The sequence below is a fragment of the Pseudophryne corroboree genome, chromosome 3, assembly GCF_028390025.1.
Source record: "Pseudophryne corroboree isolate aPseCor3 chromosome 3, aPseCor3.hap2, whole genome shotgun sequence".
Classification (NCBI taxonomy): domain Eukaryota; kingdom Metazoa; phylum Chordata; class Amphibia; order Anura; family Myobatrachidae; genus Pseudophryne; species Pseudophryne corroboree.
The window spans coordinates 308,990,026-309,566,741 of NC_086446.1; the positions used below are offsets into that span (position 1 = coordinate 308,990,026).

At 46.8% G+C, this 576,716-nt stretch overlaps 4 protein-coding genes across 11 annotated transcripts in view; 2 read left to right on the top strand and 2 right to left on the bottom strand.

Moving 5' to 3' along the window:
- Nucleotides 1-42,551: 42,551 nt before the first annotated feature.
- CNP (2',3'-cyclic nucleotide 3' phosphodiesterase) lies at nucleotides 42,552-73,146 on the top strand. Of its 2 annotated transcripts, none has more exons than XM_063959403.1 (4): nucleotides 42,552-42,730; nucleotides 45,113-45,785; nucleotides 48,888-49,018; nucleotides 67,503-73,146. In XM_063959403.1, exons 1-4 carry the CDS (start codon nucleotides 42,623-42,625, stop codon nucleotides 67,968-67,970), a joined length of 1,380 nt encoding a protein of 459 aa, XP_063815473.1. In that variant the 5' UTR covers nucleotides 42,552-42,622; the 3' UTR covers nucleotides 67,971-73,146. The 2 variants fall into 2 exon arrangements, with proteins under 2 accessions (XP_063815473.1, XP_063815474.1); XM_063959404.1 differs by lacking the exon at nucleotides 42,552-42,730 and adding an exon at nucleotides 44,526-44,587.
- Nucleotides 73,147-115,529: 42,383 nt separating this feature from the next.
- Nucleotides 115,530-323,189, bottom strand: DNAJC7 (DnaJ heat shock protein family (Hsp40) member C7). Of its 3 annotated transcripts, none has more exons than XM_063959405.1 (14): nucleotides 323,027-323,189; nucleotides 234,161-234,249; nucleotides 211,420-211,544; nucleotides 192,120-192,233; nucleotides 191,448-191,522; nucleotides 190,265-190,383; nucleotides 145,096-145,249; nucleotides 126,301-126,465; nucleotides 125,581-125,672; nucleotides 124,249-124,322; nucleotides 123,666-123,812; nucleotides 123,153-123,305; nucleotides 121,306-121,368; nucleotides 115,530-116,648 (listed from the first exon to the last, which is right to left on the bottom strand). In XM_063959405.1, the coding sequence occupies exons 1-14, from the start codon at nucleotides 323,098-323,100 to the stop codon at nucleotides 116,611-116,613; spliced, it is 1,482 nt and encodes a 493-aa protein (XP_063815475.1). In that variant the 5' UTR covers nucleotides 323,101-323,189; the 3' UTR covers nucleotides 115,530-116,610. The 3 variants fall into 3 exon arrangements, with proteins under 3 accessions (XP_063815475.1, XP_063815476.1, XP_063815478.1); XM_063959406.1 differs by lacking the exon at nucleotides 323,027-323,189 and adding an exon at nucleotides 322,804-322,915; XM_063959408.1 differs by lacking the exon at nucleotides 323,027-323,189 and adding an exon at nucleotides 322,818-322,909.
- Nucleotides 323,190-348,956: 25,767 nt separating this feature from the next.
- Nucleotides 348,957-369,033, top strand: NKIRAS2 (NFKB inhibitor interacting Ras like 2). Of its 3 annotated transcripts, none has more exons than XM_063959410.1 (4): nucleotides 348,957-349,268; nucleotides 364,217-364,322; nucleotides 366,212-366,453; nucleotides 368,327-369,033. In XM_063959410.1, the coding sequence occupies exons 2-4, from the start codon at nucleotides 364,229-364,231 to the stop codon at nucleotides 368,564-368,566; spliced, it is 576 nt and encodes a 191-aa protein (XP_063815480.1). In that variant the 5' UTR covers nucleotides 348,957-349,268; nucleotides 364,217-364,228; the 3' UTR covers nucleotides 368,567-369,033. The 3 variants fall into 3 exon arrangements, with proteins under 3 accessions (XP_063815480.1, XP_063815479.1, XP_063815481.1); XM_063959409.1 differs by having other exon boundaries at nucleotides 348,957-349,289; nucleotides 368,327-369,032; XM_063959411.1 differs by lacking the exon at nucleotides 348,957-349,268 and adding an exon at nucleotides 362,554-362,962.
- A 24,346-nt stretch (nucleotides 369,034-393,379) lies between these two features.
- The window catches only part of ZNF385C (zinc finger protein 385C), a 563,435-nt gene continuing 380,098 nt past the window's right edge, over nucleotides 393,380-576,716 (bottom strand). For all 3 annotated transcript variants that reach the window (XM_063959413.1, XM_063959415.1, XM_063959414.1), the window contains exons 3-9: nucleotides 511,428-511,561; nucleotides 476,707-476,817; nucleotides 441,903-442,056; nucleotides 431,048-431,371; nucleotides 430,481-430,668; nucleotides 410,869-410,967; nucleotides 393,380-396,130 (exon numbers count right to left, since the gene is read on the bottom strand). In XM_063959413.1, coding sequence (XP_063815483.1) covers nucleotides 395,906-396,130; nucleotides 410,869-410,967; nucleotides 430,481-430,668; nucleotides 431,048-431,371; nucleotides 441,903-442,056; nucleotides 476,707-476,817; nucleotides 511,428-511,561 — 1,235 coding nt within the window. In that variant the 3' untranslated portion in view covers nucleotides 393,380-395,905. The remainder of the gene's footprint in view (nucleotides 396,131-410,868; nucleotides 410,968-430,480; nucleotides 430,669-431,047; nucleotides 431,372-441,902; nucleotides 442,057-476,706; nucleotides 476,818-511,427; nucleotides 511,562-576,716) is intronic.

Consider the following 576,716-nt stretch of genomic DNA (forward strand, 5'->3'; position numbering starts at 1 on the left):
TGTTCCTGACAAAAATAGATAAAATATCTATATATAGATATACGTGTGTGTATATGCTATTTAAATGTGTATATTCATACTAAAATTTATAATGAATGCTGAAGTACAGTTATTCCTTCTCATGTGCTGATCGCTCTGTTGAAAAGCTTTAGGTCAGCCGTGACAAGATGGTTTCAAATCCTCACGAGGAGTCCGAGTGTTTATTCTTTTCCTGCTGTGGATAGAATAAAGTGAGAGTCAACCCCTGTTCTGCATGGGGCCCTGTCACAAAGAATCGTATACAGGAAGCTAAGTGATATTTTAATTATATGCTTTGATTATATTTGCGTTACATGCGCATGAGGGAGTGCTTGTATTCAGAAATGGTCGGTTACCTTGTCATCCGATATAATTACCCTGGGGAGAGATGGGATACTCCTTAAGTTGGGTCATATCTAAAACATTGCAGCATACTGCCGTGCGACTACAAGAGGTATGGGACGCTCGGGTTCGCGGGCCAATTCCATGGCGGTCTCGGCTAGGAGGGCGTTGTGGAATCACCAATGGAATGCTGAGGCTGACTCAGAGAAGTACTGGAGAATCTTCCCTATGAAGGTGAAACCTGGTTTGGGGATGGCTTTGTTATGTTGATCTCGGCAGATACCACTGGTAAGTCTACCTTCTTGAGCTATGTTCCTCACAACGGTTGGTGACGCATTTTTGTGGGATGCAGTCATTTCGACCGATGGATACGGTTTTTCCCCTTCTTTGCAGGTAGAGGAAGGTGAAAAATGTAAAAGGTCAGCAGCCTTTTCAAGTTCGCAGAAGCAGAAATCATCCTCTGTTTCTACCACATCCACCGCATGTCGCTGGGTCTATCTTGCGGGAGCCCACACCGGTGGGACCATGTCTAATACTCTTCAGTCAGTCCTGGAATGGACATACTGGAGTGTCCAGATAATTCCCCTCACTGATTTTTCAAATAGATCTAACCGATTCTCTTCTGGAAGTTGGGTCAGGATCAGGACATTAGCCTGCTGTCACAAAAAAAAAAAAAAAAAAAGCTGTCATTGAAGCTTTTTCGTGCTTCTGAGCCCGGACAGCTCGGTCAGAACAATTCCAAAAATTTTTACCTAAGAAGTTGAACTATAAGATCTCAGGGCAGGGATCTCCAATCTGTTAAAGGAGAAAGGGGGTCTAAGTATGGTTTCTTCCGCATTAGGCTTACCTGGGTTTCTTATTCAGGATTGTCATTGCCATTTCACCGGAGTGATGGCAGTATGATGATTTTCCTTCAATAGTAAAAGCCATTAGTATTCTGTACTGGGAGGCTCTCCTGACTACGGCGAGGTCAAGAAACAAGTGGTGCAAATCGTTGATTTCTTTATGATAGTTCTTCAACACAGTGGTTGGCTCCTGAACTTGCCAGAATCACTGTTGATCCCAAAGACGTGGATGTCGGAGTTTGGGAATAAGGTTAAAAACAGAACGGAAAGTTGTTTTTTCCAGTGGAAAGAGATCTGAGGATCCAGAGTCGGATCAGATTTGCAACAGTGTAAATCCATCAATACGTTCCGTTGATGAAGAAGATGGTTGCGGCCTACGAGGCCATTCGGTGAGCAGGTTAAATGCCAGAATGGTTTTAGCGGGACCAGTTGGACATGTGGTCCGGGTCTCACCTGCGCATGCACTGGAAAATAATCCTATTTTCCAGAACCAGAATATCTCTCCTGTGGTGGCTGCACAGTTCTCACCTCCTAGAGGGACGATGGTTCGGGATCCAGGATTGGATCCTGGTGTCCATGGATACAAGTCTCAGAGGCTGGGGAGCAGTCTTTCAAGGGGAAGAATTTCCAGGGAAAAAGGTCAAGCCGGGAAGCTTGTCTGCAATAAGCATTCTGGAATTAAGGACTATTTACAACGGAACATCTTCGCGATCTGCCCGTCTTAATTCAGTCGGACAACTTAACAGCAGTGGCGTAAGTAAACCGCTAGGGCGGAACGAAGAGCAAAACGGCAATGGCAGAAGCCACAAAAGTTTTCCACTGGGTGGAAAGGCATGTAAACGCTTGGTTAGCGGTCTTCATTCCGGGTGTAGACAACTGAGAAACAAACTTCCTCAGCAGACACGATCTCCACCCAGGAGAGTGGGGTCTTCATCAAGAGGTTTTCACAGAAGTGACAAGTCTTTGGGGAATTCCTCAAATAGACATGATGACGTCTCGCCTCAACAAGAAACTTCAGAGATATTGTTCCAGGTCGAGGGACCCTCAAGTAATAGCGGTGGATGCCCTGGTGACACCGTGGGTGTTTCAGTCGGTCTATGTGTTCCCTCCACTTCCACTCTTTCCGAAGGTGATAAAGATCATAAGAAGAACAAAGGTTCAGGCGATCCTCATTGTTCCGGTCTAGCCAAGGAGGGCTTGGTATCCAGATCTTCAAGAATTACTCATAGAAGATCCCTGGCCTCTTCCTCTACGAGAGGACTTGTTACAGCAAGGACCGTGCATGTATCAAGACTTACCGCGGCTGCATTTGACGGCATGGCGGTTGTACGCCATATCCTAGCCCGAAAGGGTATTCCCAGTGAAGTCATTCCCACACTGCTTCAGGCTAGAAAAGTAACGGCGAAGCTTTACCACCGTATTTGGAGAAAATATGTGTCTTGGTGTGAATCAGAAAAGGCTCCTATGGAAGATTTTCAGCTGGGGCGTTTGCGCCATTTTTTGCAAGCAAGTGTGGATGTGGGCCTAAAGTTAGGCTCCATTAAAGTACAAATTTCAGCCTTATCTATTTTCTTTCAGAAAGAATTGGCCTCCCTTCCAGAAGTTCAGACCTTCGTGAAGGGCGTGCTGCACATCCAACCTCCCTTTGTGCCCCCAGTGGCACCATGGGATCTTAATGTGGTGTTGCAGTTCCTGCAATTCTCATTGGTTTGAACCTTTACGTAAGGTTGAGTTGAAATTTCTTACTTGGAAAGTGGTCATGCTGTTGGCCTTGGCATCCGCAAGGCGGGGGTCTGAATTGGCGGCTTTGTCTCACAAAAGCCCCTATTTAATCTTCCATGCAGATAGAGCGGAGTTGAGAACTCGTCAGCAATTTCTGCCAAAAGTGGGTTCATCGTTTCACGTAAACCAGCCTGTTGTGGTGCCAGTGGATACTCACGCCTTGGCGGAATCGAAGTCTCTCGATGTGGTCAGAGCTTTGAAAATCTATGTCGCCAGAACGGCTCAGATTAGGAAAACAGAGGCTCTGTTTGTCCTGCGGGCTCCCAACAAGATTGGGGCTCCTGCTTCCAAGCAGACTATTGCACGCTGGATCTGTAGTACGATTCAGCAGGCTCATTCTACGGCAGGTTTGCCGTTTCCAAGATCGGTGAAGGCCCATTCTACCAGAAGGTGGGCTCATCCTGGGCGGGTCTCGGCATTACAACTCTGCCGAGCAGCTACTTGGTCGGGTTCAAACACCTTTGAGAAGTTTTACAAGTTTGATACCCTGGCTGATGAGAACATCTTGTTGGGTCAATCGGTTTTGCAGAGTCATCCGCACTCTCCCGCCCGTTCTAGAGCTTTGGTATAAACCCCATGGTTCTTGAAGCATCCCCAGCCTCCTCTAGGACGTATGAGAAAATAGGATTTTAATACCTACCGGTAAATCCTTTTCTCTTAGTCCGTAGAGGATGCTGGGCGCCCGTCCCAGTGCGTACTGTATCTGCAGTCATTGGGTATGTTTACACACATGGTGTGTTGTGTTTAAGTCAGCCTGTTGCTGACGTTATTCAGGCCATAGCATGCGTTATGCTGTTACTGGTTGTGTTTACACACATAGATTGTGTTACGTTTTATGTCAGCGTATTGCTGCATATTCTTTGTGCCGTCGGCTGGTGTTCTATTGAATGCCACGTTCTGCGGCATACTGGAGGTGTGAGCTGGTAAAATGCTCACCGTGGTTTAACAATAAATTCTTTCCTCGAAATGTCCGTCTCCCTGGGCACAGTTCCTATAACTGGAGTCTGGAGGAGGGGCATAGAGGGAGGAGCCAGTTCACACCCCTTTTAAAGTCTTAAAGTGCCCATGTCTCCTGCGGATCCCGTCTATACCCCATGGTTCTTGAAGCATCCCCAGCATCCTCTACGGACTAAGAGAAAAGGATTTACCGGTAGGTATGGAAGTTATATAGAGTGGAAACAAGCCAGAATGGCCACTCTCCTGATATGTTTTTTCGAGATAAAGGCGGTGATGGTTGGTCCTCCTGCACCACTCGTGCACTGATTTTAACCTGATGACTTGCTAATGCTAACCCACTGGGAGTCACTGTACTAGGGGCATTTTTCTAAGCGTTATGTAGACTTGGCGCTGTTACATGTCCAAACGCATGATATCTTCGGCTCTTCTTCTCTAATCACATTATGGTCAGGCGCAAAAAATCTGCTCAAAAGGGAATTGCACACTCCCTTACAGAGAATATGTCACAGACGGATATGAGACTGTTCTAACGACCCACTCCGTCGAAACTCACGGATGATCTTTCTGCATCTAGCCCCTCCTCTACTTCCTCGGCTTCTCTGAAATTGTCTCCTGCTGCGATTTCCCCTCGTCCACAACATGGAGGTGATACGGACCTCCACGATATTCTTACCTTCATGAGAACACTTCCAACCAAACAAGACCTTCAGGACACTATCCGTAGGGAATTAGCAAATGTCCGACAGGATATCTCCCAACTCACTGACCGAGTGTCTTCTATGGAAACTCATCAAGATACCTCTGAGAGTTATCTTAAATCCCTTACAGACACCATTATTGTTCAGTCCACTGAGATTCGTTCCCTAAAGTCACAGATGTTGGATTTGGACAACAAAGGGAGAAGAAATAATATCTGGATTCGGGGTCTACCAGAAGATGTCCCTCAATCTAGTCTGATCAATGCACTTACAAAAAATTTTAATGAAATATTGGGAGCTGATCCCACCAATACCATCACATTTGACAGGGCTCATTGCGCTCTTAAACCAAAGAGCTTGTCTGCTGATCGCCCGTGAGATGTTATATGCCGTTTACACTACTATGCCCAAAAAGATGACATCATGCGTAAGGTGCGACAACTGGATGGGATTGATTTTAATGGCACGACGATACACATCTTTCAAGATCTATCATGGCATACCCTCCAGCAGAGAAGATCCCTGAAACCTCTCACGGACAAACTCCAAAAGCGCCAATTGAAATACCGGTGGGGCTTTCCCTTTAGCCTCCAGGTTTCTACGGCTGAGAGATTACATACCCTGACCACGCATTCCGATCTCTCATCATTTTGTGCAGGACTTGTTCTCCCGAATCTTGTTATCCCCACCTGGGAATTTACTGTGCCTGATCTTCAACCTCCGCAGCTGCTCGGGAATGGTGCCTCTTGGACAGAGGTTCACCACTCCCGGAAGAAGAGCCCTCTTACGAAAGCATCTTGTCAGGAAGATTCCAGCACCAGACTGAACTTTGCTTACCACTACAGGTGTTCATCATGTGTCCGCTATATCCTTTGATAACAAGCGTTACTACTACACTGACTGCTATTTTAGCTAAAGTTCTTATATTCTTTGAGTTGTAGGTTTACAATATATTTCTCAGTGGTTGCTCAACTCAGGTTCGTGTATGTCAGTTTTACACGGTGTGTTGCTTTTCGTATTTGTAGATTCAATCAATGTGTAACAGTTGTTTCTTTTTCTGCTCTTACGATATTTAGAGAAACTATATGATATTTTCTCATGCTACCCGCTATTTTTTTTTTTTTTTGAAAATATATTTTCCACAAAAGACATAGAAAAACAATGCAGTGCAGTACAATACAAAGTGCAGATGAAATATATGCCTGGTACAGATAGGCTACAGAGGGTAAGACTAAGCATTGAGAGCCACCACTGACGCCGTGGGTAGATTTAAACAGCGTGGGAAACCGTGGCAATGCAACTTCACACCATCAGTAGTACATATTGTCAAAAGTCCAGACCCAAAGTGCACTATACAGTATAAAATCTGCACACTAATACATTAATACATACTAACGAAACTACTAATACAGCAACAGAGAAAGAAAGAAAAAGAACAGAACAACAGAGACATGGATATGAATTTATAGGGGGGTGAGGGGGTTGTAGATGCTAAAGCCTGTGAAGCACGGCACACACATAAGTAGCGAAGGGACCATCCCGCTCCGTGCCAATGGGAAGGGAACGAGTGTCACCTAGGGGCCATAAGGGGGTTATCACCAATAGGAATACATAATTTGCGATAAGCATCCCAACTAAGTGAGTCAAATATTTTCAGAACGTGGAGTTGTTGGGGAGATGGCAGAGAGTCAATATACGGTCCCCACTTCTTGTAGAAATGCAGAGCATTACGGTCAAGGTCTGGGAGAGTAGATTGACGTTCAAAATATAACGTAGTAGTAAGAAGGGACTTGAGGTTAGCAATAGAGGGGGAAGTTCTATATATCCAATGGTTTAAAATCAATTTCTTTCCCAAAGTCAGCAAAACATACAGAAACGGGACATAATGAGCTTGAGAGGGAGTAAACACCAGGCTGTAGTGTTAAGGCTAAGGAGCGCTGCTGGGTCCAGAGGGAGCACAATCTGGAAAGTAGATCTTACATACCACAGTATCTTATTCCAGAACCTTTTAATCTTTGGACAGTGCCAGAAATTGTGCATAAAAAGGGCATTCGGTGCTTTACACTTGATACAGTGTCCAGAGTCTGTAGAGACCATATATTTATGCTGTCCTGGGGCAATATAAGCCCGATGTAAGAATTTAAAGTGGATTTCCTGAAGCTGAGCAGAATGCAGGGCTTTCAGGATAGAGGGGAGGGGGTAAAGGAAACAGTTCACCTCTGGATCCCAGGACCACTCACTTGACCATTTAGATAACATAGGGGGCCAGAGAACATCAGGCTTGCTAGGTAACATATCCTGGTACAACCAGCTGACTTTGTATGAAAGAGTCGGTAACGTGACCAATAAGTGGGACAGAGGGTCTATCCTCCGCTCGTGCACAGGAGGGATGGGGAGAGATTGTACAAAATGACGAACCTGGAGAAACATAAAGAAATCAGATGAGGGCACACCGTGTCTCTCGGCTAATTCCGCGAATGACAGCAAAAGTCCACCCGGGTCAAATACGTCACGAATAAGGGCAATGCCCCTAGACTTCCACGCAAGGAATTTGGTGTTGTCAAAAGGTGGAGTGAAACAGGGGTTTCCGCAGAAAGGAATAAAAGGGGAATATTCTGGGTTTCGGTGTAGAGCTTTGTTGATGGCTCCCCAAGAGCGGTAAGTATCCCAAAAAAGAATATTAGAACGCGCCAGAGATGGGAGGAGGGGTTTTGGGGTGTGTAGCAGCGCTCTGAGATCGTAGGGATACACAAGATCTTGCTTAACATCATAATTAACATATGAGGAGGTGCCTAATAGCCAATCTGAGATATATCTAAAATTCACAGCCCGGAAGAATGCTAAGAGGTCAGGGACATCCAGCCCACCCTTAGCGCGTGGGAGCTTAAGCTTAGGAAGGGAGATCCGAGATCTCTTATGGTTCCAAAGCAATTTAGAAAACAGTTTATCATATAACAATAAATCTTTGCTAGGGGGCTGGATAGGGATCATCTGGAGGAGAGAAGAGGTTTTAGGGAACACAGTGCTCTTCAGGATGGCTACTCTCCCTAATAAAGAGACAGGTAGAGAGGACCAGGTGGACAGCAACTGTGACACCCTGTTAAAAACCTCTGTATAGTTGGCTGAATATAAATCTGAGATATTCACTGGAAAATATATACCCAAATATTTAAGTTTCGTAGTATTCATCTGGAATTGAGCAAGGACAGGTGAGGAGGTGCGCGTACAAGCAGCCGGAGTGAGGGGGAAGAGTTCAGACTTGGAAGCATTAACACGATACCCTGCAAAGGTACCAAACTCAGTAATGACTTGCATAATTGGTGGGATAGAAGTTTCAGGATTTGAAATAAAGAGGAGCATATCATCCGCGAATAAACTCACACGAAGCTCATGGTCACGGATCAGAGCTCCAGAGTATCCGGGAAGGTGGCGCAACTTAATAGCCAGGGGTTCTATGGCGATGGCAAATAAAAGTGGGGAGAGGGGGCAGCCCTGTCTGGTGCCCCTGTGAAGGGGAATGGGTGCAGATAAGTAGCCATTACACATAATACGGGAAGAGGAGGGGGAATATAAATTTCGGAGCATGCCGATCAGTTCCAGCGGAAACCCAAACCTCTCCAGCGTGGTATGCAGGTGCTCCCAAGTAACCAGGTCAAACGCCTTCTCCGCGTCCAATGAAAGCACGTATTGGGGGTCCGGGTCTCCGCTGGAATGCAACCAGCCAGCCGCTGCAAGAACTTTACGAATATTATTAATGGAATGCCTACCGAGATGAAACCGGTTTGATCCGGGTGAATAATTGAGGGAAGCACTCCCTTTAATCTGTCAGCAATAATTTTTGTAAAAAGTTTATAGTCAACATTGAGGAAAGATATGGGGCGGTAGGAGCCGGGGAGATGGGGATCTCTCCCGGGCTTGGGAAGAAGACGGATCAGAGCATCATTAAAGTATAAAGGGAGGGAGTGAGAGGTTAGGATTGCATTAAACACCAGAACCAAAATATCCAGCAGTTTAGGCTGGAGCATTTTATAGAATTCGCCAGAGAACCCATCAGGTCCAGGGGCTTTTAAGGGTTTTAAATGTTTGATAGCAGCCTCCACCTCCCGAGCAGTAATTGGGGAGCAGAAGCCCTCAGCAACCGAAGGCGGGATTTGGGGGAGGGAGATAGAATGCCAGAAAGAAGTTTTAGTGGGGACATCAACAGGAGAATGGGCATAAATGTCCGTGTAAAATTCTGAGAGGAGTTGCGCCATGTCTACAGACTTAGTAGCCAACGAGCCATCACCGCGTTTAAGCGACTGGATCACCGAGGAAGGCACAGATCCCCGCAGAAGATTAGAAAGGAGACGGCCTGTTTTATTGCCAAATCTGTAAAAACTGTGGTTTTTGTGAAAGGTATGGCGATCTCCCATCAGTGCTAATACAGTGTTAAATTGGGATTTACATTCTAAGTATGTTTTCTTTGAGGCAGGGGAGGGGGACTGTTTAAATTGTTGGTAGGCATCCGTTAAGCATCGCTAAGATGTTTTAAATTCAGAAAGAAACTGCTTCTTTCTTGAGGAAACATATTCCACAAGCCTACCCCGGAGAACCGCCTTGGCGGTCTGCCAAAACAGTAAAGGATTAGTCTCAAAAGTGCTTGCATTATCCAGTCTGAACTCCTCCCAAAACGCCTCCAACCTATTTAGAAACTGCAATGAGGAGGTGAAGGAAGTCGGGAAACGCCAACACTTAAAAGAGCCGCGATCTAGTGAAGTAGTTAAGCTAACCCAGACCAAGGCATGATCAGAAAGGGATATCGTTTCCATCTGAGCCTCACTACTTTGAGGGATCAGGGAATCCGACAGCAACAAAAAATCAATTCTGGACAAGATGCCATGGGCAGCCGAGAGACACGAGTACTCCCTATCAGTAGGGTGAAGGAATCTCCAAGCGTCAGTCAAATGTAATTGCTGAGCAAAGAAGGGGACTCCTAGGGCAGGGGGAGGGCGTGCACAAGCGGAGGAATTTGAGTCCATATAAGCGGAGACCACAACATTGAAGTCTCCGCCCACAATCATTGGGAGAGACATAAATGGGCATAATTTAGTAATGAGACTCTTGAAAAATACCTTTGAATAAGAATTTGGGGCATAAACAGTACATAAAACATATTTGGTGTTATGAAGTAAAATCTCAAGAATAAGGAATCTACCAGCAGGATCACAGAAAGAGGTGAGAACCTCTATATGCAGGTTGCGTTTAGCAAGGATAAGTACACCCCTCGCCTTAGAGGAGTAGGGAGCATCAGAAAGCACCTGCCAACCGAGGACACCCAGCTTTTGGGCCTCCGGGGGAAAGAAGGTGCGTTTCCTGCAAAAACATGAGATCCATATGCATTTTATTTAAATAAAGCAGTATTTTCTTCCATTTGATGGGAGAGTGAATACCCCCCACGTTCCACGTACCCACTTTAATGGCAGACATAAGACATATGACTGGGGGCAATCACAAATGAAAACATACTACAATCCGACAGGTAATGGAGAGGAGAGAAAGACACAGGAGGGAGGGAGGGAAGGGGTAGACAAAAAGACAATATAGACATAGAAACGAGAAAAAGAAACAAGACCCACCGGGGGGTCCCGCAATAACAATGAGAACGTGACTTCACGGTAAGTCCACTGGGGTAGTAACCGTATACAGCGAGGAGGACATTGCTCCTAGCCAATACCACTATATCGAGCAGCATAGGGGAGGGGGGGGGAGGGGATGGGAGGAGAAGGGAGGGGGAGATGAGGGCATGGAGGTGAGGGCCCAGATAATATCAAACAGGTGGAGGTTGAACCCAAAACAGGTAGCATGGACATATAACTTCACAAGAACAAACATGTACACCTGGGAGCGTATAACAGAGAATGCACTTATGTTACTCCAGAGGTACATATACATCACCTATAGGACCAGCGTGGGTGTGGTGAGCAAGTCCAAATAAACCAACAGACGATCACATAGTCCACAAGGTTAGGGAAAGAAAAATATGCGGCAACAGAGCAACCAGGGGAGAGGAGCGTTCAAGATCAGATTCAGGAGAGCACAGCTATTTCATTGATGGGTCAGAGGTGGCGGCTTCTGAAAGATAAGCAGCAGCATCCTCCGGGGTATGAAAGTCCTTAAAGGATGTGCCGTCAAAGATCCTCAGGCGCGCAGGGTAGAGCAGTGCGAACTTTCGGCCCTCCTGGACCAATTTAGAGCATACAGGTGAGAATGCCTTGCGTAGTCTGGTGAGCTCCGGAGAAAAATCCTGGAAGAGTAACAATTTGGCATCTTCCCAAACAAGATCCCATACACGACGAGAAGCCGACCAAAGAGCTTCTTTATGTAGAAAGTTGAGACACCGGAACAATACAGCACGCGGTCGTGTTGAAGTGGAGGAGGGGCGTGTGGGGCCCGTTCTATGTGCACGTTCCACCACTAGGTCCGAGCAAACATCTGGTATTCCAAGAAGATCAGGAAGAGTATGTCGGAGGAAATGATAAAGAGCCTGTCCCTTAACCGACTCTGGAAGTCCGATAAGCCGAAGGTTATTACGTGACCTATTTTCCAGGTCGTCGATCTTTACCCAAACCAGGTTTTCAGATTTCTGCAGTTTAGCAGAGATATCAGAAAGTTCGGCGATTTGTTGGAAATTCTCACCAGCAGTATGTTCCACTTGTAGGACACGTTTAGACAGCTGTTTGTATTGGCTTTTGATATCCAGGACAGCCTGCTGTAATGCAGCAGCATGCAGCTGTGTTTGTTCCTGGAATAAAGGCTGGACTGTTTCTTTTACCGCCCTGACAATATCAGCATAGGATAACGGGTGCCCGGGTACATCTAAGGGCGGTGGGCCCGCAGTCGTGGAGCCCACCAGGGCAGGAGAGCTGGAGGGGGGAAGGGCAGCAGGAGCAGCCGCTGAGCGGGCTCCGGCGTCCATGGAGGCTGCGGCGGCCATTTTAGAAGCTGAGCCGCGGACCTCAGACCTGGCGCGGGAGTTCTTTCCCTGCATCACGGGGGCCAGGAAACGGTCCATACAGGGTGGCCGGAGCTGCAGGGGGTGAGCGGGTATGGCAAGCCGCTCAATGGACGCCCAGAACGGGCGGTATGAGGATGTTAGTGGCGGCAGGCACCGGAGCTACACGAGCTGCGTGTCACTCCATGCAACGCCGGAACCGGAAATCGCTACCCGCTATTTTAATGTTAAGTCCCTAGTGGTTACTCCCTTGCCGCTGACCCGCATATGGCCAATGTGCCTTCTGGATCCCCGGAGTATGTGCACCAGGTTTCCCATAGCGGGTGTTTACGTATTGTTGCTGTTCATGTTTCCCCAGTTTGGTTTCCCCATTCTTCTCCTTTCATCTCTGTCTTCTTCTTTTCCTTTGTCTTCTTGGGTAGACCCGAAGTCATTGCATGTCCTATTGTCTTATACAGTGAATAACAGTACCGGGTAAACTAAAAATGTTATCAATTAATGTAAAGGGCCTGAATCTCCCAGAAAAAAAGATCCAATATGCTTCAGTCTTTATGGGCAGATAGGGTTGATGTTGCCCTGATTCAAGAGACGCATTTTAGGATTTCAGCACGCAACCCCTCCCTGGCTAATCGTCGGTTTCCTATAGCTTACTATTGCAATAACCCGGGAGGCAAATCAAAGGGTGTAGTGATACTTTTTTCCAAAAAGTTGCAAATTTCTGATATTTCAGTCCGTAGACCGATCCCGGGGAGATTGCTAGTTGTAAACTGTAAGATCTCTGCTCAGGATTATACGTTTATAGTACTTTACGCGCCCAACCAAGGTCAATTGTCCTTTTTTCAATCAAATCTTTCGCATCTAGACTATATTGCAACAGGACTGGTGGTGCTGGGAGGAGATCTGAATTGGTATATATCCTCGAGGGTTATGAACCCGACTGGAAGGGACTACATGTTTTTCTCCAACCCACATCGAGTTTATTCACGCCTAGTCTATCTTTTTCTAAGTCATAGACATCTACATCTACTAGTCAACACATCTATTGGTTCAATTACCTGGTCGGATCACGCCCCGGTTTCTATGGTATTGTCAGTGCCCTCCCACACCATAGGCTCATGAACATGGCGTCTTAACGAAACTCTTTTACACGACACATATTGTAGAGGTGAGATTGATGCAGCACTTACTGAATACTTTGCAAATAACATCACTGACGGGGTTTCCAAAGTAATTATTTGGGAAGCACATAAATGTACCCTGAGAGGTAAACTTATTCAGCTGGGTTCCTTTAAGAAAGGAAGGACACCTCAGTGTGCTCCAGTTACCGACCCATATCTCTACTTAATGTTGCAAAATTGATGGCGACTAGACTCAATGAGTTCCTCCCTTGTTTTATACACAGCGACCAGGTGGGATTCGTTCCGGGTCGCGAAGCTAAAGACGACACGACTAAAATTCTGAATCTTACACACTTTGCTTCGCACGGCCGAATCCCTGCCGTTCTTCTGTCAATGGATGCCGAGAAGGCTTTTGACAGGGTCAGCTGGGGTTTTATGAGGTCGGTTCTGGAGCATATTGGACTGGGTCCACAAGCAATGGCTAAGATTATGGCTCTTTACACATCACCGTCAGCACAGGACCGCATTAACGGTTCGCTCTCGGAACCTTTCTTAATTAGTAATGGGTCGAGACAAGGTTGCCCTTTATCTCCTATAATCTTTGTCCTCTGTATAATAGGATTTTAATACCTACCGGTAAATCCTTTTCTCCTAGTCCGTAGAGGATGCTGGGGACTCCAAAAGGACCATGGGGTATAGACTGGATCTGCAGGAGACATGGGCACACTATAAGACTTTGAATGGGTGTGAACTGGCTCCTCCCTCTATGCCCCTCCTCCAGACCTCAGTTATAGGAACTGTGCCCAGGGAAACGGACATTTCGAGGAAAAGGATTTTTGTTAAACTAAGGGTGAGACACATACCAGCTCACACCACAACACACCGTACAACTTGATTAGCATGAATACCAGATAACAGTATGAACAAAAAACAGCAACAAACTGAACATAACCGATATACAACCTTCGTGTAACCGAAAACAACCACAAACAATACAACTGCAAGTAACAGTCCGCACTGGGATGGGCGCCCAGCATCCTCTACGGACTAGGAGAAAAGGATTTACCGGTAGGTATTAAAATCCTATTTTCTCTTACGTCCTAGAGGATGCTGGGGACTCCAAAAGGACCATGGGGTCTATACCAAAGCTCCAGACCGGGCGGGAGAGTGCGGACGACTCTGCAGCACCGACTGAGCAAACCTGAGGTCCTCATCAGCCAGGGTATCAAACTTGTAGAACTTAGCAAAAGTGTTTGAACCCGACCATGTAGCTGCTCGGCAAAGTTGAAGTGCCGAGACCCCTCGGGCAGCCGCCCAAGATGAGCCCACCTTCCTGGTAGAATGGGCCTTCACTGACTTCGGCAATGGAAGTCCAGCCGTAGAATGAGCGTACTGAATCGTATTACAAATTCAGCGTGCAATAGTCTGCTTGGAAGCAGGATTTCCAATCTTGTTGGAAGCATAAAGTACAAACAGAGCCTCTGTTTTCCTAACAAGAGCCGTTCTGGCGACATAAATTTTCAACGCTCTTACCACGTCGAGAGATTTTGGCACCATCACGGCATCCGTAGCCACAGGCACCACAATATGATGATTTATGTGAAACGAAGAAACCACCTTTGGCAGAAATTGCTGTTGAGTCCTCAATTCCGCTCTATCCACATGGAAAATTAAATATGGGCTCTTATGAGATAGAGCCGCCAATTCCGACACCCGTCTAGCGGACGCCAAGGCCAAAAGCATGACCACTTTCCAAGTGAGAAATTTCAACTCTACCTTCCACAAAGGTTCAAACCAGTGAGACATAAGAAATTGTAAGACCACGTCAAGATCCCACGGTGCCACGGGTGGCACAAACGGAGGATGGATATGCAGCACTCCCTTCACAAAAGTCTGAACCTCAGGAAGGGTGGCCAGTTCTCTTTGAAAGAAAATAGATAAAGCCGAAATCTGCACTTTGATGGAACCCAATTTCAGGCCTGCATCCACGCCTGCCTGCAAAAAATGAAGGAAACGACCCAGCTGAATCTCCTCCGTAGGAGCTTTCCTGGCTTCACACCACGACAAATATTTTCTCCAAATACAGTGATAATGCTTCGCTGTGACCTCCTTTCTAGCCTTAAGGAGAGTGGGGATGACTTCCCCGGGAATACCGTCAAACGCAGCCGCGGTAAGTCTTGTAATACGCACGGCCCCTGCAGTAACAGGTCCTCTCTGAGAGGAAGCGGCCAAGGATCTTCTATGAGCAATTCCTGAAGATCCGGGTACCAGGCCCTCCGTGGCCAATCTGGAACGATGAGTACTGCCGGGACCCTTGTTCGTCTTATGATCCTCAACACTTTTGGAATGAGAGGAAGTGGAGGGAACACATACACCGACTGAAACACCCACGGAGTTACCAGGGCGTCCACTGCACTGGCTTGGGGGTCCCTTGACTGGGAACAATACCTCGGAAGCTTCTTGTTGAGGCGAGATGCCATCATGTCTATTTGAGGGATTCCCCAACGCTTTGTCACTTCTGCAAATACCTCTTGATGAAGCGCCCACTCTCCTGGGTGGAGATTGTGTCTGCTGAGGAAGTCTGCTTCCCAGTTGTCCACGCCCGGAAGAAAGACTGCTGACAGAGCGCTCACATGCTTTTCCGCCCAGCGGAGAACTCTCGTGGCCTCCGTCATCGCCGCTCTGCTCTTTGTTCCACCCTGGCGGTTTACGTACGCCACCGCTGCTACGTTGTCCGACTGAATCAGGACAGGTAGACCTCGAAGAAGGTTTTCCGCTTGCAGAAGGCCGTTGTAAATGGCTCTTTACTCCAGAACATTTATGTGGAGACAAGTTTCCTGGCTTGACCATTTTCTCTGGAAACTTCTTCCTTGTGTGACTGCTCCCCAGCCTCGGAGACTTGCATCCGTGGTCAGCAGAACCCAATCCTGAATCCCGAACCTGCATCCCTCTAGAAGGTGAGAACTGTGCAGCCACCACAGGAGAGAAATTCTGGACCTGGAAGATAGACTTATTTTCCGGTGCATGTGTAGGTGAGACCCGGACCATTTGTTCAGCAGATCCCACTGAAACACCCGGGCATGAAACCTGCCAAACGGAATGGGTTTGTACGCCGCAACCATCTTCCCTAGCACTCGAGTGCATTGATGAATCGACACTCTTGCCGGTTTCAGAATCTCTTTGACCATGCCCTGGATTTCCAGAGCTTTTTCCGCCGGAAGAAACACTCTCTGCAGCTCCGTGTCCAGGATCATGCCCAAGAAAGGCAGCCGAGTTGTCGGAATCAGCTGAGACTTTGGCAAATTTAGAATCCAACCATGATGTTGCAGAACCATCAGGGAGAGCTCCACATTTCTTAGCAACTGCTCCTTCGATCTCGCCTTTATCAGGAGATCGTCCAAGTACGGGATAATTGTGACACCCTGCTTGCGTAGGAGTACCATCATTTCCGCCATGACTTTGGTGAAGACCCTCGGGGCCGTGGAAAGCCCAAATGGCAACGTCTGAAATTGGTAATGAGAAACCTGCACCGCAAACCTCAGGAAAGCTTGATGTGGAGGATATATCGGGACGTGTAAGTAAGCATCTTTTATGTCAACTGACGCCATAAAATCCCCCCCTTCTAGACTGGAGATCACTGCTCGAAGAGATTCCATCTTGAACTTGAAAGTTTTCAAATACAGATTGAGGGATTTTAGGTTCAGGATCGGCCTGACCGAGCCGTCCGGCTTTGGCACGACAAAGAGGCTTGAATAGAACCCTTCTCCCCGTTGGGACGGGGGTACCAGGACAATGACACTCTGTTGACAGAGCTTTTGTATCGCCGCACTCACTACTTCCCTTTCTATGATCGAAACTGGCAAGGCTGATTTGAAAAATTGGTGGGGGGGCATCTCCTGAAACTCCAGTTTGTACCCTTGGGACACTATGTCTAAGACCCAAGGATCTAGGCCTTAGTGAAACCAGACCTGACTGAAGAGTCGGAGACGGGCCCCCACCGGCACGGACTCCCGTAGGGGAGCCCCATCGTCAAGCGGTGGACTTGGCAGAGGCCGGGGAATACTTTTGGTCCTGGGAGCCTGACACAGCAGGCAACCTTTTCCCCCTTCCTCTACCTTTTGAAGCAAGGAAGGACGAGCCTCTTCCTTTTTTGTATTTGTTAGGCCGAAAGGACTGCATCTGATAATGGGGTGCCTTTTTCTGTTGTGCGGGAACATAAGGAAGAAAAGATGACTTACCCGCTGTTGTGGTAGACACCAGGTCAGCGAGGCCGTCACCAAACAAGACACTACCTTTATAAGGGAGAGCTTCCATAGCTTTCTTGGAGTCGGCATCAGCATTCCATTGATTAATCCACAGCGCTCTCCTGGCCGAGACTGCCATGGCATTAGCCCTTGATCCCAAGAGGCCAATATCCCTCGCCGCATCCTTTAGGTAAGCTGCAGCGTCCCTGATATAACCGAGAGTCAGAAGAATGTTATCCCTATCGAGGGTATCCATGTCCGATGCCAAATTATCAGCCCACTTAGCAATAGCATTACTCACCCACGCCGATGCCACGGCAGGTCTGAGGAGCGCACCTGTAGTGGCATAAATGGCCTTTAATGTCGTTTCCTGCTTACAATCCGCAGGATCCTTGAGGGCAGCAGTGTCAGGAGACGGAAGCGCCACCTTCTTGGACAGCCGGGACAGAGCCTTGTCCACATTGGGAGATGACTCCCACTTTTCCCTGTCGTTGCCATAAAAATTCTCTTGGGAATCTGCCACCTTTTATCAGGCGATTCCCAAGCTTTTTCACAAAGAGTGTTCAGTTCATGAGAGGGGGGAAACGTCACCTCAGGTTTCTTTTCCTTATACAAACATACCCTTGTATCAGGAACAGCAGGCCCTTCAGAAATATGTAAAACATCTTTAATAGCCACAATCATGTACTGAATACTCTTAACCAATTTTGGATGTAAACTGGCCTCACTATAGTCGACACTGGAGTCAGAGGCCGTGTCGGTATCCGTATCAGCTATTTGGGTAAATGAACGCTTTTGTGACCCAGAGGGGGCCAGTACCAGGGATAAAGCGTCCTCCATGGATTTTCTCCACTTTTGTGTCTGAGAATCAGATTTATCCAGCCTCAATAACGCCACATTTGCATTCAATGTACTCAACATATTCACCCAATCAGCAGTTGGCGGTGCCGACAGAGTCACTCCCAAATCCTTCTCTGCGCCCCCAGTAACTTCCTCCGGGAAGGAGCACTCAGCCATATCGACACACTGTACCGACACACACTCACAATGGCAATAGGGGACAGACCCACAGGGAAGCCCGTTAGAGAGAACACATAGGGAGTATACCAGCTCACACCCCAGTGCCCATATACTACTGAAATAATAATATATGATCCCTGCGCTGTTTAAATAGCACCAATTGACTATGCCCCCCCCTCCATTTTGCTCCCTGTACTTGCTAAGGAGAGTGGAGGTCCGGGCCAGCGTCTCTGCAATGTCTGTGAAGAGAGAAAATGGCGCTGGTAAGCTGTACGGGCTAAGCCAAGCCCCCTCCTGGCGCGCTGTAGTACCGCTTGATTTCAAATAATTATACTGGCGGGGGTCTTATATTTAGTGCCTAGGCACTTATATATTTACTTTTGCCAGTGTAACCCTTCAGTAACCTGCTGCCCAGGGCGCCCCCCCCTGCGCCCTGCACCCTGTGAGTGCCGTTGGTGTATGTGTGGGAGCATGGAGCGCAGCACGACCGCTGCCCTGTACCTCCGTTACTGAAGTCTTCTGCCGTCACTGAAGTCTTCTGTCTTCTGTATACTCACCCGGCTTCTTTCTTCTAGCTTCCGTGAGGGGGATGACGGCGCGGCTCCGGGAACAAGCAGCTAGGCGCACCAAGTGATCGAACCCTCTGGAGCTAATGGTGTCCAGTAACCTAAGAAGCAGAGCCTTTAACTCAGAAGAAGTAGGTCTGACTTCTCTCCCCTCACTCTCACGATGCAGGGAGCCTGTAGCCAGTAGGTCTCCCTGAAAATAAAAAACCTAACTTAAAGTCTTTTCAGAGAAACTCAGGAGAGCTCCTTCTAGTGTGTGTCCAGTCTCTCTGGGCACAGAATCTAACTGAGGTCTGGAGGAGGGGCATAGAGGGAGGAGCCAGTTCACACCCATTCAAAGTCTTATAGTGTGCCCATGTCTCCTGCGGATCCAGTCTATACCCCAGCATCCTCTAGGACGTAAGAGAAAGAAGCGTTAGCCCGGGCTATTAGAGCCAACCAATGTATCTCAGGCCTACAACTGGGAGATGAGGAATATAAATTAGCGCTATTTGCTGATTACATTTTAGCTTTGGCTACACGCCCCTTACATTCTCTACCCCACCTTATGAAGGAACTAGACACATTTAATGCCCTCTCCAATTTTACACTCTTCAGACACTGCCAATACAGATTCCGGACTCGTGGTTCAGATCCATTCAGCTCCTTATACAGCAATTCGTATGGTCCCGTAAAAGACAGAGAATTAGTAAATCCAGCATGATAAGGCCAGCTGCACGTGGGGGGTTTCAACTTTCCGATATTAGGAGCTACTATAATGCAATTCTGCTTAGCAGAATCCTGGACTGGACTAGAAGTCTGGGACATCAAGCAATGGGTGGGTTTAGAGGGCCTCTATACACGGCAATACCCTGAAATTTTTCCATGGCTCCCTACTATACCCAAATTGACTGCACCTCATCCTACTATATCCCCCACACTATCTTTCTGGAAAACTATACGACGATGTTCATAGATTTCCTCGGACTTTGGTCCCTTAACCTCTTTTTTGGGTAACTCAGACTTTATGCCGGGTATCTCTCTCTCTCACTTTCGCACATAGGCATCGGAGGGGCTTTGTAGAGTTGGACAATTAGTACAACAATCTGGAGTTAAACAGTTTGCAGATATTCGTACTAAATGGAACATCCCACAAACTGATTTTTGGAAATACCTTCAGGTCAGACACTATTTAAATTCGGATAATAGGCTTTTATGGGCCACCAGGGACTTAACACAATTTGAGAGATTATGTGTTGCCCCAATTAACCCCACTCACACGATTTCCACACTCTACAAACTATTGCATGTACCCGATACTCTCACCCTTCCATCTTTTACTTTAAAGTGGGTGAGTGATCTGAACCCGAAGTTCTCCGACAAGGAATGGGGGGCTATTTTTCTCAAAACCCAGAATAGCTCTGTCTGTATACAGACCAGAGAAACACAATATAAGATTCTTATGCGATGGTACAGACACCCTACTCTTTTACATGCCATCTCTCCTTCAGTTTCTGCTAACTGTTGGAGACGCTGTAAGGCTTTGGGTACATTACTGCACATCTGGTGGAGCTGCCCCCTGTTAGCCTCCTATTGGAACGATGTCATAGCAACTTCCCAAGATATTCTCCATATTACTGTTCCCACTACTCCGGCCTTTTGGTTGTTGAATCACTCTTCTATGGCCCTACCAGACTATAAATCATCATTGCAACGACATCTGGGCAATGCAGCCAGAGCGACGATACCTACCTTGTGGAGATCTACCAGTCTTCCTACACGTAAAATGTGGTTCTCTAAGATTGATTATTATATGGCTATGGAGGAAACACTTTTAGCTTCTAGAGATAAGATTGTTGACTTTAATTCCCTGGTTAACCTATAAAGCTTCAGCCCTATACAAAGACTATATGTTTTTAACACAGTAGAAGGGGTTGGATACTTCAGTTTCTTACTTCTTTTTCGCAATTATTAATGTGATGTGTCCTAATTAAGATACTTTAGCGTGGATTTGACTTCACTACCCTGATCTTTCCTCTCCTTTTCCTCACTCTTTTTAACGCCTTCTACCCCACCTACATGCTCTAGTCCCCCTTGTTTAATTCTTAATTAAGTTGTGATTTATATTGGAATATGCACCGTCATGGCCGGATTCGATATCAAGCTTCAACTTTTCTTATATGTTGGACTTAGGTTATTATGATTCGCAGTGTTTTACCAGAATTCTTGAATTTGCTTACTGGAAATGTGTATACACTGTTTTCTTTTCTCTTTATTTATATGTTGGTCCATTATATGCTTCCCGCTGTTGAGACGGTGTGTAATTTTTCATTGTAATTGTTCTCAATAAAAACAGACTATATAAAAAAAAAAAAGATTAAATCTAACTTTAAGAGTATTTACCTTTAAAAAAAGGCTAATAAAAAAAATGCAAATAAAATAAAAGCCTGCTTTGGGTAAGCCAAAGTCCTCCGCATGATGGTGGACTGCACGCCCCGGTGGTGGGGCCAGTGGGAGCGAGATTCAGACACTTTAGTCATGTCTGGGTATCGTCCGGCCTGGATCCCTGGGTGGTAGATGTTGTGTCTCAGGGATAGAGGCTGGAATTTCAAAGTCTCCCTCCTCATCGCTTTTTCAAGTCAGGCTTGCCAACTCTGTTGGAGGACAGCACTGTACTACAGGACGCTGTCCAAAAGCAGGTAGAGGCACAGGTCATTGTGCCAATACCACCTCACATGCTGAACAATGGTTACTATTCAAACCTTTTCGTGGTACCAAAACCAGATGGTTCGGTCAGGCCCATTCTGAACCTAAAATCATTGAACCCCTTTATAAAGGAGTTCAAGTTCAAGATGGAGTCTCTCAGGGCGGTGATATCAGGTCTGGAAGAGGGGAATTCCTGGTATCCCTGGATATCAAGGATGCATACTTCCACATTCCGATCTGGCTGCTGCATCAGGCTTATCTCCGCTTCGCATTGCTGGACTGTCATTTCCAGTTCCAGGCACTGCCATTCGGCCTCTCCACAGCACCGAGGGTGTTTACCAAGGTGATGGCGGAAATGATGATTCTCCTCCGCAAGCAGGGTGTGAACATCATTCCATATCTGGACAACCTGCTGATAAAGGCATCGTCCAAGGAGAGGCTGCGGCAGTCCATTGTTCTCACAACGTGACTGCTCCAGAGTCACGGTTGGATTCAGAACCTTACAAAGTCACATTTGGAACCAGCCTAGAGGTTGTCATTTCTGGGAATGATCCTGGATACGGAAGTGCAGAGGGTGTTTCTTCCGCAGGAAAAGGCATTGGTGATACAAGCCATGGTCTGGGATGTCCTGAAGCCAACCCGGGTGTCGGTTCATCAATGCATTCGCCTATTGGGAAAGATGGTGGCCTCTTACGAGCTCTCCAGTACGGGAGGTTCCACGCTCGGACCTTCAAACTGGATCTCCTGGACAAGTGGTCGGGATCTCACCTCCACATGCACCAGAGAATTCGTCTGTCGCCAAAGGCCAGGATTTCACTCCTCTGGTGGCTCCAATTGCCTCACCTTCTGGAGGAACGCAGGTTCGGGATTCAGGGCTGGGTCCTACTAACCACGGCTGCGAGCCTTCAGGGCTGGGGAGCAGTCACTCAAGGAGTAACCTTCCAAGGACGGTGGTCAAGCCTGGAAGCCGGCCTGCCCATCAACATCATGGAACTAAGAGCCGTCTACAACGGTCTTCTTCAGATGGCCCCTCTTCTGAGAAATCGGGCCATTCAAGTGCAGTCGGACAACGTAACAACAGTGGCTTACATAAACCGACAAGGCGGAACGAAGAGCAAAGCGGCAATGTCAGAGGTGGCAATAATACTCCTCTGGACAGAAAAGCACGCATTAGCGCTGTCAGCCATCTTCATTCCGGGAGTAGACAACTGGGAAGCAGACTTCCTCAGCAGACACGATCTCCATCCAGGAGAGTGGGGACTCCATCCGGAGGTGTTCAAGGGTTTACCCCAAATAGACATGATGGCCTCTCGTCTCAACAAGAAGCTTCAACGTTATTGTTCCAGGTCGAAGGACCCATAGGCAGTAGCAGTGGACGCCCTGGTGTCTCCATGGGTGTTCCAGTCAGTGTACGTGTTTCCACCACTCCCACTCATCCCAAGAATCCTAAAGCTCCTAAGGAGAACAAGGGTTCAAGCGATCCTCATTGCCCCAGACTGGCCAAGAAGGGCTTGGTACGCGGACCTACTGAATCTACTGCAAGAAGAGCCGAGGCCTCTTCCTCTTCGGGAGGACCTGCTGCAGCACGGGCCGTTCACCTATCAAGACTTACCGCTGCTACGTTTGACGGCATGGAAGTTGAGCACCTGATTCTTGCTCGGAAGGGCATTCCGGAGAAGGTTATTCCTACCCTCATACAGGCTAGGAAAGGGGTAACGTCTAAACATTACCATCGTATTTGGAAGAAATATGTCTCTTGGTGTGAGTCCAAGAAGTTTCCTACGGTGGAGTTTCAACTGGGACGTTTCCTCCTCTTCCTGCAAGCAGAAGTGGATATGGGCCTGAGTTTGGGTTCTGTGAAGGTCCAGATTTCAGCCCTATCCATTTTCTTTCAGAAACAATTGGCTGCTCTCCCTAAGGTTCAGACCTTTTTGAAGGGAGTTCTGCATATCCAACCTCCCTTTGTACCGACTACGGCGCCTTGGGACCTTAACGTGGTGTTGCAGTTCCTCCAGTCGGATTGGTTTGAACCTCTACAGGAGGTAGAGGTCAAATTTCTTACATGGAAGGCGGTCACTTTGTTGGCCTTGGCTTCTGCTTAACGTGTGTCCGAGCTGGGGCTTTATCCTGTAAAAGCCTTTACTTGATCTTCCACGAAGATAGAGCTGAGCTCCGGACTCGTCAGCAGTTTCTTCCGAAGGTTGTGTCGGCATTTCATATCAACCAACCTATTGTGGTGCCAGTGGCTACTGACTCCTCAATTACATCAAAGTCCTTGGATGTCGTAAGGGCTCTGAAGATATATGTGAAGAGAACTTCTCGTCAGAGAAAGTCGGACTCTGTTTGTCCTCTATGATCCCAAGAAAATTGGGTGTCCTGCTTCTAAGCAGACTATTTCTCGTTGGATTAGGTTCACTATCCAGCACGCTTATTCTACGGCAGGGCTGCCGTGTCCAAAATCTGTTAAGGCCCACTCTACTTGTAAGGTGGGGTCTTCCTGGGCGGCTGCCCGGGGTGTCTCGGCAGTGCAACTTTGCTGAGCTGCAACTTGGTCTGGGTCGAACACGTTTGCAAAGTTTTACAAGTTCGATACTTTGGCCTCTGATGATCTGAAGTTCAATCAATCAGTTCTGCAGGAGTCTCAGCGTTCTCCCTCCCGTTCTGGGAGCTTTGGTACATCCCCATGGTACTAATGTGGACCCCAGCATCCTCTAGGATGTAAGAGAAAATAGGATTTTAATTACCTACCAGTAAATCCTTTTGTCGTAGTCCGTAGAGGATGCTGGGCGCCCGCCCAGCGCTTCGTTTTCCTGCAAATGTTATTTGGTTCAGTACAACTTCATTTTAGTTGAGTACTGCATTGTTACTTGGTAAGTATTGTTTCAGCTGTTGCTAAGTAGTTCAAGCTAGTTGGCTTGACGTGCCTTGTATGTGTGAGCTGGTATGAATCTCACCACTATCTGTGTATAATTCTTCTCTCGAAGTATGTCGTCTCCTCTGGCACAGTTTCAAGACCGAGTCTGGTGGGAGGGGCATAGAGGGAGGAGCCAGCCCACACTCTCAAACTTTTAAAGTGCCAATGGCTCCTGGTGGACCCGTCTATACCCCATGGTACTAATGTGGACCCAAGCATCCTCTACGAACTACAATAAAAGGATATACCGGTAGGTAACCGAAATCCTATTTTTTTCTTACTGGTTTCAAATTTTTTTTTTTTATCAATTGCTATACAGGTTGAGTATCCCTTATCCAAAATGCTTGGGACCAGAGGTATTTTGGATATCGGATTTTTCCGTATTTTGGAATAATTGCATGCCATAATGAGATATCATGGTGATGGGACCTAAATCTAAGCACAGAATGCATTTATGTTTCATATACACCTTATACACACAGCCTGAAAGTTATTTAAGCCAATATTTTTTATAACTTTGTACATGAAACAAAGTGTGTCTACATTCACACAATTCATTTATGTTTCATATACACCTTATACACTCAGCCTGAAGGTCATTTAATACAATATTTTTAATAACTTTGTGTATTAAACAAAGTTTGTGAACATTGAGCCATCAAAAAACAAAGGTTTCACTATCTCACTCTCACTCAAAAAAGTCCGTATTTTGGAATATTCCGTATTTCGGAATATTTGGATATGGGATACTCAACCTGTACTACATTTATCTTAAAAGGGCTTTAAATGTAATCTACGGTTGCCTTAAAAACAAACAATAAAATAAGGCATATAAAAAAATTACTTTTAGTTATTCTATACCCTAACTATGGCCCTCATTCCGAGTTGTTCGCTCGCAAGCTGCTTTTAGCAGCTTTGCACACGCTAAGCCGCCGCCTACTGGGAGTGAATCTTAGCATAGTAAAATTGCGAATTAAAGATTAGCAAAATTGCGAATAGACACTTCTTAGCAGTTTCTGAGTAGCTCCACACTTACTCGGCAACTGCGATCAGTTCAGTCAGTTTCGTTCCTGGTTTGACGTCACAAACACTCCCAGCGTTCGCCCAGACACTCCTCCGTTTCTCCAGCCACTCCCGCGTTTTTCCCAGAAACGGCAGCGTTTTTTCGCACACATCCATAAAACGGCCAGTTTCCGCCCAGAAACACCCACTTCCTGTCAATCACATTACGATCACCAGAACGAAGAAAAAACCTTGTAATGCCGTGAGTAAAATACCTAACTGCATAGCAAATTTACTTGGCGCAGTCGCACTGCGCACATTACGCATGCGCATTAGCGACTAATCGCTCCATTGCGAGAAAAATATAACGAGCGAACAACTCGGAATGACCCCCAATAGAAGTTAAGATCAGCAGGGAAATGCTAATTCCGGCTCTTTACTCAGAATGAAAGGCATTAATTTCTAGAGCAGCCATTTTTTTTAAACTGCTGTGCACACTAATGTGCTGCCAGTGGTTGTCTTGTGTGCCGCGGCCCGCCGCCCACCAGAAATGCCCTGCACAGTACTCTGCCGCCCTCAGACAGTACTCCACCAGTACTCCACTCCTGCCAGAGATACCTGGTTCCACCTGCCGTTGGGCTCGGGCAGCGCAGTTACCTCTTCTGCAGCCCGGCCCGTGGCTTATGGTGACATGCTGTGACACATAGGTCACGCACGCCACACTGTGCTCCTGCCTGCAGAGTGACCTGCTCTGCTTATACTGCTCTAGCCCGGGATATACAGTACTTCAGGTTGACATGGGGGCTGTGAATACTATTACAGGGGGAAGGGAGGCAGTCTGTGTACTATTACTGTTTGGGGGGGGGGGGGGGGGGAATTACTGTGTGGACCATTGTGTTGGATTTATAACTGTGGGGGCCAATGTGTTTTTAACAACTGTGGGGGACAATGTGGTGGGTATGTGTGTGTGTTTTTATCCCCCTTGAGGGACTGATAGAGTGCTTTTGCAATTTTAAAGTCTTGTTAGGTGTACCGCAGGTTGAAAAAGGTTGAAAATCCTAAAGAGTCCATCTCCCAGAACAGGCATTGCAGATTGCCTCATCCCACTACATGGCGTATTTCAGTCTTATAGGTCTTTATCAAAAGACAACTTGATTTGTACTTCTGGTAGGTGTTACAGAACAAGTAGAAGTGCAAATTTTAAATAATCATCTATATAACCACTGAACTATTTTTTCCCCCCCACAAAATCTTAATAAATTGTAGTTTTGTTTTTTTAAATGTAATGATTTAAACGGTATTTCTAAGGGATGTTTTGCAAACCCCTGTGTCCATAGTCCCCCATTATAAAAGAACATCCCACCTCTCAATGGCAATCGACCCCTCAGTGGTCATACATGCTAGCAACAATAACCCCCCACACCACTCTAGTAGTAAAGAGATCCCAATTTTATAAACCACTCCCCACCCCCTCTGAAAAGACCGGGAGGGGGGGGGGGGGGTGTTTGCACTCCCCCCCCCCCCTCCTCATATCTGTGGTAAGTAATCTTTATTATTATTATTTGTTTAATATTATTATTTACCTCTCCCCCCTCCAGCCTGTATTTTACCACTCCCGCACCCCCACTGGTGCCAGATCCCCCATGGGGTTGTCCACCACACCCCTGTGAGCATATACCCCCCTCCCCCACAGGCAGAGCATGTACATAGGCAAATGCAGGAGGGGAGGGTTCTGGTTGCCTGGAAACCCCCCTCCTCTTAGCCAGCAGCTAAAATTATGACCACAGTAACAACAGTATATAATACAATTACTGGAGCTACTGCCACAACATGAAATTTAAGAGACAGTGTGGAGCTGTTGCCCAGTGTTGCAGCTTCTTCTACAAAGTTTGTTGTGTGTGGAGATCTGAGTGCTCAGTCAGTGCATTGGACCAGAGGGTAGCTGCCAGGAAAAAGAGACAGGCACATTACCATCTTACCATTGCCGGGTCGGCATTGATCAACGCTGTCGGCAGTGCATGTATGCTCTATCTGGACTGTCATCCAGGAGCTGCGTGACGTCACTGAGCGATATGAGCGGTCATATTGCTCAGTGTGTACGGGCGGCCACCGACCGCCCGGCCCGGGTGGGGAAACACTAGAGGACGACACTCTAGTGTGTATGGACCTTAACAGAGACCACAGCGCCAGCTTTCAGCCCCTCTAGAGGCTCAGGCTGTCTTGCACTAGAAAACAGGGGAGCCATAAAAGGCTCTTTGAAGAGTGAGGCCCAAAGCTAAATAAAGCGAGAAGGGATTTGCTACACTACACAAAGGAAAATATGGGAATGGGGTAATTATGTTTATGTTAATGAATGGGCACAGCTTATTTATTTGCTGAAATGGCCACTGTTCCTGGGACCTGCAGTTTTCTAATAAAAAAACCAAACACTTTTAACCAGTTGCACTTAACCACTATCCGCAGGTACCACTCGCAGGTAATTTTGGGGGTCATTCCGAGTTGTTCGCTCGCTAGCTGCTTTTAGCAGCATTGCACACGCTAGGCCGCCGCCCTCTGGGAGTGTATTTTAGTTTAGCAGAATTGCGAACGAAAGATTAGCAGATTTGCTACTAAATAATTCTTTGCAGTTTCTGAGTAGCTCCAGACCTACTCACAGATTGCAATCAGCTCAGTCCGTTTAGTTCCTGGTTTGACGTCACAAACACGCCCTGCGTTCGGCCAGCCACTCCCCCGTTTCTCCAGCCACTCCTGTGTTTTTCCTTGACACGCCTGCGTTTTTTTGCAAATGCCGGGAAAACGCTGAGTTGCCGCCCAGAAACGCCCCTTTTCTGTCAATCATTTACCGAACACCAGTGCGACTGAAAAGCACCGCAGAAGCCACAGCAAAACAGCTAAGTTTTGTGTTAAATAACTAAGCGCATGCGCCCTGCGTGCCTTGCGCATGCGCAATTTGCAACTAATCGCAGCATAGCGAAAATCGGCAACGAGCGAACAATTCGGAATGACCCCCTTTATGTGAATTTTTGTCAGTGGAAGCAGGAGAGATAACTACTACTGACACAGCAAAATAGTTTCATGTTTAAAGAAATGCGTAACATATGACCTGTTTGTGGTACTTAAGGTTTAGGGTTGACCACCCATGCTTTAAACTTCTTTTCATACATTGGCCCAAATGTATTAAGCCTTAACAAGATATAAAGTGGTCATGGATAAAGAGTGATAAAGGACCAGCCAATCAGCTTCCTAACTGCCATGACACAGGCTGTGTTTGAAAAATGACAGGAGCTGGTCGGCTGGTCATTTATAATTCTTTATCCGTCTCTACTTTATTTCTTGTTGAGACTTAATACATTTGGGCCTTTATATTAAATCACACCCACCACAACACAGATTTGAGAGCTGTATTTAATCTTGTCTGGACCCAAGGGTGCCACAACATTTTTAGGTTGCTGAATGTCACCACCTCATTCTCCATCCTGACACTGCCTGTTGTAAGCCTAGATGGCGTCCGCACTGCGCCTCGTGACCCAGTAAATAGATTGGCATCTCTCAAGTAGTGCCGCCTCGACTACCCCCTTCTGGACAAATTCAATTTAGGCCCAGTCCATTTTAAGGCTGCTTTTTTGCATCATCCATTGCCAGAGTAGTAGGCCTTACTCCAGCATCTTGTGGCCTGTTATATTTGTGACCCTGATCTATTCTTGTTAAATGTTTACAATCCTGAGCCAGTGACCCTGACCTCTGGCTGATATTCATTTTCAAATCTGTGCTTGTGGCCCTGACCTTCACTATGCCTTACCATTCTCTAGTAACCTCCTACCCTTACAGGTAGTCACATTAGGGGACCGTTTGAGGACCTTTATATGTAGCCTCCTGGTAGCGAAGCCTTGTGGCATTTTCTGGCAAAAATTTTAGCATCCGTTAGATACCATCCTCACCATTGCCTGCGCCAACCAGGGGCGAGCAGGGGGCCTGTCAGGGCCGGTTGAGAGGCTTTTTGCACCCCGGGCGGCAATATGGGGCGTGGCTTCATACAGGGGGCGTGGTCATTTACGCCCCCTGTACAGTAGTAGCGCTCTGAAATGATGTGCGGTGCGCGATGACGTCATCGCGCACCGCACTGCAAAGGTCCTCTCCACGAAGGGAAACTAGACGCGTAGCGTCTAGTTTCCCTTCACAGCGGGCAGCGGCAGCGGGCAGCGGGGGGCACAGCAGCAGCGGATCTTGCCCTGGTGCGGCGCCCTCCGGAAGACGGCGCCCTGGGCAAAAGTCCTGCTTGCCCGTGGCAAGATCCGCTACTGGGGCCTGTGTGCAGACTCAGTGCGGTGTGGCCCCCCTGGACCAAGGGGCTTATGTGCACTACACACACTGCACCCATTATAGAAACGCCTTTGGAGCCACCCCTATACTGATGAACCAAATCCTTATAGCAAGTCTTCCCTTTAAAAGACATAGGGGTGAATGTACTAAGAGAGATAAAGTGGACAGAGATAAAGTACCAGCCAACCAGCTCCTGTCTTTTTTCAAACACAACCTGTAACATGGTAGTTAGGAGCTGATTGGCTGGTACTTTAGCTCTCTACAGGGCTTAGTACATAGACCCCATTGTATTGTAAACTGTTTTGGAATTTCGAACAAAAATAACTTTTTAACTTTTGTTTCTCTGACGTCCTAGTGGATGCTGGGAACTCCGTAAGGACCATGGGGAATAGATGGGCACTCTAAAAGAAAGATTAGGTACTATCTGGTGTGCACTGGCTCCTCCCTCTATGCCCCTCCTCCAGACCTCAGTTAGAATCTGTGCCCGGCCAGAGCTGGGTGCTCCTAGTGGGCTCTCCTGAGCTTGCTAGAAAAGAAAGTATTTGTTAGTTTTTTTTATTTTCAGTGAGATCTGCTGGCAACAGACTCACTGCTACGTGGGACTGAGGGGAGAGAAGCAAACCTACCTGCTTGCAGCTAGCTTGTGGTTCTTAAGACTACTGGACACCATTAGCTCCAGAGGGTTCGAACACAGGGCCTGACCTCGATCGTCCGTTCCCGGAGCCGCGCCGCCGTCCCCCTTGCAAAGCGATGAAATCGGCGGCAGAAGACTCCTGTCTTCATTAAGGTAGCGCACAGCACAGCAGCTGTGCGTCATTGCTCCCACAGCACACCACACACTCCGGTCACTGTAGGGTGCAGGGCGCTGGGGGGGGGGGGGCGCCCTGGGCAGCAATTATAATACCTTTTGGCACTTAAAATACACATAATGCAGGCTGAAAACTGTATATGTGTAAAAAACCCCGCCATTAAGTTACATAAAACGCGGGACAGAAGCCCGCCGCTGAGGGGGCGGGGCCTTCTTCCTCAGCACACCAGCGCCATTTTCCCTTCACAGCTCCGCTGGAAGCAGCTCCCCAGGCTCTCCCCTGCAGTATCCTGATACAAGAAGGGTAAAAAAGAGAGGGGGGGCACATAAATTTAGGCGCAAATAAGATATTTAAGCAGCTATTGGGTAAATCACTTTTTATAGTGTAAATCCCTGTGTTATATAGCGCTGTGGTGTGTGCTGGCATACTCTCTCTCTGTCTCCCCAAAGGACTTTGTGGGGTCCTGTCCTCAGTCTGAGCATTCCCTGTGTGTGTGCGGTGTGTCGGTACGGCTGTGTCGACATGTTTGATGAGGAGGGTTACGTGGAGGCGGAGCAGGGGCAGATAAGTGTGGTGTCGCCCCCGACGGGGCCGACACCTGATTGGATGGATATGTGGAAGGTCTTAACCGACAGTGTCGACTCCTTACATAAAAGGTTCGATGACGCAGCAGCCTTGGGACAGCCGGGGTCTCAGCCCGCGCCTGCCCAGGCGACTCAGAAGCCGTCAGGGGCTCATAAACGCCCGCTAGCTCAGATGGTAGACACAGATGTCGACACGGAGTCTGACTCCAGTGTAGATGAGGATGAGACAAATGTACAGTCTACAAAAGCCATCCGATGCATGATTACTGCAATGAAAGATGTATTGCACATTTCTGACATTAACCCGGTTACCACCAAGAGGGGTATTATGTTTGGGGAGAAAAAGCAGCCAGTGACTTTTCCCCCATCTGATGAATTAAATGAATTGTGTGAAGAAGCGTGGAGTTCCCTGATAAGAAACTAGTGATTTCTAAGAGGTTACTGATGGCGTACCCTTTCCCACCAACGGATAGGTTACGTTGGGAAACATCCCCTAGGGTGGACAAGGCGCTAACACGCTTATCTAAAAGGGTGGCACTGCCGTCTCAGGATACGGCTGCCCTAAAGGAGCCTGCGGATAGAAAGCAGGAAGCTATCCTGAAGTCTGTGTATACACACTCTGGTACTCTACTGAGACCTGCTATTGCTTCAGCCTGGATGTGTAGTGCTGCAGCAGCATGGACTGATTCCCTGTCAGACAACATTGGTTCCCTCGACAGGGATACTGTTTTGCTAACCCTCGAACATATAAAAGACGTTGTCTTATATATGCGGGATGCCCAGAGGGACATTTGCCTGCTGGCATCTAGAATTAATGCAATGTCCATTTCTGCCAGGAGAGTATTATGGACTCGGCAGTGGACAGGTGATGCTGATTCTAAAAAACACATGGAGGTTTTGCCTTATAAGGGTGAGGAATTGTTTGGGGACGGTCTCTCGGACCTCGTATCCACAGCAACTGCTGGGAAGTCGACTTTTTTTTACCTTAGGTTCCCTCACAGCCTAAGAAAGCACCGTATTATCAAGTGCAGTCCTTTCGGCCTCAGAAAGGCAAGCGGGTCAGAGGAGCATCCTTTCTGGCCAGAGGCAAGGGTAGAGGAAAGAAGCTGCACCAGGCAGCCAGTTCCCAGGAACAAAAATCCTCCCCTGCTTCCACTAAGTCCACCGCATGACGTTGGGGCTCCACAGGCGGAGCCAGGTGCGGTGGGGGCGCGTCTCTGAAACTTCAGCAACCAGTGGGTTCGCTCACAGGTGGATCTCTGGGCTGTACAAATTGTATCTCAGGGATACAAACTGGAGTTCGAGGCGACTCCCCCTCGCCGTTACCTCAAATCAGCCTTGCCAGCTGCTCCCAGGGAAAGGGAGGTAGTACTGGCGGCAATTCACAAGCTGTACCTCCAGCAGGTGATAATCAAGGTCCCCCTCCTTCAACAGGGAAGGGGTTACTATTCCACAATGTTTGTGGTACCGAAACCGGACGGTTCGGTGAGACCCATTCTGAATTTAAAATCCTTGAACACTTATATAAAGAAGTTCAAGTTCAAAATGGAATCGCTCAGGGCGGTTATTGCAAGCCTGGAAGAGGGGGATTTTATGGTGTCGCTGGACATCAAGGATGCTTACTTGCATGTCCCCATTTACCCACCTCACCAGGAATACCTCAGGTTTGTGGTACAGGACTGTCATTACTAATTCCAGACGTTACCGTTTGGTCTCTCCACGGCACCGAGAATATTTACCAAGGTAATGGCCGAAATGATGATACTCCTTCGGAAGAAGGGAGTTATAATTATCCCGTACTTGGATGATCTCCTCATAAAGGCGAGGTCCAGAGAGCAGTGGTTGGTCAGCGTAGCACTCTCTCAGGAAGTGTTGCAACAGCACGGCTGGATTCTGAATATCCCAAAGTCGCAGCTGATTCCTGCAACGTGTCTGCTTTTCCTGGGCATGATTCTGGACACAGAACAGAAGAAGGTGTTTCTCCCGGTGGAGAAGGCCCAGGAATTGTCATCTCTGGTCAGGGACCTCCTGAAACCAAAACAGGTGTCGGTGCATCACTGCACGCGAGTCCTGGGAAAGATGGTGGCTTCTTACGAAGCAATTCCCTTCGGCAGGTTCCATGCAAGGATCTTTCAGTGGGATCTGTTGGACAAATGGTCCGGATCGCATCTTCAGATGCATCGGTTGATTACCCTGTCCCCAAGGGCCAGGATGTCTCTGCTGTGGTGGCTGCAGAGTGCTCATCTTCTCGAGGGCCGCAGGTTCGGCATACAGGACTGGGTCCTGGTGACCACGGATGCAAGCCTCCGAGGATGGGGGGCAGTCACTCAGGGAAGAAACTTCCAAGGACAGTGGTCAAGTCTGGAGACTTCACTACACATAAATATACTGGAACTAAGGGCCATTTACAACGCCCTGAGTCAAAAAAAGTCTTCACACAGATTGTAAATCGCTGGGAACTGCCACGGGTGGACATGATGGCGTCCCGCCTCAACAAAAAGCTAAAAAAATATTGCGCCAGGTCAAGGGACCCTCAGGCGATAGCTGTGGACGCACTAATGACACCGTGGGTGTACCAGTCGGTTTATGTGTTCCCTCCTCTTCCTCTCATACCCAAGGTACTGAGGATAGTAAGAAAGAGAGGAGTAAGAACTATACTCATCGTTCCGGATTGGCCAAGAAGAACTTGGTACCCAGAACTACAAGAAATGATCTCAGAGGACCCATGGCCTCTGCCTCTCAGACAGGACCTGTTACAGCAGGGGCCCTGTCTGTTCCAAGACTTACCGCGGCTGCGTTTGACGGCATGGCGGTTGAACGCCGGATCCTAACGGAAAAGGGCATTCCAGATGAAGTGATTCCTACGCTGATAAAAGCTAGGAAGGATGTGACAGCAAAGCATTATTACCGCATATGGCGGAAATATGTCGCTTGGTGTGAGGCCAGGAAGGCCCCAACAGAGGAATTCCAGCTGGGTCGATTTCTGCACTTCCTACAGTCAGGGGTTACTATGGGCCTAAAATTGGGGTCCATAAAGGTCCAGATTTCGGCCCTATCTATTTTCTTTCAAAAAGAACTGGCTTCACTGCCTGAAGTTCAAACATTTGTAAAGGGAGTGCTGCATATTCAGCCCCCTTTTGTGCCTCCAGTGGCACCTTGGGATCTTAACGTTGTGTTGGATTTCCTGAAATCACACTGGTTTGAGCCACTTAGGACCGTGAAGCTAAAGTATCTCACGTGGAAGGTGGTCATGCTGTTGGCCTTAGCTTCAGCTAGGCGTGTGTCAGAATTGTCGGCTTTGTCGTGTAAAAGCCCGTGTCTGATCTTCCATATGGACAGGGCAGAATTGAGGACTCGTCCCCAATTTCTCCCAAAGGTGGTATCAGCGTTTCATTTGAACCAACCTATTGTGGTGCCTGCGGCTACTCGGGACTTAGAGGATTCCAAGTTGCTGGATGTAGTCCAGGCTTTGAAAAATTATGTTTCCAGGACGGCTGGAGTCAGGAAAACTGACTCGCTATTTATCCTGCATGCACCCAACAAGCTGGGTGCTCCTGCTTCAAAGCAAACTACTGCTCGCTGGATCTGTTGCACGATTCAGCTGGCACATTCTGCGGCTGGACTGCCGCATCCTAAATCAGTAAAAGCCCATTCCACTAGGAAGGTGGGCTCTTCTTGGGCGGCTGCCCGAGGGGTCTCGGCTTTACAGCTTTTCCGAGCTGCTACTTGGTCGGGTTCAAACACATTTACTAAATTCTACAAGTTTGATACCCTGGCTGAGGAGGACCTTGAGTTTGCTCATTCGGTGCTGCAGAGTCATCCGCACTCTCCCGCCCGTTTGGGAGCTTTGGTATAATACCCATGGTCCTTACGGAGTTCCCAGCATCCACTAGGACGTCAGAGAAAATAAGAATTTACTCACCGGTAATTCTATTTCTCGTAGTCCGTAGTGGATGCTGGGCGCCCGTCCCAAGTGCGGACTCTCTGCAATACATGTATATAGTTATTGCTTAACTAAAGGGTTATTGTTATGAGCCATCTGTTACTGAGGCTCAGTTGTTGTTCATACTGTTAACTGGGTATAGTTATCACAAGTTGTACGGTGTGATTGGTGTGGCTGGTATGAGTCTTACCCTGGATTCCAAATCCTTTCGTAGTAATGTCAGCTCTTCCGGGCACAGTTTCCCTAACTGAGGTCTGGAGGAGGGGCATAGAGGGAGGAGCCAGTGCACACCAGATGTAGTACCTAATCTTTCTTTTAGAGTGCCCAGTCTCCTGCGGAGCCCGTCTATTCCCCATGGTCCTTACGGAGTTCCCAGCATCCACTACGGACTACGAGAAATAGAATTACCGGTGAGTAAATTCTTATTTTTTTTAAACAAAATTGTCTAATATGATGTTCTTCAACAAAAAAAGTCTATATAAAAAAGGACAAAACTATTGTCATTTAGTGTATATTATTTACTTTTATACAGTTAATGTATGTCTAAAACCCAATAATAAAATATCACTGAATTGATAGAGATGTCCACTGATATTTTACAGCAGGTCCGGGTCATGGGATCCCTATGATTCTGCTAGGTGGGGAAAAGGGAATCCATCTCTGTATGATTAATCTCTGGTAAACAGTTTCTTTGCTTTTCTATGAAATGTACTGTTTTTCTTCATAGAAATGTAATATAAACCAGCTACAGCTCACAGAATGAAACACATCTTTAGTAGTGATTCTCCATGAGGTACACAAGGCAACTCCTATAGCTCATAGATAGACAAATTACAAAACCATGAATGAATGCACTGGGTTTGCTAAAATATCATCAACATGGTACAATTATATCAGCTAAATGTAATTCAGCAGGCTTGTGCAAGACACTAGACTGTATTTTAAATAATACTGTACTAGAAAACCCAGGGATTTTGGTCTATTTTTGTTGATCATGTCTAAGTCCACCAGAGGGTGCCAGAGACAAAAAAAAAAAAACTATCAACCTTCTGTCAATGCAGTGACATAGGCCCTAGTTCATATTTGTACGCAGGGCCGTCTTTTCGTATGGGCTCAATGGGCTCTTGCCCAAGGGCCCCAGGAGAATAAGGGCCCTAGGCTGATAGCTGAGGGTCCCCTCTTTCCAGGGGTACCAGATTTTTTAAAATCGGCCCTGGGGAACCAGAGATATCCGACTTGAAAGCAGTGGTCCCCATCCTAGCCTGTTAATTCCTCTTCCCAGACAGATATCTCGGGTTTTGTTTGACTTAGAGTTTTTCTGATGGTATTCTCCAAAAGCTGTGATCTCCACTTGTGGTGGACACTGGCAGCTTGTCTCTACTATGCCCAGAGCCAGAGATATCAGCCTTCCAGCAGCTGGTCCCTGCTCCAGCTCCAAACGGCTGGTATGCAGTTTTATATTTTCGTTGGTGAATTGCTCTGGCTCCTGAACTCTGATCCCCAAGTCCCTAGCACCTCCTGAAAGGTGGGACTCTCTAGTTTTGTATCCCATTCAAAGCTAAGAAATATATTTTCAGGAACTTTAGATATCTGCAGTCAAGTAAGCTGCCCACCCCCCCACTGGAAAATGATGAACATTAAGCCCACTCCACTATCCTCCCCTCCCCTACGTATTAAACACCCCCTACCACCCTGGAAGTCATGTACCAGGGCTTCTTCATTCAACCCAATGCCCCTTCTACAGTTTAGCCCCATCTGTGCAGTAAAGGAGTAATTAGCAGAAATTACTGCTCCAGGTCCTACATGCTGAGCGGAAAATAGAACACCCACTATCGCTCACAGGACATAAAAGCTGCCGCTGATAGCACCCCCCAGCCCTACTGCTGGAGGATGGGTAGGGGGCCCACTGCATTGCTGTGCCCAGGGGCCTACACTGCTGTTAAGACGGGCCTGTTTGTACGCAAACCACAATGGTATGTGTACAAGTACAATGTTTGGGGGTTTGCGCAGATGCAAGAACTGTTCTCGCAGAACAGGTCTTGCGATATTGCTTGCAGCCCTCTTTCAGCTGCAGCAAGACGTGACAGGTCCAGGGTCTGTGTCATCGGATGCAGACTTCCTGGACCCAGGTGTCCGGATCTGACGGCCAGCACACAGGCTAGCCAGTGTCTAAAACCATCAGGAATCACAATCAGGTGCTAAAATATGCTTTGGATCCGACACCCACTAAATAAACACAAGGAGCCTCGTACAGTATGTTGATTCAATGCGTGCTTGTGGTTATGCTCACTTCACAGCAGCGTTTTCTCTACATGCCCCCAGTGTCTCACTGACATTCTTCCTTCACAGCTACGTGTTCCCTGCTACACAACATCACTGCATTACATCCCCCCTATATGCTGTTTTGTTATATACTACATCACTGCACTACGTTTCCCTCTATACGCAACACTACTTGGCTGAACTTAATCACTACCCTTAAACCCCCTATACCCGCACTATATCACTACACTACATCATCCCCAAATACGCTGTACTACATTAGTGCCAGATTAAGGGGGGTGCAGTATGTAAGTACCCTAGGCCCCCCATCCCCTAAATACAGCTGCAGTGCATTCCAGTCAGTGGTGATTCTAAGGGCGTGCAATGTGTAACATGTATAAGGAGCTTTACTAAGTGGTGAAACGTGTATAAGAGGCACTACTGTGTGGTGTAATGTGAATTGGTACTATTCTGTGGCCACGCTCCTTCCCCATGAAGCCACTCTTCTAAATATTTCACTAAGGGACGCCAAAATATATATTTGCTTATCAAAAAAATTAATCTAGGGCTGACCCTGTGACACCCTCTGCCTCCCTAGTCACACACCCTCATGAGGTCATGCCATTCATTGAGGCCATGCCCCCTTTCTGGACTCACATGGGGGATGACGACACCAACCAGAATCTTGCCTAGGGCATCAAATTGGACAGGACCTGTTCCGCTCTTTGCCAATCAGCACTTTACCATTCATTTCTGTGGAGTGAACACAAGCAACCAGTCACTCTGTGATTGGACCCTTCATGGGTGACAGGCCAGCAGTGTTTTGTTTACCACAGACTGGTGGATGCTATATGGATTCTTTTCATATTTTTTTTTCCCCACAGATAAACAGTTGGCCACTGTTTATCTGCCACGAGGGATTCTTGGGTGGGGATCCGGTCCCACCTTCAGTGGTAGGCGCCCGGATCTCTGGTTGCAGAGACTGCCATCCCGGGGTCACTCACGCGGGCAGACGGGGGACAGCAGCGCCGAAGGATGTGTCACAGCCGCCGCTCACAGCAGCATCCACCCGGCTCCAGCAAGCGAGATTTGGGAGCAGAGACAGGGGAGAGCCACAGGCAGACGGGGGAGAGCAGCGCTACAGCAGCGTAGCCGGAGGATGTGTCACAGCCGCCGCTCACAGCAGCGTCCACCCGGCTCCAGCACGCTTCTGTAACCGCTGCTCTCCCCCGTCTGCCCGCGGCTCTCCCTTGTCTCTGCTCCCGCATCTCAATTCGACTTTTTTAAAAGTTGAATTGAGATTGCATTGAATAGCCAAGGTCGGATCCATTTCGACACATGAATGTCGGAATGGATCCGACTTCAATTGAATATACCCCTAAGTCAGCAAGCGGCATTAGCAGCACTAGGACTAATCAGTCAAAATATCATATTTCATGGACATTTTGGATTTCCAGATTATGTTATGAGAGTGTCACTGAAGTGTTTGGGAAATTAGACGCTTCGTTAGTAATATTGGAGGACATAGTCTGCCAGAGGTTCTGCACCTAGCTTGCGCTGGTGTAGGTTTTGATGACTGCGTTGTAAGACACACCAAGTGGTTCTATAATGTCTATAGCAGCTCAAAGTGGACTTGCATATTCAGACACATAGCTGTACACCAGGGAACGGCTCATACCAATATTAACATAAAGTCGTACACATGGACGTGCCTGAGTCCAACTCAGAATCAGGCCCAATTTGTCGGTTATATATATTTTTTAATGGTGCTAAAATGTATAAAGCAAATTGAGAGGACTTTCTGTATATTATTTTCTGGGGCTATACACAGAAAACCTTTATTTGGGGGGGGGGGGGAGGGCGGGCTGTGGTTTTTATTGAGGGGGTTGGCAATAAACAAAAAAAGGGCCCACAAACAGTGTATAAAACTCTGCATGCAGCCCACTCAGTTTGCTTCCACGCCGCCGCCCCCCCTCCCACAAAAAAAACAACAACAACAAAAACAAAATCAAAACAGTATTTTCTATACACATCAGTTTTATATATCCAGCACTTAAGCGTTCTGTAGGGTACTAAGGTCCAGGCAGCCATGCATTGCCAGTGGTGGCAATTAAGCCACAGTATGTCATGGGGAGATAGAGATTAGCCGCAGTCACAGGCAGGGCGCATATCCCGAGACTCATTCATTTTATATGTAGCAAGACTTTGCGGTACATCCCACCACTTACCACATTGATACTAATTGCATAAGTACTTACATATGCAGTTAGTATCACAAAGGACAGCTCTCCAGATAAGAACTGTCTTTTACGAAGCTGCACTTCCAGGTTTCGGCCACGGAATTCGTTCTGCACACGTTGAGAGGGCTGTGGCGGCTGCAGGGAATGCAGGGAGGCATCCGATTGGATCGCTCTACAGCACAGATGTGAGGTACTGCCAGCTTTTGCTGGCATTATCCTCCGCACTGAACCCCCAGCGTACGAGGCTTAATACATATTGGAAATGTGTCCAAAGCCCGAAAATGGGCTTTTGGTCGCATTTTCCCATTAGGACATCTTGCATATATATATTTTTATCTTTTCAATGCCTGCATACCAGTGTGAATGATCAGAAAGCAGGATCAACACTGTGCCGCTCAGCAGCAGCAGCCAGGACTGAGCTGACACCTCTCTGAAGGATCAGTCACTCACCGAGGACCCGGCCTTCATGTACAGCAGCTCCGCTCACTGACGCGACCAATGATACACTTGCATCAAACAAGAGTGGCTGCAGCTCCTGGACGCTGACTGGTAATAGGCCGGTACTTCATGCGTCGCCGAGACACTGTGACTGCAGCCATTACAGATGCCGGTATTTGATCCCCTGACGGCTGCGGGAGGGTGGGGATCAGGTCACTGCATGCAGGAGGGGGCGGGGCTTCACACGGACACTGTCAGGCTGCTATAGCAGGAAAAAAACATTTTCCTGGCTGCAGCAGTATAGGAGACACTGTGGGCCTATTTTGATGGACGGCCTGGAGCTGCAGCTCCACCCGCCCCATTGTTAATCCGGCTCTGGCGCCAGCTGAGGAGGGGGCGCCGCCCGGCAGTGCCACCCTCAGCCAATGGTGGACTCACTTAGTAGTGGCATCGCCTAGGTTGGAGGATCGCACAGTAGGCAGGACCAGTCGCCGGTGGTCTGCACTGCAATGAAGAAGTTAAAATAAACTACAGCTCCCAGCAGCCCTTGCTGTCGGGAGCTCCTGGCTGCAAGGGTTGCTGGGAGCTGTAGCTTATTTTCACTTTCTTCACAGAGTGTGGTACGGTGCCGAAGTGTGGTATTCCGCCTACTGTGCGATCCTCCAGCCCAGGCGATGCCCAGCTCATCGAGGGGGGAGACTATGTGCTGGGAGCGGAGATGAATATATGCAGGGAGGGGGGAGACTGTGCTGGGAGCGGAGAGGACTATGTGCAGGAAGGGGGGAGACTATGTGCTGGGAGCGGAGATGACTATGTGCAGGGAGACTATGTGCTGGGAGCGGAGATGACTATGTGCAGGAAGGGGGGAGACTATGTGCTGGGAGCGGAGATGACTATGTGCAGGAAGGGGGGAGACTATGTGCTGGGAGCGGAGATGACTATGTGCAGGGAGGGGGAGACTATGTGCTGGGAGCGGAGATGACTGTGCAGGAAGGGGGGAGACTATGTGCTGGGAGCGGAGATGACTATGTGCAGGAAGGGGGGAGACTATGTGCTGGGAGCGGAGATGACTATGTGCAGGGAGGGAGAAGACTATGTGCTGGGAGCGGAGATGACTATGTGCAGGGAGGGGGAGACTATGTGCTGGGAGTGGAGATGACTATGTGCAGGAAGGGGGGAGACTATGTGCTGGAAGCGGAGATGACTATATGCAGGGAGGGGGGAGACTATGTGCTGGGAGCGGAGATGACTATGTGCAGGAAGGGGGGAGACTATGTGCTGGGAGGGGGGTGGGGACTACTATGTGATGGGAGGCGGATGGGGACTATGACTGTGTGCTGGTGGCTATGGCTATGTTCTGGGGGGAGACTATGGCTATGTCCTGGGAGGGGTACGGAGACTACGGCTATGTGCTGGGAGGGGGATGGGGACTACGACTATGTGTTTGGAGGGGTATGGGGACTACGCTATGTGCTGGGATGGGGTGGGGACTATGGCTATGTGCTTGGAGAGAGTGGGGAGTATGGCTATGTGCTGGGAGGAGGATGGGGACTATTTCTATGTGATGGGAGGGGGATAGGGACGATGGCTATGTGCTGGGAGGGTCTATGGCTATGTCCTGGGAGGGGAGATGGAGACTATGGCTATGTGCTGGGAGGGGGATGGGGACTACTTATAAGTGCTGGGAGGGGGATGTAGACTACAGCTATGTGCTGGGAGTGGGATGGGGACTACGGCTATCTGTTGGGGACAGGAGGTTATCTACTCACTGGCCAGGATGGCACTCACCAGGTGCATTGGTCGAAGAGGGGGCGCTGCCTGGTGGTGCCACCCTTGGCCAGGGGGTGGAATCACTTAGTAGTGGCAGTGCCTGGGCTGGTGGTTCGCACAGCAGCCAGGAGCTGGCGCCGGTGTTTGGCACCGCAATGCACCACAGTGAAGAAACTCAAAATAAACTACTAGAATGCTTTTCTTAATATATCACTACGTCACCACTACTAGGTAGTGCGCATAGATACCTTTTCACTGCCATTAATATTTGATTATAACCCCTGGCCGCGGGTGGCATCGCTGGGTGGTGCCCCTCCATGGCTGCGCCAGGCACTGCTGATTTCTCCACAGTGTGACAAGGATTACTGCATGGGCATGATGTGTAAGGGGCACTAGTGTGTGACATAATGTGTATAAGGGGTTACTACTGTGTAACGTAATTTGAAGTGGGAGTAATATTGTGCAATCTTGTCCCTTTCCAACAACATCATGCCCCTTTTTGCACATGTGCCTTCCCTATTTCGAATATGGGTGGGGGGGCAGTCCCTTACTTTGCCAGGGGCACCAGGACTCCTAGATACACCTCTGCTCTCCAGCCTCAAACCCCCATGATTCTGCAGCTCCAGTCCAGTGGTGTCTCTCCATCCCCCTTCTGTCTCTCCAGCCCCCAGTAACTCTCCAGCTCCAGCCAGCCCCCTTCTGGCTGGAGTTGGAGGGGGCAGCTTTCTCTTCTATAAATAGGGAGAAGAGAAAAACTAACTTTGATACAGCTAAAATGCTGCCGGGAAAAAAAAAATTTTTTTATGTTTAGTACATAGCGCTCGAAATCCAGAAGTCTATAGAACGATTTGCTTTTCAGGAATCAGAAAGAGCTGTCAATGATATATACACTGTAATTCTATAGACGATGCCCTAGTCTCTTATTGTGTACTACTACTATAAAGAAATCATTGTGTAACTGGTACAATACATGAATACATCTCCAGTATGTGGTATTTGGCGAGAAGGCGGCAGCTAGAAGAGGCGTGTACAGGAGAAGGGAAGGCTGGGGGCGCGGCTGCAGCAGGAACACAAATGTGTGTCAGGGCCTCCAGCGTCTTGCGACTGCACAATAGTCTTTCTCACTCTCTGTACCCCACACTCCAGCTCCACAGCAGGCACAGCTCACTCCTCTCTTACCAGGTAAGAGCTCCCCAGAGGAGAGACACCATCTTTACCCTTTGTATGCATTGTTGTCAGTCTGCGGGACGGCGATTGTGCTCTGCTGCCTCGCCTGTCGGGTACTGCTGAAGTCAGAGACGTAGGAAGCAATGAGTGTTCTCAGTTCTGTGTTCGGGTGGAGGTTACAGGTGTCCTGATCTCTGTGGGTTAGGAGGGTAGAGGCACGTGTGTTGGTTGTTCTGTGTATTAGGAAGCAGTGCAGGCTGTGATGCCTGTGTATTAGATGGAGATGCAATGTACATGTCCTGATCTTTGCGTGTTAGGAGCAAGTGACAGGTATGTGTCCTTTTGTGTAGGCACTGAGAAGATGCAGCAGGTAAATGAAGAAGCTGTTTTGTGGTACATATATAGGTTCATATCTACTGTTGGCAACCATGATAGTATAACGAGTAATTGGAAGAGCTGATAAAACGGGTCCTGTTGTCAGTTAGCAGAGGCTGAACTCTGGGAGGCAATGGAGTCATCTGCCGCCGGGCTCCTGCTCTGAAGGGGGGCACCTCTCCTCCCATTCTCTGACACCATTGAATTAAGTTAATTGATAGCTGCCGCTATCTTTTCACTATATGAAGATACTTCTCTGACAATTACACATAACTTCATATAGTTAGAATTCTCATGCTTCCTCTACAGGAGCAAATAGCACCATCAGTAAAGTGTCTGCTGTCAGTATAAGAGGTCATGGGGTTCTAATCCTGGGTATGACTACTAAGAAATGTGTGATTTAAAATAAAAAACAATGAAATGTATATTTACAGTATATACATGTTTTTTTACATACATACATACATACATACATACATACATACATACATACATACATATATCTATCTAAATATATGGGGGGGGGGAGGGGCAACTGGGATGAACTTGCCTCCAGGCAACTGGGTCAAACTTACGCCACTGTCTGTTAGGATGAGGTGACAGGAACCTGTCTGATGTCTGTGTATAAGGGTGACAGGTACGAGTCCTGATGTCTGTGTATAAGGAGGTGACAGGTACGTGTCCTCATGTCTGTGTATAAGGAGGAGGAGGAGGTGACGGATATGTGTTCTAGGAGCAGATGTACTAAGGGGTGTATTTACTAAGCCTTGGATGGAGATAAAGTACCAGCAAATCCGCTTCTAACTGCCATGTCACAGGCTTGTTTTGAAAAATGACAGAAGCTGATTTGCTGGTACTTTTATCTCCATCCAAGGCTTAGTAAATACACCCCTTAGTCTTGGAAAATGATGAAGTGGAGAGAGAGAGAAATTACCAACCATTCGTCTCCTAACTCATTTATCAAACACTATAACAAGGCATCGAGGTGCTGATTTGCTGGTATTTTATCTCTCTCCACTTTATCACTCTCCAAGGCTTAGTGCATCTGTCCCTTAATATTTGTGTGTAAGGAAGAGGTGAGAAGTATAGATATTTTAAATAACCTATTTCAGTGCGTGCGCGTGTGTGTGTGTGTGCGTGTGTGTGTGTGTGTGTGTGTGTGTTTTTTTGCTTTTTTTTTCTATTCCGATAATTAAGTAATTTGTTCCACAGAAAAGTGTCCTGGTGTAATTAGAATTTTGGGAAATATCTCATGATGGACTCTGGTTCCTTACACCGTTACTCTATGGTGGAAGGCAAAATGTTAATTTCCCTGACAATCGCCGGCCTGTTGTGTAGAGTGGAGATGTCAGTGGGAAGCAGTGAATGGTATTGACTGTTATGTTCTCACCAGTTACTCTTTTGTTTTGTCATTTAGGGGGGCTGATAGTCGGCTCATCAGACTGAACAATGAACACTTTCGCAAACAGAACTGATAACATTCCTCTGCTGTCAAGTGTACAGAACTTAATACTCTGTGTATACAAAGTGTAACAAAAACATGCAACTATTTGCATTGCATATATACTATCTTAAGTCTGTATTTTGGTGAAAAGTCTAAAGTTATGTGAAATTTTCATAAAATGTTAATAATTTTGTGGTGGGATAAACAAGTTTCCCAAATTTGATTCTTTTGAGTACAGTCTTAGACATGAGTCCTCACAAGATAAGATTCTGAAGTTTATGGGGTCAATCCAATTACCTAAGAAGGGGGCGAGTTGCTGTTGCAGCGGTGTGTAAATGCCGGCAATGGCACTGTAATTTGCCTCCCCCCTCATGCCCCGATCTCACCCAGGACTCTCAGATTTTTGTACGCAGCCCTTTGGTGCTGAGAACAAAAATTTGTGAGTTCGGCAGTACCATAACTGCGGCATATAGCCGCACTTACTTACACCGCGATGAACTCGCTGGTAATTGGATTGACCGCTATGTGTAATTAACTGACATTTGAATTGATAACAACTCATCTCTTGGTTTCTTTAGGTTGGGTCCATTCTCAAGAGATCTAAAGCAGATACAGTCAAGGCTTTTCATCACAAGATGTCATCACAAGCCTCAAAAGATCACCAAGAGGGACAGAAGCCACCACTGATAGTGGATGACCACACTGTGGCTACTGTTAGAGAATCCAATATCTTAGTTCTCTTGAGGGGTCTTCCTGGCAGTGGAAAATCCACCCTGGCAAAAGATATTGAAAAAAAATACAAGGACTCCTCTCGTCTAATTTCTGCTGACAAGCATGAGATCAAGCCCGTGGTGAGGAGCTCTAGTGAAGATTACTGTAAACTGAATGATGAGCTAACAACTTGCTTTGAAAGACGTGAGGCCAGTCTGGTCATCCTTGATGATACACACCATGACCGTGAAAGGCTTGATGAATTGTTTGAATTGGCCAACAAGTACCAATTCACTGTAGTTGTCATAGAACCAAAGACATCATGGAAATTGGACTGTGCCCAGCTGAAAGACCGGAACCACTGGAAGTTATCTCTTGAGGAGCTTAAGAATCTGAGCCCTACACTGGAGAAGGACCTCCTTCCTCTGTACTTTGGATGGTTCCTGGCAAAGAGAGATGAGGATTCTTTAAGAAAGACCAGCCGTGAATTTCTGGAGCAGCTACAAAACCTAAAGGCTTTTAAGAAGCGTTTACAAACATGTAGGTGTTACCCATGGTTATGTTGTTAGCATGTTTTAAGGGAATCTATTAAAGATTACCAATTTGTCATATGTAACAGGAGTTTCCATCTATAATTATTTTAAGACACACAGTGGTATGTTTACTAAAGCTTCTAAAAATGAAAAGTGATGATTCTGTCCATAGCAGCCAATCGGATTCTGTCTATTATTTCTCTATTGCATCCTAGAAAATGATAGACTGTATCTGATTTATTCGCTATGGGCAACATCACCGCTTTTCATTTTTAGAAGCTTTAGTAAATTTATTCCACAGGGTGAGATGTATCAAGCCTTACAGAGAGCTAAAGTACCAACAAATCAGCTTCTGTCATTTTTCTAGCACAGCCTGTAAAATGACAACTGGAAGATGATTGGTTGGTACTTTCTCTCTCCAAGGCTTGATACATCTCCCCTATAGTCAGAAGAACTAACAATACAAAAGGCTGCATTCTCGTTTGTGTTCCAAACTTTTAAAACATTTTTCTGTTGTCCTAATATATGTTCTGGAGTTGCTCTTTTGTAACCATGTATACCAAATGCTCATAAGTGGCAATAAAATATAATTGCAGTCAAATATCTAGTCTATTTATCAAAAACATTTTTGTAAATGTAGCTGCTTTTAACAGATCATAATGTTTCTCTTTATTAAACTCATCAGTTAAAAAAAACCTTTATATTTGTAAAACAAAATATATATAATAGGTGTGTGTGTCTTATACTAAAATTGTTGTAATGTTAAAGAACTCATTTTTATTACAATTCACCAAAAAAAAAAAAAAAAACAGTTCTGGCAGATATTAGCCCATGCCTTTTTGCTATAAGTAATTTTTTGAACTTCTTAGCAAGGCACCCACCGATAGTACACTGAAGGGTATGGTAATACCATATAAAAACTTCACAATTCTGTGTTATCGTTACACTATTGGTCAACACATTATTTTGTTTGCAGAATCCTTCGTATGATGTCTTCTGTTTTGGAATCATTTTTGTTATATGTTTTAGAACGCATTTTCATGAATCGCACCTTCTAATTGTGTTGTCTGTGAAGAGACCAATTACACACATAGCAACAGTCCAAATATGGGGATTATAAACAACAAACCCAATTTCAATATTTTATTATTCACTTTAATTAACAATTGTTAATTATTATACTGCTTTTAATGTAACCTAGTAAAACCCCTTTCAATCTGCATTTCATGACACTGGTAAGAATCTGTACAAGGGAGAGTCCATATACTTATCATTTCCAGTGCTTCTACCTTCTTTCTCATTCCGCCAAACCTCCAAGCAATAAGAGCATACCCTCCTGCAATTTCCATTATGTACATTGTGTATTATTTGCCTCCCTATCAGTGAATTACTTTTTAGTCATCTGTCTGTATTATCAGACAGAGCAGATATCTTCATAGCTATGTTATAGGTAACTGCTCTAACAATTGGACACAATATTGTGCATATTGGCCCTCATTCCGAGTTGTTCGCTCGCTAGCTGCTTTTAGCAGCATTGCACACGCTAAGCCGCCGCCCTCTGGGAGTGTATCTTAGCATAGCAGAATTGCGAACGAAAGATTAGCAGATTTGCGAATAGAAATTTCTTTGCAGTTTCTGAGTAGCTCGGGACTTACTCTGCCATTGCGATCAGTTCAGTCAGTTTCGTTCCTGGTTTGACGTCACAAACACTCCCAGCGTTCGCCCAGACACTCCCCCGTTTCTTCAGACACTCCCGCGTTTTTCCCAGAAACGCCAGCGTTTTTTTTCACACTCCCATAAAACGGCCAGTTTCCGCCCATAAACACCCACTTCCTGTCAATCACAGTACGATCACCAGAACGATGAAAAATCCTCGTTATGCCGTGCGTAAAATACCTAACTAAGCGCATGCGCTCTGCGAACCTTGCGCATGCGCAGTAAGCGACTAATCGCAATATAGCGAAACTCTGCAACGAGCGAACAACTCGGAATGAGGGCCATTGCGCAGCTTTGTGTTGAATCGAAAAGCATCAAAATGAAACTATATGATATAGAGACCCTGTCGCAGATGTACTAAGCATTATACCCCTTTCAGACATAACTACCCAGCTTCAACCCGGCTCTGACCCTGGGATACAGAGCACCGGTTGAATCTGGGATTACTCCTTTCACACATGGGTGACAACCCGGTTATTCCCAGATCATCACCCTTCACACTGGACCAGGGTCTTCCCGGCATACAGTGGGCCCTTGGAGATGAAAACCCAGATAGCAAGCATGTTCGTGAACCTGTTTTTTGTTTTGTGGGTTTTTTTTTTTTTTTGCATGCACCCGGTTCCGTCCTATCTCTGAAAGGGTCTACCCTGGTTGACACTCCCAGGTCCATGACCCTGCTCGCTATCGGGGGGTTTTCCCAGGACCTGCAACCCAGCTAGATGACCCGGCTTAGGTCTGAAAGCTGTGACCCAGGTCACGCCTAAAAGAAATTGATTGGCCGGGGACAGTAGCGCTTGGAGAGGACATCATCTCCAAGTGTCCACTGAATGGCTGAAGACCCGGGGAGGGGGTGTCTGCGTACAACAATCTATTGACTCCCTTGCAAAGAACACAAGTGTGTGTAAATAGGGCAGACCTTACCCAGTAGACACTGCTGCACTGTGCTATACATCAGACACAAGTGGGAACAGATTCATTTTGGTCTAAAGGTGTCATCCCATTACTTATTTACATGATTTTATTAGACTAAAAAAAAACAAAAAAGTAAACGCATTAATTTTATCACCTGTAGATAAGAGAACGGAGACCAATACATACAATGACGTTACATGTGAAAGGAAAAGGTTTCTCTGATTTAGCTGGGAGGCCTGGATATCCCAAGCAAGGCCGAATGTTCTTCTTTGTGTTTGGTTTAGTATAAATCAGTCCTTTTCCTTAAGGAAACTGTGAATTTAAGTGTAATTGAACTGTACATCATGCTTGTATTTGTTGTGCTTTCATTTGTTTGTAATTTGTATTTTTTCTTAACTTTGTTATGCAACAGAAGAAACCCATCTAAACAAAATATTTCATCCTAGTATACAAATTCTAATTATTTCTTACTTTCTTTCAGTTGGTTGTGAAGACAAACATAAGTTGGATCTCTTGAAGTATTTTACCAAAACACCAAATATCCTACACTGCACGGCCAAGTATTGTGATTATGGAAAGGCTGTGGGATCAGAAGAATATGCACACCAAGAGGTGAGGGGATATTCAAGGTCAAAACAAACAAACAATGCTATAAACTAAAGGCAGTGTGTGACATTAAGACCTATATACACACCCAAAATACCTTAGTTGTGTTACTGTTTTTTAGTGAATTGATTTGGCTAGCCAACCTTTAGGGTTGGCACAGCAATATACACTGCTCAAAAAAATAAAGGGAACACTAAAATAACACATCCTAGATCTGAATGAATGAAATATTCTTATTAAATACTTTGTTCTTTACATAGTTGAATGTGCTGACAACAAAATCACACACAAATTATCAATGGAAATCCAATTAATTATCCCATGGAGGTCTGGATTTGGAGTCACCCTCAAAATTAAAGTGGAAAAACACACTACAGGCTGATCCAACTTTGATGTAATGTCCTTAAAACAAGTAAAAATGAGGCTCAGTAGTGTGTGTGGCCTCCACGTGCCTGTATGACCTCCCTACAACCCACACAAGTGGCTCAGGTAGTGCAGCTCATCCAGGATGGCACATCAATGCGAGCTGTGGCAAGAAGGTTTGCTGTGTCTGTCAGCGTAGTGTCCAGAGCATGGAGGCGCTACCAGGAGACAGGCCAGTACATCAGGAGACGTGGAGGAGGCCGTAGGATGGCAACAACCCAGCAGCAGGACCGCTACCTCCGCCTTTGTGCAAGGATGAACAGGAGGAGCACTGCCAGAGCCCTGCAAAATGACCTCCAGCAAGCCACAAATGTGCATGTGTCTACTCAAACGATCAGAAACAGACTCCATGAGGGTGGTATGAGGGCCCGACGTCCACAGGTGGGGGTTGTGCTTACAGCCCAACACCGTGCAGGACGTTTGGCATTTGCCAGAGAACACCAAGATTGGCAAATTCGCCACTGGCGCCCTGTGCTCTTCACAGATGAAAGCAGGTTCTCACTGAGCACATGTGACAGACGTGACAGAGTCTGGAGACGCCAAGGAGAACATTCTGCTGCCTGCAACATCCTCCAGCATGACCGGTTTGGCAGTGGGTCAGTAATGGTGTGGGGTGGCATTTCTTTGGGGGGCAGCACAGCCCTCCATGTGCCTGCCAGAGGTAGCCTGACTGCCATTAGGTACCGAGATGAGATCCTCAGACCTCTTGTGAGACCATATGCTGGTGCGGTTGGCCCTGGGTTCCTTCTAATGCAAGACAATGCTAGACCTCATGTGGCTGGAGTGTGTCAGCAGTTCCTGCAAGACGAAGGCATTGATGCTATGGACTGGCCCGCCCGTTCCCCAGACCTGAATCCAATTGAGCACATCTGGGACATCATTTCTCGCTCCATCCACCAACGCCACGTTGCACCACAGACTGTCCAGGAGTTGGCGGATGCTTTAGACCAGGTCTGGGAGGAGATCCCTCAGGAGACCATCCGCCACCTCATCAGGAGCATGCCCAGGCATTGTAGGGAGATCATACAGGCACGTGGAGGCCACACACACTACTGAGCCTCATTTTGACTTGTTTTAAGGACATTACATCAAAGTTGGATCAGCCTGTAGTGTGTTTTTCCACTTTAATCTTGAGGGTGACTCCAAATCCAGACCTCCATGGGTTAATAAATTTGATTTCCATTGATAATTTTTGTGTGATTTTGTTGTCAGCACATTCAACTATGTAAAGAACAAAGTATTTAATAAGAATATTTCATTCATTCAGATCTAGGATGTGTTATTTTAGTGTTCCCTTTATTTTTTTGAGCAGTGTATATTTTAGTAAGCGAATAAAAATGTTGGCGCTTCATGGTTAAATAAACCATATAGTATTACACTCCCCTCCACCCCAGATCACATTAATCATTTTCATAAAGAGGTTCTCAAGTTCCTTACATGAGTGCTGCATGAAAAAGGGCCTACTCCAGGTCCATCTTGTGTTTAAATAAACTTTTACATCTATATTTTAATAGCAGAAGGACGACTTGTATTAGAAACTTAGGGGGTAATTCAGATCTGTTCGATGGGCAGCGTTTTTTTGCATCCCTGCGATCAGGTAGTTGCCGCCTACAGGGGGAGGGTATCGTGTGCAGGTGTGCGTTCGCATTTGTAGCAGAGCTGCACAAACTTGAGTTTGTGCAGTCTCTGCTCAGCCCAGGACTTACTCAGCCGCTGCGATGATCGGGGCCGGTGCTGACGTCAGAAACCCTCCCTCCAAATGCCTGGTCCCTTCTGCGTTTTCCCAGACACTCCTCTAAAATGGTCAGTTGCCACCCACAAACGGCTTCTTTCTGACAGTCACCTTGCGATCGCCCGTGCAATTGTTTTTTTTGCACCATCCCGTCGCTATGCACTGATGCCCGGTGCAGTTATCTGATGCGCATGCGCAGTACAGACCTGATCGCCCGCTGTGCGAAAATGCACAGCAGCGATCAGGTCTGAATTACCACCTTAGTTCTATTATGCTGTTGTCTGAGCAGGGCACATCATATACCCAATTAAAGCTCTTGGTCCGTAGCTTTGCAGATACATATTGTCATTGTAATTGGTTGCTTAGTTTTGGAGTTATGTGCCAAAACGTCCACCTGCCATTTACAATGCATCATCATTGTGATCTGGAAATGTGACAGTTGGTGAACAGTTCCTGTGACAGTTATTTGCAGCCACCCACTAAGCCGGGATTTTTCTCAATTTGATTCCTAAGTAGGTGAAAAGAGGTAAAATGTTCCTCCCAGCAAACCTTTACCTGGTTGAAACTGGGCACATCAGCTACTTTGATTTATCAGTTATTTATATAGTGCATTCATATTCCGCAGCACTTTACAAAGAATATTTACCATCCATATTAGTCCTGCCCCAGTGGAGCTAACTATCTGTATTTTATGTCACATGTACTTACACTAGTGTCCCTTTTCTATAATGTGCTGTGCTGTTATTCCCTGTGTCGTATAGCGCACTAGAAACAATTTTATTTCACAAAAGATCCAGTGAGGTGAGGCAGAGCCTATCCTGCAGAGTTTTTACTATAAAAAAAAATAATAATATGAAAAATACAAAGAATATGTTAGAAATATCTTCTTTGTATTATTCTAATAATTTTTGAGGTCAAAACTCTGGCGTATACTGGAATATGGCAGGTGAGGTAGTGCCTCCCCCGCCTACCTTATCTGCATATCTCTGATCAACACTCGCCAAGTTTCCAGCAGTATATACAGACGTGTCCACATACATCTATGCTTCGTGCGCTACAAGTCGCATTACACATAACGCGTGAACGCTGGATGATTCTGTAGCGCCAATCATCTTTTTTTTTTTTGCAACTTTTTCAATTAAAATGCGTCTTATTGGCATTGCTATGCGACACACTCACTTTGCATTTTGTTGATACAAATATACTATTAACGTTTCTATTTTCAAAAGGATTCTTACTTTGCAGCATTTTTCCAACACCTGCCTAAAACTCTATATTTTATGTATGTAATGTATATACATGTATAGCATTACATATATATGTAATGTTATCCTGAAAGTTTTATATTATATAATATAGCATTTTCTCTTACGTCCTAGAGGATGCTGGGGACTCCAAAAGGACCATGGGGTATAGATGGGATCCACAGGAGCTTGGGCACACTAAAAAGACTTTGACTGGGTGTGAACTGGCTCCTCCCTCTATACCCCTCCCCCAGACCTCAGTTAGACTTTGTGCCCAGGAGTGACTGGACACACACTAGGGGAGCTCTAATGAGTTTCTCTGGAAAAAGACTTTTGTTAGGTTTTTTATTTTCAGGGAGACCTGCTGGCTACAGGCTCCCTGCATCGAGGGACTGAGGGGAGAGAAGTCAGACCTACTTCTGCTTAGTTAAGGGCTCTGCTTCTTAGGCTACTGGACACCATTAGCTTCAGAGGGTTCGATCACTTGGTTAGCCTAGCTGCTTGTTCCCGGAGCCGCGCCGTCACCCCCCTCACAGAAGCCAGAAGCCGCGTGAGTATTAGAAGAACCAAAGACTTCAGACGGCAGAAGACTTCAGTAACGGAGGTACAGCGCAGCGGTAGCGCTGCGCTCCATGCTCCCACACATACCACTAACGGCACTCACAGGGTGCAGGGCGCTGGGGGGGGGGTGCCCTGGGCAGCAGTTACTGAGGTATTTTAAACTGGTAAAAGCCATATTCGGTGCCCGGGCACCGTATATCAGACCCCCGCCAGTATAAAAAATTCAGGCGGGACTGAAGCGTGCCAGGAAGGGGCGGGGCTTAGCCGCACAGCTCACCAGCGCCATTTTCTTCTCTCCACAGCCGCTGCAGAGAATGCTGGCCCGGACCTCCAAGCTCCTCACACGTAAAAGGGAGCAAAACGGGGTGGGGGGGACACAAATATTTTGGTGCTTTTATTACTATTAGTACAGCGCTGCTGACATATATTGTTGTGGTGTAATATATGGGCACTGGGGTGTGAGCTGGCATACTTCCTCTGTGTTTCTCTCTCTGGGCTTCCCTGTAGGCTGTCCCCTTTATTGGCCAGTGTGTGTGTTGGGTGTCGGTACTTCGTATCGGCATGTCTGAGGCTGAGTGTTCCTCCCCGGAGGAAGTTACTGGGGGCGCAGAAAAGGAGCTGGAAATGGCTCAGTCGACTACTGATTGGGTTGCTTTGAGTACACTTAATGCTAATGTTGCTTTGTTGTCTAAGAGGTTGGATAAATCTGATTCTCAGACACAGACATGGAGAAAATCCATGGAGGATGCTTTGGCTCAGGTGCAGACCCCCTCAGGGTCACAAAAACGTTAATTTACCCAGATGGTAGATACAGATGCCGACACGGACTCGGATTCCGATGTCGATTTTAATGAGGCTACTTTACACACAAGAGTAGTTAAGAGTATTCAGTACATGATTGTGGCTATTAAAGATGTTTTACATATTTCTGACGAACCTGCGGTTCAGGAAACAAGGATTTGCCTATTTAAATGGAAAAAAACTGAGGTGAAGTTTCCCCCTTCTCATGAAATTAATGCTCTTTGTGAAAAAGCTTGGGAGTCGCCGGACAAGAGGTGGCAGATTCCCAAGCGAATTTTTATGGCGTATCCTTTCCCCTCTGATGACAGGGAAAAATGGGAGTCATCTCCGAATGTCGACAAAGCTCTATCCTGTTTGTCTAAGAAGGTGGCGCTTCCGTCCCCTGACACGGCTGCTCTCAAGGATCCGGCGGATCGCAAGCTGGAAACGTCTTTGAAGGCCATTTTCGTTAATACGGGTGCATTGCTCAGACCTGCTGTGGCGTCGGTATGGGTAAGTAGTGCTATTGCTAAATGGGCTGATAATTTAGCTTCTGATATGGATACCCTTGATAAAGATAATATTCTTTTGACTCTTAGTTATATCAAGGACGCTGCAGATTACTTAAAGGATGCGGCGAGGGATGTTGGCCTCTTGGGATCAAGAGCCAATGCCATGGCGGTCTCGGCCAGGAGGGCGCTGTGGATCCATCAATGGAATGCTGATGCCGACTCCAAGAAAAATATGGAAGCTCTCCCCTTCAAAGGTAGTGTCTTGTTTGGTGACGGCCTGGCTGACCTGGTGTCTACCGCTACTGCGGGTAAGTCATCTTTTCTTCCTTATGTTCCCACACAACAGAAAAAGGCACCCCATCAACAGATGCAGTCCTTTCGACCTAATAAATACAAACGAGGTAAAGGCTCGTCCTTCCTCGCTTCAAAGGGTAGAGGAAGGGGAAAAAAGTCACCTGCAGGATCAGGCACCCAGGACCAAAAGTTCTCCCCCGCCTCTACCAAGTCCACCGCATGACGCTGGGGCTCCCCTGCGGGAGTCCGTGCCGGTGGGGGGCCGTCTCCGGATCTTCAGTCAGGTCTGGGTTCAATCAGCCCTGGATCCTTGGGTCTTAGACATAGTGTCTCAAGGGTACAAGCTGGAGTTTCAGGAGATGCCCCCTCGCCGCTTTTTCATATCGGCCTTGCCAGTGTCTCTTCAGGAAAGAGAAGTAGTAAATGCTGCGATACAAAAGTTGTGTCAACAGAGGGTCATTGTTCCCGTCCCCCTGTCCCAACGGGGGGAAGGGTTCTATTCGAGCCTCTTTGTCGTACCGAAGCCGGACGGTTCGGTCAGACCGATTCTGAACCTAAAATCCCTCAATCCATACTTGAAAACTTTCAAGTTCAAGATGGAATCTCTTCGAGCTGTGATCTCCAGACTAGAAGGGGGGATTTTATGGCGTCAGTCGACATAAAGGATGCCTACTTACACATCCCGATATATCCTCCGCATCGGGCCTTCATGAGATTTGCGGTGCAGGATTGTCATTACCAATTTCAGGCGTTGCCGTTTGGGCTTTCCACGGCCCCGAGGGTTTTCACCAAGGTCATGGCAGAATTATGCTTCTCCTTCGCAAGCAAGGGGTTACAATTATCCCGTACTTGGACGATCTCCTGATAAAGGCGAGGTCCAAGGAACAGTTGTTAAGAAATGTGGATCTATCCCTGTCGGTTCTACGACAACACGGTTGGGTTCTAAATTTCCCAAAGTCTCAGTTGATCCCGGCCACTCGGCTGCCCTTTCTGGGCATGATTCTAGACACGGAGCTACAGAGAGTGTTTCTTCCGGAGGACAAAGCTCTGGAAATCCAGACAATGGTCAGGGAGCTTCAGAGGCCGACAAGTGTGTCAATTCATCAATGCACTCGGGTTCTAGGGAAGATGGTGATGGCTTACGAAGCCATTCCGTTTGGCAGGTTTCATGCCCGGGTGTTTCAGTGGGATCTACTGAACAAATGGTCCGGGTCTCACCTGCACATGCACCGGAAAATAAGTCTATCTTCCAGGGTCAGGATTTCTCTCCTGTGGTGGCTGCAAGGTTCTCACCTTCTAGAGGGACGCCGATTCGGAATCCAGGACTGGGTCCTGCTGACAACAGATGCAAGTCTCCGAGGCTGGGGCGCAGTCATTCAAGGAAGAAATTTCCAGGGAAAATGGTCAAACCAGGAATCTTGTCTCCACATAAATGTTCTCGAGTTAAGAGACATTTACAACGGCCTGCAGCAAGCCAAGAACCTTCTTCAGGGTCTTCCTGTCCTGATCCAGTCGGACAACCATAACGGCGGTGGCGTATGTAAACCGCCAAGGCGGAACAAGGAGAAGGGCGGCAATTGCGGAGGCCACAAGAATCCTTTGCTGGGCGGAACAGCACGTGAGCGCTCTGTCAGCAGTCTTCCTCCCGGGCGTGGACAACTGGGAAGCAGACTTCCTCAGCAGACACGATCTCCATCCGGGAGAGTGGGCTCTTCATCAAGAGGTATTTGCAGAAGTGACAAGGCGTTGGGGAATTCCTCTGATAGACATGATGGCGTCTCGCCTCAACAAGAAGCTTCCAAGGTATTGTTCCAGGTCACGGGACCCCCAAGCCATTGCAGTGGATGCCCTGGTGACTCCGTGGGTGTTTCAGTCGGTGTATGTGTTCCCTCCGCTTCCTCTCATTCCAAAGGTGCTGAGGATCATACGACGAACAAGGGTTCAGGCGATACTCGTAGTTCCAGATTGGCCACGCAGGGCCTGGTATCCGGATCTTCAGGAATTGCTTGTAGAAGATACTTGGCCGCTTCCTCTAAGAGAGGACCTGTTACTGCAGGGGCCCTGCGTGTTTCCAGACTTACCGCGGCTGCGTTTGACGGCGTGGAAGTTGAGCGCCAAATCTTAGCTCGGAAAGGTATTCCCAGGGAGGTCATCCCCACTCTTCTTAAAGCTAGGAAGGAGGTTACGGCGAAACATTATCACCGGATTTGGAGAAAGTATGTGTCGTGGTGTGAAACCAAAGCAGCTCCTGCGGAGGAGTTTCACTTGGGTCGGTTTCTCCATTTTTTGCAGGCAGGCGTCGATGCAGGCCTGAAATTGGGTTCCATCAAGGTGCAGATTTCGGCTTTATCTATTTTCTTTCGAAAGGAATTGGTCGTCCTTCCAGAGGTTCAGACATTCGTGAAGGGAGTGCTGCATATCCATCCTCCATTTGTGCCACCCGTCGCGCCGTGGGATCTTGTAGTGGTGTTGCGATTTCGTATGTCTCACTGGTTAGAACTTTTGCGTAAGGTTCAGTTGAAGTTTCTCACTTGGAAAGTGGTCATGCTTTCGGCTCTGGCGTCTGCCAGACAAGTATCTGAGTTGGCGGCTTTATCTCACAAGAGCCCATATTTGATCTTTCATTCGGATAGAGCGGAATTGAGGACTCGTCAACAATTTCTGCCGAAGGTGGTTTCTTCGTTTCACATAAACCAACCTATTGTGGTTCCTGTGGCTACAGATACTGTAGCGGTCCCTAAATCTCTTGACGTTGTAAGAGCTTTGAAAATTTATGTCGCTAGAACGGCTTTTACTAGGAAGACAGAGGCTCTATTTGTCCTGTATGCTTCCAACAAGATTGGAAATCCTGCTTCTAAGCAAACTATTGCACGCTGGATTTGTAATACGATTCAGCAAACTTATTCTTCGGCTGGGCTACCGTTGCTGAAGTCGGTAAAGGCCCATTCTACCAGGAAGGTGGGCTCCTCTTGGGCGGCTGCCCGAGGGGTCTCGGCACTTCAACTTTGCCGAGCAGCTACGTGGTCGGGTAAACACTTTTTGCTAAGTTCTACAAGTTTGATACCCTGGCTGAGGAGGACCTCATGTTTGCTCAATCGGTGCTGCAGAGTCGTCCGCACTCTCCCGCCCGGTCTGGAGCTTTGGTATAGACCCCATGGTCCTTTTGGAGTCCCCAGCATCCTCTAGGACGTAAGAGAAAATAGGATTTTAATACTACCGGTAAATCCTTTTCTCCTAGTCCGTAGAGGATGCTGGGCACCCATCCCAGTGCGGACTGTTACTTGCAGTTGTATACTGGTTATTTTTGGTTACAGATGGGTTGTGTATTAGTTATATTCAGCTTGTTGCTGTTGTTAGTTCATACTGTTATCTGGTTTCCTGCTACTCCGGTTGTACGGTATGTTTGTGGTGTGGGCTGGTAGGTTTTCTCGCCCTTAGTTTAACAAAAATCCTTTCCTCGAAATGTCCGTCTCTCCTGGGCACAGTTCCTATGACTGAGGTCTGGGGGAGGGGCATAGAGGGAGGAGCCAGTTCACACCCAGTCAAAGTCTTTTTAGTGTGCCCAAGCTCCTGCGGATCCCGTCTATACCCCACGGTCCTTTTGGAGTCCCTAGCATCCTCTACGGACTAGGAGAAAAGGATTTACCGGTAGGTATTAAAATCCTATTTTTTTTCCTATGAAAAAGTGCTGGTACTCACATAGTGTTACAAGTTGATACAAGATGGGTGCAGGTGCCGTTTTGGAAGTGTGTTCAAAACCCTATACGGGTTTAGCCACTTTACACAATATGTAATGGTAATCCTGTTTCTAGAACCAGTGATAGAAATTAAACATACAAGGTGCCAGTATGTATATAAAATAATTTCTTATACAGGCTTTCAAATTGCACAGTCATAATACAGTCAACCAAGTGCCCAATTACATTCCAGGGCCAGGACAATGCAGTGCTTCCTAAAGTCCTGAGTGTGCTTGCAGCACTCAGGCCCTGGCCTCAATTCCAGCCAATGTGCTATGCGTATAGTTTTTATGTTCACACGTGTTTTCTACCCCAGCCTAAAGACCTATTAGTAGGTTCATTATTTTCCCATGTGTGTTGTGTACACCCAGTTAAGGGAAGTTAGATTGTAAGCTCCAGTGGCGCAAGGACTAATATACAAACTGCTGCCTCCTATGCCAGTCCTGTATAAATGAGGGTATCCGGTTTCTAGGTCGACAAGACTTAGATCGACAGTGTCTAGGTCGACAGGGTCTCTAGGTCGACATGAGAGTTAAACATTTTTTTTAAGTTTTTTTTTTTTTTTTTTTTTTTTTTTAACTTTTTCATACTTTCTCTAACGTCCTAGAGGATACTGGGGTCCATTTAGTACCACGGGGTATATACAGGTCCACTAGGAGCTATGCGCACTTTAAGAATTTGATCGTGTGCGCTGTCTCCACCCTCTATACCCCTCCTACCAGACTCTGTTTAGAAAATGTGCCCAGAGGAGCCGGTCACGCTGAAGGAAGCTCCTGAAGAGTTTTCTGCATCTATTTTAGGTTTGTTGTTTTCAAACAGGTCTGGATGGCACCAGCCTGCCTGCTTCGTGGGACTTAGGGGGGAAAACGGCCCAACCTCTTGAAGGGTTAATGGACAGGACACTAGCTTCTGAGGGAACTATTCGCAAGCCCCACCATGGCGAGCGTACATTCCCGCAGCACGCCGCCACCCCTAACAGAAGACTGGTGAGTACTGAGCCGGCGTCCCGGCTAGTGGGGCACCATCCATTATGGCGGCGTGAGGGTACGGAGAAGCACGGATTCTAAACGGGGCGGAATGCTTCTCCGGACACCGTATATACAACTGCGTCCCAGTACACTTTACACAGTACCCATACTGGCAAAAACAGCCTTAAAACGTTTCTCTCCATTTCTCTGTCATCCATCTGGGGGACGCTGCGCCGTTACTTGTGGGGTTAGAGGTGTGTGGTAGTGGAGTTTGGCACAGAATCTATCAAAAAAACCTGCCTCCTCCCCCCTCTAACCCCTCCCATCTCCTTCCTGCTCAGCCATCAAGTCAGTTTTAGTTTTGTGCCTGTGGAGTACAGACAGTGTTTTTCTTTCTCCTTAGATTTTCTTTTTCTTTTTCTGAGTTTATTCTCAAGAGTACCTAGTCCCTGTTTACAGGTGACAGGTACTACTGGAGTGGGTTTAGTATCCCACTCTGAGCTGCCGCTGGAGGCCACCACACTTGGGTCACTGGGGCCTTTTCTTCACTTCAGGATGCGGCAGGAATAAGGTACAGGACAGCCACAATCTGTCACTGACAGCATTGGGCTGTCCCCTCTATTATTGCTCTGTTTGTTATATATGTGTCGTCCCCCTCGCCTGCCAGCCGCCCGCCCGCATCGAACACATCCTCCCTCCCCCCGCAGTGAGGGTGAGTGATCGGGTTGTGGGGACTTGTTGTAACTAGGTCCGGGAGAGTGTTATACACTCCCTGGGACCAACACAAAGCTGCTGCGATAGCCGTTGTGTGTAGCGGCGCGCGGAAGCCCGAACTTCCGGTTTCGGCAATACAGTGAACAGCCGCACGTCAGACTTGCAGGGACGGCTTCCCGCTCTGCTCTACCCGCGCGCGCTGTGCTGCAGCTTCCTGAAAGGCTTCGGGACGCCATCTTCTCCGGCTGCATACTGGGGGACGCTGTGCTACTCAAGCACACAGGAATACACTATCTTCCAGGGGAAGCTTTTTCATTACAGTCACACATCTAACTGCAAGTATATTGTGGACTAGCCCTAGTGGGGGATAGCAGTCAGCATTCTTGGGGGCACTAAAATCGAGAGTTAACTGCTAGGTCACTTGTCTAGGGTTTTATAGTACAGGTTTACTGCTCTTAAATATTAAACTTAATTAGAATAAAGGATTGCCAGTAAACCGGACAAGGCTACAAAGGGCAAAACGACCTCAGTAGTGTATTTTTCCTGTTCACAGTGTGGCTCAAAGCTGGCTAAGGGTAGTGCTGACGCAGGTACCCTCTGTACTTCGTGCTCTGGTGCGTCAGTGGCGGATCAGCAGGGAGGTTCCACAGATCAGTCTATGCCCCCATGGGTCAAGAACATGGTGGATGCCATTTCAGATTTGCGTCAGTCTAGGTCGGAGGCTCAGATTTAGGTGGAGCCCCTGTGGGCCCAAAATATGGGCAAGTGTCTTACTGATTTAACTCATTCTTTAAATAAGTTTGTAAACTCTGCCAGCAGTTCCGCTGCTACTAAACGACCACAACCGTTATCCGCTATAACGTTTCCAGGAGAGCAGTTGGATTCACTAACATCTCCATTGGAGGAAGGGGAGGTAGATCCTGAATGGGACGAAGTTTTGGCTTGGGAAGACGATGAGCTATCTACTAGCTCAGGTGTTAGATTGCTAATAGAAGCCATTCGTCAGACTCTTAATATTCAGGATGCGGCAGTGGCGGAGACTTCCTCTGACTTTTTCAAACAACAGAAGAGACAGGTTACTGCCTTCCCTTCTTACTCTCACTTTGCGGATATTTTAAAAGAACCCTGGCTTAAGCCGGATTCTCGTTTCCAGGTTCCTAAGAAATTAAAATTTCTATATCCTTTTACAGAGGAAGATCCAAAATTTTGGGAGACAGCCCCAAAGGTAGACGCTCCTATTTCACATTTGTCAAAAGCTACGGTTATTCCTTCTGTACAGTCCGTGACTTTAAAAGACCCTACAGATAGGAAGATAGAAGCATTCCTAAAATCTATGTTTTCTTTATCAGGTGTCTCTCTCCGTCCAGTTCTGGCGGGAGCCTGGGTCCTTAAGGCCGTGGATGAATGGCTAGCACAGGTCGTATCTGGAATGCAGTCGGACGATCCGTCGGAAGCCATTCAATTAGGAGAACAGATTTCGGAGGCTCTTACTTATGTGGGTGAGGCCTTGTTAGATTCTGTTGCACTACAGTCCCGTGTTTCTGTCTTGACAGTGTCAGCAAGACGGTCTCTTTGGCTTAGGGTTTGGAATGCTGATTCGGACTCAAAGCAGACCTTGACGGCAGTTCCCTTTTGAAGGGGAGTTTCTTTTTGGATCGGAGTTAAAGAAGATTATTTCAGATACTACTGGAGGAAAGAGCCCCTTTCTTCCATCTGCTCCTCACAAACCGAAACCTACGAGGTTTCGGTCCTTTCGTACGCAGGGCAGAGGTAGTTTCCAATCCTTTCGTGCTTTCTCCAGATTTCCACGAAGAGGGTCATTCAGAGGTAGAGGATTTCAGGCTACTCGCAGACCGGCCAGTAAGCCTGCCGACAAGCATGACGCTTCAGCTCTTCCGGGGGGATCGATGAAGGTTGGGGCTCGGTTACTTCAGTTCAGGGAAGTGTGGCTCCTTTCGAAACCAGATCGGTGGGTAATGGGGGTCATATCCAGAGGATATATGTTGGATCTCAAAGAGACAGTCCCATTCCGGCTATTCGTCACACCTCTCCCAGACGATCCCTCCAGATGTCAAGCTCTTCTTCAGGCAACAGCAACCCTCTTACAAAATGGAGTAATCTTTCCGGTTCCCTCTCCTCAGAGGGGTCGGGGTTTTTACTCTGGTCTTTTTCTCGTGGACAAACCGGATGGTTCGTTCCGACCCATTCTGAATCTAAAAGCCCTCAACCCGTATCTCTCAACCCAAAAATTCAAGCTGGAATCCATTCGCTCAATTATCGCCGCCATGGAGCCAGGGGAATATTTGGCTTCAATAGACATAAAAGACGCCTACTTACATGTCCCGATTTGGATAGGACATCAATCTTTTCTGAGATTTGCAGTCGGTCCGTGGCATTTTCAGTTTCAGGCTCTTCCCTTTGGTCTATCCACGGCTCCTCGGGTTTTTACAAAAGTCATGGGTCATGTCGTCGCGGTTCTCCGTTGTCAGGGGGTCAACATCACTCCATACTTGGACGACCTGTTGGTCAAGGCCCCGTCAGCGGAGATTCTCGCTCAGAACCTGCGTCTAACGATAGAGACTCTGCAGTCATTCGGGTGGATAATCAACTTTCCAAAGTCGTCTTTACTCTCTTCCCAGAAAATGATTTTTCTGGGACTTTTATTCGACACCAACAGCCAGAAGGTGTTTCTTCCTACGGACAAGATTCAGGATCTGCAGTCCAGAATCCGGACCCTGTTACACTTACCGGTAGTGTCGGTCCTCAGATGCATGCAGGTGTTAGGCAAGATGGTGTCCTCCTTCGAGGCAGTCCCATGTGCCAGATTTCATGCCCGACCTCTTCAGGCTCAGATTCTCAGCTGTTGGACTCGGACGGATCCACGTCTCGAATTGCAGTTGATCCGCTTGTCAGTAAAGACTCGTCAGTCACTTCACTGGTGGCTTCACAGTCACAATTTGAGAACAGGAGCGCCGTTCACGGTTTGGTCTTGGATGATGGTCACCACGGACGCAAGCCTCAGCGGTTGGGGAGCAGTGTTCCAAACTCATCACTTCCAGGGGCGCTGGAACAGTCAGGAGTCAAAATTACAGATCAACATTCTGAAATTGAGGGCGATCCGGTATGCACTCCTTCAGATTCAAACCATGGTACAGGGTCATCCAGTTCGTGTGCAGTCCGACAGTGCCACAGCAGTGGCTTACATCAACAAACCAGGAAGAACTCGCAGCTGGTCCACCATGAGAGAAGTCGCTCAGATTCTCACGTGGGCGGAACGTTGGTTTCCAGTAATATCCGCAATTCACATTCCAGGAGTCGAGAACTGGGAAGCAGATTTTTTGAGTCGTCACACGATTCATCTGGGAGAATGGGAACTAGTGGCCCGCTGGGGAATGCCCGACGTAGACCTAATGGCGTCTCGCCTCAACAAGAAGCTTCCTCACTACGGCTCGCGAACTCAGGATCCTCAAGCATTTATAATCGATGCTCTAACCGCTCCGTGGCAGTTTCAACTGGGATACGTGTTTCCGCCAATTCCACTGCTTCCACGTCTGCTTCATCGCATTCGGCGAGAAGGTCTTGCAATAATTCTGGTGGCTCCAGATTGGCCGCGCCGACAGTGGTACACTCTTCTGCGCAGCATGGTCGTCGGAGACCCCTTTCGTCTCCCCCTGCGACCAGATCTTCTTCTTCAAGGGCCTTGTCGCCACCCAAATTTTAAGTCGGCTGGCTTTGACGGCTTGGTTCTTGAATCCAACATTTTAAAAGCAAAAGGTCTTTCTCATTCTCTTGTACAGACGATGATTCAGGCTAGGAAACCGGTGACTTCTGGCATTTACCATAGGGTATGGCGTATTTACATTGCTTGGTGCGAAAAGTGGGGCTTGACTCCGCATTTGTTTAGACTTCCTCGCCTGCTATCTTTCCTTCAGGAGTGTTCACCAAGGTGATGGCAGAGATGATGCTTCTAATCTGCAAACATGGAGTGAACATAATTCCGTACCTGGACGATCTCCTGATAAAAGCACCGTCCAGGGAAAGGTTGCTGGACAGCATTGTTCTCTCAACCAAACTTCTCCAGGATCATGGGTGGATTCTGAACCTTCCGAAATTACACCTAGAGCCAACACTGAGGCTCTCATTCCTGGGAATGATATTGGATACGGAGTCGCAGAAGGTGTTCCTTCCTTTGGAAAAGGCATTAGTAATCCAGTCAGTGGTTCGGGATGTCCTGAAGCCAACCCGGATATCGGTGCATCTATGCATTCGCCTTCTGGGGTAAATGGTGGCCTCTTACGAGGCTCTTCAATACGGAAGGTTTCACGCAAGACCCTTCCAGGTCGATCTGTTGGACAAATGGTCCGGATCGCATCTTCACATGCACCAGAGGATCTGTCTGTCGCCAGAAACCAGGATCTCCCTTCTGTGGTGGCTACAGACTTCTCACCTCGTCGAGGGTCGGAGGTTCTGGATTCTGCTAACTATAGACGCAAGCCTCAGAGGTTGGGGAGCAGTCACTCAGGGGGTGCAGTTTCAAGGAAGATGGTCCAGTCAGAAAGTCGCCCTTCCAATCAACATTCTGGAACTCGGGGCCATATACAACGCCCTTTTGCAGGCCTCACATCTTCTTCAAGATTGGGCCATTCAGGTCCAGTCGAACAATGTGACGGCAGTAACGTACATAAACCGACAGGGCGGAACGAAAAGCAGAGCAGCAAAGTCAGAGGTGTCAAGAATTCTCCTCTGGGCAGAGAGAAATGCTGTGGCGTTGTCAGCAGTCTTCATTCCGGGAGTAGAAGACAACTGGGAAGCAGGCTTCCTCAGCAGACACGACTTGCACCCGGGGGAGTGGGGCCTTCACCCGGAAGTGTTCAGGTGCTTGACAAGTCGATGTGGATATCCACAGATCGACATGATGGCCTCTCATCTCAACAAGAAGCTCAGGCGGTATTGTTCCAGGTCGAGAGACCCACAGGTGGTGGCGGTAGATGCCCTGACGACTCCTTGGGTCTATCAGATGGTGTACGTGTTTCCTCCACTTCCTCTGATCCCAAGAATTCTAAAGAGAATAAAAAGGGAAAAGTTTCAAGCAATTCTAATTGCTCCGGACTGGCCAAGAAGGGCCTGGTACGCGGACCTTCTGGAGATGATCCTTGAAGATCCATGGCCTCTCCCTCTTTGCGAGGATCTTCTGCAACAGGGCCCGTTCGTCTATCGGGACTTACTGCGGCTACATTTGACGGCATGGAAGTTGAACGGCTGATTCTAGCCAGGAGAGGGATCCCTAACAAGGTTATCCAGACTATGATCCAAGCCAGAAAGGAGGGAACGTCTAAGCATTACCATCGTATTTGGAAGAAATACGTCTTTGTGTGAGAGCAGAAAATTTTCTGCGGTGAAATTCCATCTAGGACGGTTCCTGCTTTTTCTACAAGCAGGAGTGGATGTGGGCCTACGTCTGGGCTCCATAAAAGTCCAGATTTTGGCCTTGTCCATTTTCTTTCAGAAATAATTGGCTTCTCTCCCTGAGGTCCAGACGTTCTTGAAAGGTGTTATACACATCCAACCTCCCTTTGTGCCTCCCACGTCACCTTGGTATCTTGATTTGGTGCTACATTTCCTCCAATTGTACTGGTTTGAGCCGTTACAGGAGGTGGACATAAAATATCTTACGTCACACTGTTGGCCTTGGATTCAGCAATACGTGTGTCGGAGCTGGGGGCGTTGTCTCACAAGAGTCCCTACCTAATTTTCCATGAGGACAGAGCTGAACTCAAACTCGTCAGCAATTTCTTTCTAAGGTGCTGCTAATTCTCAAGCCTCTGGAAGTCTCCGTCGCTACGGGTAACACCAGCTGTATTTAATTCCTTCTCCCCAGGGAACTTTGCACACTGGTTCAGTCCGGGATTCTTTGTGGACACTTACCAGCAGCCATTACTAATTTATTCTCAGCTCCATCTATGCCCTAAAGTTCATGTTTACATTTGAATTTTATGTTTCTGTTTTTAGCATGTGATGTTTAGATAATAAATTCTATGTTATTTTATTGAAATTCATCCAAAGTCATTCATTATTATTGGAGAAACACATAGCGCCAGTTCTTATTTTCTCTTTACATTATTCCACGGCAAGTTTGCCATGTCCAAAATCTGTACAGGCCCACTCTACTAGATCGGTGGGTTCTTCCTGGGCGGCTGCCCGGGGTGTATTGGCTTTACAGCTACTTAGCTCTGTCGAGCAGCTACTTGGTCAGATACGAACACGTTTGCTAAGTTCTACAAGTTCGATACTTTGACCAAACTGAAGGTCCTCAGAAGCCAATCAGTTCTGCAGGAACCTCAGCACTCTCCCACCTGGTTTGGGAGCTTTGGTACATCCCCATGGTACTAAATGGACCCCAGTATCCTCTAGGACGTTGGAGAAAATAGGATTTTAATTACCTACCGGTAAATCCTCTTCTCGTAGTCCGTAGAGCATGGGTCTTCATCCTGTGGCCCTCCAGCTGCTGTGAAACTACACATCCCAGCATGCCCTGCCACAGTTTTGCTATTAAGGTATGCTAAAACTGAGGCAGGGCATGCTGGGATGTGTAGTTCCACAGCAGCTGGAGGGTCGCAGGTTGAAGACCCATGTCGTAGAGGATACTGGGCGCCTGCCTAGTGCTTCGTTCTTCCTGCACTGTTACTTGGTTAAGTAACGTTGTTTCAGACATTGCTGTTCCTGTTTTCAAGTTTGGTTAGCTTGGCTTTCCTCTTGGTGTGTGTGTGTGTGTGTGTGTGTGTGTGTGCTGGTTCGGAATCTCACCACTATCCTTATCGATCCTTCTCTCGAAGTATGTCTGTCTCCTCGGGCACAGTTTCCTAGACTGAGTCTGGTAGGAGGGGCATAGAGGGAGGAGCCAGCATACACGATCAAATTCTTAAAGTGCCCATGGCTCCTAGTGGACCCGTCTATACCCCATGGTACTAAATGGACCCGAGTATCCTCTACGGACTACGAGAAAAGGATTTACTGGTAGGTAATTAATTAAATCCTATTTTATGATCCACGTGGACTACGTTTGGGAACAGTAACCTGGACCAAGGCACCTTGCCCGAAGCATGGCGAGCCATGCGAGGGGACGCGGTGCACTAATTGGGGTTCCCGGTCACTGTACTGTGAAAACGACACCAAAAGAAGTTTTAAAAACTCAAGTTGACCTGTCGACCTAGACCATGTCACCTAGAATCCCTGTTAACCTAGTTAATGTCAACCAATAGTGGTCGACCTAGACACTGTTGACCTAAGTGTGGTCGACCTTCAATACCACACCCATAAATGAGGAATGGTGGTAACTAACAGAATGACTGAGTAGTTATTCACTAACTGTATAAATGTGCAGCACAGCCACAAATAAAGTCTTGCACTATATTGGTGAAAGCTGATTGGTTATGTGTTACAGCGTATGTTAATGTGACAAATTTGTTGTCTCCAGTGTAGTATCTTGCTAAACACTTTTAATCTTTCTTTCCTCTGCTTTCTCTAGGCTGTGAAGAAGGCCTATGCGAAAGGTTACACACTCCATATCACAGCCTTATTCGCCACCCCCAGGACAGCAGGAGCACAAGTAGAACTCACAGAGGACCAGCTACTAGTATGGCCTGCAGATGCTGAGAAAGAAGTGATGCCTAAGGACACCTTTCCCCGGGGAAGTCGTGCCCATATCACTCTGGGCACTGCAGCTGAAGTGGAGGATGTTCAAACTGGCGTTGACCTTCTGGAGTTCATAAAATTGCAGCAAAGTGGGAGAGAGGGGGAGGGAGAGGGAGAGGGAGAGTTTGCCGGGTCCGTCAGTGGCAAAGTCTCTTACTATGATAATGGTATGTGGATGCTTAACCTGGCCAGAAAGATTGAAGTAAAATCCATCTTTTCAGGGTACTATGGCAAACCAGGTGTCAGTGTCCCACTGCGGGGTGGCAAAAAAGGCCTTTTACATCAGTGTCAAATTGTGTAACAAAGTAAGCACTAAAAAAAAAAAAATAAACCCACTTGGTTTGGACCTGGAAACTTTTAAACAACTTTTGCTTTTTAAGGGGCCCATTTATCATTTCATGTTTTTCAGGGATTAGCTGCAAATATTAGGTAACGCCCAAATGTAAGGAGGAGGGACCACAGAAAGTATTGGAGATCACCCATAGATTTCTATGGGGGATGCGATGCGGCCCTATTTACCAATATCCGGAATGTGATGGATTCCCGATATTGGCCCCCGCAGCTTCAGATGGCGGTAGCTGGGCTACACATTGCAAATGTAGCCAGCCTAGGGTTCCCCCAGAAGCCTCCCCAGAAGTGGCCTCTGTGCTTGTGCGGTCAGAGCTGACCAAGCATGCACAGACCACCCGCCAGCCATGCCAAGACATCGCAGGGACTGGCTCCTTTTCGGAGCCCCTGTGCTGCATAATGCATCAACACGATGTGATTGCATATTGCAATGTGATCCCATTGAATATGCAGTCTATGATAAATGGGCCTCTAACTATCAAAGTGCCACTTAATGTTTAATATTATGTAGTAATTTATATCCCACATACTGTGAATATGAAGGTACAGCACTGTATGATGGTACAAAGGTATAATATAAAAGTGCTTTCATACTTGCTGCCTTCCACAGTATTACGTGTTCTAGTCTGTAATAATAGCTACATATAGATCATATAATTAGTGTTAACTTTCCCAAGTCAAAGCGACCGTGTACTCTAAATGTGCACTTTAAAATAAAAACGATATATTAACTTTGGTTTGTAAAACTGATGGTGTCCGTAATATTAGACTATCTCCAATCTATCTTTCTAAATAATCTGTGACCATTCGGCAGCTCTCTCAGACGTGTGTATCTATGCAATGACGTGCAGACAGCATACTGTATGTCCTGTTTATTCTATTTGGGTTGGGTAGGCGTTACAGACACTGGGGATCTCCTCTTCATAAAGGAAGATTGTTTCACCTTATAGGAAAGTATGTGATTATTTTGAGGATTTAAAATATCTTAAAGACATGTTAAGGTGAAAATAGCAATTAGATTGAATTTTGTTTATTCTAAATGTGTGGGGGGGGGGGGGGGGGAATCTAGTCCATAGGAAAATAAAATGATGTAACTCATGGCATCTAGATTTGATAGTTTTTCTAGTTCGGTTTATAAAGCGTAACCAAATATCTGAGTTCTCCTGTGCCTTAAGTTTCTTCCATGTCCATGAATTAATCCTTTAGAATTTACATTTGCAGCCCCTCTGAACTAGGTTCCCCTAAATTAGGATTTTTCCATCAGATCTTTGATTTGATTCTACAGTTGCATTTAGCAAATTTGATTGATTAGCAAGCAACAATGTCCCACAATGATTATGCATTTTCATAAAAGAAAAAAAGATGGATACTCGTTATATTAATGTTATTTAGGGATGGTCATGAACACCGTTTAATTCAAAAGGTTGGTTTAAGATATGAATTGTCAAGGCACAATTTTGTAAGGATGTAAAATTGCTCTTAGCTGCCCAGCTTAGAATAACATACCCTCCAACTGTACCTTTTTAGCAGGTACTGTACCTTTTTTTTTTTATATATGGTCTGTACTGATTTCTGGCTCTCCAAACTTCCATTGAAAGTATAGGAAAAGGTACCCATGGCCACACCTGCTTTTCGGATTTTTGTGTGTAAAATGTTGGAGGGTATGGAATAACTGTGTTTTGGAAAAAATATTTTATTTTTTTTCTAATTCTTGTAAGTTTGATGTACAGTATACAATAAGTCACACGTAGCACATATATAGAATGATTTAGTAACTGGACTCCTTAAATGTAAACAGATCAAACTACTTGTTATATAAACAGGGAATATCTAATGAAGTGGATGTCCAAAGTGTACAACCACATTAAGGTGGAACTGAAGTCATAGGGGCTCATTTATCAATAAGTGATTAAAACTCGCTGTGAATGATAAATGTAGCTCCACTGTCATGTACTCAGCTCCTAACTGTCATGTGTTTGAAAAATGACAGTTATGAGCTGATTGGCTGGAGCATCATTTATCATATGCAACAACTTTTAGCATTCACAATAAGTTTTATCGCTCTTGATAAGTGGGCCCCATTTTCTTATGAAAGAGAAGCAGAGAGTAGCAGCCTGTTCTTCTCTCACCTCTTGCTTAGGCCTCAGCAGCAGAAGCTCTGACATATAGTGTAACTACTGTAGTCTCTGCTGTGTTGTGTACGGTGCAGTTCTACCTGAATGTGTGGGTGGCCGTTGGGCTTATCCATATGAACATTATGAGAACTGTTCTGTCTGTTGCATTTTCAATTAGGATCAATAAGAACCATGTTAAAAGTACAGTAAAACATGTAGACAAGTTAGTGGCATAGCTGAAGAGAAAAGGTAAAGCTAGTTCCACTGCACATGAAAATACCAGACCCGACACACACAGCGGGCGATGGTAGGTATGGCATGTTCTCTTCTGGAAGTGAAAATGTCCTCTCTAGGCACCTGTAACATACTGCAAAGCTAAAATTCATTCAGTGCTTCATAGTTTGCTCCAAACAATTTTTTATTTTTTTTCCGTTTAGAAGGAAATTTGTTTTACATGGATTGTGTGTTTTTTCAGTGTTTTTTCAGTGTTGTCACCATAAATGCCCAAGTGCTTAGTGTACAGTATATGACAGACTGTATACTGTTGCAAATTTACATGCACAAGAGTTATGTTGCTTAATGTTATTTTTTTTTTGTTTTGTTTTGTATGTGTGTGTTTAATGATAGCCATGGTGTGATTTGGGTTTTCAATTCTCCCCATATGAGTGTAACGGTGGAGATTAAATTACATTTTGCTCATTTTAACACGTAAAGTTGTGTTCATAGGTGAATCTTCTGTGACTATGTGCTGCTTCTCCTGGATATGAAATGGAACCTATGAAAACAGACTTAATGGCGTTTTAAACATTTAGCCACCCTTAATATTTTCATTGACTTCACCCAGGCCTAATGTACAGTAAAAAGCAGTCATGTAATTGTTCACAACTTTCGCTGCAACTATTTACAGCCTGCTACAACTTGAAAACGCAGCCGTCTTACCATTATGAAGCCCTTTTATATCCTATGGATCTTGATATTGGGATGTCTCAAGGGCAAACCAGGAGTAATGATTTGCGTTAAGCAGTTATCATTAATGAGTAATTAGTAATCTACGTACTTGCAGCAATAGTTGTACCGGTTTCCTCTGCACGATTCTACTTCTCTCTATAACCACATTTCAATGTTGGTACACTGTATGGCCCGAAAGAGCCGAAAGTGCCTTACCTGAAATCACAAAATGTCTAGTGGCAGGAAATAAACCATTATATTTGGGAACCTATTAGTGACATTTGTCACATGACTGGCTTAGTGCGGTCATCCGCTTGTGATCTTACAGCTCACCTGAATGACGATATCTGTACAATAGAGGGTAAGTGTCTGTACACACACACTGTAAAAGTGCAGCGAATCTCCTGGTGCATACATCTGTTCAGTGAATGAATGCATACAGCGGGGTGCGGTCATAATACCGTCAGAAGAACCCCATACAGCCTATAGATAGATGGTCTCTGTGACAGATGGATGCAGCTGCGTGCACTGGAAGTAAAAAACAAAAACCACACCATGGTTTACCCAGTGATGATTTAATATTAACATTTCAGTTGGTTTGGTTTAAAGGCATTTTCTATGTTGAACATCTTACTTTGGTTAATAGTTCACATGTGGCTTTAACTCTTTCATATATTCTCTTTTAAAAAGTACGTCCAATATTGGCATAACTGCAATCTAAAAGGGATGAAAACAATACATTCCAGACTATGAAACCCTGCTGATCAGTATGATGTGTAATGGATAGCTGTGAGAATGTACTATTATCTTTACTTTTTGGGTTTCAGTAGTACACATTTTTGTAATAAAGATGGGTCTTTTATAGCAATCTGAAGTTCTATTGCCGTGCAGTGAGACATTCTAAAGGTGCATTCACGCAGTGAGATATTGACTATGCGATTTCCATGAACTCCCCCAGAGCCCAGAAGCACTGATAATGACTATATGTACCTTCGATTTTGACTAAGTGACAATTTTGACTATACTTTGTACGTGTTGGTTATGCGTGACCGGCGGCCAGGAGACAGACGGTAATCATACCGGCGGCGGTATGCCGGGGCAGGGCTACAAGCCCCTGTGGGCTCAGTGGCAAGCTGTGCTCACCACAGGTTCTATTCCCACTCTGTGGGTGTCATGGACACCCACCGGTGGGAATAGTCCCTGCTGGTTGGCATGCCAACTGTCGGGATTGTTAGTGGTCGGGATGTAGGGGGAGGTATTGAGACCGCCGGTCATATAACTACATCCCCATTGCACTTGATTGTACACTATATAGTCAAGATTGACTTACCTGCACAGTCTATCTTTCCCTGCGATACCGACCCCACTGGAGTGCGCATCGGTATCTCAAGCTGCCTAACACCAGTGCGTTTTGCACTAACTTTCCTTGCGATTTCGGCTATATGGTGAAAATTACAAGGATAAATCTCACCATGTGTACACACCTTAAGTGCCAAGAGAGCAGTACCCTGGGGCCATTCTTGATATTCCAGATGAATGGTGAATGACATCTGTACTTCATGTACTCAGTACTACATAGTAATTTAGAATTTTTTTTTTGTCTGGGAAATTTTTTACGGATCTTACTAGTTCAGATATTTCTGGTTTACACACAAGCTACGTTCTTTATCCTTTTATAATTTAGGAAAATGTATAATTCTATCAACTAGCACCTGTTCATTTTGGTACAGTACAAAGGGCTCTAGATGTGCCTATGTATAACCATTTTGTGGGCTGAACTGAAAGGAATGAGAATACAGCTAATCAATTCAGTAGGAGCTAGTAACAATTGACAAATGAGACATATGATGCCTCAAAATAATCACAAGCTCTTACTTAATAGATAGGCTCCGTATCATTAGTGCCTTTTAAAGGATCATTGGTTAGTTCCTGTCTCATAACCTCTTACTGCTAATTGTACTCAACACCAACAACAAAAAAAGTGAAATGACTAAACACGTCTTAAATATGTTACCAACATCTTTAATAAAACAAATAAACAACATGTTAAGTATTGTGTCAAGTAAATGTGTGCTGGTGTTTGTAATGTTCCAATCATCCTCTGTTTGCAAAAGGACTGCATATTCTTTGGGGGGGGGAGGAGGGGGGGGGGGGAATATTCACTTTAACCAATTGCCATGCCGGACCTATTCAATTAGCGGGAATTACCCTGCACATGAACCCCCGATATTGGCATGAACCTTGCAACTTCATGCACTGCGAGGTAAGGTCTGCAAGCAAATGGCAAAGTCGGGGGTTCATGCGCGGGCAAAACCCATTGGTTCCACAGTTTACTCAGAATCAGTGGGTTTCCGTGACGTAATTTTAATTGAATAGCCCTTCCCTGTGCCACAGGGATTTTAGCTGGCAATTAGCCGCAGGAACAATTAAGCAGAATCAGTGGGTTTCCGTGCGGTAATCCCCAATTTTGGGCATGCGAAAAGGGCTATTTAATTGGCCAGCCTTTCTCCACGCCACAGGGATTTTAGCCGGCAATTAGCCTCAGGGTTTATTGAATAGCCCTGTTGATGTGCTAGTGTGTTTTACACGTTCCAAACATAATTGCTTTATTTGCATTATTTAAAAATATAATTATTTAAAATTGACCCATTAGTTGTCAAAGATTTAGCACAAACAATTTAATTTAGAACCCGAACACAAAAGTTTAAGAAGCAGGGTTACTGTAAAATGTTAAATGTAGTGTCTTTTTCTTTGGCTCTATGCCTATTGATATACGTACTATATGTGGTAGTAGTTTACAAGTCTGACTATATACAATACTGTGTAAAGTTTAAGGCAGGCGTGGAAAAAATGCTGCAAAGTAAGAATGTTTTAAAAAAAATAGAGATGTTAATATAGGTTGAGTCTCCCTTATCCAAAATGCTTGGGACCAGAAGTATTTTGGATATCGGATTTTTCCGTATTTTGGAATAATTGCATACCATAATGAGATATCATGGCGATGGGACCCAAGTCTAAGCACAGAATGCATTTATGATTCATATACACATTATACACACAGCCTAAGGTAATTTTAGCCAATATTTTTAATAACTTTGTGCATTAAACAAAGTGTGTGTACATTCACACAATTCATTTATGTTTCATATACACCTTATACACACAGCCTGAAGGTCATTTAATACAATATTTTTAATAACTTTGTGTATTAAACAAAGTTTGTGTACAAGATCTTATTGACATTGGTTGTATGTTTGGTGTCGTTGTTTTGCTGCAGAATAAATTTAAAGCCAATCAGATGCTCCCTGATGGTATTGTATGATGGATAAGTACCTGCCTGTATGTCATGCAGTGGTCGACAAGTTTCCTTGTATAATCACTACATCTTCAGTCCTCAATGTTGCACATTGTGCTTCAGTACTGAGAAATACAGGCAGGTACTTATCCATAATGCAATACCATTAGTGAGGTGTTTGGCTCCAAAACTTATTCTGCAGCAGGATAATGACCCCAAACATACAACCAATGGAGTCCTGGAAGTGAAGATATTGCCTCCACAAAGCCCTGATCTCAACATCATCAAGTCTGTCTGGGATTACATGAAGAGACAGAAGGATTTGAGTAAGCCTACATCCACAGAAGATCTGTGGTTAGTTCTCCAAGATGTTTGGAATCTCCATGAGTTCCCTCAAACTGTGTGCAAGTGTACATAGAAGAATTGATGCTGTTTTGAAGCCAAAAGTTGATTTGATTTAGATATTGAAATATGGATTTGATTTCATTTATCTTCTGTACAATCACTTTGCATTTTAATAGCTAAAAAAAACAAAACTATTAACACTTCTATTTTTGAAAGCATTCTAACTTTGCAACAGTTTTTCCACACCTGCCTAACACCTTTGCACAGTACTGTATATATAAAAGACTTAAAAACAGGAAACCTTTAAATCAGAGAACATTTGTGCAAACATCAGGATACTATACAGCATAGGTCTGCAAACTCTGTCCTCATCATCCCACACAGTGCATGTTTTGCAGGTAACCCAGCAGGTGCACAGGTGTATTAATTACTCACTGACACATTGTAAAAGGTCTGCAGGTGGAGTTAATTATTTCACTTGTGATTCTGTGAGGAGACCTGTAAAACATGCACCGTGTGGGGTCCTGAGGACCGAGTTTGCAGACCTACAGTATGCTATACATTAAATGATAGTGTTTTGCTCTGAATCTGATCCCTTGATAATATCAATTAATTTGATCTTAATATTTATCTGCATTTCTGCTAAAAGTTAAATATATTGCACCATTCTTTGCATAATGATTTTTACAACTTCTAGCACAGCAGTCTGATTACAGAAAGGTCAGACTGCTGTGAGCAGAAAGTACAGCTGCCTACTTCTGTAGGCATTGCCACAGCTGTAGCAGTGCAAAGATGTTTCCGTTTAGACAGCCACATACAGAATGGAATTTCCAGCCTGTAACCATTCGGCCGAAAACACAAAGTCAGTCAGGCTCATCTTGTTACATAGCACAAAGGAAAAATGTAACGGTAACTTAGGGGGTTATTCAGGTTTGTTAGCAAACCTAAAACACATAATAATGAGCAAAACCATGTTGCACTGCAGGTGGGGCAGATGTAACGTGCAGATAAAGTATTTGGGTGGGTTATATTGTTTCTGTGCATGGTAAATACTGGCTGCTTCATTTTTCTGTTTGAACACACCCCACTAAAATCTAACTCTCTCTGCACATGTTACATCTGCCCCACCTGCGATGCAGCATGATTTTGCCCATTACTATGCTTTTTGGGTTTGCTAACAAACCTGAATAAGACCCTTACAATCATGACTTTCCACCGAAGTATTAAAACTATACTGAGTTGCTATTGCCCCCATCTCCATGACACACAACAACATACATCCCCACAATCTGTAAAAAAACTTCTGTTGATATGGGTCAAAAAGATCAAATGAAAGACTATCCGTTATTTCTCCTGAAACAAAACCTCACCAGTTTACCAGGAATGGAACAAATCTGATTAAGTTATGCAAAAAGAATGAGCAAGATACCAGGAGATAAACTTGTTTCTCAGAATGTAGATTTAAAAATAAGATTTATTTTTTATATATATTATCTTGTACATAGAGGCCTCGTTATATTAATATTCTGTTTTGAAAATATTCCATATGTAGAAGAGAGTGAGGCAGCCAATGACAGGAGAACATTTTTTTTTTGGCTGTATTTAACATCTATTCTTCAAAGTATGTTTGATTTAGACATTACTATAAACATTCTGTCTGTTCTCATCTTAGCATTGCTATATGCGCTTTAGTAGCCCTGAGTTTGGCTAATTTATTGGTAGGGACTTTATTTTTTGCATTTTGTTTTTTTTATCAAAAATCTAAGTAGTCACTTACACATATGTAATGACATAGAATTGCGTTTAAAGATATACAGAGAACTTTAACAAAGCTTGTAGAAAGCTAAAGTACCAACCATTCAGCTCCTGTCATTTTTTTTTAAACACGTGGGCAGATGTATGAAGCAGTGATAACAGTGGAGCCAGGGCCGCAACGCTTTGCACACAGCGCACTAGTGGTGGAGGTGCATTGTGCGCGAGTCCCCTGCTATGCAGGAGAAGGGTGTTCTGCTGCGGGCGCGGTGTCAGCTGGTGGGAGAGGCGGTCTGCAACAGCTCTGGAGCACGTGAGCACTGGGCTGGGCTGTGCCTGCTGTGTGTCAAACAGCGCAGCTCAGCATCTAACAGCGGCCGCAATGTCTGTAAAGGAGAGGGGGCGGGCTGCAGGGGAAATGCCCTTCAAGATTAGCAGCTACTGCCACCGCCGGAGGCCGAATTACCAGGCACCCGCTGTGAGTACATGTTCTGCTAGCGGTGTACCTGGCCTCGGCTGACCCAACTATCCTTACCTTGTCCCCAGCAGCCCAGCCTCCTCCACTCTGCCCCAGCCTGTGGGACAAGAAAGAATACAGAGGGAAGCTAACATCCTAGAGGTTTCTTCTCTAGCCACATCCCGCCAGGAAAGGTAAATTAAAAGTGTGTGGAGGCATATAATACCCACACACACTACACCTTGCTCACACACACAAACACATACACACTACACCTTGCTCTCACACACACACACACACTACACTTTACTCGCACACAGGGCCGTAACTAGTACCCCTTTCACACCGCATATGGTAGGTTGCACCCAGGAACCATACACAGGTGCTTCCCGGGTGTGAACCGCCTCATGCCCCTTTACACTGACGGCTCCAGCCTGGCATATTGACGCATGCGGGAGCGGCGCTTGGAGATCAGATGATCTCTAAGCGACGCCCGTTCATTCAGTGTGAATGGGAAATGGGTTGCATCAACCAGACAACTTGTTCACACCGCACAATGGGCCTAATTCAGACCTGATCGTAGCCGTGCAAAATTTTGCACGGCTACGATCAGCCACCCCGACATGCGGGGGGACGCCCAGCACAGGGCTAGTCCGCCCTGCATGTCTGGCCCTCCCCTTGCCGCACAGGTACAAAAGCATCGCACGGCGGCGATGCTTTTGTACCTGAAGAGTAGCTCCCTACCAGCGCAGCTCCTGCGTGCTAGCAGAGAGCTACCCGTCGCTCTCCGGATCGCAGCGGCTGAGTGTGACGTCATGCAGCTGCCACGGCCCAGCCCGCCCCCCCCCCCCCCCCCCCCCCTCGCGGTCCAGGCACACCTACGTTGCCCGGACCGCGCCCCCAAAATGGTGGCCCAGCGCCATCGGCCCTCCCGCCCAGTGAACAGGCATAGGTGATCACTGGGCTGAGATGCTGATAGCCTGCGCAGTTCAGACCTGATCGCCCGCTGTGCGAAAATGCACAGCAGCGATCAGTTCTGAATTAGGCCCCATGTTCAACCCTGGTCGAAACCAGGGTTAAAATACCGGGTCACTCGACCCAGGATATTTCCCCTGGCACCTTTCAGCCGCACAGCAACATGGGTTATGCGTGCTCATGTGCAATAACCCGTGTTAGAAGCTGACGGTCTGAAAGGGGTATAGGTGTGTGCCAGTTGTGCCTGGCCATAATATATAAAAAGGGGGACTCTGTGGCCGTAATGTGTAAAAGGAGGACTTTACCTGCCGTACTGTGTAAAAGGGGAACTCTGCTGCCGTAATGTGTAAAAGGGCGCTCTATCTGGCGTAATGTCTGTAAGTGGCGCTACTGTGTGGTGTAATTTTAATAATGGAGGCTACTGTACAGCGTAATATGAATTGGTATTGTTTAGTGGCCACGCCCCCTTCCCCATGAAGCCACGCCCATATATTTTTGACGCGCCCACTGGCCCTTCTTTTAAATGGGGGGGGGGGGGGGGGGGCAATACTGTTTCTTGCACACAGCACCAAAATGTCTAGTTACGGCATTGAGTGAAGCAGTGTGCCATGGCAACCAATTAGCTGCTACGTATAATGCTATCAAAGGTACTTGCTAAATGGTTACTTCAAAGCTGACTAGTTGCCTTGGCACACTTCTCCACTGGCTTATTTCTCAACTTCATACACAGACTGTAACATGGCAGGAGCTGATTGATTGTTTATTTCTCTCTACTTTGGGTCTGATTCATATTTGTTTTTATTCTTTTCCAGTAGAAATATAGATAAATATGCAACAAATAGAACATCCATCTATACACAGGTGTTACATATAAAGGAGTAATACAATGCTTATAACGGAGTATATTGAGATGGTAAAATCCCAAGCCGCCAATAAATTATAATACATTTTCCAAGTAAAGCATAAACATAAAACAAACATCAAGAAAAAATATATGGTGGCGTGGCCTGGTCGTGGATGCAGGAGGCTGTGCAGCACACGAGCTCCTGAGATAGTAGCAGTTTTAACTGCTAAATTGCCCTTTGACTCGGGGAATTATTACCCCCCATCCATCTACCCGGGCCCCCCAAGCATCGATCAGGGCGGTTGCGGAGCCGGCGGGTGCCCCCTGTACCCGTGCGGGTTGCGGCCTGCCCTGCTAGCTGGAGCCGGGACCTCGCGCTCGGTGCTGCCCCGGACCGGAAGTTCGGTGCCCTGCGACGGAGGGCCGAGAAGGAGCGGTCCCTATTACCCCTGGAGCCCCCACACCACTCACCATTCTGCATCTCACCTGGGTGAGTCTCTCCCTGGCCGAGCCGCTCGGTGCGGCGATCCCCCGTGTACCCGGCGGTCAGCATAGTGCGAGAGACGCCGGTCACGTGGTGCCGCTGCCGGGGCCGAACGCGGCCGCCGCTGCACTCAGCGAGTCTCCTGGGACCCCTCCTGGGCTCCGGAGACCCAAGCCACTGCCACCACTGAGTGTACCCCGCAAGAGGGGTTTATATATATTTATATGGGGCATATAACAGGCACCTGAAGCGGGTGACCTGGCGGCGCCATCTTGGATCCTGGCAGCCACCCCTAACAGCTAGGAATAGCAGACAGGAAAAGCACCCACAATAAGAGAAGCTGATCTGGGGGAATTTCTAGCCCTGCGGTCAACTAAGGTGTCGGGGAAGGGAGCTGCCGACACAGAACTCCAGCCTAACCCTGAATGCACACTCTTAGCCCGACATAGAGAAGTGAGGCTCCCCCTTGTGGATCCCTATCACATCTCACTTCTCCTATTGTTATACTTGTCTGTATTATAACAAAGCACCTTGCCTATGAATATTCACCGCAGTACGACCAGCAAGTCTCCACTCAAAAGAAAATAGATGCCTCCTCCTGCCGCCATGTAGGGCTGTCTCGAGGGATGCCGGCTGACGCCTTCTGACACGTCCTATCACCCAAACGACCACAGATCTGTCTTGCGGACTCTGCAGTCTCTCGCTAGGTCCGACATGATAACGCATCCACCCAGGCATGTCTGTAATTAAGCAACTTACCGAACGCACTCACCACTGCATATGACACTCTCTTCTACAAGGTGGCGACATAGGGATTTGTGAATATCAGCCCCAAGTCCTGGGATACGGGTCCGGGGGAGTAATCAAGGTGTGACCTGAAGTACTGGGTCGCCCGACACCCCTGCTCCAGTACTAGCCGTGCAGGTTCCGACGCCCTAATCCCCTTCCTACCACCCATGAGTCGCAGGAGACGTAGGGGAGTGAAAACCTCTGCTTGCCAGTCTGACGTCACCCCCTGCGCAGATTTAAGAAGGTTTCTCAATCTCCGGAAAGATACAGATATGGCGACTCCATCGACGCCTTCCTCTCCGGCACATGCTGAGAGGTTGGAGAAGCAAGGCGAACCCAGGGTGATTACACCAGATAGGAGCCCCGCTGGACAGCAGGACATACAGAAGGTTCTCGCCCTCCTACAGACCCTGCCCACTAAAGCGGACTTCACATCTTTGGAGAGCAAACTGCGGGATGTGGTCCACTCCGAGGTGTCCTCACTCCGGTCGGAACTGACTCAGCTGGGCTCTCGCATTGAAATATTGGAGACCAGGGGAGATGACTCCAACGCTTTCCAACACGCAATGGTGGATACTATTAGACTTCAAGCAGAGGAGATTCAGAAGTTGCACGACCATCTTGATGATATAGACAACAGGGGTCGTAGGAACAACTTGCGGGTGAGGGGCATCCCTGAAGACATACCACAGCAAAGCATCCCGGATGCCCTTAATAAGATCTTTGGTGCAGTTCTGGAAACCGACCCGAACGACCCCATCGTCTTTGACAGGGCACACAGAGCACTGCGCCCCAGAGGCTTGCAGTCCGACCGTCCAAGAGACATTATTTGCCGGCTACACTACTACAGCCAAAAAGAAGAGATAATCAGGAAACTTCGTAATGCCGGTGACCTAGACTTCAACGGCTCACCTATCCAGGTCTTCCAGGACCTTTCTCGCCACACCCTACAGTCTAGACGTCAATTAAAACCACTAACAGATGCCCTCCGCAAAAACAACATCAAATACAGATGGGGATTTCCCTTCAGCATCACAGCAACTAATGATGGCCGGTCTGCAACGATCAGGACCCCTGAGGATGTCGCCCCCTTCTGCTCCACCCTATCTATTGACCCAGTACAGGTCCCCGAATGGCAATCCGTAGGCTCGAGGATTCGCCCCCCCCAACCCCCCCAGGCTGATATACCTTTCCAAACTGTGGGATCCCCCTCAGCAGCACAGAAATGGAATCGCTCCCTTTCGTCCCCGTCATCTTCATCATCCTACTCGGCTACGAAGACCTAATCACCCCACCTTTGGAGTGTCATCTTTTTCTCACTACCCACGATTGATTGGAATAAAGAGGACTGCTTTAATATGTCGAGTCACTGCGGGAGGGACCACGGCTCCTACAGAAAGACTCCCTCCCTTGAGGCACCCTGAGGTTGAGGGACAAGATGCCTCTCGGATCACCGTCTCTATGTTTGATAGTCACATCATGCCCGAGGGACCTAGCCATCTCAGTTCCCCGAATAGAGTGAGATAGAAGCAACTTTGTCACGGTCTCGACTGCATTACCACAGTTCGGTTACAGTATTGCCCTTATTGTTGTGACATGCAATGTTCATATTATCGTGGTCGCTAATTATGTCACACTGACACAGTTCGTGTTGGAGGGCCGATCCGTCCCTCCCTTGTTACCCCACTTACACCGCAATGTTTGGTCCTGGTACGATCGACGGGAACAATGTCCCCGTCGTTCGTTTCACCAGGAGCGGTGTTATGTCTTCATTCGTTTAAATGTTCTATATTGTTTTGCTTTTCTGTTCTATTGTTCTTCCTCTGTCCGCTACTTTCTCCCCTTCTCTTATTCAGGTTCTCTCCTCCCTTCCAAAACTACCTAGGCACACCAACGCCCAAACCCTACCCTATGCCGATGGGACCGTTGTCAGACCAGACTTACTATTTCTTTTTGGAACGGGTAAATGGCGTTACTAAAAGTAGTTTCTATTAATGCCCGGGGACTCAACATTCCTGAGAAGAGGTCAAGGGCCTTACGAGAATTGAAAGCCGAAAAAGCAGACGTTGCCTTTGTGCAAGAAACCCACTTTAAAGAGGGGGTGGCCCCCTCTCTCGGGAATCGTGACTTCCCTACAGGGTATTTCTCCAATAACACGGAGGGTAAGACTCTGGGGGTAGCGATTCTATTTGCCAGACATGTCGCCCTGGCAGATGTTGTTTGCCATAAACTTGTCCCTGGCAGGGCTCTGCTTATAAACTGCACTATCGCCAATAGAGCTTTTACCTTTCTTAATGTTTATGCCCCCAACAAGATACAGCCGGGCTTTTTAGAAAGAGTTCTCACACAAGCCCAACCCCACATTAATGGGGTTCTGCTCTTTGGCGGGGATTTAAACTGGTCCTTGGAACCCAGACTAGACTCCTCCAACCCCTCCCCCTAGGTATTCGGACAAATTGCACCGTAGGGTTAGGAGGATTCTACATAACTTTCAACTCATGGATGTCTGGAGGATACAACACCCCTCCACACGAGATTTTACCTTTTATTCACACCCTCACAATACTTACACTAGGATTGACTACTTATTTATCCCGCATAGATTTTTGCACCTGGCTGAGGCATCTGCTGTGGGCAACATGTCCTGGACAGACCATGCTCCTGTCTCTTTGGGGATACGTCTGTCCCCTGCTCGCCCGAATTCCTACACGTGGAGACTAAACGAGATGATCATCCAGGATCCCGGTTGCCAGCAGCAGATCAGAGAAGCTATAGCCAACTATATTGAAGTTAACGACACAGAGGGAATCTCTAAAGTGGTAGTTTGGGAGGCCCATAAATGTGTAATAAGGGGAAAACTTATTCAACTGGGCGCCCATAGGAAAAAACAACATATGGCGGCACGGGAGGCCTTGTTACAAAAAATTCAAGCCTTAGAACTTCTCCATAAATCTACCATGTCTGATGACAACCTTCAATCATTACTAAAGGCGCGGAAGGAATTGGACTCGCTTATGTCCCACAGATTGAAGTTAGAAGCTAGGAAATGCCGTAGTCGTTATTTTCTATGGGGGAACAAGCCTGGGAAGCTGCTGGCGCGGGCTCTCCAGGCCCAGCGCGCGGCATCATTTATACCTAAAGTAAAATCGCATACGGGAACAACACAACACACCACGACTGAGATAGCAGCAGCCTTTCGACACTATTACACCCAGTTATACAATCTAAGAGGCCCCACGGAGGCAGAATCTGACCTCTCCCGAAAGGCCTCTATTGCAGAGTTTTTACGTGAAATTAATTTCCCCACTCTGACACCTGAAGAAGTCGAGTCACTCGAGAACCCCTACACTCTGGCAGAGCTTGAAGAGGCAGTCAAAGCCACCCCGAATGGCAGGAGTCCGGGCCCTGACGGCTTCTCTTTAGCATATTATAAGACATTTGGGGATGTTTTGCTACCTCTGATGCTTAGAGCCTTTAATCAGGTGTCAGACCAGTCCCTCTTCTCCCCCCAGTCTATGTTAGCGCATATCACAGTGATTCATAAGGAGGGCAAAGACCCGTCACAATGTTCCAGCTATAGACCCATTTCCCTGCTAAATGTGGACTTGAAGCTCTTCGCCAAATTAATGGCGAATCGCTTAAAACTCTTACTCCCAAAACTAATACACTCGGACCAGGTGGGTTTCGTTCCGGGCCGCGAGGCCAGGGACAACACCACGAAGGTGCTGGATTTAATTTATTACGCATCAACTTGTAAATCCCCCTCCATCCTCCTCTCAACAGACGCAGAAAAAGCGTTTGACAGAGTGGACTGGGATTTCCTGTTGGGGGTGTTGGAGCACATGGGCATGGGCAGGGTAGGCCTCCAGAGAATTAGGGCCCTGTACTCCGGCCCCGCTGCTCGCGTCCGTATCAATGGTGAACTATCAGACCCGTTCCAGATACGGAATGGCACTCGCCAGGGGTGTCCTCTGTCACCACTTATTTTTGTGCTTTGCATGGAGGCCCTGGCTAGGGCCATCCGCCAGAATGTCGACATCACAGGGCTGCAGGTGGGGACGAAGGAGTACAAACTTGCCCTGTTTGCAGATGACCTCCTTGCAGTGATTTCTAATCCTTTGACCTCTATACCCAACCTTCTTAAAGAGTTCAAGCGTTTTGGAACTCTCTCCAATTTTAAAATTAATTTGTCAAAATCTACAGCAATGAATTTAACACTAGACCAGACTAGCCTCCAAGTACTACAATCTATCTCGCCCTTTGCATGGCACCCAACACAATTAAAATATCTAGGAGTAATCCTACACAGGGATCTTTCCCAGATTTACCAATTAAATTTCCCCCCATTACTATCAAAACTTCAATCTGACCTCTCCAAGTGGGGTGGGAAAAAAATCTCATGGATAGGGAGAATAGCGGTAATCAAAATGAATATTTTGCCCAGAATTCTTTATCTACTACAAACTCTGCCGGTCACTATCCCTCGACCATGGTTTCTCTTACTACAACGAAAGATCAGAGACTACATTTGGGCGGGGCGTAAACCCCGATTTAAGCATGAGATCCTCTACAGACGAAAACATCAAGGAGGCCTTCAGCTCCCCCACTTTCTATCCTACTACCATGCAGTACTCCTTACGAGGGTCACGGAGTGGAGTAGAGAACTCCACAGGAAACAATGGGTAGACATTGAATTGGCCTCTCTTCCCTCTCTTAACCAGAACTCCCCCTGGCTTTCTAAGGTCTCCCAGGTATTGCACCCACTAGCTGGCCCCATCTTTTCGTGCTGGCGCCTTTTACGCTCCCTCCCGCATCTTTCAGCACACCCCTCCCCACTCTCACCGTTGTTTGGGAATCCAGAGTTCCCCCCAGGGTGTCACTCCCTGTCGTTTTATTTGTGGCAGGAAAGGGGCATCCTGAGAACTAATCAACTGCTGGACTCATCTGGTATAATACCTTTTCCCGAACTGCAAAATAAATGGAATTTACCCAATAAGGAAATCTGGAGATATCTCCAAATTAAACATTATCTACAGACTTTTTGCTCTTCTGGAAAGGGTATACGAGCACTGACTCTATTTGAACAGATGTGCCTCTCCCACACATACCCTAGACACACTCTCTCCACGTTCTACAAATGGATCTTGAACCATAGATTTTCTTCCCAACCGAAATTGGTCAGGGACTGGGAGCTAGACTTGGGAGGTTTGGTGACCACAGATGATTGGGAAGGTATTTATAAAAATACCTTCTCATTAACTACAAATGTGCTAGTCTTGGAAACACACTACAAGGTACTTACAAGGTGGTATAGATGCCCAAATATCCTTGCGAAAATTTATCCTGGAGTACCCAACACGTGCTGGAGATGCGGGACCGCATTAGGTACCCCACTTCACATATGGTGGGAATGCTCGCTTTTGCAACCATTTTGGCGCAAGGTGGTGGAGACAGCTAGCATTATCCTTGGGGAAGACTTACCCTTTTGCCCGGGTTTTTGGTTATTAAATCACACGCGTATACCCAGACATCATCTTAAGAAATCACTACTTCGCCATATTTTGAGTGCCTCTAAGGCAGTGATCCCAGTCCACTGGAAATCAACAGTGTCCCCCACTACGAGTGAATGGACGGCCCGCTTAGATCACTATATGGCAATGGAAGACCTTATTCTATCTTTGGAAATGAGAAACACTTCCTTCATAGCTACTTGGAGCCCATGGCTGGAATACAAAGCCACAACACATCACAAATCCTCTCTTTAAGAGAAACCCATCCGCCATGCCTCCAGTAGTTATATGATATAAATCACGGTTTAAGCTCCTTAGGTTAGGAGGAGAACCCCCCCCCCCCCTTCCCAAACCTTGTCTCTCTACGCTATCCTTCCTTTTACTCCTCTACATTGAGAGTAACACTACTCCTAATCCTTGCCTTTTTCTCCCTACCTCCCGCTATCCTTCTTTCCTCTACTACTCCTACTCTTTCTCTTTGCTTCAAGAAGTTGTAATCCACGAAATGTATTAGACCATACTCCTTTATGCCTTGTTTATATTTCTTTCTCTGGAGACGAGATGCATATGTGGAGGAGAGATATCCCCCTTCACGGGTCTTTCTGTTTTACGTGGTACTGAGTTTCTCCAGAGGATGTTTCTCTGATGGTACTAGATGATATAGTAATGTTTCTGCAACTTCTTGTTTTTTGCCCATTTCGAAACTTCAATAAAAACTATTTGCAAAAAAAAAAAAAAAAAAAAAAGAAAAAATATATGGATCAGTATAAAGTGAGTAAGAGAAGGATAAAAGCAGGGTGCCATGTCATATTTTCAAGAAATTTACACACCTTAGCGTCAGACTGATAAAAAAAGATTCCTATTTCATATTAAATTTCCTATTTCCTATCTCAACCTCAGAAAGAGTAGCTCTTCCATCAAAATATAACTGCACGAGCAATCTTTAAACAGTAGAAAACCGTTGGGGGTTCTAGATTTCCAGTTAAGTACAATGGTTTTCGTAGTCACAGTTGTTAAAAGTAGGAGGATATATGTCTTATTTGCACCTAATGCCCAATTATCAATATTAGAAGAGCATGGCCATAGTATCTGTATATAAACTGGGGGGCACCAAGGCACGTGCCCACCCTGTCGTTTAGGAGAATTTTTTATTATTTATAGTAGTGCATGCAGAGGTGGTTTCTCAGTACCCAGAACCCCCCTCCCCTGACAGAGGAGAGAGAGCGGGCACGATATTACTGAGCCCAATTACATTTGTGTCATTTTGGCCTAACCCTCTCCCGAAAGACCCGCAAATTGTGGCATTTTGCTGTGAGGGGTGGGGCTTAGTAACATCGCACCTGCTCTCTTTCATCCCCATTTACAACACGCAGCTGCTGTAGGCAAGAGATATGTGCGTATGCAATGTATGTGTGATTGTGACCTACATGTGTGTGTTAATACTTCAATAAATACAATAATGAAAAAGATATGACACACCAATACTTTACAAGGTTTCCATGTAGGATTGAAAGGTCGTTGGTGCTGAGACCAGTGGGCTTCATTAGGACAGTCCCAGAGACTTTATTTTATTATTGTGGAGGTATGCTGAGGTTTTACTATAGGTTCAAGTCTGGACCTTTTTCCTGTTTTTGACTTATTACATAAATTCTACATTATATAAACCTAACTGGGACACTGAACTCAGTCTATGGACTTCCACCGTATTTTACCTATTCAGTTATTTAAGTGTATTTTAATTGTGTTTAGAATGAATCAACTATTTTTGTGTGGAATCAGCAATCAAAGAAACCGCTACAGTATATGTGGATCCCATCTCTTATACAAGTGTGTTGGGTACGCATTACCTTCCTAATCGATTCTTGTGATTTGGGCCTGATCTGGTACGGAGATTCTGTTTATGTATATTTCTTCTACACACTCTAGTGAGTTTTCGGTACGGTCATACTTTTTAAAGTGGTGGCGACACTCTATGCTGTCATGCAATACAAAATGCTTGATTGCCACCTCTCTCCTTCCGAACAGGGGGGGTAATCGATCACATTTAGCGCCTAATTCAGCATGGATCGTAAAAGCAAAATATTTCTCTAATGGGCAAAACCATGTGCACTGCAGGTGGGGCAGATATAACTTGTGCAGAGAGAGTTAGATTTGGGTGGGGTGTGTCCAGACTAAAATCTAAATTGCAGTGTAAAACTAAAGCAGCCAGTATTTACCCTGCACAGAAACACCCAAATCTAACTCTTTCTGCACATGTTACATGTGCCCCATATCTGTGAAAAAATACTACGCTTGGAAACCTTGTCAAGTATTGCTTTGTCATGTGTTTTTCATGATTGTATTTATTGAAGTGTCTTGATTAGTCTGTCGCCTTTGATATACCACTATTTCTACATTTAAGTACATTTCTTTTATCTGCTTGGGCAGATGTCAAGTTGGTTGATTGGACTGTTACATCATTGCGTTCAAGTTTATGCCTTATTGTTTAGTGTGTGTGTACAGTATATGCTTATATGTATGTGTGTTTAAAGTACTCTTGTTACATATACTTGTGCGTGTGTGTGTCTCAGGGACAGCTCCAGGTCTATTAGCACCTTGGGGGTGATTCCGAGTTGTTCGCTCGCTAGCTGCTTTTAGCAACATTGCACACGCTATGCCGCCGCCCTCTGGGAATGTATCTTAGCTTAGCAGAATAGCGAACGAAAGATTAGCAGAATTGCGAATAGAAAATTCTTAGCAGTTTCTGAGTAGCTCGAGACTTACTCCTACACTGCGATCAGCTCAGCCCATTTCGTTCCTGATTTGACGTCACAAACACGCCCTGCGTTCGGCCAGCCACTCCCCCGTTTCTCCAGACACTCCTGCGTTTTATCCTGGCACGCCTGCGTTTTTCCGCACACTCCCAGAAAACAGCCAGTTTCCGCCCGGAAACACCCACTTCCTGTCAATCACACTACGATCACTTCAACTATGAAAATTCTTCGTTCGGACGTGAGTAAATCTACTAAGTTCTGAGCTAAAATACTTAGCGCATGCGCCCTGCTTATCATGCGCATGCACAGTTAGCGGCTAATCGCAGTATAGCGAAAATCGGCAACGAGCGAACAACTCGGAATGACCCCCCTTGAGCGAGAAAGTGGGAGAGAAGGCGCTCACGCTCCTAGGAAAGTGAGCATGGCCTCGCTATAAATATAAATATTATCACACACCCCTTTACACCCACAATTAGCAGCCTTACACATAATGCCCCCAGTATAGTGCCAGGTACATACTGCCCCCAGTATAATGCCAGGTGCACACATACTGCCCCCTGTATAGTGCCAGGTACACATACTGCCCCCAGTTTAGTGCCAGGTAAACATCCTGCCCCGGCCCCCAGTATAGTGCCAAGTACACATACTGTCCCTGGTATAATGCAGGTACACACATACTGCCCCCAGGATAATTCCAGGTACACACATACTGCCCCCTGTATAGTGCCAGGTACACATACTGCCCCCAGTTTAGTGTCAGGTACACATCCTGCCCCGGCCCCCAGTATAGTGCCAAGTACACATACTGTCCCCGGTATAATGCCAGGTACACACATACTGCCCCCAGGATAATTCCAGGTACACACATACTGCCCCCTGTATAGTTCCAGGAACACATACTGTCCCCGGTATAATGCCAGGTACACATACTGCCCCTGGTATAGTGCCAGGTACACATACTGCCCCCAGGATAATGCCAGGTACACATACTGCCCCCAGGATAATGCCAGGTACACATACTGCCCCCAGGATAATGCCAGGTACACATACTGCCCCGGCCCCCAGTTTAGTGCCAAGTACACATACTGCCCACAGTAGTGCTGCTTACAATTGCCCCATTGTTCACCGCTGCTGGCCTCTATCTGGAGCAGCTGCTGCCAGTCTGCGAGCTCTGATGGGCTGATGAACCAGCGCCTGATTTGGAATGCCTGATGGCTGTTCTTAAGATGTCTGGTGCCGGACGCTGTCCTGCTTGGTCACATTGAGCTGGAGCTCCTGCACATAAGGGCTTTAAAGTAGCCACAATCTACTTGAATTAGCCCCTACTGGCTGCTGATCCCCTCCAGTGAGCTGCTGCCTGCTGTGGGCTCCCCGGAGAGGCCTCCCGCACCGCTGAGAGCCGTTTTCCGCAGCTACGAGCTCGGGGCCTACGTGTCCTCCAGAAGCCGGGGCCTCTAGTTTGGGGACGTCCCGGCGCCGAGCTCCGGGACCCGCTCACGGCCGCGGCGGGACCCAGCGGACCTCCTGTGGGCACACCACACATACCCTGACCGGCGGAGACCCTCCCCAGACCCTCAGGTACCTGCAGAGGGCCGACAGCTTCCTTCCTGTGCCTGCAATAGCAAGGGGAAGAGGAGTCTCTGCCCTGTAAACTCTGGCGGCGGCCATCTTGAAAATCTTCTAATAGCTCCTGATATTACAAGCAGCACAACCCAGGGTCACTACATAGCAGCTCTGTGGTAACCCTTTAGCACACACATCCTGTATGCTGTGCATCTGCAAGTAGCATCTAAATATTGAAGACATATAATACGCTGCTGGTTGCAGCTACTGCAATACGTTCTGCTATCTAACTGTGCCCTCTCATACTATTCTGACACTGCTCTCAGCCCTGCCTGACGCTTTCCTACCATCATTATCGAGTTTGAGGCGGCCCTTGTCTCTATATTCATACAGCCCGGCAAGATGTGACCCCTAATATGTGCCCTCTCCGCCCAGAGTCTTACCGTTTAACATGGGAATACATCTGAAAACCAGTACCCTGTCTACTTTTTAACACATCAGCCTGGAGGGACCCGGCTGCTGCACCACCCTCAGATCATTTATTTTTCTTCATTTTTTTTCCTCTATCTTAATATGGCGCCTAAAAAAGCAAAGGGCACACTACCTCCTCAGGTATCTCTCCCGATCCGGAAACAACATCAGGCGTCCCCGCCACCTCGAGGAGTGTCGGCCCCCTCCACGAAAAGCCCGCATGCATCTGATCTGACCAGCTCGCTCTCAGTGTCAGGCGTAGATCCTAACTCTGACGCTCCCCTTACCGTGAAGACCCTTTGCCAAGTCTTGACAGCCTTCAAATCGGACTTAACTCACGACCTCACAGCTGCTATACGTGAAGTTAAGGTTGAGCTGACAGCCATTGGGGATAGAACCGACACTCTAGAGCGCAAACTGGAAGAATTGGTGACTTCACATAATGATCTCATTACAGCTCACGACCAACAACAAAACAACGAGTTGGACACATTTAAAAACAAAATGGCAGATATGGAGGACCGTTCCAGGCGGAACAATATTAAAATACGTGGAATACCCGATTCGGTCGATAACTCCGATCTGACGGAATATGCGATGGCCTTGTTCCGTAAACTGCTACCTGGGGTACCCGATGCGGAACTGCTAATTGACAGGATTCATCGTCTTCCTAAACCTCGGTTCCTCTCCAACTCCTTACCTAGAGATACGTTACTCCGGGTACACTTCTTCACCGTTAAGGAACGTATCCTCCAAGCTACTTGAGATGCAGAGAACTCTGATACCCTAGGAGGCTTGCAACTATTTCCGGACTTTTCCGCAATCACCCTTTCTAAAAGACGCAGCTTGGCCCCGATTACCACCGCCCTCCGGGCCCAAGACATCCGATATAGGTGGGGCTTTCCAGTGAAGCTGATTGTATCTTATGACGGCTCTACGTATATTATATCAGAACTGGAAGCCGGAGCGAAGCTGCTCGAGGACTGGGACATCTCGGTGAAACTACCATCCTCTCATGAGAGACGTCCTCCTCCTCGTTCGGAATGGTCCACTGAGTGAACGCATTATGTAATTATTGATTGTTCTAACATGCCTTTCTATATTTCGTTAGAGATATCGTCTTTATTATATTCTGTTTATTGTTGCTCTTACAGTTCTCGAATCCCTCTAGGTGAGATACACCCTCTTCCCACTAGTTCCTATAGCACATACTCTCCTACTTAAATGTGGTCGTTCAGTTTTCGCCCCAGTTTACCTGTTTATCTGTTTAATGGCCTATCTTTCTAGTACACGCTGATTACAGCAGACGGATGTATTTCCACTAGCAAGATATGCCATACCATTTTGGGCTACACTTGTGTTTTTCTAATGTATGTTTATACCCTGCGTACCATATATGTTTAGATGGAGATGTGCAGTTATTCCCCTTACATATTAGCTATTTGTTTTCTTAATGACTCTGGGCGGATCGAAGAGTCCGCCTGCCCCTCGTTTATCTACTGCATTCATTTTTCCCCTGCAGTAGCTATGCAGACCCGATGTACTGGGTCGGTTTACTTTTCTTTCCTTTTTGTTTTAATATGTCTAAGCATATTGCCCCGTTTCCGTGATTTTTGTGTCCCCCCCCCTCCCCCACCCCATCCGGATGGGATGCCGTCACTTGCATGATATTTTAACTGAATAAGTATGGTTGGTATTCTCTCATTGAACGTTAAGGGCTTAAACTCCCCCAACAAACGTAGATTAGCTCTATCCTCCTTCCATAAGTATAAAGCCGATATAGTTGCTCTACAAGAAACCCACTTTTCCTCACACAATCCCCCTGTATTGAAAGACCATAGGTTCACTACTGGATATTTCGCTAACGGACCCTTTAAAAGAAATGGAGTAGCTCTGCTGTTTAGAAATGATGTCCCTTTTACTCTCCACTCCCAAACTGCAGATAAAGCAGGTCGGTACTTAATTCTCACGGGTATTTTGGAGGGTAAATCCGTCACTATAGTCTCTCTATACGCACCTAACTCGAACCAAGTGGCCTTTATTAGGAAGCTATGCTTGCTTATCCAGAAGGTCCGGGTCGGCTCCCTAATTCTCTTAGGAGACTTTAACTTAGTACTAGATCCCAAACTAGATAAATCGTCCCAGCCCCCTTCAACTACACCTAAAACTCGCTCTGGCCCCTCACTAGCACTGCGTAATGTGGAAGATGTCTGGTGCCAAGTGTGGCCGTTCGCAAGGAACGTGCCTCGAGCTGGCCCTGGTCTGTCTGTCTATCTATCAAAACTCACCGGGAAAAATCCTGCATTTGCTCCTGATTTATAATGTAGCAACATGATGACCTGACTTCCCGTCACCACTGCGCCAAGAAGCATCCTGGCAGTATCCAGACTCCATACAGGCCAAGCAGTTACAGCAGCTCTGTGAAGGTGGCTTGGCGGAGGGGTGCCCGATCCTTCAGCGAGTCATGCAGGGCCTACAAGGCTAGTGCACGGATACCTGCAGCCTCACTCCTCATTGCGCTTGATCATGGGAGCAAGCGATCACAGGTGCAGGCCCCTTCCCCCAACAGTTAAGGAAAGAGAGGTAGGTTTATGGAAAAAGTTAATGAGAGGAAGATAGGTGTGCGAGAGATGGTGTCTGGGAGAAAGAGAGAAAGGAACGAGAGGGAATCAGCGAGAGAGAGGGTGCCAGAGAGAGAGAGAGAGAGGGGGGGGGGGGGACAAGTGTGAGAGAGAGAGAGGGGAGCAAGAGAGAGTGAGTGTCAGAGAGAGACAGGGAGAGAGATGGTGTCAGGGAGAGAGAGAGAGAGAGAGAGACAGACAGTGTCAGGGAGAGACCATGTCAGGGGGAGAGAGGGAGAGAGTCAGGGAGAAAGACAGTGTCAAGGAGAGAAAATAGGATTTTGGTTACCTACCCGTAAATCCTTTTCTCGTAGTCCGTAGAGGATGCTGGGGTCCACATTAGTACCATGGGGTGTAGACGGGTCCACTAGGAGCCATTGGCACTTCAAGAGTTTGAGAGTGTGGGCTGGCTCCTCCCTCTATGCCCCTCCTACCAGGCTCAGTCTAGAAACTGTGCCCGAGGAGACGGACATCTTCGAGAAAATGATTTAACACAGACAGTGGTGAGATTCATACCAGCTCACACATACAAGGCACATCAAGCTAACTTAGCTTGAAACTCAGCAACCGCTGAAACATTACTTACCAAGTAACAATGCAGTACATAACTAAACAAAGTCATACTGAACCAGATAATAGTTGCAGGAAAACGAAGCGCTGGGTGGGCGCCCAGTTCAAGTTCAATTTATTGTCATCAGCCAAACAAATTTGACAGACGAAATTACAATAGTACATAGCATCACGTAGCAGGCGACATCATCAAAACTAACAAAACATACAATCATACATTTAACATGCGTACTGCAGATGGAATAACACTAATCCTAAAACGACTGGTTCGGGTTAACAAAGCACGAAACCTCTTTCGGGATGGAAGTTTGACAAAGAACTCACTAAAAGGATGCTCGCTTTCCAATAAAATACACCTAGCTTTGCTTAAAACCCTACACCTATACAACTCGTCAAAGCTAGGCAATGGCATGCCAATGATTTTACTGGCAGTTTTCCTGATTCTCTCTAATGCACACCGATCTTTTAAAGTGCAACCACCATACCATGCCACAATACCATAACTAAGGATGCTCTCTACCGAGCACCTATAGAAATTTAACATGGTCTGAGCACCAACACCAGCCGCCCTTAAACGTTGCAGGAAAAAAAGTCGTTGTTGTGCCTGTTTTACTGTAACTAACAGGTGTTTTGACCATGTCAAACATGACGAAATCTGAATGCTCAAAAAGCGGAACGAAATAACCATTTCGACAGCCTGATCACCAACAAACACTGGCGTTTTCTGCGACTGTCTTCTCCTAAAGTCGACAACCAGTTCTTTAGTCTTCCCGCTATTTAAAAACAAATGATTTTCATTGCTCCAATCGACTAACTTCGCAACTTCCACCCTGTAAGCTAACTTGTCATCATCCCTAATTAACCCTACTACAGTGGGGCGTGGCCTGGCTGGCAAGCGGGACGGCAGCAGATTGTTTGGGCTCCAGCCTAAAACCCTTTAAAAAAACATTTTTAGTGCCTCTCACTGGCCTCTTTCCCCCTGCTTGTGATCCCCGTCTCCTCTCCTCTTATTTGAGCCTCTACAGGAGGGAGCCGCGGAGTCGGGAGACAGCCCTTGCTGTCTTTGCAGATTGCGGCCCTCCTCCGTGTATGAGCCGGGGCCTGGAGTCTGGGGAGGCTCCGGGAGGACAAACGGAGCTGTGCGCGGGCGGCCTAAGTTCTCCCCCCCGCTGGTCTGCTAGCCGGAGCTCACTGCTTCTCCCCCCTGGTGACGCCCGCACTCTCGTTTACTGGTTGGATTCTGGGACGTCGCGCTGCTCAGACCTCCGGAGGAAGGTAACACACAGCGGCGGCCATCTTCCCTGCATGCGCAATAACACGGACAGGCTGTCCGGCGCCGGGGAGCCTGTGTGTGTCCTCACTAGATCTTACCTGCTTCCTGCTCCTCTCCCCCTCCCAGCCTCAATGTGTACACCTGGTGGCTGTTAAAGCTCTCCTTACGCTGCCTCACACCTTACTGCACTGCAATCTCACTAATATTAGCGTCCTTGCTTAATTTGAGCTGCAGTGCAGAGCTTATATCACACCTTCCCCTGCTCCTATATTCCTCCCGGCCCCTGTAGGTGGTCCTAACCGCTGCCAGCTACCCGCTGTGCTGTATACCATCTCAGCACCCCCAACCTCACCCTGTCTGTGCTGCATTGTTCTCTGCTGGGACACTGTGTATAATTCCTCACTCCTGGGAGGACGCTGCTGGTCTTGTTTCCTCCGTTGAAGGGGAATTTCAAGTATCTCCGTGCTAGATGTCATTATCTCTATCTCCGGATGTCAGTGTTCTTTTACGTTATATAGCACACAGTGGTGCTCTCTTTATGTACCTGTACTTTCGCTTCCATGTAACATATATGGCATAATGCCCTACACTCAGCGGCAGCCGTGAATGTCTCTCAAGCTGTCTATATTCCTGGAAATACTCTGCTCTGATTGGCCGGTATCTGCTTAGCTCCTTGAACGTGTTATGGACAAATTTATTACTGTGTCGGCCCCTAAACCTCAACGTCTTAAGGGTGGTGGAAAAAGACCGGCACCTTCTCCTGATTCATCGCCCCCTCCGGAGCTTTGTATTCACCCTGACCTACTGCCTGACAGTCTTGACATCATGCCACCTAAGGCGCCTCCTACGCCGAAATTGTAAAAGCTATAAAGGAAACAGTGGAACCTCTACTTCAAATACAAGCTGACAAACTTATGTCGGCAGTCTCTGACATTAAATCAGAATTGAATTCCATGTCTTGCAGAATCTCTACCAATGAGAACCACATAGGTGTCAATTTCCAGGAGATTAATGATTTGAAACAACAGGTGTCACAGTTATCCTCCTCACGGCAGCATATGATGTCTAAACTAGACGACCTGGAAAACCGTTCGAGACGGAATAATCTGAGGATAGTCGGTCTTAAGGCGTCCATCAAGGGCCCTGACTTACTCATTTTTCTGCTTTCTGATCTTCCTAACCTGCTTGGAATCCTGGAGGAATTAACATCTCTTGAGATTGAATGGGCCCACCGAGGGACTCTAAGCAGGCCCGTCCTCGCCCAGTAATATTCCGCTGTTTAAATTTCAGACATAAGGAACTGATTTGGTCCGCAGCCAGATCCAAAGGTGCACTGTCATGGGATGGTCAGAGAATATTTCTCTTTCAAGACTATTCGGCGGAGGTGTCCAGGTCTCGAAGGTAAAAGTCGGTTGTATGCTCCCAACTGGTGCAGTTGGGTACCAAGTTTGCATTGCTCTACCCAGCCCGGCTGCGCATCTTCATGCCTCAAGGTCCTAGGGACTTCACAACAGTGGATGATGCCAAGGCGTTCCTCCTACATGAGGCGGAGCCCCTGGAATCTTCTACAATGTACCGTAACGAGTGAGACTGCAGGCGGTCTGATTATTTTTACTTAATATCTCGACAAATTAAGCTGTGATATTTTGTGGTACAAAAGAAAAAACAGTGTATTGCGCTAGATGTATTAATTTATAAATTATCAAGTGTCTGCTTTGACTTCACACAAACAATAGGGAACTTGCTTATAAAATATAGAATTTAATAAAATAAACTGAAATTTAATATACACACATACATACACTTATTACTATATTGTAAGATCAAATATTTCCACCTCCTTGACAGAGAACACTCTGACTGCAATAATTAATTGAGCTGAAATAGCAACGCTGTGTTATAAAGTCTTTAAACAGGCCTGCCAGGGCTGTTAGTAAAGTGCTACAATAATGCAACAATAGCCAGTGTCTGAACAGTGGTAACAAGGTTTCTCCTTTCCTACTGCTACTGGCGTCCCAGTGCAGGGGATTCAGCTGTGATAATAATTACCCGAACCTGCGGGAAATGTCCGTTGTTACAGCAAAGTTCACGGAGAGCGTCCTTGTAATATACACAACATTAAGCACTGCCGCTGATATGTGTGATACGGACCTCCTCGTTATGCTGGCGGGCAGGTGAGCCACTCGGTTACCGCTCAGATAGAGACGTCTGGCTGGAGCGCTCCAGCCGGTACACTCGGTCAGGTAGTGTCTGCTGATGTTATCGTCAATGGGTGGAGCTTAGGAGAGATGACGTCAACGCGTTTCGTCCCGTTTCCAATCGGGACTTCCTCAAGACCATGGTCTCTATCTGAGGTCCGTATCACACATATCAGCGGCAGTGCTTAATGTTGTGCATATTACAAGGACGCTCTCTGTGAACTTTGCTGTAACAACGGACATTTCCCGCAAATTCGGATAATTATTATCACAGCTGAATCCCCTGCACTGGGACCACTGTTCAGACACTGGCTATTGTTGCATTATTGTAGCACTTTACTAACCACCCTGGCAGGCCTGTTTAAAGACTTTATAACACACTGTTGCTATTTCAGCTCAATTAATTATTGCAGTCAGAGTGTTCTCTGTCAAGGAGGTGGAAATATTTGATCTTACAATATAGTAATAAGTGTATGTATGTGTGTATATTAAATTTCAGTTTATTTTATTAAATTCTATATTTTATAAGCAAGTTCCCTATTGTTTGTGTGAAGTCAAAGCAGACACTTGATAATTTATAAATTAATACATCTAGCGCAATACACTGTTTTTTCTTTTGTACCACAAAATATCACAGCTTAATTTGTCGAGATATTAAGTCAAAACAATCATGACAAATCGTTCTATGTAAAACTTACTAACCTGCTTAGACCCTATACTGATACTCCTATTATTCTAGGTGGTGACCTAAATCTAGTCTCGTCCGTGGTGTTGTATAGGAAGGCTGCTTCTTCTCGCAAATATAGCCTTCCGAAGACCAACCTGACATACCTGTCCACCCAGCTTGGTCTTGTTGACATTTGGAGACTCCACAATCCTATAGAACTTGAGTACACATATTATTCGGCCACTTTCAATTCATTCTCCCGCTTAGACTACTTTTTTGTCTCTGACGTTTTGTCAGACAAAATCACAGATACTAGTATAGAACCAATACTAATTTCAGATTATGCACCTACTTCCATCACACTCCAAACTAAGTATGTACTGGGCTCCTCCTCTCAGTGGAGGTTCCCTGCCCGTCTTGCGGGATCGCAGCACTTCCAAGAGATGTTGCGCGCCGCCTGGGATTCCTATTGCCTTAATAATTCCGTACATGAATCGGAACCGGCTCTGTTTTGGCAGACTGCCAAGGCGGTGCTGAGGGGAGATATTATTGCGTTTGTCACTAAGTTTAAAAAAGAAATGAATAACACCTATCGTGATGCCCAATCTAATCTTAGTTTCTCCTTTCAAGACTTCAAAGCATCCCCCACGTTGGATAATAAGACTGTATACACCAAAGCTAAACAACACTTTGATCAAGTCCTAACGCAAATTTCTAATAAGTTTTTGGGGGCGGGTAGGCATAATATATTTCGTTTTGGCAATAAATCTGGGAAAAATTGTCTAGTCGTCTTCTTAAGGCGGACTCTGGCCCGCATCATATAGCAGCTTTGAGGGATGGAGAGGGGAAATGTCATTTTCAGGGAAACAAGATCTCTGATATTGGGGGTCATTCCGAGTTGTTCGCTCGCAAGCCGTTTTTAGCAGCTTTGCACACGCTAAGCCTACGCCTACTGGGAGTGAATCTTAGCATAGTAAAATTGCGAACGAAAGATTCGCAATATTGCGAAAAGACATCTCTGTGCAGTTTCTGAGTAGCTCCAGACTTACTCGGCATCTGCGATCAGTTCAGAGCTTGTCGTTCCTGGTTTGACGTCACAAACACACCCAGCGTTCGCCCAGCCACTCCTCCGTTTCTCCAGCCACTCCCGCGTTTTTCCCAGAAACGGTAGCGTTTTTTCCCACACGCCCATAAAACGGCCTGTTTCCGCCCAGAAACACCCACTTCCTGTCAATCACATTACGATCGCCTGAACGAAGAAAAAGCCGTGAGTAAAATACCTAACTTCATAGCAAATTTACTTGGCGCAGTCGCAGTGCGAACATTGCGCATGCGCACTAAGCGGAAAATCGCTGCGATGCGATGAAATTTACCGAGCGAACAACTCGGAATGACCCCCATTTTTCATAACTTTTACAAAAATCTGTACTCCCAAGACCCGACTGACACGGCGGCTAAACATGTTTTATGGGGGGAGATAGAGTTACCCCAACTTAGTCACGAACATTCGGTATCATTTACAGCTCCCATCACGGTGCAGGAAGTCTTGGATACCATTCATTCTCTTAAAAATCTTAAGTCTCCAAGCCCTGACGGTTTGTCTGCGGAGTTCTACAAGATTCTTGAGACAAGAGTTGGTGGCCTCCTAGCATCCTTGAACAATTCCATTCTTTCCCTTCACAAAGACCCACAATATTTTAATTCGGCCTCGATTAGAGTGTTACCCAAACCAGGGCGAGACTCGCAGTTGCCTTCCTCGTACAGACCTATCGCGTTACCTAATGCCGATTATAAAATCTTCACTAAACTTTTGTCGGATAGGATAAAAAAAATGCTTCCGAACCTCATTCATGAAGACCAAACTGGTTTTATATGGGGTAGGCATTCGGTGACAAATATTAGGAAGATTCTCGCTGTTATGCAGGCCTTGGAGTCTTCTCGGGTGGGTGGTCCCGCCTTCCTGTTATCATTAGATGCCGAGAAGGCTTTTGATTTGGTTACGTGGGACCATCTGTTCGAGACTCTCCGGAGGTTTGGCTTCCCTCCTCCATTTGTTTCCACGCTGCAGGCCCTTTACCACAAACCCCTCACTCAAATTTTTACTAATAAGTTCCTGTCTGCTCCTTTCTTCACCCAAAGAGGTACTAGGCAAGGCTGCCCACTTTCACCCCTCCTGTTTGCATTGGCTCTGGAACCCCTAGCTATTGCGCTTAGACGCCTTCACACCTTTTCTGGAGTTGAGGTGGGGGATGTGCAAATTAAGTTGAGTTTGTTCGCAGACGACATGCCCCTGTTTGTGCGTGACCCCTTGACCTCCATTCCGGACATATTTGATACCATAACCAAATTTGGATCTTTTGCGGGGTACAGAGTGAATGCCAGCAAATCTGACTTACTCCCCATAGGTCTCCAATTGACTTCGGTAGACCTTACGAATCTCACACCTTGTCTCAAACTCAACATGACTTCGTTAAAATATCTAGGAATAAATATCCCCACACATACCTCCCAAATCTATTATTATAATTACACGCCAATCATCCAGAAAATGAGGCGTCAATTAGAGAACTGGATTGATCTTCCCCTCTCCATCCTAGGCAGGATCATAGTGGTGAAATCAGTGACCTTTCCAAAATTGTCGTATTTGCTCCAGATGCTGCCTGTGACGATATCTAGCTCAGATGCTTTGGTTTGTTCCAGAATATTTTCCAAATTTATTTGGAAGAATGGGAGACCGCGCATGCCCAGGTCTCGCACGTTCCTCCCGAAACATAAAGGAGGACTCAGTGTCCCTAATGATCAATGGTTTGCCAGAGCAGCCTTATTCCGCTGCGCTTCAGATTGGCCTCTCAACCAAACGTCTTATGTTAACCTCCCCTTAGAGGAGGCGCTTTTCTCCCCATATTCCCCGGCTGCACTTCTGCACACTTGCCTGAAAGATGTCCCGAAGGAAATTAGACTTAATGTTCTATTTCGTGACACATACAGGGCCTGGGTATCGATTCACAAAAATTTGAAGACTGATCCACATATCACTCCTTACATCCCTATTTGGGGAAACCCTAATTTCCTTCCGTCACTGCACAACAAACTGTTCTACACATGGAAATTGCAAGGTATTTCTGCAATCAAAGATGTTTTTGATCCCGGCGGCCAAATCCTCTCCTTTTCTCAACTGCAAGATAAATTCTCTCTACAACAAAGGCAATTCTTCATGTATCTTCAACTTAGGCACTATGTTACAGCTCTTAAGGGTCCTGTATGTTTATCCCCCCTTCTCATGTAATATTGCATGTTTTGGTTCTTTGCCGCTCTCGCCCATTCAGAATCAAATATTTATACGCTGATTTAGTTGATGCAAATACTCCTTCATGGCTTCCCCTTTCATTTGCTTGGAGGAGGGAGGTTCCAGACTTCCCAGACATCACGCACATATTAAGTAATACGAAACGAGCTCTTACACACTTAAAACCAGCTAGATTACAAGAAATTCATATTAAGACTATTAATAGAATGTATGTTTCCCCGGCACAGAGGAAACATTTTAACACCTCAGAATTAGGGTTATGTGTTAAGTGCTCCATGCTGAATGCTAATCTGACTCACAATTTCTGGTCCTGCTGTAAGATTAAATTTTTTTGGCATAAACTTTGTACCTACCTTAACAAACTATTTGTTTTGAATTTACCGGTAAATATTCGAGCAATGTTATTTGCGGATTTTTCAGACTGGTTGCAAATCTCTGACATTTCTACTATAGTCCCGGCCTTGATGGTTATGGTGACTGTGGCAAAGCAGATGATACTTTCCCATTGGATATACCTGACGGCCCCGACTGTACAAGAATGGGAGATTGCTTTGTTAGAAGTTATTTACCGTGAGCGCCGTACAGCAACTGTGTTTGCTACTAGTGGTATTAGTCTCTTCTACAAGAAGTGGGGTCTAGTTTTAAGTAATATGCCTCTCCATACCCGAGATCAGCTGCATAAGCTTTTTGACCCGGTGTCCAAGCGTGGGCAGTCGCCTCCTCTCTCTTGAAGTATGCAGCCACATATGTGTTGTTCAGCAGTGATGTTACCTGAATTCTCTTGTCTTAACTCAGATGTGCCGACATACTTTCTGGAATCCTTGTATTGTGTGTCGCTCCAGCTCCCTACCCCCCATCCTCTCTCCCCTTTTATTCTCCATTCCCTTCTCTTTGTTTTCTTTTTTCTCTTTTCTGATCTATTACTTTTTTCTTTTTCTCGATTTAAATATTAAAAATAGATCAGCCATTATGTTGGTCATGTCAAATTCTGGACCTCTACTGTATTTTTGTCCTTGGTTGATATCCACTTATGTGCTTTCCAGATGTATGCTGGTTTTCTCATATGTATTTTTGGCTGTTCAATGAACAAATAATTGGAAAAAAAAAAACCCTACTACAGCAAGATCATCCGCAAATGTAATCATTTTGACAGATGCATCTGCTGACACACAATCATAAGTGAACAACGAATATAGAAAAGGGCTGAGAACACAGCCCTGGGGTACACCTGTATTTATCTGCGCCTCCCCGGACCTAACGCTACCCATTTTAACCGTCTGGGGACGATTTGTCAAAAATTCTAAAACCCAATTACAAGTAAAACTATCAATGCCTAGCGCAAATAGTTTATACTGGAATCAATATCCTGGCATAAACATTCCTCTCTTCCAAATGAGACAAAATAAAATGCAACAATAAAATAATCGCATCATCAGTACACCGATTCCGTCTATAAGCGAACTGGAACGGATCAAACCCAGTGGTGAAGAAGGATTTAATATGATTCAATACCAGTCTCTCAAAGCATTTCATTATGAGAGATGTTAATGCTATAGGCCGGTAGTCATTAAGACATTTAGCTAACCCTTTCTTGGGGACTGGGACAATACTAGTCAACTTGAAACTCCTCGGCACTACACAGTGCATGAGTGACAAACTAAACAGAACTGTTAAAATGCCACTCAGTTGCTCCGCACAGCCATGAAGAACCCTCCCTTGAATGCCGTCAGGTCCTGCTGACTTGCCAGGATTTATCTGATGCAAACAATTAACCACAGTGCCCTCATCGAGCAGCAGGGGGGTGTCCCCCTCTCTGGGAATCTGCGGTAACTGAGGTAATCTATTACTCTCCTCAAATCTGCAATAGAATGTATTTAAATCCTCCACCAGTGCCTTGCTAACCTCTGCATAGTCAGTCTTTTTAGCTTTGCACCCGGTCACTTCGTATATCAGCTGCCACAAACTCCTAGGATTTTTATTCAGGCTACTAACATCTTCAATCTTCTTTGAGTAGCTCTTTTTTGATTTTTTAATGCCTAAACTAAGTTGGGCCCTAGCAAGTCTCAAAGCAGCTTGATCACCAGCCTTGAAAGCTCTGTCCCTAGCTCTGAGTAGAGCACGAACCTCCCCATTTAACCAAGGTTTCTCATTGGATTTTTTTTTTATTTTCTTCCTCACCGTAACACTGTCTGTGCATATATTAATATAACAAGAAATCAGAGAATCCAATAAATCAATATCAATTGATCCATTGAGCAAACACTCTTTAATAACTAATTCCCAGTTCGTAAATTCCAACATATCCTGCAACCTCGTCATTGCTCCCTCTGGCCAAATTGTGACCGTTTTAATTACAGGCTTAACTCTCTTAACCTGAGGTTTATAAATGGGTCTCAAAAATAGGGATAAATGATTGGAGTTGCCAATATGAGGACACGCGAAAGTCTCATATGCTGAACTTAAATTAGAATAAACTTGATCTAATGTGTGCGCACCCCGCGTGGAGACTAACACATACTTATAAAATCTTGGCATGATTTTTTTAAAATCTGCTTGATTAAAATCGCCCGCCACAATAAACCATGCCTCAACATAGCATGTCTGTAAGGATCCTACAGCACTATAAAGAATCTCCAAAGCCTTGTTAACATTAGCACAAGGGGGAATATAAACGGCAACAATAATTATTGCAGAAATTTCCCTGGGCAAGTAAAAAGGCCTACACTTAACAATCATATATTCAATATCCATCGAACAGTGAATATCAATCAAAGTGGCATCTACACACCACAAACGATGCATAAAATACAAAGCCCCCCACCCCTGCTTTTGCCAGAAGACAGAGACCGGTCCGCCCTAAATAAAATCCTATCATCAATAGACACAGCTAAATCCGGAACAGTGTCCTTTAACCAAGTTTCAGTGAAAATATATAATTAGCAATACTTTAAATATTTCTTGTTTGCAGAATCCACATATAAATCATCAAGCTTAGTAGCAAGTGACTGAACATTAGCTAGAAGCAGGCTAGGTAAAGGGGGCCTAAATGAATACGAGCTGAGTCTAACTTTAATACCAGCTCGTTTTTCCCGTTTTTGTTTCCTCTCCTTCCTCTTTAGCCGCCTCCAGCCAAACCTGGGGCTCCACAACCGAAAGTAATAATTTTGCCCTGCACTAGGGGGTTGTCTGCTCCCATCCCTTGAATTTCCATGATTCTGCTCAACCTGCATAGTCTGAGGATACGTGGCCATCCTTACATGTGATCCTAGGACAGTCTCCAGGCAGTCCTGCACTCCTGAGGACCCGGAGGTAGGGGGGCCAGATCCAGAGGGACTATGTCCAAAGCCCCCATCTGCACCCTCCATCCCAGCAGCAGAGGTGGCAAACTCATCCGCAGCCAAGGGCACAGAACCACTCACCACCGCCGCCGCTCCCACAGAGCCCTCTCTCACAGAAGCCGCCAGAGTCAGCACAGCAGTGTTTCCTGTTCTGGACACAGAGTGAGCCGCTCCGATCCCCCGCGTCCTTAGCAACATTAGGGGCAACACCGGAGGCACAGGAAGCAGTTCAGGAGGCAGCCGGAAACCCAGCAGCACCTCCCGAGGGTAAACCGTCCCACTGCTGCAGCCCTCGAGCAGGACACCCAAGACGCCTAGGACCACCAGCGCTCCCAACACACAGCAGCTGCCACGGGCACGAACACCACGGGCGCCACGAACATCATCCACACCGCCAGCCACAGAAGCAGGTACAGCAGCAGCGTATGCACGCGCCGCCATCTGTTGGGGGGAGTATGCAATCACAGCTGGAGTGAAGCTCCCTTCCTTGTGTTTTGCCCGGTACCCCCCTCTCGGACTACGAGAAGAGAATTTACCGGTAGGTAACCAAAATCTTATTTCGTCTTACATCCTAGAGGATGCTGGGGTCCACATTAGTACCATGGGGATGTACCAAAGCTCCCAGAACGGGAGGGAGAACGCTGAGACTCCTGCAGAACTGATTGATTGAACTTCAGATCATCAGAGGCCAAAGTATCAAACTTGTAAAACTTTGCAAACGTGTTCGACCCAGACCAAGTTGCCGCTCAGCAAAGTCGCACTGCCGAGACACCCCGGGCAGCCGCCCAGGAAGACCCCACCTTACGAGTAGAGTGGGCCTTAACAGATTTTGGACACGGCAGCCCTGCCGTAGAATAAGCGTGCTGGATAGTGAACCAAATCCAGCGAGAAATAGTCTGCTTAGAAGCAGGACACCCAATCTTCTTGGGATCATATACTGTAGACAAACAGAGTCCGGCTTTCTGTGACGAGAAGTTCTCTTCACATATATCTTCAGAGCCCTTACAACATCCAAAGACTTTGATGTAATTGAGGAGTCAGTAGCTACTGGCACCACAATAGGTTGGTTGATATGAAATGCTGACACAACCTTCGGAAGAAACTGCTGATGTGTCCAGAGTTCAGCTCTATCTTCGTAGAAGATCAAGTAAGGACTTTTACAGGACAAAGCCCCTAATTCCGACACACGTCTAGCAGAAGCTAAGGCCAACAATGTGACCGCCTTCCAAGTAAGAAATTTGACCTCAACCTCTTGTAGAGGTTCAAACCAATCCGACTGGAGAAACTGCAACACCACGTTAAGGTCCCAAGGCACCGTAGGCGGTACAAAGGGAGGTTGGATGTGCAGAACTCCCTTCAAAAAAGTCTAAACCTCAGGGAGGGAAGCCAATTGTTTCTTGAAGAAGATGGAGAGGGCTAAAATCTGGACCTTCACAGATCCCAACCTCAGGCCCATATCCACACCTGCTTGCAGGAAAAGGAGAAACCATCCGAGTTGAAACTCCACCTTAGGAAACTTCTTGATTTCACCAAGAAACATATTTCTTCCAAAGACGATGGTAATGTTTAGACGTTACCCCTTTCCAAGCCTGTATCATGATAGGAATGACCTTCTTCAGAATGCCCTTCTGAGCTAGTATCAGGCGTTCAACCTCCATGCCGTCAAACGTAGCCGCGGTAAGTCTTGATAGGCGGAGTTGAAACTCCACCTTAGGAAACTTCTTGATTTCACCAAGAAACATATTTCTTCCAAAGACGATGGTAATGTTTAGACGTTACCCCTTTCCAAGCCTGTATCATGATAGGAATGACCTTCTTCAGAATGCCCTTCTGAGCTAGTATCAGGCGTTCAACCTCCATGCCGTCAAACGTAGCCGCGGTAAGTCTTGATAGGCGGAGTTGAAACTCCACCTTAGGAAACTTCTTGATTTCACCAAGAAACATATTTCTTCCAAAGACGATGGTAATGTTTAGACGTTACCCCTTTCCAAGCCTGTATCATGATAGGAATGACCTTCTTCAGAATGCCCTTCTGAGCTAGTATCAGGCGTTCAACCTCCATGCCGTCAAACGTAGCCGCGGTAAGTCTTGATAGGCGAACGGTCCCTGCAGCAGCAGATCCTCCCGAAGAGGTAGAGGCCACGGCTCTTCCTGCAAGAAATTCAGAAGGTCCGCGTACCAAGCCCGCCTTGGTCAGTCTGGAGCAATGAGGATCACCTGAACCCTTGATCTCCTTACGAGCTTTAGAACTCTTGGAATGAGTGGAAGAGGTGGAAACACATACACAGACCGGAACACCCACGGAGACACCAGGGTGTCCACTGCCACTGCTTGTGGGTCCTTCGACCTGGAACAATAGCGTCAAAGCTTCTTGTTGCGATGAGAGGCCATCATGTCCATTTGGGGTAACCCCCAAAGGTCTGTAATTTCCTTGAACACCTCTGGATGGAAACCCCATTCCCCTGGATGGAGATAGTGTCTGCTGAGGAAGTCTACTTCCCAGTTGTCTACTCCCAGAATGAAGATTGCTGCGGATGCCAACGCGTGTCTTTCTGCCCAGAGGATGATTCTTGTCACCTCTGACATTGCAGCTCTGCTCTTCGTTCCGCCCTGTCGGTTTATGTAGGCCACTGTCGTTACATTTTCCGACTGCACTTGAATGGCCCGATTTCTTAAAAGATGGGCCGCCTGAAGACGACCGTTGTAGACGGCTCTTAGTTCCATGATGTTGATGGGCAGGCTGGCTTCCAGACTTGACCACCTTCCCTGGAATGTTTCCCCCTGAGTGACTGCGCCCCAGCCGAGAAGGCTCGCATCCGTGGTTAGAAGGATCCAGTCCTGAATCCCGAACCTGCGGCCCTCCAGAAGGTGAGGCAATTGGAGCCACCAGAGGAGTGATATCCTGGCCTTTGGCGACAGACGAATCCTCTGGTGCATGTGGAGATAAGATCCTGACCACTTGTCCAGGAGATCCAGTTGGAAGGCCCAAGCATCGAACCTCCCGTATTGGAGAGCCTCGTAAGAGGCCACCATCTTTCCCAAAAGGCGAATGCAGTGATGAACTGACAACCCGGGCTGGCTTCAGGACATCTCGGACCATTGTTTGTATCACCAACGCCTTTTCCTGCGGAAGAAACACCCTCTGTACTTCTGTGTCGAGGATCATCCCCAGAAAAGACAACCTCTGGGTTGGTTCCAAATGTGACTTTGGGAGATTCAGAATCCATCCGTGGACTCTGAGTAGGTGCGTTGTGAAAACAATTTACTGCAACAGCTTCTCCTTGGACAAAGCCTTTATCAGCAGATCGTCCAGATATGGAATGATGTTCACCCCTTGTTTGCGGAGAACCATCATCTCTGCCATCACCAGTGCTGTTGAGAGGCCGAATGGCAGGGCCTGGAACTGGAAATGACAGTCCAATAATGCGAAACGGAGACAAGCCTGATGCGGCAGCCAAATCGGAATGAGGAGGTCCGCATCCTTGATATCCAGGGATACCAGGAATTCCCCCTATTCCATACCTGATATCACCGCCCTGAGAGACTCTTGAACTTGAACTCCTTTTAGAAAGGGGTTCAGTGATTTTAGGTTCAAAATGGGCCTGACCGAACCATCCGGTTTCGGTACCACAAAAAGGTTCGAATAGTAACCTGTGGTTTGTAAATGAGGAGGAACTGGTACAATGACCTGTGCTTCCATCAACTTCTGGACAGCTTCCTGTAGTACAGTTCTGTCTGCCAGTAGAACTGGCAAGCCTGATTTGAAAAATCGGTGAGGAGGGAGATTTTAAAATTCCAGCCTGTATCCCTGGGACACAATATCTGTCACCCAGGGATCCAGGCCGGACGATACCCAGACGTGATTGAACTGTCTGAGTTTGGACCCCACCAGCCCCACCTCCAGGCCGCGCGGTCCACCTTCATGCGGAGGACTTTGGCGTACCTGAAGCAGGCTTTTGTTCCTGGGAACCTGCAGCAGCAGGTTTCTTGGATTTAACTCGACCTCCCCTACAGAAGGTATTGGACAATTTGGCCTTTCTAGGCTTGTTAGGCCGAAAGGACTGAGATGCTGATGAAGAGAAGTATTTCTTCTGAGCAGGAGTCGCTGAGGGAAGAAACTGAGACTTACCCGCTGTAGCCGTGGATATCCACGCATCCAAAGCTTCCCCAAAGAGAGCCGGACCTGTGTAGGGTAGGGACTCCACACTTTCCCTGGATTCCGCGTCGGCAGACCACTGGCGCAGCCACAGTCCCTGATGAGCTGAAACAGACATGGAATAGATCCCCGCAGCCATGGGACCCAGGTCTTTAATGGATTCTACCATAAAACCTGCTGAATCATGAATGTTACGCAAAAACAATTCAACCTTCCCTCTATCCATCGTATCCAAATCCTCTAGTAAGGTATCCGACCACTTTACTATAGCCCTTGCAATCCATGCACTAGCGATAGTGGGACGTAATATGGCCCACGAAGCAGTGTACATTGATTTAAGTGTATTATCAATTTTTCTATCAGCCGGCTCCTTTAAGGCAGTAGATCCTTGAACAGGTAAAACCACTTTTGAGAGTCTGGACACAGATGCGTCAACAATAGGCAGGTTTTCCCATTTTTTCCTATCCTCCTCAGGGAAAGGAAACGCCACCTGGACCCTTTTTAGGGATTTGGATTTTTTTCTCCGGGTTTTCCCATGCTTTCTCAAATATAGCATTCAATTCCTTTGACGCAGGGAAGGTTAGCGAGGCTTTTTTATTTTCAGTGAAAAAAGCCTCCTCAACCTGCTCAGGTGTGGTATCATTTATATTTAACACATCCCTGATAGCCTTTATCATTAATTGCACCCCCTTTGCAAGAGATGCGGACCCCCGCAACACATCCCCATCACAGTCTGTGGTATCAGTATCGGTATCTATCTCATCTTGCGTGATGTTAACAAGCGCACGTTTTTGGGGGTATATAGTGGGGCGTCCTGAGGTACCAGAATCGGGCCATACTGCCATAGAGTTCTGTAATAACCCGGGTTGTATACTCATTACTCACAACCCTGTCAGAAATCTGAGTAATCCAAGATTTGATAGAGGAAAACCATTCAGGTTCCCTTGCTGGAATCTGTGATAAACCAGTGCTATCCTGATTACATGGAATGGGATCATCCTGTGAGTACATATCCTCCATAGCATATGACACAGTGTCCCTGGACATAGCTAAAGGAGATCACCAAACACTCCATACACACACACACACACACACACACACACACACACACACACACACACACACACACACACACACACACACACACACACAGAGTATGCCCAGCTTTAGGAAGGTCCTGCTCATGGAAGCTTTCATCCTATGGGGAAGTAGCAGTGCATCTTGGTAAAACCATGTTGCACTGCAGGTGGGGCAGATTTAAAATGTTCAGAGAGATTAAGATTCAATGGAGAGGCGTGTCCATACTCAAATCTAAATGACAGTGTACAAAGAAAGCCCCAAGGAGCCTATTTATATCCATGTCTGACATGGCCCATCCATTTACAACTGTAACCATAGCACCATAGTTTCTATGGGTGCTGCAAAGCTGTCAGATTCACCATTTGGCCACAGCAACTAACGCCATCTTCATTGCGCAAAACTTACCAGAAGAGGATTCCTACAGGACCCTCCCTGGTAATGGGTGCCACACTTGTGGTCAGCAGATCACGCATGTGCAGAACCCTGAAGATAGTAAATAATCACGGTTGCGATCATTTCATCTTTTATACTACACAGGAACGGCCTGTTTTGCATATGAAGAATGGTACAGGTGCGTGTGCAGATAAGACAGCATAGAAGAACCACTTGGCCCATCTAGTCAGCCCCTTTTTTAACCATATTATGACCTCCAACCCTATTTGATCCCTATTTCTTTGTAAGGATATCCTTATGTATATCCCACGTATGTTTAGATGGGCTAAGCCTAAAGGCAGAGGTAAAGGCTTTTGTGGACATGCTTTGCTAACTCACAAATACTGCACAGATCCACCCACAGTGTTCTTTGTAACATGTAACGTTTCACTGTGAGGAAATGAAACTGAAAGACCAAAATAGAAGGAGGGGGGTGGGGAGTGTACCAGGCGGGAGAGAAACTATAATGTGCGAAAGGGAATATCTGCTGCATGCAATTGTTTACTGTGAAATCATCGTACACTGGTGTAATGTACAACGCAAGTCTGTAGCAATAGTTTATCTCTACATACAATATATACAATTGTATATATTACAATATAATTAACCCCTCGTTTGTAGACCTGTATTTGGGATCTGGTCAGGATCTTGGCACTCAAAATACTGATGTTAGATTTAGGCCCCCCCCCCCCCCCCCCCCAATTTCTATTTTAAAGTTAAATGCTTTACATTGGACCGAATTGTTTTCTCGTTTCATATAGTGTACAGGTAGGCAATGGATGACCAGGAGCAGGAAATCTCTAACAAAGAGAGAGAGGTGGTTTGGGAGTACCCCATACTTGCCTACCTGACCCACTCCATGAGGGAGAAAATGCTCTGTTCCTGGACTTTCCTGGTAATGTATGATTGCCATCACCTGTGGTGAAACACCTTTCTTATCGATTAACTAGCTCCCCACAGGTGTTGGCAATCATACATTACCAGGAAAGTCCAGGAACAGAGCATTTTCTCCCTCATGGAGAGGGTCAGGTAGGCAAGTATGGAGTACCCACTCAGCTTCTCAGCTTTTGTCCACTCTGCACAGTTTTGGTATTTCTCCTTCATCCACTAGGGGACACTGGAGGTAGATGTGCAGTAACCAGGAGCTGGCACTTTACAGATTGGGGTCATAATTAACAATCTTTTTTCTACTGATAAACTTCCAGCTATGTCTCCGGCTGCTATTTTGAAAGTATTTGAGCATGCAGAGTGGGATTTGTTGCATCATATTACTTACTACTACCGATCAGTGTCTAATTAACAGTATTTATTGAGCAGTATAGCAGTGTGATATCTGCTCTATTATTCCCACTCCCCACTTTTCTCATTTTCCATCTCTATATACACTCTTCTTGATACCCATATAAACTTGCCAAATGAGGCCAACCGTTGATCCTGGTTAATTTTGTTTTATTACTTTTCAATGTGTTTTATCCAATTGCAGAAATAACTGTATTCTTAGACAAAACGTGTACCAAACTGCTTTAATTTTAACTTGTCATTGTATTTTTTTCAGATTATTTCATGCAATGTTTGTACTTTTAAATACTTTTCTCAGAGTCTTATGGGGGGAAACTGGATACAGTTGGATTCACAGTATAGTAGCAGAAGCTTTGGCACTTTAAATTTACTAGGCAGAAAATGATGACGTCTATTTCTGCCTGGGAACTTCAGTATTTACTAGCCAAGCCCCAAAGGGCAGAACCATGAATATATTAAAAGCAGCAGAGGGAAAAACAACTCTAAGGCTATGGGGTGTATCCAATGCTTGTCGGATCCTTTCCGATAGAAAGGATCTGACAATGCAGTTCCCGACAATGCCAATCCGACTTTTTTTGAAGTCAGATTGACATTGTCAGAAAGGGCTAAAACCTGTCGGATTTGGGCGCAAATCCGACAAAACACGTGGATCAAGCCACCGATCCACGTGCTTTCCGACAAGTCGGATTTTCTGACTTGTCGGCTAAACGGGAGTATGATTTAATAGGTTGAATCTGAATTCGACCCTAAAATCCCGTTAATCCGACAAGTCGGGAAATCCGACTTAAATTGAACACACCCCTATATACACATCAGTGCAATATCCACATGATGCAACAACGTATGTGATGGGGGTCCTGACATCAGCAAGTACGTACACACTTGCTGCATTTGGCAGCATGGCTTTCGTAAGCAATATTGCATGTCGGACCTGTATGCAGATGCTTGATACGACCCACGGGAGCGGGCATCGTATCCCGCATCATGCATACACACTATACAGTAACACAACGACCCGGACGACATCAGCCAGATCGTATGTGACATTGCTTAGTGTCGCATACGATCTGGCTGATGTCGTCCGGGACAAAAGCACCCTAAACGGAACAAAAAAAAAAAGGGGAAAACCATAAAACAAAGCAAAGGGATTTGTCCAGTGTCCTCCATAGGAATTTGAGAACAGCATACAGTAGTACAAATATTCCCATATCATCATCCATGGTGTCACTGGATACCACAGGAAAGGTTTAAAGCTGAAGAACAGAGATTTAAACCCACTTTCAAACCCTGTGTTAATACTTAGTCTAAACAAGCATTCAAGCCTTGAATATGGCCTGAGCAAAAAGGTCAGTAAAAAAACGTTTGCTCTACGGATTACGGCTTTAACAGCCCGCTAAAGACACTTTGATGATGAAATGGGCTCTGACACAAGAAGATTAATCTTGGACACAGTTGCCAGTCTCTGCAATATTTAGGGTAGTGTTTCCAAACTTTGGTCCTTAAGGCACACTATCAGTCCCGGTTTTAGTGACATCCCTGCTTGAGCACAGATGGTTAATTCTAAATAACTAAGGTACTAATTAAGTCACTTGTGTTCAAGTATGACTATCCTTAAAACCTGGACTGTTATTGTGCCTTGAGGGCCATGGTTGGGAACCCCTGGTTTGGAGTGTCTGTATACTCAGACTTTCTTGGTCATTCCGTTGCTACCAGAGTCACCTGGCCATCTGTTTTTCTTTTATCAACTGGAGATAGTAAGTTTCAGTAACGACTTCATATAACGCGGTTCAGTTGAGATGTTTCCATGTTGATATCTGCTCCCACCAGTGATTGAAAACCTCTGGATTACTGGACTATTCCCCAGAGTGAAGGGTTTCTCTGCTGAGAAAATGAATCTAAACTGTCTCCCCCACTCAATGTCTGATTCTGCTGCCATGATGATTTATGTAAGACACAGCTAGAACATTGCCGAAGTGGTCCATCCTCTCAAGAACCGGAGTTCATTGTCCAGGTGGCTGAAGACTGCCTAAGTTTCAGCATGTTTATTAAAACTGTACTCATCTGGTGTGCAAAAGACCCTTTTAACTGGGACTGAAGAGTGATGGCCCTCCAGCCTCAACGGATGTTGACCATATCATCCAAACACAGATGGAGAATGGATCACGCACAAGCAATGATAAAAAGACAGCACCTTAGAAGACCTTCTGAACAGCTGGCTGCTCAAGTGGTGCCCTTCTTAAATCTCCCTGGACAGCTCATCCCTGCTTGCAATGGTCTTTTAAAAACACCCTCGGTGCTGTGGCCAGGATAAAGGTTAGTGCCTGAAACTGATGACATTGAATGGCAAATTTGAGTTGGCACAAGTGTTCCTACCAACATGTATGTCCATGCCTTTGAGCAGAGGTGGATTTAGAACTCATGGGGCCCTCAGCAAGATATCGATTTAGGGCCCCCTCCCTCAAACAATCCATAGCATTGCTGTATATTTTCATTCCCGATTTATGCCTCTTACATTTGTCTTTTTCCTACTTATATTCTATTACAGTATATTAATGTCCCCTCACCTCTAACTTCCATTATTACGCCACTCAGTTACTGCATTTTTAGATCAGTGCTCCCCTCACTGAATGTAGCGGTCCCCATACCCCATTATTACACCCTCACTCACTGACCGCATTGTATATGAGTGATTGAGGCTTACAACACTGTAGGACTGAAGACACAGGCATGTGCTGGAGCCAGCATCTAACAGCTGTCTAATCACAGACAGTATTCAGCCAGCCCAGTGCGGTCCGCCAGAAATGCCCTCCAAACAGCCACATTGGCGGGCCCCCCTGGGCCCTAAGCAGCCGCCTTGGGTGCCTTGTGGTAAATCCTCCTCTGCGGTCTATAGATATCATGAACTCCTCCTGCTCCATGAAGTTGATGACTGATCAAGGATTTCATCTTGAACCTGTCCATCCCCAACAGAGCATTTTAGAATTTCAGGTTCATAATAGGTAAAAGGAAGTGTGTTTTTTTGGACCAAACAACTGGGCAAAACATAATACACTTCTTCCAATTCAAAAAGTATGCAATATGCAGGATCCCTAAAACCTGCGATCAGACTTGGCACACATTTCATTAAGAAGGTCTTCTAACTGAAGAGATGGCTATGACCAGGACCTCCAATGCAGAAATGTCCTTAATCTCTAGTGTCTGCTTGACAACATACTAGATCCATTCCCAGATTCCTTTTGAATTTCTTATCAGGACCCAGGCTCTGACCCTAGTTCCGAAACCTCCCTGCAGGCAGCAATTAGGCTGGTAGTCCCAACCTCATTCACCACACCCATTCCCCTGCTGGTGCTACAAAAAAGAAGAAAAAAAAAAAGGGATGAGCGGCTCTCATGCAGGCAACATGAGCCGAAGGTTCTGCTGTGCCTCTCCTGCCTTGTGGGAAATCCGCCACAGCCCCTTGAGCCATCCTGTAATTAGTGCTAGGCGATCCATGACAGACAAACCCCCCCCCCCCCCCCCCACCAGGCACCCTGCTCTTACTGCATGTTTGCATGACCTGTTACAAGAGGTTGGCCTGAAAACTACCCCTAGCTCCTCACTCCTCGCCAGCTAGATGGTCACAGGAAGCACAGGCAACCCAACAACTACCTGTGGTCCCGCATTGTACTGGTGGGAACTTGTACTTTAACCCTACCACATTTCTACAATAGGAAAAAACTATTTAGTGTATACTGATGTACTCTATTTCTACAATCTCAGCCTCTGCTATAAACATTTATGTTGATGTCTCCAGATAAGTACAATGCTTCTGGTACAAAATCTTGCAATTATACCAGTAAGTTCAACATCAAAAGTGGTTCTCAAACTTTTCTGGATTCTGGATCACAAAAGAAAAAACAAATCTACAAGCCTTTGTTAGAAACTAAAATGTATTTTCTTGTTTATATTATTTAACAAGAAAAGATACAATACTTCCAATGTGCACAATAGAAAAATAATCGGAGAGAAAAATCACAACAAACCAGTATGAAAAAAGACATGACCATTTTTTTTTAGCAGAACAATTAGAAACCTTCGCTAAAGGTGCGTCACTTTTGGCCTAGAGCCCCCATAAGGTTTTCAACTGTATCATAGTTTGAGAATCCCTGTAAACAGGCATGTATCCCTCCATCGTACAACATGTATATTAACTTGATTTTTTGTACAATACTTCAAACTTTGCTACATGCAAATACTGTATTAATGTAAACCAAAAACACGCAGGCAGCACGGTGGTTTTATATGGTTTTATTGAAATCCTTCATATTTACAATGGTTACTTTGCACTGAAGGGAACTTTTAATGGACAACATTACAAGTTTTTATGGCATCAACTGCATTGACTTGCTTGTTATTTGTTGTTTGCACTGAATTTCTAATTAGATGGCATATTGTAACCCGCATGTACTACACCACTCCATCCAATAAATGGCATCTCGATGTACAAGGAATACTGCGCTTTTGTTTTTTTTTTGTAGCCAATCCAGTTACAATGTTTCGTTTATACAGATTACACAATAAAAAAACAAGATCTAAGCCAGATAAAAATGTAAAGAATCCAGTTTGATCATCAATTCTCTGCCATACCCAGCATAAAATGTTCCAACAGGGCAACAAGTCCATTAGACTAAATGGTAAAGGAGTTGTGGGAAATGGGTAAAGAGCAAACATGTACAGAAATCGTCAACTTAAAGTGTGACACTCACAATATTCCAGTGATCTCATTTAGATCTGCTCCGTTGGGGAGTTGGAACAGTTGAAAATACAGTTCTGCTACGCTGTACTATGTTTCCAGATTTGATGAACTAAGTAGAGATTAGGCCACACATGTGTGGGTGCTGATACCGGTCTCCGAGCATGCATGGTTCTGAAGCGTGAGAATGGAAAGTTCCAGAGAATTGAGTGTATCTGTCCAGAAAAAAGACTTTCAGGGTGCAGGAACAAAATAGTGAATTCCCCTTCCATATAAGCACCCCAAACAAGATTTGTAGCAGCAACAAATGTTCTACCCAAGATTTGTCAGGATCTTACATTTTATTTCAGATTTTAGTTCATGCCGCGTTCAGAATTTCCTTCACACGTCAGCACATGGAAAGTTATTTAAACCGAGAGGGAGTCAAAATAATATTAATTAAAAAAAAACAAAAGAACACACATTCTCTAATAAACAGAGACATAAAGATGCCATTGAAAGTCTGTTTAAATAATGTCCTTATTCTGGGTTAAAACACTTGAACAGAGATGGGAGATGAGGGAGCAGTAGGGACATAGGATGTTGGGCAAATGGAGTTGCAGGCAGGAAGAGTGGGTTTGTTACCCAAATTGGAAGAAGAAATTTCCAGGTCCGGAAGCTGAAATACAAAGATGGAGTTAGTGCAAACTGTAAGAGAAGCACTTCTAAAGTACTGTATGTGGCACACATTCCGAAAAGATCTGTATTTCTTTTCTTAATTGCAAATTTTAAGGGACCATTAAACATAGTAAAGTGTTTTTTTTTTTTCCCAACAGCATGTACACCAATATGTCCCTATACCACCTTCCTGTAAATGTATGACTAACATGACAAAGGTACTGTAGCTGTAGTAAGGTAAATGAAGACTTCACAAGTGTTTTTCATTGATTTTAGCCACAACAGCAAATCTGCTGTGTAATTACAATTGTATCCAAAGCATAGTCCTGAGCATATATATTATTGTACACAAAAGGTAACAAAAATAAACTATATATAATAAATTCAATTATTTGAATTTCCTTTAAGTTTCATATAATATGCCACAATATAGTTGACATGACTCTGAAAGCCACTCCATACTACATCTTTAGAAGACTCAGTACTGAGTATTTGGCAGAGCAGCATTACAGTATCAAGGACACGATTTGATTGCTGAGAAGGAAAATGTGGCTGTTCTCATGTAAAGTCAAAGACTATGGTGCAGTGCATGAAGCAATGTAATCAGCCCTAACCAGCTCTGCTTGTCACCACATGTCCCCTTTTTCTATGCCTGCATGATGGTCCTTTCATTGACAAGGATTGCAAGAGCAAAGATACAGGGAGAGCACAGCATGTGTATTGTCCATATAATGGTGTCAAGGGAAGGGAATCACTGGCTGAAGCAGCTGCACATTACATGATGTACAGTGTCTGCACAGCTTTATTAATGTATACTGAATGCCCATACACAACACGCACAATACTATCAATTCACAATGAAAAAGGACATCAGTTTAAAAACGGCTCATTCAAATGATCCCTGCCAGATCTAGCAGTGAGAAAATGATATACTGTATATGCCAATTTTACTAAAATATACGCAAAACATACATATGGTAATCCCTGTGAGAGGCCCCAACTATAGACTCAAGACTTTCTTGTTTACTCAAGAATTTCCAGAATGTCCCTTTAGTATCTCCATGTTCTCTGTATTTTCTGTAAAGCCTTTCTGTACTATATTATGCTATGTCTTTTAAGCGCCTTGAGTCCTACTGGAGAAAGAGTTCTATATAAATAAAATTATTATTATTATTATTATTATTATTGTATAAGGCTGAGAGATGGCTATCTGCAATTCATGTGTACAGTGGGTACAAAAACGCAATCTGCATGGTAAAGGGAGTTTTTAACAGTCATTGTGCTATACACAGTATCAGTATAGAATGACCCTAGTACACAGCAAAAACACTGTCCCTGTCATCACAATGGTAATTGTACATGCCCAAAGAGAGAGGGGAACTGGTAGGCAGATGCTAATGTTGGGTAAACACATGATCGATTTGCCAACCAATGCTAGGGACTTGGGAGCTTAAAAGTGATCCCGAATACATCCGATTTTGGCCCTCATTCCGAGTTGATCGCTAGCTTCCGTTGTTAGCAGCACAGCGATCAGGCTAAAAATCTGCATTTCTGCGCATGCGTACGGGCCGCAGTACACACGCGCAAAGTACTTTCACACAAAACTATGCAGTTTTACACAAGGGCGAGTGACGCTTTTCTGTTGCTCTGTTGATCGGCGAATGATTGACAGGAAGTGGGTGTTTTTCTGGGTGGTAACTGGCCGTTTTCCGGGAGTGTGCTAAAAAACTCAGGCGTGTCAGGTCAAAACGCAGGCGTGCCTGGGGAAATTGGGGAGTGGCTGGCCGAACACAGGGCGTGCTTGTGACGTCAAAGCAGGAACTAAACTGAGGTGATCGCAAGGTAGGAGTAAGTTTCGAGCTGCTCAGAAACTGCATGAAAATTTTTACGTGCAGTTATGCTAACCTTTCGTTCGCACTTCTGCTAAGCTTATATACACTCCCAGAGGGCGGCGGCCTAGCGTTTGCAATGCTGCTAAAAGCAGCTAGCGAGCAATCAACTCGGAATGAGGGCCTTTGACTGCACAAATCAATTCCAACATTGTTTTAAGATATTCCAGAAGGACACCTTCCAATTGGCACAACAACCTTTGCTCCTGCACTTCCCCCTTAGTTTATGACTGCAGTCACCTTTGATGAAGTAGATAATGGATAGAAAAAGATGCTTGAGCACAGGTGACTGCAATCAAATTACAGGGGTCCAGGATCAGATCATTTGCCAACTGGTGTTAGGGGTCCTGCAGGATAGTGTGCATTTTTACAGGCTCTATTCTGTGTGGCCCGGGTAATGACATTATGTGCAATTTTTTGTCTGAAAAACATAAAAAATAATAATAATAATAATTACGATAATGTATTTACATAAGAGGAGTCCGGAATTGAGACAGAAACAAATTGAACTTAAAACAACACAATTAAAAAAATGTTTGCTGGGAATTGTGTGTTTAGGTTTTCTGTTAATTTGTCAGGTGGTAGTATACAAAAAAATGGCTATACAGAAGTCAAGTTGGAAGCTAGTCCAGGGACGTACAGTGAGGTAAAAGGCTCAGGCGGCACAGGCTAGCACGGGTGTGGGATGATAGACAGACAGTGTCTGGTTAGACAGTCAATAGATTGACACCATATGTTAGACAGACATTAGGTCGACAAAATCAAAAGGTCGACAGGAAAAAGGTCGACAGTACAAAAGGCTGACAGGGTCAAAAGGTCAACATGAAAATGGTCTACACAAAAAAGGTAGACCCCATGTTTTTTGCATTTGTGTGTGGATAGTTTTGTAATCTGGGACCCCCAATTGTAGAAAGGCATACACTCTCCACACTTCGGGCTTGGTGGCTCTCTGCGCTCGCCACAAGGTTTATAACCAACGCTATGCCGATATGGATAGAGAAGGTATGAAATAGTTCAAATACATGTAAAATTGACAAAAAAAAACCAACAAAAAAACATTTGTCTGTCTTTTTTATGTCGACCATTTTCACCCTGTCGACCTAATGTCTGTCTAACATATTGTGTCTATCTATTGACTGTCTATCATACGGATGCCGGCTAGCACTAGAGCCAGATTTACACACAATATATGAGGCACTGACTCACTGTCAGACTTTTTCCTCCAGAGTTTTGACAATAAAAATGATTAGAATAATACAAAGAAGATATTTCTAATATGTTCTATATATTTTTCATATACTTTTTATAGTAAAAACTCTGGCGTATATGTTAGTATAACAGAAAAGGCTCTGCCTCACCTACCGCACGACACTAGAGACTACAGGTGTTTGGCAAAGCATGTCAGAGTATGGTGAGCCCCTACATCCCGGCCTGTATATTCTCTGCAAGCACCTGTTTCAGAAAAGACGTAGTTGAACACGTGATTGCATTCATACATTCTCTGACTTTGGGGTGGTGTAGAAGACACAGTGTCAACACTGCTGCAATGAAAAAGGTCTACACTAGGGGTAGGCACCATGCAGCACTCCAGCTGCTGTGCAACTACACATCACAGCGTGTCCTAACAGCAACACTGTGGCAGGGCATGCTGGGATGTTTAATTCCAAAGTAGCTGGAGTGCTGCATGGTGCCTACCCCTGGGCTACACAGAAGTCATGTGGGATGCAACAGCTGCCGCCTTATAAGTATAAACAAAGATATCATGGGTTTATAAATATAGGTGAAATTACATTAGCCCCCCCCCCCCCCACCTTTAACAATAAATAATAATTTTATTTATATAGCGCTCTTTCTCCAATAGGACTCAAGGCACATAACAGACTTAACATAATACAGTACAGAAACAATGAAGAACAGAAAAGCTTTTCATAAAATACAGAGAGCATGTACAGAGAGCACTAAAGGGACAATTATGGATATGCTTGAGTAAACAGGGAAGTCTTCAGGATTCTAGAGTGTGGGCCTCTAGAACTGTACGGGGAAGCGAGTTCATATAGAAGACATAGATCACTAAAGACCATGTCTTGTGTCACGCAGACTCATCTTAATTGAAATAACATTGTTCTTTTTAAAAGGAGCAGAGAAGAGACACGCCACTGTGGAATTAAATACAAATGCCCAAAAAGGTGAAGTGAAGGCTGAACGGAATTACGTACATACTAAATTTTCATCTTGAAAATGTACTGTCTGGTCAGTCTAATGCTGTGCAGCACTCCTATAGAGACCCCATGTCACCGGTTTTGGCCTGACCATCGGCCACTGGTGCAGCATACAAGCTATCAGATACTCGGGCCTTGCAGAGAAAGATTATTGCATACTGTGTACCCAGCTTAAGTGTATATATAGCTACTTATAAATGATCCAATCTGCCCATACCATCTCCTCTTATGAACTACTTAGTACCGCTACATTAATAATAGGCCATCTCTACAAATAATTTGGCACATGTGAAAAGTGCTTTAGACCAAGCCCATGATGTTTTTAGCCTTCATAGAATTCATGGAGTAATTTAATGTCAGTCCATGATAAGAAAACATCAGGAGTGTAACAGCAGAATAAGTTGGAGCTGCTCCCATATCTCTGGAAAGGAACAATGGAGGAGGCATCATACTCAAACAAGGAGCTGATGCCAACACAAGTCTGACGAGAAGTTATAGACTTTTATTGATCCATAAAACATATTTAAATATCTGGTCATAAATAACTCACCTTCGAAGCTGAAACCTCCTGGACTACTGAAGAATGCCTTAAATATATTATTGGCATCAAAATCTGGAAAGAAATTGGAAGAGTTACATGTTATAATTAACACAGAGGAAAACAGACACTGCTAAAGTGTAAACCAGATCGTTTGTGTAAAATCTGTGCTGTTTTATTCACTTCATCCAGCTAAAGTGTTTCTTATTGGTGTCACATCTTACTACATGCACCACAGCTACTTTATAAAGTGTACAGTAATTACCCTTGTACACAGCAGGGGAGAGGGCTGCATTAAGGGGAAACACAATTCTTAGTGCACTCCAAGAATAGGCACACGGCAGAGCCAGAGAGAACTCACTGATGCTGGATAAGATGCTTCCTCAGAGATATTGTATAGTGCTGCCAGTCCCCATATGGTAGTTTGGATACTTTCATCAGATCATTAAATTACTTTTCAACCATATTATGACTGCAGACCAAAGATGTTGACTGCCCGGAATTGGCAGAACGCACATTTACAACTCTTTAGATGTTCTTTTTGCCAAAATAAAGGATGAGTGACTCTAAATTTTCACAACACACATTCAGTAACTTTACAATGAGCACTATGTAGTTTGGCTTGTTTCATTCATATAATCACAGGCCAGAGGAGGGGGGCCTGTGTAATACTGTACATCTCTGAATCGGGCACAGTGTGCACTAAGCTCTGGTTTATCTTTTATTGAATAAAGAGGTTTATCTTCATTTAATACACTGCTCTCGCCTGCTACAGGTGAATGGAAATCTTACACATTTGAAATATAGCAACACCCATCAATACATTACACACGTTATTTACACCCGAGTGACTGCAATGGAGTCATTTGCAATTCTGAAAATTTTTGGAGGAAGACTGAGCAATGTTCATGTATATGCGCCATAGCACATCTTTTACCCAAAGCGGCAAGAGGAAGCACACTGGCAGCCCAGTGGCAGAGCCCGATGGGTGATCACAGTGTGATGGCACTGTGAAGGCATTTCTACTATAATGGGGCATATGGTGAGTCTGATGGAATGGGGCAGGTGTTACTGCAACTAAGGGACATGTGTGGGGCCTGATCGCATGAGTGAGGGCTTGATGGCACATAAGAGGCATGTGGGGCATATCTTATTAGCAGCGGTACTTTACTACTGCTAATAGGACCGCCAGGGGCTACCCTATTAGCCCAGATCCCAGCATTTATCGGGTAGTAGGCTATATGTGCCTTAGGGATCTGAAGCATAATCCCCAATAAGCAGCCACAATAACACATGGGATTGGGGACTTATCACCGATCCCATGTGTTTTTGTGTGATTGTGGTTCCAATTTCAGCCACTAAAAATGGCCTCTAATTGGATACCGCGATAATGACTGTCCATTAATCTTGATGTATCGCCGTTTATAAAGTCCACAACTGCTTCGGGGCTAAATGGATACCACCCTTAATGGAAATTAACATAAAACATAATTACACTGGGACACTGAAACATTGAGAATGCCCCACACTTTTTAAAATGATGAGTCCCTGGGACCAACATATTTATATACCTGGTAAAAACACTGCTGGGATTTGAAAGATCTCCCCGACAGCAACCATTAATTTAAGTGAACATTTAACCACTTCTAACAAGGAAGTTTTATTGCATTTAGGCTATTTGCATCAGTTCGCACAAGCCTCTAGCTCTCTTTTATAATTATATCACAGAGTTACTTAACAAATGTAAAAAAGAAATGACTTATGTTCAAAGGTAAATAAAAAATATAAAACTTTTATTAAATGTGAGCCTTCTATTGTGGTATATGGAAAAAAAAACCTCAAAGCTGGCCAACACTGACCTCCCATGTTCATTCCATCCTCCTCTAAGTCCTGCCCGCTATCGTAGCGAGCTTTCTTTTTTGGATCGGACAAGATTGTAAAGGCCTCGCCCACCTCTTTGAATTTCTTTTCCTCCTCTTTCTGAACTTCTGTTGTAGCAGCACTGTGTCTGTCTGAAAGGGAACAAACACAGTGCCAGAGTAAGTGTCTCTCCTGGCAGGACCAAAGTCTTACAGCAAGTGAATAAAATATAGGTGTAACCATGGTTATCTTCCCCAAAGACAGGAGGATAAAACATGGTATCCCGAAGTCACAGATGCTTGTCCAATTTTTTTGTAGAGCAACAGCAACTTTGAGACAGGGATTCCAAATGAGTATATGTTTAAAGTGTCATCCAGCTGTAGTGTACACAAAGACAATATGCGAGTGTGTAATACAGCAAGTGAAAGAATAGCACTACTACTGGAGCAGGCCCCTATTGGCCTACTTTATTCTGTGTTTCACATTCCTATACACAGTAGGTGTGTCATTACCTGGATGATGCATTAAAGCTCGTTTCCTGTAAGCTTTCTTGATCTCATCTTCTGATGCATTCTTGTCCACCCCTAGTATCTTGTAGTAATCTTTCCGCTTGCTCTTCTTTAATTCCAGTTGTGCGTTCTTAAGGAACTGCTTGTGTTCTGGTAAGAAAAGGGTGTCCAGTGGGACGCATTATGAAAGCTCCTTTGTATTCCTATACACTATTGTTTGCTAACAAATGTGAGGGCTCTCCTTGGTACAGTGGCACGCCATCTGCCATTCCCTCCCCCGCCACATACAATGACACACAAATAAACACTGAGTTATGTATTCGACAAATGCTGGGACAGTGCCCAGACCACCAGCTTACTGAAAATATGCACTTAAAATAGCAGACCCCATGAAAACCAGAGTGTACTTGTATGTCAGCGTGTGTAAACAGTTTTTTTTTTTATCAGCCAAGGAAGCCAAAACGGTTTCCCAAGTCATATAAGAGAGAAAGTTAATTTAGTTATTCTGAAATATTCTTAGGTCTCCAAATAGTCCACAAAATTCAGTAAACAAGTAGAATGTACGCGGTACCAAAGGCAGGCTTACCTTTTGTGTTTTCTGTCTGGTAAACCTTTTCATAATCTCTAACTGCTTCTTCATACTGCTCTGTGTCTGTATAACTAGAAGGAACAGAGTAACAATACGTTTATGTTTTGAAGACATTGCTTTATTCAGTGTGCTTTAAATTTAGTCTCTTGTGGTTTTATGGAAAACCTATCAATCTGCTATGCCCGAAATATCAGGACTTACTTCATATTCCCTTCAACCACCCCTTAATGACTAACTAGGCATTTGGAAGTTTTCAATTAACTACATGTCATTTTTGAGGTTAAAAAAAATAAATGCCATCAAATTACCCTTAAATATATTTTTATGCACCCCAAATTGAATTTACGTATTTTAATGAAAAATTGCTTTTCATCATTTTTTCTTACATTTGTTTTGAAAAATTTAAAAGCGGCCTCAAATTACCCCAATATCACCATTTTGGATCCAGCCCAAGGTGGCCAGCTAGCCGTACATTGGGGGTCATTCCGGGTTGATCGCTCACTAGCAGTTTTTAGCAGCCGTGCAAACGCTCCCCACTGGGAGTGTGTTTTAGCTTAGCAGAAGTGCGACCGAAAGGATCGCAGAGCGGCTACAAAATAATTTTGTGCAGTTTCAGAGTAGCTCCAGACCTACTCAGCACTTACAATCACTTCAGACTGTTCAGTTCCTGTTTTGACGTCACGAACACGCCCTGCGTTCGCCCAGCCACGCCTGCGTTTTTCCGAACACTCCCTGAAAACGGTCAGTTGACACCCAGAAACGCCCACTTCCTGTCACTCACTCTGCGGTCAGCAGTGCGACTGAAAAGCGTCGCTAGACCTTGTGGGAAACTACATCGGCCGTTGTGAAAGTACGTCGCGCATGCGCATTGCGCAGAAGTGCCGTTTTTTGCATCATCGCTGCGCAGCGAACATCAGCAGCTAGCGATCAACTCAGAATGACCCCCTTTATCAGTAGGTAGAATGGTAATAACAAGTGAGTGGCTTCAGGCCTCCTACTGCGGTTGGGTATGGGATACCAGCAGACAGATAACAGACACCGGCATCCCGACAGCCTGACATCCAGACAGGGGCGCTGGAGCAAACTAACCCTAATTGTAATCCTCTCCCGCCACAGCCTAACCCGAACTCTGCAGAAAGTCAGAGTAAGGGACTAAATAATATATTTTACTTGTATGCTCCACATAAAATAACATAACACACAACAACATAATAAGTCACACAGCATGATAAACGTGGGAACAGTACACTATAGACTTTCAACCGGGAAGTGTAACAAAGGTACCACAATCGTAAGTTACTCAGTACAAAGTATGGTAAAACCTCCTACCATTGTGCCCTCCGTAAGTATGCCTTGATGTACGTTTCATCCAGCTTTATCGCATTTGTACAATCCTCTATAGCCTCGTCCAGTTTTTTGAGCTGTGTAAATCAATGATATCATCACATCAAGTAACTATTCTGAGAGGTAGTAAGCAAGGTAGAAAACAAAAGCTTTCAGCCCCTCCTACAAAAAGGCAAGCAAACTAACTTCACATTAATGAAGGATGAAAGCACTACCGTTTCAGGAAAATGCTGTACATGAGAGAACAGACGTGAAGGGGTCAGTGACAGAAAAGTTCATCAAATTGTATTTTTGTAGTACAGGATCTGTGATACTATTCCTCCATGTGGTTGTTTTTGGGTTTATTAACCTTGTGAATATAGTTTATGAGTCCAGCAGTGAACTCGTACATCCATACCAAGACAGTCTATTGTGTCTATGAACACTGCATGTTCCCCAATCTTACTGCAAGCTGACCTTCAATGTACATAGCTTTTCACAAATACAGGCAACAGAAATAATAGCAAAAGTCTGACAAGCCTGTGAACACAACCAAATGGTGGCACGGTGCTCAGCACTGCCGTCACGCAGCACTGGGGGTCATAAGTTCAAATCGGATCAAAAACTTAAGGGGTGAAAACATTCTAAAGATGTCTGCAAATAAAAACGGATAATCGGCACATACTTCTGCAGTTATGTATACAGATAGAACCTCATACTACTTACCTTTGCATTGACAGTGCCACGATTACAGTATAATTTGGCATTTGTTTTGATATTGTTGGGGTCTATGCTGAGTGCTTCTGTGTACAGTCTGTAGGCCAGTTCATAATTGCTGTCTTTAAATGCTTGGTTGCCTTCATCCTTTTTGGCCTTTAAAGCCTTTGCATTCTGAAAAAGAAGAAGGTTGTTGAGTTGATAATTTGTACAAAAATTCCAGCAAGAATCTTGGCATAACTGATCCTAAACATCTGCTTTAAAGCATGTCTGATACCCTTCTGACTCCTGCTGCCTTTGAGCCATAAGGTAACAGTGTAAAAAATAAAATCCCCATTTCACTTTTGGAATCAACCACCAAACATGAAGAACAGCTGCGATTTAAGAGTGGTGAATATAAACTGATATACTGCGGATGGACAAGCTGCACTGATAATCAGCTGTGAACACAATCTCCATCCGCAGCAGCGTGCCTTTTCATTTCAGACTATGAGGCCTGAAGGATCATGGGAATATACGCATAAGTAGGAATGAGTCCCCTAAACAATGATGGTCCCAGGAATCGCTGTGTGTCTGGTAGATGGGAAAGTGGTCTTTTCTCAAATATTTTTTAAAGGAGATATCCTCATAAAATTGTAAGTGTTTAACTACTCTTGAAATGTGAACATTTTTCTGATTTAAAAATAATACCCTTAGACAAAAGCATAGGAAATCAATGGATATGATGAGAAAATTCCCATCACTTTATTACCTGTACAGTAAGCAATCCAAAATTACTAAATTGTTTATAAAAATTAACTTATTAGCGCACCAAGGTGAAAAAGGCATGTTTTTCACATTCATTGTGTGTATAATCCACAATATGACTGCGACCAGGTACACACATTATACAGAGGGAAGCTTTTTTTTTTATATCTGTTGGTTACTAAGGGGTATATTCAATAAGAGTCGGAAACTGCCATCTTGACGGAAAGACGTCAGTTTCCGACTGGAATAGGTCGGAAAGGGGTTCAATACGGGCAAATTTTTTCTGACAAGTCGGGAAACCCGACTTGTCGGAATGCTGTCGGAAAGCAGGTGGATTGGCGGAATACCAGTCGACCCACCTGCTGCTGTCGGAAACAGGGCCAAATCAGTCAGGTTTTGGCCCCCTGTCCAACAAACTCAATCCGACTTGAAAACAAGTCGCATTAAGGTGAGGAGACGGGGGGCGGTGTGGCAGGCTATGGGGATGAGAGGTACCTTGACAGCCGTCCCCCGGCCAGGCACCTCTCTCCCTGCAGTGCGTCCCCCGCCGCCGCAGACATCACCCCTGCTGCCAGCTCCGGCTGCTGATCTTAGCTCCCCCGCCGGCCGCCCCACTGTTCCCCCCGGAAGGATGTCTTTAGTTGAACAAATAATAATAAGTATCAAAAATAATGAAAATAATTATGAAAAATACAGAACAGTGCTTCAGTGTACAAATACAATTTATGAGCAAAAACACAGTAATTTAAGAATTTATACAGAAAGACATTGAGACCTGCTACTCTAAATAATATCCTTCCAGCGTATTTGAGTTCTAAGCAAGCCAGGGCCTTCACTTGAGTTATGTTGTGAAGAAAAAAAAAATCTTTAAAGCTAATTAGATAAACAATATCGAGATGAGCAATACTCCCGCAAAAATGTTCACCCAAATCGAGTTGTTTTGCAGCGGTACAACGTTTTAAGTCACATGATGGGAGTTACACTTTTACATCACAGTTCTGCACGGTATTTGTAAAATCACCTTCTGCAGAAGTTATTTTCTATAACTAGAGTCGAGAGAGTGAAAGTCAATTCACTTTGCTATGGTGTAATTCAGGCAAGAGTCGAGATACAGTAGGATTAGCACAGATTACTAATAGCAGCTAAACAACCATCTTCATCTGGTATATCAGAATTAATAAAACCAGCTCATTATTTCCAAACTAGCCTGCAGATAGCACTTCTTGGTCACTGTTAGAACTGCTTTGTCCTGCTGCATCTAGCAGCAGTGCTTCACAAACTAGTAAAAGGTGCGTCTGTGGTCAGTCGCACTAGGTGCTCATCACCAACTATGGGGTATATTCAATTCCTGTCTGAACCTTTCCGACGGAAAGGATCCAACAGGTCAGTATCCAATGCCTTGGCCAAACACGACAGGTTTTGGCCATTCCGACAATGGCAACCTGACTTTTTAAAAGTCGGATTGACATTGTCTGAAATGGGGCTAAAATCTGTCAAGTTTGGCCACGCTTCAGACATTATACGTGGATTCCAACAATCCACATGTTTTCCGACAAGTCGGGAATTTGGGAAAAAAGAGAGCCGGCATTGAATAGGTCAGATCCCTTCCAACCTGAAACAGTCGGAAACTGCTGTCTTTCTGACAAGACGGCAGTTTCCAAGAGAAATTGAATACACCCATATGTGCTACTTGAGAGTTTAGGCCAGTCAAGGGTCATGAATAAGGAACCGGTACGGGTCTGGCAAGTTCACTGGTAAAATTTAAGCAGCAATTAGTTAGAAGGCTGGTTCTGCCCTACAACTAAACTAATTGCAGCTTTTAATTTAGTAGCTAACTTGCCGAAAACATTCCAGTTCCTTAGACTCAGAGCCTGTTACTTAACCTCCTACGATGGTCTAGGATCAGCAGCTGAAACAATTGATCCTGATTGTATCAGAAGAGCTACTAGTACTGGTCATTTAGTGACTGTTCACTGTAAGATTTGCACTGTCCTTGCTCTGGAACAGTGCAGAATTATCATGGTTTCTAAATTATTGTGTGGTTCAGGGCATGTTCAGATGTTGTCGTGACACAGCTTTTGGTTTCATAAGAAAATATTTCACATGCAAAAAAATAAGAATTTACTTACCGATAATTCTATTTCTCGTAGTCCGTAGTGGATGCTGGGAACTCCGTAAGGACCATGGGAAATAGCGGCTCCGCAGGAGACTGGGCACAAAAAGAAAGCTTTAGGACTACCTGGTGTGCACTGGCTCCTCCCCCCATGACCCTCCTCCAAGCCTCAGTTAGGATACTGTGCCCGGACGAGCGTACACAATAAGGAAGGATTTTGAATCCCGGGTAAGACTCATACCAGCCACACCAATCACACCGTACAACTTGTGATATGAAACCCAGTTAACAGCATAATAACAGAGGAGCCTCTGAATAGATGGCTCACAACAAGAACCCGATTAGTTAACAATAACTATGTACAAGTATTGCAGACAATCCGCACTTGGGATGGGCGCCCAGCATCCACTACGGACTACGAGAAATAGAATTATCGGTAAGTAAATTCTTATTTTCTCTGACGTCCTAGTGGATGCTGGGAACTCCGTAAGGACCATGGGGATTATACCAAAGCTCCCAAACGGGCGGGAGAGTGCGGATGACTCTGCAGCACCGAATGAGAGAACTCCAGGTCCTCCTCAGCCAGGGTATCAAATTCATAGAATTTTGCAAACGTGTTTGCCCCTGACCAAGTAACTGCTCGGCAAAGTTGTAAAGCCGAGACCCCTCGGGCAGCCGCCCAAGATGAGCCCACCTTCCTTGTGGAATGGGCTTTTATTGATTTAGGCTGCGGTCATCCTACCGCAGAATGCGCCAGCTGAATAGTGCTACAAATCCAGCGCGCAATAGACTGCTTAGAAGCAGGAGCACCCAGCTTGTTGGGTGCCATCAGGATAAACAGCGAGTCAGTTTTCCTGACTCCAGCCGTCCTGGAAAAATAAAATTTTCAGGGCCCTGACTACGTCCAGCAACTTGGAATCCTCCAAGTCCCTAGTAGCCGCAGGCACCACAATAGGTTGGTTCAAGTGAAAACCTGAGACCACCTTTGGGAGAAACTGAGGACGAGTCCTCAACTCTGCCCTATCCATATAAAAAATCAGATAAGGCTTTTACATGACAAAGCCGCCAATTCTGACACACGCCTGGCCAAGGCCAACAGCATGACCACTTTCCACGCGAGATACTTTAGCTCCATGGTTTTAAGTGGCTCAACCAATGCGACTTTAGGAAATCCAACACCACGTTGAGATCCAAAAAGTGCCACAGGAGGCACAAAAGGAGGCTGAATATGTAGTACTCCTTTAACCAAAGTCTGAACTTCAGGCAGTGAAGCCAGTTCTTTCTGGAAGAAAATCGACAGAGCCGAAATCTGGACCTTGATGGACCCCAATTTGAGGCCCAAACGTCACCCCTGCTTGCAGGAAGTGCAGGAATCGACATAGTTGAAATTCCTCCGTCGGGGCCTTCATGGCCTCCCACCAAGCAATAAATTTTCGCCAAACGCGGCGATAATGTCTTGCGGTGACAACCTTCCTGGCTATGATCAGGGTAGGGATGACTTCCTTCGGAATACCCTTTTCCTTTAGGATCCGGTGTTCTACTGCCATGCCGTCAAACGCAGCCGCGGTAAGTCTTGGAACAGACAGGGTCCCTGCTGCAGCAGGTCTTGTCTAAGCGGCAGAGGCCAAGGGTCCTCTGCCAGCATTTCTTGAAGTTCCGGGTACCAAGCCCTTCATGGCCAATCCGGAACCCCGAGTATGGTTTTCACTCCTCGCCTTCTTATTATTCTCAGTACCTTGGGTATGAGAGGTAGAGGAGGAGACACATAAACCGACTGGTACACCCACGGTGTCACTAGAGCGTCCCCAGCGATCGCCTGAGGGTCCCTTGACCTGGCGCAATATCTTTTCAACTTCTTGTTGAGGCGGGACGCCATCATGTCCACCCGTGGTCATTCCCAACGGTTTACCCGCATTTGGAAAACTTCTGAATGAAGTCCCCATTCTCCTGGGTGTAGGTCGCCCATCGGAGAATCCTTGTGGCTTCTGCCATCGCCATCCTGCTTCTTGTGCCGCCCTGTCTGTTTACATGGGTGACCGCCGTGATGTCGTCTGATTGGATCAGTACCGGCTGGTTCTGAAGCAGGGGCCTTGCTTAGCTTAGGGCATTGTAAATGGCCCTTCGCTGCAGAATATTTATGTGAAGCGAAGTCTCCTTGGAAATTTCTTCCCTGTGTGACTGCACCCCAGCCCCGAAGGCTGGCATCCGTGGTCACCAGGACCCAGTCCTGTATTCCGAATCTGCGGCCCTCTAGTAGATGAGCCCTCTGCAGCCACCACAGCAGCGACACCCTGTTTCTTGCTGACAGGGTTATCCGCTGTTGTATCTGTAGATGGGACCCGGACCATTAGTCCCACAGGTCCCACTGGAACGTCCTTGCGTGGAGTCTTCCGAATGGAATTATGCTTCGCACGAAGCTACCATTTTTCCCAGGACTCGTGTGCATTGATGTACCGACACCTGTCCTGGTTATAGGATGTCTCTGACTAGAGATGACAACTCCTCGGCTTTTTCCACTGGAAGAAACACTCTTTTCTGGTCTGCGTTCAGAAACATTTCCAGGAACAGAAGACGTGTCGTCGGGACCAGCTGTGACTTTGGAATATTGAGAATCCAGTCGTGCTGTTGTAGCCCTTCCCGAGAGAGTGCTACCCCCACTACCAACTGTTCTTTGGACCTCGCCTTTATCAGGAGATCGTCCAAGTACGGGATAATAAAAACTTCCTTCTTGCGAAGGAGTATCATCACTTCTGCCATTACCTAGGTAAAGACCTTCGTTGCCGTGGACAACTCCACCGGCCGCGTCTGGAACTGATAGTGACAGTCCTGTACCACATATCTGAGGTACTCCTGGTGAGGAGGGTAAATGGGGACATGCAGGTACGCATCCTTGATGTCCAGGGAGACCCTGTAATCCCCCTCGTCCAGGCTCGAAATATCCGCCCTGAGCGATTCCATCTTGAACTTGAATCTTCTGATATAAAAGTTCAAGTATTTTAATTTCAAGATGGGTCTCACCGAAACGTTTCGGTACCATGGCCACTGTGGAATAGTAACCCCTTCCTTGCTGAAGGAGGGGCACCTTGACAATCACTTGTTGTGATTATAGTGTTGAATATCCACCAACACCGTCTCCCTGGCAGAGGGAGGTGCCGGTAAGGCAGATTTTAGGAAACGGCGGGGGGAAGAACGTCTCGAACTCCAGCCTGTACCCCTGAGATACTACTTGAAGGACCCAGGGATCCATGTGAGAGAGCCCACTGTCCGCTGAAATTTCTGAGACAGGCCCCCACCGTACCCGGGTCCGCCTGAGCAGCCCCCGCACCATGCTGTGGACCTACCGGACGCAGGGAGGATTTCTGCTCTTGGGAACTAGCTGTGTGTTGCAGCTTTTTCCTCTACCTTTGCCTCTCGGCAGAAAGGATGAGCCTCTAGCCCTCTTGCTTTTCTGGGGCCGAAAGGACTGTACTTGATGATACGGTGCTTTCTTTTGTTGTGGGGTAGCCTGTGCCAAAAAAATCGATTTCCCAACAGTAGCTGTGGAAAACGAGGTCTGAAAAACAAATCCCCAAACAGTTTTACCCCCTTATAGGGCAACTTCCATGTGCCGATTCGAGTCGGCATCGCCTGACCATTGCCAAGTCCATAACCCCCGTCTGGCGGCAATGGACCTAGCGCTTATTTTTGATGCCAGCCGGCAAATATCCCTCTGTGCATCACGTATGTATAAGACCACGTCTTTTATATGCTCTATTTTCAGCAAAATATTGTCCCTATCCATAGTTATTTTCCGACAGGGAATCTGACCACGCAGCGGGAGCACTGCACATCCATGCCGAAGCAACGGCTGGTCGCAATATAATGCCCTAGTGTGTGACTATATCTTATAGGGTAACCTCCTGCTTTCTATCAGCAGGTCCCTTCAGGGCGGCCGTATCCGGAGACGGTAGTGCCACCTTTTCTGATAAGCGTGTAAGCGCTGTATCTACCCTATGGGGTGTTTCCCCGCGTGACCTATCCTCTGGCGGGAAAGGGTACGCTGCCAATAACCGTTTTAGAAATTATCAATTTCTTACCGGGGGAAGACCACGCTTCCTCACACACCTCATTTTATTTCTCAGATGCAGGAAAAACTACTAATAGTTTTCTCTCACCAAACACAATACCCTTTTATGTGGTACCTGGGGTATAATCATAAATGTGTAATACATTTTTCATTGCCTCAATCCTGTAACGGGTGGACCTATTTGGAGGGTACACCAGTCTCATCGACGTCGACACTGGAGTCAGTATCCGTGTCGACATCTGTGTCTGTTATCTGAGGTAGCGGGCGATTTTAGAGCCCCCCATGACATTTGAGACGCTGGAACAGGCACAAGCTGAGTAGCAGGCTGTTCTGTGTCGTCGACCTTTTATGTAAGGAGTTGACACTTTCACGTAATCTTTCCATAAGTTCAACCACACCGGTGTCGACTCCGCAGGGGTTGACAACATATTTACAGGCATTCGCTCCGCCTCCACCTCATTATCCTCCACATACCTGTCGACACAGCCGTACCGACACACACACAGGGAATGCTCTGATAGAGGACAGGACCCCACAAAGCCCTTTGGGGAGACAGAGGGAGAGTATGCCAGCACACACCAGGGCGCTATATATCACAGGGATAGCACCTATAAAAAGTGTTTTCCCTTATAGCTGCATATATATATGTATACTGCGCCTAAATTGTGCTCCCCCTCTCTTTTTAACCCTTTCCGTAGTGTATTAACTGCAGGGGAGAGCCAGGGAGCTTCCCTCCAACGGAGCTGTGAGGGAAAAAATAAGATTTTACTTACCGATAAATCTATTTCTCGGAGTCCGTAGTGGATGCTGGGGTTCCTGAAAGGACCATGGGGGAATAGCGGCTCCGCAGGAGACAGGGCACAAAAAGTAAAGCTTTTTCCGATCAGGTGGTGTGCACTGGCTCCTCCCCCTATGACCCTCCTCCAGACTCCAGTTAGGTACTGTGCCCGGACGAGCGTACACAATAAGGGAGGATTTTGAATCCCGGGTAAGACTCATACCAGCCACACCAATCACACCGTACAACTTGTGATCTAAACCCAGTTAACAGTATGATAACAGCGGAGCCTCTGAAAGATGGCTTCCTTCAACAATAACCCGAATTAGTTAACAATAACTATGTACAATTTATGCAGATAATCCGCACTTGGGATGGGCGCCCAGCATCCACTACGGACTCCGAGAAATAGATTTATCGGTAAGTAAAATCTTATTTTCTCTATCGTCCTAGTGGATGCTGGGGTTCCTGAAAGGACCATGGGGATTATACCAAAGCTCCCAAACGGGCGGGAGAGTGCGGATGACTCTGCAGCACCGAATGAGAGAACTCCAGGTCCTCCTTAGCCAGAGTATCAAATTTGTAAAATTTTACAAACGTGTTCTCCCCTGACCACGTAGCTGCTCGGCAAAGTTGTAATGCCGAGACCCCTCGGGCAGCCGCCCAAGATGAGCCCACCTTCCTTGTGGAGTGGGCCTTTACAGATTTAGGCTGTGGCAGGCCTGCCACAGAATGTGCAAGTTGGATTGTGCTACAGATCCAACGAGCAATCGTCTGCTTAGACGCAGGAGCACCCATCTTGTTGGGTGCATACAATATAAACAACGAGTCAGATTTTCTGACTCCAGCTGTCCTTGCAATATATATTTTTAATGCTCTGACAACGTCCAGTAACTTGGAGTCCTCCAAGTCACTTGTAGCCGCAGGCACTACAATAGGCTGGTTCAGATGAAATGCTGACACCACCTTAGGGAGAAAATGCGGACGAGTCCGCAGTTCTGCCCTGTCCGAATGGAAAATCAGATATGGGCTTTTGTAAGATAAAGCTGCCAATTCTGACACTCTCCTGGCAGAAGCCAGGGCTAGAAGCATGGTCACTTTCCATGTGAGATATTTCAAATCCACCTTTTTTAGTGGTTCAAACCAATGAGATTTTAGGAAGTCCAAAACCACATTGAGATCCCACGGTGCCACTGGAGGCACCACAGGAGGCTGTATATGCAGCACTCCCTTAACAAAGGTCTGGACTTCAGGGACTGAAGCCAATTCTTTTTGAAAGAAAATCGACAGGGCCGAAATTTGAACCTTAATAGATCCCAATTTTAGACCCATAGACAATCCTGATTGCAGGAAATGTAGGAATCGACCCAGTTGAAATTCCTCCGTCGGAGCACTCCGATCTTCGCACCACGCAACATATTTTCGCCAAATTCGGTGATAATGTTGCACGGTTACTTCCTTCCTTGCTTTAATCAAAGTAGGAATGACTTCTTCCGGCATGCCTTTTTCCTTTAGGATCCGGCGTTCAACCGCCATGCCGTCAAACGCAGCCGCGGTAAGTCTTGAAACAGACAGGGACCCTGCTGAAGCAAGTCCCTCCTTAGAGGTAGAGGCCACGGATCTTCCGTGATCATCTCTTGAAGTTCCGGGTACCAAGTCCTTCTTGGCCAATCCGGAACCACTAGTATCGTTCTTACGCCTCTTTGCCGTATAATTCTCAATACTTTTGGTATGAGAGGCAGAGGAGGAAACACATACACCGACTGGTACACCCAAGGCGTTACCAGCGCGTCCACAGCTATTGCCTGCGGATCTCTTGACCTGGCGCAATACCTGTCCAGTTTTTTGTTGAGGCGAGACGCCATCATGTCCACCATTGGTCTTTCCCAACGGGTTACCAGCATGTGGAAGACTTCTGGATGAAGTCCCCACTCTCCCGGGTGAAGATCGTGTCTGCTGAGGAAGTCTGCTTCCCAGTTGTCCACTCCCGGGATGAACACTGCTGACAGTGCTATCACATGATTCTCTGCCCAGCGAAGAATCCTTGCAGCTTCTGCCATTGCACTCCTGCTTCTTGTGCCGCCCTGTCTGTTCACATGGGCGACTGCCGTGATGTTGTCCGACTGGATCAACACCGGTTTTCCCTGAAGCAGAGGTTCTGCCTGGCTTAGAGCATTGTAGATTGCTCTTAGTTCCAGAATGTTTATGTGAAGAGACGTTTCCAGGCTCGTCCATACTCCCTGGAAGTTTCTTCCTTGTGTGACTGCTCCCCAGCCTCTCAGGCTGGCGTCCGTGGTCACCAGGATCCAATCCTGTATGCCGAATCTGCGGCCCTCCAATAGATGAGCACTCTGCAACCACCACAGAAGAGACACCCTTGTCCTTGGAGACAGGGTTATCCGCAGGTGCATCTGAAGATGCGACCCTGACCATTTGTCCAACAGATCCCTTTGGAAAATTCTTGCGTGGAATCTGCCGAATGGAATTGCTTCGTAAGAAGCCACCATTTTTCCCAGGACTCTTGTGCATTGATGTACAGACACCTTTCCTGGTTTTAGGAGGTTCCTGACAAGCTCGGATAACTCCTTGGCTTTTTCCTCCGGGAGAAAAACCTTTTTCTGAACCGTGTCCAGAATCATCCCTAGGAACAGCAGACGAGTTGTCGGCATTAACTGGGATTTTGGAATATTCAGAATCCACCCGTGCTGTTTTAGCACTTCTTGAGACAGTGCTAATCCCATCTCTAGCTGTTCTCTGGACCTCGCCCTTATTAGGAGATCGTCCAAGTATGGGATAATTAATACGCCTTTTCTTCGAAGAAGAATCATCATCTCGGCCATTACCTTTGTAAAGATCCGAGGTGCCGTGGACAATCCGAACGGCAGCGTCTGAAACTGATAGTGACAGTTTTGTACAACGAACCTGAGGTACCCCTGGTGTGAGGGGTAAATTGGAACGTGGAGATACGCATCCTTGATGTCCAAGGATACCATAAAGTCCCCCTCTTCCAGGTTCGCTATCACTGCTCTGAGTGACTCCATTTTGAACTTGAACTTCTTTATGTACAGGTTCAAGGACTTCAGATTTAGAATAGGCCTTACCGAGCCATCCGGCTTCGGTACCACAAAAAGAGTGGAATAATACCCCTTCCCTTGTTGCAGAAGAGGTACCTTGACTATCACCTGCTGAGAGTACAGCTTGTGAATGGCTTCCAAAACCGTCTCCCTTTCGGAGGGGGACGTTGGTAAAGCAGACTTCAGGAAACGGCGAGGTGGATCTGTCTCTAATTCCAACCTGTATCCCTGAGATATTATCTGCAGGATCCAGGGATCTACTTGCGAGTGAGCCCACTGCGCGCTGTAATTTTTGAGACGACCCCCCACCGTCCCCGAGTCCGCTTGAGAAGCCCCAGCGTCATGCTGAGGCTTTTGTAGAAGCCGGGGAGGGCTTCTGATCCTGGGAAGGAGCTGCGTGTTGCTGTCTCTTCCCTCGACCTTTGCCTCGTGGCAGATATGAATAGCCCTTTGCTCTCTTATTTTTAAAGGAACGAAAGGGCTGCGGTTGAAAAGTCGGTGCCTTTTTCTGTTGGGGAGTGACTTGAGGTAGAAAGGTGGATTTCCCGGCTGTAGCCGTGGCCACCAAATCTGATAGACCGACTCCAAATAACTCCTCCCCTTTATACGGCAAAACTTCCATATGTCGTTTTGAATCCGCATCGCCTGTCCACTGTCGCGTCCATAAAGCTCTTCTGGCCGAAATGGACATAGCACTTACCCGTGATGCCAGTGTGCATATATCCCTCTGTGCATCACGCATATAAAGAAATGCATCCTTTATTTGTTCTAACGACAGTAAAATATTGTCCCTGTCCAGGGTATCAATATTTTCAATCAGGGACTCTGACCAAACTACCCCCGCACTGCCCATCCAGGCAGTCGCTACAGCTGGTCGTAGTATAACACCTGCATGTGTGTATATACTTTTTTGGATATTTTCCATCCTCCTATCTGATGGATCTTTAAGTGCGGCCGTCTCAGGAGAGGGTAACGCCACTTGTTTAGATAAGAGTGTTAGCGCCTTGTCCACCCTAGGAGGTGTTTCCCAGCGCTCCCTAACCTCTGGCGGGAAAGGGTATAATGCCAATAATTTCTTTGAAATTATCAGCTTTTTATCAGGGGCAACCCACGCTTCATTACACACGTCATTTAGTTCTTCTGATTCAGGAAAAACTATAGGTAGTTTTTTCATACCCCACATAATACCCTGTTTAGTGGTACCTGTAGTATCAGCTAAATGTAACGCCTCCTTCATTGCCAAAATCATATAACGTGTGGCCCTACTGGAAAATACGGTTGATTCGTCACCGTCACCACTGGAGTCATCGCCTGTGTCTGGGTCTGTGTCGACCGACTGAGGCAAAGGGCGTTTCACAGCCCCTGACGGTGTTTGAGTCGCCTGGACAGGCACTAATTGATTGTCCGGCCGTCTCATGTCGTCAAACGACTGCTTTAGCGTGTTGACACTATCCCGTAGTTCCATAAATAAAGGCATCCATTCTGGTGTCGACTCCCTAGGGGGTGACATCCTCATATTTGGCAATTGCTCCGCCTCCACACCAATATCGTCCTCATACATGTCGACACACACGTACCGACACACAGCAGACACACAGGGAATGCTCCTAACGAAGACAGGACCCACTAGCCCTTTGGGGAGACAGAGGGAGAGTTTGCCAGCACACACCAAAAGCGCTATATATATATCAGGGATAGCCTTATAATAAGTGCTCCCTTATAGCTGCTTTGTTATATCAAAATATCGCCATAAATGTGCCCCCCCCTCTCTGTTTTACCCTGTTTCTGTAGTGCAGTGCAGGGGAGAGACTTGGGAGCCGTCCTGACCAGCGGAGCTGTGAGAGGAAATGGCGCCGTGTGCTGAGGAGATAGGCCCCGCCCCTTTTCTGGCGGGCTCGTCTCCCGCTATTTAGAAAAATTAGGCAGGGGTTAAATATCTCCATATAGCCTCTAGGGCTATATGTGAGGTATTTTTAGCCTTTATAGGTAATCATTTGCCTCCCAGGGCGCCCCCCTCCCAGCGCCCTGCACCCTCAGTGACTGCCGTGTGAAGTGTGCTGAGAGGAAAATGGCGCACAGCTGCAGTGCTGTGCGCTACCTTTAGAAGACTGCAGGAGTCTTCAGCCGCCGATTCTGGACCTCTTCTGATTTCAGCATCTGCAAGGGGGCCGGCGGCGTGGCTCCGGTGACCATCCAGGCTGTACCTGTGATCGTCCCTCTGGAGCTTGATGTCCAGTAGCCAAGAAACCAATCCATCCTGCACGCAGGTGAGTTGACTCCTTCTCCCCTCAGTCCCTCGCTGCAGTGATCCTGTTGCCAGCAGGAATCACTGTAAAATAAAAAACCTAGCTAAACTTTTTCTAAGCAGCTCTTTAGGAGAGCCACCTAGATTGCACCCTTCTCGGCCGGGCACAAAAATCTAACTGGAGTCTGGAGGAGGGTCATAGGGGGAGGAGCCAGTGCACACCACCTGATCGGAAAAAGCTTTACTTTTTGTGCCCTGTCTCCTGCGGAGCCGCTATTCCCCCATGGTCCTTTCAGGAACCCCAGCATCCACTAGGACGATAGAGAAATGGCGCCAGTGTGCTGAGGAGATAGCTCCGCCCCTTTTTCGCGGACTTTTCTCCCGCATTTTTATGGATTCTGGCAGGGGTTAATGTACATCCATATAGCCCTGGGGGTTATATGTGATGTATTTTTGCCAGCCAAGGTGTTAATATTGCTGCTCAGGGCGCCCCCCCCCCCCAGCGCCCTGCACCCATCAGTGACCGCAGTGTGAGGTGTGCATGAGGAGCAATGGCGCACAGCTGCAGTGCTGTGCGCTACCTTGATGAAGACTGATGTCTTCTGCCGCCGATTTTCCGGACCTCTTCTTGCTTCTGGCTCTGTAAGGGGGCCGGCGGCGCGGCTCTGGGACCGGGCCTGTGTTCGATCCCTCTGGAGCTAATGGTGTCCAGTAGCCTAAGAAGCTGGCTGCAAGCAGGCAGGTTCGCTTCTTCTCCCCTTAGTCCCTCGATGCAGTGAGCCTGTTGCCAGCAGGTCTCACTGAAAATAAAAAACCTAAAACTAACTTTTATCTAAGAAGCTCAGGAGAGCCCCCTAGATTGCACCCTGCTCGGTCGGGCACAAAAATCTAACTGAGGCTTGGAGGAGGGTCATGGGGGGAGGAGCCAGTGCACACCAGGTAGTCCTAAAGCTTTCTTTTTGTGCCCAGTCTCCTGCGGAGCCGCTATTCCCCATGGTCCTTACGGAGTTCCCAGCATCCACTAGGACGTCAGAGAAATTGGGTAATAAAAAACAAAAAACCAAGACCTAACACATGACATCAACTAAATGTGGTAGCAAGTAATTATCTTCATTAGCTTTCAGGAGGTAATTGATGTAAATAGATGTGAAGTAAGCCACACTAATTCTGTGGAATAAGCCAACTTACATATCTGTGCGTTGAAGAGTAACCACCTCCTCTGTTAGTAGCAGAAGCACTTGAAAATCAGAAGGATATAATGCCCTCATGTAGTGTCCATGCTGATACAGGCTCAGATGTACCAACAAGCAACAGCATTTGGCCAAAAAGTGTAGACAAACCATAATTGTCAATGATTAACCTACAGCAGCTGAAAGAGCAGTTTTCAAATTAATACAAGAATAGGTACTATTCTATAGAGGATAATAATAGTAAAGTAGAAGTAGAACAAGGAGTGGTAGTCCATCTTATACAACCTGGAACATTTACATATAAACCATCAATGACAATGACTAGAGGAGTGCGGCAGGATGACCAGCACACAAATGCAGCAATGCAACAAGATTATGGACAACACTTTACCAAAGATGTAACAACCTGTTAATGACATGTGTTATTGACATCAGCCACAAGTCCATGCAGAACAGCCGCCTCCCTCCATCTCCAACTGCCTAAATCTGAGTGTGATGGTGGGGATGTGTGTGTGTGTGTGTGTGTGTGTGTGTGTGTGTGTGTGTGTGTGTGTGTGTGTGTGTGTGTGTGTGTGTGTGTGTGTGCGCGCGCGCGTGCGTGTGTGTGTGTGTGTGGGGTTATTGCAATTTGATACTTTTACTTGCTATATTAAAACGGATTTTGGGGTGGACCGCAATTCAACAGTATACTATCGTACTCTATTTTATTAAGGTATTAGTGTGCGTGTAACCGCACTAGTAGTGCGTTACGCAAACAGACACAGCTCGCGTCCGCAGCAAACTACTTTGTATTGTTTTAAAATTAATTGACTTTTACAGTAATTATTGCAGAGAGGGGGAAAGTTGTTGAAAATGAGTAGCATTAATGTTTCTGCAGATATGAGGCAGCTCTGTAGACATCAGTGACATTGGGTGTCAACCCAATTACCCATGAATACATTGCAGGTGTGAGTTAGCGCTGCAACAGTGGCACTTTACGGCACCCTGAACTCGCACAAAACGGCTTTCAGCCCCATAGGGCTGTACTTGTATTAACCCAATTGAGTTTGGCGTAATGGAGGACAGGCTGTGATCTGAAAAAGGGAAAGGAGTGTTTTTGTGAATTCAGAAATTGAGAATGTCTAGTGAATACATGATAAAAGCAGTGGCCTTCCTTATGAGTAGAGGAGTCAGTCCACTGGGAGAGTCAGACAGAAGAGGTTAGAGTAGTTTGGAGACAAAAAGGATATTGTGGACTATCAATAGGGATATTAAACTCACCAATAATGAAGGTGGCGATGTTAGAGGATAAGAAATGAGGGAGCCAGGCAGAAAAATATTCATGAAATTGTTTGTGTGGCCCAGGTGGGCAATAGATAGCAGCAACACGGAGAGAAATGGGTGAAAAACCTGATAGAATGTACTTTAAATTATGAGAAAGTGCTGCAGGGTAGGGAGTATCTTATTGTGTGAGCCATGTTTCTGTTAAAGCCAGAAGGTTGAGGTTTGTTTTTGTTTTTAGATAAAAAGGTCATGGATGGATTTTAATTTGATGCATTCTATAAGGCACATTTTCATTACTTAGAAGGTGATGGGAGACAGGTGATATTTATAGGTTTGCTGGCTTTATATTCTGCTGTGAATCAACTGTATGTGAGTGGGGTCTGGATTTTGTGATGTGTCACCAGCTTTTAACAGGTTGAGGATGTTACAGTCATTGCATAAAGTTAAGAAAAAAGCTCATGAGTGTTAATAAGAGGGGAAAGGATAATGGAGGCAGAAATGTGCACAGAGAAATGAGATGCAACGAGAGTGAAGGCTGCAGTACACTTAGAGAAGACACAATGGAGTAATATTAGAAAAAGAAATTTGTGATACATAGTGATTTATTTTTAACCATTTGTCTGGCATTGTCGCATCAGATGTGATCACACCAGTAAGTGCCTTATCTGGTCTGGTCACACAGTTTGCGAGCAGTCAGATACTCAGTGTGCGCAGCTGCAGGGAAGAGAAACTTCCCACAGCTGTAGATCTCAGAGGGACATTCTGGTCCCTCTGAGTCCCTGCACCCTCCCCTCAGTGTTTTCTGGGATGCCGATCACTGCTGATCGTTCACCACGGCAGGATCCCCCACCCGGCGGCTACAGACAATAGCAGCCACTGGGGAAGTGTAAATTAAACCCCAGCCCCACCAGTGTGTACCTGGTGGCTGCGCAGCTGTTAAAATTAAAGTTGCAATAGTCACAATGTTTCTGACCAAAGTTCCAATGTTTGAAAAACAAATTTCGTTTTTTTGCAAATAAAAACACACACTCCCCCCCCCCCCCCCCATTTTTATCAATAAAATTATTTGGGATAAGTTTAAAAACGTTCTTCACGTAATTCCCTCATAAAAAAACAAAACAATTTCTGAGTGGCTATTGGAAATAAAGTGTAAGGGAAGTGGTTAAAAGGCTAGATATTTAGGGACAATACATAAGGAAATGGTAACTTAAGTTGAAATTACCTGTTCTTAGATTATGATAATTCTTTGTGATTTCAACACTTAGGGGTATATTCAATAAGAGTCGGGTCCATTCCGACATGCAGTTGTCGGAATGGACCAGACAACCCCTATTCAAAGGGGTGCGCTGACAGCAGCAACGGGGGGATCAGTGTGCGGCGGCCGGCGGGGGGAGCAGTGTGCGGCGGCTGGCGGGGGGAGCAGGCCGGCGGGGGGAGCAGTGTGCGGCGCCGGCGGGGGGAGCAGTGTGAGGCAGCCGGCATGGGAGCTTCCAGCGGCGGCTGGTGCTGGCAGCAGAAGTGATCTGTGTGGCAGCACTGCAGGTACTATCATCCCCGTAACCCGCCGCACCGCTCCCCGTCCCCTCACCCAATCAGACTTATTTTCAAGTCGGATTGAGTTTGTCGGAAAGGGGGCCAAAACCTGTCGGATATCCTTATAATTCTACAACAAATGACACTATGGGGAGTATTCAATTGTTTGAAAAGTCAGTTGGGCGTCTGTTTTTTCCTATCTAATAGACAGGAAAAAACAGACACCCAACCAACTTTTCAAACATTTGAATTCCCCCCCTATGTGTACCTGGATCTTTTTACTCAGAGCTTAAACCAAAGTGATCCCTTTTTCAATTAACCAGAGAGCGACAAAAAAAAATAAGCCTTCTTCCACTAGTAACCTTCAGAGCAAAAGGTTGGGCTCTTTTATTCTGGCTGTATATCCAAAGATCCACCACTATCACCCTGGCACAGTACTACACCCCAATATTCTACATCTACACAAGAGAAGCGACCCAGGTGTAAAATCAATTTAACCAATCAAAAAACCTCTGTCAGTGACCGTACTTGAAGTGGGACCTGTCAGATATGGCCCCGTTTCCAACAGCAGCAGGTGGATCGGCTGGTATTACGCCAATCCACCTGCTTTCCTAAAGTATTCTGACAAGTCGGGTTTCCCGACATGACGGAAAAAATGTGCCCCTATTGAATAGGTCGGAACCCCTTCCAACCTTTTCCAGTCGGAAACTGCAGTCTTTCTGACTCTTATTGAATATAACCCTTAGTGGGCGATTCAATTGTCTTACCCTGCGCCTGTCACTAGATGGCACCTGACTGAGCAATTCAATTGTTGCTCCATTCTGACGCCAATAGCCGTGCGGGGGACACAGTTAAAATCGCAGCCTCAAGAGGTGGCAAACTGATTGGTGAATTGGTCAGCTGATTGAAATGCAGACTGATCAAAGGACATAAATAACACTGCATGCTGAGTAAACACTGGACAATATACTACCATAATGACAAAATAACATAATTACCTCATACTAATCTGGATGAAGGTGGAAAAAAACTCTCACATATTGCACCCTGTCCAACCAGTTTCCACCATGCTCAACAACTGTATAGGCCAGTGGTTTCCAAACTTTTTTGAACTACGGCGCCCTAGAGTATCAGAATTTTTTTTACGGCACCCCTAGGCCAAAAGTTTCTTATTGAGAAATTTAGAAAGAGATATTAAATTAAGTAAATTGTCCTTAGATATCATTCTTAGGTTCAATTGAGTGGTGAGGGACAAGATTTGCTTCTGCTTGACCACATATTTTATGACTGACAGCCACCAGCACTGGTTTTGCCTATTACATTGACTGTAAAATGTTTTAATTGCTCCTGGACCACCAACCTAGGGCAACCCTGAACGTGTCCTAAGGCACCCCAGGGTGCCACGGCACACAATTTGAGAACCACAATTTGGCAAATGGCAACCTGGGAGATACACTGTTACTCCAACTGCCTGCTAAAATATGTTTGGGGACAGTCACAGAAGCTATTCCCAAATTACACGTTATGAAAAAGCAAGCAAACATGGGGGCCTTTGAGGCGGTGCGCTTTCGCTAACTAAAGTCCATATATTCATAAAATTTAGGCCCTCATTTATTTATTATGTAGCACATTTTTATACTTTAAGATAAAGCATAAAAGAAGAATTTGTATTGTTCTAAGCAGATGATCAGAATGCACACGTTATAGTACTCCAGACTGTGTAGGTGTTTTTAAAACTTGGCAACTTAAATATTAGTTGTGATGTTATTAAAACATGATCCAATAAAACACATACCCTGCAGGCTAACCGAGCTTTCTGGTGATCTGGGAACATTTTTAAGGCCTGCACAAAGAACTGTACAGCCTTCTCGATACAGTCTTCATAATACAGACAGAGCCCTCGCACGTACAGTGCGTCTGCATTTGTAGAGTCCAACCGTAAGAGGTCACTGAAATAAGAAAAAAAGATGGAACATACAATCTAAGGTAGACAACACTAATAACAGCAGAGCGGTCATGCAGCGTAATAAAAATAAATAAATAACATTTACGGGTCAAAACAATTACTCATGAAGGGGGGGGGGGGGGGGGGGGCAAGTTAGTGCTACAGTGGTACTACAATTCACTCCCCTTGCAACCCAATCTCCCCCCAAACTTACAGAGCTCTGTACACAGCACTATGGGGCTGCAAACAAAAATCTGCCGGTCCGGCAGTACCATAAGTGTGGCATACAGTCGCACTTAATCGTACCGTGATGAAGTCACTTGTAATTGGATTGAGCCCTAAAAAGGGAAAGTAACTTCACACCTATTATTTAATAGCTACACACTGTCCATCAGAACACAATATATAATAAATATTCAGATATCTGTCTGAAGTAGGACTCTCAAAACTGAACACTCCCCCACTCCCTACCAAATCTTACTTAAACCGAATGACACCAGATTGTGCCACTATTATTATTAATCACATAAAATGAATGCCTCACATAAAATCTCATAAATAAATATCTAATGCTAACTACAACCGATTTAAAGGTGAGTACGCATTTGTAAGTTCTCCAGCATATCAAAACTGGAGATCACAATTGTCACCTTTCTTTCCATGAACAAGCACCGGATTATCATTTGAAACTACAGGAAATCTACACAAAAAGAACACCAGCAGACAGAATCCGTCCAATGCGACACATACAAAATAAGATGAGTGTATACTAAAGCACTTACCCTTCTAATTCTACAACAAATGACACTATGTGTACCTGTATCTTTTTACTCAGAGTTTAAACCAAAGTGATCCCTTTTTCAATTAACCAGAGAGCGACAAAAAAAATAAGCCTTCTTCCACTAGTACCCTCCAGAGCAAAAGGTTGAGCTCTTTTATTCTGGCTGTATATCCAAAGAGCCACCACTATACCCATGGCACAGTACTACACCCCAATAGACTACATCTACACAAGAGAAGCGACCCAAGTGTAAAATCAATTTAACCAATCAAAAAACCTCTGTCAGTGACCGTACTTGAAGTGGGACTATGAGCAGAAAGAAATGCATTTAAAAACTAGGAAAGACTGTTATCCACTGTCAGTATTTTTAGAGGTCAAACTGATTGGGGAGCATTCTAAATACTTGTCATCATGGCTAGTGTTCAGTTCTTATTTCTTTTTTTTTTATAGAAACGGTTTGCAATATATTATTGTATGTCGGAATATTATTATTCTTTATTGTTCCAGTTAGGTATTTTTTAGAAGGGTGTTGTTAATAGTGAAATGCGCCCTCCAGTCTTGAAATTGATGAATTGCGCTGCGTCTTTTCGGGAGCAAATACACACACCCTGTAGGACCTCAACAAGAGTAAAATGGGGGAAGGCGGAGCAAAGTGCCAGGTGCAGCCACTCTAATAATAATAATAATAATAATAATAATAATAATATTTATATAGCACTTTTCTCCTAATAGGACTAAAAAGTGACTTACAGTTGTCTTTACAGCTCAAAAATAGGATTTTGTTACCTACCGGTAAATCCTTTTCTCATAGTCCGTAGAGGATGCTGGGGTCCACATTAGTACCATGGGGTATAGACGGGTCCACCAGGAGCCATTGGCACTTTAAGAGTTAAATAGTGTGGGCTGGCTCCTCCCTCTCACCAGACTCAGTCCAGAAACTGTGCCCGAGGAGACAACATACTTCGAGAGAAGGATTATACACAGACAGTGGTGAGATTCATACCAGCTCACACATACAAGGCACGGCAAGTCAACTAGCTTGAACTAATCAGCAAACGGCTGAAACCTTACTTACCCAGTAACTATGCAGTACCAACTAAACGAAGTGGTACTGAACCAAATAACATTTGCAGGAAAACGAAGCGCTGGGCGGGCGCCCAGCATCCTCAACGGACTACGAGAAAAGGATTTACCAGTAGGTACCAAATCCTATTTTCTCCTTCGTCCTAGAGGATGCTGGGGTACACATTAGTACCATGGGGATGTACCAAAGCTCCCAGAACGGGAGAGAGAGCACTGAGGATCCTACAGAACAGACTGACCGAACTTCAGGTCATCAGAGGCCAAAGTATCAAACTTGTAGAACCTTGCAAACGTGTTTGACCCAGACAAAGCTGCGTTGCCGAGACACCCCGGGCAGCCGCCCAGGAAGACCCCACCTTACGAGTAGAGTGGGCCTTAACAGATTGTGGACACGGCAGTCCTGCCGTAGAATAGGCATGCTGGATAGTGAACCTAATCCAACGAGAAATAGACTGCTTAGAAGCAGGACACCAAATTTTCTTGGGATCATATAGGACAAACACAAAATTTGATTTCCTGTGACGAGAAGTTCTTTTCACATAAATCTTCAGAGACCTCACGACATCCAAGGACTTTGAAGTAATCGAAGGGTCAGTAGCCACTTGCACCACAATAGGTTGGTTGATATGAAATGCCGACACAACCTTTGGAAGGAACTGCTGACGAGTCCGGAGCTCAGCTCTATCCTCATGGAAGATCAAGTAAGGGCTTTTGCATGACAAAGCCCCCAGCTCAGAGACACGCCTAGCAGAAGCTAAGGCCAACAAAGTGACCACCTTCCAAGCAAGAAATTTGAGTTCCACCTCCTGTAGAGGCTCGAACCAATCCGACTGGAGAAACTGCAACACCAAGTTAAGGTCCCAAGGCACCTTAGGCGGTACAGAGGGTGGTTGGATATGCAGAACTCCCTTCAAAAACGACTGAACCTCTGGGAGGGCAGCCAATTGTTTCTGAAAGAAAATGGACAGGGCTGAAATCTGGACCTTCACAGATCCCAATCTCAGCCCCATATCCACTCCTGCTTGCAGGAAAAGGAGGAAACGTCCCAGTTGAAATTTCACCGCAGGAAACTTTTTGGACTCACACCAGCCAAATACGATGGTAATGTTTAGACATTACCCATTTCCTAGCCTGTATGAGGGTAGGAAAATAAGATTTTACTTACCGATAAATCTATTTCTCATAGTCCGTAGTGGATGCTGGGGACTCCGTCAGGACCATGGGGAATAGCGGCTCCGCAGGAGACAGGGCACAAAAGCAAGCTTTTAGGATCACATGGTGTGTACTGGCTCCTCCCCCCATGACCCTCCTCCAAGCCTCAGTTAGGTACTGTGCCCGGACGAGCGTACACAATAAGGAAGGATCTTGAATCCCGGGTAAGACTCATACCAGCCACACCAATCACACCGTACAACTTGTGATTTGAACCCAGTTAACAGTATGATAACAATGAAGTAGCCTCTAAAAAAGATGGCTCACAACAATAATAACCCGATTTTTTTGTAACAATAACTATGTACAAGTAATGCAGACAATCCGCACTTGGGATGGGCGCCCAGCATTCACTACGGACTATGAGAAATAGATTTATCAGTAAGTAAAATCTTATTTTCTCTAACGTCCTAGTGGATGCTGGGGACTCCATCAGGACCATGGGGATTATACCAAAGCTCCCAAACGGGCGGGAGAGTGCGGATGACTCTGCAGCACCGAATGAGAGAACTCCAGGTCCTCCTCAGCCAGGGTATCAAATTTGTAGAATTTAGCAAACGTGTTTGCCCCTGACCAAGTAGCTGCTCGGCAAAGTTGTAAAGCCGAGACCCCTCGGGCAGCCGCCCAAGATGAGCCCACCTTCCTTGTGGAATGGGCATTTACAGATTTTGGCTGTGGCAGGCCTGCCACAGAATGTGCAAGCTGAATTGTACTACAAATCCAACGAGCAATAGTCTGCTTAGAAGCAGGAGCACCCAGCTTTTTGGGTGCCTACAATATAAACAGCAAGTCAGACTTTCTGACTCCAGCCGTCCTGGAATTATATATATATATATATATATATTTTCAGGGCCCTGACAACGTCTAGCAACTTGGAGTCCTCCAAGTCCCTAGTAGCCGCAGGCACCACAATAGGTTGTTTCAGGTTAAACGCTGACACCACCTTAGGAAGAAACTGGGGACGAGTCCGCAGTTCTGCCCTGTCCAAATGGAAAATCAAATATGGGCTTTTGTAAGACAAAGCCGCCAATTTTGACAATCGCCTGGCCGAGGCCAGGGCCAACAGCATGGTCACTTTCCATGTGAGATATTTCAAATCCACAGATTTGAGTGGTTCAAACCAATATGATTTGAGGAATCCCAACACTACGTTGAGATCCCACGGTGCCACTGGAGGCACACAAGGGCTGTATATGCAATACTCCCTTGACAAACGTCTGGACTTCAGGAACTGAAGCCAATTCTTTCTGGAAGAAAATCTATAGGGCCGAAACTTGAACCTTAATGGACCCCAATTTGAGGCTCATAGACACTCCTGTTTGCAGGAAGTGCAGAAATCGACCTAGTTGAAATTTTTTTGTGGGGCCTTCCTGGCCTCACCCACGCAACATATTTTTACCACATGTGGTGATAACGTTGTGCGGTCACTTCCTTCCTGGCTTTGACCAGGGTAGGTATGACCTCTTCCGGAATGCCTTTTCCCTTAGGATCCGGCGTTCAAACCGCCCTGCCGTCAAACGCAGTCGCGGTAAGTCTTGGAACAGACAAGGTCCCTGCTGGAGCAGGTCCTTTCTTAAAGGCCGATGCCACGGTTCCTCTTGGAACAGACATGGTACTTGCTGAAAGCAAATCCCTTCTTAGCTCCCGAGGCCATTAGTCCTCTGTGAGCATCTCTTGAAGTTCCGGTTACCAAGTCCCTCTTGGCCAATCCGGAGCCACGAGTATAGTTCTTACTCCTCTATGTCTTATAATTCTCAATACCTTGGTTATGAGAAGCAGAGGAGGGAACACATACACCGACTGTTACACCCACGGTGTTACCAGGACGTCCACAGCTATCGCCTGAAGGTCTCGTGACCTGGCGCAATACCTGTCCCATTTTTTGTTCGGGCGGGACGCCATCATGTCCACCTTTGGTCTTTCCCAACGGTTCACAATCATGCGGAAAACTTCCCGATGAAGTTCCCACTCTCCCGGGTGGAGGTCGTGCCTGCTGAGGAAGTCTGCTTCCCAGTCGTCCACTCCCGGAATGAACACTGCTGACAGTGCTATCACATGATTTTCCGCCTAGCGAAAAATCCTTGCAGTTTTGCCACTGCCCTCCTGCTTCTTGTGCCGCCCTTTCTGTTTACGTGGGCGACTGCCGTGATGTTATCCCACTGGATCAATACCGGCTGACCTTGAAGCAGAGGTCTTGCTAAGCTTAGAGCATTATAAATTTGCTCTTAGCTCCAGTATATTTATGTGGAGAGAATTCTCCAGACTTGATCACACTCCTTGTGTGACTGCTCCCCAGCCTCTCAGGCTGGCCTCCGTGGTCACGAGCATCCAATCCTGAATGCCGAATCTGCGGCCCTCTAGAAGATGAGCACTCTGTAATCACCACAGGAGAGACACCCTTGTCCTTGGATATAGGGTTATCCGCTGATGCATCTGAAGATGCGATCCGGACCATTTGTCCAGCAGATCCCACTGAAGAGTTCTTGCGTGAAATCTGCCGAATGGAAGCGCTTCGTAATAAGCCACCATTTTTACCAGGACTCTCGTGCAATGATGCACTGACACTTTTCCTGGTTTTAGGAGGATCCCGATTAGCTCGGATAACTCCCTGGCTTTCTCCTCTGGGAGAAACACCCTTTCCTGGACTGTGTCCAGAATCATCCCTAGGACCAGCAGACGTGTCGTCGGAACAACTGCGGTTTTGGAATATTTAGAATCCACCCGTGCTGTCGTAGAACTACTTGAGATAGTGCTACTCCGACCTCCAACTGTTCTCTGGACCTTGTTCTTATCAGGAGGTCGTCCATTTTCTTTGAAGACGAATCCTCCTTTCGGTCATTACCTTGGTAAGGACCCGGGGTGCCTTGGACAATCCAACGGCATCGTCTTGAAACTGATAGTGACAGTTCTGTACCACGAACCTGAGGTACCCTTGGTGAGAAAAGGCAAATTTTGGGACATGGAGGTAAGCATCCCTGATGTCCCGGGACACCATATAGTCCCCTTGTTCTTTGCTATCACTGCTCTGAGTGACTCCATCTGGATTTGAACCCTTGTAAGTGTTCAAATTTTTCAGATTTAGAATAGGTCTCACCTAGCCTTCAGTACCACCCTATAGTGTGGAGTAATACCCCTTTCCTTGTTGTCGGAGGGGTAATTTTATTATCACCTGCTGGGAATACAGCTTGTGAATTGTTTTCAATACTGCCTCCCTGTCGGAGGGAGACATTGGTACAGCAGACTACAGGAACCTGCGAGGGGGGAAACCTCTCGACATTCCAATCTGTACCCCTTGGATACTACTTGTAGGATCCAGGGGTCCTGTACGGTCCCAGCGTCATGCTGAGAACTTGGTAGAAGCGGTGGAGGGCTTCTGTTCCTGGGAATGGGCTGCCTGCTGCAGTCTTCTTCCCTTTCCTCTATCCCTGGGCAGATATGACTCTTATAGGGACGAAAGGACTGAGGCTGAAAAGACGGTGTCTTTTTCTGCAGAGATGTGACTTAGGGTAAAAAACGGTGGATTTTCCAGCAGTTGCCCTGGCCACCAGGTCCCATGGACTGACCCCAAATAACTCCTCCCCTTTATACGGCAATACATCTTTGTGCCGTTTGGAATCTGCATCACCTGACCACTGTCGTGTCCATAAACATCTTCTTGCAGATATGGACATCGCATTTACTCTTGATGCCAGAGTGCAAATATCCCTCTGCGCATCTCGCATATATAGAAATGCATCCTTTAAATGCTCTATAGTCAAAAAAATACTGTCCCTGTCAAAGGTATCAATATTTTTAGTCAGGGAATCCGACCAAGCCACCTCAGCTCTGCACATCCAGGCTGAGGCGATCGCTGGTCGCAGTATAACACCAGCATGTGTGTGTATACTTTTTAGGATATTTTTCAGCCTCCTATCAGCTGGCTCCTTAAGTACGGCCCTATCCGTAGATGGTACCGCCACTTGTTCTGATAAGCGTGTGAGCGCCTTATCCACCCTGAGGGGTGTTTCCCACCGCGCCTTAACTTCTGGCGGGAAAGGGTATACCGCCAATAATTTTCTATCGGGGGAAACCCACGCATCATCACACACTTCATTTAATTTATCTGATTCAGGAAAAACTACAGGTAGTTTTTTCACCTCACACATAATACCTTTTGTGGTACTTGGAGTATCAGAAATATGTAACACCTCCTTCATTGCCCTTAACGTGTGGCCCTAAAAGAAAATACGTTTGTTTCTTCACCGTCGACACTGAAATCAGTGTCCGTGTCTGGGTCTGTGTCGACCGACTGAGGTAAATGGGCATTTTACAGCCCCTGACGGTGTTTGAGACGCCTGGACAGATACTAATTTGTTCGCCGGCCCTCTCATGTCGTCAACCGGCTTGCAGCGTGTTGACATTGTCACGTAATTTCCCTAAATAAGCCATCCATTCCGGTGTCGACTCCCTAGAGAGTGACATCACCATTACAGGCAATTTGCTCCGCCTCCTCACCAATATTTTCCTCATACATGTCGACACACACGTACCGACATACAACACACACATAGGGAATGCTCTGATAGAGGACAGGACCCACTAGCCCTTTGGGGAGACAGAGGGAGAGTTTGCCAGCACACACCAAAACGCTATAATTATCCAGGGACAACCTTTATATAAGTGTTCCTCCCTTATAGCATTTTAATATATATACATATCGCCAAATCAGTGCCCCCCCTCTCTGTTTTAACCCTGTTTCTGTAGTGCAGTGCAGGGGAGAGCATGGGAGCCTTCCCACCAGCCTTTCTGTGAGGGAAAATGGCGCTGTGTGCTGAGGAGAATAGGCCCCGCCCCCTTTTCGGCGGGCTTCTTCTCCGGAGTTTTAGATATCTGGCAGGGGTTAAATACATCCATATAGCCTCAAGGGCTATATGTGATGTATTTTTCGCCATACAGGTATTATACATTGCTGCCCAGGGCGCCCCCCCCCAGCGCCCTGCACCCTCCGTGACCGCTGTGTGAAGTGTGCTGACAACAATGGCGCACAGCTGCAGTGCTGTGCGCTACCTGATGAAGACTGAGAGTCTTCTGCCGCCTGGTTCCGGACCTCTTCATCTTCAGCGTCTGCAAGGGGGGTCGGCGGCGCGGCTCCGGGACGAACCCCAGGGCGAGCCCTGTGTTCCGACTCCCTCTGGAGCTATGTCCAGTAGCCTAAGAATCCAATCCATCCTGCACGCAGGTGAGTTGAAAATCTCTCCCCTAAGTCCCTCGATGCAGTGAGCCTGTTACCAGCAGGACTCACTGAAAATAAAGAACCTAAAAACTTTTTCTAAGTAACTCTTTAAGAGAGCCACCTAGATTGCACCCTTCTCGGCCGGGCACAAAAACCTAACTGAGGCTTGGAGGAGGGTCATGGGGGGAGGAGCCAGTACACACCATGTGATCCTAAAAGCTTGCTTTTGTGCCCTGTCTCCTGCGGAGCCGCTATTCCCCATGGTCCTGACGGAGTCCCCAGCATCCACTAGGACGTTAGAGAAACACCTTTAAGAATAACCTTCCGAGCAAGAATCAGGCGCTTAACTTCCATGCCGTCAAACGCAGTAAGTCTTGATAGGCGAACGGATCCTGCTGCAGCAGGCCCTCCCGAAGAGGCCTCGGCTCTAATTGCAGTAGATCCAGGAGGTCCGCGTACCAAGCCAGTCTTGAACCCTTGTTCTCCTTATGAGCTTTAGGATTCTTGGGATGAGTGGGAGTGGTGGAAACACGTACACTGACTGGAACACCCATGTAGACACCTGGTCGTCCACCGCCACTGCCTGAGGGTCCCCCGACCTGGAACAATAACGCTGAAGCTTCTTGTTAAGACGAGAGGCAATCATCTTAATTTGGGGTAGGTCCAAAAGATATGTTAACTCCCTGAACACCTCCGGATGGAGGCCCCACTCTCCTGGAAGGAGATCGTGTCTGCTGAGGAAGTCTGCTTCCCAGTTTTCTACTCTCGGAATGAAGATGGCCGACAGCGCCAACGCGTGCTTTTTCGTCCAGAGGAATATTTTTGTGACATCTGACATCGCCGCCCTGCTCTTCATTCCGCCCTGTCGGTTTATGTAAGCCACTGTTACGTTGCCCGACTGTACCTGAATGGCCCTGGTTTTTTTTTAGAAGAGGGGCCGCCTGAAGAAGACCGTTGTAGACGGCTCTTAGTTCCAGGATGTTGATGGGCAGGCCAGCTTCCAGGCTTGACCATCTTCCCTGGAAGGTCACCCCTTGAGTGACTGCTCCCCAGCCCCAGAGGCTCGTATCCGTTGTTAGCAGGACCAAGTCCTGAATCCCAAACCTTCGGCCCTCCAGCAGGTGAGGCAATTGGAGCCACCATAGGAGTGAAATCCTCGCCCTTGGTGACAGACGAATTCTCTGATGCATGTGGTGGCGAGATCCCGACCACTTGTCCAGGAGGTCCAGTTGGAAGGTCAGAGAATGAAACCTCCGGTACTGGAGAGCCACCATTTTTCCCAATAGTCGAATGCATTGATGAACCGACACCCGGGGTGGCTTCAAGACATCCCGGGCCATGGATTGGATCACCAACGCCTTGACCCGCGGAAGGAACACCCGCTGTACTTCCGTATCCAGGATCATTCCCAGAAACGACAATCTCCAGGTCAGCTCCAAATGTGACTTTGGAAAATTCAGAATCCACCCATTACTCTGAAGCAGCCGTGTTGTGAGAACAATGGATTGGAGCAACCTTTCCCTGGACGATGCCTTTATCAGGAGATCGTCCAGATAAGGAATGATGTTTACACCCTGCTTTCGGAGTAGCATCATCATCTCCGCCATCACCTTGGTAAACACCCTCGGTGCAGTGGAGAGGCCGAACGGTAGAGCCTGGAACTGAAAAGGACAGTCCAGCAATGCGAATCGGTGATAAGCCTGATGCGGCAACCAGATCGGAACGTGAAGGTACGCATCCTTGATATCCAGGGATACCAGGAATTCCCCCTCTTCCAGACCTGCTATCAGCGCCCTGAGAGACTCCATCTTGAACTTGAACTCCTTTAGAAAGGGGCTCAACGATTTTCGATTCAGGATAGGCCTGACTGAACCATCCGGTTTCGGTACCACGAAAACATTTGTCAACATGTGCGGTGGTACCGGCACAATAACTTGCGCCTCCACCAGCTTTTGGACAGCATCCTGTAGCACTGTGCTGTCCTGCAACAGAGTTGGTAAGCCCGGCTTGAAAAAACGATGAGGAGGGAGACTTTGAAATTCCAGCCTGTATCCCTGAGATGCAATATCTACCACCCAGGGATCCAGGCCGGACGAGACCCAGACCTGACTGAACTGTCCGAGTCTCGCTCCCACAGGCCCCACCTCCGGGCCCTCCCGTCCACCATCATGCAGAGGACTTAGGGGTACCCGAAGCAGGCTTTTGTTCTTGGGAACCTGCAGCGGCAGGTTTCCTGGACTTAACCTTAACTCCCCTGAAGAAGGTATTGGATGACTTGGCCTTTCTGGTCTTGTTGGGCCGAATGGACTGCTGCATAGCTGAGGAGAATGATCTCCTTACCCGTTGTAGCGGTAGAAATCCACGCGTCTAGGGCTTCCCCAAAGAGAGCTTGGCCTGTATAGGGTAGCGACTCCACATTTCTTCTGGATTCCGCGTCGGCCAACCACAGTCCCCGACGAGCTGAAACAGACATGGAAGAAATTCCCGACGCTATGGAACCCAGGTCTTTCATGGATTCTACCAGGAAACCTGCAAAATCATGAATGTTGCGTAAATACAATGCAACCTCACCACTATCCATCGTATCCAAATCCTCCATCAAGGCAGCCGACCACTTCGCTATTGCCTTTGCAATACATGCACTAGCAATAGTGGGACGTAATATGGCCCCTGAAGCAGTGTACACTGATTTCAGAGTATTATCAAATTTCCTGTCTGCCGGCTCCTTTAAGGCGGTAGATCCCCGGTACCGGTAAAACCACCTTCTTTTAGAGTCTGGATACCGATGCGTCAACAATAGGCGGGTTTTCCCACTTTTTCCTATCCTCCTCAGGGAAAGGAAAAGCTACCAGAATCCTCTTAGGAATCTGAAACATCTTTTCAGGGTTTACCCAGGCCTTTTCAAATATAGCATTCAGCTCTTTTGACGCAGGGAAGGTTAGCGCTGCTTTCTTGTTTTCAGTGAAGAAAGCCTCCTCAACCTGCTCAGGTGAGTTCTCATTAACATTTAACACATCCCTGATAGCCTCTATCAACAACTGTACCCCCCTTGCAAGAGATGCGGACCCCCGCAACACATCCCCATCACCATCTGTAGTGTCAGAATCGGTATCTGTGTCGTCCTATGTTACCTGCACAAGCGCACGTTTGTGGGGTTATATTGTGGGGTGACCCGAAGTACCTGACAAGGGCCACACAGCCACGAGGACTGGATTGCAGACTCATTACTGGCAACCCTGTCAGAAATCTGAGAAATTCAAGTCCTGATAGAGGAAAACCACTCTGGTTCCCTTGCTGGAATCCGTGCTAAACCAGTGCTAACTAGTGATGAGCGGATTCGGTTTTACTCGGTTCTCAAAACCGAATCTTATTGGTTCACTGATGTCACGTGTTTTGGATAGCCAATAAGATTCGGTTTTGAGAACCGAGTAAAACCGAGTAAAACCGAATCCGCTCATCACTAGTGCTAACCTGATTGCATGTCAAGTATTCAGCCTCCCCTCCCTTCTACAACCCGCTGGTACCGTTACAGTAAACTGGAGCTGCTGCGGAGGGATCAGGATCTTCCTTCAGCTTGTCAGCATGCAGGAAAATGACGCTGGAACGCTGCAGGTCCGCTCTGAGGAGAAGCTCTGCCCCCTACCCGCTCTTCTGAGTTTAAATTTGGTTTAAGAAGTTGTTCTGGCTGGGATCCCAGGGGCCCGACAGGCTTGCTGACCAAAAGTGAGGAGTAAGCGCTGGCCCAGGGAACCCCTCACAGCACCGCACAGTGTGCCTATGGTACCTTCCGGGAGCACGATTACTACCGCGCTCCCTCCCCTGTTGCCGCCATCTTCACACCGGCCCCCCGCTTGCTAGGGGGGGGGGGGTCGGTGACTAACTCACCACTTTCTTCAGCTCTGTAAGGGGTCGGCGGCATGCTGCTGGGGTGAGCGGTTCCCCTGCGGTGGAGACCGATCAGCCCCTCTGGAGCTCAGTGTCCAGTCAGCGGAGTCAGTGGCTCAGACCCCGCAGGGCAAACACTGCTCCCCCCCTTAGTCCCACGCTGCAGGGAGGCTGTTGCCAGCAGCCTCCCTGTAAAATAAAAAAAACCCTCTAAAACTAAACTTATTAGGAAAGCTCAGGAGAGCTAACCTAACTGTGACCGGCTCCTCCAAGCACATTTTCTAAACTGAATCTGGTAGGAGGGACATAGAGGGAGGAGCCAGCCCACACTCAAACTCTTATAGTTCCCGTCTATACCCCATGGTACTAATGTGGACCCCAGCATCCTCTAGGACGTTCGAGAAATACAAAACAAGCTTAACAGTAGATATTAGGGAAATGCTTGAGTAAATAGGTAAGTCTTTAGTCTATTTTTTGAAGTATTCTAGAGTGGGGCTTCTCGCACTGTGCGGGGAAGAGATTTTCATAGAGTCGGAGCCACAAAGTTGAAAGCTCGACCCCAGATGAATTCAGTGAGATTCTAGGTACTGTTAGTAGTCCTTCATCTACACATTGTAGTAATCGAGTGGGACAGTAAGGAATTCTCTACTCACTGGCTACCATTTTTACAGGTAGCCAGTGAGTAGAGAATAGGTGTTATGTGGCTGGAACAGGGCTGGTTGGTTAATAGTATGGCAGTTACATTTTGTACCATCTGCAAGCAATGCAATTCTTTTGCTGGGAGACCAAGGTAGAGGGCATTGCAGTAGTCTAGGTGTGATCATACAAATGCATGTATGACTTTAGGCAGGTCTTCTGAGGGAATTAAGTGCTTGATTCTGGCTATCTGCCTCAGATGAAAGAATGAGGATTTAATTGTGGTTGACACCTGATGTTTAAGTGTCAGGCTACTATCAAGGACAAAACCAAAATTCCACACATGTTCAGTATTTTGTAGTTCTGAACCCCCAAGCGCAACTCCTGTCAGTTGGCTATGCTGTCTTGTCCGACTTCTGTTTTATCAGGGTTCAGTCTCAGCCAACTGGCACTCATCCACTCCTGGAGCTCAGCTATGCAGCCATTTAGGGTTGTTATTGGGTTCTCAGTACCCAGAGCAAAGGACAGATACAGTTGTGTATCATCTGCTTAGCAGTAGTAGACCAGGCCATGATGTCTGATTATTTCACCCCGTGGTAGCATGTATACTGCAAAAAGCATGGGGGATAGTATAGAACCCTGTGGGACACCACAAGTCAATGGCACTGGTGACGAAGAGTATACTCCAGACGAAACTCCATGTGACTTGCCAGTGAGAAATGATTTGAACCAGCTAAGGATTGTGCCATCCAGACCACAGAAATTCTTCAGGCGCTCAATTACAGTCGCATGATCCACTGTGTCAAATGCTGTAGACAGACCCAGAAGGATTAAGATTGAACAGTCACCTCTGTCTCTTGCCATTAGTAGATCATTAAGCACACACACCAGGGCTGTTTCACTGCTATGTCATCTCCTGAATCCTGACTGGAATGGATCATAACTGTCAAGGGTTGACAGGCAGGTTTCTAGTTGAGTTGCAATCACTTTCTCAATAACCTTTCCTGGAAAAATAGGATTTTAAATACCTACCGGTAAATCCTTTTCTCATAGTCCGTAGAGGATGCTGGGGTCCATTTTAGTACCATGGGGTATAGACGGGTCCACCAGGAGCCATTGGCACTTTAAGAGTTTAATAGTGTGGGCTGGCTCCTCCCTCTATGCCCATCCTACCAGACTCAGTCTAGAAACTGTGCCCGAGGAGACAACATACTTCGAGAGAAGGAATTACACAGATAGTGGCGAGATTCATACCAGCTCACACAACAGGCAAATCCGGCCAACATGCCGGAACAACTCAGCAAAAGCTGAAACTGTACTGAAACAGTAAATAACGCAGAACTTACCTAGGAACCAGGCAGTACTGAACTATAAAACCAATGCAGGAAAACGAAGCGCTGGGCGGGCGCCCAGCATCCTCTACGGACTAAGATTTTAAACCTACCGGTAAATCTTTTCTCCTAGTCCGTAGAAGATGCTGGGGACTCCGTAAGGACCATGGGGTACAGACGGGCTCCGCAGGAGACATGGGCACTATAAAGAACTTTAGAATGGGTGTGCACTGGCTCCTCCCTCTATGCCCCTCCTCTAGACCTCAGATAGAGAAACTGTGCCCAGAGGAGACGGACAGTACGAGGAAAGGATTTTTGTTAATCTAAGGGCAAGATTCATACCAGCCCACACCATCCACACCGTATAACCTGGACTATACGCAACCAGTTAACAGTATGAACAAAACAGTATCAGCCAACGACTGATCTTAACTGTAACATAAGCCTTATGTAAGCAATAACTATATACAAGTCATGCAGAAATATGTCCGCACTGGGACGCGCGCCCAGCATCCTCTACGGACTAGGAGAAAAAGATTTACCGGTAGGTTTAAAATCTTATTTTCTCTTACGTCCTAGAGGATGCTGGGGACTCCGTAAGGACCATGGGGATTATACCAAAAGCTCCAAACCAGACGAGAGAGTGCGGATGACTCTGCAGCACCGATTGAGCAAACATGAGGTCCTCCTCAGCCAGGGTATCGAACGTGTAGAATTTTGCAAAAGTGTTTGAACCCGACCAAGTAGCTGCTCGGCAAAGCTGTAAAGCCGAGACGCCTCGGGCAGCCGCCCAAGAAGAGCCCACCTTCCTAGTGGAATGGGCCTTTACTGAATTTGTTAACGGCAATCCGGCCGTAGAATGAGCCTGCTGAATCGTGTTACAGATCCAGCGAGCAATAGTCTGCTTAGAAGCAGGAGTGCCAACCTTGTTGGCTGCATACAGGACAAACAGTGCCTCTGTTTTCCTAACCCGAGCCGTCCTGGCTACGTAAATTTTTAAGGCCCTGACTACATCAAGGGATTTGGAATCCTCAAAGTCTCCCTTAGCCACAGCCACCACAATAGGTTGGTTCATATGAAAAGATGACACCACCTTAGGCAAAAATTGAGGACGAGTCCTCAACTCTGCTCTATCTTCATGGAAAATGAGATACGGGCTCTTATGAGATAAGGCCGCCAATTCGGACACCCGCCTTGCAGATGCCAAGGCCAACAACATGACCACTTTCCAAGTGAGAAACTTTAATTCAACTGTTTGAAGAGGTTCAAACCAGTGAGATTTTAGGAACTGTAACACCACGTTAAGGTCCCATGGTGCCACTGAGGGTACAAAAGGAGGCTGGATGTGTAGCACTCCCTTTACAAAAGTTTGGACTTCTGGGAGAGAAGCCAATTCCTTTTGGAAGAATATAGATAGGGCCGAAATCTGTACCTTAATGGAGCCTAGCTTTAGGCCCATATCCACTCCTGTCTGTAGAAAGTGGAGAAAACATACCAAGTGGAAATCTTCCGTAGGAGCATTCTTGGCTTCACACCAAGATACATACTTCCTCCAGATACGGTGATAATGTTTCGCCGTCACTTCCTTCCTAGCCTTTATCAGAGTAGGGATGACTTCTTCTGGAATACCCTTCCCCGCTAGGATTCGGTGTTCAACTGCCATGCCGTCAAACGTAACCGCGGTAAATCTTGGAACACGCAGGGTCCCTGCTGCAACAGGTCCTCCCTGAGAGGAAGAGGCCACGGATCTTCTGTGAGCATCTCCTGAAGATCGGAATACCAGGCCCTTCGAGGCCAACCTGGAACAATGAGTATTGTCCATACTCTTTTCCGTCTTATGATTCTCAATATTTTTGAGATGAGAGGAAGAGGAGGGAACACATAGACCGACTGAGACACCCATGGTGTCACCAGGGCGTCCACCGCTACTGTCTGAGGGTCCCTTGACCTGGCACAATATCTCCGAAGCTTCTTATTGAGGCGTGATGCCATCATGTATATTTGAGGAGGTCCCCAAAGACTTGTTATTTCTGCAAAGACTTCTTGATGAAGACCCCACTCTCCTGGATGGAGATCGCGTCTGCTGCGGAAGTCTGCTTCCCAGTTGTCCACTCCCGGAATGAATACCGCTGACACAGCGCTTACGTGATTTTCAGCTCAGCGCAGAATCCTGGTGGCTTTCGCCATTGCCACTCTGCTCCTTGTCCCGCTTTGGCGGTTTACATGAGCCACGGCTGTGACGTTGTCCGATTGAACCAGAACCGGTAGGTCGCGAAGAAGATTCTCTGCTTGTCGTAGGCCGTTGTATATGGCCCTTAATTCCAGTATGTTGATGTGTAGACAAGCCTCCTGGCTTGACCACAGTCCCTGAAAATTCCTTCCTTGTGTGACTGCTCCCCATCCTCGGAGGCTCGCGTCCGTGGTCACCAGAACCCAGTCATGAATGCCGAACCTGCGACCTTCTAGAAGGTGAGCACTCTACAGCCACCACAGGAGAGACACCCTGGCCCTGGGGGACAGGGTTATTTTCTGATGTATTTGAAGGTGGGACCCGACCACTTGTCCAGAAGGTCCCACTGAAATGTTCTCGCATGAAACCTGCCGAAGGGGATGGCCTTGTAGGCTGCCACCATTTTTCCCAGAACTCGAGTGCATTGATGAACTGACACTCTCTTTGGTTTTAGCAGGTCTCTGACCATGTTCTGGAGGTCCTGGGCTTTTTCCATTGGGAGAAAAACACTCTTCTGTTCCGTGTCCAGAATCATGCCTAGGAATGATAGTCGAGTCGTTGGAATCAATTGCGACTTTGGCAGATTTAGAATCCAACCGTGCTGTTGTAGCACTCTCAGGGAGAGTGACACGCTTTTCAGCAATTGATCTCTCGATCTCGCTTTTATCAGGAGATCGTCCAAGTACGGGATAATTGTGACTCCCTGCCTGCGCAGGAGCACCATCATCTCCGCCATCACCTTTGTGAAAATCCTCGGGGCCGTGGAAAGCCCAAACGCCAACGTCTGAAACTGGTAATGACAGTCCTGTACAGCGAATCTCAGGTACTCCTGATGAGGAGGATATATGGGGACATGAAGGCATGCATCCTTTATGTCCAGTGACACCATAAAATCCCCCCCTTCCAGACTGGAGATCACTGCCCGAAGCGATTCCATCTTGAATTTGAACCTTTTCAAGTACAGGTTTAGGGATTTCAGATTTAAAATGGGTCTGACCGAGCCATCCGGCTTCGGGACCACGAACAGGGTTGAATAGTACCCTTTTCCCTGTTGGATTAGGGGAACCGTGACAATCACGTGCTGTTGACACAGCTTTTGAATTGCAGCTAACACTACTGACTTCTCTGGGGGAGAAGTTGGCAAGGCCGATTTGAAAAATCGGCGAGGGGGCACCTCTTCGAATTCTAGTTTGTAGCCCTGGGATACAATTTCCATCGCCCAAGGATCCACGTCTGACAGAACCCAGACCTGGCTGAAGAGTCGAAGACGTGCACCCACCGGTGCGGACTCCCTCAGTGGAGCCCCAGCGTCATGCGGTGGATTTAGTAGAAGCCGGAGAGGACTTCTGTTCCTGGGAGCTAGCCGAAGCAGGCGTTCTTTTCCCTCTACCCTTACCTCTGGCGAGGAAGGATGAGCCCCGACCTCTTCTGGACTTATGCGACCGAAAGGACTGCATCTGATATTGTGGAGTTTTCTTTTGCTGTGGGAGAACAAAAGGCAAAAAAGTAGATTTAACCGCGGTAGCTGTGGAAACCAGGTCCGCGAGACCTTCCCCAAATAAAACTTCACCTTTGTAAGGTAAAACCTCCATATGCTTTTTTGAGTCGGCATCCCCCGTCCATTGGCGGGTCGACAGGGCTCGCCTAGCAGAAATCGCCATGGTGTTGGCTCTTGAACCTAGCAGCCCAACGTCTCTTTGAGCGTCTCTCATATATAAGACTGCGTCTTTAATGTGACCTAAGGTCAATAAAATGGTATCCCTATCTAGGGTCTCAATGTCAGCGGACAAGGTATCTGTCCAAGCTGCAACCGCGCTACATACCCATGCCGATGCTATTGCCGGTCTGAGTAAAGCCACCGTATGTGTATAAATAGATTTTAAGGTAGTCTCCTGTCTGCGATCAGCAGGATCCTTGAGGGCTGCTGTGTCGGGAGACGGTAGCGCCACCTTCTTGGACAAGCGCGTTAAAGCCTTGTCCACCCTGGACGAGGATTCCCACCCTACCCTGTCCTGTGCACGGAAAGGATACGCCATAAGAATCCTCTTGGGAATCTGCAGTTTTTTGTCTGGAGTTTCCCAAGCTTTTTCAAATAACTCCTTCAGCTCATGAGATGGGGGAAAGGTTACCTCAGGTTTCTTTTCCTTATACATGCGCACCCTCGTGTCAGGGACAGAGAGGTCATCTGTGATATGTAAAACATCTTTTATTGCCATAATCATATAATGAATACTTTTGGCCACCCTTGGGTGTAACCTCGCATCATCGTAGTCGACACTGGAGTCGGAATCCGTGTCGGTATCTGTGTCTGCTATTTGGGATAGAGAACGTTTTTGAGACCCTGAAGGACCCTGTGACACATTTAAAGCCATGGATTGACTATGTTTTTTCCCTGGACTCTGTTTTGTCCAACCTCTTATGCAATAAGGTCACATTTGCATTTAAAACATTCCACATGTCCAACCAATCAGGTGTCGGCGTTGCCGACGGAGACACCACAATCATCTGCTCCACCTCCTCCTTAGATGAGCCTTCCGCTTCAGACACGCCGACACCCTCGTACCGACACCCCCACACACACAGGGATTTTTATCTGGAGATAGTCCCCCAATAAGGCCCTTAGGAGAGACAGAGAGAGAGTATGCCAGCACACACCCAGCGCCAACTGACACTGGAAAACAAATTCCCAGAATATATAGCGCTTTTTTATATAATTATGTATAATATACTCACTGCGCCTCACAAGTGCCCCCCCCCCCCTCTTTTTAGCCCTGTGTCACCGTGTTCAGCAGGGGAGAGTCCGGGGAGCCAGCGTCTCTGCAGTGCTCTGTGGAGAAAATGGCGCTGGTTAGTGCTGTGGGACCAAGCTCCGCCCCCTCCAGCGGCGGGCTTCGGTCCCGCTCAATTTTAGAATACTGGCGGGGGATTTATATAACTACTGCCTCCACAGCCTATAATACTCCTATGCCAGCCTTAGAGGTTTATATTGCTGCCCACCAGGGCACCCCCCCCCTTGCGCCCTGCACCCATCCGTGCCTGCTAGTGTGTGTTGTGTGGGAGCAATGGCGCGCAGCTTACCTCCGGGAAGATCTGAAGTCTTCTGCCGCCTTGAAGTCTTCTTTTCTTCTTATACTCACCCGGCTTCTATCTTCCGGCTCTGTGAGGAGGACGGCGGCGCGGCTCTGGGACGAACAGCGAGGGGAGACCTGCGTTCCGACTCCCTCTGGAGCTAATGGTGTCCTGTAGCCTAAGAAGCAGAGCCTATCACTTAAGTAGGTCTGCTTCTCTCTCCTCAGTCCCACGATGCAGGGAGCCTGTTGCCAGCAGTGCTCCCTGAAAATAAAAAACCTAACAAAATTCTTTTTTCAGAGAAACTCAGGAGAGCTCCCTGTAATGCACCCAGTCTCCTCTGGGCACAGGATCTAACTGAGGTCTGGAGGAGGGGCATAGAGGGAGGAGCCAGTGCACACCCAGTCTAAAGTTCTTTATAGTGCCCATGTCTCCTGCAGAGCCCGTCTATACCCCATGGTCCTTACGGAGTCCCCAGCATCCTCTAGGACGTAAGAGAAAATAAGAATTTACTTACCGATAATTCTATTTCTCGTAGTCCGTAGTGGATGCTGGGAACTCCGTAAGGACCATGGGGAATAGCGGCTCCGCAGGAGACTGGGCACAAAAGTAAAGCTTTAGGACTACCTGGTGTGCACTGGCTCCTCCCCCTATGACCCTCCTCCAAGCCTCAGTTAGGATACTGTGCCCGGACGAGCGTACACAATAAGGAAGGATTCATGAATCCCGGGTAAGACTCATACCAGCCACACCAATCACACTGTACAACTTGTGATATGAACCCAGTTAACAGCATGATAATAGAGGAGCCTCTGAATAGATGGCTCACAACAACAATAACCCGATATAGTTAACAATAACTATGTACAAGTATTGCAGACAATCCGCACTTGGGATGGGCGCCCAGCATCCACTACGGACTACGAGAAATAGAATTATCGGTAAGTAAATTCTTATTTTCTCTGACGTCCTAGTGGATGCTGGGGGTTATACCAAAGCTCCCAAACGGGCGGGAGAGTGCGGATGACTCTGCAGCACCGAATGAGAGAACTCCAGGTCCTCCTCAGCCAGGGTATCAAATTTGTAGAATTTAGCAAACGTGTTTGCCCCTGACCAAGTAGCTGCTCGGCAAAGTTGTAAAGCCGAGACCCCTCGGGCAGCCGCCCAAGATGAGCCCACCTTCCTTGTGGAATGGGCTTTTACAGATTTTGGCTGTGGCAGGCCTGCCACAGAATGTGCAAGCTGAATTGTACTACAAATCCAACGAGCAATAGTCTGCTTAGAAGCAGGAGCACCCAGCTTGTTGGGTGCACACAGGATAAACAGCGAGTCAGAGTTTCTGACTCCAGCCGTCCTGGAAACATATATTTTCAGGGCCCTGACTACGTCCAGCAACTTGGAGTCCTCCAAGTCCCTAGTAGCCGCAGGTACCACAATAGGCTGGTTCAGGTGAAACGCTGAAACCACCTTAGGGAGAAATTGAGGACGAGTCCTAAATTCTGCCCTGTCCGTATGAAAAATCAGGTAAGGGCTTTTATAGGATAAAGCCGCCAATTCTGACACACGCCTGGCCGAAGCCAAGGCCAACAGCATTACCACTTTCCATGTGAGATATTTTAAGTCCACAGTGGTGAGTGGTTCAAACCAATGTGATTTAAGGAACCCCAAAACCACATTGAGATCCCAAGGTGCCACTGGAGGCACAAAAGGAGGCTGTATATGCAGTACCCCCTTGACAAACGTCTGAACTTCAGGAACTGAAGCCAGTTCTTTCTGGAAGAAAATCGACAGGGCCGAAATTTGAACCTTAATGGACCCCAATTTTAGGCCCATAGACACTCCTGTTTGCAGGAAATGCAGGAATCGACCCAGTTGAAATTCCTCTGTAGGGGCCTTCCTGGCCTCGCACCACGCAACATATTTACGCCAAATGCGATGATAATACTTTGCGGTTACATCCTTTCTGGCTTTAATCAAAGTAGGGATGACTTCATGTGGAATGCCTTTTTCCTTCAGGATCCGGCGTTCAACCGCCATGCCGTCAAACGCAGCCGCGGTAAGTCTTGGAACAGACAGGGTCCTTGCTGGAGCAGGTCCCTTCTTAGAGGTAGAGGCCACGGGTCCTCTGTGAGCATCTCTTGAAGTTCCGGGTACCAAGTCCTTCTTGGCCAATCCGGAGCCACGAGTATAGTTCTTACTCCTCTCCGTCTTATAATTCTCAGTACCTTGGGTATGAGAGGCAGAGGAGGGAACACATACACCGTCTGGTACACCCACGGTGTTACCAGAGCGTCCACAGCTATTGCTTGAGGGTCCCTTGACCTGGCGCAATACCTGTCCAGTTTTTTGTTGAGGCGGGACGCCATCATGTCCACCTTTGGTTTTTCCCAACGGTTCACAATCATGTGGAAGACTTCTGGGTGAAGTCCCCACTCTCCCGGGTGGAGGTCGTGCCTGCTGAGGAAGTCTGCTTCCCAGTTGTCCACTCCCGGAATGAACACTGCTGACAGTGCTATCACATGATTTTCCGCCCAGCGAACAATCCTTGCAGCTTCTGCCATTGCCCTCCTGCTTCTTGTGCCGCCCTGTCTGTTTACGTGGGCGACTACCGTGATGTTGTCCGACTGGATCAGCACCGGCTGACCTTGAAGCAGCGGTCTTGCTAGGCTTAGAGCATTGTAAATGGCCCTTAGCTCCAGGATATTTATGTAAAGTGATGTCTCCAGGCTTGACCACAAGCCCTGGAAATTCCTTCCCTGTGTGACTGCTCCCCAGCCTCGCAGGCTGGCATCCGTGCTCACCAGGACCCAGTCCTGAATGCCGAATCTGCGGCCCTCTAGAAGATGAGCACCCTGTAACCACCACAGGAGAGACACCCTTGTCTTTGGTGACAGGGTTATCCGCTGATGCATCTGAAGATGCGATCCGGACCATTTGTCCAGCAGGTCCCACTGGAAAGTTCTTGCGTGGAATCTGCCGAATGGGATTGCTTCGTAGGAAGCCACCATTTTTCCCAGGACCCTTGTGCATTGATGCACTGAGACTTGGCCTGGTTTTAGGAGGTTTCTGACTAGCTCGGATAACTCCATGGCTTTCTCCTCCGGGAGAAACACCTTTTTCTGGACTGTGTCCAGGATCATCCCTAGGAATAGAAGACGCGTCGTCGGGATCAGCTGCGATTTTGGAATATTGAGAATCCAACCGTGCTGCCGCAACACTACCTGAGATAGTGCTACCCCGACTTCCAACTGTTCCCTGGATCTTGCCCTTATCAGGAGATCGTCCAAGTAAGGGATAACTAAAACTCCCTTCCTTCGAAGGAGTATCATCATTTCGGCTATTACTTTGGTAAAGACCCGGGGTGCCGTGGACAATCCAAACGGCAGCGTCTGAAACTGATAGTGACAGTTCTGTACCACAAACCTGAGGTACCCTTGGTGAGAAGGGTAAATTGGGACATGGAGGTAAGCATCCTTGATGTCCAGAGACACCATATAATCCCCTTCTTCCAGTTCGCAATCACCGCTCTGAGTGACTCCATCTTGAATTTGAACCTCTGTATGTAAGTGTTCAAGGATTTTAGATTTAAAATAGGTCTCACCGAGCCGTCCGGCTTCGGTACCACAAACAGCGTGGAATAATACCCCTTTCCCTGTTGCAGGAGGGGTACCTTGATTATCACCTGCTGGGAATACAGCTTGTGAATGGCTTCCAATACCGCCTCCCTGTCGGAGGGAGACGTCGGTAAAGCAGACTTTAGTAAACGGCGAGGGGGAGACGTCTCGAATTCCAATTTGTACCCCTGAGATACCACCTGAAGGATCCAGGGGTCCACTTGTGAGTGAGCACACTGCGCGCTGAAATTCTTGAGACGGGCCCCCACCGTCTTCTGGCAGAAATGGACAGCGCACTTACTCTTGATGCCAGTCGGCAGATATCCCTCTGTGCATCACGCATATATAGAAATGCATCTTTCAAATGCTCTATAGTCAGTAATATACTGTCCCTGTCTAGGGTATCAATATTGTCCGTCAGGGAATCCGACCAAGCCACCCCAGCACTGCACATCCAGGCTGAGGCGATTGCTGGTCGCAGTATAACTCCCGTGTGAGTGTATATACATTTTAGGATATTCTCCTGCTTTCTGTCAGCAGGTTCCTTAAGGGCGGCCGTCTTAGGAGAGGGTAGTGCCACCTGTTTAGACAAGCGTGTGAGCGCTTTATCCACCCTAGGGGGTGTTTCCCAACGTGCCCTATCCTCTGGCGGGAAAGGGTATGATGCCAATAACCTTTTAGGAATTATCAGTTTTTTATCGGGGGAAACCCACGCTTCATCACACACTTCATTTAATTCCTCAGATGCAGGAAAAACTACAGGCAGTTTTTCTCACCAAACATAATACCCTTTTTAGTGGTACTTGTATTATCAGAAATATGTAAAACATTTTTCATTGCCTCAATCATGTAACGTGTGGCCCTACTGGAAGTCACATTCGTCTCTTCATCGTCGACACTGGAGTCAGTATCCGTGTCGGCATCTGTGTCTGCCATCTGAGGTAACGGGCGTTTTAGAGCCCCTGATGGCCTTTGAGACGCCTGGACAGGCACAAGCTGAGTAGCCGGCTGCCTCATGTCATCAACCGTCTTTTGTAAAGAGCTGACACTGTCACGTAAGTCCTTCCATAAGCCCATCCACTCAGGTGTCGACTCCCTAGGGGGTGACATCTCTATTACAGGCAATTGCTCCGCCTCCACATCATTTTCCTCCTCAAACATGTCGACACAATCGTACCGACACACAGCACACACACAGGGAATGCTCTGATAGAGGACAGGACCCCACTAGCCCTTTGGGGAGACAGAGGGAGAGTATGCCAGCACACGCCAGAGCGCTATATATATATATATATATATATATATATATATATATATATATAGGGATACCACTATATATATATATATATATATATATATATATATATATATATATAGGGATACCACTATATAATGTGTTTTCCCCTTATAGCTGCTGATATTATCAAACTGCGCCAATTAGTGCCCCCCCTCTCTTTTTTACCCTTTTCTGTAGTGCAGGACTGCAGGGGAGAGTCAGGGAGACGTCCTTCCAGCGGAGCTGTGAGGGAAAATGGCGCCAGTGTGCTGAGGAGATAGGCTCCGCCCCCTTCTCGGCGGACTTTTCTCCCGCGTTTTGCTGTATTCTGGCAGGGGTTAAAATACATCCATATAGCCCTGGGGGTTATATGTGATGTATTTTCGCCAGCCAAGGTGTTTTTATTGCTGCTCAGGGCCCCCCCCTAGCGCCCTGCACCCTCAGTGACCGGAGTGTGAAGTGTGCCTGAGGAGCAATGGCGCACAGCTGCAGTGCTGTGCGCTACCTTGTTGAAGACTGATGTCTTCTGCCGCCGATTTTCCGGACCTCTTCTTGCTTCTGGCTCTGTAAGGGGGCCGGCGGCGCGGCTCTGGGACCGGACTCCGAGGCTGGGCCTGTGTTCGGTCCCTCTGGAGCTAATGGTGTCCAGTAGCCTAAGAAGCCCAAGCTGGCTGCAAGCAGGCAGGTTCGCTTCTTCTCCCCTTAGTCCCTCGATGCAGTGAGCCTGTTGCCAGCAGGTCTCACTGAAAATAAGAAACCTAAAACTAACTTTTTCTAAGAAGCTCAGGAGAGCCCCCTAGATTGCACCCTGCTCGGTCGGGCACAAAAATCTAACTGAGGCTTGGAGGAGGGTCATAGGGGGAGGAGCCAGTGCACACCAGGTAGTCCTAAAGCTTTACTTTTGTGCCCAGTCTCCTGCGGAGCCGCTATTCCCCATGGTCCTTACGGAGTTCCCAGCATCCACTAGGACGTCAGAGAAAAGGATTTACCGGTAGGTAATTAAAATCCTATTTTCTCTTACGTCCTAGAGGATGCTGGGGTCCATTTTAGTACCATGGGGATGTACCAAAGCTCCCAGTACGGGAGGGAGAGTGCAGATCCTCCTGCAAGACTGCTTGACCGAACTTGAGGTTATCAGAGGCCAAAGTATCGAACTTGTAAAATCTTGCAATCGTGTTCGATCCAGACCAAGTAGCAGCTCGGCAAAGTTGTACAGCCAAGACACCCCGGGCAGCCGCCCAGGAAGAGCCAACTTTACGAGTAGAATGGGCCTTTACAGATTTTGGACACGGCAATCCTGCCGTAGAATATGCATGCTGGATGGTAAACCTGATCCAGCGTGAAATCGACTACTTAGAAGCAGGACACCCAATTTTCTTGGGATCATGGAGGACAAACAAGGAGTCAGTCTTTCGATGACGAGCTGTCCTCTTCACATAAATCTTCAAAGCCCTCACAATATCCAAGGCCTTTGAAGCAATTGAGGAGTCAGTAGCCACTGGCACCACAATAGGCTGGTTGCTATGGAAAGCCGATACAACCATAGGCAGGAACTGTGGACAAGTCCTAAGTTCCGCCCTATCTTCATGGAAGATCAGATACGGACTCTTACAAGATAAAGCCCCCAATTCCGACACACGTCGAGCAGAAGCCAAGGCCAACAAAGTGACCGCCTTCCACGTGAGAAACTTGATGTCAGCCTCCAGCAGAGGCTCAAACCAAGCAGATTGCAGGAACTGCAGCACCAAGTCCAGATCCCAGGGTGCCGTTGGCAAACAAAGAGAGGCTAAATGTGCAGAACCCCTTTCAAAAAGGTCTGAACCTCAGGGAGGACAGCCAATTGTATTTGGAAGAAGATGGACAAAGCAGAGATTTGGACCTTGATGGAGCCAAATCTCAGGCCCATATCCACACCTGCTTACAGGAAAAGGAGCAAATGTCCAAGTTGAAACTCCACAGCTGGAAATTTCTTGGATTCACACCAAGAAACATTTTTTTCCAAATACGATGGTAATGTTTAGACGTTACCCCCTTTCTAGCCTGTATCAGGGTAGGAATAACCTCACTCGGGATACCTTTCCGAGCTAAGATCTGGCGTTCAACCGCCATGCCGTCAAATGTAGCCGTGGTAAAATGAGTTTTATGGTAAGAACTTACCTTTGTTAAAACTCTTTCTGCGAGGTACACTGGGCTCCACAAGGAATGGACAATGGGGTGTAGAGTAGGATCTTGATCCGTGGCACCAAAAGGCTCAAAGCTTTGACTGTTCCCAGAATGCATAGCGCCGCCTCCTATATCACCCTGCCTCCCTGCAAAGGATCTCAGTTTTTAGTTAACCAGTACAATGCAGTAGCAGGAAGAGAGACCACATCGGTTAGTAGCCACAACACCGCATTCTCACGACAGGAGACGTGTCAGCGGCTAATGCCATACCAACCCAAAGAAGCTAAGTGCGTCAGGGTGGGCGCCTTGTGGAGCCCAGTGTATCTCGCAGAAAGAGTTTTAACAAAGGTAAGTTCTTACCATAAAAGTCGTTTTCTGCTGCGGGGTACACTGGCCTCCACAAGGAATGGACAATGGGGATGTCCTAAAGCAGTTCCTTATGGGAGGGGACGCACTATAGCGGGCACAAGAACCCGGCGTCCAAAGGAAGCATCCTGGGAAGCGGCAGTATCGAAGGCATAGAACCTTATGAACGTGTTCACAGAAGACCACGTAGCCGCCTTACACAATTGTTCAAGGGTCGCACCACGTTGGGCCGCCCAAGAAGGTCCAACAGACCGAGTAGAATGGGCCTTAATGTGATCAGGAGCAGAGAGACCAGCCTTCACATAAGCATGTGCAATCACCATTCTAATCCATCTGGCCAGAGTTTGCTTGTGAGCAGGCCAGCACTGTTTGTGAAACCCAAACACAACAAAAAGAGAATCAGGTTTCCTAATAGGAGCAGTTCTCTTCACATAGATACGGAGAGCCCGTACCACATCCAAAGACCGCTCTTTGGGAGACAGATCAGGAAAAACAAGTGCCGGAACTACAATCTCCTGATTAAGGTGGAACGAAGAAACCACCTTAGGTAGATAGCCGGGACGAGTGCTTAGAACCGCCCGGTCACGGTGAAATTTCAGATATGGGGAACTACAGGACAAGGCACCCAAATCAGACACTCTTCTAGCTGAAGCAATAGCCAGCAGAACCACCACCTTAAGGGAAAGCCACTTGAGGTCAGCTGAACCAACAGGTTCAAACGGAGACTCTTGTAACGCCTCCAAAACCACCGACAAGTCCCAAGGAGCCACAGGCGGGACACAGGGAGGTTGGATACGCAACACGCCCTGAGTAAAGGTATGCACATCAGGTAAGGTCGCAATTTTTCTCTGAAACCACACCGACAAGGCAGATATTTGAACCTTGAGGGAGGCCCGACGCAGGCCTAAGTCTAGGCCCTGCTGAAGAAAAGCCACCAACTTGGCTATACTAAACTTGGAATCGCCATAATCGTTAGATGCGCACCAAACAAAGTAAGAATGCCAGACCCTATAGTAAATACGAGCAGAAGCCGGTTTACGGGCCCGCAACATAGTTTGAATGACCGCCTCAGAAAACCCTTTAGCCCTTAAGATGGAAGCTTCAAGTGCCACGCCGTCAAAGACAGACGGGCTTGGTCCTGGTAGACACAGGGGCCCTGAACAAGGAGGTCTGGGCGTTGTGGAAGTAGAATTGGACGCTCTGACGATAGGCCTTGCAGGTCTGAGAACCAGTGCCGTCTGGGCCACGCTGGAGCTATGAGAAGCAGAATTCCTTTTTCTTGCTTGAACTTCCGAATTACCCTGGGCAGGAGTAACACCGGAGGGAACACGAACGGCAGCCGAAACCTCCACGGTACCGCCAGCGCATCCACAAATGCTGCTTGAGGATCCCTTGTCCTTGCTCCGAAGACCGGAACCTTGTGATTGTGTCGAGACGCCATCAGATCCACGTCTGGAAGGCCCCACCTTTCCACTAGGAGTTGAAACACTTCTGGATGGAGGCCCCACTCACCGGCACGCACGTCCTGACGACTGAGAAAGTCTGCTTCCCAATTCAGGACTCCCGGAATGAATATTGCCGATATGGCCGGTAGATGGCGTTCTGCCCACTGTAGAATCCGTGAGACTTCCTTCATTGCTAGGCGGCTTCGAGTGCCGCCTTGATGATTTATGTAAGCCACTGTGGTGGCATTGTCCGACTGTACTTTAACAGGACGGTTCTGAATTAAATGCTGGGCTAGGTTCAAGGCATTGAAGACTGCCCGCAACTCCAGAATATTGATCAAGAGGAGGGACTCCTCCTTGGTCCACCGCCCCTGAAGGGAGTGTTGCTCCAGCACCGTGCCCCAACCTCTTACACTGGCATTTGTCGTCAACAGGACCCAGTCGGATATCCAGAACAGACGGCCCCTGCACAGTTGTTGGTTCCGAGCCACCAGAGCAGCGACAGACGGACCTCCGGAGTAAATGAGATCATTTGAGACCTGATCCGGTGAGGCAGACCATCCCATTTGGCTAGAATCAGCATCTGGAGAGGGCGAGTGTGAAATTGAGCGTACTCCACCATGTCGAATGCTGACACCATGAGGCCCAGCACCTGCATCACCGAATGTATCGACACTTGCGGACGAGATAGGAAGCAACGAATCCTGTCCTGAAGCTTCAGGACTTTCTCCTGAGACAGGAACAACCGCTGGTTGTGAGTGTCCAATAGTGCTCCCAGATGCACCATGCTCTGAGCAGGGATCAGGGATGACTTCTTCCAGTTGATGAGCCACCCGTGGGCTTGCAGAAACCGGACCGTCACATCTAGATGACGCAGGAGAAGTTCTGGGGAATTTGCCAGGATTAACAAGTCGTCCAAATACGGCAGTATCCTGACTCCTTGACGGCGGAGTACCACCGTCATCACCGCCATGACTTTTGTAAAGACTCGCGAGCCCGTTGTTAAACCAAAAAGTAACGCCCGAAACTGGTAATGGCAGTTGCCAATCGCAAATCTCAGGTATTGCTGATGAGACACTGCTATAGGAATATGCAGGTAAGCAACCTGTATATCCAGGGAGACCATGAAGTCCCCAAGTTCCAAGGCCAGAACTATAGAGCGAAGGGTTTCCATCCGGAACTTGGAAACCTTCACAAACCTGTTCAATGCCTTGAGGTTGAGAATGGGCCGGGAGGACCCATTCGGTTTCGGGACTAGAAACAGCGGAGAATAGTACCCCCGGCCCCTCTGCGCAAGAGGCACCTGTACTACGACTCCTGTATCCAGGAGGATCTGTACCACCGAATGTAGAGTGTTTGCCTTTGTCTTGTCCAACGGGACATCTGTCTGGCAAAATCGATGAGGGGGTCTGTTTTTGAAGGCTATGGCGTAACCTCGAGTGACGACTTCCCGTACCCAGGCATCTGAAGTGGTCTTCAACCATTCCTGGGTATACCCTAGAAGCCGGCCCCCCACCCTGGGATCCCCCAGAGGGAGGCCCACCCCATCATGCGGCAGGCTCATCTGTCTTGGAAGCTGGCTGAAGGGCCGCCCAGGCTCTTTTGGGCTTAGGCTTACCAGGTTTGGAAGTACGGGCCTGCTTGTTGTACGCCTGACCTTTTGCTTTACCTGAAGGACAAAAGGGCGAAAGGAAGTACCTTAAGCCTTCGACACAGAAGGAGCAGTACTTGGCAGACAGGCAGTTTTGGCAGTAGCCAAGTCAGCCACAATCTTATTTAAATCCTCCCCAAACAGAATATCTCCCTTAAAAGGGAGTACCTCCAGGGTTTTTCTAGAGTCCAGATCCACAGACCAGGATCTCAGCCACAATATCCGGCGAGCCAGGACTGACGTAGTAGAGGCCTTGGCTGCCAGGATACCGGCATCAGAAGCCGCCTCTTTAATATAATGAGAAGCTGTGACAATATAAGACAAGCATTGTCTAGCATGGTCAGAGGAGATTTCAGCATCTAACTCCAAGGCCCATGCTTCAATGGCCTCTGCAGCCCAAGTAGTTGCAATAGTGGGCCTTTGTGCAGCACCCGTGAGGGTGTAAATCGCTTTCAGAAAACCCTCCTCACGTTTATCCATAGGCTCTTTTAGGGACGTGACGGTGGAGACCGTTAGAGCTGAGGAAACCACCATCCTAGCCACATGTGAGTCCACTGGAGGAGGCGTTTCCCAATTCTTAGACAGGTCCGGCGCGAGGGGATAGCGAGCCAGCATCTTCTTTTGAGGCACAAACTTCGTACCCGGGTTTTCCCAGGGTTCCTGACGTATATCAATTAGGTGGTCAGAGTGAAGTAAAACTTGTTTAATCACCTTCTGACGCTTGAACCTATCTGGTTTCTTAGGAGGAACGGATGGCTCGGGATCATCCGTAATCTGTAAAATTAACTTAATAGCCTCCAAAAGATCAGGAACATCCACATGTGAACCACCCTCCCCATCAGCCGTATCCGAGTCAGAACCTGTGGGGTCAGTGTAAGTGCCGTCTTCATCCGACGAGGTGTCAGTGAAAGCAGTGGATTGTGAGCAGACAAGCGCTCGCTTAGAGGACCCCTTGGACGTAGGCGAGCGACGGTCAGACTTTTTAGTAGTCAGGGACTGGTTCAACTTCTTTATTTGAGCAAATAAATCGTTCGCCCACGGCGGGTTAGCTGCAGGGACCACAAACGGTTGCACCGGCATTGGGGGTCCCATAGGGGGTGTTAGTTTATGAACTAGTGTATGCAGAAGCGTGAAAAAAGCGGCCCACGGGGGGTCATAATTTGCCCCCGTTGCCACCGTCCCACTGGGGGGCAAGGAGCCCCCAGAACCAGAGCCCAAAGCTGCTATATTCTCCTCATAGGTATCTGCGGCTTCAGCAACACCGGCAGTGTGTTCAGCCCCAGAACCGTTACCCTCAGAAGCAGACATGATATAACTTGCAGTATCAGGTAACACAGTACAATTTGTCAGCAGCACAATACCTCTAGCCCAAACCCCTGTGCAGTGTAGTCAGCACCAGCAGAGATAAAGGAGAGATATGGTGACTAAATCACAGAGAAAAATACGTAATACAGTATATCTTTGTGAAAATCCTATATTAGATAAAACCTGACACACCAAGCCCCCTCAGGTTATAGAATATAGGGATAGCAGGTTGAGTGAAAGACACGAAATGGACACCACTCAGCTATCAAATGCACACACAAATAGTCACAGTCTGTACAATGCAGAGGTTATTACTAACAATAATACTGCACTGGACTAGCTTACACAGCTATATAACAATAGATATAACAGTACACAGTAAGAACTGGATGTATATCACAATGGTAATTGTACTAGGAAACCCTGACTAAGTGCACTCTTTCTTACTAACACTGACTAAAAAAGGCAGGTAGAATACTTAAGTGTCTTGTAAAGTCACAGCACTGACAACCAGGCGGCTTTACATAGGAGGATTTGCCCAAGCATTCCCAGGAACAGTGAGCTGAGGGATAATGGGGCCGCAGACACAGCCAGGGAGTGAGGGAGAGACAGATATGCAGCTCCAGGGCAGGAACATTTGCAGAAAATGGCGCCCTGGGGCTGGGGGAGGGGCTTCAGGTCCAAGCTCTATCCCCCTGCTGGCAAAACCACCGGGTACTGCAGGCTCTAATAAAACGGTTTACAGAGAAAACCGGACCTGTCCCATGCCCTGGTGATCTAGTGGGATCGCCTGTACTGCCACAGTGTTCACCGCCAGCGCGCGCGGCCCGCCTCCCACTGACCGCGCCAGATCGCGATAAAGACCGGGTCCCGCAAGCGGGACCCACTTACCACCTCACAAAGCGCGGCCACGCGATCCCGGAGAGCCCCGTCGTGTGTGCCTGACAAGAAGAAAACCGGAGCCTCCTGCTGTAGTTACCCGGCAACCAGGGCTTGGGAGTGTACAACGCCGCTGGGGAGAGCCGGAGCTGCAGCCGTGAATGTCCACTGACATGTAACACTGCTGCTGCCCTTGAAGTCTTCACTTTTTTCCCTCAGAAAAAAAGCTCTTCTTAGGGCTGCCTGGAGCAGACCCTCTGTTAAGTGCCTGCTACTGCAGCACCAACTACAAAACGGAGATCCTGTGCAGGGAGGCGGGGTGATATAGGAGGCGGCGCTATGCATTCTGGGAACAGTCAAAGCTTTGAGCCTGTTGGTGCCTCGGATCAAGATCCTACTCTACACCCCATTGTCCATTCCTTGTGGAGCCCAGTGTACCCCGCAGCAGAAATCTTGATAAGCGAACAGCCCCTGCAGTAGCAGATCCTCCCGAAGAGGTAAGGGCCTTGGATCCTCTAACACAGCGGTGGCCAACCTGTGGCTCTTGAGCCTCATGCGGCTCTTTCTTTATTCAAATGTGGCTCCCGACACTCGAAGTCACGTGACCACAACAGATCCAGAAACTGCTGCACTCCAGCCAGACAGGCAGCAGCAGCACTACGGAGACTGAGAACTGAGATAGCCAGATACTAGAGGTGAGACACCCACTGGCAAACAAAGGACACATAAGGGGCTGCTGCAATGGCCCGAGGTGTATTTTTTTGGGGGGGCTGTAGTGACACATGAGGGTCCTGGCAGGAGTGACACAGGAGAAAGCTGGCAGGAGTGATTTATGGGGGAGCTAGCTGTAGTGACATACTGTAGGAGTGTGCTAGCATGAGTGATGCATGAGGTAGCTGGCTGAAGTGACACAGTAGGGTATGTGGAAGTGGCTTTTTAAATGTATTTCTCTAACGTCCTAGTGGATGCTGGGGACTCCGTCAGGACCATGGGGAATAGCGGCTCCGCAGGAGACAGGGCACAAAAGCAAGCTTTTAGGATCACATGGTGTGTACTGGCTCCTCCCCCTATGACCCTCCTCCAAGCCTCAGTTAGGTTTTTGTGCCCGTCCGAGAGGGTGCAATCTAGGTGGCTCTCCTAAAGAGCTGTTTAGAAAAGTTTTTTTTTAGGTTTCAATCTCAGTGATTCCTGCTGGCAACAGGATCACTGCATCGAGGGACTTAGGGGAGAGATTTCCAACTCACCTGCGTGCAGGATGGATTGGAGTCTTAGGCTACTGGACACTTAGCTCCAGAGGGAGTCGGAACACAGGTCAGCCTGGGGTTCGTCCCGGAGCCGCGCCGCCGATCCCCCTTACAGACGCTGAAGAGACGGCAGAACGGAGGTCCGGAAAACAGGCGGCAGAAGACTCCACAGTCTTCATGAAGGTAGCGCACAGCACTGCAGCTGTGCGCCATTGTTGTCACACGGCTCACTGACTCAGTCACGGAGGGTGCAGGGCGCTGCTGGGGGCGCCCTGGGCAGCAATATAATTACCTTTAGTGGCAAAATAAATACATCACATATAGCCATTAAGGCTATATGTATGTATTTTAACCCAGGCCAGTTTATTAAAAACCGGGAGAAAAAGCCCGCCGGAAAAGGGGCGGAGCTTATTCTCCTCAGCACTCAGCGCCATTTTCCTGCTCAGCTCCGCTGGTGAGGAAGGCTCCCAGGACTCTCCCCTGCACTGCACTACAGAAACAGGGTAACAAAGAGAAGGGGGGCATAAATTGGCGATATTTATATATTAAGAGCGCATATATAGTAAACAACACCTTCTAGGGTTGTTTATATACATTTATAGCGCTTTTGGTGTGTGCTGGCAAACTCTCCCTCTGTCTCCCCAAAGGGCTAGTGGGTCCTGTCCTCTATCAGAGCATTCCCTATGTGTGTGCTGTATGTCGGTACGTGTGTGTCGACATGTATGAGGAAAATATTGGTGAGGAGGCGGAGCAAATTGCCTGTAATGGTGATGTCACTCTCTAGGGAGTCGACACCGGAATGGATGGCTTATTTATGGAAATTACGTGACAATGTCAACACGCTGCAAGCCGGTTGACGACATGAGAGGGCCGGCGAACAAATTAGTATCTGTCCAGGCGTCTCAAACACCGTCAGGGGCTGTAAAATGCCCATTTACCTCAGTCGGTCGACACAGACCCAGACACGGACACTGATTTCAGTGTCGACGGTGAAGAAACAAACGTATTTTCTTTTAGGGCCACACGTTAAGGGCAATGAAGGAGGTGTTACATATTTCTGATACTCCAAGTACCACAAAAAAAAGGGTATTATGTGTGAGGTGAAAAAACTACCTGTAGTTTTTCCTGAATCAGATAAATTAAATGAAGTGTGTGATGATGCGTGGGTTTCCCCCGATAGAAAATTATTGGCGGTATACCCTTTCCCGCCAGAAGTTAAGGCGCGGTGGGAAACACCCCTCAGGGTGGATAAGGCGCTCACACGCTTATCAGAACAAGTGGCGGTACCATCTACGGATAGGGCCGTACTTAAGGAGCCAGCTGATAGGAGGCTGAAAAATATCCTAAAAAGTATACACACACATGCTGGTGTTATACTGCGACCAGCGATCGCCTCAGCCTGGATGTGCAGAGCTGAGGTGGCTTGGTCGGATTCCCTGACTAAAAATATTGATACCTTTGACAGGGACAGTATTTTATTGACTATAGAGCATTTAAAGGATGCATTTCTATATATGCGAGATGCGCAGAGGGATATTTGCACTCTGGCATCAACAGTAAATGCGATGTCCATATCTGCAAGAAGATGTTTATGGACACGACAGTGGTCAGGTGATGCAGATTCCAAACGGCACAAAGATGTATTGCCGTATAAAGGGGAGGAGTTATTTGGGGTCGGTCCATGGGACCTGGTGGCCAGGGCAACTGCTGGAAAATCCACCGTTTTTTACCCTAAGTCACATCTCTGCAGAAAAAGACACCGTCTTTTCAGCCTCAGTCCTTTCGTCCCTATAAGAGTCATATCTGCCCAGGGATAGAGGAAAGGGAAGAAGACTGCAGCAGGCAGCCCATTCCCAGGAACAGAAGCCCTCCACCGCTTCTACCAAGTTCTCAGCATGACGCTGGGACCGTACAGGACCCCTGGATCCTACAAGTAGTATCCAAGGGGTACAGATTGGAATGTCGAGAGGTTTCCCCCCTCGCAGGTTCCTGTAGTCTGCTGTACCAATGTCTCCCTCCGACAGGGAGGCAGTATTGAAAACAATTCACAAGCTGTATTCCCAGCAGGTGATAATAAAATTACCCCTCCGACAACAAGGAAAGGGGTATTACTCCACACTATATGGTGGTACTGAAGGCTAGGTGAGACCTATTCTAAATCTGAAAAATTTGAACACTTACAAGGGTTCAAATCCAGATAGAGTCACTCAGAGCAGTGATAGCAAAGAACAAGGGGACTATATGGTGTCCCGGGACATCAGGGATGCTTACCTCCATGTCCCAAAATTTGCCTTTTCTCACCAAGGGTACCTCAAGTTCGTGGTACAGAACTGTCACTATCAGTTTCAAGACGATGCCGTTGGATTGTCCAAGGCACCCCGGGGTCCTTACCAAGGTAATGACCGAAAGGAGGATTCGTCTTCAAAGAAAATGGACGACCTCCTGATAAGAACAAGGTCCAGAGAACAGTTGGAGGTCGGAGTAGCACTATCTCAAGTAGTTCTACGACAGCACGGGTGGATTCTAAATATTCCAAAACCGCAGTTGTTCCGACGACACGTCTGCTGGTCCTAGGGATGATTTTGGACACAGTCCAGGAAAAGGTGTTTCTCCCAGAGGAGAAAGCCAGGGAGTTATCCGAGCTAATCGGGATCCTCCTAAAACCAGGAAAAGTGTCAGTGCATCATTGCACAAGAGTCCTGGTAAAAAATGGTGGCTTATTACGAAGCGCTTCCATTCGGCAGATTTCACGCAAGAACTCTTCAGTGGGATCTGCTGGACAAATGGTCCGGATCGCATCTTCAGATGCATCAGCGGATAACCCTATATCCAAGGACAAGGGTGTCTCTCCTGTGGTGATTACAGAGTGCTCATCTTCTAGAGGGCCGCAGATTCGGCATTCAGGATTGGATGCTCGTGACCACGGAGGCCAGCCTGAGAGGCTGGGGAGCAGTCACACAAGGAGTGTGATCAAGTCTGGAGAATTCTCTCCACATAAATATACTGGAGCTAAGAGCAAATTTATAATGCTCTAAGCTTAGCAAGACCTCTGCTTCAAGGTCAGCCGGTATTGATCCAGTGGGATAACATCACGGCAGTCGCCCACGTAAACAGAAAGGGCGGCACAAGAAGCAGGAGGGCAGTGGCAAAACTGCAAGGATTTTTCGCTAGGCGGAAAATCATGTGATAGCACTGTCAGCAGTGTTCATTCCGGGAGTGGACGACTGGGAAGCAGACTTCCTCAGCAGGCACGACCTCCACCCGGGAGAGTGGGAACTTCATCGGGAAGTTTTCCGCATGATTGGGAATCGTTGGGAAAGACCAAAGGTGGACATGATGGCGTCCCGCCCGAACAAAAAATGGGACAGGTATTGCGCCAGGTCACGAGACCTTCAGGCGATAGCTGTGGACGTCCTGGTAACACCGTGGGTGTAACAGTCGGTGTATGTGTTCCCTCCTCTGCTTCTCATAACCAAGGTATTGAGAATTAAAAGACATAGAGGAGTAAGAACTATACTCGTGGCTCCGGATTGGCCAAGAGGGACTTGGTAACCGGAACTTCAAGAGATGCTCACAGAGGACTAATGGCCTCGGGAGCTAAGAAGGGATTTGCTTTCAGCAAGTACCATGTCTGTTCCAAGAGGAACCGTGGCATCGGCCTTTAAGAAAGGACCTGCTCCAGCAGGGACCTTGTCTGTTCCAAGACTTACCGCGACTGCGTTTGACGGCATGGCGGTTTGAACGCCGGATCCTAAGGGAAAAGGCATTCCGGAAGAGGTCATACCTACCCTGGTCAAAGCCAGGAAGGAGGTGACCGCACAACGTTATCACCACATGTGGTAAAAATATGTTGCGTGGGTGAGGCCAGGAAGGCCCCACGAAAAAATTTCAACTAGGTCGATTTCTGCACTTCCTGCAAACAGGAGTGTCTATGAGCCTCAAATTGGGGTCCATTAAGGTTCAAGTTTCGGCCCTATAGATTTTCTTCCAAAAAGAATTGGCTTCAGTTCCTGAAGTCCAGACGTTTGTCAAGGGAGTATTGCATATACAGCCCTTGTGTGCCTCCAGTGGCACCGTGGGATCTCAACGTAGTGTTGGGATTCCTCAAATCATATTGGTTTGAACCACTCAAATCTGTGGATTTGAAATATCTCACATGGAAAGTGACCATGCTGTTGGCCCTGGCCTCGGCCAGGCGATTGTCAAAATTGGCGGCTTTGTCTTACAAAAGCCCATATTTGATTTTCCATTCGGACAGGGCAGAACTGCGGACTCGTCCCCAGTTTCTTCCTAAGGTGGTGTCAGCGTTTCACCTGAAACAACCTATTGTGGTGCCTGCGGCTACTAGGGACTTGGAGGACTCCAAGTTGCTAGACGTTGTCAGGGCCCTGAAAATATATATATATATATATAAATTCCAGGACGGCTGGAGTCAGAAAGTCTGACTTGCTGTTTATATTGTAGGCACCCAAAAAGCTGGGTGCTCCTGCTTCTAAGCAGACTATTGCTCGTTGGATTTGTAGTACAATTCAGCTTGCACATTCTGTGGCAGGCCTGCCACAGCCAAAATATGTAAATGCCCATTCCACAAGGAAGGTGGGCTCATCTTGGGCGGCTGCCCGAGGGGTCTCGGCTTTACAACTTTGCTGAGCAGCTACTTGGTCAGGGGCAAACACGTTTGCTAAATTCTACAAATTTGATACCCTGGCTGAGGAGGACCTGGAGTTCTCTCATTCGGTGCTGCAGAGTCATCCGCACTCTCCCGCCCGTTTGGGAGCTTTGGTATAATCCCCATGGTCCTGACGGAGTCCCCAGCATCCACTAGGACGTTAGAGAAAATAAGATTTTACTTACCGATAAATCTATTTCTCATAGTCCGTAGTGGATGCTGGGCGCCCATCCCAAGTGCGGATTGTCTGCATTACTTGTACATAGTTATTGTTACAAAAAAATCGGGTTATTATTGTTGTGAGCCATCTTTTTTAGAGGCTACTTCATTGTTATCATACTGTTAACTGGGTTCAAATCACAAGTTGTACGGTGTGATTGGTGTGGCTGGTATGAGTCTTACCCGGGATTCAAGATCCTTCCTTATTGTGTACGCTCGTCCGGGCACAGTACCTAACTGAGGCTTGGAGGAGGGTCATAGGGGGAGGAGCCAGTACACACCATGTGATCCTAAAAGCTTGCTTTTGTGCCCTGTCTCCTGCGGAGCCGCTATTCCCCATGGTCCTGACGGAGTCCCCAGCATCCACTACGGACTATGAGAAATAGATTTATCGGTAAGTAAAATCTTATTTTTATGTTGGATCTCGCTTTAAAAATGTATTTTATGTTGGATCTGGCTTTAAAAATGTATTTTATGTGAATCTGGCTTTTTAAATGTATTTTATGTGGATCTGGCTTTTTAAATGTATTTTATACCAGAGACGTGGCCTAGCAGACACAAGACTACACCCCATTTTTGCATGTGCGCCTGTGGCTTGATGTCGGCTCTTTGACGTGCCTAACGAGATTTTTTGGCTCTTTGTTTCTGACTGGTTGGCCACCCCTGCTCTAACAGAAGATCTAGCAGATTCGCGTACCAAGCCCACCTTTGTCAGTCCGGAGCAATGAGGATTGCCAGAACCTTTGTTCTTCTCAAAAGTTGAAGAACCTTTGGTATCAGAGGAAGTGGAGGGAACACACACACTGAGTTGAACACCCACGGTGTTAACAGTGCGTCCACAGCCACTGCCTGTGGGTCTCTTGACCTGGAATAGTACCTCCCCAGCTTCTTGTTGAGGCAGGAGGCCATCATGTATGTTTATGTGAGGAACCCCCCACCAACCGGTTACCTCCTCGAACACCTCCGGGTGGAGGGCCCACTCTCCCGGATGGAGATCGTGGCGGCTGAGGAAGTCTGCTTCCCAGCTGTCTACTCCCGGAATGAAGATTGCCGACATCGCCGCCGCGCGTCTTTCTGCCCAGAGAAGGATTCTTGACACCTATGACATGGCAGCCCTGCTCTTCGTTCCGCCTTGCCGGTTTATGTAGGCCACCGTTGTCACGTTGTATGACTGCACCTGAACAGCCCGATCCCGTAGAAGGTGTGCGGCTTGCAGAAGGGCGTTGTACACGGCCTTTAGCTCCAGGATGTTTATTGGGAGAAGGGATTCTTGATTCGACCACCTTCCCTGAAAGGTTTCCCCCAGAGCGACTGCTCCCCAACCTCTTAGACTTGCATCTGTGGATAAAAAGTATCCAGACCTGAATTCCGAACCTTCGGCCTTCCAGAAGGTGCGGAAGTTGTAGCCACCAGAGGAGTGAAATCCTGGCATTCGGAGACAGGCGTATCCTCTTGTGCATGTGTAGGTGAGAGCCCGACCACTGGTCCAATAGGTCCAGCTGAAAAGGTCGAGCATGAAACCTGCCGTACTGCAGAGCCTTGTAGGTGGCAACTATCTTCCCCAGAAGGCGGATGCATTGATGAACCGATACCCGGGTAGGCTTTAAGACATCCCGGACCATTGTTTGAATCACCAATGCTTTCTCCACTGGGGAAAAACCCTTTGCACTTCTGTGTCGAGGATCATTCCCAGGAAAGACAGCCTCCTTGTCGGCTCCAGATGAGACTTTGGAAGGTTCAGGATCCAACCGTGATTCCTGAGCAGCTGTGTCATGAGCGCGATGGATCGCAACAACCTCTCCCTGGACGACGCCTTGATCAGGAGATCGTCCAGATATGGAATTATGTTCACCCCCTGCTTGCGGAGGAGAACCATCATCTCCGCCATCACCTTGGTGAAGATCCTTGGTGCTGTGGAGAGGCCAAACAGCAGCGCCTGGAACTGATAGTGATCGTCCAACAGTGCAAACCTGAGATATGCCTGATGCGGCGACCAAATGGGAATGTGGAGGTAAGCATCCTTGATGTCCAGCAACACCAGGAACTCCCCCTTCGTGAGTCCTGAGATGACAGCTCTCAGAGATTCCATCTTGAATTTGAACTCCCTGAGATAAGGGTTCAAAGATTTTAAGTTTAGAATAGGCCGCACCGAACCATACGGTTTTGGTACTACAAAAAGGTTTGAATAATAACCCTTGTTCCACTGCTGAGGTGGAACTGGAACAAAGACCTCTGACACCATCAATTTTCTGATGGCCTCCAGAAGAATTGTTCTGTCCACCAGCAGAGCTGGCAAGCCTGACTTGAAGAAACGGTGAGGTGGGGGATCTTGAAATTCCAGTCTGTATCCCCTGGACACTATATCCAGGACCCAGGGGTCCAGGCCAGACAACACCCAGACATGACTGAACTGACGGAGTCTTGCCCCCACCTGACCTTCCTCCAGGCCTAGCTGTCCACCGTCATGCGAAGGACTTAGGGGTATCAGAAGCGGGCTTCTGGGCCTGGAAACCTGTGGGAGCAGGTTTCTTTCCTTTGGCACGACCACCTCTGAAGAAGGTGTTAGAAAGCTTGTTCTTTCTAGACTTCGCGGGCCGAAAGGACTGACGTGGCTGGTGTAAAAGGCTTCTTCATAGCCGGTGCAGCTGATGGGAGAAAAGTAGACTTACCCGCGGTAGCCGTGGCAATCCACGCATCCAGCGCCTCCCCAAAGAGAGCCTGAAATGTATAGGGTAGGCCCTCCACACTCTTCCTGGATTCCGCGTCCGCAGACCATTGGCGCAGGCAGAGACCCCTGCGAGCCGAGACGGACATGGAGGAGATCCCCGTAGCCATGGAACCCAGGTCCTTCATGGAAGCTACCAGGAATCCTGCAGAATCATGAATATGGTGTAAAAATAAATCAATGTCGCCTTTATCCATCGCAGTCGATTCCTCCTGCAGAGCGATTAACCACCTGGCAATAGCTTTTGCAATCCAAGCACAGGCTATAGTAGACCGCAATATAGCCCCGGAAGCCGTATAAATGAATTTTAGCGTAGCATCCACCTTGCGATCTGCCGGGTCCTTCAACGCGGTAGATCCCGGGACTGGCAATACCACCTGTTTAGACAGCCTGGAGACAGAGGTGTTGACTATCGGCGGGGACTCCCATCTCTTTTTATCTTCCTCTGGGAAGGGAAAAGCATCCAAGACCCTCTTAGGGATCTGAAATTTATTTTCCGGTGTTTCCCAGGCCTTTTCAAAGATAGCATTTAATTATTTGGATTCCGGGAAGGTGAGGGGGGGGCGTCTTATCTGTAAAAAAGGCCTCCTCCACCTGCTCAGGAGCTGTGTCAGAAATATGTAAAATATCCCTCACAGCTTCAATCATCAACTGCACCCCCTTAGCAAGTGATGCTGTCCCCCTCGACACATCTCTGTCACCGTCTGCAGTGTCAGAGTCGGTGTCCGTGTCATCCTGCGTAAGCAATGCAAGTGCACGTTTTTGAGAATGTACCGCAGGGGACCCCGAGGAAGCAGTATCAGACCACACAACCATAGAGGATTGTAGGATCTGAATGGCATGCTCAGTCCTAGTAACCCTGTCAGAAATCTGAGAAATAGTCCCCCTCAGAGACACTAACCATTCTGGCTCTGTAGCAGGGATCTGCGCTACAACAGTGCAATCCTGAGTACATGGTATGGAGTCTTCCTGGGAAGACAAATCCTCTGCAGCATATGAAACAGTGTCCCTAGACATGTTGTCACACACACCAAACACCCCACAAACACACAGGGTATTCACTAGACAGAGTTCCCCCCCCCAAGAATGGCAGAGAGATACAGAGATTGGAGTCAACCCACATGCAGCGCTATTAGAGGTATAGGGAGACCTCAACCTGCGCTGACTGTGTCCCTTAATAGGTGACACAGCCTAGAACACAGTCTCCCCCCCTTCTACAACCCCCTGGTACCGTACAGATAGCTGGAGTTGCACCGGAGGGACCTGGACATCCACTAGTAGTGATTGCAGGCAGGGAAAATGGCGCTCAACGCTGCTGGGTCCGCTCTGAGAAGAAGCTCCGCCCCTTCAATGGCGCTGTCTTCCCGCTCTTGAAGATTATACTGGCCTGAGGAATTTTGTGCTGTCTGAGATCCGCGGACCCCGACAGGCTGGAAATGGTCAGTGCAGGGTAACTTGCTGGCTCAGGGCACCCCTCACACCGCCGCACCTCAGTACCGCTGAGCCTTCCGGGAGCGCGGTTGATACCGCGCTCCCAACCTTAAACTGCTCTCTTCACACTGATCCCCTGCTTGTAAGGGGGGATAGTGACTAACTCGCCACACTGCAGCTCATTGAGGGGGTGGCGGCTGGCTGCCGGGATGAGCGTTCCCCTGTGGCGTGGCGCGATCTGTCCCCTCTGGAGCTCAATGTCCAGTCAGCGGAGGCAGTGGCTCAAGACCCCGCAGGGCAGACACTGCTCCCCTCCTCAGTCCCTCGATGCAGGGAGGCTGTTGCCAGCAGCCTCCCTGTAAAATAACAAACTCTAAAATAAACTTTTCTAAAGAATCTCTGTAGAGCTCCCCTAACTGTGACTGGCTCCTCCGGGGACATTATCTAAACTAAGTCTGGTAGGAGGGGCATAGAGGGAGGAGCCAGCCCACACTATTAAACTCTTAAAGTGCCAATGGCTCCTGGTGGACCCGTCTATACCCCATGGTACTAAAATGGACCCCAGCATCCTCTAGGATGTAAGAGAAAGGAAGGTTTGATACTAGCCTGTAGTTGGTCATGAAGTCAGGGTCTAAATTTGATTTTTTTAAGAAGTGGTCGAACTATTGCTTTGTTTAGTGGTTAAGGAAAAATGCCTGTCTGCAAAGAGCATTGAACTATTTTTGCAAATACAGGACTGATTATTTCCATACTCCCCAATACCCAGCCCCCAGGAAGCGTACACAACAGTGGAGGGGGGAACCCAGGGCTCCCACTGCATGCTGCCGTCAGCCCAACACCACAAGCTGGGGTCACTCAGACATACTGCATCCTCATGCGCGACACCAAAGTCAGGACCGCACATGATCTTGCCAATAAGATATGGAGCAAGCTGGGCTGGGAGGTAGCCTGGCCAGACCGTTGCTGAATGCTTTGGGCCAGTATCCATCTGGACACACATTCTTATTTAGCTGCTGCTTTGAGCTGCCAGTTATTTTGGAATTGCTAGTGTGAGGCTTGAGCAGAGGTGAGGACATAATGGCAGGCAGACGTTAGTGGCCGCAGCTGGATAACACCTTACCATGAAGGGGTCCCTGTGGTGGCCCCTGACCCTATCACAATCTAAGCATTTTTTTTTTTTTTTAACGTGCCCACCATAACAAACAGCCTCAGATTGGCTTTGATGTTTATGTTCCAGAGGCTGAATCCGTAAAACAAAAAAAAAACCAAAAAAACTTTTTGTGTGATAAAAGGGAATTTCTCGCAGAACCCTGCCCCCTAGATCTTTATCCCTTTTATGGCATAACAGAATACGTGAGCACTACTCTTTGGAGAAATAAAGGTACTAAATCATGGCATAGTATTTTTTTTTTTTATACTGTAATTTTATATAATGGCTTTAGTGACAAGACGGGTCAAAAATTCTGCCCCTCAAAAATAAATTGTGCCCTCCTCAGCGATCAGCACCCTGACCAGCAAAATTCTAGAGTGACTACTATTCTTATTTGTGACTATTTTGCTATTAAAATCCACTTAAAAGTATTCCATCTTTGTTGTCTTAACGGCATCACAAGCTAAATAGTTTGGTTATTAAAATGGGATCAGTATGGATTACCGACGGTCAGGATGCTAGCCGCCAGCCTACAGACAACATCATCCCGGCAGCGGGGCGAGCGATAGCAAGCCCCTTGCAGGCTCTATTCCCACTCTATGGGAGTCGTGGACACCCACAAATGGGAATAGCCCCTGTGAGCCAGGATTCCGGCTGGCGGCATTGTCAGCAGTCGGGATCCCGGCATCGGCATCCTAACCACCGGGATCCCAAATGCTGGCAATGTAACTGCATCCCATCAAAATGTTATGTTAATGAAACACTGGGGATTGTTTGGATTATGAACTATGGTTAAGTTAAGCTCAACTGCCGTGGGAAGTATATTAGGCAGAATCAAAGACTTCTGTATGCAATGGGATTGATTTGAAATACAATTTTGGTGGCCATTTTGGACAATTACATGGATGACATTTTTGGGATATTAATCATTTATTAGCAAACCAGACAGTTTTGTAGTGATTAATATACAGCCTCAGTTAAGTGCTGATGACATTCTAGCAGCGGGATGTAATGGTGTCAAAGTTTGCTAGAGGTGCAGTATGCTGGCCAAACTCAGATGTTTTTTTTTAAAGGGGCAATCATTTATAAGGCAAAACCATGCCTTTTAAATGATTGCCTCTTTAAAAAACGTATGAGTTTAGCCAGCATCCCACACCTCCGGCAAACTCGGACACCATTACATCCCGCCGTATGACTTTCGGTCGCAAGATGAACAACAGTCGACTGGACAAGCAGAGGTGAACATTCTGGATAAGGCAATTTTCCATAACCCTACATGGACATGCAGCTATAAACACTACAAATACTGTGATGATTGGATTGCAATAGAATGTTGAAGTCTGCACATAACCTGACACATGTACTGGCAGCAATATGAGCATACAATTACTAGATCCACAAGCGGTTTTGAAAAGGTTGATAATAAATAAGTATTGACACTACCTGGCAACGGATTGGGCATCTGGGTAGCGGCCAAGTAGCGCCAGACATTCTGCTTTGAGAATTTTGAAGCGGTGACAGGCGGGGGCCAGCTCTAAGGCTCGATCCATGCAAAACACAACCTGCCGCAAGACATAACAATAAGCAGACAACCAGGGTGCAAGTATGCTCTTAAATGGGAAACAATGTCTCCCAATAATTCTTCCCCTCCACATTTATAATTAAGAAAAACATTATCTATACTGTGCTCTGAAACTTCCAGCCAAATCTGGTTTCAAGTACCATATTAGCCCAGGCTGCACTATATAATAACAGAAAAAGTGCTCTGTAAAGAATGGGGTTCCAGTAGGCTACTCAGTTAATGGTGGAAGTTCAATGAGCAGAACAGCAGGAGCTCCAGACCAGCACTCTTATGTCAAATTTGCAGTGCATTATAGAAGACGGGACAGTGCTCAACACTGTTCGGTCACGTATCACCATCCTTACACAGCTGAAGCGAGAGGAATGCATAATAGCATGCCAGAATATCAGATAACGCTATACTAGCACAGCCCATCTACATACACTGCTGGTAAAGCTGGCTATTAGGAGCTAAAAGCTGCAACAGTACCAACAATAGTGCACGTGTCACTGGAAAGTGAAAATCAAGGCATAAAAAAACATTGTTAGAATCTGAAGCTCATATTTAGTAAGGTCTTAATATTGACACTGCCAGTGGCACAAATGCTGTATATTAATACCAAGCCATATTAAAAAAAAATGACGTGTCGTACAGTGACGTGCGGTGAGGCAGAGCCTTTCCTGTCATACTAACGTATATGTCAGAGTGTTAACTATAATAAGCATAAGAAAAATACAAAGAATATATTAGAAATATCTTCCTTGTATTATTCTAATCATTTTTATAGTCAAAACTCTGGATTAAAAAGTCAGACGAGACAATTTCTAGCAATATATACTGCTGCACCTGTGAATAATGCCCACATGTATATACTGCTGCACCTGTGTATAATGCCCACATGTATATACTGCTGCACCTGTGTATAATACCAACACTAACACTTGGGCTCATATTTGTGTGTAAATCTGGCTCTGGTGCTAGCCAGTGCCTCCTGAGCCATTTACCTGGTTAAGATTTTTCTTCATACTCCTCTGAAAACATATATTTAAGAAGAAATACTCTAACCTTCCTGAAATCCCGTTTTTCAAAGTCAGCTTCTGCAATCCTCTCATATTCTAGGACAGCAGCTGCGTTCTTCAACTAAAAGGAAAATATTAGTTTAATAGGAGCAGGGAATCTGCCTCTCACGTATAAACAAAAATAGATATATGATAAGGGAATTACCTTAAAAAAAAAAGACTAAAAATGGAGTGGACAAATTCCAGGATTTAGGTAGCCAATTTCACTGATGTAAAGGGATCCCAGCATCTTACAAAACAACCAAAGGAGTCAACTGAATTAACTTGTCTCCGCACGAGTGGGGCGAGTTGCAGCTGGGATGGTGTGTAAACACCTGCAACGGCATTGGAACTTGCACCAGATTTGTGGATTTTTGTACGCTGCCAAATACAAAAATCCACAATTTTGGCCATAAGAGCGGCATGTAGCCTCCCTTACTAGCAGGGGCAAAAACATTGTGGCTACCAGGACTGAGCCCAAAGAGTCTGTTGGCCCTTAGATTATACTGTTTGGCTGCTGAATTGGTCACCATTTTGTCCACCCCTGCTGTACAAAGTTTCATGAAATAAAACAAAAAAATAAATAAATCACTAAACATCTCTATATAAAAGGATCAGAAATGATTCCCCAGTATCATCATACTTACAGTTTTATAGACCACTGCACAGTCTCTCTTACCTCCTGCCGCGTAAGCTCATTATTTGGCTCCAGTTCCATCACCTTTTGGAAACTGCGTGTGGCAGCCATAGCATTTCCCAGAGTCAAGTGACACTTTCCCTCACGTTGATGACCCTAAACAGATGTGTAGAACAAGAGCACAGCGATCAGCACTCCTGGTTATGGGGATTGGTAGATTCCATCCATTGGGTTCTAAGCACAGTACCAAAATGCAAGGATCCAAACACCAGCGGCACTCTGACATTTCAGATCCATTTATCGTAGGAGCTTTGGTTGGGGATAATATATTATCCTTGATGAAAGACCTTAAACCAAACATCTCTGAAACACTGAAATATATGTTCCTGTCTGTACTCTATTTATACGAGTGCTGCCAGTGTTTGTTTGGATGGATCTATATTATATATTAACCACGAATGACAAGCAAGCCCACCAGGAGCTCATAGTGGACTGGCACAATTGTTGCGGCTGCCGGCCATTTACATGCTACAGAAACTTCATTCCAATGTAAGACTATGTGAGCTTTTATATTTTGTATTAAATGTAAAGTATAGTACACAATGAAAGGCTTTGGTTCACATTTTTGGGTGCCTGGTGTCTTTTTAGAATTTTCTTTCTCAATTGGAGAGAGTAAGACAGCCGCAGAGAAAAACAGCATTAGAATTGAGAATTTCCTTCGAGAGTGTAGAACGGATCTCTATTTCCACGTCTATTCAGATAAGCTATATACAAAGATTTTAGTATGCATAATAATTACCATTTCTTATATTGGTCTGAGTTGGTTTTAATCTATTACACTACAGGTACATAGCACCCTCTGAGGCAGATGTATTAACCTGGAGAAGGCATAAGGAAGTGATAAACCAGTGATATGTGCAAGGTGAGAAACACACCAGCCAATCAGTTCCAATATGTAAATTAACAGTTAGGCGCTGATTGGCTGGTGCATAATCACCTTGCATTTATCACTTCTTTATCCCTTCTCCAGGTTAATACATCTACCTCTCTGTGTGTTTTTGCTCATTATTGCTGTACCTGTAATTTTATTTTTTCATTTCATTATATTGTTGGTTTTTAGTGCCTGCATTTTATCATTCATTTGTATTTACACTCTAATATTTTTAAGGTTATTTAGTAGAGCTATTAACCCCATGTCTGATGCTGGGCTTGGATACCTTTACATCATGATGCTGCAACTTTAGCACATGCTGCTACTTTAGCACATAGTGTTTGGTTTTCAGCTCAGATCAGGAGAATGGTATTAACAATTTTAACAGATGGTGTTAATCACTGGGCTGTGGCTTTATATGTAAGTAATGCTGGTGTTTATATTGTGTGCTGTCCATGAGGATGGCGGTAGTTCCCCGAAAACGTTCCAATGTAATAATATAAAAATGAAAATCCGTCCTTCTGTCTTTCTATATAAATCCACAGTTTACAAGCGAAGATCGTGAAATTTCACATACAAATGTATTAAAACATGGCGGAGGCAACCAAAAATTTTAAATCCCTAGCACCCCTAGGGGGTCAGACAGCAGCACAGAGTATATCAGGAGACAGCATAACTTCGGAATTGCTGGAGCAATGCACTCAAAAATTGGTACACATATGTCTTACAATCTGGCATCAAACACTGAGGGGGGAAGACACCCCTAGCACCCCTAGGGGTGAAGCAGCAGCACTGAGTATTTCAGGAGACAGCATAACTCTGGAATGTCTGCAGCAATTTACAACAAACTTGGCACACATATGACTTACACTCTGGAAACAAACACTATGGGGGTCAGACACCCCTAGGGGTGGGAGAGCAGCACAGACTATATCAGCACATGCGTGACATGTCAGTGATGACAGAGCTGCATGTGACAGGGCCAGTGACCTGATGTGAGGAGGGGAATGCAGGTAGCACAAACCCACACACTGACAGTTATAGTAGAAGTAGCACGGCCCCCCAGCAGCACAGAGTATATCAGGAAATACATGTGCTGCGCTATATAAGAAACTGTAAAAAAAAAACATCGATAATTTCACAGGGGCACTGACATGATGTGAGAAGTTGAATGGAGGCAGCAGGAAGCCACAGACTGAGTTGTATAGTGGGAAGAGCAGGGTCCCTTGGGGGACCAAAAAGGGGTCCGGCCACTACACAAAGTGCGTCAGGGAAGCAAGATATGCCTATATACTAGATCTCCAACCAATGTAAATTAACAAACAACTATCATTCTAAAGGCCCGTACACACTGGTCGATATATCGTCCGTTCTCTTGAACGGCCGATATATCGCGGGACCGTCGGCCAGTGTGTACGGCCGATACGTCTGTGAACTCCGTCGTTCACAGACGTATCGCGTCGGCCGCGCAGCACAGCCGACGGCCAATATATCTAACGATATATTGGCGCGTCGCTGTGTGTGTACGGGGCGGTCGTCCGACCGCCCGTACACATGCTGCGGCGGCCGGCGGTGATTGACAGGTGAACTGGGCGGGCGCACGCCCGCCCGCCCAGTTCATGACGTCAGTCCCCCGACGGATCGGGTAGTGTGTATACACAGCACACTGCCTGATCCGTACATAGATATATCTGCAGATCAATTGATCTGCAGATATATCTACTAGTGTGTACCCACCTTTATTTACCATCCTCATCCCGTAGCGAAGCATGGGTATTCAGCTATCTACAATGTTATTTATACTGTGTGTTTAATATTTACATTTATTTTTGTAAACAGACATTCTTAAAATCCCGGCCAACGCCAGGTACTCTAGTTAGTTAGTTATCCTGGGTACACACTGGCAGATATATTGGCCAATCAGTTGGTTGTCCAATATATCTTTTGCTGATCTGCAGGTGTGTACAAGCAATATGTCTGTGAAAGACGTCTTTTACAGATATATTGCATCTGTTGTGCAACACAGCAGATGACCAATATATCAGATGACCAATATAGTGCATCTTTCTGTGTGTATGAACAATCTCCATCTGTATATATAGCTGCAGATCGATTGAACAGCAGATATATCTTTAAGATATATTGGTGCATCTTTCTGTGTGTATGAACAACCACCATCTGCAGATATATCTGCCAGTGTGTACCCAGCTTTAGTTAGTGTGTGTGTGTGTGTGTGTGTGTGTGTGTGTGTGTGTGTGTGTGTGTATATATATATATATATATATATATATATGTTCTAGCGACCAATGGTTTCAGAATATATAAATTAGATTTGTATCAATATATATATATATATATATTATATATATATATATGTATGTAGAGAAAGAAGACTGCGGCACTCCAGGTCTTGTAAAAAGTTGAATTGTATTCAACGGATCACAACATAGTACACCAACGTTTCGGGGTGTCTAGCCCCTTTGTCAAGGTGTGTAAGTGTAAAAAAAAGCTTACCTAAATAGTGAGAGCCCGCCAAACCTGAAGAGAGAAGACATCAGCGGTCCCGACGTGTGCGGTGCCGTGCGATGACGTGTAGGCGCATCCAGAGGGTGTCTGTGTCAGTCCGTTGCGTAGCAACGGGTGAAGCGCTGGAGACTGTGCGGCTGCGTGAGACGGAGAGAGAAGGGTGATATTACAAAGACACCGCTGGGCTGACAGCTGACCTATGTGCATAGCGGCATGTGTAAAGGATATGTCAGCTTTTATGTATTATGCAGCTGACATATCCTTTACACATGCCGCTATGCACATAGGTCAGCTGTCAGCCCAGCGGTGTCTTTGTAATATCACCCTTCTCTCTCTGTCTCACGCAGCCGCACAGTCCCCAGCACTCCAGCGCTTCACCCGTTGCTACGCAACGGACTGACACAGACACCCTCTGGATGGCCTACACGTAATCGCACGGCGCACACGTCGGGACCGCTGACGGCTTCTCTCTTCAGGTTTGGCGGGCTCTGTCACTATTTAGGTAAGCTTTTCTTTACACTTACACACTCTCACATCTTGACAAAGGGGCTAGACACCCCGAAACGTTGGTGTACTATGTTGTGATCCTTTGAATACAATTCAACTTTTTACAAGACCTGGAGTGCCGCAGTCTTCTTTCTCTACCTAGCCATTTCAGCTTACTGAGGGCACCAGGCACAGTAACATCAGGAGGAGTGCCAGGCTATTTCTACTTTATATATATATATATATATATATATATATATATATATACATACATACATACATACATATACAGGTTGAGTATCACATATCCAAATATTCCGAAATACGGAATATTCTGAAATACGTACTTTTTTGAGTGAGATAGTGAAAACTTTGTTTTCTGATGGCTCAATGTACACAAACTATGTTTAATACACAAAGTTATTAAAAATATTGTATTAAATGACCTTCAGGCTGTGTGTATAAGGTGTATATGGAACATAAATGAATTGTGTGAATGTACACACACTTTGTTTAATGCACAAAGTTATAAAAAATATTGGCTAAAATTACCTTCAGGCTGTGTGTATCAGGTGTATATGTAACATAAATGCATTCTGTGCTTATATTTAGGTCCCATCACCATGATATCTCATTATGGTATGCAATTATTCCAAATTACGGAAAAATCCCATATCCAAAATACCTCTGGTCCCAAGCATTTTGGATAAGGGATACTCAACGTGTGTGTGTGTGTGTGTGTGTGTGTGTGTGTGTGTGTGTGTGTGTGTGTGTGTGTGTGTGTGTCCGTAGGGGTATCGCTCCGGTGCCCTCCTAGGGGTATGGCGACCCCAATATGCAGAATGGAGAGGGACGGCGGCACTCAGAGTCTTTCACTCCCAAGTAAATCAAAGCAAGAAGTGCATTTATTGGTCAACGTTTCGGGGGACGGACCCCCTTCCTCAGGACACTGCAGTGTCCTGAGGAAGGGGGTCCGTCCCCCGAAACGTTGACCAATAAATGCACTTCTTGCTTTGATTTACTTGGGAGTGAAAGACTCTGAGTGCCGCCGTCCCTCTCCATTATATATATATATATATATATATATATATATATATATATATATATATATATATATATATACACATACATACATACATACATACACACACATACACACACACACATAAATAAATAAGAAAATATTTTATTTTAACACAAGTTGAATGAATGGCAGATTACTATAAAAATAAGTAATGAAAAAAATCACATAAAAATAAATTTTAAAATCATCCACTAAAACAGGTGAGACATTAAAAATAAGAATTTACTTACCGATAATTCTATTTCTCGGAGTCCGTAGTGGATGCTGGGGTTCCTGAAAGGACCATGGGGAATAGCGGCTCCGCAGGAGACAGGGCACAAAAAAGTAAAGCTTTTACCAGATCAGGTGGTGTGCACTGGCTCCTCCCCCTATGACCCTCCTCCAGACTCCAGTTAGGTACTGTGCCCGGACGAGCGTACACAATAAGGGAGGCAATTTGAATCCCGGGTAAGACTCATACCAGCCACACCAATCACACCGTACAACTTGTGATCTAAACCCAGTTAACAGTATGATAACAGAAAGAGCCTCTTAAAGATGGCTCCTTAACAATATAACCCGAATTTGTTAACAATAACTATGTACAGTATTGCAGATAATCCGCACTTGGGATGGGCGCCCAGCATCCACTACGGACTCCGAGAAATAGAATTATCGGTAAGTAAATTCTTATTTTCTCTATCGTCCTAAGTGGATGCTGGGGTTCCTGAAAGGACCATGGGGATTATACCAAAGCTCCCAAACGGGCGGGAGAGTGCGGTTGACTCTGCAGCACCGAATGAGAGAATTCCAAGTCCTCTTTTGCCAGGGTATCAAATTTGTAGAATTTTACAAACGTGTTTTCCCCCGACCACGTAGCTGCTCGGCAGAATTGTAATGCCGAGACCCCTCGGGCAGCCGCCCAAGATGAGCCCACCTTCCTTGTGGAATGGGCCTTAACAGATTTAGGCTGTGGCAGGCCTGCCACAGAATGAGCAAGTTGAATTGTGTTACAAATCCAACGAGCAATCGTCTGCTTAGAAGCAGGGGCACCCAACTTGTTGGGTGCATATAGTATCAACAGCGAGTCAGATTTTCTGACTTCAGCCGTCCTTGAAATGTATATTTTTAAGGCTCTGACAACGTCCAACAACTTGGAGTCCTCCAAGTCGCCAGTGGCGCAGGCACCACAATAGGTTGGTTCAGGTGAAACGCTGATACCACCTTAGGGAGAAAATGCGGACGAGTCCTCAGTTCTGCCCTATCCGAATGGAAGATTAGATAAGGGCTTTTATAAGATAAAGCCGCCAATTCAGATACTCTCCTGGCGGAAGCCAGGGCCAGTAACATAGTCACTTTCCATGTGAGATATTTAAAATCCACCTTTTTCAATGGTTCAAACCAATGGGATTTGAGGAAATCTAAAACTACATTTAGATCCCACGGTGCCACCGGAGGCACCACAGGAGGCTGTATATGCAGTACTCCTTTAACAAAAGTCTGTACCTCAGGAACTGAGGCCAATTCTTTTTGGAAGAATATTGACAGGGCCGAAATTTGAACCTTAATAGATCTCAATTTGAGACCCATAGACAATCCTGATTGTAGGAAATGTAGGAAACGACCCAGTTGAAATTCCTCCGTCGGAACACTCCGATCCTCGCACCACGCGACATATTTTCGCCAAATGCGGTGATAATGTTTCGCGGTGACTTCCTTCCTTGCCTTAATCAAGGTAGGAATGACTTCTTCTGGAATGCCTTTCCCTTTTAGGATCTGGCGTTCAACCGCCATGCCGTCAAACGCAGCCGCGGTAAGTCTTGAAAGAGACAGGGACCCTGTTGTAGCAGGTCCCTTCTCAGAAGCAGAGGGCACGGGTCGTCCGTGACCAACTCTTGAAGTTCCGGGTACCAAGTCCTTCTTGGCCAATCCGGAGCCACTAGTATTGTTCTTACTCCTCCTCACCGTATAATCTTCAATACCTTTGGTATGAGAGGCAGAGGAGGAAACACATATACTGATTTGTACACCCAAGGTGTTACCAGTGCGTCCACAGCTATTGCCTGTGGATCTCTTGACCTGGCGCAATACTTGTCCAGTTTCTTGTTGAGGCGAGACGCCATCATGTCTACCATTGGTCTTTCCCAACAGTTTACTAGCATGTGGAAGATGGATGAAGACCCCCCTCTCCCGGGTGAATATCGTGTCTGCTGAGGAAGTCTGCTTCCCAGTTGTCCACGCCCGGGAAGAACACTGCTGACAGTGCTATTACGTGATTCTCCGCCCAGCGAAGAATCTTGGTAGCTTCTGCCATTGCACTCCTGCTTCTTGTGCCGCCCTGTCTGTTTACATGGGCGACCGCCGTGATGTTGTCCGACTGAATCAACACCGGTTTTCCTTGCAGGAGTGGTTCCGCCTGGCTTAGAGCATTTTAGATTGCTCTTAGTACCAGAATGTTTATGTGAAGAGACTTTTCCAGGTTCGTCCATACCCCCTGGAAGTTTCTTCCTTGTGTGACTGCTCCCCAACCTCTCAGGCTGGCGTCCGTGGTCACCAGGATCAAATCCTGTATGCCGAATCTGCGGCCCTCCAATAGATGAGCCTTTTGCAACCACCACAGAAGATATACCCTTGTCCTTGGCGACAGGGTTATTCGCAGGTGCATCTGAGGATGCGACCCTGACCATTTGTCCAACAGATCCCTTTGGAAAATTCTTGCATGGAATCTGCCGAATGGAATTGCTTCGTAAAAAGCCACCATTTTTCCCAGGACTCTTGTGCATTGATGTACAGACACCTTTCCTGGTTTTAGGAGGTTCCTGACAGGTCGGATAACTCCTTGGCTTTTTCCTCGGGAAGAAAAACCTTTTTCTGAACCGTGTCCAGAATCATCCCTAGGAACAGCAGACGTATCGTCGGAAAACAGCTGCGATTCTTGGAATATTTAGAATCCAGTCGTGCCGTCGAAGAACTACTTTAGATAGTGCTCTTCCGACCTCCAACTGTTCTCTGGAACTTGCCCTTTTTAGGTCGTGCAAGTAAGGGATAATTTAGATGCCTTTTTTCTTTGAAGAAACATCTTTTCGGCCATTACCTTGGTAAAAAGGCCCGGGGTGCCGTGGATAATTCAAACGGCATTGTCTGAAACTGATATTGACAGTTCTGTACCACGAACCAGAGGTACCCTTGATGAGAAGGACAAAATTTGGACATGGAGGTAATCCTTGATGTCCAGGGACACCATATAGTCCCCTTTTTTCCGGTTCGCTATCACTGCTCTGAGTGACTTTATCTCGATTTGAACCTTTTATGTAAGTGTTCAAAACATTTTAGATTTAGACTATGTGTCACCAAGCCGTCTGGCTTCAGTACCACAATATAGTGTGGAAAAATAATACCCTTTTCCTTGTCGTAGGATGGGTACTTTGATTATCACCTGCTGGATATACAGCTTGTGAATTGTTTCCAATGCTGCCTCCCTGTCGGAGGGAGCCGTTGGTAAAGCAGACTTCAGGAACCTGCGAGGAGAAGATGTCTCGACTCTCCAATCTTTACCCCTGGGATAATACTCGTACGATCTAGGGGTCAACTTGCGAGTGATCCCACTGCGCCCTGAGACTCTTGAGACTACCCCCCCACCTTGAGTCCGCTTGCACGGCCCCAGCGTCATGCTGAGGACTTGGCAGACGCGGTGGAGGGCTTCTTTTCCTGGGAAAGGGCTGCCTGCTGCAGTCTACTTCCCTTACCTCTATGTCTGGGCAGATATGACTGGCCTTTTGCCTGCATGCCCTCATGGGAAAGGAAAGATTGAGGCTGAAAAGACGGTGTCTTTTTTAGCTGAGATGTAACTTGGGGTAAAAAAGGTTGGATTTCCCAGCTGTTGCTGTGGTCCCCAGGTCCGATGGACCGACCCCCAAATAACTCCTTCCCTTTATACAGCAATACTTCCATCTGCCGTATGGGATCTGTATCACCTGACCACTGTCGTGTCCCTGACATCTTCTGGGAGATATGGACAACGCACTTATCTTGATGCCAGAGAGCAAATATCCCTCTGTGCATCTCACATACATATATATAGAATGCATCCTATTAAATGCTGTACATGAATAAAATATTTTCAGTCAGGGAATCCGACCAAGCCAACCCAGCACTGCATCTCCAGGCTGATGGCGATCGCTGGTCGCAGTATAACCACCGTATGTGTGTATATACTTTTTAGGATATTTTTCCAGCTTCCTATCAGCTGGCTCCTTGAGGGCGGCCGTATCTGGAGACGGTAACGCCACTTGATAAGCGTGTGAGCGCCTTATCACCCTAAGGGGTGTTTCCCAACGTACCCTAATTTCTGGCGGGAAAGGGTATAACGCCAATATTTGCTATCGGGGTAACCCTACGCATCATCACACACTTCATTTTATTTTATCTGATTCAGGAAAAACTACAGGTAGTTTTTTTCACTCCCACATAATACCCTTTCTTGTGGTACTTGTAGTATCAGAAACACGTAACACCTCCTTCATTGCCCTTAACGTGTGGCCCTAATGAGAAATACGTTTGTTTATTCACCGTCGACACTGTATTCAGTGTCCGTGTCTGTGTCTGTGTCGACCGACTGAGGTAAATGGGCGTTTTTTTAAAAACCCCTGACGGTGTTTCTGAGACGCCTGGACCGGTCCTAATAGATTGTCGGCCGTCTCATGTCGTCAACCGACCTTGCAGCGTGTTGACATTCTCACGTAATTCTCTAAATAAGCCATCCATTCCGGTGTCGACTCCCTAGAGAGTGACATCACCATTACAGGCAATTTCTCCGCCTCCTCACCAACATCGTCCTCATACATGTCGACACACACGTACCGACACACAGCACACACACCGGGAATGCTCTGACAGAGGACAGGACCCACTAGCCCTTTGGGGAGACAGAGGGAGAGTCTGCCAGCACACACCAAAAACGCTATAATTATATAGGGACAACCTTATATAAGTGTTTCTCCCTTATAGCATCTTTTATATATATACAATATCGCCAAAATCAGTGCCCCCCCTCTCTGTTTTAACCCTGTTTCTGTAGTGCAGTGCAGGGGAGAGCCTGGGAGCCTTCTCTCCAGCTTTTCTGTGAGAGAAAATGGCGCTGTGTGCTGAGGAGATAGGCCCCGCCCCTTTTTCGGCGGGCTCGTCTCCCGCTATTTTTGAAGTTAGGCAGGGGTTAAATATCTCCATATAGCCTCTGTGGGCTATATGTGAGGTATTTTTTGCCTCTAATAAGGTTTTTATTTGCCTCTCAGAGCGCCCCCCCCAGCGCTCTGCACCCTCAGTGACTGTTGTGTGAAGTGTGCTGAGAGGAAAATGGCGCACAGCTGCAGTGCTGTGCGCTACCTTTATGAAGACTCAGGAGTCTTCAGCCGCCGATTTTGGACCTCTTCTCTCTTCAGCGTCTGCAAGGGGGCCGGCGGCGCGGCTCCGGTGACCATCCAGGCTGTACCTGTGATCGTCCCTCTGGAGCTAGTGTCCAGTAGCCAAGCAGCAAATCCACTCTGCACGCAGGTGAGTTCACTACTTCTCCCCTAAGTCCCTCGTTGCAGTGATCCTGTTGCCAGCAGGACTCACTGTAAAGTAAAAAACCTAAGCTAAACTTTCTCTAAGCAGCTCTTTAGGAGAGCCACCTAGATTGCACCCTTCTCGTTCGGGCACAAAATCTAACTGGAGTCTGGAGGAGGGTCATAGGGGGAGGAGCCAGTGCACACCACCTGATCTGGTAAAAGCTTTACTTTTTTGTGCCCTGTCTCCTGCGGAGCCGCTATTCCCCATGGTCCTTTCAGGAACCCCAGCATCCACTTAGGACGATAGAGAAAGTAGTGTTAAGGAGAGTCTTAACTTAGAAGGTCACAGAGGGAGAGCCCAACGCGTTTCGTCCTGTAGACTTCAAGGCGTCTACAGGACGAAACGCTTTCGGCTCTCCCTCTATGACCTTCTACCTTCTAAGTTAAGACTCTCCTTGACACTACTTTTAATGTCTCACCTGTTTATTTAGTGGTGGATTTTAATATTTCTCTTACGTCCTAGAGGATGCTGGGGACTCCAAAAGGACCATGGGGTATAGACGGGATCCGCAGGAGCTTGGACACACTGAAAAGACTTAAACTGGGTGTGAACTGGCTCCTCCCTCTATGCCCCTCCTCCAGACCTCAGTTAGACTTTGTGCCCAGGACTGACTGGACACTCACTAGGGGAGCTCTCCTGAGTTTCTCTAGAAAATACTTTTGTTAGGTTTTTTATTTTCAGGGAGACCTGCTGGCTACAGGCTCCCTGCAGCGAGGGACTGAGGGGAGAGAAGTCAGACCTATTTCTACTTAGTTAAGGGCTCTGCTTCTTAGGCTACTGGACACCATTAGCTCCAGAGGGTTCGATCACTTGGTGCGCATAGCTGCTTGTTCCCAGAGCCGCGCCGTCACCCCCTCACAGAAGCCAGAAGAAAGAAGTCGGGTGAGTATGAGAAGAACAGAAGACTTCAGGACGGCAGAAGACTTCAGTAACCAGGTACAGCTCCATGCTCCGACACACAATCACCAACGGCACTCACAGGGTGCAGGGCGCTGGGGGGGGGGCGCGCCCTGGGCAGCATGTTACTGAGGTCCGGGAACCGGCAGAAGCCTTTTCAGTGCCTCGGCACCGTTTCTCAGACCCCGCCGTCATTTTCAAAGTTTCAAATTTGGCGGGCTGAAGCGCGCCGGAAAGGGGCGGAGCCTAGCCGTGCGGCTCACAGCGCCATTTTTTCCTCCACACACGGCTGAAGGAGACGCTGGCCCAGGACCTCCACAGCTCCTCTCAAACTAACGGGGAGCTAATCAGGGGGGGGGGCACAGTTTGTGGTGCATTTTATTATAATTTAGGCAGCGCTGGTCACATATATCCCTTGACGGGATATTTGGGCGCTGGGGTGTGAGCTGGCATACTCCCTCTGTGTCCTCTATCTGGGCTTCATTGTGGGCCTGTCCCCTAGCTGAGACATTCTGCGTGTGTCCGTGTGACGATAATACGCGTCGGCATGTCTGAGGCTGAATGTTATTCACCGGAGGAGGTTATTGGGGGAGTGGATGCTGGTCTAGATTTGGGCCTACTCACATTGTTAAGTACAATTAATACGAATGTAGCTTCTTTATCAAAGAGGTTGGATAAGTCTGAGTCACAGACACAGGTGTGGAAAAAGTCCATGGAGGAGGCTTTGCAAAAGCGGCCATTTACTCAAGTGGTAGATACTGATACTGACATGGACTCTGATTCCGAGGTCGATTTCACGGAGGCTGCTTTACATCCACGATTAGTTAAGAGTATTCAATATATGATTGTGGCTATAAAAGATGTTTTACGCATTTCTGATGAACCTGCGGTACAGGAAACAAGGATTTGCTTGTTCAAGGGAAAAAAACCTGAGGTGAAGTTTCCCCCCTCTCATGAAATTAATACTCTTTGTGAAAAGGCTTGGGAGTCGCCGGACAAGAGGTGGCAGAAACCTAAGAGGATTTACATGGCGTATCCTTTCCCCTCTGATGACAGGGAAAAATGGGAGTAGTCTCCAAATGTTGACAAAGCTCTATCTCGTTTGTCTAAGAAAGTGGCGCTTCCGTCTCCCGACACGGCAGCTCTCAAGGATCCGGCGGATCGCAAGCTGGAGACGTCTCTGAAGTCCATTTTCGCTAATTCGGGTGTATTGCTCAGACCTGCTGTGGCGTCGGTATGGGTGAGTAGTGCTATTGCTAAATGGGCTGAGAATTTAGCTAATGATATGGATACTCTTGATAAAGATAATGTTCTTTTGACTCTTGGTTATATCAAGGACGCTGCAGATTACCTGAAGGATGCGGCGAGGGATGTTTGTCTCTTGGGATCAAGAGCCAATGCCATGTCGATATCGGCCAGGAGGGTGTTGTGGATCCATCAATGGAATGCTGATGCCGACTCCAAGAGAGCTATGGAAGCTTTACCCTTCAAAGGTAATGTCTTGTTTGGGGACGGCTTGGCTGACCTGGTATCTACAGCGACGGCGGGTAAGTCCTCTTTTCTTCCCTATGTTCCCACACAACACAAAAAGGCACCACATCAGCAGATGCAGTCCTTTCGTCCCAATAAATACAGGCGTGGAAAAGGTTCGTCCTTCCTCGCTTCAATGGGTAGAGGAAGGGGAAGGAAGTCGCCTGCCGTGTCAGGCGCCCAGGACCAAAAGTCCTCCCCTGCCTCTACCAAGTCCACCGCATGACGCTGGGGCTTCCCTGGGGAGTCCGGACCGGTGGGGGGCCGTCTGCGAATCTTCAGTCAGGTCTAGATTCAATCAGACCTGGGTCCTAGAGATTGTGTCTCAGGGACACAAGCTGGAGTTTCGGGAGGTGCCCCTCACCGTTTTTTTATTTCGGCCTTACCAGTCTCTCTTCCGGACAGGGAGGTGGTGCTGGCAGCGATACAAAAATTGTGTCAACAGAGGGTCATTGTTCCCGTTCCCCCGTCCCAACGGGGGGAGGGGTTCTACTCGAGCCTCTTTGTTGTGCCGAAACCGGACGGTTCGGTCAGACCGATCCTGAATCTAAAATCCCTCAATCCATACTTGAAAGTTTTCAAGTTCAAGATGGAATCTCTTCGAGCTGTGATTTCCAGCCTAGAAGGGGGGGATTTTATGGCGTCAGTCGACATAAAGGATGCCTACTTACACGTCCAGATATATCCTTCGCATCAGGCCTTCCTCAGGTTTGCGATACAGGATTCTCACTGCCAATTTCAGACGTTGCCGTTTGGGCTTTCCACGGCCCCGAGGATTTTCACCAAGGTCATGGCAGAAATGATGGTTCTCCTTCGCAAGCAAGGGGTTACAATTATCCCGTACTTGGACTATCTCCTGATAAAGGCGAGGTCCAAGGAACGATTGCTGAGAAGTGTAAATTTGGCGCTGTCAGTTCTGCGAGAGCACGGTTGGGTGCTAAATTTGCCAAAATCTCAGTTGATTCCGACCACTCGGCTGCCTTTTCTGGGCATGATTCTGGACACGGAGTTACGGAGAGTATTTCTTCCAGAAGACAAAGCTCTAGAACTGCAGTCGATGGTCAGGGAACTTCTGAGGCCGACGAGTGTGTCAATCCATCACTGTACTCGGGTTCTGGGGAAAATGGTTGCGGCGTACGAAGCCATTCTGTTTGGCAGGTTCCATGCCCGGGTGTTTCAGTGGGACTTGCTGAGCAAATGGTCCGGGTCTCACCAGCACCGGAAGATAAGTCTATCTCCCAGAGCCAGAATTTCTCTCCTGTGGTGGCTACAAAGTTCTCACCTCCTAGGAGGAGGACGCCGGTTCGGTATCCTGGACTGGGTACTTCTGACAACAGATGCAAGTCTCCGGGGCTGGGGCGTAGTCACCCAAGGAAGAAACTTCCAGGGGAAATGGTCGCTCCAGGAAGCTTGTCTCCACATAAATGTTCTCGAGTTAAGAGACATTTACAACGGCCTGCTACAAGTAAGAAGCCTTCTTCAGGGTCGACCTGTCCTGGTACAGTCAGACAACATCACAGCGGTGGCACATATAAACCGTCAAGGCGGAACAAGGAGCAGAGCGGCAATGGCGGAGGCCACAAGAATCCTTCGCTGGGCGGAATAACACGTGAGCGCCCTGTCAGCAGTCTTCCTACCGGGAGTGGACAACTGGGAAGCAGATTTCCTCAGCAGACACGATCTCCATCCGGGAGAGTGGGCTCTTCACCAAGAGGAATTTGCAGAGGTGACAAAGCGTTGGGGAATTCCGTTGATCGACATGATGGCGTCTCGTCTCAACAAGAAGCTCCCGAGGTATTGTTCCAGGTCAAGGGACCCCCAAGCCAGTGCAGTGGACGCCTTGGTGTCTCCGTGGGTGTTCCAGTCGGTGTATGTGTTCCCTCCACTTCCTCTCATTCCAAAGGTACTGGGGATCATTCGACGAGCAAGGGTTCAGGCGATTCTCGTCGTTCCAGATTGGCCAAGGAGGGCCTGGTACCCGGATCTTCAGGAATTACTGGTGGAAGATCCTTGGCCGCTTCCTCTAAGAGAGGACCTGTTGTTGCAGGGTCCATGCGTGTTTCCAGACTTACCGCGGCTGCGTTTGACGGCATGGAAGTTGAGCGCCAGATCTGAGCTCGTAAGGGTATTCCCGGGGAGGTCATCATCATCATCTCATTAAGGAAGGAGGTTACGGCGAAACATTATCACCGTATTTGGAGAAAGTATGTATGTTTCCTGGTGTTAGACTAAAATGGCTCCTGTGGAAGATTTTCATTTGGGTCGTTTTCTCCACTTTTTGCAGGCAGGTGTAGATGCAGGCCTGAAATTAGGCTCCATCAAAGTGCAGATTTCGGCGTCTATTTTCTTTCAATAAGAATTAGCTGTCCTCCCAGAGGTTCAGACTTTTGAGAAAGGAGTAATGCATATCAATCCTCCGGTTTGTGCCTCCTGTGGCTCCATGGGATCTTGAGGTGGTCTTACAGTTTCTCATGTCTTCCTGGTTTGAACCTTTGCGTAAGGTTGACTTGAAGTTTCTCACTTGGAAGGTAGTCATGCTGTTGGTGCTGGCGTCTGCCAGGCGAGTGTAAGAGTTGGCGGCCTTATCTCATAAGAGCCCGTACTTGATTTTTCATTCGGATAGGGCTCGTCAACAATTTCTGCCGAAGGTGGTTTCTTCATTTCACATTAACCAACCTATTGTGGTGCCGGTGGCTACGGATGCTGTGGCGGTTCCAAAGTCTCTGGATGTTGTGAGAGCTTTGAAGATCTACGTCGCCAGAACGGCTGTTGCCAGGAAAACTGAGGCGCTGTTTGTCCTGTATGCTTCCAACAAGATTGGTCATCCTGCTTCAAAACAGACTATTGCACGCTGGATTTGTAGTACGATTCAGCAGGCTCATTCTTCGGCCGGGCTACCAGTGGTTTGAACCTTTGCGTAAGGTTGACTTGAAGTTTCTCACTTGGAAGGTAGTCATGCTGTTGGTGCTGGCGTCTGCCAGGCGAGTGTAAGAGTTGGCGGCCTTATCTCATAAGAGCCCGTACTTGATTTTTCATTCGGATAGGGCTCGTCAACAATTTCTGCCGAAGGTGGTTTCTTCATTTCACATTAACCAACCTATTGTGGTGCCGGTGGCTACGGATGCTGTGGCGGTTCCAAAGTCTCTGGATGTTGTGAGAGCTTTGAAGATCTACGTCGCCAGAACGGCTGTTGCCAGGAAAACTGAGGCGCTGTTTGTCCTGTATGCTTCCAACAAGATTGGTCATCCTGCTTCAAAACAGACTATTGCACGCTGGATTTGTAGTACGATTCAGCAGGCTCATTCTTCGGCCGGGCTACCAGTGCCGAAGTCAGTAAAAGCCCATTATACCAGGAAAGTGGGCTCATCTTGGGCGGCTGCCCGAGGCGTCTCGGCTTTACAGCTTTGCCGAGCAGCTACTTGGTCGGGTTCAAACACTTTTGCAAAGTTCTATAAGTTTGATACCCTGGCTGATGAGGACCTTGTGTTTGCTCAGTCGGTGCTGCAGAGTCGTCCACACTCTCCCGCCCCGTCTGGAGCTTTGGTATAAGCCCCATGGTCCTTTTGGAGTCCCCAGCATCCTCTAGGACGTAAGAGAAGAGAAAATAGGATTTTAGTACCTACCGGTAAATCCTTTTCTCCTAGTCCGTACAGAATGCTGGGCGCCCATCCCAGTGCGGACTGTTACTTGCAGTGTATTCTTGCTGGTTAAATTAGTTTATACACGGGTTGTGTATTTCTGGTTTTCAGCTTGTTGCGGTTGTTAATTCATACTGTTATCTGGTTTACTGTTACTCCGGTTGTACGGTATGTTTGTAGCCCTTAGTTTAAACAAAAATCCTTTCCTCGAAATGTCCGTCTCTCCTGGGCACAGTTCCTATAACTGAGGTCTGGAGGAGGGGCATAGAGGGAGGAGCCAGTTCACACCCAGTTTAAGTCTTTTCAGTGTGCCCAAGCTCCTGCGGATCCCGTCTATACCCCATGGTCCTTTTGGAGTCCCCAGCATCCTCTACGGACTAGGAGAAAAGGATTTACCGGTAGGTACTAAAATCCTATTTTCCTTTTATGTGATTTTTTTTATTACTTATTTTTATAGTAATCTACCATTCATTTAACTTGTGTTAAAATAAAATATTTTCTTATTTATACATACAGGTTGAGTATCCCTTATCCAAAATGCTTGGGACCAGATGTATTTTGGATATGGGATTTTTCCGTATTTTGGAATAATTGCATACCATAATGAGATATCATGGTGATGGGACCTAAATCTAAGCACAGAATGTATTTATGTTACATATACACTTTATACACACAGCCTGAAGGCAATTTTAGCCAATATTTTTTATAACTTTGTGCATTAAACAAAGTGTGTCTACATTCACACAATTCATTTATGTTTCATATACAACTTATACACACAGCCTGAAGGTCATGTAATACAATATTTTTAATAACTTTGTGTATTAAACTAAGTTTGTGTACATTGAGTCATCAAAAAACAAAGGTTTCACTATCTCACTCTCGTTCAAAAAAGTCCGTATTTCGGAATATTTGGATATGGGATACTCAACCTGTATATGGTTTGATACATATCTAATTTATATATTCTGAAACCATTGGTCGCTAGAACCCTTATACTACCCTATCATACAATTTTTTCAGTAACTTACCACTACTGTATACTTAAAGGACAGCTGACGCCCATGCTAATTGGGAGTGTTTTTTTAAATATCTCAAACAATTAAGTTGGCACTCGCGTAACTGACCATACTGTAAGTTGCTCGGGTGCCCTCCTTGGAGCTTGGAAACTCCACCACACGTACACACTAGCAGGCGGCACTCGCGAGTCTTGCAAAGAAGAATAACTCAGACGGACAGCGTCACAGTGTTCGACGTTTCAGTCGTGTTAAGACTTTTTCAAGAACAAGTGTACAATGATATGAACATACCTTAAATAGTGTGGTCTATCCAGAACGGATAGACCACACTATTTAAGGTACCGTATATACTCGAGTATAAGCCGACCTTTTCAGCACTTTTTTTTGTGCTGAAAAAGCCACCTCGGCTTATACTCGAGTCAGCTTTAGGAGGGACACTGAGAGCACAGCGCGCGGCTCTCCTGTGTCCCTCCTGCATCTCCGGCGGCAGCGGCGCCTGTGTGGTAAAGGAAGTACACGAACCGGCACTTCCTTTAACACACGCCGCTGCCGCCGGAGACGCAGGAGGGACACAGGAGAGCCGCACGCTGCGCTCTCCGTGTCCCTCCTTCAGAAGACAGCGCGGGAGCGACGGAGGGTAATTATCTAGCACTGTGGGGCATATCTGGCACACCTGGTACTGTGGGGCATATCTGGCACTGTGGGGCACATCTGGCACTGTGGGGCACATCTGGCACTGTGGGGCACATCTGGCACTATGAGGGCTGTGTACAGGTAGAGCTGCATTTCCCACCCTAGGCTTATACTCGAGTCAATAAGTTTTACCAGGTTTTTGTGGTAAAATGAGGTGCCTTGGCTTATATTCGGGTCGACTTATACTCGAGTATATACGGTATGTTCATATCATTGTACACTTGTTCTTGAAAAAAGACTTAACACGACTGATACGTCGAACACTGTGACGATGTCCGTCTGAGTTATTCTTCTTCGCAAGACTCGTGAGTGCCGCCTGCTAGTGTGTGTGTGATTTTATATATATATATATATATATATATATATATATATTTTAACCCAATGTTTAAAACATTGTTTTCTGACATTTCTTCAAGGAAGATCACTCTTGATGTTGTTTGAACTACCAACACAACTATTGTACTATTGTCTGTACAAACATCATTTATTGTCATCTTGGGCAAATTGTAAACAGTTTTATTTACTGTGTTTTAAAATAAAAAATCTCTTTTTTAAGATTGTTTTATTATACAAACAAAATGCGTGCATACCAAAGAACGATTTCAGCTCCCTGGGGAAATCTTTTTCCTATATTGTCTGTAATACCATACCCCATCTAACAGGGGGTATTTTCCCTAAGGTGTAGCTTTTTACATTTCTAGCGCGAGAAAGGTCTTAGAGATATGTATGTATATATATATATATATATATATATATATATATATATATATCTTAAACCTGATTGTACAAAATAGACTATATTTAACATTTAGCAGTGTGCACTCTACCACCATTCAGACTGATGCCATCCATGCAGGCATCAGCCTAAAAATAAATGAGTATCAAAAGTCCCCGGGCACTGTATTGATGGCAGTAGAGAGTATATGCTACATAAGAGTGTAAGACCTACCTTCACAAAGGTGTCATCAAGCCGCACTGCTTGTTGAGCATCCTCCAGTGCCTCCCGAAACTTCAATAGCATCATCAAGGTGGCTGCTCGGTTGCCATAGTAACTGGCATTCTTGAAGGAACAATCTTGAAGAACAACAATAATGGATTGCAAATTAAAAGTTCCACAACATAACGAATGTATGAAACTGGTTACCCACTGAAGACATTTTCCACATCTGTAACTGTTGGATGATATGCGGCATGCCTACAGATGTGTTAACTGCACACTGATCCTGGCGTGGCAGGGCGTACACCATGTGCATGCTCCTGGTATGCATAGACTTCAATGGGAGCTGGAAGGCGCATGTGCCTGCCGCCCCACTGAAGTCTATGGGAGCCAGCTAGTGATTTGTACGAGGCAGCATGCCACGCTACAGAACACTACTATATGTAACACTGTAGCGGGACACATCTGCATATTCTGTGTGCAGCTGTATGTATCTAGATCTATCAAGAAAACACTTATATAGCATTGCATATGCAGATACAGCTACAGTCGCACACAAAATATAGGCATGCTACATGTTTTAATCAGCAGAATCTGCTTGTGGATTTGATTTGCATAGCAAAAAATAAAAAATAAAAAAGACACCCGATGAGAGTTGCATGGAAACTGTCTGCTCACGCCAGGCATCTCGCGGTGCATGGCGTATTGAGACTGTGTGTATGAGGACACATCTGTATAAACAACCAGTAAGCAAGCAGCATGTATGGAAAAAATGCTGCAAAGTAAGAATGCTTTCAAAAACAAAAAAGTGTTAATAGTTTATTTTTATGAATTAACAGAATGCAAAGTGAAAAAACAAGGAAAATCTAAATCAAATCAATATTTGGTGTGACCACCCTTTGCCTTCAAAAGAGTATCAATTATTCTAGGTACACTTGCACAAAGTTTTGTACAAACTCAGCAGGGAGGTTGTTCCAAACATCTTGGAGAACTAACCACAGATCTTCTGTGGATGTAGGCTTGCTCAAATCCTTCTGTCTCTTCATGTAATCCCAGACAGACTAAGGGGTCTATTCATGAAGCAGTCAAAAGTGTGGATAAGTGAGCCAGTAGAGAAGTTCCCCATGGCAAACAATTAGCATTGAAGTAACATTTATAATTTGCATACTATACAACTGTACGGAGCAGCTGAATGGTTGCCATGGGCAACTTCTCCACAGACTCACTTCTCCACTAGGGTGGCCAATCCTGGGCCATTTATTCAATCCTGGGATATCCAGGATTGGCTGCATTTCAAAGTTTCCCCCATCCCCCCGCCCAGATAAAATTACAACAAACTAAGCGAGCGGGTGGGAGGGACACTTCCCTCGCGTTCTGGCGGCTGGGCAGGCAGTGCGACGGTGAGGTGCCATGGCTGTGCAGCGTGCCGTAAAGTCAGAGGTAACGCTGCGCAGCTGCCGGATCTCACCGCCAGATCCAGGGGAGGTGAGCAGGGGGAGCCGGGCAGTTTCTGAGCGTCCTGAGGACGCTCAACACTGCCCGACATATCCAAAAATAGGCTGCTGGCCAATCCTGAAATCCCCGGGATTGGAAGCTCCAATCCCGGGATTGAATCCTGGTCAATTTTAGGCCGGGATCCCACCGATCCGATCCCGACTCTGACCACCCTATTCCCCACTTCATAAATAGGCCCCTAGATGATGTTGAGATCAGGGCCATATCATCACTTCCAGGACTCCTTGTTCTTCTTTATGCTGAAGATACTTGACATTGGCTGTATGTCTGGGGTTGTTGTCCTGTTTCAGAATAAACTTGGAGCCAATCAGACGCCTCCCTGATGGTATTGCATGATGGAGAAGTACCTGCCTGTATTTCTCCGCACTGAAGCACAAATAAATGGGCAACATGAAGGACTGTAGACGCAGTGGTCAGCCAAGGAAACTGCATCAGATGAAAAATACATCATGCTAACTTCCCTTCAAAATTGGAAGATGTCGAGCACTGCCATCAGCTCAGAACTGGCAGAAACCAGTGGAACCCAGATACACCCATCTACTGTTCTGAGAAGTCTGGCCAAAAATGGTCTTCATGGAAGAATTGCGTCCACAAAGCCATACCTTTGATGTGGAAACAAGGCCAAGCAACTCAACTATGCATGAAAACATAGGAACTGCGCTGCAGAAAAATGTCAGCTGGTGCTCTGGACTAATAAGTTAAAATTTTTAATATTTGGCTGTAACATAAGGCAGTTTGTTTGGCCGAAGGGCTGGAAAGCGGTACAGTAATGAGTGTCTGCAGGCAACAGTGAAGCATGGGGAGGTTCCTTGCAAGTTTAGGGCTGCATTTCAGCAAATGGAGTTTGGGATTTGGTTAGTATTAAAGGTGTCCTCAATGTCAGGTACTTATCTATCATGCAATAACATCAAGGAGGCATCTCATTAACTCCAAATTTATTCTGCAGCAGGACAACCACCCCAACATACAATCAATGTCATTAGGAACTATCTTCAGCATACAGAAGAGCAAGGAGTCCTGAAAGTGATATGTCCCCCACAGAGCACCAATCTCAACATCGATTCTGTCTGGGATTAAATGAAGAGACAGAAGGATTTGAGCAAGCCTACATCCACAGAAGATATGTGGTTAGTTATTAAAGACGTTTCGAACAACCTCCCTGCAAAAACTATGTGCGAGTGTACCTAGAAGCATTGATGCTGTTTTGAAGGCAAAGGGTTGTCACACCAAATATTGATTTGATTTAGATTTCTCCTCTGTATAGACAGATACAATCTACTGTGTGCGGTACAATATAGTGGGATCTCGGCTGTCGTATACAGACAGCGGCATCCTGCCTTCCGATATAGAAGCAGTGAGTCCCCTCATGGGCTCACTACGCTCACCACAGGTTCTATTCCCACTCAGTCGGACACGAATGCCACGTCTATGTGCTAACACCGGCCACCTGATCCAGCATTAGTAACTCTCCGGCTAACATCGGGAGTAAGACCCAGCGGGCTGGTGACGCTCAGTGGACACAAGTGCGGTTGACAGCCGCTCCTACCGCTGATACCTGCTGACGGACATACACGAATTACAGCCTGGGACCTATTGTTACCACTCTACAGGGGTCAGTTTCAAGTCGGAGAGCTGATCCCGGCGCATGAAGCATAGAACCAAATTGCTACCCTTCCACATACTAGAGTGGGTGGCACTGCTTATACTACCAGCTGAACGCAGTTTCTATTTATCTACTAGTCACATCAAGCTACTTTATACCTAAGTGCTTTCTCTATCATACTACATTGAGGCATAGGGCTATATGAAATGCCAGCTGTAATCACCGGGTACTACACACTCAAATTCAGTGTGTAAGCAAATCACTTGGAATAACTTGATATTTTACCCAGTAAAATTATAATTTTGCTGTGCTATTTAGGATAAATGTGTTTCATGTACAAAATATATTGATGTGCTAAACTATGTACTTAACCCCCGGGAGGTTTACCAATACTGTATTTTTTAATAAATATTTTTTATTGATATGTATTAAGCCCCACTTGGACTTATTTGTTCTATTGTCTGCCTTCTGGGGATTGGCATCTCCCCTGCCTAAGTGGCTGCTGATATACAGTGCCTTGCTAAAGTATTCACCCCCCTTGGCTTTTTACCTATTTTCTAACATTACAACCTGTAATTTCATTTTTTTGTTTTAATCTGAATTTGATGTGATGGATCTGCACAATAGTCTAAGTTCATAAAGTGAAATGAAAAAAAAAATGTATATAAAAAAATTTTTTTTTTTTCTAAATTCAAATTTTAAAACTGGCATGTGCATATGTATTCACCCCCTTTGCTATGAAGCCCCTCAAAAGTTCTGGTGCAACCAATTACCTTCAGAAGTCACATAATCAGTGAAAAAGTCCAACTGTGTGCAATCTAAGTGTCAAATTATCTGTCAGTATAAACACACCTTTTCTGAAAGGTCCCAGAGGCTTCAAAACCACTAAGCAAGAGGCATCACACTATGAAGACCAAGGAGCTCTCCAAACAAGTCAGGGACAAAGTTGTTGAGAAGTACAAGTCAGGGTTGGGTTATTAAAAAATATTAAAATCTTTGATGATCCCCCGGGAGCACCATCAAATCCATCATCTTCAAATAGAAAGAACATGGTACCACAACAAACCTGCCAAGAGAGGGCCAGTCACCAAAACTCACAGACCAGGCAAGGAGGGCATTAATCAGAGAGGCAGCACAGAGACCAAAGGTAACCCTGAAGGAGCTGCAGAGTTCCACAGCAGAGACTGGTGTATCTGCGCATGTGACCACAATAAGCCGTACACTCCATAGAGCTGGGCTTTATGGAAGAGTGGCCAGAGAAAAAAATTAGATTTTACTCACCGGTAAATCTATTTCTCGTAGTCCGTAGTGGATGCTGGGAACTCCGTAAGGACCACGGGAATAGCGGCTCCGCAGGAGACTGGGCACAACTAAAGAAAGCTTTAGGTCACCGGGTGTGCACTGGCTCCTCCCACTATGACCCTCCTCCAAGCCTCAGTTAGGACACTGTGCCCGGACGAGCTGACATAATAAGGAAGGATTTTGAATCCCGGGTAAGACTCTTACCAGCCACACCAATCACACTGTATAACTCGTGATACAATACCCAGTTTAACAGTATGAAAACAACTGAGCCTCTCAACAGATGGCTCAACAATAACCCTTTAGTCAACAGTAACTATGTACAAGTATTGCAGACAATCCGCACTTGGGACGGGCGCCCAGCATCCACTACGGACTACGAGAAATAGATTTACCGGTGAGTAAAATCTTATTTTCTCTGACGTCCTAGTGGATGCTGGGAACTCCGTAAGGACCATGGGGATTATACCAAAGCTCCCAAACGGGCGGGAGAGTGCGGATGACTCTGCAGCACCGAATGAGAGAACTCCAGGTCCTCCTCAGCCAGGGTATCAAATCTGTAGAATTTTGCAAACGTGTTTGCCCCTGACCAAGTAGCAGCTCGGCAAAGTTGTAAAGCCGAGACCCCTCGGGCAGCCGCCCAAGATGAGCCCACCTTCCTTGTGGAATGGGCTTTTACTGATTTAGGATGCGGCAGTCCAGCCGCAGAATGCGCCTGCTGAATTGTGCTACAAATCCAGCGAGCAATAGTCTGCTTAGAAGCAGGAGCACCCAGTTTGTTGGGTGCATACAGGATAAATAGCGAGTCAGTTTTCCTGACTCCAGCCGTCCTGGAAACATAAATTTTCAAGGCCCTGACTACGTCCAGCAACTTGGAATCCTCCAAGTCCCTAGTAGCCGCAGGCACCACAATAGGTTGGTTCAAGTGAAAAGCTGATACCACCTTAGGGAGAAACTGAGGACGAGTCCTCAATTCTGCCCTATCCATATGGAAAATCAGATAAGGGCTTTTACACGACAAAGCCGCCAATTCTGACACATGCCTGGCCGAAGCCAAGGCCAATAACATGACCACTTTCCACGTGAGATATTTTAGATCCACGGTTTTAAGTGGCTCAAACCAATGTGATTTTAAGAAACTCAACACCACGTTGAGATCCCAAGGTGCCACTGGAGGCACAAACGGGGGCTGAATATGCAGCACTCCCTTCACAAACGTCTGAACTTCAGGCAATGAAGCCAGTTCTTTCTGGAAGAAAATCGACAGAGCCGAGATCTGTACCTTAATGGAGCCTAATTTCAGGGCCATAGTCACTCCTGTTTGTAGGAAATGCAGAAATCGACCTAGTTGAAATTCCTCTGTTGGGGCCTTTTCGGCCTCACACCAAGCAACATATTTCCGCCATATGCGGTGATAATGCTTTGCAGTTACATCTTTCCTGGCTTTAATCAGCGTAGGAATGACTTCCTCCGGAATGCCCTTTTCCTTCAGGATCCGGCGTTCAACCGCCATGCCGTCAAACGCAGCCGCGGTAAGTCTTGGAACAGACAGGGCCCCTGCTGCAGCAGGTCCTGTCTGAGCGGCAGAGGCCATGGGTCCTCTGAGATCATCTCTTGAAGTTCCGGGTACCACGCTCGTCTTGGCCAATCCGGAACCACGAGTATTGTTCTTACTCCTCGTTTTCTTATTATCCTCAGTACCCTTGGTATGAGAGGCAGAGGAGGGAACACATAAACTGACTGGTACACCCACGGTGTCACCAGAGCGTCCACAGCTATCGCCTGAGGGTCCCTTGACCTGGCGCAATATCTCTCTAGTTTTTTGTTTAGGCGGGACGCCATCATGTCTACTTGTGGACGTTCCCATCGATTTACAATCAGCATGAAGACTTCTGGATGAAGTCCCCACTCTCCCGGGTGGAGGTCGTGCCTGCTTCCCAGTTGTCCACTCCCGGAATGAACACTGCTGACAGTGCTAGTACGTGATTTTCCGCCCATCGGAGAATCCTTGTGGCTTCTGCCATTGCCATCCTGCTTCTTGTGCCGCCCTGTCGATTTACATGGGCGACTGCCGTGATGTTGTCTGACTGGATCAGTACCGGCTGGTTTTGAAGCAGAGGCCTTGCCTGACTTAGGGCGTTGTAAATGGCCCTTAGTTCCAGAATATTTATGTGTAGGGAAGTCTCCTGACTCGACCATAGTCCTTGGAAGTTTCTTCCCTGTGTGACTGCCCCCCAGCCCCGAAGGCTGGCATCCGTGGTCACCAGGACCCAGTCCTGTATGCCGAATCTGCGGCCCTCTAGAAGATGGGCACTCCGCAGCCACCACAGCAGAGACACCCTGGTTCTTGGAGACAGGGTTATCAGGCGATGTATCTGAAGATGCGATCCGGACCACTGGTCCAACAGGTCCCACTGAAAGATTCTGGCATGGAACCTGCCGAAAGGAATTGCTTCGTAAGAAGCCACCATCTTTCCCAGGACCCGCGTGCAGTGATGCACCGATACCTGTTTGGGTTTCAGGAGGTCTCTGACTAGAGATGACAGCTCCTTGGCTTTCTCCTCCGGGAGAAACACTTTTTTCTGGACTGTGATTTTGGAATATTCAGAATCCAACCGTGCTGGTGTAGCACCTCCTGAGATAGTGCTACTCCCACCAACAACTGCTCCTTGGACCTCGCCTTTATTAGGAGATCGTCCAAATACGGGATAATTAAAACTCCCCTTCTTCGAAGGAGTATCATCATTTCCGCCATTACTTTGGTAAACACCCTCGGTGCCGTGGAGAGTCCAAACGGCAGCGTCTGGAATTGGTAATGGCAATCCTGTACCACAAATCTGAGGTACTCCTGGTGAGGATAGTAAATGGGGACATGCAGGTAAGCATCCTTGATGTCCAGGGATACCATGTAATCCCCCTCGTCCAGGCTTGCAATAACCGCCCTGAGCGATTCCATCTTGAACTTGAATTTTTTTATGTATGTGTTCAAGGATTTAAAATTTAAAATGGGTCTCACCGAACCGTCTGGTTTCGGTACCACAAACAGTGTGGAATAGTAACCCCGTCCTTGTTGAAGTAGGGGCACCTTGACTATCACCTGCTGGGAATACAGCTTGTGAATTGCCTCTAGCACAGCCTCCCTGCCTGAGGGAGTTGTCGGCAAGGCAGATTTTAGGAACCGGTGGGGTGGAGACGCCTCGAATTCCAGTTTGTACCCTTGAGATACTATTTGCAGGATCCAGGGATCCACCTGTGAGCGAGCCCACTGATCGCTGAAATTTTTGAGGCGGCCCCCCACCGTACCTGGCTCCGTCTGTGGAGCCCCACCGTCATGCGGCGGACTTGGAAGAAGCGGGGGAGGACTTTTGCTCCTGGGAACCTGCTGTTTGTTGCAGCCTTTTTCCCCTACCTCTGCCTCTGGACAGAAAGGACCCGCCTTTTCCACGCCTGTTTTTCTGAGTCCGAAAGGACTGTACCTGATAAAACGACGCCTTTTTAGGCTGTGAGGGAACATGGGGTAAAAATGCTGACTTCCCAGCAGTTGCTGTGGAAACTAGGTCCGAGAGACCATCCCCGAATAACTCCTCACCCTTATACGGCAAAACTTCCATGTGCCTTTTTGAATCTGCATCCCCTGTCCACTGGCGAGTCCATAAGCCTCTCCTAGCAGAAATGGACAGTGCACTTATTTTAGATGCCAGCCGGCAGATCTCCCTCTGTGCATCTCTCATGTATAAGACTGAGTCTTTTATATGCTCTATGGTTAGCAGAATAGTGTCCCTGTCTAGGGTGTCAATATTTTCTGACAGGGAATCTGACCACGCAGCGGCAGCACTGCACATCCATGCTGACCCAATAGCTGGTCTAAGTATAATGCCTGAGTGTGTATACACAGACTTCAGGATCGCCTCCTGCTTTCTATCAGCAGGTTCCTTGAGGGCGGCCGTATCCGGAGACGGTAGTGCCACCTTTTTAGACAAACGTGCGAGCGCTTTATCCACCCTAGGTGGTGTCTCCCAACGTGACCTATCCTCTGGCGGGAAAGGGAACGCCATTAGTAACTTCTTAGAGATTACCAATCTTTTATCAGGGAAAGCCCACGCTTCTTCACACACTTCATTTAATTCTTCTGATGGGGGAAAGACTACAGGTAGTTTTTTCTCCCCAAACATAATACCCTTTTTAGTGGTACCTGGGTTTATATCAGAAATGTGTAACACCTCTTTCATTGCTTCAATCATGCAACAAATGGCCTTAGTGGACATTAGACTAGACTCATCGTCGTCGACACTGGTGTCAGTATCCGTGTCGACATCCGCGTCTGCCATCTGAGGTAGCGGGCGTTTTAGAGCCCCCCTTTGAGACACCTGGACAGGCACGAGCTGAGAAGCCTGCTGTCCCGCATTCGGCATGTCGTCAAATTTTTTGTGTAAGGAGTCGACGCGTGCACGCAATTCCTTCCATAAGTCCATCCACTCAGGTGTCTGCCCCGCAGGGGGTGACATCCCTTCTATATGCAACTGCTCCGCCTCCACCTCATTATCCTCATCAAACATGTCGACACAGCCGTACCGACACACCGCACACACACAGGGAATGCTCTAACAGAGGACAGGACCCACAAAAGCCCTTTGGGGAGACAGAGTGAGAGTATGCCAGCACACACCAGAGCGCTATATAATGCAGGGACTAACTGAATTATGTCCCCTATAGCTGCTGTTATATATACTGCGCCTAAATTTAGTGCCCCCCCTCTCTTTTTTACTCTTTTCTGTAGTGTAGACTGCAGGGGAGAGCCAGGGAGCTTCCTTCCAGCGGAGCTGTGAGGGAGAAAAGGCGCCAGTGTGCTGAAGGAGATAGCTCCGCCCCTTTTTCGGGGACTATTCTCCCGTTTTTTTCTGGATTCTGGCAGGGGTAATTATCACATATATAGCCTCTGGGGCTATATATTGTGGTATTTTTGCCAGCCAAGGTCTTTTTATTGCTGCTCAGGGCGCCCCCCCCTAGCGCCCTGCACCCTCAGTGACCAGAGTGTGAAGTGTGTATGAGGAGCAATGGCGCACAGCTGCAGTGCTGTGCGCTACCTTGGTGAAGACAGATGTCTTCTGCCGCCGATTTTCCGGACCTCTTCTTACTTCTGGCTCTGTAAGGGGGACGGCGGCGCGGCTCCGGGACCGAACACCAAGGCCAGTTCCATGCGGTCGATCCCTCTGGAGCTAATGGTGTCCAGTAGCCTAAGAAGCCCAAGCTAGCTGCAAGCAGGTAGGTTCGCTTCTTCTCCCCTTAGTCCCTCGCTGCAGTGAGCCTGTTGCCAGCAGGTCTCCCTGTAAAATAAAAAACCTAAATATATACTTTCTTTCTAGAAGCTCAGGAGAGCCCCTAGTGTGCATCCAACCTCGGCCGGGCACAAAATCTAACTGAGGCTTGGAGGAGGGTCATAGTGGGAGGAGCCAGTGCACACCAGGTGACCTAAAGCTTTCTTTAGTTGTGCCCAGTCTCCTGCGGAGCCGCTATTCCCGTGGTCCTTACGGAGTTCCCAGCATCCACTAGGACGTCAGAGAAAAGACATTACTTAGTGTTAAAAATAAGAATGCACGTTTTGAGTTTACCAAAAGGCATGTGGACGACTCCTCAAATGTATGGAGGAAGGTGCTCTGGTCAGAGGAAACTAAAATTAAACCTTTCGGCCACCAAGGAAAATGCTATGTCTGGCACAAACCCAACACATCCCATCACCCCAAGAACACCATCCTGATAATGAAACATGGTGGTGGCAGCATCATGCTGTGGGGATGATTTTCAGCAGCAGGGACTGGGAAACTGTTTCGAATCGAGGGAAAGATGGATGGTGCTATATACAGGGATATTCTAGGGGCAAAACCTGTTTCAGTCTGCCTGTGATTGGAGACTGGGACGGAGGTTCACCTTCCAGCAGGACAATGACCCGAAGCATACTGCTAAAGCAACACTCGAGTGGTTTAAGGGGAAACATTTAAACGTGTTGGAATGGCCTAGTCAAAGCCCAGATCTCAATCCAATTGAGAATCTGTGGTCAGACTTGAAGATTGCTGTTTACAAGCGGAAACCATCCAACATGAAGGAGCTGGAGCAGTTTTGCCTTGAGGAATGGGCAAAAATCCCAGTGGCAAGCTCATAGAGACTTATCCAAAGCAACTTGCAGCTGTAATTGCTGCAAAAGGTGGCTCTACAAAGTACTGACTTTCAGGGGGTGAATAGTTATGAACGATGAAGTTTTCTGTTATTTTGTCCTATTTGTTGTTTGCTTCACAATTAAAAAAAACCCATCTTCAAAGTTGTAGGCATGTTCTATGAATGAAATGATGCAAACCTTCAAACAATCCATTTTAATTCCAGGTTGTGAGGCAACAAGACATAAAAAATGCAAAGGGGGGTGAATACTTTAGCAAGGCACTGTACAGATTAGGTCAAATACTCCTAGCTATAGCGCCAAAGACCACTCTTTGTTTTATTGGCCAATTACTATACTTTACACCAGTGGTTCTCAAACTGTGTGCCGTGGCAGGGGTGCCTTGGATAGGTGGTCCAGGAACAATTCAAATTATTTATGGTCAACGTAATAGGCAAAACCAGTGCTTGTGGCTGTCAATCATAAACTTAGGTGTACATTCAATTTCGACCTATTCAATACAGTCTCATTTTTTCCGACCAGTTGGGAAATCCGTCTTGGCGGAAAGCATGTGGATCGGCGGAATAGCTGCCGAACCGCGTGCTGCTGTCGGAAACTGCCAAATCCGACAGGTTTCGGTCCCGTTTCCGACAATGTCAAATCGGACTGACATATCGGGAACGGACAAATCCTGGCCGTCCTATTGAATAACCCATGTCGGATCCTTTCTGACAAATGCATGTCGGAAGGAATCCGACAATAATTGAATATACCCCTATGTGGACAACAGAAGTGACTCTTGTCACAAGTGAAAGACAATTCACTTAATTTAATATTTCTTTCTAAATTCTTGAATAAGAATCACGCCTATGGGGTGCAGTGAAAAAAATTCCAATACTCTAGGGTGCAGTGTTTCAAAAAAGTTTGGGAACTACTGCTTTACACTTTTAAAGCTCTAATGTAAAAAATTATAATAATAATAATAATAATAATAATAATAACAACAACAACAACAACAACCACCACCACAACAACAACATAACCCCCCACACTTTTCTGTAATAGAACTGCAACACCTCCCATTTAAATAGCAGTGCTACAACTACCAGGCAGTTGGAGCATTTCACTCCGTACGTCAGCTGCTCACACTCAACTAGGCTGTTTTTAGAGTTGATCCATATGGTCAGGAAGCAGCTGGAAGCAATGACTGATCTGCTGACGTTACATACCAGTGTTGGCTGAAAAAGGTGGGTATAGTTTGTGTGTGACTCGGGAGAATATTTTAGGTACACAAATGAATCCCAGCTCAAAGCCTCCTAAAGCACTACAGGCATAACAAAGGACTGCTGCAAAGAATTCTAATAGTGTTTCAGATGAAATATAAATATATATTGTACTGAACACACAAATAGATAAGATAGTATGTTTTAAACAAAACCTTCTTTAACATGACAGAATTGATTATACATTCCATGCAACTATCCCATGTCACACAATAGATGGACATGGTTATTAAAAATGGGTATCATACCTCCCAACATGACCCGCTCCAGAAGGGACACAATGCTCTGCTTCTGGACTTCTCTCTTGATGTATGATTACCGGCACCTGTGTTGAACAGGCTAATGGATAAGAAAGGTGTTTCAGCACAGGTGATATCAATCATACATTAAGAGGGAAGTCCAGGTGCAGAGAATTCTGTCCCTCCTGGAGAGGGTCATGTTGGGAGGTATGGGGTATTAAAGAATAAAATGACAACATTTGTTTAATTATCGAACCAATTTTCTGTTTGCTGCTGGAATTCTCTGCTGTAAATATTAAGATGAATGAGGTGATTAAGCGAGACCACAAAAGTATATGTCAATGAATAACGGCAGTGAATACAATCTGTGTTTCAGTTAATTGTCGCTAATAGAGAATTTTTAACTGAGAATACAGGTCAGCAATTTTCACTGACAAACAGCAATGTTTTATCCCCACACAAATTAGGTTATTAAAAAGTACAAGCTGAAGATTTCTACAAATAAAATGTTTAGCACTTCACACCAGCGATTATCTTCGACTGGCAGAATTGAACCCAGTGAATGAAAAGATCATTGTAGCAGCTTCTTTCAAAACCACAAGAACATTATTTGGAGATTACCTGTTTTCAACAGCAAAAAATTGATGTGGAAAAATTGGTCATAAAAATGAAGTCACTAGGGAACCGTAGTTGGAAGAATATGTATTACCGCATATGCATTTACTACTAACTGATCTACCAGTTCTTCGCACAGGAGTTTCTGATTTCCACGGTTGTAAATATAAATGAGTGTTAAAAACATGGTTAATCTACAGATGTAAATTTGAGACGTCTTAAATGTAAGTAAATATGAATCCATGGTTCTTGGTGTTACCCGAGGAGCACCCGTAGCAGATACGGTAAAAAGTGACAGGACCATTTTTGTAGTTGATAAAATTCTACACAATCCAAATTTTGATCCAATTGTCCGTTTGGGTGTTATCATTCACGCAACGCAAGCCATGCATCGGTAATGACGTCATTATGTCAACCCACTGTTCCTTTAGGGGGAGGTTTATTAAAAATCTAATGAGGTAGTTTTCCTATTTACCACCTGCAGAATACCTATGTTACATTTTAGCTTCCTAACATATCGAGAAGTAAAAGAATTGTTGATGAGTCAGTCACTCAGCGAGGGCTTTCGCATTATTATATATACACATATACATATTTATATTATACACAAAATAAATATATATATATATATATATATATATATATATATATATATATGTATATATATATATATATATATATATATATATATATATATATATATATAGTGTGGGGGGATAAGGGTACCGGCGACTTGTGTTGTTTGGAATGCAATCACTAAAACTTAAATTTATGAGCCAAAAAATATAATAATAATACAAACAAGTTTTTAATAACACATAAAAAAGTGGAATAAGACATAAAAAAAATTCTAAATATTGGTAAAAACATATAGGTCTTAGTAAAAGGTAAGGAGTTCTGACTTAACTTAAAATAGGCAAGGGGGTCAATGCAGGGAACCCAGCGCGTTTCGTCACACCAGAATTCTTCAAGGGGTAGGGATAGAGTGAGATAGCATGCCTATTTATACCCCTGGCATACTAATTAGTCATGTGATTCAATAGAAACGTTTAACCTAAAAGCAATCAAGGACACTCAATCAAGACATGGCCTAAGGCAATAAAGGTCACTGTGGACATGTTTACACTGAAAACGAGTGGTTAATAGGGCGCAAACACTGTTAAAAACGTTCAAAACTGTAAAATTGTAATAAAGTGCGGCACTTCCGCCCCACTTCCGGTGACGGAGGTAGCGCGTCACGTGACTCCGGGTACTTCCGCCCACTTCCGGTTCGCTAGTGCGCATGCGCCGGCGGCGTTCCTCGTTCACTGCGCATGTGCCTGCAGCATCTCCTAGGTAGCAGCAGTCTATGTTCAGGTCTCAATGTGGTAAATGTCCTTCCGATTGAGTACTGCGGCAGCCATATTGTTATAGGGAAAACTCCATAGAGAATAAAGGAAATGTTTTTATACGTTGTTTTTACTCATTAGCACTGGTCTCCACGAAAGTGGTTATAGTTTAAATGTGATTTTCACGTTTGTTATGTTTTGATGTCATGTTTACTGGTCCCCATGGCAACGTGTCCTCAACCCCCTGTGTTTACATCCGCGGCGGCCGCGACGTCCGGACACGGAGTGACGTCACTCCTGGAAGGCGGGGTTTGCCATACCCGGAAGTGCGGGTGCCGTGGAACGGGACGCCACTGCCCGCGGCGGGGGCTGGCGGGCCTGGGGAAGGTAAGTTATTTAAAATAAGAATTTACTTACCGATAATTCTATTTCTCGGAGTCCGTAGTGGATGCTGGGGTTCCTGAAAGGACCATGGGGAATAGCGGCTCCGCAGGAGACAGGGCACAAAAAAGTAAAGCTTTTACCAGATCAGGTGGTGTGCACTGGCTCCTCCCCCTATGACCCTCCTCCAGACTCCAGTTAGGTACTGTGCCCGGACGAGCGTACACAATAAGGGAGGCAATTTGAATCCCGGGTAAGACTCATACCAGCCACACCAATCACACCGTACAACTTGTGATCTAAACCCAGTTAACAGTATGATAACAGAAAGAGCCTCTTAAAGATGGCTCCTTAACAATATAACCCGAATTTGTTAACAATAACTATGTACAGTATTGCAGATAATCCGCACTTGGGATGGGCGCCCAGCATCCACTACGGACTCCGAGAAATAGAATTATCGGTAAGTAAATTCTTATTTTCTCTATCGTCCTAAGTGGATGCTGGGGTTCCTGAAAGGACCATGGGGATTATACCAAAGCTCCCAAACGGGCGGGAGAGTGCGGATGACTCTGCAGCACCGAATGAGAGAATTCCAAGTCCTCTTTTGCCAGGGTATCAAATTTGTAGAATTTTACAAACGTGTTTTCCCCCGACCACGTAGCTGCTCGGCAGAATTGTAATGCCGAGACCCCTCGGGCAGCCGCCCAAGATGAGCCCACCTTCCTTGTGGAATGGGCCTTAACAGATTTAGGCTGTGGCAGGCCTGCCACAGAATGAGCAAGTTGAATTGTGTTACAAATCCAACGAGCAATCGTCTGCTTAGAAGCAGGGGCACCCAACTTGTTGGGTGCATATAGTATCAACAGCGAGTCAGATTTTCTGACTTCAGCCGTCCTTGAAATGTATATTTTTAAGGCTCTGACAACGTCCAACAACTTGGAGTCCTCCAAGTCGCCAGTGGCCGCAGGCACCACAATAGGTTGGTTCAGGTGAAACGCTGATACCACCTTAGGGAGAAAATGCGGACGAGTCCTCAGTTCTGCCCTATCCGAATGGAAGATTAGATAAGGGCTTTTATAAGATAAAGCCGCCAATTCAGATACTCTCCTGGCGGAAGCCAGGGCCAGTAACATAGTCACTTTCCATGTGAGATATTTAAAATCCACCTTTTTCAATGGTTCAAACCAATGGGATTTGAGGAAATCTAAAACTACATTTAGATCCCACGGTGCCACCGGAGGCACCACAGGAGGCTGTATATGCAGTACTCCTTTAACAAAAGTCTGTACCTCAGGAACTGAGGCCAATTCTTTTTGGAAGAATATTGACAGGGCCGAAATTTGAACCTTAATAGATCTCAATTTGAGACCCATAGACAATCCTGATTGTAGGAAATGTAGGAAACGACCCAGTTGAAATTCCTCCGTCGGAACACTCCGATCCTCGCACCACGCGACATATTTTCGCCAAATGCGGTGATAATGTTTCGCGGTGACTTCCTTCCTTGCCTTAATCAAGGTAGGAATGACTTCTTCTGGAATGCCTTTCCCTTTTAGGATCTGGCGTTCAACCGCCATGCCGTCAAACGCAGCCGCGGTAAGTCTTGAAAGAGACAGGGACCCTGTTGTAGCAGGTCCCTTCTCAGAAGTAGAGGGCACGGGTCGTCCGTGACCAACTCTTGAAGTTCCGGGTACCAAGTCCTTCTTGGCCAATCCGGAGCCACTAGTATTGTTCTTACTCCTCCTCACCGTATAATCTTCAATACCTTTGGTATGAGAGGCAGAGGAGGAAACACATATACTGATTTGTACACCCAAGGTGTTACCAGTGCGTCCACAGCTATTGCCTGTGGATCTCTTGACCTGGCGCAATACTTGTCCAGTTTCTTGTTGAGGCGAGACGCCATCATGTCTACCATTGGTCTTTCCCAACAGTTTACTAGCATGTGGAAGACTTCTGGATGAAGACCCCCCTCTCCCGGGTGAATATCGTGTCTGCTGAGGAAGTCTGCTTCCCAGTTGTCCACGCCCGGGAAGAACACTGCTGACAGTGCTATTACGTGATTCTCCGCCCAGCGAAGAATCTTGGTAGCTTCTGCCATTGCACTCCTGATTCTTGTGCCGCCCTGTCTGTTTACATGGGCGACCGCCGTGATGTTGTCCGACTGAATCAACACCGGTTTTCCTTGCAGGAGTGGTTCCGCCTGGCTTAGAGCATTTTAGATTGCTCTTAGTACCAGAATGTTTATGTGAAGAGACTTTTCCAGGTTCGTCCATACCCCCTGGAAGTTTCTTCCTTGTGTGACTGCTCCCCAACCTCTCAGGCTGGCGTCCGTGGTCACCAGGATCAAATCCTGTATGCCGAATCTGCGGCCCTCCAATAGATGAGCCTTTTGCAACCACCACAGAAGATATACCCTTGTCCTTGGCGACAGGGTTATTCGCAGGTGCATCTGAGGATGCGACCCTGACCATTTGTCCAACAGATCCCTTTGGAAAATTCTTGCATGGAATCTGCCGAATGGAATTGCTTCGTAAAAAGCCACCATTTTTCCCAGGACTCTTGTGCATTGATGTACAGACACCTTTCCTGGTTTTAGGAGGTTCCTGACAGGTCGGATAACTCCTTGGCTTTTTCCTCGGGAAGAAAAACCTTTTTCTGAACCGTGTCCAGAATCATCCCTAGGAACAGCAGACGTATCGTCGGAAAACAGCTGCGATTCTTGGAATATTTAGAATCCAGTCGTGCCGTCGAAGAACTACTTTAGATAGTGCTCTTCCGACCTCCAACTGTTCTCTGGAACTTGCCCTTTTTAGGTCGTGCAAGTAAGGGATAATTTAGATGCCTTTTTTCTTTGAAGAAACATCTTTTCGGCCATTACCTTGGTAAAAAGGCCCGGGGTGCCGTGGATAATTCAAACGGCATCGTCTGAAACTGATATTGACAGTTCTGTACCACGAACCAGAGGTACCCTTGATGAGAAGGACAAAATTTGGACATGGAGGTAATCCTTGATGTCCAGGGACACCATATAGTCCCCTTTTTTCCGGTTCGCTATCACTGCTCTGAGTGACTTTATCTCGATTTGAACCTTTTATGTAAGTGTTCAAAACATTTTAGATTTAGACTATGTGTCACCAAGCCGTCTGGCTTCAGTACCACAATATAGTGTGGAAAAATAATACCCTTTTCCTTGTCGTAGGAGGGGTACTTTGATTATCACCTGCTGGATATACAGCTTGTGAATTGTTTCCAATGCTGCCTCCCTGTCGGAGGGAGCCGTTGGCAAAGCAGACTTCAGGAACCTGCGAGGAGAAGATGTCTCGACTCTCCAATCTTTACCCCTGGGATAATACTCGTACGATCTAGGGGTCAACTTGCGAGTGATCCCACTGCGCCCTGAGACTCTTGAGACTACCCCCCCACCTTGAGTCCGCTTGCACGGCCCCAGCGTCATGCTGAGGACTTGGCAGACGCGGTGGAGGGCTTCTTTTCCTGGGAAAGGGCTGCCTGCTGCAGTCTACTTCCCTTACCTCTATGTCTGGGCAGATATGACTGGCCTTTTGCCTGCATGCCCTCATGGGAAAGGAAAGATTGAGGCTGAAAAGACGGTGTCTTTTTTAGCTGAGATGTAACTTGGGGTAAAAAAGGTTGGATTTCCCAGCTGTTGCTGTGGTCCCCAGGTCCGATGGACCGACCCCCAAATAACTCCTTCCCTTTATACAGCAATACTTCCATCTGCCGTATGGGATCTGTATCACCTGACCACTGTCGTGTCCCTGACATCTTCTGGGAGATATGGACAACGCACTTATCTTGATGCCAGAGAGCAAATATCCCTCTGTGCATCTCACATACATATATATAGAATGCATCCTATTAAATGCTGTACATGAATAAAATATTTTCAGTCAGGGAATCCGACCAAGCCAACCCAGCACTGCATCTCCAGGCTGATGGCGATCGCTGGTCGCAGTATAACCACCGTATGTGTGTATATACTTTTTAGGATATTTTTCCAGCTTCCTATCAGCTGGCTCCTTGAGGGCGGCCGTATCTGGAGACGGTAACGCCACTTGATAAGCGTGTGAGCGCCTTATCACCCTAAGGGGTGTTTCCCAACGTACCCTAATTTCTGGCGGGAAAGGGTATAACGCCAATATTTGCTATCGGGGTAACCCTACGCATCATCACACACTTCATTTTATTTTATCTGATTCAGGAAAAACTACACGTAGTTTTTTCACTCCCACATAATACCCTTTCTTGTGGTACTTGTAGTATCAGAAACACGTAACACCTCCTTCATTGCCCTTAACGTGTGGCCCTAATGAGAAATACGTTTGTTTATTCACCGTCGACACTGTATTCAGTGTCCGTGTCTGTGTCTGTGTCGACCGACTGAGGTAAATGGGCGTTTTTTAAAAACCCCTGACGGTGTTTCTGAGACGCCTGGACCGGTCCTAATAGATTGTCGGCCGTCTCATGTCGTCAACCGACCTTGCAGCGTGTTGACATTCTCACGTAATTCTCTAAATAAGCCATCCATTCCGGTGTCGACTCCCTAGAGAGTGACATCACCATTACAGGCAATTTCTCCGCCTCCTCACCAACATCGTCCTCATACATGTCGACACACACGTACCGACACACAGCACACACACCGGGAATGCTCTGACAGAGGACAGGACCCACTAGCCCTTTGGGGAGACAGAGGGAGAGTCTGCCAGCACACACCAAAAACGCTATAATTATATAGGGACAACCTTATATAAGTGTTTCTCCCTTATAGCATCTTTTATATATATACAATATCGCCAAAATCAGTGCCCCCCCTCTCTGTTTTAACCCTGTTTCTGTAGTGCAGTGCAGGGGAGAGCCTGGGAGCCTTCTCTCCAGCTTTTCTGTGAGAGAAAATGGCGCTGTGTGCTGAGGAGATAGGCCCCGCCCCTTTTTCGGCGGGCTCGTCTCCCGCTATTTTTGAAGTTAGGCAGGGGTTAAATATCTCCATATAGCCTCTGTGGGCTATATGTGAGGTATTTTTTGCCTCTAATAAGGTTTTTATTTGCCTCTCAGAGCGCCCCCCCCAGCGCTCTGCACCCTCAGTGACTGTTGTGTGAAGTGTGCTGAGAGGAAAATGGCGCACAGCTGCAGTGCTGTGCGCTACCTTTATGAAGACTCAGGAGTCTTCAGCCGCCGATTTTGGACCTCTTCTCTCTTCAGCGTCTGCAAGGGGGCCGGCGGCGCGGCTCCGGTGACCATCCAGGCTGTACCTGTGATCGTCCCTCTGGAGCTAGTGTCCAGTAGCCAAGCAGCAAATCCACTCTGCACGCAGGTGAGTTCACTACTTCTCCCCTAAGTCCCTCGTTGCAGTGATCCTGTTGCCAGCAGGACTCACTGTAAAGTAAAAAACCTAAGCTAAACTTTCTCTAAGCAGCTCTTTAGGAGAGCCACCTAGATTGCACCCTTCTCGTTCGGGCACAAAATCTAACTGGAGTCTGGAGGAGGGTCATAGGGGGAGGAGCCAGTGCACACCACCTGATCTGGTAAAAGCTTTACTTTTTTGTGCCCTGTCTCCTGCGGAGCCGCTATTCCCCATGGTCCTTTCAGGAACCCCAGCATCCACTTAGGACGATAGAGAAATGTTCATTGCACTGCATGTTACACTTGTTTGCTGTGTCCTGAAGAAGGGAGTTCGACTCCCGAAACGTTGACGACCCACATTAAACCAAGTTGATTATTTTATGAAAGTCTCCGAGTGCCACCTTTCATTGGTACATATATATATATATATATATATATATATATATATATATATATATATATATATATATATATATATATATATATATATATATATAGCAGTACAGTGTAAACAACTTAAGAGGCCAGTCCATCTAGCTTTTGTCAGGGCAATTCCCCACTCTGACACAGTCAGTGTCGGGGGATTGTAAAAATACAACATGTTGTACAATTTGGACAATCTCGAAAATGGTCGGAATTGGGGAGTTGCCGTTTGGATCACTTACTGGCAGAACAGGGAATCACGGTGCAGTTGTAAGGTTTGCATTACTATCCACGTCTTCATAAATATTGTTAATTGTGATAAGAAGCAGAAACCTTGACATATATTTAAGTTTAAGTAGTTAAATACCATCATGTATTGCCTAAAGACCTGTACCATATGGGCGATATAAACATGGCAGCTCTGTCAGTAAAAGATGCAATTCTAAAACTGAAACACAATAACAAATTCCGGTCTCAGTACTTCAGAAGACACAAATAGATGTCCCAAACAAAAATAAATCACAACCCTTCCTGACTCAACCAAAAGAGGATTGGGTGTAGTACCTAAAAAGAGTGCATACCATTTTATGTGCAGAGAATTACAAAGCATTAGTCTTCCAGCTTAATCAAGCTAATCTTAGTGCAGTGGTTCCCAAACTTTTTTAGTCCAAGGCACCCTTTGGGACTCCCTGACTTTTTCAAGGCACCCTTACGCCAAAATAATTACGATGTATAGTGATAAGTATCAATTTATTTTCCGTAGCGTGCATGAATACTCCCCTATGGTGGTCACTCCGAGTTGATCGCTCGCTAGCAGTTTTTTGCTGCCATTCAAACGCTAAGCCACCGCCATCTGGGAGTGTATATTAGCTTTGCAGAAGTGCGAACGCTTTCATCTCAGAACAGCTACAAAAATAATTTGTGCAGTTTTAGAGCAGCTCAAAACCTACTCAGCGCTTGCGATCACTTCAGACTATTCAGTTCCGGATTTGACGTCACGAACACGCCCTGCGTTCGCCGAGCCACGCCTGCGTTTTTCCGAACACTCCCTGAAAACGGTTAGTTGCCACCCAGAAACGCCCACTTCATGTCAATCACTCTGCGGCAGCCAGTGCGACTGAAATGCATCGCTAGACCCTGTGTGAAACTACATCGGTCGTTGTAATAGTACGTTGCGCGTGCGCATTGCGACGCATGCGCAGAAGTGCTGTTTTTTAGCCTCATCGCTGCGCAGCGAACACCTGCATCCATTAAAAAAAATAAACCCAGGCTTTCTATAAAATAAGTTTTTTTGCAGTCAAATAAATCAATCTAAAAAGGCTCCTGTGCATCCATGCACCAAGACCAGCCCCCCACCTGCTTACCAGCTTGTCGTCATATAAAGGGGCCCTACATACACACTTAAAAGATTTTACTGAACGATATGAACGTTCTCGTTCATATCTTTCAGTGTGTAGGCACCACCGATGAACGATGCGCGGCCCAGCGCTCGTTCATCGTTGGTGCCGGCTCATTCATACCTGCAGGCCAATATGGACAATCTTGTCCATATTAGCATGCAGGGCTATGGAGCCCCATTAACCTCCCCTTCCACCGCCGGGTCGTTTGACAGCCATATCGGCCGTCAGGCAGCTCGGCGGCGGGTCGCCGAGTGTGTAGGGCCCTTAAGTCACTTTCAGCAGGCACCCCCCTCCTATAGATTTCCCTATGCAGCATATCACATACAGTATCATATATTAATATTTTACTCACTTTTTCAGCCAGCTCCTTGGCCACTCCAGCCTGCTTGCACCCACACTCTCCACTGATTATTACACTCACAGGTTCCCCATGCACACAAGCATAACACCACCCCATACCTGCCAGGTGACTTCAGTCACCAGTTACCCCCCCCCCCCACACACACCTGAGAGCACAACACCCTCCCCCCCCTGCACCTGAGAGCACAACATCCCCCCCTCCAGCCGATCAACTGGCTGACTGCGGCTGTAGCTAGCCGCAGACATCCCGCACTCTCCCTCCCTCATCCCCCCCCCCCCCCACGGCGCCAGCTGATTACACATTGCTTACTAGACCAGCCGCCAGCGCTCCCCCCCCCCCCCCGCTGATTACTTACTAGGCAGCCGCTTCAGCCGCCCGTGCCCCCCCCCCCCCCCCACGCTGATTGCTTACTAGTTGCCGCACTTCCCAAGGCTAACTACATACTGGACGGCCGCTCTGTCCTGCCGCCCGCACTCCTCCCCCCCCTGGCTGACTACTCCCTGCCCGCCCGTCGCTCCTGCAGCACACAGTCTCCCCTTTCATCCTCCCTGTCAACGGCTAACCAGGCTGCGGCGGCGGCACCCCTGTGACAGCGCTGCGGCACCCCAGGGAGCCGCGGCGCACAGTTTGGGAAACCATGACTTAGTGTCTAACATACAGTGAGAGAATACACTTCCAAGGACCTGACTGTGGGACCCAGTGGTCCATTATTCAGCCACTGCGGATACTCTTCGATGAGGGGTGGCAGGACTATAAACACAGTACTGAACCCTTGTACCAGTACTTACCTATGGCCTTAGTATAGTAGTTGTAAGCTTCATTGTAGTCCTTCTGGGCATAGAATGCATTTCCCTTCTCCTTGTACATCTCGGCCTCCCTGTAAAGAGGGAAAAACTGTTAACAGTGTACGCACTAATTAGTCCGACACTACGGCAGACTACTAAAAGCTGAACAATAGAACGTATTAGTCAGAATAAGTGTCAAAACATGGAAGAAAATGCTTTTTATGATATAGTCAGTTTTTGCGGCATATCGTTTTTCGAATATAGAAACAGAATTTGACAGCAGATAAGAACCACATGGCCCACTCATTCTGCCCTTTAGGATTAGTGGTTCGGGTATTAGGGTTAGTTTAAAGGTTTGGGTATCAGGGTTGGTTTAGGGTATTAGGGTTGGTTTAGGGGTTTGGGTATTAGGGTTGGTTTAGGCGTTTGGGTATTAGGGTTGGTTTAGGCGTTTGGGTATTAGGGTTGGTTTAGGGGTTTGGGTATTAGGGTTGGTTTAGGGGTTTGGGTATTAGGGTTGGTTTAGGGGTTTGGGTATTAGGATTAGGGATAGGGTAGCGTACAAAGTGGTCTGTGTTTTCTCTATTTCTTTCCATGTACAAATTGGATTATGAATGAGAGGCCTTGTGCATAAATCGGTGTCAAAAAAAAGAAGAAGAGCTGCAATGTGCTCACAAACTTCATGCTTATTAAGGTTAACTATCCTGGTTTTCAGGGATAAGTAAGCTACTATATATTCTTTTTATATGAGTGACATGTAGGCCTGGGTTTAATGTTTTTGCATTGCTAAACTGTAATTTACTGTGCCCCCTGATACTCCATGTTCTCAGCTCTGACTATAACCTGTCTGTACAAAATACATAAAACTAAATAATTTTACCTAAATAAAACTAAATAATATAGTCCTTGAAAAAATGGTAATATACCAGTTAAATTATATTTATTACCATGTTTAATTTATAAATAATGAAATGTAAAAAGAACATAATGCAGTCTAAGAAACTTCAAGTCAATGACTCCAATCAACTTAAACTATGTCCCTTTTGGGTGTGGCCACACTCATTTTGTATTAGGCTGCACTTATCTAACCATTCATCATCCGCATTCAAGCTAAAATGGCGGACGACTGGGACTCATCTGCTGTGACAGAGTTTAAAATAACATAACAAAAAGAAAGTTATGACTCCATGAGTCTGGAATGACTCATCTGGATGACTGGTAGAGACATGGCGAAAGTCACGCGGAGTTCATGGAAGTATCATCGGCACGCACGTGTCTGCTGATGGCATCACAATGTAAAAAAAAACAAAAACAGATAAATGAAAAAGGTGGTCACGAAATTGATATATTTGTCTGTTTCGGGACAGACCAAGCGGTAATGGTTGGCAATGGTCTGTCCCAGCGAACACTTACCAGGTGAGGAGCAATGTCTTTGAAGTAGATATTATTTGTCCACATGCTTATCTTTTGTTTTATCATTATCTATATGTGTTTTAGGATGATAATTATAATAATATAAAATAAACATTTATACTGCATTCCAACCAGCAGCCTTTTATGAGCGCTCCCATTTCTTTTTCATATCAAGTTCTTTGCAATAGTGAAAGACGTAATTTACATTACTGAGTATGCATCATTAACACCAGGCTGCTGTGGACCTAGGGAAGAGCTGAGGGAAAGAGTGCACTGTGGGACAGAGCAGAGGATACTCATCTTCTCTGCTCTATCCTACCTAGAATACACTTTTTTAGATAATTTTGGATTAGAGATCATTTTCTCTTCTCCATATATAGCATTAATGATCAAACCCTATTGCGACCAATGGGGTCAGTAGGCGAAGCTGGAGAAAAAACTTTTTTTAGGTTTATTAAATAGAGCATATAGGGGCAGATGTGCTAAGCTTTGGAAACAGATAAAGTGGACGGAGATAAGTATCAACCTAGCAGCTCCTGTCATTTTTCAAACACAGCCCGTGACATGGCAGTTAGGAGATGATTGGCTGGTGCTTTATCTCCATCCAAGTTCTCTCTCTCCAAGGCATAATAGACTCCTTTATCTCGCTCCACTTTACCACTTTCCAAGGCTTAGTACATCATAGAGGTTATCTATTTCAATAACCGATAATACTGTAATGCTCATGTACATTCCGCACAGTGATCGCAAAATACGCGCCATAGCACATTTTTAGGTACTATGGGCAGCAAGGGACTCATTTTTAAAAAATGAGCGGGTCCTGCAGGACGCGCTCGGCTCCGAGTTTCAACGCAGCCAATCCCCATCCAGGTGCCTCCCGAGACCTCCCGTCTGCTCGTGCGCTGATCCAATGCTAGTTTGAGCAGCATCAAAACCCACAGAGGCAGCGGCAACCCCCCCCCCCCTCCTCCCCGTACAGCCGATAGCTGCAGCTGTATCAGTGATGGCAGGCAGCGGCACCCGGGGAGTGCACAGGTTACATTGGTGGGGGAGAGATTGGCCCCAGCTGAGGAGCTGCTTCTGCGAAGAGAAGGCACCTGGACTCCCCAGCCCAGCCACCCGCGGACATGGAGCAATGTGTGACGGTGGAGCGGGAGGAGGTGCTGCAGACGTTCGGGGTGTATGGCCAGCACTTGAGTCTGTCTCAGGAGCTGATCGAGTACAGGGGGCTGAGGAGGGACATCCTGCAGGCGGCCGGTAAGTCAGGGCCCAGAGGTAACGGGGTATGGCCGGGGAAAGGGGGAGCGGTATGACACTGGTGCACCCAGGGGTCCTGGCTGTTGTTCTCTCCCTCGCCGCCGGAGCTGCGCCATGCACAGCGGTGAGTACCGCTGGGTGATGCTGCTGTACATTGCTGGGAAAGAGGGTGTGTTCCCTAATCCTCCCAGTATTGTTCCCAGTGATGAGCATCAACCACCAGGGTCACCTGACATAACCAACCATACCACTCCCTGTGACTCCCCTCACCCCTTCCATGTACTCCCACTCATCCCTTTCTGTGCCCACCTCACTCCTCGTGTCCCCTCATCCTACCCTGTGCGCACCTCACTCCTCCTTGTGTCCCCTGAACGCATCAATACCTGTGCCCACCTCACCCCTCTCTGTGACCACCTCCACATTATGACCCCCTTCCCCGCATCCTACTCTGTACCCACATCACCCCTCACTCAACTCACTATCCCCTATGACACCCCCCCCCCCCCGGCTTTCTGTCAGTAGGGGTCACCAGGCCTGTCGGTAGGGGTCACCAGGCAGTGTTCTCCGGAGGCGCTATTTTTCTGGCGGACACCGGCACTCTCCCATCCTGGCACATTGGGAGGAATTCAATTGTTTTGGGCGTCTAAAAATCCAGTCTAAACAGGACTGTTTAGACACTTAAACATTTGTCACAATTCAATTGTTGTTTGGGCGCCCATACACTTTACGCATGTCGCAGCCAAACAGACAGGGTTTAGGTGCGTAAAACGGCTAAAACCATCTAAACTCCTGCTTTGGGCGTCCATACGCCCATGTGGACGCTCAAAGTGCCGGGTTTGGACACATGTTTAGTCGCACCTCAGGAGATTGCAAAAAAATAATAATAAATAAATAAAAAAAGGGTTCCTCCACGGTCTCCCGGCGCCCGAACTGCAGTAGAATTGAATTGCTGCCGTTGGGCGCCCTCTAGTGGCGGCCGCGGTAAAAACAATTGAATTCGGCCCACTCTCAGGACAGTGAGGCGTCCAAAAGCTGCGCCACACTGTCGTCAGCATGGCGTGACTTTCAGACACGTCATTTGTTTGTTACTAGGGGAGCTTTCAGTGTAGCAAGCAAGTGTGGACAGTATCTGGGAGCTAGTAAAAAAATAAGAATTTACTTACCGATAATTCTATTTCTCATAGTCCGTAGTGGATGCTGGGAACTCCGTAAGGACCATGGGGAATAGCGGCTCCGCAGGAGACTGGGCACAAAAAGTAAAAGCTTTAGACTAGCTGGTGTGCACTGGCTCCTCCCCCTATGAGCCTCCTCCAAGCCTCAGTTAAGATACTGTGCCCGGACGAGCGTACATAATAAGGAAGGATCTTGAATCCCGGGTAAGACTCATACCAGCCACACCAATCACACCGTACAACTCGTGATCTGAACCCAGTTAACAGTATGATAACCGTAGGAGCCTCTGAAAAGATGGCTTCCAACAATAAACAACCCGATTTGTTTGTAACAATAACTATATACAAGTATTGCAGACAATCCGCACTTGGGATGGGCGCCCAGCATCCACTACGGACTATGAGAAATAGAATTATCGGTAAGTAAATTCTTATTTTCTCTGACGTCCTAGTGGATGCTGGGAACTCCGTAAGGACCATGGGGATTATACCAAAGCTCCCAAACGGGCGGGAGAGTGCGGATGACTCTGTAGCACCGAATGAGAGAACTCCAGGTCCTCCTCAGCCAGGGTATCAAATTTGTAGAATTTAGCAAACGTGTTTGCCCCTGACCAAGTAGCTGCTCGGCAAAGTTGTAAAGCCGAGACCCCTCGGGCAGCCGCCCAAGATGAGCCCACCTTCCTTGTGGAATGGGCTTTTACAGATTTTGGCTGTGGCAGGCCTGCCACAGAATGTGCAAGTTGAATTGTACTACAAATCCAACGAGCAATCGTCTGCTTAGAAGCAGGAGCACCCAGCTTGTTGGGTGCATACAGGATAAATAGCGAGTCAGATTTTCTGACTCCAGCCGTCCTGGAAACATATATTTTCAGGGCCCTGACTACGTCCAGCAACTTGGAGTCCTCCAAGTCCCTAGTAGCCACAGGTACCACAATAGGTTGATTCATGTGAAACGCTGAAACCACCTTAGGGAGAAATTGAGGACGAGTCCTCAATTCCGCCCTATCCGAATGAAATATCAGGTAAGGGCTTTTATAGGATAAAGCCGCCAATTCTGATACGTGCCTGGCTGAAGCCAGGGCCAACAGCATTACCACTTTCCATGTGAGATATTTCAAATCCACTGTGGCAAGTGGTTCAAACCAATGTGATTTTAGGAACCCTAAAACTACATTGAGATCCCAAGGTGCCACTGGAGGCACAAAAGGAGGCTGTATATGCAGTACCCCTTTGACAAACGTCTGAACTTCAGGCACTGAAGCCAGTTCTTTCTGGAAGAAGATCGACAGGGCCGAAATTTGAACCTTAATGGATCCTAATTTTAGGTCCATAGACAATCCTGCTTGCAGGAAATGTAGGAAACGACCCAGTTGAAATTCCTCCGTAGGGGCCTTCTTGGCCTCACACCACGCAACATATTTTCGCCAAATGCGATGATAATGTTTTGCAGTTACATCCTTCCTGGCCTTGATCAGGGTAGGGATGACTTCATCTGGAATGCCTTTTTCCTTCAGGATCCGGCGTTCAACCGCCATGCCGTCAAACGCAGCCGCGGTAAGTCTTGGAACAGACAAGGTCCCTGCTGGAGCAGGTCCTTCCTTAGAGGTAGAGGCCACGGGTCCTCCGTGAGCATCTCTTGCAGCTCCGGGTACCAAGTTCTTCTTGGCCAATCCGGAGCCACGAGTATCGTTCTTACTCCTCTCCTTCTTATGATTCTCAGTACTTTTGGTATGAGGGGAAGAGGAGGGAACACATATCGACTGGAACACCCACGGAGTTACCAGAGCGTCCACCGCTATTGCCTGAGGGTCCCTTGACCTGGCGCAATATCTGTCCAGTTTCTTGTTGAGACGGGACGCCATCATGTCCACCTTTGGTTTTTCCCAACGGTTTACAATCACTTGGAAGACTTCTGGATGAAGTCCCCACTCCCCCGGGTGGAGGTCGTGTCTGCTGAGGAAGTCTGCTTCCCAGTTGTCCACTCCCGGAATGAACACTGCTGACAGTGCTATCACATGATTTTCCGCCCAGCGGAGAATCCTTGCAGCTTCTGCCATTGCCCTCCTGCTTCTTGTGCCGCCCTGTCTGTTTACGTGGGCGACAGCCGTGATGTTGTCCGACTGGATCAATACCGGTTGACCCTGAAGCAGAGGCCTTGCTTGACTTAGGGCATTGTAAATGGCCCTTAGCTCTAGGATATTTATGTGAAGAGACGTTTCCATGCTTGACCACAAGCCCTGGAAATTTCTTCCCTGTGTGACTGCTCCCCAGCCTCTCAGGCTGGCATCCGTGGTTACCAGCATCCAATCCTGAATGCCGAATCTGCGGCCCTCTAGAAGATGAGCCTTCTGTAACCACCACAGGAGAGATACCCTTGTCCTTGGAGATAGGGTTATCCGCTGATGCATCTGAAGATGCGATCCGGACCATTTGTCCAGCAGATCCCACTGAAAAGTTCTTGCATGGAATCTTCCGAATGGAATCGCTTCGTAAGAAGCCACCATTTTTCCCAGGACTCTCGTGCACTGATGCACTGACACTTGTCCTGGTTTTAGGAGGTTCCTGACTAGCTCGGATAACTCCCTGGCCTTCTCCTCCGGGAGAAAGACCTTTTTCTGGACTGTGTCCAGAATCATCCCTAGGAACAGTAGACGTGTTGTTGGAATCAGCTGTGATTTTGGGATATTTAGAATCCACCCGTGCTAACGTAGCACTACCTGAGATAGTGCTACTCCGACCTCTAACTGTTCCCTGGACCTTGCCCTTATCAGGAGATCGTCCAAGTAAGGGATAATTAATACGCCTTTTCTTCGAAGAAGAATCATCATTTCGGCCATTACCTTGGTAAAGACCCGTGGTGCCGTGGACAATCCAAACGGCAGCGTCTGAAACTGATAATGACAGTTTTGTATCACAAACCTGAGGTACCCTTGGTGAGAAGGGTAGATTGGGACATGGAGATAAGCATCCTTGATGTCTAGAGATACCATATAGTCCCCTTCTTCCAGGTTCGCTATCACTGCTCTGAGTGACTCCATCTTGAATTTGAACCTTTTTATGTAAGTGTTCAAAGATTTTAGATTTAAAATTGGTCTCACCGAGCCGTCCGGCTTCGGTACCACAAACAGCGTGGAATAATACCCCTTTCCCTGTTGTAGGAGGGGTACCTTGATTATCACCTGCTGGGAATACAGCTTGTGAATAGCTTCCAATACTGCCTCCCTGTCGGAGGGAGACGTTGGTAGAGCAGACTTCAGGAACCGGCGAGGGGTAGAGGTCTCGAATTCCAATTTGTACCCCTGAGATACTACCTGCAGGATCCAGGGGTCCACTTGCGAGTGAGCCCACTGCGCGCTGAAATTCTTGAGACGGCCCCCCACCGTGCCCGAGTCTGCTTGCAGAGCCCCAGCGTCATGCTGAGGACTTGGAAGAAGCGGGGGAGGGCTTCTGCTCCTGGGAAGAGGCTGCATGGTGCAGTCTTTTTCCCCTTCCTCTGCCCCGGGGCAGGAACGAGCGGCCTTTTTCCCTCTTGCCCTTATAGGGACGAAAGGACTGGGTTTGAAAAGACGGTGTCTTTTTCTGCTGAGAGGTGACCTGGGGTAAAAAGGTGGATTTTCCAGCCGTTGCTGTGGCCACCAGGTCCGATAGACCGACCCCAAATAACTCCTCCCCTTTATACGGCAATACTTCCATATGTCGTTTGGAATCCGCATCACCTGACCACTGTCGCGTCCATAACGTTCTTCTGGCAGAAATGGACATCGCACTTACTCTAGATGCCAGGGTGCAAATATCCCTCTGTGCATCTCGCATATATAGTAATGCATCCTTCAAATGCTCTATAGTTAATAATATACTGTCCCTATCCAGGGTATCAATATTTTCAGTCAGGGAATCCGACCAAGCCACTCCAGCGCTGCACATCCAGGCTGAGGCGATCGCTGGTCGCAGTATAACACCGGTATGTGTGTATATACCTTTTAAGATATTTTCCAGCCTTCTATCAGCTGGTTCCTTGAGAGCGGCCGTATCAGGAGACGGTAACGCCACTTGTTTTGATAAGCGTGTGAGCGCCTTATCTACCCTAGGGGGTGTTTCCCAACGTGCCCTAACCTCTGGCGGGAAAGGGTATAGTGCCAATAATTTATTAGAAATCAGCAGTTTTTTATCGGGGGAAACCCACGCTTTATCACACACCTCATTTAATTCATCTGACTCAGGAAAAACCACTGGTAGTTTTTTCACACCCCACATAATACCCTTTTTTGTGGTACTTGTAGTGTCAGAAATGTTCAATGCCTCCTTCATTGCCGTGATCATGTAACGTGTGGCCCTACTGGACATTACGTTTGTCTCGTCACCGTCGACACTGGATTCAGTATCCGTGTCAGGGTCTGTGTCGACCATCTGAGGTAACGGGCGTTTTAGCGCCCCTGACGGTGTCTGAGACGCCTGAACAGGCACTAATTGATTTGTCGGCTGTCTCATGTCGTCAACAGTTTTTTGCAAAGTGCTGACATTGTCACGTAATTCTTTAATTACCACCATCCAGTCAGGTGTCGACTCCCTAGGGGGTGACATCACTAACACAGGCAATTGCTCTGCTTCCACATCATTTTCCTCCTCATACATGTCGACACAATCGTACCGACACCCAGCACACACACAGGGAATGCTCTGATAGAGGACAGGACCCCACTAGCCCTTTGGGGAGACAGAGGGAGAGTTTGCCAGCACACACCAGAGCGCTATATATATACAGGGATAACCTTATATAAGTGTTACTCCCTGTTATAGCTGCTGTATTTATATTAGCTGCCAATAGTGCCCCCCTCTCTGTTTTACCCTGTTTCTGTAGTGCAGGACTGCAGGGGAGAGTCAGGGAGCCGTCCTTCCAGCGGAGCTGTGAAAGAAAATGGCGCTTGTGAGCTGAGGAGAAAGGCTCCGCCCCCTTCACGGCGGCCTTTTCTCCCGGTTTTTTCAGGAAACTGGCAGGGGATAAATGCATCCATATAGCCCAGGAGCTATATGTGATGCATTTTTTTTAGCCATATAAGGTTTACATATCGTTTTTATTGCGTCTCAGGGCGCTCCCCCCCAGCGCCCTGCACCCTCAGTGACCGGAGTGTGAAGTGTGCTGAGAGCAATGGCGCACAGCTGCAGTGCTGTGCGCTACCTTATTTGAAGACAGGAACGTCTTCTGCCGCCGCTTTCTCCGGACCTCTTCGCTCTTCTGGCTCTGTAAGGGGGCCGGCGGCGCGGCTCCGGGACCCATCCAGGCTGAACCTGTGATCGTCCCTCTGGAGCTAATGTCCAGTAGCCAAGAAGCCCAATCCACTCTGCAGTCAGGTGAGTTCGCTTCTTCTCCCCTTAGTCCCACGATGCAGTGAGCCTGTTGCCAGCAGGACTCACTGAAAATAAAAAACCTATTTAAACTTTTACTTCTAAGCAGCTCAGGAGAGCCACCTAGCTTGCACCCTTCTCGTTCGGGCACAAAAATCTAACTGAGGCTTGGAGGAGGGTCATAGGGGGAGGAGCCAGTGCACACCAGCTAGTCTAAAGCTTTTACTTTTTGTGCCCAGCCGCTATTCCCCATGGTCCTTACGGAGTTCCCAGCATCCACTAGGACGTCAGAGAAAAGAATTTGCATCCACATAGCAACTGGAAGCACTGGGGGGGGGAAAAAAAAAAAAAAATGTGCGAAGGCCCCCGGGGATTTTTTTATGCCACCCAGCTGGGAAAAAATTCTGGGAAGAACACTGTGTGTGTGTGTGTGTGTGTGTGTGTGTGTGTGTGTGTGTGTGTGTGTGTGTGTATATATATATATATAGATATATATATATACACTGCCTGCCCTCACCACCCCCATAATATGTGATGGGACCCAGAAATAGTGGAGTAGGACCTCAATTTTTTAAAGTGAGGGGTCCCTGGGACCCACATTTTTTTTTTCTCAGCGCGATCACTGTCGCATATGAAATACTGAATCTCTTGTTTCTCATATTTACAACAGGAAAACTTTGCTACAGTAGTTTGACTAGAAAAGTATCAGGTGCTTGGAACATACATTGAATAGATGCAGTGGGAGAAGCAGAAGTATCATTTTAGAATAAAACTGATCGCTTCAACCAAGGTCAGCCAAGTGGTGACTGAAAATTTGGAACAGAAATATGTTATGTTGTGCTGGAAATACCTAGGGGTATATTAACTAAAGTCCGAAAACATTGATCTAAATCGATGCGTTTCTGGGGTTAACACATACATGTACTAACATTTAGCCCCTGAAACTCAATCTCTATTTTCATTGATTTAAAATAGATAAAAAACAACCTTCAGTAAATATACCCATTACACACCATTAGAGTAGACAAACTACCAATGGACCAGTTGGTCTCATCTGCTGTCAGCAGCCTATAAGCCTCGATTAATAAAACAAGATAAATGCCTACTCTGGCAGCCATAACAAGATTGATGAAAGTAATCAGACTGTAAATCTACTCAAAGCTATTCTTAATGGTTGCTAAGGCTTATTTTGCATTATTGCTTTATTATTATTATTACTATTATTATTATTATTATTATTATTATTATTATGTCATAGTTTTATAAAATGTCACAATGTTCGTCAACTCTAGCCTGTGGAAAACAGAGCATACAAAGTATATAATGTAAGTGCACACATGAAAGCAGTCAGGAAGGGCTTACAATGTAGTCTGTTTCACAGAAATTGAGCATTGTGTGACCTCTACAGGATATAACGTTAAAAGCAACGTCAGCTATAATGAAAACACTTTAATTTCTACATATTAAAAGCTAGAGTGCTGCTCATTCCGTGCCGTGTGTGTGTGTGTGTGTGTGTATATATAATAAGATTTTACTTACCGATAAATCTATTTCTCGGAGTCCGTAGTGGATGCTGGGGTTCCTGAAAGGACCATGGGGAATAGCGGCTCCGCAGGAGACAGGGCACAAAAAGTAAAGCTTTTCCAGATCAGGTGGTGTGCACTGGCTCCTCCCCCTATGACCCTCCTCCAGACTCCAGTTAGGTACTGTGCCCGGACGAGCGTACACAATAAGGGAGGATTTTGAATCCCGGGTAAGACTCATACCAGCCACACCAATCACACCGTACAACTTGTGATCTAAACCCAGGTAACAGTATGATAACAGCGGAGCCTCTGAAAGATGGCTTCCTTCAACAATAACCCGAATTTGTTAACAATAACTATGTACAATTATTGCAGATAATCCGCACTTGGGATGGGCGCCCAGCATCCACTACGGACTCCGAGAAATAGATTTATCGGTAAGTAAAATCTTATTTTCTCTATCGTCCTAGTGGATGCTGGGGTTCCTGAAAGGACCATGGGGATTATACCAAAGCTCCCAAACGGGCGGGAGAGTGCGGATGACTCTGCAGCACCGAATGAGAGAACTCCAGGTCCTCCATAGCCAGAGTATCAAATTTGTAAAATTTTACAAACGTGTTCTCCCCTGACCACGTAGCTGCTCGGCAAAGTTGTAATGCCGAGACCCCTCGGGCAGCCGCCCAAGATGAGCCCACCTTCCTTGTGGAGTGGGCCTTTACAGATTTAGGCTGTGGCAGGCCTGCCACAGAATGTGCAAGTTGGATTGTGCTACAGATCCAACGAGCAATCGTCTGCTTAGACGCAGGAGCACCCATCTTGTTGGGTGCATACAATATAAACAACGAGTCAGATTTTCTGACTCCAGCTGTCCTTGCAATATATATTTTTAATGCTCTGACAACGTCCAGTAACTTGGAGTCCTCCAAGTCACTTGTAGCCGCAGGCACTACAATAGGCTGGTTCAGATGAAATGCTGACACCACCTTAGGGAGAAAATGCGGACGAGTCCGCAGTTCTGCCCTGTCCGAATGGAAAATCAGATATGGGCTTTTGTAAGATAAAGCTGCCAGTTCTGACACTCTCCTGGCCGAAGCCAGGGCTAGAAGCATGGTCACTTTCCATGTGAGATATTTCAAATCCACCTTTTTTAGTGGTTCAAACCAATGAGATTTTAGAAAGTCCAAAACCACATTGAGATCCCACGGTGCCACTGGAGGCACCACAGGAGGCTGTATATGCAGCACTCCCTTAACAAAGGTCTGGACTTCAGGGACTGAAGCCAATTCTTTTTGAAAGAAAATCGACAGGGCCGAAATTTGAACCTTAATAGATCCCAATTTGAGACCCATAGACAATCCTGATTGCAGGAAATGTAGGAATCGACCCAGTTGAAATTCCTCCGTCGGAGCACTCCGATCTTCGCACCACGCAACATATTTTCGCCAAATTCGGTGATAATGTTGCACGGTTACTTCCTTCCTTGCTTTAATCAAAGTAGGAATGACTTCTTCCGGCATGCCTTTTTCCTTTAGGATCCGGCGTTCAACCGCCATGCCGTCAAACGCAGCCGCGGTAAGTCTTGAAACAGACAGGGACCCTGCTGAAGCAAGTCCCTCCTTAGAGGTAGAGGCCACGGATCTTCCGTGATCATCTCTTGAAGTTCCGGGTACCAAGTCCTTCTTGGCCAATCCGGAACCACTAGTATCGTTCTTACGCCTCTTTGCCGTATAATTCTCAATACTTTTGGTATGAGAGGCAGAGGAGGAAACACATACACCGACTGGTACACCCAAGGCGTTACCAGCGCGTCCACAGCTATTGCCTGCGGATCTCTTGACCTGGCGCAATACCTGTCCAGTTTTTTGTTGAGGCGAGACGCCATCATGTCCACCATTGGTCTTTCCCAACGGGTTACCAGCATGTGGAAGACTTCTGGATGAAGTCCCCACTCTCCCGGGTGAAGATCGTGTCTGCTGAGGAAGTCTGCTTCCCAGTTGTCCACTCCCGGGATGAACACTGCTGACGGTGCTATCACATGATTCTCTGCCCAGCGAAGAATCCTTGCAGCTTCTGCCATTGCACTCCTGCTTCTTGTGCCGCCCTGTCTGTTCACATGGGCGACTGCCGTGATGTTGTCCGACTGGATCAACACCGGTTTTCCCTGAAGCAGAGGTTCTGCCTGGCTTAGAGCATTGTAGATTGCTCTTAGTTCCAGAATGTTTATGTGAAGAGACGTTTCCAGGCTCGTCCATACTCCCTGGAAGTTTCTTCCTTGTGTGACTGCTCCCCAGCCTCTCAGGCTGGCGTCCGTGGTCACCAGGATCCAATCCTGTATGCCGAATCTGCGGCCCTCCAATAGATGAGCACTCTGCAACCACCACAGAAGAGACACCCTTGTCCTTGGAGACAGGGTTATCCGCAGGTGCATCTGAAGATGCGACCCTGACCATTTGTCCAACAGATCCCTTTGGAAAATTCTTGCGTGGAATCTGCCGAATGGAATTTCTTCGTAAGAAGCCACCATTTTTCCCAGGACTCTTGTGCATTGATGTACAGACACCTTTCCTGGTTTTAGGAGGTTCCTGACAAGCTCGGATAACTCCTTGGCTTTTTCCTCCGGGAGAAAAACCTTTTTCTGAACCGTGTCCAGAATCATCCCTAGGAACAGCAGACGAGTTGTCGGCATTAACTGGGATTTTGGAATACTCAGAATCCACCCGTGCTGTTTTAGCACTTCTTGAGACAGTGCTAATCCCATCTCTAGCTGTTCTCTGGACCTTGCTCTTATTAGGAGATCGTCCAAGTATGGGATAATTAATATGCCTTTTCTTCGAAGAAGAATCATTATCTCGGCCATTACCTTTGTAAAGACCCGAGGTGCCGTGGACAATCCGAACGGCAGCGTCTGAAACTGATAGTGACAGTTTTGTACAACGAACCTGAGGTACCCCTGGTGTGAGGGGTAAATTGGAACGTGGAGATACGCATCCTTGATGTCCAAGGATACCATAAAATCCCCCTCTTCCAGGTTCGCTATCACTGCTCTGAGTGACTCCATTTTGAACTTGAACTTCTTTATGTACAGGTTCAAGGACTTCAGATTTAGAATAGGCCTTACCGAGCCATCCGGCTTCGGTACCACAAAAAGAGTGGAATAATACCCCTTCCCTTGTTGTAGAAGAGGTACCTTGACTATCACCTGCTGAGAGTACAGCTTGTGAATGGCTTCCAAAACCGTCTCCCTTTCGGAGGGGGACGTTGGTAAAGCAGACTTCAGGAAACGGCGAGGTGGATCTGTCTCTAATTCCAACCTGTACCCCTGAGATATTATCTGCAGGATCCAGGGATCTACTTGCGAGTGAGCCCACTGCGCGCTGTAATTTTTGAGACGACCGCCCACCGTCCCCGAGTCCGCTTGAGAAGCCCCAGCGTCATGCTGAGGCTTTTGTAGAAGCCGGGGAGGGCTTCTGTTCCTGGGAAGGAGCTGCCTGTTGCTGTCTCTTCCCTCGGCCTCTGCCTCGTGGCAGATATGAATAGCCCTTTGCTCTCTTATTTTTAAAGGAACGAAAGGGCTGCGGTTGAAAAGTCGGTGCCTTTTTCTGTTGGGGAGTGACTTGAGGTAGAAAGGTGGATTTCCCGGCTGTAGCCGTGGCCACCAAATCTGATAGACCGACTCCAAATAACTCCTCCCCTTTATACGGCAAAACTTCCATATGCCGTTTTGAATCCGCATCGCCTGTCCACTGTCGCGTCCATAAAGCTCTTCTGGCCGAAATGGACATAGCACTTACCCGTGATGCCAGTGTGCAGATATCCCTCTGTGCATCACGCATATAAAGAAATGCATCCTTTATTTGTTCTAACGACAGTAAAATATTGTCCCTGTCCAGGGTATCAATATTTTCAATCAGGGACTCTGACCAAACTACCCCAGCACTGCACATCCAGGCAGTCGCTATAGCTGGTCGTAGTATAACACCTGCATGTGTGTATATACTTTTTTGGATATTTTCCATCCTCCTATCTGATGGATCTTTAAGTGCGGCCGTCTCAGGAGAGGGTAACGCCACTTGTTTAGATAAGCGTGTTAGCGCCTTGTCCACCCTAGGAGATGTTTCCCAGCGCTCCCTAACCTCTGGCGGGAAAGGGTATAATGCCAATAATTTCTTTGAAATTATCAGCTTTTTATCAGGAGCAACCCACGCTTCATTACACACGTCATTTAATTCTTCTGATTCAGGAAAAACTATAGGTAGTTTTTTCACACCCCACATAATACCCTGTTTAGTGGTACCTGTAGTATCAGCTAAATGTAACGCCTCCTTCATTGCCAAAATCATATAACGTGTGGCCCTACTGGAAAATACGGTTGATTCGTCACCGTCACCACTGGAGTCAGTGCCTGTGTCTGGGTCTGTGTCGACCGACTGAGGCAAAGGGCGTTTTACAGCCCCTGACGGTGTTTGAGTCGCCTGGACAGGCACTAATTGATTGTCCGGCCGTCTCATGTCGTCAAACGACTGCTTTAGCGTGTTGACACTATCCCGTAGTTCCATAAATAAAGGCATCCATTCTGGTGTCGACTCCCTAGGGGGTGACATCCTCATATTTGGCAATTGCTCCGCCTCCACACCAATATCGTCCTCATACATGTCGACACACACGTACCGACACACAGCAGACACACAGGGAATGCTCCTAACGAAGACAGGACCCACTAGCCCTTTGGGGAGACAGAGGGAGAGTTTGCCAGCACACACCAAAAGCGCTATATATAACAGGGATAGCCTTATAATAAGTGCTCCCTTATAGCTGCTTTATATATATAAAAATATCGCCATAAATTTGCCCCCCCTCTCTGTTTTACCCTGTTTCTGTAGTGCAGTGCAGGGGAGAGACCTGGGAGCCGTCCTGACCAGCGGAGCTGTGAGAGGAAATGGCGCCGTGTGCTGAGGAGATAGGCCCCGCCCCTTTTCCGGCGGGCTCGTCTCCCGCTATTTAGTGAATCCAGGCAGGGGTTAAATATCTCCATATAGCCTCTGGGGGCTATATGTGAGGTATTTTTAGCCTTTATATAGGTTACATTTGCCTCCCAGGGCGCCCCCCCCCCAGCGCCCTGCACCCTCAGTGACTGCGTGTGAAGTGTGCTGAGAGGAAAATGGCGCACAGCTGCAGTGCTGTGCGCTACCTTTAGAAGACTGCAGGAGTCTTCAGCCGCCGATTTTGGACCTCTTCTGACTTCAGCATCTGCAAGGGGGCCGGCGGCGCGGCTCCGGTGACCATCCAGGCTGTACCTGTGATCGTCCCTCTGGAGCTGATGTCCAGTAGCCAAGAAGCCAATCCATCCTGCACGCAGGTGAGTTCACTTCTTCTCCCCTCAGTCCCTCGTTGCAGTGATCCTGTTGCCAGCAGGACTCACTGTGAAATAAAAAACCTAAGCTAAACTTTTTCTAAGCAGCTCTTTAGGAGAGCCACCTAGATTGCACCCTTCTCGGCCGGGCACAAAAATCTAACTGGAGTCTGGAGGAGGGTCATAGGGGGAGGAGCCAGTGCACACCACCTGATCTGGAAAAGCTTTACTTTTTGTGCCCTGTCTCCTGCGGAGCCGCTATTCCCCATGGTCCTTTCAGGAACCCCAGCATCCACTAGGACGATAGAGAAATATATATATATATATATACATACACACACACACACATATATACACACACACACGCATACATACATACATACGCATACATACATACATACATACATACATATATATATACACATACATACAGTGCATCTGGAAAGTATTCACAGCGCTTCACTTTTTCCACATTTTGTTATGTTACAGCCTTATTCGAAAACGGACTTAATTTCTATCCCCTCAAAAATTCTACACCCAATACCCCATAATGACAACGTTAAAAAAGTTTCAGATTTTTGCAGGGTCATTCAAAATAAAAAACTAAGTAATCACGTGTACATAAGTATTCACATCCTTTGCTCAATACTTTGTTGATGCTCCTTTGACAGCAATTACAGCCTCAAGTCTTTTTGAGTATGATGCCACAAGCTTGGCACACCTATCTTTGGGCAGTTTCGCCCATTCCTCTTTGCAGTACTTCTCAAGCTCCATCAGGTTGGATGGGAAGCGTTGGTGCACACCCATTTTCAAATATCTCCAGAGATGTTCAATTGGGTTCAAGTCTGGGTTCTGGCTGGACATTCACAGAGTTGTCCTGAAGCCACTCCTTTGATATCTTGGCTGTGTGCTTAAGGTCGTTGTCCTGCTGAAAGATGAACAGTCGCCCCAGTCTGAGGTCAAGAGTGCTCTGGAGCGTTTACACCAAAGAGTTCAATCTTTGTCTCATCAGACCAGAGAATATTGTTTCTCAAGGTCAGAGTTCTTCAGGTGCATTTTTGCAAACTCCAGGCAGGCTGCCATTTGCCTTTTACTAAGGAGTCAGGAGTGGCTTCCGTCTTGTCACTGTACCATACATGCCTGATTGGTGGATTGCTGCAGAGTTGGTTGTCCTTCTGGAAGGTTCTCCTCTCTCCACAGAGGAATGCTGTAGCTCTAACAGAGTGACCATCGGGTTCTTGGTCACCTCCCTGACTAGGGCCCTTCTCCCCCCGATCGCTCAGTTTAGCCAGCTGACCAACCCTAGGAAGAGTCCTGGTGGTTCCGAACGTCTTCCATTTACGGATGATGGAGGCCACTGTGCTCATCGGGACCTTCAAAGCAGCAGATATTTTTCTGTACCATTCCCCAGATTTGTGCCTCGAGACAATTCCTTTGACTTCATGCTTGGTTTGTGATTAGACATGCACTGTCAAGTGTGGGACCTTATATAGACAGGTGTGCCTTTCCAAATCTTGTCCAATCAACTGAATTTACCACAGGTGGACTCCAATTAAGCTGCAGGAACACCTCAAGGATGATCAGTGGAAACAGGATCCACCTGAGCTCAATTTTGAGCTTCATGGCAAAGGCTGTGAATACTTATGTACGTGTGATTTCTCAGTTTTTTTTTTTTTTTATAAATATGCAAAAATCTGAAAAAAATAAATAAAAATGTCACGTTGTCATTATGGGGTATTTTTGTGTAGCATTTTGAGGGAAAAATAGGATTTTAATTACCTACCAGTAAATTATTTTTCTCGTAGTCCGTTGGGAATCCATTTAGTACCATGGGGTATAGACGGGTCCACTAGGAGCCATTGGCACTTTAAGAAATTGATAGTGTGCGCTGGCTCCTACCTCTATGCCCCTCCTACCAGACTCAGTCTAGGAAACTGTGCCCGAGGAGACGGACATACTTTGAGAGAAGGATAGATAAGGAAAGTGGTGAAATTACGAATCTACACATGCTAACCAAACTTGAAAACAGGAACAGCTGAACCAAATAACAGTAGTTAGCTAAACAAGTAACCGTGCAGGAAGAACGAAGCACCGGGTGGGCGCCCAGTATCCTCTACGGACTACGAGAAAAGGATTTACCGGTAGGTAATTAAAATCCTATTTTCTCTTACGTCCTAGGGAATACTGGGAATCCATTTAGTGCCATGGGGAAGTACCAAAGCTCCCAAACCAGGTGTGAGAGTGCTGAGGTTCCTACAGAACTGACTGACCAAACTTTAGGTCCTTAGAGCCCAAAGTATCGAACATGCAAAACTTAGCAAACGTGTTCGAACCTGACCAAGTAGCTGCTCGGCAGAGCTGTAAAGCCAAGACACCCCCGGGCAGCCGCCCAAGAAGAACCCACGACCTAGTAGAGTGGGCCTGTACAAATTTTGAAACCGGCAAGCCTGCCGTGGAATAAGCATACTGGATAGTGAGCCTGATCCAGCGTGCAATTGACTGCTTTGAAGCAGGACACCCAATTTTCTTGGGATCATAGAAAACTAATGAGTCCGATTTCCTGTTACGAGCTGTTCTCTTTACATACACCTTCAAAGCACTCACAACATCCAAAGACTTTGAAGTAGCAGAGGTGTCTGTAACAACCAGTAACACAATAGGTTGGTTGATGTGAAATACGGACACCACCTTAGGAAGAAATTGCTGACGAATCCCGAGTTCAGGTCTGTCCTCATGGAAAATTAAGTAGGTGCTCTTGTAAGACAACGCCCCCAACTCCAACACATATCTTGCAGAAGCCGAGGCCAACAGTGTGACGGTCTTCCACGTAAGGTACTTTACGACTACCTCCTGTAACGGTTCAAACCAGTCCGATTGGAGGAACTGCAGCACCAAATTGAGATCCCAAGGTGACGTGGGAGGCACAAAGGGAGGTTGGATGTGCAGAACATCTTTCAAGAACATCTGGACCTCAGGGACAGAAGACAATTGTTTCTGAAAGTAAATAGACAAGGCCGAAATCTGGACTTTAATGGAGCCTAGACGTTAAGCCCACATCCACTCCCGACTGCAGAAAGAGCAGGAAACGTCCTAGATGAAATTCCACCGCAGAATATTGTCTGCTCTCACACCAAGAGACATATTTCTTCCAGATATGGTGGTAATGTTTAGACGTTATCACCTTCCTGGCTTGGATCACAGTCGGGATGACCTTGTCAGGAATCCCTCTCCTGGCTAGAATCAGCCGTTCAACTTCCATGCCGTTAAACATAGCCGCGGTAAGTCTTGATAGACGAACGGGCCCTGTTGCAGAAGACCCTCTCGCAGAGGTAGCGGCCACAGATCGTCGATCAGCATCTCGAGAAGATCCGCGTACCAGGCCCTTCGAGGACAGTCCAGAGCAATGAGGACTGCTTGAACCTTTTCACTTTTTATTCTTTTTAGAATTCTTGGGTACAGAGGAAGTGGAGGAAACATGTGCACCAGCTGATAGGCCCATGGAGTTGTCAGAGCGTCTACTGCCGCTGCTTGTGGGTCTCTCGACCTGGAACAATACCGCTTGAGCTTCTTGTTGAGTCGAGAGGCCACCATGTTGATCTGTGGATATCCCCACCAACGCGTCAACTCCCGGAACACCTCTAGGTGAAGGCCCCACTCCCACGGGTGCAGGTCGTGTCTGCTGAGGAAGTCTGCTTCCCAGTTGTCTACTCCCGGAATGAAGACCGCCGACAATGCCACAGCGTGTTTTCAGCCCAGAGGAGAATTCTTGACACTTCTGACATTGCTGCTCTGCTTTTCGTTCTGCCCTGTTGGTTTATGTACGTCACATTGTCCGACTGGACTTGAATGGCCTGATTTCGAAGAAGAGATGAGGCCTGCAGAAGGGCGTTGTAGATAACCCTGAGTTCCAGGATGTTGATTGGAAGGACGACTTCCTGACTTGACCATTCTCCCTGAAACTGTACCCCCTCGGTGACTGCTCCCCAACCTCTGAGGCTTGCATCTGTGGCTAGCAGAATCCAACTCTGAATCCCGAACTTCCGACCCTCGACTAGGTGAGAAGTCTGTAGCTACCACAGAAGGGAGATCCTGGCCTCTGGCGACAAACAGATCCTCTGGTGCATGTGAAGATGCTATCCGGACCATTTGTCCAATAGATCTAGCTGGAAGGGCCTCGCATGAAACCGTCTGTACTGAAGTGCCTCGTAAGAGGTCACCATATTCCCCAGAGAGTGAAATGTACAGATGCACTGAGATCCGGGTTGGCTCCAGGACAGCCCGAACCATCGACTGGATTACCATAGCCTTTTCCAAGGCAAGGAACACTCTCTGACACTCTGTGTCCAGTATCATTCCCAGGAAAGGAAGCCTCTGTGTTGGTTCCAGGTGAGATTTTGGTAGGTTCAGAATCCACCCATGATCCAGTAGTAGTCTGGTTGAGAGGCAAATGCTGTCCAACAACCGCTCCCTGGATGGTGCCTTTATCAGAAGATAGCGGAGTAGAAACATAATCTCTGCCAGTGATCGCGCTGAGCCCACGGACCCCTCACTTTTAAAAATTGGGGTCCTATCTGTCCTTTTCTGGGTCCCATCGGAATGAAGGTTCATATTAATCTTATTAATTATTCAAATATAAAAACAGACTTGCTTTCGACACTACAAAAGTATTGCGAGGTGGAGGAGGGGGTGACAATTCTGCTGGGCTGTGTAGTATACAGGACACTCTGCCCCAGAGCTGTAACTAGACATTTCAGTGCCCTTTGGCAATAAGTACATTGGTGCTCCCCATGCCATACTCTAATTCAAGGACAGTGCGCACTGGGTACAGCACGTTATACACTTTGCATCGGGTACAGCACGCTATACACTTTGCACCGGGTACAGCACGTTATACACTTTGCTCCGGGTACAGCACGTTATACACTTTGCTCCGGGTACAGCACGTTATACACTTTGCACCGGGTACAACATTTACAAGTTGCAGCCACCACCTCAGTCCCCCCCCCAGATGCCATGGAAACCAATTCCCCCCCCACCCGCTTCACCTGTGTCCGGAGCTGAGGAGAGGAGAGCAGTCAGTCAGCTGCTGCGCTGTAAAAAGCCTGGGACTGCATTCAAAACATACGGATATGCAGTAATCACCTTTTTTTTTGGATGAAAATGCAGTCAAGAGGAGTTAACATAAGAAAAACATTGGCATAAAACCTTATATAATACACTATATACCAGCTTGAATAACACGATGATCTACAACCGCTGACACAATGAATTAATACATGAGACCCGCTGCCTGGTCTCCTCCACACTGCCCCCATGTACTGTAATGCACAGTGCATGCTTCCTGTCAGGGGAATGTCTGTTACCGGCTGGCACGCACAAGGGAGAGGAGACGCCACTGCCAGTGACAGCACTGCCCTGACCATCCCGCCAAGCTGCTGACAAGTAGCGATCATCCCCTCACGCATCACTTTTCTATCACACAAGTAGATACTCAGAGCACACACTCGCAGCCACCTGCTGTCCCGCCACCTACCGCTGCATCTTCGCCGGTCTTGATCCCCGCAAACGGCTTCCTCCGCTGGCTCCTGTGGATAACCGATGTGGCAGAGCTTCATGCCTGGCCGGAGTGGACAGCCCCCTGCCACATACGGCCGGCTGGATGTTCCGGGTCCCAAGCAGAGAGGGGAAGGCGGGAGATCACTCTCCATAGTCTCCTCCCCTTCCTCTGCCATTGGAGACTTAAAGTGACTGACAGCACAGGACAGCGCTGCTGATTGGTCAGAGCGCGTCCTGTGAGACCCTGCAGGTTTTTTTTTTTTTTGAGTCACCACTGTCAATTATCGGGTAAAATACGCGCCATAGCGCGGATTTGCGAATACTGTCTGCCATCACATTAATGAACACTCTCGGCGCCGTGGAGAGACTAAATGGCAGGGCATGGAACTGGTAGTGACAGTCCTGCAGTGCAAACCGTAGATAAGCCTGATGAGGTGGTGAGGTCAGAATGTGAAGGTACGCATCCAGATATCCAGAGACACTAAAAATTCCCCCTCCTCCAGACCTGAGATCACCGCTCTCAGAGACTCCATCTTGAATTTGAACACTCATAAGTACGGGTTCAACGACTTGAGGTTCAGCCTCACCGAACCGTCCGGTTTTGGTACTACAAACAAGTTGGAATAGTACCCCTTGTTTTGCAGATGAGGTGGAACTGGAACAATGACTTGGGTCTGTACCAGCTTTTGAATGGCGTTCTGTAAAGTTATGCTTGCCTCTTGTGAAACTGGCAAGCCTGATTTGAAGAATCTGTGAGGTGGAAGCTCTTGGAACTCCAGTCTGTAGCCCTGGGAAATAAGATCCATGACCCAGGGATCCTGGCACGATGTTGTCCAGATGTGACTGAAGAATTTTTGCCAGGCTACCACCTGCCAGTCTTCCAAGCATCTCGGTCCACCATCATGCTAAAGGTTTTGAGGAAGCAGAGTTTGAGCCCTGTTCCTGTGAACCGGAATTTGCTGGTTTGCGTGGTTTACCTCTAATACTTTTGGTGGCAGTAGAAGAACCTCTGGGCTTGCCCCTAAACTTGGCAGTACGAAAGGACTGTAAATTTGGTCCTGAGTAGGCCTTCCTAGCTGGGGGAGCTGCAGAAGGAAGGTATGTGAACTTACCCGCAGTAGCTTTGGAGATCAATTTGTCTAGTACATCTCCAAATAAGGCCTCGCCTGTGAAAGGTAGGCCTTTCACGCCTTTCCTGGAGTCCGCATACGCAGTCTACTGGCATAGCCATAGACCCCTGCGTGCAGACACTGCCATAGCTGTAGTGCATGCACTAAGCAAGCCTATTTCTTTTATGGCTTCCACCATAAAGTTCGCAGAGTCCTGTATATGTTGCAGAAGCAAAACAATCTCCCCTTGAGGTAAGGTATCTAACCCCTCAATTAGGTTACTCGATCATTTAGCAATGGCTCTCGTAATCCACCCACATGCTATAGTGGGTCTCTGGGCCACTCCCGCAGCTGTATACAAAGATTTGAGCGTAGTCTCAATTTTGCGGTCAGCCGCATCTTTTAGGGAGGCTGCACCCGGGACAGGAAATACAATTTTCCGTGAGAGCCTGGATACTGATGCAGCCACTATTGGTGGATTTTCCAATTTTTTCCTTATCCCCAGGAGGAAAAGGAAAGGATGATAACAACCGTTTAGGGATTTGAAATTTCCTATCAGGATTAACCCATGGTTCTTCAAACAGTGTATTTAGTTCCTTTGACACAGGAAAACTGGCCGAAGATTTCTTTTTTATATTAAAATAAGAATTTACTTACCGATAATTCTATTTCTCGTAGTCCGTAGTGGATGCTGGGGACTCCGTAAGGACCATGGGGAATAGCGGCTCCGCAGGAGACTGGGCACATCTAAAGAAAGCTTTAGGACTATCTGGTGTGCACTGGCTCCTCCCCCTATGACCCTCCTCCAAGCCTCAGTTAGGATACTGTGCCCGGACGAGCGTACACAATAAGGAAGGATCTTGAATCCCGGGTAAGACTCATACCAGCCACACCAATCACACCGTACAACTTGTGATCTGAACCCAGTTAACAGCATGATAACAGAGGAGCCTCTAGAAAAGATGGCTCACTACAGCAATAACCCGATTTTTTGGTAACAATAACTATGTACCAGTATTGCAGACAATCCGCACTTGGGATGGGCGCCCAGCATCCACTACGGACTACGAGAAATAGAATTATCGGTAAGTAAATTCTTATTTTCTCTGACGTCCTAGTGGATGCTGGGGACTCCGTAAGGACCATGGGGATTATACCAAAGCTCCCAAACGGGCGGGAGAGTGCGGATGACTCTGCAGCACCAAATGAGAGAACTCCAGGTCCTCCTCAGCCAGGGTATCAATTTTGTAGAATTTTACAAACGTATTTGCTCCTGACCAAGTAGCTGCTCGGCAAAGTTGTAAAGCCGAGACCCCTCGGGCAGCCGCCCAAGATGAGCCCACCTTCCTTGTGGAGTGGGCATTTACAGATTTTTGGCTGTGGCAGGCCTGCCACAGAATGTGCAAGCTGAATTGTACTACAAATCCAACGAGCAATAGTCTGCTTAGAAGCAGGAGCACCCAGCTTGTTGGGTGCATACAGGATAAACAGCGAGTCAGTTTTCCTGACTCCAGCCGTCCTGGAAACATATATTTTCAGGGCCCTGACAACGTCTAGCAACTTGGAGTCCTCCAAGTCCCTAGTAGCCGCAGGCACCACAATAGGTTGGTTCAGGTGAAAAGCTGAAACCACCTTAGGGAGAAACTGAGGACGAGTCCTCAATTCCGCCCTGTCCGAATGGAAAATCAGATAAGGGCTTTTACAGGATAAAGCCGCCAATTCTGACACGCGCCTGGCCCAGGCCAGGGCCAACAGCATGACCACTTTCCATGTGAGATATTTTAACTCCACAGATTTAAGTGGTTCAACCAATGTGACTTTTGGAACCCAAAAACTACATTGAGATCCCAAAGTGCCACTGGAGGCACAAAAGGAGGCTGTATATGCAGTACCCCTTTTACAAACGTCTGAACTTCAGGGACTGAAGCTAGTTCTTTTTGGAAGAAAATTGACAGGGCCGAAATTTGAACCTTAATGGACCCCAATTTCAGGCCCATAGACACTCCTGTTTGCAGGAAATGTAGGAATCGACCCAGTTGAATTTCCTCCGTCGGGCCTTACTGGCCTCGCACCACGCAACATATTTTCGCCAAATGCGGTGATAATGTTTTGCGGTTACATCCTTCCTGGCTTTGATCAGGATAGGGATGACTTCATCCGGAATGCCTTTTTTCCTTCAGAATCCGGCGTTCAACCGCCATGCCGTCAAACGCAGCCGCGGTAAGTCTTGGAACAGACAGGGTCCTTGCTGGAGCAGGTCCCTTCTTAGAGGTAGAGGCCACGGATCCTCCGTGAGCATCTCTTGAAGTTCCGGTTACCAAGTCCCTCTTGGCCAATCCGGAGCCACGAATATAGTGCTTACTCCTCTCCATCTTATCAATCTCAGTACCTTGGGTATGAGAGGCAGAAGAGGGAACACATACACTGACTGGTACACCCACGGTGTTACCAGAGCGTCTACAGCTATTGCCTGAGGGTCCCTTGACCTGGCGCAATACCTGTCGAGTTTTTCCCAACGGTTTATAATCATGTGGAAGACTTCTGGGTGAAGTCCCCACTCTCCCGGGTGGAGGTCGTGCTGAGGAAGTCTGCTTCCCAGTTGTACACTCCCGGAATGAATACTGCGGACAGTGCTATCACATGATTTTCCGCCCAGCGAAGAATCCTTGCAGCTTCTGCCATTGCCCTCCTGCTTCTTGTGCCACCCTGTCTGTTTACGTGGGTGACTGCCGTGATGTTGTCCGACTGGATCAACACCGGCTGACCTTGAAGCAGAGGTCTTGCTAAGCTTAGAGCATTGTAAATGGCCCTTAGCTTCAGGATATTTATGTGAAGTGATGTCTCCAGGCTTGACAATAAGCCCTGGATATTCCTTCACTGTGTGACTGCTCCCCAGCCTCGCAGGCTGGCATCCGTGGTCACCAGGACCCAGTCCTGAATGCCGAATCTGCGGCCCTCTAGAAGATGAGCACTCTGCAACCACCACAGGAGGGACACCCTTGTCCTTGGTGACAGGGTTATCCGCTGATGCATCTGAAGATGCGACCCGGACCATTTGTCCAGCAGGTCCCACTGGAAAGTTCTTGCGTGGAATCTGCCGAATGGGATTGCTTCGTAGGAAGCCACCATTTTACCCAGAACCCTTGTGCATTGATGCACTGAGACTTGGCTCGGTTTTAGGAGGTTCCTGACTAGCTCGGATAACTCCCTGGCTTTCTCCTCCGGGAGAAACACCTTTTTCTGGACTGTGTCCAGGATCATCCCTAGGAACAGAAGACAAGTCGTCGGAACCAGCTGCGATTTTGGAATATTGAGAATCCAATCGTGCTGCCGCAACACTACCTGAGATAGTGCTACACCGACCTCCAACTGTTCCCTGGATCTTACCCTTATCAGGGAATCGTCCAAGTAAGGGATAACTAAAATTCCCTTCCTTCGAAGGAATATCATCATTTCGGCCATTACCTTGGTAAAGACCCGGGGTGCCGTGGACCATCCATACGGCAGCGTCTGAACTGATAGTGACAGTTCTGTATCATAAACCTGAGGTACCCTTGATGAGAAGGGTAAATTTTGACATGAAGGTAAGCATCCTTGATGTCCCAAGACATCATGTAGTCCCCTTCTTCCAGGTTCGCAATCACTGCTCTGAGTGACTCAATCTTGAATTTGAACCTCTGTATGTAAGTGTTCAAAGATTTTAGATTTAGAATCGGTCTCACCGAGCCGTCCGGCTTCGGTACCACAACAGTGTGGAATAATACCCCGTTCCCTGTTGCAGGAGGGGTACCTTGATTATCACCTGCTGGGAATACAGCTTGTGAATGGCTTCCAAAACTGTCTCCCTGTCAGAAGGAGACATCGGTAAAGCCGACTTTAGGAAACGGCGAGGGGGAGACGTCTCGAATTCTAATTTGTACCCCTGAGATATCACCTGAAGGATCCAGGGGTCTACTTGCGAGTGAGCCCACTGCGCGCTGAAATTCATTGAGACGGGCCCCCCACCGTGCCTGATTCTGCTTGTAAAGCCCCAGCGTCATACTGAGGGCTTGGCAGAGGCGGGAGAGGGTTTCTGTTCCTGGGAACTGGCTGATTTCTGCAGCCTTTTTCCTCTCCCTCTGTCACGGGGCAGAAATGAGGAACCTTTTGCCCGCTTGTCCACGAAAAGACTGCGCCTGATAATACGGCGTCTTCTCATGTTGAGAGGCGACCTGGGGTACAAACGTGGATTTCCCAGCTGTTGCCGTGGCCACCAGGTCTGAAAGACCGACCCCAAATAACTCCTCCCTTTAATAAGGCAATACTTCCAAATGCCGTTTGGAATACGCATCACCTGACCACTGACGTGTCCATAACCTTCTACTGGTAGAAATGGACAACGCACTTAGACTTGATGCCAGTCGGCAAATATTCCGCTGTGCATCACGCATATATAGAAATGCATCTTTTAAATGCTCTATAGGCAAAAATATACTGTCCCTATCTAGGGTATCAATATTTTTAGTCAGGGAATCCGACCACGCCAACCCAGCACTGCACATCCAGGCTGAGGCGATTGTTGGTCGCAGTATAACACCAGTATGTGTGTAAATACATTTTAGGATACCCTCCTGCTTTCTATCAGCAGGATCCTTAAGGGCGGCCATCTCAGGAGAGGGTAGAGCCCTTACAAGCGTGTGAGCGCTTTATCCACCCTAGGGGGTGTTTCCCAACGCACCCTAACCTCTGGCGGGAAAGGATATAATGCCAATAACATTTTAGAAATTATCAGTTGTTATCGGGGGAAAACCACGCATCATCACACACCTCATTTAATTTCTCAGATTCAGGAAAACTACAGGTAGTTTTTCCTCACCGAACATAATACCCCTTTTTGGTGGTACTCGTATTATCAGAAATGTGTAAAACATTTTTCATTGCCTCAATCATGTAACGTGTGGCCCTACTGGAAGTCACATTTGTCTCTTCACCGTCGACACTGGAGTCAGTATCCGTGTCGGCGTCTATATCTGCCATCTGAGGTAACGGGCGCTTTAGAGCCCCTGACGGCCTATGAGACGTCTGGACAGGCACAAGCTGAGTAGCCGGCTGTCTCATGTCAACCACTGTCTTTTATACAGAGCTGACACTGTCACGTAATTCCTTCCAACAGTTCATCCACTCAGGTGTCGACCCCCTAGGGGGTGACATCACTATTACAGGCAATCTGCTCCGTCTCCACATCATTTTTCTCCTCATACATGTCGACACAAACGTACCGACATACAGCACACACACAGGGAATGCTCTGATAGAGGACAGGACCCCACTAGCCCTTTGGGGAGACAGAGGGAGAGTTTGCCAGCACACACCAGAGTGCTATATATATATATATACAGGGATAACCTTATATAAGTGTTTTTCCCCTTATAGCTGCTGTATCTTTAATACTGCGCGTAATTAGTGCCCCCCCTCTCTTTAACCCTTTCTGTAGTGTAGTGACTGCAGGGGAGAGACAGGGAGCTTCCCTCCAACGGAGCTGTGAGGGAAAATGGCGCCAGTGTGCTGAGGAGATAAGGCCGCCGATAAGGGGGCGGAGCCTATCTCCCGTTTTTCTATGTATTCTGGCAGGGGTTAAATGCATCCATATAGCCCAGGAGCTATATGTGATGCATTTTTTGCCATCCAAGGTGTTTTTTATTGCGTCTCAGGGCGCCCCCCCCCAGCGCCCAGCACCCTCAGTGACCGGAGTGTGAAGTGTGCTGAGAGCAATGGCGCACAGCTGCAGTGCTGTGCGCTACCTTGTTGAAGACAGGACGTCTTCTGCCGCCGATTTTCCGGACCTCTTCTGCCTTCTGGCTCTGTAAGGGGGCCGGCGGCGCGGCTCTGGGACCCATCCAGGCTGGGCCTGTGATCGTCCCTCTGGAGCTAATGTCCAGTAGCCTAAGAAGCCCAATCCACTCTGCACGCAGGTGAGTTCGCTTCTTCTCCCCTTAGTCCCTCGATGCAGTGAGCCTGTTGCCAGCAGGTCTCACTGAAAATAAAAAACCTAAACTAAAACTTTCACTAAGAAGCTCAGGAGAGCCCCTAGTGTGCACCCTTCTCGTTCGGGCACAAAGATCTAACTGAGGCTTGGAGGAGGGTCATAGGGGGAGGAGCCAGTGCACACCAGATAGTCCTAAAGCTTTCTTTAGATGTGCCCAGTCTCCTGCGGAGCCGCTATTCCCCATGGTCCTTACGGAGTCCCCAGCATCCACTTAGGACGTTAGAGAAAATAAGATTCCTCACTCTCCGCTGGTGAGCTGCTGGAACCGCTCATAGTGAAGCCCCTTTCAATGGCGCGTGTTCTTTCCGCTCTTTTTTATACTGACTGTATGTATCTTGTGCATAAAATGGAGACAGACTCCTTTTATGGCTATGCTGCCATTCTGGGTACTGTGTCCGCTGTTCAGCATCTGTGTCCGTACACAGCGGAAGACTCAGTCTGCCCCGTGTAGAAACCATGCATCTCTGTACCCTCATGCCGCCATAATGGCTGGCGATCCGCTACCCCAGCTTAGTACTCACCACTTTTTATTCTTCTGGCTCTGTTAGGGGTGGCAGCGTGCTGCGAAAATGTACGCTCGCTGTGGTAAGGCTTGCAAATAGTTCCCCAAGTCCCACGAAGCAGGCAGGCTGGTGCCATCCAGTCCTGCCTGAAAATATCAAACTCAGATAATAAATGCAGAAAACTCTTCAGGAGCTTCCAGACACGTGACAGGCTCCCCCGGGCACATTATCTAAACTAAGTCTGGTAGGAGGGGCAAAGAGGGAGGAGCCAGCGCACAATATCAATTTCTTAAAGTGCCCAAGGCTCCTAGTGGTCCCGAAAAAGGGGTGTGGTCACGCAAAATAGGGGGCGTGATCATTTCACGTAATAAAAGTGGGCGGTTCAGCCCACAGACTATAAAACAGGGGGCGTGGGCGGCCGGCGGCGTCACTGTTGGGGGCGTGCCCAGCAGCTACGGAGGTGCTAGGCTTCCCCCAAGCTCTCTCTCACAGCGTGAACGGATGCCGCGCGCATGCGCACATCATCTTTACACGCTGGGAGGGCAGGAAGCGGGCAGCTGTTCTAGCAGGGCACCGCAGAAAGGGCAGGGCGTATTTTGCCCTTAAAGTCGTGCAGGGCGCGGCGCCCTGCTAAAACAGCCTAGCGTGAACACTACATATACACACACACAGTAACAGTTTGTGAGGTTGAAAAATAGACAACTGTCCATCGAGTTGAGCCTGTTGGTGATCTCCTGTACTGCAATATTTTTAAGAGTAATTTTAGCTGGGGTGAGTGTTTAACTGTTATTTCAAGTACTCCTTATATTTTGTTCTATTACTGTAGTGCATGATTTACCCACCGTATCCCTGTATATCCTTTTCCATTAGAAATTTATCTAGCCCATTCTTAAAAGTAGTGACCGAGTCTGCCATTACTACTCTCAGGCAGAGAATTCCAAATACGTATTGACCTTACTGTGAAGAAAGCTAAGCTGGTGTAAACGTGTCCCTTTGTGATGATCTTACCAAAAACAAATCCCTCGCTAGCTCTGTGTATTGACCCCTTATATATTTGAAAATGTTAATTATGTCCCCTCTTAATCTCCTTTTTTCCAGTGTAAATATGCCTAGCCCATCAAGCTTTTCCTTGTATTCTAGCGTCTCCATCCCCTTAATCAATTTGATTGCCCGTCTCTGAACCTTTTCTAGTTCCAGGATATCCTTTATGTAGTATGGTGCCCATAGTTGTATATATACTGTATTATCTCTCTACCTGGCTGTTACTACATAGTATTGTTTACTGTTTTATTCCCAATTGTAAATCGCAACAGAACATGCTGGCATTACATAGATAAATGTTAATAATGAGATTGATAGCAAGCCAATTACTTTTTTTGTTCATTAATTTTAAATATTGTCTCTGAAAGACCTAGAGAAATGTTTACCAACCTCAGTCCCCAAGGCACACTATCAGTCCAGGTTTTAGGGATATAAATGCTTGAGCACAGATGGTTAAATCAAAATAATAGGTACCAATTGGGGGAAATTCAAATGTTTTCTTCTGTGGCTACCACTAGGGGGCGCAAAAGGGAGCAATTCAATTGTTGCTCCATTTAGATGCCTGTTAGCTGTATGGGAGACATTTCTTCTTGCAGTCTCTTTAAGTGTGAGAAGAAATGTTTGTAAAGTCTGTTGTTAGGCCCTAACCACTTCTTTAGACTGGTTTAGCCGCTTTGCGCAGCTAAACCCAGTGCTTTTAGGCGTGTCAATACTAATGAGTACCCGAACAGAGACACAATTTAATTGATCAGTCGGGCAACTGTTCGTATAGATGCCGGACAGGGGACGCCCAAAACAATTAAATTGCCCCCAATTAAGTCACTTTTGCTCTAGCACGGAGATCCTTAAAACCTGGACTGCTAGGGGGCAATTTAATTGTTTCTGCGAGACCGCTTTCCCGTCTAAAGTGACAGGAGATTGGAGGGGCAGCATTGAAATGTTTTTTATATTGTCAAGCCCAAACAGACAAGGTTTTGCTGTGTAATGGGAGTGACATGAAAGGTGTTGTTAAAAGCCAAAACAGATTACTTTTTCTGCACATTTCAGTTGTTCGTTGTTTTCAGTTGTGTTTCCCCAAGGTTAACCACACTCAACTGGAGCAACAATTGAATTGCTCTTCTGGCCGCCATCCAGTGGCAGTCGTGGGGAAAAGCAACCGATTCCCCCCTTAGTGTGCCTTGAAGACCCCTGACCTAGATAGTCATGTCTACACATAACCAAGTGATAATATATGCAACTTCATGTCGAATTCATTTTCAGTATGTAGGCACAGTGACACAAAGGTTAGGTGTAAGGTCGATCTTAAACCAAGGTGCTATCTGTAGAGGTTGTCTGCTGAATAACATCTGACTATATGGCAAGATTGCAAGCTCCAATATTCCTGGAAATAATTACACAGTACTGTTAAATCCCCAATAAAATACATGGGTTATATGTAGTTCCATATCTTTCTTTGCAGAGGAAAGAGAATATGAAATGCAATCAACTATAATGGTGCAGTGCCTTCAGGTACATGTGTAGTCTTGATTGTAAGCTTATGTGGCGCAAGCCATATGTAACTTATTTAGTCAAACCATTATAGCCGCCAATTAAAGCGTGCCGTAAGATGCTGGTGCTCTAGAAAGCATAGTATTATAAGTAGTAACAGTATTATTATGCATATTAGTCAAGTTTACAGTGCAATGTCCATGTAAATGGCTGTGTAAAAGGTCTGACTACTATCATGAGCATTTAACTGGAACTACTTACTTGGGGAATCAAGTGACAAGAGGACGTTTTTAGCTAAACCTTAAGAAGAAATCTCACAGAATGGATGTTCAATCCAAACATGATTATGTTAGGAAGCTGAGGTACATGTAACATGGTGTCCTTCAGGAGGCATCATGTGATCTTGTGTTATCAACCTGAGCTTGCCAAACCTCTGATAACTCCCACCTCCAACAGGAAGCGTGCAGGGATGGTGCAGTGCAGTAGTGAATGAGCTTAGTTGTCTGCAGCTAATAAGTGCTGTTACCAGCAGCATTCCTACAGCAAGAAACCTCCACTCTGCATCAGACATAAATAGTACCACATGTTCAGCCATTGTTTGTGAAAGAGAGTAACGCCTGTGCCTTTACTACATTATACAACAAGTTCGGAGAGTCAAGTCATATCAGTTAATCATACACTATTACAGAAAACACATCTTGGTCTGTGACAAATTGAAAAAAAAACAAAACAAAAAAACAAACAGTATTAGAATACCAGGATGTAAAGTACAGGAGCTCGTGAGGTGTTATATCAAGGTGGAATGTATTATGGAGATAAAAAAAAAAAAATTGTCTAAAAATAAATAAAAACTGTAACTTCTGATACTAAAAAGGCTATTATAGGACAAGGCATAAACATATAGGGAAGTCATTCCATTTTAAAGAAACTTTTCAAAGAACAGTGGCAATCCATCTTTCTTGCACAATAGTACATAGCAGTTACAACTGTATACAGTATGTCAGACAGACACTGGCATTAGGTAGGAACTGACAAAAGAAAAAAATAAGAATTTACTTACCGATAATTCTATTTCTCATAGTCCGTAGTGGATGCTGGGGACTCCGAAAGGACCATGGGGAATAGCGGCTCCGCAGGAGACTGGGCACATCTAAAAGAAAGCTTTAGGACTATCTGGTGTGCACTGGCTCCTCCCCCTATGACCCTCCTCCAAGCCTCAGTTAGGATACTGTGCCCGGACGAGCGTACACAATAAGGAAGGATCTTGAATCCCGGGTAAGACTCTCACCAGCCACACCAATCACACCGTACAACTTGTGATCTGAACCCAGTTAACAGCATGATAACAGAAGGAGCCTCTGAAAAGATGGCTCACAACAACAAAAAACCCGATTTTTGTAACAATAACTATGTACAAGTAATGCAGACAATCCGCACTTGGGATGGGCGCCCAGCATCCACTACGGACTATGAGAAATAGAATTATCGGTAAGTAAATTCTTATTTTCTCTAACGTCCTAGTGGATGCTGGGGACTCCGAAAGGACCATGGGGATTATACCAAAGCTCCCAAACGGGCGGGAGAGTGCGGATGACTCTGCAGCACCGAATGAGAGAACTCCAGGTCCTCCTCAGCCAGGGTATCAAATTTGTAGAATTTAGCAAACGTGTTTGCCCCTGACCAAGTAGCAGCTCGGCAAAGTTGTAAAGCCGAGACCCCTCGGGCAGCCGCCCAAGATGAGCCCACTTTCCGTGTGGAATGGGCTTTTACAGATTTTTGCTGTGGCAGGCCTGCCACAGAATGTGCAAGCTGAATTGTACTACAAATCCAACGAGCAATCGTCTGCTTAGAAGCAGGAGCACCCAGCTTGTTGGGTGCATACAGGATAAACAGCGAGTCAGATTTTCTGACTCCAGCCGTCCTGGAAACATATATTTTCAGGGCCCTGACTACGTCCAGCAACTTGGAATCCTCCAAGTCCCTAGTAGCCGCAGGCACCACAAATAGGTTGGTTCAGGTGAAACGCTGAAACCACCTTAGGGAGAAACTGAGGACGAGTCCTCAATTTCGCCCTGTCCGAATGGAACATCAGATAAGGGCTTTTTCAGGATAAAGCCGCCAATTCTGACACGCGCCTGGCCTAGGCCAGGGCCAACAGCATGACCACTTTCCATGTGAGATATTGTAACTCCACAGATTTAAGTGCTTCAAACCAATGTGACTTTTGGAACCCAAAACTACATTGAGATCCCAAAGTGCCACTGGAGGCACAAAAGGAGGCTGTATATGCAGTACCCCTTTTACAAACGTCTGAACTTCAGGGACTGAAGCTAATTCTTTTTGGAAGAAAATTGACAGGGCTGAAATTTGAACCTTAATGGACCCCAATTTCAGGCCCATAGACACTCCTGTTTGCAGGAAATGTAGGAATCGACCCAGTTGAATTTCCACCGTCGGGCCTTACTGGCCTCGCACCACGCAACATATTTTCGCCAATTGCGGTGATAATGTTTTTGCGGTTACATCCTTCCTGGCTTTGATCAGGATAGGGATGACTTCATCCGGAATGCCCTTTTTCCTTCAGGATCCGGCGTTCAACCGCCATGCCGTCAAACGCAGCCGCGGTAAGTCTTGGAACAGACAGGGTCCTTGCTGGAGCAGGTCCCTTCTTAGAGGTAGAGGCCACGGATCCTCCGTGAGCATCTCTTGAAGTTCCGGTTACCAAGTCCTTCTTGGCCAATCCGGAGCCACGAATATAGTGCTTACTCCTCGCCATCTTATCAATCTCAGTACCTTGGGTATGAGAGGCAGAAGGAGGGAACACATACCCTGACTGGTACACCCACGGTGTTACCAGAGCGTCTACAGCTATTGCCTGAGGGTCCCTGGACCTGGCGCAATACCTGTCGAGTTTTTCCCAACGGTTTATAATCATGTGGAAGACTTCTGGGTGAAGTCCCCACTCTCCCGGGTGGAGGTCGTGCTGAGGAAGTCTGCTTCCCAGTTGTCCACTCCCGGAATGAATATTGCTGACAGTGCTATCCCATGATTTTCCGCCCAGCGAAGAATCCTTGCAGCTTCTGCCATTGCCCTCCTGCTTCTTGTGCCACCCTGTCTGTTTACGTGGGTGACTGCCGTGATGTTGTCCGACTGGATCAACACCGGCTGACCTTGAAGCAGAGGTCTTGCTAAGCTTAGAGCATTGTAAATGTCCCTTAGCTTCAGGATATTTATGTGAAGTGATGTCTCCCGGCTTGACCATAAGTCCTGGATATTCCTTCCCTGTGTGACTGCTCCCCAGCCTCGCAGGCTGGCATCCGTGGTTACCAGGACCCAGTCCTGAATGCCGAATCTGCGGCCCTCTAGAAGATGAGCACTCTGCAACCACCACAGGAGGGACACCCTTGTCCTTGGTGACAGGGTTATCCGCTGATGCATCTAAAGATGCGACCCGGACCATTTGTCCAGCAGGTCCCACTGGAAAGTTCTTGCGTGGAATCTGCCGAATGGGATTGCTTCGTAGGAAGCCACCATTTTACCCAGAACCCTTGTGCATTGATGCACTGAGACTTGGCTCGGTTTTAGGAGGTTCCTGACTAGCTCGGATAACTCCCTGGCTTTCTCCTCCGGGAGAAACACCTTTTTCTGGACTGTGTCCAGGATCATCCCTAGGAACAGAAGACAAGTCGTCGGAACCAGCTGCGATTTTGGAATATTGAGAATCCAACCGTGCTGCAGCAACACTACCTGAGATAGTGCTACACCGACCTCCAACTGTTCCCTGGATCTTACCCTTATCAGGGAATTGTCCAAGTAAGGGATAACTAAAATTCCCTTCCTTTGAAGGAATATCATCATTTCGGCCATTACCTTGGTAAAGACCCGGGGTGCCGTGGACCATCCATACGGCAGCGTCTGAACTGATAGTGACAGTTCTGTACCATAAACCTGAGGTACCCTTGGTGAGAAGGGTAAATTTTGACATGAAGGTAAGCATCCTTGATGTCCCGAGACATCATGTAGTCCCCTTCTTCCAGGTTCGCAATCACTGCTCTGAGTGACTCAATCTTGAATTTGAACCTCTGTATGTAAGTGTTCAAAGATTTTAGATTTAGAATCGGTCTCACCGAGCTGTCCGGCTTCGGTACCACAACAGTGTGGAATAATACCCCGTTCCCTGTTGCAGGAGGGGTATATTGATTATCACCTGCTGGGAATACAGCTTGTGAATGGCTTCCAAAACTGTCTCCCTGTCAGAAGGAGACATCGGTAAAGCCGACTTTAGGAAACGGCGAGGGGGAGACGTCTCGAATTCTAATTTGTACCCCTGAGATATCACCTGAAGGATCCAGGGGTCTACTTGCGAGTGAGCCCACTGCGCGCTGAAATTCATTGAGACGGGCCCCCCCACCGTGCCCGATTCTGCTTGTAAAGCCCCAGCGTATACTGAGGGCTTGGCAGAGGCGGGAGAGGGTTTCTGTTCCTGGGAACTGGCTGATTTCTGCAGCCTTTTTCCTCTTTTGTCACGGGGCAGAAATGAGGAACCTTTTGCCCGCTTATCCATGAAAAGACTGCGCCTGATAATACGGCGTCTTCTCATGTTGAGAGGCGACCTGGGGTACAAACGTGGATTTCCCAGCTGTTGCCGTGGCCACCAGGTCTGAAAGACCGACCCCAAATAACTCCTCCCCTTAATAAGGCAATACTTCCAAATGCCGTTTGGAATACGCATCACCTGACCACTGACGTGTCCATAACCCTCTACTGGTAGAAATGGACAACGCACTTAGACTTGATGCCAGTCGGCAAATATTCCGCTGTGCATCACGCATATATAGAAATGCATCTTTCAAATGCTCTATAGGCAAAAATATACTGTCCCTATCTAGGGTATCAATATTTTCAGTCAGGGATTCCGACCACGCTAACCCAGCACTGCACATCCAGGCTGAGGCGATTGCTGGTCGCAGTATAACACCAGTATGTGTGTAAATACATTTTAGGATACCCTCCTGCTTTCTATCAGCAGGATCCTTAAGGGCGGCCATCTCAGGAGAGGATAGAGCCCTTACAAGCGTGTGCGCGCTTTATCCACCCTAGGGGGTGTTTCCCAACGCACCCTAACCTCTGTCGGGAAAGGATATAATGCCAATAACATTTTAGAAATTGTTATCGGGGGAAACCCACGCATCATCACACACCTCATTTAATTTCTCAGATTTAGGAAAACTACAGGTAGTTTTTCCTCACCGAACATAATACCCCTTTTTTTGGTGGTACTCGTATTATCAGAAATGTGTAAAACATTTTTCATTGCCTCAATCATGTAATGTGTGGCCCTACTGGAAGTCACATTTGTCTCTTCACCGTCGACACTGGAGTCAGTATCCGTGTCGGCGTCTATATCTGCCATCTGAGGTAACGGGCGCTTTATAGCCCCTGACGGCCTATGAGACGTCTGGACAGGCACAAGCTGAGTAGCCGGCTGTCTCATGTCAACCACTGTCTTTTATACAGAGCTGACACTGTCATGTAATTTCCAACAGTTCATCCACTCAGGTGTCGACCTCCTAGGGGGTGACATCACTATTACAGGCAATCTGCTCCGTCTCCACATCATTTTTCTCCTCATACATTTCGACACAAAAGTACCGACATACAGCACACACACAGGGAATGCTCTGATAGAGGACAGGACCCCACTAGCCCTTTGGGGAGACAGAGGGAGAGTTTGCCAGCACACACCAGAGCGCTATATATATACAGGGATAACCTTATATAAAAGTGTTTTTCCCCTTATAGCTGCTGTATAGTTAATACTGCGCCTAATTTGTGCCCCCCTCTCTTTTTTAACCCTTTCTGTAGTGTAGTGACTGCAGGGGAGAGCCAGGGAGCTTCCCTCCAACGGAGCTTTGAGGGAAAATGGCGCTAGTGTGCTGAGGAGATAGGCTCCGCCCCCTTATCGGCGGCCTTATCTCCCGTTTTTTTATGTATTTTGGCAGGGGTTAAATGCATCCATATAGCCCAGGAGCTATATGTGATGCATTTTTTGCCATCCAAGGTGTTTATTATTGCGTCTCAGGGCGCCCCCCCCCAGCGCCCTGCACCCTCAGTGACCGGAGTGTGAAGTGTGCTGAGAGCAATTGCGCACAGCTGCAGTGCTGTGCGCTACCTTGTTGAAGACAGGACGTCTTCTGCCGCCGATTTTCCGGACCTCTTCTGCCTTCTGGCTCTGTAAGGGGGCCGGCGGCGCGGCTCTGGGACCCATCCAAGCTGGGCCTGTGATCGTCCCTCTGGAGCTAATGTCCAGTAGCCTAAGAAGCCCAATCCACTCTGCACGCAGGTGAGTTCGCTTCTTCTCCCCTTAGTCCCTCGATGCAGTGAGCCTGTTGCCAGCAGGTCTCACTGAAAATAAAAGACCTAAACTAAAACTTTCACTAAGAAGCTCAGGAGAGCCCCTAGTGTGCACCCTTCTCGTTCGGGCACAGAGATCTAACTGAGGCTTGGAGGAGGGTCATAGGGGGAGGAGCCAGTGCACACCAGATAGTCCTAAAGCTTTCTTTTAGATGTGCCCAGTCTCCTGCGGAGCCGCTATTCCCCATGGTCCTTTCGGAGTCCCCAGCATCCACTAGGACGTTAGAGAAAAAAAAAAACTACACTAGTGCAGGTTTTTCCAAACTCCACCATTACAGTCCAGGTTTTAAGGATATCCAAGCTTTAGCCCAGATGGTCATATCAAATTGACTGCATTACTAATTAATGTCACATGTCCTCAAGCATGGATATCCTTAAAACCTAGCCTGCACTAGAGGAATCCGATTAGCAATTCTGTGGCTAAAATAGTGGTGCAGTGGGCATGATGTCCTAATACACATGTTGCCAAGATAAGACTGCTGCTCACAAATATTAGGGGCCCTACACATTTAACGATCCGCCGCCGAGCTGCCCGCCGGCGGATACGGCCGACCCGGCGGCGGGGGGGCAGTGACGCGGGAGTGAAGTTTCTTCACTGCCCCCGTCACACAGCTCCATAGAAGTGCAGGCAAATATGGACGAGATAGTCCATATTGGCCTGCATGCACAGACGAAGGGGCACCAGCGATGAACGAGCACGGGGCCGCACATCGTTCATCCGTGGTGCCTCCACACTCAAAGATATGAACGGTATCTCGTTCATTAATGAACGAGATCGTTCATATCTTTGAGAATTATCGCCCAGTGTGTAGGGCCTATAAGTCCACCAACTGCTACAGACATCATACACTCCAATTGGTTTTGGTTTTAAAAGATTTTTTATTTTTTCTAAAGAAAAAATAATAAAGGGTGGAAAATAAGAATTTACTTACCGATAATTCTATTTCTCGTAGTCCGTAGTGGATGCTGGGGACTCCGTAAGGACCATGGGGAATAGCGGCTCCGCAGGAGACTGGGCACAAAAGTCAAGCTTTAGAACTACCTGGTGTGCACTGGCTCCTCCCCCTATGACCCTCCTCCAAGCCTCAGTTAGGATACTGTGCCCGGACGAGCGTACACAATAAGGAAGGATTTTGAATCCCGGGTAAGACTCATACCAGCCACACCAATCACACCGTATAACTCGTGATCTAAACCCAGTTAACAGCATGATAACAGAGGAGCCTCTAGAAAAGATGGCTCACTACAGCAATAACCCGATTTTTTGGTAACAATAACTATGTACCAGTATTGCAGACAATCCGCACTTGGGATGGGCGCCCAGCATCCACTACGGACTACGAGAAATAGAATTATCGGTAAGTAAATTCTTATTTTCTCTAACGTCCTAAGTGGATGCTGGGGACTCCGTAAGGACCATGGGGATTATACCAAAGCTCCCAAACGGGCGGGAGAGTGCGGATGACTCTGCAGCACCAAATGAGAGAACTCCAGGTCCTCCTCAGCCAGGGTATCAATTTTGTAGAATTTTACAAACGTATTTGCTCCTGACCAAGTAGCTGCTCGGCAAAGTTGTAAAGCCGAGACCCCTCGGGCAGCCGCCCAAGATGAGCCCACCTTCCTTGTGGAGTAGGCATTTACAGATTTTTGGCTGTAGCAGGCCTGCCACAGAATGTGCAAGCTGAATTGTACTACAAATCCAACGAGCAATAGTCTGCTTAGAAGCAGGAGCACCCAGCTTGTTGGGTGCATACAGGATAAACAGCGAGTCAGATTTTCAGACTCCAGCCGTCCTGGAAACATATATTTTCAGGGCCCTGACAACGTCTAGCAACTTGGAGTCCTCCAAGTCCCTAGTAGCCGCAGGCACCACAATAGGTTGGTTCAGGTGAAACGCTGAAACCACCTTAGGGAGAAACTGAGGACGAGTCCTCAATTCCGCCCTGTCCGAATGGAAAATCAGATAAGGGCTTTTACAGGATAAAGCCGCCAATTCTGACACGCGCCTGGCCCAGGCCAGGGCCAACAGCATGACCACTTTCCATGCGAGATATTTTAACTCCACAGATTTAAGTGCTTCAAACCAATGTGACTTTTGGAACCCAAAAACTACATTGAGATCCCAAAGTGCCACTGGAGGCACAAAAGGAGGCTCTATATGCAGTACCCCTTTTACAAACGTCTGAACTTCAGGGACTGAAGCTAGTTCTTTTTGGAAGAAAATTGACAGGGCCGAAATTTGAACCTTAATGGACCCCAATTTCAGGCCCATAGACACTCCTGTTTGCAGGAAATGTAGAAATCGACCCAGTTGAATTTCCTCCGTCGGGCCTTACTGGCCTCGCACCACGCAACATATTTTCGCCAAATGCGGTGATAATGTTTTGCGGTTACATCCTTCCTGGCTTTGATCAGGAGAGGGATGACTTCATCCGGAATGCCTTTTTTCCTTCAGGATCCGGCGTTCAACCGCCATGCCGTCAAACGCAGCCGCGGTAAGTCTTGGAACAGACAGGGTCCTTGCTGGAGCAGGTCCCTTCTTAGAGGTAGAGGCCACGGATCCTCCGTGAGCATCTCTTGAAGTTCCGGTTATCAAGTCCTTCTTGGCCAATCCGGAGCGACGAATATAGTGCTTACTCCTCTCCATCTTATCAATCTCAGTACCTTGGGTATGAGAGGCAGAGGAGGGAACACATACACTGACTGGTACACCCACGGTGTTACCAGAGCGTCTACAGCTATTGCCTGAGGGTCCATTGACCTGGCGCAATACCTGTCGAGTTTTTCCCAACGGTTTATAATCATGTGGAAGACTTCTGGGTGAAGTCTCCACTCTCCCGGATGGAGGTCGTGTCTGCTGAGGAAGTCTGCTTCCCAGTTGTCCACTCCCGGAATGAATACTGCTGACAGTGCTATCACATGATTTTCCACCCAGCGAAGAATCCTTGCAGCTTCTGCCATTGCCCTCCTGCTTCTTGTGCCACCCTGTCTGTTTACGTGGGTGACTGCCGTGATGTTGTCCGACTGGATCAACACCGGCTGACCTTGAAGCAGAGGTCTTGCTAAGCTTAGAGCATTGTAAATGGCCCTTAGCTTCAGGATATTTATGTGAAGTGATGTCTCCAGGCTTGACCATAAGCCCTGGAAATTCCTTCCCTGTGTGACTGCTCCCCAGCCTCGCAGGCTGGCATCTGTGGTCACCAGGACCCAGTCCTGAATGCCAAATCTGCGGCCCTCTAGAAGATGAGCACTCTGCAACCACCACAGGAGGGACACCCTTGTCCTTGGTGACAGGGTTATCCGCTGATGCATCTGAAGATGCGACCCGGACCATTTGTCCAGCAGGTCCCACTGGAAAGTTCTTGCGTGGAATCTGCCGAATGGGATTGCTTCGTAGGAAGCCACCATTTTACCCAGAACCCTTGTGCATTGATGCACTGAGACTTGGCTCGGTTTTAGGAGGTTCCTGACTAGCTCGGATAACTCCCTGGCTTTCTCCTCCGGGAGAAACACCTTTTTCTGGACTGTGTCCAGGATCATCCCTAGGAACAGAAGACGAGTCGTCGGAACCAGCTGCGATTTTGGAATATTGAGAATCCAATCATGCTGCCGCAACACTACCTGAGATAGTGCTACACCGACCTCCAACTGTTCCCTGGATCTTACCCTTATCAGGGAATCGTCCAAGTAAGGGATAACTAAAATTCCCTTCCTTCAAAGGATCATCATCATTTCGGCCATTACCTTGGTAAAGACCCGGGGTGCCGTGGACCATCCATACGGCAGCGTCTGAACTGATAGTGACAGTTCTGTACCATAAACCTGAGGTACCCTTGGTGAGAAGGGTAAATTGGGACATGAAGGTAAGCATCCTTGATGTCCCGAGACATCATGTAGTCCCCTTCTTCCAGGTTCGCAATCACTGCTCTGAGTGACTCAATCTTGAATTTGAACCTCTGTATGTAAGTGTTCAAAGATTTTAGATTTAGAATCGGTCTCACCGAGCCGTCCGGCTTCGGTACCACAACAGTGTGGAATAATACCCCGTTCCCTGTTGCAGGAGGGGTACCTTGATTATCACCTGCTGGGAATACAGCTTGTGAATGGCTTCCAAAACTGCCTTCCTGTCAGAAGGAGACATCGGTAAAGCCGACTTTAGGAAACGGCGAGGGGGAGACGTCTCGAATTCCAATTTGTACCCCTGAGATATCTTCTGCAGCCTTTTTCCTCTCCCTCTGTCACGGGGCAGAAATGAGGAACCTTTTGCCCGCTTGTCCACGAAAAGACTGCGCCTGATAATACGGCGTCTTCTCATGTTGAGAGGCGACCTGGGGTACAAACGTGGATTTCCCAGCTGTTGCCGTGGCCACCAGGTCTGAAAGACCGACCCCAAATAACTCCTCCCCTTAATAAGGCAATACTTCCAAATGCCGTTTGGAATCCGCATCACCTGACCACTGTCATGTCCATAACCCTCTACTGGTAGAAATGGACAACGCACTTAGACTTGATGCCAGTCGGCAAATATTCCGCTGTGCATCACGCATATATAGAAATGCATCTTTCAAATGCTCTATAGGCAATAATATACTGTCCCTATCTAGGGTATCAATATTTTCAGTCAGCGAATCCGACCACGCCAACCCAGCACTGCACATCCAGGCTGAGGCGATTGCTGGTCGCAGTATAACACCAGTATGTGTGTAAATACATTTTAGGATACCCTCCTGCTTTCTATCAGCAGGATCCTTAAGGGCGGCCATCTCAGGAGAGGGTAGAGCCCTTGTTCTTACAAGCGTGTGAGCGCTTTATCCACCCTAGGGGGTGTTTCCCAACGCACCCTAACCTCTGGCGGGAAAGGATATAATGCCAATAACATTTTAGAAATTATCAGTTGTTATCGGGGGAAACCCACGCATCATCACACACCTCATTTAATTTCTCAGATTCAGGAAAACTACAGGTAGTTTTTCCTCACCGAACATAATACCCCTTTTTGGTGGTACTCGTATTATCAGAAATGTGTAAAACATTTTTCATTGCCTCAATCATGTAACGTGTGGCCCTACTGGAAGTCACATTTGTCTCTTCACCGTCGACACTGGAGTCAGTATCCGTGTCGGCGTCTATATCTGCCATCTGAGGTAACGGGCGCTTTAGAGCCCCTGACGGCCTATGAGACGTCTGGACAGGCACAAGCTGAGTAGCCGGCTGTCTCATGTCAACCACTGTCTTTTATACAGAGCTGACACTGTCACGTAATTCCTTCCAACAGTTCATCCACTCAGGTGTCGACCCCCTAGGGGGTGACATCACTATTACAGGCAATCTGCTCCGTCTCCACATCATTTTTCTCCTCATACATGTCGACACAAATGTACCGACACACAGCACACACACAGGGAATGCTCTGATAGAGGACAGGACCCCACTAGCCCTTTGGGGAGACAGAGGGAGAGTTTGCCAGCACACACCAGAGCGCTATATATATACACAGGGATAACCTTATATAAGTGTTTTTCCCCTTATAGCTGCTGTATTGTTAATACTGCGCCTAATTAGTGCCCCCCTCTCTTTTTTAACCCTTTCTGTAGTGTAGTGACTGCAGGGGAGAGCCAGGGGAGCTTCCCTCCAACGGAGCTGTGAGGGAAAATGGCGCCAGTGTGCTGAGGAGATAGGCTCCGCCCCTTTTTCGCGGACTTTTCTCCTGCTTTTTTATGGATTCTGGCAGGGGTTAAAATTCATCCATATAGCCCTGGGGGCTATATGTGATGTATTTTCGCCAGCCAAGGTGTTTTTATTGCTGCTCAGGGCGCCCCCCCCCTAGCGCCCTGCACCCTCAGTGACCAAAGTGTGAAGTGTGCTGAGGAGCAATGGCGCACAGCTGCAGTGCTGTGCGCTACCTTGGTGAAGACAGGACGTCTTCTGCCGCCGATTTTCCGGACCTCTTCTGTCTTCTGGCTCTGTAAGGGGGCCGGCGGCGCGGCTCTGGGACCCATCCATGGCTGGGCCTGTGATCGTCCCTCTGGAGCTAATGTCCAGTAGCCTAAGAAGCCCAATCCACTCTGCACGCAGGTGAGTTCGCTTCTTCTCCCCTTAGTCCCTCGATGCAGTGAGCCTGTTGCCAGCAGGTCTCACTGAAAATAAAAAACCTAAAACTAAACTTTTCACTAAGCAGCTCAGGAGAGCCACCTAGTGTGCACCCTTCTCGTTCGGGCACAAAAATCTAACTGAGGCTTGGAGGAGGGTCATAGGGGGAGGAGCCAGTGCACACCAGGTAGTTCTAAAGCTTTACTTTGTGCCCAGTCTCCTGCGGAGCCGCTATTCCCCATGGTCCTTACGGAGTCCCCAGCATCCACTTAGGACGTTAGAGAAAAGATGGACAAAAAGAGAAAATTGTTGAGTAGGAGTGGTGATGGGGAATAACCAAAAATCATACAGATACAGCCATGACGGAGAGAAGGAAGCCACATAAAAAACGTAAAAGTGTACTAGGTACAATTAAAGGAATTGAAAATATATTCAATCAGTTGCCAATGTAATTGCCCTCTTTCTGATGGTCACTACTGTGTATTTCTCACTACATGTCCCAAACCAAAAGTAGAATAAATGCAAATAAGAAGTAATAGTTGTATTGTAAGTAATGGAGGATAGAATTACAGGTTGAGTATCCCATATCCAAATATTCCGAAATAAGAAATATTCAGAAACACTGAATTTTTTGAGTGAGAGTGAGATAGTGAAACCTTTGTTTTGTGATGGCTCAATGTACACAAACTTTGTTTAATGCACAAAGTTATTACAAATATTGGGGTCGATTCAATTAGTAATAAAAATAAATTATAGAGAGCGCTTGAATGACTGTGAATGTATGGGGTGATAAGTGTAGGGTAAATGTGTATTGCAATACCTGTAAAGAAAAAGGTTTATTAGATAAAATGTTTAAGCTCCTTTGGGCATGTATATTGATAGCAGTCCGTGCGGGTAATGACAGCGGCGGGTCCCGGTAATTGCCAGCGGCTGGAGCCGCAAAGGTAGTAGCTGAGTCCAGTACTGACTGTCTGTCTGTCTGTCCCTAGCTAACTAACCTTTGTTGGTGGTTCTTGTCCTCTCCGGCCGGCTGGTTCCCTTGGTGTTTTGCTGACAAGTGCTTCTCCGTGCGCTGCTCAGAAAACCGCAGTGCTGCGGCGCTGATGTTAAAAGTCACTTTCCTCTGACTCCACAACGAACACAGCTAGCAAGGCGTCCAACGCGTTTCGGGCTATTTCCAGCCCTTTGTCGATTTAATTCGGCAACAGTTGAATAGCGCCGGGAGTTTGCTCCCGACGCTATTCAATTCAGCTCCAGTTAAGTCGGCGATGGCCCGTTCTCGCCGACTTAACAGGTAGTTTTGTCGGGAGAACGGGCATTCTCCGACTTAACTACCCGCGGCGATGCTGATTCCCGACAGAATCAGCCTCGCGGCAGCACTTTTGTCAGGTTTCTTCTCTCATCCCCCGGGGATGAGAGAAGAATTCCCGACAATTGAGGGTCAGCTATTCAACTGTTGCCGAATTGAATCAACCCCATTGACTAAAATTACCTTCAGGCTGTGTGTATAAGGTGTATATGAAGCATAAATGCATTCTGTGCTTAGACTTGGGTCCCATCACCATGATATCTCATTATGGTATGCAATTATTCCAAAATACGGAAAAATACGATATCCAAAATACTTCTGGTCCGAAGCATTTTGGATAAGGGATACTCAACCTGTATTACAACAACATGCTCCCTAGGGTGACTCGGAGCTGTACTATATAGATGTTTGGTGAGTTTAGGCAATGGATCAATCTGCTGGATGAGCAACACAGGGTAAAAAATAAGAATTTACTCACCGGTAATTCTATTTCTCGTAGTCCGTAGTGGATGCTGGGGACTCCGTCAGGACCATGGGGAATAGCGGCTCCGCAGGAGACAGGGCACAAAATTTAAAAGTTTGACCACTAGGTGGTGTGTACTGGCTCCTCCCCCTATGACCCTCCTCCAAGCCTCAGTTAGGATACTGTGCCCGGACGAGCGTACACAATAAGGAAGGATTTTGAATCCCGGGTAAGACTCATACCAGCCACACCAATCACACCGTACAACTTGTGATCTGAACCCAGTTAACAGTATGATAACGTAGGAGCCTCTGAAAAGATGGCTCACAACAATAAACAACCCGATTTTTTTGTAACAATAACTATGTACAAGTATTGCAGACAATCCGCACTTGGGATGGGCGCCCAGCATCCACTACGGACTACGAGAAATAGAATTACCGGTGAGTAAATTCTTATTTTCTCTGACGTCCTAGTGGATGCTGGGGACTCCGTCAGGACCATGGGGATTATACCAAAGCTCCCAAACGGGCGGGAGAGTGCGGATGACTCTGCAGCACCGAATGAGAGAACTCCAGGTCCTCCTTAGCCAGGGTATCAAATTTGTAGAATTTTACAAACGTGTTCTCCCCTGACCACGTAGCTGCTCGGCAGAGTTGTAATGCCGAGACCCCTCGGGCAGCCGCCCAAGATGAGCCCACCTTCCTTGTGGAGTGGGCATTGACAGATTTAGGCTGTGGCAGGCCTGCCACAGAATGTGCCAGTTGAATTGTGCTACAAATCCAACGAGCAATCGTCTGCTTAGAAGCAGGAGCACCCAGCTTGTTGGGTGCATACAGTATAAACAGCGAGTCAGATTTTCTGACTCCAGCCGTCCTTGAAATATATATTTTCAATGCTCTGACAACGTCCAGCAACTTGGAATCCTCCAAATCGCTAGTAGCCGCAGGCACCACAATAGGCTGGTTCAGGTGAAACGCTGATACCACCTTAGGCAGAAAATGAGGACGCGTCCTCAATTCTGCCCTGTCCGAATGGAAAATCAGATATGGGCTTTTATACGATAAAGCCGCCAATTCCGACACTCTCCTGGCTGAAGCCAGGGCCAGTAGCATGGTTACTTTCCATGTAAGATATTTCAAATCTACCGATTTTAGTGGCTCAAACCAATGGGATTTGAGAAAATCCAAAACTACATTGAGATCCCACGGTGCCACTGGGGGCACAACCGGGGGCTGTATATGTAGTACTCCTTTTACAAAAGTCTGGACTTCAGGAACTGAAGCCAATTCTTTCTGGAAGAAAATCGACAGGGCCGAAATTTGAACCTTAATGGACCCTAATTTGAGGCCCATAGATAATCCTGTTTGCAGGAAATGTAGGAATCGACCCAGTTGAAATTCCTCTGTCGGGGCCTTCCTGGCCTCACACCATGCAACATATTTTCTCCAAATGCGGTGATAATGTTGTGCAGTCACCTCCTTCCTGGCTTTGACCAGGGTAGGGATGACCTCTTCCGGAATGCCTTTTTCCCTTAGGATCCGGCGTTCAACCGCCATGCCGTCAAACGCAGCCGCGGTAAGTCTTGGAATAGACACGGTCCCTGCTGAAGCAGATCCCTTCTTAGAGGTAGATCTTCCGTGAGCATCTCCTGAAGTTCCGGGTACCAAGTCCTTCTTGGCCAGTCCGGAGCCACTAGTATCGTTCTTACTCCCCTTTGCCGTATAATTCTCAGTACCTTGGGTATGAGAGGCAGAGGAGGAAACACATACACTGACTGGTACACCCATGGTGTTACCAGAGCGTCCACAGCTATTGCCTGAGGGTCTCTTGACCTGGCGCAATACCTGTCCAGTTTTTTGTTGAGGCGGGACGCCATCATGTCCACCATTGGTCTTTCCCAATGGACTACAATCATGTGGAAGACTTCTGGATGAAGTCCCCACTCTCCCGGGTGAAGATCGTGTCTGCTGAGGAAGTCTGCTTCCCAGTTGTCCACTCCCGGGATGAACACTGCTGACAGTGCTATCACATGATTTTCCGCCCAGCGAAGAATCCTTGCAGCCTCTGCCATTGCCCTCCTGCTTCTTGTGCCGCCCTGTCTGTTTACGTGGGCGACTGCCGTGATGTTGTCCGACTGGATCAACACCGGCTGACCCTGAAGCAGAGGGTTTGCCAGGCTTAGAGCATTGTAGATTGCTCTTAGTTCCAGTATATTTATGTGAAGAGACGTTTCCAGGCTTGACCACACGCCCTGGAAGTTTCTTCCTTGTGTGACCGCTCCCCAGCCTCTCAGGCTGGCATCCGTGGTCACTAGGACCCAGTTCTGTATGCCGAATCTGCGGCCCTCTAACAGATGAGCACTCTGCAACCACCATAGCAGAGAGACCCTTGTCCTTGTCGACAATTTTATCCGCTGATGCATCTGCAAATGCGATCCGGACCATTTGTCTAGCAGATCCCACTGAAAAATTTGTGCATGGAATCTGCCGAATGGAATCGCTTCGTAAGAAGCCACCATTTTTCCCAGGACTCTTGTGCATTGATGCACAGACACTGTCCCTGGTTTTAGGAGGTTCCTGACGAGTTCGGATAACTCCCTGGCTTTCTCCTCCGGAAGAAATACCTTTTTCTGAACAGTGTCCAGAATCATCCCTAGGAACAGCAGACGTGTCGTCGGGATCAGTTGGGATTTTGGAAAATTCAGAATCCACCCGTGCTGTTGGAGCACTACTTGAGTTAGTGCTACTCCGACCTCCAGCTGTTCTCTGGATCTTGCCCTTATCAGGAGATCGTCCAAGTAAGGGATAATTAATACGCCTTCTCTTCGAAGAAGGATCATCATTTCGGCCATTACCTTGGTAAAGACCCTGGGTGCCGTGGACAATCCAAACGGCAGCGTCTGAAACTGATAATGACAGTTTTGTACCACGAACCTGAGGTACCCTTGGTGTGTCGGGCAAATTGGGACATGAAGGTAAGCATCCTTGATGTCCAAGGACACCATAAAATCCCCTTCTTCCAGATTCGCTATCACTGCTCTGAGTGACTCCATCTTGAACTTGAATTTTTGTATGTACAGGTTCAGAGATTTCAGATTTAGAATAGGTCTTACCGAGCCGTCCGGCTTCGGTACCACAAATAGCGTGGAGTAATACCCCTTTCCCTGTTGTAGAAGGGGTACCTTGATTATCACCTGCTGAGAATACAGCTTGTGAATGGCTTCCAATACCGTCGCCCTGTCTGAGGGAGACGTTGGCAAAGCAGATTTTAGGAACCGGAGAGGGGGAGACTTCTCGAATTCCAACCTGTAACCCTGAGATACTACCTGCAGGATCCAGGGGTCCACCTGCGAGTGAGCCCACTGTGCGCTGAAATTCTTGAGGCGACCCCCCACCGCCCCTGAGTCCGCTTGTAAGGTCCCAGCGTCATGCTGAGGCCTTTGCAGAAGCCGGGGAGGACTTCTGCTCATGGGAAGGGGCTGCTTGCTGCAGTCTCTTACCCTTTCCTTTGCCTCGGGGCAAATATGAATGTCCTTTTGCTTGCTTGTTCTTATAGGAACGAAAGGACTGCGGCTGAAAAGACTGCGTCTTTTTCTGCTGGGAGGGGACTTGAGGTAAAAAGGTGGACTTCCCGGCTGTTGCCGTGGCTACCAAATCCGATAGACCGACCCCAAATAATTCCTCCCGTTTATACGGCAATACTTCCATATGCCGTTTGGAATCCGCATCGCCTGACCACTGTCGTGTCCATAGACTTCTTCTGGCAGATATGGACATCGCACTTACTCTTGATGCCAGAGTGCAGATATCCCTCTGTGCATCTCGCATATAAAGGAATGCATCCTTTAATTGCTCTATAGTCAATAAAATACTGTCCCTATCCAGGGTATCAATATTTTCAGTCAGGGAATCCGACCAAGCCACCCCAGCACTGCACATCCAGGCTGAGGCGATTGCTGGTCGCAGTATAACACCAGTATGTGTGTATATACTTTTTAGAGTATTTTCCAGCCTCCTATCAGCTGGATCCTTGAGGGCGGCCGTATCAGGAGACGGTAACGCCACTTGTTTGGATAAACGTGTGAGCGCCTTGTCCACCCTAGGGGGTGTTTCCCAGCGCGCCCTAACCTCTGGCGGGAAAGGGTATAACGCCAATAACTTCTTTGAAATTAGCAGTTTTTTTATCAGGGGTAACCCACGCTTCATCACACACGTCATTCAATTCCTCTGATTCAGGAAAAACTACAGGTAGTTTTTTCAGACCCCACATAATACCCCTTTTTGTGGTACTTGCAGTATCAGAGATATGCAAAGCCTCCTTCATTGCCGTGATCATATAACGTGTGGCCCTACTGGAAAATACGTTCGTTTCTTCACCGTCGACACTAGATTCGGTGTCCGTGTCTGGGTCTGTGTCGACCGACTGAGGCAAAGGGCGTTTTACAGCCCCTGACGGTGTTTGAGACGCCTGTACAGGTACTAACTGGTTTGCCGGTCGTCTCATGTCGTCAACCGACTTTTGCAGCGTGCTGACATTATCACGTAATTCCATAAACAAAGCCATCCATTCCGGTGTCGACTCCCTAGGGGGTGACATCACCATTACCGGCAATTGCTCCGCCTCCACACCAACATCGTCCTCATACATGTCGACACACACGTACCGACACACAGCAGACACACAGGGAATGCTCTGATAGAAGACAGGACCCCACTAGCCCTTTGGGGAGACAGAGGGAGAGTTTGCCAGCACACACCAAAGCGCTATAATTATATAGGAACAACCTTATATAAGTGTTGTTTCCTTATAGCTGCTTAAATATATATAATATCGCCAAAAAATGCCCCCCCTCTCTGTTTTTTACCCTGTTTCTGTAGTGCAGTGCAGGGGAGAGCCTGGGAGCCTTCCTAGCAGCGGAGCTGTGTAGGAAAATGGCGCTGTGTGCTGAGGAGATAGGCCCCGCCCCCTATTCCGGCGGGCTCTTCTCCCGGTTTTTCTGAGACCTGGCAGGGGTGAAATACATCCATATAGCCTCATGGACTATATGTGATGTATTCTTTTTAGCCAGAAAGGTATTAACATTGCTGCCCAGGGCGCCCCCCCCCAGCGCCCTGCACCCTCAGTGACCGCCGGTGTGAAGTGTGCCTGAGCGCAATGGCGCACAGCTGCAGTGCTGTGCGCTACCTCATGAAGACTGAAAAGCCTTCAGCCGCCGGTTTCTGGACCTCTTCTTACTTCGGCATCTGCAAGGGGGTCGGCGGCGCGGCTCCGGTGACCCATCCAGGCTGTACCTGTGATCGTCCCTCTGGAGCTAGTGTCCAGTAGCCTAAGAAGCAAATCCATCCTGCACGCAGGTGAGTTCACTTCTTCTCCCCTAGGTCCCTCGTTGCAGTGAGCCTGTTGCCAGCAGGACTCACTGAAAATAATAAAACTATCAAAACTTTTACTCTAAGCAGCTCTTTATGAGAGCCACCTAGATTGCACCCTGCTCGGACGGGCACAAAAACCTAACTGAGGCTTGGAGGAGGGTCATAGGGGGAGGAGCCAGTACACACCACCTAGTGGTCAAACTTTTACATTTTGTGCCCTGTCTCCTGCGGAGCCGCTATTCCCCATGGTCCTGACGGAGTCCCCAGCATCCACTAGGACGTCAGAGAAATAAGATTTTACTTACCGGTAAATCTATTTCTCGTAGTCCGTAGTGGATGCTGGGGACTCCGTAAGGACCATGGGGATAGACGGGCTCCGCAGGAGACAGGGCACTCGGTGTGCTCTGGCTCCTCCCTCTATGTCCCTCCTCCAGACCTCAGTTAGAGAAACTGTGCCCGGAAGAGCTGACAGTACAAGGAAAGGATTTTGGAATCCAGGGCAAGACTCATACCAGTCACACCGTATAACTTGTGATAAACTTACCCAGTTAACAGTATGAACAACAACGGAGCATCAGATCAACCCTGATGCAACCAAACATAACCCTTATTTAAGCAATAACTATATACAAGTATTGCAGAAGAAGTCCGCACTTGGGACGGGCGCCCAGCATCCACTACGGACTACGAGAAATAGATTTACCGGTAAGTAAAATCTTATTTTCTCTAACGTCCTAGTGGATGCTAGGGACTCCGTAAGGACCATGGGGATTATATCAAAGCTCCCAAACGGGCGGGAACGGGCGGATGACTGTGCAGCACCGAATGAGCAAACACAAGGTCCTCCTCAGCCAGGGTATCAAACTTGTAGAACTTTGCAAAGGTGTTTGAACCTGACCAAGTAGCCGCTCGGCAAAGCTGTAATGCCGAGACCCCTCGGGCAGCCGCCCAAGAAGAGCCCACCTTCCTTGTGGAATGGGCCTTAACTGATTTAGGCAGCGGCAACCCAGCCGCAGAATGAGCCTGCTGAATCGTATTACAGATCCAGCGAGCAATAGTTTACTTTGAAGCAGGCGCCCCAAGCTTGTTGGAAGCATACAGGATAAACAAAGATTCTGTTTTCCAGACCTTAGCCGTTCTGGCTACATAAACCTTCAAAGCCCCGACTACATCCAGTGACTCGGAATCCTCCAAGTCAGTAGTAGCCACAGGCACCACAATAGGTTGGTTTATATGAAAGGATGAAACCACTTTCGGCAGAAATTGTAGGCGGGTCCGCAATTCTGCTCTATCCGCATGGAAAACCAGATAAGGGCTTTTATGTGACAAAGCCGCCAATTCTGACACATGCCTAGCCGAAGCCAAGGCTAATAGCATGACCACCTTCCACGTGAGATATTTTACTTCCACCGTTTTGAGTGGTTCAAACCAGTGTGATTTCAGGAAACTCAACACCACGTTAAGATCCCAAGGTGCCACTGGAGGCACAAAAGGGGGCTGAATCTGCAGCACTCCCTTTACAAACGTCTGAACTTCAGGCAGAGAAGCCAGTTCTTTTTGAAAGAAAATGGATAAGGCCGAAATCTGAACCTTAATGGAACCCAATTTCAGGCCCAAAGTCACTCCCGACTGTAGGAAGTGAAGGAAAAGGCCCAGCTGGAATTCCTCTGTAGGGACATTCCTGGCCTCACACCAAGCCACATGTTTTCGCCATATACGGTGATAATGTTGAGCCGTCACATCCTTCCTAGCCTCTATCAGCGTAGGAATGACCTCATCCGGAATGCCTTTTTCTGCTAGGATCCGGTGTTCAACCGCCATGCCGTCAAACGCAGCCGCGGTAAGTCTTGGAACAGACAGGGCCCCCGTTGCACAAGTCCTGTCCTAGAGGCAGAGGCCACGGGTCCTCTGTGAGCATTTCTTGCAGATCTGGATACCAAGTCCATCTTGGCCAATCCGGAACAAAGAGTATTGTTCTCGCTCCTCTTTTCCTTATGATTCTCAGCACCTTGGGTATGAGAGGAAGCGGAGGAAATACATAGACCGACGGGAACACCCACGGTGTCACCAGTGCGTCCACAGCTATCGCCTGAGGGTCTCTTGACCTGGCGCAATATCCCTGCAGCTTTTTGTTGAGGCGGGATGCCATCATGTCCACCTGTGGCAGTTCCCACCGACTTGCAATCTGCATGAAGACTTCTTGATGTAGTCCCCACTTTCCCGGGTGGAGGTCGTGCCTGCTGAGGAAGTCTGCTTCCCAGTTGTCCACTCCCGGAATGAACACTGCTGACAGTGCGCTTACGTGATTCTCCGCCCAGCGAAGAATTCTGGTGGCTTCTACCATCGCCACCCTGCTCCTTGTGCCGCCTTGGCAGTTTACATGAGCCACTGCGGTGATATTGTCTGACTGAATCAGAACCGGTTGGTCGCAAAGCAGGGACTCCGCTTGACGTAGGGCGTTGTATATGGCCATTAGTTCCAGGATATTGATGTGAACGCAAGTTTCCTGCCTTGACCACAGCCCTTGGAAATTTCTTCCCTATGTGACTGCCCCCCACCCTCGGAGGCTTGCATCCGTGGTCACCAGGACCCAGTCCTGAATGCCGAATCTGCGACCTTCGAGAAGGTGAGCACTCTGCAGCCACCACAGGAGAGACACCCTGGCCCTGGGGAATAGGGTGATTAACCGATGCATCTGAAGATGTGATCCGGACCACTTGTCCAGTAAGTCCCATTGGAAGGTCCTCGCATGGAACCTGCCGAAGGGAATGGCCTCGTATGATGCCACCATCCTTCCCAGGACTCGAGTGCAGTGATGACTGACACCTGTTTTGGTTTTAATAGATTCCTGACCAGTGTCACGAGCTCCTGAGCTCTCTCTATCGGGAGATAAACCCTTTTCTGGTCTGTGTCTAGGATCATGCCTAGGAGAGGCAGATGAGCTGTAGGTACCAACTGCGACTTTGGAATATATAGAATCCAGCCGTGTTGCCGTTACACTTCCAGAGAAAGTGATACGCTGTTCAGCCACTGCTCTCTTGATCTCGCTTTTATGAGGAGATCGTCCAAGTACGTGATAATAGTGACACCTTGCTTCCGCAGGAGCACCATCATTTCCGCCATTACCTTGGTGAATATTCTCGGGGCCGTGGAGAGACCAAACGGCAACGTCTGAAATTGGTAATGACAATCCCGTACCGCAATTCTGAGGTACGCCTGATGAGGTGGATAAATGGGGACATGAAGGTATGCATCCTTTATGTCCCGAGTCACCATAAAATCTCCCCCTTTCAGGCTTGCAATGACCGCTCTTAGCGATTCCATCTTGAACTTGAACCTTTTCAGGTATATGTTCAGGGATTTTAAATTCAATATGGGTCTGACCTAATATATGGGAAGATATTCAGGAGGGGACTGTAGACACTGTCGAGACATTATGGGTAGAAATTGCATTCGGGGAAAAAGGAATAAAAAAGTTAGTATTGGGTGTATGCTATAGGCCGCCTGGTATCAACGCATCTGATGATGAATTGTTAAGGGGGGTACACACGGAGCGATAATCTAAGCAATCTGACTAGATTGCTTAGATTTTCAGCAACATCGCTCCGTGTGTAGCCCCCTCAGCGATAGCGATGCGCGGCCCCGCACATCGCTATCGCTGCTGCTAGATTGGCCTGCATGCAGGCCAATCTAGCGGGTCGCTCACTTCACCCGCTGGGTGAAATGAGCGCCCCCCCCGTCTCCCCCCGCACGCTCAGCACAGATCGCGCTGTGCTGAGCGCCGGGAGAGATGTGTGCTGAGCGGTTCGCTCAGCACACATCTCTCCCAAATCGGGCCGTGAGTACTGGCCTTTACTAAAGCAAATTGAAAGAGCAGCAGGAGTAGGAGACATAGTAGTGATGGGAGATTTTAACTATCCAGAGATAAACTGGAAAAACGACTTATGCGATACTGCTAGGGGCAATATGTTTTTAAACACACTTAATGATAACTACTTAGTCCAACTAATTGAGGAACCAACTAGGTACAATGCAATCTTAGACCTGGTATTAACAAACAATGGGGATTTGGTATCAGGTATTATAGTAGGGGAACCCATAGGAAACAGCGACCACAATATGGTCACATTCAATATCAGTTTCTATAAACAGCCCTATACTGGCTCAACTAGGACTTTAAACTTTAGCAAAGCAAATTTTGAAAAGATGAGAGTATTTTTCAGGGATATTGAATGGGAAGGTTTGTTTTTAGGAAAAAATACTACGGAGAAATGGGAGGTACTAAAATTCCTGCTAGCTAAAAATACACTCAAATGTATTCCTATGAGTAGCAAAAAAAGGAATAAAAATCATAAACTGATGTGGCTTAACAAAAAGATTAAGGAACTTATGGGCAAGAAAAGGCGAGCATTTAAAAAATACAAATCTGACGGGGAAGCAGAGTCATTTCAGCACTATAAGGAATGTTACAAAATTTGCAAAAAGGAAATAAGAGCAGCTAAAGTAGAAACTGAAAAACTAGTAGCAAAGGAAAGCAAAGCGAATCCCAAAAAATTCTTTAAATACATTAATAGCAAGAGATTAAAGAAGGAGAGTATAGGCCCTTTAAAAGACAAGTTGGGAGTCTTAAGCAAAAATGATAATGACATAGCGGACACACTAAATGAGTTTTTTTCAACAGTATTCACTAGAGAGGACCCAATTCAGGGACTGACACACAATCTCAATAATGAGAATATGACACTGATAGGTACTTATTTAAGCGAGGAAGTAGTCTGTGACCGATTAAAACATTTAAAGATTAATAAATCACCAGGGCCCGATGGCATTCATCCAAGGGTTCTAATGGAGCTTCACTCTGAACTGGCAAAACCGCTATCTTTGATCTTTAAGGATTCAGTTATATCAGGTATGGTTCCCAAAGACTGGCGTATAGCGGAAGTAGTGCCTATATTCAAAAAGGGAAGTAAAGCTGAACCAGGTAATTATAGACCAGTTAGTCTTACATCTATAGTGGGGAAAGTATTGGAAGGTATTCTAAGAGATAGTATTCAGAAGTTCCTTGAAACCAATAAGGTCATTAAAAGGAATCAACATGGGTTTATGAAGGACAGATCCTGTCAAACCAACTTACTTGGCTTTTATGAAACAGTAAGCGCAAACCTAGATCAGGGTAAAGACGTGGATGTAATCTTTTTAGACTTTGCCAAAGCGTTCGATACTGTACCACACATGAGACTTATCTACAAGCTACAAGAATCAGGGCTAGGAAGCACAATATGCACTTGGGTCAAAAACTGGATAGATAATAGGGAGCAGCGCGTTGTGGTTAATGGATCTTTTTCAACTTGGACTGAAGTGCTAAGTGGTGTGCCGCAAGGCTCAGTATTAGGACCGCTATTGTTCAATATTTTCATGAACGACCTAACAGAAGGTCTAGAGAGCATGGTGTCAATTTTTGCAGATGATACCAAATTGTGTAAGGCTATAAATACAGAGGAGGATGCAGAGTCTCTTCAGAACGACTTAGTTAAATTAGAAGCATGGGCAGCCAAATGGAGAATGCGCTTCAACACAGACAAGTGTAAGGTAATGCACTGTGGTAACAAGAACAAAAATTACACCTACCTACTAAATGGGGTAAAATTAGGGGATTCTGTACTGGAAAAGGACTTAGGTGTCCTCATAGATAGCAAGCTAAGCAGTAGTACCCAAAGTAGGACTGCAGCAAAGAAGGCTAATAAGATATTAGCATGCATAAAACGGGGTATTGATGCTAGGGACAAGAGTATTATACTCCCGTTATATAAATCACTAGTGAGGCCACATCTTGAATACTGTGTACAATTCTGGGCACCGTACTACAAAAAGGATATCCTGGAGCTTGAAAAGGTACAGAGGAGGGCGACCAAACTAATTAAGGGCATGGAGACGATGGAATACAAGGAAAGGCTTGAAAGACTAGGCATGTTTACATTGGAAAAGCGGAGACTAAGAGGGGATATGATCAACATCTACAAATATATAAGGGGACAATACACAGAGCTTGCGCGGGACCTGTTTTTGGTTAGATCAACACAGAGGACTCGTGGACACTCGCTCAGGTTAGAGGAGAGGAGATTCCGCACAATACGGCGTAAAGGCTTTTTCACGGTAAGGACAATACGTGTTTGGAATTCCCTGCCCGAGGGAGTTGTAATGGCGGAATCTGTCAACACCTTTAAGAATGGGTTAGATAAATTCCTATTGGATAAGGATATCCAGGGGTATGGTGCATAGTCATGCATTATAGTTACTATAAATAGGGATAAAATGCAACGGCTGACAGCAGCATCAGTCAGAAATTTTAATCAAATCATCATGCATAGGAGACCACAAATAGGTTGAACTCGATGGACAATTGTCTTTTTTCAACCTCAGATACTATGTTACTATGTGACCGAACCGTCTGGTTTCGGGACTACAACATGGTCGAATAATAACCCCCTCCTTGTTGAAGGAGGGGAACCTTGACCACCACCTGTTGAAAATACAATTTGTGAATTGCAGTTAACACTGTTTCCCTCCCGTGGGGGGAAGCCGGCAGGGCCGTCGGTGAGGGGGCATCTTTTCAAAGTCCAGCTTGTATCCCTGAGACACAATATCTATTGCCCAGGGATCTAACAGGGAGTGAACCCACTTGTGGCTGAACGTACGAAGGCGTGCCCCCCACCGGGCCTAGCTCCGCCTGTGGAGCCCCAGCGACATGCGGTGGATTTTTGTAGAGGCCGGGGAGGACTTCTGTTCCTGGGAACTAGCTGTGTTGTGCAGCTTCTTACCTCTGCCCCCGCCTCTGGCAAGAAAGGACGCACCTCGGACTTTCTTGTTTCTTTGTTCGAAAGGCTGCATTTGATAATGTCGTGCTTTCCTAGGCTGTGCAGGAATATAAGGCAAAATATCAGAATTACCAGCTATAGCTGTGGAGACCAGGTCCGAGAACCCTTCTCCACACAATCCTCAGCCTTCCATATGCCTCTTAAGTCGGCATCATCTGTCCATTGCATATTCTACAGGACACGTCAAGCAGAAATCGACATAGCTTTGACTCTAGGACCCAGTATACTCATGCCTCTTTGGGCATGTTATATATATCTCTCTTAAGACAGCATCTTTTATAATAAGAATTTACTTACCGATAATTCTATTTCTCGGAGTCCGTAGTGGATGCTGGGGTTCCTGAAAGGACCATGGGGAATAGCGGCTCCGCAGGAGACAGGGCACAAAAAGTAAAGCTTTACGATCAGGTGGTGTGTACTGGCTCCTCCCCCTATGACCCTCCTCCAAGCCTCAGTTAGGTACTGTGCCCGGACGAGCGTACACAATAAGGAAGGATTTATGAATCCCGGGTAAGACTCATACCAGCCACACCAATCACACCGTACAACCTGTGATCTAAACCCAGTTAACAGTATGATAACAGCGGAGCCTCTGAAAAGATGGCTCACAACAATAATAACCCGATTTTTGTAACTATGTACAAGTAATGCAGATAATCCGCACTTGGGATGGGCGCCCAGCATCCACTACGGACTCCGAGAAATAGAATTATCGGTAAGTAAATTCTTATTTTCTCTATCGTCCTAGTGGATGCTGGGGTTCCTGAAAGGACCATGGGGATTATACCAAAGCTCCCAAACGGGCGGGAGAGTGCGGATGACTCTGCAGCACCGAATGAGAGAACTCCAGGTCCTCCTTAGCCAGGGTATCAAATTTGTAGAATTTTACAAACGTGTTCTCCCCCGACCACGTAGCCGCTCGGCAGAGTTGTAATGCCGAGACCCTTCGGGCAGCCGCCCAAGAAGAACCCACCTTCCTTGTGGAGTGGGCTTTTACCGATTTTGGCTGTGGCAGGCCTGCCACAGAATGTGCAAGCTGAATCGTACTACAAATCCAGCGAGCAATAGTCTGCTTAGACGCAGGAGCGCCCAACTTGTTGGGAGCATATAGTATAAACAGCGAGTCAGATTTCCTGACTCCAGCTGTCCTTGAAATGTATATTTTTAAAGCTCTGACAACGTCCAACAACTTGGAGTCCTCCAAGTCGCTTGTAGCCGCAGGCACTACAATAGGTTGGTTCAGATGAAATGCTGACACCACCTTAGGGAGAAAATGCGGACGAGTCCGCAGTTCTGCCCTGTCCGAATGGAAAATCAGATATGGGCTTTTGTAAGATAAAGCTGCCAGTTCTGACACTCTCCTGGCCGAAGCCAGGGCTAGTAGCATGGTCACTTTCCATGTGAGATATTTCAAATCCACAGTTTTTAGTGGTTCAAACCAATGAGATTTGAGAAAGTCCAAAACAACATTGAGATCCCACGGTGCCACTGGAGGCACCACAGGGGGCTGTATATGCAGCACTCCCTTAACAAAAGTCTGGACTTCAGGAACTGAAGCCAATTCTTTTTGGAAGAAAATCGACAGGGCCGAAATTTGAACCTTAATAGATCCCAATTTGAGACCCATAGACAATCCTGATTGCAGGAAATGTAGGAATCGACCCAGTTGAAATTCCTCCGTCGGAGCACTCCGATCCTCGCACCACGCAACATATTTTCGCCAAATGCGGTGATAATGTTGCGCGGTTACTTCCTTCCTTGCTTTAATCAAAGTAGGAATGACTTCTTCCGGCATGCCTTTTTCCTTTAGGATCCGGCGTTCAACCGCCATGCCGTCAAACGCAGCCGCGGTAAGTCTTGAAACAGACAGGGACCCTGCTGAAGCAAGTCCCTTCTCAGAGGTAGAGGCCACGGATCTTCCGTGATCATCTCTTGAAGTTCCGGGTACCAAGTCCTTCTTGGCCAATCCGGAACCACTACTATCGTTCTTACGCCTCTTTGCCGTATAATTCTCAATACTTTTGGTATGAGAGGCAGAGGAGGAAACACATACACCGACTGGTACACCCAAGGCGTTACCAGCGCGTCCACAGCTATTGCCTGCGGATCTCTTGACCTGGCGCAATACCTGTCCAGTTTTTTGTTGAGGCGAGACGCCATCATGTCCACCATTGGTCTTTCCCAATGGGTTACCAGCATGTGGAAGACTTCCGGATGAAGTCCCCACTCTCCCGGGTGAAGGTCGTGTCTGCTGAGGAAGTCTGCTTCCCAGTTGTCCACTCCCGGGATGAACACTGCTGACAGTGCTATCACATGATTCTCTGCCCAGCGAAGAATCCTTGCAGCTTCTGCCATTGCACTCCTGCTTCTTGTGCCGCCCTGTCTGTTCACATGGGCGACTGCCGTGATGTTGTCCGACTGGATCAACACCGGTTTTCCTTGAAGCAGAGGTTCTGCCTGGCTTAGAGCATTGTAGATTGCTCTTAGTTCCAGAATGTTTATGTGAAGAGACGTTTCCAGGCTCGACCACACGCCCTGGAAGTTTCTTCCTTGTGTGACTGCTCCCCAGCCTCTCAGGCTGGCGTCCGTGGTCACCAGGATCCAATCCTGTATGCCGAATCTGCGGCCCTCCAATAGATGAGCACTCTGCAACCACCACAGAAGAGATACCCTTGTCCTTGGAGACAGGGTTATCCGCTGGTGCATCTGAAGATGCGACCCTGACCATTTGTCCAACAGATCCCTCTGGAAAATTCTTGCGTGGAATCTGCCGAATGGAATTGCTTCGTAAGAAGCCACCATTTTTCCCAGGACTCTTGTGCATTGATGTACAGACACCTTTCCTGGTTTTAGGAGGTTCCTGACAAGCTCGGATAACTCCTTGGCTTTTTCCTCCGGGAGAAAAACCTTTTTCTGAACCGTGTCCAGAATCATCCCTAGGAACAGCAGACGTGTTGTCGGAATTAACTGGGATTTTGGAATATTCAGAATCCACCCGTGCTGTTTTAGCACTTCTTGAGACAGTGCTAATCCCATCTCTAGCTGTTCTCTGGACCTTGCCCTTATTAGGAGATCGTCCAAGTATGGGATAATTAATACGCCTTTTCTTCGAAGAAGAATCATCATCTCGGCCATTACCTTGGTAAAGACCCGAGGTGCCGTGGACAATCCGAACGGCAGCGTCTGAAACTGATAGTGACAGTTCTGTACGACGAACCTGAGGTACCCCTGGTGTGAGGGGTAAATTGGAACGTGGAGATACGCATCCTTGATGTCCAAGGATACCATAAAGTCCCCTTCTTCCAGGTTCGCTATCACTGCTCTGAGTGACTCCATCTTGAACTTGAACTTCTTTATGTACAGGTTCAAGGATTTCAGATTTAGAATAGGTCTTACCGAGCCATCCGGCTTCGGTACCACAAATAGAGTGGAATAATACCCCTTTCCTTGTTGTAAAAGGGGTACCTTGACTATCACCTGCTGAGAGTACAGCTTGTGAATGGCTTCCAAGACCGTCACCCTGTCGGAGGGGGACGTTGGTAAAGCAGACTTCAGGAAACGGCGAGGTGGATCCGTCTCTAGTTCCAACCTGTACCCCTGAGATATTATCTGCAGGATCCAGGGATCTACCTGCGAGTGAGCCCACTGCGCGCTGAAATTCTTGAGACGACCCCCCACCGCCCCCGAGTCCGCTTGAGAAGCCCCAGCGTCATGCTGAGGCTTTTGTAGAAGCGGGGGAGGGCTTCTGTTCCTGGGAAGGAGCTGCCTGTTGCTGTCTCTTCCCCCTTCCTCTGCCTCGTGGCAGATATGAATATCCCTTTGCTCTCTTGTTTTTAAAGGAACGAAAGGGCTGCGGTTGAAAAGTCGGTGTCTTTTTCTGTTGGGGAGTGACTTGAGGTAAAAAGGTGGATTTCCCGGCTGTAGCCGTGGCCACCAAATCCGATAGACCGACACCAAATAACTCCTCCCCTTTATACGGCAAAACTTCCATATGCCGTTTTGAATCCGCATCGCCTGACCACTGTCGCGTCCATAAACTTCTTCTGGCCGAAATGGACATAGCACTTACCCGTGATGCCAGTGTGCAGATATCCCTCTGTGCATCACGCATATAAAGAAATGCATCCTTTATTTGCTCTAAAGACAGTAAAACATTGTCCCTATCCAGGGTATCAATATTTTCAATCAGGGACTCTGACCAAGCTACCCCAGCACTGCACATCCAGGCTGTCGCTATAGCTGGTCGTAGTATAACACCTGTATGTGTGTATATACTTTTTTGGATATTTTCCATCCTCCTATCTTCATCTGATTCAGGAAAAACTATAGGTAGTTTTTTCACACCCCACATGATACCCTGTTTTGTGGTACCTGTAGTATCAGCAATATGTAACGCCTCCTTCATTGCCAAAATCATATAACGTGTGGCCCTACTAGAAAATACGGTTGATTCGTCACCGTCGCCACTGGAATCAGTGCCTGTGTCTGGGTCTGTGTCGACCGACTGAGGCAAAGGGCGTTTTACAGCCCCTGACGGTGTTTGAGGCGCCTGGACAGGCACTAATTGATTGTCCGGCCGTCTCATGTCGTCAAACAACTGCTTTAGCGTGTTGACACTATCCCGTAATTCCATAAATAAAGGCATCCATTCTGGTGTCGACCCCCTAGGAGGTGACATCCCCATATTTGGCAATTGCTCCGCCTCCACACCAATATCGTCCTCATACATGTCGACACACACGTACCGACACACAGCAGACACACAGGGAATGCTCTTAACGAAGACAGGACCCCACTAGCCCTTTGGGGAGACAGAGGGAGAGTTTGCCAGCACACACCAAAAGCGCTATATATGACAGGGATAGCCTTATAATAAGTGCTCCCTGTATAGCTGCTTTAATAATATAGTTTTGCCACAATTTTGCCCCCCCTCTCTTGTTTTACCCTGTTTCTGTAGTGCAGTGCAGGGGAGAGCCTGGGAGCCTTCCTGACCAGCGGAGCTGTGTGAGGAAAATGGCGCTGTGTGCTGAGGAGATAGGCCCCGCCCCTTTTTCGGCGGGCTCGTCTCCCGCTCTTTAGTGGATTCTGGCAGGGGTTAAATATCTCCATATAGCCCCCGGAGGCTATATGTGAGGTATTTTTAGCCAAAAAAGGTTTTCATTTGCCTCCCAGGGCGCCCCCCTCCCAGCGCCCTGCACCCTCAGTGACTGCCGTGTGAAGTGTGCTGAGAGGAAAATGGCGCACAGCTGCAGTGCTGTGCGCTACCTTAAGAAGACTGAGGAGTCTTCTGCCGCCGATTCTGGACCTCTTCTCGTTTCAGCATCTGCAAGGGGGCCGGCGGCGAGGCTCCGGTGACCATCCAGGCTGTACCTGTGATCGTCCCTCTGGAGCTAATGTCCAGTAGCCAAGAAGCCAATCCATCCTGCACGCAGGTGAGTTCACTTCTTCTCCCCTAAGTCCCTCGTTGCAGTGATCCTGTTGCCAGCAGGACTCACTGTAAAATAAAAAACCTAAGCTAAACTTTTCTAAGCAGCTCTTTAGGAGAGCCACCTAGATTGCACCCTTCTCGGCCGGGCACAAAAAACTAACTGAGGCTTGGAGGAGGGTCATAGGGGGAGGAGCCAGTGCACACCACCTGATCCTAAAGCTTTACTTTTTGTGCCCTGTCTCCTGCGGAGCCGCTATTCCCCATGGTCCTTTCAGGAACCCCAGCATCCACTAGGACGATAGAGAAATATATATATATATATATATATATATATACATACATACATACATACATACATACACACACATACTAGGGTCTCAATCTCTGCTGATAAGGTACCTGTCCACGCTGCCACAGCGCTATAAACCCATGCCGACACAATCGCCGGTCTGAGTAGTGTACCAGAATGTGCACGCTATTTGCAGGATCCCTGAGAATAGCTGTTACGTCAGGGCTACATTTTGGGCAAACGTGACACCCTAGGGGAAGATTCCCATCCTATCCTGGCCCTAGTGGGGAAAGGATACTGCCTGAGAATTCTTTGTGGGAAACTGCAGTCTCTTGTCTGGAGATTCCCGCTCTTTTTCATCTTGAGAGGAGGGAAATTTGCCTCAGCTTTCTTCCCCTTAAACATGTGTACCCTTGTGTCAGGGACAGATGAGTCATCAGTGATATGCAAATCATCTTTTATTACAATAATCATATATTGAATACTTTTCTGCCATTTTGGCTGTAACTTTGCATTATCGTAGTCGACACTGGAGTCAAACTCCGTATCGATATCAAAGTCTATTATTTTGGATAGTGAGCATTGAGAGACTCTGAAGGTCTCTGCGACATAGGGACAGACATGGGTAGATTTCCTGTCTGTTCTCTAATCTTTTGTGCAATAAATTCACCTTAGCACTTAATTACATATATCCAAACAGGTGTCGGCGTTGTCGACGGAGACACCCTCTCACACACATATTTGCTCTATCTCCTCCTTAGGGGAGCATTTTACCTCAGACATGTCGACACACACGTACCGACACACCACACACTCAGGGAATGCTCATCTGAAGACAATTCCCCCATAAGGCCCTTTGGAGAGACAGAGAGAGAGTATGCCAGCACACACCCCAGCGCTATTAACCCAGGAATAACACAGTAACTTAATGTTAACCCAGTAGCTGCTGTTTATATTGATTTTTGCGCCTAATTATGTTCCCCCCCCTCTCTTTTTACCCTCTTCTACCGTGTAACTGCAGGGGAGAGACTGGGGAGCTTCCTCTCAGCGGTGCTGTGGAGAAAAAAATAAGATTTTACTTACCGATAAATCTATTTCTCATAGTCCGTAGTGGATGCTGGGGACTCCGTCAGGACCATGGGGAATAGCGGCTCCGCAGGAGACAGGGCACAAAAGCAAGCTTTTAGGATCACATGGTGTGTACTGGCTCCTCCCCCTATGACCCTCCTCCAAGCCTCAGTTAGGTACTGTGCCCGGACGAGCGTACACAATAAGGAAGGATCTTGAATCCCGGGTAAGACTCATACCAGCCACACCAATCACACCGTACAACTTGTGATTTTAACCCAGTTAACAGTATGATAACAATGAAGTAGCCTCTAAAAAAGATGGCTCACAACAATAATAACCCGATTTTTTGTAACAATAACTATGTACAAGTAATGCAGACAATCCGCACTTGGGATGGGCGCCCAGCATCCACTACGGACTATGAGAAATAGATTTATCGGTAAGTAAAATCTTATTTTCTCTAACGTCCTAGTGGATGCTGGGGACTCCGTCAGGACCATGGGGATTATACCAAAGCTCCCAAACGGGCGGGAGAGTGCGGATGACTCTGCAGCACCGAATGAGAGAACTCCAGGTCCTCCTCAGCCAGGGTATCAAATTTGTAGAATTTTGCAAACGTGTTTGCCCCTGACCAAGTAGCTGCTCGGCAAAGTTGTAAAGCCGAGACCCCTCGGGCAGCCGCCCAAGATGAGCCCACCTTCCTTGTGGAATGGGCATTTACAGATTTTGGCTGTGGCAGGCCTGCCACAGAATGTGCAAGCTGAATTGTACTACAAATCCAACGAGCAATAGTCTGCTTAGAAGCACCCAGCTTTTTGGGTGCCTACAATATAAACAGCAAGTCAGACTTTCTGACTCCAGCCGTCCTGGAATTATATATATATATTATATATATATATATATATATATATATATATATATATATATATATATATATATATATATATATATATATATATATATATATATATATATATATATATATATATATATATATATTTTCAGGGCCCTGACAACGTCTAGCAACTTGGAGTCCTCCAAGTCCCTAGTAGCCGCAGGCACCACAATAGGTTGTTTCAGTTGAAACGCTGACACCACCTTAGGAAGAAACTGGGGACGAGTCCGCAGTTCTGCCCTGTCCGAATGGAAAATCAAATATGGGCTTTTGTAAGACAAAGCCGCCAATTTTGACAATCGCCTGGCCGAGGCCAGGGCCAACAGCATGGTCACTTTCCATGTGAGATATTTCAAATCCACAGATTTGAGTGGTTCAAACCAATATGATTTGAGGAATCCCAACACTACGTTGAGATCCCACGGTGCCACTGGAGGCACACAAGGGCTGTATATGCAATACTCCCTTGACAAACGTCTGGACTTCAGGAACTGAAGCCAATTCTTTCTGGAAGAAAATCTATAGGGCCGAAACTTGAACCTTAATGGACCCCAATTTGAGGCTCATAGACACTCCTGTTTGCAGGAAGTGCAGAAATCGACCTAGTTGAAATTTTTTCGTGGGGCCTTCCTGGCCTCACCCACGCAACATATTTTTACCACATGTGGTGATAATGTTGTGCGGTCACCTCCTTCCTGGCTTTGACCAGGGTAGGTATGACCTCTTCCGGAATGCCTTTTCCCTTAGGATCCGGCGTTCAAACCGCCATGCCGTCAAACGCAGTCGCGGTAAGTCTTGGAACAGACAAGGTCCCTGCTGGAGCAGGTCCTTTCTTAAAGGCCGATGCCACGGTTCCTCTTGGAACAGACATGGTACTTGCTGAAAACAAATCCCTTCTTAGCTCCCGAGGCCATTAGTCCTCTGTGAGCATCTCTTGAAGTTCCGGTTACCAAGTCCCTCTTGGCCAATCCGGAGCCACGAGTATAGTTCTTACTCCTCTATGTCTTATAATTCTCAATACCTTGGTTATGAGAAGCAGAGGAGGGAACACATACACCGACTGTTACACCCACGGTGTTACCAGGACGTCCACAGCTATCGCCTGAAGGTCTCGTGACCTGGCGCAATACCTGTCCCATTTTTTTGTTCGGGCGGGACGCCATCATGTCCACCTTTGGTCTTTCCCAACGGTTCACAATCATGCGGAAAACTTCCCGATGAAGTTCCCACTCTCCCGGGTGGAGGTCGTGCCTGCTGAGGAAGTCTGCTTCCCAGTCGTCCACTCCCGGAATGAACACTGCTGACAGTGCTATCACATGATTTTCCGCCTAGCGAAAAATCCTTGCAGTTTTGCCACTGCCCTCCTGCTTCTTGTGCCGCCCTTTCTGTTTACGTGGGCGACTGCCGTGATGTTATCCCACTGGATCAATACCGGCTGACCTTGAAGCAGAGGTCTTGCTAAGCTTAGAGCATTATAAATTTGCTCTTAGCTCCAGTATATTTATGTGGAGAGAATTCTCCAGACTTGATCACACTCCTTGTGTGACTGCTCCCCAGCCTCTCAGGCTGGCCTCCGTGGTCACCAGCATCCAATCCTGAATGCCGAATCTGCGGCCCTCTAGAAGATGAGCACTCTGTAATCACCACAGGAGAGACACCCTTGTCCTTGGATATAGGGTTATCCGCTGATGCATCTGAAGATGCGATCCGGACCATTTGTCCAGCAGATCCCACTGAAGAGTTCTTGCGTGAAATCTGCCGAATGGAAGCGCTTCGTAATAAGCCACCATTTTTACCAGGACTCTTGTGCAATGATGCACTGACACTTTTCCTGGTTTTAGGAGGATCCCGATTAGCTCGGATAACTCCCTGGCTTTCTCCTCTGGGAGAAACACCTTTTCCTGGACTGTGTCCAGAATCATCCCTAGGACCAGCAGACGTGTCGTCGGAACAACTGCGGTTTTGGAATATTTAGAATCCACCCGTGCTGTCGTAGAACTACTTGAGATAGTGCTACTCCGACCTCCAACTGTTCTCTGGACCTTGTTCTTATCAGGAGGTCGTCCATTTTCTTTAAAGACGAATCCTCCTTTCGGTCATTACCTTGGTAAGGACCCGGGGTGCCTTGGACAATCCAACGGCATCGTCTTGAAACTGATAGTGACAGTTCTGTACCACGAACCTGAGGTACCCTTGGTGAGAAAAGGCAAATTTTGGGACATGGAGGTAAGCATCCCTGATGTCCCGGGACACCATATAGTCCCCTTGTTCTTTGCTATCACTGCTCTGAGTGACTCCATGTGGATTTGAACCCTTGCAAGTGTTCAAATTTTTCAGATTTAGAATAGGTCTCACCTAGCCTTCAGTACCACCATATAGTGTGGAGTAATACCCCTTTCCTTGTTGTCGGAGGGGTAATTTTATTATCACCTGCTGGGAATACAGCTTGTGAATTGTTTTCAATACTGCCTCCCTGTCGGAGGGAGACATTGGTACAGCAGACTACAGGAACCTGCGAGGGGGGAACCTCTCGACATTCCAATCTGTACCCCTTGGATACTACTTGTAGGATCCAGGGGTCCTGTACGGTCCCAGCGTCATGCTGAGAACTTGGTAGAAGCGGTGGAGGGCTTCTGTTCCTGGGAATGGGCTGCCTGCTGCAGTCTTCTTCCCTTTCCTCTATCCCTGGGCAGATATGACTCTTATAGGGACGAAAGGACTGAGGCTGAAAAGACGGTGTCTTTTTCTGCAGAGATGTGACTTAGGGTAAAAAACGGTGGATTTTCCAGCAGTTGCCCTGGCCACCAGGTCCCATGGACCGACCCCAAATAACTCCTCCCCTTTATACGGCAATACATCTTTGTGCCGTTTGGAATCTGCATCACCTGACCACTGTCGTGTCCATAAACATCTTCTTGCAGATATGGACATCGCATTTACTCTTGATGCCAGAGTGCAAATATCCCTCTGCGCATCTCGCATATATAGAAATGCATCCTTTAAATGCTCTATAGTCAATAAAATACTGTCCCTGTCAAAGGTATCAATATTTTTAGTCAGGGAATCCGACCAAGCCACCTCAGCTCTGCACATCCAGGCTGAGGCGATCGCTGGTCGCAGTATAACACCAGCATGTGTGTGTATACTTTTTAGGATATTTTTCAGCCTCCTATCAGCTGGCTCCTTAAGTACGGCCCTATCCGTAGATGGTACCGCCACTTGTTCTGATAAGCGTGTGAGCGCCTTATCCACCCTGAGGGGTGTTTCCCACCGCGCCTTAACTTCTGGCGGGAAAGGGTATACCGCCAATAATTTTCTATCGGGGGAAACCCACGCATCATCACACACTTCATTTAATTTATCTGATTCAGGAAAAACTACACAGGTAGTTTTTTCACCTCACACATAATACCCTTTTTTGTGGTACTTGGAGTATCAGAAATATGTAACACCTCCTTCATTGCCCTTAACGTGTGGCCCTAAAAGAAAATACGTTTGTTTCTTCACCGTCGACACTGAAATCAGTGTCCGTGTCTGGGTCTGTGTCGACCGACTGAGGTAAATGGGCATTTTACAGCCCCTGACGGTGTTTGAGACGCCTGGACAGATACTAATTTGTTCGCCGGCCCTCTCATGTCGTCAACCGGCTTGCAGCGTGTTGACATTGTCACGTAATTTCCATAAATAAGCCATCCATTCCGGTGTCGACTCCCTAGAGAGTGACATCACCATTACAGGCAATTTGCTCCGCCTCCTCACCAATATTTTCCTCATACATGTCGACACACACGTACCGACATACAGCACACACATAGGGAATGCTCTGATAGAGGACAGGACCCACTAGCCCTTTGGGGAGACAGAGGGAGAGTTTGCCAGCACACACCAAAACGCTATAATTATCCAGGGACAACCTTTATATAAGTGTTCCTTTTATAGCATTTTAATATATATACATATCGCCAAATCAGTGCCCCCCCTCTCTGTTTTAACCCTGTTTCTGTAGTGCAGTGCAGGGGAGATCATGGGAGCCTTCCCACCAGCCTGTGAGGGAAAATGGCGCTGTGTGCGGAGGAGAATAGGCCCCGCCCCCTTTTCGGCGGGCTTCTTCTCCGGAGTTTTAGATATCTGGCAGGGGTTAAATACATCCATATAGCCTCAAGGGCTATATGTGATGTATTTTTCGCCATACAGGTATTATACATTGCTGCCCAGGGCGCCCCCCCCCCAGCGCCCTGCACCCTCCGTGACCGCTGTGTGAAGTGTGCTGACAACAATGGCGCACAGCTGCAGTGCTGTGCGCTACCTGATGAAGACAGAGTCTTCTGCCGCCTGGTTCCGGACCTCTTCATCTTCAGCATCTGCAAGGGGGGTCGGCGGCGCGGCTCCGGGACGAACCCCAGGGCGAGCCCTGTGTTCCGACTCCCTCTGGAGCTATGTCCAGTAGCCTAAGAATCCAATCCATCCTGCACGTAGGTGAGTTGAAAATCTCTCCCCTAAGTCCCTCGATGCAGTGAGCCTGTTGCCAGCAGGACTCACTGAAAATAAAGAACCTAAAAACTTTTTCTAAGCAACTCTTTAAGAGAGCCACCTAGATTGCACCCTTCTCGGCCGGGCACAAAAACCTAACTGAGGCTTGGAGGAGGGTCATAGGGGGAGGAGCCAGTACACACCATGTGATCCTAAAAGCTTGCTTTTGTGCCCTGTCTCCTGCGGAGCCGCTATTCCCCATGGTCCTGACGGAGTCCCCAGCATCCACTAGGACGTTAGAGAAACATGGCGCTGGTGAGTGCTGAGGAAGAAGCCCCGCCCCCTCGACGGCGGGCTTCTGTCCCGCTTTAATGTACAATTTTGGCGGGGGCTCATACATATATACAGTGCCCAACTGTATATTATGCAAACTTTTGCCAAAGAGATCTCTAATTGCTGCCCAGGGCGCCCCCCCCTGCGCCCTGCACCCTACAGTGACCGGAGTATGTGGGTTTAATGTGGGAGCAATGGCGCACAGCTGTAGTGCTGTGCGCTACCTCAGTGAAGACTGGAGTCTTCTGCCGCCAATTTCGAAGTCTTCTTGCTTCTTTCACTGGCTTCTGTCTTCCGGCTCTGCGAGGGGGACGGCGGCGCGGCTCCGGGATCGGACGACAAAGGGTGAGATCCTGTGTACGATTTCTCTGGAGCTAATGGTGTCCAGTAGCCTAAGAAGCAGGACCTATCTGCAGAGAGTAGGGCTGCTTCTCTCCCCTCAGTCCCACGATGCAGGGAGTCTGTTGCCAGCAGAGCTCCCTGAAAATAAAAAAAAAACTAACAAAATACTTTCTTATAGCAAGCACAGGAGAGCTCACCAAGTAGCACCCAGCTCGTCCGGGCACAGGTTCAAACTGAGGTCTGGAGGAGGGACATAGAGGGAGGAGCCAGAGCACACCAGTATCCAAATTCTTTCTTAGAGTGCCCTGTCTCCTGCGGAGCCCGTCTATCCCCATGGTCCTTACGGAGTCCCCAGCATCCACTAGGACGTTAGAGAAATATAGACGAGGCCCCAAAGTTTCACCAAATGTGGATAAAATCACAATTATAATTTTGGTGGCCATGCATTAATATTTTAGGTTTGTAAATATAGAACTTCTCACTACATCAATCATAATTTGTCCACATTCTTATAGATACTAGATATCACCCTCTTCTGTCTCCCTATTTGCAAGTATGAAGTGATATATAGCAGACAGGGGGGCAGATGTATGAAGCGCTGATAAGAGTGCAGAAGTGTACCATAGGAACCAATCAGATCTGAAATTTGCGCATTCTACAAAATTTTACGTAGCAGCTGATTGGTTGCCATGGCACACTGCTTCATACATTTACCCCCTTGGTATAGGTAAGAGCAGTTGAGTCTCTGAGCTGTGACATACAGGTCTACATTGGAGGGATTAAAAGAAGCTGGAATTAGGAAGAGAAAAGTGACCTCCATTTTGTTTACATTTTAAAATTGGAAAACTCAGGGTATATTTACATTTTATTTTTAGACGTGACTTCTCGCTACAGTTATGGACAGTACGGATGGTGTAATGGTCAGCATTACGGCCTCACAGCACTGATGTAATGTGTTCGATTCCCACCATGGCCATAACCAAGGGGAATTTGTACATTCTCTCCGTCCTTGCGTGGGTTTCATCTGGGTACTCTGGTTTCCTCTCACACTCCAAAAATATACTGGTAGGTTAATCAGCTCCTGACAAAAACAAAAATAACCCTAGTGTATAAGTGTGCATGTGTTTTTAAGGCAGACTAGATGGGCCATGTGGTTCTTACCTGCTGTCACATTCTACATTTCTATATAGCTGTAGACATATATTATGTCTAAAATGTGAATATTCCCTGTTCACTGGTCAGCCCCTTGCACCTACTGTATAGTAAACACCACCTTAAAATTCTCACAGAAAGTACAGGAAAGGGATATGCGTATTGGTCATAGCTAGTAACAGATCCTCACTATACAATCCTTGGGCACACAACGATTACTATTCAATTGTTTGCCGACTGGGCGTGACTGCATGATCTCTGGCAGCTGCCTCATGAGGTGGTGAGCAGAAATCTGTAATAAGTTGGCTGTTTGGACGCGCTAACCAGGACTTCGCACAGGTTTAGTCACTTAACGCACGAAGATCCGGTGCATATGGATGCGAGCAGCGCAATAAGTAATGCAGTCATGCCAGAGTGGTAGAATAAATGAATAGCTCTATCTGGTGCCCATTACTTGTCGCTGTCCAAAAAAAAACAACAACTGCATTCTCCCCCTTCCCATAGTGTCAAATATATCATTCTCTACACAAGAAAAAAAAAAAAAAAAAAATCGGCACCAACTTATTGCAGATGTTGTTAATACAATTTGGAAACAGGAGACCACAAATGACCTTAGGAGCTGAAGGTGAGAGTAAAGTATGAAACTAAATAATAGGCAGGCAAGGCCATGTAACAGGACCCATGCTTCAAAACAGAACACTATCTGAAGATACGTTTCCCCTCAAGGGTAAGAGCAGTGAAATGACTGACCCAGAGTAAGAAACCCAACAACTTCTGATCCCTAAATATGAAAAAAGAAAGAGAAGCTACTTGTTAGTCAGCAGCCAACTATGGTCCAAATGTATTAAACCTTAACAAGAGATAAAGTAGAGATGGATAAAGAATGATAAACGACCAGCCAATCAGCTTCCTAACTGCCATGTAACAGGCTGTGTTTGAAAAATGGCAGTTAGGAGCTGGTTGGCTGGTCATTTATCACTCTTTATCAGTCTCCACTTCATCACTTTTTAAGGCTTAATACATTTGGGCCTATATTTTGTCCTGCATATACAATCTGCAGTAAAGATTGCAACTGTTCTCCCAAATGTCATTTTCAATTATACCAAGTTTAGGCAAATTCTGAATATAGCCTATGTCATAACAGTCACTTAAATTTATCATTTTTCAATCTCTTTATTTAGTAACTTATTGACCTTGATTCAATTCAGTGTGATGGAAAGTCTGAGAATGCCCGTTTTCCCAGACTAAACAGGGTGTTTTGTTGAGAGAACTGGCATTCTCAGACGTAAATGCCAGCCACAATGTTGTTTCTGCCGCGCTAAGGGCAGAAATCAGCATCGCGCCGGCCTGTCGATGGATTTCTGCTCGCACCTCTCTGGGGGTGCGAGAAGTACTATCGTCGGCTGTCACTGTGCACTGAATTGAATAGCACTGGGAGCTAATTTCTGGCGCTATTCAATTCTGTTTGAATTGAAATCGAGCCCATAGTACAAACATAAGACATACCCAGTATTTTTCCATATTTGACCGTTGACATCACTTCCAGAAACGCGCTCCAAAATGCTGTGCGGTCGGCATTCTGGTGCGCATGCTCTGAGAGGCACAGTGCAAAAAGCAAGTTGTACTTATCCCTAACGTTTTAAAATACACTCAGTAATTGCTTTGTGCTACTATGGAGCCATTCATTTGTGTCTTTTTACATTGCGGGCACTATTTTAGTCGGGTTTAGTCATTTTGCATGGCTAAACCCGTGCTTTTGGGTGCTTAAAAAGAAATGGCTGCACAAACGGAGCGAGCACCAATTAGAATGGAATAGCTTCCATAGGGGGCAATTCAACGGTTTACAGCTCCTGTCTAAATTGCAGGGGAGCTATTAAATTGTTTGCACAACTAGACCCATTCTTGTGCGAGAATGCTCAGTAATAGCAGCATTAAGCAGCTTCTCCTGTGCGAAGTGCCAGATGAGCACCAGTTACGGTGTGACCATCCTCAAAGACCTACTTTACATGCATTACTCTCCGCACCCTTGGGGGGTTGTGAGCAGAAAACCATGGTAAGTGCAGATATGGGACTGGTTGCACAAACAATTGAATAGCTGTTGCAGTTTAGATGGGAGCTATAAACAATTAAATCGCCCCCTAACAGTCCTTCCTTTTAAGATATCCATGCTTGAGCACAGATGGTTAAATCAAATTGATTGAGGTACTTATGCTACCTGTGCTCAAGCATAGATATGCTTACAAACTGCGGGTAAATGTATATACAGATCTGGCCACTGTAACACTTCCTACTTCGCCTCACTACCGAATTGAAGAAGGAATCCACTCTGACAAGATATAATAACATCTTGTCTGTCGAAGCAGGGGAGTGTAAACTCCCCTCCGTCGATCACCGCAGAGCCCACAGCGCATCAGTTTACACCGCTGTTGTCATACATGGGGGGAGAAGCGGTATCAGTGCACATATTGTGCGCCGATAACACTTCTCCCTTATATAGACATTTAATACATTTACCCTCTGGACTGTTACGATGCCTTGAAGACAGAGTTTGGCAACCACTGGTTGGACGACTTGTGGGTTCTTAGGAAAATATATTAATCTTATTGGTTTATATGGGTGTAGAATGTATAAATAACATGCTGCAGTGTTCACTCTTCTACTCAGCTGTAGGTGTGTCTAGGAAGGGGTGCTTTTAGTATTTACAGTGACTTTGTAGAATTACAGTAATTACATATTTCTTACTCGAACGCTCAGAAAATACATGAAAAACGTAACAAAAACAAAGCTGCTGTAAAGACTTTTGCTTAATTAAAAAAAAATAAGAATTTACTTACCGATAATTCTATTTCTCGTAGTCCGTAGTGGATGCTGGGAACTCCGTAAGGACCATGGGGAATAGCGGCTCCGCAGGAGACTGGGCACAAAAGTAAAGCTTTAGGACTACCTGGTGTGCACTGGCTCCTCCCCCTATGACCCTCCTCCAAGCCTCAGTTAGGATACTGTGCCCGGACGAGCGTACACAATAAGGAAGGATTTTGAATCCCGGGTAAGACTCATACCAGCCACACCAATCACACCGTACAACCTGTGATCTGAACCCAGTTAACAGCATGATAACAGAGGAGCCTCTGAAAAGATGGCTCACAACTATAATAACCCGATTTTTGTAACAATAACTATGTACAAGTATTGCAGACAATCCGCACTTGGGATGGGCGCCCAGCATCCACTACGGACTACGAGAAATAGAATTATCGGTAAGTAAATTCTTATTTTCTCTGACGTCCTAGTGGATGCTGGGAACTCCGTAAGGACCATGGGGATTATACCAAAGCTCCCAAACGGGCGGGAGAGTGCGGATGACTCTGCAGCACCGAATGAGAGAACTCCAGGTCCTCCTCAGCCAGGGTATCAAATTTGTAGAATTTAGCAAACGTGTTTGCCCCTGACCAAGTAGCTGCTCGGCAAAGTTCTAAAGCCGAGACCCCTCGGGCAGCCGCCCAAGATGAGCCCACCTTCCTTGTGGAATGGGCTTTTACAGATTTTGGCTGTGGCAGGCCTGCCACAGAATGTGCAAGCTGAATTGTACTACAAATCCAACGAGCAATAGTCTGCTTAGAAGCAGGAGCACCCAGCTTGTTGGGTGCATACAGGATAAACAGCGAGTCAGATTTTCTGACTCCAGCCGTCCTGGAAACATATTTTCAGGGCCCTGACTACGTCCAGCAACTTGGAGTCCTCCAAGTCCCTAGTAGCCGCAGGTACCACAATAGGCTGGTTCAAGTGAAACGCTGAAACCACCTTAGGGAGAAATTGAGGACGAGTCCTCAATTCTGCCCTGTCCGTATGAAAAATTAGGTAAGGGCTTTTATAGGATAAAGCCGCCAATTCTGAGACACGCCTGGCTGAAGCCAGGGCCAACAGCATTACCACTTTCCATGTGAGATATTTTAAGTCCACAGTGGTGAGTGGTTCAAACCAATGTGATTTTAGGAACCCCAAAACTACATTGAGATCCCAAGGTGCCACTGGAGGCACAAAAGGAGGCTGTATATGCAGTACCCCCTTGACAAACGTCTGAACTTCAGGAACTGAAGCCAGTTCTTTCTGGAAGAAAATCGACAGGGCCGAAATTTGAACCTTAATGGACCCTAATTTTAGGCCCATAGACAGTCCTGTTTGCAGGAAATGCAGGAAACGACCCAGTTGAAATTCCTCTGTAGGGGCCTTCCTGGCCTCGTACCACGCAACATATTTACGCCAAATACGGTGATAATGCTGTACGGTTACATCCTTCCTGGCTTTGATCAGGGTAGGGATGACTTCATCCGGAATGCCTTTTTCCTTCAGGATCCGGCGTTCAACCGCCATGCCGTCAAACGCAGCCGCGGTAAGTCTTGGAACAGACAGGGTCCCTGCTGGAGCAGGTCCCTTCTTAGAGGTAGAGGCCACGGGTCCTCTGTGAGCATCTCTTGAAGTTCCGGGTACCAAGTCCTTCTTGGCCAATCCGGAGCCACGAGTATAGTCCTTACTCCTCTCCTTCTTATGATTCTCAGTACCTTGGGTATGAGAGGCAGAGGAGGGAACACATACACTGACTGGTACACCCACGGTGTTACCAGAGCGTCCACAGCTATTGCCTGAGGGTCCCTTGACCTGGCGCAATACCTGTCTAGTTGTTTGTTGAGGCGGGATGCCATCATGTCCACCTTTGGTTTTTCCCAACGGTTCACAATCATGTGGAAGACTTCTGGGTGAAGTCCCCACTCTCCCGGGTGGAGGTCGTGTCTGCTGAGGAAGTCTGCTTCCCAGTTGTCCACTCCCGGAATGAACACTGCTGACAGTGCTATCACATGATTTTCCGCCCAGCGAAGAATCCTTGCAACTTCTGCCATTGCCCTCCTGCTTCTTGTGCCGCCCTGTCTGTTTACGTGGGCGACTGCCGTGATGTTGTCTGACTGGATCAGCACCGGCTGACCTTGAAGCAGAGGTCTTGCTAGGCTTAGAGCATTGTAGATGGCCCTTAGCTCCAGGATATTTATGTGAAGTGATGTCTCCAGGCTTGACCACAAGCCCTGGAAATTTCTTCCCTGTGTGACTGCTCCCCAGCCTCTCAGGCTGGCATCCGTTGTCACCAGGACCCAGTCCTGAATGCCGAATCTGCGGCCCTCTAGAAGATGAGCACTCTGCAACCACCACAGGAGAGACACCCTTGTCCTTGGTGACAAGATTATCCGCTGATGCATCTGAAGATGCGACCCGGACCATTTGTCTAGCAGATCCCACTGGAAGGTTCTTGCGTGGAATCTGCCGAATGGGATTGCTTCGTAAGAAGCCACCATCTTTCCCAGGACCCTTGTGCATTGATGCACTGAGACTTGGCCTGGTTTTAGGAGATTTCTGACTAGTTCGGATAACTCCCTGGCTTTCTCCTCCGGGAGAAACACCTTTTTCTGGACTGTGTCCAGGATCATCCCTAGGAATAGAAGTCGTGTCGTCGGGATCAGCTGCGATTTTGGAATATTGAGAATCCAACCGTGCTGGCGCAGCACTATCTGAGATAGTGCTACTCCGACTTACAACTGTTCCCTGGATCTTGCCCTTATCAGGAGATCGTCCAAGTAAGGGATAACTAAAACTCCCTTCCTTCGAAGAAGTATCATCATTTCGGCCATTACCTTGGTAAAGACCCGGGGTGCCGTGGACAATCCAAACGGCAGCGTCTGAAACTGATAGTGACAGTTCTGTACCACAAACCTGAGGTACCCTTGGTGAGAAGGGTAAATTGGGACATGTAGGTAAGCATCCTTGATGTCCAGAGACACCATATAGTCCCCTTCTTCCAGGTTTGCAATCACTGCTCTGAGTGACTCCATCTTGAATTTGAACCTTTGTATGTAAGTGTTCAAGGATTTTAGGTTTAAAATTGGTCTCACCGAGCCGTCCGGCTTCGGTACCACAAATAGTGTGGAATAGTACCCCTTTCCCTGTTGTAGGAGGGGTACCTTGATTATCACCTGCTGGGAATATAGCTTGTGAATGGCTTCCAATACTGCCTCCCTGTCGGAGGGAGACGTCGGTAAAGCAGACTTTAGAAAACGGCGAGGGGGAGACGTCTCGAATTCCAATTTGTACCCCTGAGATACCACCTGAAGGATCCAGGGGTCCACTTGCGAGTGGGCCCACTGCGCACTGAACTTCTTGAGACGGGCCCCCACCGTGCCTGAGTCCGCTTGTAAAGCCCCAGCGTCATGCTGAGGACTTTGCGGAGGCGGGAGAGGGCTTTTGTTCCTGGGAACTGGCTGTCTGTTGCAGCCTTTTTCCTCTCCCTCTGCCACGGGGCAGAAATGAGGCGCCTTTTGCCCGCTTGCCCTTATGGGGCCAAAAGGACTGCGCCTGATAATACGGCGTCTTCTTAGGTTGAGAAGCTACCTGGGGTAAAAATGTGGATTTTCCAGCAGTTGCCGTGGCTACCAGGTCTGATAGACCTACCCCAAATAACTCATCCCCCTTATAAGGCAATACTTCCATGTGCCTTTTAGAATCCGCATCACCTGACCACTGCCGCGTCCATAAACCTCTTCTTGCAGAAATGGACAGCGCGCTAACTCTTGATGCCAGTCGTCAAATATCCCTCTGTGCATCACGCATATATAGAAATGCATCCTTCAAATGCTCTATAGTCAGTAATATACTGTCCCTATCTAGGGTATCAATATTTTCAGTCAGGGAATCCGACCACGCCAGGCCCGCACTGCACATCCAGGCTGAGGCGATTGCTGGTCGCAGTATAACACCCGTGTGAGTGTATATACATTTTAGGATATTCTCCAGCTTTCTATCGGCAGGTTCCTTTAGGGCGGCCGTATCAGGAGAGGGTAGTGCTACCTGTTTAGACAAGCGTGTGAGCGCTTTATCCACCCTAGGGGGTGTTTCCCAACGTGCCCTATCCTCTGGCGGGAAAGGGTACGATGCCAATAACCTTTTAGGAATTATCAGTTTTTTATCGTGGGAAACCCACGCCTCATCACACACTTCATTTAATTCCTCGGATACAGGAAAAACTACAGGCAGTTTTTTCTCACCAAACATAATACCCTTTTTAGTGGTACTTGTATTATCAGAGATATGCAATACATTTTTCATTGCTTCAATCATGTAACGTGTGGCCCTAGTGGAAGTCACGTTTGTCTCCTCATCATCGACACTGGAGTCAGTATCCGTGTCTGTGTCTGCCATTTGAGGTAACGGGCGTTTTAAAGCCCCTGATGGCGTTTGAGACCCCTGGACAGGCACAAGCTGAGTAGCCGGCTGTCTCATGTCGTCAACTGTCTGACTCGTAAAGAGCTGACACTGTCACGCAATTCCTTCCATAAGCTCATCCACTCAGGTGTCGACTCCCTAGGGGGTGACAACTCTATAATAGGCAATTGCTCCGCCTCCATCTCATTTTCCTCCTCAAACATGTCGACACAATCGTACCGACACACCGCACACACACAGGGAATGCTCTGATAGAGGACAGGACCCCACTAGCCCTTTGGGGAGACAGAGGGAGAGTATGCCAGCACACACCAGAGCGCTATATATAGACAGGAATACCACTATAAAATGTGCTTTTCCCTTTATAGCTGCTGTTAGTATCAAAACTGCGCCAAATTAGTGCCCCCCTCTCTTTTTTACCCTTTTCTGTAGTGCAGGACTGCAGGGGAGAGTCAGGGAGACGTCCTTCCAGCGGAGCTGTGATGGAAAATGGCGCCCGTGTGCTGAGGAGATAGGCTCCGCCCCCTTCTCGGCGGCCTTTTGTCCCGCTTTTTGGTGAGTTCTGGCAGGGGTTAAAATACATCCATATAGCCCTGGGGGTTATATGTGGTGTATTTATGCCAGCCAAGGTGTTTACATTGCTGCTCAGGGGGCCCCCCCCTAGCGCCCTGCACCCTCAGTGACCGAAGTGTGAAGTGTGCCTGAGTAACAATGGCGCACAGCTGCAGTGCTGTGCGCTACCTTGTTGAAGACTGATGTCTTCTGCCGCCGATTTTTCCGGACCTCTTCTTGCTTCTGGCTCTGTAAGGGGGCCGGCGGCGCGGCTCTGGGACCGAGCTCCGAGGCTGGGCCTGTGTTCGGTCCCTCTGGAGCTAATGGTGTCCAGTAGCCTAAGAAGCCCAAGCTGGCTGCAAGCAGGCAGGTTCGCTTCTTCTCCCCTTAGTCCCTCGATGCAGTGAGCCTGTTGCCAGCAGGTCTCACTGAAAATAAAAAAACTAAAACTAAACTTTCACTAAGAAGCTCAGGAGAGCCCCTAGTGTGCACCCTTCTCGGCCGGGCACAAAAATCTAACTGAGGCTTGGAGGAGGGTCATAGGGGGAGGAGCCAGTGCACACCAGGTAGTCCTAAAGCTTTACTTTTGTGCCCAGTCTCCTGCGGAGCCGCTATTCCCCATGGTCCTTACGGAGTTCCCAGCATCCACTAGGACGTCAGAGAAACACTGTACCCAAAAACACAAATGTGGATTGCCCGGGACGCACAGTTGTTCTTCCACAGGCATACAGGTAAGAGGTCTACGTGTAGAGTCAGAGAGGAAACTGCTCACAGACAATGCACAAAATGAAATTTTTCTGCCTCTATTACGTTCCTCAAACATATACATAAAGAAACAGCACCAAATCCTTTACATTTAAGGATATCTCCTAGGGCACCTCCAAATAACAGACACTGCCATCCATTAATAATAAAACACATTCAAAAACAAAATATCTGTTATATCAAAGTATAAGAATCTTTAAATATGTCATTTTGAATTCTATAAAGGGAACTCAATTTATGATAAACCTTTAAACTAAATATTTTTAGATTCAAAATGAAATATTCAATAACGGCGCCCTATAGTATCCAAATTTTTTTCATAGCACCCCACTAAATTAAATATTATTGTGGTTATAGGTCATCCTTAAGGCTGGTACACACTAGATGAACCAATAAAAAAAAATAAAGATTTCCCTTGAAACTTCCCCAGTTGAATGAAAGATAACGAGCATACACACTGAGTGATATAGTGAAAGATATCGTTCAGTGACGTCACCCCTTCCATCCCTGAACGCGCAGTCATGAAAGATATAGCCTAAATTGGACTGCATGTTCAGTTGATAAAGATAACCCATAACGTCCTGTGGGAGCGCGCATCATTATTGTGCATACATACTTGACGATATGCACAATAACATCTTTATCGTGCACATTGGGGTCAATTCAATTCGGCAACTTATGAATAGCGCCGGGAATTAGCTCCCAACGCTATTCAATTCAGCTGCTAGTTACCCGCAATTGTCGGGAATTCTTCTCTCATCCCCGGGGGATGAGAGAAGAAACCCGATAAAAGTGCTGCCTCGCGGCCGGCGCGAGGCTGATTCTGTCGGGAATCAGCCTTGCGCCGGGGAGTTAAGTCGGAGAATGCCCGTTCTCCCGACAATTCAACCTGTTTAGTCGGCGAGAACGGGACATCGCCGACTTAACTGGAGCTGAATTGAATAGCGTCGGGAGCTAATTCCCGGCGCTATTCATAAGTTGCCGAATTTAACTGACCCCATTGTCCACTTAAATCATCTAGTATGTAAGCCCCCGATTTGCTTCTGTTTGGCCACATATTTTTTGATTGGAAGCCACCAGCACTGGTTTTGCCTATTACATTGACAATAAATAATTTGAATTGTTCCTGGACCACCAACCCAAGGCACCCCTGCAAGTTTCCCAAGTCAGCCCAGGGTGCCACGGCACACAGTTTGCTCTAGGCTGTTTTAGCAGGGCGCCGCGCCCTGCCCGTTTTTTAAAAGGCAAAACCCACCCTGCCCCTTTTGCGGTGCCCTGCTAGAACAGCCGCCCGCTTCCTGCCCTCCCAGCGTGTAAAGATGCCGAGCGCATGCGCACGGCATCCATTCACGCTATAGGAGAGAACTGGGGGAAGCCCAGCACCGACGGAAGTGCTGGGCACGCCCCCAACAGTGATGCCGCCGGCAACGGACGCCCCCTACAGCAGCGTCAGTTGGCCGCACCGCCCACTAAAATGATGTAAGCGTAGCCACACCACCGTAATTTGCATGGCCATACCCCCGTTTCGGGCGCGTGCAAATGTGCCCCCCGGAGTCCGGCGCCCTGCCCCATTCAATTTCTAGAGGGAACACTACACTGCGATAGCCCATTCTACACAGCAAACACATACAATAGAATACACTGACACGGTCTATGACACTGCTTGTTTAATGAGTGATTTTATGCATTTCTTCCAACTACTATTAGTCTTGTTGATGTTGCCTCCAAATTACTTGAGCGACTGACTTGTGTACCTGTCTTACTATCTCTCCTGTCCTTCCAAAGTGATCAAACAACTGCTTACAGCAAATCCAAGCGTGACTTTTCTACAGCTGTTCTCCTGAACCTCTCAGCTGCTTCTGACACCTGCTCACCCCATTGGTTAGTGAAACAGCACTTTACTGATCCACTTCATACTTCTCCATCAGCTCCTTTACTGTCTATCTCTGGCACATCCTTCCCTCCACTTGTACAGGTCCCAAATGTTGTCCTCCGCTGTCGTTTATCAAAATGATTATCACATTAATTTATTCAGCAGCCTCCAATACCACCTCTAAAATGACTGAGCGTTTTCCCGTGAACTGGCAGATTTTGACTAACTTTTCCAGCGACCTAGTCAAAATTGACCTGCCTGCACAGTCTATTTTTAGCAGCGATAGCGACCTGGCGGGGATGCGCATCGCTACCGCTGGCTGTGTACACACACAGCGATATGCACTAATTTTCTGAACGATTTTGACTATATAGTCAAAATCTGTCAGCTATATCGCTCCGTGTGTATGCACCTTAACTCTCTCCTTGCCTCCACTCTAAGCCCCACTCACTTCTCATCTCGGTTCAGCACTAGTATATAAATGTTCTCTCAAACTTTCCTAGTACAGCAGCTCACCCTCATTGGTTTTAAGGGATGTGAAAATGTGTATTGTTTGTATAATTACACTCTATAATATCAGTATATTAACACCAACACTTTAATTAGCACTATATACTATTTTAAATAAGTGGGTACAAGAAATAGGCAATTAATATACCGCCTGTCGGGATCCTGAACGCCGGAGTCCCAACAGTCGTCTAAATGCCAGTGGTTGGAATCCCAACCGTAGCCCCGTATTCCCATCTTGGGTGGTGGGTCCACGCCAATACCCATGTTTGAATATAACCTGTGGCGAGCAAAGCTCGCCATCGGGCCCATGCGTGGCGAGCGCAGCGGCTCTTTATCTGCCACTGTCGGGATACTTACAGCCGGCATATTGTATGTATTCCATGTAATATAAATTGTGAAAGCTACAGGAAACCAAGATGATTTCAGAAACGCTTTAGTTTTCTATGGACACAAGCTTTCAACTCTTATTGTTTTCTTGTAACACTTTGGTAAAGAATCAACAATTTAGTATTTTTATAGAAACAAAATAAATGTTATATTTTATAATGTGGGAAGTGTCCCGAATTGGTGCATCATTTGGTAATATCCTTTTACATACTAATGAAAAGGCCCTGAGCAAAATCACACATCAAACTGGCCGAGCCCTCTAAACATACTACAGATGTCTTTTTACACTGTGGCTTCAGTCACATCAGGTTTCAGTCACGCCAAATAGCCTCTCTCGACACCTCAGGTACCATGCGACTCAACCGTGCAGCGTTCCCCTGTGCTTCCTGTGCAATTTTGTACAGGTGTAAAATCAACTCCTGTGCGTCCTAGTTTGTAATGTCAGTGGCTTTTCACTACGTCTGTGAGCAATTATTTGCAACTGCATAGTCGCAAAAATGTCTGAAAACCACTATGGAGCATGCATTACACAGAGTGTATGTATAAAGGGGTTGTTGCGTTCAGCTCAGATGGTATCAGAAATGTGGCTCTAAAGTGATGGGAGTTCCTGGGCGGTGACTGGGAGTTGGCTAGTAGTGCACGCAAACATGGTCTGTTCAGGGGGGTGTGGTATGGAAGGTAGATAGTAACTAGGTCTCTAGTGTCTAGGTTGACCACTATTGGTCGAAAGTAACTAAGTCGACAGGTCAACATGAGTTTTTTATGGGTTTTTTGGTGTGGGATTTCTCTGTAGAGTGACCGGGAACCCCAATTACTGCACAGTGTCCCCTCGCATGGCTCGGCACAGATTACCGTTCCAATCGTAGTCCGCGTGGATCGTTAAGTATGAAAAGGTTCAAAAAAAGAAAAAAAATTGCGAAAAACTCATGTCAACCTTTTGACTTAGAACATGTCGACCTAGAGACCCTGTCGACCAATAGTGGTAGACCTAGACACTAGAGACCGGATCCCATTCAGGGCATACTAATGCAAGCGGCTGCATTCACAGATGCACAGGCACAAGCATAGGAGTCCATGATCTGACAGAAACTGTCTCTGCCATAGAACTGGCGCATCCTATGTTGACGAATAGGGACATACTACCAACTGGTATTACAGCATGCATGGGCGCTAAAAGTGGGCATCTCAGCCCTTGCAAATTCGGCCACAAGGATGTACACAAGGGAAAGTGTGACTTTCTGCAAATGCTGCTACAAACAAACGGGTGACCACCAACAGAAAACTGCTGTGTGCGACACTGGCAAATTGTCATTTGCTACCTGACATAACATAGCACAGAAGTAAAATGCACATCTCATTATATTCAAATAAAAAGGAAGCTACAATTCTAATTGTTCCTACATACTAGTCATAATTATGTTCAATAGCTTCCCAGACACTGGAAAAAGAATGAGGACAGTAAAAACTACATGAAATCTGTTAAGCAGCAACGAGAGAATACACAGTTATTCTACAAAATAGGAAATAAATACGGTTTTAGAGAAAACGCCTTAAGGCAGCAAACCACATCACATTGACTTATGTCCAAAAAACATACTTTAAAAAAAGTGGATAGATGATGCATAACATTACCATTTACTATTGCAACAGTATTTTGTCAGCCAAGCTCTATAAAACACTGCTGAATTATTATGGTGGAGAGGAATATTTCAGGGGGGGGGGTTATTTGGAAGGGGGAGGGGCTCATTGATCTGGCTCCTATACTTTCATCCTGACTCCAACATTTTATAAATATTTGTAAAGATACTTTAAAGAGAGAAATTATCATATCTATCTGTATGCATGAAGCTCAAGCCACCCTTATACTTATATACGTGCTTTATCTAGATTTATGAGGGGAAAGAAAACAAAAAAAAGAGCAAAGAATGCTGGGTACTGATCTGTTTCAGTATATGTTTCTGTATTTTTATCACACTATATGAAATATACCCCTTTTCCACCTAAAACTCTGATCTGACCTGGGTAACTGAACATGGGCTTTTAACAGGACCCAGGTCTAATGATGACCCAAGCCACCCGTTTACACTGCACCATTACCTGGGGCCAACCCTGGTAGCTACCAGAGTCGGAGTCCCAGGTAACGGAACCCGGGTTATCTTTCAGGGACCCTTTTCCACTGAGCCGTGCCCTGGGAAGACTCTACAATAACTCTGGTTATTGCAGCAGTGGAAAAAGGGTATCAGTCACTTTTCACTACCATCTCTATGCGGATACCCAAATCTATGGTACAGAATCAATTAGCCACAGGACTTACTACATCGGTGCAGCTCCCAGTTTAATGCCCGGAACTATTTCCACGCACAAGCCTGCGGCTAACGTGTGTTAATCAATGTGTCCCAGGTAACTTTTTCAAGTGCACCCTCTTGGTGCACGTGGGATAGAGTGATGAAAAGCCCAGGGAAGAGCTGCAGCCATGTGGGAAGCTCCGCGGCTAATTGAATCTGCTTCTATTGCTCTATGGTTTCTCACCTCCTCTTTTATCCCATGAGGGGAATTCAATTGTTGTTTTCCCTTCCCCTGGCTGCCACTAGATGGCTCCTACTGGAACAATTCAATTTTAATTGTTGCACCGGTCGTGCACGCATATGCGGGTGTGCGGGGAATATGGGGGTGTGTGAGCTGAAATGTGCGATAACTACACAGTGTGGATGCTCAAATGGGTGCACAAAAGTGGCGTGTGGGTGGAAACAATTTAATAGCTTTGGTTGGCGCCCACAAAACCACTGAATTCCAGCCAATGTGTTCAATTACCCCTCTGCCAGCTCTACTTAAAGGTTTCAATTCTACTTAAAGTGAGCTCATCATCTTAATCTCATACCTCCAAGTGTCACTATTCTCACCACTGACATGATCACATCATCCCCAGTAAATCATGCCCACTGCCATTCTGTATACCAACTTTCATCCAACTAGTTGGTTGGGATTAAAAACTGGTAATGTATGGGAGCAAATGACTATCAGTCACATGCTACCAAATGATGGAAACGGTCGTTCAGATAAGTTAATTAAATCTGTTTAAATTAAACAACTTGCCTGAATGACCGTTATTGTCTGTTTCCCAAGTTTGGAAGGACATGGCTGATTGTCATCAGCTCCATTTTCATTCCAACCAACTAGTTGAATGAAAGTTGGTCTAGTGTATGGTCAGCTGTCTTGTCAGCTTCAAAGTCATTATTAAATAACTTCTTCTCATTAAGAAAATTACCAAAATTCTTAACCATACTCTTATTGCCTTCTGCAATGATTACTACTACCTTCACAGGACCCATCTATTCCTGCTACTATCCTCCCAAATTCCATGAGAAGACTGATCTCCCCTGTCACCAGTCTACAATTCTAGCTACTCACCTTACAGCAACACTTCCCCCTCAAACATTTTAGGCATAATGGGGCAGGTGTATTAAGCCTGGAGAAGTGATAAAGCAGTGATAAGTGCAAGGTGATAACGCACCAGCCAATCAGCTCCGAAACTGTAATTTTTCAAACCCGTAATGATTGGCTGGTGCGTTATCACCTTGCACTTATCACTGCTTTATCACTTCTCCAGGATTAATACATCTGCACAACTGTACCACATGGCCTTCCAGATCTGCAACTCGCCTCCTCTGATTTCCACCATCCACGCTATTTTTTAACCCACTTGGCCAAACGGTAGATGCTAGAATCAAGTGGGCTAAGGGACCTTTTCTGTAAGGGGGAGGAGTTATGACACAAGGGGGAGGAGCTAGGCCAGCGGGATAGTTCCTCTACTATCCACGCCACCAACTATTACCTTTAGTAATCAGGTGGCGAGCGAAGCAGAGCGAGCCACTGAGCCCGAAGCGTGGCGAGCGAAGCGAGCCCGCGAGGGTACTTTTCGGGTACCCTGTTCGCCCGTAGCTCCTCCCCCTGGTGACGTGTCTCCTCCCCTAGATACGTCAGAAGGTCCCTTCTCCCACTCCGAAATAGAATCAACCTTGGCCAAACCTCAAACTTAACCCACTCCTGTACAGCTTATCCTAGCCCCAGCTGATACTACCAGCTACTATCATATCCCTCTAGCGCCTCTAGTCTCAACATTAGCCTGGCTATTTAGAGGGGTGGTCTTAAGTATGCCGGCTGTCGGGATCCCCGCGCACAGTATACCGGCGCCGGCATACCGACACTTATTCTCCCTCGTGGGGGTCCAAGACCCCCCTGGAGGGAGAATAAAATAGCGTGGCGCGCCACCGTGCCCGCAGCAAGGTGAGCGCAGCGAGCCCGCAAGGGGTTAATTTGCACTTGCCACACTGTCGGTATGCCGGCGGTCGGGCTCCCGGCGCCGGTATGCTGGTCGCCGGGAGCCCGAGCGCCGGCATACCATACTACACCCATTTAGAGGATAATGCTGAGATGTGGCATCTTGTGTCTACCCCACCTTTGGCAACTACATAGAATCGGCGATTTCTTTTGTTATACATAATGTATTGCTTTTAAAGGGATCCGTTCAAAGTCCCGGCAGGTTTAGGCTGCGGGGGGAGGGAGTTAGGGTTAGGCTGCGGCAAGGGCTGGTTAGGGTTAGGCACCACTAGGGATTGTTAGGGCCATGTTGCAGGAAGGGAGGGGGTAAAGTATACATACTAGTGCAACCACTGTCAGTATTCTCAACTTCGGGATGCCGGCATTGGTCATATCGTATGTATCCCCCTTACAAAGCTTTATAAGTATATGCTAATAACACTACAGGACAAATGCTTTCATAAAGCTTACAGGAGTCAGAGGAGACTTGTAAATCATTTTTAGCAGGATGAATATTACTCGCAGTAACAGAACCTTCCATGTGAAGGCTGACATGATGCCACAGGACAATATATTAGTAATTACCACAATAATGTCAATTTGAGGTCTAGAAACAACATATGCCCTCCATTGTATTTACAGGCATGGCTGTCAGCTGCCAACATTATGACAGAATGAACCTATTCTACTAACAGCCTGCAGTAAACCTGTAATTGCAGAGAGCATGATGGGGGCATGAGGGCACAGGGCTGCCAGCAGTCACTTGCAAGTGTCACATCGTGGGTGAGAGGCTCCAGTCAGGCCTCAGCATAACACACCATCCCCCCTCTCTCTCAGGATGACCCCTCCACACGTGATCATTCCAGCCGCTGCTCGCGCCGTCCCTCAGTATGTACACCCCCAATCCCCTATATACCTTTCCAGCTCATCCGCGTTTCTCTCCGGTTCCACTGGCGCCATCATCACATCGCAGTCCACGGTTGCCGCCATCTTACCACCGGCTTACAAGGGAAGGAGAAAGAGACGCGACTTCCGGGTCCTCCGAGCCATCAGAAGTACCAAATAAAGAAAGGAACCCAACAGCTACCATAGAGTCGAGATTCGGCATGACGATAGACGCCCCGGAATTACACAAGCGGCCATATTGGAAAGGGGCATTGCGCGTCGGAACTTGAAGACCGGAAGCTGCATTGCCATGGAGATAAAATAAATGTCAACGGGTTTTTATCCATGGTTCCCTGCCATCAATGGAAAGGCACTATGGCACTGTTGGTTTATACCACTGACGGTGAATCCTTCAATGTACAACATTGCCATATGTCACCCTTGCCCTCATTCTCTGACAGGAAAAAGCATCCAGTGCTGTATTTTAACAGCAACAATAGTGGCACAGGTTGCCTACCCCTGACTTAAATGCGTGCATCTAGATTTACTAATAGGCCCTACACACTTAAAGATTTTACTGAACCATATGAACGTACAACTCGCTCATGTCATTCAGTGTGTAGGCGGGTTGTCTGACGGTACGGCCGTCGGGCAGGTCGGCGGCGGGTCGCCGACTGTTTCTGTTCCTGTTTCAGTACTATCTTATACCTCCCAACTGTCCTGAATCCAGTGAGACAGTCCCGCTATTTGGACACTTTCCCGCTGTCAAGCAGCGAGTGGGGGGGGGGGGGGGGGGGGGGTCATTTGGGGAGGCTTTGCTCACCCACTGCTCTGTCCTCTAAAGCAGCGAGCATACATCCCAACTGTCCCGATTTTAGCAGGACAGTCCCATTTTAGGGGGCTGTCCCACCAGCCGCAGTGGTGGGGGGGCAGCTGGGAGGCTCCTGTTATCACTGCTCTGCTGTAGAGCAGCGTTGAATAGATGCTGTGCGCATGGCCATGCCCACACTGTGACGAGAACTGGAGCCGTGGCAGGTGGTCGATGCATTGCCATGTCCCTTTCCGCGAGGCCTTTCAGCCGGGCTTGCAGAAGAATCCCGCTTCTCGTATAATAGAAGTTGGGAGGTATGAGCGAGTGATCTCTGAATAGATGCTGTGCACTCACGCACGGCATCTATTCAGTGCTGGGAGGTGAGCAGGGGGCTTGCCAGCTGCTCGTGGAGTGCTGGGTACACCCCCTAAATGCCAGACAACGGGTTAGTGGTGTGAGGCCACACCTCTTTTTTCGCAACCGTCCCGACCCCCCCAGTAAGAAGTTGGGAGGTATGCTATATATCAAAGCCACCATTTATCAGCATCATTGACACACTGTGGGTTAGTAAATCTACCCCATGGTGTTGTATTTTTCCATTGTAAATTAACATTAACAATTACCGCATATACTCGAGTATAAGCCGACTTTTTCAGCACTTTTTTTTGTGCTGAAAAAGCCACCTCGGCTTATACTCGAGTCAGTGACAGGCAGAGGCAGAGCAGTGTGAAGGAGGGACACGGAGCGCACAGTGCGCGGCTCTCCTGTGTCCCTCCTGCATCTCCGGCGGCAGCAGCGGCGGTTCTATTACAGGAAGTACCCGTTCGTGACCTCTGATCACGAACCGGCACTTCCTTTAATAGACCCGCCGCGGCCGCCGAAGATGCAGGAGGGACACAGGAGAGGCGCGTGCTGTGCGCTTCGTGTCCCTCCAGAAGACAGCGCGGGATCGACGGAGGGGTAAGTAACAACACTGTGGGGCATACCTGGCACTTGGGGAGGGAACGTATCTGGCATCATGAGGGGGCGTATCTGGCAGCACTGTGGGGGCATATCTGGCAGCACTGTGGGGGCATATCTGGCAGCACTGTGGGGGCATATCTGGCAGCACTGTGGGGGCATAACTGGCAGCACTGTGGGGGCATATCTGGCAGCACTGTGGGGGCATATCTGGCAGCACTGTGGGGGCATAACTGGCAGCACTGTGGGGGCATAACTGGCAGCACTGTGGGGGCATAACTGGCAGCACTGTGGGGGCATATCTGGCAGCACTGTGGGGGCATATCTGGCAGCACTGTGGGGGCATATCTGGCACTATGAGGGCATATCTGGCACTGAGGGCTGTGTACGGCTAGAGCTGCATTTCCCACCCTAGGCTTATACTCGAGTCAATAAGTTTTCCCAGGTTTTTGTGGTAGAATTAGGTGCCTCGGCTTATATTCGGGTCGACTTATACTCGAGTATATACGGTAAGTAGGCTTACCATACTATCCCTTTAAACCAGGACACTCATGAGTTACACAGGTTCTATGACTGTTTAAAACTAGCTGAAAAGCAGACTTGAATTAAGCCAGCCCCAGAACCTGCGTAATTCAGGAGTGTTCCGGTTTTAAAGGGATAGTATGGTAAGCCTACATTTAAGGCCTTGTTTATACATGCCTACTCTCCCGGAATGACCATGAGGCACCCGAAAATCGAGTGGCACACCCGGCCTCACGGAAAAGAGAGCAAGTCTCCCATAGAGGCCTCCACTTATCTGCAGCCCTCCACATCCGCACTCTTCCTCCAGCAGCCGTCCACTTACCTATTAAAAGTGGTCGGGTGGATGACGGGATTTGCGCAAAATCATGTCATTGTAGCCCTGCGCCTGCCCCCAACACACACACACACACACACACACTTTACAATGGCATAAATCTGGGGGCAGCCACACAGTCGGCAAGTCCATCTGGAATACTGTGTCCAGTTCTGGATACCATATCTCCAGAAGGATATACCGTATTTGCCGGCGTATAAGACGACTGGGCGTATAAGACGACCCCCAACATTTCCACTCAAAATATAGTTTGTTATATACTCGCCGTATAAGACTACCCCCTTCCACACACCAAATAAAACGTAAAAGAACATCAGATTTGTGACATACTGTATATTATGACCTGATAAGAGATTTGGATAGGGAGTATTTATCAAGGTATGCATAAGAAGGGGGGAGGGGGTGAGGAGAAAGTTGTAAAATGTATAAAAGTATACCCCTGTGTGCATTTAGTGTTACCGGTTTCACATGAGTGCCATTAGTATTAGTATTAGTGCCATTACAGTACCTGTCATTGTCACCATTGTACTGCCACAACGCGACTGCAGCGCCTCCGGCCAGTCCCTGCATCTCCCTGTAATTGGCACTAGTGACCCGCCGCGGCCGCACTGGATATCGCGCGATACTGGATGGTGAGTAGAATGAGGTGGGCGGGCATCGGGAGGCCACTATGGGCACCGGGCGAGTATCGGAAGGCCACTATGGCAGCTATGTCTATCCCAACTGAAGTGCACCCGGCGTATAAGACGACCCCCCCACTTGGAGGCATGTTTTTCAGGGCAAAAAAGTAGTCTTATACGCCAGCAAATACTGTAAATACATTAGAGAGTGTACAAAGAAGGGCGACTAAAATGGTGCATGACCTACATCACAAAACTTACCTGTAAAGGCTAAAAGATCTTAACATGTATAGTTTGGAGGAGAGAAGGGAAAGGGGGGACATGATAGAAACTTTCAAATATACCAAGGATCTTAACAAAGTTCAGGAGGGAAACATTCTTCAAAGGAAGAGAAGTATTAGAACTCGAGAACATACACTGAGACCTGGAGGAAGGGGGGGGGGGGGTTCAGGGGAAATTTAAGGAAAAATACTTCACAGAAAGGGTAGTGGATAAGTGGAATAGCCTCCCATCAGAGGTGGTAGAGGCTGAGACTGTAGAGCAATTTAAACATGATTGGGATAGACATACAGTATAAATATCCCTACAAAGAATTAAGGTTCAAAAAGGGTTGAGATTGCCTAAAGGATAAAAAAAGGGGCAGACTAGATGGGCCAAGTGGTTCTTATCTGCCATCAAATTCTATGTTTCTAAGTCTGGCCTTGTTTCACTCCTGCCTCCAGGAATTTTCCCGTGGTGTTCCCTATCATTAAATCTCACCATTTCTCTCAGACCTCCTCCTCTCTCCAAAGCTTCAAATGGGCTCTCAAAACCCAGCTCTTTATCAAAGTCTATCAGCTGTCCTTGAAGTTCCTGGAGACCACAATCTCCTGGGACCTTAACTGGGGATCCAATGCTGACACCACTGTCGGGAAAGCGCAGCAGAGGTTGTTCTTCCTCAGGCAAGTAAGGAATTTCAACATCCCACAGAAGCTTCTACTCCTCTCCTACTCCGCGATTGTGGAGTCGGTACTGTGCTCCTCGATACTGGTATGGTACAGCTCCGCCTGTGCAAGGGAGAGATGCAGACTCCAAAAGGTGGTGTCACAACTGAGGGCCTGAGCTGACGGGAGGCAGCCTCAGTTGTAGGGGCTGAGATGTACCGGAACCTGGGAGGTTGTATCAGACCCCTGGACTGTTACTGGTAAGTAACATGAATAATAACTGCCCGAAGGCGTGACCACGACAACTTGGATAAAAGTCAATGATGTTTATTATGACAACTCCGCAACACAGCAGCAGTAAAAGAAAACATAAAAGTCAGCAAAGAATAAACACAGTTCCTGGGTACTACAGGGTGGCAGGAGCCACAGGGCACTGGTAGTGTGAGATAGTTCTTATAATCTTCTAGATGGAAAGTCCTTACCAGGCCCGACTGTAGCAATGGAGATAACCCAGGATTGTACCAGCTGGTGTTCCAGGAAAAGCTGGGTTGCTGAAGATAAAACGGCTGCTGTGGATACTGGCTGGAACCAGACTGTTGTTAGCACGGAGTGGATACTGGCTGGAACCAGTTAAATAATAAATGAAGCTTGAGAGCGATGCAATATGAATGAAATGTAGAACTTGAGAGCGGAGAAATAATAATACCGGTGGAGAGTGGTAAAGTGTAGAAAGGACACCGGCCCTTTAAGAGAAGCTGTACTCTGCTGGAAGCTGGGCTGGAAGCAGGTAATGTTGTAGCTGGAAACAGATGAATCCACAATGGATTGGAGAGTCAGGCTACACCGCAGGTGGAATGCTGGTGCGGGTCTCTATGGTGGAAGTCTTGAGACAGGAGCTGGAACCTGGAAGACAATCACAGGAGAGAGACAAACAGGAACTAGGTTTGACACCCAAAGCACTGACGCCTTCCTTGCTCAGGCACAGTGTATTTATACCTGCAGCAAGGAAGGGATTGGCTAGGCAATTATGCAGATTAACAATACTGACAACAGATTGGAGGAAATGATCAGCTGACAGAATCCAAGATGGCTGCGCCCATGCAGACACTTGGAGGGAAGTTTGGTTTGTAATCCATGTGGTAATGAAAACAGTAATGGCGGCGCCGGCCACTGGAGACAGGAGACGCCAGGCTGATAAGTGCACATCCAACCACGCGGACACAGCGGAGGCCGCGGCTGACGTAATCGCCACTCTGACACTCTGCATGCAGAAGCTCAGGGACGGCGGCGGAGGGCGCGGGAGACGCCATGCCAGATGTAATATGGCGTTACTGTGACAGCGTCTCAGAGAGACAGGAGAGGATGCAGGAATGTGAACATTAGGATAACAGATGGGATCCGGTCCTGGAGCGCTGAGCCAGCCTTAGGAGGCATCTGATGGGTAAGAAATGGCGTCCAGATACCCGGATCGTGACAGGTGGTCAGACCCGCAGAGAAGATCATCCGGGATGACCTTCCCTCAGTCAAGGACCTGTACCTGTCCAGAGCTAAAAAGTGGGCAACAAAGATAGTAAAGGACCAGCTACACCCCGGCCACAGCATGTTTAACTTGCTTCCTTTAGGCAGGCGTTACAGGGCCATCCCCGCCAGGTCCACCAGAAGCCTAAAAAGTTTCTTTCCCCAAGAGGTCTGCCTGCTGAACTCCTGAACATTGACTGACTAGACGTACATGTAACTCACTTGTGTCCCTACGGTATACCTATCTGTCTGACTTCACATGCCCCCCCCCTTCACCTGCTTATCTATTACCTACTTGGCTGTTGTATAGCAAACCGAAGACAAATTCCTAGTATACGCAGGTATACCTGGCCAATAAACCGGATTCTGATTACTAACCACTTTTGTTGTCAGCGACATCCTCCATTGGCCCTACATGCAGCATGGTCCCCCTCTACCGATCCGTTGCTGCCCGCATCGGCAAGTGTGTATGCACTTGCCGATGTTGGGCTGGGTACACATTGTATAGTGTGTACCCAGCTTTAGTGTGTGAGTGGATCATGATATGATAGAGTGATCACAATGCCTGTATAGCAGGATAGTCAGTGATTGGATGAGGTAGTCATAGAGAGAGCACAGTACTGTCACACAGTCCATGTAGTAGGTTAGTCTTTGGTGGTGATGTCACTGAGTGAGCACAGCGCAGCTGTGTCACGCAGTCTAATGGTCTTTGGTACATTTACAGGATTAGGGGTATATTTATTACCAAGTGTGGTTGTGAGGTGCTAAAGCTGCCCCAACTTGCAATACGGTAATGTAAATTACTGCATGCTTTTAATATAATTGGGGTGCCAGGAGGGAACCTCCAAAAATGCCCAATCCCAACGAAGCTCTAGAAGCAAAGTGATAGATAGCTGGCTGTACAGTCAGCCAGAAATCATAACTATAAAAATTGTATTGTTATTATAGTTTTTTCCCCCTCTTTTTATGTACTCCTACATGCTTGTATGCCCTGCGGCTGCCTCCTGCATGCTTGTGTGATCTGCTGCTGTGACTGAAGATGCAGCATCAGATCACGTCTGTGAACATCAGCCATCTGAGTAGCCCTCAGGTTACACAGGATGGCCAGGCTGTTCACACTGCTGGGGCCAGGATGTCTGGGTCCGAAGGAGCAGAACCTGGCTTCGCCACTCCCAAAAGACAGTTTCTCACCCTCTTCTCCTAAATGCTCACAGCCCACAACAGAGGTGGATTAAGACCTCATGGGGCCCTCAGCAAGGCACTGACTTCCCCACTTTCTCAAACAATCCCCCCCAGCCAGTGTATGCCCCCCCCCCCCACCCCCCCCCTTACAGCTTGCACAGACACTTCCATCCCAGACCAGGTGACAAGTTGAACAGACAAACCCCCTCCACTGTTGATAGCTAGTACAGACCCCCTTCACCCCTGGACCCAGTGACAGCCCCCCCCCCCCGCCGCCCGGCATTTAGCTGCAGATTCCGGGACAGTTTTTACGTGATCCCAGTCAGCACAATATTTTTCACACTTTTCACACACAGATGTTGTGCGCCTGATTCATATTACACAACATACAGTAGTAGTGTCCCTTATTCACATTATGACACATAGTAGTTCTCCTTATACACAATGCCCTGCAGTAGTAGGCATATAATTACACAAATAATGGCTAAAGTAGTAGAGCCCCTTTTACACATATGGGCTCAATTTACTAAAGGTTCTAAAAATGAAAAGTGGTGATGTTGCCCAAAGCAACTAGTCAGTTTCAGTCTATCATTTCTCTATTGCATCCTAGAAAACAATAGAATCTGATTGGTTGCTCACCACTTTTAATTTTTAGAAGCTTTAGTATATTTACCCTATAATGCCCAAAGTAGTAGAGCCCCTTATACACATAATGCCCACAATAATTGTACCACTTACACGCATAACACCCACAGTGGTAGTGCTCATTATACGCATAATGCCCACAGTAGTTGTGCTGCTAACATGCCCACAGTAGTTATGCACATTACACACACAATGCCCACTGTAGCTGTGCCGCTTATACACATAATGCCACAGTAGCTATGCCCCATACACACATGATGCCCACTGTAATTGCACCGCTTAAACACATAATGCCCACGGTAGTTATGCCCCTTACACACACAATGCCCACTGTAGTTGTACCGCTTATACACACAATGCCCACTGTAGTAGTGGCGCTTATGTAAATAATGTCCACAGTAGTTATGGCCCTTACATTCACAGTGTCCAATGTAGTTGTGCTGCTTATACACATAATGCCCACAGTAGTTGTGCCCCTTACCCCTGCCCTTGGGGCCCGGAGCTGGCGGCAGAAGCTGGCACCAAGGAAAGGAGCCTGGAGCGCTAACAGGAGGTGTTGGGACCAGCAGGTGGTCAGGAGGTGCCATGCCCCCTTTTCAAATTTGTACCAATTTTTATGTGTAAAATGTTGGAGTGTATGGTAAGTATGTTTTCGGGGTTTATTTTTACTTGTTTTCTTCTTTTTACCAGCAATCAGCTTGTGTGTTCATCGGACACACAGAGCTGATCACACTGCTGGGTCGCTGCACAGCTTTCTCTGCCAGGGAACAGAGAAAGCTGTGCAAAAGGCTGCATATTTGCCTGAGCTGGCAAAATTATCACAGGGCTCACTGCAATTTTTTTTCCACTTTTTATTTTTGTTGGGGGGGACTATTATGTGTTTGTAGTAAATTAAACTACAAACACATAATAGTCTTAAATTACTAACTATTTAGGCTCCTACTGAGGCTATATTATGGCTTATTTCATGCACTGCAGTGGTGTGAGCCTCATGCATTGTGTGTGTGGCACTTAATTGTACTTCTTGGACTTGCAGAAAACAGGATTTTGATAACTACCGGTAAATCCTTTTCTCCTAGTCCGTAGAGGATGCTGGGGTCCACTTCATGACCATGGGGTATAGACGGTTCCGCAGGAGCCATGGGCACTCTTAAGACTTTTCAATGGGTGTGAACTGGCTCCTCCCTCTATGCCCCTCCTCCAGACCTCAGTTATAGGAACTGTGCCCAGGGAGACAGACATTTCGAGGAAATTATTTACTTTAAACTAGTGGTGAGATACATACCAGCTCACACCTCAACCATGCCGCACAACATGGCATTCAACATAACACACGCCAACAGGCATGAACCAATTACAGCAACATACTGAAACTAATATAACACAACTTGTGTAACTCTAATAACAAAACTGCAGGTAAAGTACGCACTGGGACGGGCGCCCAGCATCCTCTATGGACTAGGAGAAAAGGATTTACCGGTAGGTATCAAAATCCTGTTTTCTCATACGTCCTAGAGGATGCTGGGGTCCACTTCATGACCATGGGGTTTATACCAAAGCTCCAGTACGGGCGGGAGAGTGCGGATGACCCTGCAGCACCGATTGACCGAACTTGAGGTCTTCATCGGCCAAGGTGTCAAATTTGTAGAATTTTGCAAATGTGTTTGACCCTGACCAAGTAGCTGCTCGGTAAAGTTGCAATGCCGAGACCCCCCGGGCAGCCGCCCAGGATGAGCCCAGCTTCCTAGTGGAATGGGCCTACACCGACGTCGGTAACGGCAATCCAGCCGTAGTATGAGCGTGCTGAATCGTACTTCTGATCCAACGCGCAATAGTCTGCTTGGAAGCAGGACACCCAATATTGTTGGGAGCATATAGAACAAACAAAGACTCTGTTTTCTGTATTCGAGCTGTTCTAGCGATATAAATCTTCAAAGCCCTAACCACATCTAGAGACTTTGACTCAGTGAACGTGTCAGTAACTACTGACACCACGATAGGTTGGTTTATGTGGAAAGATGAAACCACCTTCGGAAGAAAATGTTGACGAGTCCTCAACTCTGCCCTATCTTCATGGAAGATCAGGTAAGGGCTCTTGTGAGACAAGGCCCCCAATTCAGACACCCACCGCGTGGATGCCAATGCCAAAAGCATCACCACTTTCCAAGTGAGAAACTTCAACTCTTATCTCTTGTAGAGGCTCAAACCAATCTGATTGAAGGAACTGCAACACCACGTTAAGGTCCCATGGTGCCACTGGAGGCACAAATGGAGGCTGGATGTGCAGAACCCCTTTCACGAAGGTCTGAACCTCTGGAAGAGAGGCCAATTGTTTTTGGAAGAACACTGAAAAGGACGAAATTTGGACATTGATTGATCCCGCCTCCACAACAGCCTGCAGAAAATGGAGAAAACGTCCCAACTCAAACTCTTCCATAGGAGCCTTCTTGGATTCACACCAAGACACATATTTTCTCCAAATACGGTGGTAATGTTTTGACGTTACTCCTTTCCTGGCCTGAATAAGGGTGGGGATGACTTCCTTGGGAATACCCTTTCGGGCTAGGATCCGGCGCTCAACAACCACGCCGTCAAACGTAGCCACGGTAAGTCTTGATACACTCACGGCCCCTGCTGCAGCAGGTCCTCGCGAAGAGGAAGAGGCCGAGGATCTTCTATGAGCAACTCCTGAAGATCTGGGTACCAAGCCCTCCTTGGCCAGTCTGGGGCAATTACGATTGCTCGAACTCTTGTTCTTCTTATGATACTGAGCACTTTTGGGATCAGCGGAAGTGGAGGGAAGACATACACCGACCGGAACACCCACTGGGCCACCAGCGCATTCACTGCTATTGCCTGAGGGTCTCTCAACCTGGAACACTATTTCTGAAGCTTCTTGTTGAGATGAGATGCCATCATGTCTACTTGAGGAACTCCCCAAAGACTTGTCACCTCTGTGAAGACTTCTTGGTGTAGGCCTCACTCTCCTGGATGAAGATCGTGTCTGCTGAGGAAGTCTGCTTCCCAGTTGTCTACTCCCGGAATGAAAATTGACGACAGAGCCCTTACATGTCTTTCTGCCCAGAGGAGGATCTTCATCACCTCTGCCATTGCCGCTCTGCTTTTCGTTCCGCCCTGCCTGTTTATGTATGCGACTGCTGTTACATTGTCCGACTGGATCTGCACGGGATGATCTTGAAGAAGATGTACCGCTTGTTGAAGGCCGTTGTAAATGGCTCTCAATACCAGCACGTTTATGTGAATGCAGGTTTCCTGACGACCATTATCCCTGGAAGCTTTCTCCCTGAGTGACAGCTCCCCAGCCTCGGAGACTTGCATCCATGGTTACCAGGAGCCAGTCCTGAATCCCGAACCTGCGTCCCTCTAGTAGGTGAGAACTGTGTAGCCACCACAGGAGCGAAATCCTGGCTTTTGACGACAGGATTATCTTCCGGTGCATGTGAAGGTGGGATCCCGACCACTTGTCCAACAGGTCCCACTGGAATACTCTGGCATGGAACCTGCGAAACTGTATGGCCTCGTAGGTCGCCACCATCTTCCCCAACAACCGAATGCACTGATGGATCGACACACTTGATGGTTTCAATATTTGTTTTACCATTTTCTGGATTTCCAGAGCCTTTTTCACCGGAAGAAAAACTCTCTGAACTTCTGTGTCCAGAATCATCCTGAGAAAAGACAATCTTGACGTCGGTTCCAACTGTGACTTTGGATAATTTATGATCCAACCGTGTTGTTGGAGTATCGACAGGGAGAGTGTGATGTTTTGTAACAACTGCTCCCTGGATCTCACCTTTATCAGGAGATCGTCTAGATAAGGAATTATATTGATTCCTTTTTGACGCAGGAGAACCATCATCTCCGCCATCACTTTTGTGAATACCCTCTGCGCCATGGAGAGACCGAAAGGCAACGTTTGGAATTGGTAATGGCAATCCTGAACCGCGAATCTCAGATAAGCCTGGTGAGGAGGATAAATGGGAACATGCAGGTAAGCATCCTTTATGTCTACAGACACCATGTAGTCCCCCTCCTCCAGACTGGAAATCACTGCCCTCAGTGATTAATTTTGAACTTGAATCGTTTCAAGTAGAGATTCAGATTTTTTAGGTTTAGGATCGGTCTGACCGAGCCGTCCGGCTTCGGAACTACAAAGAGGCTTGAATAAAACCCTTCTCATTGTTGAGACAAAGGTACCAGGACTATGACCTGATCCTGACATAATTTTTGGATTGCCGCTGTTACTGCTTCCCTTTCCGGAAGAGAAGCTGGCAAGGTTGATTTGAAAAATCGGCATGGGGGAACGTCTTGAAACTCCAGCTTGTACCCCTGGGATACTATCTGCAAAACCCAGGGATCCAGGCCAGACAGAATCCAACCTTGGCTGAACAGTTTGAGACGTGCCCCCACCCGAGCGGCCTCCCGCAAAGGAGCCCCAGCGTCATGCTGAAGATTTGGCAGAAGTAGGGGTAGACTTCTGCTCCTGGGAACCTGGAGTCGCTGTGGACTTCTTTCCCTTTCCCCTTCCCTTCCTGCAAAGAAGGAGGAACCTCTTGCTTTTTTGTATTTATTGGGCCGAAAGGACTGCATATGTGGGTGATATGTCTTTTTTGCCGGTGCATAAGGCAAAAATGTCGAATTACCTGCGGTAGCCACCGAGACTAATGCATCCAGTCCATCGCCAAATAAGGCCTCACCTTCATATGGGAGAGCCTCCATATTTCTTTTGGAATCTGCATTCGCGTTCCATTGGCGAATCCACAACACCCGCCGAACCGATACTGCCATGGTAGCGGCTTGTGAACTTAAGAGTCCAATATCTTTCATCGCTTCTAGCATGTGTGCGGCAGCGTCTTTGATATTCCCTAACTTAAGGAGTATCTCATCCTTATTAGTCGTGTCAATTTTTGATGACACGCTTTCTGACCATTTTTCTATAGCGCGACTCACCCACGCGCAAGCAATAGTGGGCCTGAGCAGCGTACCATTGGCAACATAAATGGATTTCAATGTAGTTTCCATCTTTCTGTTAGGCGCCGGGGTCCGCTTGATGGTCTGCGCGGCCCGGCGCCTAGCAACTAGAGACGCCGTGCACGTACAGCCGCCGGCTCCCTAGCAACGCTAGACGCCGGGCGCACTGAGCCGCACGGACCCTAGCAACGGTAACGCCACTGGCGGACCGCGTTTTCCGTTGCTAGGCTCTAGGAAATTAAGATATTCACCTGCTCTCTGGCCGTGCAGCAAGGCAGCTGCACGGCATTTATTCTAATCAGCCTTTAGCAGCTGATTGGAGGACTCCTTGTTAAATACACTCCCAGGGCTTCTCACAGACGCCGGTAATAGCTTCCTGCATGCTGCCTTTGTTTGCTGAGAGTCTGTTTCCAGTCCTGCTGTATCCGGTCAGTCCAGTCCTCAGAAGTCCGGTATTCGGGAGTTGTCATCTCATCCCAAGAGGTCGTTTGGTTCCCTGGAGTCCTGACTGATCACCGTTTTATATCCAGTGGTGTTCGTGAGTTGCGGCTCTGCCGTGTGTTGCGGCTCAGCCGCTTTACCTTTTATATTTTGTGTTTGGAGCATTTGCGGAGGGTTCCGCTTCCACAAGTCCTCTCTGGTACTCGGCGGTGCCGGGTAGGAGAATTGGACAAGTGGATATTTTGGTTGTCCTTTTCCCTGGCGGTTTCTCCGCACATATTATAGTTTTGAGTTTGCTTAGCCCCTGGCCTGGTTGTTTAGTTAGAGGGCCTCTTGTTATCACCCTGTCTCTGGTTTCCCTTTGTCTCTCATTAAGACCGGGGGGCATCGAAGTTGGGCAGACATAATCCGCCCTTCAAACGCGGCTGCCAAGGGCTCAAGAAACCATAGTCTCGCAGGGGATTTCTGACAACACGGGTGAGACAACAGAGTTAGGGCGCCAGGGGCTATTTTCCTGTCCTGCTCCCTTCCCCAGCATTCCGTTCCAGTGCTCCGGTCCTTGCCATAAGATCTCCTCTGACCAGAGTGCTGGAATCATAACATTATTACCGGCCATACCAAAACTTAAAATTAAACGGGGTTTAATTTTTTCTCATTCAGTTTTGTGAGAGTTTATCGGCCTCATGAATCCAACAGGTTTAGGGCCAAATCCTGGTCAGCTCTTAGTCAGCCAGATTCAAGAACTTACTCAGATGGTTCAGGATCTTTCTCTTCGGGTGAAGTCGCAGGAAGATCTTTTGCGAGCTTCCCCAAGGGTAGTCCCTGAATCAAAGATGCATTTGCCTGACCGTTTTTCTGGTGATAGAAAAGAGTTTTTTAATTTTAAAGAATCCTGTAAACTTTATTTTCGTTTAAGACCGACTTCCTCGGGTACTGAATCTCAGCGGGTCGGGTTTATTATTTCTTTGCTCCAGGGGGATCCTCAGACCTGGGCATTTGGTTTAAGAGCAGAGGATCCGGCATTGTTGTCAGTTGACGCTTTTTTTGAGTCTTTAGGGCTCTTGTATGATGACCCTGATAGAGAGGCGTCCGCTGAAAGTCAGTTGCGCGCTCTCAGACAGGGTAGAAATCCTGCGAAGGTTTATTGTACGGAGTTTCGCCGTTGGTCGAACGACTGTGGCTGGAATGACCCAGCCCTGCGCAGTCAGTTTCGCCTCGGCTTATCAGAGTCTATAAAAGACCGTCTCCTTCAGTACCCCGCTCCTGAGACTCTCGATAAACTCATGGAGCTTTCTATTAAGATTGATCGTCGTCTCAGAGAGCGGAGGGCTGAAAAAGGAGCACCTGTAAGGTCAAGTCCGTGTGTATATTCCATTCCTGAAGACGTAGAGGAGCCCATGCAGATGGGTCTCTCCCGGCTGTCTCCTGAAGAAAGAGCCAGAAGGCAAAATTCTGGTCTTTGTCTGTACTGTGGGGGTAAGGGACATTTTGCTCGTAATTGTCCGAACAAGTCGGGAAACGCTTTGACCAGGTGAATTGTGAGGGGGTTCACCTAGGTCTGCAGCTTATCTCCTCGAATAACTCCCTTTTAGTCCCAGTTAAAGTTTCCTTTGGCAGCCTCAGTTCTTCGGTGTCGGCTTTTGTTGACAGTGGAGCTGCAGGAAACTTTATGGATTTAACTTGGGCTAAGGCCTTAGGCATTCCTCAGTTACCTTTGGGTAGGTGTGTCACCATGCATGGCTTAGATGGGAGTCCGCTGTCTAATGGGATTATTTCTCTCCGTACACCCCCTGTACTACTTACAGTAGGAGCTCTACATTCCGAGAAAATTTAGTTCTTTCTTACACATTGCCCAGCAGTTCCAGTTGTTCTGGGTCACCCTTGGCTGGCCTTTCATAATCCCACCATTGATTGGCGGTCGGGGGAGATTTCACATTGGGGTACTTTTTGTGATAAGGAATGTATCACGTTTCCAGTCAGAGTAGCAGCTATCATTCCAGAACTCATTCCGGTGGAATACCAGGAGTTTGCTGATGTTTTCTCCAAAGGCAATGCGGACATTCTGCCTCCCCATCGGCCTTATGATTGTGCTATTGAGTTAATTCCTGGTGCCGCATTGCCAAGGGGAAGATTATATGCATTATCCGGGCCAGAAACTGCGGCTATGAATGATTATGTAAAGGAGAGCCTTGAGAAAGGATTTATTAGACCATCAAAATCTCCTTTAAGTGCAGGCTTCTTCTTTGTGGAGAAAAAGGATGGCTCGCTTAGACCTTGCATTGATTTTAGAGCCCTGAATAAGATCTCAGTTAAAAACACCTATCCTTTGCCGTTGATTTCTGTACTCTTTGATCAGTTACGTTCTGCTGTGATTTTTTCTAAAATTGACCTTAGAGGAGCGTACAACCTCATCCGAATTAAATCTGGAGATGAGTGGAAAACGGCCTTCAGTACTCAGTCGGGTCACTACGAATACCTGGTGATGCCGTTCGGCCTGTCCAATGCTCCGGCAGTTTTTCAAGACCTCATTAACGATGTGCTCCGTGACTTCCTAGGGAAATTCGTGGTCGTTTACTTAGACGACATCCTGATTTTTTCTGAATCAATGGAACAACATGTTACCCAGGTGCGTCTGGTTCTTCAAAAGTTACGTGAGAATCATTTATATGCCAAGCTGGAGAAGTGTGAGTTTCATGTCACGGAAGTATCTTTTTTAGGGTACATAATTTCCCCTCAGGGATTTTCCATGGAACCAAAGAAACTCCAGGCCATCCTTAGTTGGGCGCAACCCACCAATTTAAAAGCAATTCAGCGCTTTTTAGGGTTTGCGAATTATTATAGGAGGTTCATTCATTCTTTTTCTGACCTGGTTGCTCCCATTGTAGCTCTGACAAAGAAAGGAGCGGATCCTACCAACTGGTCGCGTGAAGCTGAGTTGTCCTTCCGGGCCTTGAAACAAGCCTTTGTCTCGGCTCCAGTCCTCAGACATCCTAATCCGGAATTGCCCTTTGTGGTGGAGGTTGATGCCTCGGAGGTTGGAGTGGGGGCTATCCTTTCTCAAAAGGATCCGGAGTCTCTGGAGTTACATCCTTGTGCTTTTATGTCCAGGAAATTCTCCTCCGCTGAATCCAACTATGACGTTGGTAATCGGGAGTTACTGGCGGTAAAGTGGGCTTTCGAGGAGTGGAGGCATTGGCTGGAGGGAGCAAAACATACTATTTCGGTATTGACTGACCATAAGAACCTGCAATACATTGAATCGGCTAAGCGGCTTAATGCCCGGCAGGCACGTTGGGCATTATTTTTTACGCGTTTCAAATTTATAATCACTTTCAGGCCTGGTTCCAAGAATACTAAGGCTGATGCCCTGTCACGTAGCTTTCTTCCGGTTCACAATAACAATCCTGTTACCCCCATACTTCCATCTTCGGTCATCTGGGCGGGCCTCACACAAGATTTATTTACCCAGTTAAAACAGCTTCAACACCAAGCTCCTAGAATTACTCCTGCTGGTCGTCTTTACGTCCCTGAGTTTTTGAGAGCTACTGTTTTAACGGAATTCCATGATAACAAAGTTTCAGGGCATCCAGGAGTCTCTAAGACATTGGAGTTAGTCTCTCGCTCAGTATGGTGGCCTGGTCTTTCTAAAGACGTCAAGGAATTTGTTTATTCATGTCAGGTTTGTGCACAGCATAAGGTTCCCCGTTCCTTGCCCATCGGGCAACTTATGCCCTTAAATGTTCCTCTCAGGCCGTGGTCTCATATTTCCATGGATTTTGTGGTTGACCTTCCCCTTTCAGCCGGATTCCGAGTCATATGGGTGGTAGTGGATCATTTTAGTAAAATGGCTCATTTTATTGCTCTTCCCCGATTGCCTTCTGCCCAAGGGTTGGCAGTTTTGTTTCTCCGCCATGTATTCAGGCTTCATGGGTTGCCTACTGATATTGTTTCTGATCGGGGTCCACAATTCATCGCACAATTCTGGTAACATCCGGTTACCACCCACAATCCAACGGGCAAACCGAACGAGTTAACCAATCATTGAAACAATATTTGCGCTTGTATTCAGCCAAACTCCAGAATGATTGGTCCGAGTTTCTTCCGTTGGCTGAATTTGCTTACAATAATTCTTGTCATTCCTCCACTAAAGAGTCTCCATTCTTTTCAGTTTTTGGTTTTCACCCCAGAGCTAATTCTTTTTTTCATCATTCCTCAGTCTCCTCGCTTACCTTAACCTCCCATCTCAGAGCCATTTGGAAAAAGGTGCACCTTGCTCTCAGAAAAGCGGCCTTTCGAGAGAAGAAATTTTCTGACAGGCTCCGACGTCCTTGCACTTTTAAGGTGGGAGATAGGGTGTGGTTGTCGACTCGCAACATCAGGCTTCGACAATCCTCGGCTAGACTGGGACCCAAATTTATTGGGCCATTTCTTATTATTAAAAGAGTCAACCCAGTTGCCTTTCGGTTACGTTTACCAAGATCTCTCAGGATTGGAAATACGTTTCATTGTTCCCTGTTGAAACAATACGTTTCTTCCAGTAGATTTCCTCGGAAGATCTCTCAGGGTAGATCTCCAGTGGATGTACAGGGACAACAGGAGTTCTTGGTAGAGAAGGTTCTCGATTCCAAATTGTCCCGGGATCGGCTGTATTTTCTGGTTCACTGGAAAGGCTATGGTCCGGAGGAAAGGTGTTGGGTCCTGGATAAGGATCTTCATGCCCCGAGGCTCAAGAGGGCATTTTTTCGGGAATTTCCTCAGAAACCTGGCTTTAGGGGTTCCTTGACCCCTCCTCAAGGGGGGGGTACTGTTAGGCGCCGGGGTCCGCTTGATGGTCTGCGCGGCCCGGCGCCTAGCAACTAGAGACGCCGTGCACGTACAGCCGCCGGCTCCCTAGCAACGCTAGACGCCGGGCGCGCTGAGCCGCACGGACCCTAGCAACGGGGACGCCACTGGCGGACCGCGTTCTCCGTTGCTAGGCTTTAGGAAATTAAGATATTCACCTGCTCTCTGGCCGTGCAGCAAGGCAGCTGCACGGCATTTATTCTAATCAGCCTTTAGCAGCTGATTGGAGGACTCCTTGTTAAATACACTCCCAGGGCTTCTCACAGACGCCGGTAATAGCTTCCTGCATGCTGCCTTTGTTTGCTGAGAGTCTGTTTCCAGTCCTGCTGTATCCGGTCATTCCAGTCCTCAGAAGTCCGGTATTCGGGAGTTGTCATCTCATCCCAAGAGGTCGTTTGGTTCCCTGGAGTCCTGACTGATCACCGTTTTATATCCAGTGGTGTTCGTGAGTTGCGGCTCTGCCGTGTGTTGCGGCTCAGCCGCTTTACCTTTTATATTTTGTGTTTGGAGCATTTGCGGAGGGTTCCGCTTCCACAAGTCCTCTCTGGTACTCGGCGGTGCCGGGTAGGAGAATTGGACAAGTGGATATTTTGGTTGTCCTTTTCCCTGGCGGTTTCTCCGCACATATTATAGTTTTGAGTTTGCTTAGCCCCTGGCCTGGTTGTTTAGTTAGAGGGCCTCTTGTTATCACCCTGTCTCGGGTTTCCCTTTGTCTCTCATTAAGACCGGGGGGCATCGAAGTTGGGCAGACATAATCCGCCCTTCAAACGCGGCTGCCAAGGGCTCAAGAAACCATAGTCTCGCAGGGGATTTCTGACAACACGGGTGAGACAACAGAGTTAGGGCGCCAGGGGCTATTTTCCTGTCCTGCTCCCTTCCCCAGCATTCCGTTCCAGTGCTCTGGTCCTTGCCATAAGATCTCCTCTGACCAGAGTGCTGGAATCATAACACTTTCGGTCTGCTGGCTCTTTTAGTGAAGCCGTGCCATGTGCAGGGAGAATTACCTTCTTTGTCAACCTGGACAGTGCACTGTCTAACACAGGGGGTGTCATCCATTTTTTCCTGTCCTCCACCGGGAAAGGATAAGCTATCTGAATTCTCTTGGGAATACGAAATTTCTTTTCGGGATTCACCCACATCCCTTCAAAGAGAGTATTAAGCTTATGGGAAGGAGGGAAGGTGACCTTGGATTTCTTTTCTTTATAGAAATAAGCCTTCTCCTGAGGTACAGGGGTGGCTTCCGTGACTTCCAGCACTTCCCTTATAGCTACAATCATATATTGTATATTCTTTGCCAATTTATGATCTATTTCTCTGGAGTCACTATCGTCGACACAGGAATCAGTGTCCGTGTCGGTATCAGTATTCACAATATTCGCCAATGGTCTCTTATGTGACCCAGAGCCCTGAAAAATCACATCTTCCACAGATTTTCTCCAGCACTCAGCATGAGATTCAGACTTATCTAATCTCCTATTGATATGATGCATACTATCACATATTTCTTTCACCCATGCAGGCTCTTGGTGTGCCGGCAGCGCCACCACATTACAACTCTGTGTCCCTAAAATGCCTTCCTCCGGGGAGGAACTCCCTGCCTTAGACATGTCACACACGTGTACAACACACTCTCACAGACACACTGGGACTTATAGGGGACAGACCGACAGTAAAATCTGTCAGAGGGACACAATTTAGGAGCAGCCAGTTCACAACCCAACGGCAAGAAAAAATCCCTGTGCCGCGTACTTTGTACACAGAGACAAAATCCCTGTGTCGCGTACTCCGTACACAGACACCTTTAAGCGCTATTATATTATGAACAATATGATTTAGCACCCAGGCCCCCCCCTTTTGTCACCCTGATACTTGTTCAGAAGTGGAGGAGGACCAGCGTCTTCTCTGCAGTCTGTGAATGAGAGAAAATAGCGCTGAACAGTGTGCTGGCTGCCTGAGGAGGAAGCTCCACCCCCGCAATGGCGCGTTTCTCCTCAGAGATTTTTCACACAATATTTATACTGGCGGGGGTAGGGCTGTGTCTTGGCATCTTATGCCCCCTTTTATCCAGTTTACGAGGTTATTTGCTGCCCAGGGTGCCCCCCAGCGCCCTGCACCCTGCAGTGCCTGTGTATGTGTGGGCAGCAATGACGCGCTGCGCTCCCGCCAGCCGCGCGGTACTTCAGCCGTCACTTTACTTGATTGAAGATCTGTCTTCTTACACTCACCTGTCTTCTGACTTCTGGCTCTGTGAGGGGGGTGACGGCGTGCTGTGGGAGTGAGCATCTAGACATGGCTAGCGTTCAGTTCCCTTCAGAAGCTAATGGTGTCCTGTCAGCCAGAAGCAGAGCCATGAAACTCTTCAGGAAGTTGGTTCCTACTTCTGCCCCCTCAGTCCCATGAAGCAGGGAGATTGTTGCCAGCAGTGCTCCCTGAAAATAAAAAACCTAACATAAGTCTTTTCAGAGAAACTCAGTAGAGCTCCTCAGTGCATCCAGTCTGCCTGGGCACATTTCTAAAACTGTGGTCTGGAGGAGGGGCATAGAGGGAGGAGCCAGTTCACACCCATTGAAAAGCCTTAAGAGTGCCCATGGCTCCTGCGGAACCGTCTATACCCCATGGTCATGAAGTGGACACCAGCATCCTCTAGGACGTATGAGAAATTGTGTTGTTTGTGCTTCCTGCATTCTGCCTTCTAGCAGATCGTGCCTTGCTTCTGATGGTAAATGTGACTAACTGACATGTTCAATGTCGACATTTCAACAATGTGAGCAGTGTGGTTTGCGACATTTGTACATCTGCGTCCCAAATCTCAAAATGTTATCAAAGCAAGCAAAAAATTATACACTTAGGATTGTGGGCCTCGGCCCTCATTCCGAGTTGATCGGTCGCAAGGCGAATTTAGCAGAGTTACACACGCTAAGCCGCCGCCTACTGGGAGTGTATCTTAGCATCTTAAAATTGCGACCGATGTATTCGCAATATTGCGCTCACAAACTACTTAGCAGTTTCTGAGTAGCTCCAGACTTACTCTGCCTGTGCGATCAGTTCAGTGCTTGTCGTTCCTGGTTTGACGTCACAAACACACCCAGCGTTCGCCCAACCACTCCCCCGTTTCTCCGGCCACTCCTGCGTTTTTTCCGGAAACGGTAGCGTTTTCAGCCACACTCCCATAAAACGGCCTGTTTCCGCCCAGTAACACCCATTTCCTGTCAATCACATTACGATCGCCGGAGCGATGAAAAAGCCGTGAATAAAAATACTATCTTCATAGCAAAGATACTTGGCGCAGTCGCAGTGCGAATATTGCGCATGCGCACTAAGCGGAATTTCACTGCGATGCGATGAAAAATACCGAGCGAACGACTCGGAATGAGGGCCCTCATTCAGAGATGTATGCAAACTGTATAGTTTGGCGCAGTCGCAGTGCGAATATTGCGCATGCGTACTAAGCGGATTTTCATTGCGATGCGATGAAAAATACCGAGCGAACGACTCGGAATGAGGGCCAATGTGCTTTACCTAGTGCAATGTGTATAGGCCCTCATTCCGAGTTGTTCGCTCGGTAAAAATCTTCGCATCGCAGCGATTTTCCGCTTAATGCGCATGCGCAATGTTCGCACTGCGACTGCGCCAAGTAAATTTGCTATGCACTTAGTAATTTTACTCACGGCTTTTTCATCGTTCTGGCGATCGTAATGTGATTGACAGGAAATGGGTGTTACTGGGCGGAAACAGGCCGTTTTATGGGCGTGTGGGAAAAAACGCTACCGTTTCCGGAAAAAATGCAGGAGTGGCCGGAGACACGGAGGAGTGTCTGGGCGAACGCTGGGAGTGTTTGTGACGTCAAACCAGGAACGACAAGCACTGAACTGATCGCAGATGCCGAGTAAGTCTGAAGCTACTCAGAAACTGCTACGAGGTGTGTAATCGCAATATTGCGAATACATCGTTCGCATTTTTAAGATGCTAAGATTCACTCCCAGTAGGCGGCGGCTTAGCGTGAGCAACTCTGCTAAAATCGCCTTGCGAGCGAACAACTCGGAATGAGGGCCTTAATGTGCTCTGCCTGGTGCAATGTGTATAATGTGCTCTGCCTGGTGCAAAGTGTATAATGTGCTTTACATGGTGCAATGTGTATAATGTGCTTTACCTGGTGCAATGTGTATAATGTGCTTTACCTGGTGCAATGTGTATAATGTGCTCTGCCTGGCGCAAAGTGTATAATGTGCTTTACCTTGAGCAATGTGTATAATGTGCTCTGTCTGGCGCAAAGTGTATACCGTGCGCTACCTGGCGCAATGTGTAGATTGTGCTCTACCTGGAGCAGTGTGTATAGGAGGTTCTACCTGGTGCAATGTGTATAAGCGGCATTACTGTGTGGTATAATGTGAATTGGCACTATTATGTGGCCACGCCCCTTCCCCATGAAGCCATGCCTCTAAAATTTAGCAGCGTGCCTGCGGCGCGCACTTCCAATCCCTCCATTTAGTCAGGCCTTCTGAGCAGTAATCCTGCCCACTTGACAGACTCCACCCACTCAACAGACCCTACCCCTATTAGGGCTGCTTCCATAAATTTCCCAGGCTGGTTTTTGATCCCAAACCGCCCCTGACTCTGTCTGCCGTAATGTGTAAAAAGGGACGCTGTCTGCCGCAATGTGTAAAAAGGGGGACTGTCTGCCGTAATGTGTAAAACGGTGGACTCTGTCTGCCGTAATGTGTAAAAAGGGGACGCTGTCTGCCGTAATGTGCAAAAGAGGCTTTACCTGGTGTAGTGGCGCTACTGTATGGCATAATTTGAATAATGGAGACTACTGTGCACCGTAATATGAATTGGTATTATTTTGTGGCCACACCCCTTCCCCATGAAGCCACACCCCTATATTTTTTGCGCGCGCACACTGCCCCTGTTTTGCATAAATGGGGGGCGCTAATGCCGTTTCGCGCACACAGCGCTAAAATGTCTAGTTACGGCACTGCACCAACCTCCTAATTATGTTTTTATGTAAGTAAACATTTGGGCTACTAACTAAACCACTGTACTGTATGTACAGCGGTGCAAGTGGGCGGGTACGGCGTACCCTTAAGAATTTAGCCTTGGCCGTCGCTACTTGCCGCCGCTCCCCTCCCTCCGCTGCTCACCGGCGCCGCTGCTTGAGGGGAGGAGAACGCAGCGTTCGCTCTCCTGCCTCTCACTGTCTTCCTTCAATTCTGCACCGGCCCGTGAGCCAATCAGAGCTCGCAGACCGGCAACCAAGGCTGCCGGACCGCGAGCTTTGATTGGCTCACGGATGGCGCTGAATTGAAGGAAGACAGTGACACCCACACCGACTGAGGGGCAGGAGAGGCGCAGGCTGCGCTCTCCTCCCCTCACACACACACAGGATCAAAACATCAGCAGCAGCAGCAGCAGCGGTGAGCAGCAGGGGAAGGGGGGCATGTATACCTGGCACTGGGGGCATATCTAGCACTGGGGGGACATGTGTACCTGGCACTGGGGGCATATCTAGCACTGGGGGGACATGTGTACCTGGCACTGGGGGGCATATCTAGCACTGGGGGGACATGTGTACCTGGCACTGGGGGCATATCTAGCACTGGGGGGACATGTGTACCTGGCACTGGGGGGCATATCTAGCACTGGGGGGACATGTGTACCTGGCACTGGGGGCATATCTGGCACTGGGGGCATATCTGGCACTGGGGGGGACATGTGTATCTGGCACTGGGGGGACATGTGTATCTGGCACTGGGGGCATATCTGGCACTGGGGGCATATCTGGCACTGGGGGGACATGTGTATCTGGCACTGGGGGCATATCTGGCACTGGGGGGACATGTGTATCTGGCACTGGGGGCATATCTGGCACTGGGGGGACATGTGTATTTGGCACTGGGGGCATATCTGACACTGAGGGCATATCTGCACTGGGGGGACATGTGTATCTGGCACTGGGGGCATATCTGGCACTGGGGGGGCATATGAATCTGGCACTGGGGGAATATCTGGCACTGTGGAGACATGTGTATCTGGCACTGGGGGGGCATGTGTATCTGGCACTGTGGGCATATCTGCACTGGGGGGACATGTGTATCTGGCACTGGGGGCATATCTGGCACTTGGGGGGCATATGAATCTGGCACTGGGGGCATATCTGCACTGGGGGGACATGTGTATCTGGCACTGGGGGGGCATGTGTATCTGGCACTGTGGGCATATCTGGCACTGCGGAGGACATGTGTATCTGGCACTGGGTGCATATCTGACACTGAGGACATATCTGGCACTGGGGGGACATGTGTATCTGGCACTGGGGGCATATCTGGCACTGGGGGGGACATGTGTATCTGGCACTGGGGGGACATGTGTATCTGGCACTGGGGGCATATCTGGCACTGGGGGGGACATGTGTATCTGGCACTGGGGGCATATCCGGCACTGCGGGGACATGTGTATCTGGCACTGGGGGCATATCTGACACTGAAGGCATATCTGGCACTCGGGGCATATCTGGCACTGGGGGCATTTCTGTATCTGGCACTGGGGGGCAATGTATATCTGACACAGTGGGGGCATTTGTATATCTGGCACTGTGAGGCAATGCATATCTGGCACTCTGGGGGCATTTGTGTATCTGGCACTGTGGGGCAATGTGTATCTGGTACTGTGAGGCAATGTATTTCTGGCACTCTGGGGGCATTTGTGTATCTGGCACAGTGAGGCAATGTGTATCTGGCACTGTGGGGCAATGTATATCTGGCACTGTGGGGCAATGTATATCTGGCACTGTGAGGCAATGCGTATCTGGCACTATTGGGGCATATGTGTATCTGCTACTACCCTCATATGTGTATCACGCCCCATTTTCATTGGCCACACCCCATGCTGCATTTGGTCACACCCATTTTTTGGCGCACGCGCCTTCAGCGCGCGCACACAGTACCTATAAGACATTTTTTCTACTTGCACCACTGTGTATGTACAGCTATCACACAACTAGCCCAGACCCTCCAACATGACCCGCCCCACTAGGTACAAAATGCTCTGTTCCTGGACTTCCCTCTTAATTTATGATTTCCATCACCTGTGTTGAACTAGTTAAATGAAAACAAAGCTGTTTCTTCACAGGTGATGGCAATAATAAATTAAGAGGGAAGTCCAGAAACAGAGCATTTTGTACCTAGTGGGGCGGGTCATGTTGGAGGGTATGCTAGCACACAAGTCATTATAGGCACCCAGTGTCGGACTGGGACATGTAGGGCCCACCGGGGGAGTGCAGTGGTAGGGGCCTGTGTTAGGGATGTGGCTAGTCTGCAGAGGGGGTTTGGTCTGCCACCTCATTGGTTTGACCAACGATTAGATAGTGCAACGTGTGGGCCCCTTCATAAATATATACAGTAAATTCAGCTGCTGCATGCATGATAATGTACCAGATTAATAACAGATTAATAACAGCAATGCACTGTAGAAAACACACCATAGTCCAGTATAAGGTAACATATGTATAATGTATAATTCAAGTGCACAGTCCGGAACCTGATCCTTAGGGTTGATTCTATATCAGAGTGGAAGGAGGGACCTTCTGACGTACCTAGGGGAGGAGACACGTCACCAGGGGGAGGAGCTATTGGCGAACAGGGTACCTGAAAAGTACCCTCGCGGGCTCGCTTCGCTCGCCACGCTTCGGGCTGATTACTAAAGGTAATAGTTGGTGGCGTGGATAGTAGAGGAACTATCCCGCTGGGCTAGCTCCTCCCCTTGTGTTGTAGCTCCTCCCCCTTACGGAAAAGGTCCCTTAGCCCACTTGGATCTAGCTTCAACCTGATCCTTAGAGCAGGAGGTAGGCCCCTAGGCAGTAGGGCCCATCAGTGTTTTCCCCTATACCTCTGTGAGCCAGTCCAAGCCTGGAGGCACCACTGTAGTATTGTTGTGTGGTGGATAATATAAGATTGCAAACTGTCTTCTGGACAATCTAACACGGATAATATAGCAAATCATCAATAAGCAATTATTGCAGCTATGAAATAACAGCATACTTGCCGGCAAGTATGAATAACAGCGATTGGAAAAAGCAGGCAATGACACAGTATGTAGAACCTATGCAGTATCTCGTTCCGCCAGTAGGTGGCGCTGTGACATTTCTGTTCTCATGCCCTATCCTCGCTTCCTAGTGATTGCACCTCCCCGGGTTGGGCAGGAACTGGAAGAGGAAGGAGGAAGCGTCTGTCTGTCTGTAGCACAGGGGTTGCGTTTAGATTCTCTCGTAGCACAGGGGGTTATGTCTATGTTGCCTTCGTGCAAATGACCTGGACGTGACAAAACGAGTGGTTCTTGGTTGTTGCTGTCAGATATCGTAGTAATATTATTATTATTACTACTACTATAGAGTGCTTCAGAGACTGTTACTGCTGCCTGTCACTGGCAGATACGGGACACCTTGCTGCTGCAGCCGGGCTCTGCTGGGTGGGAGCTGTAGGCATAAAGTGAGTTTGTTACTAATTACAGTAAGTTTCTTCTTTTCCTTATGAATTACATAAGTGTTAGTGATGACGAACCTTGTATGCTAGCTGTAATCACACAGGCCCCTTTGGCTGTGATGGCTGTCGTAGTGTTATCCTCAACATAATGCTCTTTGGAATGGTGTCTGAGTGCACTTCGTATAGCTGCACAGTATATGTAGTATGCCTCATATTATAATGGATATGTGTGCGAGGTGCTGATATATTAGGGAGCACTGTATGGTAAGGGACCGTGATGTAAACAAGTAAAATGAAAGGTAAAGATGTCCCTTCGCAAATAAAACCCCATGATACATGACTTAAGGGGGACATGTACTAAGCAGTGATAAAAGTGAAGAAATTGCCCATGCCAAGCAATCAGCTGCTCTGTGTCATTTTGTAGTATGCAAATTATAAATGTTATGTCAATGCTGATTGGTTGCCATGGGCAACTTCTCCACTGGCTCACTTCTCCACTTTTATCACTGCTTAGTACATGTCCCCCAAAGTGGATTAATAGTAGCTGTGACACATGTGGCTTGGTTACAGACACAGTGCTAGTTCCTGCTTCAGGGCGTTTGCTGACCTCAGCCACCCTTCTAGTCACACAGTGACAAAGAGTGACAGTGTGTATACTGATTTAGGGGCCTATTTATCAAGCTGATAAGATCACAGTTCCCATTATTATCAGTAGGGACTGTGATCTGGCTCCTATGGCCCCGTACACACTACAGCGATCTGGAATCATGGTTGACGACACAACTGACAGGATGAGTTGTCGGTCGGCTGTATGCACTGAACAGTAAAGCGCTATATCGTTCATGGCCACCACATTCAGCAGCATAACGTGGAATGCTGGGTTGTCCAGCACAGCAGATGGGACGACCAACGTGTCGGTTAGCAGGAGCGGGTGGTAGTGGTTACACACTACCTGATGTACATGATATGTCGGTCCGATGCGACGGCTCGGATGACATATCGCCTAGTGCACAGGTTCTCACTCTGGGGCAGATTTATTAAGCTCGGTGAAGTGATAAAGTACCAGCCAATCAGATCCTAACTGCCATGTTACAGGCTGGGTTTGAAAAATGACAGGAGCTGACTGGCTGGTGCGTTATCACCTTCCAATTTATCACTTCACCGAGCTTAATAAATCTGCCCCTCTGTCCTGAGGACCGATGGCCTAGTGTGTACCCAGCCTTACTGGCAGAAGAGCGATTTTCTGATTCCTGTCCCACAGCCTTCGGCTGGCAGCAGAGTCTGACACTGTGTGCACAGGGTCAGATTGCCTCAGATGCGAAAGACTCCTCCAGAATTCTGGGGAAGCAACTCGCAAGGATAGTGGTTATGGTTACCGTTGTCCCTGCAAGCTAACTTTAGTACATAGCAGGGGTATTTTGGATACAAAATAAAAATATCTGTCACAATAGAGATCAGTAGTAATCACAGCAGTGCCGCGATTATTAATACATAGGCTCCTTTATCCGTTTACTATCGTATATTTCTGCCTATCTGATCACATTTAACTTTCACTTTCTATTTCCTTTGTTTATTTTTTTTTTTTACTGGGAGTAACTTATCTATTTTGTAACCTATACGAGTGAGTTTTCAATTGGAACAATTAGTTCACTTATTATGTAGGATAATGGTTTGCTTCCTTGTTGTTTTTAGGTGTAATTTTTTTGTAAAATATAAAATAAAAAAATCTACAGCTTTTTATGTCTCTAGGGCTACTTAACATGTAATTTAATATATGTTGCACTGACCTAGATTATATGTTAATGTTGTGTTTAATTGTTTCTTAAATCTTCTATGGAGAGTTTTTTTTTAAATTAGAATCTGCATTATCTTAGATATTATTGAGATCTGTTAATGATTTGTAGATGCATTATTTTATTATGTGTATTATAGTTATGTCATGGAGATGTCAGATTTTTATTAATTTTTCTCTGCCTGGGTCCACAGGATTATCCACAGGATAACATTGGGGATATTGTCGAGCGACAGCGAAAATGGCACCAACACGGTCACGAGCTTTCTGGCCTCCCAGGATGCGGGACTATATAGTGGGGCCTCCACTATATAGTCCCGCCCACTGACTCAGTCAGATCAGTTTTTTGCTTGGTGCGGCAGGAAGCCGCATGGTCACAGGGCTGCTGTGAAAGCAGCCTCAAGTTTTCATTACTTTATTTCTCTGACGTCCTAGTGGATGCTGGGAACTCCGTAAGGACCATGGGGAATAGCGGCTCCGCAGGAGACTGGGCACAAAAGTAAAAGCGTTAGGACTACCTGGTGTGCACTGGCTCCTCCCCCTATGACCCTCCTCCAAGCCTCAGTTAGATTTTTGTGCCCGGCCGAGAAGGGTGCACACTAGGGGCTCTCCTGAGCTTCTTAGTGAAAAGTTTAGTTTTAGGTTTTTTATTTTCAGTGAGACCTGCTGGCAACAGGCTCACTGCATCGAGGGACTAAGGGGAGAAGAAGCGAACTCACCTGCGTGCAGAGTGGATTGGGCTTCTTAGGCTACTGGACACCATTAGCTCCAGAGGGACCGAACACAGGCCCAGCCTCGGAGCTCGGTCCCGGAGCCGCGCCGCCGGCCCCCTTACAGAGCCAGAAGCAAGAAAAGGTCCGGAAAAATCGGCGGCAGAAGACATCAGTCTTCAACAAGGTAGCGCACAGCACTGCAGCTGTGCGCCATTGTTACTCAGGCACACTTCACACTCCGGTCACTGAGGGTGCAGGGCGCTAGGGTAGGGCGCCCTGCGCAGCAATGTAAAACACCTTGGCTGGCATAAATACACCACATATAACCCCCAGGGCTATATGGGTGTATTTTAACCCCTGCCAGAACTCACCTAAAAAGCGGGAGAAAAGGCCGCCGAGAAGGGGGCGGAGCCTATCTCCTCAGCACACGGGCGCCATTTTCCATCACAGCTCCGCTGGAAGGACGTCTCCCTGACTCTCCCCTGCAATCCTGCACTACAGAAAAGGGTAAAAAAGAGAGGGGGGGGGGGGGGGCACTAATTTGGCGCAGTTTTATACTAACAGCAGCTATAAAGGAAAAGCACATTTTATAGTGGTATTCCTGTATATATATATATAGCGCTCTGGTGTGTGCTGGCATACTCTCCCTCTGTCTCCCCAAAGGGCTAGTGGGGTCCTGTCCTCTATCAGAGCATTCCCTGTGTGTGTGCGGTGTGTCGGTACGATTGTGTCGACATGTTTGAGGAGGAAAATGAGATGGAGGCGGAGCAATTGCCTATTATACAGTTGTCACCCCCTAGGGAGTCGACACCTGAGTGGATGACAGTGTCAGCTCCTTACGACAGACAGTTGACGACATGAGACAGCCGGCTACTCAGCTTGTGCCTGTCCAGGGGTCTCAAACGCCATCAGGGGCTTTAAAACGCCCGTTACCTCAAATGGCAGACACAGACACGGATTCTGACTCCAGTGTCGATGATGAGGAGACAAACGTGACTTCCACTAGGGCCACACGTTACATGATTGAAGCAATACAAAAATGTATTGCATATATCTGATAATACAAGTACCACTAAAAAGGGTATTATGTTTGGTGAGAAAAAATTGCCTGTAGTTTTTCCTGTATCCGAGGAATTAAATGAAGTGTGTGATGAGGCGTGGGTTTCCCCCCGATAAAAAACTAATAATTCCTAAAAGGTTATTGGCATCGTACCCTTTCCCGCCAGAGGATAGGGCACGTTGGGAAACACCCCCTAGGGTGGATAAAGCGCTCACACGCTTGTCTAAACAGGTAGCACTACCCTCTCCTGATACGGCCGCCCTAAAGGAACCTGCCGATAGAAAACTGGAGAATATCCTAAAATGTATATACTCTCACACGGGTGTTATACTGCGACCAGCTATCGCCTCAGCCTGGATGTGCAGTGCGGGCCTGGCGTGGTCTGATTCCCTGACTGAAAATATTGATACCCTAGATAGGGACAGTATATTACTGACTATAGAGCATTTGAAGGATGCATTTCTATATATGCGTGATGCACAAAGGGATATTTGCCGACTGGCATCAAGAGTTAGCGCGCTGTCCATTTCTGCAAGAAGAGGTTTATGGACGCGGCAGTGGTCAGGTGATGCGGATTCTAAAAGGCACATGGAAGTATTGCCTTATAAGGGGGAGGAGTTATTTGGGGTAGGTCTATCTGACCTGGTAGCCACGGCAACTGCTGGAAAATCCACATTTTTACCCCAGGTAGCCTCTCAACCTAAGAAGACGCCATATTATCAGGCGCAGTCCTTTCGGCCCCATAAAGGCAAGCGGGCAAAAGGCGCCTCATTTCTGCCCCGTGGCAGAGGGAGAGGAAAAAGGCTGCAACAAACAGCCAGTTCCCAGGAACAAAAGCCCTCTCCCGCCTCCGCAAAGTCCTCAGCATGACGCTGGGGCTCTACAAGCGGACTCAGGCACGGTGGGGGCCCGTCTCAAGAAGTTCAGTGCGCAGTGGGCTCACTCGCAAGTGGACCCCTGGATCCTTCAGGTGGTATCTCAGGGGTACAAATTGGAATTCGAGACGTCTCCCCCTCGCCGTTTTCTAAAGTCTGCTTTACCGACGTCTCCCTCAGACAGGGAGGCAGTATTGGAAGCCATTCACAAGCTGTATTCCCAGCAGGTGATAATCAAGGTACCCCTCCTACAACAGGGAAAGGGGTACTATTCCACACTATTTGTGGTACCGAAGCCGGACGGCTCGGTGAGACCAATTTTAAACCTAAAATCCTTGAACACTTACATACAAAGGTTCAAATTCAAGATGGAGTCACTCAGAGCAGTGATTGCAAACCTGGAAGAAGGGGACTATATGGTGTCTCTGGACATCAAGGATGCTTACCTACATGTCCCAATTTACCCTTCTCACCAAGGGTACCTCAGGTTTGTGGTACAGAACTGTCACTATCAGTTTCAGACGCTGCCGTTTGGATTGTCCATGGCACCCCGGGTCTTTACCAAGGTAATGGCCGAAATGATGATACTCCTTCGAAGGAAGGGAGTTTTAGTTATCCCTTACTTGGACGATCTCCTGATAAGGGCAAGATCCAGGGAACAGTTGGAAGTCGGAGTAGCACTATCTCAGATAGTGCTGCGCCAGCACGGTTGGATTCTCAATATTCCAAAATCGCAGCTGATCCCGACGACACGACTTCTATTCCTAGGGATGATCCTGGACACAGTCCAGAAAAAGGTGTTTCTCCCGGAGGAGAAAGCCAGGGAGTTATCCGAACTAGTCAGAAATCTCCTAAAGCCAGGCCAAGTCTCAGTGCATCAATGCACAAGAGTCCTGGGAAAGATGGTGGCTTCTTACGAAGCAATCCCATTCGGCAGATTCCACGCAAGAACCTTCCAGTGGGATCTGCTAGACAGATGGTCCGGGTCGCATCTTCAGATGCATCAGCGGATAATCTTGTCACCAAGGACAAGGGTGTCTCTCCTGTGGTGGTTGCAGAGTGCTCATCTTCTAGAGGGCCGCAGATTCGGCATTCAGGACTGGGTCCTGGTGACCACGGATGCCAGCCTGAGAGGCTGGGGAGCAGTCACACAGGGAAGAAATTTCCAGGGTTTGTGGTCGAGCCTGGAGACATCACTTCACATAAATATCCTGGAGCTAAGGGCCATCTACAATGCTCTAAGCCTAGCAAAACCTCTGCTTCAAGGTCAGCCGGTGCTGATCCAGTCGGACAACATCACGGCAGTCGCCCACGTAAACAGACAGGGCGGCACAAGAAGCAGGAGGGCAATGACAGAAGTTGCAAGGATTCTTCGCTGGGCGGAAAATCATGTGATAGCACTGTCAGCAGTGTTCATTCCGGGAGTGGACAACTGGGAAGCAGACTTCCTCAGCAGACACGACCTCCACCCGGGGGAGTGGGGACTTCACCCAGAAGTCTTCCACATGATTGTGAACCGTTGGGAAAAACCAAAGGTGGACATGATGGCGTCCCGCCTCAACAAAAAACTAGACAGGTATTGCGCCAGGTCAAGGGACCCTCAGGCAATAGCTGTGGACGCTCTGGTAACACCGTGGGTGTACCAGTCAGTGTATGTGTTCCCTCCTCTGCCTCTCATACCCAAGGTACTGAGAATCATAAGGAGGAGAGGAGTAAGGACTATACTCGTGGCTCCGGATTGGCCAAGAAGGACTTGGTACCCGGAACTTCAAGAGATGTTTACAGAGGACCCGTGGCCTCTACCTCTAAGAAAGGACCTGCTCCAGCAGGGACCCTGTCTGTTCCAAGACTTACCGCGGCTGCGTTTGACGGCATGGCGGTTGAACGCCGGATCCTGAAGGAAAAAGGCATTCCGGATGAAGTCATCCCTACCCTGATCAAAGCCAGGAAGGATGTAACCGTACAACATTATCACCGTATTTGGCGTAAATATGTTGCGTGGTGCGAGGCCAGGAAAGCCCCTACAGAGGAATTTCAACTGGGTCGTTTCCTGCATTTCCTGCAAACAGGACTGTCTATGGGCCTAAAATTAGGGTCCATTAAGGTTCAAATTTCGGCCCTGTCGATTTTCTTCCAAAAACAACTGGCTTCAGTTCCTGAAGTTCAGACGTTTGTCAAGGGGGTACTGCATATACAGCCTCCTTTTGTGCCTCCAGTGGCACCTTGGGATCTCAATGTAGTTTTGGGCTTCCTAAAATCACATTGGTTTGAACCACTCTCCACTGTGGACTTAAAATATCTCACATAGAAAGTGGTAATGCTGTTAGCCCTGGCTTCAGCCAGGCGTGTCTCAGAATTGGCGGCTTTATCCTATAAAAGCCCTTACCTAATTTTTCATGCGGACAGGGCAGAATTGAGGACTCGCCCTCAATTTCTCCCTAAGGTGGTTTCAGCGTTTCACTTGAACCAGCCTATTGTGGTACCTGCGGCTACTAGGGACTTGGAGGACTCCAAGTTGCTGGACGTAGTCAGGGCCCTGAAAATATATGTTTCCAGGACGGCTGGAGTCAGAAAATCTGACTCACTGTTTATCCTGTATGCACCCAACAAGCTGGGTGCTCCTGCTTCTAAGCAGACTATTGCTCGTTGGATTTGTAGTACAATTCAGCTTGCACATTCTGTGGCAGGCCTGCCACAGCCAAAATCTGTAAAAGCCCATTCCACAAGGAAGGTGGGCTCATCTTGGGCGGCTGCCCGAGGGGTCTCTGCTTTACAACTTTGCCGAGCAGCTACTTGGTCAGGGGCAAACACGTTTGCTAAATTCTACAAATTTGATACCCTGGCTGAGGAGGACCTGGAGTTCTCTCATTCGGTGCTGCAGAGTCATCCGCACTCTCCCGCCCGTTTGGGAGCTTTGGTATAATCCCCATGGTCCTTACGGAGTTCCCAGCATCCACTAAGACGTCAGAGAAAATAAGAATTTACTTACCGATAATTCTATTTCTCGTAGTCCGTAGTGGATGCTGGGCGCCCATCCCAAGTGCGGATTGTCTGCAATACTTGTACATAGTTATTGTTACAAAAATCGGGTTATTATTGTTGTGAGCCATCTTTTCAGAGGCTCCTCTGTTATCATGCTGTTAACTGGGTTCAGATCACAGGTTGTACAGTGTGATTGGTGTGGCTGGTATGAGTCTTACCCGGGATTCAAAATCCTTCCTTATTGTGTACGCTCGTCCGGGCACAGTATCCTAACTGAGGCTTGGAGGAGGGTCATAGGGGGAGGAGCCAGTGCACACCAGGTAGTCCTAAAGCTTTTACTTTTGTGCCCAGTCTCCTGCGGAGCCGCTATTCCCCATGGTCCTTACGGAGTTCCCAGCATCCACTACGGACTACGAGAAATAGAATTATCGGTAAGTAAATTCTTATTTTTTATAGACTTACTGTTTTGGTTTGAGCGACTTCTCTTAACAGCGTCTTAAACGTGTATTAGAAAGAGTCGCTCCAACTCCCCACCGGGTCGCAACAACGCTTACCTTCGCGGTACAGTGCTGTCTCGACGGGCGTCTGTGTCGGATGTTCTAGCAGGTCCAGCAGACGTTACCAGGCTGTGGCCGGAGCATGGGGAGACAGTGAGTATATGGACTTCCTCTTACTAGAGGGGTCAGGACACAGCTACGCTGATTTGGTGGAGACTACAAACAGCGTGTTGATGCGCCGAACATCTCGAGTGTGACAGCGCTACGCTCCGGGGATCATAGGCGCCAGGACTAGGTGAGGCCGCGATCCTGGGAGTTTAAGTCAACAGGGGGTTTCAGACGCTCTCCTGGCCGTCCCTCCTCCGAGTTCATGGCCAGTTCCCGCGGGTCTCTCGTTTCATGAACTGAATGACCTCACTTCCGGCTCAGACGCTACCACGAGGGTACTCGGTCGCAGCTTAGACGCTGCGGTTGTGTACACTGGATATAAACCCGCCCAGACCGAGTCGCAGGCCTTTAGTGTCTGCATGCACGTGGAGTCGCTCAGCGTCCGTGTCCGTTGGTGAGCGTCCGTGTCCGTTATCAGTTACCAAGAGCGGCAGTGTACACCAGTAGCGTCTGAATCCACTCAGCGTCTTTCGAGCGTCTTTGCTTGGATATGGAAGTGTGGTGAGTCTCCCTGTATCCCGCTCCCTGGAGGCAGGGTATACAGTACTAAAAATTCCTTCTACTTCTTAGTGTGCACTGTTAATTTTTAGTACCTATTGCATATGAGACCTGTATATTACTGTGTTTTCTGCATGTTATGTTGAAAAAGAACCAGTTAAACAGAAGTACAATTTTCCTACTTATGTATAAGTTATTATGGAGGTTGTATTCCCATATGACAATGTCTAATGCTTTAACATGTGACTGACTGCTAGTATGTGTGCTGACTTTTCTGTGTAATGTCAGTCCTGTTCTGACCCTCAAATCAGGTGCACTGTGGTCAGATTGATTTCACCTCTATATACTGATTATAGGGTGTGGTTCAGTCACAAAATTGTGTAGTCAATATCAGAAAAAATGTCTGTGAGCGGCAAAAGTGATGAGGAGAATTTGTCAAGCACTCCTACAGCCCTAACATGCTTATCTTGTAAGTCAGGGGTAATTGATATGATTCAATTGGTCACTTATGAGGGTTTGTGTGCAAACTGTTTCGCTTTTCAGCGAAGTAAAAAACAGGAGTTAGTTCAACCTCCAGTAGAGCCACCATGGAATATGTTCGCAAAGACTCTGTCTTCAATAGCGGACAGGTTAGCTCCAGTAGCACCACCTCAAGGGTTAGGTTACACTATGAACCCATACATGCAGCTCCCTTCCTATGGTTTGGTTCCAGTAGCCTCTACAAGCAACCAAGGGGTAGGTAAGACTAAGACAGATACGTCTGTATGGCAGACTACACAAGAGGATACATCGGAGGATGATGCGGAAACAATAGATTCAACTCCGTATGATGATCAGTCGCAGAGCTTTAGTTCAGATGATGTAGCTGAACTCATTAATGCAGTAAAGGCTGTGCTTTCTCTGGAAGAACCAGCCAAGACAGCGTTAAAAGCAAAAGCACCTGTATTCAAACGAACAAAGTCAGTGAAAGCTGAATTTCCAGCGTCAGAGGAGTTGACGGAAATGATGGATGAGTCTTGGGCAGCGCCCGGTAAAAAGTATAAGATTCCTAGGAGATGGGATTCTTATTATCCATTTCCTGCTGGAGATTGTTCGAAGAGAGAAGTTCCTCCAAAAGTAGATGCACATGTTCTGCGACTAGTGCACAAATCTGCTTTGCCACTGTCATCTACCTCTTTGAATGATGTCACAGACAGGAGGGTAGAGAGCCTATTGAAAAATATTTTTTCTCTTGTGGGTGCAGTGGTAAGACCTGCTATGGCTTCGGCCTGGGTAGCAAAGGCAATGGGCGAATGGATAGAGGAACTAGAGAATGACATCCCCTCTCCTACTAGGGAGCAAGAGGATCGTCTTTGCCGTTTAAGACAATCTGCCCAGTATTTAGAAGAAGCAGCCATTGATGTAGGCACTGTTGCTTCTAAAGCTTCAGCCCTGGCAGTAGTCGCTCGCAGAGCAGTCTGGCTACGGACCTGGAAGGCAGATGCGGAGTCCAAGAAGGAATTGGAAGCATTGCCTTTCGTGGGTAATATATTATTTGGAAAACCTTTATCGGATATCCTAGAGTCAGAGGCTGAATCGAAGAAGGTCAGATTTCCGGCTACCTACAACCCTAAGTCCAAGGGTTTAAAATTTCGCTCATTTCGCTGGCAAAGCAAAGCGAAAGGTAAAGAGGAGCCTAAACAAACCCAGTTTAAATCCAGGGGTAGGAAGCAGTGGGCTAGCAAAAAGCCAGCTTCCAAACCTGAACAAAAGCCCTCAGCCTGAAGAGACGGGCCTCCGCCTGGAGGACTCCAGGGTTGGGGGCCGACTCCTGCAATTTGCACACACATGGCAACAGTCAACAACAGATGCCTGGGTGCAGAAGGTAGTATCTCAGGGGTATGGGTTCCCATTCAGGAGGCAGCCTCCTCAAAGATTTTTTTGCACCAGCCCGTCTCGTATAGAGTCGAAGGCCAATGCCCTGCAAGAAGCAGTCCAAAAATGACTGCAGTCAGGTGTGATTGTCCCAGTACCTCAATCACAAAAGGGACAGGGGTATTACTCCAATCTGTTTCTAATCCAGAAACCAAATGGGTCATATCGACCAATTCTAAATCTGAAGATGTTGAACAATTACATATGGATCCCGAAGTTCCACATGGAGACGTTACGCTCCATAATGTTGGCTATGGAACCGGGAGACTATATGGTATCTCTGGATGTGCGGGATGCTTACCTACATGTGCCTATAGCACTATCACATCAGTGTTACCTCAGGTTTGCCATCCTCAAGGAACACTTCCAGTTCCAAGCTCTGCCCTTCGGGCTAGCTACAGCACCCAGGGTGTTTATCAAGATCATGGTGGTTATGGCAGCTTGTCTGCGCAAACAAGGGATAAGGATATTCCCATACCTAGATGACCTATTAATCTTAGCACAGTCGCAAGATTTACTGTTGAGCCATCTCCAACAGACGATAGTTTGTTTACAGAGACACGGGTGGCTCATAAATTGGGAGAAGTCGTCCCTGAATCCATCACAGCGGATGGTTCATTTGGGAGCCATATTGGATTCAGACCTACAGAGAGTTCTCTTACCAGAGAAGAAAATAGTCAAGGTGCAGGTCATGGCTCAGGAAGCGTTGCAAGCCCAGACAATGTCAGTCCATGCAGCAATGCGACTGTTGGGTCTGATGGTATCAACGTTCGACATGGTGGAATATGCGCAATTCCACTCCAGACCATTGCAGCATCTCATTTTGACAAAATGGAACGGAAATCATCAAACAATAAAGAAGCAGATGATAAAGATTCCAGTAAATGTAAAAAGGTCTCTAGCATGGTGGCTACAGACAGACCATTTAAACAAGGGGAGACCCTTTTGGATAAAAGAGTGGCAAGTCCTGACGACAGATGCCAGCCTGCAAGGTTGGGGGGCGGTACTCGGAAGCCTATGGTTCCAGGGAAAATGGACCGCAAGGGAAAGTCGCCTGCCGATAAATCTGTTAGAAATAAGAGCCATTTACTTGGCCCTAGTTCAGGCAAAGGACAATCTACAAGGAAGACCAGTCCAGATCCGCTCAGACAATGCGACGGCAGTAGCATACCTAAATCATCAAGGAGGGACTCGCAGCAAGAGTCTGATGGAGGAAGTAACTCCCATTCTAAAGTGGGCAGAACTCCATCTCCCAGCATTGTCAGCAGTATTTGTCCCGGGTGTACTAAATTGGGAAGCGGATTTTCTCAGTCGGCACACCATTCAGGAAACCGAATGGGCACTACACCCAGAAGTGTTTCAGACACTGGTGAACAGATGGGGTCTACCGGAGATAGACCATATGGCGTCTCGTCTAAACAACAAAGTTCCGAGGTACGGATCAAGAACAAGGGACCCAGGAGCAGTCCTGGTAGACGCACTGTCAGTAGAATGGAGGTTTCAGCTGGCATATCTGTTCCCTCCAATATCTCTGTTACCCAGAGTAGTGAGAAAGATAAAACAGGCAAAAGGAGCAATCATTCTAATAGCTCCAGCTTGGCCAAGAAGGCATTGGTACACAGATCTGTGGAGAATGTCCGTGGAAGCACCGATACTGCTCCCTCAACGTCCAGATCTGTTAATGCAGGGTCCTTGTTGTCACAGTCATCTGGATCGCCTGTCTTTGACGGCGTGGCTGTTGAAACCTCTATCTTAGAGGCTAAAGGATTTTCAAAGCAAGTAATCCAAACCATGCTTAGAGCAAGAAAGCCTTCTTCGGCCCGTGTATATCATAGAATATGGCAAGCCTATATTCATTGGTGTTCTGGACAAAATTACAATCCAAGAGCCTTTAAAGTAGCTAGAATTTTGGATTTTCTGCAGGCAGGATTGGATAAGGGGTTGAAGGTTGCTTCCTTGAGGGTGCAAGTCTCAGCTTTGACTGTATGGTTTCAGCAGAAGATTGCTGACCTACAGGATGTACGTACGTTTTTCCAAGGAGTAGTACATATTCAACCTCCATTTGTTCCTCCTGCAGCTCCCTGGGATTTGAATTTAGTTCTTAAATTTCTCCAGGGTCCTTTGTTTGAACCACTTGAGAGAGCGGATCTTAAGTGGTTAACGATTAAAGTTCTTTTTTTACTGGCAATGGCGTCAGCCAGAAGAGTGTCAGATTTAGGAGCATTATCATGTAAGTCTCCTTTCCTAAGTTTTTTTCCAGACAGAGCAGTTCTCAGAACGAGATCTAGTTATCTTCCAAAGGTGGTGTCAAAGTTTCACCTGAATGAAGAGATTGTAGTCCCAGCTTTTCAGGTATCGGGACTATCTGCGGGAGAAGCGTCACTGGACGTGGTCCGGTCTTTAAAAATCTATATAGATCGTACTAGTGCCATCAGGAAAACAGATTCCCTCTTCATCCTCTACGGATTCCATAGGAGAGGTTGGCCTGCTAGTAAACAGACGCTGGCGAGATGGCTCCGAGTGGTAATATCTGAAGCTTATTCTCATGCAGATCTCCCTATTCCGGCTAATGTCTCTGCACACTCTACACGTAAGGTAGGTCCTTCTTGGGCAGCACAACAGGGTGCATCAGCAGAACAGATATGTAAGGCAGCCACATGGTCTTCCATAAACACATTCATCAGACATTATGCCTTGGATACTTTTGCCTCTCATGACGCAGACTTCGGGCGAAAGGTCCTCCTGTGCAATCAGGAGCGTCCCCACCACTAAAATGGCTTTGGGAATCCCAATGTTATCCTGTGGATAATCCTGTGGACCCAGCCAGAGAAATAAACGTTATGGTAAGAACTTACCGTTGATAACGTGATTTCTCTTATGTCCACAGGGATCCCACCCGGACGCATCTGATTTGAGGATCTAGACAAACACTAAAAACCTCTTCCTTCTTGTATGGAAGGGTGTGCATGTGTGTTCTTATCGCCTGTACAGGTCTCTACCTAATGTTCCTGCCTATAATCGCTGTGGAAAGAACTGATCTGACTGAGTCAGTGGGCGGGACTATATAGTGGAGGCCCCAATGCATCCTGGGAGGCCAGAAAGCTCGTGACCGTGTTGGTGCCATTTTCGCTGTCGCTCGACAATATCCCCAATGTTATCCTGTGGATACCTGTGGACATAAGAGAAATCACGTTATCAACGGTAAGTTCTTACCATAACGTTTATTTTTCCTTACTTCAGTTTTTCCGCTTTTTGTAATAGTGTCCAATGACAGCGTTTCTTATACTGTATGTTAGCTTGTTGAAAGTTTACAACCTACTGTAAGCCATGTCATCTAGGTTGGTGTCCTAACACTGACATACAAATTGCGAGTTTGGTTAAGGCACCATTTGATTGCGGGCATCATTTAGCCTGTATGTGATTTGTCTATAGAAGTAATCATTTGTTAGACCCACTTTCATAAACTGGCAAACACTGCACAAGCATAGACAAGCCCCGGGAACGGACAAGGGGATAAGTAACGGCTTGATCGCCTCTGTGCACTGCACAATGTATGGAGGTAACATCTGATCATATCATGTAGGTGACTAAACCAGAAAAGCTTCATAACCAAACAACCTAAGCCGTTTTTAGGCTGTGTACAATTATCATTCAGGGCCTTAAGCTAGGTACACTCTGGCAGCTCTTTTTTGGTCGTGCCCGTCAATTGGACGATTTTTGGGGAAATTGTAGGCACCAATATCTGAGCTACACACTAAAAGATTTTTTTTTTTTTAAGTTACCGATTTTCTGCTACACCACTCCACATTTGCATATGTCCGCCCACAAGGAGGATGACCTAGTGACAGGTAAACATAGGAAATATGGACAGATTACTGAGAACGCACACACACTGCTCAATATCGGGAGGTTGTGGCCGAGATTTTTGGTTTGGAACGACAGATCGGAAAATCGATCGTTCGTGTGTGTGGGAAAGATTTTCCAGAATTATTGTCAAAACGCTGAAACAGTAATTTGTACAAACTATACAATACCTTTTGTCATTCTCCCGATTATTGGCAAATCGGGCCAATAATTGTATAGTGTGTACTTAGCTTTACACTGAACAATAATCATCCAAACCAGTGTTTTAGTCAGCTGGTTTGCAAATTACTGTGCAGTGTATTGGAAAATGTTAACTCTTGAACTGGTGGTGGTAGGGACACTTTTAGTGCCTACATCCATTAAACGTAGAATGAAGCACTGCCGTAATTTTCTTGGAGATTATGGTGACGACATATGAGGGAATTGATAGAGAGTTCTAAAGGTGTGGATTAATGTAATTTGAATATAGTATTTGTAGATATGAATTCCGTTTGTTTTAGTGCAGGGATTTCTGGCGTAAAGATCTTTCTATAGTCTGTTTTCTACATAAGGTTGTGTAACATTTTACCTTCCTGTGATTTATTTCCATAGCTTTCCAGTGAGATGGGGAAAAGCTGCAAGGTTGTACTGTGTGGGCAGCATTCAGTAGGTAAAACCTCCATCTTGGAGCAGCTGTTGTATGGAAACCATGTGGTTGGTAAGTTCAGTTCAGACGCTGCTGCACTATCACCCCGCTGTGTTTGGAATATGCATATTAGCATAGAATTATACTAGCTACAGAATTAAACATTAAAATGACATGTGACACAAAAATGACACTGACAGCTATACACACACATACAGATGTGTCCTTTTATACAGTCACACCAAATAGCCCCTCCTGGCACATCAGGTCCTGGGCAATTCGGTCGCGCATCTTTTTTCTCAAAATCTGTGTCCTATTTACACAATTTAGACATGTGGAAACAAAACTCCATTCCTAGCGTTTACTGTGCAGCGGGGTATGCATCATCTGCGTGCAACTGCGCCTGAATGTGTTACGTAAAAGGGCTGCAATGTGACGCGGCTTTTCCCCATGCCAGGTAAATGTCACAGCCCAGAGTCTCTAGTACCCTGTGCGTGGCAATGAGACTAAAGCTGGGTACACACTAGACGATGTGTGTACCCAGTGACATGGTGGACAAGGGAACCCGGCAGGGGGTATATATATTCTTATCGATGCCAGCAGTGACAGAGCGATGTTGGGGGAATGCTGCCCGACAGGGGATGTTGCTGACGATGTGCGGGAGCGTGCATTGTCAGCGACGTAGCGGGTGCATACTATGATGATGTACCCGATATGTCTGTCCGATGCGCCTGATCAGACGGCATGTCGTCTAGTGTGTACCCAGCTTAAGATGCAAAATTGAAAGAAAAATAACCTAGATAACTCCTCTCAGAGCGTCTGAGTAGCGAGGGACATCTTGCGCCGTGTCAGTGTAGGAGGACACATCTGTACATGGTCATGGTATATGAGCAAACATACATTTACTGATAAACGGTGACAGAAATAACCGGAAAATCCAGTCACACATGCTGTACTGTAGCCTATGCCTGATTATAAATCCTAGAATGATCAGCTGGAGCAGATGAACAAAGCAAAGGACATGGTGATGCCAGCACTGGTCCTGACCAGCGCAATGTCTGCCTCCATAATGTGGTGTAAGATGAGCCAGTATTCATGACAATGCAGCCTGCTCAGGCATTGGGATTACAGGCAGAAGCATTTAGTATAATGCACTGGGCTTGGAACAGATTAAATGATTTGGATATTGGCTGTCTCCACTGTATGGAGTGATTTCACTGATTCCAATTGATTGCCTATAGCTACAGCTGCTTTACCTAGACAGCAAGTATAAATTCCCTTTTATGTATGGGCAGCTTGCACTGGTGTGGTTTCCTCTCTTTCCTCATTCTTCCTCCATTACTGAATATAAAGCAGTAGACCATGGGCAGATTGAACTTGCGCAGTGTGCGACTCTGCACGTTAGGGTAATTCGGTAGGTAAAACATTGCTTACCTGTGATTGCACCTATGTGCAAGCAAAAACAAAAGATGTTACTACAGTAATATCGCACAAGGGGCCTAATTCAGATCTCATTGCGGGCGATTAGATCCTAACTGCGCATGCATCTGTGCCGCAATGCGCACGCGTGTCGGACGGCTACAGCGGGCATCGGCGGTCAGTGACGGGGTGGTGCGAAGGATCCATTCACACGGGTGTACGCAAGGTGATTGGCAGGAAGAGGGTGGCAACTGACCGTTTACAGGGAGTGTCAGGAAAAATGCAGGCATAGGAACGCACACTTGTACAGCGAACATACACTCCCCCTGTAGGCGGCGATTATCTAATCGCAGGACAGCAAAAAACGCAGCCCAGCTATCGGATCTGAATTAGACCCAAGGTTTTGACGGAAGCTCACGGCTAATTACATCTGTCCCATTTTGTTCTTATTTGTTGTTGTTTTTAGTTAATTTATTTAATGGAACACTTGCTGATTACCAAATGTACATTGTTTAATATTATCCACTTTTACTATCCTGAAGGGTCAGACATGATAGAGACTCAGGAGGACATATACATTGGGTCCATTGAGACAGACCGTGGTGTACGAGAACAAGTTCGTTTTTATGATACACGAGGCCTGAGGGATGGAACAGAGCTGCCCAAACACTGCTTCTCTGGCACAGACGGATATGTGCTAGTGTACAGCGTGGACAATAAAGACTCTTTCAAACGGGTAGAGGCCTTGAAGAAAGAGATTGACAGGTCCAAGGATAAAAAGGAGGTACAGTATGTGTGTAGTAGGAATGGCTGTATATAAATCAAATATATATATAAAGATGTGACACTGTTCATCCTGCATATAATCACCTGCCACTTGCGTACAGATCCCGGCAGCGTTTATGTCACACTGCCCCACAATTCCCTATGGAAGTGAATGCGTACACACGTGCCGGCAGGCACACTTTGCGGCAGACAAGTAGCGTTTACCATGACTTGTTTGCAAGATGAACAGCATCACATCTGTATTATAGTCTTAAGGCCAGTACTCACCGGCCGATGTGGGAGAGATGTGTGCTGAGCGAACCGCTCAGCACACATCTCTCCCGCCGCTCAGCACAGCGCGATGTGTGCTGAGCGTGCGGGGGGAGACGGGGTGGCCGCTCATTTCACCCAGCGGGTGAAATGAGCGACCTGTTAGATTGGCCTGCATGCAGGCCAATCTAGCACCAGCGGGCTGCGCATCGCTATCACTGTAGGGGCTACACACGAGCGATCGTGCTTAAAATCTAAGCAATCTAGTCAGATTGCTTAGATTTTAAGCAGCGATCGCTCCGTGAGTACCCCCATTTAGGTGATTCTTTTTGATGTGCAAGAATTGTGTGTACGTTTGTGATTTATTATTATTTTTAAGTAAATGGTCTGAATGTCAAAAAAACTAGGTCAAGTACAATGCTATACGCCAACAAATTAAATTTTTGCAGAAAAATCGCTTATATGAGCTTATAATTAGTGCAACACGATGTACAATTACGCATCATAAAAAGGCAAACCCTCTGGGGCAAAACAATGGCCCCTTCCTCAGGGCAACATGGTGTACAATTGGTGTATCTTATAGGGACATGCAATCAGTGCTCAAACTTTTACATGTGTTATCAGTGAGGCAAGGGTTATATGCTAGAACAATAGAAGCACTGATACGTCTACAGATGTATTATCCTTGTATTACCAGTAGGTACAAGGATTAGATGCTAGAGCTAGAGAAACACCTATGCTCCACAAAGAAGCAAGCAAGCTCTATAACTACGTCCTACCTGCTTTGGAACGGCATTGAGAATGTTGACATTCAGTGTCTACAATGACATAATGCCGACATTGCTATGGTAAATAAAGTTACAGTGTGCAGTATCTTGGCTCCTGTGAAAGTATGAGAATGTATACATTTTTGATGCTAAAAAAAGTTGTTGTTTTTTCCCTTACTTTGAGTGAACTTTATATTAAAGCTAGTGCCATTATTTTAGGTAGAAATCACACCCTCCAACTGTACCGTTTTCACCAGTACAGTACTGTTTTTTAATGGTCTGTACCGGCAAACAGTCCGGTACTGTCACAGGTGAGGCGTCTGTATTTCTTTGCAGTACTGCTCAGTGACAGACCCCCCGAGGGCTCGGTTCTTCTGTGGCTGTCTGCAGTCTGTACTCTGAGTGAGGCTGATGTAATGACATCATCACGCCAGCGCCACTGCAGAGGAGCTATCTATTTACTGTTATACTCTGAGTGTGTACACTTTGAATTTCATCTCTTTATATCACTGGGGGTCACCCAGAGCTCACTAGTTACTGTTGCTGTGTAATATAGTGATATATAGAAATTAACTTCAAAGTGTACACACTCTCACAGTATAACAGTAAGTAGCCATCTGTGTCCACCCCCGTTTACCCATGACCATACCCCTTGTACTTTTTCTTTACTGTGAAATGTTGGCGGGAATGCGAGAGACTTTAATGAAATGTATGGAGCTCAGTGATTACAGTGAGCTGTAGCATTTTTTTTATGTATAAAAGTTTATATATTTGCATTATACAACACCAGGAGACTATGTTTTTGTCCAGACCCATAATCTTGCACAGTGACTTTCTTCTCTATGTGCTTTTAAGGTCACCATTGTTGTTTTGGGGAACAAGTATGACCTTCAAGAGCAGAGACGCGTGGACCATGATGCCGCTCAGCAGTGGGCCAAGAGCGAGAAGGTGAAACTGTGGGAGGTGTCAGTTGGCGAGAGACGTACCCTGATTGAGCCCTTTGTGTTCCTCGCTAGCAAAATGACTCAGCCCCAGAACAAGTCCACCTTCCCACTAAGCCGGCGGAACAAGGGCAGTGGCTCGCTGGACAGCTAGAGTTGGAGGGGCAAATGTTACACAGAGTGCTAAGCATTTCCTCACTGCATGAAGCGCTCACTTCCAGGCTTATCCCCCTCTACTGGAGGTCACATCAAGGACTTGCTGGATAGTTACCTCAGCCAGAGCACAGACGTGCGCAAACAGATACTGCTTTCCCACTTGTTGCACTGAACATCCTAAAATGGATATTTTATTTTGAAGGAGTGAATGTGAAATGTCCCCCCTTTTAAAGCTTACTGTATTAGAAAACCTATTTTCTATGTAGTCTTATGGGCATCTTTCATGAGTTTTTTTTTTATTATTATTTTTAAATTCTAGTAATTAGTTTCATGTATTTAAACAAAATTGTTACAGATGACTACTTATTCAAGTGGTAGGTTTTATTAAAAAAATAATAAAAAAAAAATAAAATATATATATATACATACAAAGGAAGCAAAAAAGACTGCGGCACTCGAAGACTTGAAACAATATAGTGGTGTATTAAAAATAACACATGGTGTCCAACGTTTCGGGGTCGACACACCCCTTTGTCAATGTAGTTTTTCCTTGACAAAGGGGTGTGTCGACCCCGAAACGTTGGACACCATGTGTTATTTTTAATACACCACTATATTGCTTCAAGTCTTCAAATGTCGCAGTCTTTTTTGCTTCCTTTGTACCCCATGTTTTCTGGAGGCATCGGAGCACCTGATTTAACACTGGGAGGAGTGCCGGTCCGTACATTGCTTATATACATAATATATATTTTATTTTATTTTCAATGTAAGAAGTAAAAACATGTGTTAAAGGCCCATTGTATGAATAGGCCATGTGGATTCTTCATATACTATTTTTTTCCATCATAACTACAATGCTTCTTATGTTGTTTATGTGCCAGCTCAGTCATGTGACTTCATGTGTGTTTTAGTGGTTGGTATCGCAAGAAAAAATAGACTGTGCACGCAGGTCAATTTTGACTAGAAAGTGGACAATTTAGTACATAGTATAGTCAAAATTGTCCATAGCAAAAATTGTCCAGAGCCAAAATCGCACCTTGTTCAAGGGAAATGGCTCTTAGACTGAACCGCACCACGTGTATGCCCCTTTAGTTTGGTAGGTTGTGATAACATAACGCCTACAATTTGTTGTGACCACTAGCCTCCAAACAGATATTTGCATTTATTTGTCTGGCTTGTCTTAGATGGATTAGAAGCCAGTATCTGTTGCTGTTGATGACAGTATACTTGTGCTGCTTTTAGTATGTTAATAAATATGGGAAATATTTTTCATGCAGGCACTAAATATATGTATTCTTCACAAACTTCAATCATATTAATATCACACAATACATAGGGAAGTATAGTTACCCGTTGAAAGTTAAAGTAGTCCCATATCTATAGTACTGGGAATTGTTAAGAGACCAGAAGTGAAACCGTATAATTAGAACAATGTATTTCCAACCCATTTAATAAAATTATTTTTTCAGCTATTATTGCATGTATTCCCAGAAGCCTTTTATAGGCTGGCATACTTGGCCTACATTCTAATTGAATTATTCCTACTTAAAATATTGTTGACTTTTTTTTATAATGATAAAAATATATTGGTCATTCCGAATAACTTGCTTACTTTATTAAAAAAAAAATAAAAAATCTGTGTATGAAAAATATATTAATACATTCAAAGATTTGCATTTACTAAAGAACATCTAAAATTTTAACTGCAGCCAGATCCAAAAGCATTAGTTAGCTTGGGCTTCGGTAACCTGAACTTTTTCCATTTTGGTTGGCGTTGTACGTTTGATCTGTACTACACACCGTTTTTTTTATAACCCCATGTTTGTTTTTTGTGTGACTTTAGTACTAATTATCCCATATTTCTATTGTTTCACTCCAAGGCAGAAGCCATTTAGACTTATAGACACTTTGGCTGCCAAGGCACTTTAGGTTGTCATCCAACTTCTGTTAAAGTTACATAACAAGTATTTACACTTTTAGCAAACATAATTCTACAGTATCTTGGAGATTTAAAGGTGTCCAAATGTCCCTCTGTACAACTGAAAGAAACCGTCTCAGAGACGTATAGCAAAAAAAGCGTTAACTGACCATCCACTATGTAATAAACAGAAATCATACCTGCACTAAAATGGTGGATTACACAAAGATCTGGATGTTTGTTAATGTTGTTTTTTTTTATGTATCTTTCACTGCAGTTATTTTGTATATATCATTCATAAAGCAATCATTCCACACACTTTCTTATCTTTTATTTTAAGCGGGTAGGTTATTTCCACATACGGTATGTGTTTAACACATCAAAATTATTTTTGTGATCACTAATTTACGCACCTGATCACAAGATGACTTCACATACTAGGATACTCTCTATAAACTAGCAGCAAAGGGTGTTTTATGGAGAAGTTTCCCATAGCAACTAATCAGATCTGAGGTTCTATTTATCAAGTACATCCTGTAAAATGATAGATATAAGCTGGTTGGTTGCTGCTTCCTCCTTCACAACTTTCCTTCTGGTGATGAGAGCAGTATGGACCATGGGGATCATTCCGAGTTGCTCGTAGCTGTGCTAAATTTAGCACAGCTCCGATCTTCCCTGACATGCGGGGGGGACGCCCAGCACAAGGCTAGCCCGCCCCGCATGTCAGTCCGGCCCCCCCTCGCAGAAGTGCAAAGGCATCGCACAGCGGCGATGCCTTTGCACTTCAAGAGTAGCTCCCGGCCAGTGCAGTTTTAGCGTGCTGGCCGGGAGCTACTCATCGCTCCCCGGCCCGCCTCCCGTTCGGTCCGGCCACGTCTGCGTTGGCCGGACCAAACCCACGAAACGGCGACCAAACGCCGCCGTTCCGCCCTCTGCCGCCCAGCGATTGCCTCTGCCTGTCAATCAGGAAGAGGCGATCGCATCCCTGCTATGGCCTTCGGCCGTCTGGCATGCGCCGGTGCACTACGGCGCATGCGCAGCAGGGACCCGTTCGATCTGCTGCGTTAAAACGCAGTGAGCGAACGGGTTAGAATGACCCCCCATATATGAAAGCCACCACTGTTCTGTTGTCGGAGAATCTCTGATGCTTTCCCTGTAACACTTGAACCTGTTTCACACCGCGCTCATTTCCAGTAGATTTAGTTGACGTTTCTTCTCTGTTTGTGACAAAATAACTTACATTTTGTCAGATTAGCTCCACAAGCTGAAGCACTGGAAATTAGTAGTCAGTAGATGGACAGCATGAAGAACATCCAAATACAGAGACCAGATATAGAGGGGATGCTGTATCAGTCATATGCTAGTGGAAAGTAGGATTTGAAGCAGACAGCTAATATACAGGAGGGATTAGACAGTGCTGGGCCAGAGCTGGCGACTGTCAGATAGTAAAGGGTAAATATACTAAAGATCGATTTTAAAAAAGCTTATATACTGTATAAAACCAAAAAAATCAGTAAATGTGCGGTTTAAACTCTGAAACACAACAATCCTGTTGATCGATTAGTCATGTCTGGCAGCAGACAAACTTAATCTGGGAACAGGCCAGAGCAGGAGAACCCAGTAGAATACAAAAAAAAAAAAAAAACCAAAAAACTGAGGGCCTGATTCCGATTTGAATGTGAATCAGATGGTCTACGTACAAATCTGATTGTGGGTGCACTGCGCAAGTGCAGAACAGGTTATGAATGATCGCTCGCAGTCCCCCACTAGCTGCAGTAGGATTGACATGCTGCAGTGTTTGGGGGTCAGAGTGGGGGTGACAACTGGAACAGTCTACAAAATGGGGACACAATGCCTCGTTTTGTAGGCCCGCCAAGCCCAGACTTCTGGACCCGGCAGAGAAGTTCCTACGGGCAGTCTGAGTAAGCTTCTCAGATCTGCAATGCATACAGGAGTTGTCTTTTACCTACAGATGCCTCTTGTTGTATTAGCATTTTAGTTTATATGGCAGGCACTCCCAACCTCCGTCCACAAGGCACACTAACAGTTCAGGTTTTAGTGATATCCATGCTTGACTACAGGTGACTTAATTAGTACTTCAGTTAATTTGATTTTACCCATATATGCTCAAGTCTGGATATCACTAAAACCTGGCCTGTTAGTGTGCCTTAAGGACCAATGTTGGCAATGCCTGTTATAGGGTATAGCACAGTTTGCTTCCCTGCGGCTGTGCAACATAGTACAAATCTGAATCAGTCCTGCAGTCTGCAATGAGTAACATGAAGCAGAATTGCTTTTATGTTACATGCCTTGCAGTAGAACTGCATTTTGTATTTAATAAACGCAATTGGTAGGAGAGCAAGGAGGAGATTTATCAGAGCTTGGAGAGAGATAAAGTACTAACTAATCAACTCTTAACTCATTTTTCAAATGCAGCCTGTAAAATGACAGAACATGATTGGTTAGTACTTTATCACACTCTTCGAGATTTGAAAATGAGTGGTGTACCCGTACTAGCGGTGCATTATCTGCGGGGGTTGTATATCCTGCCTACAGGAGGGGCAATTATTCAGAATTTATATTTTGCTCTCATTTTTATTCTGCTATAGTACAAAAAAAGGTATTATTGTCCACCTGTACATGTTTTCTTTCTTTTATTTATTAAAAGGTTATTTTACATCATTGTATTTCAGTGGTTCCCAAACTGGGTGCCTTGGGTTGATGGTCCAGGACCAAATCAAATTATTTAGGGTCAAGGTGATTGGCAAAACAAGAACTTGTGGACAATCTGAAGCACAACCCTGTTCTAGACCTAAGGATCACAGAGAAAGACAATTTACTTAATTTATTAATAGGAATCTTATGGCCTGGGGGTGCTATGAAAACAGATGGGGACATAATTTGTTTTACTTACAGGCCCCCAAAATCCTAAACAACATCATTTGCTTTCACTTTAAGACCTTCCCTTTAATAATTTTTCACAGGTCATAATTTGCATTTATAGCAGCATAGTAATGTTATAATGTTGTGATGTGGTACTACCATGATCCTAACATAAAAAAAAGGCAAGGAGGGTAATTTAAGACATAAGTAGGAAAACTATACATTCTCTTTTTTAACTGTATTATGACCATAATAGATATGGAGGGATTTTTACTGCTATTCATATCACAGAGCTGTTTTAAACAGCTCAAAAACAGGAAAGACATTTATAAAATAAGCAGACTGCAATGCAAAGCTGTAACCGTAACCCTTGCAGCTGTTCCATACGTTCTCCTATCGTGACTCAGTGGCAAAAGTCAACGCTCACTGCAGGGTAACTTAGTGACGTAGACAGAGAGCATTTTCAACATCAATGATGTCCTTCCGCTGCAGGACAGAGGAAAAGGGACAGCTGGTTGGCTGCGCCTACTCATCCCTCCTCAAGGCTAAACTGACTCACACTGATAAAATAGTAAATAAATCTGAGGGCAGCGCTTAGCAATGCAGGCAAACCTATAATGCAGAACTGATGTTAATGTGTGTAAACTCCTGTAGAAAATCCTGTAAACCTGGGGTTCTCAACTCCAGTCCTCAAGTACCCTAAACAGGTCATGTTTTGAGGATCTCTGTAATCATACACAGATGAGTAAAGGTGTGTATAGTCAAAATCTTATGAAAAGTTAGTGCATATCTCAAGGTGTTAGGCAGTTTGCGATACAGATTCGATCCGAAGTCCACTCCCGCGGGGTTGGTATCGCAAGGCTAGATAGACCGTGCAGGCAAGTCAATTTTGACTATCTAGTGTACTATCTAGTACAAAGTATAGTCAAAATTAGCACTTAGTCAAAATCGTACATAGACAAAATCTCAAGCACAGATAGTCAAAATCTGTACTATCTGTGCTCTGGGGGTATTCAAGGGAAATAGCATAGTCAAAATCGGGCATAGCAAGGATCTCGCCGTGTGTACACACCTTTAAGGTGCATACACATGGTGAGATTCGGGCTAAGCCCGATTCTCACTATGCGACGGGCTAGGTCGGCATCGCAAGCACATAATGACTGTGCTTGTGATACTGACTATGTACAATTTTGGCTAAGTGTCAATTTTGACTATCTCTTCTATAGAGATAGTCAAAATTGACTTGCCTGCACAGTCTATCTAGGCTTGCGATGCCGACCGCGCATCAAATCGGGATCGCAAGGTGACTTTCACCTTGCGTTCTGCACTAACTTTTCTTACGATTTTGACTATACAGTAAAAATCATAAGAAAATATCTCACCGTGTGTACACACCTTAAGTCTATGTTGCTGGCCAGTAATTCTACCACCTGCTTCCACAGACAGAAATCCTCAAATCATGACCTTTTGGGAAAACTTGAGGGTTGTGGTCGAGAATCACTGCTCTAAACAGTGACCGCTGATGTCATTAAACTTGTGTTGTGATGTCATTAAGCCTTATGATTTTACATACTTGTAGAACTCTTCTGTGACTTGTAATATCCATATAATTTACAGTAAAGAATACATTATCCCAATATGCAAAGTGATGTTTCGGACATCAACATCATTTAGACAGCTTGTATCATCTGCAAAGTAACACAATACAAAGGCTTTCTTATGAAATATTTATTTTTATTTATATCTTTATTTGTTTGGGTACATCCAAAAATATTCAATAAACAGTCACCTAAGTTGGGAAGGAGAGGAAAAGAAATAGGTCATTCATAATGCATTGCTCTAGAATTTGACAGCAGAGCTACGTATCCATTTATGTTACAAACATACTACTTCGTGGAGCAACCAGACACAGGAGATGACACCATGGCTCCACTCCTACAGCTGGACTTCACCAATGGCATCTGACAGCCATTACTGTCCTTCCGGCAGTCTTACATTGCAATAGCTTCTTGGATAGAGATGACCTGTATTTCTTGGAAGAATTTATAACCCAACTGATAGTAAGGTCTATAGTTCAGGGACTTATTGTGCTTCTGTAATACAACCTCAATCACTAATGAAACTACACAAAACTAAAGTGCCCAGCAAGGTATAGGGTCACCACTTGGCTCATGGAGAGGTTTTGAGGTTTGACATAAGCACAGGGGAAGGTCTACCTTCAGATTAAGAGAATCAACAGCTTCAGTTTCAAAGTTGATTGCATATACATGAAACATATGTGGTATAAATAAAACTGATAACCGCTTCTTCACTAAAAGTTCCATTGCTGGACCATCTCAAGCAACAACAGAAACAATCATCTACAATGTACAACTTTTTTGCATTTGGCAAAATATGTATACATATATTTGAATCTCTGAGACACTGAATTATGAGTAAGACTGAGTTAATCAACCACGTTGTCAGTCCCGTCATACTATAAAGGTGCACCACTTTGGCAGTTACCTTGAACAATTAGGTTCAGGATGTTGCCTTATTCTTTTCAAGTAAATGATAATGAGACCTGTTTGTACTCAAGGGTTATGGAAAACAAAGAGCGAATGTCTCCTTATGCCAATGTCAGACAAACCCTTTTTTAATCTTGTTCCATTATAGGATTTGTACAGGTCTTAAAAAGCCTCCTGAATTGTTATAGCAGCCATGTCTCACCTATAGTATGCCAGTTACTTACATACAGTGTAGAGTTTCCCAGACTCCACCATTACAGTGCAGGTGTTAAGGATATCCATATTTGAGTCCAGATGGTTAAATCAAATTGATTGTGGTACTCATAAAGTCACCTGTGCTCAAGCATGGTTATCCTTAAAACCTGGACTGCAATGGTGGAGTTTGGGAAACTGACAGTGTATAATCAGTCATCCTACGTTTTGGACCAATAGTTAGGACAATACAATTAAGCAATTAAATGAAGACATCATAGCCTATCAATTCATTAAGAACCAAATATATCACTTACTGTATACCACTTCAAGATAGAAGCCAGGTCTTCGACCCTATTTTTCCCAGGTTTTTGAACAGCTCCTACACCCCTTTCACACTGTAGCTTGGATCCGGGCTATTCCCAGCAACCCCTTTCATACTGAACCCGTGTCTCCCTGTATGTCACTGTAGACACTCCCTTGAGCCAGGCCTCCAGATACACAGCCAATCAGCAGCTTTGCAAGGTAACCTGGCTTGCACCTATCATACTGCAGGCAACCTGGGTCGGATCTAGTAATAACCCTGGTGGCGACCAGGGTCGAGGTCCTGGCAATTTGGATCAGAGTAGACCCTTTCACCCAGGTTGACCTGAAAATGTCTGTCTGAAAGTCACTGGTTTCAAGTGAATTGATCTGCTCTTTTCTTATGAATAATACTGTAGCCCACATTATGAGTGCTTTGCCGTGTGTATATAACAGCTGTACATTAGTATACTGCATAGCTTATTCTCAGCATTCATGTGGGATGTTTCTGGAGTTACCAACGGTCTCTAATTTTCAGGGATGATCAGTCTGAGGTTTTAAAAATTTGTTCCTAGAAATGTGCCTGTTTCATTATTGATCAACTGCACAATCTTATTTTCCTTCATGTTAGATGTACTTGTTCATTATAAGGGAACCACTTGAAATGTGGACATCACCCACGTGCCCATTTCAGTTACAAAGTACTGAAACCTGTTGGTTACCTGCCAGTCACTCCCAGCGCACCACTCTGATTACATGCTGGGACTTGCAAACCTCTACAGCATCTGAGAAAGGTCACAAGCAAAGGAAACTTACCGAGACTTAGTACTCTGTTCAAAGCTTATTTCATGGGAGTGGGGACAGGAATTAGTAATTAGCAGAGGTCTTCCCGTGTAGTAGAGTTTGTTATTCTGCCTTACTGTCATTGTAGTTATACTGAGCTCCCTACTCCAGTTTAAGAGAACCGATTACTCCCTGAATAACATATGGACACAGCCAAGTAATGCCTGCATAATTAACATGTTTCAATATCATTCTTACCATATATTCTTATTATCTATTTCTATTCATTTCAAATGCAAATAAGGGCTCTACTGTTGCACTCAGTGGCCATGACATGCTGGGGGATCTTAGGGCCTAATTCAGACCCGATCGCTGCTACTGCGCATGCGTATGCACCGCAATGCGCCGGTACATCAGGCGACTGCACCGGGTATCGGTGCATACCGACGGGATGAGCGTAAAAACGATCGCACGTCCAATCGCAAGGTGACTGACAGGAAGAGGCCATTTGTGGGTGGCAACTGACCGTTTCCAGGGAGTGTCCGGAGAAACGCAAGAGGGACCCGGCGTTTGAAGGTAGGGTTTCTGACGTCAGCTCTGGCCCCGATCATCGCACTGGAAGAGTAAGTCCTGAGCTGTGCAGAGACTGCACAAACTTCTGTTTGTGCAGCTCTCTGCAGATGTGATTGCACCTCTGCACAGCGATTACACCCTCCCCCTGTAGGCGGCGACTACCTGATCACAGGGATGCAAAAAACGCACCCTAGCGATCAGGCCCTTAGTGTTATTAAGTCACCCGAAATAGTGCACAAATCACATCGATGTACTGGCTCTGCAGCAAAGTACCCATGGAAACTATTTTCATTTGCTGAGAACTACGCTCGAATTATCAGTACATTTCATTTCATCACTGAGACAGGGACTCTCAACAAATTGTCCTTCTTTCAGACACCTGTGTTAGACAAGAGGCTTCATTACAGCATCTGACTTTCCTATGACAATGGCTGGATATGGGAAACTCTCATTTAAGCAAATTTTCTGGCTATGGTATAACAGAACATGTGTAATACATTATAACCTCTCCTACAGTTAATACAACAATTTTACTTTTTGTGAATTTGCCACCAAAAGTATCATAGTACAAAGTGCTAATCAATAGCCTTGGATTTCAACATTCTACAGTCTTATATTTCACCCACTTAGACATGTTGAAAGCTCTGCATTTCCCTAGTGCATGGAGTACTCATTAGTCAGCATTTTATATTGCACACATCGATGGTCCCGTAGCCCCAAGGGTATACCGCAAAATGACAGCACCCATAAATATCCAGCTGTACTCATTAAAATATATTGTAAGTCCTATGCCACATCTGCCACTAGCTGTATGACAGTATTAGGTACCACAAAAGTGTGTCTTGTGTTATGAAATCTTAACACCTGGTCTCTGAATGCAGCTAACTAATGCCCAGTGTAGTAGCAGAAATCACGCTGCCAAAAATCACCCAGTTCTGCAAATACATACAATTCTGGAAATATATACCGTAGAGCTTCTTATCATCATTCCATTTTCTGAGCTAAGCTGTACACGATTAGCTAGACTTAGGACGGTATCCAACTACCTGCGGTCATAGGGCCTAATTCAGAGTTGATCGCAGCAGCAAATTTGTTAGCAGTTGGGAAAAACCATGTGCACTGCAGGAGGGAGAGGGGGAGGGGAGGCAGATGTAACATGTGCAGAGAGAGTTAGATTTGGGTGGGGTGTGTTCAAACTGAAATCTAAATTGCAGTGTAAAAATAAAGCAGCCAGTATTTACCCTGCACAGAAACAAAATAACCCACCCAAATCTCACTCTCTCTGCAAATGTTATACCTGCCACACCTGCAGTGCACATGGGGGGTAATTCCAAGTTGATCGCAGCAGGAATTTTGTTAGCAGTTGGGCAAAACCATGTGCACTGCAGGGGAGGCAGATATAACATGTGCAGAGAGAGTTAGATTTGGGTGTGGTGTGTTCAATCTGCAATCTAATTTGCAGTGTAAAAATAAAGCAGCCAGTATTTACCCTGCACAGAAACAAAATAACCCACCCAAATCTAACTCTTTCTGCACGTTATATCTGCCTCCCCTGCAGTGCACATGGTTTTGCCCAACTGCTAACAAAATTCCTGCTGCGATCAACTTGGAATTACCCCCATGGTTTTGCCCAACTGCTAACAAAAGTTGCTGCTGCGATCAACTCTGAATTACCCCCACTGACCGTGGGTAACTGCTTCGCCAGGGGCTATCCAATTAGACCAGATAAGCCGGCACATATATATATTTTTTTAAGGAGGATCTAATTGGATACCCTGTAAAAACAAATCTTGGAGAAACATCGGGGAAAATCGCTAAAAAATCCAGTGTTTTGCTCGCGATGTTTCATTGTGGGTAATTGGATACTGCCCATAAACTTGCTTGTTTAAACATGACCCCAGAGACTTGTATTGTTCATCAAAGCTTTTATATCATCTAGGCTGAATTGTCTGTTTTCAGGAAAATTGAATTCGACATGGATACAAGTTTATCCAATACTGACATCTGGGTTGTGTCATGGCCAGTAACAATGTAAAGAAACAACCATAGGAGAAGGATTTTAATGGAAAGCACAATAGAAAAGCACAAAGAGGAAGCAATGTATTTAGTGAAAGCTATAGGAAGACATGAACAAACCAATGAATGAAAGTCAGCCAAACGGGGTCAATCCATCTTTCTACAAAGAGATGATAACCACTTATGCTAAAGCAGAAATTATATGAGGACTGAGAGTAAGCTGGTAATGTACAGCCAATGCAGGACCTCCAGTAATATACAACCTAAGCACCTAAACCACAGAGCTGTTAGTTGTTGTTTTTTTTAAAGCTTGGTAAATTCTGGATTCATGGCATATGCCTGAGCCTCAGTCATAGGCAGATTTACAGGGAGGCAATCAGGGCGATCACCCCCCATAACACACAGTGCCAGCCCCACCGACTTAGCTGCTCCTGCAGTCAGCAAAGGTCATGGGAGCTGCCACTTACTCAATGCTGCAGCTCCGGGCAGGGTGGTAACCTCAGTTAGGTACCAAGGTCTGCTCATAGATTTCTAATGACAGAGAATGCCTCTTTTGTATGAAATTGCCCATCTTTCCATGTTGATCAATATATGTATATATATATTTATATATAGAGTATCTGTATAAAAATATGAATGCACTGGCTCCATAATCTCTCATACTTTTAGAATTCTGATTCATGTATTTTTGTATGGTAAAATATGTCTTAATATAAAATGTCTCTGTACATTATGGCAGTATGGATGGTGTAATGGTTAGCATTACTGCCTCACAACACTGAGGTCATGGGTTTGATTCCCACCATGGCCCTAACTGTGTGGAGTTTGTATATTCTCCCATGCTTGCGTGGGTTTCTTTCTACTCTACAAGAATATACTGGTAGGTCAATTGACTCCTGACAATTTAACCCAAGTGCGTGTGTGTACATACTTTTAGGGCAGACTAAATTGGCCAAGTGGTTCTTAGCTGCCGTCAAATTCTGTTTCTATCAGCTTGTGTGAGTACACGTCTGTGAAAGCATTAAAACTCTATTTTTAGGACAAATAAACAAAAAAAGGGTCATCTTTGGGTATTTCCTATGGGGATGCGGTCAAGATGCCGCCGGCCGGAATCCCGGCGGTCGAAATACCGACGCCGGAATCCCGACCGCCACAATCCCGACATATTCTCCCTCCGTGGGTGTCCACGACACCCATAGAGGGAGAATATAATAGTGCGCCGAGCGTAGCGAGCCCGCAAGGGGCTGCATTCCGCTCGCCACCCCTGTCGGGATTGTGGCGGTCGGGATTCCGGCGTCAGTATTTCGACCGCCGGCGGCATTTAGTACTGATCCCTTCCTATGTTGAGTGATATTGTTATACACGGCAACTATGTGGTTTGGGGACCATGGGATGTAGTTAAAATGCTGCAGGACGGGATTCCGGTGGTCGAAATACAGACGCCGGAAATCGAACGGTGGCATTATGCTGGCATCACAATCCAGTCAAAGCTTGGGATCCCGGCATAAAAATACAGACTTGCGTCCTGCTGCGGGGGTGGGAGGTTAGGTCTAAGCATTAGAATGGGGGTTTAGGGTTAGGGTGCGGGGTCAAAAAGGGGATGGTTAGGTATCGGGGGGGGGGGGGGGGTTGGGGGTGGGGGTGGAACCAAGCAGGGAGGGTTAGATTTACTCTCTGGGGGGCTGTCGGGATTTTGATGGACAGGATGTCGCTGTCTGTAGCCAATCACTTTGCCATTATGGAAGTGGGTTATACAGTTCCTCTGCAAGCATTTCTATATGTAATACAAACAGCCTCCATTCTGCATTCACCATTTGCATGATGTTAAAGTAGGCAATTTAAGGACTGTTATGTGCATTTTAATTATGTGTCTCTTATCATCCATGGGGGACACTGGGGAATCCGTGGGTACAGAGTGGAGAAGGGCAGTCTGGACACCAAAAAGATAAAGTTCATTCCCAGCAGCACAGGCCCCCTCTCCCCTATACCGCACCGCTCAGACAGATAACCAAATCTAGTAGGCTGCCTCATGGAGTGGACACGTTTTTTTTTTTGGGGGGGGGCTGCTAGCTGCAGCCTTTATTAGATGGCTGCAGTGCTGGCAGTGATGACCCGACTATCTTCTCCTCCCCACTAGATCACAAGGGGAAAAGGCTGTAACAGGGAGGCGCACTAAAGAGAGAGACACATTCCCTGAGGTCAGCCAGACAGGGGAAAGCAAGCTTGTCCCATTAGCTACTCCCCCACCCCTTGGCGTGTCCATTGGTCCAGGCCACCCGCCACAGGGATGCTCCTCCTCCTCCCCTCTGCAGACACCGGGCAGCCATTTACTCTGCCTGTCTTGCTATCCAGAGAGAGAGACTTTGGCTCCTGCTTCCCCTAAATCATACACCTGCTGTCAGGTGTTGTACCAGGCTCCTTTCTCCCCAGTTTGGGTTATTATTGAGTACCTTTTGCCCATTATATGCTGAATTTCTGCATTGAATGTTTTTCTATGTGACTATTTGTATAGTGTTATTATATCTGCTATTTTCTGGTAGCTTCTCTATATCTGTTTCTTGTAACACTATCTGTTTTCTTAACTGTTCTAACCTCTGTTGGTGGTTAGTGATTATTGTGTACACTTATCTGTTTATAAGATGCATTTAACAGTTATATACTGCAAGGTACCATTTATTATTTTAGGTTGTCCTCCAAACATTCAGTGTTTTTTTCCTTGTTAAGAACGCTAGTTGTCAATATATCAAAGTGGTTGATGTCTTCCAAAGTTTCGAGGGAGAGGGTCGCTGCTGTGGTGTTCACAGTTTATTTCAGCTCCAGCCCAAGATCACAATGGTTTGTGTGATGCTTGCTTTGCAGGGGCACAGTGTGACATTAGTTCAGCCATAAGACCCCTACAGGAACCGGCGTGGGCAACCACTCTGTCACAGGCCATATTACAGTTGTACACCCAACTGCAGGCCTCACGGCTTGCTCCAACTTTGCCTAAATCTACTGTAGGGGCTCATGCTACGCCGGCTCTTTCTCTCCCTGGAGTTTCACAGGTGCCCTTACTGGAAACGGCATGGGTTCAGGGTTTGTCTCAGTCAGTCCAGGGACTAGTACAGGTATCAAACTCTCTTCAACATATGTTGGACCGCCTGTGTAAGTGGAAGTTGTCCAAGCGAGACCCTTCTGTTCCTCTCCTTTCAGGTTATGACTCAGAGTCAGAAGACTCCTCCTGTGTGGAAGATTGTATATATATGTGATGTCAGATATGGAAACATTTTCCATTCCTAAAGACTCAGTGCAAGGAGGATGTAGATGCTTTAGTCAAGGAGGTCAGGTCTGCTTTATTGATTGAGGATGATAACTCCATGCCCACAGCTGAAGTACCACTTTTTAAACAAAGGATCTCCAGAGACGTGGACACATCCCAGCAAACATTTCCTGGTATCCAAACACATTTTGAACTTTTACCCTCTCCCATCTGTGGATAAGGCTAAATATGACTTTCCACCTCTGGTCAACACCCACATTGCCTGCTTGGTGAAATCTAACACTCTTCCTATTCCCAATCTGGCATCTCTTAAGTATCCAACAGATAGGAAAATGGAAAAAAAATGTAAATCCATTTTTTCGAATGCAGGTGCGGTGCCCTGTCCAGCTCTAATTTCTGCTTGGTTGGTTAAAGCCTTGAGGCATTGGGCAGACTCTCTTGAGGAGTACCCACTGATCTGAATTGCTATCCAGGGTGGAGCGCATACATGAAGCCAGTGTTTCTTTGAGGGAAGCAGCTATAGACTCTGGCCTTCTGTCCTCCAAGGTCTTCGCTTCTGAAGTAGCACCAAAAGGTGTGCTCTGGCTGCGTACGTGGCAGTCAGTTTCGGACTCCAAGAAGGCTCTGGAGGCTTAATTTTCTCGGGTGATATTTTGTTTGGTCCCGAACTAGATAAGATAGTGGCTACCATAGTTGATTCCAAGACAGCTTTCCTTCTGTCAGTGGCACCTAGATCTAAGGGCTTTTCTTTTGTTTAATTTGTCTACAATGCAAAGCTAAGGTACAGTCATACTCACGGTCACAGGGCTCTTTCTCTAAAGGTTCCAAGTCCAAGGGCTGTCTGTCCTGGTCAACCTGTCATCCAGCTGCCAAGCCAAGACAAGACAAACCAGCGGCATCCTGGAACCATCCAGTGTGGGAATCCGACTTCTAATATTTTCCAAGCCCTGGCTGGTGACAACTTCATACGCTTGAGTAAGGGGCGTCGTTTATGAGGGTTACACTCTCACCTTCAAGAATTGACCTCCATGCCAATTCTTTTCTACAGGTCTTCCGTCAAAATCTGTAAAAACAGTGGCTTTGAGGAACTCCATCCGATCTCTGTTGGCCTCCCATATCATTGTCCCAGTCCTCATCTTCAAAGGGGAACAGGTTTTTATCAACCTGTTTCTCATTTAGAGGCCAAATGGCTGCTGCCACCTTTGCTTAACTGTGGACCTCCTTAAGTCTCACAGATGGCTGATCAATTGGAAAAAATCCATGATCTCTCCATCTCAGGAGATGCTTCACTTGGAAGCCGTGCCAGGCTCCAGAGTTTAGAGGGTGTTTCTTTCCAGAGACAAGCTGACTACCTTACAAAACAAGGTTTGGACCTTAGTTCATCATCACAAGGGTTTATATCCACACCTGCATGCAGATATTGGGTCTCCACCTTCGATATCGTGGAATACCCCCCAGTTTCACTCCAGACATCTACAGTTGGAGCTTCTGTCTCTGTGAAACCACTCCCATCTTCACCTTCAATCTCAAGCGATCATCTTGACTCGGGAGGTGTACTACTCCTTGATGTGGTAACTCCACCTCTCCCACTTGGAAGAGGTCCACATCTTCTGATACAGGATTGGGTTCTACTCACCACTAATGCTAGTCTTCGGGGCAGTAACGGGCCACCACACCTTTTAAGGTTGATGGATGCCCAGGAGGCGTTACTCGCACGCAACATGTTAGAGCTTCTGGCAGTGTACAAAGCCCCGTGCCAGGCCAAGTTCCTTCTCTAACACAAACCAGTTAAGATTCAGGTCTCTGCGCTCTCAGTTATTTTTCAGAAAAATATTTTCTTGTTACCGGATGTCCAGACCTTTTTACAGTGTGTGCTTAACCTTCAACTACCATTTGTACCTCTTGTGGCCCCATGAGTCCTAGTCTTAGTGTTGAAAGCACTTCAGGTTTCCCCTTTTTAACCTTTGGACATTTGTCCAGTTTCCACATTAATCAGGAAATTGTGGTACCTTCCTTTTCAGTCTGTATCTTCCCCGGTGTTCGCCTCCCTGGACGTGGTTCAGGTCCTCCATATTTACTTAGATAGCACATGGGAAATCTGCAAATCTGACTAAATTTTTGTCCTCTATGACTTCCACAAATGTGGCTGGCCGGCCCCCAGGCTTCGCTTTACTCTCCACCTAGCTTTTGGCAGACCAACCCGGTATTGGTGTGTGCTCAGTCCACTAGGATGGTGAGGACTACATGGGTGGCTCGGTGTGGTGCCTCTGTGAAACAGCTTTGGGCAGTGGCCACATGGTCTTCTGTCCACACTTTTCTCAAGGTCTATTGCTGCGATACCTTTGCCTCCTCGGATGCTCGGTTTGGGCGTAGAGTATTACGTTCATGTGAATGCCCTCCCTAAACTGTACTGCTTTGGGATGACTAATTCAGCAAACAGGCTGTTTCATGTTATGTGATTTCATTGTATTTTCTGAACTCATTTTGTGAGAAATAATAATAATAATAATTTTATTTATATAGCGCTCTTTCTCCAATAGGACCCAAGGCGCTTAACAGATACATAGCATAATATAGTACAGAAAATAATGAAGTACATTTTCATAAAATACAGAAGCATGAAGATACTAAAAAGGACATTATGGAAATGCTTGAGTAAACAGAAAAGTCATGAGTCTACTTTTGAAGGATTCTATAGTTGGGGCCTCTCGCACTGTGCGGGGAAGTGAGTTCCATAGAGTCGGAGCCGCATGACTAAAAGCTCGACCCCCAGATGAATTACGGTAGATTCTAGGTACTGCTAAAAGTCCTTCATCTACAGATCGCAGTAATCGAGTGGGGCAGTATGGGGTCAGAAGCTGTTTCAGGTACCTTGGGCCTTGGTCATGTAATGCTTTGAAACTCAGTAAGCCAATCTTGAAGATGATTCGCCATCGTACAGGCAGCCAGTGAAGGGAGTAGAGGATGGGTGTTATGTGGCTAGAACGGGGCTGGTTGGTTAATAGCCTGGCAGCTGTGTTTTGCACTAGCTGTAAGCGCTGCAATTCTTTTGCTGGTAGACCAAGGTAGAGTGCATTACAGTAGTCTAAACGAGATGATACAAATGCATGTATGACTTTTGGCATATCATCTGAGGGAATTAAGTGCTTGATTCTGGCTATGTTCCTCAGGTGAAAGAATGAGGATTTGATGGTGGCTGATATCTGATGTTTAAGTGTCAAGCCACCATCCAGGACAACGCCAAGATTCCGCACACGATCACTGGTCTGTAATTCTGAATCCCCGAGTGTAAGTCCAGTTGGTTGGCTATGCTGCAGTCTAGTCCTTTGATGTTGCGGTCGTATCATAAGGACCTCTGTTTTATCCGGGTTCAGTCGCAGCCAACTGGCGCTCATCCACTCCTGTAGTTCAGCTAGACAGCCATTTAGGGTTGCTATTGGGTTATCAGTGCCCGTAGCAAAGGACAAGTACAGTTGTGTATCATCTGCATAGCAGTGGTAGACCAGGCCATGGCGCCTGATTATTTCGCCCAATGGGAGCATGTATACTGCAAAAAGCATGGGGGATAGTATAGAACCTTGTGGGACACCACATGGCAATGGCACTGGTGGTGATGAGTATAATCCAGATGATACTCTCTGTGACCTGCCTGTGAGAAATGATTTGAACCAGCTTAGGACTGTGCCATCCAGACCACAGAAATGTATCAGTCGCTCAATCAGAAGCCCATGGTCCACGGTATCAAATGCTGCCGAGAGATCCAGAAGGATTAATATTGAACAGTCACCTCTGTCTTTTGCCATCAGAAGATCATTTAACACACACACCAGGGCTGTTTCAGTGCTATGTCTTCTCCTGAATCCTGATTGAAATGGATCATAAATATCATGGGTTGTCAGGCGGGTTTCCAGTTGATTTGCAACGACTTTCTCAATAACCTTTCCTAGGAAAGGAAGGTTTGATACCGGTCTGTAGTTGGTCATGCAGTCGGGATCTAAATTAGGTTTTTTAAGAAGCGGTCTAACAATTGCTTCCTTTAGGGGTCCAGGAAAAATGCCTGTCTGCAAAGAGCATTGAACAATTTTTGTAAAGACAGGACCAATTATATCCATACAACCTATTAGAAGCTTGGTTGAGGCTGGGTCCAGATCACAGGTGGTGGGACGCAAAATCCGAGCAATTTCAGTAGTGTCCTTTACATCCACTGGATCAAAGCTGGTCCATGAAGGCAGGTAGCTTATATTGGCAGGCTTTGTAGTTTGGCACTCCTTTGATGGTACTGTGGAGATTCCAGCCCGGATGGTGGATATTTTATCTGCAAAGAAGTTTGCAAACTCGTTGCATCTTGCCTGGGAGAGGGTCTCATCAGTCTGCAGGCATGCTGGCTTGCAAAGCATCTCCACTGTGCGGAAAAGTTGAGCTGGCCTATTGTTTGCTGCTGTGATCTCATTTGATAGGAACTGTGCTTTCTTACGAGTGATTGTCGATTGATATTCTACGTTATGCTTTATTAGTTTTATTTTGTCATCCACTAGGTTAGTCTTCCTCCATCGTCTTTCCAGTCTACGCCCCCTTTTCTTGAGCTCACTAACACTGTTGTCGAACCATGGAGCTTGACGTTGTGGTTTACGAGGTCTTATGCGCACAGGGGCAATAATATCAATTGCAGCCATAACATCCCTATTATAATAACGGACTAGGGAACAGGGATCTTCACAGGCACCTAGTATAGCAGAGAGATCCAGATTTGCTGCAAGAGCAAGAGAAATACTATGATATAATTATATTTTTATAAGTTCAACAAGTGTAATTTCTCTGACGTCCTAGTGGATGCTGGGGACTCCGAAAGGACCATGGGGAATAGCGGCTCCGCAGGAGACTGGGCACAAAAGTAAAGCTTTAGAACTACCTGGTGTGCACTGGCTCCTCCCCCTATGACCCTCCTCCAAGCCTCAGTTAGATTTTTGTGCCCGAACGAGAAGGGTGCAGTCTAGGTGGCTCTCCTGAGCTGCTTAGAAAAAAGTTTAGTTTTAGGTTTTTTATTTTCAGTGAGACCTGCTGGCAACAGGCTCACTGCATCGAGGGACTAAGGGGAGAAGAAGCGAACTCACCTGCGTGCAGAGTGGATTGGGCTTCTTAGGCTACTGGACATTAGCTCCAGAGGGACGATCACAGGCCCAGCCATGGATGGGTCCCAGAGCCGCGCCGCCGTCCCCCTTACAGAGCCAGAAGAGCAGAAGAGGTCCGGAAAAATCGGCGGCAGAAGACGTCCTGTCTTCAATAAGGTAGCGCACAGCACCGCAGCTGTGCGCCATTGCTCTCAGCACACTTCACACTCCGGTCACTGAGGGTGCAGGGCGCTGGGTGGGGGCGCCCTGAGACGCAATATAAACACCTTAGGGGGCAAAAAATGCATCACAAATAGCTCCTGGGTTATATGGATGCATTTAACTCATGCCTGTTTTTCCATAAAAAAGCGGGAGAACGGCCGCCGAGAAGGGGGCGGAGCCTATCTCCTCAGCACACTGGCGCCATTTTTCCTCACAGCTCCGTTAGAGGGAAGCTCCCTGACTCTCCCCTGCAGTCCTGCACTACAGAAACAGGGTAAAACAAGAGAGGGGGGGCACTAATTTGGCAGATAAATCTATACAGCAGCTATATAAGGGAAAAACACTTATATAAGGTTATCCCTGTATATATATAGCGCTCTGGTGTGTGCTGGCAAACTCTCCCTCTGTCTCCCCAAAGGGCTAGTGGGGTCCTGTCCTCTATCAGAGCATTCCCTGTGTGTGTGCTGTGTGTCGGTACGTTGTGTCGACATGTATGAGGAGGAAAATGGTATGGAGGCGGAGCAATTGCCTGTATTAGTGATGTCACCCCCTAGGGAGTCGACACCTGACTGGATGGTCTTATGGAAGGAATTACGTGATAGTGTCAGCACTTTACAAAAGACTGTTGACGACATGAGACAGCCGGCAAATCAGTTAATACCTGTACAGGCGTCTCAAACACAGTCAGGGGCTCTAAAGCGCCCGTTACCTCAGGTGGTCGACACAGACCCAGACACGGACACTGACTCCAGTGTCGACGGTGAGGAAACAAACGTATTTTCCAGTAGGGCCACACGTTACATGATCACGGCAATGAAGGAGGTTTTGAACATTTCTGATACTACAAGTACCACAAAAAAGGGTATTATGTGGGGTGTGAAAAAACTACCCGTAGTTTTTCCTGAATCAGATGAATTAAATGAGGTGTGTGATGAAGCGTGGGTTTCCCCCGATAAAAAACTGCTAATTTCTAAAAAATTATTGGCATTATACCCTTTCCCGCCAGAGGTTAGGGCGCGTTGGGAAACACCCCCTAGGGTAGATAAGGCGCTCACACGCTTATAAAAACAAGTGGCGTTACCGTCTCCTGATACGGCCGCCCTCAAGGAACCAGCTGATAGGAAGCTGGAAAATATCCTAAAAAGTATATACACACATACTGGTATTATACTGCGACCAGCAATCGCCTCAGCCTGGATGTGCAGTACTGGGGTGGCTTGGTCGGATTCCCTGACTGAAAATATTGATACCCTGGACAGGGACAATATATTATTGACTATAGAGCATTTAAAGGATGCATTTCTATATATGAGAGATGCACAGAGGGATATTTGCACTCTGGCATCAAGAGTAAGTGCGCTGTCCATTTCTGCCAGAAGAGGGTTATGGACGCGACAGTGGTCAGGTGATGCGGATTCCAAACGGCATATGGAAGTATTGCCGTATAAAGGGGAGGAGTTATTTGGGGGTCGGTCTATCGGACCTGGTGGCCACGGCAACGGCTGGGAAATCCACCTTTTTACCCCAGGTCACCTCTCAGCAGAAAAAGACACCGTCTTTTCAGGCTCAGTCCTTTCGTCCCCATAAGGGCAAGCGGGCAAAAGGCCACTCGTATCTGCCCCGGGGCAGAGGAAGGGGAAAAAGACTGCAGCAGACAGCCTCTTCCCAGGAACAGAAGCCCTCCCCCGCTTCTGCCAAGTCCTCAGCATGACGCTGGGGCCTTACAAGCGGACTCAGGCACGGTGGGGGCCCGTCTCAAGAATTTCAGCGCGCAGTGGGCTCACTCGCAAGTGGACCCCTGGATCCTGCAGGTAGTATCTCAGGGGTACAAATTGGAATTCGAGACGTCTCCCCCTCGCCGGTTCCTGAAGTCTGCTTTACCAACGTCTCCCCCCGACAGGGAGGCGGTATTGGAAGCCATTCACAAGCTGTATTCCCAGCAGGTGATAATCAAGGTACCCCTCCTACAACAGGGAAAGGGGTATTATTCCACGCTGTTTGTGGTACCGAAGCCGGACGGCTCGGTGAGACCTATTTTAAATCTGAAATCCTTGAACACTTACATACAAAGGTTCAAATTCAAGATGGAATCACTCAGAGCAGTGATAGCGAACCTGGAAGAAGGGGACTATATGGTGTCTCTGGACATCAAGGATGCTTACCTCCATGTCCCAATTTGCCCTTCTCACCAAGGGTACCTCAGGTTTGTGGTACAGAACTGTCACTATCAGTTTCAGACGCTGCCGTTTGGATTGTCCACGGCACCCCGGGTCTTTACCAAGGTAATGGCCGAAATGATGATTCTTCTTCGAAGAAAAGGCGTCTTAATTATCCCTTACTTGGACGATCTCCTGATAAGGGCAAGGTCCAGAGAACAGTTAGAGGTCGGAGTAGCACTATCTCAAGTAGTACTACGACAGCACGAATGGATTCTAAATATTCCAAAATCGCAGCTGATTCCGACGACACGTCTGCTGTTCCTAGGGATGATTCTGGACACAGTACAGAAAAAGGTGTTTCTCCCGGAGGAGAAAGCCAGGGAGTTATCCGACCTAGTCAGGAACCTCCTAAAACCAGGCCAAGTGTCAGTGCATCAATGCACAAGGGTCCTGGGAAAAATGGTGGCTTCTTACGAAGCGATTCCATTCAGCAGATTCCACGCAATAACTTTTCAGTGGGATCTGCTGGACAAATGGTCCGGATCGCATCTTCAAATGCATCAGCGGATAACCCTGTCTCCAAGGACAAGGGTGTCTCTCCTGTGGTGGTTGCAGAGTGCTCATCTTCTAGAGGGCCGCAGATTCGGCATTCAGGACTGGGTCCTGGTGACCACGGATGCCAGCCTGAGAGGCTGGGGAGCAGTCACACAGGGAAGAAATTTCCAGGGCTTGTGGTCAAGCATGGAAACGTCACTTCACATAAATATCCTGGAACTAAGGGCCATTTACAATGCCCTAAGTCAGGCAAGGCCTCTGCTTCAGGGTCAGCCGGTGCTGATCCAGTCGGACAACATCACGGCAGTCGCCCACGTAAACAGACAGGGCGGCACAAGAAGCAGGAGGGCAATGACGGAAGTTGCAAGGATTCTTCGCTGGGCGGAAAATCATGTGATAGCACTGTCAGCAGTGTTCATTCCGGGAGTGGACAACTGGGAAGCAGACTTCCTCAGCAGACACGATCTCCACCCGGGGGAGTGGGGACTTCACCCAGAAGTCTTCCACATGATTGTGAACCGTTGGGAAAAACCAAAGGTGGACATGATGGCGTCCCGCCTCAACAAAAAACTGGACAGATATTGCGCCAGGTCAAGGGACCCTCAGGCAATAGCTGTGGACGCTCTGGTAACACCGTGGATGTACCAGTCAGTGTATGTGTTCCCTCCTCTGCCTCTCATACCCAAGGTACTGAGGATCATAAGAAGGAGAGGAGTAAGGACTATACTCGTGGCTCCGGATTGGCCAAGAAGGACTTGGTACCCGGAACTTCAAGAGATGCTCACGGAAGACCCGTGGCCTCTACCTCTAAGAAAGGACCTGCTCCAGCAGGGACCATGTCTGTTCCAAGACTTACCGCGGCTGCGTTTGACGGCATGGCGGTTGAACGCCGGATCCTGAAGGAAAAAGGCATTCCGGATGAAGTCATCCCTACCCTGATCAAAGCCAGGAAGGATGTAACTGTGCAACATTATCACCGTATTTGGCGTAAATATGTTGCGTGGTGTGAGGCCAGGAAGGCCCCTACAGAGGAATTTCAACTGGGTCGTTTCCTGCATTTCCTGCAAACAGGACTGTCTATGGGCCTAAAATTAGGGTCCATTAAGGTTCAAATTTCGGCCCTGTCAATATTCTTCCAAAAAGAACTAGCTTCAGTTCCTGAAGTTCAGACGTTTGTCAAGGAGGTACTGCATATACAGCCTCCTTTTGTGCCTCCAGTGGCACCTTGGGATCTCAATGTAGTTTTGGGGTTCCTGAAATCACATTGGTTTGAACCACTCACCACTGTGGACTTAAAATATCTCACATGGAAAGTGGTAATGCTGTTAGCCCTGGCCTCAGCCAGGCGTGTCTCAGAATTGGCGGCTTTATCCTATAAAAGCCCTTACCTAATTTTTCATACGGACAGGGCAGAATTGAGGACTCGTCCTCAATTTCTCCCTAAGGTGGTTTCAGCATTTCACTTAAACCAGCCTATTGTGGTGCCTGCGGCTACTAGGGACTTGGAGGATTCCAAGTTGCTGGACGTAGTCAGGGCCCTGAAAATATATGTTTCCAGGACGGCTGGAGTCAGAAAATCTGACTCGCTGTTTATCCTGTATGCACCCAACAAGCTGGGTGCTCCTGCTTCTAAGCAGACTATTGCTCGTTGGATTTGTAGTACAATTCAGCTTGCACATTCTGTGGCAGGCCTGCCACAGCCAAAATCTGTAAAAGCCCATTCCACACGGAAAGTGGGCTCATCTTGGGCGGCTGCCCGAGGGGTCTCGGCTTTACAACTTTGCCGAGCAGCTACTTGGTCAGGGGCAAACACGTTTGCTAAATTCTACAAATTTGATACCCTGGCTGAGGAGGACTTGGAGTTCTCTCATTCGGTGCTGCAGAGTCATCCGCACTCTCCCGCCCGTTTGGGAGCTTTGGTATAATCCCCATGGTCCTTTCGGAGTCCCCAGCATCCACTAGGACGTCAGAGAAAATAAGAATTTACTTACTGATAATTCTATTTCTCATAGTCCGTAGTGGATGCTGGGCGCCCATCCCAAGTGCGGATTGTCTGCAATACTTGTACATAGTTATTGTTACAAAAAATCGGGTTATTATTGTTGTGAGCCATCTTTTCAGAGGCTCCTCTGTTATCATGCTGTTAACTGGGTTCAGATCACAAGTTGTACGGTGTGATTGGTGTGGCTGGTATGAGTCTTACCTGGGATTCAAAATCCTTCCTTATTGTGTACGCTCGTCCGGGCACAGTATCCTAACTGAGGCTTGGAGGAGGGTCATAGGGGGAGGAGCCAGTGCACACCAGGTAGTTCTAAAGCTTACTTTTGTGCCCAGTCTCCTGCGGAGCCGCTATTCCCCATGGTCCTTTCGGAGTCCCCAGCATCCACTATGGACTATGAGAAATAGAATTATCGGTAAGTAAATTCTTATTATCTATTTAATTTTACATATTCCCCCGGGGAGGTTTATATATATTTTTTTAATAAATATAATTTATTCATATCTATTGTTTTTTAATATGTATCATTAAGTACTACCTGGGTTTACTTTATATATATTGTCCCACGGTTTCCCCAGTGCCCCCTGTGGATGCTAAGTAAAAAGGGGATATTTGTCCTTACCTTTCTTTTCTCTGAATCCATGGGGGACACTAGGCGCTTACCCCGACAGCCTTCAGGACCATATCCTCTCATCAATAGATTGTGTTCTTGAGGTGCGTGTGCCGGTCTTCCTTATCCTCTTCTCCTTCTCCCTCTACTTGTGCCGGTCTTCCTTATCCTCTTCTCCTTCTCCCTCTACTTGGGCTTGTAAATGTACCTGGCTATCTGGCTGAGGGGGCGGGATATAGCGGAGAGGGAGCCTGTGTCGCTCGGAAAGAACTTTAACTTTTGTGCCCAGGCTCTTCTGCTCCACTCTATACCCATGGTTTCCCCAGTGTCCCTCATGGATTCAAAGAAAAGGATTTAACAGGTAAGGACAAAAATGCCATTTCTAAACTGAAAAATACTATTCTAGACTTTTCATTCATCACGTACTTAAAGGATGTGTCTACTGTCTCTAAAAAAAATAGCTAAGAACTTTCACATGGCCGCAAACATAACATGTCAGGGGAGAGGGAGGATATGCTATTAAACTAAAATTGATACATTCTCTTAATGTTTAGGATATCTGCAGTCCTTTTATAGAGGCAATTTAGTTGTATTTTTGAACTTAGCTCCCATCTAAAGTGCCCCTGAGCTATTCAATAGTTTGGGCATCCAGCCCCGAGATGGCACTTATATCAGATTTTTGCTAACACCATCTTGAGGTGCAAGTAGAAAGCCACGTAAAGTAGGGCGCTTTGGGGTTGATACCGATGCAAGGCGCACCTTAACTGTAGCACACTGGCACTTAGCACAGGAGAAGCTGCTTAACGGGGCTAATCCTGTGCATTAGGCCGCAAGTAAGGGGCCATCGTGGTAATAAATGAAATAGCTCCTGGGCAATAAGCTTGGAAGCTAAATTCTTGACCAACAGTTGAAACTCCGTCTTAGTATGGCATATCATGGTATGTAAATGTTCAAATAGGACATGCAACAAGCACTCACCATGATGTTTGAAAATCAAAAAGGTAGAAAAGACCAGATTATAGAGTAAACAAAGGTGTTCTCACTGTAAACAAGGTACTGTGTTGCAATGACAAGCCATTACTGAAGAATATCATTACAATCCAGCATCATTTAAAAGTAAGTAAATAGTGGGTTCCTTAGAAACAGCATAAATGTCTAATATGTTTTAGCACAGAAGATGAGAACTATAACTGACATTAGGGCAGTGGATGGGACTGCTGCAGACAACATGTAGCACGACAGCTGCAACAGATTTGCTGTTAGGGCATGCTTACACTGTGGCAGGGCATGTTGGGATGTGTAGTACTAAAGCAGCTGGAGTGCCACAGGTTGCCTACCCCTGATCTATGGCATATTATACTGGTATACCCTTTACATGGTACCTACAGTATGTTGAACTAACCCACACATAGTGTACTACAGCTCAGTACAAATATCCATACAGCTGGGGCTGCCTTTATTGAAGCATTTAGCTCACCAGGAATACCATGTTGTCACCAGCTAAAGACACCGACAATACTTTTTTCCCATGGAAAGGTAGAGAGAGGGCATGCATTGGTGGCCTGAATGCAGCCCTTACACCCATGCAGAATAGGTACATCACAATAATACACAACTTCTGCTGCAAATACACTGGCTGCTCACACCAACCTTCTGTACTGAACCCACTGTTTGTTTTTTGCTTCATGAAGACACCTTTGTTATACCCATTACACTCAGAGCAAACAATGTTAGGATGTGTCCTACAACTATGGGAATATGGGAAACAACAGAGTGTGGGCTTTGTGCCTGATCATTTGAAAAGCTTTGATATCCATTTGGAATTGTGCCACAGTCATCTTGGTCATATTCATATTCCTCAGGTCTATGTGACATTACTGCCGTTAGCATCATTACCGCTTGCTCCAAAATAACATTATTGCTATCAATTTTATCACTATCACTCTTATGACAGAACAGTGAGATTCTGGATAACTTTTTCCTAAAAATTGTTTCCTGGCCCGAGTGCAATGGAAGATAAGGGAACAACTCTCTGTGCCACCACCTATAGAAGCAACTATGGCTCTCCATCCTTGTCAGTTGACTTTATGGCTTAGGATAGCTAACTCCAATGTCCAAGATGGTAGATGTACTTTGGGTCATGAGCTAAGCAACAATGATATATAATTTGATTCCCCTAGGGGAGGCAGCGTTGCGATTACAGCTTCATCTTTGTACTGTTCTCTTTGTAGTCCTGAATGGGATGCCAGGCTAATATGGAGCAAACATAATGGGTGCTGGAGAAGGCCGCAGAGCAGAAGGAGCACTCCGGAAAAAAGCTGGTCCCATCAGAGGAGTCTGGAAGAGGGCAGCAGCTGTGGCAGGACGCAAAGTAAGAGGACTCGGAAGAGTGCAGATAGTTGTCGGTGTGAGGGTGTTTGGAAGAAAACGAGCAGCCAAAGTCTTAGTCAGATGCTTATGTAGAGCCAATCTGGTCTGTGAACATATAAAAGTATATCCATATCAAGTGAAGAATAAAGGAGACATGAAAGAATAAAAGGAACGGAGTGGTCTATTCATGAAGCAGTAAAAAGAGTGGAGAAGTGAGCCTGTGGAGAAGTTGCCCATGGCAACCAATCAGCTGCTCCATACAACTGTATAGTATGCAAATTATAAATGTTACTTCAATGCTGATTGGTTGTCATGGGCAACTTCTCCACTGTCTCACTTCTCCACGCTTTTCACTGCTTCATGAATAGACCCCTAAGGAGTTTAGCTATGTTGTCACCCCAGTGCTCACATGTATATGGGTATCTACATGCGAAAGGCAGTCATACGATGGATAATGCTGATATGTTAAAGCATAAAAATATGATCAGCCAGTGCACCAAACAACGTCTGTTTTTACTTCTCAGCAGCCAGGCATTGCTTGCCCATACAGGCAGGCAGCGATAATCTGCCCACTCAAGTTATGGCATGACAAATAAAAAAAAAACAGACCCTATTTTGATGGGCTTTTTTGTTTTTTAATATATTAAAAGGACAGAGGACTTTATTTAATATTAATATTTTACCAACTTGTAAACACGTTTTTGGAGACTTGTGTATTCATTTAAAATTGATTTTGAAATTGTTTGCGTATATTTATGTACAGCGCTGCAAAACACTTGTGGCGCCTTATAAATAAAATGAATTGTGTGAATGTAGATACACTTTGTTCAATGCACAAAGTTACAAAAAATATTGGCTAAAATGACCTTCAGGCTGTGTGTATAAGGTGTATATGTAACATGAATGCATTCTGTGCTTAGATTTAGGTCCCATCCCCATGATATATCATTATGGTATGCAATTATTCCAAAATACGAAAAAACCGATATCCAAAATACCTCTGGTCCCAAGCATTTTGGATAAGGGATACTCAACCTGTATAAGTTTTTATCGAGGGTTTCCTCGATAAAGACCTATAATAGGTTGAAACGCGTCGGAAGCGAGTGTTAAGAGCCCATGCAGTGTCTCCATTTGGTAAGTTTTGTGGTCTCCATCAATTGTGGGCAGTCCCGATTTCGGCCGCCGGCCAGTGTGCCCACATACACAACTTACATTTGGTAAATACTGCACGTTTCTTTGGTTCCTACCGCTGCTGTAAATATCTCTGTCATTAGTGTGATTTTAAACTTTTAAATAAATATTGTGTCTATATCCACCCTGCTGAAGTTTCTTAAGCCTTGCATTGAAGCATATTAAAGAAACCGCTATAGGAGGTGTACCATCCTGTTTATCAGTGAGTATGGTACGCACTATTTGAGAATGGTGGTGGTTTGACAGAAGTTTCACACATGGGCCCTCATTCCGAGTCGTTCGCTCGGTAATTTTCATCGCATCGCAGTGAAATTCCGCTTAGTACGCATGCGCAATAATCGCACTGCGACTGCGCCAAGTAATTTTACCATGAAGATAGTATTTTTACTCACGGCTTTTTCTTCGCTCCGGCGATCGTAGTGTGATTGACAGGAAATGGGTGTTACTGGGCGGAAACACGGCGTTTTAGGGGCGTGTGGATAAAAACGCTACCGTTTCCGGAAAAAACGCAGGAGTGGCCGGAGAAACGGGGGAGTGTCTGGGCGAACGCTGGGTGTGTTTATGACGTCAAACCAGGAACGACAAGCACTGAACTGATTGCAGATACCGAGTAAGTCTGAAGCTACTCTGAAACTGCTAAGTAGTTTGTAATCGCAATATTGCGAATACATCGGTCGCAATTTTAAGAAGCTAAGATACACTCCCAGTAGGCGTAGGCTTAGCGTGAGCAACTCTGCTAAATTCGCCTTGCGAGCGATCAACTCGGAATGAGGGCCATAGACGGCATAATGGTGATTTAAAGATACCTTTATGAGTGGAATTCACATGTATGATGTGTAAGTTGGGTATGCATTGTTTATAAGCGGGATTTGGAGAACCGTGAATTCTTGTTATATATTTTTGGACATACTACACTTGATTTGTTTATATGTTCTTTTACATAATTCAAACAATCGGAGGACTGGACGAGACGTGTGACGCCTTCTAGGACCAATTTCACAGTGATCTGACATCTTTACAGAGACTGTTTTTCGACTTAAGTATAATTATTACCATTTGATTTGGTTTATGATATATATATATATTTTTTTTCCATACATCTTTACATAATACTTTATGGTGAACACAGTGAGTGCACGATGATTGGATAATTGTTCTTTGAGATAACCAGGGCGAGTTCATAGTATCTAAGGTTAAAAAAAGACAATTTGTCCATCGAGTTCTAAGAACTGCCCGGTCACGGTGAAAAATCAGAAAGGGTGGACGACAGGACAAAGCGCCTAAGTCAGACACCCTCCTAGCAGAGGCAATAGCCAACAGAAAAATGACCTTAAGCGTAAGATATTTAAGGTCCACAGACTCAAGAGGTTCAAACGGAGACTCTTGAAGGGCATTAAGAACAACAGACAGATCCCATGGAGCCACAGGAAGGACATAGGGAGGCTGAATCCATAGTACCCCCTGAGTGAACGTATGAACGTCAGGAATAGATACAATTTTTAGCTGAAACCACACCGACAAGGCAGAAATGTGAACCTTGAGGGAGGCCAGGCGAAGTCCTAAATCCAGGCCTTGTTTCAAAAAAGCCAAAAGTCTGGAAGTACTAAACTTGTATGCATCATAATTCTTAGCAGCACACCAGGTGAAGTAAGAATTCCAGCTCCTATAATAAATCCGTGCAGAAGCCGGTTTGCGGGCCTTCAAGATAGTTTGAATAACCACCTCAGAAAATCCTTTGGCCCTCAGGAGTGAAGCTTCAAGAGCCACACTGTCAAAGCCAGTCTTGCCAGGTCCTGGTAAACACAAGGGCCCTGAACGAGGAGGTCTGGGCGTTGAGGAAGTAAAAGAGGATGCTCGATCGAGAGACCCTGCATGTCGGAGAACCAATGCCGTCTGGGCCACGCTGTAGCGACTAGAAGCAGTATTCCTCCTTCTTGCTTGAACTTCCATAGTACCCTGGGCAGGAGTGACACTGGAGGGAACACGTATGGCAGCCGAAAGTTTCATGGAATTGCCAGTGCGTCCACGAACGCTGCTTGAGGATCCCTTGTTCTTGGTCCTGAAGACCGGATCCTTATGATTGTGTCGAGACGCCATCAGGTCTACATCTGGTAGACCCCACTTGTCCACATGGAGTTGGAAGACCTCCGGATGAAGACTCCACTCCCCAGCGTGTATGTCCTGACGACTGAGGAAGTCCACTTCCCAGTTGAGGACCCCTGGAATGAACACTGCCGATATTGCTGGCAGATGGCGTTCCGCCCATCGAAGAATTTTTGACACTTCCATCATTGTCATGCGGCTTCGAGTGCCGCCTTGATGATTTATGTACGCCACAGTGGTGGCGTTGTCTGACTGTACTTGAACAGGCCTGTTCTGTACATAAGGCAGGGCCAGTGTCAATGCATTGAACACTGCCCGCAATTCCAGAATGTTTATCGGGAGGAGAGATACCTCCCTGGTCCACTGACCCTGGAGAGAGTTGCTCTAACACCGTGCCCCAACCCCGCAGACTGGACTCAGTTGGAGATCCAGAAGGGATGACCCTTGCTCAATTGTTGGCCCTGTAGCCACCAACTCAGTGACAGACGAACCTCCGGAGTCAAGGAAACCATTTCAGACCTGATCCGGTGAGGCAGGCCGTCCTACTTGGAAAGGATTAACCTCTGCAGAGGGTGGGAATTAAATTGAGCATACTCTACCATGTCGAAAGCTGACACCATGAGGCCTAGTACTTGCATTGCCGAGTGCATCGACACTCTTTGGCGAGAGGAAATATCGTATTCTGTCCTGAAGTGTCAGGACCTTCTCTGGAGACAAGAACAAATGTTGGTTGTGTGTGTCCAGTAATGCCCCCAAGTGTACCATGCTCTGAGCAGGGACCAGTGAGGATTTCTTCCAGTTGATGAGCCACACATGGACTTGCAGGAATGGGACCATCACTTCCAGATGACGGAGGAGAACCTCTGGGGAGTTCGCCAGGATCAACAAGTCATCCAGATACGGCAGGATCCTGATAACCTGACGGTGGAGAATGGCCGTCATGACCGCCATGACCTTGGTGAAAATCCGAGAAGCCGTGGTCAGTCCGAAAGGCAAGGCTTGGAATTGATAATGAAGGTTGCCAATGGCAAACTGAAGATATTGCGGATGCGACATGGCAATAGGTATGTGTAGGTAAGCATCCTGTATATCCAGGGATACCATATAGTCCTTAAGTTCCATAGCCAGTACAATAGAGCGCAGAGTTTCCATACGAAATTTGGACACCCTCACAAATTTGTTCAAAGATTTAAGGTTGAGTATAGGTCGGGAGGATCCATTCGGCTTCGGAACTAGAACCAGCGTCGAATAGTATCCCCTGCATCTCTGAGACAGAGGCACCGGCACTATCACTCCTGTATCCAGGAGGGATTGGACATCCAAATGTAGAGTTTGTGCTTTTAACAGATCCGAAGGGATAACCGTTGAGGAAAACTGGCGAGGGGGATGTCTCTTGAAAGAGATCGCGTACCCGTGAGAGACCACTTCCTGCACCCAGGCGTTCGAAGTGGTCTTTAACCATACCTGGGCGAACTGCAGAAGTCGGCCTCCCACCCTGGGGTCCCCCAGGAGGAGGCCCGCCCCGTCATGCAGCAGGCTTGTCCAGTTTGGAAGCAGGCTGATGGGCGGCCCAAGAACGTTTAGGTTTGGGCTTAGAAGACTTGGAAGTGCGAGCCTGTCTCGGGTACGCCTGACCCTTTGCTTTACCTGGAGGTCGAAACTTGGGAGAAACGCAGTCTTGGCCGACGCCAAGTCGGTCACAATTTTGTTCAGATCATCTCCAAACAGTATATCTCCCTTAAAATAAGAATTTACTCACCGGTAATTCTATTTCTCGTAGTCCGTAGTGGATGCTGGGGACTCCGTAAGGACCATGGGGAATAGACGGGCTCCGCAGGAGACTGGGCACACTATAAGAAAGATTTGGTACTACCTGGTGTGCACTGGCTCCTCCCTCTATGCCCCTCCTCCAGACCTCAGTTAGGATACTGTGCCCGGAAGAGCTGACACAATAAGGAAGGATTTTGAATCCCGGGTAAGACTCATACCAGCCACACCAATCACACCGTATAACTCGTGATATTAAACCCAGTTAACAGTATGAAATATAACTGAGCCTCTCAACAGATGGCTCAACAATAACCCTTTAGTTAGGCAATAACTATATACAAGTATTGCAGACAATCCGCACTTGGGATGGGCGCCCAGCATCCACTACGGACTACGAGAAATAGAATTACCGGTGAGTAAATTCTTATTTTCTCTGACGTCCTAGTGGATGCTGGGGACTCCGTAAGGACCATGGGGATTATACCAAAGCTCCCAAACGGGCGGGAGAGTGCGGATGACTCTGCAGCACCGAATGAGAGAACTCAAGGTCCTCCTCAGCCAGGGTATCAAATTTGTAGAATTTAGCAAACGTGTTTGCCCCTGACCAAGTTGCAGCTCGGCAAAGTTGTAAAGCCGAGACCCCTCGGGCAGCCGCCCAAGATGAGCCCACCTTCCACGTGGAATGGGCTTTCACTGATTTAGGATGCGGCAATCCAGCCGCAGAATGCGCCAGCTGAATTTTGCTACAAATCCAGCGAGCAATAGTCTGCTTAGAAGCAGGAGCACCTATTTTGTTGGGTGCATACAGGATAGAAAGCGAGTCAGTTTTCCTGACTCCACCCATCCTGGAAACATAAATTTTCAAGGCCCTGACTACGTCCAGTAACTTGGAATCCTCCAAGTCCCTAGTAGCCGCAGGCACCACAATAGGTTGGTTCAAGTGAAAAGCTGATACCACCTTAGGGAGAAACTGGGGACGAGTCCTCAATTCTGCCCTATCCATATGGAAAATCAGATAAGGGCTTTTACATGACAAAGCCGCCAATTCTGACACACGCCTGGCCGAAGCCAAGGCCAATAACATGACCACTTTCCACGTGAGATATTTCAGATCCACGGTTTGAAGTGGTTCAAACCAATGTGATTTTAGGAAATTCAACACCACATTGAGATCCCAAGGTGCCACAGGAGGCACAAAAGGGGGCTGAATATGAAGCACTCCCTTTACAAAAGTCTGAACTTCAGGCAGTGAAGCCAGTTCTTTCTGGAAGAAAATCGACAGAGCCGAAATCTGGACCTTAATGGAACCCAATTTTAGGCCCATAGTCACTCCTGACTGTAGGAAGTGCAGAAAACGACCCAGCTGAAATTCCTCTGTAGGGGCCTTCCTGGCCTCACACCACGCAACATATTTTCGCCAAATGCGGTGATAATGGTTTGCGGTTACTTTTTTCCTGGCTTTTATCAGCGTAGGAATGACTTCCTCCGGAATGCCCTTTTCCTTTAGGATCCGGAATTCAACCGCCATGCCGTCAAACGCAGCCGCGGTAAGTCTTGGAACAGACGGGGCCCCTGCTGTAGCAGATCCTGTCTGAGCGGTAGAGGCCATGGGTCCTCTGATAACATTTCTTGAAGTTCCGGGTACCAAGCTCTTCTTGGCCAATCCGGAACCACGAGTATCGTTCTTACTCCTCGCCTTCTTATTATTCTCAGTACCTTTGGTCTGAGAGGCAGAGGAGTGAACACATAAACCGACTGGTACACCCACGGTGTCACTAGAGTGTCCACAGCTATCGCCTGAGGGTCCCTTGACCTGGCGTAATATCTCTTTAGCTTTTTTGAGGCGGGACGCCATCATGTCCACCTGTGGCCTTTCCCAACGGTTTACCAACAGTAGGAAGACTTCTGGATGAAGTCCACATTCTCCCGGGTGTAGGTCGTGTCTGCTGAGGAAGTCTGCTTCCCAGTTGTCCACTCCCGGAATGAACACTGCTGACAGTGCTATTACGTGATTTTCCGCCCATCGGAGAATCCTTGTGGCTTCTGCCATCGCCACCCTGCTTCTTGTGCCGCCCTGTCGTTTACATGGGCGACTGCCGTGATGTTGTCTGATTGGATCAGAACCGGCTGGTTTTGAAGCAGGGGCCTTGCCTGACTTAGGGCATTGTAAATGGCCCTCAGTTCCAGAATGTTTATGTGTAGGGACGACTCCTGACTTGACCAAAGTCCCTGGAAATTTCTTCCCTGTGTGACTGCGCCCCAGCCCCGAAGGCTGGCATCCGTGGTCACCAGGACCCAGTCCTGTATGCCGAATCTGCGGCCCTCTAGAAGATGAGCACTCTGCAGCCACCACAGTAGAGACACCCTGGTCCTTGGAGACAGGGTTATCAGTTGATGCATCTGAAGATGCGATCCCGACCACTTGTCCAAGAGGTCCCACTGGAAGGTCCTTGCATGGAACCTGCCGAATGGAATTGCTTTGTACGAAGCCACCATTTTTCCCAGGACTCGTGTGCAGTGATGCACCGATACCCGTTTTGGTTTTAGGAGGTCTCTGACTAGAGATGACAGCTCCTTGGCTTTCTCCTGCGGGAGAAACACTTTTTTTCTGTTCTGTGTCCAGAATCATCCCCAGGAACAGTAAGCGTGTGGAAGGAACCAGTTGTGACTTTGGAATGTTTAGAATCCAGCCATGCTGTTGTAGCACTTCCCGAGATAGTGCTACTCCGACCAGTAACTGCTCCCTGGACCTCGCCTTTATTAGGAGATCGTCCAAGTACGGGGTAATTAAAACTCCTTTTTTTCGAAGGAGTATCATCATTTCTGCCATTATCTTGGTAAACACCCTCGGTGCCGTGGACAGTCCAAACGGTAGTGTCTGGAATTGGTAATAGCAATCCTGTACCACAAATCTGAGGTACTCTTGGTGAGGAAGGTAAATTGGGACATGCAGGTAAGCATCCTTGATGTCCAGGGATACCATGTAATCCCCCTCGTCCAGGCTTGCAATAACCGCCCTGAGCGATTCCATCTTGAACTTGAATCTTTTTATGTATGTGTTCAAGGATTTCAAATTTAAAATGGGTCTCACCGAACCGTCCGGTTTCGGTACCACAAACAGTGTGGAATAGTAACCCCGTCCTTGTTGAAGTAGGGGTACTTTGACTATCACCTGCTGGGAATACAGCTTGTGAATTGCCTCTAGTACAGCCTCCCTGCCCGAGGGAGTTGTCGGTAAGGCCGATTTGAGGAAACGGCGGGGGGGAGGCGCCTCGAATTCCAGCTTGTACCCCTGAGATACTACTTGAAGGATCCAGGGATCCACCCGTGAGCGAACCCACTGATCGCTGAAATTTTTGAGGCGGCCCCCCACCGTACCTGGCTCCGCCTGTGGAGCCCCACCGTCATGCGGCGGATTTGGAAGAAGCGGGGGAGGACTTTTGTTCCTGGGAACCTGCTGCGTGGTGCAGCTTTTTTCCCCTTCCTCTGCCTCTAGACAGAAAGGACCCGCCTTTTCCCCGCCTGTTTTTCTGGGGTCGAAAGGACTGTACCTGATAATACGGCGCTTTCTTAGGCTGTGAGGGGACATGGGGCAAAAATGCTGACTTCCCAGCTGTTGCTGTGGAAACAAGGTCTGAGAGACCATCCCCGAATAACTCCTCACCCTTATAAGGCAAAACTTCCATGTGCCTTTTAGAATCTGCATCCCCTGTCCACTGCCGAGTCCATAAGCCTCTCCTAGCAGAAATGGACAATGCACTTATTCTAGATGCCAGCCGGCAGATCTCCCTCTGTGCATCTCTCATGTACAAGACTGAGTCTTTTATATGCTCTACGGTTAGCAATATAGTGTCCCTGTCCAGGGTGTCAATATTTTCTGACAGGGAATCTGACCAAGCAGCAGCAGCACTGCACATCCACGCTGAAGCAATAGCTGGTCTCAGTATAACACCAGTGTGTGTATATATAGACTTTAGGATAGCCTCCTGCTTTCTATCAGCAGGTTCCTTTAGGGCGGCCGTATCCGGAGACGGTAGTGCCACCTTTTTAGACAAACGTGTGAGCGCTTTATCCACCCTAGGGGGAGTTTCCCAACGTGACCTATCCTCTGGCGAGAAAGGGAACGCCAATAGTAATTTTTTTGAAATCACCAATTTTTTATCAGGGAAAGCCCACGCTTCTTCATACACCATTTAATTCTTCAGATGGGGGAAAAACTATTGGTAGTTTTTTCTCCCCAAACATAATACCCATTTTTGAGGTACCTGGGTTTATATCAGAAATGTGTAAAACCTCTTTCATTGCCTCAATCATGCAACGAATGGCCCTAGTGGACATTAAATTTGACTCATCGTCGTCGACACTGGTATCAGTATCCGTGTCGACATCTGTGTCTGCAATCTGAGGTAGTGGGCGTTTTAGAGCCCCTGATGGCCTTTGAATTGCCTGGGCAGGCACGAGCTGAGAAGCCGGCTGTCCCGCATTTGGCATGTCGTCAAATTTTTTATGTAAGGAGTCGACACTTGCACGTAATTCCTTCCATAAGTCCATCCACTCAGGTGTCTGCCCCGCAGGGGGTGACATCACATTTATAGGCATCTGCTCCGCCTCCACATAAGTCTCCTCATCAAACATGTCGACACAGCCGTACCGACACACCGCACACACACACAGGGAATGCTCTTAAAGGAGACAGGACCCCACAAAAGCCCTTTGGGGAGACAGAGAGAGAGTATGCCAGCACACACCAGAGCGCTATATAATGCAGGGACTAACTGAATTATGTCCCCTATAGCTGCTATAATATTTACTGCGCCTCAAATTTGTGCCCCCCCCTCTCTTTTTTACCCTTTTCTGTAGTGTAGACTGCAGGGGAGAGTCAGGGAGCTTCCTTCCAGCGGAACTGTGAGGGAGAAATGGCGCCAGTGTGCTGAGGGAGATGGCTCCGCCCCTTTTTCTGTGGACTTTTCTCCCGCTTTTTCTGTATTCTGGCAGGGGTAATTACCACATATATAGCCTCTGGGGCTATATATTGTGGCTATTTTGCCAGCCAAGGTGATTTTATTGCTGCTCAGGGCGCCCCCCCCCCCCAGCGCCCTGCACCCTCAGTGACCGGAGTGTGAAGTGTGTATGAGGAGCAATGGCGCACAGCTGCAGTGCTGTGCGCTACCTTGGTGAAGACTGAAGTCTTCTGCCGCCGATTTTCCGGACCATCTTCTTGCTTCTGGCTCTGTAAGGGGGACGGCGGCGCGGCTCCGGGAACGAACACCAAGGACGGGTCCTGCGGTCGATCCCTCTGGAGCTAATGGTGTCCAGTAGCCTAAGAAGCCCAAGCTAGCTGCAAGCAGGTAGGTTCGCTTCTTCTCCCCTTAGTCCCTCGTTGCAGTGAGCCTGTTGCCAGCAGGTCTCACTGTAAAATAAAAAACCTAACATATACTTTCTTTCTAGGAGCTCAGGAGAGCCCCTAGTGTGCATCCAGCTCGGCCGGGCACAGAAATCTAACTGAGGTCTGGAGGAGGGGCATAGAGGGAGGAGCCAGTGCACACCAGGTAGTACCAAATCTTTCTTATAGTGTGCCCAGTCTCCTGCGGAGCCCGTCTATTCCCCATGGTCCTTACGGAGTCCCCAGCATCCACTAGGACGTCAGAGAAAAGGGAGTACCTCCAAGGTCTTCTTAGAGTCCAGGTGCACCGACCAGGACCGTAACCACAGAATCCGGCGAGCCAGGATAGACGTAATAGATGCCTTGGCCACCATAACGCCTGCATCAGAGGCCGCCTCCTGAATATAGTGAGAGGCTGTGGTAATATAGGTCAGATATTGTCTGGCAGTGTCAGAAAAATTCAGAGGTAGCTCTTCCTCAATTGCTTGAACCCATGCTTCAATGCCTTTTGCAGCCCAAGAGGCTGCCATAGTGGGTCTATGTACAGCACCTGTAAGAGTGTAAACAGACTTCAAGCAACCCTCCACACGCTTATCCATCGGTTCCTGCAAAGAAGTGACGGTGGTGACAGGCAGAGTAGATGACACCACAAGACATGGGAGTCCGCTGATGGCGGGGTTTCCCACTTGTTACTCAACTCTGCAGAGATAGGATAACAAGCTAGCATCTTTTTAGACAGGGAAAATTTCTTTCCTGGAGAAGACCAGGATTCCTGACGTATGTCAATTAAATGGTCAGAATGTGGTAAGACTAATTTAGTAACCTTCTGACGTTTGAACTTATCAGGTTTCTTAAGACGTATCAGGATGGTCAATCTCATCATCAATCTGAAGAATCAGCTTGATAACCTCCACTAGGTCAGGAACAACCACCTGTGCTGTAGAATCTTCATCAGAAGCAGAAGTATCAGCATCTGATGGATCAGTATATTCCTCATCCGAGTCGGAGGAATCATCCGAAATATTAGTGGATTGTGAGGAAGAAATGGCCCACTTAGATGACCCTTTGGTCCCAGTAGGACGAGGGTTTAGGTTTTTGTTTAACCAAGGACTGATTTAATTGCTGTAACTGGGTTGACAGAGTATCCGCCCATGGTGGAGTAACTACAGGGACAATATGTAGCTGTAATGGCACAGGAGGTCCCACAGGGGGCGTAACTCTTGTTACAAGCGTAGTCAGCATATTTGAAAATGCAGCCCAAGATGGATCTGCCATAGGTGCTGCGGGCTGTATAGGGGGTGCAGAACACCCAGTACCTGGATCCTCAGGTAAATCCATGGCGCAAGCACTGCATGATGCAGGATCGTCTGCGGATTATCCGCCCTGTGCAGCAGACATTATTGGGAATGTAGCCTTAGGGCGTATCAGTACAATATAGCCAGACAAACACAGTACCTGACAAAATCCCCCTAAGATATGTGACTGCAATTGCAGAGCACAAACAGAGGATTTAAGTGGTATGAGGTGACTGAAACACACAGTGAAAAATACAAAACAGTATATCCTGTGGAACATTATATGGTATATGAGACCCTGACGCACTTAGTTCCCCATGGTACAGAATATAGTGATAGCAATATGTGTGATACACATAATAGAATCCACACAGCAGCTATAGATACACACAGTCACAGGTACAATGCAGAAATTATTACATATAACAATAAGACTGCACTGAACTAGTAATACAGGTTGAGTATCCCATATCCAAATATTCCGAAATACGGAATTTTTTGAGTGAGAGTGAGATAGTGAAACCTTTGTTTTCTGATGGCTCAATGTACGAAACTTTGTTTAATACACAAAGTTATTAAAAATATTGTATTAAATGACCTTCAGGCTGTGTGTATAAGGTGTATAGGAAACATAAATGAATTGTGTGTATGTACACAAATTTTGTTTAATGCACAAAGTTATTAAAAATATTGGCTAAAATGACCTTCAGGCTGTATGAATTATATGTATATGAAATATAAATGCATTCTGTGCTTAGACTTAGGGCCCATCACGATGATATCTCATTATGGTATGCAATTATTCCAAAATACGGAAAAATCCGATATCCAAACTACTTCTGGTCCCAAGCATTTTGGATAAGGGATACTCAACCTGTACTACTTAAAGATATGTATGTATACATATATAACAATGGCCCTCATTCCGAGTTGATCGCTCGCTAGCTGCTTTTAGCAGCAGTGCAAACGCTAGGCCGCCGCCCTCTGGGAGGGTATCTTAGCTTAGCAGAATAGCGAACGAAAGATTAGCAGAACTTCTTGAAAATCTTTTCCTGCAGTTTCTGAGTAGCTCCAGACCTACTCCTACATTGCGATCACCTCAGTCCGTTTAGTTCCTGGTTTGACGTCACAAACACGCCCTGCGTTCGGCCAGCCACTCCTCCGTTTCCCCAGCCACTCCTGCATTTTAGCCTGACACGCCTGCGTTTTTTAGCACACTCCCGGAAAACGGTCAGTTACCTCCCAGAAACACCCACTTCCTGTCAATCACACACCGATCAGCAGAGCGACTGAAAAGCGTCGCTCGCCCCTGTGTAAAATTCCTTAGTTTTGTGTGAAATTACTTGGCGCATGCGCCCTGCGGCCCATACGCATGCGCAGAACAGCCGGTTTTTAGCCTGATCGCTATGCTGTGAAAAACGTCAGCGAGCGATCAACTCGGAATGACCACCATTGCACAGTAAACACTGGATGTATATCACAGAATACTTGTACTAAATATTCATATAGTAGTGCACTTGTTCTTAATTAACGCTGTCTAAATGACATGTAGAATACTTCAGTGTCCTGTAAATGCACAGCGCTGATGAGGCAGGCGGCCTTACAGAGGAGACAGTGCCCAGCAGTCCCAGGATCAGCGCAGCTCTGTGAAATGGCGCCCAAACGCTGACAGGGAGTGAGGGAGTGAGAGAGATGCAGCTCCAAGGTGATAACACCTGCTGTAGATGGCGCCTGGAGCTGGGGGAGGGGCTACAGGTCAGAGCCTTATCCCCTCTGCTGGACTTCACCACCGGGTACTATGGAGCCTATAATAACCGGATTTTAGTAAATCTGACCTGTGCTCTCTGCCCTGGGGGATATAGTGGGGTTCCTGCACGGCCACAGTGTCCACGCCAGCGGCCGGATCGCGATTTCGGTGGGTCCCACCTGGTGGACCCTCTTACCTCCTCTCTGAAGTGCGGCCACACGATCCAGGAGAGCAGCAGCGGTGATGTGTGCCTGATGACCGGAGCGCCTCTGCTGCAAGTACCCAGCAACCATGGCACGGGAGTATGCAGCGCCGCTGGGGAAAGTGATGGAGCCGCAGCACAGAATGTCAGCATGACATACACAGCATCTAGTGCCTGTGCTGCAGCCCTTGAAGTCTTCTTTCTTCTTAAAAAGCTCTTATTAGGGCTGCCTAGCGCAGCCCCACCTGTTAGCTGCCTGCACTGCAGGCACCAACTTACAAACTGAGCTCCAATGCCTGAAGGCGGGGCTATAGAGGAGGCGGTGCAGTGCATCCTGGGAACAGTCAAAGCTTTAGCCTGTTGGTGCCTCGGATCAAGATCCAACTCTACACCCTGATGTTATTCCCTGTGGAATACCAGTGTACCCCGCTGCAGAAAATATATTTACTTTTGAGAAAAATACATATATAGGTCAGTCCAATTAGACACGAGGAAGGCGAGTTGCTATTGTAGTTGCAAGGAAACACTGCCAAAGGCTCCATCTCATCCAGACTCGTGGATTTTTGTACGCAGCCCTATGGGACTGTGAACAAAAATCTGCAGGTCCAGCAATACTGTAAGTGCAGCATATAGTCACACTTACTTGCTCCTAATTGAATTTATGCCATAAATGTATATATTTAGCAATTTGTCATTATTATTTTCTTTTGCTATATATGTAACAAACTGCATATTTATTTTACACATGATACAATGAACCATTTGTGCGTGTGTGTGTGTGGACGAGGATGTTTCTTGGCAAATTTCATATACTGTATATACTTCTTTTATAGGGGAGGCATTTGATATGCCGGCTGTCGGGATACTGGCGCCCAGCATACCGGCGCCGGAATCCCGACAGCCGGAATATCGACAACTATTCTCCCTCTTGGGTGCTCGCAAGGGGCTCTTTTGCATTCACCCCGCTGCCGGCATGCTGGCAGTCGGGATCCCGGCACCGGTATGCCAAGCGTCGGCATACCATACTAGACCCGTTTTATAGAGCAGTCAATACTACCCAATAGAGCAACTATTTGTATTCTGGTCATCCACACAAATGTTGCAGAGGATCTTCATTAGTTTACAACTTACATTTGGCCTGTGCATACTCACCGCTAATGCAGCATTCTTCTGCAGCTTGCTGAACGGACTGTATTTAGGCTTTGGAGGCTTCCCAGCTAATCTGTCTTTGTGCCTTCTGCTGCTCATGTGCTGAAAAATTCAAGAGAGATACTGTACCACCACTGATGCACAATGCATGGATATAACAACTATGTATATACGGTATCCGGTCTCTAGGTCGACAATGTCTAGGTCGACCACTTATGGTCGACAGTAAGTAGGTCGACATGGTTTCTAAATCGACCCTATTTTTTTACTTTTATTTAATTTTTTTGAACTTTTTCATGCTTTACGATCCATGTGGACTACAATTGGGAACGGTAACCTGTGCCGAGCACAGCAGTAGCGGAGCGAGGGGATATGGTGCACTAATTGGGGTTCCTGGTCACTCTGCGCAGAAAACGCACCCAAAAAAACAAACAAAAAAACCTCATGTTGACATTCTGTCATGTCGACCTTGTACATGTCGACCTAGAGACCATGTCTACCTAGAAACTATGTCGACCTCCTTACTGTCAACCAATAGAGGTCAATAACTCAAATAGTTACGACTCATGTTTGCATAACAAAAATATGCAAAAGAGAGGGGTGCAGTGAACACCCATATTTCAACTCTGGAAACAGAACTTTTCTCATTGACAAAATATGTGGTTTATGACTATACCATGTCACTCATTTACACATGTGTAGCTTACTGTCCTTTTTATATATGTACAGGAGTGCCAGTGCTAGGGTGGCAGACAAACCATACAGTCTTGTGGCAGCCAGTTAGTCCCAGCTCAAGTGTAGACAAAAGTTTCTATGGTGGCATCAGAGCTGCTGTAAAACCTACATGGGTGAGGCTCCCATCAGTGGGACCCCAAGAGAAGAAGAATAAAACTAGATATATACTAGAGTCAGGAATGTATTAGAGGTTGAGTTATGTTTAACGAGCCCTTGATTACAGACTTTGGTCTATGTACAGACTACTGTCAAGGTTGAAGTTATATATAGTAACACACTCCTAGAAGGGAACTCTTTATCCTCTGGGGCTATTAGGAAGGTGATAAAGACCGAGTCTACTCTGGCAATCGAAAACAAAAACAACTCTGATGCAAATAGATGGTGACAAGTACATTAAAATCTCAAGCAAATTCAGTACTATATTGACCAGGCAAGGCCTGTTTCACATTATAATTAGGGGAGACCTCAGGGTGTGTGTTTCCCCTTTTATAGTGTCATGGTCACCAGCCCAGCCTGGCAATCATCATCAAGTCGATGACAATGGCCATAATCATGATACACTTAAAACATTTCAGTTTTAATAATTCAATTACATTTAACTCAGAATAAACACATCATTTTCTTTTTTCACGCATTTTACGTTTGTGCTTTAATTGAAATGCGTCATACTCTGTGTCAGACCTATAGCCTTCTATGCCACAGTCTGTACTATCTCCCAGGAAGGATGAAAATCTGTTGTAGAAAAGACTAAGGTATGGGAAACTGGTCACTTGTCAGATTTGCCATATTGGGGCAGATGTATTAACCTGGAGAAGGGATAAAGAAGTGATAAACAGTGATAAGTGCAAGGTGATAGCACACCAGCCAATCATTACAGATTTGAAAAATGACAGTTAGGAACTGATTGGATGGTGCGTTTATCACCGTGCGCTTATCACTGCTTTATCACTTCTTTATCCCTTCTCCAGGTTTAATACATCTGCCCCATTGTTTTATAGCCCATTCTTTTGTTGTTATTCTGTCCTAATTTGTTCAACAGAACTGTTACTAACAACACTCACTGTCTACTATTCAGATATTCACTAATTTGGACAGACTGACTTAGGGGTACTATAGTTAACCACCTGAGCCAGATAAAGAACAGGGGACTTTGTTCCTCTGATTTTTCTTTTTCTTGTTTTTATCTATGATGGGATTGTTTCTGGGAATCACTGCACTTACTGGTGGCTGGCTCTTCTGGAACTAGTGACCTCACTGTAAGTGCCTCCCCTTCCTTCCAGTGATTCTCATTCTAACTTCCCCTTATATTTTGGCACCTTCAGAGATCTGGGGGGAAATTCATATCTGATTGCTAGGCAGCGATTTTTGCTGTCCTGCGATCAGATAGTCGCTGCCTACAGGGGGAGTTTCACTGTGTAAGTGTGCGATCGTATGTGTACAGAGCTGCACAAACTGATTTTGTGCAGTCTCTGCGCAGCCCAGGACTTACTCAGCCACTGCAATCAGATCAGACTGTTTGGGACTGGAACTGACGTCAAACACCCTCCCTTTTAACGCTTGGACACGCTTGCGTTTTTCCAGACACTCCCTGAAAACGGTCAGTTGCCACCCACAAACGCCCTCTTCCTGTCAATCTCCTTGCGAACGCTTGTGCAACTGGATCCTTTGCACAATCCCGTCTCAGGGCGCCGATCCCCGCTGCAGCGGTGCGATGCACCGGCGCAGTGTTGCTCAGATGCATGCGCAGTTCGGATCTGATCGCCTGCTGTGTGAAAACGCACAGCAGCGATCAGATCTGAACTACACCCTTAATTTCCATGAGGAAAATACGTAGTTATGGTAGACTTACCGTCAATAACTATTTCTCCTAAGTCCACAGTATCCACTGGATATACATTGGGATATGAGGTAGCGTCAGCGGATTGGCACCAACGATGAAAAGCTTTCGGCCTCCCAGAGTGCAACGGGCCTGAACCCTCCTGGCTCAGGCTATTCAGTTGTTTTCCAAAGCTCAAGGCAGAAGCATCATAGAGAGCCCTAATCAGGCTAGAAGTACACACATGCATACACTTCCATACAAGAAGGAAGAGGTTAGTAAGTGTAAGTATCCTCAAATCAGGTGCGTCAGGGTGGGATCCCTGTGGATACTATGGACTTAGGAGAAAGAGTTATCGACGGTAAGTCTACCATAACTACGTATTTCGCCTGCAGGGTCCACAGTAGTATCCACAGGATATACATTGGGATGTCCCAAAGCAATTTTAGTGGAGGGGACGCACCTGATTGGACAGGAGAATCATTTGTCCCAATGCAGCATCCTGAGAGGCAAAAGTATCAAAGGCATAATGTCTAATCTAATTAATGTGTTAATGAGAGACCATATGGCTGCCTTACATATCTGTTCAGCTGAAGCACCACGTTGTGCTGTCCATGAAGGACCTACCTTACGAGTAGAGTGAGCAGAGACATTAGCCGGAACAGGGAGATCAGATTGAGAATATGCTTCTAAAATAGTCATCCGAAGCCACCACGCCAGTGTCTGCTTGTCAGCAGGCCATCCTCTCTTGTGAAATCCATAAAGAACAAAGAGAGTTTCTGTCTTTCTGATGGCACTGGTACGATCTACGTAGATCCTTAGAGCACGGACTACGTCCAGTGATGCATCTCCCGCAGAAAGATCTGGCCCTTGTAAAGCCAGTACTACAATTTCTTCATTAAGGTGGAATTTATTCACCACCTTAGGAAGATACCCAGATTTGGTTCTGAGAACCGCTCTATCTGGAGGAAATATCAAAGGAGGGCAACATAACAATGCAAGAACAAAGGGGGGCACCTGGGCGCTGACAAACAAGAAATTCTGGGATATTAATTAAACTGATCAAGGGCTGCTGCTTCACTTAAGAGGTCACTGTTAACCCCAAAAAAGCAAAAAATACACAACACCAAAGAATGAAGCACTGTCCAGATCAGTGCATTTTTAAAACATAAAACATTTAATATACATTACACACAAAACATTAATCACACGGCCGGTATATAACAATTAATTAAGATAATATAAAATATATATAAAGACTAATGGCCACTCCTGAATCAATTTGGCTTAATTACTGCACTAATAATTAACAACATGCAATGGCATTTAGCCAACAATTCAAGGCTTTTATATTTGCTCAATATAGATGGTAAAGCTCAAAGATGTTAAAAAGCTCAGAAAGCACCAATGGTTAATGCCATGTAGCAATATTAAACTGACAGTTCATGGTATTTGTCAAATGGTGATGAAATAAACCATTGTGCAACAATGTACAAGTCGGCGGCTTCTTCCAGAGAATCAATATTGATTCTCTGGAAGAAGCCGCCGACTTGCACATAGGCGGAGAAACGCGTAGAGAGGAGTGCTATCTACGGCTGAGACACAGTGTTTATCCAGCGGCTATACGTGAGGACCGGAGTGTGATTCTACTAGGAGTGAGACGTCACCCTGCATTTAGACCACAGGTCTGAAGACACGTTGAGCTGGTTAATTAATAGCGTGGCCACGCTGGACTGTTAAGTATAAACTAATCTCTGTTAAGAGATTACACAGAAACCACTAATACTAAATTTCTGCTACTAACAAAGTTTGCATGAATATCTATACGCTTTGAATTCATAACGTCCTCAAGTTTATTTCATCACCATTTGACAAATACCATGAACTGTCAGTTTAATATTGCTACATGGCATTAACCATTGGTGCTTTCTGAGCTTTTTAACATCTTTGAGCTTTACCATCTATATTGAGCAAATATAAAAGCCTTGAATTGTTGGCTAAATGCCATTGCATGTTGTTAATTATTAGTGCAGTAATTAAGCCAAATTGATTCTGGAGTGGCCATTAGTCTTTATATATATTTTATATTATCTTAATTAATTGTTATATACCGGCCGTGTGATTAATGTTTTGTGTGTAATGTATATTAAATGTTTTATGTTTTAAAAATGCACTGATCTGGACAGCGCTTCATTCTTTGGTGTTGAACATAACAATGCCGCTAAATCTGACACTCTTGTAGCTTAGGCAATAGCTAGTAAAAATAGAGCTTTAGCGGTCAACCATTTAAGATCCACTTGCGTCAGTGGTTCAAATGGAGCAACTTGAAGCGCCTTTAGGACTATACCTAGATCCCAAAGAGCTGTAGGAGGAACAAAGGAGGTTGGATGTGAAGCATTCCTTGGAAAAAAGTGCAAACATCTTGTAGGTTAGCAATTTACTTGTGAAACCATACAGTCAAAGCGGACACCTGAACTCTCAAGGAAGCCACCCGTAGACCTTAATCCATTCCTGCCTGAAGGAATGCTAGGACTCTAGAAACTCTGAAAGACCTAGGGTCAAATTTCCTGGCACTGCACCACTGAATATAAGCATCTCATATTCTGTGATAAATGCAAGCTGAGGATGGTTTTCTTGCTCTAAGCATAGTTTGAATTACCTGTTGTAAAAATCCTTTTGCTTTCAGGACGGAAGTCAAGAGCCACGCTGTCAAAGCCAGCCGATCCAGGTGCTTGTAATGACAAGGACCCTGAGACAGCAGATCTGGATATTGAGGGAGTAGAAACGGAGTATCCACTGACAGCCTCTGCAGATCTGTGTACCAATGTCTTCTTGGCCAAGCCGGAGCTATTAGTATCACGGCGTCCTCTCCCTGTTTTACTTTTCGTATTACCCTGGCAAACAGGGTGATTGGTGGAAACATATAGGCCAAACGAAAGTCCCATCTTACTGATAGGCATCCACGAAGGTCGCTTTGGAATCCTTTGTCCTTGACCCATATGCGGGAACTTTGTTGTTCTGATGGGAAGCCATGAGATCTATTTCCAGCAACCACTACTTGTCTACCAAAGTCTGGAAGACCTCAGGGTGTGAAGCCCATTCATTTGCATGGGCAAATGCTCCTTGCTCGCAGGCATCTGTGGTGGACTGCTGCCAGATCTGTGCAAAATGAAGAAGATGGCCTCCCACCCTGGGGTCCCCCAGGTGGAGGCCCGCACCATCAGGCTGATGGCTTATCTTCTGGCTTGGAAGCAGGCCCTCTGGTAGCCCAATGCTTTTTAGTCTTACCAGACTTATCAGATTGGGACTGTTTGCCATAACCCTTTTCGTTTGCTTTTCCCTGGGTCCGAAAGGGCAGAAAAGCTGAAAACCTAGGTTTGGATATGTGGGTAGAAGGAAACTTCACTTTCTTGGAGTCTGCCTCTGACTCCAAAATACTGTTTAATTCTTTACCAAAAAGAATATCTCCAGTAAAAGGCAAAGACTCTAGAACCTTCTTTGACTCTGAGCCTTTCCTTATACATAGCCAGACCACTCTGCGAGCTGCTACTGCTGAGGCTGATGCTTGAGAGGCAATAGTACCCATATCCAAGGCTGCTTCTTCCATAAAAATAGCCACCTGTTTAATATATGCAATATGGGATTTTTGCTCTCTAGATGCCAATGAGAGCATCCTCCAATGCATCAGCCTTGGCCTCCACTGCTTTTGCCATCCAGGCTGAAGCCATGGCTGGTCTTACAATTGCCCCAGACAAGAAGAAAATGGTTTTTAAAAAAACAACTATTTTTCTATCCGTAACATCATTTAATGATGTTGAAGCCAGAGGCAATGTAGATTTTCGCACCAATTGAATGACGTGCGTATCTACCTTGGGTGCCACCTCCCTTTTTAAACAGTCCCCAGCTGGAAGAGGATAATGAGAATTCCATTTCTTTTGAAATCTAAGCTTCTTACTGGGTGTGAACCAAGCCTCTTGCATAATCTCCGTCAGCTGTTCTGACCCCGAAAATTCAGTTCTGACTGTTTTGGGATGTTTAAATACAGGAGCCTTGGATTTTAACAAAGACTCTGCTGCCTCCTCTAAGGACAGAATGGCTTTCATATCACTAATTAGCTCACGTATATCTGAGCTGGGACCTTCATCCTCATCCCTGTATGCAGAACCAGAATGCGAGGAATCCTCATCCTCCAAAGTGTCCCCATCTGAAACATGTGAAGATGTTTCATGTCTGTGTGATTTACTTTCCACAGGCCTTTCAGCCTGTTTTTGCTGAAAGGCTGCAGATTCCTGGACTGGATGTGATAAAACCCAGGGGGAATGTTGCATGTAAGGGTTAACAGGGTAACCTATTGCTGGTATAGGAGCTGGCACTATCCGCTCAGCTATATTGGATTATGCCTGTGCAAAAGAAGCCCATGGGGGTTCAACTTGAACCTGTGCCTGCCTTGGATTATTCAGGAGGCTTTGGTGAAAGCTAAAACACTCTGCACATAATCCATTTTGAACCAGATCCTGAGAGGTTAACCCAACTTTGCAGGACAAACATGAAATCAGTGTTGGTGCTGCTGTGGAGAGTGTATCCTCCTCACCCTTGCCTCTCTTAGACATAGTAAACAAATCACACACTTGTATGGTGTTAACCACACAATTTGTGACTGAAATCACTTTATAGCTTGTTAAAGTGACATACACTCTGATCCCTCCCTGCCTTGCACCAGCATTGAGGATCGATATATATACAGAAACTGACAGGAATAGTAAAGTCAGCAATCACACTAGCAATCAGTCACAAGTTATACATTAGTATAATAAGCAATATGATAGCACATGCAGGGGGGTTTCTGAGTGCCCAGAACCCCCCCCTTCCTCCCCCCCCATCAGTGCTGGCCGGCAGACACTCTCTGTCTTCATCTTTGACCTGAGGACGGCTGTTATGAGCCGGCCGGAGGCGTACAGAGAGCAGCTCTCAGTGTCACTGCCGAGTGCAGTACTGCCGGGTGCCTCTAGATGCCCCCATCTCCATTTGTTCTATCCTACTGTAACTACAAGAAGTCGTTCCTGCTGACTGAGCACAGCCACAAACTGAACGCTGAGCGGTCATGAAGCATGCTGCTCAGAGGCAGGAGCACGAAGCGTGGGGGAGAGACCTGACACAGGGGATTCCAGAGATCACACTCAAGAGCTGGGATCCTACAGAGGAAGAGGAAGTTTGGCTTTGTGTGTGATCTATCTACAGTCTCTCTTTCTCTGTCTCTCCCTCCCTCTCTCCTCTCTCACTCGGTTTCCATCTGTCTATCTACAGTCTATCTCTCTCTAGAGGGTTTCTGTCTATCTATCCCGTTCGTCGGTAAGATGACTGCTTCCCATCTATCTCTATCTATCCATTACTTAGCTGAGTGCTGTCACATAGGGTTCATAGTACAGGTCACTTAAATGGTGCTGCACTCGTAGCATACAAACAACATCCACTGCAGTGGTATAAAGACAGGATCCAACTCCTGTCACACAAAAACAAAGGTGTTGAATTTTAGAAATGCTGACTGGGGACATGTTTAAGTGATTCATTGACGGAGTGGAGGGACTTGGAAGGGGTGCAGGAGAGGTGAAAAAAACTAAAAAGTGCAATACTAAGGGCAACAGACCTTTGTATCAAAAGGGTTAGGAAAAGCACCAGGAAAAGGAAGCCAGAGTGGTTCACAAAAGAAGTTTCAACTAGTGTGAAAGCAAAAAAAATGGCTTTTAGGAAATACAAACAGACTCAAAATAATAATGACAAAGAGGTGTATCTTGACAGATGGAAGAAAGCTAAGAAGGTGATCAGACGTGCCAAGGCAGAAGCTGAGGAGACAATGGCCCAGTCAGTAGATAAAGGGGGCAAAACTTTTTTAAGTATATAAATGAAAGAAGAAAATCAAAAGGAGGAATAATAAGACTTAAGATAGAGAGTGAGAATTTGGTGGAGGGAGACAAGGCAATAGCAGATCACCTAAATAATAATTTTTGCTCAGTATTTACTACAGGAGGAGAAGGGAAGGGGCCACAGTTAAGTTGCAAGGACATTCATAAAAATAAGGTAGATGAAAGTACATTTACAAAGGAGAAGATCTTAACAGAACTTTCAAAACTAAAAATGGATAAATCAATGGGTCCAGATGGGATACACCCAAGGATACTAAAAGAGCTAAAAGATGTGCTGGTGGCACCATTAACAGCATTATTTAACCAGTCACTAAATACAGGTGCCATTCCAGAGGACTGGAAAAGAGCGAATGTAGTTCCACTGTACAAAAGCGGAAGCAAGGAAGAAGCAAGTAACTACAGACCAGTAAGCCTTACATCAGTAGTAGGGAAAGTAATGGAAAAACTATTAAAAGAAAGAGTTGTGGAATATCTTAAATCAAACAACTTCCAGGATTCAAAACAATATGGATTTACTGGTGGGAGATCATGCCAAACAAATCTTATTGACTTTTTTGACTCTGTGATGAAAATAATAGATCAAGGGGGAGATGTAGATGTAACATATCTAGACTTTAGTAAGGCATTTGACACTGTCCCCCATCGCAGACTGCTAAATAAACTTGAAAGCGTGGGGGTGGATTATAAAACAGTTAAATGGATAAGAACCTGGTTGCAGGATAGGAAACAGACAGTTGTAGTAAATGAAGTGCAATCTATGGATGGAAATGTTACCAGTGGAGTACCCCAGGGATCTGTACTTGGACCAGTTCTCTTTAATATCTTTGTTGGTGACATTGCAAATGGTATTGAAGGGAAAGTACTGTATGCCTTTTTGCAGATGATACAAAGATATGCAACAGGGTAGACACACCAGGAGGGGTAAAACAAATGATTGATGACCTAGCTAAGCTTGAAAAATGGTCAAGAACGTGGCAACTACAGTTTAATGCTAAAAAATGCAAAACCCAAAGGCTAAATATAGTATCAAGGGTACTATAATGGAAACTACTGAGGAGGAAAGGGATTTAGGAGTCACTATTTCAAGTGACTTAAAGGCAGGTAAGCAATGCAACAAAGCAATGAGAAAGGCAAGTCAGATGCTTGGTTGCATAGGGAGAGGAATCAGTAGCAGGAAAAAAGAAGTAATAATGCCACTGTACAGGTCATTGGTACGGCCCCATCTGGAATACTGTGTCCAGTTCTGGAGACCATATCTCCAGAAGGATATAAATACATTAGAGAGTGTACAAAGAAGGGCAACTAAAATGGTGCATGGCCTACATCACAAAACTTACCCGGAAAGGCTAAAAGATCTTAACATGTATAGTTTGGAGGAGAGAAGGGAAAGGGGGGACATGATAGAAACTTTCAAATATACCAAAGGTTTTAACAAAGTTCAGGAGGGAAACATTCTTCAAAGGAAGAGAAGTATTAGAACTCGAGGACATACACTGAAAGTGGAGGGAGGCAGGTTCAGGGGACATTAAAGGAAAAATTACTTCACAGAAAGGGTAGCGGATAAGTGGAATAGCCTCCCATCAGAGGTGGCAGAGGCTAAGTCTGTAGAGCAATTTAAACATGCATGGGATAGGTAATTAATAATTAAGGTTTGAAAAGGGCTGAGATTACCTAAAGGATAAAAAAAAGGGGCAGACTAGATGGGCCAAGTGGTTCTTATCTGCCGTCAAATTCTATGTTTCTATATATACTGTATGTAGATGAGTCCTGCTATGTTGTTGCCACATTGCGTCATTCATAACGTGGGATGCATGTTCCCGCTATCCATTAACTGCGACTGAGCGCGGCATACCATGATGCATACGCATCGCAGTGCTGCTATTAAACGCTGTTATATGCAGCAACAACATAGCAAAACACAGACGGACCCCCCCCCCCCCCCTATAAATCCTACGTCTGCCTCTGAATTCAACTACAGATACATTTCAAGTATGTAGGAGAAACTTATTACTGCATTACCTTATATAGGACAATTAAGGTATTCAGTCGCACACCAAAAGAAATGGCAGCAATAGTTTACAGACTCATATGGATCAGGCACTTATCCAACTACTCGTACCCAATGGTAGGTACTGGTAGAGACTTAGTGCTGTATCACCTGGCTCAGGAGAGTGGGATACAGGGAGACTTCACCCCCAGGATCGTTCAATACGTTAGTGAACGCTGAGTGGATCCAGATGCAAATAGTGTACACAAATGTCCAGTGAACACAACAGTCACACAGCCGCCTATCCTGCGACTGGGTCCTTTTAGATACACAGTGTCAAAGACGGAGGCGGGAAATCAGTTCATGGCGGGAATCTCGGAGGAAACTGGTCATGAACCGGGGGAGGGGTGACCAGAGGAGCGTCTTACTCCCCACTGCTGACATCAACCCCAGGGATCCCAACCTCACACTAATCCCTGGAGCCTATGACCCCTGGGGCTTAGGTCTGGTGCACCCAAGGTGCGGCTGTGTCTCGCGTCTTCCCCGCTAAGCGGAACTGATGCCTTACCTTCTCCCCGTGCTCTGGCCACAGCCTGGTAATGTCAGCTGGACTTGCTAGTACATCCTACATAGACGCCTGATGAAACAGCACTGTACACATGGGTTAGCGTTGTCGCGACACGGCGGAGAGTTGTTGGAGCAACTCTTTCTAAGGTGCATGTAAGACGCTTTTTAGAAAACTCACTCAAAAAACGTAAGACTATAAAAATAAATTAAATAACAAGTTTATGGCTGCCAAAATCAGCAGCCCAAAGATCGTGGTCCGGCTCCTGCCGCATCAACAAAAAAACTGAATTGGCTGAGCCAGGAGGCGGGGATATAGGTGACTGGCCCATTGCATTCTGGGAGGCTGAAAACTTTTGATTGTTGGTACCAATCCGCTGACGCTACCTCATATCCCAATGTATATTCTGTGGATACTACTGTGGACCCTGCAGGAAAAATGGAAAATTCTCTCCTAGGGGGATACCAAATGTAAATTACCGCAGTTAATGGATTCCCCCAGGACTATCCAAGTAGCCCGTGAACACCGACACTTATCGAGGATTAGGCTGAGGCATGCAAAGCAGAATCCACGATAAGTAGCCCTCACAGACCTGTTTTTTGAGCAATAATGCATGTGTCCGGGAGTTTATTACAGATCTCATGTGTTACCGCCCAAAAACAGGTAATTAACCGCACTGTAGAAATGGACTGTAATTGGATAGCCCAAAAATACCATCGGGTTAAAAAGCCTGTTTGTGCCATGCAGTAAATTATCGCCGGTATTTGGATACTGGGCGCAGTGTTACACAGATAAGGTAAGTACAGGGCCGGCTCTAGCATTAGGCAGCTTTAGGCGGCTGCCTAGGGGCGCCGGATCCTGGAGGGCGCCACTAAATTCATCTAGTAAAAAGCTGAAGGATGACTGTGTGTGCGGCCTCCTCCTTACACTGCACTGGCTGCTGCTGCGGGTCTAATCAGGTGCAGCCGTCACTATCAGGTTATACAACAGAGTGCCTCAGCGCTTCCTCCGTGCTAACAAGTGTAACATCATGTCATATGAAGGCACATAGGAGGCGGATGTAACTATGGCTCCCCAAGGGGCACCCCCACGGCCGCTCCTCATAGTACTGATGCAGGCCCCTGCACCAAGCAGCACCTGACTACATGTTTGCACCTGCAGCATCGCTGTAATGCTGCTGCCGCCTGTAAGAGGAGTCATACCAATTATGAGGGAAAACAAGGAAACAACTATTAGGTAAGTAACCCATGGGGGTTTCTGCAGGACCACAGGCAGTACACATCTTACAGCCTGGTGGGTGGTTTGCAATTTTATACAGCATAATAGGGAAACACAGTCACTGGGGTACAATACAGTACATATGGAGAGGGGGGGGGGGGGGGGGGGTCAGTTAAATAACTTACAGATGGGGGGATGGGACACAATAAGGAGCATACAAATATATATATATATATATATATATATATATGTATATAATACTGTATGTATGGATACACATACAATTAAATATCCCAAAAGACCCCATATACAGATGCAGTGTATACTAGATAGATAGACAGACAGACAGCTAGCTAGCTAGCTAGCTAGCTAGACAGACAGATAGATAGATAAATTATCCCAGCACTCAGCAATAAAAATTAAATTGGCCTCAGTGTCCTATACAATTGCCCACATGCCAGCTAGCATGTATACATAGGCAGAAAGAATGGTCATCACTCAAGGATTTGAAAGTAAAAGTACTGTATATTGTGAACAAAGTCACGAAAATATACTTTTTCACTTAAAAGTCTATGAGTGTTGTTTCTTCTTTCTGTATATGTATAATAAATGCAATATACCCAAGTCCAGCTAGTGGACACCTGCATCTCCCCTCCGAAAGGTGGGGCTGTTTGTAGGTTAGGGGGCGCTGGGCTAGAGTATTTTTTTCTAAGGGTACATAGTCACGCCTCCTGTGATTAGGCCACACCCCCTGAAAAGTTCCTGGGCCCAATCCTGTATATTGAGGTGGGAAGTTGATTATAAATATTTAGTGTAGGATGGGACAGGAGTAATAATATTATGCAAGGACGTGTGTGCACGCGCATGTGTTTGTGTGTGTGCATATGTGTGTGGGGGGGTTTTAATGGATTGTTAGGGCTTTTGTGTGGGGGGTAATGTTAAGTGGGACTGTCTTGTATGTGTATGGGGTTTTTATGTGGAGACTGTTGTTGTGTGGGCATTGGTGTGATTATAGAGATAACTACCGTTCTCTGGGTGCTGGTGTTTGCGGATGATAATGTTATGTGGGCATGGGTGTGTGTGGTGGTGAGTAATTTGGTGTGTTCAGTAGAGGTTAATACTATTTTTGGTGCTGGTGTATTTGTGCATGGGCATGTGTGTGTGTGCTATGGCTTTGGCTATGGCTTCAGTCAAGCCAAATAGCCCCTCTCTGCATGCAAGCTGCAATGTGACCCAGCTATGACGAGCGGCTTTTCTCGCTCAAAATGTGTATCTTATTCGCATTAATAAAACAACTGGGAGGTGTGAGGAGTGACAGAACTGCATTGTTACCATATATTGGGCCTGATTCGGATTTGTAAGTAAATCTGATCGTTTACACACAAATCCCATAATAGGGGAACTGTACATGTGCCAAATTCTGTTGCACTTACAGTACCTACGGACTTTGTATGTGTGTAAAACCAATGTTTGTGCGTTAAAGTCTCAGCCTTGCATCTCTAAGAGAGTGTGAGCGTCTCATTTGTGAGTTAATGTGTGCGGTGGTTAATCTGAGGTGGGAACTGGTATGTATGGGGTTAATATTATGTAGGGACTGGTGGGTGTTAGTGGGAGGGGATAATATTATGTGGACACTGGTGTGCATGAAATAGTTTATGGGGGTCATTCCGACCCGATTGCTCGCTGCAGTTTATCGCAGCGATCGGGTCGGAATTGCGCATGCGCCACAGTGCGCAGGCACATGCCAGCTGTCGTTGCCTAGCGATCGCCTCTGAGGCAGAGGCAGTCGCTGGGCGGGAGGGGGCTGCACGGCGGCGTTTGCCCACCGTTATGGGGGTGCGGTCCGGCCAACGCAGGTCGGACCATGTGTGGGGCGGGCTGCAGCGGCTTCGTGACGTCACACGCAGCCGCTACGGGCCGGGGAGCGACAAGCAGCTACCGGCCAGCACGCTAAAGCTGCGCTGGCCGAGAGCTACTCTTAAAGTGCAAAAGCATCGCTGCTGTGCGATGCTTTTGCACTTCTGGGGGAAGGGGGGGGAGGGCGGCACTGACATGTGGGGAGGGATAGCTCTGTGCTGGGCGTCCCCCCGCATGTCTATTGTCATGATCGTAGCCCTGCAAAATTTTGCAGGGCTACAATCAACTCGGAATGACCCCCTATGCGTGGGAAAGAATGTGTGTATGGGGGGTTACTATGTGTGGGCACTGGTGTGTGTCTGGGGGTAGGCCCGGCGCTCAGCAAAGGGATGCAGTCAGGGCCGGTGCTAGGGTGTTCGGCGCCCCCCTGCAAACTATAAATTTGCGCCCTCCCATATTCCTTTGGCGCGCGACGCGAAAAGGGGTGTGGTCTCACAAGTAAGGGGCATGGCCACACAATAGTACCCCCATTCAAAATTATGCCACAATGTAGCACAATCTTATTCATCTTATACGTAATGCCCCACCCGTAGTAGTAGCGTCCTTATATGTAATGCCCCCCCAGTAGTAGTAGCATCCTTATGCATAATGCCCCCCCAGTAGTAGTAGCATCCTTATGCATAATGCCCCCCAGTAGTAGTAGCATCCTTATGCATAATGCCCCCCCAGTAGGAGTAGCATCCTTATGCATAATGTCCCCCCAGTAGTAGTAGCATCCTTATACATAATGCCCCCCAGTAGTAGTAGCATCCTTATACATAATGCCCCCCCAGTAGTAGTAGCATCCTTATACGTAGTGCACCCCCAGTAGTAGAAGCGTCCTTATACGTAATTCCCCCTAGTAGTAGTAGCGTACTTATACGTAATGCCCCCTCCAGTTGTAGTAGTGTCCTTATACGTAATGCACCCCCAGTAGTAGTAGCATCCTTATGCGTAATGCCCCCCCAGTAGTAGTAGCATCCTTATACATAATGACCCCTCCAGTAGTAGTAGCATCCTTATACGTAGTGCACCCCCAGTAGTAGAAGCGTCCTTATACGTAATTCCCCCTAGTAGTAGTAGCGTCCTTATACGTAATGACCCCTCCAGTTGTAGTAGCGTCCTTATACGTAGTGCACCCCCAGTAGTAGAAGCGTCCATATGCATAATTCCACCCTAGTAGTAGTAGCGTCCTTATACGTAATGCCCCCCCAGTTGTAGTAGCGTCCTTATACGTAGTGCACCCCCAGTAGTAGAAGCGTCCTTATACGTAATGCGCCCCCAGTAGTGGTACCGTCCTTATACATAATGCCCCCCCCAGTAGTAGCATCCTTATACGTAATGCCCTCCCCCAGTAGTAGTATTGTTATACGTAATGCCCCCCCAGTAATAGTAGCGTCCTATACATAATGCCCTCAAGTAGTAGTATCGTCCTTATACGTAATGACCCCCCAGTAGTAGCGTCTATACACGCAATGGCCCCCATTAGTAGCGTCGTTACACGTAATGCCCCCCCTGTAGTAGTAGCGTCCTTAAAGCACACATAAACGCACACAGACATACCACACACACACACACACATTTCCCTCTCACACTTCACTTACCTAAGCCAGTCTCCCTACACTACAGCAGCCTGGTCCGTGTAGCTCTGCCCCCTTCTGTCCCGTTTATCACCGCCCCCTTCCGTCCGCTTAGCTCCGCCCCCTTATGTACCGTGCACAGCGCTGTCCTGTCACACAGGTGAGGGGAGGGAGGAGGCTATTCACGCTGCAGGCGCCGCTGCCAGTGCCTGTCATACAGTGACAGGCACAGCAGCAGCAGGGGGCACAGGACGGCGCAGCAGGGAAGGAATGCAGAGCAGGGGGAGCGCCTCTCCGTCCCAGCGCCTCCCTGCACTGCATCCCTTCGCTGAGCGGGTAGCGCCGGGCCTGGATGCAGTGTAGGGAGGCGCCAGGAAGGAGAGGCACTCTCCCTGCTCAGTATCCCTGTGCTGAGCAAATGTTCCTGCTGCTGCCTGCTGCTGCGCCTGTCACAGTCTACCACAGGCGGAGGCGCCAGCAGCATGAAGCCTCCACTCCCCTCCCCTGTCACAAACTCACAGAGTGCAGTGTGCGGACATAAAGAGGGCGGAGCTACACTGGGAAAAGGGGCAGAGCTACACGGGGCCAGGCTGCAGCCTGCAACACAGGAGGATGAGCTGTCAGCAGTGCCGTAACTAGGCATTTTAGCGCTGTGTGCAAGAAATGGCATTGGCGCCCCCCCATATGCAAGATAGGGGCAGTGCGCGTCGTAGGCGCACAAAAAATATATAGTGCGTGGCTTCATGGGGAAGGGGCGTGACCACAAAATAATAGCAATTCATACTACGGTGCACAGTAGTCACCATTATTCAAATTACGCTGCACAGTAGCGCCACTACACCAGGTAGAGCCCCTTTAATACATTACAGCAGACAGTCCCCCTTTTTACACATTACAGCAGACAGTCCCCCTTTTTACACATTACGGCAGACAGCGTCCCCTTTTTACACATTACGGCAGACAGTGTCCCTTTTTTTTTACACATTACGGCAGACAGCGTCCCCTTTGTTTTTACACATTACGGCAGACAGCGTCCCCTTTTTTACACATTACAGCAGACAGCGTCCCCTTTTTACACATTACGGCAGGCAGCGTCCCCTTTTTTACACATTACGGCTGCCAGCGTCCCCCTTTTTATACATTGCGGCAGCCAGTCCCCCTTTTTACACATTATGGCAGATGGTGTCCCCCTTTTTACACATTGCGGCAGCCAGCGTCCCCCTTTTTACACATTGCGGCAGCCAGTCCCCCTTTTTACACATTACGGCAGACGGTGTCCCCCTTTTTACACATTGCGGCAGCCAGTCCCCCTTTTTACACATTACGGCAGACGGTGTCCCCCTTTATACATATTGCGGCAGCCAGCGTCCCCCTTTTTACACATTGCGGCTGCCAGTCCCCCTTTTTACACATTACGGCAGACGGTGTCCCCCTGAGAGAGAGAGAGAGATACTTACCATCTCCCGCTGGCAGGCTCCTCGTGCTGGCAGCTCCCTCGGTGTAGGCATCGGACAAGGAGGAGGAGGGAGCGGGACTGGAGCCGCAGCAGCGCTATGTCACTGGTAGAAAGCGCCGCTGCAGCAGCCCCCACTCCTTCCGTATAGGCTGCTGCAGCGGCGCTTACTACCAATGACATAGCGCTGCTGCGGCTCCAGTCCCCCTCCCTCCTCCTCCTTCTCCGCTGCCCGGCGCTGCTCTCTCCTCTCCAGCGCGGCGCACAGCACACAGCAGAGGCGGCATGTAATGAGTCAATTTTACTCATTACATGCCGCTGGCCGTTGCGCCCTCAGGGCAACTGCGCTGTGTGCCAGGCACACCTAGCACACACGTAGTTACGGCCCTGGCTGTCAGACTTCCTTATGTAAGTGGCTGGAAAGAGCGAGTGAGTGAAAGTGTGTGTGTGTGTGTATACGTATGTACTGTATGTGTGTGTGTGTATGTATGTATACAGTATCTGTATAAGTATGTGTGTGTATGTGCGACTGTGTATGTGTGTAATGTATGTACAGTATGTGTGTGTGTATGTGGTGTGTGTATGTGTGACTGTGCGGCATAATGTGTGTGTCACTGCTACAGGGTCGTCTTGTATAACTGTCACTGCTACAGGGGGCGTTACGTGTAAGCGTCACTGCTACAGGGGGTTTTACGTGTGCAAGCGTCACTGGTACAGGGGGTGTTACGTGTGCAAGCGTCACTGGTACAGGGGGTGTTACATGTACAAGCATCACTGGCACAGGTGGCGTTATGTGTGCAAGTGTCACTACTACTGGGGGCTTTACTTGTGTAAGCGCCACTACTACAAGGGGCGTTACGTGTGCAAACGTCACTACTTCTGGGGGCTTTACATGTGTAAGCGTCACTGGTACAGGGGGTATTACGTGTGTAAGCATTACTACTACAGGGGGCGTTACGTGTGTAAGCGTCTCTGGTGCAGGGGGCGTTACGTGTGTAAGCGTCACTGGTGCAGGGGGGCGTTACGTGTGTGCCACTGGTACAGGGGGCGTTACGTGTGTAAGCGTCACTGGTACAGGGGGCGTTGTGTGTGTAAGTGTCACTGCTACAGGGGGTGTTATGTGTGTAAGTGTCACTGGTACAGGTGGCGTTACGTGTGTAAGCGTCACTGGTACAGGGGGTGTTACGTGTGTAAGCGTCACTGGTACAGGGGCGTTACGTGTGTAAGTGTCACTGCTACATGAGGCGAGGGGGAGCATTATGTGTATAAGCGTCACTGCTACAGGGGGCATTATGTGCGCTGTCCCTTTGTAAAGTATGGGAGGGCGCAAATTTATAGTTTGGGGCGCTGAACACCCTAGCACCAGCCCTGTCTGGGGGTATATGGGGGTATATGTCATTTGGGGGGAGATGTACGATGCAGAGAATGGAGATAAAGTACTAACCAACAGCTCCTAACACAACCTGTAACATGACAGTTAAGAGCTCATTGTTTGGTACTTTGGGGTCTATTCATAAAGCAGTGATAAGAGTGGAGAAGTGAGCCAGTGGAGAAGTTGCCACAATCAGCTGCTCCGTACAATTGTATAGTATACAACCTAGAAATATTAATTCAGTGATGATTGGTTGCCATGGGCAACTTCTCCACTGGCTCACTGCTTCATGAATAGACCCTTTTATCTCTCTTCACTTTCCAAGGTGTAGTATATCTACCCCTTAGTATATTTGCCCCTTGGTCACTGGTGTGTGTGAGTGGAATAATGTTGAGTACACTTATGAGTGTGTGTGTGGGGTTAATATGTTGGTGATGGTTGCAAGAAAATAGGATAATTTATTAAATGTGAAAACTATTTAAAGTTGGGGTGAGACTGCAGTATGCCTATTTGACAAATGTAAAGGCTGATTGTGGGCCTATATATTAAATGTGAATGTGATTAGATTGATGTTAGGGTAGCAGAGGGGATTCGGCCTAACTATTATTAGTGAACTAGTTAGCCGCCGGTGTGTGAAACACTTGAATTCCTCCCATAGACGTGAGGCGCAGCATTAGTCTTATTACACAGGATGCAATTTAATGTCAATCTAGTTGGGGAGAAGGAGGTATAATTATTAAATGTGGGTTCTATTGATTTAATGTCGGGTGTGGTTGGGAGTGAGTTGCTAAATCATTTACTTATTGCTTGGCTTTTCAGGTGGTGCATATTACGTATCTCTATTCCAACCAGGGTCCCATCACTCCAGGATCCAGCTAAGCAGCAACTCAGTTTAAGACCCCAGCAGCAGCAGGTAGAAAAAGCAGAACATGCAGGAGAGAGCAGCACTGTCCGACAGCCATGCCAATTATTGCTCCTCCCTTATCCGCACAACTAGTAAAATAAACTCTTAGGTAGATTACCATGTAACCTGCTAAGGAGACTGGCGTTCACGGAGATGTCATACACTCACCTGTTTGAGCTGAGTTTCAGAGTTGACATGGATCTCACATACTGGGCAATGAAAAGCCTTGTTTTGGACACCAATGCTGGTCTTATTGCCAATCCTTTTGGGTTTCCGATTAGCACGGTTCAGCACCTTACCCCTGCTCTTCCTCGGGTGAGTGCTCTGTCCATCAAGGATGGATTTGTGCTTTGCACCTGTACAATGTCAATATATTACACAGAGTTCATAACCCAAAAACATATTTTTCTTAATTAAGCTGTATGATGATAGCTGTAACATAACATGGTATAGCCTCTACCCTGCCCTAGCCAAGGGACTAAGTTGAGTTCCACATGAAATATGAATTAGAATATTTTATTCCTTGACACAATATGAATGAAAAGATATTGGAGATTAACCCCTTTATGTTGGAGTGACCCATTTTAATCTGAATTCTCCAGTCATTACTAATCCCCTTGGTAAGATCTGGAGATAATTTGCACATAGTTCATGAATTGTGTCCACAAGAAGCATGACATACCTATTCTGTGCTGTAAGTGATGTGACAGTTGTGGCAGCACCATCATTACTTACCAGCATTATGAGCCTCCAGTTGAGACGTTGAGTTCACAGTGACTTTGCAGGTGGGACAATACAAGTGCTCTCTATTTTTACGATCCTTCTCACTGTCCTGTACACAAGTGACCTCTGGACTCTTTTCCGGACTGTATGGTGCATCTGGAGCCAGGGACCCGGTGTCCAGTAATTCAGTGAAGCTGTCTGAAGCCTCTAGGGAGGCACATTCCTCCTCCGGGTCAGCGCTGGAAGGCTCAGGAGTAGGCTCAGGGGTTGGCGTGCAGGGACTGGCATCTGTGTGCAGGGCACTGAGCCCAGCAATTCCATTATGTGCCTCTATAGCTACAAAAAGAGAGAGACCATTATAGTGTGGTCACTGTACTGTACTCTATGTATACTATAGCCAAACAAATGGTCAGCTGAAAATGATAACCACTTAGAAATTCATAGCAATCTATGTTTAATCAATTACAAATAGCCTAGGTTCTTGTTATCAGTTGTTGTAACAGTATTTCTCACATCGTAACCAATGCAGTGTGCCCACCAGAGCTGCCTTGCCTGGTGCTCTGTGGAGAATGAAACAAGCATGGCTCTGATCAACCTGCAAGGATCCCTCCTAGTCATTTTATATCTCCCATGATGAGTCATCAATTCCAGGCATTACCTATTTTCCCAGTGTAATCCCATGTAGTGCGCCTAAAATAGCTGCCTCGCCTGGATCCCTCATGTTGGAAATGTAAATCTCTGTATCATGTTATTTCTAAGTATCATGTAAAGCGCCTTGAGTCCTATTTGAGAAAGAGCGCTATATATATAAAATTATTATTATTTGGTTACAAAGACAGATTATATCATTGTGACAATTCCAGGGAGATGGCATCTTACTTTGTCATGAGTTGATGATTTCGCTATAACTAGTTACCATCCCCAAAAAATGACGGAACAACATAACAGTAATGCCAGTGCCGGCGGCTGTGCACACCCGAATGGAGCATCACTTGAATTGCTCCATCCAGCGCCATCTAGTGGCCACCAGCGCACACACTTGAATTCACCCCTTAGAGGTGAGGAGCAGCATTCGCCTTTTATTATATACAGTAGAACGACTGTATAATATTTTATGGCAGCCTGCACAGGCCAGGGTAGTTGTTCCTGGCTGTTTGTATTCTGCAGTAATGTTTTAGTTAAATGTCTACTTTCCCTGTAGTCTTCTGCTAATATCAGTATTTGCAGTATGTGGATGTTTGTTTGATCTTCAGATTCATTGCTTTACCTCTTTATGTTTCAAAACAAAAGTTACATTTTATACATAGAGTAAAGAAAAATGTTTGGAGTGTGTATATTCTCCCCGTGCTTGCGTGGGTTTCCTTCGGGTGCACCGGTTTCCTCATACAATCCAAAAATATACTGGTAGGTTAATTGGATCCCAGCATAAATTAACCGTAGAGTGAATGTGTGTGCGTGTACATGTGGTAGGGAATATAGTTTGTAAACCCCACTGGGGCAGGGACTGATTTAAATGGGCAAATATTCTCTGTACAGCGCTGCGGAATATGTGTGCGCTATATAAATAACTGGTAATAATAATAATAATAAAATGTAAGAAAAGTGGAATTCCTCATGTAATCAGATGAAATGGGTGACATTATTATTATTAGTAGTATTTATCCTGGTCTGCACAAATCCGGCCATATATAGCTAAGTGGCAAGTCCCATCCCTTTTACACAACAAAAATCTGGACAGCCTTAAAATAGACGTGTGGAGGTATTTGTACTTATTATAATGTAATATACATTGACAGATTACAACTACGCACATGAAAAAAAGATGGTGGGACAGCGATGTTATATGTGAATGCAACTCGTTTATTATACTATGACTGAATGGTCACTGTTGTAATATTTCTAGAGATAATGAAGGTTGTGGGTGATGCTTGTTTCCACAAGTCTTTCTCATACACTGCAATGATATGAACAGCAGAGGTCCTGCCAGGCACATCTTGTGTATATCAGTCAGAGGCCTGTAGCCCCACTTCCCTGCTCTGTGGTCTGAGTCAGCTGTAACATTACCCAGCTTAGTGTTAGCACAAGATGGAGCTCAAAATTAGAATTTCTGTTATTTCCACCAAGCCTTTTTCATGCACGTGGACACAATAGGGACTGGATCCCTGCTGGGACAATCAAGCTATTATCTCTACCACCAAGTTCAAAAGCAATTAACAAATGCTTCTTCAGGCTTATCTCCTTCCCCCAACATGGGATATGTTAACATCCATGACGGACATCAAAGAGGATTCTCTCGTATTACCGTTCAGCTTGATTTTTCAGGCCGGATGTGTGAGCGAGAGGGAAAATCAGGTTATATGAAGATTTGGCGATTGGGTTTACTGTAACCATTAAATATATACAATACTCAACAATTCTTTAGTAAAACAGTACTAGTATTATTGTATAGATTGTTTAATCCTGAGCAGGCATTCTTCCTATATTTTAGCAGATTGCCATTACAAAAAAAGTAAAATATTTAAGACTATCTTTTATTGCTATGAAATGTTGTTTCAGTCTCAATAAAGATGTAAAAAACACCCGTAATAGAATGTGACAATTAAGGCATTACAAGGGTTCCGTGGCGTTGTAAAAAGGGATACAACTGACAAAAAGATAAGGATGTGCAGACTGACAGTATATAAATTCACATAATTACAGTGAGTTGTTACAGTAGTATAATTATGTAGCGAAAACAAAAGGGAGAGGGCCCTGCTCATACACTCTCTATAGGGGATATGGGTGGACACAATAGGAGAAGAGGGCAGAGAAGAGGAGGACGGATAGTAAACTAGCAGATTAGTTTAAAGGTTGCCCTTGAACCCTGGAGCATTGCAGAGGTTAGAAGCAAGCAGCTCAGGAGAATACGAGAATGAGAAGTGGTGATCAGAGAGGAAGTGAGGCAGCATTCATTACCAGAGAGCAAAGAGGGCGCAACTGAGTGTGTGAGGGCATGAGTCTGGAGATATAGCGGGACATTCAAATGACTTGGTCGCCAAGATAATTAAGGTGGACCAACAGAACAATTCAATTGGGTTGTGCGCCAGTTAATTAACGCGTTTGTTGCACCCAAAAACACTGAGTTTAGCTGTGTAAAGCTGCTAAACCAGTCTAAAGTCCCGGTTCAAGTGCTCAAACCACAGGCTTTTTGCACATTTCTGCTGGCCACCTCAGGAGGCAGCAAGCAGAAATGTACCCGCAGCATTCGTGCTTGATCGGAGCAGCAAATGAATTGCTCTGTTGGGCGCACACTCATTAGTGTGGTGCCCAAACAACTGAATTCCCTCATAGGTAGAAGTGATGTTGATAGTTTTATAGGTTAGAGAACTTAATTCTGAGTAACATAGTACGCCAGTAGAGTGACTGGCGGGGGGGGGTGGGGGGGGGGGGCAGCAGAGTTAGAGCGATGAGGGAGGAAAATGAGGCAGGCAGCAGAGCTGAAGATAGACTGGAAACGGTGAAAGCAGGAGTTAGGAAAGTCAGAGAGGAGCAGATTGCAGTAGTAATGTGGGAAATTATGAGGGCATCAATTATAAGCTTTATTGACCTGATTCTGGAAATATTGTGGAGATGGAAGCAACAAGTTTGTGAAAGGTATTGGGTGTGGGGAGAAGGCTAGGGCAGAGGTAATGGTGACCTATACAGATGTGTACTCATACATCTCGCCTCAATATGACGCAGCGCAAGATGCCTGGCGTAAGTGATCTGACAGGTCCTATGAAACTCCACTAGCATCAGGTTATATTTTATTGCCAATGTTTCTTAGTCACAACATGATGCAGGTAGGACACACCAAGAGTCTGTGCTGATTAATTTGATATGTGACACTTGTGACTGAGCCTGTATATGAAGCACAATGGAACTTGGCATGGAAAAACCCACGCCCGCTGCATCGTAGCATCTCATATACAGACTCAGATTCAGAGACTAAGTCGCACACAGAAAATAAGAATTTACTCACCGGTAAATCTATTTCTCGTAGTCCGTAGTGGATGCTGGGGACTCCGTAAGGACCATGGGGAATAGACGGGCTCCACAGGAGACTGGGTACTCTAAAGAAAGATTCAGTACTATCTGGTGTGCACTGGCTCCTCCCTCTATGTCCCTTCTCCAGACCTCAGTTAAGGAAACTGTGCCCGGAAGAGCTGACATTACAAGGAAAGGATTTTGGAATCCAGGGTAAGACTCATACCAGCCACACCAATCACACTGTACAACTTGTGATAAACTTACCCAGTTAACAGTATGAACAACAACTGAGCATCACTCAACCGATGCTACATAACCATAACCCTTTGTTAAGCAATAACTATATACACGTATTGCAGAAAGTCCGCACTTGGGACGGGCGCCCAGCATCCACTACGGACTACGAGAAATAGAATTACCGGTGAGTAAATTCTTATTTTCTCTAACGTCCTAGTGGATGCTGGGGACTCCGTAAGGACCATGGGGATTATACCAAAGCTCCCAAACGGGCGGGAGAGTGCGGATGACTCTGCAGCACCGAATGGGCAAACACAATGTCCTCCTCAGCCAGGGTATCAAACCTGTAGAATTTTGCAAAAGTGTTTGAACCCGACCAAGTAGCAGCTCGGCAAAGCTGTAATGCAGAGACCCCTCGGGCAGCCGCCCAAGAAGAGCCCACTTTCCTTGTGGAATGGGCTTTCACTGATTTCGGCTGCGGCAATCCCGCCGCAGAATGAGCCTGCTGAATCGTGTTACAGATCCAGCGAGCAATAGTTTGCTTTGAAGCAGGAGCACCCAGCTTGTTGGATGTATACAGGATAAACAGCGAGTCAGTCTTCCTGACTCCAGCCGTTCTGGTTACATAAATCTTCAAAGCCCGGACTACGTCCAGCAACTTGGAGTCCTCCAAGTCACGAGTAGCCGCAGGCACCACAATAGGTTGGTTTAAATGAAAAGATGACACCACCTTTGGCAGAAACTGCGGACGAGTCCGCAATTCTGCCCTGTCCATATGGAAAACCAGATAGGGGCTTTTACATGACAAAGCCGCCAATTCTGACACACGCCTAGCTGAAGCTAAAGCCAACAGCATGACCACTTTCCACGTGAGATACTTTAGTTCCACGGTCTTAAGTGGCTCAAACCAGTGGGATTTCAGGAAATCCAACACCACGTTAAGATCCCAAGGTGCCACTGGTGGCACAAAAGGGGGCTGAATATGCAGCACTCCCTTAACAAACGTCTGAACCTCAGGCAGTGAAGCCAGTTCTTTTTGAAAGAAGATGGATAGGGCCGAAATCTGGACCTTTATGGACCCTAATTTTAGGCCCATAGTCACACCTGACTGTAGGAAGTGCAGGAATCGACCCAGCTGGAATTCCTCTGTAGGGGCCTTCCTGGCCTCACACCAAGCAACATATTTTCGCCATATACGGTGATAATGCTTTGCTGTCACGTCCTTCCTAGCCTTTATCAGCGTAGGAATAACTTCATCCGGAATGCCCTTTTCGGCTAGGATTCGGCGTTCAACCGCCATGCCGTCAAACGCAGCTGCGGTAAGTCTTGGAACAGACAGGGCCCCTGTTGCAATAGGTCCTGTCTGAGAGGCAGAGGCCATGGTTCCTCTGTGAGCATTTCTTGCAGTTCCGGGTACCAAGTCCTTCTTGGCCAGTCCGGAACAATGAGTATTGTTTTCACTCTTCTTTTCCTTACGATTCTCAGTACCTTGGGTATGAGAGGAAGAGGAGGAAACACATAGACCGACTGGAACACCCACGGTGTTACCAGTGCGTCCACAGCTATCGCCTGAGGGTCCCTTGACCTGGCGCAATACCTATTTAGCTTTTTGTTGAGGCGGGACGCCATCATGTCCACCTGTGGCAGTTCCCACCGACTTGCAATCTGCGTGAAGACTTCTTGATGAAATCCCCACTCTCCCGGGTGGAGGTCGTGCTTGCTGAGGAAGTCTGCTTCCCAGTTGTCCACTCCCGGAATGAACACTGCTGACAGTGCTTGCACGTGATTCTCCGCCCAACGAAGAATCCTGGTGGCTTCCGCCATCGCCACTTTGCTTCTTGTGCCGCCCTGGCGGTTTACATGAGCCACTGCGGTGATGTTGTCTGACTGAATCAGCACCGGTTGGTTGCGAAGCAGAGGCTCCGCTTGACTCAGGGCGTTGTATATGGCCCTTAGTTCCAGGATATTTATGTGCAGACAAGCCTCCTGTGATGCACCGACACCTGTTTCGGTTTTAAGAGGTCTCTGACTAGAGTCACGAGCTCCTGAGCCTTCTCCGCCGGGAGAAACACCTTCTTCTGGTCTGTGTCCAGAATCATGCCCAGAAAGGGCAGACGCGTCGTAGGAATCAGCTGCGATTTTGGGATATTCAGAATCCAGCCGTGCTGTTGCAACACTTCCTGAGAGTGTGCTACGCTGATCAGCAACTTCTCTCTGGACCTCGCCTTTAAGAGGAGATCGTCCAAGTATGGGATAATTGTGACTCCTTGCTTTCTCAGGAGCACCATCATTTCTGCCATTACCTTGGTAAATATTCTCGGTGCCGTGGAGAGCCCAAACGGCAACGTCTGGAATTGGTAATGACAGTCCTGTACCACAAATCTGAGGTACTCCTGATGAGGTGGATAAATGGGGACATGCAAGTAAGCATCCTTGATGTCCAGAGACGCCATAAAATCCCCTTCTTCCAGGCTTGCAATGACCGCTCTGAGCGATTCCATTTTGAACTTGAATTTCTTCAGATAAATGTTCAGGGATTTTAAATTCAAGATGGGTCTGACCGAACCGTCCGGTTTCGGTACTACAAACATAGTGGAATAGTAACCCCTTCCCTGTTGAAGGAGAGGAACCTTTACAACCACCTGCTGGAGGTATAACTTGTGAATTGCTGCCAGCACTACCTCCCTTTCCATGGGGGAAACTGGCAAGGCCGATTTTAGGTAACGGTGAGGGGGCGTCACCTCGAATTCCAGTTTGTATCCCTGAGACACAACTTGTATAGCCCAAGGATCCACCCGTGAGCGAACCCACTGGTGGCTGAAATGTCGGAGACGCGCCCCCACGGCTCCTGGCTCCGCCTGTGGAGCCCCAGCATCATGCGGTGGATTTAGTGGAAGCCGGGGAGGACTTTTGTTCCTGGGAACTAGCTGCGTGGTGCAGCCTCTTTCCTCTACCCCTGCCTCTGGCAAGAAAGGATGCACCTCTGACTTTCTTGCTCTTTTGCGAACGAAAGGACTGCATTTGGTAATACGGTGCTTTCTTAGGCTGTGGCGGGACATAAGGCAAGAAATTTGACTTCCCAGCCGTAGCTGTGGAAACTAGGTCTGAGAGACCGTCCCCAAACAATTCCTCACCCTTATAAGGTAAAACCTTCATGTGTTTTTTAGAGTCGGTATCCCCTGTCCATTGCCGAGTCCATAAGACCCTCCTGGCAGAAATGGACATTGCGTTTACTCTAGAGCCCAGCAGGCAAATGTCCCTCTGGGCATCCCGCATATATAGGACCGCGTCCTTGATATGTGACAGGGTCATTAGAACAGAGTCCCTGTCCAGGGTATCTAACTCCTCAGACAGAGTATCCGTCCATGCTGCTACCGCACTACACATCCAGGCCGAAGCAATTGCTGGCCTCAGCAGCGTACCAGAATGTGTGTAAACAGACTTCAGGATAGCTTCCTGCTTTCTATCCGCAGGATCCCTTAGGGCGGCCGTATCCTGAGACGGCAGGGCCACCTTCTTAGATAAGCGTGTCAACGCCTTGTCTACCCTGGGGCAGGATTCCCAGCGTAACCTGTCCGTTGGCGGGAAAGGATACGCCATCAGCAATCTCTTGGAAATTACTACCTTCCTATCAGGGGAATCCCACGCTTTTTCACATAATTCATTCAATTCATGTGACGGGGGAAAAGCCACTTCTTGCTTTTTCTCCCCATACATATAAATCCTCTTGTCAGGGACAGGATTTTCCTCAGAAATGTGTAACACATCCTTCATTGCCACAATCAAGTAGCGGATGGCTTTAGTCATTTTAGGCTGCAACTTTGCATCATCGTCATCGACACTGGAATCAGATTCCGTGTCGACGTCTGTGTCAACTAACTGGGATATTGGGCGCTTTTGAGACCCTGACGGCCTCTGCGCTGTGGGAGCAGGCATAGGTTGAGACCCCGACTGTCCCAAGGCTACAGCTTTATCCAATCTGTTATGTAAGGAGCTTACATTATCATTTAACACCTTCCACATATCCATCCAATCAGGTGTTTGGGGAGACAGAGAGAGAGTATGCTAGCACACACCCCAGCACTATATAACCCAGGGATCACACTGTACCTTAGTGTTTACCCAGTAGCTGCTGTTTTTATATATATATATATATATATATATATATATATCTCTGCGCCTAAATTTATGTGCCCCCCCCTCTCTTTTTTACCCTCTATTGCACCTGTATACTGCAGGGGAGAGCTTGGGGAGCGTCCTTCCAGCGGAGCTGTGAAGAGAAAATGGCGCTGGTGTGCTGAAGAAGAAGGCCCCGCCTCCTCAGCGGCGGGCTTCTGTCCCGCTTCTCATGTGTAAAAATGGCGGGGGCTCGCACATATATACAGTGCCTGACTGTATATATGTATACTTTTGCTATCAGGTATCTTAATTGCTGCCCAGGGCGCCCCCCCCCTGCGCCCTGCACCCTACAGTGACCGGAGTGTGTGGGTGTGCTGCGGGAGCAATGGCGCACAGCTGCAGTGCTGTGCGCTACCTTAAGTGAAGACAGGAGTCTTCTGCCGCCGATTTCGATGTCTTCTTGCTTCTGCTGCTTCTGTACTTCTGGCTCTGCGAGGGGGACGGCGGCGCGGCTCCGGGAACGGACGATCAAGGTTAGGTACCTGTGTTCGATCCCTCTGGAGCTAATTGTGTCCAGTAGCCTAAGAAGCGCAACTTAGCTGCAGTGAGTAGGTTTGCTTCTCTCCCCTCAGTCCCACGTAGCAGAGAGTCTGTTGCCAGCAGAAGCTCTCTGAAAATAAAAAACCTGACAAAATACTTTCTTTTCTAGCAAGCTCAGGAGAGCCCACTAGGAGCATCCAGCTCTGGCCGGGCACAGATTCTAACTGAGGTCTGGAGGAGGGGCATAGAGGGAGGAGCCAGTGCACACCAGATAGTACTGAATCTTTCTTTAGAGTGCCCAGTCTCCTGCGGAGCCCGTCTATTCCCCATGGTCCTTACGGAGTCCCCAGCATCCACTAGGACGTTAGAGAAATACAAGTGTCACATATCACATTAAGCAGCACAGTCTCTTGGTGTATCCCAGTAGCATCGTGTTGCGACTAAGACGCATTTTTAGCAAAAAAGACGCATGATGCTAACATGATGCGTGCTTAGAGGGGCTGTTTGGCGAGACTGCAGCAAAGATGTATGCATACACATCTATACATTGGAACGGGAGAACCAAGGAAAAATGAGACATGTTTAACAGACAGGGAGAGGGTGGGGATAGAGGAGGCCGTGGCTAGGGGAAAGACAACACTGGTAACAATCAGACTTTCAACATAATGTTCATTCACATTTTTATAAAAGAGTAAATTTAAAAAACAAAATTTTTTATCTGTACATTTAAAAAAGTCATAATGAATAAATTGATAATACCAAATGCATGTGTGAGCTCTTTGGTTGGGTAGCGCTGTCATTGATGATACAGGGTGGGATGTATCAAGTATCACAACATCCCGCCTCTTATTACATGCCCACCGGCATTTTGTAACACAGATATACATGATTACTTGCCAGGATAGCTCTTCCAATGTAGAGTTTTCCCAGCAAAGCCACATAAGGAAGGAGAGGGATGCTTCCCCGGGGACTCACTGCAGAAAGAAGCCCATTTGCTTCTATAGGCAACGCCATTTATAGATTTTGTTGCCTATGAGGCTTATGATGTCACATCTCAACCCCATAGAATTTCTTTGGGACTTGCTGTGCAGCGGGTCTGCAGCAAATATGTCTGATATCTGCTCTGGACCTATTTAAAACATATGACATCAGTTTTCTAAAGTTTTACTGCATCTTTACTAATGATACATCCCGCCCATAAGCTTTAATATCTTTAAGAAGTCAAACAATTAAAATACTTCTAAAGCGTATTCTGAGAAATCTAATCACATAATCTAAAGCCCCTAGAGTGTGACAATGTAAAAATGCACAAAGATGGCAGGGTTGTGCTGTAACAAGTCTGCCTCTGAGATATGTCCCATAATTCCTCACTGTTACACATTTGGTTACTAATCTTGGCTAAAACGACAGCAATAATGCAGAATTTTTACCAAGAAAAGCAGGAAAGGTCAGTTTAGCACATCTGCTGGGCAGTGTCTAGGGATATGTGCATGTGTGCCAGCTCACACATGACTGCTGGAACTGAAGGCCCAGGTTTGGGTTTTCAGTTCCACTTGACAAAAAAAATATGTAAAAAAAAAAATTGTGAGTAACTTTGAATAATATAGTAATCCGGGACTCCTCTTGGAGCACCGCAAGACCCTGCTCTTGTGCAGAGGTTTTCTCCCTCTCATGACGGCCTAATGCTGCCAGCGAGGAGTTCGGTAAATATGCACAGCCAGCGCTGCCACTGAAGGGTGTATGTAATGCCATCTCATTTGCAGGCTATGGAGATGAAGTAAGCTTAAAAAAAATCTATGATTTTTCTGCAGTTATCCCTCTTCTCAAATAGGAGAAAGCAGTGATAACCCCTTTCTCCAGCAAAAAAACAAACAGTTATCACTGCTTCATAAATAGATCTCCAGATACCATAGTAGTAATACCGTTTGTAGATTGTTACCAATTAATACACAAAGCATCTTACGTTCGTTGTGAGAGTCTGCGTTTCTTTTGGTGTCCACTGGGGGCAATGATGTCCTCTCCCGACTTCCGTGTCGCCTCTGCTTGTGCCGTGCACTGTCTAGAGCTCTGAGCTTCCGTGCGTGCTTGTGACCCTTGTAATGAGCTTCAGCTTGGTTCTGTGACAGAGAGAATTTGTGATTATGGACTGAGTACTTCTGGTTTGTAGCACAGTTTTAGTGAACCCCTTTGAGATTGTGACATACAGTTGTATAGAATAATAATAAAAATAAGAATTTACTTACCGATAATTCTATTTCTCGTAGTCCGTAGTGGATGCTGGGGACTCCGTCAGGACCATGGGGATTAGCGGCTCCGCAGGAGACAGGGCACAAAAGTAAAAGCTTTAGGACTAGGTGGTGTGCACTGGCTCCTCCCCCTATGACCCTCCTCCAAGCCTCAGTTAGGATACTGTGCCCGGACGAGCGTACACAATAAGGAAAGATTTTGAATCCCGGGTAAGACTCATACCAGCCACACCAATCACACTGTACAACTTGTGATCTGAACCCAGTTAACAGCATGATAACAGAGGAGCCTCTGAAAAGATGGCTCACAACAATAATAACCCGATTTTTGTAACAATAACTATGTACAAGTATTGCAGACAATCCGCACTTGGGATGGGCGCCCAGCATCCACTACGGACTACGAGAAATAGAATTATCGGTAAGTAAATTCTTATTTTCTCTGACGTCCTAAGTGGATGCTGGGGACTCCGTCAGGACCATGGGGATTATACCAAAGCTCCCAAACGGGCGGGAGAGTGCGGATGACTCTGCAGCACCGAATGAGAGAACTCCAGGTCCTCCTCAGCCAGGGTATCAAATTTGTAGAATTTAGCAAACGTGTTTGCCCCTGACCAAGTAGCAGCTCGGCAAAGTTGTAAAGCCGAGACCCCTCGGGCAGCCGCCCAAGATGAGCCCACCTTCCTTGTGGAATGGGCATTTACAGATTTTGGCTGTGGCAGGCCTGCCACAGAATGTGCAAGCTGAATTGTACTACAAATCCAACGAGCAATCGTCTGCTTAGAAGCAGGAGCACCCAGCTTGTTGGGTGCATACAGGATAAACAGCGAGTCAGTTTTCCTGACTCCAGCCGTCCTGGAAATATATATTTTCAGGGCCCTGACAACATCTAGCAACTTGGAGTCCTCCAAGTCCCTAGTAGCCGCAGGCACCACAATAGGTTGGTTCAGGTGAAACGCTGACACCACCTTAGGGAGAAACTGGGGACGAGTCCGCAGTTCTGCCCTGTCCGAATGGAAAATCAGATATGGGCTTTTGTGAGACAAAGCCGCCAATTCTGACACTCGCCTGGCCGAGGCCAGGGCCAACAGCATGGTCACTTTCCATGTGAGATATTTCAAATCCACAGATTTGAGCGGTTCAAACCAATGTGATTTGAGGAATCCCAGAACTACGTTGAGATCCCACGGTGCCACTGGAGGCACAAAAGGGGGTTGTATATGCAGTACTCCCTTGACGAATGTCTGGACTTCAGGAACTGAAGCCAATTCTTTCTGGAAGAAAATCGACAGGGCCGAAATTTGAACCTTAATGGACCCCAATTTGAGGCCCATAGACACTCCTGTTTGCAGGAAATGCAGGAATCGACCGAGTTGAAATTCCTCCGTGGGGGCCTTCCTGGCCTCACACCACGCAACATATTTTCGCCAAATGCGGTGATAATGTTGTGCGGTCACCTCCTTCCTGGCTTTGACCAGGGTAGGTATGACCTCTTCCGGAATGCCTTTTTCCCTTAGGATCCGGCGTTCAACCGCCATGCCGTCAAACGCAGCCGCGGTAAGTCTTGGAACAGACAGGGTCCTTGCTGAAGCAAGTCCCTTCTTAACGGCAGAGGCCATGGGTCCTCTGTGAGCATCTCTTGAAGTTCCGGGTACCAAGTCCTCCTTGGCCAATCCGGAGCCACGAGTATAGTTCTTACCCCTCTCCGTCTTATAATTCTCAGTACCTTGGGTATGAGAGGAAGAGGAGGGAACACATACACTGACTGGTACACCCACGGTGTTACCAGAGCGTCCACAGCTATTGCCTGAGGGTCCCTTGACCTGGCGCAATACCTGTCCAGTTTTTTGTTGAGGCGGGACGCCATCATGTCCACCTTTGGTTTTTCCCAATGGTTCACAATCATGTGGAAGACTTCCGTGTGAAGTCCCCACTCTCCCGGGTGGAGGTCGTGCCTGCTGAGGAAGTCTGCTTCCCAGTTGTCCACTCCCGGAATGAACACTGCTGACAGTGCTATCACATGATTTTCCGCCCAGCGAAGAATCCTTGCAGCTTCTGCCATTGCCCTCCTGCTTCTTGTGCCGCCCTGTCTGTTTACGTGGGCGACTGCCGTGATGTTGTCCGACTGGATCAGCACCGGCTGACCTTGAAGCAGAGGTCTTGCTAGGCATAGAGCATTGTAAATTGCCCTTAGCTCCAGTATATTTATGTGGAGAGAAGTCTCTAGACTTGACCACGTTCCCTGGAAATTTCTTCCCTGTGTGACTGCTCCCCAGCCTCTCAGGCTGGCATCCGTGGTCACCAGGATCCAATCCTGAATGCCGAATCTGCGGCCCTCTAGTAGATGAGCACTCTGCAGCCACCACAGAAGAGACACCCTTGTCCTCGGAGACAGGGTTATCCGCTGATGCATCTGAAGATGCGATCCGGACCATTTGTCCAGCAGATCCCACTGAAAAGTTCTTGCGTGAAATCTGCCGAATGGAATCGCTTCGTAAGAAGCCACCATTTTTCCCAGGACCCTTGTGCAATGATGCACTGACACTTTTCCTGGTTTTAGGAGGTTCCTGACTAGCTCGGATAACTCCCTGGCTTTCTCCTCCGGGAGAAACACCTTTTTCTGGACTGTGTCCAGAATCATCCCTAGGAACAGCAGACGTGTCGTCGGGATCAGCTGCGATTTTGGAATATTTAGAATCCACCCGTGCTGTTGTAGCAGTACCCGAGATAGTGCTACTCCGACCTCCAACTGTTCCCTGGACTTTGCCCTTATCAGGAGATCGTCCAAGTAAGGGATAATTAAGACGCCTTTTCTTCGAAGAAGAATCATCATTTCGGCCATTACCTTGGTAAAGACCCGGGGTGCCGTGGACAATCCAAACGGCAGCGTCTGAAACTGATAATGACAGTTCTGTACTACGAACCTGAGGTATCCTTGGTGAGAAGGGCAAATTGGGACATGAAGGTAAGCATCCTTGATGTCCCGGGACACCATATAGTCCCCTTCTTCCAGGTTCGCTATCACTGCTCTGAGTGACTCCATCTTGAATTTGAACCTTTGTATGTAAGTGTTCAAAGATTTCAGATTTAGAATAGGTCTCACCGAGCCGTCTGGCTTCGGTACCACAAATAGTGTGGAATAATACCCCTTTCCCTGTTGTAGGAGGGGTACTTTGATTATCACCTGCTGGGAATACAGCTTGTGAATTGCTTCCAATACTGCCTCCCTGTCAGAGGGAGACGTTGGTAAAGCAGACTTCAGGAACCTGCGAGGGGGAGACGTCTCGAATTCCAATCTGTACCCCTGGGATACTACCTGTAGGATCCAGGGGTCCACTTGCGAGTGAGCCCACTGCGCGCTGAAACTCTTGAGACGACCCCCCACCGCACCTGAGTCCGCTTGTAAGGCCCCAGCGTCATGCTGAGGACTTGGCAGAAGCGGTGGAGGGCTTCTGTTCCTGGGAAGAGGCTGTCTGCTGCAGTCTTTTTCCCTTTCCTCTACCCCGGGGCAGATATGACTGGCCTTTTGCCCGCTTGCCCTTATGGGGACGAAAGGACTGAGGCTGAAAAGACGGTGTCTTTTTCTGCTGAGAGGTGAGTTGGGGTAAAAAGGTGGATTTTCCAGCTGTTGCCGTGGCCACCAGGTCCGAAAGACCGACCCCAAATAACTCCTCCCCTTTATACGGCAATACTTCTATATGCCGTTTGGAATCCGCATCACCTGACCGCTGTCGTGTCCATAAACATCTTCTGGCAGAAATGGACATCGCACTTACTCTTGATGCCAGGGTGCAAATATCCCTCTGTGCATCACGCATATATAGAAACGCATCTTTTAAACGCTCTATAGTCAATAAAATACTGTCCCTGTCCAGGGTATCAATATTTTCAGTCAGGGACTCCGACCACGCCACCCCAGCGCTGCACATCCAGGCTGAGGCAATCGCTGGTCGCAGTATAACACCAGTATGTGTGTATATACTTTTTAGGACATTTTCCAGCTTCCTATCAACTGGCTCCTTGAGGGCGGCCGTATCAGGAGACGGTAACGCCACTTGTTTTGATAAGCGTGTGAGTGCCTTATCCACCCTAGGGGGTGTTTCCCAACGCGCCCTAACTTCTGGCGGGAAAGGGTATAATGCCAATAATTTCTTAGATATCAGCAATTTTTTATCGGGGGAGACCCACGCATCATCACACACTTCATTTAATTCTTCTGATTCAGGAAAAACTACGGGTAGTTTTTTCACACCCCACATAATACCCTTTTTTGTGGTACTTGTAGTATCAGAAATATGCAAAGCCTCCTTCATTGCCGTGATCATGTAACGTGTGGCCCTACTGGAAAATACGTTTGTTTCTTCACCGTCGACCCTGGAGTCAGTGTCCGTGTCTGTGTCGACCGACTGAGGTAATGGGCGCTTTAGAGCCCCTGACGGTGTTTGAGACGCCTGGACAGGCACTAACTGACTTGCCGGCTGTCTCATGTCGTCAACAGTTTTTTGTAAAGTGCTGACACTATCACGTAATTCCTTAAATAAGACCATCCAGTCAGGTGTCGACTCCCTAGGGGGTGACATCACTAATACAGGCAATTGCTCCGCCTCCACACCATTTTCCTCCTCATACATGTCGACACAGGCGTACCGACACACAGCACACACACAGGGAATGCTCTGATAGAGGACAGGACCCCACTAGCCCTTTGGGGAGACAGAGGGAGAGTTTGCCAGCACACACCAGCGCTATATATGTATAGGGACTACCTTATAAATAAGTGTTTCTCCCTTATAGCTGCTATATATGTTTTTATATGCCAAATTAGTGCCCCCCCCCCTCTCTTTTTTACCCTGTTTCTGTAGTGCAGGACTGCAGGGGAGAGTCAGGGAGACGTCCTTCCAGCGGAGCTGTGAAGGAAAATGGCGCTTGTGTGCTGAGGAGATAGGCTCCGCCCCCTTCACGGCGGGCTTTCTCCCGCTTTTTATGAGGTAAAATGGCAGGGGTTAAATACATCCATATAGCCCAGGAGCTATATGTGATGTATTTTTTACCATAAATAGTGTTTTCATTGCGTCTCAGGGCGCCCCCCCCCAGCGCCCTGCACCCTCAGTGACCGGAGTGTGAAGTGTGCTGAGAGCAATGGCGCACAGCTGCAGTGCTGTGCGCTACCTTTCTTGAAGACAAGATGCCTTCTGCCGCCGATTTCTGGACCTCTTCTGGCTCTGTAAGGGGGCCGGCGGCGCGGCTCCGGGACCCATCCATGGCTGGGCCTGTGATCGTCCCTCTGGAGCTAATGTCCAGTAGCCAAGAAGCCCAATCCACTCTGCACGCAGGTGAGTTCGCTTCTTCTCCCCTTAGTCCCTCGATGCAGTGAGCCTGTTGCCAGCAGGACTCACTGAAAATAAAAAAAAACTAAGTCTATACTTTTATTCTAAGCAGCTCAGGAGAGCTACCTAGATAGCACCCTTCTCGGCCGGGCACAAAAACCTAACTGAGGCTTGGAGGAGGGTCATAGGGGGAGGAGCCAGTGCACACCACCTATTCCTAAAGCTTTTACTTTTGTGCCCTGTCTCCTGCGGAGCCGCTAATCCCCATGGTCCTGACGGAGTCCCCAGCATCCACTTAGGACGTCAGAGAAAGTGTCTTAGGGTGATCAGTAAATCATAGCTATACACTATTACATACCTCCCAAGATGACCCTCTCCAGGAGGGACAGAATGTTTTACTCCCTGGACTTCCCTGTTAATTTATGATTGCCTTCGCCTGTGATGAAACACCTTTCTTATCCATTAACCTGTTCAAAACAGGTGCCGGCAATCGCAAATTAAGAGAAAAGTCCCGAAGCAGAGCATTTTGTCTCTCCTGGAGAGGGTCATGTTGGGAGGTATGCTATTATGAGCCCCAGCAAATATCATGAAGCCATGCCGAAAAGGATTCTGGGTAGTGATTTGTAACCATGACATGATCAACAAGGAGAGATAAAACAACTGAAAATAACACTATAGAGATAAAATGATATGTCTGTATAATGCTGATCTTGTCTCAACTGCCAACATACACAATTGGGGTTACTTGTTTCTGGGCAGGTGCATCTAGGCACCCTATTCCAATGAGCATGATAAGTTTTAATTCACCCATTGTATAATTATTGTTTATAATGCCTAAAGAGTAAGAAAAAATTGTGTGAATAAAATATGGTAAGTAGTCTAGACCAGTGGTTCTCAAACTCGGTCCTCAGGACCCCACACAGTGCATGTTTTGCAGGTAACCCAGGAGGTGCACAGGTGTATTAATTACTCACTGACACATTTTAAAAGGTCCACAGGTGGAGCTAATTATTTCACTTGTGATTCTGTGAGGAGACCTGCAAAACATGCACTGTGTGGGCTCCCGAGGACCGAGTTTGAGAACCTGTGGTCTAGACAGTACTTATCAATAAGTCAACCCTGCGGTATAAGAAAACTAAAAAAAAAAAAAAAAAAATGCAGTGTCTGTGCTTTACCCCACCTAGATTGACCTTTACAAGAATGTTGTGCTATCAGGTATTTTCTAAGTTTAATGTATTTTAGTTCTTATTGTTTTTTCCTCTTCTTCCATGTCTTTTCTCAGTGCTTCTCCTTCTTATGTATCTGAACGCCTAATGTAGCCAATTGTATATTCATCCGACTGTGCGCTGTTTGTATTTTGCATATGGTAACCATTCCGACCACCCCCTGTGTTTCCCCTACCTCTTTTTTTCTGTTCCCCATTTCTGTGTGTAAACTCTTCAATAAAAATTTAATGTTTAAAAAAAAATTTAAAAAAATGCAGGTGCACAAACTGAGAATACTGATAACACAATTATCATAAACTCTGCAATTAACATAAAGTATAAATAAGGTTATCACATTTGGCCAAAAATACTTGCCCACCTACCATGTCAAGGTGAACCTCATCAATTGGGTCCTTAACATCATTAATACTGACACATTTTATAAATTAAATATTTAATATTTGGGTGTGCAGTCAAGCAAAACTATGGAGGTACCATCTGATATGTTAGTGGGAAGCCAGCACTTCAAACTGATCCTGCGATATATATACCACTGGTGTTATGGAATAGAGCAGGGGTGGTGAACCTCCGGCCCGCGGGCCGTATAAGGCCCGCAAAGCCGTTTGCTCCGGCCCACCCGCTTCTCCCAGTGAGACACGCCGCCGCTCAGTCCGGCGGCAGCGTGTCTCAGCTGTCAGTGTCAGGACAGAGAGGAGAGCGCGGAGGCGGCGGCGTGTAGAACTTGAAACCAGCCGCCGGTTCGTGAGCCAATCAGAGCTCGCGGACCGGCAGCCAATCAGGAGCCGCGGCTGCCGGTCCGCGAGCTCTGATTGGCTCTCGAACCGGCGGCTGGTTTCAAGTCCTACACGTCGCCGCCCAACATAGCTGCGCTCTCCTCCGTGTCCCGCCGAAAGGAGCGGTAAGTAGCACGGAAGGGGGGGGGGGCACTGTAGGGGCATCTGTATACCTGGCACTGTGGGGTGCATGTGTATACCTGGCACTGTGGGGGGCATCTGTATACCTGGCACTGTGGGGGCATCTGTATACCTGGCACTGTAGGGGCATCTGTATACCTGGCACTGTGGGGGGCATTTGTATACCTGGCACTGTGGGGGCATCTGTATACCTGGCACTGTGGGGGCATCTGTATACCTGGCACTGTGGGGGGCATTTGTATACCTGGCACTGTGGGGGCATCTGTATACCTGGCACTGTGGGGGGCATTTGTATACCTGGCACTGTGGGGGGCATTTGTATACCTGGCACTGTGGGGGCATCTGTATACCTGGCACTGTGGGGGCATCTGTATACCTGGCACTGTGGGGGGCATTTGTATACCTGGCACTGTGGGGGGCATCTGTATACCTGGCACTGTGGGGGCATCTGTATACCTGGCACTGTGGGGGCATCTGTATACCTGGCACTGTGAGGGGCATTTGTATACCTGGCACTGTGGGGGCATTTGTATACCTGGCACTGTGGGGGCATTTGTATACCTGGCACTGTGGGGGCATCTGTATACCTGGTACTGTGGGGGCATCTGTATACCTGGCACTGTGGGGACATCTGTATACCTGGCACTGTGAGGGGCATTTGTACACCTGGCACTGTGAGGGGCATTTGTACACCTGGCACTGTGGGGGCATCTGTATACCTGGCACTGTGGGGACATCTGTATACCTGGCACTGTGAGGGGCATTTGTATACCTGGCACTGTGAGGGGCATCTGTATACCTGGCACTGTGGGGGCATTTGTATACCTGGCACTGTGGGGGCATCTGTATACCTGGCACTGTGGGGACATCTGTATACCTGGCACTGTGAGGGGCATTTGTATACCTGGCACTGTGAGGGGCATTTGTATACCTGGCACTGTGGGGGCATCTGTATACCTGGCACTGTGGGGGGCATCTGTATACCTGGCACTGTGGGGGCATCTGTATACCTGGCACTGTGGGGACATCTGTATACCTGGCACTGTGAGGGGCATTTGTACACCTGGCACTGTGAGGGGCATTTGTATACTTGGCACTGTGGGGGCATTTGTATACCTGGCACTGTGAGGGGCATCTGTATACCTGGCACTGTGAGGGGCATCTGTATACCTGGCACTGTGGGGGCATCTGTATACCTGGCACTGTGGGGACATCTGTATACCTGGCACTGTGGGGGCATCTGTATACCTGGCACTGTGGGGACATCTGTATACCTGGCACTGTGAGGGGCATTTGTACACCTGGCACTGTGAGGGGCATTTGTATACTTGGCACTGTGGGGGCATTTGTATACCTGGCACTGTGAGGGGCATTTGTATACCTGGCACTGTGGGGGCAATTGTGGATCTGGCACTGCACTATTGGGGGCATATGTGTATCACGTCCCATTTTAACTGGCCACACCCATTTTTTGGCGCGCGCGCCTCCGGAGCGCACACACAGTACCTCTATGGGGCAGACCTGCTGGGGGGCAGGGTAATTTTTTAAGTTGAGAATTTTTGTATGGCCCCCGAAGGATTTTATAAATATCCAAATGGCCCTCGGTAGAAAAAAGGTTCCCCACCCCTGGAATAGAGCATGGGGGGGGGGAGTGACCACATGGCCAATCATTGTTCATTGATAAGGCAAGCAATTCAGAATGGGCATAGTGATAAGCCTATTGCCCATAATTTTATGGAGAACATTTATCAGATAGCAATGCTAAAATGCATGTTAATTTAATTGACCATGAGCCCAAGATGGAAAGCGGTGCTGACTGGTAGCGTTTTTTTATTACGTAAGGAGGCAAAATGGATTTTTGATCTAAATACTATCACGCCCATGGGGCTGAATGAGAATATTTTTTTACATTATTCTGTATAATTTGTATATTTTTGATTTGTAGTCGTCTACATCCGTGTGTAGATTTATGTTAGTTTTTGGGTATTTTAGTGTTTTACACTTTATGCATGGTGGCCTCCTGGTGCTGCTCCCATGGACGCTGTGATTTTTGAGTGTCTGATTGTTCAAGTGATATCTATGTAATACTGATGTGAATGCTGCTCTAATGTTGTAGGATTGGTTACATTACCAGAGTTATGTTTAATAGATAATCTTTAATGCCCATGTGTGCACTTCCACGTTCCATGCTGGATTGCAAGGAAGCGCAGCCGGAGCTTGGTGAGCTGGGTGCGAGTGGCGCACATGTGCCGTCTGGTGGAATGCACACACAGCCGACTGGAACACACGCCTAGGCAGCGGCCAGACAGGTTATTCAAATGCTTGATAGATATATTAGCGCTTATGGAACAGTAGCATGTTATGAACACTTGTTAGCGGCTATAATGATTGAGGTAGCCTCTGTACTGTCCGGATAGAGACCGAAGTCGACCAGCATGTAATGTATGGCATCTATGAGATTTACTGCCCAGAGAAATATGATATTTGAGCAATTGTTGGATGGCAGTTGGAGCCAGATGATTTAATGGATATATGAAGTTATGGCACTGATATGCTTAAAGTAATCTTGCAAATCCTTGGATGTTATCGTATTGGAGATGCAAAGCTGCAAAAGTATATTTTTACTCACTGGGTGGTGATGATGATGATGATGATAATAATAATAATAATAATAATAATGACAAAAACAGCTCTCCTGGGGTAGATGGGCACTTTCAAACACATAGCTGCCATGAAACAGCACACCAGTCTAGGGTTTTTCTGTAATCTAGCTGAAGCTAGTTTTATTGTGCAGTACAAAAACACAAAACATAAAAAGAAATCCTAATCCATCCGGCCATTAACTAAACACAAACATAAGCATATGAACAGTACTCACGGTCAGAAAATCATAGTGTCTCTTGCCTGGGGATGTAGTTATGTACCCGGCGGTCAGAAGACTACCGTTCACAATACCTCCCCCTGCATCCCAAACACTGATAATCCCAACAGTCTGCATGCTGACTAAAAGAGACTATTCCTACTCGTGGGTGACCACGACACCCATAGTTGCGCTCGCCCCCCCACCGGCATTCTGCGGTCAGGATGCTAACCAGTATTTTGCTGACCATGGCTTCCATTTCCTCTCTGTCTGAGGCTGTCCTTGTCGCCACTGTCACCTTCAACGTGTTGCAGTTCTGGGCCCAGGTAAGTAAATTATTATATATTTATCACACATTGCCTGTCGCCCTCTCTCACCCGCTGCCTTTCACCTTCTCCCACTGTCTCAGTCACCCTCTCCCTGTTATCCACTGCCTCTCATTGGCGTCACCCACTGTGCCTCTCCCCATCACCCTCTTCCTGTAACTGTCTGCCTGTCACCCACTCCATCACCCTCTTTCTGTCATCATTTGCCTCTCCCCTTCACCCTTTGCCTCTCACCCACTGCCAGTCACCCTCTCCCTTTCCCTGGCATCAACCACTGGATCTCCTAGTCACCCTCTCCTTGTCACCCAGTGCCTGTCCCTGGCATCACTCGCTGCCTCTCCCCACCACCCTATCCCTCTCAACCACTGCCTGTCACCCTCTTCCTGGTGTTACCCACTGTCTCTTTCGATCACCCTCTGCCTCTTTCTGTCTCCCTGTCACCCACTGCTCCTCCATGGCAACACCCACTGCCTCTCCCTATCACCCTTTCCCCATCACCCACTGTCTCTATTTGGTGTCACCCATTGCCTGTCATCTCTCCCCATCACCCACTGCTGTCACCCTCTACGTGTCATCCTCCCCTGTTATCAACTGCCTCTCCTTAGTATCACTGAATGCTTTCCTCTGTCATCCACTACCTCTCCTTGACATCACTCACTGCCTTTCACCATCTCCCAGTTACCCATTGCCTCTCCCCATTACTGCCTCCTCATCACCCACTGCCTCTTCCCATCACCGTCTCCTTGTTACCCACTGCCTCTCTCCATGACTGTCTCCCTGTCATCTCCCAGTCACCCGCTTCCTCTCCCTGTCACCAACTGCCAGTCCCCTTCTGTCTCTCCCTTTCATCCACTTCCCATCACCCTCTGCCTCTCCCCACCATCCTCTCCCCATCAACCTCTACCTGTCACCCACTGCTCCTTCCAGTCACCCACTGCCTCTCCCTGTCACCACTGCCACTCCCAGTCGCCCTCTGCATCTCCCTGTCACCCACTGCTTCTCCGAGTCACACTCTGCAACTCCCTGCCACCCTTTCCCCATCAACCTCTGCCTCTCCCAGTCACCCACAGCCTCTCTCTGTCACCTTCTGCTCTGTGGCATATTGCAAGTTCCGCCACTGATATAGCTCAGTGAATCAAAGCACCAGATGAGGTTCACTGGTTTAAGTATATCCACATTATGAATCGGATTATGAGTCAGACGCAAGAGGTGGCTGTATTTGTGGAAACTTATATTAATGCGAGATTCTGTACAGCTAATGCGAGAATTCCCCTCTCCATTGATTTGATGCTAACTGCCGCAACTATCATGATTAGTATTGGCACTTTCATGAGCCCCATGCTAGGTGCAAGAAAGGAGTCTGGAACAGGCTTCCCTTCTCCAGACACAGAAAACTCAAACTACACTCCCATCCCTCAGAACAGTTCTGTGCGACCGCATTGATGCCCCCCAGCTCCCAGCATGAAATGTCCATTTAACAGAAAGACAGATCTAGCCAAGGTCCATGCGACTCAGAAAAGGACGGAAATGCACAAAAATATGTAAATTTGCATCTGCGCATGTGCTGTGTGTCACAATTCACCAATAGCATCTGATTCTGAATCAACTCCTATATATGCTACAGATATTGATCACTACTAGTAGATATTAGAAATATTAATGTGGGAGAGGGAAAATAAAACAATAAAAATACACAAATAAATATAGAATAATAAAAACTTAAAAAGCAGACATTCTAATCTTACACCAGCTTTGAACACAGGATCTTATAGGTAAAAGTCTTTGTAAAACTGGTGCTTCAACAAATGCTGTTTCACAAGCCAAAGATAAGATGTGGGAGCCCCACATCCACCCAGAGATGTTGTAACATTTTCAACTACTGCAGAATATCAACAAAGGGAGGTGTGGGGATTACATAGAGAGGAGGCTGGAGGAGATTTGTACACTGCATGGAGGGCTCCAGGCCGGCAGCCGATCTATTTGCATTCAGAGGACATTACTGTAGGGATAATGAGGTGCATACTGATGGCAAGCCTGCAAGACGCTGATAAGGGCCAGCCACAATAAGCCTCTGCTCAGCAGAGACTGACAATGCAGTACAGCACACACAGCTTGGCAGTCCTGTCCTCTGCAGCATGCTTTGTTTAACCCATTTATAACCCTGTGACAGCAGACCTCCTACAACTATGGATGGTTAAACGCAAATTATTGTGAAAATTTTGACAGTAGATGAATTGTTATAAAACAGGCTTTCACTTGCATTCACAGACATGTCACATGACCGACCCCGGCATTTCCGACAATTAGAATGCCAACAGGCAGGGGATGGGGTAATTATTTTACCCCTCCCCTGTCCCATACCATAACCCACCTGGGGTGGCGGCTAGGGCTAAGACAGTGGGGATGGCAACTAGGGCTAAGACACCGGAGTGGTGACTACGGCTAACCTCCCCCTCTAGTGCCTAACCCCTCCCCTGGGACCTAACCCTAACAGGCACCCCAATACTTACCTTCGGGATGTCGGCGGTTAGTATTCCAGTGCCAGGATTCTGAGTGGTGTTGGCATTATGGTGTTGGTCACATGACCACCAGCATCCTGACTGCCGGGACGCTAACCCATCTAGAGACAGGGCTGCAAATGGGGTGGGGTGGGGCGCGTGCTAAGGGGTATGTACGCAGGATTTGGGGTTGTGCAGAGCTCCTTGTCAAGATGACTGATATGTGCCACTCAACCATCTCACAGTCTCGCTCAAGCCCCGCTGCCCACCCTTCAGTGCCAGGACCCCATCCCAGCTCAGCACAGTTACCTTCAATGTCTAATTATATCCCCTCTGTACAGTCCACACATAACCTCACATATTTAATCTTTCTTCACTCTCACACCCTCTTGACCATTGGTCCACATTGCTGGGTGACCACATCATACAGCCCATTAAGAATCTTTGCAATCTGGTGGACCATTATGCAATAGGGGTGTAGTATTGTATGCCGGCGGCCAGCATACCGGTGCCGGGATCCCGACCGCCAGCATACCGACAGCTGGGCGAGCGCAAATTAGCCTCTTGCGGGCTCGCTGCGCTCACCATGCTGCAGGCACGGTGGTGCGCTACACGCACCAAGCTTAATTTTCCCTTCAGGGGGTCGTGGACCCCCAAGAGGGAGAATAATTGTCGGTATGCCGGGTGTCGGGATTCCAGCACCGGTATATTGAGCTCCGGGATCCCAACAGCCGGCATACTCAATACTACCCACGCAATAGGTAGCATCTATCCTTGTGTATCAATGCCTATTTCCCTATAGAGTGTAAGCAGGGTCTTCCTACCTCTATGTCTGTCTGTAATTACCCAGTTATCTTCTATTACTGTTGTTCTAATTGTAATACGCAACGGAATATGCTGCGCTATATATGAAACTGTTAATAAGTAAAAAAATAACCTCACCTTAGCTCCGGGCTGCCCGCCAGACAACAGCTGCCGGTCACAGAGCCCATCAATGCCAACTGGGACCCCGGCAATGATGTCATTGGGACCAAAGCGGCAGGGGGCGAGGACAGTTTACTGCAGGTGCGTGCTGATGCTGGGAGGAGAAGGGGGGGATGTGTAGTATGTTGTGCTGGATGTTAGACAAGGGCCACTAACAGTCCTGCACTACCCACACTGCATCTATGTCACTGTACTGTGTGGCTATACCTCCCCTTCACCAGCTGCTGTTATAACCCGAGCTGCTGTCACTGTCACCCGGAGGCGCCAATAATGTGAAATCTACTCCACGCAATGCATTATACTCAAAGAGGAACCATTTGGATGGATAAAGAGTGAAACTGGAATTATTAATAGTAAGAAAAATTAGATATTACTGTATAGTGAGAATGCTAAAAGTGCACACATACAGCTGCCGAGTAACAACACAAATTATAAGCACACAAGTCTTGTACTTGTTGGAAGTTCCCAAAGGCTCCCTGGTACACTATTTGGTGTGTAGTTAAAGAAAAAAAAAACATATTCAGGTGAAAGCTATGGAGAAAGGCTTTGTGTACTCTCAATTTAACAAGTCTGATCACAGATTTCCCTGGTGGTAACCTATTTTGCTACCTCTAAGTGAACAGAAGCTATAACCATTTAACAAGCAGTTAGCTCACTTCCAGTTCTGGCTCTGGTGGAGATGGCAGCAAGCTAGTGCTGCTCCTCTGTGCCCGCAGCTTCTCCTCCTGCTACTGCCCAGCAATGGGCGCCGCCAGCCGAACCGCCGCCACCGCTAGCAGGGGGAAGCTCCCTGGAGTGCATGGAGAGGTTTCTTACCTTCTCCATGCCCAGTAAACAGCAGCGCCGCCTCCGAGATCAGAAGAGCTTCGTGTCCAAGATGGCTCTTCCTGCTCCCCACTGGCCAGCTATAGTGACCTTGTGTGGGCTATTAAGTCCACAATGGCCCCTTAAATGCAGGAGCAGGCTGAATCATTTAAACAAACCCAGCAGGAAACTAATGCTAATATTATGCAGCTCACTCATTAAGTGCATTCTACTGAGGTTACTTTGGGAGAGACTTTTCAGGATGTTTTTACCCTTGAGTAACAATATGAGGACCTGCACAAGCAACACCTCCAAGTCCTGGATAATTTGGAAAACAGGTCCAGGAGAAATAATCTCCATATTGTCGGGCTGCCTGAATCTCTTAAAGGGGAAGCACTCACTCAATTCTTAACCACTACCCTGCTGGACATATTGGATGTAAATGACACTTGGTCAGACCTGATTGTGGAATGGGCGCACCGTATCGTCCCCACCCGTAACAACGCAGACTCCCGCCTGCGAGTAACAATTTTCCGCTGCCTTAATTTTCTACATCGCGAGGCTATCTGGCAGGCCTCCAGGAAACAACATCCTTTGATATGGGACACCCACAAGTTCCTGATTTCCGGGATTATTCGGCCGAGGTCACTAGGGCACGCAAGGTATTCTCCTCGGTTTGTGCGGACTTGGTGAAGTCTGGACGTCGCTTTGCCCTTTTGTTTCCGGCCCGGCTGCGACTCTTTACTGGTGATTCTGCGGTGGATTTCTCTAGTCCTGATAACGCCACACAGTATTTACGGGAAGAAGCTTCCACATGTGACTCCTCCACGTCTGCTTCGCCTTTATCGGCCTGATTCCTGTGATATGACCCGTATGACTTTGGTGTTCTTCTGCTGCTTACTACACTGTGTATCTTGATACCCGAGTGGTAAAACCGTGATTTATTGGTCTCCTTCTGTAGGCTAATTGGTTCTAGCTATTATGCCCTTCTTTTCTTTATTTTTCTTATTGATTGTTACATTGTTCTTCTGGGTACATTGTTAGGATTTGTATTATCCCATTTATTCCCTGTCTCTTTCCCCCCCTTCTCACCTAGCTTGCGATGTGTGGCGGTTCGATGATTTCAGTTTACCTCCAGGCATCTTCTGTACCCTCTCATTGCAATATGTTTTCTCAGTTGCTAATGTGAAGATATCGCTTCATTTAAAGCTGCGGCCCTATGGGGCTCTAGTTCTACTATGTTATTTTTTTACTGTGTTCATGTTACTGTATTGCCTAGGAAGCCTGGTCTCTTGTTCCAGGGACCTGTTGGGAGGCTTCTTCTCCCTCCTTTCTATTGTTTTCTTTCTACTTTCCATTTCTATTCCTCCCTGCTCTTTATATGGTCTGTACTCATTTTCTTTCTTGTTCTTCTACCTCCTTCTTTTCTCCCCTCATGTATGCAAGGATACCTGTCTCTGTTTTGTGCTGGTTCACTGCCCCCTCCCCTTCTGGGACATGCTGGTGCTTTCGCTTGTGCAGGGGCTCTCTCCCACCCCTTACCTCCTTAATGTTATAGTATGGCTCACTTAAAATTTGGCTCCTGGAATGTGGGTGGGATCCACTCACCTGTTAAAAGGACCAAGCTTTTTACTTATATCCGTAAACAAGGTATTGATGTGATTATGCTACAGGAAACACACCTGATGCCGCCTGAAGTTTTGAAATGAAATGTCATGGGTTATTCTGTGTTAACGGCAGCCTCTTTTACGTCTAAAAAGCATGGAGTGCTTGGTTAGGAAGCAGCTCTCCCCTACCCTCCACTCCTCTATTAGTGACCCTTTAGGTTGATATATAATATCTGAGGTTACTCTGGCACGTACTAAGTACGTACTCTGCAATCTTTATGCCCCAAACAATCTAAACATTTTATGCAATGCATCATTGCTAAACTTGCCCCTTTCAGTGATTCCACTATTCTTATTGGTGGTGATTTTAATTTAGTGACCTCCCTTATTATGAACCGGCAGCGTCCACCACGTCACCCTTGCCCACTCTCTTCCTTAGGGGTTCCGCAACTGGCCTCGTCGCTCCAGTTAGCTGATGTTTGGAGAATTTTCCATCCTATTGATAAAGAGTATATGTGTTTGTCTGCGGCTCACGCCACCCTGTCACGTATGGACTATTTCCTATTATCTCATGCCTCCTTATCTAAGGTAGTTGATTCCGCCATAGAACTTATCGACTTGTCCAATCATGCATTGATTTGGGTCACAATTGCCTCTCCGATTGATTGTGGTACATACAGACCGTGGAGTTTCCCGTCCTACCTGTCTAACTCTGTTGCCTTATGTAATGTGTTGATAGCTGCAGTGGCGTAAGTTCGTCCCAATTGCCCGGAGGCAAGTTCATACCAATTGCCCCCCCTTACATTTAGATAATATATGTATGTATGTATGTATGTATGTATGTATGTATGTATGTATGTGTGCATATATGTATGTGTGCGCGCGTGTGTGTGTGTTGTCAAAGTCGAAAAATATTGCAGTACACCCATCACGTACAAACTATGCACAGATGGCCTCCGTGCGCGTACTTGCTCTGCTGTGCGTGCACATATTCGCAATTTGCGTATGGTCACTCCCGCGGTCCTGCGCATTAGCGCGTGGTATGGGTATTTACGGTAGAGTTTGCGAATGCATGGAAGGCTATCAAAACACATTACATATTTAATCCAAATAGTGCACAATGTACACATAGTATCCCTGCACCACATCAGAAAGTAACAGCAGTTTAAGTGGTATCAGAACAAAGGGATTCACCTTTACAGGATAGGAGGGGACAGAACAAGATTATAAGGTGGTGTTTGGTATCCAGCTGAAGGGTATTTTAAGGGTAACATTCCGATGTTGGTTTGAGAAAGATCGCATGTTCTTGCAGATAGGCCCTCATTCCGAGTCGTTCGCTCTGTATTTTTCTTCGCATCGCAGCGTTTTTCTGCTTAGTACGCATGCGCAATGTTCGCACTGCGACTGCGCCAAGTAATTTTGCTATGAAGATAGTATTTTTACTCACGGCTTTTTCTTCGCTCCGGCGATCGTAGTGTGATTGACAGGAAATGGGTGTTACTGGGCGGAAACACGGCGTTTTATGGGCGTGTGGATAAAAACGCTACCGTTTCCGGAAAAAACGCGGGAGTGGCTGGAGAAACGGAGGAGTGTCTGGCCGAACGCTGGGTGTGTTTGTGACGACAAACCAGGAACGACAAGCACTGAACTGATCGCAGATGCCGAGTAAGGTTGAAGCTACTCAGAAACTGCTAAGTAGTTTGTAATCGCAATATTGCGAATACATCGTTCGCAATTTTAAGAAGCTAAGATTCACTCCCAGTAGGCGGCGGCTTAGCGTGTGTAACTCTGCTAAAATCGCCTTGCGAGCGAACAACTCGGAATGAGGGCCATAGTTATGTGCAGGAGCAGAATATAGATATAAACTGTATTTACTGTACATTATGTATGCGGCGGGAATCCAGAGGAGACCACCCACAAGAGCAGTTGGGAAAGACATCGCCTACCTATTCAAACCGACCTATGACCTCTCCTGTACTGTAAATGTGCATCCCTGTGTCCAATGGACAAAGAGATTACAGTATCCATTGTGTTAAGTTTTGGATGAATTGTATAAAGAGAGCCTGCTTGTATAAAGAGAGCCTGCAGCAGGCCTGGTCAGACACAAGACTCACAACGTTATCTATCAGATGACGGAGGACCAGACTGGGTAGCGCGGCGAATCCACTCACGTATGTAACATTGACTGTAGCTATTATTCTGTTGTGTTGTATTGTATTGTTTATATTGTAACCCCCTTTCAGCAATAATACGCTGTGGTGTCGGAACCCAGTGGTTTAGCCACAGACTGGTGTCGTGTCTTCCTTTCCCTGCTAAGGTTTAAAGTGTAATAGCATCACACTGCATTGCTGCATAAGGTTTAAAGTGTAATAGCATCACACTGCATTGCTGCATAAGGTTTAAAGTGTAATAACATCACACTGCATTGCTGCATAAGGTTTAAAGTGTATTAGTAACGCATCACATTGCTGTATAACGTGTGTTCATTGGGTGTTTACGCGCTGTGTGTACTTTGTACCGTCAGCGCGGCGTTTGTACGCTAAGTCCGTACACAGCACGGGACTTTGTACGCTAATAGCATACAAAGTACGTAGAGTGTGTATTAAGTACAGCGGCCGCAGCGGCTCCATGGTAAAGTGTATTTAAGGTGTGTTTAAGGTATAGCTTTCACTCCTGCATATAAAACGGCATTATCAGTGTATATGTGTGTGTGTGTTTGTGTGTGGAGTGTTCTGAATTTTTTTTCATTTACTATATATATAGTTTATATACATTTCATTGTCTTTATTTTTAATCACACATTTCTTAGCAGTCATACCCAGGATTAGAACCCACTGACAGCAGACACTTTACTGATGGAGCTATTTGCTCCAGTACAGGAAGCATGAGAATTGTAACTATATGAAGTTATGTGTAATTGTCAGAGAAGTAACTTCATATAGTGAAAAGATAGCGGCAGCCATCAATTAACTTATTTCAATGGTGTCACAGAATGGGAGGAGAAGAGCCCCCTTTCAGAGCAGGAGCCCGGCGGCAGATGACTCCATTGCCTCCCAGAGTTCTGCCTCTGGATAGCTGGGTGGCAAGACTTTGCAGACAACAACGTGTTGCGCGTTGATAAGCCGCAGTTGTTTTGGCAGTCGGCTAAATCCGTGCTGCGTGGGAATATTATAGCATATGTTTCTAAACATAAAAGAGATTCTGAAAATTTATACCAGCAGGCTCAGTCTGACCTAACTCAGGCCTTTCAAAATTTTAAATCTCATCCTTCTGTTCTTACTAGAGGGACCCATCAAAGAGCGAAGTGTCATTTTGAGGGGGTCTTAGACCAGTTAGCATCCAGACATGATTTTAAGAAACGGTCTTTGTTCTATAAGCCAGGGAATAAATCAGGGAGACTCTTGTCCAATTTACTTCATACTCATGATACTCCCTCTTCTATCCCCTTCTTGAAAAACAAACATGGTACCCGCCTTCAGAAGGGTAAAGATATTGTGGATCTGGTGGGCTCTTTTTATGATGCACTTTATTCCCACCCGAATATTGACCCCTCCATCAAAGAGGAATTTTGGTCTACTACTGCCTTACCCTTTTTGTCCCCTGATCAACAAACCCAACTTATTTCCCCGATTTCTGCTGAAGAACTCCATCAGGCTATAAAAAAATTAAAACCTGTGAAATCTCCTGGCCCTGATGGGTTCTCAGGTGAGTTTTACAAGCTCCTTGAGGTGGAAATTATCCCCTCGTTGCTTTCGGTTTTCAATGTCATTCTATTGGATAACACTGCTCCTAGTTATTTTCATTCGGCTATTATTAAGGTTTTTCCCAAACTTGGTCGTGATCCTGCGGATCCGGCTTCTTATAAACCAATATCGCTATTAGATGTTGACTATAAGTTGTTTATGAAAATGATGTCTGAACGGTTAAAAATAGTTTTGCCTTCCCTTATAGATCCCGACCAGACCGGCTTCATATGGGGGCACCATTCTGTAATTAATATTCATAAGGTCATCTCAGTGATTCAGTCATCTGCCTCTCATCCTGATTCTTGCCCTAAAGCTATAATTTCAATGGATGCCGAGAAGGCGTTTGACTTGGTCACTTGGGATCATCTTTTGCACACCCTGGATAAGTTTGGCTTCCCCTCTCGGTTTGTGTCCACCCTGCAGGCTCTGTATTCCTCTCCTGCTGACCCGTTTCTAGCAATGGGTTCCTCTCATCCCCCTTTACTGTACAACGTGGCTTGCAACAGGGATGTCCCATGTCACCCATTTATTTGTGCTAGCTTTAGAACCTCTTGCCATAGCCTTGAGAGCCTTGCAGAGCTTCAGGGGGATACATGTCAGTACGGCTGAACTCAAACTTTCATTATTTGTGGATGACATGTTGTTGTTCGTCTCCGATCCCCGTTCTTCCCTCCCTGCTATCTTACAATTACTAGCTGATTTTGGTTCCTTTGCAGGGTATAAAATAAATATACACAAGTCTGAACTTATGCCCTCATGATACTAGGTCCTCATGATTCTTCCCTTTTACAACACACCGCCTATTCTCAGTTCCGTATTTCCTCTCAGCAGTTTAAATATCTAGGTATCCACATTCCTTCTTCCCTCTCCCTGTTATATAATATAAATTTCTCTCAGGTCATCTCCCAGATTTCCCATTTACTGACGAATTGGAAACTCTTGCCCCTCTCTTTGTCTGGCCGCATAGCTTTAATAAAAATTGTGTAATTTCCTAAGCTTTCCTATCCCATGCAAATGCTCCCCATATCCCTTTCTAAACCTGACATTGCTCTTTGTACCCGTTTGTTTACTAAATTTGTGTGGCATGGTGGCCGCTCCCGGGTTGCGGTTTCTAAACTACAACTTCCTAGAGGTGAGAGTGGGGCGGGTTTACCCGATATTGCCGTATTCACCAAAGCTGTCTTCTTTCGGTAAATTAGTGACTGGCTCCTGTCGCGTGAGACTTATACCCATGCTCCATCTGAACCAGCCATGTTTACTCCTTACCTACCGGCGGCCCTCCTTCACACCCCCGGAAGGATATTCCATCTCATACTTTTCACAATATACTTTTTCATGATGTTTATATAACTTGGAGCTCGATATGCTCTCAGTTCTCGAGACCATTTTTGGTGTCGCACTACGCCCCTTTTTGTGGTAACCCTTCTTTCCCCCCAGGGCTTGACAACAGGCTTTTTTGGCTCTGGAGCGAAAAGAGTATCTCCAAAATTAAGGATGTGTTTGACCCTGGAGGTATTATTTTGACTTTCAAGGTTTTGCAGGACAAAGCCCAAATGCCCCATTCCCAGTTCTTTATGTATCTGCAAGCTGCGCACTTCGCACGCACCAGCATGTCCCAGTTGCCTTCCCCTGTTGACCAAGACCCTATACATTAGTTGCTGTCTCTGATAATATTACATCCGTACAAGACTAAACATATTTGTTCTGATTTATTGGTACTGTCTAGAGATAAGTTATGCTCCTGCACTGTCTCCATGTGGCACTCTGATATTCCCTCCATTTCCACTCCACAGCACATCCTTCGTTTTTATGATAATACTTTAAAACAGAGCTGGCAAAACCAGTCCTCGAGATCTACCAACAGTTCACATTTTCCAGCCCACCTAGCTAGTGCACATGTGTAGTCATTACTAATTAAGATGTGCTGCATTAATTCCTAACTGACAATTCTACAGGTCTCCAGGAGGCCTGGAAAACATGAACTGTTGGTAGATCTCGAGGACCGGTTTGGCCAGCCCTGCTTTAAAGCATCTGTGCTGCTCCTGGTTACAGGAAGTTCACTTTAAAACTATTCACCGTGCCTACATATCCTAAGCCCGCAGGAGGCACATGGTTGCTGATGAATCTAGCTCCTGTCTCAAATGTAGATGCCCGAACGCGACAGTTTTCCATATTTTTTGGTCTTTCCCCAAGATTCGCAAATTTTGGGAGAAACTTATGCGCTTTATTAATTCCATTTTGCAGCTTCGCCTACGTTGTAACCCTTTAGCCATGCTATGCGCTAACTTTTCGGAATGGGACATGGGCACGGTCTCCAAGACTTATTTCCCTCTGCTTGCGGTTATAGTCACAGTGGCAAAAAAAGTGATACTCTGTACCCGGACGTCTCCGGCATCCCCTTTTTTGGAAGCTGTTAAAGCTATGTTATTACAGACAATGTATTTTGATAGGCAAGCTGTACTTCCGGCTACGGAAGCTGGGGTTAAGCAATTTTATGATAAATGGGGCGTCTATATTGAGACTCTAGACCAAAATACTCAAACCAAGATTTTGCAGGTGTACAACACCACCTCTTGGTTTTTGCATCACCAGATCACTTGAACTGTACTGTACTCTTTTCTGTCGATTTACACATTTCTTTCGTTGTTTCAATACATGGGTTCATGTTTTGGATCGATGAGAGGTTTCTGTTTTGTTTTTTTTTGGATTCTGGGCATATTGCTCAAACTGTGTTGTTTCTATTCTTTATGGTGCGATTATGTTACTGTGATACCAATCTTTTTTGTGACAAGCATTATGATGTTCTGAATTACTGTGATGACTCATTCATGCTCATTACTACTGATGTTTCCCTTTGCAAGCATCTTTGACAATTTATGCCCTGTACACTGTTGCTGTTCTTGCTGTGTTTGTTTTCTCTTCTCTTTTGTAGTGAAAAAATTTGAAAAACTCAATAAACCGATTTAAAAAACAAACAAACAAACAAACAAACAAACAAACAAACAAGCAAGCAGTTAGCTACTGTATACCCAGCAACGAGGACCAGCAAAGTCAGGGGGTCTTCACTGATTTCCCTCCGAGTCAATGTACATGCATTCATATTAGCATTATAACCCTTCACCAGTACCTGGGACTGGGAGAAATCCCTCACTGAGGACAAGGCAGTCTTAACAGCATTGAAGGCCCTGGGAAAAGCCATGCACTGGGGCCCCTATAGAACCAATAAAAAAAATTATAATATGTCCCTTCAGCGGTCCTGCGCCATCTATCCACATGCTTCCATATAGTGATTAGCTGTCAGCACTCTGATTTGTGGATAGTTCCAGCCTTTCACCAATCCGTATATATATATATATATATATATATATAAAATAGCCATTCACTGTCTGGCTGCAGGCTGGGAAGCAGGGAGAGAATGCTGCCTCTCCACTATGATTGTGTGGCTACCACCCACCCCTGCTTGGAGGCCCCTATAATTCTGGGGCCCTGGGCAGCTGACCAGTGTGTCTACACATTAAGATGGCCCTGGCTGTGGAGCGCTTTGCCATACCCCCAACATTTCTCATTTTTAAAAAAAGGTACACTTGATTCAAGGGCTTGCAGCCACAGGTAAAGGGGGCATGACCTAGGGTAAAGAGTGTGTGAGACTGGGCTGCTACAGCCACACAGAGGACTGAACTACCTTTCAGTACACCAGCGCGGCGGGAGTTTGTCCCCACAGCGCTGCTATAGGGATTGTCCAGCAACCGGTATAAATCGGTATAGCTTCGCTTGCAAGTACAGACTGTTTAAAAACAGTACCGTTGGAGGGTATTATTTGCTGGTCATTGCATGGTAAATTGCAGCATTTGTCAGCAATACATACAGTAATGATGGTTACTGCAGGGGCAAGGTAAATAGATAGCATCCCCACAGAGCTCCATTATATTTTGGCAAGCATTAATGTTCTTGATTACTACAAGAAACATACAATGATTACATTTTATTTTTCACTGTCAGCGTCACAGAGCATTTATAAGGCTTTAAGAACTCATGTTAAGTATGTAAAAATAGCTCCAATATGTATCTGGCATCATAGTTACTTATAGACTGTTTGGTTTTATGCATTGATAAATTAATCAAACTATTTGGGGGCTACTGAATATAACATTTATTTCTTGTAATGTTAGCTATTTCTGCCCGCACAGGACAGCCTATTGCGATAATAGGGTCAATTCATCAAAGTCATGTTAGCAAGTGAGAAAATTTACATGTAGATTTTCTTTTCTTTTGCAATCATTATAAAGGGGATCTGAGCAGTGCGCTACATTGCATTTAAACAGTTTCCATACAAAACACTGCAAACGTACAAGATGCTTTATATATATACTCTATATGGATATGATAGATTGTGTTCTGCATTTGGTCACTGTTGATAACTAACCATATATCTAAATATACAGTTTCCAGGGACAAATCTTTGAAGCTTGGGTCTGACCCTACCCCTTTCAGATGAATATGCCCGGTCACACCTGGGATTTTGTATACAGGTCCAACCTAGGTGCAACCTGGCTGAGACCCCTTTCAGACTGCCAGCAGCAGGACCTTGCTTATTGTCGAGGTTGGTGACATCACTGCTCATATGTGCAGTGTCGGCACTTGGAGATGAGATAATCTCCAAGGACTGGCTCTTTTTATGCTTTAAATAAGTCCCGGGTCGCATCAACTCGGCTTACCCATTTACACTGCACTGCAAACCATGACCAACCCCGCATCCCAGGTTGGATTCCCTGGTCACTTGACCCAGGTTAACCCTTTTCCACTGAGCTGTCACCAGGTTATCGTGGCAATAACCCGGATTTTAGCGGCAGTGGAAAAGAGGTATTACTTTGGGGCAGTTGTCAACTCTGCTACTGCTAATAGGCAAAGATGAATGCCACAGCATTACAGTACATAGGACTAAGCCTTGGAGAGTGATAAAGTGGAGGAAGATAAACTACCAACCAATCAGCTCCTGCCATTTTTCAAACACGTCCTGTAACATGGCAAGGCTTAGTACATCTCCACCACAGACTGATGGTATCGGGATCCCAGCGCTTGGGAAGCGGCAGTTAGAATACAGACAGCAGCATTCCGACATGAAGGATCCTGACACCTACTAGGTAACTATACTAAGCCTAACCTCTTACCTCCCTAACCCTCCCTCCTCGCAGTCTGACCCTAACCCCCCCACCCCTTCCCCTGCAGCCTAACCCTCCCTGTGATGCCTAATCCTAACTCCCCGCAGCCTAAAACCAGGGCTGCCATCAGAAACTGTGGGGTCCGGGACTGACAAAATAGACAGGGCTCCCCCACCAAAAAAAAAAGAAATTCTGCCACACTGCTCCACCCCAATGTGATGTTACATTGCTGACCTGCAGGAACGATTCACAGAGCTGATGCACAGGGAAGGCTTGTTTTAAGTCCTCCCTGCACATCAGCCCGCTGTTGTTACATTGCCTGTGCAGCTCTCCAGGTATTGGCTGTAGGAGCCAGGGGTGGGCCCCCTCTCTATTAGGGCCCGGGATTCCAGTCCCCACAGTCCTCCCCTGATGGCTGCCCTGCCTAAAACTGACCCTCTCACTGCCACAGCCTAACCCTGCCAGTGGTGCCTGACCGTAACCCTCCTTCCCCCCAGCCTAACACTAACCCTCTCCCCATGGCCTAAACCTAACTCATAACCCCCATCCCACCCCCACCGCCGTGGCCTAACCCTAAGCAGCCTCAGGATACTTACCTTCAGGATGCTAGCAGTCGGGATTCCGGTGCTGGCATTGCGATCAATGTCGGGATCCTGGTGACGGTATTCTGAGCTTTGTCAGGATTCCGGCATCAGTAGTCCGACTGCCGGCATCCTGACCGGATCCTGACTGATGAGACATGAGTCCCTAACTCAGCAAAAAGGATTTTCACTCTATATTTAAATGAATAAAACAAAACCTCTACATATTGTAGTGCCACATTTATTCTTCATATACAGTATGTATGAAGTGCCTCCACTTTACTAAGCAAGATACAGTAGGCGACATCCTGCTATTCTGTTTGGAACCGTTCTCTCTTTTGCTTTTAACCTTCAGAGCTGGCTGTTTCTTTTCCAACTTATAACAATGGTACCGAGCAGGAGTACATGCCACAGGGAAGAAAAGACAGAGCTCTTCTCTGTGGGAGAGATAGCCTGCAGACACACATCAAATCAGCATGTTGATTGGAGACCACGGGGTGCAAGTGTTCATACTGGGACAGGAGGAAACTGCCGCCAACCATGGCACTGAGCACAGCACCGAACATGGCGAATCTGATGCTGCAGAAGTGACTTCATTCTGCAAGTAAATCCCTAAAAGGCTCAGTTTGGAACCATGTTTACTGTATATGATTAAGAAGATGAAAGAAAATAAGATTTTACTTACCGATAAATCTATTTCTCGTAGTCCGTAGTGGATGCTGGGGACTCCGTCAGGACCATGGGGAATAGCGGCTCCGCAGGAGACAGGGCACAAAAGTAAAAGCTTTAGGATCAGGTGGTGTGCACTGGCTCCTCCCCCAATGACCCTCCTCCAAGCCTCAGTTAGGATACTGTGCCCGGACGAGCGTACACAATAAGGAAGGATTTTGAATCCCGGGTAAGACTCCTACCAGCCACACCAATCACACTGTACAACCTGTGATCTGAACCCAGTTAACAGCATGATAACAGCGGAGCCTCTGAAAAGATGGCTCACAACAATAATAACCCGATTTTTGTAACAATAACTATGTACAAGTATTGCAGACAATCCGCACTTGGGATGGGCGCCCAGCATCCACTACGGACTACGAGAAATAGATTTATCGGTAAGTAAAATCTTATTTTCTCTGACGTCCTAGTGGATGCTGGGGACTCCGTCAGGACCATGGGGATTATACCAAAGCTCCCAAACGGGCGGGAGAGTGCAGATGACTCTGCAGCACCGAATGAGAGAACTCCAGGTCCTCTTTAGCCAGGGTATCAAATTTGTAGAATTTTACAAACGTGTTCTCCCCCGACCACGTAGCTGCTCGGCAGAGTTGTAATGCCGAGACCCCTCGGGCAGCCGCCCAGGATGAGCCCACCTTCCTTGTGGAATGGGCCTTGACAGATTTAGGCTGTGGCAGGCCTGCCACAGAATGTGCAAGTTGAAATGTGCTACAAATCCAACGAGCAATCGTCTGCTTAGAAGCAAGAGCACCCAGTTTGTTGGGTGCATACAGGATAACAGCGAGTCAGTTTTCCTGACTCCAGCCGTCCTGGAAACCTATATTTTCAGGGCCCTGACAACATCTAGCAACTTGGAGTCCTCCAAGTCCCTAGTAGCCGCAGGTACCACAATAAGCTGGTTCAGGTGAAACGCTGACACCACCTTAGGAAGAAACTGGGGACGAGTCCGCAGTTCTGCCCTGTCCGAATGGACAATCAGATATGGCTTTTGTGAGACAAAGCCGCCAATTCTGACACTCGCCTGGCCGAGGCCAGGGCCAACAGCATGGTCACTTTCCATGTGAGATATTTCAAATCCACAGATTTGAGCGGTTTAAAATGTGATTTGAGGAATCCCAGAACTACGTTGAGATCCCACAGTGCCACTGGAGGCACAAAAAGGGGGTTGTATATGCAATACTCCCTTGACAAACTTCTGGACTTCAGGAACTGAAGCCAATTCTTTCTGGAAGAAAATTTACAGGGCCGAAATTTGAACCTTAATGGACCCCAATTTGAGGCCCATAGACACTCCTGTTTGCAGGAAATGCAGGAATCGACCGAGTTGAAATTTCTTCGTGGGGCCTTCCTGGCCTCACACCACGCAACATATTTTCGCCACATGTGGTGATAATGTTTTGCGGTCACCTCCTTCCTGGCTTTGACCAGGGTAGGAATGACCTCTTCCGGAATGCCTTTTTCCCTTAGGATCTGGCGTTCCACCGCCATGCCGTCAAACGCAGCCGCGGTAAGTCTTGGAACAGACCTGGTACTTGCTGAAGCAAGTCCCTTCTTAGCGGCAGAGGCCATGAGTCCTCTGTGAGCATTTCTTGAAGTTCCGGGTGCCACGTCCTTCTTGGCCAATCCGGAGCCACGAGTATAGTTCTTACTCCTCTACGTCTTATAATTCTCAGTACCTTGGTTATGAGAAGCAGAGGAGGGAACACATACACCGACTGGTACACCCACGGTGTTACCAGAACGTCCACAGATATTGCTTGAGGGTCTCTTGACCTGGCGCAATACCTGTCCAGTTTTTTGTTCAGGCGGGACGCCATCATGTCCACCTTTGGTCTTTCCCAACGGTTCACAATCATGTGGAATACTTCCCGATGAAGTCCCCACTCTCCCGGGTGGAGGTCGTGCCTGCTGAGGAAGTCTGCTTCCCAGTTGTCCACTCCCGGAATGAACACTGCTGACAGTGCTATCACATGATTTTTCGCCCAGCGAAGAATCCTTGCAGTTTCTGCCATTGCCCTCCTGCTTCTTGTGCCGCCCTGTCTGTTTACGTGGGCGACTGCCGTGATGTTGTCCCACTGGATCAATACCGGCTGACCTTGAAGCAGAGGTCTTGCTAAGCTTAGAACATTGTAAATTGCCTTTAGCTCCAGTATATTTATGTGGAGAGAAGTCTCCAGACTTGATCACACTCCCTGGAAATTTTTTCCCTGTGTGACTGCTCCCCAGCCTCTCAGGCTGGCATCCGTGGTCACCAGGACCCAGTCCTGAATGCCGAGTCTGCGGCCCTTTAGTAGATGAGCACTCTGCAGCCACCGCAGAAGAAATACCCTTGTCCTTGGAGACAGGGTTATCCGCTGATGCATCTGAAGATGCGATCCGGACCATTTTTCCAGCAGATCCCACTGAAAAGTTCTTGCGTGAAATCTACCGAATGGAATCGCTTCGTAAGAAGCCACCATTTTTCCCAGGACCCTTGTGCAATGATGCACTGACACTTTTCCTGGTTTTAGGAGGTTCCTGACTAGCTCGGATAACTCCCTGGCTTTCTTCTCCGGGAGAAACACCTTTTTCTGGACTGTGTCCAGAATCATCCCTAGGAACAGCAGACGTGTCGTCGGAAACAGCTGCGGTTTTGGAATATTTAGAATCCACCCGTGCTGTCGTAGAACTACTTGAGATAGTGCTACTCCGACCTCCAACTGTTCTCTGGACCTTGCCCCTATCAGGAGATCGTCCATTTTCTTTGAAGAAGAATCATCATTTCGGCCATTACCTTGGTAAGGACCCGGGGTGCCGTGGACAATCCAACCGGCAGCGTCTGAAACTGATAGTGACAGTTCTGTACCACGAACCTGAGGTACCCTTGGTGAGAAGGGCAAATTGGGACATGGAGGTAAGCATCCCTGATGTCCCGGGACACCATATAGTCCCCTTCTTCCTGGTTCGCTATCACTGCTCTGAGTGACTCCATCTTGATTTGAACCTTTGTATGTAAGTGTTCAACTATTTCAGATTTAGAATAGGTCTCACCGAGCCGTCTGGCTTCAGTACCACAATATAGTGTGGAATAATACCCCTTTCCTTGTTGTAGGAGGGGTACTTTGATTATCACCTGCTGGGAATACAGCTTGTGAATTGTTTCCACTACTGCCTCCCTGTCGGAGGGAGACGTTGGTAAAGCAGACTTCAGGAACCTGCGAGGGGGAGACGTCTCGAATTTCCAATCTGTACCCCTGGGATACTACTTGTAGGATCCAGGGGTCCACTTGCGAGTGAGCCCACTGCGTGCTGAAACTCTTGAGACGACCCCCCCCCACCGCACCTGAGTCCGCTTGTACGGCCCCAGCGTCATGCTGAGGACTTGGCAGAAGCGGTGGAGGGCTTCTGTTTCTGGGAATGGGCTGCCTGCTGCAGTCTTCTTCCCTTTCCTCTATCCCATGGCAGATATGACTGGCCTTTTGCCCGCTTGCCCTTATGGGGACGAAAGGACTGAGGCTGAAAAGACGTTGTCTTTTTCTCCTTTATACGGCAATACTTCCATGTGCCGTTTGGAATCTGCATCACCTGACCACTGTCGTGTCCATAAACAACTTCTGGCAGATATGGACATCGCACTTACTCTTGATGCCAGAGTGCAAATATCCCTCTGTGCATCTCGCATATATAGAAATGCATCCTTTAAATGCTCTATAGTCAATAAAATACTGTCCCTGTCAAGGGTATCAATATTTTCAGTCAGGGAATCCGACCAAGCCACCCCAGCGCTGCACATCCAGGCTGAGGCGATCGCTGGTCGCAGTATAACACCAGTATGTGTGTATATACTTTTTAGGATATTTTCCAGCCTCCTATCAGCTGGCTCCTTGAGGGCGGCCCTATCTGGAGACGGTACCGCCACTTGTTTTGATAAGCGTGTGAGCGCCTTATCCACCCTAAGGGGTGTTTCCCAACGCGCCCTAACTTCTGGCGGGAAAGGGTATACCGCCAATAATTTTCTATCGGGGGAAACCCACGCATCATCACACACTTCATTTAATTTATCTGATTCAGGAAAAACTACAGGTAGTTTTTTCACACTCCACATAATACCCTTTTTTGTGGTACTTGTAGTATCAGAAATATGTAACACCTCCTTCATTGCCCTTAACAAGTAACGTGTGGCCCTAAAGGAAAATACGTTTGTTTCTTCACCGTCGACACTGGAGTCAGTGTCCGTGTCTGTGTCGACCGACTGAGGTAAAAGGACGTTTTAACGCCCCTGACGGTGTTTGAGACGCCTGGACAGGTACTAATTGGTTTGCCGGCCGTCTCATGTCGTCAACCGACCTTGCAGCGTGTTGACATTATCACGTAATTCCTTAAATAAGCCATCCATTCCGGTGTCGACTCCCTAGAGAGTGACATCACCATTACAGGCAATTGCTCCGCCTCCTCACCAACATCGTCCTCATACATGTCGACACACACGTACCGACACACAGCACACACACAGGGAATGCTCTGATAGAGGACAGGACCCCACTAGCCCTTTGGGGAGACAGAGGGAGAGTTTGCCAGCACACACCAAAAACGCTATAATTATACAGGGACAACCTTTATATAAGTGTTTTTCCCTTATAGCATTTTAATATATATAGTCATATCGCCAAATAAGTGCCCCCCCTCTCTGTTTTAACCCTGTTTCTGTAGTGCAGTGCAGGGGAGAGCCTGGGAGCCTTCCCACCAGCATTTCTGTGAGGGAAAATGGCGCTGTGTGCTGAGGAGAATAGGCCCCGCCCCCTTTTCGGTGGGCTTCTTCTCCCGTTTTTCTGAGACCTGGCAGGGGTTAAATACATCCATATAGCCCCCAGGGGCTATATGTGATGTATTTTTAGCCAGAATAAGGTACTATCATTGCTGCCCAGGGCGCCCCCCCCAGCGCCCTGCACCCTCAGTGACCGCTGCTATGAAGTGTGCTGACAACAATGGCGCACAGCTGCAGTGCTGTGCGCTACCTTATGAAGACTGAAAAGTCTTCTGCCGCCGGTTTCTGGACCTCTTCACTTTTCGGCATCTGCAAGGGGGTCGGCGGCGCGGCTCCGGGACGAACCCCAGGGTGAGACCTGTGTTCCGACTCCCTCTGGAGCTAATGGTGTCCAGTAGCCTAAGAAGCCAATCCATCCTGCACGCAGGTGAGTTCACTTCTCTCCCCTAAGTCCCTCGATGCAGTGAGCCTGTTGCCAGCAGGACTCACTGAAAATAAAAAACCTAACAAAACTTTTACTCTAAGCAGCTCTTTAGGAGAGCCACCTAGATTGCACCCTTCTCGGCCGGGCACAAAAATCTAACTGAGGCTTGGAGGAGGGTCATAGGGGGAGGAGCCAGTGCACACCACTTGATCCTAAAGCTTTTACTTTTGTGCCCTGTCTCCTGCGGAGCCGCTATTCCCCATGGTCCTGACGGAGTCCCCAGCATCCACTAGGACGTCAGAGAAATGGAGTTATTTTTTGCAAATTAAACCATGTAGCTGCCTGATCTATTGTATCCATTATATGTGAGATGTGTCCATTATAAGTAATATGTATGGGCTTCAATTAGACCAATTTGGTCATTCCGCCCGATAACCGGATGAACTATTGAGTAATACACTTGCAGGACCAAATACAAGTTATTTAGGTGCTGTGCAAAATGGCTATAGATAAAAATATCATAATCAATAGTAAAGATTTTTTTTATGGCTACTTATTGCATTAATATCACTGCAATTTACTAATAAAACTTCCCTAGGGCAGCTGAGCAATACTCAGTTCCCTGGTGATGCCAGCAGACGGCTAGTAAAGGCTGAACTTTCTGCTTTGAAAGCCAGTGTGGAAGCAAATGTACATGTGTGACCTTTAGGTACTTGCAGGCACAGGAGTGTACAGTGGCGTGATAAGGCACTAATGTACCCTTGGATGGCCCTCCCCACACCTTCCCCCAGCACATGTGATGTCATGCCTTAACAGAAGAGGACACTGGGAGCAGGAAGCTGATAGCTGGGCGCATCTTAAGAAGGTGCCCTTCCAGGTACCCCAAAAGGTGTCCCTGGTAATAGTAAGCTACCTTGGCATTGAAACATGGGCAGTCACACGCATACGTATGCCCAAAGTATGCACAGTGGACTTGGACTTCCAGTGTCACTTTTGCAATAAAAAGAATACAAATATAATTAATAATAAAAAAAATAATATGTAATTAGTTTCACAAAAAGTGCTTTATTTAATTATTGCCATGCCCTTGCAATTGCCATCTGGAGATGATAGTGAAAAGAGGAACATTCTTCAGTACGCAAACCATAGGAAAGCTGTAGCCAGCAGTATCTGGTAACGGGATCCTGGTATCAATTGCTGGCATGGGGATTCTTTAACAGGGCTTTCTTAAATAGGGAGAAGCCTTATATTAAAATAGACCCCTAAATTACAAGGAGCGGGGGAGTTATGAATTCCTGTTCAGCCAATGATTATGGTTTTACGTCTGCATATGGATGTCGCCTGCTAACTTGATTTTCTGCTGGGCATTCCATTCATGCCAGTATATCTCAGTCCAGGCAATCCAAGTACATCAGAATTATAGGATGCCCCTCGTCATCCACAGATGAATCATCCGTCCCTGCACAACTGGAACATACTCGTTTGACTGATATTTTACGTATGCGCTTAATAAAACTGCATACGTCACAGATGAATCAGACTATTTTCATATTATCAAGTAAAAATAAAATAATAGCAAAATTAAATATCATTAGACAAAAAAAAAATGTGCTGCAAATAGACCATGAACACCGAACATTAATACCACAACTTGGACATTGCCCTAGAGCCATTGTTCTGAGGATGCATCAATTTACTTCTAATGAAAATATTCTTATAGCTACCAGTGGATTGGAGGCTAAAGCAACGCACAGTAATTGCAAATATATTCCAAGCTACCCTGTAACAAAAAAAAGAAATTACTCTTATCTCAGAGCCCTCAGAACAACAAGGAATAAACCCTAGTGGAGTTTGCACTCTGTCCCCAGCAAGCATCTTCTTGGTTATTCTACTTCATGCAGCTACTCCATTGTTGCTGGTCCTGGTGCCCCAATTGGGTTTGTGTGATATCAGAACATGATTGCTTCATGTGTTAGGGGGTGGTTCAGACCTGATTTCTGCTTTGCATTTTTGCACAGCGACGATCAGCAATTGACTGTGCACGTGCATCGGAAAACAACAAAGGGCATCGCCGGCCAGCGACAGGATGGTGCGAAAATTCTTGGAATTCTAATCGCACGGGCGTTCGCAAGGTGATTGACAGGAAGAGGCCATTTGTGGGGGGTAACTGACCATTTACTGGGAGTGTCCGGAAAAACGCAGGCGTTCCCAAGCGTTTTCAGGGAGGGTATGTGACGTCAGCTCCGGTCCCGATCAGCCTGTTCTCATCGCACTGTAGGAGTAACACACTGGATTTTTGCAGCTCGGCGTACACATGCGATCGCACACTTGCTCATAGGTACAGCACTTCCCCTTGGGCCATGCTCACTTTCTGAGCAAAAGTCCAATTTTCGTTTTAAAGAAAGTTGGGAGGTATGCTACGGTGTTCGATTGAATGCTCCCTGGTCAAGTTCTGTCCACATACTGAAGCTCCTTAGGCAATGTAGAACAGGGTATCATACTATCAGTAATATGCCTCTGGTTTCACAGGAGGCACACAAATCAAATAAAGCTCTGCTTTGGAGAAGAAGCACACAAAAAAAATCTTACCAGGGAGTTGAACCTGAGATGACAGATATTGCAAGATATAAAAGGTTTCCTCTTTGGAGGAGATGGCCCACCAAAGGTATGATTTATAACAGCTTTCTGCACCGGGTCCATCTGCAAAGAGAGAGATTTCAAAGTTTTCAATGACAATAAAACAGTATTCTAATGCTGCAGTTTTTAAGAATTGTGTTTTATGATGTCACTTATCTTTATGAAGCAGCTGCTCAACTATACCCCACTCTCTTCTTTCTGACTCCTTACTTCAATAACGATAAAGGATTTTTTTTAGCAACTTTTTTTAATTAAAAAAATCACTTATTGACTCAATTAAACAAATCACAGGGACAATGGAATCAGAGAAAGACTATCTAGTCATTGTGCATATGCGAATGGCTTGTGTGTGCCCAGACTAGGGGGTATATGCAATTGCGGTCGAATTCCCGAAAATGTCGAAAAACGGGACATTTTCGCCAAAAAAAAAAAAAATCGACAATGCAAGTCAGTACTTTTAGTCAAAAAAACGGGCTTTTCAAATTCGACTTTTTGAAATTCGACATTTGACAAATTCGACATTTCTGCAATGGTACAAATGCGGCTTTTCGACAAAAGTATATTCAATTGAAGATTGTAAATTCGACAACAGTGCTTTTAGACAGTAAATTCGTCATTTTCAATCCGCCTCACTTTGCTGGCGGAATCTAATAAAAAAAATTAAAAACATGTTTTTTTGTGTGTTTTTTTTTTATTGGTAATAGCATATCTATTTATATTAGAAGGGATTATGTACTTGGTTTGTCTATTTAGGAGGCAGAAGTATTTTTTATATATTTTGTAAAATATTATTATTATTTTTTTATGGAATGGGTTAAAAATCAGGAAAAAAAATGCGTGGGGTCCCCCCTCCTAAGCATAACCAGTCTCGGGCTCTTTGAGCCGGTCCTGGTTGTAAAAATACGGGGAAAAAATGACAGGGGATCCCCCGTATTTTAACAACCAGCACTGGGCTCTGCGTCCGGTCTTGGTGCCAAAAATACGGGGGACAAAAAGCGTAGGGGTCCCCCGTATTTTTGGAACCAGCACCGGGCTCCACTAGCTGGGGAGATAATGCCACAGCCGGGGGACACTTTGATATCGGTCCCTGCGGCTGTGCCATTAAAACCCCAACTAGTCACCCCTGGCCGGGGTACCCTGGAGGAGTGGGGACCCCTTCAATCAAGGGGTCCCCCCCCACCAGCCACCCAAGGGCCAGGGGTGAAGCCCGAGGCTGTCCCCCCCATCCATGGGCTGCGGATGGGAGGCTGATAGCCTCTTGTGAAATGAAAGAATATTGTTTTTTGCAGTAGAACTACAAGTCCCAGCAAGCCCCCCCCCCCCCCCCCCCCCCCCCCCCGCAAACTGGTACTTGGAGAACCACAAGTACCAGCATGCGGGGGTAAAACGGGCCCGCTGGTACCTGTAGTTCTACTGCAAAAAAAAATACCCAAATAAAAACAGGACACAGACACCGTGAAAGTAAAACTTTATTACATACATGCTGACACACATACTTACCTATGTTGACACGCCGATTCTGGCCACGTCTCCAATGTCGACGTCCGGGGTACCTGAAAATTAAATTATACTCACCTGATCCAGTGTCCGGTTTGATAGAGTCAAATATTTACCTTTTAACATAAGCTATTTACTAATACCGTGAAGCCGTAATGGCCGCTAAACCACGTGCACGTGCTACGCACTTCGTACGCTATTTGCGTACAAAGACCTTGCACGTGGTACGCAAGTTACGTACACACGCTGCGCTGGGTGTACGGAATACACACAGCGAGCGTACACACAGTTAATAACCTTTTAAACCTTAAATACAGAATATGCTTATACAGGTTGAGTATCCCATATCCATATATTCCGAAATACGGAATATTCCGAAATACGGACTTTTTTGAGTGAGACTGAGATAGTGAAACCTTTGTTTTTTGATGGCTCAATGTACACAAACTTTGTTTAATACACAAAGTTATTAATAATATCGTATTAAATGACCTTCAGACTGTGTATATAAGGTGTATATGAAACATAAATGAATTGTGTGACTGTAGATACACTTTGTTTAATGCACAAAGTTATAAAAAATATTGGTTGAAATGACCTTCAGGCTGTTTGTATAAGGTGTATATGAAACATAAATACATTCTGTGCTAAGATTTAGGTCCCATCACCATAATATCTCATTATGGTATGCAATTATTCCAAAATACGGAAAAATCCCATATCCAAAATACCTCTGGTCCCAAGCATTTTGGATAAGGGATACTCAACCTGTACTGTAAACCTTAGTACTGAGATACTGCAATGATGTAACACTAGTTAACCTTGTTATTAAGCAAGCTGTTTGAGCGATTGAGATGCTCAGAAACCCTTAGTAATAAATGGTGAAACACACAACACTTGGTAAGGTTCCAACACCTTCTTAGAAGATTTTTAGTACGTAAAAAGGGGAAAAACAGTTACAGCTTATACACTACAAACCTAACATAAATAACTAAACAGAATAACATAACACAAATATAAACAATAGCGAACGATCGCAAACACAAGTACACAGAATGAGAATGAATGGCATACACAAAGGGAAGAAATGGCTACAGTGAACTTACACACATGGAAATGATTCGCAAGCGCTCCTGGACCAGGCCTCTAGCCTTCAGTGTGAAAACCTTGCAGAGAGTGAGTGAGTGTCCCAGCAATGGTGGTCCTTATATTTACAGCATACATTCACAATACAATGGTCCCTACAATCTCATTGTTCATTGGACACAGGAATGTGTCTCCACATTATAGTAAAGGTCATAGGTGGGTTTAAACAGGTGGGCTGTGTCCTTCTCCAACTGCCCAGGTGGGAGGTATCCTCTGGATTCCCCCCTGCATGTGTAATTATCAGCAAATACATTTAATGCTCCAAACATACTTTTGTGCGTAACTATACGCAGCAGCGAACAATCTCTTCCTAACCAACACTGAAATGTTACTATTAAAATACTCTACAGCTGGATACTAAACACCACCTTTCAACCTTTGTCTGACCCTTCATATCATGCAAAGAGGAATCCCCATGTCCACAAACCATTTAAACTAAACATTCTTGCTGACATTGCTAAGGGAAATATTATCTACAAAACACACTATATGAGTTAACTATGCTATAAACGAGTCGCCCGCTACAAGCTCACAAACTCTACCGTAAATACGCATATCACGCGCGTAATCGCCGGAGCGAGTTTACGCAATTTACGGACATGTGCACACACGGCAGACTGAATGCACGAGCAGCGGGCATGTGCATTGGGGTTAGTACAAGGCATTGTGAACTACGATATTTTTCGACTTTGACAGGTTCTTTTATTGTAATCCACGTACTTGGCAAAACAAAAAAACGCATACCCGAACCAGACGGACTGAAAGGGGTCCCATGTTTACACATGGGACCCCTTTCCCCGAATGCAGAGACCCCCTGTGAGTACTGTCAGCTGACTGCGGGTGTCCTCACCGCTAACCGCAAAGTTCCCACCATTGAAACTAATGAAGGTGCTGTGCGATGCGCTGTCTGCCAGCTCAGACGCGCAAAGCCAATCAGGATAGTGCCACGAAGTGGCGCTTCCTGATTGGCTGAAGGGACCCTCTGTGACACAGGGGGTCTCTGCATTCGGGGAAAGGGGTCCCATGTGTAAACATGGGACCCCTTTCAGTCCGTCTGGTTCGGGTATGCGTTTTTTTGTTTTGCCAAGTACGTGGATTACAATAAAAGAACCGGACACTGGATCAGGTGAGTATAATTTTATTTTCAGGTACCCCGGACGTCGACATTGGAGACGTGGCCAGAGTCGGCGTGTCAACATAGGTAAGTATGTATGTGTCGGCATGTATGTAATAAAGTTTTACTTTCAAGGTGTGTGTGTCCTGTTTTTATTTGGGTATTTTTTTTGCAGTAGAAGTACAGGTACCAGCGGGCCCGTTTCCCGCCAGCATGCTGGTACTTGTGGTTCTCCAAGTACCGGCTTGCTGGGACTTGTAGTTCTTCTGCAAAAAACAATATTCTTTAATTTTCAACAAGGCTATCAGCCCCCCATCCGCAGCCCATGGATGGGGGGGGGGACAGCCTCGGGCTTCACCCCTGGCCCTTGGGTGGAAGGGGTCCCCACTCCTCCAGGGTACCCCGGCCAGGGGCGACTAGTTGGATATTTAATGCCACGGCCGCAGGGAGCGGTATCAAAGTGTCCCCCGGCTGTGGCATTATCTGTCCAGCTAGTAGAGCCCGGTGCTGGTACAAAAAATACGGGGGACCCCTACGCTTTTTGTCCGCCGTATTTTTTGCACCAGGACCAGGCGCAGAGCCCGGTGCTGGTTTTTAAAATACGGGGGATCCCCTGTCATTTTTCCCCCCGTATTTTGGCAACCAGGACCGGCTCAAAGAACCCGAGGCTGGTTATGCTTAGGAGGGGGGACACCACGCAATTTTTTTTCGTGTTTTTTACAGTTTTTTTTACATTTTTAAAAATCGAATCAAAATCCGTCAATTGGTCCGTTTTTCAACAGCGGGACTGTCGAATCCGTTTTTTATTGAATATGTCGAATTGCGGCACCCACCGGCCGGAATTCGACGGTCGAATTGTGTCGAATTTAAAAACGGGCGAAAAAGTGCCACAATTCGACCGGAATTGCATATACCCCTAGAGCTTTCACTTACACTAATGAGAAAAATAAATAGGTTTTAAAAAAGATATTACATGTATTACAACATGTATTTAAATATATTTTAAAACCTTCATTTATTGAAAAAAACAACCATATGCTTTATTGGAATGGTGATAACAGAACAGGCACTACAGCGGTACAAGTAGGATGCATTTGAGGCTAGAAACTGGAGAATGTTACCACCCGCTGTAATACACACAGCTTTCTGCCCTTTTGCCTCCTGTATTTGCCAGCAATAGGACTTTTTGCCCTCCAATCAATCTTCATCAATCTTCATTTTCATCCATTATATTGATACTGATTACTGAAGCACCCATAATAAAGTAGCAGCAGTGATGTTTTCCATTTACCCTCTGTCTTCACTAAAATAGACTTGCACAAAGCCTGCACATCTGTGGCCACATTGCATGCTTGCATATAGCTGCAGATTTCTGACTGTATTTAGAGTTGCTTACGTCTATGTTGCTGCACTGCCACTATACACCAGCTTGAGAGCAGCTGCCATTACTATCAGCATGCTCTTGCAGCCGCCCTGTGGTAGGAACAAGAGATCCGTCTGAACATGATGGATCTTTGCATAAGCTGCCACAATTCCGTCTACGTGCCCACAATAGGGGTTGGCAAAATTATGTGTCAATACCCTATTGCCACCCAGCTACACCTGAATTCCATGCTACTTAGGAGACAAAATTCTAGAGCTAATTGCAATAATAACAAGGGATAACCTGGATTTTGTGGCAATTACAGAGTCATGGTGCAATGAGAATCATGACTGGTACATAGTTATACCAGGATACAATTTATTTAGGAAAGATAGAATAAGAAGAATGGGAGGAGGGGTAGCAATGTATGTGAAAAAAAAGCATAAATGCTACTTTAATACAAAATATTGAAGACAAAACTGAGGCCCTTTGGGTCACCATAGAAACCGCAGAGAAGGTCATTATTCGCATTGGGGTGATCTATAGACCACCAGGCCAGGGGCAGGATTTGGACAGGAACCTATTGTTGGACATCACTAAAATGGCTTTAAAGGGAGAAGTCATAATCATGGGAGACTTTAATTTACCTGATGTAAATTGGGAGGGGTCTTTTGCTAGTTCAGCTACAAGTGGCAAATTTCTACATTCCTTACAGGGAACATCTCTCTAGCAATTGGTGAGGGAGCCCACTCGCAAAGACTCAATATTAGATTTAATTCTTACAATTGGTGATAGGATATCCGACACATATGTGGGTGAGCACCTGGGATCCAGTGATCATCAAGCAGTATGGTTTAGTATAAAGACAGGATCCAACTCCTGTCACACAAAAACAAAGGTGTTGGATTTTAGAAATGCTGACTTTGCAAAAATGGGGAGATGTTTAAGTGATTCATTGGCAGACTGGAGGAACTTGGAAGGCGTGCAGGAGAGGTGGGAAAAACTGAAAAGTGCAATACTAAGTGCAACAGACCTTTGTATCAAAAGGGTTAGGAAAAGCACCAGGAAAAGGAAACCAGTGTGGTTCACAAAAGAAGTATCAACTAGTGTGAAGGCAAAAAAGATGGCTTTTAGGAAATACAAACAGACTCAAAATAATAACGACAAAGAGGTGTATCTGGACAGACGGAAGGATGCTAAGAAAGTGATAAGACATGCAAAGGCAGAAGCTGAGGAGAAAATGGCCCAGTCGGTAGATAAAGGGGGCAAAACTTTTTTTAAGTATATAAGTGAAAGGAGAAAATCAAATGGAGGAATAAGAAGACTTAAGGCAGAGAGTGAGCATTTGGTGGAGGGAGATAAGGCAATAGCAGATCACCTAAATAATAATTTTTGCTCAGTATTTACTACAGAAGAATGTATGGGGCCACAGTTAAGTTGCAAGGACATTCATAAAAATCTGGTAGATGAAAGTACATTTACAGAGGAGAAGGTCCTAGCAGAACTTTCAAAACTAAAAGTGGATAAATCAATGGGGCCAGATGGGATACACCCAAGGATACTCAAAGAGCTAAAAGATGTGCTGGTTACACCTTTAACAGAATTATTTAACCAGTCTCTAAGTACAGGTGCCATTCCAGAGGACTGGAAAAGAGTGAATGTAGTTCCACTGCACAAGAGTGGAAGCAGAGAAGAAGCAGGCAATTACAGACCAGTAGTGGGGAAAGTAATGGAAAAACTATTAAAAGAAAGAGTTGTGGGAAATCTTAAATCAAACAACTTACAGGATCCAAAACAGCATGGATTTACTGGTGGGAGATCATGCCAAACAAATCTTATTGACTTTTTTGACTGTCGAAAATAATAGATCAATGGGGAGCTGTAGATGTAGCATATCTAGACTTTAGTAAGGCATTTGACACTGTCCCACATCGCAGACTGCTAAATAAACTTGAAAGCGTGGGGGTGGATTATAAATCAGTTAAATGGATAAGAAACTGGTTGCAGGATAGGAAACAGACAGTTGTAGTTAACGGAGTGCAATCTATGGAGGGAAATGTTACCAGTGGAGTACCCCAGGGATCTGTACTTGGTCCAGTTCTCTTTAATATCTTTGTTGGTGACATTGCAAATGGTATTGAAGGGAAGGTATGCCTTTTTGCAGATGATACAAAGATATGCAACAGAGTAGACACACCGGGAGGGGTAAAACAAATGATTGATGAGCTAGGTAGGCTTGAGAAATGGTCAAGAACGTGGCAACTACAGTTTAATGCTAAAAAATGCAAAATCATGCACTTGGGTTTCAAAAACCCAAAGGCTAACTATAGTATCAAGGGTACTATAATGGAAACTACTGAGGAGGAAAGGGATTTAGGAGTCACTATTTCAAGTGACTTGAAGGCAGGAAAGCAATGCAACAAAGCAATGAGAAAGGCAAGTCAGATGCTTGGTTGCATAGGGAGAGGAATCAGCAGCAGAAAGAAAGAAGTAATAATGCCACTGTATAGGTCATTGGTACGGCCCCATCTGCATATCTTCAGAAGGATATAAATACATTAGAGAGTGTACAAAGAAGGGCAACTAAAATGGTGCATGGCCTACATCACAAAACTTACCCGGAAAGGTTAAAAGATCTTAACATGTATAGTTTGGAGGAGAGAAGGGAAAGGGGGGACATGATAGAAACTTTCAAATATATCAAGGGTCTTAACAAAGTTCAGGAGGGAAACATTCTTCAAAGGAAGAGAAGTATTAGAACTCAAGGACATACACTGAGACTGGAGGGGGGGGGGGGGTTCAGGGGAAATTTAAGGAAAAATGACTTCACAGAAAGGGTAGTGGATAAGTGGAATAGCCTCCCATCAGAGGTGGTAGAGGCTAAGACTGTAGAGCAATTTAAACATGCTTGGGACAGGCATATGAATATCCTTACAAAGAATTAAGGTTCAAAAAGGGTTGAGATTGCCTAAAGGATAAAAAAAAAAGGGGCAGACTAGATGGGCCAAGTGGTTCTTATCTGCCGTCAAATTCTATGTTTCTATGTTACTCTGAATAGGCTGAAAATATGCAGATTGTTTTTAGAATGTACAGTAGGTGTCAGACAGAGTTTCTGCAGTGCTGTAGCAGTGCTAGAAATAGAAAACATTAGACTTACAGAGCATGAGTATCATACATAACAGATGACCATATTGTGTGTATATTTGCCTCAGATACATGTTTCATTGGGGAAACTCGCACATGTGGACGCTTCTCTAAATCCAGTGGCGCTATAATATGTTAGGCAGCGGATAAAATGTGGGTTGAAGGTACTGTTGAATAGTTGGATGGGCTTTGGAAGTTTGTCTTGCGTTTTTTTTGGAAAGTATTGGAAGGCCTGCTCTATATCCTATATAAAAAAACTAAGGGGGACATTTACTAAGCAGTGATGAGAGCGGAGAAGTGAGCCAGTGGAGAGGTTGCCCATGGCAACCAATCAGCACTGAAGTAACATCTATAATTTTCATACTATATAATTATACAGAGCTGCTGATTGGTTGATGGGGAAACTTCTCCACTGGCTCACTTCTCCGCTCTTATCACTGCTTAGTAAATTTCCACCTAAGGGGGTTATTCGGGTCACATCGCTTGGGCGGACCCCAGTGTGCAAAAGAATCCGTACTGAATAACCCCCTAAAGCAGTGGTTCTCAAACTGTGTTCCGTGGCACCCTGGGGTGCCGTAGCACACTAGCAGAGGTGCCTCAGGTTGGTGGTCCAGGACCAACTCAAACTTTTTTTTGTCAATGTAATAGGAAAAACTAGTGCTTGTAGATGCCAATCATAACATATGTGGACAAACAGAAGCAAATCCTGTTCCTCACCACAAGATGGGATAGGATGTTCTCCAGCTGGGCACCAGTAGTCAGCGGAATACCACAAGGGTCTGTTCTTGGCCCACTGCTGTTCACTATATTTATCAATGATCTAGGAATAGGCCTGTCAATCTTTGCAGATGATCCTAAACCAGTGATTTTCAACCGCTGTGCCGCGGCACACTAGTGTGCCGCCAGCGGTTCTCAGATGTGCCGCCACAGATGCCCGATGCCTAGCCGCTGACATCACCAATTGCCATCCCCACACTGCTTTTGACTGCGCTGGACTGCGGCCCGTAACCTATGACACGCAGCGTTACTCGCGCATGCCATGTCATCTGCCCGCCCGTCCATCCGCTTACCTGTCCGCTGTCTCACCCTGTGCTGCTCCTCCGGCTGCATGCACTCCAGACGCTGAGGCAGGGAGAGGGAAACATGAGCTGTCCGCTCACCTGCCGGCTGTCTCACCCCGTGCTGCTCCTTGCTCCTCCGGCTGCATAAACTCCAGTGGCTGAGGCAGGGAGAGGGAAACATGAGCTGTCCGCTCACCTGCCGGCTGTCTCACCCCGTGCTGCTCCTTGCTCCTCCGGCTGCATAAACTCCAGTGGCTGAGGCAGGGAGAGGGAAATGAGCTTCATATCCACTGACTCCCAGGTAGGGGCCAGTGAATTTGTATTTATTTAATTGCTGTGGTAGTCACTGTGTGAAAATACTGTGGGAGTGCAATGTGTGGAAATACTGTGGGGGGCTAATGTGTGGAATTACTGCAGAGGTCAACGCATTTGTTTAATTACTGGGGGGCCCACCGTGTGTGTTTTTTTCCCCATAGGGGGCCAATGTGTGTGTGTTTTTTTTTTTTTTGGGGGGGGGGGGGATACTGATGGTGTGCCTTGGCAGTTTAAAAAATTTGGTCAGTGTGCCGCGACATGAAAAAGGTTGAAAATCACTGTCCTAAACTGTGTAAGGTAATTAATTCAGTAGGAGATGTGGAGTCTCTACAGAATGACTTAGTTAAACAGGAAACCTGGGCGTCTAAATGGAGAATCAAATTCAATATAGAAAAATGCAAAGTTATGCATTTTGGGACAAAAAACACACCTGCATCCTACACTCTAGATGGGGAAAATATAGGGGTAACTACGGTGGAAAAAGATTTGGGGTGCTCATAGATAATAGGCTTAATAACAGTGCACAATGTCAAATTGCAGCAATGAAGGCAAGTAAAGTGTTTGTGTGCATTAAATGGGGCATTGAGACAAGGGACAAGGATGTAATTCTGCCACTGTATAAATCAGGCATTAACAACCACGGTCCTCAAGGCACACTAACAGTGCAGGTTTTAGTGATATCCATGCTATAGCACAGGTTACTTAATTAGTAGCTTAGTTATTTTGATTTAACCATCTGTGCTGCAGCCTGGATATCACTAAACCCTGCACTGTTGGTGTGCCTTGAGGACTGTGGTTGGGAATGCCTGGTATAAATCATTGGTACATCCACACCTGGAATACTGTGTTCAGTTCTGGGCACCGTATTATAAAAAAGATATCGGGGAACTACAAAGAGTTCAAAGAAGAGCTACTAAATTGATTAAAGGGTTAGAGCAGAGGTCCTCAAACTCGGTCCTCGGGAGCCCACACAGTGCATGTTTTGCAGGTAACCCAGCAGGTGCACAGGTGTATTAATTACTCACTGACACATTTTAAAAGGTCCACAGGTGGAGCTAATTATTTCACTTGCGATTCTGTGAGGAGACCTGCAAAACATGCACTGGGTGGGCCCCCGAGGACCGAGTTTGAGGACCTCTGGGTTAGAGTCTCTGGAGTACGAGGAAAGGCTTACTAGGTTAAAAATGTATACACTAGAAAAGAGGCGACTGAGAGGAGACATTATTAATATCTTCAAATATGTAAAGGGTCATTACAAGGAGCTAGCAGCTGATTTGTTTATTAAAAGAACTCTGTATAAGACACGTGGGCACTCATCTAGGCTAGAGGAGAGAAAACTCTGTACACAACGTAGGAAAGGGTTCTTCACGGTAAGGGCAATAAAGATTTGGAACTCCCTGACTGAGAAGGTAATAATGGCAGACTCTGTAAATGTATTTAAAAACGGATTGGACAAATTCCTAACTGGAAAATGTATCCAGGTTTATAGCATTTAACATATTTACATTAAATTATCTGGGAGTGGTAAGAACCATAGCTGTCAATTGGTACTAAACCATTACTTCAGGAGGCGCATCATAATATGAACAGATTAACACAGAATACAGGTTGAACCCGATGGCCATTTTGCCTCTTTTCAACCTCACTGACTATGTAACTATAATTGAACCTAAGGATGACATATAAACATAATTTACTTAATTTAATATTTTTTTCTAAATTTCTCAATAGGAAACTGTTGGACTAGGGGTGCTGTGAAAAATTCTGATACTCTAGGGTGCTGTGATTCAAAAAAGTTTGGGAACCACTGCCCTAAGGCTTCTTCTCACCTCTGTTATGTGAACCGGTGTCCACTAGAGGCTGCTACGTGGACCAAATGACTCACAGCTAAAAGTTAAATTGATACTGCAGGGAGATGTTACAGACGCTTACCCTGCTGATAATATTAATAATACTGTTCTAGGGAGTAGAGAGGGGAGGAGGGGTTGGGGTCGATGGGGACTGGGGAGAGAGTGGAGTGGTAGGGGCCGATAGGGACAGTGGAGAGAGAGATGCAGCCACTAGAGGGCGCCGACAGAGCTCTGTTCGGGACACACACACTATGTATACTGCACACCCCATGATGTACTGCCCCTACAGTGCATCCGGAAAGTATTCACAGCGCTTCACTTTTTCCACATTTTGTTATATTACAGCCTTATTCCAAAATTCTACACACAATACCGCATAATGATGTGAAAAAAGTTTTTTTGAGAATTTTGAAAATTTTTTAAAAATAAAAACCTAAGAAATCACATGTACATAAGTATTGACAGCCTTTGCCATGAAGCTCAAAATTTAGCTCAGATGCATCCTGTTTCCACTGATCATCCTTGAGATGTTCCTACAGCTTAATTGTGGTAAATTTAGTTGATTGGACATTATTTGGAAAGGCACACGCCTGTCTATATAAGATACCACACTTTACAGTGCATGTCTGAGCCCAAACCAAGCATGAAGTCAAAGGAATTGTCTGTAGACCTCCGAGACAGGATTGTCTCAAGGCACAAGTCTGGGGAAGGGTATAGAAAAAATAGGATTTTAAATACCTACTGGTAAATTATTTTCTTGTAGTCCATAAGGGATACTGGGGTTCACTTAGTACGATGGGGTATAGATGGGATCCAAAGGAGCCGGTCCACTTTAAATTTCTTCAACTGGGTGTGCTGGCTCCTCCCCTCGATGCCCCCTCCCACAGGCAGTTATAGGTAAAATAGTGCATGAAGGAGAATGGACATATTTGAGAGAAAGAACATAACAACAATGGGGGTAATTCTCAGTTGATCGCAGCAGCATTTTTGTTAGCAGTTTGGCAAAACCATGGCCCTCATTCCGAGTTGTTCGCTCGCTAGCTGCTTTTAGCAGCATTGCACACGCTAAGCCGCCGCCTACTGGGAGTGTATCTTAGTTTAGCAGAATTGCGAACGAAAGATTTGCATAATTGCAAATAGAAATTTCTTTGCAGTTTCTGAGTAGCTCGGGACTTACTCTGCCACTGCGATCAGTTCAGTCAGTTTCGTTCCTGGTTTGACGTCACAAACACACCCAGCGTTCGCCCAGACACTCCCCCGTTTCTCTAGCCACTCCCGCGTTTTTCCCAGAAACTGCAGCGTTTTTCGAACACACCCATAAAACGGACAGTTTCCGCCCAGAAACACCCACTTCCTGTCAATCACACTCCGATCACCAGAACGATGAAAAATCCTCTTTATGCCGTGAGTAAAATACCTAACTTTTGAGTAAAATAACTAACCGCATGCGCTCTGCGAACCTTGCGCATGTGCAGTAAGCGACTAATCGCAATATAGCGAAACTCGGCAACGAGCGAACAACTCGGAATGAGGGCCCATGTGCACTGCAGGGGAGGCAGATATAACATGTGCAGAGAGAATTAGATTTGGGTGTGGTGTGTTCAATCTGCAATCTAAATTCCAGTGTAAAATAAAGCAGCCAGTATTTACCCTGCACAGAAACAAAATAACCCACCCAAATCTAACTCTCTCTGCACATGTTATATCTGCCCCCGCCCCCTGCAGTGCACATGGTTTTGCAAACTGCTAACAAAAATGCTGCTGCGATCAACTCAGAATTACCCCCAATGAGTGGTGAGATTCACACACCAGCACACCACAACATAAACTGACCAGCAACGGCTGGCAACCAAACAGCAACAGCTGAACAGGTAAACTTATATAGAAGAAACAACCTGCAGAAAAGTCAACGCACTGAGGTGGGCGCCCAGTATCCCTTATGGACTACGAGAAAAGGATTTACCGGTATGTATTTAAAATCCTTTTACTCTAGCATCCATCAAGGATACTGGGGTTCACTTAGTACGATGGGGACGTCCCAAAGCTTCCAGAACGGGCGGGAATGTGCGGAGACGTCTGCAGCACCGACTGCCCAAACTAGGTATCCTCTTCGGCCAGGATATCAAACTTGTAGAACTTCACAAAGTTATTCTTCCTCGACCAGGTAGCAGCACGGCATAGTGGCAAGGCCGAGACTCCACGAGCAGCCACCCAGGAAGACCCCACTGATCTTGTAGAGTGGGCCTCCAGAGAATGTGGGACAGGTAAGTCTGCCGACACATAGGCCTGTTGGATAGTCAACTTAAGCCAACGAGCAATGGACTGCTTAGAAGTAGGGCAACCCATTTTCTGTGCATCATACAGCACAAACAGGGAATCGGTCTTTCTGATCCGAGCCGTCCTCTTGATCTAGATCTTCAAGGCTCGCACAGCATCCAAAGCCTCCGGAGGGGCAGAACGCCAGAACTAGACGAAACAACAATAGGATTGTTTAAATGGAATGCAGAGACACAACTTTTGGCAGGAACTGCTGCCGAGTCCTGAGCTCTGCTCTGTCCTCATAAAAGATCAAGTAAGGACTTTTACACGGTAAGACCCCCCTATTCAAAGACATGTTTCGCAGAAACCAAGGCCAATAACATTACCGTCTTTCACATAAGGTACTTGACTTCTACTTTCATCAGCGGTTCAAACCAGGAGGATTGCAGAAAATCCAAAACCACATTCTAATCCCAGGGTGCCGTTGGTGGCACAAAGGGAGGCTGTATGTGAAGCACTCCTTGCAAGAAGGTCTGAACCTCTGGCCACATAGCCAATTTCTTCTTGAAGAAAACAGAGAGGGCTGGAATCTGGACCTTAAGGGAGCCCAGACGTAAGCCCATATCCACACCAGTCTGCAGGAAACGTAAGAAATGTCCCAGGCTGAATTACGCAGGAGGATATGTGTGCTCCCCGCACCAAGAGATATATTGTTTCCAGAGATGATAGTGTTTTGACGTCACAGGCTTTCTGGCCTGAACCATAGTTGCAATAACCTTTTAGGAAAGGCCTTTGTGAGCTAGGATGTTCCCAAACGAAGTCGCCATAAGTCCGGGTAGATGAACGGTCCATGTTGAAGAAGATCTCTCCTCATTGGCAGAGGCCAAGGGTCTTTTACGGACATATATTAAGAGTGTTTAACCACTCCAACTCCTGGCGCAAATGTTTGTAATTAATTAATTAACTATACATCAGCTGCAAGCACTGAGGGTTTGCTAGCTCCCCCAAACAACAAGAACAAAAAATATATACAAAATGTGTAATGCGCTTGATGTATATTTGTTGAAATTTAAATTGTCAAAAAGTAAATACACAGGTGTCTGCTTAAATCAAATTCAACACACATGGAACTTGCTGGTATGATTAAATTAAAATCAAATTTATTAGCACACACATTTAGAACCAATATATAAAGGAAAGCTCGAGCACACTAATACATTCAGATTTCTTTGCCACTTTATAGTAGGACTTGAAACAGTGTAGCTTGTATGTTGCCACACAGACCTATTTGGTCTATTTGAATCAATTGAACAGATTGCAACAGTTACTACAGCCTTTAGAGAATAATTGTAGCTCCCGTCCTCTATGCTACTGGCGTCCCAGTGCAGAGGAAGTGCTGCTGGTAATAATTACCCGACCTGCGGGAAGGTTCAGTCTCGCAGCGCAGGAGATACCGGGATATCTTCTCAGCGTCCGCCGCCGGCACTATCACGGTGCAGATGTTACTGTCCTGGCGGGCGGGTGCGGACGCTTCGGAGGTATGCTGACCTGGCGTCCCGGCAAGAAAGCTCCAAGGCTGATTTCAAATTCACCGCTAAATGCGGATTCGACTGACAGCAATCTGTACGTGTGCGGGCTGAGCAAGGAGGATGACGTCAACGCGTTTCGTCCCGTCACACTCGGGACTTCCTAAAGACGAAGTCAGATTCGACTGACAGCAATCTGTACGTGTGCGGGCTGAGCAAGGAGGATGACGTCAACGCGTTTCGTCCCGTCACACTCGGGACTTCCTCAAGACGAAGTCTTGAGGAAGTCCAGAGTGTGACGGGACGAAACGCGTTGACGTCATCCTCCTTGCTCAGCCCGCACACGTACAGATTGCTGTCAGTCGAATCCGCATTTAGCGGTGAATTTGAAATCAGCCTTGGAGCTTTCTTGCCGGGACGCCAGGTCAGCATACCTCCGAAGCGTCCGCACCCACCTGCCAGGACAGTAACATCTGCACCGTGATAGTGCCGGCGGCGGACGCTGAGAAGATATCCCGGTATCTCCTGCGCTGCGAGACTGAACCTTCCCGCAGGTCGGGTAATTATTACCAGCAGCACTTCCTCTGCACTGGGACGCCAGTAGCATAGAGGACGGGAGCTACAATTATTCTCTAAAGGCTGTAGTAACTGTTGCAATCTGTTCAATTGATTCAAATAGACCAAATAGGTCTGTGTGGCAACATACAAGCTACACTGTTTCAAGTCCTACTATAAAGTGGCAAAGAAATCTGAATGTATTAGTGTGCTCGAGCTTTCCTTTATATATTGGTTCTAAATGTGTGTGCTAATAAATTTGTTTTTAATTTAATCATACCAGCAAGTTCCATGTGTGTTGAATTTGATTTAAGCAGACACCTGTGTATTTACTTTTTGACAATTTAAATTTCAACAAATATACATCAAGCGCATTACACATTTTGTATATATCTTTTACGGACATGTCCAGATAGTACGCGTACCACGCCCTTCGAGGCCAATGTGGGGCAATCAGAATTGCCTGGACTCTTTGATTCCTAATTCGCTTTAGCACCCTCGGGAGCAGAGGAATCGAAGGAAACAGGAAGACCAGCTGGTAAGGCCAAGGCGTCGTCAGTGCATCTACTGCCCTCCCCTGAGAATCCACCCATGTTGTGACAGAAGCAGAATACTATACTGAGCAATAGAAGCTCCCGGGATCTCGCTTTTATCAAGAGATCCTTCCAGGTAAGAGACGATGTTTACCCCCTGGACTCGGAGCTGGAACATCATTTCCGCCATTACCTTCATGAAGACCCACGGAGCTGTGGACAGTCTGAAGGGTAGCGCCTGGAACTGGTAGTGATCGTTCAGCAGGGTGAACAGCAGGTAAGCCTGGTGAGGCGGCCAAATTGGAATATGGAGGTAAGCATCCTTTATATGCAGCAAGACCATGAACTCCTGTTCTTCCAGACCCGCAATCACAGCTCACAAGGATTCTTGAAAACCTTTAGGTAAGGGTTCAAGGATTTTAGATTCAAAATGTGTCTTACCGAACCGTCCGGTTTCGGTACTACAAACAGGTTGGAATAGTAACCCTTTCCCTGTTCGTGCAGTGGCACTGGCACAATGACTTGGGACTGGACCAACTTTTGGATGGCCTGTTTCAGCGTAACTCGTGAATCCTCCAAAACTGGTAATCTTGATTTGAAAAATCGTTGGGTAGGAGCACCATCGAACTCCAGCTTGTAGCCCTGAGAAATGAGGTATCTTACCCAGGCATCCTGGCAGGAGCTTTCCCAGACTCAGCTGAAGTGACACAGTCAAGCTCCCAGTTCGATGTCCCCTCAGGGTGGGGAGGCACCGTCATGATAAGACCTTAGTGGAAGCTGAACTGGTGCTTTGTTCCTGAGAACCTGTGGCGGCTGGTTTTCTTGTCCTACCTCTGGTGACTTTCGCCGCGGTGGAGGAGCATCTGGCTCTTGATCTGAACCTGGCAGATCGAAAGGACTAAGTAGGCGGCCCCGGGTAGGAATGGCGGCGGGGCCCCAGAGGGGAGGAACGTGGATTTTCCCGCAGTAACATCAGAAATCCACATATCCAACTCAACCCCAAGGAGCCAATCCCCTGAAAAAGGAAGAGACTCTACACTGCGCCTGAACTCTGTATCCGCTATCCACTGATGCAGCCACAAAGCTCTGTGCGCTGACACTGCCATAGCAGTGGTCCTAACATTAATATTGCCTATCTCTTTGAGAGAGTCACACAGGACACGTGCAGTGTTTTGAATGTGTTTTAGGAGAGTCCCCGTAGTGACCAGGGACATATCCCCCGAGAGGCCCTCTTGAATTTGAGTAGCCCACGTATGAATGGCATGCGTCATCCAGCAAGCCGCTATGACTGGTCTTTGTGATATACCAGCCGCTGTGTAAATAGACTTCAGTGTACTCTCTATTTTCCTATCCCCAGGGTCCTTTATTGTAAAGGAGCCCTGAGCTGGTAATACGGCCTTTTTAGATAGGCGAGAGACTGATACGTCTATGGCCAGGGGTACTTCCCAGATTTTCCTGCCTTCAGGAGCAAATGGGAAAGTGTGCAAAAATCATTTTATCACTTGGTATTTCTTATCTGGATTTTTCCAGGCTAACTTAAACAGGTCAACTAACTGCAGAATCAGGGAAAGTGACACTGAGCATGTTCTGTGTTAAGAAAAATGACTGCTGTGCTGCAGCATCCTCTAGATGGAGTTTTAACACGTCCCGTATAGCAAGTATGAGGGACTCAATACCCTGTGCAGAAGGGGAATCCCCAGTATCAGGATCCAATTCCTCCCCCTCCTCCAGTATCTTCTCATCAGATTCTGAGAGTAAAGCAGGAAACCCATTTTTTAGTGAGTATTAGCAGAAAGCTGAGATGACATATCTGACATCATGTATTTTATGGCACATAGCCAGGAAGACTCTTGATCCTCTACCCCAGTCCCCTCACTGAGTTGTGGGGACTGGCTGCATTGTTTACATGATATGGAACCAGATGTAGAGGGGAGAATCTGGTATGACATACACTGCGTAATTGGTGTTTTATCATGTTCACAGTAGGCAACACTTATATACACATATACACAGACAAGTAATATAATAGCAAGCCTGCCCTTACTGTATGTGAGAGGGAGACACAGAGGAAGGAACAGCACATCCAAGCTAAGCAGCCCCAGTGAGCAGTGTCGGACTAGGGCATGTAGGGCCCACCGGGGGAATGCAATGGTAGGGGCCCATATTTTGGGGTGTAGCCAGTCTTCAGAGGGGATGTGTCTAGCTGCCGCAGAAGCTTGGCTAACCATTAGAGAGTACATGGTCTGGGCCCCTTGATAAATAGATATAGTAAATGCTGATAGTGCATGCATGATAATATACCAGATTAATAACAGCAATGCACTATAGAAAATACACCATAGTAACGTGCAGTATAAGGTAACATTTATAATGTATAATTCAAGTGCACAGTCTGAAAACTGATCCCTAGAGGAAGAGGTGGGTCCCTGGGGCCCACCTGTGGTTTCCCCTGTTCCTTTGTGGGCCAGTCCAACCCTGCCAATGAGACTGCAAGCTGTTTTATCACGGTGTAACATAAGAGTTTTTGTCCTTTTCAGGACACAGATTGTGTATAATAGCAGCTCACCCCTTTGCTACACCCCTGTACCAGTTTTCCTGTGTATCCTGAGTGTCTGGAGGAGCTGTGTGTGCCTGCTGCTGCAGCTGTAAGCAGAGGAAGGCGCCAAAATGCTGGAGCTATGTAGATTTTTATACCGGAAATGTCTCCCACAGAGTGTAAAACTAAGTAAAGATATATGTTTTCTCTACCGCTGGCCAGTGTACACAGGGGGCTATAGCGGATCCCCCCAGGGAGGGTTCCATATGCCGCCCATGCGTTTGCACCCCACCAAGAACCGGGGCCCCCGGTTTGTACTCACCACTCCTCACCTTCAGGCATGTTAGGGGTGTGTGGCGTGCTGCGATTGCGACAGCTAAGGCGCAGTGTCCTGCTGTACAACAGCCTCTCAGGATGGTGGTCCTACAGCGGGGAAGCGACTCTGACGCCTGAAGAGACCGGTAACCGCGCGCCCCCTCTCCAACTCCCACGGTGCAGGAATGCTGTTGCCCAATCAGTATACCAAAAATAATAAAGTTTTAAAATAGACCGAAGAAAACTTTCTGGCGCTCCAGAGTGTGCATCCTCTCCTGAGGGCACTTTTTTCTATACTACCTATATGAGGAGGAATAGAGGGGAGGAGCCAGCACACCTAGTTGAAAAATTTAAAGTGCACCTGTTCCTTTGGACCCCGTCTATACCCCAGCGTACTAAGTGAACTTCAGTATCCCTTATGGATGCTAGAGAAATATCTGCTGCTTTGAAGGTCCCAATGAGCACAGTGGCCTCCATCACCCATAAATGGAGGAAGTTCGGAACCACCAGGGCTCTTCCTAGAGCTACTGGCCGTCTAAACTGAGCAATCGGGGCAGAAGGGTCCTAGTCAGGAAGGTGACCAAGAACCCAATGGTCACTCTGTCAGAGCTACAGCAGAGAGGAGAACCTTCCAGAAGGACGACCATCTCTGCAGCAATCTACCAATCAGGCCGGTATGGTAGAATGACCAGACGGAAGCCACTCCTTAGTAAAAAGCACATGGCAGCCCGCCTGGAGTTTGCCAAAATGCACCTGAAAGACTCTCAGACCATGAAAAACAAAATTCTCTTGTCTAATGAGACAAATATTGAACTCTTTGGCGTGAATGCCAGGCGTCATGTTTGGAGGAAACCAGGCATCGCTCATCAACAGGCCAATACCATCCCTACAGTGAAGCATGGTGGTGGCAGCATCATGCTGTGGGGATGTTTTTCAGCGGCAGGAATTGGGAGACTAGTCAGGATAGAGGGAAAGATGAATGCAGCAATGTACAGAGACATCCTGGATGAAAACCTGCTCCAGAGCACTCTTGACCTCAGACTGGGGCGAGGGTTCATCTTTCAGCAGGACAACGACCATAAGCACACAGCCAAGATATCAAAGGAGTGACTTCAGGACAACTCTGTGAATGTTCTTGAGTGGCACAGTCAAAACCCAGATTTTAATCTGATTGAACATCACTGGAGAGATCTGAAAATGGCTGTGCACCGACGCTTCCCATCCAACCTGATGGAGCTTGAGAGGTGCTGCAAAGAGGAATGGGCAAAACTGCCAAAGTTAGGTGTGTCAAGCTTGTGGCATCATATTCAAGAAGACTTGAGGCTGTAATTGCATCCAAAGGTGCATTAACAAAGTATTGAGCAAAGACTGTGAATACTTATGTACATGTGATTTCTTAGTTTTTTATTTTTAATAAATTTGCAAAAATCTAGAAAAAACTTTTTTTCACATTGTCATTATGGGGTATTGTGTGTAGAATTTTAAGGGGAAAAAAAATAATTTATTACATTTTGGAATAAGGCTGAAACATAACAAAATGTGGAAAAAGTATTGTATACCTTGTTCTTAGCCATTGTCCTCTGTTATCAGTCATTTTAGACATATAAATATGTTTTTAAATAAGCCCTGCTACTTGTGATATGAAGTAATGGGGGTAATTCTGAGTTGATCGCAGCAGGAACTTTGTTAGCAGTTGGGCAAAACCATGTGCACTGCAGGGGAGGCAGATATAACATGTGCAGAGAGAGTTAGATTTGGGTGGGTTATTTTATTTCTGTGCAGGGTAAATACTGGCTGCTTTATTTTAACACTGCAAATTAGATTGAGGATTGAACACACCACACCCAAATCTAACTCTCTCTGCACATGTTATATCTGCCTCCCCTGCAGTGCACATGGGTGGTTATTCCGAGTTGTTCGCTCGGTAAATTTCTTCTGATCGCAGCGATTTTCCGCTTATTGCGCATGCGCAATGTTCGCACTGCGACTGCGCCAAGTAAATTTGCTATGCAGTTAGGAATTTTACTCACGGCATTACGAGGTTTTTTCTTCGTTCTGGTGATCGTAATGTGATTGACAGGAAGTGGGTGTTTCTGGGCGGAAACTGGCCGTTTTATGGGAGTGTGTGAAAAAACGCTACAGTTTCTGGGAAAAACGCGGGAGTGGCTGGAGAAACGGGGGAGTGTCTGGGCGAACGCTGGGTGTGTTTGTGACATCAAACCAGGAACGAAACTGACTGAACTGATCGCAGATGCCGAGTAAGTGTGGAGCTACTCAGAAACTGCTAAGAAGTGTCTATTCGCAATTCTGCTAATCTTTCGTTCGCAATTTTACTATGCTAAGATTCACTCCCAGTAGGCGGCGGCTTAGCGTGTGCAAAGCTGCTAAAAGCAGCTTGCGAGTGAACAACTCGGAATGAGGGCCAAGGTTTTGCCCAATTGCAAACAGAATTCCTGCTGCGATCAACTTGGAATTACCCCCAATGTGTAATTTGTTCACTAGAACTCAAAACGGTAATTTATTTATCATTGTTAGAAACACTATGGGGCAATTGCACAGTTAAATGCTATACAGTTTTGTGGATGAATCTTGCATATTTCCATATCGCATCTGCTATGTAGCCGGGCACGCGCATCAATGGGCAATCTATGCACATCTCAGCGACATCTCCTTGTGACTGAAGGAGCGTAACTGGGTGGTAACGGCATTCGCACATAGGCTAAGTATAGCAATAAGCACTGGAATTGTGGTCTGTACTAAGTTGTGTGTATTCAGAGACACATCTGTTTTTAGACAGATATCTGGCACCAGGGATAGGTGGTGCAGTGGTTACGGGCAAATATCCGTATTTACTGCTGGTGTAATTACAGGTGACTTGCAATCATCCCTCTTCTCCAGCTGCACGTTATACACAGGAAGGAGTAGGTTGCACTGTTCTAAGAAACTGCAGGAGGGGTCACCGATCACTGTTTACATGTGTGGTGGGCATAACACTATCTATGTACCTTTCTAGGGTACTGTATTTCAATATTATTATATATATTATTGGTAATTCCTTTTATAAATCAACTTGTACTCTAGGTGTAAGAAGCAGTTAAGTGGTGATACAGTTGAGTATCCCTTATCCAAAATGCTTGGGACCAGAGGTATTTTGGATATGGGATTTTTCTGTATTTTGGAATAATTGCATACCATAATGAGATATCATGGTGATGGGACCTAAGTCTAATCACAGAATGCATTAATGTTACATACACACCTTATACACACAGCCTGAAGGTCATTTTATCCAATATTTTTTTTAACTTTGTGCATTAAACAAAGTGTGTCTACATTCACACAATTCATTTATGTTTCATATACACCTTATACACACAGCCTGAAGGTTATTTAATACAATATTTTTAATAACTTTGTGTATTAAACAAAGTTTGTGTACATTGAGCCATCAAAAAACAAAGGTTTCACTATCTCACTCTCACTCAAAAAAGTCCGTATTTCGGAATATTCCGTATTTCGGAATATTTGGATATGGGATACTCAACCTGTATTAACTTTCCCACATCTCATGAATTAAATTAATTCTTTGGAAAAGCTTGGGAGACTCCGGATAAGAGACCGCAGATCCCCAAAAGAATTTATATGGCATACCCCTTCCCTAAGCAGGACAGGGAGATTTGGGAATCACCCCCCACTGTGGACAAGGCCCTGACGCGCTTGTCCAATTACAATATTTTTAATAACTTTGTGTATTAAACAAAGTTTGTGTACATTGAGCCATCAAAAAACAAAGGTTTCACTATCTCACTATCTCACTCAAAAAAGCCCGTATTTCAGAATATTCCGTATTTCGGATATTTGGATATGGGATACTCAACCTGTAGTAGATTTACTTTATATTCATAACCTCATCTATTTTGAGACAATAACAGGTACTTTGATGCAAGAATTATATATTAGTATACAAAGACTACATTCAGTTCTCATTATAGGTTGTTATTGTGCATTTAGTTGTTTTTATATTCTGCACGTACATAATATGACTAATTTTGTGATGTATTGGACGCTGTGGTTAGGGAAAAGTTGGAATCCCAGATAGCCCATTAATCATCACACATTGTCATGCAGCTCACTCCTCTAACCAGAATTTGGGGCCCTGATAACACCTCTCACCCTTCCAGCTTAATGCCTAGAAGACAGATGCACCTGTCTCCTTGGCTAAATAGTTTTGCAAAGAAATACGATCGGCCTTAAAACACAGTCTCTCTCCTGACAGTCATCCTAGAGATAAGATAATCTTGCTAAGCCTCAAGCCAGGAGCGAGGACAATGCTGGTATTATAGATTGGGAAAAGTCATCTAACAAAGACTCCATTCTCTGTCTGTTTTTTTTTTTTTTACTCTTAATAGAAGACTATATCTACAGAAATTATTTCTGTCCACAGGGCTTACAGATATGCACTGTTTGGTGACTTCTAAAATGCATGTGCACATCCTTCTCATCCTTTCTGATAGAATAATGTACTTCTATGATTGAGCAAACAGAAGAAATTATTTGGTGCACTGACCATCCAGGTTGATGCCAAATTTGTCCTCACCTCCAGAGGCATATGCCAACTTCAGTTTACTCAGTAAGCATAACATAAGCCACTTTGTACTATGCATGCCTGCAAAAAAGTATACCTCTACGTCCCTTCCTCAGACTGGGTACATGACTCCCCTTACATACCTCCCAACTGTCCCGATTTTGGTGGGACAGTCCCGTTTTTCACGGTCTGTCCCGCTGTCCCACCTGCGGGTCGCAGTGTCCCGCGAGTGGGGGGGCAGTTGGGAGATCCTTCCCTGTTACTCGCTGCTCTGATCAGAGCAGCGGTGAATAGATGCTGTGCGCATGCGCACAGCATCTATTCCTGGCAGAGAGGGACAGGGGGCATGGCCAGTGGCTCTCACAGTGCTGTCCATGCCCCCATAATGAAGAAAACGGGGGTGTGGCTTGCGATTGCGGCACTTGCCGTGAGGCCACGCCCACTTTTCGGTAGGCCACATCCCCTAATTTCGGGTGCGCGGCATCGGCGCGCGCTGATGTCCCTCCTTGGATGCCGGCAAAGTTGGGAGGTATGCCCTTACACTTGTGACACCAGAGAAAAGCAGAAACAGACCAAGTACAACAAGGCAATTTTCGCCAAATTAACCTCTTGAAAAGAGGTTAATTAGGCGAAAATTGCCTTGTTGTACTTGGTCTGTTTCTGCTTTCCTCTGGAAAGGTGTTTGTGTAAGTTTATCTGGTTATAAATCGGAGCATAAATAATCCTGTACATATGCGACTGGTGTAGAGCTGTATGCAGGATCCTGAGAGGTCTCCTACTTAGCATATGGGTGTTAATCATACCCCTTTTCCACTAACGAGCACGGGTCGCAGCCGGGAGCCTGACACGGGAGCTGCCCCCTGCTGCGACCCGTGCTCGGTCCCTTTCCCATTAGCAGTCACAACCCGGCAAATGCCGGGTTGGTGACGCTTCTAGTGACACGGCAGGGGCGGCGCAGGGAGATCACATGATCTCCCAGCGCCGCCTTCCCTATGCACTGTGAACGGGAGCCGTGTCACCTCGACACGGCTCCCGTTCACACTAGACAGCTAGCCGGGTTGAACACGTGTTCAACCCGGCTAGCTACCAGGGTAGGATTCCCGGATCACTTGATCCCGGTTTACCCTTTTCCACTTGCAAAAAACACGGGTAAATGCGCGCCCCCGTGCATTTACCCGTGTTTTTTGAGCTAGTGGAAAAGGGGTATCAGTGACGTGCAGTGGGGTGAGGCAGAGCCTTTCCTGTCATACTAATGTTTGCATCAGAGCTTTGGTTGTATAAAGTATATGAAAAATACAAAGAATATGTTAGAAATATCTTCTTTGAATTATTCCAATAATTTTTCTACTCAAAACTCTAAAGTAAAAAGTCTGTGGCCTCACCTGCTTATCTTTTATGCACATCTCTGATCAAAACTCAACAAATTTCCAGGAGTTTACACTGCTGCACCTATGTATAATGACCACATGCACCCTTTGGCTCATACTGTATATTGTGTGTAAATCTGGCTCTGGTGTTAGTCAGTACCTCCTGAGCCATTTACCTCACCGCACATCCCTGGTGTTAATACAATATATTTACATGCAGATTTTTAGGGCATATATTTGTGACGCATGGGCCACCACAGTACTTATATTGTAAATGCTATGCGGTTTAACTAGCGTTGTCATTTAATGACCAAATGCATTGTTTTACCATGGTCACACTGACAAACTGAATTACTGTGTGTAATACAGTCCTTATATCATAACCTTACAAGGAAGTAGTCCTAAAGAAATTTCTATACTATACAGCAGTGTTTCCCAAACTCGGTCCTCAAGGCATCCTAACGGTCCAGGTTTTAAGGCTATCCATGCATAAGTGCAGGTGGCTTAATTAGTACCTCAGTAACTTTGATTTAATTATCTGTGCTCAACCATGGATAACTGGATATCAATAAAACCTGGACTGTTAGGCTGACTTGAGAATTTAGTTTGGGATACCATACAGTCCTCATCCAATTCTACTTATGGTGACCTAAATGCTAAGTTTAATGTGATTGTGAGATTAAGCATGTGTCCCTCGTCAGGGGCATTTTAAGAGAGTGAGGGGACCCCTCCTAGTGCAGCTAGTAGATGCTGGCATAATGCAAATCACTCGGAAAATGCCGCCGCGCAACTCCGGAGGGGAAAGTATACTAAAATAAGATTTTACTCACCGGTAAATCTATTTCTCGTAGTCCGTAGTGGATGCTGGGACTCCGTAAGGACCATGGGGAATAGCGGCTCCGCAGGAGACTGGGCACAACTAAAGAAAGCTTTAGGACTACCTGGTGTGCACTGGCTCCTCCCACTATGACCTTCCTCCAGACCTCAGTTAGGATACTGTGCCCGGAAGAGCTGACACAATAAGGAAGGATTTTGAATCCCGGGTAAGACTCATACCAGCCACACCAATCACACCGTATAACTCGTGATACTATACCCAGTTAACAGTATGAAATATAACTGAGCCTCTCAACAGATGGCTCAACAATAACCCTTTAGTTAGGCAATAACTATAAACAAGTATTGCAGACAATCCGCACTTGGGATGGGCGCCCAGCATCCACTACGGACTACGAGAAATAGATTTACCGGTGAGTAAAATCTTATTTTCTCTGACGTCCTAAGTGGATGCTGGGACTCCGTAAGGACCATGGGGATTATACCAAAGCTCCCAAACGGGCGGGAGAGTGCGGATGACTCTGCAGCACCGAATGGGCAAACTCTAGGTCCTCCTCAGCCAGAGTGTCAAACTTGTAGAATTTTGCAAATGTGTTTGATCCCGACCAAGTAGCTGCTCGGCAAAGTTGTAGAGCCGAGACCCCTCGGGCAGCCGCCCAAGAAGAGCCCACTTTCCTCATGGAATGGGCTTTCACTGATTTAGGATGCGGCAGTCCAGCCGCAGAATGTGCAAGCTGAATCGTGCTACAGATCCAGCGAGCAATAGTCTGCTTAGAAGCAGGAGCACCCAGCTTGTTGGGTGCATACAGGATAAATAGCGAGTCAGTTTTCCTGACTCCAGCCGTCCTGGAAACATATACTTTTCAGGGCCCTGACCACGTCCAGTAACTTGGAATCCTCCAAGTCCCAAGTAGCCGCAGGCACCACAATAGGTTGGTTCACATGAAAAACTGATACCACCTTAGGAAAGAATTGGGAACGAGTCCTCAATTCCGCCTTATCCATATAAAAAATCAGATAAGGGCTTTTGCATGACAAAGCCGCCAATTCTGATACACGCCTGGCCGACGCCAAGGCCAACAGCATGCCCACTTTCCACGTGAGGTATTGTAGCTCCACGGATTTTAGTGGCTCAACCCAATGCGACTTCAGGAAATCCAACACCACGTTCAGATCCCACGGTGCCACTGGAGGCACAAACGGGGGCTGACTATGCAGCACTCCCTTAACAAAAGTCTGAACTTCTGGCAGTGAAGCCAGTTCTATTTTGGAAGAAAATCGATAGAGCCGAAATCTGGACCTTAATGGAACCAAATTTTAGGCCCATAGTCACCCTGACTGTAGGAAGTGCAGAAATCGACCTGGCTGAAATTCCTCCTTTGGGGCCTTCCTGGCCTCACAGCACGCAACATATTTCCGCCATATGCGGTGATAATGGTTTGCGTTCACTTCTTTCCTAGCTTTAATTAGCGTACGGATAACTTCCTCCGGAATGCCCTTTTCCTTCAGGATCCGGCGTTCAACCGCCATGCCGTCAAACGCAGCCGCGGTACGTCTTGGAACAGACAGGCCCCCTGCTGCAGCAGGTCCTGTCTGAGCGGCAGAGGCCATGGGTCCTTTGAGATAATTTCTTGGAGTTCTGGGCACCAAGCTCTTCTTGGCCAATCCGGAACAATGAGTATAGTTCTTACTCCTCTCCTTCTTATTATTCTCATTACCCTGGGTAAGAGAGGCAGAGAAGGGAACACATACACCGACTGATACACCCACGGTGTTACCAGAGCGTCCACAGCTATCGCCTGAGGGTCCCTTGACCTGGCACAATATCTTTGTAGCTTTTTGTTGAGGCGGGACGCCATCATGTCCACCTGTGGCCTTTCCCAACGGTGTACAATCATTTGGAAGACTTCTGGATGAAGTCCCCACTCTCCCGGGTGGAGGTCGTGTCTGCTGAGAAAATCTGCTTCCCAGTTGTCCACTCCGGGAATGAACACTGCTGACAGTGCTAACACATGATTTTCCGCCCATCGGAGAATCCTTGTGGCTTCTGCCATCGCCATCCTGCTTCTTGTGCCGCCCTGTCGGTTTACATGAGCGACCGCCGTGATGTTGTCTGACTAGATCAGCACCGGCCGGTGTTGAAGCAGGGGTCTAGCCTGACTTAGGACATTGTAAATGGCCCTTAGTTCCAGAATATTTATGTGTAGGGAAGTCTCCTGACTTTTCCATAGTCCTTGGAAGTTTCTTCCCTGTGTGACTGCCCCCCAGCCTCGAAGGCTGGCATCCGTGGTCACCAGGACCCAGTCCTGTATGCCGAATCTGCGGCCCCCTAGAAGATGAGCACTCTGCAGCCACCACAACAGCGACACCTTGGCCCTTGGAGACAGGGTTATCCACCGATGCATCTGAAGATGTGACCCGGACCACTTGTCCAACAGATCCCACTGGAAGATCCTTGCATGGGACCTGGCGAATGGAATTTCTTCGTAAGAAGCTACCATCTTTCCCAGGGCTCGCGTGCATTGATGCACCGACACCTGTATTTGTATTAGGAGGTCTCTGTCTAGAGACGACAACTCCTAGGACTTCTCCTCCGGGAGAAACCCTTTTTATCCTGTTCTGTGTCCAGAACCATACCCAGGAACAGTAGACGCGTCGTTTGAACCAGCTGCGACTTTGGAATATTCAGAATCCAGCCGTGCTGTTGTAGCACTTCCCGAGATAGTGCTACTCCGACGAACAACTGCTCCCTGGACCTCGCCTTTATAAGGAGATCGTCCAAGCACGGGATAATTATTTCGGCCATTACCTTGGTAAATACCCTCGGTGCCGGGGACAGACCAACGGCAACGTCTGGAATTGGTAATGACCATCCTGTACCACAATTTTGAAGTACTCCTGGTGAAGAGGGTAAATAGGGACATGCAGGTAAGCATCCTTGATGTCCAGTGATACCATGAAATTCTCCAGGCTTGCAATAATCGCCCTGAGCGATTCCATTTTGAACTTGAACCTTCGTATATAAGTGTTCAAGGATTTCAATTTTAGAATGGGTCTCACCGAACCGTCTGGTTTCGGTACCACAACATTTTGGAATAGTAACCCCGGCCTTGTTGAAGGAGGGGTACCTTGATTTCACCTGCTAGAAGTACAGCTTGTGAATTGCCGCCAGTACTACCTCCCTTTCTCCGAGGGCAGCAGGCAAGGCTGATGTGAGGTAACGGCGAGGGGGAGTCGCCTCGAACTCCAGCCTGTATCCCTGTGATACTACTTGCAGAACCTAGGGATCCACCTGTGGGCAAGCCCACTGGTCCCTGAAGTTCCCGAGATGCGCCCCCACCGCACCTGTCTCCACCTGTGGAGCCCCAGCGTCATGCGGTGGACTCAGAGGAAGCGGGGGAAGATTTTTGATCCTGGGAACTGGCTGTCTGGTGCAGCTTTTTCCTTCTTCCCTTGTCTCTGTGCAGAAAGGAAGCGCCTTTGACCCGCTTGCTTTTCTGAAGCCGAAAGGACTGTACCTGAAAATACGGTGCTTTCTTAGGCTGTGAGGAAACCTGAGGTAAAAATTTTTCTTCCCAGCTGTTGCTGTGGATACGAGGTCCCAGAAACCATCCCCAAACAATTCCTCACCCTTATAAGGCAGAATCTTCATGTGCCTTTTAAAGGCAGCATCACCTGTCCACTGCCGGGTCTCTAATACCCTCCTGGCAGAATGGACATTGCATTAATTCTGGAGGCCAGCCGGCAAATATCCCTCTGTGCATCCTTCATATATAAGACGACGTCTTTAATATGCTCTATGTTAGCAAAATATTATCCCTGTCTAGGGTATTAATATTATCTGACAGGGTATCAGACCACGCTGCAGCAGCACTATTTATGCTGAGGCAAATGCAGGTCTCAGTATAGTACCTGAGTGTGTATATACAGACTTCAGGATAGTCTCCTGCTTTTTATCAGCAGGCTCCTTCAAAGTGGCCGTATCCCAAGACGGCAGTGCCACCTTTTTTGACAAACGTGTGAGCGCCTTATCCACCCTAAGGGATATCTCCCAACGTGACCTATCCTCTGGCGGGAAAGGGTACGCCAGCAGTAACTTTTTAGAAATTACCATTTTCTTATCGGGGGAACCCACGCTCTTTACACACTTCATTCACTCATCTGATAGGGGAACAAAACACTGGCTGCTTTTTCTCCCCAAACATAAAACCCCTTTTATGTGGTACTTGGGTTCATGTCAGAAATGTGTAACACATTTTTCATTGCCGAGATCATGCAACGGATGTTCCTAGTGGATTGTGTATATGTCTCAACCTCGTCGACACTGGAGTCAGACTCCGTGCCGACATCTGTGTCTGCCATCTGAGGTAACGGGCGTTTTTTGAGCCCCTGATGGCCTTTGAGACGCCTGGGCAAGCGCGGGCTGAGAAGCCGGCTGTCCCACAGCTGTTACGTCATCCAGCCTTTTATGTAAGGAGTTGACATTGTCGGTTAATACCTTCCACCTATCCATCCACTCTGGTGTCGGCCCCATAGGGGGCGACATCCCATTTATCGGCCTCTACTCCGCCTCCACGTAACCTTCCTCATCCAACATGTCGACACAGCCGTACCGACACACCGCACACACACAGGGAATGCTCTGACTGAGGACAGGACCCCACAAAGTCCTTTGGGGAGACAGAGAGAGAGAGTATGCCAGCACACACCAGAGCGCTAAATAATGAAGGGATTAACACTATAACTGAGTGATTTTTCCCCCAATAGCTGCTTGTATACACATATTGCGCCTAAATTTAGTGCCCCCCCTCTCTTTTTAACCCTTTGAGCCTGAAAACTACAGGGGAGAGCCTGGGGAGCTGTCTTCCAGCTGCACTGTGAAGAAAAAATGGCGCCAGTGTGCTGAGGGAGATAGCCCCGCCCCTTTCTCTGCGGACTTTTCTCCCGCTTTTTTCATGGATTCCGGCAGGGGTAATTTATCACATATATAGCCCTGGGACTATATATTGTGATGATTTGCCAGCCAAGGTGTATTATATTGCCCTCAGGGCGCCCCCCCCCAGCGCCCTGCACCCATCAGTGACCGGAGTGTGAGGTGTGCATGAGGAGCAATGGCGCACAGCTGCAGTGCTGTGCGCTACCTTGGTGAAGACAGAAGTCTTCTGCCGCCGATTTTCCGGAACACTTCTTGCTTCTGGATCTGTAAGGGGGCCGGCGGTGCGGCTCCGGGACCGAACATCGAGGTCGGGTCCTGTGGTCAATCCCTCTGGAGCTAATGGTGTCCAGTAGCCTAAGAAGCCCAAGCTACCACCAGTTAGGTAGGTTCGCTTCTTCTCCCCTTAGTCCCTCGCTGCAGTGAGTCTGTTGCCAGCAGATCTCACTGTAAAATGAAAAACCTAAAATATACTTTTTTTCTAGGAGCTCAGGAGAGCCCCTAGTGTGCATCCAGCTCAGCCGGGCACAAGATTCTAACTGAGGTCTGGAGGAGGGTCATAGTGGGAGGAGCCAGTGCACACCAGGTAGTCCTAAAGCTTTCTTTAGTTGTGCCCAGTCTCCTGCGGAGCCGCTATTCCCCATGGTCCTTACGGAGTCCCAGCATCCACTTAGGACGTCAGAGAAATGGGTGTAGTGTGTGCGGTGTGGGCCCCCTCGGACCTAGGGGCCCATGTGCACCTCACACACTGAACCCATTATAGAAATGCCTATGTCCCCGGTATAATAAACAAAGGAGGACCCGTGTGGATTTTAAATCATCAATTTTGTTTATTAAAACAATAGTGGTATAATTCTTGAATAATTAAATGCAGCGATTTGTAGTGTGTTGGAAACAAATACAATAATATAGCAAATGAAGCAATCTTTGCTGGAATATCACTTTGTCATGTGCTGGCCTTCTTCAAAGGTACCATTTAAAAATGCCAGCACATGGCTTAAATGTGCACTTAATGTACTACTGCCAACCAGTGACATGAGGTAACAATAACCAGGGACAGAGTCCACACACCCAGAAGGCTGACCAGTCAACTGATCAGTACGTAATACCAGTTTTTACAGGCGCACACTCCACTGAAGGCATCCACAGTCTCTGGCCACTGGTTACACTGTCAATCTTTTACAGCATTAGCCTTTAAGCCTCTCTGCATGTGCTGCACCACAAAAATTACACATGGGGAGGGGGGATACTTAACTGGAGCCCACTCACTGGGTGTGAGGTCAGGGACTCTGCCAGGGAATCTATTACCATCAGTGGGTATGGGGGTTGACAATTTGTCAGGAGTGATACAAAAATATAAGTTTCACTATTATCAATCTCATGCTTTCAGGCAGTTTAGCACCTAATACAAAGAACAGAATGAGTAAACATACTGAGTATAGTACTAGTTACCCATTACATGTCAAGTTGCATACTGACTATACACAATTTAGTTTAGTTAATGTTTTTAACTTCATTTGATTATTATATGAGTGGTTGAAAGGTGGTTGGTGTTTGTTATGAATATAATATGGTGTTTTTAATAGGACAAGAATTGGGAAATATATATATATATATATTTAATACAAGGGAAATATTTACATTTATTACAATCTGATGTGTTTCTGTTCGTGTCAGTATTTCTGACGCAGGCATATTTTACAAGCAAGGGCAAAGTCCATTGTCTGGTTATATGAAACAAGACAAGTGTTTCGAGTTGGACATATGTCAACATTAGAATGTTTGCGTCTTCATCTTGAGACAATGGCGTTTCACCATGCATGTCAATCTATATAATAAAGTTAAACATTGTATATAATATGTTATTTCTAACACTCAAAATTTAGGCAACAGTGCCCCCTACTGTTTATTAGCATTTATGTATATTTCATAATTTGACCTTTGTACATATGAACTAGCTTATTCAGGAGTTCTCCAGCCTATATAAACTGGAACCAGTCAATGTTAATCCAGCCTTGATCTGTCTGGATGAACACGGACTGCAGAAATGCCAGGATGATCTGAATATAACTCATCCTCTAGACACAGAGGGCGAGGATTCTGAGTATGCAGATGTGATTGCTGTATTGAACATCTACTGAATTGATCAATAACCTTAGCTTAGTATACAATAAAAATTTGTATTTATATATTCAAGTTATTTGTTGAAGTACTTTTCTGGGAATCCACCCATCGGTCTCCTCGAACTTAACCCACCTGTAACACAATTCAAGGAATCTTATGCCACTAGGGGCAATACTTCTAATGGAGGGGATGAGAAGTAAAAATACAAAAAATGCCTATGGACACAGGGTTGGGGGGGGGGGGTGGGTAGTGGGTGCAAAACACCCCCTAGGTATATATTTTTTAAGTAACATATTTAAATATATCTTTAAACATACTTTTAAAACTTTATTAAAATGAAAAAAACAACAACATTTCTGTGCAGTTTTGGGGACAAAATTTGTTAGTTAAGCGGTTAGGGTTAGCGCTCGGGTCACCATAACTAGAAATGTATTCCTATAGGAGATTGGTTATCTATAGGAGCTACTCCAAGTACAAGTACCAGCACTCTTCTAGCGCAATGCACACGTCACTCCCCATCAGTTCTCATCCAATGCCCCTATAATTATAGAGTAATCTCAATAGCAGTTAGGAATGTAGCTTACAAAATGGACTGCGCTTATTTGTCCTGATTCAGACCTGATAGCTGTTGTGTGAATCCGCAAGGCTGCCAACTATCGATTGACGTGCATGAGGCCAAACTTCGAAAGAATTCAGCGACTTTATTGATCGATAAGTGTACCAAGTTGACTGACAGGAATTGGACGCTGGGGGTTGGTAACTGTCCGTTTTCTGGGAGTATTAGGAAAAATGCAAGCATTCCCAAGTGTTTTCAGGGAGGGTGTGTGACGTCAGCTCCAGCCCCGATCAGCTTGTTTCTATTGCACTGTAGGAGTAGGTCCTGGGCTACGCACAGACTGGAAAAAACTATTCAATGGTGAGTGAGTTGTGAACGGATTTGGAGTTGACCGGCGTTTGCAAAGCTTTTCGTATGGCATACGTAGACTTGGATGGGGCAGATTTTCACTCTGTCTGGGCAGCGACTATCTAATCGCAAATTTGCAAAGGAGCGATCAGGTCTGAATTAAACCCATTGACACATCAGTGTGGCCTTGTTCCATGTACCCCAAATATTCTACCACATTCTCCACCAGACCAGATTTAGCTGGACCAGATTTAAGATATGGAGACTGAGGTTAGGGATGGGGAGTTGGAAGAAGCATCATTTTATATATCAATATCATCTTCTTTAAATGTGTAACTTCTACAGTTTAGCAGAACAACATTGATTATCCGGCACCTCTTTTAATCTGGACACATCAGGCACCGGGGGGTGTTAGGCTGCGGGAGGGCTCAGTCAAGTTTTGAAAGGGCTCAGTAAGGCTGCGTAGAGTTAGACTGGGGTGGAGGGGGGATTCAGGCTGCGGGTCGTTTAGGAGCGGTGGGGTGGGGGTAAGGCTACAGGAGGGCTCAGTTAGGCTGTGGGAGGTTTAGGATTAGGCAGTCGTGGCGGGAGGGTAAAACATTGGGATGCCGCTGTATGTACCACCAGTATTCCGGGAGAATGGATAATCCGACACAGTGCTGGAACCAACCGTCCCAGTAAGGGCAGTAGTAATTACTAATATACCCACCGCATTAAAGTTAGGGAAGAGGCTCAGCGCATTGATCCTGAATGTTAGAAGGTGTTTGATGTCCAAATGTGTCTGGATTGGTCTGCTGGGGATCCCTAGAGAAGCCAATAATGGACCAGCAGGCGTGGGCGCACCTAGAACAGAAGAAGTTTACAATACATTCACTTTGCAAAAAAAGCCAGTTCTCTATTTATTTTTTTACTGTATCAAAATAATAAACTATTAACAACAACAGTACAGTGAGAGGCTGTGACATTTTAAAGCAGACATTTAACTGACCAGTAAAGCTTAAACAAAATGTGACAAAACCCCCCAATATTTTAATTCACTCACAGAGACTTGAGTGCAACTCTAGATATAAAATTAGAAAGATTGATATATAGAAAATTATTATATCCATTATAGCTGCTCCATAATTAGGAGATGTCAGACCTCCTAGGAAACAGACATCCACAATAATAGACTGTATTGAGCGCTGAAATGGTCCTGAATAATCACTGATGGACCAACTCATACATGACACATACATTCTACTCTGGAAAATCAACAATAAAAAAACATGATATTAACGCATGTACATACACATAGCACAAATAAAACGAAAAATAAATTATATATAGTGATCAGAAATAATTTATAGCAATACTGACATTTGTCAGAAACAATTATAATAGGTTTATTAAACCACCATTCATGTATTCACTGAGATACATTACAAGGATTAAAGCCAAATCAATAATACAAAAAATGCTTAGCAGATTGGCTCTTAAAGACTGAATAATTATATACTGTAAGTCTGCCTGGTATTGTCTCTTCAAGATTTAATAAGAGAAATCTTGACCTAGATGGGACAATGTAGTCAATAATGTGCAATGAGCATTTGACTGCTTGGACAAGATATATGGTCTTATGCCATACATTTTAGGGGAACCGTCCATTCCCCAGTGTAGAGTTGATGAGGTAGTGACCGGATATTCTGGTGTGGCTTTGGCTTAAGACTCCTTCAGGTGGCTAAAGCTTCAGGGAAAGGAACAGTGACTTTAATGGTCTCAGGCTGCAGAGAACATGGCTCCTTAACATCTACTCTGGCCATCCATACAGGCTGTAAGTTCTGTCCCAAATCTGCTTAATTTGTCCTAGAGCTCATCCATCAGCTGAATAGAATGGGAAACCACAAATCTGGGGCTCTTTTCACTAGCAGGTTACCTGTGCCAGTCCAGCTGTAGAGGGGCTGCAAGTCCTAGCACACCCAGTGTACTGGGAACTACTGCAGTTGGAGAGTCCCTGACAAGTCAAGTACCTAGTTATCTCTTAGGTTGGTGAGCGGAAAAAAAAAGAAAAGATATATATATATATATATATATATATATATTCACAGTCAATTTATATTATATGTCACTTGGAAGCTCTCTGTATTGTACTATGCTTACTATGATGTTCATTTGTACTGTAATGTTCTGTAATCAATGTATTGTATGATTTTGACTGGGATGTACAATAAACTGTAAGGTGGTTACTGAGATAATGTATAATGGTCATTGGGATGCTTCATGTAATGCATGGTGGTTACTGGGATGCAATCTGTACTGTACAGTGGTCACTAGTATCAATGCCAGATTACCAGTGAGGCAGAGAGAGTGACCACGCATATGCTAATCAGAGCCAGGTCTGCAGCAGAACAGGATTAGGGGTCAAGGTGTCTCAGGACACTATCTATGAATGACAGCATCCAGCACTAAGCAGATTTTTCAAACTGTTTACGTGTCTTTGTTACCCAGAACCAAGTTTTACTTTTCCCGTTTTGGATGGATGTCTGAGCCAGTCACATGTGCCTCCAGGCATTGTGAGTTGCAGCTATCATTGAGGATTTTGCACAAACTGAGTACTTGGTATATACAGTTTATACAAATTGTTGATGATCAATTTGTATGTCATATTAGTGTGTTATGTATAAGTTATTTGTTACATATTGTACTTAATTAAGTTTCATGGGTTCTTAGTCATTTCTAACCCCTGAAACAGCATTGCTATACTTTGTCTTGTATATTTGCATTGGGGATTTGTAAAATTTCCCCTTTTTAGCTGCTGTTAGGATAGGAGGTATAATATTGATTGGTATTAAGGTTTTTTTGTTCATATTTTACACTTTGTTTAGGTCTCTTTTTTGTTTGCCTTAATTGCTGCACAGAGCCTTTGCTGTTCACATTATGGGGTGCTGTACCTGAGGCCCCCCTCAAACCTTATTATGGACTTTAATGGGATGCCGTCTATATTGTATGGCAACCACCGAGATTATGTCTGTACTGTATGGCAATCACTGAGTCGCTGTTTGTACAGTATAACGGCCACATAGATGCTCTCCCAGTATTGTCTTGACCGTAAATAGTTTTAGCATGTTTTCAACATTTTCATGTGACATACTTTAAAAGTATTATGTATTAAACACAGGGAATGATGATTCAAATTTTGCAACGCAGGTTATGTTGATCAATTTAAAGCCACAGTACTATTCCGATGACATTCTAGTAGATCTCATGTTTAATCAAGTGTAGGGACAAGTCAGATGGGTACATTTTGACCGAAATTAGTTAATATGTTTCACAGCCACTGTACATTGTAATTATATTGAGAATCACTTAATTATCGCATCCTGGATGTAACTGCACATGGTTAACACAGAACTCATTGTTTTTATTTATTCCAGGATTTCTCCACCTTTCCCCTTCTCTCTCTCCACTGGTGCAAGTATGGCGGTACGGGGCGGTATGGTAAACCATTAGGAAATTAGTAGCCGGTACACCATACACCCTACCACCTTACTGCTGGCAGACACAGACGCTGCAGGACACAGGCAGGAGCACATCCGGAATAATAAATTTTGTTTTGTGCAGAGACACGCAGCACGTGTGACATGTTATGTTGTGCTGCTTGACAATGCAGAGGAGTCAAGCCGGGTGTGGATCATTAGATCGACAGTGTCTAGGTCGACAATGTTTAGGTCGACAGTCACTAGGTCGACAGAGTTTGAAGGTCGACAGGGTTTCTAGGTCGACATGTTCTAGGTCGACAGGTCAAAAGGTCGACATAAGTTTTTCATGTTTTTTTTGGTGTCGTTTTCATGGTACAGTGACCGGGAAGCCCAATTAGTGCACCGTATCCGCTCACCATGCTTCGGGCAAGGTGCCTCGCAACCGCTGCGCTCGACACAGGTTACTATTCCCACTCGTAGTCCGTGTGGATCGTTAAGTATGAAAAAGTTCAAAAAAATAATAAGAAAAAAAAAAAACTAATGACTTCACGAGCATTGAGAGGCAGGAAAGGCGCTGCGCTCTCCTACCCTCACATAGCAGCAACAGACTGAGGCAGCGGTGAGCAGGGGGCGGGGCATTCTGGGGCAATGTATATCTGGCACTGTGGGGGCATTTGTGTATCCGGCACTGTGGGGGCATTTGTGTATCTGGCACTGTGGGGCAATGTGTATCTGACACTGGGGCATTTGTGTATCTGGCACTGTGAGGCAATGTGTATCTGGCACTGTGGGGCAATGTGTATCTGGCACTGTGTGGGCATTTGTGTATCTGGCACTGTGGGGCAATGTATATCTGGCACTTTGGGGGCATTTGTGTATCTGGCACTGTGGGGCAATGTATATCTGGCACTCTGGGGAAATGTATATCTGGCATGTGGGGGGCATTTGTGTATCTGGCACTGTGAGGCAATGTATATCTGGCACTGTGGGGGCATTTGTGTATCTGGCACTGTGGGGCAATGTACAGTATATCTGGCACTGTGGGGGCATTTGTGTATCTGGCACTGTGGTGCATTTTTGTATCTGACACTGGGGCAATGTGTATCTGACAGTGGGGCAGTTGTGTATCTGGCACTGTGGGGCAATGTGTATATGGCACTGTGGGGGCATTTGTGTATCTGGCACTGTGGGGAAATGTGTATCTGGCACTGTGGGGGCATTTGTGTATCTGGCACAGTGGGGGCATCTGTGTATCTGGCACTGTGGGGCAATGTGTATATGGCACTGTGGGGGCATTTATGTATCTGGCACTGTGGGGAAATGTGTATCTGGCACTGTGGGGGCATTTGTGTATCTGGCACAGTGGGGGCATCTGTGTATCTGGCAATGTGGGGCATTTACTGTATATCTGACACTGGGGCAATGTGTATCTGACACTGGAGCAATGTGTATCTGGCACTGTGGGGGCATTTGTGTATCTGGCATTCTGGGGGCATTTGTGTATCTGGCGCAGTGGGGGCAATGTGTATCTGGCACTCTGGGGCAATGTGTATCTGGCACTGTGGGGAAATTTGTGTATCTGGCACTGTGGGGAAATGTGTATCTGGCACTGTGGGGGAATTTGTGTATCTGGCACTGTGGGGCAATGTATATCTGGCACTGTGGGGGCATTTGTGTATCTGGCACTGTGGAAGCATTTGTGTAACTGGCACTGTGGGGCAATGTATAGCTGGCACTGTGGGGGGCATTTGTGTATCTGGCAATGTGGGGGCATTTGTGTATCTGGCACTGTAGGGCAATGTATATCTTACACTGGGGCAATGTGTATCTGACACTGGGGCATTTGTGTATCTGGCACTGTGGGGGCATTTGTGTATCTGGCACTGTGGGGGCATTTGTGTATCTGGCACTCTGGGGCAATGTGTATCTGGCACTGTGGGGCAACATATATCTGGCAATGAGGGGCAACGTGTATCTGGCAATATTGGGGTCATGTGTATCTGGCCCCCCCCATATGCTTATCACGCCCCCATTTTTATTGGCCACGCCCCATGTGGCATTTGGCCACACCTATAAGACACCACTGGGGACAGTGGTACCTCTGTGCACTGCAGCTGCAATCTCACATTTTCATCTTCAGTGCAGTGCACACTGCAGTTGGCGCAACTATGGAGGCAGAATGGAGGCATAATCTTGTCCTGCTGATGGTGCTTCTGATTTACAGTATCAGAAGAAGATGCTATTACTAGTGCTGGTAGAACTGTTAAGGACTGACCTGTGTGATGAGTCATTAATTCATATCACTCTCTGGCCAGCGCTAGCAGCTTGCGCTGTGTGCCTTAAAACTTGTGGATAGTATATAAAGGAATTAAAAAATATATATTACGGGTCCCTCTGTCTCCTAAATCCATTATCTTTCTTTTGTCCTAAAGTAGACCATACAAATTAAAATACATAAATAAATATATAAAATAACAGCATATGCTCCTAGTGGATCCGTGACATAAATCCATACTATGCCAGTATCTGCACAACCACACCTTATTCTATCTCGAAAACCACAATCCCATTGACTGAGTAAAATCTGGGCCGTCCTGTGATATTTGGGTGCTCTGGTTAGCAAAAAGAATGGTGGAAATGATCTCTACGATCCATTTACTCCACAGCACAATGGTTTTGTCACAGGTTACTATTAATGCTGCTGAATCTGTCCCTCCTGTATGCTACATAATATCCCTGTGTTACGTATTGAACTCAGCCATAGTTGCGACTTTCTGGCTCCCTCCCTCTGGGATGAGGCAGCCAGGCCAGGGCAGCGGGGGCGTAGCAAGGCTAAGGAGGCAGTGCTAGGGTGTGTCATAGGAGGCGGCATGGGGCTGTAGTGGCCGCCACTGCATCATCATGGCCATGCCACCGATATACAATGCCGAGATTACTGGCATTATACAGTGATGGGTGTAGCTACGATGACGCAATTCAGTGCAAAACGCGTCGGTAAATGGGCGGCTGGGCAGTGGGTTTGGGCTGGCTTCGGGAGACTTACCCACTCTTCCATGTAGCCAGGATCGCCACATGATTTTCAGGAGGCCCCCGACCGTTTAAAGACTTATGGGTTGGTCACCACTGCTCTAGTAGATATCTTTGCCGCGTAGCTAGAAACCCTGCTCAGTTTTTAATTCACTCCAAGTCTGACACACTTCATCACCAATTGTCCTGACACTTTTCAATTGTTTAAACATTTTTTCAGATATAAAATAAAGATTCCACATATAGATGGGAGGAAAATTGCTTCTGCTCTACCATAAAAAAAAAAGCAGCTTGCCGCAACGTGGCAGTGATAAAAGTGACCTCTTTCTGGCAAAATGGCCCTATTGAAATCCTTATCAGCGTCCCCAAACTGCTTCTAACTACAGGCACAGAAACTGCAGCAAGCCCTCTCAAGCGTGGTATTGTTCAAATGAATTCACATATCCCCTCAAGGAGGAATCTGGGAACCGTTTAAAGAAAGAAAGGCTAAGTTAAATATATATTTATGGAGAGAGAGAAAAAAATCAAGTAGCAAAATCAAATGGGGAAGATAGAGTTACAGTAGAGAATCCTCCAGGGGCATTGAAGTTTAGGCCAGAGATTGAAGGGGGTTAACGGTTGCAGATGGGTGGGTGCATGCATACAATCTGGTGCCTTGTGGTTATAGTCATTTAGTGACGGAAATATAGATCAACCTATAAACATACAGAGTGACATTATACAAGGGAAATATGAGTCATAGAAATATAAAGTAATACATTTAGTTAAAAGGAGAATAATAGCTAAAAGACAGGCTGCTGCAATCCCTACTGGTACATAAACTGCAAAAGTGAAGGTGTGTATACTGTATGTTGAGTTGCTATGTAAACATTGCTTATTTATCATTATGCCATAACTTCAGACTGCATGTATCTGGCAGGCAGCTTAGAGAACCATAATACTGTAGTAAAATTAAAGTCTAAGCATAACAACAAATTACGTCATTTGTTGATAAAATATTATAAAACTGTGCCCGCCCTTCTGAAGAATAAAGCCTGCTAGACCATGGTGTTAGACTTCTGAGGCCACTTGATCGCCGCCCCTGGAACTCCTACAATTTGTATGAGCTGTCTCCCTGTTTCTGATGCTCCTCTCACACTAAACTAATAACCCATGGTATTTGGCGGGGCAACTCAGGTACAGGTTTGGGTTGAAAGGTCTACCAAGGTTGTGTTACCTGGGAATCCAACCCTGGTAGCTACCAGGGTAGAACCTGGCACCGACCCACGTAGCCTGCATTGAGAATGGTATGACTTGAGTCATTCGATCTAGGTCACACTAAAAGTATATGGAGAGGTGGATCAGTTGTGCCTGGAGATTGCATACCTCCCAACATGACCCTATCCAATGCTCTGCTTCTGGACTTTCCTCTTAATGTATGATTGCTGACACCTGTGCTGAACAGCTTAATGGATAAGAAAGGTGTTTCAGCACAGGTGATGGCAATCATGCAGTAAGAGGGAAGTCCAGGAGCAGAGCATTCTGTCCCTCCTGGAGAGGGTCATGTTGGGAGGTATGAGATTATGTTATCTAGAAACACGCCGGCAGAGGGAAGACCTGGCAATAACCCGGTCTAACCTGCAGTATGAACAAGGTTTCAAGTTGCTGTGACACAGCATAAATCAGTGTTCAATAACCCAGGTCGGACCCGGGTTTTTGGCTCGAAAGGGGTATTACTTGCACTGGGGAGGTATATTATGGAGTGTCCCAAAGGTTATTCTAGAGCTAAATAAATTATACAATCACAAGGGCAGCTGTCCTTGCACCCAGTGGGGCTGATTGTGAGTTGGGAGAAGTAAAAAAAAGAAGAAAAAAAAAAGTAGCTTTGTATCTGGAACAAACCATGTTGCAATACAAGGAATGCAATTTTTTTATTTTATTTTTTTGCATACTGGGTAAATACTGGCTACCTCTGCCTTAGGTTGGGTATGAAATGTTGACATTGAGCAATTTGACATTGATTGACCATGTCACATTGACCATGTAGACAGTAATTAAATGTTGACATTATGGCAGCTTTATTTTTACATCACAGTTTTCATTTGGGCAACAACTTCTCTCACTTCACATTTCACATTTGCAACACAACAAGGTTTTATCAAAGTGCAAAGTTACTTACTCATTTACGCTTTGCTCCAAACTCACAATCAGCTCTGGTGTGTCAGAATTTGCCGATGTGCGCACAAAGACACACCATCGCTTGGTCGTCGACCGAACCACTGGACATGGCTCTCCATGCAATCCAATATGCATTCCCTAACAGAAACAATCGGGACGCACGTGCAGTGCATCTCGGACGCATATGTTTCACGCTCTCTGTGTACCCCATCTATGCCACCCCTGTCTGTCTGCCCCACCCCTTTAGAATGTAAGCTCTCACGAGTAGGGCCCTCTTCCCTCATGTGCTTATCCTTTTCTAGCTTTAATAATCTTCAACTGCATTAATAGTAATTAGGCCTTCCTGGGCACCAGTGTAAACTCATTATAGACTGTGACGGATGTGCATCCTTTCAAACCGGAAGTTGCTCTTTTTACCCATAGTATACCTATTTATGCAACACTTTATTCTTCTATACCGTAATTCTCATAGACCGGACCGAAAGTAGATTGTCCACACCTCCCAACTGTCCCTATTTCAGTGGAACAGTCCAGCTGTTCTTTCTGCGGACCGCAGTGTCCCAAGAGCCGAGTTGAGGAGTCTGTGATCACTGCTGCTCTCCACAACAAAGCAGTGTGTGATCTCTGGATAGATGCCGTGCGCATGGCATGTAAGCAGTGCCTTATATTGAGCCTGGGGCTGGTCAGCTGCTAGGGGAGCGCTGGGCATGCCCCCAAAATGAGTAAAACGCTGGACGTAATGCGAGGCCACACCCACCAGCACAAGTCACCACCTCTTCTCAACTGAGGCCCCACCCCTTTTCGGGTATGCACAGCTTCACTGCGCGAAGGTCCTGCATCACAGAGTTTAAAAGTCGGGAGATATGGATTATCTAATGCAGTGTTTCCCAAACTTGGTCCTCAAGGAATACTAATGGTCCAGGTTTTAAGCATTACCATGGCTCAGAAGACAAGGCTAAACTATATCAACTGAGCTACTAATTAAGTCACCAGTGGCCAAGCATGGATATACATAAAATGTGGACCATTAGTGCTCCTTGAAGACCGAGTTTGGGAAACACTGGTCTAATGAAATATATTCAGTTCTTTTTACAACACAGGATGATGTCATCTGGGGCATGCACAGTTGTTACCTGTCCAATTAGTCATAATTATGCTATTCACTCTTAAAGGTCTAGGTATAGATAGCTCCTTAATAACAGTCCATAAGGTTGGTGTCCCTGCGGGTATCCACAATTTTCACCTTATGGACTTTTATTATATCTGTGGGGCAGTCCAAACTTTGTACCCCCATTCAGGTTAGGTGTTTGTTTTTACAATCTCCCTGACCTTTAGATTGGAGTTCTAGGGGGTTACACCTTGAATAATTTTATGTATACATGTGGTTTTATTTTGTTCCTATAAATTCCACCTCTGTCACATGGAACTTAAAGGGACTGTCATGAGGGGTCGAGAGTGTCACGACTTGTGACTCAGGTTTACCAGCGGATGGATTCGGTATGGGATTTGTGGACATCAGAACTAGAAGGAGCTAGGAGGTTGAATAGCTCTTTCGCATGAAAGGGTGGTGGTAGTGAAAACTACCTTGTAATGTTTAAGCTCAAGGAATCTCTGGAAAGCTGTTGCAATTGGTGGTATTAGAGATGCTGGGTCACTCGTAAAGAGGTTCCAAGCTGAACTGGATTAATACAGGACTGAAGTGCTGACTGGGCTGGGACCGGGATGAAGACACTTAGAATAGATGCCTCACCGGGCTGAACCGGTGAGGCTTGTAGAACTGGACTGGAACTGGTGAGACTTGTAGAACTGGACTTGAACTGGTGAGACTTGTAGAACTGGACTTGAACTGGTGAGACTTGTAGAACTGGACTGGAACTGGTAAGGCTTGTAAAACTTGACTGGAACTGGTGAGGCTTGTAAAACCAGGTTGAAACTGGTGAGGCTGGTAAAACCGGACTGGAACTGGTAAGGCTTATAAAACCGGACTGGAACTGGTAAGGCTTGTAAAACCGGACTGGAACTAGTAAGGCTTGTAAAACCTGACTGGAACTGGTGAGCTTGTAAAACCAGGCTGAAACTGGTGAGGCTGGTAAAACCGGACTGGAACTGGTAAGGCTTATAAAACTGGACTGGAACCGGTAAGGCTTGTAGAACCGGACTGGAACCGGTAGGGTTTGTAGAACCGGACTGGAACCGGTAGGGCTTGGAGAACCACATTGTAACCGGTAAGAGAGTGGTACATAGATGGTGAACGCTGTAACCGAGGAAGCAAGACTTCTGTAGTCACAGTAGGGCTGTGACTGAGTTGCTCAGGCCTAGATTGCTGCAGCTGGTCTTCCTTTAAACCCCCTGCCGGACTGTGATTGGCTGCAGGAAAACTGGCTGGCCAGACTGAGGCTTAGGTTGGTGAAGTGGAGATCAGCTGGAAATCTTGGAATGCAGCATATATCACAGTACTGCACAGGAGCTTGAGTAAACCTCAGCCACAAAAATAGTTACCAGCTGGTCTAATAGGCCCTGCACACTGGGCGATATCACTCAAAGATATGAACGATCTCGTTCATTAATGAACAAGATACCGTTCATATCTTTGAGTGTGGAGGCACCAGCGATGAACGATGCGCATCCCCGCGCTCGTTCATCGCTGGTGCCCCGTCGGCTGTGCATGCAGGCCAATATGGATGATCTCGTCCATATTTGCCTGCACTTCTATGGAGCCGTGTGACGGGGGGAGTGAAGTAACTTCACTCCCCCCGTCACTGACCCCCCCCCCCCCGCCGCCGGGTCGCCCATATCCGCCGTCGGGCAACTCGGCGGCGGATCGTTAAATGTGTAGGGCCCTTAAGAACACTGCTGCAACCTGAGTCTGTGCACCTGTGCAATCAGCCTGGGAAGGTGTTGCAGCTTGGAAACTAGTATGCACAGAAGATACTGGATTCAGAAAATGAAGCAAGGCTGAGTAAACTCTGGGATACTGCAGGAAATTATGGCCTGTCACAACTGAGGGCCTGAGCTGACGGGAGGCAGCCTCAGTTGTAGGGGCTGAGATGTACCGGAACCTGGGAGGTTGTATCAGACCCCTGGACATGTAAGTAACATGAATAATAACTGCCCGAAGGCGTGACCACGACAACTTAGATAAAAGTCAATGATGTTTATTATGACAACTCCGCATCACAGCAGCAATAAAAGAAAACGTAAAAGTCAGCAAAGAATAAATACAGTTCCTGAGTACTACAGCATGGCAGGAGCCACAGGGCACTGGTAGTGTGAGATAGTTCTTATGATCTTCTAGATGGAAAGTCCTTACCAGGCCCGGCTGTAGCAATGGAGATAACCCAGGATTGTACCAGCTGGTGTTCCAGGAAGAGCTGGGTTGCTGAAGGTAAAACAGCTGCTGTGGATACTGGCTGGAACCAGACTGTTGTTAGCACGGAGTGGATACTGGCTGGAACCAGTTAAATAATAAATGAACTTTGGGAGCGATGAAATGTGAACTGAAATGTAGAACTTGAGAGCGGAGAAATAATAATTCCGGTGGAGAGTGGTAAAGTGTAGAAAGGACACCGGCCCTTTAAGGGAAGCTGTACTCTGCTGGAAGCTGAGGCTGGAAGCAGGTAGTGTTGTAGCTGGAAACAGATGAATCCACAATGGATTGGAGAGTCAGGCTACACCGCAGGTGGAATGCTGGTGCGGGTCTCTATGGTGGAAGTCTTGAGACAGGAGCTGGAACCTGGAAGACAATCATAGAAGAGAGACAAACAGGAACTAGGTTTGACAACCAAAGCACTGACGTCTTCCTTGCTCAGGTACAGCTTACTTATACCTGCAGCAAGGAAGGGGTTGGCTAGGCAATTATGCAAATCAACAACACAGACAGCAGATTGGTGGAAATGATCAGATGACAGAATCCAAGATGGCTGCGCCCATGCAGACACTTGGAGGGAAGTTTGGTTTGTAATCCATGTGGTCTGGGAAACAGTAATGGCGGCGCCGGCCACCGGAGACAGGAGACGCCAGGCTGATAGATGCATATTTAACCACGCGGGCACAGCGGAGGCCGCGGCTGATGAAAAGACCACTCTGCATGTGGAAACTCAGGAACAGCGGAATCCGGTCCTGGAACGCTGAGCCCGCCTTAGGAGGCATCTGAAGGGTAAGTAATGGCGTCCAGATACCCGGATCGTGACAGCACCCCCCCCTTTAGGAGTGGCCCCAGGACACTTCTTAGGCTTTAAAGGAAACTTTGCGTGGAAATTTCGGACCAAGGCAGGAGCATGGACGTCAGAGGCATTGGTCCAAGAGCGTTCTTCAGGACCATAGCCCTTCCAGTCAATGAGATACTGAAGTTGACCGTAACGGTGACGTGAGTCCAGGATCTTGGCCACTTCATACTCAACGCCTCGTTGAGTTTGGACTTTCGGAGTTGGTGGAAGTGAGGAATGAAACCGATTCAAGATTAGCGGTTTCAACAGGGAAACATGGAATGTCCTGGGTATTTTTAAGAAGGGAGGTAACTGGAGTCTGTAAGCAACAGGATTGATGACTTGATCAATTTTAAAAGGACCGATGTAGCGAGGTGCAAACTTCATACTGGGAACTCTTAACCTCAAATTCTTCGTGGATAACCATACCCGATCACCCACCTTGAGAGCAGGAACTGCTCGACGCTTCTTATCCGCAAACTTCTTGTACCTGAACGATGCCTTGAGCAGAGCTGATCGTACGCTCTTCCAGATATTGGCAAACTGATGCAAGGTGATATCCACTGCGGGAACAGAAGTTGCTGGAAGCGGTTGGAACTCAGGGACTTTAGGGTGGAATCCAAAGTTGGTGAAGAATGGTGTTGAGGAAGATGAAGAATGATACTGGTTGTTATGACAGAACTCGGCCCAGGGAAGTAATTGAACCCAGTCATCTTGAGAGGAGGACACATAGATGCGGAGGAAGGCCTCCAAGTCCTGATTCACCCTCTCAGTTTGACCATTGGTCTGAGGATGGTAAGCCGTGGAAAACTTTAACTTGACTTGGAGGACTTGACATAAACTTCGCCAGAATTTGGCTGTGAATTGAACTCCTCGATCTGAGATAATTTCTTCTGGAAGACCATGGAGTCGGAAGATCTCTTGTATGAATACTTGAGCCAACTTGGAAGCTGACGGAAGACCGGTGAGAGGAATGAAGTGTGCCATCTTGGTGAACCGGTCAACTACCACCCAGATGGTATTGAACTTGTTGCACATGGGCAAATCTGTAATAAAATCCATCGACAAATGGGTCCATGGTCGACGGGGAACAGATAGTGGAACCAGTTGCCCCGCAGGCGACTGGCGGGATACTTTATGTTGAGCACACTTTGGGCAAGATGCAATAAACTCCAAAACGTCCTTTTTCAGAGTTGGCCACCAATAGGACCTAGAGATAAACTCCAGGGTTTTTTGGATACCTGTATGTCCGGCAAAACGGGAAGCATGGGCCCAATGCATGAGCTTCTTCCTTAGTGTCGGCTTCACAAAACTTTTCCCTGATGGAGGCGTAGAGTCCATCCCTACCGTGGAGAATGCCAACGGATTTATAATAGGATGCTTGTCTGAAGACTCTGACTCATTTTCTTGCTCCCATGAGCGGGAAAGGGCATCGGCCTTGCGATTCTGAGAGCCCGGACAGAACTGGAGTTTAAAGTCGAACCTGGAAAAGAAAAGTGCCCATCTGGCCTGACGAGGGTTGAGACATTGTGCGCCTTTTAGATATAGAAGGTTCTTGTGGTCTGTAAGGATGGTGATTGAATGAGAAGCTCCCTCCAACAGATATCTCCACTCCTCTAGAGCGAGCTTGATGGCTAGCAACTCCTGGTCGCCAATGGCATAGTTGCGCTCCGCTGGGGAGAACTTCCGTGAGAAGAAACTGCAAGGATGTAAATGGCCATCTTTAGCCCTCTGAGATAACACCGCTCCTACTCCAACGGAGGAGGCATCCACCTCTAAGATGAAAGGAGAGTCGATGTCAGGCTGTTTCAGGACAGGTGCAGAGATGAACCTCTGTTTTAAAAGATGAAAAGCTTGCATGGCTTCTTCAGACCACTTGGACGGGTTAGCACCCTTCTTGGTGAAAGCAGTAATAGGCGCCACAATGGTGGAAAAGTCTCGTATGAACTTTCGGTAATAATTGCCGAACCCTAAGAACCTCTGGACCCCTTTGAGGGTTAAGGGTACCGGCCAATTCTGGATTGCTTGTAGTTTCTCAGGATCCATCTCTAGTCCGGAACCGGACACAATGTACCCTAGAAACGGAATGGACTTGACTTCAAAGACGCATTTCTCTAATTTGCAGTAGAGATGATTGACACGGAGACGGGACAGAACCTCCTTTACCCAGAAACGATGTTCCTCTAAATCGTTGGCAAAAATGAGGATATCATCTAGATAGACCACGACATGACGGTATAGAATGTCTCTGAAGATCTCATTGACGAAATGCTGGAAGACAGCTGGAGCATTGCTCAATCCGAAGGGCATGACGAGGTACTCATAATGTCCGTCACGGGTGTTAAATGCGGTCTTCCACTCGTCACCCTCACGGATCCGGATGAGATTGTATGCACCTCTCAGGTCCAGCTTTGTAAAGATGGTAGCTCCGCTAACTCTGTCAAAGAGCTCAGTAATCAGGGGTAAAGGATAGCGGTTCTTGATGGTAATGTCGTTCAAACCTCTGTAGTCGATGCACGGCCGCAGACCACCATCTTTCTTCTTTACAAAAAAGAAGCCTGCGCCGGCTGGAGAAGAAGAAGGTCGAATGAACCCCTTTGCTAGGTTCTCTTTAATGTATTCCTCCATAGAATGTGTCTCGGGGAGAGACAACGGATAAGTTCGGCCTCGAGGTGGAACCTTCCCTGGAACGAGATCAATCGGGCAGTCCCATTCTCTATGAGGAGGAAGGATATCAGCAGAAGCTTTACTGAACACATCCGTGAAATCTTGATATGGAGGAGGTGGAACATCAGACGACCTGGGGGAGGAAGAACAGACAGGCAACACTTTAAACAAACATGTCTTAGTACAGGAGGAACCCCATGCCAGGATTTGCGTAGTCGTCCAATCAATTGTAGGATTGTGAAGACGGAGCCATGGAAGGCCCAGGACCACAGGATGTGTGGCTCTTGGAATCACTAAAAATGAAATAAGTTCGGAATGAAGAACTCCCACTCTCAGACGAACTGGTAGAGTCCTTAGAGAAATAACTGTATCAAAAATTTTACTGCCATCCACAGCAGTTAAGGAAAAGGACGAAGGAAGTCTCTCGGTGGGTAGGGACCACCGTTTAACATAGGCTTCAGTAATAAAGTTCCCAGCTGCTCCGGAATCCAGGAGGGCAATGACGTTCTGATAACGTTGAGCAACTTGAAGCGAGACTGGGAGGTTACAATCTTGAGGAGATGGAGAGGAGATCATTACTCCTAGCCGGCCCTCTCCTTGGCGAGCTAGGATTTGGAGTTTCCCGGACGTTTGGGACAGGCATTAATGGTGTGAGACGGAGCTGCACAATACAGACAGAGAAACTCGGAGAGACGTCTTCGGCGCTCAGCAGGAGTTAAACGGGAACGGCCAATTTGCATGGGTTCATCTGTAGTTGGTGACAGTTGGCGAGGAGGAGGAGTAGAAGATTTTGGAGCAGATGATCTTCCACGCTCAGTTGCTCTCTCTCTGAAACGTAAGTCCACTTTCGTACAAAGTGAGATTAGCTCATCTAACTTGGAGGGTAAGTCTCTGGTAGCTAACTCATCTTTAATACGCTCGGATAAACCATGCCAGAATGCAGCATACAGGGCCTCGTCGTTCCATGCCAGTTCGGATGCCAGGATCTGGAACTGTATAAGATATTGTCCTACAGTACGTGATTCCTGGCGTAAACGGAGAATCTCAGACGAAGCTGAAGTTACCCTGCCTGGCTCGTCGAAGATGCGCCTGAATGTTGACACAAATGCAGTGTAAGAAGATAGCAGGGTGTCGGACCTCTCCCATAACGGTGATGCCCAATCAAGGGCTGAGCCACTGAGAAGAGAAATAATGTAGGCAATTTTTGTACGGTCACTGGGAAAATTGCCAGGTTGTAGCTCAAACTGAATCTCACACTGGTTGAGAAATCCCCTGCAGAATCTTGGAGATCCGTCAAATTTTGCTGGCGTTGGAAGATGAAGACGTGGAGCAGAAATGGGTAAGGTGGGTGGGGTTATAGCTGGAGTCACTGTGGTTGACGCACCAGACGCGCCTGATCCACGGAGAGTTGTCTGAATCCCATCCAGCCGAGTAGAGAGATCCTGGAGACAGCGGATGATGTGGCCCTGTGCAGCCTCCTGATGTTCTAGTCGGGCTGCCAGTTCTTGCATCGGCCTGGCCGCTTGATCCTGGTCTCCGGCTGGACAGTGCTTACTGTCACAACTGAGGGCCTGAGCTGACGGGAGGCAGCCTCAGTTGTAGGGGCTGAGATGTACCGGAACCTGGGAGGTTGTATCAGACCCCTGGACATGTAAGTAACATGAATAATAACTGCCCGAAGGCGTGACCACGACAACTTAGATAAAAGTCAATGATGTTTATTATGACAACTCCGCATCACAGCAGCAATAAAAGAAAACGTAAAAGTCAGCAAAGAATAAATACAGTTCCTGAGTACTACAGCATGGCAGGAGCCACAGGGCACTGGTAGTGTGAGATAGTTCTTATGATCTTCTAGATGGAAAGTCCTTACCAGGCCCGGCTGTAGCAATGGAGATAACCCAGGATTGTACCAGCTGGTGTTCCAGGAAGAGCTGGGTTGCTGAAGGTAAAACAGCTGCTGTGGATACTGGCTGGAACCAGACTGTTGTTAGCACGGAGTGGATACTGGCTGGAACCAGTTAAATAATAAATGAACTTTGGGAGCGATGAAATGTGAACTGAAATGTAGAACTTGAGAGCGGAGAAATAATAATTCCGGTGGAGAGTGGTAAAGTGTAGAAAGGACACCGGCCCTTTAAGGGAAGCTGTACTCTGCTGGAAGCTGAGGCTGGAAGCAGGTAGTGTTGTAGCTGGAAACAGATGAATCCACAATGGATTGGAGAGTCAGGCTACACCGCAGGTGGAATGCTGGTGCGGGTCTCTATGGTGGAAGTCTTGAGACAGGAGCTGGAACCTGGAAGACAATCATAGAAGAGAGACAAACAGGAACTAGGTTTGACAACCAAAGCACTGACGTCTTCCTTGCTCAGGTACAGCTTACTTATACCTGCAGCAAGGAAGGGGTTGGCTAGGCAATTATGCAAATCAACAACACAGACAGCAGATTGGTGGAAATGATCAGATGACAGAATCCAAGATGGCTGCGCCCATGCAGACACTTGGAGGGAAGTTTGGTTTGTAATCCATGTGGTCTGGGAAACAGTAATGGCGGCGCCGGCCACCGGAGACAGGAGACGCCAGGCTGATAGATGCATATTTAACCACGCGGGCACAGCGGAGGCCGCGGCTGATGAAAAGACCACTCTGCATGTGGAAACTCAGGAACAGCGGAATCCGGTCCTGGAACGCTGAGCCCGCCTTAGGAGGCATCTGAAGGGTAAGTAATGGCGTCCAGATACCCGGATCGTGACATGGCCTTTATGACAGGAGGCTGAGTAAGACACAGGGCTAGTTGCAACAACATAGGAGATTAAAGTCAGGTTCATGACAGAGAGGACCATTCTGCTGTGTGTATTATGCAGTCTCTTGCAGCTGTAAGTTGGGTACGCCTACTTGTCGTTTGTCTTTGCACCACATCACCGTAAGAAGTAGACATTGGATACTTCCATATCAGTGTAATACAGTGGTGCAAGTGGGCGGGTACGGGTGGGTACGGCGTACCCGTAAGAATTTAGCCGTGGGTACGCCGTACCCACACCGACGGGCCGCCGCTCCTCGCACCGCCGCTGATGTGAGGGAAGGAGAGCGCAGCCTGTGCCTCTCCTTCCCCTCAGTCTCCAGCGGGTGTCTCATAGTTTAATTCAGCGCCGATCCGTGAGCCAATCAGAGCTCGCGGTGCGAGCTCTGATTGGCTCACGGATCGGCGCTGAATTAAACTGTGAGACACCCGCCGGAGACTGAGGGGAAGGAGAGGCACAGGCTGCGCTCTCCTTCCCTCACACAGGACGGCAGCGGCCAGCGGCAGCGGTGAGCAGGGAAGGGGGGGAGGGGGGGCTTGTTATACCTGGCACTGGGGGATATCTGGCACTGGGGGGGGGGCATTTCTATCTGGCACTGGGGGATATCTGGCACTGGGGGGGCATATATACCTGGCACTGGATGATATCTGGCACTGGGGGGCATATATACCTGGCACTGGGGGATATCTGGCACAGGGGGACATGTATACCTGACACTGGGGGATATCTGGCACAGGGGGGCATGTATACCTGGCACTGGGGGATATCTGGCACAGGGGGGCATGTATACCTGGCACTGGGGGATATCTGGCACAGGGGGGCATGTATACCTGGCACTGGGGGATATCTGGCACAGGGGGGCATGTATACCTGGCACTGGGGGATATCTGGCACTGGGGGGGCATGTATACCTGGTACTGGGGGATATCTGGCACTGGGGGCATATCTGGCACTGTAGGGGCATTTCTGTATCTGGCACGGGGGGCAATGTATATCTGACACAGTGGGAGCATTTGTGTATCTGGCACTGTGGGGCAATGTGTATCTGGCACTGTGGGGCAATGTATATCTGGCACTGTGGGGCAACGTGTATCTGACACTGCGAGGCAATGTATATCTGGCACTCTGGGGGCATTTCTGTATCTGGCACTGTGGGGCAATGTGTATCTGGCACTGTGGGGCAATGTATATCTGGCACTGTGGGGCAACGTGTATCTGGCACTATTGGGGTCATACGTGTATCTGCCCCTCCCCCATATGTGTATCACGCCCCCATTTTCATTGGCCACGCCCCGTGTGGCATTTGGCCACACCCATTTTTTGCGCGCGCCGAAGGCGCGCGCACACAGTACCCGTAAGACATTTTTTCTACTTGCACCACTGGTGTAATATAAAGATACCTTTTTGCAGGGCTGTAACTAGTGGTATGCCAGAGGTGCCTGGCACACAGCGCATACGAACTGTGGGTGCAGGACCACCGGCAACACCCGCTCGGCTGAACCACGGCTGCACAGTGGGGTCCGCCAAGACACCCGCCCACTGTCACCGCTCGGCTACATTGCCCAGCTACCTCTTTTCACATAGGTAGCCGGCAGCACTGCAGCTCATCCGCCCTACCTCCCCCTTCTCTCCCAACCCACCGTCTTCTTGGAGGGATGATGTCCCTCCCAGCCCACCCAGAGGATTCAGTATAGGATCCTGACGGTCGGGATCCCAACAGTCATAAGAGCGATGTCGAAATCCTGACAAGCAGGATCCAGACGGTAAGCGCAGCATGTCCCCTCACAGGCACGCTGCGCTTGCCACGTTTCAGGCATGGTCACACTAAGTTATTCCCCTTGGGGGGTGGCTCAGATATTCCAGGCCCTGGATGGGATTTCGACCGCCAGGTTTCCCTTGTCTGACGGGATTCCGGCGTCGTTATCCTGACCGCCGGGATCCCGACAGCAGGGAAAGTAACTGCTTCCCCACCCACAGTGCCCTGCTCTGCAAAGACCCACAGTGTTAATGCGGGAAGGAAACGAACACAAAGGAGACAGCCAGCTGATGGAAACCGCTGCTTCTGAGCCAAACGTGCCTGGCGTAATGTGTAAAAGGGGACTCTACCTGGTGTAATGTGTAAAAGGGGGCTCTGCCTGGCGTAATGTGAATAAGGACCTCTACCTGGTGTAATGTGTATAAGTGGCACTACTGTGTGGAGTAATTTGAATAATAGAGACTACTGTGCGCGTAATATGAATCAGTAATATTTTGTGGCCACACTCCTTCACCATGAAGCCATGCCCCTATATTTTTTGCACATGCAAAGTCGTCCCTCCGTCGTTAGAATCAGCGCACATGAAGAGTAACTACAGGACTGGTCTTGTTTTGCACAAAAAGGTTTTGCAGGCGCTCTGCTGCACATGCGTTCGCACTTCTGCAAAGCAAAAATACACTCCCCAGTGGGCGGCGACAATTCGTTTGCACGGCTGCTAAAAACTGCTAGCGAGCGATCGGAATGACCCCCTATGAGAAAAGAAATTACCGGTAGGTATTAAATTCCTATTTTCTCTAACATCCTAGTGGATACTGGGATGACATTAGTACCATGGCGAAGTCCCAAAGCTCCCAGAACGGGTGGAAGAGTGCCGAGACCCCTGCAAAACCACCTGACCAAACTGAAGGTTATCTCTGACCAAGGTGTCGAACCTATAGAACTTTAGAAACGTGTTCGAACCAGACCAAGTAGCTGCATGGCACAACTGTAAGGCTGAGACGCCCCGGGCAGCCGCCCAGGAAGAACCCACCGACCTTGTGGAGTGGGTCTGGATAGAATAGGCTTGTTGAATGGTCAACCTGAGCCAATGAGCAACTGACTGGTTAAAAGCAGGACAACCAATTTTGGTAGCTTCATAAAGGACAAATGCGAGTCAGATTTCCTGTGTCCTGATGATGGAAATTATCAAAGCCCTCACAACGTCCAGGGACTTTGGAGCAACTGATGTGTCAGCCAACACTGGAACCACTATTGGCTGATTTACGTGAAAGGCCAACATCACTTTCGGCAAGAACTGCGGGCGAGTTTGGAGTTCCGCCCTATCCTCGTGAAATATCAAATACGGGCTCTTACAGAATAAGGCCCCCAATTCTGACACACGTCTTGCAGAGGCCAAAGCCAGCCACATTACGGTTTTCAAGTTAGATATTTCAAGTCCACCCTTTGCAAGGGTTCAAACCAGTCTGACTGGAGAAAGGTCAAGATCACATTGAGATCCCACGGAGCCGTGGGAGGGACAAAAGGGGGCTGAATGATAAGAACACCTTTCAGGAATGTCTGTACTTTCGGCAGTACCGCTACTTGTTTCTGGAAGAAGATAGAAAGAGCCGAAATCTGAACTTTGAAGGAGCCGAACCGTATGCCCTTACCCACGCTTGTTTGCAAGAAGAGCAGAAAATGGCCCAGTCGAAACGCTGCAGGAGATTATTTTCAACCCTCACACCACAAAACGTATTTCTTCCAGATATGGTGGTAATGTTTCGATGTGACCACCTTACGGGCCCGGACCATAGTGAAAATAACCTTGGATGGGAGACCTTTTCTGGCTAAAATCTCCCTCTCAACTTCCAAGCTGTCAAAAGTAGCCGCAGTAAGTCTGGATAGACGAACAGTCCTTGTTGAAGAAGGTCCTTGAGAAGCGGCAGAGGCCAGGGTTCCTCCAGAGACATGGTCAGGAGGTATGCATACCAGGCCCTTTGAGGCCAATCCGGGGCAATGAGAATTGCCCGAACGCTTTCCCTTTTGAGTCTTTTTAGAACTCTGGGAATGAGAGGGATTAGAGGAAACAGGTATACAAATTGGTAAATCCATGGCGCCGTCAGAGCATCCACTGTTGCAGCCTGCAGATCCCTCGTTTTGGAACAGTAACGACGGAGCCTCTTGTTGAGATGAGAAGTCATCAGGTTTATCTGCGGACAGCCCCATCGGTGAACCAGCCGTTGAAACACCTGAGGGTGAAGGCCCCATTCCCCCGGATGGAGGTCGTGCCTGCTGAGGAAGTCCGCTTCCCAATTGTCCACACCTGGAATGAATATGGCTGAGATGGCCCTTGTGTTTGCCTCCGCCCAGAGGAGCACCCTTGACACCTCTCGCATTGCGGCCCTGCTTCTTCTTCCTCCCTGTCGGTTTATGTACGCCACTGCCATGGCGTTGTCCGACTGCACCTGGATGGCTTGATTCCGAAGGAGATAGGAGGCTTGCAGAAGAACATTGTAAATTGCCCTGAGTTCCAGGACATTTTATGGGAGTGCAGATTTCTGACTCGACCACTTCCCCTGGAACTGGGCCCCCTGGGTCACAGAACCCCCCTACCCCAGAGGCTGGCATCCGCTGTCAGTAGAGTCCTAGACTGGGTACTGAAACTCCGACCCTCCACAAGGTGAGAGCCTTGTAGCCACCATAACAGGGAGATCTGTGCTTTTGGTGACAGAGCTATACTCTGGTGCATGTGCAGGTGAGACTCTGACCACTTGTCCAGCAGATCCAGCTGAAACGGATGTGCATGAAATCTGCCGTACTGGATTGCCTCGTAGGAGGCAACCATCTTGCCCAGTAAGCAAATGCAAAGATGAACTGAGATCTTGCTGGGTCTGAGCACCGAGCGGACCATAGCCTGGATAGTCAAGGCCTTGTCCATTGGAAGGAATACCTTCTTAGACACCGTGTCCAGTATCATTCCCAGGAACTGAATTCTTTGTGTTGGTTCCAGGTGAGACTTCTGGAGATTTAGGATCCACCCATGGTCCGTAAGCAGGCGAGTAGTCAAGTCGATGCTGTGTAGCAGACGTTCCCTGGACACCACCTTTATCAGGAGATCGTCCAACCAGGGGACTATGTTGACTCCCATCCTGCGTAATTGCAGCATCATCTCCACCATGACTTTTGTGAACACCCTTGGGAGCTGTGGAGAGATCAGAAGGGAAGGCCTGAAACTGGAAGTGATGGTCCAGTATAGCGAACCGGAGGTAAGCCTGATGAGGAGGCCATATGGGGATATGTAGGTAAGCATCCTTGACATCCAGGGACATTAGGAGCTCCCCCTCCTCCAGACTGGAGACCTCCGCTCTCAGGGACTCCATCTTCAATTTGAACACACGTAGATAAGGGTTCAAGGATTTTAGGTTCAAGATGGGCCGTACCAAACCGCCCGGTTTCGGTACAGCAAAAAGGCTGGAGTAAAAACCCCTGTTTTGCAATGGAGGAGGAACTGGGACTACAACCCCCGTTTGTAGTAGTTTTGAATGGCGTCTTGCACGGTAACCTTGCTACGGGTGAAGCTGGTAAGCCTGACTTGAAGAATCTGGGAGGAGGCAGTGCTTGAAAATCCAACCGGTACCCCTGGGATATGAGGTCCCTCACCCAAGGATCCCAGCAGGAATGTGCACACACACACATGGGCAAACTGTTGAAGGCGAGCACCTACCTGAAATTCGCCCTGCTGCTGGAGCCAACCGTCACGCGGAGGGCTTAGTGGGTGAGGATCCGGAGGCCTGGTCCGGAGATCCAGCAGCCACTGGTTTACGGGACTTACCACGAGTTCCTATAGCAGCATTTGAAGTGCATCTGCCTCTGAATCTGGCCACACAAAAGGACTACAGAGAGGGCACAGGGTAGGGACGTCTAGCAGGAGGTGCAGCCGACGGCAGATATGTAGACTTACACTCCGTCGCCTGAGAGATCCAGTAGTTCAGTTCTTCCCCAAACAAGGCATCCCATGTAAAAGGAAGATTATCCACACCTTTCTTGGAATCAGCATCCGCAGACCAGTTTTGCAGCCACAGACCCCGCGAGACCCCTGCGAGCTGAGACCGCCATAGCTGTGGTATGTCCATTTATGAGACATAATTCTTTAATAGCCTCACTCATAAAATTGCAGCATCCTGCCTGGATATGATGCAGTAGTGTAAAGATCTCTTCCTGAGGCAGGGAGTCAAACCCCCTTAATATATTATCAGACCATTTTACCAATGCCCTGGAAATCCAGCCGCAAGCTATAGTGGGCCTTTGAGCTACGCCCACCGCAGTATAAATCGATGAGAGTAGTCTGAATTTTGCAGTCAGCTGGGTCCTTGAGAAAGATAGCCCAAGGTATAGGCAGTACAATTTTACGTGACAGCCTGGACACTGAAGTATCCATAGACGGTGGATTTTTCCATACTTTCCTATCAGGAGGAAAAGGAAAGGAATTTAGTAACCATTTAGGAGTTTGGAATTCACCCACACTTTTTTAGAAAGGGAGTTTAATTCCTTCGATATGGGGTAGGTGGCAGAGGATTTTGGTTTTCCGTTAAGAAACAATTCCTCTTCTGGTTCTGACTCTTTATCCGGTATGTTGAGGACTTCTCTAACAGCATAAATCAGGGCCTCAACCCCCAGGGCCAGAGAATTGTCATCTTCCACGTCTAACTCTCACTCATCCAACTCTGGCATGTCAATATCAGAGTCAGACTGGAGCACCTGTGGGAGTGTGCGTTTATGACCACCAGAGGGGGCTGAGGAGCCTGGTTAAGGGTCTGCCTTCCCTGTCTGGTGGTAGCCAACTCGGGCCCTCATTCCGAGTTGTTCGCTCGGTAATTTTCTTCGCATCGCAGCGATTTTCCGCTAATTGCGCATGCGCAATGTTCGCACTGCGACTGCGCCAAGTAAATTTGCTAAGAAGTTTGGTATTTTACTCACGGCATTACGAGGTTTTTTCTTCGTTCTGGTGATCGGAGTGTGATTGACAGGAAGTGGGTGTTTCTGGGCGGAAACTGGCCGTTCTATGGGAGTGTGTGAAAAAACGCTGCCGTTTCTGGGAAAAACGCGGGAGTGGCTGAAGAAACGGGGGAGTGTCTGGGCGAACGCTGGGTGTGTTTGTGACGTCAAACCAGGAACGACAAGCACTGAACTGATCGCACTGGAAGAGTAAGTCTCGAGCTACTCAGAAACTGCACAGAAAAATCTTTTCGCAATATTGCGAATACTTCGTTCGCAATTCTGCTAAGCTAACATACACTCCCAAAGGGCGGCGGCTTAGCGTGTGTACTGCTGCGAAAAGCGGCTAGCGAGCGAACAACTCAGAATGAGGGCCTCTGTATTAACAGTAGTAATCATGGTTTTGAATGAATCTAACTACTCAGGTTCCTGCATACTACTACCCTGTGAAGGGAGAGAACACTGGCAGGGCCGGAGCTTCCACTAGGCAGTTTTAGGCAGCTGCCTAGGGGCGCCGGGACCTGAGGGGGCGGCCTGCTGCAGCTGCCTAAAAAAGGTAGCATAGTCCTACCTTTCACAGCCACTGCAATCCCCCAGAATGCGTATCTTACAGTAGCCATGACTGCTAAGCTCCCGTATTGCAGCTTCCAGCTCCACCTCCACCCGGCACAGGCAGTAACTTTGACAGCTCCTGGAGTCCAGGCTGGGGGTGAAATGCAGCACTGCTCTTCATTCCAGGCTCTTTCACAGATTACTCAGTTCCAACTGTGCACTGCAGCCTGCAGGTAAGGTGACTGCACAGTGCATTCTCTGCACTGATAAGGAAAGAGAGCAAGAACAGCGGTGTGGTGAGGGGGTGGGGGTGGGGGGGGGGATAAGGAGCAGGCATGCACACAGACTGGGGGGATGAGCAGCAGCATGAACACAGATTTTGGGGGGGATAGAACAGCAGACATTTAACAGAGTAGGGGGAGGGGGTGAGAGCAGCATGCCTTTCATCTGAAGGGTGGGTAGGGGGAAGGGGCAGAAGGCAGAAGTTTTGCCTAGGGTGCAGAGAAACCTTGCACCGGCCCTGAACACTGGGTACACAGAAGAGAACCCCCTGGTAAATTTAGTGTTACATGAGGGAAACACAGTCTTTTTCCCAGTCATTCTTATTGCAGAAAACACACAGAGTTAGGTGAATACACACAGATAGTAAAACAGCACAACAACCCCAGACAGCCCGAATGGAGTGACACAGAGAGGATTGGGACTAGCACACAATACCACAGTCAGAACAGTGCTCCGCTGGTTATACTTTATATATATATATATATATTTTTTTTTTTTTAACACAGCAACACTGTCACCGCCGTTTATATGCTCCCCCCTCTCTATAAAACCCCCTTGTACCAGTACAATTGGTGATTCAGAGGGTTCTGTGGAGGAGCAGCTCCAACATGCAGCCTGGCAGTCAGCAGCTGCAGGAAAATGCACCTTTCAGCCTCTGGTCCCGGTCTCCAGGAACCCCGCCCCCTCAATGGCGCGCAGTCCCTTACATATTATGCTGGCTGTAAAATACAGAATCTGTAAAAAAAAGGAGCTTAATAACCCCTTCGTGTTGGCGCCAGTCTGGGGTCCGCAGCGGGCACCGCAGTTCACAGCCCGGTGACCACTGCGCCCTAATGCCGCCATTTGTCACTGGGGACCCGCTATCCGGGACCCCGGTGTAATCACTCACCATGTCTTCTTACTTCAGCATTTGTTAGGGGTGGCGGCACGCTGCCGACGTATGCGCACACCCTGGGGGTATGTGAAACAGCACCTCAGGAGCTTAGTGTCCTTTCAGCGGGCTACGAACTGTTGGGTTCGTGACTATAGACAGACAGTTAAAAGATTGACAGTCATTAGTTAGACACCATATGATCGACAAGCAAAAGTCCGACAGGGTCAAAAGTCAGACAGTCAAAAGTCCAACAGGGTCAAAAGTCCAACAGGGTCAAAAGTAAGACACCAAAAATAAAAAAATAATTCTGTGTTTTTTACAACTTTTGCCTCATTTACTATCCTTGTCACAAACTATTACCTTTTAGTAAAGGTGTGGCGAGCGAAGCGAGACACCGAGCCCGAAGCGTGGCGAGCGTAGCGATCCGCGAGAAGACGAATTTACCAACTTTTTTACAACTTTTGCCTCATTTACTATCCATTTCACAAACTATTACCTTCTAGTAAAGTTGTGGTGAGCAGAGCGGAGCGGAGTGAGACACCGAGCCCGAAGCGTGGCGAACATAGCGAGCCCACGAGGGGACGAATTTCACCAAATTTGGGTGAAAAAGGTTTAAAAACATTTTTTTTGTGTCTGACTTTTGACCCTGTCGGATTTTGACTGTTGGACTTTTGACCCTGTCGACCATATAGTGTCTGACTAATGACTGTCTATCTTTTAACTGTCTATGAGCTATACCACACCCAAACCGTTAACTAGGAAGTTGGTTCGGCTTCCCCCCAAGTCCCACGATGCAGGCAGACTCGATTCCAACCAGTGCTGCCTGAAGTTAAAAAAAAAACTAAATAAAATTTTGAAGAAAACTCTCTGAAGCTCCAGAGGAATGCACCCGGCTCCTTGGGCACATTTTTCTAAACGGAGTCTTTGGGGGGGGGGGGTATAGAGGGAACCAGCACACACTAACAATGTCTTAAAGTGCCAGGCTCCAATGGACCCGATCTATACCCTATGGTACTAATATCATCCCAGTATCCACTAGGACGTTAGAGAAATATACATTTTGCAGAGCCACGCGTAACTTAAGATGCCTGCAATTGTGCATAATATATAAAATTACTGTTTTTTGTACGTTATGATCGTAGCGTAAGATAAGCTTTAAGCACATTAAACAATAGCGGTGTATAAGTTCTATGTATTACAGTGAGGATATTCCATGGTACAACTCGAGGTCATAGGAAAGTCACAGTATATACAGTAAATAAAAGCAACAGAAGTGAGCAGAGGCTCATGAAATGTGTTGCCAGTGGTCTTTACACTGGAATATTATCATTTACTTGCTATTGAATACTGGAGCGTGATTAGGATCAATGCTGCAGATCAGATCCTAGAAACACTGCCACAATTTCTGCCTATTTTAATCAACTAAATGTGAGTGGTTACATTTTATAGTTGTACAAATGGCGACTCAAATGATTTTACACTATTGTTAGTCCTTTTTCTTTATAGCCACAAAAATGACTTACTCGTGAATTGATGCTCATTTGTTGCAGTGAATGACTGCTTACTATTAATACTCAAGGGAAATTTATTCAGTGTGTGAAATTCATCTGTATAAGGTGAGCTGAACAATATTGTATTTTTATAAGCTTTAACCTATTTAAGAACATATATACCATTTTTTCCCCTTTCTGTTGTGATTGCGCCAATGGAGAAATATCCATTTCTTATATACGAGTATGCCATTAGGGCTTAAGGATCCTTTCAATTTCTCACTCAGGTATTACCCAAACTGGGAAGTCTATGGGCCAAATGTAATAGGGTCAGAGTTTATTGTGCGGAACAAACTCGCCCCTTCTCACACATTTGAAGGTGTCCCACAACTTAGCAAAAGTAATAGCTTTCATATTTGCAAGTTTGAGGCTATTACATTATGCAAGTCCATGCAAGTTTTTTAGTATGTAAACTCTCACCCTGTCATCCGAGTTTCACTACAAGGGGGTCAATTTACTAAGATGGGAGTTCTATTTAAGATGGGATGTTGCCCATAGCAACCAATCAGATACCAGGTATTATCTTCTAGAAGGTGCTAGATAAATGAGAAGTAGAATCTGATTGGTTACTATGGGCAACATCCCATCTTAAATAGAACTCCCATTTTAGTAAATTTACCCCAAGGTGTGAATTTCACAAAAGCATGCACAGATCAGTGAGATCAATGTATGTTTCTATCTGTAAAAGTTAAGAAATATAAAAAAATAAAAATAAAATTCCCCCCACCCCCCATCCAAAGCATAACAAGCCCTAACTCTTTAAATCGATCTCAGTTAAAAAAATACAGGGGAACAATTGTGTAGGGTTTCCCTGTATTTTAAGAACTAGCATCGGGCTCTTGGACCGGTCCTAGTTGAAAAACAAAAAAATGCAGAGGAAAAGTGATGTAAATGTTCCCCATATTTTAAAAACCAGCCAGAGGACACACTTATATTGGTCCCCGTGGCTGTAACATTAACCCCCCTAACTAGTCAGCCCTGGCTGAGGTTTCCTAGGGGACTGTGGAACCCCACAATATAAGGGCACCGCCTCCCCTCCAGGCACTACCCCGGGATGTGTGTACAGAGTTGATAGTCCATTTGTTTGGTAACATAATAAAAATGGTCTTTTACAGGAGGGACTACAGGTTCCAGCATTCCTTCCTCGCATGCTGGTACTTGAAGAACCACTAGTACCAGCATGCCAGACATTAAGGGCCAGCTGGTACCTTTAGTCCCCCTGTAAAATAAATATTTTAAAAAACACAAGACACACTGTGAAAGTATAATTTAACAAGCACCCTTGCACACTCCCACATACTTACCTACAGATGGAGCCACGCTGGTCTTGGCTCAGTTGTGACTAGAAAGTCCCCGTCCGCCCGTCTGCGCGGCCGGACAGAGGCACTCTGAATGGGAGCGTCTCTGTGCACTCCCGGCGTGACTAGGCGGTCGGAAATGCTTGTTTCCGATGTTGCCGCCTCAGATGAGCGCGGCTCCATCTGTACACTCCCTATGGCATCCAGTGCCAGATTAAGGTCCCCATGGGCCTAGAGCTGAAATTTCTGAAGGGCCTATTGCGTGCCACCATGGCAGGGGGTGTGGCTACTGATATGGGTGGGTGACCAGTGCTTTATATATATTTCCATGTGTGTGTAGACGTGTGTTTGAAAAATAGAAAAATCTCAGAATTTAAATGCCCAAATACATACACAGAAAATAGAAAAATTCCGAAAATGAAAATCAGATAAAACAAATGTGAACACACTTCGTTCTTCAAAAACGGTGACCATCATCCTCAGTCGTCCAGATCTAAATCTAGAAACAACTAATGAGGCAAATATGCCAAAAAGTGCAGTATGTAACTGAAAATGTGCTTAAATCCTTGCATACAGATGTAGCCACGCTCATTGTGGCTATATCTAGGTGTGAATATGCTTCATTTGCTGCAATCGTGTGCACTTCCAATATGCGTGTGCATCTTAGATGCGCATGCGCACCATTCACTTTGAATGGGGCAGTAAAAGAAGTGGCAAGATGCACTCGTGCTCATCCTGGCAAGATGTAGCCACGATGAGCGTGACTACATCTGTACCAGTCCTTTTTTTGATATCCACAGTTCAATAAAAAGAACAAAAGAGCACACACGGGAGCTGATTCAGCAATAGCCGGGGCTGTGTCTTTTGGCAGTCGCACATCTGCAGTTTTATGCGAATACTGCTACAAAGCCCTTCCCATGTGTACAAGTATGCGTCCAGATGTGCAAGGACTGAGATGCTAACTTTCAGCATCTGTATACACAGTCCTTAGACACCACCATCAGTCACACTATTGAAATGGAATAGATATGATTTACCGGCAGACGGGATGCCGGCTGTCACTATACCAACAGCGGCATCTTGTGTCTCAGAATCCCGGCAGGGAGGCAGTGAGTCTACCTCATTGATTCGCTGCACTTGCCACGCTTCGTGCACGGTGGCACGCTTCACACGCCACAGGTTATATTCCCACTTGTTTGGTGGCGTGGAGCCACCAACCGAGTGAGAATAACCCGCGTTTGTAGGGAATACGGCCGGCGGAATTTCACTGGCTGTCAGGATTCCGGCATCATCTCCTGAAAGCCGGGATCCCGACAGTCAATATACTAACTGCATCCCACTGAAACATGCACCAACCCTATAGCAGTTGCAGAGTTCCCATCTGAGTATGGCCTCCAATGTGACTGACGAAGTGTTTGCGTAGGAAACTACTTTAGCAACACAACTGCGACACGCCGATGAGACAGACCATTGTTGTGCGCATTAATAGCCACCTCCCAATTACTGCTCACTAACACCCATCACTTTCCTAAGACATCTCTGATGCCATGCATCTCAATCACAACAGCGCCTTTCTGCGTACACAGTGTAACACAGTTACCAGTTTTTACGGATTACCATCTTATTCCATTTTATAAAAATGTCAAATGTTTATTCCCAAAAATTCATACCAAAACATCAGTTGGCATTTTGATTCCTAAGAACATTTGTAAACAGGGCAATATCACAGCACAAGAACATAAGACCAGGCAGAGATTACAGCACTGTCTCACTGGCCCTTCTATTTATACCAGAAGAACTATGTGCAAGCAGTGGCCAAACTATATGTAGTCCAACTTGGACTGCATGGCCTGCCGAGAAGTGATATTGCAATATAACAATATTAACATAAGGTTCCAAAGGTCCAAGTGCAACAAAAAAATAAAACCCACTACCATTACAACATTGAACTCTTAAGTCATGTAATCGATCATGTACTGATCTGGCAGTAATGTCAGGGTACCATGTGAACAACATGTGGTACTGGTGTACCAGAAGTATGCATCTCATGTTTAGGAGCGATTTTAGGCTAGCAGGGCGGCAGCCCGGGGGGCTGCTGCCAGAAGGTGTGGCCGCAGTCACCCCACTCGCGCCCGCCTGCACCCCACACACTAAAAATGGGGACAAGAAGAAACGAGACAGACGCATGAGGTCGTATTCTGTGACCACGCCCCTTACCATGAAGCCACACCTTTTTTTTTTTAACAAACGCCTTTCGTGCACTCTAACCCTGTTTTGAATGGGTGGGGGGGGGGGGTCTTCCGCCCTGGGCAACACAAGTTCTAGAACCGACCTTGCTCATGCTGGCCAACAAAACCAGATGTCCACAGCTACAGTTGTTCCTCCTGTGGAATGCAAACAACTCTAAACACACCAGTAGGGACATATCACAGCACTAATCCGAAGTTTTGAAGCACCAGCTAAATTACAGGGATAATTCATTACATTTTAAATACCCAAACAGGAGCCAGATGTAATGATGCCTGAGTTCTGCGGGTGCGGGATGCCGGCTGAACTTGGACGTTTTTTAAATCACTTACAAGGCATGAGCTGAAGAAGGCTTTCTTGCTCTAAGCATAGTTTGGATTACTTGTTTCGAAATCCTCTCGCTTCTAAGATAGAGGTTTCAACAGCCACGCCGTCAAAGATAGTCGATCCAGATGACTGTGGCAACAAGAACCCTGCATTAGCAGATCTGGACGTTGAGGGAGCAGAATCGGTGCTTCCACGGACATTCTTAGCAGATCTGTGTACCAATGCCTTCTTGGCCAAGCTGGAGCTACTAAAATTATCGCTCCCTTTGCTTGCTTTATTTTTCTCACTACTCTGGGTAACAGAGAGATTGGAGGGAACTTGTTCTCGATCCGTACCTTGGAACTTTGTTGTTTAGACGAGATGCCATGAGGTCTATCTCTAGTAGACCCCATCTGTTCACTAGTGTCTGAAACACTTCTGGATGTAATGCCCATTCGGTTTCCTGAATGGTGTGTCGACTGAGAAAATCCGCTTCCCAGTTCAGGACACCTGGGACAAACACTGCTGGCAATGCTGGGAGATGGAGTTCTGCCCATCTTAGAATGGGAGTTACTTCCTCCATCAGTCTCCTGCTGTGAGTTCCTCCTTGATGATTGAGGTACGCTACTGCTGTTGCATTGTCTGAGCGAATCTGGACCGGTCTTCCTTGCAGACTGTCCTTTGCCTGAACTAGAGCCAAGTAAATGGCCCTTATTTCCAACAGATTTATCGGCAGGCGACTTTCCCTTGCGGTCCATTTTCCCTGGAACCAAAGGCTTCCGAGTACCGCACCCCAGCCTTGCAGGCTGGCATCTGTTGTCAGGACTTGCCATTCTTTTATCACAAAGGGTCTCCCCTTGTTTAAACGGTCTGTCTGTAGCCACCACGCTAGAGACCTTTTTACGTTTACTGGAAACTTTATCATCTGCTTTTTTATCTGATGATTTCCGTTCCATTTGGTCAGAATAAGGTGCTGCAATGGTCTGGAGTGGAATTGCGCATATTCCACCATGTCGAAGGTTGATACCATCAGACCCAACAGTCGCATTGCTGCATGGACTGACATTGTCTGGGCGTGCAACACTTCCTGAGCCATGACCTGCATCTTGACTATCTTTTTCTCTGGTAAGAGAACCTTCTGTAGGTCTGAATCCAATATGGCCCCCAAATGAACCATATGCTGTGACGGACTCAGAGACGACTTTTCCCAATTTATGAGCCACCCGTGTCTCTGTAAACAAACTATTGTCTGTTGAAGATGGCTCAGAAGCAAATCTTGCGAATGTGCTAAGATTAACAGGTTGTCGAGGTATGGGAATAGTCTTATCCCCTGTTTGCGCAGACAAACTGCCATAACCACCATGATCTTGGTAAACACCCTGGGTGCTGTTGCTAGCCCGAAGGGCAAAGCTTGGAACTGAAAATGTTCCTGGAGGATGGCAAACCTGAGGTAACACTGATGAGACAGTGCTATAGGCACATGTAGGTAAGCATCCCGTACATCCAGAGATACCATGTAATCTCCCGGTTCCAAAGCCAACATTATGGAACGTAACATCTCCATGTGGAACTTCGGGATCCAAATGTATTTGTTTAACATTTTTAGATTGAGAATTGGTTGATATGACCCATTTGGCTTCTGGATCAGAAACAGATTGGAGTAAAACCCCTGTCCCCTTTGTGATGGAGGTACTGGGACAATCACACCTGACTGCAGTAATTTTCGGACTGCTTCTTGCAGGGCATTGGCCTTCGACTCTATACGAGATGGGCTGGTGCAAAAAAAATCTTTGAGGAGGCTGCCTCCTGAATGGGAACCCATACCCCTGAGATACCACCTTCTGCACCCAAGCATCTGTTGTTGACTGTTGCCATATGTGTGCAAAATGAAGGAGTCGGCCCCCAACCCTGGAATCCTCCAGGCGGAGGCCCGTCTCTTCAGGCTGATGGTTTCTGTTCAGGCTTGGAAGCTGGCTTTTTGCTAGCCCACTGCTTCCTTCCCCTGGTTCTGAACTGGGGTTGCTTAGACTCCTCTTTAGCTTTCGCTTTGATTTGCCAATGAAATGAGCGAAACTTTGAACCCTTGGACTTAGGGTTATAAGTAGCCGGAAATCTGATCTTCCTTGACTCAGCCTCTGATTCTAGGATATCAGATAATGGTTTCCCAAACAATATATTACCAATGAAAGGCAATGATTCCAATTCTTTCTTGGATTCCGCATCTGCCTTCCAGGTACGTAGCCAAACTGCTCTGCGAGCGGCTACTGTCAAGGCTGAAGCTTTAGAAGCAACTGTACCCATATCAATTGCTGCTTCTTCCAAGTATTGGGCAGATTGTCTTAAACGGCTTAAATGATACTCTTGCTTCCTAGTAGGAGAAGAGATGTCATTCTCTAGTTCCTCTATCCATTCGCCCATTGCCTTTGCTACCCAGGCCGAAGCCATAGCAGGTCTTACCACTGCTCCTACTAGAGAAAATACATTTTTTTAAAAACTATCTACCCTTCTGTCTGTGACATCATTGAGCGAGGTAGATGACAATGGTAAAGCAGATTTATGCACGAGTCGCAGAACATGTGCATCTACTTTTGGAGGAACTTCTCTTTTCGAACAATCCGCAGCTGGAAATGGATAATAAGAATTCCATCTTTTCGGAATCTTATATTTCTTACTGGGCGTCGCCCAAGACTCATCCATCATTTCCGTCAGCTCATCTGACGCTGGGAATTCCGTTTTCACTGATTTTGTTCGTTTAAACACAGGTGCTTTAGATTTTTACACTGTCTTGGCTGGCTCTTCCAAAGAGAGAACAGCCTTCACAGCATTAATAAGTTCAGCTACATCCTCTGAACTAAATCTCTGCGACTGATCATCATACGAGTATTTGAATATACTGTATCATCATCTGTTGTATCATCTTGTGTAGTCTGCCCCATAGACGTATCTGTCTTAGTCTTACCTGTCCCTTGGTTGCTTGTAGAGGCTACTGGAACCAAGCCGTAGGAAGGGAGCTGCATGTATGGGTTAATAGTGTAACCTAACCCTTGAAGTGGTGCTACCGGAGCTAACCTGTCCGCTATTGAAGATAGAGTCTTTGCGAACACATTCCATGGTGGCTCTGTTGGTGGTTGAACCAACTCCTGTTTTTTACTTTGATGAAAAGCAAAACAGTTCGCACACAAGCCCTCATAAGTGACTAATTGGTCCATACCAATTAACCCTGTCTTACAAGATAAGCATGTTAGGGATGTAGGAGTGCTTGATAAATTCTCCTCGTCACTTTTGCCGCTTACAGACATGGTAATAATCTGTTAATGACTACACAATTTGTGACTGAAAATCACCTATATATGAGTATACAGAAGTGAGATCAATCTGACCACAGTGCACCTGAATTGAGTGTCAGAACAGGACTGACATTACACAGAAAAGTCAGCACACATACTAGCAGTCAGTCACATGTTAAAGCATTAGACATTGTCATATGAGAATACAACCCCCATTAAAACTTATAAATAAGTAGGAAAATTGTACTTCTGTTTTTAACTGGTTCTTTTTCAACATAACATGCAGAAAACACAGTAATATACAGATCCCATATGCAATATGTACTAAAAATTAACAATTCATACTAACAAGTAGAGATAATTTTTAGTACTGTATACCCTTCCTCTGTAGAGCGGGATACAGGGAGACTCACCACACTTCCATATCCAAGCAAATGCGCTCGTAAGACGCTGAGTGGATTCAGACGCTACTGATGTACACTACCGCTCCTGATAACTGATCACAGACACAGTTGCTCACTGATGGACACGGACGCTCAGCGACTTCCACGTGTATGCAGATGCTAAGGCCTGCGACTCGGTCTAGGTGGGATCTCTAGTGTACACAACCACAGCATCTAAGCTGCGACCGAGTACCCTCGTGGTAGCGTCTGAGCCGGAAGTGAGGTCATTCAGTTCATGGACGGGAGACGCGCGGAAACTGGTGATGAACTCGGAGAAGGGGCGGCCAGGAGAGCATCTGAATCCTCCTGTTGACTTAAACTCTAAGGATCGCGGCCTCTACCTAGTCCTGGCGCCTATGATCCCTGGAGCGTAGCGCTGTCGCACTCGAGATGTTCGGCGCATCAACACACTGTTTGTAGTCTCCACCAAATCAGTGTAGCTGTGTCCGGACCCCCCTATTAAGAGTAAATCCATAGACTTACCGTCCCCCCATGCTCCGGCCACAGCCTGGTTACGTCTGCTGGACCTACTAGAACATCCGACACAGACGCCCGTCGAGACAGCACTATTACCGCGAAGGTAAGCGTTGTTGCGACCCGGTGGGGAGTTATTGGAGCGACTTTTTCCAGTATGCGTTTAAGACGCTGTTAAGAAAAGTCGCTCAAAAAAAGTAAGTCTATAAAAATAAAATAATAAAAGCTTCAGGCTGCTTTAACAACAGCAGCCCTGTGACCATGCGGCTTCCTGTCGCACCAAGCAAAAAACTGATCTGACTGAGTCAGTGGGCGGGACTATATGGTGAGGCCCCGATGCATCCTGGGAGGCCAGAAAGCTCGTGACCGTGTTGGTGCCATTTCCGCTGTCGCTCAACCATATCCCAATGTTATCCTGTGGATAATCCTGTGGACCCAGCCAGAGAAATTATATATATATATATATATATATATATACACACACACATACACACACACACTACACACATATACAGATATATTTAAGTATATATATATAAAAAAAATAATAAATATATATATATATATATATATATACACACACACACACACACACACATTATATATATACTGTGTATATATATAAGGTATACATTAAAAGTCAGTGCCAAGTTAAGTGTAAGTCAAACTTATCATATTAGCAGCGCAGAAGTCACCAGGACTGACACCTCACCTCAGGAAGATGATCAGTCCAGCTTCACACAGCTACAGAATCTGCTTGCAGTCACTGACTGTACTGCTGCTGCTTCCTTCAGGCCAGGCGCGCTGGTGGTGGTGGAGCAGTGCCTCACTGGTGTCGCTTGTCATCATGTGTGCAGCGCAGGAGGAGGGCCAGGCAAGGGATTTCCATTGCGCCGGCATAAATATGCAGTCTATGCCTGTGATGCTAGTGAAGGGGGCGGGAGCGGCTGAAAGGGAGGGGGAGGGTGCATGGACGGCTTGTAGCAGGCTGCTGTAGCAAGGAATAATGTTTTCCTGTCTACAGCAGCCACACAGCAGATGCCCCCTCCCCCGTAGTTTTGAAACCAGAACCAGACCAAGAGCACACAGATGGTTCTCACTGATCTGTGCATGCTTCTGTCAAACTCGCCTATAAAAAGCGGGTCTGGTTATTGGCAAGTTTAAGGTAAGGTTTTGGGTGCCTATTACATTGACTAAGTTGTATGTTTTCCATAGGAAAACATGTGAATGAGATCAGGGCCGGTGCAAGGTCTCCCAGCACCCTAGGCAAAGCTTCAGCATAGCGCCCCCTAACCTTCAAAACCCACCACCACCACCTCCCGGAGGGGATATGCAGGTGGCCACTAGGTGAGCTGGGGTGAATTGTATCATTATACAGGGTTCACTACGGCTGGCCGGCGGTCGGGCTCCCGGCGACCAGCATACCGGCGCCGGGAGGCCGACCGCCGGCTTACCGACAGTGTGGCGAGCGCAAATGAGCCCCTTGCGGGCTCGCTGCGCTCGCCACGCTACGGGCACGGTGACTATTTTATTCTCCCTCTATGGGGGTCGTGGACCCCCACGAGGGAAAATAAGTGTCGGTATGCCGGCTGTCGGGCTCCCGGCGCCGGGAGCCCGACCGCCGGCATACAGAAGACCACCCATTATACATATACAGAGAAAAGGGACAACACAAGGAATTTTAAAGTGAAAAAGTATATGGTAAACAAGTCCAAAACTTTTGCGAGTTTGTTCACAATATACCTTCACTTTAAAAGTCCTTGAGTGCCATCTATTCTTTATATACTGTATATGGTCTGGTGGGGATATTTTATTGGGGTTGGGTATGGGATGCTGCCGAAGAAAACAAACAAATACCAGGTCGGCGCTTGAAAATCCAATAATACTGCCAAATATAATAAAACAATTTATTTAGCTAGCAAAAAAATATATAAAACACAAAAAGAAACATAGAAAAATAAAAACTAATAATGGACCACAATAATATATAACACATAAAACTTGGGTGTAATTACACCTCAGATAATAGCATATATATGCCTATAATAAAAACATATAGGAGTGGGTCACCGGTTTTCACCTATATAGCTTTCAATATACTGGATTCTAAGTTGTTCAGTCTCTCACAGTTCAGAAAGAATATGTCCTCCGGCTAATAAATTCAGCCTCTGTAACCATATATGTAAAGTATAATTTTCCACGTGATGGATATGATATGAAAGAACCGTACGGTTTCAATTACTCACTGAATCGCTGTCCTTGCTTTCCTATGCACGGTGGGTAATGCAAAGCCGCTCTCTATCACCCTTTGCACGGGTGAGACATCCGTCGGCGGCGCCCGCAGGGATGGATGTTTTCTTTAACACAGCACAGAGTTGGTAAGCTAAACTGCCGTGTATTATTCCTGATTGGAAATAGCCATGCTCAGCAAGACAGGCTGATGGTGTGAAAAATTGTGAAGAAATGAAGAGTCCGGTCTCTTCACAAGCAGGCTGATTGCCGGCAACAGGTTACAGACAACTTGATATTATAGAACAGCAGGTGTATTTCTCCTGTGAGCACTTGGATGGTCTCGGTGATATTCTCAGTGACCCGTCCTCTCTGTGTCCTCAACGCGTTTCTCCGCACCCCAGGCGGCTTCTTCAAGAGGCAAAATGGGATGCTGCCGGTCAGAATACCAACAGCGGCATCCCGACCACCATAATACCGGCATTTTCAATTAAATTAATTAACCTTGCCCCTAACCCTTCACGGCATACTAACATTCAGGATTCAGGTGTGGGCATGCTGACAAGTGTCGGGATTCCGGCACTGGTATTCTGAATGCCAACATCCCATCCACCAGGAAAAAACTATGTGTTCCCTAATGCACACCGAGTGAAAAATATTACTACATAATAGTCAGATAATACGGAGATCTTAGCTGCGTATATATCTGCAGATATAGGGTTAAGCCCCCAGGCCGATCGACAAGGCTTCTCCGTCACTGGGGGTCCCTAATACTAGGTATGGGTCCGGGGTGCAGGACCCCACGATGTCGGCACAGGTCGGCCACCCCAGGTCAGCACACAGGTGAGAATTAATAGGGGTTAATAAGAAGCACAGAAGTGCTATGTAAGTGATGTGATTAAAAATAAGAATTTACTTACCGATAATTCTATTTCTCGTAGTCCGTAGTGGATGCTGGGGACTCCGTAAGGACCATGGGGAATAGTGGCTCCGCAGGAGACTGGGCACAAAAGTAAAGCTTTAGAACTACCTGGTGTGCACTGGCTCCTCCCCCTATGACCCTCCTCCAAGCCTCAGTTAGGATACTGTGCCCGGACGAGCGTACACAATAAGGAAGGATTTTGAATCCCGGGTAAGACTCATACCAGCCACACCAATCACACCATATAACTTGTGATCTAAACCCAGTTAACAGCATGATAACAGAGGAGCCTCTAGAAAAGATGGCTCACTACAGCAATAACCCGATTTTTTGGTAACAATAACTATGTACCAGTATTGCAGACAATCCGCACTTGGGATGGGCGCCCAGCATCCACTACGGACTACGAGAAATAGAATTATCGGTAAGTAAATTCTTATTTTCTCTGACGTCCTAGTGGATGCTGGGGACTCCGTAAGGACCATGGGGATTATACCAAAGCTCCCAAACGGGCGGGAGAGTGCGGATGACTCTGCAGCACCAAATGAGAGAACTCCAGGTCCTCCTCAGCCAGGGTATCAAATTTGTAGAATTTTACAAACGTATTTGCTCCTGACCAAGTAGCTGCTCGGCAAAGTTGTAAAGCCGAGACCCCTCGGGCAGCCGCCCAAGATGAGCCCACCTTCCTTGTGGAATGGGCTTTTACAGATTTTGGCTGTGGCAGGCCTGCCACAGAATGTGCAAGCTGAATTGTACTACAAATCCAACGAGCAATAGTCTGCTTAGAAGCAGGAGCACCCAGCTTGTTGGGTGCATACAGAATAAACAACGAGTCAGATTTTCTGACTCCAGCCGTCCTGGAAACCTATATTTCCAGGGCCCTGACAACGTCTAGCAACATGGAGTCCTCCAAGTCCCTAGTAGCCGCAGGCACCACAATAGGTTGATTCAGGTGAAACGCTGAAAACCACCTTAGGGAGAAACTGAGGACAAGTCCTCAATTCCGCCCTGTCCGAATGGAAAATCAGATGCTGGCTTTTACAGGATAAAGCCGCCAATTCTGACACGCACCTGGCCCAGGCCAGGGCCAACAGCATGACCACTTTCCATGTGAGATATTTTAACTCCACATATTTAAGTGGTTCAAACCAATGTGACTTTTGGAACCCAAAAACTACATTTAGATCCCAAGGTGCCACTGGAGGCACAAAAGGAGGCTGTATATACAGTACCCCTTTCACAAACGTCTGAACTTCAGGGACTGAAGCTAGTTCTTTTTGGAAGAAAATTGACAGGGCCGAAATTTGAACCTTAATGGACCCCCATTTCAGGCCCATAGACACTCCTGTTTGCAGGAAATGTAGGAATCGACCTAGTTGAAAATTCCTCCGTCGGGGCCTTACTGGCCTCGCACCACGCAACATATTTTCGCCAAATGCGGTGATAATGTTTTGCGGTTATATCTTTCCTGGCTTTGATCAGGATAGGAATGACTTCATCCGGAATGCCTTTCTCCTTCAGGATCCGGCATTCAACCGCCATGCCGTCAAACGCAGCCGCGGTAAGTCTTGGAACAGACAGGGTCCTTGCTGGAGCAGGTCCCTTCTTAGAGGTAGAGGCCACGGATCCTCCGTGAGCATCTCTTGAAGTTCCGGTTACCAAGTCCTTCTTGGTCAATCCGGAGCCACGAATATAGTGCTTACTCCTCTCCATCTTATAATTCTCAGTACCTTGGGTATAAGAGGCAGAGGAGGGAACACATCCACTGACTGGTACACCCACTGTGTTACCAGAGCGTCTACAGCTATTGCCTGAGGGTCCGTTGACCTGGCGCAATACTTGTCGAGTTTTATAAACATGTGGAAGACTTCTGGGTGAAGTCCCCACTCTCCCGGGTGGGGGTCGTGTCTGCTGAGGAAGTCTGCTTCCCAGTTGTCCACTCCCGGAATGAATACTGCTGACAGTGCTATCACATGATTTTCCGCCCAGCGAAGAATCCTTGCAGCTTCTGCCTTGCCCTCCTGCTTCTTGTGTCACCCTGTCTGTTTACGTGGGTGACTGCCGTGATGTTGTCCGAATGGATCAACTCCGGGTGACCTTGAAGCAGAGGTCATGCTGAGCTTAGAGCATTGTAAATGGCCCTTAGCTTCAGGATATTTATGTGAAGTGATGTCTCCAGGCTTGACCATAAGCTCTGGAAATTCCTTCCCTGTGTGACTGCTCCCCAGCCTCGCAGGCTGGCATCCGTGGTCACCAGGACCCAGTCCTGAATGTCGAATCTGCGGCCCTCAAGAAGATGAGCACTCTGCAACCACCACAGGAGAGACACCCTTGTGCTTGGTGACAGGGTTATCCGCTGATGCATCTGAAGATGCGACCCGGACCATTTGTCCAGCAGGTCCCACTGGAAAGTTCTTGCGTGGAATCTGCCGAATGGGATTGCTTCGTAGGAAGCCACCATTTTTCCCAGAACCCTTTCATTGATGTACTGAGACTTGGCTCGGTTATAGGAGGTTCCCGACTAGCTCGGATAACTCCCTGACTTTCTCCTCCGGGAGAAACCCCTTTTTCTGGACTGTGTCCAGGATCATCCCTAGGAACAGAAGACGAGTCGTCGGAATCAGCTGCGATTTTGGAATATTGAGAATCCAATCGTGCTGCCGCAACACTACCTGAGATAGTGCTACACCGACCTCCAACTGTTCCCTGGATCTTACCCTTATCAGGGAATCGTCCAAGTAAGGGATAACTAAAATTCCCTTCCTTCGAAAGAGTATCATCATTTCGGCCATTACCTTGGTAAAGACCCGGGGTGCCGTGGACCATCCATACGGCAGCGTCTGAAACTGATAGTGACAGTTCTGTACCACAAACCTGAGGTACCCTTGGTGAGAAGGGTAAATTGGGACATGAAGGTAAGCATCCTTGATGTCCCGAGACATCATGTAGTCCCCTTCTTCCAGGTTCGCAATCACTGCTCTGAGTGACTCAATCTTGAATTTGAACCTCCGTATGTAAGTGTTCAAGATTTTAGATTTAGAATCGGTCTCACCGAGCCGTCCGGCTTCGGTATCACAACAGTGTGGAATAATACCCCGTTCCCTGTTGCAGGAGGGGTACCTTGATTATCACCTGCTGGGTGATTCTGCTTGTAAAGCCCCAGCGTCATACTGAGGGCTTGGCAGAGGCGGGAGAGGGCTTCTGTTCCTGGGAACTGGCTGATTTCTGCAGCCTTTTTCCTCTCCCTCTGTCACGGGGCAGAAATGAGGAACCTTTTGCCCGCTTGCCCACGAAAGGACTGCGCCTGATAATACGGCGTCTTCTTATGTTGAGAGGCGACCTGGGGTACAAACGTGGATTTCCCAGCTGTTGCCGTGGCCACCAGGTCTGAAAGACCGACCCCAAATAACTCCTCCCCTTAATAAGGCAATACTTCCAAATGCCGTTTGGAATCCGCATCACCTGACCACTGTCGTGTCCATAACCCTCTACTGGCAGAAATGGACAACGCACTTAGACTTGATGCCAGTCGGCAAATATTCTGCTGTGCATCACGCATATATAGAAATGCATCCTTTAAAATGCTCTATAGGCAATAATATACTGTCGCTATCTAGGGTATCAATATTTTCAGTCAGGGAATCCGACCACGCCAACCCAGCACTGCACATCCAGGCTGAGGCGATTGCTGGTCGCAGTATAACACCAGTATGTGTGTAAATACATTTTAGGATACCCTCCTGCTTTCTATCAGCAGGATCCTTAAGGGCGGCCATCTCAGGAGAGGGTAGAGCCCTTGTTCTTACAAGCGTGTGAGCGCTTTATCCACCCTAGGGGGTGTTTCCCAACGCACCCTAACCTCTGGCGGGAAAGGATATAATGCCAATAACATTTTAGAAATTATCAGTTGTTATCGGGGGAAACCCACGCATCATCACACACCTCATTTAATTTCTCAGATTCAGGAAAACTACAGGTAGTTTTTCCTCACCGAACATAATACCCCTTTTTGGTGGTACTCGTATTATCAGAAATGTGTAAAACATTTTTCATTGCCTCAATCATGTAACGTGTGGCCCTACTGGAAGTCACATTTGTCTCTTCACCGTCGACACTGGAGTCAATATCCGTGTCGGCGTCTATATATGCCATCTGAGGTAACGGGCGCTTTAGAGCCCCTGACGGCCTATGAGACGTCTGGACAGGCACAAGCTGAGTAGCCGGCTGTCTCATGTCAACCACTGTCTTTTATACAGAGCTGACACTGTCACGTAATTCCTTCCAACAGTTCATCCACTCAGGTGTCGACCCCCTAGGGGGTGACATCACTATTACAGGCAATCTGCTCCGTCTCCACATCATTTTTCTCCTCATACATGTCGACACAAAAGTACCGACACATAGCACACACACAGGGAATGCTCTGATAGAGGACAGGACCCCACTAGCCCTTTGGGGAGACAGAGGGAGAGTTTGCCAGCACACACCAGAGCGCTATATATATACAGGGATAACCTTATATAAGTGTTTTTCCCCTTATAGCTGCTGTATTTTTAATACTGCGCATAATTAGTGCCCCCCTCTCTTTTTTAACCCTTTCTGTAGTGTAGTGACTGCAGGGGAGAGCCAGGGAGCTTCCCTCCAACGGAGCTGTGAGGGAAAATGGCGCCAGTGTGCTGAGGAGATAGGCTCCGCCCCCTTCTCGGCGGCCTTATCTCCCGTTTTTCTGTGTATTCTGGCAGGGGTTAAATTCATCCATATAGCCCAGGAGCTATATGTGATGCATTTTTTGCCATCCAAGGTGTTTTTATTGCGTCTCAGGGCGCCCCCCCCAGCGCCCTGCACCCTCAGTGACCGGAGTGTGAAGTGTGCTGAGAGCAATGGCGCACAGCTGCAGTGCTGTGCGCTACCTTGTTGAAGACAGGACGTCTTCTGCCGCCGATTTTCCGGACCTCTTCTGTCTTCTAGCTCTGTAAGGGGGCCGGCGGCGCGGCTCTGGGACCTATCCATGGCTGGGCCTGTGATCGGCCCCTCTGGAGCTAATGTCCAGTAGCCTAAGAAGCCCAATCCACTCTGCACGCAGGTGAGTTCGCTTCTTCTCCCCTTAGTCCCTCGATGCAGTGAGCCTGTTGCCAGCAGGTCTCACTGAACATAAAAAACCTAAAACTAAACTTTTCACTAAGCAGCTCAGGAGAGCCACCTAGTGTGCACCCTTCTCGTTCGGGCACAAAAATCTAACTGAGGCTTGGAGGAGGGTCATAGGGGGAGGAGCCAGTGCACACCAGGTAGTTCTAAAGCTTTACTTTTGTGCCCAGTCTCCTGCGGAGCCGCTATTCCCCATGGTCCTTACGGAGTCCCCAGCATCCACTAGGACGTCAGAGAAATAATATATACAAAGTGATAGGGAAAATCATAATTTTAGGTATTAGGGACCCCCAGTGACGGAGAAGCCTTGTCGATCGGCCTGGGGGCTTAACCCTATATCTGCAGATATACGCAACTAAGATCTCCGTATTATCTGACTATTATGTAGTAATATTTTTCACTCGGTGTGCATTAGGGAACACATAGTTTTTTCCTACACAGAATTACCCCTCCCTTTTAGCACCTGAGTGACATTACAATCTTATTGAGCAGCTTTCCATTTTGTGCATCCCATCCACCAGGATGCCAACTACATCCATTTAACTGTATGTGTATATATACATATATATGCACAGACATATTTGTATGCTCCTTATTGTGTTCCATCCACCCATCTGTAAGTTCATTACTAACCCGCATACAGAGACATCCTTCAGTTTTTTGCTAGATTAATTCAGTGGTGCCCTCCAGTGGCTGGCGCCCCTAGGCAGCCGCCTAAAGCTGCCTAATGGTAGAGCCGGCCCTGGATGAGATAGTTTGGCCATAGCGAGTTGCAGGATTGCAGGAAATTACATTGTCTGAGTCACAAAAATGTGCAAGTTTAGCTGTAAACTCACACATTTTACAAACTCAGACCCTATTCAATTTAGGCCCATATCTTTACTGGCTGACCATATCTTTACTGGCTGAGTACTGCTCACCTAGTGAATCTGGTGCTGATCTTACCATCAATCTATTTCCTATCTGGCCTGACAAGCAGGGCACTGTACAGCAGGAACAAGCATGCCATGTAGGCAGACAGTATCAGCTTTCATCATGTTAGGCATTTTGCATATTCCACGTGGGTGGTATTCAGTATACCGGTTGTTGGAATCCCGGCGCACAGTATACTGGTGCTGGAATTCTGACAACCGGCATACCGACACCTTTTCTCCCTCTTGGGAGTCCATGACCACCTGGATCGAGAACAGATAGCGTGGCGCGCTCCACCGTGCCCGCAGCGTGGCGAGCGCAGCAAGCCCACAAGGGGCTCATTTGCGCTCGCCCCGCTGTCGGCAAGCCAGCGGTCAGGATCCCGGCGGCAGTATGCTGGCCGCCGGACCCGGCCGCCGGCAACTCTTACTTCACACAATCTACATAGTTATACCAAAACTGCATGCAGTTTTGGGATTTACAAAGAGCCACACATTAGTTGCTGTTTGAAATGATATCTGCAATGGAGAAAATACAACTCTCTTCTGATTTCCTGGCTTAAGCTTTGGATTTGCTACGCGAGTCTTTGAGGCTGATGCTCTACAGTCTACATGGTAAACTCAAGAAGAGTCTGCTGGTTAAAACCATGGCTGTGTCTTCAAAACATCCTTTATCTGTTGATGATTATGATGTGTCAGAAAATCATAGATGCTGGAGTCACAAAAGGAAAATCTCAGCTCATTCCCCGAGACTACAGATGAAAAGGTATGGTCGTCACATGAAGAAAATGCCAAGGAAGCAAGATATCACCCTGGACAGGAAGCATTTGAGAGGGGCCTGGAGAGGAATCTAGAGTTTTGTTTTGAAACATTTACGTGCAAAGGAAACATTTTTACTTTGGAAGTCATTTGAGATATTGCCAGTCAATAATAATAATAATAATAATAATAATAATTGTATTTATATACTGTAGTGCTCCTTCTCCAACAGGACTCAAGGCGCTTTACAGACATCAAAAACAATGCACATAATACAGAGGACTTAAGTAATACAGCAATAGATAAGCCACAGAGACATAAAAGAAAACCTTGAGCACACAGAAAGCATAATGCATGATTGGTGTAGGCCTTTTGGGTAATAACTTCCAAGGGTTGTGTATTCCACCCTCACAAGGTACCAGGTGCGGCAGCCATCTTGGGCACACAGCGTAGGATTACCCAGGGTGGAATAGTCTACCCCTAGAAGAGATTACACAAAATGGGGGTGATTTGAGAGTCCTAAAGTTCACAGTAAGGTTCCAACAAAACCACCAGGTCTATGTATTGTTCATCCCATCCACAAGCGTATCAGATGAGGCAGCCATGTTGGGCGCACTTCGAAGGTTACAATGTGGGAGGTAAGCCATACAAAGGGCGAAGTGCATATATGGGAAAACTGACACTTGTGTAGTAGTATGATATACCCTGTATGTAGGGCACAACGGCAGGTTGTGCAATCAGTGGAGGTGGAAGAAAAGAAACAAGAGGGGAGGAATAAAAACAATGACAGGTAACCAGTGGCAGACAGAAGGAAAATTGGAATAACATTATTTTAATAAGATCATAGTACGAGTGGGTATGAGAATGTGGGGAGCACACTCAGGACCAATGGAGATGTCCCTGCTGAGCCTGGTCCTGGTGCTATCCCCACACAGTTCCCTACTCATCCTGAGGGTTAGGCCAAGGGGCAGACTTGATGTTCTCAGCCGGAGAGGTGGTAAGCCTGGTCCTGGAGTTATCATGGTAGAGGTGAAGAAAGGCCACCTAATGATCCTGAGTTTTGTGGTTCCAACGCAGTCCTTCTGTTATATTTAGAACAAAAGATATTCCCGCACAAGCCAGAATTTTGACAGACAGTTACTCTCTTTCCCTTATGACTAATTTATAGTGTGACTCCACACTTTATTACTGTCCGGGAGTGCTACCCCTGGCTTAAAGGACTATAACACAAACACATGAAGAAAGAAGCCTTTCTTGGGGTGCACCGAGATTCAAATAGATTATCAATTAATATATAACTTTTATTGTCATTATTTAGCCACATGAAATATAAATAAAATTATTAAGTGAAAATAAAGTTAGAAATAGTGAGATTAAAAATGTATTCTCCACAGAGACTGCTGCTGCTGTGATAGAAATTTCCCTTTCAATAAAGGCTCAATGGCCCCTGCTGCTATTATTGTTATTCACAACCCTGCTGATTTATCAATGTTTCCTTTCAGCAGTCACCAGTATCTATTCAATCAATTCATATTAAATGCTTATTGTTGAAATAAATTGTAATCGGTGTGTTATTTCAATAAAACTAAATTGTTTATGAAAACATATGTCTGAATTGTAGTTTTTATCAATATAATAGAAAGCACTCAATTTGTTCCACACATTTATTAACACTTGTTGTCTTTATTCTTATTTTATCAGTGTATCTGCGTGGTTGATTACACTTATGATAACAGTCAGTATGTAGGAATGTCTCAATAATAACCATAAATATGTTTATGAATAAACCAATGCTGGTATGATGATCGTCAAGTATCTATCAATTCATATAATGGTTCCAGGTGTTAGTCATGTGTGGCCAGTTAATTATCCCAGCCTGCACTTATAGACACCTGTTTCCAAATACACAGCTATGTTCCAATCAAACGTTTCCAATTTGTTTGAAAACTATAGCTAGTCAGGGGCGGAAGTCCGGGAGGCAGCGGAGTCGGCTGCCGCCGGGCTCCTGACCCGCAGAGGGCGCCTCGCAGTGGCGCCTCTGACATTACACAGATTGACATGCGGACGAGCGCCCGCATGTCAATCTGATGTCTCCCTCCCTGCTGTGTTGGAGGGACATGGAGCGCATCGCGCGTCTCCTGTGTCCCTCCCTGGCTCTCTCCCGGCCGGTCTAAGGAAGTGCCATTCGTGAGCTCTGATTGGCTCACGAACCGGCACTTCCTGTATTAGACCGGCCGGGGGAGAGAGCCAGGGAGGGACACAGGAGACGCGCGATGCGCTCCATGTCCCTCCAACACAAGGGGGGAGCAGGCACTGGGGGCATATACCTGGTACTGGGGGGCATATACCTGGCACTGGGGGGGGGAGGAGACCTGGCACTGGGGGGCATATACATGGCACTGGGGGGCATATACCTGGCACTGGGGGGGAAGACCTGGCACTGGGGGGCATATACCTGGCACTGTGGGGTATATACCTGGCACTGTGGGGTATATACCTGGCACTGTGGGGCATATACCTGGCACTGGGGGGGGAAGACCTGGCACTGGGGGGCATATACCTGGCATTGGGGGGCATATACCTGGCACTGGGGGGCATATACCTGGCACTGGGGGGGGGAGACCTGGCACTGGGGGGCATATACATGGCACTGTGGGGGAAGACCTGGCACTGGGGGGCATATACCTGGCACTGGGGGGGAAGACCTGGCACTGGGGGGCATATACCTGGCACTGTGGGGCATATACCTGGCACTGGGGGGCATATACCTGGCACTGGGGGGGAAGACCTGGCACTGGGACGGGGGGCATATGTGGCACTGGGGAGGGGGGTATATTTGGCACTGGGGGCATATACCTGGCACTGTGGGGGAAGACCTGGCACTGGGGGGCATATACCTGGCACTGGGGGGGGAGACCTGGCACTGGGGCGGGGGGCATATGTGGCACTGGGGAGGGGGGTATATTTGGCACTGGGGGCATATACCTGGCACAGTGGGGGAAGATCTGGCACTGGGGGCATATGGGGGAAGATCTGGCACTGGGGGCATATACCTGGCACTGGGCGCATATACCTGGCCCTGTGGGGGAATATCTGGCACTGGGGGCATATACCTGGCCCTGTGGGGGAATATCTGGCACTGGGGGCATATACCTGGCACTGGGCGCATATACCTGGCCCTGTGGGGGAATATCTGGCACTGGGGGCATATACCCGGCACTGTGGGGGGAATATCTGGCACTGGGGGCATACACCTGGCACTGTGGGGGAATATCTGGCACTGGGGGCATATACCTGGCCCTGTGGGGGAATATCTGGCATTGGGGGCATATGCCTGGCACTGTGGAGAAATATCTGGCACTGGGGGCATATAGCTGGCACTGAGGGGGCATAGGTGGCACTGTGGTGGAATATTTGGCACTGTGGGGGAGCAGGCACTGAGGGGGCATATGTGGCACTGGGGGGGTATATTTGGCACTGGGGGCATGTACCTGGCACTGGAGGCATATACCTGACACTGTGGGGGAATATCTGGCACTGGGTGCATATACCTGGCACTGTGGGGGAATATCTGGCACTGAGGGCATCTGTGGCACTGGGAGCACGGCCCTAGCAACACGCACTACCCCCTAGCAATGAGCATGACACCCAGTGCATGAACCCCCTGGCAACGAGCATGACACCCTGAGCATGAAACCCCTGGCACCGTGCATGGAACCGCTGGCAACGAGCATGACACCCAGTGCATGAAACCCCTGGCAACGAGCATGACACCCTGAGCATGAAAACCCCTGGCACCGTGCATGGAACCAAGAGCATGAAACCGCTGGCAACGAACATGACACCCAGTGCATGAAACCCCTGGCAACGAGCATGACAACCTGAGCATGAAAACCCCTGGCACCGTGCATGGAACCAAGAGCATGAAACCCCTGGCAACGAGCAGGTAATTTAAAAGTAATTAGAAGCCTTACTGTAGAACTTAATGTATAATGGGCATTACGGTGTGTGGCATAATGTATCACGGACATTGCGGTGTGTGTCATAATGTGTCGGGCATTACGGTGTATGGTATACTATATCGCGGGCATTGTGATATGTGGTATAATGTCTCAGGCTCATTGTGGTGTGTGTTATACTGTGTCAAAGACATTGTATGTGCTATAATGTATCAAGGGCATTGCAGTGTGTAGCATAATGTATAACGGGCATTGTGATTCCTGTCATAATGTGTCACAGGCATTACGGTGTGTGGTATAATGTATCAGGGGCATTGCAGTGTGTAGCATAATGTATAACGGGCATTACGATTCCTGTCATAATGTGTCGGGGGCATTACGGTGTGTGGCATAATGTGTCGGGGGCATTATGGTGTGTTCATATTGTGTCATGTGCATTATTGTGTGTGGCATAATGTCTAAGGGCCACTGCAGTATGTGGCATAATGTATACTGGGCATTACTATAAGGAGGAAAAATTACAAATAATGTAAGGGGCATGAATCAGGATTAATTTTCTTTCCCGCCTGGGCGTGCAGGTTGGAAAACTGGGGTATAACGCAGTCTTTTCCTGCAATGTTACACCCCTTTATGGTAAGCCATGCCCATCCCAATGAAGCCACACACTCTATACTGCCAATTATGGAGGGGGGGGGGGGGGGGGCGAATAATTTTTTGGCTTGGGGGAGAAAAATTTCTAGTTACGTCACTGAACTGACTCATTCCTGTAAGCCGCCACTACAGCGCAAACCCCAGGAGAGTACGCTGGTGCGCGCCTGCTGTGGGAGGTAGGAGAGGAGCTGCTGCTACCGTTGCCCCGCTGCTGTGGGGAAGAGGGGGACGGGACGGATGGACACACGTGCGAGGCGGTGTTTAAGAGCTGGTACCACGCTTGCCTTGTATTCCACATCCTAATTGCGCTCTGCCTCTGGTAATTGGGGAGGAGAGAAGAGCCTTCTTTCACTACACAAGGTATCCATCTATGCTCCCTTTCTCCCTGTATAAGTGCACTGCCAGTATACTGTATGTATGTTTGTATATATAGATTGAGGTAGGGGTCTGGCACAGCCACATAATAGACTAATACATTGGGTGCCCTCACAGCAAAGTAGTTTAGCAAAATAGAGGTGGTGCGGCACTCCAATGATTTGCACACTGACACCAATTGAAGTAGTGCAACGTTTCAATGCCCGTTTAATGAATCTGCATTTTTGTCATATATACAATGACCCCCATTCTGCCTCATCCCGTCCTCCAGACCTCTGTTACTCCATCGGCCCCCCCGCCCCCCCATTTGCCAAGTCCTTCTGCCCGCCCGCGACCATCCCTCCCCATCTTCCTCCCATAATTAATTGTCCTCCCGCAGGGAATACATATGTTTTACCGACAGACGGGATGCCGTCTGTCAGCATCCTGACAGCAGCATCCCGTCCGTCAGAATTCTGGCAGGGGGCGTGCGCAATGAAGGCCCTTGCTTGTTGCGCTCGCAACGCAGTGGTCTCGGTGGTTCCCATCCCACTCTATTGGTGTTGTGGACACCCACGAATGGGAATAAGACCTGTGAGACGGTATTCTGGTGTCGGTATCCTGACCGCTAGGAATCCCGACAGCCAGCAAAATGATTGCCTCCCCTCCCGCAGTATCGGTCACATAATAGACTCACTTTCAGCTCCAGGCCCATGTGGACCCCAAACTGGCACTGGTCTGCAGGGATGTATCATTGGCACAAGGTTAAAAATGCAGCCAAACCTCCAAAAATGCAGTTTTCAGAGGTTTGGCGGCTTACTACTTATCCACCAAGCCTAGACCCCAGGGCTTGGATGCGGTGGGCAACACCATCTTTAGATGGGCTTCTATCACATTACCCATTGGACCCCTCCCAGCACCCCCTAGTGGGGCGCATCAGCCCACGCATGCACAGATAGGACTCCGGATCATACACCGGGAAGTTCTACTGTATCATGGCAAAGAATAGCTCTCACCGCAAGAGCTGTCCTTTGGAAATTTCTTCATGCATACGCCATTATGCTTGCAAAGAATGGCAGGATATATATATATATAAATATATATATAGCCTGCAGGATCAATATTGGTGTGGTGTGTATGTATATATATATATATATATATATATATATATATATATATATATATATAAAAAAAATTTTTTGCCTCTATATAGGGGGGCACCTGTATTTATATTGCCTCCGGGCGTCTAGGACGAACTTACGCCACTGTAGCTAGTATATAGTCATATCAATTCTTTTCTTTGATCGTTATACTCATATAGTAGATTAAATATTTTAAATTGTGTTCACAAAATATTTCTGGTGCACATACCTATGCACATACTTATTAACTAGTGGGAACCAGCAGTGCTAATCTATTTCTTAGAGCAGGGTGTTAGACAGTTTGCTGTTGCCTGACCACACTACAAGCTTTCCATATAACCACATATGCTCTATATCTCATTCAATATCTCCGTGGTATGTTAGGGTAGTCCAGGCTAACGCTTCACAATGTTGTTACTGTCTAAAATCTCAGCCGCGTACTGCGGCTCCGGGCAGCCGTCACGTGCGGCTGACTTATTCCCCCCGCCTGCACGTCCCTGCACCCGCTCCTACTCTAGCCGCTCAGTGTCGGGTATTCTGAAGCGGTTCGTTCTCCTGCCCCCCGGCAACACTATATTTGGCCCAGATAAATTCTCTACAGTGTGTACTTATTGAATGACATTATGTTTTCATTATTTAAGCAGCAGAATATCACAGCAATGCAGCAGTCTCTGAAAAACGCCAACGCACGTTTCACAGAGGCTGCTTCGTCAGGGCATCAACCTGATTGTTATTCCTTGTAGGTTTATATACCCCTCCCCTCCTTCCTATTGGTCATCATGTGCCTATTGTTATATTTATCAGTGAGAGCATATTGAAACCCTTTCCCTCAGAGCCATATATTCATTGTTTCTCTTAAACATAAAAGGGAGATTCCATTTGTTATATGAGCCACAATAATTTTGAACCACTCATATTCTAACCGAATATTGACATTAATTTATATTAATTGACTCCCACATACTTTATAAAATTTATTGCAGTTATGTCCTAACTTATTTACTTATTGGTTTCCCAGGACTCAAATTGTTCCTGTCATTTTCTAATTCAGTGGTTTATGTAGATGGGTGCTCCGCTCTTCCTTTCTTCCATCTATAAATGTATTTTTCTAATCTACAGAAAGGCCCTTGCTAATATGTTAATTAAAACACCATTTCTATTCTACTTATATATTTACATTATTCCTTTTTTCCCTTTTAGGGTATATGATTTATTAAATATGTTTATCATCTATTTGATTAATTAGAGCGGATACTGCCTGTGAATAAATTATGTATAAAAATCCTTCTTATTAAAGTGCTGTTTATTATTACAACTCATTAAACATAGTGTATGTTAGTGAGAAAACGCCTTGTATAGATAGTAGATATTATGTCTACAAGTGTTGTCAATAAATTTTTATTATAATCATTATTTACTCTATAGTGTACTAGTCAGAATAATAAATGTGATACATATAATCTGCAAGTGACCATAACTATTTAATTTATTACATTATTATATTCCTCCTACCTTAACCAATGTGATCAACTGAGTGCCAAACCATTCAGTGAATAAAACAGTGCTCCCTATCCAACAGTTTATCCCCCCTATATATTCCTTTTCATTCTATTATTAAAATGTATGTTTATTTCTAAGTTGATCCTTTTTTTTGGAGCAGAATACCCAGCTCCCTAAACCATCTGAATTCCAAACCCTACTGTATCCACTCCTCCATTTCCCCAAGGTAAGTATGATTGTAATCTTTTCTCATGTATAATCGTACATGATTAATACTTCCATTATGATCTTTTCATCAATCACTAGTATATAACTGTATATCTTTTATCGTTAATTATTTCTCTTTCCTATTGTTTCTTCTCCCTTATTTCCCCTCTTCCTTATTCTTCTCATGTATGTATTTCAAAAAAATATATTTTACATGGGTCTTATATTTCTCCCAAAATCTCTCCTATATGTGTTAGACTTCTGAAAGGATAATAGGTTCCAATAGCGGTCATTCTGAAATTGGTGTATTTACTCCAAGAAAGTGGAAAATTGATTGTGTTCATTTAGACCCTCCGGGTCAACACTGTTCATCAGGAAGATCCACTTGGTCTCTTTCTTCAGAAGCTCTCTCTTCACATCCCCTCCTCGAATTCCTAGCTGTATTCTTTCCAAACCTCTTATCCTCAAACTCTCAGGATTGCCACCATGTTTACTGAGTAAATGTCTTGCTACGCTTGTTAGGTTTTTCATTCTGGATCGATCTTGTGTAGCATTATTAATATTTCTGATATGCTCAACCAGTCTCATTCTCGCACTTCGAAGGTTACACTGTGGGAGGTAAGCCATACAAAGGGCGAAGTGCATATATGGGAAAACTGACACTTGTGTAGTAGTATGATATACCCTGTATGTAGGGCACAACGGCAGGTTGTGCAATCAGTGGAGGTGGAAGAAAAGAAACAAGAGGGGAGGAATAAAAACAATGACAGGTAACCAGTGGCAGAAGGAAAATTGGAATAACATTATTTTGATAAGATCATAGTACGAGTGGGTATGAGAATGTGGGGAGCACACTCAGGACCAATGGAGATGTCCCTGCTGAGCCTGGTCCTGGTGCTCTCCCTACACAGTTCCCTACTCATCCTGAGGATTAGGCCAAGGGGCAGACTTGATGTTCTCAGCCGGAGAGGTGGTAAGCCTGGTCCTGGAGTTATCATGGTAGAGGTGAAGAAAGGCCACCTAATGATCCTGAGTTTTGTGGTTCCAACGCAGTCCTTCTGTTATATTGTTGGTTGTTTTCCTTCGGTTTAACACAGGTATAACACTGCTATTGATTTTAGCTGTCACTTTATAACTAGTCACTTCATATACTAGGCACTCAGGCGTCCTGACCTACACTGAATAAATAAGTCTACAAACACATGTTCATCCTGATTACAACCCTCTCCCCCACACAGCAACCATCCACCTTCAGCAAAAGGTGTTAATCAAAGCTAACAAATGTAAGGTCAGTAAACCACACTCTTTGCATAGTACAATTATAAATCTACTTAGAACAGCTTTCTAAAGTTATAACCATGCAATATAAGTTGGAATAGTCTGCAATATTGTTTACCTAGTAATACTTCAGTAAAAGCAGTTGGAATAGTCTGCAATATTGTTTACCTGTTGATGAGAAGGGGAGAGGAGGAGTCAATTTGCAATCGATATCAGTTGAAGATGTAACTAATGACAGGTCTTTTAGGCAAGAAACAGTGTGTTTGTAGACAGGTCTGGATGGAAAGCATTTAGGAGAAGTGGATCAATTCAGTGATAACAGAAGTCTTTTCCCACAAAGAGCTGAGTTTTTTTCAGTGAGTAGAATATCTAAAAGGGAAAATACTCCAACTATTCTCCAATTTTCTTGGTTAAAAAAGCAAAAAAAGAATTCAGGAGAAGGATTCAGATCTGTGTTGGAATTAAAGAGCCTAATAAAGGACCCTGTGTGGAGACGTTCAAGATAAAGTCCTTGGAATGAAACATTTTTGTTGTTGAGAAGCTGAATTGGATAGAACATTGGCCCTCATTCCGAGTTGATCGCTCGCTAGGTGCTTTTAGCAGCATTGCACACGCTAGGCCGCCGCCCTCTGGGAGTGTATCTTAGCTTAGCAGAATTGCGAACGAAAGATTAGCAACTGCTACTAAATAATTCCTTGCAGTTTCTGAGTAGCTCCAGACCTACTCCTAGATTGCGATCACCTCAGTCCGTTTAGTTCCTGGTTTTACGCCACAAACACGCCCTGCGTTCGGCCAGCCACTCCCCCGTTTCTCCAGCCAATCCTGCGTTTTTTAGTACACTCCCTGAAAACGCCATGTTGCTGCCCAGAAACACCCACTTCCTGTCAATCACACTACGATCACTTGAGCGATGAAAAAACGTCGCTCGAGCTTGTGTAAATCTACTAAGTTTTGTGTTAATTAACTAAGCGCATGCGCATTTTCTACCTAATCGCTCCGTTGCGAAAAACGGCAACGAGCGAACAACTCGGAATGACCAGCATTATGTAGACAAAATTGATTGGACACTGACAGCAAATAGATCAACAAGCTTTAAATTATCGTCAGTACTTTGTAGTTTTGCCATGTGCAGTGATTACTGCAGACACCCTTCTTGGCAAACTGTCCACAAGTTCCTGGACAACAGCAGTCAGTATGTTTTGCCATTCCGCCCTTAAGTACAGTGACCAACTGCAACACTGAAGAAGGTCAAGTCGGTCTAGAATGCACCCCGGGATGGATCTAGACTTTTCTTTAGGGGGGGCGGTTTACTGTTTAATCTTGACTCCTCCCTCTACAGTCCCAACTCCTCCCATCTGCAATCCTAACTCCTTCTCTCTTAATTCTGACTGAACTTTTTGAGTGAGACTGAGATAGAGCTTTGTGATTGTTCTATGTACATGTGACTGTGCTATGGGGTAATTGTATTTATTAGCCCTAGTACCCACACACCAGCAAGTGAGGGGCAAATGCTCTGTAACCCTTGCTCTCCTGGCTCCTCTGTGCTGCTGTGGTATAAGCTGCAGCACATCGTTCTGCCTCAGGCTGTCCCCGGAGAGCTCTCTTCTGCTCAAAAGTGGGCGTGGCTATGACTGTGTTAGGGGGGGGGGGCGGAAGCCCCCTTCTCCCCCCCCTAGATCCGGCCCTGAATGCACCCATTGCTCCAGTTCGTCCCAGAGGTTCTCAGTGGGGTTAAGATCTGGACTCTGAACTGGCCAGTCCATCCAGGTTACCAATTTTTCTGTATACCAGTCCAGAGTCACCCTGGAACATGACATTGCACAGCCTATGATGGTCCCCTTTTTAAACTCTGTTAGCTCCTTCCAGCAAGCCATTTCATTAGCAAATGATCTAATCAGTGCCCCTTTACCCGTTTCATACCTTCACAAACACGTGTCTGCTGCAAGAGCACACCATTCGCTTGCGCGTGTGTGTGGGGTGGCGGGGGGGTGTAGTCCAATCACTTTTGTCTACATAGTGTATATAAAAGCAAGGCTAATCTAAACCTGCCTCTTACTCATATCATTGGAAGTTTCTTCATTTCACCACAGCAAAACAATATTTTCCGCTATCTTACTCACCTTCAACAATTAAAGTAATTAATCAATTTTAAGGAATAATAATACCTAGTTCCCACGTAACATCTTAACCACTTTAGTGAAGTCTTCAATTACAGAGCAATAGTGGGTCTCTTATTGAGCACAAATTTACAGAAGTAAAAAGGAGGACAACAGAGATTACAAGAAAAAGTTAGAATTTTTTTTTATGAAAGAATTTTTATGAAGAATTTGCAAGTTCTATTGTCCAAAATTCATAGTGTTAGAAGGGCAAAGAGGCAACCCAAGGAGGTACAAAGGGTATTTACGAGCTATGGTATCATCAAGGGTCTATCCCTGAAAAGAACATAAGAACCTGCATTTTTGTGATGGTAGAGAATATCTAATATAAACTAGAAAAGGTCCTAGTTTCCTGGAAGTTGTGTAGGATCATAATTACTGTACATCAAATACAACAAGGCAAATTTAGATGAGGAAAACACCTGCAGGGACTCACAGAATTGTATAACTCATGCACAGAGGCAGAAAGGACTGATACCTCTTCTATGGAATTAAGGGTAGATGTAAGAAGCATTGATATGAGGGAGAAGTGGTATTAGCGCATGTTATGTGCACTTATACTGCATCTCCCCCATGTATTAGAGCGGTGGTGTGAGCTGAATAACAGGGGCACTACTCCCATGTCTATATCAGCGCTGCTATCTAAAAGATGATGCTGATATGCAGGGCAATGTATGTTTTGACAGCTGCAGGTGTTGTTGCCCTATCTCCACAGCAGGGACAGCAATGTTTCTGGCTGTGGCAGGTGCTGGCTCCGGAATACATGTGAGATCTCGGGAGAGTAGCGGGATCTCACGCATGCGCCCTGGAGCTGGCCAGGAGGGAGAGAGACAGCGTATCAGCACTAAGCTGATGCGCTCTGGTCTCTAGTGGGGAACGCCGGAGGAGATTAGACAAATGAGATGTTCTTACATCTCATCAATGTACCTTCCTGCTTTGCCTTGGTAATGCAGTGAAGCAGAAACAGCTATAGTGGCACGATATGTGCCGCTATAGTACATCTATCCCCAAGAGAGAAAAGGTTGTTTACAAATTGTCTTGGTTTTGCTAATGTATAGACATGAGATGAAGATGTGCATGTTCCCTCCACTGGGGCACAATGTGAAAAAGTGTAAATGTCTTCTCAAAGTTCAACCTCTTAACACTGAAGTAGTACTTCTACTTCTTTGATATAAACTTTTTAATTATTCTGCTACAAAAAACCTACTTAACCTTCATTTATGTATAAAAGCAATTAAGGAATAAAGCATTTTATTACATTGCTTAAATTGTGACTAAAGATATGAATCTCCGATCAGGTGCAGGAAAGAAACAAAACCCAGTATAAAACAGGAAGTATGCAAACTATGAGCTGGTGCAAAATTCAAGCCCTCTAACACAGTGGAAACGCACTAAGCACATGGTCTCCCTTATATGCGCCATCTCCACCACTTTATTAAATTTCCATAATTTCATTTGATAAAAGTATGAATTCTTCATTATTCTGTAAAATTTGAACACCATTCTTTGCAAGAAACACCCTCGCTTTGCCAATTCCCCTTCTTCCCATAAAAAGGTCTACTTATCTGCAAAGGTCGGGACAAGGGCACAAAGATAGTTTTACACCATGCAGCAGATATTTTGTGCCTTATAAATTATCTCCAATGTATGCCTTGCCTACTATTCCATTAAACATTAGAACCCTTAGGAAAATGTTCAGATTGCAGTGGATAAGGGTCTCAGCCCTGATAAATTACAAATCTCCATAATATCAGTTTTTTGGAAAATCAATGGACTTTGTATCCCTGTTCAATCTGTTAAAGTTTTGCTTCCCTAAATGGGATCTTTCTTAACATATTGTCAAAAGCTCATTTTGAATATATCATGGACATTTCCCTTTGGCACTTGACATTATATGTAGTCTCAGAGTAACGTTTTAGACTGCAATGAGCCTTGTCTAAAGATGTTTAAGATGCGATGGGGAATAGGTTTATGATTGAATATATTCCCACAATGACAGCCTCATTAAATTTCAATTAAAACAGTTTTTCTAGACTTTATTCATGAACTGTAATCTTAGCAAAATGAGAAACTTCATTCCTTGTATTTAGCCAGGGTGTTCAACAGAGTTCAGGAAAACCATTAGACTGGCAGACTGTTCGTTATCAAAGCAAAAGGTCCAGACATCTACCTCAAGGAAAAAAATATTCATTGAAATAATAAAACTTATCAAAGTAGCCTACTACCTCAATGGTTTTCATTCTGGAGCACATAAAGGACCACATATACAGTCATGGTATAGTGGGTTACTGTAGTTGAGCTGGTGGTGTAAGTTGACCCACACCTGTATCTAGGCAACTGTATACTTTTGTTGTCATGTGACCATAAATTCAGGAAGCACCTGTCATTTCTACCTGGCTGTGATTTAGAGATGCACATGGTATAGTGGGAAGTAGTTGTTTTCACAACAACAAAAAAAGGGTTTTTTTTTTGCTTGTCAAAGTAAATTTTCTACATGTCAGGCATAATGACTTACTTTTCAAGGTCTAAACATGTTGGTGATTTGCCAATGTTAAAAAAAAAAAAAACATGTGAATCATTTAGCTAAAGATTAGCTTGAATAGTAATACTAAACTAGGCAAGTTTTTTCCAAAATCTGGGCCGTGGGGTAAGTTGAGCCATTTCGGAATTGAGGGCAATGAAGTTAGTGCAAGCTTTCTCGGAAGAATCCGGGGGAGCAGTGGCGCAGAGAAACCCATTTTTGCATTTATAGAAAATTATGTGGCATTTTTCACACAAAGGGGAAAAACAAATCTGCTACTGTCATTTTCAAACACGGGGACATTTACTAAGCAGTGATAAGAGAGGAGAAGTGAGCCAGTGGAGAAGTTGCCTATCACAACCAATCAGTACTGAAGTAACATCTATAATTTGCATACTATAAAATGATACAGAGCTGCTGATTGGTTGATGGGGCAATTCTCCACTGGCTCACTTCTCCGCTTTTATCACTGCTTAGTAATTGTCCCCCACAGTTTGTAAACTGACAGAAGCTGAATGGCTTTCTCCATATTATCACTCTCCAAGGCATAAGCTGGGTGCACACTAGGCAATATGTCATCTGATCAGGCAGATCGAACAGACATATCGTTCACATTGGCCAATGTGTATGCACTATTGTCATGTCTTCTGACTGGCCTGCAATGCAGGCCAATCAGAATGTATCGTCAGTGAAAGTGGTCACTGAATGACATATCGATCGATCGTACGCTTTCAAATTCAGTGTGTACGTCCAACCGTCATCGTTCTGACGGTCGTGCAGTTGTCCACGATCTGGGATAGTCTAGAGCAATGGTTCTCAAACTAGGTCCCCAAACAGGACATCCAGCAGGTGCACAGGTGTATTCATTACTCACTGACTAACTCACTAATTATTATACTTGCAAATCTTTGAGTAGACCTGGAAAACATGAACTGTGTGGGTTCTTGAGGACTGAGTTTGGCAACCTATGGTCTAGACAGTGTACCCAGCATTAGTACATATACCCCTGTCATTCCAAGTTTTGATAAATCTCCCGCAAAGTAATTTGCTGAAGGAGCTACCTCAGCCTCAAAAGGCTTGAGCATTGGCTAGGAGGGAGCAACACTGCAACGTTGATGGGTGGAATGTTGAATAGTCATGAAAATTATGTATGAAAATAGTTTCATTATTGAATGATACATTTCATTTGGTTGGTTTTAAAATGTTAAAAGTTACATTTAATTTAAAAAAATAACACTCTTTGGAAAAGGATTTTTTTTTTTTAAATTATGCTCATGTTTAAACATGAAAAAGTGAATTGGTCAATATACCCATTGACGTGGCTCAGATCCTATGGTAGCTACGCCCTTGCTCCAGAGTAGCAGGTAGTGCAGCTGCTATGGGTCCCAGAGCTGAGAGAGGCCACCTTCCCTGTCACAGTTACATGTGTTATATACAAGGTGTAGCTACCATAGGTGCAGGTAGTGCAGCTGCTATGGGGCCCAGAGCTGAGAGGGGCCACCTTCCCTGTCACAGTTACATGTGTTATATACATTGTCACCATTAGTAGACAGGACAACTGGCGTACGTGCATGCGCACATGCGGTAAAATCCACAAACAGCAATTTTATTGTAGGACTTTTTTTTTTTTTTTTAATTCAAACTTTTTTTATTAAGAAAATAAATAATACGTACTTTGTTGCTTTACATAGGCTGAAGTAAACTTGCAGCAGTAACAATGCAAGAAAACTATATAATAAGACAGTGTAAAAAAATGTACCACTATGCATTAATGTGCCATGTCTTATCGCAGTGGGTAGCAACAAATATGTACAACTTTAAAGAAAAGAAAATTAAGAACATAAAAAGGATAGGCCAAGGGGGGTAAGGTAAGACCATGTGAATAAAGGGAGACTATGGCCCAAATGTATTAAGCCTTAAAAATAAGATTTTACTCACCGGTAAATCTATTTCTCGTAGTCCGTAGTGGATGCTGGGAACTCCGTAAGGACCATGAGGGATAGCGGATAGCGGCTCCGCAGGAGACTGGGCACAACTAAAGAAAGCTTTAGGTCACCTGGTGTGCACTGGCTCCTCCCACTATGACCCTCCTCCAAGCCTCAGTTAGGACACTGTGCCCGGACGAGCTGACATAATAAGGAAGGATTTTGAATCCCGGGTAAGACTCATACCAGCCACACCAATCACACCGTATAACTCGTGATACTATACCCAGTTAACAGTATGAATATAACTGAGCCTCTCAACAGATGGCTCAACAATAACCCTTTAGTTAGGCAATAACTATATACAAGTATTGCAGACAATCCGCACTTGGGATGGGCGCCCAGCATCCACTACGGACTACGAGAAATAGATTTACCGGTGAGTAAAATCTTATTTTCTCTGACGTCCTAGTGGATGCTGGGAACTCCGTAAGGACCATGGGGATTATACCAAAGCTCCCAAACGGGCGGGAGAGTGCGGATGACTCTGCAGCACCGAATGAGAGAACTCCAGGTCCTCCTCAGCCAGGGTATCAATTTTGTAGAATTTAGCAAACGTGTTTGCCCCTGACCAAGTTGCAGCTCGGCAAAGTTGGAAAGCCGAGACCCCTCGGGCAGCTGCCCAAGATGAGCCCACCTTCCTTGTGGAATGGGCTTTTACAGATTTTGGCTGCGGTAGTTCAGCCGCAGAATGCGCCAGCTGAATTGTGCTACAAATCCAGCGAGCAATAGTCTGCTTAGAAGCAGGAGCACCCAGTTTGTTGGGTGCATACAGGATAAACAGCGAGTCAGATCTCCTGACTCTAGACGTCCTGGAAACATAATTTTTCAAGGCCCTGACTACGTCCAGTAACTTGGAATCCTCCAAGTCCCTAGTAGCCGCAGGCACTACAATAGGTTGGTTCAAGTGAAAAGCTGATACCACCTTAGGGAGAAACTGGGGACGAGTCCTCAATTCTGCCCTATCCATATGGAAAATCAGATAAGGACTTTTATATGACAAAGCCGCCAATTCTGATACACGCCTGGCCGAAGCCAAGGCCAATAACATGACCACTTTCCGCGTGAGATATTTTAGATCCACGGTTTTTAGTGGCTCACACCAATGTGATTTTAAGAAACTCAACACCACGTTGAGAACCCAAGGTGCCACTGGAGGCACAACCGGGGGCTGAATATGCAGCACTCCTTTTACAATGTCTGCACTTCAGGTACTGAAGCTAGTTCTTTCTGGAAGAAAATCGACAGAGCCGAGATCTGTATCTTAATGGAGCCTAATTTTAGGCCCATAGACACTCCTGCTTGTAGGAAATGCAGAAATCGACCTAGTTGAAATTCCTGTTGGGGCCTTTTTTGGCCTCACACCAAGCAACATAATTCCGCCATATGCGGTGATAATGTTTTGCAGTTACATCTTTCCTGGCTTGAATCAGCGTAGGAATGACTTCCTCCGGAATGCCCTTTTCCTTTAGGATCCGGCGTTCAACCACCATGCCGTCAAAACGTAGCCGCGGTAAGTCTTGGAACAGACAGGGCCCCTGCTGCCGCAGGTCCTGTCTGAGCGGCAGAGGCCATGGATCCTCTGATCTAATTTCTTGAAGTTCTGGGTACCAAGCTCTTCTTGGCCAATCCGGAACCACGAGTATCGTTCTTACTCCTCGCCTTCCTATTATTCTCAGTACCTTTTGTATGAGAGGCAGAGGGGGGGAACACATAAAACCGACTGGTACACCCACGGTGTTACCAGAGCGTCCACAGCTATCGCCTGAGGGTCCCTTGACCTGGCGCAATATCTTTTATAGCTTTTTGTTGAGGCGGGACGCCATCATGTCCACCTGTGGCCTTTCCCAATGGTGTACAATCCTTTGGAAGACTTCTGGATGAAATCCCCACTCTCCCGGGTGGAGGTCGTGTCTGCTGAGAAGATCTGCTTCCCAGTCGTCCACTCCGGGAATGAACACTGCTGACAGTGCTAACACATGATTTTCCGCCCATCGGAGAATCCTTGTGGCTTCTGCCATCGCCATCCTGCTTCTTGTGCCGCCCCGTTGGTTTACATGGGCGACTGCCGTGATGTTGTCTGATTGGATCAGTACCGGCTGGTTTTGAAGCAGAGGCCTTGCCTGACTCAGGGCATTGTAAATGGCCCTCAGTTCCAGAATATTTATGTGTAGGGAAGTCACCTGACTTGACCAAAGTCCCTGGAAGTTTCTTCCCTGTGTGACTGCCCCCCAGCCTCAAAGGCTGGCATCCATGGTCACTAGGACCTAGTCCTGTATGCCGAACCTGCGGCCCTCTTGAAGATGGGCACTCTGCAGCCACCACAGTAGAGATACCCTGGTCCTTGAAGACAGGGTTATCAGCAGATGCATCTGAAGATGTGATCCGGACCACTTGTCCAACAGGTCCCACTGAAAAGTTCTTGCATGGAACCTGCCGAATGGGATTGCTTCGTAGGAAGCTACCATTTTTCCCAAGACTCGCGTGCAATGATGCACCGATACCTGTTTTGGCTTCAGGAGGTCTCTGACTAGAGATGACAGCTCCTTGGCTTTCTCCTCCGGGAGAAACACTTATTTCTGTTCTGTGTCCAGAACCATCCCCAGGAACAGTAGACGTGTCGTAGGAACCAGCTGTGACTTTGGACTGTTTAGAATCCAACCGTGCTGTTGTAGCACTTTCCAAAATAGTGCTACCCCGACTAGCAACTGCTCCTTGGACCTTGCCCTTATAAGGAGATTGTCCAAGTACGGGATAATTAAAACTCCCTTTTTGTGAAGGAGTATCATCATTTCGGCCATTACCTTGGTAAACACCCTCGGTGCCATGTACAGTCCAAACGGCAGTGTCTGGACTTGGTAATGGTAATCCTGTACCACAAATCTGAGGTACTTTTGGCGAGGATGGTAAATGGGGACATGCAGGTAAGCATCCTTGATGTCCCGGGATCCCATGTAATCCCCCTCGTCCAGGCTTGCAATAACCGCCCTGAGCGATTCCATCTTGAACTTGAATTTTTTTATGTATGTGTTCAAGGATTTTAAATATAAAATGGGTCACACCGAACCATGCGGTTTCGGTACCCCAAACCGTGTGGAATAGTAACCCCGTCCTTGTTGAAGTAGGGGCACCTTGAGTATTACCTGCTGGGAATACAGCTTATTAATTGCCTCTAGCGCAGCCTCCCTGCCTGAGGGAGTTGTCGGCAAGGCATATTTGAGGAAACGGCGGGGGGGGGGGGGGGACATCTCGAATTCCAGCTTGTACCCCTGAAATACTACTTGAATGAAACAGGGATCCACCTGTGAGCGAGCCAACTGATCGCTGAAATTTTTGAGACGGCCCCCCACCGTACCTGGCTACACCTGTGGAGCCCCCGCGTCATGCTGTGGACTCAGAGGAAGCGAGAGAAGAATTTTGATTCTGGGAACAGGCTGACTGGTGCAGCTTTTTCCCTCTTCCCATGTCTCTGTACAGAAAGGAAGCGCCTTTGATCCGCTTGCTTTTCTGAAGCTGAAAGGACTGTACCTGATAATACAGTGCTTTCTTAGGCTGTGAGGAAACCTGAGGTAAAAATATTTCTTCCCAGCTGTTGCTGTGGATACGAGGTCCCAGAGACCATCCCCAAATAATTCCTCACCCTTATAAGGCAGAATCTCTATGCGCCTTTTAAAGTCAGCATCACCTGTCCAGTGACAGGTCTCTAATACCCTCCTGACAGAATGGACATTACATTCATTTTGGATGCCAGCCGGCAAAATATCCCTCTGTGCATCCCTCATATATAAGACGACGTCTTTAATATGTTCTCATGTTTGACAGGGTCACCGACCACGCTGCAGCAGCACGATCTGCAGGTCTCAGTCTAGTACCTGAGTGTGTAAATACAGACTTCAGGATAGCCTCCTGCTTTTTATCAAC

Coding starts and splice junctions, on each gene's coding strand:
- NKIRAS2 (XM_063959410.1), top strand. CDS start 364,229: ATGGGGAAAAGCTGCAAGGTTGTACTGTGTGGGCAGCATTCAGTAGGT. Junction 364,323..366,211: donor GTATGGAAACCATGTGGTTG/GTAAGTTCAGTT, acceptor ACTATCCTGAAG/GGTCAGACATGATAGAGACT. Junction 366,454..368,326: donor GGTCCAAGGATAAAAAGGAG/GTACAGTATGTG, acceptor TGTGCTTTTAAG/GTCACCATTGTTGTTTTGGG.
- DNAJC7 (XM_063959405.1), bottom strand. CDS start 323,100: ATGGCGGCAACCGTGGACTGCGATGTGATGATGGCGCCAGTGGAACCG. Junction 211,545..234,160: donor CTACTATACTAAGGCCATAG/GTAAGTACTGGT, acceptor TTGTTCTTCAAG/ATTGTTCCTTCAAGAATGCC. Junction 126,466..145,095: donor AAGCTCGGTTAGCCTGCAGG/GTATGTGTTTTA, acceptor CTTCTTTTTCAG/AATGCAAAGGCTTTAAAGGC.
- CNP (XM_063959403.1), top strand. CDS start 42,623: ATGTGTGTCAGGGCCTCCAGCGTCTTGCGACTGCACAATAGTCTTTCT. Junction 42,731..45,112: donor GCTCACTCCTCTCTTACCAG/GTAAGAGCTCCC, acceptor TGGTTTCTTTAG/GTTGGGTCCATTCTCAAGAG. Junction 49,019..67,502: donor AAGAATATGCACACCAAGAG/GTGAGGGGATAT, acceptor TGCTTTCTCTAG/GCTGTGAAGAAGGCCTATGC.